The 528,188-nt window shown below is 38.4% G+C and overlaps 3 protein-coding genes, 2 long non-coding RNA genes and 2 pseudogenes across 39 annotated transcripts, besides 18 other annotated features; 3 read left to right on the plus strand and 4 right to left on the minus strand.

The window, feature by feature from the left end:
• Positions 6,714–6,940: a silencer, noted in NCBI's record as "fragment chr4:170291383-170291609 (GRCh37/hg19 assembly coordinates)". NCBI's record gives its function as "represses an EF-1alpha promoter that drives an FKBP-Casp9 reporter gene in an ReSE screen in HepG2 liver carcinoma cells {active_cell/tissue: HepG2}" and the evidence as "EXISTENCE:reporter gene assay evidence [ECO:0000049][PMID:32094911]".
• On the minus strand, positions 29,291–249,065 carry NEK1 (NIMA related kinase 1). 27 transcript variants are annotated; one of them, NM_001199397.3, is made up of 36 exons: positions 248,704–249,065; positions 248,502–248,625; positions 238,996–239,160; positions 238,490–238,586; positions 235,582–235,679; positions 227,208–227,291; positions 225,929–225,996; positions 225,131–225,217; positions 224,041–224,095; positions 221,831–222,031; positions 217,324–217,384; positions 213,410–213,561; positions 198,619–198,678; positions 198,314–198,373; positions 198,169–198,219; positions 197,962–198,036; positions 192,414–192,577; positions 192,202–192,333; positions 174,291–174,393; positions 145,251–145,334; positions 144,730–144,813; positions 144,197–144,274; positions 143,519–143,614; positions 115,885–116,016; positions 113,914–113,979; positions 113,606–113,834; positions 99,725–99,877; positions 74,565–74,741; positions 70,027–70,147; positions 62,628–62,716; positions 61,035–61,282; positions 43,078–43,229; positions 38,134–38,342; positions 37,003–37,133; positions 36,707–36,839; positions 29,291–31,005 (listed from the first exon to the last, which is right to left on the minus strand). In NM_001199397.3, the coding sequence occupies exons 3-36, from the start codon at positions 239,110–239,112 to the stop codon at positions 30,992–30,994; spliced, it is 3,861 nt and encodes a 1,286-aa protein (NP_001186326.1). In that variant the 5' UTR covers positions 239,113–239,160; positions 248,502–248,625; positions 248,704–249,065; the 3' UTR covers positions 29,291–30,991. The 27 variants fall into 27 exon arrangements, 25 of the variants coding, with proteins under 25 accessions (NP_001186326.1, NP_001186327.1, NP_001361348.1 ...); NM_001199398.3 differs by lacking the exon at positions 192,202–192,333; NM_001374419.1 differs by lacking the exon at positions 145,251–145,334.
• Positions 47,404–47,593: an enhancer, noted in NCBI's record as "active region_22136". NCBI's record gives its function as "activates an Ori minimal core promoter by ATAC-STARR-seq in GM12878 lymphoblastoid cells {active_cell/tissue: GM12878}" and the evidence as "EXISTENCE:reporter gene assay evidence [ECO:0000049][PMID:35858748]".
• Positions 53,613–53,692: an enhancer, noted in NCBI's record as "active region_22137". NCBI's record gives its function as "activates an Ori minimal core promoter by ATAC-STARR-seq in GM12878 lymphoblastoid cells {active_cell/tissue: GM12878}" and the evidence as "EXISTENCE:reporter gene assay evidence [ECO:0000049][PMID:35858748]".
• Positions 74,015–74,064: a silencer, noted in NCBI's record as "silent region_15793". NCBI's record gives its function as "represses an Ori minimal core promoter by ATAC-STARR-seq in GM12878 lymphoblastoid cells {active_cell/tissue: GM12878}" and the evidence as "EXISTENCE:reporter gene assay evidence [ECO:0000049][PMID:35858748]".
• Positions 74,615–74,674: a silencer, noted in NCBI's record as "silent region_15794". NCBI's record gives its function as "represses an Ori minimal core promoter by ATAC-STARR-seq in GM12878 lymphoblastoid cells {active_cell/tissue: GM12878}" and the evidence as "EXISTENCE:reporter gene assay evidence [ECO:0000049][PMID:35858748]".
• Positions 248,538–248,657: an enhancer, noted in NCBI's record as "active region_22138". NCBI's record gives its function as "activates an Ori minimal core promoter by ATAC-STARR-seq in GM12878 lymphoblastoid cells {active_cell/tissue: GM12878}" and the evidence as "EXISTENCE:reporter gene assay evidence [ECO:0000049][PMID:35858748]".
• Positions 249,078–249,137: an enhancer, noted in NCBI's record as "active region_22139". NCBI's record gives its function as "activates an Ori minimal core promoter by ATAC-STARR-seq in GM12878 lymphoblastoid cells {active_cell/tissue: GM12878}" and the evidence as "EXISTENCE:reporter gene assay evidence [ECO:0000049][PMID:35858748]".
• Positions 256,238–256,307: an enhancer, noted in NCBI's record as "active region_22140". NCBI's record gives its function as "activates an Ori minimal core promoter by ATAC-STARR-seq in GM12878 lymphoblastoid cells {active_cell/tissue: GM12878}" and the evidence as "EXISTENCE:reporter gene assay evidence [ECO:0000049][PMID:35858748]".
• Positions 256,868–256,917: an enhancer, noted in NCBI's record as "active region_22141". NCBI's record gives its function as "activates an Ori minimal core promoter by ATAC-STARR-seq in GM12878 lymphoblastoid cells {active_cell/tissue: GM12878}" and the evidence as "EXISTENCE:reporter gene assay evidence [ECO:0000049][PMID:35858748]".
• Positions 256,988–257,217: an enhancer, noted in NCBI's record as "active region_22142". NCBI's record gives its function as "activates an Ori minimal core promoter by ATAC-STARR-seq in GM12878 lymphoblastoid cells {active_cell/tissue: GM12878}" and the evidence as "EXISTENCE:reporter gene assay evidence [ECO:0000049][PMID:35858748]".
• On the plus strand, positions 257,060–360,155 carry CLCN3 (chloride voltage-gated channel 3). 9 transcript variants are annotated; one of them, NM_173872.4, is made up of 14 exons: positions 257,060–257,545; positions 272,395–272,570; positions 316,532–316,689; positions 324,140–324,239; positions 325,525–325,712; positions 327,012–327,134; positions 328,596–328,802; positions 332,094–332,174; positions 333,671–334,216; positions 340,480–340,666; positions 343,350–343,748; positions 349,561–349,777; positions 354,274–354,349; positions 356,389–360,155. In NM_173872.4, exons 2-14 carry the CDS (start codon positions 272,411–272,413, stop codon positions 356,545–356,547), a joined length of 2,601 nt encoding a protein of 866 aa, NP_776297.2. In that variant the 5' UTR covers positions 257,060–257,545; positions 272,395–272,410; the 3' UTR covers positions 356,548–360,155. The 9 variants fall into 9 exon arrangements, with proteins under 9 accessions (NP_776297.2, NP_001820.2, NP_001230301.1 ...); NM_001829.4 differs by lacking the exon at positions 354,274–354,349; XM_047449584.1 differs by lacking the exons at positions 257,060–257,545; positions 272,395–272,570 and adding an exon at positions 275,079–275,224.
• Positions 257,408–257,517: an enhancer, noted in NCBI's record as "active region_22143". NCBI's record gives its function as "activates an Ori minimal core promoter by ATAC-STARR-seq in GM12878 lymphoblastoid cells {active_cell/tissue: GM12878}" and the evidence as "EXISTENCE:reporter gene assay evidence [ECO:0000049][PMID:35858748]".
• Positions 296,660–297,532: an enhancer, noted in NCBI's record as "NANOG-H3K27ac hESC enhancer chr4:170581329-170582201 (GRCh37/hg19 assembly coordinates)". NCBI's record gives its function as "activates a minimal SCP1, AML or CMV promoter by ChIP-STARR-seq in primed H9 embryonic stem cells {active_cell/tissue: H9 hESC(primed)}" and the evidence as "EXISTENCE:reporter gene assay evidence [ECO:0000049][PMID:30033119]".
• Positions 296,715–296,814: an enhancer, noted in NCBI's record as "active region_22144". NCBI's record gives its function as "activates an Ori minimal core promoter by ATAC-STARR-seq in GM12878 lymphoblastoid cells {active_cell/tissue: GM12878}" and the evidence as "EXISTENCE:reporter gene assay evidence [ECO:0000049][PMID:35858748]".
• Positions 297,115–297,174: a silencer, noted in NCBI's record as "silent region_15795". NCBI's record gives its function as "represses an Ori minimal core promoter by ATAC-STARR-seq in GM12878 lymphoblastoid cells {active_cell/tissue: GM12878}" and the evidence as "EXISTENCE:reporter gene assay evidence [ECO:0000049][PMID:35858748]".
• Positions 300,420–300,714: a silencer, noted in NCBI's record as "tiled region #12659; K562 Repressive DNase matched - State 6:EnhF". NCBI's record gives its function as "represses a minimal TATA promoter and a strong SV40 promoter by Sharpr-MPRA in K562 cells {active_cell/tissue: K562}" and the evidence as "EXISTENCE:reporter gene assay evidence [ECO:0000049][PMID:27701403]".
• Positions 365,952–394,426, minus strand: HPF1 (histone PARylation factor 1). Its single transcript, NM_017867.3, has 8 exons — positions 394,312–394,426; positions 390,158–390,317; positions 387,018–387,207; positions 385,226–385,324; positions 378,439–378,589; positions 374,142–374,229; positions 368,186–368,358; positions 365,952–366,191 (listed from the first exon to the last, which is right to left on the minus strand). Exons 1-8 carry the CDS (start codon positions 394,357–394,359, stop codon positions 366,060–366,062), a joined length of 1,041 nt encoding a protein of 346 aa, NP_060337.2. The 5' UTR covers positions 394,360–394,426; the 3' UTR covers positions 365,952–366,059.
• Positions 394,274–394,343: an enhancer, noted in NCBI's record as "active region_22145". NCBI's record gives its function as "activates an Ori minimal core promoter by ATAC-STARR-seq in GM12878 lymphoblastoid cells {active_cell/tissue: GM12878}" and the evidence as "EXISTENCE:reporter gene assay evidence [ECO:0000049][PMID:35858748]".
• LOC107986240 (uncharacterized) lies at positions 394,545–399,409 on the plus strand. Its single transcript, XR_001741529.2, has 3 exons — positions 394,545–394,706; positions 398,655–398,695; positions 399,345–399,409. It is a non-coding gene; the product is annotated as an uncharacterized LOC107986240 (long non-coding RNA).
• Positions 411,600–412,100: an enhancer, noted in NCBI's record as "H3K4me1 hESC enhancer chr4:170696269-170696769 (GRCh37/hg19 assembly coordinates)". NCBI's record gives its function as "activates a minimal SCP1, AML or CMV promoter by ChIP-STARR-seq in primed H9 embryonic stem cells {active_cell/tissue: H9 hESC(primed)}" and the evidence as "EXISTENCE:reporter gene assay evidence [ECO:0000049][PMID:30033119]".
• PTGES3P3 (prostaglandin E synthase 3 pseudogene 3) lies at positions 427,431–428,318 on the minus strand (annotated as a pseudogene).
• Positions 462,632–462,816: a silencer, noted in NCBI's record as "fragment chr4:170747301-170747485 (GRCh37/hg19 assembly coordinates)". NCBI's record gives its function as "represses an EF-1alpha promoter that drives an FKBP-Casp9 reporter gene in an ReSE screen in K562 erythroleukemia cells {active_cell/tissue: K562}" and the evidence as "EXISTENCE:reporter gene assay evidence [ECO:0000049][PMID:32094911]".
• On the plus strand, positions 469,046–469,868 carry LOC402192 (chloride nucleotide-sensitive channel 1A pseudogene; annotated as a pseudogene).
• On the minus strand, positions 485,533–503,817 carry LOC124900810 (uncharacterized). Its single transcript, XR_007058362.1, has 2 exons — positions 503,755–503,817; positions 485,533–485,857 (listed from the first exon to the last, which is right to left on the minus strand). It is a non-coding gene; the product is annotated as an uncharacterized LOC124900810 (long non-coding RNA).
• Positions 503,818–528,188: the final 24,371 nt, after the last annotated feature.

Below are 528,188 nucleotides of genomic sequence, written 5' to 3' on the forward strand. Positions count from 1 at the left end.
TATTTTACAGCTGAGCAGTTTTATCAGACTGCTTTCTGTCTGTAGAATTTGTGATATCTGATATTCTTCTTTCATTTTGTACACACTCTGTCCCCTTTGGTCCAAGCTGTAAGTGTTTCTGCTGGTATGAAATTCTCAAGAACCATATGGGTCTTGAGTTGATTTATTCCATTCAAAGAACTAAACCCACAGATCTTTTGGATATAATCTTTTTTTTTTTTGAGACAGTGTCTCGCTGTGTCACCAAGGCTAGTGTGCAGTGGTATGGCCATAGCTCACTGCAACCTTGATCTGCAGGCTCAAGCAAGCCTCCTGCCTCAGTTTCCCAGGCAGCTGAGACCACAGACATGTACCACCATGCCCAGCTTTTTATTTTATTTTGATTTTTATTTTTTATTTTTTTTTGTAGAAATGAAGTCTCCCTATATTGGCCAGACTGGTCTTGAACTACTGGGCTCAAGTGATCCTTCCATCTGGGCATCCCAAATTGGTGGGATTACAGGCTTGAGCCACTGCGCCCAGCTAATCCTTTTTCTATATTTTGTTTCTACTATGACGGCTGAGGGACAATGCTCTTAGGCTTTCTAGAAGACTTCCAGTTTGATTGAGAACTATGAGGCACACTGTTAATCTCTTGTGAATAAATACTTTGCCATTTTGATCAGTCCAAGGTTCCAGCAAAGAGTTGTAAAGTCACATTTTTGGCATTTATTTTTCTATGCCATGCTTTCAAGAGACATTTCTAAATTTTAGTGTCTTTTGCAATCTGGATAGGCCCCAGAATTTTCTAAATCTAGTCCTATTTTCTTTTTATGTAACAATTCTTCCCTAGCCAGGTGCAGTGGCTCATGCCTGTAATCCCAGCACTTTGATCCACTGAGATGGGTGGATCACCTGGTGCCAGGAGTGCGAGACCAGCTTGGCCACCATGGCAACATCCTGTTTCTACTAAAAATATGTTTTAAAAAAATTAGCTGGGCATCGTAGCACATGCCTGTAGTCCCAGCGACTTTGGGAGGCTAAGGCAGGAGAACTGCTTGAATCCTGTAGGTGGAGGTTGCAGTGAGCTGAGATCACACCACTGCACTCCAGCCTGGGTGACAGAGCAAGACTCTGTCACAAAAAAAAAAAAAAAAAAAAGTTCTTCTCCAATCCTGTTTTTTTTCTCTCACATTTTACTATAAGCAGCAAGAAGAAATCAGAAAACACCTTCACTGCTTGGCTTGGAAATTACCTCAGGTAAATATTTAAATTTATTACTTATGAGTTCTGTACTCCAACATCACTGTAGGACATAATTTTGCTAAAAATTCTGCTAACATATAACAAGAATCTTCCTTCCTCCTGTTTCAATAATATGCTCCTCACTTTTTTTCTAAATCCTCACCAGAAGCATTCTTAATGTCCAGATTTCTATTAATAGTTTGCTCATGATGATGGAGGCTTTCTCTAAGGCAGTTTAGGATTTCTCTATAATCTTCCTCATATTGTTCTGAGTTCCCAACAGCAATATTTTTAACATGAATATTTCTATTAACAGTCTTCTTCTATTCAAGGCAGTCTAGGCTTTTACTACCATGCTCCTCAGAATTTTTACAGCCTCCACCCACTGTCTGATTTCAAAACCAATTCCACATTTTTAGACATTTGTTGTGTCAGCACGTAATTCCAGGTACCAAAATCTATACTCATCTTTTTAACTGCTATGTAACAAAATAACCAGAAAATTAGTGGCTTAAAACAACACTCATTTATCATTTCACAGTTATGTAGGTCAAAAGTCCAAAATCACCAATAGGTCTGTGTTTCTTCTGGAGGCTCTAGAGGCCATTTGTTTCCTTTTCCAGCTTCCAGAGGCTGCCGGTATTTATTAGCTCTTGGCCCTGAATCTATTAAAATATAATATGACTTTCTTGTTGTTTTCTACCAAGATGGTTTATTATTCTTTTTATATATGGCTGGATTTGATTTGCTAAAATATGGTTAAAAATTATTGCAATGATGTCTGTAGTTTTCTCTTGTTCTTTTTTTTAGACGGAGTCTTGCTCTGTCTCCCAGGCTGGAGTGCAGTGGTATAATCTTGGCTCACTGCAATCTCTGCCTCACGGGTTCAAGTGACTCTCCTGCCTCAGTCTTCCAAGTAGCTAAGACTACAGGCGTGTGCCACCACACTAAGCTAATTTTTGTATTTTTAGCAGAGGTGGGGTTTCACCATATTGGCCAGGCTGGTCTTGAACTCCTGACCTTGTGATCCATCTGCCTCGACCTCCCAAAGTGCTGGGATTACAGGCGTGAGCCACTGTGCCTGGCCAGTTTTCTTTCTTTTTAATTTTTTTTTCTTTTTTTTTTGGTATCAGGGTACTACTGTTCTCATAAAAGTAGTTGGTAAGTGTGTCCTCTTCTTTAACATGTTCTGCAGAGATTAAAGAAGATCCTAACCTCTTATCTTTCAGTGACCTTGAGGGTCTGTCAAGTAGGAAATAAAGGTGACGGCAGGGTTGTCCACTGCCTGGCTGAGTGGTGAAGTCATACCCCAATATGCATCTAGAGCCCTAGGCAAAGACTGGGAGACTGATTAGCTCTAGGTGTTTAAGAAAATCTGTTCGTTATTAGCTGACCACTAGGCTAACCATGCAAAAAAACCAGTGGCCATACATGAAAATGAATATACCCTTTACAGAGTTAGTTCAGAAAAGTCACTGAACAAACAGCAACAACACCAAACCACGGGGAGAGAGAAGAATCTGAGTTCCAGAGATACCACATTATATTATTTTAAATGTCCTGTTTTTGACAAAAAATTATGAGACAACAAAAAAAGAAAGTATGGTCCCTATGATGGGAAAAAAGAAATCAACCAATGAAAACCCAAGGAAGCCAAGACATTGGACTTACTAGACAAAGACTTTATATCAGTGAACTGAAGGCAGCCATGTGTAAAAAGCTAAAGGAAAATAGGAAAATTCTGGTTATTTAAATAGAGACTGTAAATAAACTGATAGAAATTATTTTAAAAAGAACTAAATAGAAACTCTTCCATTGAAAAGTAAAATAACTAAAATGATAAACTCACTAGAGAGTCTCACCAGATTTGAGCAGGAAGAATAAAGAAATAGAACATTTGGAAATTGGTAAATTGTTTATTCAGTATTTTTAACTGAAAAAAAAATGAAGGAAAAAGTGAACAGAGCCTCAGAGACCCATGGGACAACATACACATAACAAGAGTCTCAGAAGGAAAAGAGAAAGAAAAGGAGGCAAAAGAGTTTTAAAAACATAATGGCCAAAAACTTCTCATTTGATGAAAATTATTAATCTATCCATCCAAGAATCCTAATGAACTCCAAGTAGGATAAAATCAAGTCAGTCCACACTGACACACATCGTAAGTAAATTTTTGAGAACTAAAGACAAAGAAATAATCTTTAAAGCAGCAGGGGAGAAGTGATTCATCACATATAAATAATCTCAATAAGATTAACAGTTGATTCTTACAAAAGAAATTATGGAGGCCAGAATGCAGTGGTATGACATTAAAATACTGAAAGAAAAATACTGCTAACCAAGAATTCTGTATCTGGCAAAACCATCCTTCAGGCCAGGTGCAGTGGCTCGCGCCTGTAATTTCAGCACTTTGAGAGGCCGAGGTGGGCAGATGACTTGAGACCAGGAGTTCGAGACCAGCCTGGCCAACATGGTGAAACCACATCTTTACTAAAAATACAAAATTTAGCCAGGCTTGGTGGTGTATGCCTGTAATCCCCACTTCTCAGGTGGCTGAGGCATGAGAATCACTCCAGAGGAAATTACATAGGTAAATATAAAAGACAGTATAAATGTATTTGTTGGTTGTAACTTTTATATAACTACCTTACTAAAATGATAACTGTATAAAATAACAATTCTAAATATGTGTTGATGGGCATACCACATATAAATACGTAATTGTATGATAATAACACACAAAGGAAGGGGGGAGAAATAAAGCTATTTTGGAACAGTCTTTGTATACTTTTGCAATTATGTTGCTACTCATCCAAACTAGATTTTTATAAATTAAAATGTTAATTGCAATCCCTAGGACTACAACTAGGAATATAAGTCAAAAATATATAATAAAAAGAAATGACAAGGGAATTAAAGCAGTGTATTAGAAAATCTCTCTTTAGGCCAGGCACAGTGGCTCACACCTGTAATGCCAGCACTTTGGGAGGTGGGTGGATCACGAGGTCAAGAGATTGAAACCACCCTGGCCAACATGGTGAAATCCCATCTCTTCTAAAAATACCAAAATTAGCTGAGCGTGGTGGTGAGCACCTGTAGTCCCAGCTACTGGGGAGGTTGAGGCAGGAGAATCACTTGAACATGGGAGGCAGAGGTTGCAGTGAGCAAAGACTGTGCCACTGCACTCCACCCTGGCAATAGAGCAAGACTGTCCCAAAAAAAAAAAAAAAAAACAAACCAGAAAATCTCTATTTAACATAAAAGAAGGAAGTAATGGACAAATAGGGGAACAAAAAGACATATGACATGTCAAAAGCAAATAGCATTAGAAATTTTATTCATGCAGAAACCTACATATGAACATTTGTAGAAATTTTATTCATAATTGCTTAAACTTAGAAAAAACTAGAAGGTCTTTCAGCAAGTGAATGGATAAACAAATCATGGTACATTCATACAACAGAATATTATTCAGTGCTAAAAAGAAATGAGCTATTGAGCTATTATCACATACTTTACCTTTATCCCCATTCTTTGAGAACTACATTCTTACATATATTAGACCACCTAAAGCTGTCCCACAGCTCACTGATGCTCTGTTCTTTTCTCATTTTAAAAAAATCTCTGTGTTTTAGCTGGGTGTGGTGGCTCATGCCTGTAATCCCAGCAGTTTAGGAGGACAAAGCAGAAAGATCGCTTGAGTCCAGGAGTTCAAGACCAGCTTCGGCAATATAGTGAGACCCTATCTTTACAGAAAATAAAAAATTAACTGGGCATGGTGGCACACACCTGTAGTCTCAGCTACTTGGGAGGCTAAGGCAGGAGGATTGCTTGAGTCTAGTGTGTCGAGGCTGCAGTGAGCTGTGATTGTGCCACTGCACTCCAGCCTGGGTAACAGAGTGAGACCCTGTCCCCTGATTCCCCAAAAAAAAGAAAAGAAAAAGAAAAAAAAAACAACTCTGTGTTTCATTTAGATTATTTTTACTACTGTGCCCTCAAGTTCACTGAACTTTTGCAATAGCTGATTTTCTACTAATTCTATCCACTATATTTTCCATATCAGATACTATATTTTTTATTCCTAACAGTTTAAGATCTTTTTAATATTTTCCATAAAATTTCTTAACATACTTACATTATCTTCTTTCCTTGAATTTGTGGAGTATATTTATAATAATTGCTGTAATGTCTGTGTCTCCTAGTGATATTATTTGCATCACTTCCGAGCCATTTTCCATTGATTGATTTTTCTCCCTATTATGGTTTGTATTTTTCTGCTTCTTTGCATACTTTGTACTTTTCAATTAGACATTGTAATTTGTTTACCTTGTTGGTTGCTAATGTTTTTTGTATTCCTTAACTATCCGTGAGCTTTGTATGGGATGTAGTAAAATTGTTTATAAATATTTTGATCCTTTTGAGGCTTACTTTCAAGTTGGTCCTGTTATGAAGGATCAAAACAGCCTTTAGGCAGAATTTTTCACTGCTACTGAGGCAATACACTTCTGAGCGCTCTACCCAATGCCTTGTGCATTATTAGGTTTTTTCACTCTAGCTGGTGGGAACATTAACTCTTCCTGGCTTTCTTTGTTCCAGAGGTAGTTCTGCCCACTCCTTTCCAGTAGTTCTTTCCCCATAGTTTCGTTACACACACACACTAACCAAGACTAACATGAACAGTTGAGGAAAACCTGCGGATATCAGGTGCTCTCTGTGCAGCTCGCTCTTTTATCTGCAGTACTTTCTCCTACGTACTATTTTATTCTATGTGATTTTGTCATCTTGGTGTCCTCAAATTCTCAACTCTGCCTCATCCTAGTGAGAAGAGCATGGTCTGAGTTGCTCCTCCCTACAGTGCATCCTTTTAATTTTTTTCCAGGCAGTACACTAAGTATATTAGTCCATTAGCATACTGCTATAACAAAATACCCGAGACTGGGTAATTTATAAAGAAACAAGGTTTAATGGGCTCACTGTTCCACAGGCTGTACAGGAAGTATGGGTGGGGAGGCCTCAGGAAACTTTCAGTCATGGCGGACGGTGAAGGAGAAGCAGGCACCTCCTACATGGCGGGAATGGGAGGAAGAGAGAGAGGGGGAAGTGTTACACACTTAAATAGCCAGATGGCGTGAGAACTCTATCATGAGAACTGCACCAAAGGGGAAAATCCACCTCTGTGATCCAATCGCCTCCCACCCAGCCATCTTAATTCTAACACTGGGGATTACAATTTGACATGAAATTAGGGTGGGAACACAAATCCAAACCATATCACTAAGCAATGCTAAGGTTCACCTAATTTGATTCCCTTCACTAAGAGATCCTTGTTCTATGCGGCCTTGTGTCCAAAACTATATTTTGTGGGTTTTTTCTTTTTCTTTTTCTTTTTTTTTTTTAGTTGTTTAAGGTAGGCAGGTGTAACGGTTAATTATATGTATCTACCTGAAGGATGTTTTTGGAGGAGATTAACATTTAAATCAGTGAACTTGGATGGGCCTCATCCAATCAGTTAAAGGCCTGAATATAACAAAAAGACTAGCCTCCCTGAGCAAAAGATAAAATTTCCAGCCAGCTGCTTTGGACATTATCTGCATCATTGGCTTCCCTGGGTCTCTAGGTTGCCAGCCTTCAGACTAGAATCACACCACCAGCTCTCCTGAGTCTTAAGCCTGCCAGCCTGTATTATGGATTTTGGATTTCTCTGCCTTCATAATTGTGTGAGCCAATTCCTTATAATAAATCTCTATAGATATATAGGTCCTGGGCCGGGCGCGGTGGCTCCTGCCTTTAATGCTAGCACTTTGGGAGGCTGAGGCAGGCGGATCACCTGAGGTCAGGGGTTTGAGACCAGCCTGGCCAACATGGTGAAACCCCATCTCTACTGAAAATACAAAAATTAGCCAGGTGTGATGGCATGCACCTGTAATCCCAGCTACTTGGGAGGCTGAGGCTGGAGAATCGCTTGAACCCAGCAGGTGGACGTTGCAGTGAGCCGAGACTGCACCACTGCACTCCAGCCTGAACGACATAGTGAGACTCTGTCTTAAAAAAAAAAAATATATATATATATATATATATATATATATATATATATATATATGTGTGTGTGTGTGTGTGTGTGTGTGTGTGTCCTATATAGATATTAATAAGATAGGTATATAGATATACAGATCCTATTGGTTCTGTTTCTTTTCTTTCTTTCTTTTTTTTTTTTTTTGACGGAGTTTCGCTCTGTTACCCAGGCTGGAGTGCAGTGGTGTGATCTCAGCTCACTGCAACCTCTGCCTCCAGGGTTCAAGCCATTCTCCTGCCTCAGCCTCCTGAGTAGTTGGGACTACAGGTGCCCACCACCACACCTGGCTAATTTTTGTATTTTGAGTAGAGATGGGGTTTCACCATGTTGGCCAGGCTGGTCTCAAACTCCTGACCTCAAGTGATCTACCTGCCTTGGCCTCCCAGAGTGCTGGGATTATAGGCCTGAGCCTCCATGCCCGGCCTGGTTCTGTTTCTTTGGAGACCTTGACTAAAGAAGAAGACAAATCTGTTCCATGTTATTCCTCCATGACTGGAAACAAGTTCATGATGCATTTGAAAGCTATAGCAATTAAGATGGTTTGGCAGGCTGGGCACATTGGCTCACACCTGTAAGCCCAGCACTTTGGGAGGCCAAGGCTAGTGGATCACTGAGATCAGGAGTTTGAGACCAGCCTGGCCAACATGGTGAAACCCTGTCTCTACTAAAAAATACAAAAAAATTAACTGGGTCTAGTGGCACACAACCTATAGTCGCAGCTACTTGGGAGGCAGAGGCAGGAGAATCATTTGAACCCTGGAGGTGGAGGTTGCCATGAGCAGAGGTCACGCCACTGCACTCCAGCCTGGGCGACAGAGCAAGACTCCTCAAAAAAAAAAAAAAAAAAAAAAAAAAAAAAAAAAAGATGATTTGGCATTTATGCGTTGCAAAAAAAAAAAAAAGAGAGAGAGATAATGGACTAACATAGCCCTAAAACAGATCCATAAGTCTAAGGATGCTTTACACATATTTAGGGTGCCATTATAGATTACTGGGGAAAGGATGGTCACTCAATTATTGCTGAAAGAATATTTTATTTGTATATATAAAAAAAGTGTTACATGATAACCAAAAATCCATTTTATACGAATTAAGTACTTTAATTAAATCTTTTAGAAAATAATGTTGAAGACTTTCATAACCTCTGCCTAAAAATTCATCTCAAACCAGGCCCCAAAAGTACAAATCATAAAATTACTATATTTTAAAAAGTAAAAATCAACCCCAAAATTCATAGGATATATATGCAGTACACATAGCAGTCAAAGATTAATATTCTGAAAATATTTACTCATTAAAATCAACAAGATAAATAACTTTGTTTTTTTTTTAGGATACAAGGTCTTGGCTGGGCACAGTGGCTCATGCCTGTAATCCCAACACTATGGGAGGATAAGGCTGGCGGATCATGAGGTCAGGAGTTCGAGACCAGCCTGACCAATATGGTGAAATCCCATGTCTACTAAAAATACAAAAATTAGCTGGGCATGGTGGCGCACACCTGTAATCCTAGCAACTCAGGTGTCTGAGGCAGGAGAATCGCTTGAACCCAGGAGGAAGAGTTTGCAGTGAGCCGAGACTGCCCCACTGCACTCCAGACTGGGTAATAGAGGAAGACTCCATCTCAAAAAAAAAAAAAAAAAAAAAAAGAAAGAGACAAGGTCTCAGCATGTTGCCCAGGCTTGTCTTGAACTCCTGGGCTCAAGCAATCCTCCTGCCTTCGCCTCCCAAAGTGCTAGAATTACAGACATGAGCCACCATGCCCAGCCCCTAAATTAAAAAAAAATAAGTAAGATACTTTAACAGACACTTGCCAGAAGACAAAACCTAACTGGCCAGTGAAAATATCAAAATATGTTCAGCCTCATTAGCAATTAGGAAAATTCAAATGGAAACACTATGGAATATAATTTTATACCCATGAGACTGACAATAATTTAAAAAGACTGACAATAAGGATTGATACGTGGTACAAAAGGAAATACTACTACTCATAAATGCATGAATTCGGACAATAACTTTGAAATACAAGTTGGCATTTCTTTGTAAAATTGAATCATTCTTATAACATAATAGTTCTATTCTTAGGAGGAGGAATTCTTGACACATGTATGCATCAGCAGCCATGTAAAAGAGCATCATTGTTTGTAAAAGGAAAAAAACAACAACTGAAAAATATTCCAGAAGTCCATTGATAGGATAGTGGGAAACTAAACTGTGATGTATTTGTGTATCTGAATACAGTCATGTGTGGCTTAACAACAGGGATATGTTCTGAGAAATGAGTTAGACAATTTCGTCATTGTGTGCACATATCATAAAGTGTACTTACACAAACCTAGATGGTATAGCCTACTACACACCTAGGTTATGGAATATAGCCCATTACTCCTAGGCTACAAACCTCTATAGCATGTTACTATACTCAATACTGTAGGTAACTGTAACACAATGGTAAGCATTTGCGTATCTAAACACAGAAAAGGTACAGTAAAAATATGATACAAAAGATAAAAAATGGTATGGCTGTGTAAAGCACTTACCATGAATGGAGCTTGCAGGAAGTTGCTCTGGGTGAGTGGTGAGTGAATGGGAAGGCCTAGGACATTACTGTACACTTAGGCTATATTTAATTTATTTAAAAATATAGTAATTGCACTAGAATGTTATCATGGCTACAACATCACTAGACAATAGGCATTTTTTTCAGCTGCATTGTACACTGTTGTGCATGTGGTCCATTGTTGACTGAAGCATCCTTATGTGGCACATGGCTGTACTTTTCAACAGATAAAATAAGGAAACTACAACTACTTTCATCAACATGAATGAATCATGAATATAATGGTAAAATTTAAAAAGCAAATTATAGGAGAATAATACATTGACATTGTTTAGACAACATTCAAAGACAAGCAAACTATACAATATATATTTTATATATAAATACATGAGTAACATGTCCAAAGGATAATAAAACTCAGGAGGGCGATTATCTTTGGGGAGAATGTAGAGAATGTGATTAGGGAAGTGAAAAAAGGGTTTAGTGATAATGACAACATTTTGTTTCTTAAGCTGGTATATGGGTGTTTATTATTATGCTTTATAAATTATAAGTTATATACATTCCATAGTTACCAGGGGTTTCATAAATTTTTAGAAAGCTGATTAAGGTAAATCACTGGACTTTCTTGCTAATATAAATGTATCTGGTATCTGTGGCTCCAAACCAGAATATAGTTCTAACCAACTTCAAATGAATTAGACTTACAGAACTACACATTCTAGAGATGTGACCTGTGAATATCGAAGCATCCATTGTTCTTAACTCACGTCAAGCAGGAGAGTACTGAGATGGATGACATGTTTGTGAGCTTATTTGTGGACCCTCTCCAAGATGTTAATTCTCTTAGTTGATACTTTAACAATCTGTACTATCCACAATGGTTTTAAATAGAATAATATATTTACCAAGAAGGAAGGTGGAAAAAGAAATTGAAGAAATAACAAAGACAAGGAAGAAGGCGATCATAGTGAAAGAGATGAGAAAATTAAGATAATTCCAAGTAGGAAATTAAGTCAAGAGGTAAACAGGAGAAGGTATGTCCCCTAGCAATTCCAGAAAGTACACGCTGGGTTTCCAATAGTGCTTAGAATGAGGGTTCAAGCCATTTATTTAAGTTTTAAAAGAAGGGATTTATTGAGTATTATATATGGACCCTATATCCAAGTACTGATAATGAACCTTATTTGTCAACATTGGTCCTTTAATACCTGTTCTATTTCAAAAATTAAATTGTTGATCCCTATTTACTTAAATATCTCCATTAATTTGGTTCTGATTTTACTTCAGAAGGAAGGTAAAAATGAGAAAAGTAGAAAATTAACCTTTTTAAATAATAATGACATTAGCAATATTACCAACTAGAAGTCCCCTTTTCTCATCTCCTTGACACAGACAGCCCAAATAATGAATGAGCAACTACATTTTAACAAATAACTAAGGGAGTGTGACGGAGTACATCAAAGGATTTAACAGAAACCCTGATGAACACAGAAACTCAGGATAGCCACACAGAGAACAGAAGGAAACAGCAGGCTTCCAGCACCCCATCCCCTAGCTGGTATCAGCTGGGAACCAGGAAGAACTTCTCCCTATGGCAAGGAGGTTAAGGAAGCCCCCATCAACACCTTTGACACCTACTGTTCTCACCACTGGGGTCCCCTGCAGTCCTCACACTGTGCGCCACCTCCTGTGGCTTGCATGGCGATACCTTGAGCGCAGGTCTCAAACCTTTGGAGCATCCCTTCTTCCCTGGAGTCAGGCCAAGACTGTGCCCTGCCTGCCCTGGAGTAGAATCACAGCCAACCTTACCCTCCTTGACCCAAGCTCTAGAGGGTGTCTCAGTGTGCAACCTACAGTCAACTTTAACACAGAGAGAAAACCTGCACCCCAAAACTCAGGTGCCACAATAGCTTTGCACTAAGACAAGCCGTGAGCAACTGTTTCCCCCTTCCCTCTGGGGTTGGGCAGCAGTGGAACTGCTTCACTTACTCCTCCTCCCTTTACTCCCTCAGGCCAGAGCAGAAGCTGTGCACTCTCTCTTGGGGAAATGATGCTTTGGAAGAATGGTTCCATCTACCACTCTCAGCTCTGGCTATGTCCTACCACTAGAGGCCTGAGCTGAAACTGTGCACCGCTTTCTGAGGAAACAGTGCTTTGGTGGAGGTCTACATCCTGGAAAAATGGTGTAGGGACCACCCAGAACAGTCATGTCCCCCAGGTCTAAGCTGAAATGGCACATCACCCCCTTGGGAATTGGTGCCTTGGCCAAGTTGAGTAGCTGTGTAGTCCAGGGCTGAGTTGATGTAGTACCCTGTCTCCCAGGGAAACAGAGCAGTGTCTCAGTTGAGACACTTTGTCCTACAGGCCAAAAATCTCTAATAACCTGCTTCCTTGGAGAGGAACTAGGGCTCTAGATCCTGAGCTGCTAAGATACCCCTCTCCCTGGGGAGTGGAGTCATCACTGTGCTGCTCCCTGCCCTCCAGGGCCTAAACAACAGCTGTCCTCATCCATTCTAGGGTACTTGCTACTGCTGCACCCAGCCTCAAAGTATCTGAGATACTGCTGAGCCCCACCATCCCAGGATTTAGGATCACTGCTACATGGTGCCTCATCGTTAAGGACCTATCCCTAACGACCTAGGTTGCCCACGAGCCCTATTGGTTTAGACTTCTGAATTGCAGCCATACCCTGTACCGTGGTCTCAAACCTTTAGAGTAGCCCTTCTTCCCTGGTGTCAGGTCAGGGCTGTGCCCTGCCCCTCTGGAACAGAAGCACAGCTACAACCTGACCCCCTGGACCCAAGCTCCTAGGGAGTGCCTTAGGGTCAGAGACACTTGCTCAGTGTGCAACCTATATTCAACCTTACCACACAGAAAAAACCTATACCCCCAAACTCAGCTGCTACAATAGCTTTGCAAGACCCTGAGCCTAGGCCCCTGCCCCAGAGCCACTCCAAACATTTGCACCTAAAACCTGGAACCCAGCACCATTGTAGCTGCTTTTAGGATGTGTCAGACTTGACACCAGGAGGGCTCTCCTCACCTAAGTCCTCTTATTGTGGGGAAAATGAATATAAAGGGAGCCCAAAGGCCCTTGCTGCAAAGGACATTAACAACTGATGCCACCACTGCTGTTACTTCAGACTTCTACAGTCTAAGCCACTGAGGCATCCACAGCTATTGCTGATACTGAACACAGCCAAAGAAGTTGCATGGAGATCATATCACCATACCTGGAATGCACTCTAGAAACAAAGTTGCAACACCCTTCCTTCAACCAGCATGCTAAGACACAATTATGGTTGCAAGTCCTTCTGTAAGAAAGCCTCTTTAGAAAGTTTGGAAGAGGTGATTGTTCCATCATGTGCACGAAAATAAATGCAGGGACACAAGAAACATGAAAAAGCAAGGAAATATGACACCATCAAAGGAGCATAATTCTGTAGCAACAGACCCCACTGAAAAGGAAATCCATGAATTCTCAGAAAAAGAATTCAAAATGATGATATTAAGGAAACTCAATGAGATACAAGAAAATACAGGTAGGCAATTCAATGAAATCAGGAAAAGAATTCATGATATGAATGAGAAATCCAACAAAGAGATACATATCTATCATTAAAAAGTCCTAAGCATAAATTCTGCAGCTGAAGAATTCAATGAATGAAATAAAAAATATGTTTAGAGAGCTTCAACAGCAGATTTGGTCAAGCAGAAGAAAGAGTCTCTGATCTTGCAAATAGGTCATTTGAAATACCCAGCTAAAGAAAACAAAAGAAATGAGAATAAAAAAGAGTGAAGAAAGCTTATAAGACTTATGGGATAGCATTAAGTGAACAAATGTTCATAACATGAGAGGTCCAGAAGAAGAAGAGATAGAAAAAGCATAGAAAAGCCTATTTATGCCTCAGAAGAAGGAGCAAATGAAAAAAAAAGAAAACCTATTTAATAAAATAACAGATGAGAACTTCCCATCTGGAGAGAGATATGAACATCCAATTCAGGAAGCTCAAAAGTTCCTAAATAGATTCAATCCAAAAAGGTCCTCACCAAGACACATTATAGTCAGATTGTCAAAAGTCAGAGACAGAAAGAATTCTAAGAACAGCAAGAGAAAAGCATCAGGTCACATACAAAGGAATCCCCATTAGACTAACAGCAGATTTCTCAGCAGAAACTTTATAGGCCAAGAGAGAATGAGATGATATATTCAAAGTAATGAAAAAAAAATTGTCAGCCAAGAATACTATACCCAGCAAAGCTATTCTTCAGAAATGAGGGCAACATAAAGTTTTTCCCAAAGAAGCAAAAACTGAGAAAATTCATCAATACTAGATCAGCCTTACATAAAATGCTCAAGGGAGTATGGCATCTAGAAGAGAAAAGACAATAATTGCCCTCATGAAAACATGCAAAGTACAAAATTCACTGGTAGAGCAAATACAGAAAGGAGAAAGAGAAAAGAATCAAACTTTATCACTATAGAAAACCATGAAACTGCAATGATGAACAGTAAGAGAGGAACAAAGGATATACAAAACAACCAGAAAATAATTAACAATATGACATGAGTAAGACCTCACATATTAGTAATAACCTTAAATGTAAACAAATTAAATTTCTCACTTAAAATATATAGATTGGCTAACTGGATTTAAAAAAGAAAAATGACCCAGCTATATGCCACCTACAAGAAACTCATTTCACCTATAAAGACACATATAGACTGAAGTGAAAGAATGAAAGAAAATTATTCCATGCAAACAGAAAACAAAAGTGAGCAGGAATTGCTATATACTTATAAATTAAGTCAAAAGGTGCAAAAAGAGACAAAGAAGGTTATTATATAATGATAAAGGGTTCAATTTAGCAAGGGTATATAACAATTGTACATGTATCCGCACCCAACACTGGAGCACCCAGGTATATAAAACAAATATTAATAAATCTAAAGGGAGAAATGGCCTTCAATACAATAATAGTGGGGGATTCAACACCTATAGTCAACATTGGACAAATAATCTAGACAGAATATCAACAAAGAAGCATTACATTTAAACTATGCTTTAGATCAAATGAACCTAACAGATATTTACAGAACATTTTTATCCAATAGCTGTAGAATACACATTGTTCTCGTCAGCACATGGAATATTCTCTAGGATAAACCACGTATTAAGCCACAAAACAAGTTTCAAGAAATTTAAAAGAATTGAAATAATATCAAGTATCTTTTCTGACCACAATGAAATAAGACTGAAAATTAATAAAAAGAGGAACTTTCCAAATTGTACAAATACTTGGAAATTACGCCCCCCCCCCCACCTTTTTTTGAGACAGGGTTTCACTATGTCACCCAGCCTGGAGTGTAGTGGCATGATCACAACTCACTGCAGCCTTGATTTCCTGGGCTCAGGCGATTCTCCCACCTCAACCTCCCAAGTAGCTAGGACTACAGGTGCACACCACCACACCCAGCTAGTTTCTTGCAGTTTTTGTAGAGATGGATTTTTGCCATGTTGCCCTGGCTGGTCTCAAACTCCTAGGCTCAAGCAATCCACCCACCTGAGTCTCCCAAAGCACTGGGATTACAAGCATGAACCATTGAACCTGGCCAACACCACATTTTTGAATGACCAATGAGTCAATGAAGAAATTAAAAAAAAATTTATTGAAACAAATGAAAATAGAAGCACAACATACCAAAACATGGGATACAGCAAAAGAAGTGCTAAGAGGGAAGTTTATAGCAATAAACACCTACATGAAAAGATTAGAAAGATTTCAGATTAAAAAAAAAACAATGCATCTCAAGGAACTAGAAAAGCAGGAACGAACCAAACCAAAATTAGTAGAGGAAGAGAAAGAATAAAGATAAAACAGAAATAAAGGAATTTGAGACTAAAAAAATTACAAAAGATTAACAAAAGGTTGTTTTTTTTAAAAAAGATAAGCAAAGCTGACAAGCTATTAGCTAGATTAAGAAAAAAGTAAAAAGACCAAGTAAATAAAATAAAAAATGAAAAGGGAGAAATTACAACTGATAACTCAGAAATAAAAAGGACCATTAACCACTACTACGAACACCATATGCCAACAAATTGGAAAACCTAGCAGATATGGATAAATTTCTGGATGCATACCTCCTATCAAGATGGAACCAGGAAGAAATAGAAAACCAAAACAAACAATAATGAGTAATGAGATTGAATCAGTAATAAAAAACTCTCATCTAAGAAAATCCCAGGTCCTAAAATGGCTTCACTGCTGAGTTCTATCAAACATTTAAAGAAGAACTGATTCTCAAAATCTTCCAGAAAATTAAAGAGGAGGGAATTCTTCATTCATCTGATGGGGCCACCATTACCCTGATATCAAAACTGACAAAGATACAACAAAAAGGAAAACTGTAGGCCAATATCCCCATTGAATAGAAATGCAAAAATCCTAGGAAACCACATCCATCAGCACATTAAAAAGATCATTCACATGGTCAAGGGGAATGAATGCAAAGATAATGCAACATATGCAAAATAAACATGATACATCACATCAATAGAATGAAGTACCAAAAACTATATGATCATTTCAATGGATGCAGAAAAAAATATTTGACAAAATTCAAAATCCCTTCATAATAAAACCTCTCAAGAAACTAGGCATAGAAGAGTATACCTCAACACAATAAAGGCCATATCTGATGAACTCACAACTAAATTATACTGAATGGGTTCCTCTAAGAACAAAAATAAGACAAGGATGCCCACTCTCCTCACTCTTATTGAGCATAATACTGGAAGTCCAAGCAGGGCAATCAGGCAAGAAAAGAAATAAGGGGCATCCAGGCTGGTCATGGTGGCTCATGCCTGTAATCTCAGCACTTTGGAGGCCAAGGAGGGTGGATTGCTTGAGCTTAGGAGTTCAAGACTAGCCTGGGCAACATGATGAAACCCATCTCTACTAAAAATAAAAAAATTAACTTGGCTTGATGGCACATGACTGCAGTTCCAACTACTTGGGAAGCTGAGGTGGGAGGACTGCTTGAGCCTGGGAGTTTGAGCTACAGTGAGCTGTGAGCATGCTATTGCAGTCCAGCCTGGGTGAAAAAGTGAGACCCTGTCTCAAAAAAAAAAAAAAAAAAAAAAAGACCGGCATCCAAACTGGACAGGAGGAAGTCAAATAGTTCTTGTTTGCAGACATGATCTTACATATAGGAAAACACTAAAAGCTCAACCAAAAAACTCTTAGAACTAACTGATAAATAAATTAAGTTGCAGGATATGAAATTAATATATGAAAATTTATAGCCTTTCTATACAACAACAAACTAGCAGAAACAGAAATCTTGAAAGCAATCCCATTTTCAATAGCCAGCAAAAATTACCTAGGAAGAAATTTAATCAAGGAAATGAAAGATCTCTACAAGCCAATCTATAAAACACTAGTGAAGGAAATTGAAGATATTACAAAAGTGGAAAGACATTCCATGTTCATGGATTGGAACAATTAATACTGTGAAAATGACCATACTACCAAAAGTCAATGCAATCCCTATCAAAATACCACAGGAATTCTTCACAAAAATAGAGAAAAATTTAAAAAATTTGTATGGAACCACAAAAGCTCCAAAAAGCCAAAGAAATTCTGAGCAAAAAACCAAAGCTGGAGGCATCACATTACCGTATTCCAAAATATACTACAAAGCTGTAACAACCAAAACAGCATGGTACCGGCATAAAAACAGACACATAGACCAATGGAACAGAATAGAGAACTCAGAAATTAATCCACATATCTACAGCCAATTGATTTTTGACAACAACACCAAGAACACTCATTGGGGAAAGATCAGTGTCTTTAATAAGTGGTGCTGGGAAAATTGGATATCCATATACAGAAGACTAAAACTAGACTCCCAACTCTAACCCTATACAAAAATCAGCTCAAAATGTATCAAAGACCTAACGGTAATACTTAAAACTGTAAAACTCCCAGACAAAAACAGAGGAAACACTCCAGGATGTTGTTCTGGGCAAAGATTTTATGGAAAAGACTTCAAAAGCACAAGCAACAAAAGCAAAAATAGACAAATGGCACTATATGAAACTAAAAATCTTCTGCACAGCAAAATAAAAACAATCAACAGAGTGAAGAAACAACCCACAGAATGGGAGGAAATATTTGCAAACTATTCATTTGACAAGGGATTAATGTCCAGAATATCCAAGGAACTGAAATATTCAATAGCAGAAAAACAAATAATCTGATTTACAAATGGGCAAATGAGCTGAATAGATCCCTTTCAAAAGAAGACATACAAATGGGCAACAGATACATGAGAAAGTGCTCAACATCACTAATAATCAGGGAAATTCAAATCAAAACCACAATGAGATATGTTATCCCAGTTAGAATGGCTACTATAAAAAAGGCAAATATAACAGATGCTGGTGAGGATGTAGAGAAAGGAGAACTCCTACACACTGTTGGTGGAAATGTAAATTAGTACAGCTATTATGGAAAACAGTATGGAGATTTCTCAAAAAACTAAAAATAAAACTACTATATGTTCCAGCAATTGCACAGCTGGCTATATATTTAAAAGAAAGGATATCAGTATATTGGAAAGATATTTGCACACCCATATACGTTGCAGCACTATTTACAATAGCCAAGATATGGAATCAACCTAATGGCTGAATAAAGAAAATGTGGTAGATAGAGACAATGAAATATTATTCAGTCATAAAAAAGAATGAAATCATGTCATTTGCAGCAATACAGAACTGGAGGTCAATAAGTTAAATAAAATAAGCCAGGCACAGGAGGATAATGAATTGCATGTTCACACTCATGTGGGAGCTAAAGAAGCTGATTTCATGGAGGTAGGAGGTATAATGATGATTACCGGAAGCTCAGAAGGAGGAATGAAGAGAGGCTGGTTAACGGATATTGAAATGGGAGATCACCCTTATTCTCCTTGCAGGGCGTGTGACAGGGTTGTGGCTCACTTCTTTGGTGCCCTGCTGCTTAAACCCCTAGGAAGGGCAATGCAGACGGGGTGGGTGCAGAGGTCGCAGGGAGCTCCTTTGGGCTCTGACCTCATGGCAGAGTCTGGGGTGAGTGTTTACGATTCTGGAAGCCCAAGTGGGCATGTGTTACAGTGTGCTCCTTCAGCTTCGCTGTCTGCAGACAGCTTACGTTAATTGGCTCAATTAGACCCTCTGCCTTATCGCAAGGGCAGAGGGTTTTCTCTACCCTGAGTTCTTGCCCAGTGTACCAGGAACATTGGATCTTGGAGGATGAGTGCAAGGTTTTATTTATTTATTTATTTATTTATTTATTTATTTATTTATTTATTTATTTATTGAGACGGAGTCTCGCTCTGTCACCCAGGCTGGAGTGCAGTGGCGTGATCTCGGCTCACTGCAAGCTCCGCCTCTCGGGTTCACGCCATTCTCCTGCCTCAGCCTCCCAAGTAGCTGGGATTACAGGTGCTCGCTGCCACGTCCGGCTAATTTTTTGTATTTTTAGTAGAGACGGGGTTTCACTGCTTTCCCCAGGCTGGTCTCTAACTCCTGAGCTCAGGCAATCCACCCGCCTCGGCCTCCCAAAATGCTAGGATTACAGGCGTGAGCCACCGCGCCGGCCGCAAGGTTTTATTGAGTGGTGGAGGTGGCTCTCAGCGAGATGAGTGGGGAGCTAGAGGGGGATGGAGTGGAAGGCAGTCTTCCCCTGGAGTCGCGCTGCCCAGCAGCCGGACTTTTCTCCGACCACCCCTGGCCGAATTCCCCTCGATGGCTGCGTCGTTCCACCATCGCTGGTCTGCCAGTATCTGCTGGTGTCTCCTGGTTGGTCCCTTTGCTCCTCTTGACGTCCAGCCTCTGTGTCTGTGCCAGCTAAAGCCTCGGGTTTTTATGGGCACAGGATGGGAGAGTGGCTGGCCAGAGTGGTCTTGGAAAATGGAACCTTTGGGCGTGAAAACAGGAGTGCCTGTTCTCACTTAGGCCCGTGGGCACAGGCCCGAGGGTGAAGCCCTCACCAGCGACTCCGCTCTTCTGTACCCAGCACTTCCCTGCCCTCCTCCCACATCAGTATTAAAATACAGTTAGAGTAAGGAGCAGTAGCTCGAGCCTGTAATCTCAGCTACTTGGCAGGATAAGGTGAGAAGATAGTTTGAGTCCAGGAGTTTATGACAAGCCTGGGCAACATAATGAGACCCCATCTCTTAAAAAAAATTAAAAATACAGTCAAATAGAAGGAACAGGTTTCAGTGTTCAATAGCACAGTTGGGTGACCATACTTAAAAATAATCTTTTGTATATTTTAAAATAGCTAGCAGAGATTAGGAATGTACCCAACACAAAGAAATGATTAATGTTTGGGGTGATGGATATCCCAGTTACCCTGATTTGATCATTACAAGTTGTATGCATGTATCTGTGTCACATGGACCCCACAAATATGTATAATTATTGTGCGTGAATTAAAAATTTCAGTGCATGTTGCAAGTGAAATTTTTAAACCATGAGTTTTTCAGATGAGTCATCCTTTCTTGCCTTAAGACCAACATCTTATTCTTCAGAGGCTCTATAATTCACTACTATGCCAAGCCTAAAAGGACTAGTGGATACTTCTATGACGTCTATGCAGATAGTTTAAAAAAAGAAGTGTTCCAATATACGTGAATCAATGCAACTGTCTCCATGTATAAAACTTTGCACATCACTGGTGAGAATGAAGGGAAGATAATTGATTTGGATCAATACATCTACTTCATCCAACTTCAAGAAGAACTGTTTTGAGTCCAGCTCCAACCAAATGCCTCCACCCTAACTTAATGCAGGGGCAAGAAGGCACTTCTTACTTTCCTGAAGTTACAGTGGGTTCAAATGACAGAAGTTAAATACCTACTTTGAAATCTGGAAGATGTCACTGGAGCTTATGAATACTCTATTGTTGACTTAAAAATTATATGTGGGCTGAGTGTGGTGGCTCACAGCTGTAATCCCAGCACTTTGGGAGAATGAGGTGGGAGGATCACTTGAGGCCAGGAGTTTGAGACCAGCCTGGGCAACACAGCAAGCCCCTGTCTCTAAAAAAAAAAAAAAAAAAAAAATTTAGCCTGGTGTGGTGGCACGGGTCCGTAGTCTCAGCTACTCTAGAGGCTGAGATGAGAGGATTGCTTGAGTTCTGGAGATCAAGGCTGCAGTAAGCAGTGATTGCACCGCTGCATTCCAGCCTGGGTGACAGAATGAGACCATGTCTCAAAAATAATTTTTTTTTTTTTGCAAATACAGTCACTTGTATCACTAAGCAAGTTTCATTTTGCTGCTTCTCAGTTATTCAACACCCTCCCCTTTTAATTCCAGGCTATCCATCTCTAGATTAGTCTTCTAGTTTCAAATGAATGGAATCCTACAGCATGAACTCTTGTTTCTCGCTTCTTTCATGCAGCACATTTTTGTGACTTAAACATATTGTATCAATAGCTCATTCTTATCTATTGCTGAGTAATATCCTATTTTCTGGATATACCACAGTTCCTTATCCGTTCATCAGTTGACAAACATTTGGGTTGTTTCCAGTTATTGGCTACTATGAATAAATTTGATATTAACATTCCCCTGCAAGTCTTCATGTGGACGTATGTTTTCATTCCTGTCAAGTAAATACCTAGGAATGTAATGGTTGGGAGTTATGCAAGGTGTGTATTTAACTTTTTATGAAACTGCCAAACTGTTTTTTCCAAAGTGGCTATATCATTTTACATTTTCTTTTTCTTTCTTTTCTTTTTTTTTTTTTTTTTGAAATGGAGTTTTGCTCTTGTTGCACAGGCTAGAGTGCAATGGCGCGATCTTGGCTCACTGCAACCTCCTCCGGGGTTTAAGAGATTCTCCTGCCTCCACTTCCCTAGGAGCTGGGATTACAGGTGCGTGCCACCACGCCCAGCAAAGTTTTGTATTTTTAGTAGAGACAGGGTTTCACCACCTTGGCCAGGCCAGTCTCGAACTTCTGACCTCAGATAATCTGCCCTTCTTGGCCTCTCAAAGTGCTGGGATTACACGCATGAGCCACCGTGCCTGGCCTCATTTTACATTTTCACTAGCAGTGTATGTGAGCTTCCCCTGCACCACATTCTCAAGTCTTTAACTTGAGTCATTTCAAGTATGTCAGCTGTAGGTTTATTTGTTTATTACTGTTTTAGATGAACTTTACCAGATTGAGGCATTTCCTTTCTATTCCCAGTTGGCAGATATTTTATGAGAAACAGAGGTTGAATCTTCTCAAATGTTTTTACTGCATTTATTAAGATAATCATATGGTTTTTCTTTTTTAGTCTGTTAATATGATGAGTTGCATTGATTGATTTTCAAATGTAAATTCATCCTGCATTCCTGGCCTATCTGCCATTTGGTTATGATGAATTGTTCTTTTTATATATTTTTGGGTTTGACTTGCTAAAATTTTGATAAACATTCTTTCATCAAGCATAACACATACAATTATGTACAGCACATACTACTTGATAATGATAATAAATGACTCTGTTACTGATTATTTACTATACTAAAAATAAAATATTTTTCAGTCAGGATCTTGCTCTATCACCCAGTGGGGAGTGCAGTGGCACAATCACACCAGCCTCAATCTCCTGGGCTCAAGCAATCCTCCTGCCTCAGCCTCCCAAGTAGTTGGGACTATAGGTGCATGCCACCATGCCCAGCTAGTTACACAATTTTTTTGTGGAGATAATGGTCTCCCTGTGTTGCCCAGGCTGGTCTCAAACTCCTGGGCTCAAGTGATCCTCCCACCTCGGCCTCCCAAAGTGCTGGGATTACAGACATGACTGTGCTTGGCTGAAAAAAAATTTTTTTCATAAATGTTCACGAGGTGTATGAGGCTGTAGTACTCTTTTCTTATAATTCTCCCACCCCTCTTTTTTTTTTTAGCTTTGGGAACAGTCAATGTTGCACTCTTAGAACAAGTGGGAAAATGTTCCCTGCAGGCCTCTATTTTGGAACAGCTTGTGTGGAATTGGTACTATTTCTTCAAGAAATGTTTGGTAGAATTAATCATTGAAGCCATCTGGGCCCAAAGTTTTCTTTATGGGAAGGTTTTAAACTAAAATTGAATTTTATAATTAGATATAGGGCTCTACAGATTTTTTGTATCTTCTTGGATGAACTTTGGTAGTGTTATGGACTGAATGTTTGTGACTCTTCAAAATTCATGTTGAAGCCCTAACCCCCAGTGTAGCTGTATTTGGAGATGGGGCCTCTATGAAAGTTAAATAAGATCCTAAGTGTGGGACCCTGATCCTCTAGGATTAGTGCCTTTGTGTGCTTGTAAGAAGAGACAACACAGAACATTCCCCCATCCTCCCATTGCACCACTGAGGAAAGGCCATGTGAGAATGTAGCGAGAGGGTGACTATCCACAAGGCAAGAAGAGAGCCCTCGCCAGAAACCAAATCAGCCAGAACCATGATCTTGGACTTTCAGCCTCCAGGACTATGAGGAAATAGATTTCTGTTGTTTATGCCACCCAGTCTATGGTATTTTGTTATGGCAGCCCAAGCCGACTAATATAGGCAGCTTTCTTTTCAAGAAATTTGAACATTTTTAATAAATTGTCAAATATATCGGCATAGATAGTTCACAACATTCTTATTATCCATTTAACGTCTTTTAGAGCTGTCACTTGGCCTCTCTCATTTCTGACATTTAAAATTTATGTATTAAGCACTTTTTAGTCTAGCTAGAGATTTATCAATTTCATTAATGTTCTTAAGAATTAGCTTTTGGCTTCTCTCATTTTCTGTTTACATTTCATTGGTTTCTCTGCTTTTTTTAAAAAACCGTTTCCTCTTTTCTATTTTATATTTAACCTGTTTTCTTCTGGTTTTTTAAGGTGGAAGTTTAAGTTATTGAATTGCTTCTTTTACAATGTGTCTAATGTTATAAATTTCACTCCTAAGCTCTGTCTTAGACACATTCCACAAATTTAGATATGTCACATTTAAATTTTCAATCAGTTCAAAATATTTTCTAATTTTGGCTGTGATTTCTCATTTCATCCGTGAGTTATTTAGAAATGTGTTTAGTTTCCAAATTTGTAAAGCTTTTCCAGAAATCTTTTTAAAAAATGGATTTAATTCCATTGAGACCAGAAAACATACTTTGTATGATTTGAATCATTTAAAATATCTTGATAGGTTATTAATGTCCAAACTATGGTTTATCTTAGTAAATGTACCATGTACACATGAAAATATTGTTTGTTTTACATGAAATGTTTTATAAATGTCAGTTGGGCTTAGTTCACTATTTTCTTCCGAGTAGCTGATTTGCTATTTGTTATACATGCATTTTTCATCTATAGAACTTCTACTTGGTATATATACATAAAATCTGACATGCCTTTCTTCTTCATGTTCATGCTTTCCTCTACCTTTAGAAAATGTACAATTGCCCATCAATATCTGTGGGTTATTGGTTCCAGGACCCTGTGGATACCAAACTCCATGGTGCTGAAGTCCCTTACTAAAACGGCATAGTATTTGCATATAACCTATGCATATCCTCCTGTTTATCTTAAATCATCTCTAGACTACTTATAATACTTAATACAATGTAAATGCTATGTAAATAGTTGTTACACTGTATTGCCTTTAAAATTTGTATTTTTAATTGTTGCATTCTTAAGTTCCGGGATACATGTCCAAAACATGCGTATTTGTTATATAGGTATGCATGTGCCATGGTGGTTTGCTGCTCCTATCAACCCATCATCTAGGTTTTAAGCCCTACATGCATTAGGTATTTGTCCTAAAGCTCTCCCTCCCCTTGCCCTCCCCCCCGCAACAGGCCCCAGTGTGTGATGTCCCCTCCCTGTGTTCATGTGTCCTCATTGTTCAACTTCCACTAATGAGTGAGAACATGTGGTGTTTGGTTTTCTGTTCCTGTTAGTTTGCTGAGGATGATGGCTTCCAGTTCTATCCATGTCCCTGCAAACGACATGATCTCATTCTTTTTTTATGGCTGCGTAGTATTCTACAGTGTATATGTACCACATTTTCTTTATCCAGTCTGTCATTGGTGGGCATTTGAGTTATTCCATGTCTTTGCTATTGTAAATAGTGCTGCAATAAACATACGTATGCATGTATCTTTGTAGTAGAATGATTTATATTCCTTTGAGTATATACTCAGTAATGGGATTGCTGGGTCATATGGTATTTCTGGTTCTAGGTCCTATTTTTGTTTCAAATATTTTTTGATCTGCAGTTGGTTGAATCTACGGATTTGGAACCTCCAGATAGAAAGAGCCACTGTGTAGAGTATATTTTAGCTGTGTCGTTGACTGCTAACTATATTATCTGTATGATTTCTGCAGTTTTCACTGACAGATTTTTCTCCCTGAGTCAATTTTCCTGCATGTTTGCATGCCTAGCTTTTAAGCTGTTAGGCAAGACCAGAATAGCCTTTATCTAGGGATAATTTGGCTCCACTAATGATACATGCAATACCTTCTGTTTCCTATGCCTCAGGTGTTAGGTCTTTCTAGTCAGGCTGGTGGAAATACAAACTATTCTTGACCCCGTTTCATACTGAAGGATTATTCTGCTGCTCTATTCTAGTGGTTTCCACCACTCTTAGGTCGTTTCCTCATGTGCTGCACTCGTCAGTATTCAGCTGAAGACATAAGAAGAAACCCTGTGCGGATCTCTGGAGCTCTTTCTCGCCTGTGCAGTGCTCTCCTTTCTCCTCTCTGCCTTGCAAATTCTGGCTGTTTTCGCCTCTGTAAATTCTGCCTCCTTGATTTAGGGAAACTCCTGGGCTTTGTTTGGGTCTGTCCCCTCACTTCGACCTACCTCATGCTGTTTCTGTGCTGCAAACTTGGGGAATCACAGAGCTTACCTTGTTGGTTTCCCTTCTTTCATGGCACTGTCCTTTGCTGTCTGTTGCTATTTGAAACCCATTGGTTCATGCATTTTGTCTGGTGTTCCAGGTTAGAAGTAAATCCACTTTCTTTTCTTCATCATGGGCAGAAGTGTGAGTCAGACTTCATTTCTTTTCCTTTTTTTTTTTTTTTTTTTTTTTTTTTTTGAGATGGAGTTTCGCTCTTGCTGCTCAGGCTGGAGAGCAATGGCACGATCAGGGCTCACTGCAACCTCCGCCTCCCGGGTTCAAGCGATTCTCCTGCCTCAGCCTCCCGAGTAGCTGGGATTACAGGCATGCACCACCATGCCCGGCTAATTTTGTATTTTTAGTAGAGATGGGGTTTCTGCATGTTGGTCAGGCTGGTCTCGAACTCCCGACCTCAGGTGATCCACCCGCCTCTGCCTCCCAAAGTGCTGGGATTACAGGGGTGAGCCACCATGCCCAGCCCATTTCTTCATTCTTAAAACATAGTTTTGCTAAGTCTATACAGATGACCCTTGAACAACTTGGGGATTTGGGCATCAACTCCTTGCACATTTGAAAATCCTTGTATAACTTTTGACTTGCTCCCAAATTTTACTAATAGCCTGCTGTTGACTGGAAGCCTTAGTCAATTAACACATATTCTGTATGCTTGCTATATACTGTATTCTTAAAGTAAGCTGGAGAAAAGAAAATGTTATTAATAAAATCAGGCCAGGCACTGTGGCTCATGCCTATAATCCCAACACTTTGGGAGCAGGAGGACTGCTTGAGGCCAGGAGTTCAAGACTAGCCTGGACAACACAGCAAAACCCCATCTCTAATAAAAAAATCAGCTGGCGTGGTGGCACGTGCTTATAGTTCTAGATACTCAGGAGGGTGAGGAGGCTTGCTTGAGCTCAGGAATTTGAGGCTGAAGTGAGCTATAATTATGTGCCACTGCACTCCAGCCTGAGCAAGAGAGTGAGACCCTGTCTCTAAAAAAAGAAAAAGAAAATCAGAAGGAAGAGTAAATATATTTGCTATTCATGAGGTGGAAGTGGATCATTATAAAAGTCTTTGTCCCTGTCATCAGGTTGAGTAGGCTGAGGAGGAGGAGGAAGGGGAGAGATTGGTCTTACTTTTCGGGGGTGACAGAGACCGAAGAAAATCCACAAAGTGGACCCACAAGCTGGGCTCATGCCTCTAATCCCAACTACTCAGGAGGCTGAGGTGGGAGGATCACTTGAGGACAGGAGTTCAAGACCAGCCTGGGCAACACAGCGAGATTGACTCCAAAAAGAAAAAAAAAAGTGGAACCATGCAGCTCAAATCCATATCATTCAAGGGTCAATTGTAAGCCTGGAACAATTATTTTCTATCCATTGGAGGTATCATTCCACTGCTTCATTACTACTGTTGAGAAGCCAGCTGTCAGTCTTGGGCATTTTCTTGAAGACAGTATAACTTTCAATCCTTGGCTTATTTTAAGATTTTTTTCATTGATTTCCCAGTTGCACTTGAGAGACTAGTTGCATATTTCTTTTACTTTATTCTGCTTGAAATTCACTGGGCTTCTTCAGTCTGTGGATTGATGTCTTCAATTGTTCTCAAAAGCTCTCAGCCTTTATTTCCTCAAATAACTTTACCTCGTTCTCTGTCTCTGGAACTCTAGTCAAATACTCATTACAACTTCTCACTGAATCTTTGTCTCTTCTCTTCTGTACTGTTTTTCTCTCTTGGTGCTATGCTATGGGTAATTTTTTCTAGTTCTCTCTTCTGCCATGAAGTTTGCTGCTAAGAATGTCCACTGAGTTTTAAAATTTTGGTTATTGTATTTTTCATGTATATAAATTATATTTTATCTTTGAATTTGTATCCCTTTTTAGTTTCTTTCCCTACAAATATTTTCAAGTTCACTGATCATTTTTTAAACACAATAAGCATAGTTGTTTAATAATATATCTCATAATTCTATATCTAAAGCATGTGCAGAGCTTGATTTCTTGTGCACTATTTTATTTTTCACCCCATGTCCATCATTCCTCCTGAAAATTTATTTACAGTGCTTTGCAAAACACCTAATTAATGTGTCTTCCTTCAGAGAGGTACTGGAATGGCTTCTGCCAGGTTCAGGGGGACACTAGTGGTTGGGAACTACTCAAATTATGTGAAATCTAAAGGTCCTTCGTTCACCCAGGCTTTTGTGCTCAAGGCATACACACACAGAAAAAAACCATCTGAAGGCTGATATGTGGCCACAACTTATCTGGCTTTTCTGTCCCTTTCCCTTCTTACAGTCCCTAATTTGGGGTTGGGTTTAGTTTTAGCTCTCCCTTAGTGTGAAGATGTAACTCTTTGGGGTTTCCTATGGGATTCTCCAATTAGGATGGTCCTTGACCTTACCTTTCATCCTTTTTGCCCCATGAGCCCACTATATCAAAGTGTGAGGTATTGGACATGCTTTCAGGTCAAAAGTGGCTTTTTCCCCTACAATATTCTACTTATTTCTCTGAGTTGGGCCTTCTTCAAAGCTTTGGTCTTGCAATTCATCATCTTTTTACCTCTTGTGCATGTTTTTAGGTGTATAACAAACACACACACACTCTTCAAAGATCCATCATCAATCAAGTGATAAGCATTAGAATATGTGTTAATTTACGGGGAAAAACCCCGACTTTAACCTCTCTGCTGAGAAGTTTTAAAATGGTAAGTAGAATGGTGTGTTATTCCCAGAATAGGAAATATCAGTATATATATTCTTTAAGTGATGGAATCTTGCTCTGTTGCCCAGGCAGGAGAGCAGTGGCATGACCATAGCTCACTGTAGCCTTGAACTCGTGGGCTCAAGAAATCCTCCTGCTTCAGCCTGCCAAGTACCTGGGACTACAGGTGCACACCACTGCGTCCAGCTAATTTTGTTTTTTTGTAGAGGTGAGGTCTCACTAAGTTGCCCAGGCTGGTCTTATACTCCTGGCTTCAAGTGATCCTCCCACCTCTGCCTCCCAACGTGCTGGGATTACAGGTGTGAGCCAGTGTGCCTGGCCTGTAGAATTCTTAATGCATTAATGCCAGGTGTACTATTTTCTATCAAAAAAATTTTTTTTTGAGACAGAGTCTCACTCTGTCGCCCAGGCTGGAGTGCAGTGGCACAATGTTGGCTCACTGCAACCTCCACCTCCTGGATTCAAGCAATTCTCTGCCTCAGCCTCCTGAGTAGCTGGGATTACAGGTCCCCAGTACCACGCCCAGCTAATTTTTGTATTTTTAGTAGAGATGGGGTTTCACCATCTTGGCCAGGCTGGTCTTGAACTCCTGACCTCATGATTCACCTGCCTCGGCCTCCCAAATTCCTATCAAATTTATTCTTTTTGGTTCTCTGGGGGAGATAAGAATGTGCAACTAATAACAGTGTAAGACCTAGAAACTGCTCTGACCCTGACCCTTTACACAAGTGACTTAATTTCATGTTCAATATCCTTGCATGTTAAATGCAGAAAAGACAAAGTTATCCTGATAGCCCATTTAATGCTAACATTTATTAATCTACAGATGCTTCCACATGTCAATTCCAACACTTATAATAGACCTTACTGAAAAATAGCCCTTTTCCTCACTGGCATAATCTTTCCATAACAACACTCCAGAGTCACACACTGCTAATCGACTGGAGATGGCACAAATCTTATTGATCATCCTTATTCCTGCACATATATAACATCTTTTGAAATATGGCTAAAACAATTTTTTTCTACCATATTATACCCTTTTCTAATAGTTGTAATAGTTTAAGAATTAATACACAACCTCCCCAAAATCATGCCCATCTTTCAGGATTGTAAAGAATTAAAATATTGAATTCATTTTCTTCCATTATGAAGAAAGAAATCATCAGGTACAAAACCAACAAAAGTATTATCAGCTTGATGTAAAAGCCTTCTATTGAGAAAAGTAAAATAATAAATAAAAGACAATTGATATACTTCAGGTAGATAATAAAAATTTAATAGCAATATCATAAAATAAACACACATATTAAAAAATCAAGTATTTAGTTTCGGATATTAGAAATAATATACATAATAAATTCAACATACTGATAGTGCTGCAAGATAAGATTTTATTTTTCAAATTACATATTATGCCAACCAGCCTGCTTTGGACTCAGAGGTTCAAAAACTTTGCTTTTATTACGAAGAACATCTGGACTGTAGACACCTCTAACGAAACCAGGTTATACTTGGCATATTGTGATTGAAGCTGTGTGATCAACATCTTAATGACCTAACTAAATCCTCTCATAACAGAAAGAAGTTCAACAGGCAAACATTTCCCTCCCTAGGATCCTAGTTACCAAAACTGTCACAGTGTCAAAATAAAAATAATTATTTCCTCCTTTTTAACATCTTATTGTCCTTGAAGCTTATGTATGGAGGAAGTTAAAAACCAAAAGAGCAACTTTAAGCTATATGCTAAGTCAGTGTTAAATCCACAGACTAATTTTTCGATATAGTATTCCTGGTTCTGGTCCTTAAAGAGAAATAAAGGCATTAAACCAACTTTTTATATGTCAAGAAATATAATTTTGCTATTCTTTCATAATCAAATCTTTCAATGATTTCTAAGACTGTTTCTACAGCCTGTGTGCTAGTTCAGGAGACACACTGATTGTAAAAGGACTTGAGAATATAAACTTTAAGGCTAAAAATTTCATCTTCAAAATGTATAGATGTAAACAGAGCCCTTGACAAGGTGATTTAATGTAGAACTGCTGGCCAGAATGAAAACAAGTACTAGACAGAAAAAAGATCATGCTTAAAGACTCCATTGAAAAACCACAGACAGGTCCTTCATGACATAGGTAATTCCTTCAACCTAAAGACATTTGCTGAAACTCAAAGTTACCCTATTGCATAGTAAATCTTCAAAACCATTAAGTCAGGTTCTGGGTCAATGTTTCCTATGCTTTGGTTGGATGATTTAATAAAGTATATATTTTATGAGATTTAACCATGGAATTCAATGAACAAAATAGATAAAATATTAGAATCTTCACTGAAAAATGGCATGTTTCTCCATCTTTTTCATGCAATAAGAAAGTCCATCTTAAATCTGATTTTTTAAATAAATAATTGCTGTATTTCCCACTGAAGCTTGTTATTCTGATAAGCCAAATTCAAATGCTTTCATATAGTTGAGGATTAAAAAACATTTTGAGGATTATTCATCATTATCTGTAGAAAAAAGAAAAAAATTGACTTCATTTCAAATCAAGCTGTATCTACTTTAAAAAAAACCCATTCTTGTTCATGCTAAAGGAGAAGAGCTTTAATGTAGTTTTAAACATACTTTTAAAATTATTTTATCACACATTCCTTGTAAAATATTCAGACAATACAATGAAGAATAAAATGGGAAGCAAAAATCATCTGTAAGTGAAAGACAACCAATGTTAACTTTATATAAATCCTCCCACAATGCTTTCCTATGCATACACAAATATCTTTTAAAAATTACACTAAAATGCAGTTTTGAAACATAGGTTTTCCACTGAAAACACCCTAGTGAATGGAAAGGTGGATACATAAGTGATAATGTAAGATTAGAAAATGCTAATGTTAGAATCTAGGTGGTGGGTGCATGGGTGATCACTGTAAAGTTCTTTCAGATTTTCAATATGATAAAAATTTGACAATAAAATGTTAAAGAATAAATCATGGATATATTCTATGTTGACTTCAATGTCTGCAGAGTATTCTGTTTAATGGATATGACATAACTAACCATTACTATTTATAGACATTTTTGTTATTTTCAATTTTTTTAATTCTAAAGATTATAATCAAGTGAATTAAACAGACTGGTTAACTTAATCTTATATGCAAGCACTATCTTCCACATTCTAGCAAAAGTGATCTTTCATTAAAATCCAAGGGTCATGTCAAATCACTGCACTGCTTAAAACATTTGTTAGCTCCCTGCTGCCTCAAAATGGAATCCACGCTCCTTAACGTGGATTACAAAGCCCTTCATGATCTGGCCTTTTAAATATTTCTCATCTTACCAAATTTCATTCCCCACCTTCCTTAACTGCCCCTATAATTTATGCTTTAGGAACACTGAATTGCTTATAGTTTCCCTACTACATTTTGCATACTTCCATGTATGAGTACTTATTTGCATTAAATTCCCATTTGTCTTTCAGAATCCAACTTTGATGTCCTCTCCCCTAGGAAGACCTATCCTGTCACCATCAATGTAGTTGGATCATTACTTTATAACTTACATACATTTTATTGCTTCCAAGGTAACACTTATCACTGGACTATAATTTACTTACTTTTCAAATAATCAGGAAAGTAATGAACACACATATCCATAATATGTAGAATTAACAAAAGCTAACTTTTGGCCATAGTGGTTTGGATTATTTAAGTAAAACCATATTACAGATGCAGAGTACCCTTTCTCAATCTTACTGCCTTCCTTTCTTCCCCAGGGGCATTTTCAGTACTCTGAAATTGATGTGTATTCTTCCCGCTCATGGTTTTTGCTTTTATTTTTATTACGTACATGCACATCTAAATAAAATTGTTTAGAAACACTACATAAATGGTGTAATATTCTACTTATTCAACTCATCATGTTTGTGGGGCTTATCCATATTGACAGTCGGAATTTAATTCATTCATTTTAGCCGATGTATACAATTTCATTACATAAACGCAGCCCAATATTCCACCTAAAATGAATATGAAGAGAAGGTATGTGTCTCTTTCTTAAGAGTCTATAATGGCCAGGCATAGTGGCTCATGCCTGTAATCCCAGCACTTTGGGAGACCGAGGCAGACAGATCACCTGAGGTCAGGAGTTTGAGACCAGCCTGGCCAACATGGTGAAACCCTGTCTCTACTAAAAATACAAAAATTAGCTGGGTGTGGTGGCACATGCCTGTAATGCCAGCTACTTGGGAGGGTGAGACAGGAGAATTGCTTGAACCTGGGAGGCAGAGGTTGCAGTGAGCCGAGATCATGTCACTGTACTCCAGCCTGGGCGACAGAGCAAGACTCCATCTCAAAAAAAAAAAAAAAAAAAAAAAAAAAAAAAGAAGAATCTATAAACTTGGGCCGCTAATGCTAATACTCAATGTGAGAACATGGTAGCCTCTGCCAGGTTGCCACTGGCCACAGCTGTTATACTCCTCTCCTTGTGGAAGAATTTATTAGGAATACTATCAAATCGCTTACACATTTTATTAGCTCTATTTGACTTCTGACTCTGGATAGTATCTAGCTATGGAAAAAAAAGCATTAACTTTATCAACGGCTGAAGATATTGACGCTTACCAAACCTGCACCATAACAGTATCAGGAGAGTTAAATAGCTGAGGCTGTCTTTTCAGGACTTATATAATTTCCAGTGAAATAAAACAGAAATGTGTTTTTGACAATCTTCTTTTTAACTTGTATCTTAATGACTTGATGTCACTTTCGGGTGAGCGAGATAAAATTTTGCTTACCCCTTCCCTTCTTTACTCTCCCTTTTCCCCAACACAGAAAATAAAAGTGTGTAAGTACCATATGTAGATGACATGGCTTTACCATCTCCTAGATGTGGCCTAAAAGATAGCTGTCTGGACAACTATCTCTAAGACAGGTAGGCTGGGTGCGGTGGGTCACACCTGTAATCCTAACACTTTGGGAAGCTGAGGTGGGAGGACAGCTTCAGGCCAGGAGTTTGAGATCAACATGGCGAAATGCCATCTCTGCCAAAAAAATACAAAAATGAGTCAGGCATGGTAGCTCACGCCAGTAGTACCAGTTACTCAGGAGGCTGAAGTGGGAGGACTGCTTGAGCCCAGGAGGCGGAGGTTGCAGTGAGTTGAGATCATGCCACTGCACTCCAACCTGGGTGACAGAGCAAGGCCCTGTCTCCATAGAAAAAAAAAAATCCCAACAAAAAACTCCCCAAATCAAAAAGAACAGCTATATATGGGCTCTACTGACTTCCAATAAGAAGGAGTGCAAAACGGTTATTCTGAATCAATGAATATGAAATCTATATCTAGTCATTTCATTTAACTCTCATGATTAACAATACAAAACAGCAAGTCATCCACATAATTCAATATCCATTTTATAACCAGTTTCTTTAGTAGCTATAGTAGCAAGTTACAATATTTTATGGGCTGTACTCAATTTTTTTTTAAGCTACACCTGCTGTAATGGTATGTACTAAGAGTTTTAGAAAAGATTGCCAGGGTAGGCATCTTCAATTGCTTTACATTTTTTCTAGGGTGAAGGAATTACTGTCAGGCTTTATGATACAGAACTCTGGGGTTCTCTTTCCCTTTCCATTTGTGTACTAGAGAAAATCTGATATTGCTTCCTGAGTGGTGTATTAACCTAGCCTGATTCTTGGTCCTTTGCAGGGGAAATGGCCTTCTGTGTAGGCTTATATCCTTTTGAAGCCACTCAGTTGTCAAAAGAGGGTGTCAATTCTACCTTGTGAATAAGTTGATTGTTACAGCTCTCCACTTAAGGGGCAAGGCAAACTAAAAGCTCTCCAGATACTTGTTGAGCAAAACTGAACCCCAAGCACATTGTTGCTGATTACTTATGAAAAGCTCTATTGAAACAATACTTAAGGAGAACCGCCTGGAGGTGGAATAGTCTGAATATGAATAGAATTGGTTTGATACACTCTACAGAATTACTGAAATGGAATCATCCTCTGGCTTCGTGCCATTAACTTACAGCATGACATATGAGAAACAGCCTCATGAAATCTAAATATTGTAAAAATTACTGAGGATACTTTTCATTCCATTATAGCACTGTTTTGTAAAATGAAGTCCAAGGTCTCAATAAAATAAGAAATCCACAAGTACCAGAAAATGTTTACCTTTTATATTTTCATTTTGATAAAATTTTTTAATATTTAGAAAAATACAACATGTTTTACAGTAATAATTCACAACTAACAGAAATTTTCTACCACTAAGACTTGAGTTTTTTTTTTTTTACTGGGGTTTATAGACCCTTGGATTCTCATGCCTGAAAAAAATACTTTTTGCTCCTTAAAGGGATCCACATGTTATTCAAGTTTGAGGAACACTGTATGATAGTGCCCTCTTTTTAAAGATCATGGGAAAATTGTTCCTTTGGTTTCAATACCAAAAATAGCTGTCCTCTGAGCAACTAAAATGTTTTGTCTCATGAATACTGTGACTCATGTAATTAATTAGGTTTTCTGCTTTGTGAGAAAGACCAGCACCAAATTTGTTTCCTGTTTTTAGAAAATGTGGAAACCTTTTGAACATGAAGTTTGTATTCTTCATTCCTGGCTTCATGTTATACTGCTTGTGCTCATTTGTCCAATTTGTTGACTTCCCCAAACTTTTTTTTAAAACTTAATTTTCTCTCTTACTATATACATATATATATTTCAATGCAATCTTAGACTTTTTTGTATGAATATGCAAACACATTTTGTATGGAATACAAATACATTTTATAAACATTTTTATTGCTAAAATTAAGCATCAACATTTAAAACCCTCAATTTTAGTCTATGAATTTAACATTTAAAGTAATAAAATTAATGTTTGGGCAAATAATCTAGAAATAAATTCTTGTTCAAAATTTTACATATTGCTTTTTGTGTCTACAAGTTTTGCCAGGTGCAGTGGCTCACACCTGTAATCCCAGCACTTTGGGAGGCCAAGGAGGGGTGAATCATTTGAGGTCAGGAGTTCGAGGCCAGCCTGGCCAACATGGTGAGACCCCATCTCTACTAAAAATACAAAAATTGGCCAGGCATGGTAGCACCTGTAGGCCAAGCTACTCAGGAGGCTGAGGCAGGAGAATCACTTGAACCCAGGAGGCAGAGGTTGCAGTGAGCTGAGACTGTGCCACTGCACTCTAGCCTGGACAACAGAGCAAGACTCCATCTCACACACACAAAAAACGTTTAATACCACATCCTTGATAAGAACTATTCTAGGGCCAGGCGCAGTGGCTCACATTTGTAATCCCAGCACTTTGGGAGGCTGAGGTGTGTGGATCATCTGAGATCAGGAGTTCAAGACCAGCCTGGCCAACATGGTGAAACCCTGTCTCTACTAAAAATACAAAAAGTAGTCAGGTGTGGTGGCGCACGCCTATAATCCCAGCTATTTGGGAGGCTGAGGCAGGAGAATCACTTGAGCCCAGGGGGTGGAGGTTGCAATGAGCCGAGATCACGACACTGCACTCCAGCCTGGGCAATAAGACTCTGTCTCAAAAAAAACAAAAAAAAATGAATTATTCTAAGTTATAATCTTCTTTATTTTTATTTATTTACTTTTTTGAGACAGGGTCTGGCTTTGTCACCAAGGCTGAGTGCAGTAGCACAATCACAGCTCACTGCAGCTTCAAACTCCTGGGCTCAAGCAATCCTCCCACCTCAGTCCCCTGAGTAGCTGGGACTAGAGGTGCCCACCACTATGCCTAGCTAATTAAAAATTTTTTTGTGTGTAGAGATAGGGTTTCACTATGTTGTCCAGGCTGGTCTCAAACTCCTGGCCTCAAGCCATCCTCCCACTTAAGCCTCCCAAGTAGCTGGAATCACAAGCATAAACCACGGCACCCGGCTAGGATTATTCTAATTGCTAGAGCTGTCCAAAAATCTATCTAGTAAGATTTTTAAAAACCTCATTCAAAGGTTACTTGTAAATTAAATTAAAAATATGGACTTAAAGGACTTAAGTCAGTAAAAGTATATGACAGATCAGTAAAAGTACATGACAAAGTTAATTTTATTATTGCTTAAAAGTTATATAGTTCCCAAGTAGATTTCACAAAATGGATGTGATGTAAGCTGATTCATATACATGTATCATCTTGTTTTTCTCACATTTACTGAAAATTATACAGACATGTGAGGAAATCTTACCTTCTTGGTAGGCTCCATCTGCCATGACTAAATGAAGAATCTTGGCATAAAGATGCTGATGTTCATTTCCCAAAATATTTTGAACTATTTTTGAACAAATTTCAATATTTTCATCTTCATCTTCATGAATAGCCTATACCAAATTCCCAAATATAAATTAATATTTGAATAACTTTCTGTAATTGCAGACTTCACTTTTTATTTATAATAAATCTAATGACCAATACAGATTATCAACATTTCTTCAACCTTCAAACATAGCACATTTTAAGTGTTTTAATTGACTTTTCACTTACCTTTATTTTCTCATAAACCTCAAAGAATTTTTCAAAGCCCATTTCCTGCTCCAGATGAAGTCTCAGTTCCTCTAAATGGTTAAAGACACTATCGCATTCACATTCACTAGCAATTTCACCATCACTGTTATCTAAAAAACAAAATTAAAATAGAGATTTGATTTAAAAAGACTGAATAACTCATACCCTAATAGACTAAAATTCTATGACAAATGAATAATGCCATTGAAATAGACTACTTCTACTTTCATTATAAACAGTTTTTGTCATTTTAATATTTGTCCTTTATTTGGCAAAAAAAATGTATAAATCTGTCTAAACAAGAATGTTACTTTTCATGTATAGATATAAAAAATAAATCAGGTTGGAATCAAAACACTCCTAGAGATGTTACTTAAATAAAAAAAAAAAAGTGGAAAAAGCACACCTCCATGTTTTGCTTTGAAGCAGCTAACCCTAACTAGTATTTTCAAAAGTTGGTAATAAACACGGGAAACACCATGGAAAAGCCTGCAAAAGGTAGACAACCTAAGACATACATCATTACATTTCAGGAAAGCACCTAGAAAGTATAAATGGCCAATATGTTTTGTCATGTACGTGCTCGACATACTTTGAAAAAAATTACTTAGTCTTTTCACATTAGCTTTTCTTCCTAAATTAATATCATATAGTTATTGAAACAGACACACTTTCTATGCATCTTAGGGGTAATATTATGAAAGAGAAAGTTTACAAATTTACGAAAAGAGTTTTTAGTACTTTAAAAACTGCTTTCAGTGTTAACTCTGCTGGTTAATATATGCAGAAGCTCTTTCTAAAATATAGAATGCCAAGAAAACAATGTTATTATCTTTATTACTGGAAAAATCAGTCAATAAATGGAGATTAGAATAAAAATGCTTCAAAAAAGCATTGACATAATAGGAAAGAAATAAAAACTTTAATAAAAAATGGAAAATCACACATTTGTATGAAAAGAAAAAGAATGAAAAAAGGGGAGAGACCCAGAGGCATGCTTCAGTTGTATTTAAAGTTGGAAATGGTTCACAGCAGAGATTAGAAAAATACACTCTACTTGAAATATTTGTAAACTGAAAAAGAAAAAGGTCCAAAACTCTGATCATGCACCTGAGTGCCATTCTTCGTTCAGGGCACTTTCACTGCTGGGATTGTCATCTTCATCTGCCACATCTGTCCCATTTGCAGTTGGCTCCACATCACTGTTCTTCAAGACTGACTCTTCTTCTTCACTGTATTCTTCACCAGGTTGTTCCCTAAGTAACTGTTCCATCGAGGCCTGCAGCTCTTGTAAATCTGTGTCAGTTTCTTCAAACACACTGAAATTTAAAAAGTATAACTAAAAGTTTCAAACATACTGAAATTTACCAAGTTAAACAACTAAAACTACCTCATACTGAAATTTTACTTCTACTCAATACGTAGGCACTTCTTAAAAAATCCTAATAGTAGATAACAAAAAATCTGGAAAAAGCCTACATTGTTTTTCACCGGTAAATTGAGGATGAATACAACTGATAAATATATCACACAACACATATTCTGGAATATATAAGCCAGAAGATGATTTGTTTAAAATGATCCCAACTTGCCAAAGAGAATCACATAACTATCGATGTTACTCATTGCTTAAATTCTGAAACAATGTTTTGATATTTTAACAGGCCAGACTATAGAAGTTTTTCTAAAACAAATAATAGTAAATTATTTTCTCTTTTATGGAATTTTGTAATTTTCAAAATATCCATGTGGCTAATAGCTAGACACTATACAAAAGGCTTTCCATATACATGCCCATTGGGCATTTGAACTTTTAGAAATAGAAATACTTAGGAAATTTTATATTCATGTTAATAGGATGACCCAGTGAATAAAATGGTCACCAGAAATCTTATCTTTAGATGCTTATTCTTAAAAATGTTCTAAAATACATAATAGATTTTCTGTGTAACTAGCCTATACCAACCATCATAATTCTTCACTGGAGAATTTTGTTTCCAAAGTATTGGTAAGAATATTCATTCTATTTTCATGGGATTATAGATGCTGGAATGAAATAACTTATACAAATAATACCTTACATTTATATAGAACTTTTGTTTTTTAAACATTTTTATCCTACTACTCAAATTTTATCCACAAAAAATCACTTTAGAGACATGAAAACTATGAACCAAAATGTTTAAATGACTTGGTCAAGGCCACATAGTCAGTAAATGACAGAGCACTGAAATCTAGTCTTTGACCACTTCTGTAATATCTGAGAAACATACTCAGAAAAATTTTTTTCCTCTTATGATTTGCTTCTTTATCCTAACATGGAATGTAAATGGAAAAGTTTGTAGACTAAAGGAGTTAACTGATGTTTTAGATGTCTGAAGACTTCTAAAAGAGATTATGTACCTAAGCCGGGATTTCATCTATCAGGAAGGCAATGCTTAACAGGACACAAGGGCTAATTAAGGCCTTTCTAAAAGTTTAGACTCCAATCAAATATTTACTGAAGAACTAAAATATAAACACTATTGTGTAAGACTGTCAATATAATTTCCATTAATAGAGTAAATAATCTTTTTATGTAGAAATATCTTTATTTTGTACTTATATGTACAAACGCCTACAATTTGACTTGTAGGAGCTATAGAAAAGCAAAGCATCTAATTAGAATGAGAAAATAGTGTCTAATCTCTTGAATCATCCTACTAGTAGCATTTAACTTAATATATAATTACAAGACTAATTTAGGCTGGGTACAGTGGCTCATGCCTGTAATCCTAGCCCTTTGGGAGGCTGAGACAAGAGGATTGCTTGAGGCCAGGAGTTTGAGACAAGCCTGGGCAACATAGCGAGACCCCTCTAGAAAAAAAATTGCAAAAAACTTAGCTAGGCGTGGTGGCACGAGCCTGTATTCCTAGCTACTAGGGAGTCTGAGGCAGGAGGACTGCTTGAGCCCAGGAGTCCAAGGCTGCTGTGAACTATGATTGCAGCACTGTACTATAGCCAGGGTGACAGAGTGAGACCCTATCTCCCCCAAAAAATTTTATTATTAAAAAAAGATCAACGAAGTATGCACACCTGCTATGTACCATTACTACAATGAGTAAATATTGACCTGTTCATAAAATCATCTAGTGGCTGGCCTAGAGGAATTAGTACCCTCTGCAGATGGTATTCAATTGAGGCAGCTAAGCTTGCCACTGTAAGAAAGTATGAGAAGATTAAGATCTTTTACTAAATGAGCACCAAAAAACTTTAAGGTACTTAAAAAAATTTGGTCTTGAATTCAGTTTTTAGTTGGCTATCTTATAAAATCTTGACTAAAGTTTAGACAAAAAAAAATAATAATAATTTTCCAAAGACAAACATCAAGTGAAATATCCCTATAACAATATGAAATAACGTACTTTAAAAACAACTTGGTTTTCGAATTTTTCAATTAATACTAAAGGCTTCTAACTTAAGTTTTAAAATAAAATTCTGTCATCAATTGTTCATTAAAAGAACACATGCATAACACAAACTTAGCAGCTTGGAAGAAAGAAAAAATAAAAGAACACAAGCCACAAATAAGCTGTAGTTCATTCAGATAAAAATAAATGATTTCATAAAATTTTTGGGAAAAAAATTTTAGTTAGCAGTTTGTCAACAATAAAAATCCTGAATGTTGTTATGTTCTCCAATAGGATTAATAAAAACACAATATTTCAGTGTTTAATGACTACAGTCAAGTAGAAGAAACAAAAGTAAAAAGGTAACTTTTCTTCTAGATTGTAAGGTCATTAGCAAAAATCTACAGAACTCTAGGAAAAATGAAAAAGGCAATCTTTTAAAAATGAAGTTTCACCAGAAACTTAAGAAGCAAGGGCAAGGCTTAAAAAAGAACCAAAAACCAGAAAATAAAATGTGCCAGCGGCATCGATCCTACGTAACTCAATACAGAAGAAAACATTATGAGAGTGATATAATACTTTCAATCAGATCAAAATACAAGTTCTTTCCAAAGGTAAAAGTAAAAAGCAGAAACAAGTTCAAAGAAATTACAAAATAAATTATAAAAATTCTAATATTTTATAACTTTTTATCCAGGTGATTTGAACACACTGTACCTTCTCACCTTACTCTAGGAAACTCTGGTTTTATTACACCAAAAAGTGTGTAACATTTGTCTAAGACAGTTGAGAGGGCTGACCAACACTGAACAAGGTAAAGGAAGGTTCTTTTTGTTTTTTTATGGAAAAAAATTTTTTTTTTAATTTTACTTTAAGTTTTAGGGTACATGTGCACAATCTAAGGGGTTATCACTCCTTACAGCTCTCAGAGGTATTGCTTGTTAAATTTCCCTCCTAGATTCAGGATTCCCCATGAATCACAAAGAAAGCAATTTTGTGAAAACAATCCAATTACATGCAGAAAACATGTGTGCACTGACACATGTGCACACACACACATGAACAAAACTGGTCGACCTGCTAACTCCCCATTGGCATGGCTTTGAAATCATATATGGCAAGAGGTAGATGTGGAGCTTTCTGGTCATTCTCCTGGGAAACTGTAGAGCACAGTCATGAATTGCTTAACAACAGGAAGCATTCTGAGAAATGCATTGTTATAGCCAATTTCATTGTTGTGCTAACATCATAGAATGTGCTTACACAAACCTAGTCAGTATAGCTAACTACATACCTAGGCTACAAAGTAGAGCCTGTTTACTCCTAAGCTACAAACCTGTACAGCATATGACTGTACTCAGTACTGGAAGCAACTGTAACACAATGCTATCTGTCTATTCTAAATATATCTAAACATAGAAAAGGTACAGTGAAAACACTGTATAAAAGATAAAAAATGGTAAACTTTATAGGGTACTTATCATAGGACATTACTATACACTACTATAGACTTATAAACACAGTATATGCTTAGGCTACACTAAATTTATCAATTTATTTTTCTGCAATAATAAATTAACTTGGCCAGTCCCAGTGGCTCACACCTGTAATCCTAGCTATTTGGGAGAGTGAAGTGGAAAGATTGCTTGAGTCCAGGAGTTGGAGGCTGCAGTGAGCTATCATCATGCCAGTGCACTCCAGCTTATTTATTTTTCATTTTTGAGACAGGGTCTCACTCTGTTGCTCAGGCTGGAGTGCAGTGGCATGATCATGGCTCACTGCTGCCTCAAACTCTTGGGCTCAAATGATTTTTCCACCTCAGCCTCCTGAGTAGCTGAGACTACCTACAAGGCATGTGGAAACAAACCTGGCTATTAAAAAAATTTTTTTTGGCTAGGTGTGGTAGCTCATGCCCGTAATCCTAGCACTTTGGGAGCCCAAGGTGGGCAGATCGCTTGAGGTCAGGAGTTTGAGACCAGCCTGACCAACATGCTGAAACCCCATCTCTACCAAAAATACAAAAATTAGCCAGGCGTGGTGGCAAGTAATCTCAGCTACTCAGGAGGCTGAGGAGGAGAATCGCTTGAACTTGGGAGGCAGAGGTCGCCGTGAGCCAAGATCATGCCACTGCACTCCAGCCTGGGTGACAGAGCAAGAGTCCACCTCAAAAGAAAAAATAAATTTTTTTTTGTAGAGATGGTGTCTCACTATGTTGCCCAGGCTGGTCTCACATTCCTCCTGCCTTGGCCTCCCAATGTGGTGGGATTGTAGGTGTGAGCCACTGTGTCCAACCCACACTCCAGCTAGGTGATAGAGTGACACCCTGTCTCTTAAAATAGATAAAAATAATATACAGAAGACATAAAAGCAGAGGTTAATGATTAAAAAAAAGAGCTAGGTAAGTTATCCCCTCTTTTTTACATATAAATTCAGAAACTCTTTTAATGCTGTTTACTAATGACATTATAGCCACTGTGTCCAGCCTGTATTCCAGCTAGGTGACAGAGTGAGACCCTGTCTCTTAAAATAGATAAAAATAATATACAGAAGACATAAAAGCAGAGGTTAATGAGTTAAAAAAAAGAGCTAGGTAAGTTATCCCCTCTTTTTTACATATAAATTCAGAAAATCTTTTAATGCTGTTTACTAATGACATTATACTTACATGTCTTCAGAATCAGAAGGTCCTTCTTTAATGTTTTCATCTTCAATTTCATCTATTTCAAGATTGTCTTGACGAACATCTCCTACGGTGGGAACATCCATAAGGGTTCTGAACAGCTTTGAGAGATCTGGAAGTGAACATGTCCTTAACATCTAAAATAAAAATCAACAAATTTCTTATTAGGAGAAAGATAATTAAAACATAAAAATGAGAGAAAACTAGAACTAATCACAATTTTGTTACATATGTGTAAAATGTAACATATAAAAAGTTTTTTTATATATGTAACATATATATGTAACATATAAAAAATATATATATATATTTTTAGAGCTAGAGGATCCAAAGGTGACTTGCATAAAGCTAGAACCTAATTCTCTTGAATTTCAGCTCAGTCTTTTTTCACAGGAAACTAAACTTGTGAGTTATGTTTGGGTTTTAGCACAGGAATTCCCTGATACCACCTTTGAAAACTGGGAGAAGTGTTTATTTAGGTATAAACATGGAATGGACTTGGAAATCTGTCAGGAATCAGGCAGTGCTAGAAACTATCTGTTTTCTCCTTCTCACTCACGACCCATTTGTTCCGCTTTCACGGTGTTTCTGCTAAGTGTTCCTCTCATCTTCCTATGGTCAACTTGCCCCACACAGTCTTGCCCAAATGCTGCAGCATGTTAGTCTGAAGTTTGGCTAAGCACCACCACACATAACTGACAGCCCCTTGTATCACTCAATTGTAGGAACTGCTGATTAGCCACATACTGGTGAAATGAGGGGCCTCAAATCAGTGCAGAGAGAAGCCTATCAGTGCTTCCCTGACCATGGGACTGTGAGTGGAACCTTTCTCACTAGAACAGAAGGCAGGAAGGACAAGCACTTTGATGTCAATGCTGAGCATAATTTGCAGGAACAGTAAGAAGAAACTCAGCCAACTGAGTTGAGGAAAGAAAAAAAGCACAGCTGAGGTGTTGAAAATGTGAATCCGTACTGGATAAGGGATAATAGAAATAGCCTCTGTCCAACAACCTTTCAACAATTAGAATGTGATAGATAGACAAGGCTATGAAACAACTAACTACATACATAACTCTCACAGCTGGGTTAACCCTAAAGGAATCTGTGAGATTTGAAACATGACTACTAAGGCACTGATAAGAACTCTTCACCAGATGGGAGCCTGTGAGGAAAACACAATGTTTAGCATATTAATGAAAACTTATATACTTGGCCAATTTTATTGGTACAATCTGTTTTTGAGAATAATGAAAAAGATTTCCATTATTTGAACATAATTTAAATGTTCTCACACTCAAGGGAAAAATCGTTATGAACTACAAGTTGGTAAAAGTACACTGCTTGTTAAATCACTTAGTGATGGTACTGGAAGTATTTCTTTTGCTGAATTTCCCACTGTCTGTAGAATTCACACTTTCCTTGTTTATTATTTTAATGGTTTGGACCATGTATATTATAAACTAGCAATATGTACCAGAAATGGTTTCCTTAGGTACCTGCTAATCAATAAACAGCACATATGCATTATATAATTAAATTTGGGGTTACTACATAAAATAATGCAATATTTTTTAGGCTGAGATAAATTCTGGCCCTGGTAAAATAAACTCAATTCTAGTTTACTCCTTTTGTTAACCAAAATAAATTTCAAGTGGTCATGTAATTTGACAACTTACCTCCTGGAACAGGTTTATACCAACCCACTAATCTGACAGCTATCAACTGGATAAGCCCTTCATGTTCACAGTACTCCTTGATAGACTAGTAAGTCCCCCCACCTACTCCCCCATGGCTTTGGAGGCTTTTTTCCCTATAGATTTATTTATTCTCATTTTTCCTTTTCATATTTTAAACAATACAAATGATTTTTTTTATTTCAATAGTTTTTGAGGTAAAGGTGATTTTTGGTTACATGGATACGTTCTTCAGTGGTGATTTCTGATATTGGTGCACGCAACACCCGAGCAGTGTACACTGTACCCAACGTGCAGTCTTTTATCCCTCATCTACCTCTCACCCTTCCCCCCTTGAGTCGCCGAAGTCCATTACATCACTCTTATGCCTTTGGGTCTTCACAGCTTAGCTCCCACTTATCAATGAGAACATACGCTATTTGGTTTTCTATTTCTGAGTTACTTCACTTAGAATAATGGCCTCCAGCTCCATCCAAGTTGCTGCAAAAGACATTATTTCATTCCTTTTTATGGCTGAGTAGTCTTCCAAGGTACGTATATTCCACGTTTTCTTTATTCACTCGTTGGTTGATGGGCAGTTAGGTCGTTTCCATATCTTTGCAATTGCAAATTGTGCTGCTATAAACATGGGTGTGTGTGTGTCTTTTTCATATAATGACTTCTTTTCCTTTGGGTAGATACCCAGTGGTGGGATTGCTGGATCGAATGGTAGTTCTACCTTTAGCTCTTTAAGGAAACTCCATACTGTGTTCCATAGTGGTTGTACTAATTTACATTCCCACTAGCAGTGTAAAAGTGTTCCCTTTTCACCACATCCAAGCCAACATCTATTGTTTTACTTATTGTTTTTCTTTTTTTTGAGACAGAGTCTTGCTCTGTCCCCAGGCTGGAGTGCAGTGGCGCGATCTCGGCTCACTGCAAGCTCCGCCTCCCGGGTTCACGCCATTCTCTTGCCTCAGCCTCCTGAGTAGCTGGGACTACAGGCGCCCTACACCACGCCCAGCTAATTTTTTGTATTTTTAGTAGAGACGGGGTTTCACCATGTTAGCCAGGATGGTCTCGATCTCCTGACCTCATGATCTGCCCGTCTTGGCCTCCCAAAGTGCTGGGATTACAGGCGTGAGCCACCGCGCCCGGCCACTTACCTGTTTTTGGACTTCTTAATTATGGCCATTCTTGGCCGGGTGCAGTGGCTCACTCACACCTGCAATCCCAGCACTTTGGGAGGCCGAGGCAGATGGATCACTTGAGGTCAGGAGTTTGAGACTACCCTGGCTAACATGGTGAAACTCTGTCTCTATTAAAAACACAAAAATCTGCCAGTGTGGTGGCATGCGCCTGTAATCCCAGCTACTTGGGAGGCTGAGGCAGGAGAATTGCTTAAACCTAGGAGGCGGAGGTTGTAGTGAGCCGAGATCACACCACTGCACTCCAGCCTGGGCGACAGAGCGAGACTTTGTCTCAAAAAATAAAGAAAAGAAAAGAAAAAATTACGGCCGTTCTTGCAGGTGTAAGGTGGTATCTCATTGTGGCTTTAATATGCATTTCCCTGATGATTAGTGATGTTGAGCAGTTTTTCATATGTTTCTTGTTTATATTCTTTTCAGAAATGTCTATTAATGCCCTTTGCTCACTTTTTGATGGGATTGTTTTTTTCTTATTTGTTTGAGTTCCTGGTAGATTCTGAATAGTAGACTGGTAAGTTTGAAACAGGTTATTCATCTTTGGTCAAGAGAATTTTATAAAAGAACACTTTCAGTTCTATAATTCTGATTCTACTATTTCTATGTTGTTTAAACAATATTCTATAGTTTTAATATCCACAAAAAGAACTCTTTCTGAAAATAACAGCTCATCTATAACACACTGGCTGAGATCTTCATGTACAGTATTTTTTTTTTCAAGATTGTTACATGATAATTTACACATCTAGCATTTGGTACCATTATAAGTTCAAACAGGAGTACCAAATTTTAGGAAACCTTAAAATGTTTCCTTCAGTTTTTATTGCTGGTTAGTTCTATTTTTTTTCAAAGATGTAGAGAAACATATAACATAGTGAATGAATTCAGTATTACTTGCATTAACAGAACTTCAACTAAAAAATTCTACTCATAGTAATTCTAATACACTCTTTGAGCTCCAGTATTTTTCATATAAAATCAGGAAGTAGTAGTATTCTAGTTACACTACCAAATGTCTTATGATGGACACATTCTTTTAGCCTCTGTTTACTGCAATTAAATGCTGCTGCTGCTCTCTAAGAATAACCACTGTGAATATCTGCTTACTTCAACCGATACATCAGGCTCAAAATGGATTTAAAACATTAATTTAAAACTTAGGAACACTTCCCAAAGACAAAAATTACGGACATTATCTAATAATGGAATACTTTAACAAATCAAAAGACATCTAAGGTACATGTGCTATTTATGTGAATTATACATTCATCATTTTTTGCCACTTTGCATTTGCTTTAACAAGAAATTCTCAAGTTTTCATAAAGCAGATCATTTTTTTGTCCCACTCCCTATCCACAGAACACATCTGGTCTCTCTCCATCCCTTATTCACTATCCCCTAAAGTGAAGAAACACGAGCTGACTGAAGGCAAATTTGCAAGAGGGCACTGACAGTAAAGTGTGTGTCCTTCCTGTTCTCTTTCTCAGATCTGCCTGCCACAGAGTGTGTGCGTGCGTATCCTGTTTCCCTTCTGTTGCCTTGTGGTGAGCACAAATAGCTCAGGCCTACGCCTGCTTTCTAGGGACAAGATAGGTCTCACTCTCAGTCTTCCTGCTACTGGAGCTTGATGGATATAAAGCTCTTATTGTGGGTTAAGAAAGTTTGTTCTTCAGATTCCAAGGACTAGTCACAGGAGGAAAATATTGAGAGGCATGATTTTAAGCCAAACCTAAGGCCACATTTTCCAGTAGAGCTTTATCAAAAATAAAACTGATATTATGATCTTTATCTGACTCTATTTTTTTTTTTTTTTTAGTCTCAGTGGTCATGACTGACTGACTTATATTTTATTTTTGAGATGGTGTCTCGCTCTTGCTGCCCAGGCTGGAGTGCAATGATGCAATCTCGGCTCACTGCAGCCTCTGCCTCCTGGGTTCAAGCGACTTTCGGGCCTCAGCCTCCAGAGTAGCTGGGATTACAGGCATGTGCCGCCACACCTGGCTAATTTTGTATTTTTAGTAGAGATGGGGTTTCACCATGTTGGCCAGGCTGGTCTCAAACTCCTGACCTCAGGTGTTCCACCTGCCTCGGCCTCCCACAGTGCTGAGATTACAGGCGTGAGTCACTGCACACCGCCATGACTGACTTTTATGTCATTTTAACTGGCTGCAAATGAAGTGGAGTTAGCAGGTAATTCTCTATCTCAACCTACTTCAGATTTCATGGGATTATAAATTAATCAAATCTTGAAAATGTTACTATTTTTAAAAATTCCATTGGAAAAATATATTGATAATTTCCCTTTATAAAATCACAACAAATGCAAAGTTTTGATTTGAATCTTTACAAACCTATGTTGGCCTACAGACCATTCACTGCATTATGAAGGCATGTATCCCAGCCAGGAGTAACCTCTGAGGAATACCTTCATACCTGACTAGCAGGCTCCAGATAAGGAGGAGAAATGGGGCTCATGTACACAAACTTTCTTCACTAGCCTTGCTTCAATTTTTCCAATTATTTATGATCATGTATTTTATCATTTATATTCTCCAATTAGAATGGCTCCATGAGCAGAGGATTTTTGTCTGTTTTCCTCACTACTGTTAACTCTAGCATTTAGAGTGGTACCTGGCACATAGCAGATATTTAATAAATATTTGTTGACTAAATGAATCTGCCTTACAATAGCTTGACTCAGAGTGAGAATTTGTGGGCAACTCCACAAATTCATCCTGTATCCACTTGTGAGGACAACCAAACAGGCTTAACCAGTTTGTACTTTTAAAGAAACAGTTGTTCTTTAGAGAAGAATACAAGACTGTATCACTGGCTTTAAACTGCTTATCACCTGTCCTACCTTTGTTTCTTCTGAAGGTGGAACAGTGTTTCCCTAGACTGATTTCTACTTTTAAAAGCCTCCTTGTAAAAGGCTTTTAATCAAAACCCATCACTGATGAATTCTCCCTAACAGGACAAAGAAAAGGAAAGCTTTATGGTAGAGAATGAACTTTAAACCATGCTTCACCATTATCTTCTACTATTGGACTTCTTTGGCCTGCCTATACCTTTATCAAAACAAAGCTAGATTTGGTAAGGTACAAAGCAACCACATGTAAAAAGTCCCTAACTGATGAATACATTCTATCCACTGATAGAATTTATTGGGCATTAACCATGTATTAGATGCTGAGGATATAATGGTGATTGAAAATAGATCCAGTCTTTGCCTTATGATACTTTTAGGGAAGAAAAATATCCTGACTCTGGGAATTCTGAACATAGAAAAGTTATCACCACAAGACTAGAGAACAGTTGTGGCAACAGAAAGGAGAAAGGCTTATCTACGTTTCAGGAGCCATAGGTCTCTGCTGGAATAAGACTGAGAGGGGTGGTGGGGGGAGGGAGGGAGGAAGAGAGAGGAAGAAAGAGAGGGAAAGAGGGAGGCAAGGAGAGAGGCAAGGGAGATTGAGATTGAATGTCTCTTTGATGGAGTTCACTTAATGAACAAATATAAGGACCCAAACTTTTCAGACTGTTCTGATTTGTGGGCTATAAACTCTACCTTCTGTTCACTTAACATCATAGGTGTGTGGTGTTAATTTAGTTTATGTCACTTTTTTTTTAAAGCAACTCTTTACTCCTTCAAACTATAGTTATTAATATTTAAATAGTACAGCTAATTTTTTTTTTTTTTGAGACAGGGTCACGCTCTGTCATCCAGGCTGGAGCGTGACGGCATGAACACGGCTTACTGCAGCCTTGACTTCCTGGGCTCAAGCGATCCTCCCATCTCTGCCTCCGAAGCAGCTGGGACTAGAGGTGGGTGTGTGCCACCATGCTTGGCTAATTTTAAAATGTTTTTGTAGAGGTGGGGGCTAACTATGTTGCTCAGGCTGCTCTCAAACTCCTGGGTTCAAGTGATCCTCCTGCCTCGGCCTCCCAAATACACCTAAATTTTATGCCACATTCCTCTACAACAAATTCCAAAGTTTTCCAGGCAAGTTTTCATATAAGATGGCAATGCAGGAAGTACTTCACCACAGGCAACAGTTATTTTATGAATAAATAAGTGATAAAGTACAAATTTAAATGACCTTTAATCAGTCTTTGTCTCTGTGTGAGAAACTAGATCAGTCACCTCATGTCACTAATACGTCCTTCAAAATCTATACTGATCCACCATGTACTTCACCTCTCTGCATTGTAATTTCCTCATCCGTAAAATGGAGACAACAGTATTAATGGCCAGGTGCGATGGCTCACGCCTGTAATCCTAGAACTTTGGGAAGCCGAGGTGGGCAGATCGCTTGAGGTCAGGAGTTCAAGATGAGCCTGGGCTACACGGTGAAACTCCGTCTCCACTAAAAATACAAAAATTAGCTGGGCATGGTGGTGGGTGCCTGTAATCCCAGCTGCTTGGGAGGCTGAGGCAGAAGAATCACCTGAACCCAGAGGGCAGAGGTTGCAGTGAGCCAAGATTGTGCCACTGCACTGCAGCCTGGGTGACAGGGTGAGACTCAGTCTGAACAAAAACAGTATTTGTCACATAGGGTCACTGTGAGAAGTAACTATATGTCAAGCAGCTAGAACAGTATATAGAATACTATTCATACTATTAGCCAGCTACTATTACACTAATAATTAGTATACTTTTATTAGATGGTAGTTCATAGCTACTTCCCAAGACAAAAAATATTAATAATTGTGAACAATGCAAGGCTGTTTTCTGATCTAGAATCTATTTGCTTAAATTTTAATGAGTTACAGTCATACATCCTACTAGTAACAACAGAAAGGTCAGTATAATCTGTATTACTCTGATAATATGGTCTTAAATTTGGTACTTCTTTTTTATTACCACCAAGAAGTAAACCTCATATTAGTAATCTCTTTCCAAAATTTTATTGGTTGTTATCCAATAACCCTATATAGAAAATTAACTTGTTTAATATTTATGAATGTATTTGACAAAGTGTTCATAATTGTAATTCATCAGAAAGGCACAGCACTCAAAATTAGACATTCCTTTGAAGCATTATTAATATTTTTAGTGGTCAAGGAGGGTTGACATATAACATACTTTAAACACTTTCCAGGCTGCAATTAGGTCAACTGTGATCTGTGGCAGTATTTCTCAAGTGGGGAATGTGGACCACCAGCAGCAGAATTACTTACGGTGTGTGCCAAAAATGCATATTCCTGACCTCTGCTCCAGATATATTAAAACAAATACCTTTAGCTGTGAGGTGTAAGAATCTGTATTTTAGACAAACATTCTTCACGGTACCCACATTAAAATTCTAGAGTTAAGGCTATATGGTTTAAAACAAACTGATCATTAATCAATGGTGAATGAACAAAATGGTGAATGAACAAAAAAGTTTTCATGAAGAAGTTCTAGTTTTGATTAAAAATTGCTCTGTAACCTACTTTAACAAAAATAGCTGGCCACCTAACCAAACTAGAGTCTGAGTTACAGTCATTTTCCATTATAGGTTATCAATTGTATCACCGCCTCATTGGATTTCAAAGTTATCAACCAACAACATAGAGCACTGCATGGCATGCCTTTGCAGTGCCATCCACTGAATAATCTATTAAAAGCTATATTGCAAAATGTGACTCTTTCAAAGACAAACAGCTAATTCATTTGGTAATCTAGAATCTGTCCTTATGTAAACAAAAGCATGAGAAAACAACAATTTTAGACTATTTAATTTTGACCTTTCACAAACTAACCTTCAGTGATCTCCAAGTGTGATACCTCATTTTAGTAAGTCACTTTATAGCTACCTTATAAAATCATCTACTGTATTTACAGTAGAAGTAGTACTGAAGTTATCATAGGTTACAGAATTTATTGGCTGTTACAGAAAACTCCAGTAGAGAAATCCCTTACAGAGGGAAGAAGCAAGGAAAGCATTTATTCCCCTGAACAATTTATATATTTCTCTCCTCTGGGGAATATGGCATAGTTTATAATTCTCTTTTCATTTTGACTATCATTTAAACAAATCTTATACTCAATATTAATAACTATGTAAAATAGTTGCTAATGGCTTGATTTGTAATGCATATTCTCTAGTACAATCTATATATTTGGATGTGATCAATTCTTCTGGTCTGAAGCAGGGTATAAACAAATATGTAGTATAAAAGGAAGGGCAGTCTTCTGGAATAACTGCTTATTCCAGGCCTATCCCTGCTGATGAATGGTGGCAATCAAAGCATTACTCTGACTGCCAGTCTTACAGTGATCAACTAAGCCACTAACTACTATCTGTATGGATGCTTAAACATGTAATTCAGTTTACTGTCATTACATCTTAGTTTCTGCAAAAAGAGCCCTTTAAAGTACATTAAAGGAATGCCTTAGTATCATGATCCAGAGCATATTCCCAGAATTCTAGGGCTCTAAACACGTGGCTAAGGAACTGCTTGTGAGGTGGAGGGCGGGGTAGGAGCAAGAGGACAAGGGAGGACTTGGGCCACAAGAACAGCTCCACTTTTATCTCTTTAAGACATTGTATTCCTTTATTCAGAAAAAAGAGAGACTTTTTCTAGAAAACGGGGAAAAGATCCCACAGATTCGAAAACTAAGGACATCTGCTTAAGGACAAGAATGACTGGAATCTTACCTCCTTCACATCTGAGTTACTAAGAACTAGTTGTAATGTCTCAAACACACTGTGCTATCTCATGTTCATGACAGTTAATTTTGCTTTAAATGTTCTCATGTCTTATCCACCATGCGAACTTTTTCAGAAATCTTTCTTTGTTCTAGGACAGACTTAATCATTTCCTCTTTAGTGGTCCCACTATCCCACATTCATCTCTCCATTACAGGAATTATCATAATGCATTACAAGTGTTTTCACTTATTTGTTCCTTCTCAAACCGTGTGGTAGATAAGATTTACAACAGCATCCTCAAGGTAAATACAAAAGTCTTCTAGAGAATTTCTTATACTACTCACCAAAGTAAACTGACAGCATAAAGATATATTAATGTACATCTTATTTAAGACAGATCTTTGGTGTACTGGTTAACAATCCTCACATTAGGTATCACAGATACATAAATGTCTAGATGTTATCAGAGGTACTCAAAGATTAAGATTAAGCACATGTGGCTGGGCATGGTGGCTCACGCCTGTAATTCCAGCACTATTGAGAGGTCAAGGTGGGAGGATTGCTTAAGCCCAGGAGTTCCAGACCAGTCTGGGCAACATAACGAGACCTTGTCTCTACAAAAAATTTAAAAATTAGCCAGATATGGTGAAGCATGCCTGTAGTCCCAGCTATTCAGGAGGCTGAGGCGGGAAGATTGCTTGAGCCCAGGAGGTTGAGGCTGCAGTGAGCCGTGATTGCACCACTGCACTCCATTCTGGGAGACAGAGCAAGACCCTGTCTCTAATATTAAAAAAAGATTAAGTGCATTCATGAATATACTTTAAATAAAATCACAGTAATAAGTGAAGCTGAAAAGCTAACAACTACTATATTAGAGTTTCCTGTATGTGCTATAGTAGCATGTCCTATAACTGTAATTTTCCAACCTGATGGCCAAGATGATGATGTCTGACATTAGTTGGGATGGCAATTACTAGAAATGGAAATGAAGCCAAGGCCCCACTTGAAAGACTATAATGAGTCACAGTTGAAAAGAACAAAGAGAAGCTCATTTCAGGCCAGGGTAACAGCAAGTGCAAACTCTACTGCAGGAAAGGGACTGGTGTATCAAAGGAAAATGTTAGAATGAGCTAGAGAAAAATGTTTTGAGGTCAGACAGAGAGGCAGTCAATGCCATATGAAACCTTGTAGACCATGGTAAAGAGTCTGAATATTAGTTAAGCAGCAGAAAGCCACTGAAGTCTTAAGCATGGCTGTGATTTGACATAATTTATAATACTAAAAAAGACTTCTGGTTTCTATTTGGACAATGGATTTCACACAGGCAGCCACAGAATTAGGAAGAGAAGTTAGGAAACAATTGGTTGATATGACTAGTAGATTGATGAAATAGATGAATAATCTGTAGGAAAGAACTAGAGTAATAAAGTTGAGTATCATCAGCATATAAATTATATTTAAAGCCTTGGGGTCAGATTACTTGGGAAGCAAATGCAAACAGAGAAGGCCCAGGACATAGCCTTAAAATATCACATTTATCTTCTGGAGACTTCCAGCTCTGGCCATGAGAGAGTAATAATGGCCAGACTTAACTTCCACAGGAAACAACTAGAAAACTGGACAAAATACATGACATTGTGTTTAGATATTAAACAATAAGCAGCACAAGACTGTGATCCCTGTGAGAAGGGAAATGAATGAAGTAAACCCTACCACTAAACTGGCTTTCTGCCTGGAGAAAATATCTGGACTTTGGGTGCAGCCTTGCTAGACTGATGAGACAAAGATCAAAGTCCAGGGAGGTAGAACTAGAAAAGAGAGATTCATTAAAATAAAACAAAAAAAACTTCAAAACTTTGCAAGGTAGTTTTCTTGAGTCTTTGATGAGCACAGGCCATGAATATGCAGAATGAAACTTCACAAAGCTAGGCCAAAACAGCTGGGGAGTTGTAAGCTGAACAATGCTCAGAGCTCATGCAGGTAGGAGATGATCAAACTGACCGGGAGGGAGGTGTTTCCTCAAGATCACCTGTGATGTACAGTGGAGGCCCTAGAGGGTCATGCCTTGGAAATAAGTTAACTAGCTCTAGAATGAAGACAACTTTACACTTGTCCTAGCAAAGCTTAAAAACAAAGTTTAAAAGTGTAAAATAGATCCACAAGTAACTTGACTAACTTAAACCCAATACTCTTTACAGGAAGATAGTAATAACAAAAAAATCAGAGACCTAGGAATATAATATTCACAAGGTCCACCTTCAAATAAAGAATTATAAAACACACCCAGAAGTAGGACAATATGATCCATAACCAGTAGAAAAATAAGTCAACAGAAGAAGATACAGAGATGATGGAACTCGCACATAAGGATATTAAGCCAGCTATTTTAATGGAGTATTAAAGGATAAACACGAACATAATGTGGAGAGAAATGAAAGACACAAAAACAACTTCTAAAGATAAAACACACAATATCGAAATAAAAGGTTCACTGAGTGGGATTAATAGTATATTATTGCAGAAAAAAGATAAGTAAACATGAATACATACTAATAGAATTTATCCACAAGGAAGTACAGAGAGAAAAAAAGACTGAAAACAAAATGAACATAATCTTAGTGACCCGTGGAATGGTATCAAAGAGTCTAACATATGTAACTGGAGTCACAGAAAAGGTAGTAGAGAGAGAGAAAAAATATTTAATTGAAATAATAGCCAAAACTTTTCCAAATTTAATGAAAAGTATAAACCTAAGGGTCCAAGAAGATCAATGAACCCCAAAACAGGATAAACACACACACATTACAGACCCCATATACAGCATTGGTCCCATAAGATTATAATAAAGCTGAAAAATTCCTCTCACCACCTAATGGCATTGTAGTGTCATAGTTTAATGAATTACTCATGTTTGTGGTGATGCTGATATAAACAAACCTACCACACTGCTAGTCCTATAAAACCTTACTCCAAAAACCTTACTCCCCAAAACCCTTACCAAAGCATTTAATAATCAAAATGCTAGAAACCAGTGATAAAAAGGAAACTGTAAAAGAAGCCAGAGAGAAAGATACTCTATATACATGAAGATAAGAAAGCTCACATATTTCTTAGAAACAATGCAACCCAGAAGACAATATAATTCTATATCTAGTGAAAATATCCACTCAAAATGAAGGTGAAATGAAAACACTTTCATACAAACAAAATCTGAAAAAAAAAATCATCATCAACAGGGCTGTGTAAGAAGTGTTAATGGAAGTTCTTAAAGTGGAAGAAAAAGAATACCAGATAGAAACTTGAATTCTGCACAAAGGAACAAAAAATGTCAGAAATAGTAAACATGTAAATATAAAATACTTTCCAATTTCTGACTTCTGTAAAAGATAAATGAATGTTTAAGCAAAAATAATAAAAATGTATTGTGGAATTTATAACGTGGTAGAAAAAATACCCGACAACAATACCACGAAGGACAGGCAGGACGGGAATGGAAGTACAGTCATGCTTTGCTTAACAAAGATACGTTACGAGAAAAGTGTTGTTAGGCAATTTTGTCATTGTGTGAACATCATAGAGTGTAATTACACAAACCTAGATGGTATTAGCCTACTACATATCTAGGATATGTGGTACAGCCTATTGTTCCTAGGCTACAAAACCTGTATAGCATGTTACTACACTCAATATTATAGAAGATTGTAATACAATGGTAAATATTTGTCTATCTAAACACTAAGGTATAGTCAAAATACCATATAAAAGATTAAAAATGGTGCACCTGTATAGGTACTTACCATGAATGGAGCTTGTGGAACTGGAAGTTGCCCTGGGTAAGCCAGTGAGTGAGTGGTGAGTGAAATGTGAAGGCCTGGGACATTAGCGTACACTACTGTGGACTTTATAAACATTGTATACATAGACTACACTAAATGTATTTAAAAATTTTCTGTCTTCAATAAATTAACCTTATCTTACTGTAACCTTTTCACTTTATAAACTTGAAGACACAAACACACACGTCAGCCTATGCCTACAGAGGGTCAGGATCATCAACATCACTGTCTTCCACCTCCAATCTAGAAAGTCTTCAAGGGCAATAACACGAATGAAGCTGTCATCTCCTGTGATAACTATACACTATACACTGAAATACCTCCTGAAGGACCTGCCTGAGGCCGTTTTACAGTTCACTTTCTTTTAATACGTAGAACACTCCAAAATAATGATAAAAAGTAAAGTATTAAAAATACACAAACCAGGCATGCAGTCAATTATTATTGTTGTCAAGCATTAGGTACTGTACATAATTGTATGTCCTAAACTTTTATAGGACTAGCAGTGTGGTAGGTTTGTTTACATCAGCATCACCACAAACATGTGAGTAATGCACTACACTGTGACACTACGATGTCATTAGGTGGTGAGAGGAATTTTTCGGTCTATTATAATCTTATGGGACCACTGCTGTATATGGGGTCTGTAATTCACTGAAATGTCATTATGTGATGCATGACTGCCTATAGTTGTAAGGTTTTTATGACATATGTGAAGTGGTATAATATTATTTGAAGGGAGATTATGCTAAGCTAAAGATGTACCTTGAAAACAAACAGTAGAGATAAAATAAGGTGCTAAAAATACTAAATCCAAAGGAAGGAAGAATAAAAGTAAAAAGGGAACAAAAAAGTGATCAAATAGAAAACAAATAGCAAAATGGTAGGTTTAAACCCAATCATATGGTTGTGATATTAATAATTACATTAAATGTAAATTGTCTAATCAATTAAAAGAGATTGTTAGACTTGTTAAAAACAAGACTTGACTAACATGCTAACTGTAAGAAATCCACTTTAAATATAAAATGTTTGGTTAAGAGCAGTAAAGAATGTATATATACCATATAAAGATTAAGCATAAGAGAGCTGGAATGGCTATAATAAAACCAGAGAAAATGTTTCAGACAAGGTGATATGACCAGTGATAAAAGGATTCATTTCATGGTGACAAAGGGGTTGATTCATTAAGAAGACATATTGATTCTTAGTTCAAATGCAACTGAGTGGAAATTTCAACACTCCTTTTCAGTAATTGATAAGTAGAAAGAAAATCAGTAAGGATACTGAACAACGTGATCAAACAAAAAGGATACTTCATAAACATAAACTTATCAATTCATCCAGGAGACATAAGAATGCTAAATTTTTATTTGCCCCAAAACAGAACTTCAAAATACATAAAATAAAAACTGACATAACTGAAAGAAGAAATAGTTATCTATACAAGTTGATATGGTTTGGCTATGTCCCCACCCAAATCTCATCTGGAATTGTAATCCCCAAGAGTCAGTGAAGGGACCTGGTGGGAGGTGACTGGATCATGAGGGCAGATTTCCCCCATGCTATTCTTGTGATGGTGAGTGAGTTCTCATGAGATCTGACAATTTAAAAGTGTGTGGCACTTCCCCCTTCGTGCCCACGCTCTCTCCCTCTCTCTGTCTCCTGCTGCCATGTAAGATATGCCTTGCTTCCCCTTCACCTTCTAGGACCATGATGGTTAAGTTTCCTGAAGCCTCCCCAGCCATGCGGAACTGTAAGTCAATTAAATCTATTTTCTTCATAAATTACTCAGTCTCAGGTACTTCTTGAAAGCAGTGTGAAAATCAACTCTACACAAGCGTAGTTAAGAATTTCAATCTTCTCTCAGCAATTTATAGTTCAAATAGATTAAAAAATCAGTAAAGATGCAGAAGACTTGAACACTATCAACCAATTTGACTTTATAGACATTCATAGCATATTTCACAGTAGAAAAACACACATTATTTTTAAGAAATTTGTTAGAGTAGGATCCACCAGCAGTGGAGACAGAAGAGTGACTACTGAGTTCAGAGAAAAACTAGGAAAGTACAATATAAAGGGAGCCAACAGATAAAGTGAATTTAAAAGTACAGCATATATGAACTCTGAAAAGCTAAGAAAGGTGAAAGAGAAAACGGTGCAGAGAATTTGGCAACATACTGGTAACTGACTATCTGAACAGAGCCGCTTCAGTGGACGAGCAGGCTAAAAGCCATGCTGGAATGTATTGGGAAGTGAATGTATGTGGAAACTGCAATGAGACTGCAACATAGTCAAGATGCTTGGTTGCAAAAGGGGATAGAGAAATGGGGTCGTAGGTAAAGAAGGATACTGTGCTCAAAAGAAGTTTGCTATTTTTGATGAGATTTATTAGAACATATATGTTGAGTAAATGATCCACTATAGAAAAAGTTGATGACACGGGTTAGAGTGGCAAAATTAATGGAGTCAGTTCCTTGAAGAGTGAGGAGGTGGGATCCAAAGCACAAGGGGAATTTCCTCAATCAAGAAAAAAATCCCACCAGTAGTATAACTTAACATTTGCAAAAAAGAGTTTTAAACATGCTTATAAAAGGTTAAATTATCCCACCTTAGTAAACAGATTATATAAATATTTATAGAACGGGCAGGGATGGTTTTGTGTTCTTTTCCTAAATGGCTACAGACTGCTTTGATTTTCTAGTGTTTTTTCTTGCCTCTTTTCCTCATACTCCTCTACATGAAATCTGCATTGCTGCTTCTAATTTGCTGTGGTTACTTCCAGAGTAAGTTCTTCTATAGAACTCTTAAGGTCATAAAAGAAAATCAAACAATCAAATGTATTATGCAAAGAATATTAACTTTATAGATGGCAATAGGTATTAAGAAGCTCTGAGCTAAAGATGGCTATACATCTTTACTACAAGAAAAGTACATGAATTGTATGATAGTCCTTATCTATAGGCCTTTCTCTCTAACTCTGAAGATCATAAATTGGTTTTGGTAGTTCACACCTTTCAAAAGACTGATATTAGATACATGAGGAAATTTAATAATCTCTAAATTTAAGATAAGCATAAGAAAATACTCCACAAAATGAAAGTATACCCAGTTGGAAAATTAAATTGAAAATCAAAGTGACTATTTATTATTTATTTGAGACAGAGACTCACTCTGTCACCCAGGCTGGAGTGCAATATTGCAATCTTGGCTCACTGCAACCTCCACCTCCCGGGTTCAAGTGATTCTCTTGCCTCAGCCTCCCAAATAGCTGGGATTACAGGCCCACACGACCACGCCCAGCTAATTTTTGTATTTTTAGTAGAGATGGGGTTTTGCCATGTTGGCCAGGCTGGTCTCGAGCTCCTGAGCTCAAATGATCCGCCCACCCCAGCTTCCCAAAGTGCTGGGATTCTAGGTATGAGCCAGCATGCCTGGCCAAAATGACATATTTAAAAAATAGTTAAGGACTAAAGAATTCAGGCAGTTGATTCTTTTACAGGCTAAAATAAAAAAAAATGCCCAATCTCATTTGTAAAACACAGAAACATAAATGTATACAAATCAATAACATTACTCATTTGATAAATAGACAATTTTTAAGTAAATAATAATAGTGGGTGGTATTTAACACACAGAGAAATGGATGTACTTTCACATACTATTGACAGCACTATAAACTATTTGGAAATCAGGCAGTATACAATATAACCTTTTGAATTCCACTTATAGAAATTTATTTTAGGGAAATAATTGTAGATATGTACAAAGATAAGAGGTGTGATTACAACAACAAAAATTACAGCGGAAAGGCATGACAATAGAAAAAGATTTGTAAAAAGATTATGATAAGCAGCTCAATGGAATATGTAGTTATTTATGATGATATAAAGAGAATATGTGACAATGACAAAGTGCTATTTTCATCACAGTATTGTAATAATGGCATTTGCAATAATGTCGTAATATATATTGAATAGAAAAGGTTATAAAGAGTATACATAAAATCTTATTTTGGTAAAAAGTTATGTATATGCAAAGGTTATATAAAGAGTAATATAACAAATGATTATTTCTTATTTTTACCTGCGTTTCAACATTTTCTGTAGAGATATTTTTTATAAGAAAAAATTGGTTACATATATTCAAAAATAGCAAGTGAGAAAAAGAGGTCCGAAAAACTTCTACCAGAAAGTGCATATGAATATCTCTTAATGTTTTTATATACAAATTAGGCAATATAGCACCTCTGTCTATTTAAGATATATTGCTTAAACTTAGTGTGATACTAAAAATGGAAGTCAGGTTGGGTAGTGGGAAAGAGCAATAGTGCATGAGGGTATATAAAGGGACTTTTTGCTCAAGTAAAAGACTCTATAAAAAAAATCCTGAACAGGAAGCCAATGAAATAGTCTTTATCCTAGTTGTACTCTCAATTGCAATTTATTTGCTCAGAAGATGGAGGTTTTTGTTGGATGTGTGTTTGTGTCTGTGTTAAGAGATTAAAACTCAATATTATGGTTTATAAAAGAAAAACAATAATACATGTTATCGAATGGATAATATTTTCCACTTGAGGACCATACTTGCCTTTGGGTTGTTTGCATCAAACAGACCAGTTGAAAGTCCAATCAGCAAGGAATTCTTGTTTTTATTTTTTGGTGGTAAATGCGAGTGAGATCGAAATGCAAAGGATTCTTCTGGTGAACACTGAACTGATTGAACTTGAGGGACTAAGTTCAAGTGTTCAGAATGAACCACCTTATGGAAAAATGGTTCCGGTTGCACAGACTTATCTACATCACATTTAGAGTGCTGAGAATCATTGGTTCCAGGCTCTGTGGTAGAAAGGAGAGATTATGTGGTAAGTCTATACAGTACTTAAAGTTCTAAATGATATTGATAAGGCACAGTATGTAACACAAATTCTAGCAAAAAACCCACATATCAGGAAAATAAAATCAAAATATGTGTGTCAGTATATTACCTTCTGAATAATCTTTAATAGGATACAATGTTCTATCTTCAGAGAGTTGATTTAATTTGTTATGTACTTTCATTATATTGAAAGTTCTACAATACAGACACAAGGGTGGGCATGGTGGCTAATGCCTGTAATCCCAGCCCCTCAGGAGGCCAAAGTGGGAGGATTGCTTGAGGCCAGGAGTTTGAAACCAGCCTGAGCAACTAAGTGAGACTCTCTCTCCACAAAAAATAAAATAAAATTAGCCAAGGTGGAGGATTGCTTGAGGCCAGGAGTTTGAAACCAGCCTGAGCAACTAAGTGAGACTACGTCTCCACAAAAAATAAAATTAGCTGGGTGTAGTAGCGCATGCCTATAGTCCCAGCTACTCTGGAGGATGAGGTGAGGGTTGTTTGAGCCCAGGAGTTCGAGGCTGCAGTGAGTTATCATCGCGCCACTGCACTCCAGCCTGGGCAACAGAGTGAGACCCTGTCTCTCAAGAAAAACAAACAAAATGAAAAAAAAAAAAAGACATAAATCCAAAGAAAGGTGAAAAAATACACTATTTAGATACATATTTAGCTCCAGTTTATCTTTGTTCCTATAGGTTAGATGAAAACAATTATTTTTTCTTTTCTTTTTAAGAAATAGGTCTTGGTCTATTGCCCAGGCTGGAGTGCAGTCTTGGCCTCAAGCAATCCTCTCACCTCAGTCTCCTGAGTAGATGAGACTACAGGCATGCCACCATGCCTGGCTAATTTAAAAAATTTTTTGTAGAGATGGAGTAGCGCTATGTTGTCCAGGCTGGTCTCAAACTTCTGGCCTCAAGTGATCCTCCCACCTCAGCCTCCCAAAGTGCTGGGATTACAGGTGTAAGCCATTACACCCAGCCTACCTTTCTTACATTTTAACTAATACTATTTTAAAAAGAAAACAATTTATTTAATGTCCTTAGTACACTGGCTTAGCTTTGGCAAGTAATTCTTTTCATTTTTAATATTCAATAAAAATAACTGACCAAAAACTTTCACTGCCATGTTGCCATACAATCCAGGCTTATTAATGTAGTCCAGTGTGCTATGCCTATTATATTTTTTAAATGATTGAGATGACTGATAAGGAATGCTTTCTTATTTATATATTACCCAAATAAAACAGGTTGATGTTAATAATCATTAACATCTTCCAGAAAGTAATTAGACTAATGCAATGATGCTTACCTATATGAATGTCACTAAGTTGGTCCACAGTACTCGAGACTCCATCTTCAGAAACTTCATTTTCCTGAATGGTGATCCTATCTGCCGACCTGCCACAGATGGGTACACCAATTAAAAACACACACACTTAGTTTACCAGAAATAAAAGTGCTCTAAAATACAGGAAATGGAACACAAGTTCACTAGCATTCTTTGATCCCTCTTCCAAGTATTTTTCTCACTTTCATATATACTTTCTCACATAAGTACAATGTATTTTTCACCCTGTTCAAATCCTCACCAAATAGTAATCATTCACAGCAACCAGGCTCACCATGTTTTATAACAATGGTTCTCAAAGTACAGTCCCCAAACAACGGCATAGTAAAGAAACTGGTTAGAAATACAAATTCTCAGCCTCACCCTTGACCTGTGAATCAGAAACTTTGGGGGATAACGCCCAGCAATTAGTTGGGAAAAGTCCCGAAGTCATTCTAATACATGCTAATGTTTGAGAACCACTACTTTAAAGAATGGGAATGCCCCTTAAGAGTGGAGAATATAAAACAATTACAATATATTAATACCATGGAATATCATGCAGCTGTTAAAAAATGAAGCAGAGATCTATATAAACTGATTAGAATAGGCAAGATATACTGTTAAGTAAACAAAGTGATTCACAGACCAATTTGTATTAAATGGTGTTAGGTTTTGAAAAAATGGTTTGTAGCACAGAAAAATAGAATAAGATTCACAAAAATATTTTAACCCTCAAAGGGAGGGGATTAAGATTGAGGAAAAAAAAATAAAAAAGAACTCACAATTTTTATCTCTATATGCCTGGGAATTAAATTCATGCATTTTTTTTAAACAAAAATTTAAAGACTGGAAGAATATATTCCAAAAGTACCAGTAATTTATCTCTGGGAGTTAGCTTATAGGTAAGTTTTTATTTTCTAAATACTTTTAAATTGGTTTCAAATTTTATTTTATCTTTTAAATTTATTTATTTATTTTGAGATGGAGTCTCACTGTGTTGCCCAGGCTGGAGTGCAGTGGCACGATCTCGGCTCACTGCAACCTCTGCCTCCTGGGTTCACTCCATTCTCCTGCCTCAGCCTCCCGAGTAGCTGGGACTACAGGAGCCCGCCACCATGCCCGGCTAATTTTTTATATTTTTAGTAGAGACAGAGTTTCATCGTGTTAGCCAGGATGGTCTCGATCTCCTGACCTTGAGATCCGCCCGCCTCGGCCTCCCAAAGTGCTGGGATTACAGGCATGAGCCACTGCGCCCGGCCTGTTTCAAATTTTAAATAATTTTCTACTTTCTCATTTTCAGATTTTCAACCATTTTCTGCTTTTATTTTATTTTATTTTATTTATTTTTGAGAGAGTCTCACTCTGCCACCCAGGCTGGAGTGCAGTGGCACAATCTTGGCTCACTGCCGCCTCCTCCTCCCAGGTTCAAGCAATTCTTATGACTTAGCCTCCCAAGTAGGTAGGGTGACAGGCACATGCCACTGCACCCAGCTAATTTTTGTATTTTTCAGTAGAGATGGGGTTTTGCCATGTTGGCCAGGTTGGTCTCAAACTCCTGACCTCAGGTGATCCACCCGCCTCGGCCTCCCAAAGTGCTGGAATTACAGGCATAAGCCACCATGTCCAGCCTCTGTTTTTTATTTTTTAAGCTTATATATATATTTATTTTAAGAGACAGGGTCTTGCTCTGTTGCCCAGTCTGGAGTGCAGTGGAATAATCATGGCTCACCTCACTGCAGCCTTGATCTCCTGTGCTCATGTGATCCTCCCACCTCAGTCTCCCAAGTAGCTGGGATTACAGGCACATGCAACCATGCCTGGCTTTTTTTTTTTTCTGTAGAGGTGGGGTCTTGCTATGTTGCCCAGGCTGGTATCAAACTCCTGACCTCAAATAACTCTCCCACCTTGGCTTCCCAAAGTGCTGGGATTACAGGCATGAGCCACTTTCCCCAGTCAAGCAACATATTTATTCATTCAAAATATAATGTCCCTTGGTTCCTCAAAAAGGTAAACTGAACTACCATATGATGCCACAATTCCACTCCAAGGTATATACCCAAAGGAACTGAAAGCAAAGACTCAAACAGATACTGTGTGTCAATGTTCTTTGCAGCACTCTTCCAATAGCCAGATGGTGGAAACAACCTACGTGCCCATCAACTGATGAATTATAAAAATATATGGGATATATATATATATATATATAATGGAATATTATTCAGCCATAAAAAGAAATGAAGAAGTGGCATATCCTACAACATGGATGAAAAACTAAAAACAGTATGTTAAGTAAAAGAAGCCAGAAACAAAAGGCTATATACTATATGATTCTGTAAGAAAAATCCAGTATTGCTAAATCCACAGAGACAGAAAGCAGATTAGTGGCTGCCAGAGGTTGGTGGGGAGGGAAAAAACGGGGGATGATTGCTTAACAGATAGAGAGGTGGGTGATGAAAATGTTCTGGAACTATATAGTGGTGATGGTTGTACACCACTGTGAATTTCTAAATGTAATTGACTTGTACAATTTTAAATGGTGAATTTTACGTTATGTGAATTTTATTCCAATAAAAAAGTTAAGTTCCTTTCAGGACTCCTAACTACTCGAATTCCAGTTGCCTTTCCTATTATTAGTTTGGTGCACACCTTACGAGATTTTTCCTTTAAATTTACATGCTAATCTAATCTATGGAGATGGTTTTTTCATTCAATATTATTTTATTCCATTAATCAATGTTTTAGACATCTTTCCATATTAATAAAGAGTCCCCTTTATTCTTTTAGGTGCTGTATTATATTCCATTAATGCTTTAGAGTTGACCCTTGAACAACATGGGTCTGAACTTCATGCATCTACTTAGATGCAATTTTTTTTTCAACCAAATGTGGATTGAAAATACTGTATTCGTGGGATGCAAACCCGTGTACACAGAGGGCTGGCTTTTCATATATATGGATTCCACAGAACCCACTGTGGGACTTGAGTATATGTAGATTTTGGTATACGAAGGATACTGGAACCAATCCCTCAAATATACTAAAGGATGGCTGTATACAGAAACACAGCAGTATTTTTAGCTATCTCCTTATTAATGCTTATTTAGACTGTTGCAAATTATTGGCTGTGACTCTCCTGGAATGAATATTCCTGCATTTGCTTCTTTGTGCTCATGTATGAAGGATCTGAAGAGTAGATACCAAAAGTAAAAGAGGTATATTATAGGATGTGCACATTTAAAACGTTAAAAAAACTGTCAAATGGATCTCTAAACTGGCTCTACCATTTCATATATGTATTTGCAGTCCATCAAAGAACCATAGTCCCAATCCCTCACATACATTTGATATGTCATTTCTCTTCCCCATTGCTTCATGTTATTTTATGGAAAAACAATCAGTGGAAAATACATCTTTTCCACTGATGTGGAAAAGGACTCTTGCCCTGCCTTTTACTCACTCTTCTTTGAGGAGGAGTAAGTATCTGACTAGCAGTGACATTCACAGGACCCTAGTTCTCCACTAAGTTAGTCTCTCAAACACTTACCATCTGTCATTTTATCGATGCCCTGTAACTCCTAAAGTATCATACTGTTGTATTTACTATCTGGATTTCTTCCTTCATGAATAGCCTATTCATCACCTTTCCCCATTTTTCCCTTGGACTTCTGTCTTTTTCTTATTAATTTATACACATTCTTTATAAATTCTGGATATTAATTTTTATGTTAGGCTGCCTCCTTTAAAAATTTTTTATTTAGGTCTTTAATCAATCTGGTATTGTTTTGTTGAATGATTTCAGAAATGGAAATGATTATTTTATTTCTTCCAAATTGTGATTTATTTGTCCCAAAAGCAGGTATTAAATAGGTTATCTTTTTATGTTGATTAGAAATCTTTACCATTTATTAAATTTCCACACACATATCAAACACCGGTTTTCTATTATTCCTATAATATGTAAAAATGATTTAAAAAATAGAAAACACTCTCTCTGCCTTTAAGGAGCTTTTTTTGTTTTTGTTTTTGTTTTATTTTTGACAGAGTCTCACTCTGTCACCTAGGCTGGAGTACAGTGGCGCAATCTTGGCTCACCGCAACCTCTACCATTGGTTCAAGTGATTCTCATGCCTCAGCCACACAGGTAGCTGGAATGACAGGTGTGCACACAACCACACCTGGCTAATTTATTTGTATTTTTAGTAGGAACAGGGTTTCGCCATGTTGGCCACACTGGTCTCGAACTCCTGGCCTCAAGAGATCTGCCTACCTCAGCCTCTCAAAGTGCTGGGATTACAGGTGTAAGCCACTGGGCACATACTGCTAAGCAAAAGGGGCCAATCTAAAGACTTCATACTATATAACTAGATGACATTCTGGAAAAGGCAAAACTATGGAGACAATAAAAAGGTCAGTGGCTGCCAGGGATTGTGGGGTGCAAAGAAGACAGGATAAACAGGTGAAGCACAGAGGATTGTACAGTATCATAGGAATAATAGTGTAATGTGAATCCATGTCATTACACATTTGTCAAAACTTGTAGAATGTACCAAATAGTGAACCCTAATGTAAACTATAAACTTTAAGTTAATAGTAATGTGTCAATATTGGCTCATCAGTTGTAACAAATGAAATACATTAATGCAAGATGTTAAAAATATCACTTGTCAGGAATAAGAAAAAAAAAATTGTTGGGGGTGGGGAGTGAGAGGTATCTAATAAGTCTATAATTTTTGCTCATTTTTTTGTAAACTAAAATTGCTTACAGAAATCTATTAGTTAAAAAAACCAATACAGCCAATACAGCAAAAGACTAAAAAGAATATACAAATAAAATAAAAATGACAACAAAATTCAACTATTATATCATATCAAAGATATAGCATACTTCTGTAAATTAACTAGATATTTAAATACAAAAATTTCAGATTGAATCACGAACGATATCAGAAACATAATAAAATAATTCAGAAAAGCTGAAAACAGAAGGATGAGCCAATGCAGATTGGGAAAATATAAATAAAAAGATAAAACTTAGTCAAAAATATTAAGCAAGACTAAAACAATGATATTTTATAATGCTATAATGTGTAATTTACCACAAGAGTATTATACTTGTGAATATCTATGCACCAAATAACTTAGGAGCAACATTCATTAGATAAAAATCACTTGAAATATAAAATGAAATAAATGGAAACACATTAGTAGGAAGAAGCCTTCACTCATTTCAATGAAGTGAATAAAAATTGTTAAGTATATAGAAAACCTAAATAAAAAACCTGATAACCGATACATAACAATGCCAAAATATTTTATAATTTATTAATTAAAAGTATGTACTAGCTTACTGTAGACAGACTAATAGGAAAAAATGTATACAAACAGACTCAAATCTATAAACCATGATAAATTCCACAGATTTACATGTAAAAAAATCAAATATTTAAATGTATAAAGCATCAAATAAAAGTCCTAGAATGCTGGCCAGGCACAGTCTCATGTCAGTAATCCCAGCTCTTTGGGAGGCCAAGGCGGGAGGATTGTTTCAGGCCAGGAGTTTGAGATCAACCTGGGCACCAAAATTAGACTCCGTCTCCACCAAAATAAAAAAAAAAGAAAGAAAAAAAATACTAGAAAAACTGAAAAAAAATTTGGTAATCTTAGAAAGAACAAGGCTGTTCTGAGTAACTATCAAAGCTCAGATAAATATGATAACAATAAAAGATAAACAAAAATAAACTATATACTTCAGCATGGCAAAACCACACACACACACACACACAAAACATAAATGACCAGCAGAGAAAAAATAGTTGCAATTCATGTAACCACCAGGGCAAATATCTCTCACTTTTAAGAGTTTTTACTAATTTATAAAAGACCAACGACTAAATTAAAAAAAAAAGGGGGGGACCAAAGATATAAAGAGAAAATTCACAGACAAGGAAGTTCAAATGAAACTTACATTTGAAAAGATGTGCTTACCTTTACCTATCATAAGAGCTAGACAAACTAACAGCCCAAACAGATATACTATTTTTTACCTTGTTAGATTGGAAAAACTCAAAAAGTTTGATGAGAAAAGTTTAGCAAGGCTGTGGAGAAAATGGGGTTCAGACATTCTTTCTGAAAGTGTAAACCAGTACAACCTCCAGGAGAACAATAACCAAATTACAAATGCAACTTATAAAAATGCAGTTGACCAAGCAATTATACTTATTACAGATATATACACATACGAAAGTCACTTTATATAAAAAGTTATTCATTGCAGCATCATTTGTAATGTCAATCAATGTCCAGCAGGTAGGAAACTTGTTGAGTTGTGGTATTCTACATAATGGAATACTAACTAGCTATAAAATAAGAAAAAAAGAAAGCCCTTCATGTATTATTATTTAAAAAATTTCCCAGATTTATTATTGACCAAAAATAAACAAGGTGGAAAAATCTGTGTACACTATACTAACAAATGTAGTTAACTGTAAGGAGGAAGACAATATATTTATTTTTGCTTAAGCATATACTAGAAATATATGAAAGAAGACAAGAGTGGATGGGGACAGATGTAAGCAAGACTTTTTACTGCATATCATCATACTTTAATTAATTAATTAATTAATTAATTTGAGTTGGAGAGTCTGTTGCCCAGGCTGGCATGCAGTGGTGCCATCTCAGCTCACTGCAACCTCCACCTCCCAGGTTCAAGTGATTCTCCTGCCTCAGCCTCCTGAGTACCTGGGATTATAGGCACCCGCCGCCATGCCTGGCTAATTTTTGTAGAGATGGGGTTTTGCCATGTTGGCCAGGTTGGTCTCGAGCTCCTGTCCTCAGGTGATCCGTCCTCCTCGGCCTCCCAAAGTACTGGGAATACAGGTGTGAACCACCGTGCCTGGCCCACTTTATTTTTTGTGAGACAGTCTTGCTCTGTAGCCCAGGCTGGAGTGCAGTGGCATGATCTTGGCTCACTGCAATCTCTGCCTCCTGGATTCAAGCAATTCTTGTGCCTCAGTCTCTCAAGCAGCTGGGACTATAGGCACGTGCCACCATGCCTGGCTAATTTTTGTATTTTTAGTAGAGACAGAGTTTTGCCATGTTGGCCAGGCTGGTCTTGAACTCCTGCCCTCAAGTGATCTGCCCGCCTCAGTCTCCCAAATTGCTGGGATTACAGGTGTGAGCCACTGTGCCCGGCCTCTTCAAATATTTTATATACTTGTTTATTTCTGAACCATATGAATATCTATTCAAATTAAGTTCCTTTTATAAGGTATTACAATATTAGGATATTATGTTGCAATATTAGCTTATTATAGTATTTTCTTAAAAGTTATTACAAAAGGGACCTGGGTTTTAAAATGTCAGGAAAAGATGTACATACTGAGTTTCCTTTGTTTCTTTTTCCTCACTAATCCACACATCAGTAATAGTGCATGGCAAGCTCTCATCTTTGTTTGTTCCACTTGGCTCTTGTAGAATTTCTGTTTCCAAATCATCAGGTTCTGCAAAGGATAAACGTAACGAGAGACATCTCAAAGCAAAATTTGTCAAGAGAATATTGAATAAACTTGCTATAAATTATTGCTACCTAGTTTTAGGGTAATATATTCATTAAAACAGAAAAATTAAGTATTCTCTCTATAGGGTTTAACTCTTATTGTGAAGTCTTTAGTTCAGTTATTTCTGAAACGACAGACTACTTCTTTTGCCTTTTACTGTAATAAAAATGCTCAAAGGTAATATGGTATACTCTATATTTTTCACCATTATGTAAAATTTTCTCTTCAATTAAAATTTTAGTAATATGTAAATTCATTTAGGGAAGGTATAAAAACAGTTTAAAGAATAAAGATATTTGTGGTTAGAAATATGGAAGAATAGACTGTGATATTACTGATTAGTGACTAAAATAAAATTTCAATCTTCAAAATCTATCTTTTAATAGTCAAAAAAGAAAAACTATTACCAGGACTTTCACAATGATATTGAGAACATAATTGAATGGCACTAAAAATCTATTTTCTTAGACACTCAAATAGTTTTTTTTTTTTTTTTTTTTTTTGAGACAGGGTTTCACTCCCATCGCCCAGGCTGGAGTGCAGTGGTGTGCTCTTGGCTCACTCACTACAACCTACACCTCCCGGGCTCAAGTGATCCTCCTGCCTCAGCCTCCTGAGTAGCTGGAACTATAGGCACACACTACCACACCAGGCTAATTTTTGTATTTTTAGTAGAGATGGGGCTTCACCATGTTGGCCAGGCTGGTCTGAAACTCCCGACCTCAAGTGATCCACCTGCCTCAGCCTCTCAATGTGCTGGGATTACAGGCGTGAGCCACCACGCCTGGCCTGACCCTCAATTAACATCAAGATGTTACCTCTGTTTTCTGGCAGTGGCTCATTTTTCACCTGGCTAATATTTTCCAAAAGTGAACAGCGATGAGGAGAGTATTTGTTAACTTCTCTTTTTCCTTTCCAATTAAGATTATCAATAATATCCTGTTTAAGCCAACACTATCCCTCTTACTTCCCCTGGAATACAGACATACTTCTCCATTTTTAAAGCTTCCAATTATCTGTCTTATTTGGAAAGACAACTGATATTGTACTAATCTTTAAGTTTTTATCTTTTATTCAAATGATTATTTTGGTCATTCATTCAAGGTAAGCACTTGGGGGCAAAATCCTTTTTTATTTTTTAATGAATAATTCTGTTTCCTAGTACTTTAAGCTGTATCATTATCAACTTATTCTATAAACTTGACTTATGACTGCATTACCTGCAAAGCCTAGAATATTTATTCTCTGGTCTATCAACTCCTGCACTAGGCTATACAGCTTCCATAGTATGCCTAACACTATTTTCTTTTCTTTTTTAAAGAAAAGGCATAAGATACTGTTTTAGTTCAGGCTACTATAACAGAGTATCATAGACTGGGTGGTGTAAATAATAGAAACTTATTTCTCAGAGTTCTGGAGGCTGAAGGATCCAATGTCAGGGTGCCAGCACGGTTGGTTCTAGAGGGCCCTCTTCCTGTTTTGCAGATAACCTTTTCCTCCTTGTATCCGTATGTGGTAGAAAGCAGAAAGCTCTCTGGCCTATTCTTATAAGGGCACCAATCCCATTAATGAGGGCGCCACTCTCATAACCTAATTACTTTGCAAAGACTCCACTTCCAATACCATTACATCAGGGATTAGATTTCAACATATGATTTTTTTGGGGGGTAGGGAGGGGAACAAACTTTCGTTCCATAATGATACTAGTAACTATGTTCTAATGAATAAGATTATTTAAGTTACTGTGGTGAATTAAGGATGGTCACATTTTGCAGGGTTTCTGGTTTTCCTCTCAACTAGAGGGAGCTCTGTTTCTCCTCCTCTTTAATTTCAGCTGGCATGGTGATTCCCTTGAGTAATGGAAGACAGTGAAAGTGATGCTATGCCAGTTCCAGGCTGAGCCTTTAAGAGAACTGGGAACTTCTATTTGATATCTGGAAGCCCAAGCCATCATGAAAATAGTTTATTCTTAAAGACCACATTGCAATGCCATGAGACTAAAATGAAGGAGAGGGACCCGAATAAGCCCTGCCAATATGCCAGGCATGGGAGTGACGTCATTTTGCGTCTTCCAAAAAAGCCCAGCTGATGGCTGAATACCACTGAGCAATACCAGTTGATGCTACATGGAGCAGAAGAACCTCCAAATTCCTGACTCAAAAAATTGTGAGATAACATAAAATAAAAATAAAAATTGTTTTTTATTTTGGAGACAAGTTCTCACTCTGTCACCCAGGCTGGCATGCTCATGGCTCACTGCAGCCTCAAACTCTTGGGCTCAAGTGATTCTCCCACCTCAGCCTCCCTAGCAGCTGGGATTACAGGCATGCACCACCACATGTGACTAATTTTCATATTTTCAGTAGAGAAGGGGTATTGCCATGTTGCCCAGGCTGGTCTTGAACTCCTGGGCTCAAGCGATATGCCAGCCTTGGCTTCCCAAAGTGCCGGGATTACAGGTGTGAGCCACTGAGCCTGGCCTAAAATTGTTATTTTAAGCTACTAAGTTTTAGGAGTAATTTGTTTTGCAGCAATAGATAATTGAAGCAGAATTACATATCCGGAAGCAAGGAGCTGATGTAAAAGCCTATGTGCACTGGCTTTGGGACTGCGGAGCAGGCAGAAATTGGAAGGGCTTCAATGACATTGTTGGTGAGAGACTGGCAAGTGAAAAACAGTTACTGGAGGCTGAAGAAAAGGGGATTCTTGCTCTACGGTGGCTGAAAATTTGGTAACTGCAATAATGTGGAAGATAGTAACTGTACTTTATGGATCCAGTGGTCTAGCTAAGGAATTATCAAAGCAGAACATTCAAAGTGACAGCTGCTTCTAATAACTTCTGATAAAGAACAAGAAACTAGAGATTAATTGAAGAAAAAAGTTTAGCTTATGAGCAGAATTTAGAAGAGATACAGAGAGCCCAGGATGATTCCTTCTAGGCAACAAATGCTTCTCAAAGGAAGACATGGCCTCAAGACAAAGACTAAATTTAGGACAGTAGGGTGTGGCCTCAGGGCAAAGATGAAGTCAAGGTTGTGCACATAAGATCTGTTACAGCACAGAAAGATTTAAAGGCATGTCTTGCAGACCCTCTTTGATAGAGAAAGAATTTCTAAGAACTCAACAGCACTGTCTTACAGTATCCTCATAGATAACTGAAGGTAGAGAAGAGTCTGTCTCAGAAACATGAGTGGCTTTTGTTAACCACAGTGAGTATCAATAATATTCACATAAACCCACAAAATTATTTAGAAATTCTGCTTTTGGAAGCACTGTGTAAGCTCAGACTGAAGGGGACAAACATAGTGCAAAAGAGAAGAGCCCTTGAGCACACCAAGCTTTGGTGCAAGGAAGCAGGCTGACAATGCTATTCCTGGTTGGATTTTAGAATTTCTAGGGACCAATGACTGCTATCTGCTTCCCATCTTCCTTGTTTTCGAAAAGGTGTCCCAAAGGTTGTTTCACCATTGTATTTTGCACATATGGAAAACAAATAACTAATTTTTTTTTTTACTCATAGGTCTTCAGATTGAGAATAACTGTACTCAAAGACCTGTAGATGAGAAAACCCATCTGCACGGCCTGACTTTGTTATCATATTAAACTCTGAGCTAATGTCATAATGAGATGAGGCTTTCAGAAGGTGTGAGTGTATTTTGCATATGGGAGGAATGAAGATAATTTTTGGTCAGAGGGCAGACTATGGCAGATTTAGGACAGATGCAAATTCTTTGACGCCCTTCCCATTGAGAGGTGGGTTCTGTTTGCCCTCCCTTTGAATCCAGGTTGGGCTGTGACTGCTTTGACTAATAGAATACGGCAGAAGTGATACTGTGCTAGTTCTGAGATCAGCTTTTAAGAGTACAAGCTGCTTTCACCTTAGCATCTGTGAGCCCCGGGCCATCACATAAGAAGTCAGACTATCCTGCCAGAAAGAGTACATAGAATAGCCCTGAAACCACATAAAGAGGGAGAGGGGCCCAGCTAAGCTGTACTTGCCAAGATAGCAGTGAAGCTTTTTGGGACCCTTCAGACCAGCCTAGCTGCCGGCTGACCAACACTTACTGATCTCTGAGATAAAGGCACACGAATTAGGAAAAATCACATTAGACAAGTCTTGACTCAATTCCTGGCACATAAAATCATGGTATGAAACGGTTGGTGTTTCAACACTAAGTTTTGGGGTGACTTGTTAGGCAGTCATAAAAAAAAGACCAATAGCTAAAAATATAAAAATACTGAACCTAATTTGAGATAATTACCCAAACATATACAAATTTTGATAATCTGTTTATAAAGCTTGTGAAATTTAAGTTTTTACTAAATCAAATATAGCTCATTTTGACTCATTAGAACATACCTTCTAAATTTCCTTCCAGTTTCAATGACATCTGTGGAGATGCCTCACTGAACTCGGGACTTTTTGTCTCAACAGGAGAATCAACAATAGCTGATGGGTTTATTTCATGTGAAATACATTGTACTTTTTTTTCTCCAGTAATTAAGGGTTTGTACTTTTCCCCTTCGGGAGAAATCTCTGTGAAAACAAAAAATAAAAAATCATGCTAGTTCTCAAAATGATGCATTTTATCTGTAATGGCATTGGGGGCAAAGTTCAAAAAGCTGCATTACTGCAACAGGCAATTACTAGTTAAGCTCTGTTACATATTAGAAGTTAATAAGTGACTACAGTATATGAAAGTCAAATTTCATTTCAATTGTACATAATAATTTCTATGGTGGTCAAAATGGTTTACCTTCTTTCTGCTTTTGGTAAAATTAATATGTGTATTAGAATACTATTTTTTAAATTATTAACTAGTTGATTCTGTTTATATGAAGTAACTCCTAGTTACTTCTAATTGCTCTGAAATTCTCCACACTAAGGAGAGAGGAGGTTTACCTCAGAACATCCTGAGACAGGTTCAAAAAAGAATAAAAAGAAAAAAAAACTACCTCAGAATAGCTTAATGCAGTTATTTACCACCTTCTCACTCCTATTAATCCGTTGAAGATTTTACTTTCCAGGTTACAAGCTCCCCAACACTAACTCTGTCATAACTAATTTAGGTGATTTCTATATTTGTATCAATAATCCTTCCAAAAGGTAGGCCTCTTGGTTTGTTGCACTTCACTCTACCTCAGTCTTCATCCTATCTCCAGCACTCCAATGGTCATATCTTAGAGAACTTGTCATTAATTATAGCCTCTTTAAATTTCCAGTGTTAAGTATTCCACCCTCTAATCTCTAACACTCATTTTCCACTTCTCCGCCTCTACAACTCCAACTCTAAAAAAATTTTACCCTGAAAGTACCTACAATGCACTGATTCTGCTACATTTTCTGTCATCTCCATTAAAATTCACAGAAATTCCATAATATAGTCATTCTCTTGTGCATCCTCAACTTATTGTATTCAAGTGGCAAAACCCCAATTTTGCATAAATTCAATTCTCTGCCTACTATATCTGCATACACAGGGTTAAAATGGTTGAAGAAAAACAGAAATCCTTGCTCATTGGTCTCAATTTAAATTCATTGTTTCTAAAGCCAAGTAGGCCCTTTGTGTTGGCTGCAGTCCTTTTATAACACTGGGCTAGCAGGAACTGTCCTTAGCTCAGTTAATTTCCAGAGCAAAAAAGTTGTTCATCAAGTATTTATAAGTTGTTTTACTCTTTACTTCTTTCTAGTCAACAGAGAACAAAACTATAGTGTTGCAAATGTTTCAGAATCATTTCCCTGCACTGTACTTCAACAAACTGCTTGCCAAAACAAACTGACTGTAGCAGAGATCACATCTGTGTTTTTCCTCCTTCAGCCCTACCATTCTGCAATAAAATCATGTCTATTAACACCAGGAATCAGGATACCATATCGCATTATTATTATTATTAAAGATTGCTTTAGTGGGTTCTAACAGAAGAATAGGAAATAATCAAAATATAGGATAAAAATCTATTTCTTGTCACTGATGATAAATCTGCACATTTGGAACATCTAATATCTCAAGGAAGAAAGCTTAATAGATTTAGTAAAAATAATCAGTACAGCGTCCAGATATAAAATTTTCTATCTATATATAGAAAGAAATAGGGGAAGGAAGAGGAGGAGGTTAGGGTATCTTTTTTTTTTTTTTTTTTTTTGTTAGAGACCTGAGTTTTGCTCTGTCACCCAGTGCGGTGGCGTGATCTCAGCTCACTGCAACCTCCACCTCCCGGGTTCAAGCAATTCTCCTGCCTCAGCCTCCCTAGTAGCTGGGATTACAGGCGCACGGCACTATGCCTGGCTAATTTTTTATATTTTTAGTAGAGACAGCATTTCGCCATGTTGGCTAGGCTGGCCTCAAACTCCTGACCTGAAATGACCTGCCTCAGCCTCCCAAAGTGCTGGGATTACAGGCATGAGCTACCACACCCGGCTGGATAGCTATACTAGATAAAAATTCTTAAAACATAGCAAAAAGCAATGAAATATAAAAAAGGGCAGAGAATATAAACAGGCAATTTTCAAAGCAGCAAATCAAAATAGTCAATAGAATGCAACATAATGAAATTCACTCACAATCAGAAAAGGAAAAATAAAACCAATGAAATATATACCACACAAAAATGGTAAAAAATTTTTTTAAAGGGATATTACCTTTCAGGCTGTTTGATATTTAAAAATCAATCAATGCAATTTGCAACATTAATATAATAAAAGAGAAATTATACTATTATATTAATTGATTTGGAAAATGGGTTTGGAGAGAGCTTCAGCATGGCTGACCACAGACACCTGGCACTTGTCTGTTCCACAAAGAAGTACAAAACAGCAAGTAGATAATAACACATTGAATAGAGCATCTGAAAGAGAACACAGGAATTCAGCCGCAAAGGGATGGGGAACCTCTGAGGCATGGAAGGAGAGGGAAGCGAAACAGTTGGCCTGGCTAGGACTGGCTAGAAGCCAGGAGAAACACCACAGATTGACCTGCCTGAATGCAGGAAAATGGTAAGAGAGATCCCCAGTGCTCCATGTTCTCACCATGGACTCCTGCAAGCCTAGCCATGGCTCCTCAGCCCTCAAGCGCCCTGAGACTAGTAGAGGAAGCTGCCTGGAGTCAAAGTGATGCATTATTCTAGAGAGGAAGTTTGTGCTGGATCTCACACAGCATCCTGAGACCCAAGCAGCTGCAACATGGTGCCACTTTGAGAACCCAATCCCTACCAGATAACAACCTGCCCCAGGGCTCAACAGGCCCTGAATCTCCACACCCCTGGAGCCCTACTGACATTTACTCCATGTCCACCTATAGATTTGCAACCTTGTGACATGAGCTGGACTCAACTGTGCAGCCAGGTCCCTAGTCCTCTAGCCCACATACAGTCCTACACCACAGGAAATGGGTGGTGCAGCACATTAGGAAGGCTGCCCCTGGGAAAAAGGGAGCTGAAGCATGTGCTCCCCAGAGCCTGGGAGCTGCCTTCCTGGAGTTGCTGGTACTGACAGCAACCCTGCCTCCCCTAGCACCTGGGTGAATGTGCACTTGTGTGCACCTTCAGGAGCAAGGAGATAGGCATGCTTGGGTGCCATCCTAGAGCCTGAGGTCAGGCCTGGCCCACTCACTGATGCCACCACCTGAGAATGCTACCTGGTAGCTGGGAGATCGATCTGCCCCATGCATCAGAGCTGGCACTAGCAAGCATGTCATCCAGGACTGGAGATCAACCCACCATGCCTGCTGATGCAGGTGCCTGCACACACAGTCAGGGGGCCTGAGGACAGGCCCTCCTGCCTACCACCACCACCACTGATTTCTGAGTGTGCAGTCTGGGGTCCTGGGGGTAGACCTACTGTGCTAAGCACAACCTGTGCCTGACAGCACCATCACAGGGCTTGAAGACAGACCCACCCTGCCCTGCTACTGCCTTGGCAAAGGCCTGTGAGCATCATCCAGGGGCACAGGGATCAATTTGCCATGCCTATTGCTGCTAGTGCCTGTATAAGCTTTCCAGGGGCTTGGGAAAGGGCCCACCCAGCCTGCCAGCACCCACACACATCATCTAGGGTCTAGAGATCAACCAGTCCTGCCCAACATAAACTGCCTGCACATGCACCACACAGGGGCCCAAGTATAGGCCTGCTCTACCTGGCGATGCCCCCAATAGTGCTATGTGTATTGTCCAGAGGTCTGGAGATCTACCCACCTCTGTCCGCCACCACAGACACCCAAACATACCTTCCAGAGGGCCCTGAGACCCAACCTGCAGCCACTGCCACCATCCACCTGCACTAAAGGCCTGGAGACTAGCCCTCTCAGTTCACCACCACCACTGCTGGTGCCCATGAGTGCTGATGATGGACCCAGGGACTAGCCCTGCCCACCTGGCCCACCACTGCTACTGCTGGCACCCAAGTAAGCCATGTGGAGGCCCAAGGATTACCTGGACCCACTATCACCAGTGCCTGAACACCATCTGGGGGGCCAAGTACCTGCATTCTCAGCATGCTGCCAAGACTGGGGCCTGAGGACTGGCTCAACTGGCTCCCTGTCCACGGTAAATCCTTACCAGAGTCTCCACTAACAATCATAACCTAAGACACACAGGAATTCACAGATACCACTGACACTGATTACAGCCAAAGAAATCATATGAAGACTGCACTACTCTGCCCACCCAGAATCAAAGCCAAAACACCCTACTCAACCAACACTATGGATACATATACGGGAAAAAGTCTTTGCCTACGAAAGTCAATCCGTAAAATCGGAAGAAGTGATTATTACAATAGATGCACAGATATCAATATAAGGACACAAGAAACATGAAAAGTAAGGAAACATGATACCTCCAAAAGAACACGGTAATTCTCCAACAAGATTCCAACAAAAATAAATCTACAAAATGCCTAAAACAATTCAAAGTAAAATTAAAGCTAAGTGAGGTATAGGAGAACACAGATAAATAATACAAAGAAATCAGAAAAACAATTCATGGTCTCAATGAGAAATTCAACATAGATATCATTAAAGATAACCAAACAGGGCCAGATGCTATGACTCACAAATGTAATCCTAGTGTTTTAGAAAAGGAAGGCAGAAGGACCGCTTGCAGCCAGGAGTTGGAGACCAGCCTGGGCAACACAGTGAGATACTGTCTCTACAGGAAATTCTTTAAAAAGTAAGTCAGGTGTGGTGGCATGTGCCTATAGCCATAGCTAGTCTGGAAGATAAGGTGGAAGGATCTCCTGAGTCCAGGATTTGAGGCTGTAGTGAGCTATGATTGCACCAATGTACTCTAGCCTGGATGGCAGACAGCCTGTCTCTAACCAAGTAAAAATATTTTATCTATCTATCTATCTATCTATCTATCTATCTATCTATCTATCTATCTATCTCATAATTTGAGACCAGCCTGGGCAACATGGCAAAACTCTGTCTCTACACAAAATAAACAAAATTAGCCAAGCATGGTGTCAAAAGCCTGTAGTCCCATCTACTTGGGAGGCTGAGATGGGAGGATCCCTTGAACCCAGGAGGTCAAGGCTGCAGTAAGCTGTGATCACAGCACTGCCACTGCACTCCAGCCTGGGTGACAGAGCCCTGTCTCAAAAACAAACAAATTAACTAACAAATAAAACCCCAAACCCCCCCACCCACCACAAAATTCAATGAATTAAATAAAATTACAACTGAGAGCTTCAACAATAGACTAAACAGAAAAAAGAGTTTCTGAATGAAAACAGTTCTTTCGAAATAATCCACTCAGAAAATAAAGAAAAGGATAAAAGAAAAAAAAAGAATGGAAGTCTATGTGACATAAGAGAAATTGTAAAGTGCCCAAATATTCAAATTTTGGGTGTTTCAGAAAAAAAAAGAGATGGGCAAGGACATAGAAAATTTCTCTAACGAAATAACAGCTGAAAATTTCCCAAGCCTTGTAAGAGATATAGACATTCAGATACAGGAAACTTAAAGACACAAAAATATTCAACCCAAAAAGATCTTCCCAAGGCACATTACAATCAGACAGTTAAAAGTCAAAGAGAATTCTAAAAACAGAAAGAAAAGAGCATCAAATTACATATAAGGGCACCCCCAACAGACTAACAATGGCTTTCTCAGCAGAAAACTTATAAGATAGGAGAAAACGGGATGATATATTCAAAGTGCTGAGAAAACAAAAACAAAACCAAAAACAAACCAACAACAAACTGTCAGCCAAGAATACTATACCCACCAAAGCTATCCTTCAAAAATGAAGGAGAAATAAAGTCTTTCCCAAAGAAGCAAAAACTGGGAGAATTCAACAGCAGACTGATCCTATAAGAAATGCTTAAGAGAGCACTACATGTGGAAATAAAAGGACAGTATCTAACACCATGCAAGCACATTAAAGTATAAAACCTGACAGAGCACATTCACAAACAAAAGAGAAAAAGGAGTCAAATGTTATAGAAAATAACCAAACTGCAATGAAACAATAAAAGAGAAAGAAAAGAACAACAAATATACAAAACATCCAAAAACCAATTAACAAAATGACTAGAGTTAAGTCCTCACCTATCAATAATAACCTCTAATATAAATGAAATAAATTAATCATTTAGAAGATACAGGTTGGCTGAATGGTTAAAAAAAAATGACCAAACTACATGCTGCCTACAATAAACTCATTACATATATAGACTGAAAATGAAGAAACAGAAAAAGATATTCCATGCAAATGGAAACAAAAAAAGAGTGGGAGAAGGCATACACTTATATCAGATAAGACATATTTTAACCCAAAAGCTGTAAAAAAAGACAAAGAAGGTCATTACATAATGATGAAGGGAAAAATTAAATGAGCAGATCTAACAATTATAAATAGATGTGCACTCAACAGCAGAACCCCTAGATATATAAAGCAACTACAGGGAGAGATAGACTCCAATATAATAAGAGTTGTGGACTTCAACGCCCCATGGACAGCACTGGACAGATAATCTAGACTGAAAATTAACAAAGAAACATTTGATTTAAACTGCACTTTAGACCAAATGGACGTAACAGACATCTACAGAACACATCCAACAGCAGCAGAATATACATTCTTCTCATCAGCACATGCAACATTCTCCAGGACAGGCCACATGGTAGGCTACAAAACAAATCTCAACAAATTAAAACGTAACTACTTCATATCAAGTACCTTCTCAGACCACAACTGAAGAAAACTAGAAATCAATCACGAGAGGAACTTTGGAAACTGTACATATACATGGAATTTAAGCAACATGCTCCTGAGCAAACATTGAGTCAACGAAGAAATTAAGAAGGAAATAAATGGATTTCATGAAACAAATGGGGACAGAAACACAACAAACCAAAATCTATGGGAAACAGCAAAAGCAGTGCTGAGAGTTTATAGCAATAAACACCCATATCACAAAAGGGCCAGAAGCTCATGGCTGTAATTTCAATATTTTGGGAGGCTGATGTAGGAGAATCCTTGAGGCCAGGAGTTAGAGATCGGCCTGGGCAACAAAGTGAGACCCTGTCACTACTGAAACAAAAACAAAAACAAAAAATAGCTGGTCATGGTGGCTGCCTGTAGTACTAGTTCCTCAGGAGGCTAAGGTGAGAGGATTGCTTGAGCCCAGGAGTTTAAGGTTATAGCAAGCTACAACTGCACTACTGTACTCCAACATGGGCGACAGAGTGAGACCCTGTTTATAAAAAAAAGAGACAGATTTCAAATAAATAATGTAATGATGTATTTCAAGGAACTAGAAAAGCAAAAAAAGGTCAAATCCAAAATTAGTAAAAGCAGCAACATGGATGGAGCTGGAGGCCATTATCCTAAGTGAACTAACTCAGAAACAGAAAATCAAGTACTACATGTTCTCACTTATAAGTGGAACCTAAATAATTGGTACACATGGACACAAAGGTGAAAATAATAAGATGATGAGGACTCCAAAAGGAAGGAAGGAGGGAGTGGGGAGAAGGCAAAAAAAAACAAAACAAAACTATCAGGTACTATCATCACTATTTGAGTGATGGGTTCAACAGAAGCCCAAATCTCAGCATTATGCGATATACCCATGTAACAAACATGCACATGCACCCACTAAACTTAAAACAAAACAACTATATACATATATATATATATATACACACACACACACACACACATGCACAAAATGGACCATTATTCAGCCATAAAAAGAATGAAATCTTATTTTTTTGCAGTAAGATGGATAGAACTGGAGGTCATTATCCATATAGAGAAATACACATTGCATGTTTCTGACTTATAGGTGGGAGCTAAAAAAATTGATCTCATGGAAGTAGAGAGCAGAATGGTGCTTATCAGAAGCTGGAAAGTGTGGCTGGTTAATGCATACAAAATACAGTTAAATAGAATAAAATTCTAGTGTTTAAAATAGTACAGTAGGATGACTACAGTTAATGAAAAAAAGCAAAACTAGTAGAAGAAATAATAATCAAGCAGAACAAAATCAAACAGACACTAAAAAAATCAACAAAAGTTGGCGTTTTGAAAAGATAAACAAAATTGAAAAACCACTAACGAGACTAAGAGAAAAAGAGTGAAGACCCAAATAAAGAAAATAAAAAACAAAGAGCCATTACAACAAATACTACAGAAATGCAAAGTACCATGTGAAACTATTATGAACAACTATATGTTAACAAATTGGAAAACCTAGAGGTAATAGACAAATTCCTGCACACAGACAACCTCCCAAAATAACTACAATAAATATCAAATTCTTCAACACCCAGACACCGATGAACACCCATAACATCAAGACCACCCAGGAAAATATGACCTCACCAAATAACTAAATAAGGTACCAGACACCAATCCCAGAAAGACAGAGATATATGACCTTTCAGACAGAAAATTCAAAATAGCTGTTTTAAGGAAACTCAATGAAATTCAAAATAACAGAAAAAATTCAGAATCTTACCAGATACATTTAACAAAAAGATTGAAATAATTAAAAAGAATCAAGCAGAAATTCTGGAGCTGAGAAATGCAACTGGCATACTGATGAATGCATAAGAGTCCTTTAATAGCAGAACACATCAAAAGAAGAAAGAATTAGCGAGCTTGAAGACAGGCTGCTTGAAAATACATAGTGAGAGGAGACAAAAAACAATTGAAAATACATAGTCAGAGGAGACAAAAAACAAAGGAAAAAGAATAAGGAATACCTACAAGATCTAAAAAACAGACTCAGAAGGGCAAATCTAAGAGTGATTCGTTGTAACGAGGAAGTAGAGAGACCGGGGTACAAAGTTTATTCAAAGGGATAATGTCAGAGAACTTCCTGAACCTAGAAAAAGATACCAATATTCAACTACAAGAAGGTTATAGAACACCAAGCAGATGTAATCCAAGGAAGACTACCTCAAGACATTTACTAATCAAACTCCAAAAGGTCAAAGACAAACAAAGGAGAAAAGCAGCAGCAGACTTTGTGTCTGGCAGCAGACTTTTCAGCAAAAATCTTACTGGCCAGGAGAGAGTGACAGGACATATTTAAAGTACTGAAGGAAAAAAACTTTTATCCTAAAATAGTATATCCAGAGAAAATATCCTTCAAACATAATGAAGAAATAAAGACTACCAGACAAACAAAAGCTGAGGGATTTCATCAACACAAGACCTGTCCCATAAGAAATGCTAAAAGGAGTTCTTTAATATGAAAGAATAGGACAATAATGAGTAATAAGAAATCATCTGAAGGTGTAAAATTCACCAGTAATAGTAAGTATACAGAAAAACACAGAATATTAGAACACTGTAATTGTGGTGTGTAAGCTACTCATATCTTGAGTAGAAAGACTAAAAGATGAACTGATTGAAAATAAAAATTATTCACGCCTGTAATCCCAGCATTTTGGGAGGTGAAGGCGGGTGGATCACTTGAGGTGAGAAGTTTGAGACCAGCCTGGCCAACATGCTAAAATCCCATCTCTATTAAAAATACAAAAAAATTAGCCAGGTGTGGTGGCACACACCTGTGATCCAGACTAGTCGGGAGGCTGAGGCAGGAGAATCACTTGAACCCGGGAGGTGGAGGCTGCAGTGAGCCGAGATCGTGCCACTGCACTCCAGCCCGGGCAACGGAGTGAGACTCTGTCTCAAAAAATAAAATGAAATAAAATAAATAAACATTATGTGAGGTGTGATGGCTTATGCCTGTAATCCTAGAACTTTGGAAGGCTGAGGTGGGAGGATTGCTGGAACCCAGGAATTTGAAACCAGCCTGGGCAACATGCAACATGAAACCAGCCTGGGCAACAGGCAAAACCCTTTCTCTACAAAAAAAAAATACAAAAAAATTTAGCCATGTGTGGTGGCTACAAGCAGTGGGACATGCTTGTAGTCCCAGCTGCTTGGGAGGCTGATGTGAGATCACCTGAGCCAGAAGGTGGAAGTTGTAGTAAGCTGAGATTGTGCCACTGCCCTCCAGCCTGGGTGACAGAGTGAGTCCCTGTCTCAAGAAAAAAAAAATTACAACTTTTTGAGAGACAATACAGTAAGATACAAATAGAAACAAAAAGTTGAAAAGTGAGGGACAAAGTTAGAGTCTTTATTAGTTTTTTATTTGCTTGTTTGGTATCTGTTTTTGCAATCACTGTTGTCATCAGTTTAAAATAGTGGGTTATAAGATAGTATTTATACCTCATAGTACCCTCAAAAATAAAAAATCATACAACAGATACGCAAAAAAATAAAAAGCAAGAAATTAAAACATACCACTAAAGAAATCACCTTCTCTAAAATGAAGATATGAAGGAAGGAAGGAAGAGAAGTCCACAAAACAACCAGAAAACAAATAACAAAATGGCAGAATTAAGTCTTTACTTGTAATAATCCCATTGAATGTAAATGGAATAAACTCTCCAATCAAAAGACAGAGAGTGGCTGAATAGATTAAAAAAGAAGACTCAACAGGAGTTCCAAGATGGCGGAATAGGAACAGCTCCAGTCTACAGCTTCCAGCGTGCTTGATGGAGAAGATGGGTGATTTCTGCATTTCCAACTGAGGTACCTGGTTCATCTCAATGGGACTGGTTGGACAGTGGGTGCAGCCCACGGAGGGTGAGCCGAAGCAGGGTGGGGCATCACCTCACCTGGGAAGCGCAATGAGTCGGGGGATTTCCCTTTCCTAGCCAAGGGAAGCCGTGACAGACTACCTGGAAACACGGGACACTCCCCACCCAAATACTGTGCTTTTCCCAAGGTCTTAGCAACCGGCAGACTAGGTGATTCTCTCCTGTGCCTGGCTCGGCAGGTCCCACGCCCACAGAGCCTTGCTCACTGCTAGCCCAGCAGTCTGAGATGGATCTGCCAGGCAGCAGCCTGACTCGGGGAGGGGCATCCGCCATTGCTGAGGCTTGAGTAGGTAAACAAAGCTGCCCAGAAGTTCAAAATGGGCGGAGCCCACCGCAGCTCAACAAGGCCTACCGCCTCAGTAGTCTCCACCTCTGTGGGCAGGGCATAGCTGAACAAAAGGCAGCAGACAATTTCTGCAGACTTAAACGACCCTGTCTAACAGCTCTGAAGAGAGCAGTGGTTCTCCCAGCATGGTGCTTGAGCTCTGAGAAAAGATAGACTGCCTCCTCAACTGGGTCCCTGACCCCCACGCAGCCTAACTGGGAGACATCTCCCAGTAGGGGCTGACTGACACCTCATATAGGTGGCTGCCACTCTGGGACAAAGCTTCCAGAGGAAGGATCAGGCAGCAATATTTGCTGTTCTTCAATATTTGCTGTTCTGCAGCCTCCACTGGTGGTACCCAGGCAAACAGGGTCTGGAGTGGAACTCCAGCAAACTCTAACAGATCTGCAGCTGAGGGACCTGACTATTAAAGGAAAACTAACAGTAAGGAATAGCATCAACATCAACAAAAAGGTAATCTACACCAAAACCCCACCTGGAGGTCACCAACATCAAAGACTAAAGGTAGATAAAACCACAAAGATGGGGAGAAACCAAAGCAGAAAAGCTGAATATTCTAAAAATCAGAGCACCTCCTCTCCTCCAAAGAATCACAGCTCCTTGCCAGCAACAGAACAAAGCTGGACAGAGAATGACTTTGACAAGTTGACAGAAGTAGGCTTCAGAAGGTCGGTAATAACAAACTTCTCCTAGCTGAAGGAGGATGTTTGAACTCATAGCAAGGAAGCTAAAAACCTTGAAGAAAGATTAGAAGAATGGCTAACTATAATAAACAGTGTAGAGAAGAACTTCAATGACCTGATGGAGCTGAAAACCATGGCATGAGAACTTCGTGACACATGCATGAGCTTAAATAGCTGATTCGATCAAGTGGAAGAAAGGGTATCAGTGATTGAAGATCAAATGAATGAAATAAAGCGAGAAGAGAAGTTTAGAGAAAAAAGAGTAAAAAGAAACGAACAAGGCCTCCAAGAAATATGACACTATGTGAAAAGACCAAATCTACGTCTGATTGGTGTACCTGAAAGTGATGGGGAGAATGGAACCAAGTTGGAAAACACTCTCCAGGATATTATCCAGGAGAACTTCCCCAACCTGGCAAGGCAGGCCAACATTCAAATTCAGGAAATACAGAGAACACCACAAAGATACTCCTCTAGAAGAGCAACCCCAAGACACATAATTGTCAGATTCACCAAGGTTGAAATGAAGGAAAAAGTATTAAGGGCAGCCAGAGAGAAAGGTCGAGTTACCCACAAAGGGAAGCCCATCAGACTAACAGCAGATCTCTCGGCAGAAATCCTACAAGCCAGAAGACAGTGGGGGCCATTATTCAACATTCTTCAAGGAAAGAATTTTCAACCCAGAATTTGATATCCAGCCAAACTAAGTTTCATAAGTGAAGCAGAAATAAAATCCTTTACAGACAAGAAAATGCTGAGGGATTACAAGAGCTCCTGAAGGAAGCACTAAACATGGAAAGGAAAAACTGGTACCAGCCACTGCAAAAACAGGCCAAATTATAAAGACCACTGATGCTATGAAGAAACTGCATCAATTAATGGGCAAAATAAACAGTGAACATCATAATGACAGGATCAAATTCACACATAACAATATTAACCTTAAATATAAATGGGCTAAATGCCCCAATTAAAAGACACAGACTGGCAAATTGGTGTGCTGTATTTAGGAGACCCATCTCACGTGCAAAGATGCACATAGGCTCAAAATAAAGGAATGGAGGAAGATCTACCAAGCAAATGGAAAGCAAAAAAAAGCGGGGGTTGCCATCCTAGTCTCTGATAAAACAGACTTTAAAGCAACAAAGATCAAAAGAGACAAAGAAGGCCATTACATAATGGTAAAGGGATCAATGCAACAAGAAGAGCTAACTATCTTAAATATATATGCACCCAATACAGGAGGACCCAGATTCATAAAGCAAGTTCTTAGATACCTACAAAGAGACTTAGACTCCCACACAATAATAATGGGAGACTTTAACACCCAACTGTCAATATTAGACAGATCAACGAGAAAAAAGGTTAACAAGGATATCCAGGACCTGAACTCAGCTCTGCAATAAGCAGACCTAATAGACATCTACAGAACTCTCCACCCCAAATCAACAGAATATACATTCTTCTCAGCACCACATAGCCCTTATTCTAAAATTGACCACATAATTGGAAGTAAAGCACTCCTCAGCAAATGTAAAATAACAGAAATCACAACAAACTGTCTCTCAGACCACAGTGCAATCAAATTAGAACTCAGGATTAAGAAACTCACTCAAAACCGCACAACTACATAGAAACTGAACAACTTGCTCCTGAATGACTACTGGGTAAATAAAAAAATGAAGGCAGAAATAAAGATGTTCTTTGAAACCAATGAGAACAAAGACACAACATACCAGAATCCCTGGGACACATTTAAAGCAGTGTGTAGAGGGAAATTTATAGCACTAAATGCCCACAAGAGAAAGCAGGAAAGATCTAAAATTGACACCCTAACATCACAATTAAAAGAACTAGAGAAGCAAGAGCAAACAAATTCAAAAGCTAGCAGAAGGTGAGAAATAACTAAGATCAGAGCAGAACTGAAGGAGATAGACACAAAAACCCTTCAAAAAATCAATGAATCCAGGAGATGGTTTTTTGAAAAGATCAACAAAATTGATAGACCACTAGCAAGACTAATAAAGAAGAAAAGACAGAAGAATCAAATAGATGCCATAAAAAATGATAAAGGGGATATCACCACCAATCCCACAGAAATACAAACTACCTTCAGAGAATACTATAAACACCTCTATGCAGATAAACTAGAAAATACAGAAGAAATGCATACATTCCTGGACACGTACTTACATAATTACTACCTGGAGACTTTAACAATATACTCTCCCAAGACTAAACCAGGAAGAAGTTGAATCCCTGAATAGACCAATAACAGGCTCTGAAATTGAGGCAATAATTAATAGCTTACCAACCAAAAGAAGTCCAGGACCAGATGGATTCACAGCTGAATTCTACCAGAGGTACAAAGAGGAGCTGGTACCATTCCTTCTGAAACTATTCCAATCAATAGAAAAAGAGGGAATCCTCCCTAACGCATTTTATGAGGCCAACATCATCCTGATACCAAAGACTGGCAGAGACACAACCAGATAATTTTAGACCAATATCCCTGATGAACGTCGATGCGAAAATCCTCAGTAAAATACTGGCAAACTGAATCCAGCAGCATATCAAAAAGCTTATCCACCATGATCAAGTTGGCTTCATCCCTGGGATGCAAGTCTGGTTCAACGTACACAAATCAATAAACGTAATCCATCACATAAACAGAACCAACAACAAAAACCACATGATTATCTCAATAGATGCAGAGAAGGCCTTCAACAAAATTCAACAGCCCTTCATGCTAAAAACTCTCAATACACTAGGTATTGACAGAACATATCTCAAAATAATAAGAACTATTTATGACAAACCCACAGCCAGTATCATACTGAATGGGCAAAAACTGGAAGCATTCCCTTTGAAAACTGGCACAAGACAAGGATGCCCTCTCTCACCACTCCTATTCAACATAGTGTTGGAAGTTCTGGCCAGGGCAATGAGGCAAGAGAAAGAAATAAAGAGTATTCAGTTAGGAAAAGAGGAAGTCAAATTGTCCCTGTTTGCAGATGACATGATTGTATATTTAAAACCCTATCGTCTCAGCCCCAAATTTCCTTAAGCTGATAAGCAACTTCAGCAAAGTCTCAGGATACAAAATCAATGTGCAAAAATCACAAGCATTCCTATACACCATTAACAGACACACACAGAGCCAAATCATGAGTGAACTCCCATTCACAATAGCTACAAAGAGAATAAAATACCTAGGAATTCAACTTACAAGGGATGTGAAGGACATCTTCAAGAAGAACTACAAACCACTGCTCAACGAAATAAAAGAGGACACAAACAAATGGAAGAATATTCCATGCTCATGGATAGGAAGAATCAATATCGTGAAAATGGACACACTGCCCAAAGTAATTTATAGATTCAATGCCATTCCCATCAAGCTACCAATGACTTTCTTCACAGAATTGGAAAAAACTACTTTAAAGTTCATATGGAACCAAAAAAGAGCCCACATTGCCAAGACAATCCTAAGCCAAAAGAACAAACCTGGAGGCATCATGCTACCTGACTTCAAACTATACTACAATGTTGGGTACAAGCCCCCCAAAATCTGGCCATAAACTGGCCCCAAAACTGGCTATAATCAAAATCTCTGCAGCACTGTGACATGTTCATGATGGCCATAACGCCCATGCTGGAAGGTTGTGGGTTTACTGGAATGAGGGCAAGGAACACCTGGCCCGCCCAGGGCAGAAAACTGTTCAAAGGCATTCTTAAGCCACAAACAATAGCATGAGCGATCTGTGCTTTAAGGACATGCTCCTGCTGCAGTTAACTAGCCCAACCTATTCCTTTAATTCGGCCCATTCCTTCATTTCCCATAAGGGATATTTTTAGTTAATTTAATATCTATAGAAACAATGCTAATGACTGGCTTACTGTTAATAAATACGTAGGTAAATCTCTGTTCGGGGCTCTCAGCTCTGAAAGCTGTGAGACCCCTGATTTCCCACTTCACACCTCTATATTCCTGTGTGTGTCTTTAATTCCTCTAGTGCGGCTGGGTTAGGGTCTCCCTGACCAAGATGGTCTCAGCACTAAAAGGCTACAGTAACCAAAACAGCATGGTACTGGTACCAAAACAGATACATAGACCAATAGAACAGAACAGAGGCTTCAGAAATAATGCCACACATCTACAACCATCTGATCTTTAACAAACCTGACAAAAACGAGAAATGGGGAAAGGATTCCCTATTTAATAAATGGTGCTGGGAAAACTGGCTAGCCATATATAGAAAGCTAAAACTGGATCCCTTCCTTACACCTTATACAAAAATTAATTCAAGATGGATTAAAGACTTAAATGTTAGACCTAAAACCATAGAAACCCTAGAAGAAAACCCTAGGCAATACCATTCAGGACATAGGCATGGGCAAGGACTTCATGACTAAAACACCAAAAGCAATGGCAACAAAAGCCAGAATAGACAAATGGGATCTAATTAAACTAAAGAGCTTCTGCATGGCAAAAGAAACTACCATCATAGTCAACAGTCAACCTACAGAATGGGAGAAAACTTCTGCAATCTACCCATCTGACAAAGGGCTAATATCCAGAATCTACAAAGAACTTAAGCAAAGTTACAAGAAAAAAACAACCCCATCAAAAGGTGGGGAAAAGGATATGAACAGAAACTTCTCAAAAGAAGACATTTATGTGGCCAACAAACATATGAAAAAATGCTCATCATCACTGATCATTAGAGAAATGCAAATCAAAGCCACAATGAGATACCATTTCACACCAGTTAGAATGGCAATCATTAAAAAGTGAAGAAACAACAGGTGCTGGAGAGGATGTGGAGAAATAGGAACGCTTTTACACTGTTGGTGGGAGTGTAAATTGGTTCAACCATTGTGGAAGACAGTGTGGCAATTCCTCAAGGATCTAGAACTATAATTACCATTTGACCCAGAAATCCCATTACTGGGTATACACCCAAAGGATTATAAATCATGCTCCTTTAAGACACATGCACATGTATGTTTATGGTGGCACTATTCACAACAGCAAAGACTTGGAACCAACCCAAATGCCATCAATGATAGACTGGATTAAGAAAATGTGGCACATATACACCATGGAATACTACGCAGCCATAAGAAAGGATGAGTTCATGTCCTTTGCAGGGACATGGATGAAGCTGGAAACCATCATTCTCAGCAAACTATCACAAGGACAGAAAACCAAACACCACATGTTCTCACTCATAGGTGGGAACTGAACAATGAGATTACTTTGACACAGGGCAGGGAACATCACACACTGGGGCATGTTGGGGGGTTGGGGCCTGGCAGAGGGATAGCATTACAAGAAATACCTAATGTAAATGATGAGTTGATTGGTGCAGCAAACCAACATGGCACATGTATACCTATGTATCAAACCTGCACGTTGTGCACATGTACCCTAGAACTTGAAGCATAATCAAAAAAAAAAAAGAAGACTCAATGAACAGTTGCCTACAAGAAACAGACTTCACCTATAAAGACACACACAGACCAAAAATAAAGGGATGAATAAAGATATTCTATGCCAATAGAAACCAAAAAAGGGCAGAAGTAACTATACTTACATGAGACAAAATAGATTTCAAGACAAGAACTATAAAAAGATACAAATAACGTCATTATATAATTATAAAATGGTCAATTCAGCAAGAGGATATAACAGTTATAAATATATATGCATCCAATACTGGAGTACCCATATATGTACAGGAAATATTATTAGAGTCAAAGTGAGAGATAGCCCCCAATACAATAATACCTGGAGACTTTAACACTATACTCTCAGCATTGAACAGATCATCCAGGCAGAAAATCGACATAGAAACATCAGACTTAGCTGACTCTAGTCTAGTAGCACTGCCTAGGGGTCATCACAGCTCTGCAAGGAGCAGCAAAAGAAAAATAAAAAAAAGAAAAGAAACATCAGACTTCATCTGTATTGTAGACCAAATGGACCTAATCGATATCTACAGAACATTTCATCTAACAGCTGCAGAATACGGCTTCTTCTCCTCAGTACATGAATCATTCTCAAGGATAGAACATATGTTAGATCACAAAACAAGTCTTAAAACATTCAAAAAACCTGAAATTATACCAAGTTTCTTCTCTGACCACAATGGAAGAAAACTAGACATCAATAACAAGAGGAATTTTTGGAAACTATACAAACACATGGAAATTAAACAATATGCTTCTGAATAAACAGTGGGTCAATGAAGAAATTAAGAAGGAAATTGAAAAAAATTTTGAAACAAATGATAATGGAAACACAATATACCAATACCTCTGGGATACAGCAAAAGCAGTACTAAGACGGAAGTTTATAGCTATCGGTCCCTACACCAAAAAAGAGGAAAAACTTCAAGTAGACAATCTAATGATCCATCTTAAAGAACTACAAAAGCAAGAGCAAAGTAAGCCCAAAAGTAGTAGAAGAAAAGAAATAATAAAGATGAGTGCAGAAATAAATAAAATAGAAACAAAGAATACAAAAGATAAATGAAATCAAAAGTTGGCTTTTTGAAAAGATGAACAAAATCAACAAACCTTTATCCAGACTAAGAAAAAGAGAGAAGACCCAAGCAAACAAAATCAGAGATGAAAAAGGAGGAATTATAATACAACTGATACTGCAGAAATTAAAAGGATCTTTAGAAGCTACTATGAGCAGCTGTATTTCAATAGATTGGAAAACTTAGAAGAAATGGATAAATTTCTAGACATATATAACTGTTTGGAGGTTCCTCCAGAAACTAAAAATATAGCTACCATATGATCCAGCAATCCCACTGCTGGGTATATATCCAAAAGAAAGGAAATCAGTATATCAAACAGATATCTGCAGTTCCATGTTTATTGCAGCACTATTTACAACAGCGAAGATTTAGAAGCAACCTAAATGTCCATCAACAGTTGAATGGATAAAGAAAATGTGGGACATATACACAATGGAGTACTATTCAGCCACAAAAAAAGAATGAGATCCTGTCAGTTTCATGTATGGAACTGGAGGTCATTATATTAAGTGATATAAGACAGGCACAGAAAGACAAATCTCACATGTTCTCACTTATTTGTGGGAGTTAACAATTAAAATAACTGAACTCATGGTGATAAAGAGAGCAGAATGGTAGTTACTAGAGGCTAGGAAGGGTGGTGGTGGTGGGTGGTGGGGGATGGTTAATGAGTACAAAAATACAGTTAGACAGAATGTATATGATCCAGTATTTGATAGCACAACTAGGTGACTAGAGTTAAGTCAAGAATAATATATTGTGCATTTAAAAATAACTAAAATAGTAGAATTGGACTGTTTGTAATACAAAGAAAGGATAAATGCTTTATGTGACCCATTTACCCTCATGTGATTACTATGCATTGCATATCTGTATCAAAATACCTCATGTACCCAATAAATATATACACCTACTATGTACCCACAATAGTTAATAAGACATTAAGAAAAAAGAGCAATTGACTGAGAGGAAAGGCAAAGATGACCCAAAATATACAAAGTGGAAATTCCCAAAGACTGGAGAAAAAAAAACAGAATACTAGATGCCCGGTATGGTGGCACATGCCTATAATCCCAGCCCTTTGGAGGCTGAGGCAGGCGGATCACTTGAGGCCATGAGTTCAAGACCAGCCTGGGAAACATAGCAAGACTCCATTGCTGTTAGAAAAAAGAAAGAAAGGGAGAAAAGGAGAAAAGGAGAAAGGGAGAAAGAGAGAAAGTGCGGGGCAGGGGGAGAGAAGGAAGGAAGGAAGGAAGGAGAGAAAGAAGGGGGGAGGGGAGAAGGAGGGGAGAGGGAGGGAAGAGGAGGAGAAAGGAGAGGAGGGGAGGGGAGGGGAGGGAAGAAGACAGGCAATAATTCAAGAGTACTGTCCTAAAATTGAGAGGATAAAAAAAGACTCCTAAAACTGACAGGGGAAAAAAAGACCGGAAGCTACATATTAAAAAGATATACTATGATGAAGACTACAAAACTGATGAAAAAATTAAAGAACAATAAAGAGATATCTCAAACTTATGGACAGGAAGCTTCAATATCATTAAGATGTCAGTTTTTTTCCAACTTGATCTTTGGATTTAACATAATCCCAGCCAACCCAGCAAGCTCTTTTGTGGATACAGACATAATAACTCTAAAGTTTATATGGATATACAAAAGACCCAGAATAGCCAATACATAATTGAAGGAGAACAAAGTTGGGGGACTGACACTATGTGACTTCAAGAAATACTATAAAGCTACAGTAATCAGGATACTGGGGTACTGGCAAAAGAACAGGAAAAAAGTTGAATGGAATGGATACAGAGTTCAGAAATGGCCCCATACAGATATAGTCAACTGATCTTTGGCAAAGGAGCAAAGTTAATTCATCGAAGAAGGAATAGTATTTACAATAAGTGGTGCTAAAAAAACACTGTACATCTACTTACGAAAAAAATGTATCTAGACACAGACCTTATAACTCTTCAAAAATATTTACTCCAAATAAATCACATAACTAAATATAAAATGCAAAACTAGGCCGGGTGCAGTGGCTCACACCAGTAATCCCAGCACTTTGGGAGGCTGAAGCGGATGGTTCACTTGACCTCAGAAGTTTGAGACCAGCCTAAGCAACACGGAGAAACACCATCTCTACAAAACATACAAAAATTAGCCAGGCACAATGATGCACACTGGTGGTCCCAGCTACTTGGGGTTTGAGGTGGGAGGATCACATGGGCAAACCCTCTCTCTACTAAAAATACAAAAATTAGCCAGGCATGGTGGTGCATACCTGTTGTCCTAGCTATTCAGGAAGTTAAGGTGGAAGGATCACCTGGGCCCAGGGAGGTTGAGGCTGCAGTGAGCCATGTTGCAACACTGCACTCCAGCCTGGGCAACACAGTGAGACCCCATCTCAAAAAAAAAAAAAAAAAGACAATGTCAAGAGAACATGAAGAAAAGCCACAGACTAGGAGAAAATACAGGTTGACTATCTCTAATCCAAAATGCTCCAAAATATGAACCTTTTGGAACATTGTTATAATGCCCAAAGGAATGTTCATTGGAGCATTTCAGATTTTGGATTTACGGATTAGAGATACTCAACTGGTATAATGCAAACAGTCCAAAATCTGAAAAAAAAAACCCAATCCAAAACACTTCTGATCCCAAGCATTTCAGATAAGAGATACTCAATCCGTATTTGCAAAAGACATATTTGATAAAGGACCATTAACCAAAATATACTAAGAATTCTTAAACTCAACAATAAGAAAATAAAGTACCCAATTTAAAAATGGGTGAAAGATCTCAACAGGCAACTCACTAAGGTATACAGGTGGCAAAGCAGCATATAGTAAGAATCATATGAAAAGAGGTTCAACATCATATGTTATTAGGAGATTGCAAATAAAAACAACAACAAGATACCACTACACAGCAACTAAAATAACCAAAATCCAAAACACTGACAACACCAAATGCTGGAGAGGACATGGAGTAAAAGGAACTCTCATTCATACACTGCAAAATGGTACAGACACTTTGGGAGACTGGTGGTTTCTTACAAAACTAAACATACTCTTACTAGACAATCCAGCAACTGTATTCCTCTGTATTCACCCAAATGAATTGAAAACTTAAGTCCACACAAAAACCTGCTCATAGATGTTTATATCATCTTTATTCATAATTGCTATCACTTGGAAGCAATCACGATGTCTTTCAGTACATCTTGAAAGTGAATAAATAAACTGTGGCACATCCATACAATGTAATATTCTGCGCTAAAAAGTAATGAGCTATTGAGACACAAAAAGATTACAGAGGAACCTTAAGTGTATATTACTAAGTGAAACCATCCAATCTGAAAAGAGTACATACTGTATGAGTCCAATTACATGACATTCTGGAAAAGACAAAACTATGGAGATAGTAAAATAATCAGTGGTTGCCAGGGTTTGGAAGAAAGGGAGGGATAATATAAGCAGAGCACAGGGGATTCTTGGGGCAGCAAATTCTTGTGTAATAATAGTGGTTACATAGCATTATACATTTGTCAAAACCCAGGGCAATTAAAGCACCAAGAGTAAATTTTAATGTAAACTATACACTTTGGTGATAATGATGTGTCAACATTGGTCTATTGATTAAAACAAACGTACCTCTCTGGTGTGGGCTATTGATGGTGGGGGAGGCTGTGTGTGTATGGGGGAAGGGCATATACAGGAACTCTGTACTTTTCACTCAATTTTGCTACGTGTATTAGTCCGTTTTCATGCTGCTGATAAGGACATGCCTGAGGCTGGGAAATTCATAAAAGAAAGCGGTACAACTGAACTCACAGTTCCACATGGCTGGGGAGGCGTCACGATCATGGCAGAAGGCAAGGAGGAGCAAGTCACATCTTACATGGATGGTGGCAGGTTAAAAAAAAAAAAAGCTTGTGCAGAGAAACTCTCATTTTTTAAAAACCATCAGATCTCGTGAGATCCATTCACTATTACGAGAATATCATGGGAAAGACCTGCCCCCATAATTCAGGCATCTCCCACCAGGTTCCTCTCATAACACGTGGGAATCATGGGAGCTATAAGATGAGATTTGGGTGGGGACACAGAGCCAAACCATATCACTATGTATCCAAAACTCCTATAAGAAAAGGTCTATTAAACAAACAAAAAAAACCCACTATGTACTGTACTAGAAAAATAAACTCAATGCCAAAATATATTTTAAGAAAATGATTGGACTTTAAGTAAAAAGAAAGATATACTCTGAGCATCCAAGCAAAAAGACCAAATCACTTATAAGGTAAAGAAAATAAAACTGCCATCAGACTTTCTGCAGCAATGTTTTATGCCAGAATATAATTAAACTATATATTAAAGACAGTCAAGGAAAAAAAAGTAAGCCAAGGATTTTACATGCAGCCAAATCGACCCTCACAAATAAAGTCATAAGACAAACTGTTATGAAAATGGAAAATCTATGAGTGTAGTGTTCACACAAGTCCTTCCTAAGGAATCTATTACAAAAAGAGTTTCAAGCAATCAGAATGACTAAGGAGACACTGACATAAGAATTGGAAGACTAAAATAAAGAACACCAAGGATCTTTTATGTTTCTCATTTAATACACAAAACAAGCCTTGATAGTAGTGTTTCCATTCTACACATGGAGGAAATGAATGCCAAAGTCAGAGGAACTTATCCATTGTTGCTGAGCAAGTAATAAAGCCAGGATTGGAACCAAAGCCCATTCTCTTTCTACCACATGAAGCTACCTCCACATACACATGAGCTAAACCTTTGTCTTTGCATATACTAGAATAGCATACTGCCTGGAATTTCATTCTCCCCCTTATCTACCTTATGAGTTATTTGAAAAACAATCTTTGATACACCCAAAAATTGCTTATTCTCTGTGGCTTTCCCTTACCTAAAAGGGCCATATATATTGTCATTAATAAAACCGTATGGTACTGATAAAGAAAAGCCACCTCATCTGTGGTCCCAAAACTGCTTATTGTCTTGTGGCTCTCCCTTACCCAAAAGGGCCATATGTGTTATCATTAATAAAGGCATATAGTACTGATAAAGTAAAGCTACCTCAGCTGTGGCCGCAGAGCATTTCACAAAAAACATCTGTAACACAGATTTTGCCACATGTGATTTCGATGATGGTAAAAACTGTCACTTCTTTGGCTTAAAATCCCAATACAGAGCATATTCTTCCCAGTAAATGTATTTGGGAGAAAAAGAAGAGGGGAGATAACAGGTCTGGGATGTCTTTCTTGACTATACAAGATAAAGTTAATTACCTAAATATCTCTGCATTAATTCTGAACTTTGTGGGTACTTTTTATTCTTGTCCTTTTCACGCAATGTTATTATTTGTTTTCATTTTTGTCTGTCCTCTGAGAGCAAGAATGATCTTTTTTTCCTTTATAGCTTACCATCTAACATATAATAGTGAACACAACTAAGAAGTGTTCAATAAATAGTTGGTGACTGAATGAAGAGAAATCATAAGTTATTTCTCAGTTCCAATTCTGTGCAAATGGATTATGATGAATACGAAGAATGAAAGCCCAATTTTTATGCGGTTTAAGTATTACTGTACACCAAATTGCATATATTTAATTAATAAAACGACATCAAGGAATCAGAATCTAATATTTTAAAAGTAATAGTGTTAATGAGCATCAGCATATTATAGAGCTTTTAGACTACAAAAAAAATCTGAATTTTTTTCTCATTTTTTTCCAGAGAGTTTTGCACTGCAGAGTAAAATTATTATTATTATTTAAAAAAATGTTAGAGCCTGAAGGCATTTTTGTCTTGAATAAAGCCTGGAACATTTTGAAAAAGTTACTAGTATTTTTAATTAGTATTTGGCATACAACTGCAAAATTTCCTTATATGAGAATGTGAACAAATTAATTACAAACATATACACTTTTTGCCTTTTTTGCAGATGACTGTATTTCTCAATTCAAATTGTTTTCTCCCTTTAATATTAAAGAAAATAACAGAATTATTAGCAGCCTACTTTTGCCATTTCAGTAACATGTGTATAGGTTCGTTTCACTGGCTAATTCCATTATTGAACATATCAGCAGTGTCATCTCCTAGGTTATTTTTCCACCAGCTCTGGATATGAGTGTCACTAGAAGCTTTTTAAGGGGAGACAGAGAAAAAGAGTGAGAGAGATAGAGAAGGAAAAAGAACACAAAAGTGCAACACACACTCCTGCCTAGACACAACTTCTAAAAAGAGGAAAAGTACACTCCACTTCCTCATCATTTAAACAAGCTGTTTAATCTGAAAATACCTGTTTCATACATAGCCACTCTTCTTGATGCATAGCTGTAATACCAAAGGCCACAAAACTTATGGATCAGGAATATTTCCTCCTGCCTCATGACAACTCTCCTTCCCCAGTCCTAGAATTAATAATGTCTGTCATACCTACTAAAATACCTTTTAGTCAATCTCATTCTTGAATCCATATCAAAACAGACACAATTCATCTCAGTGCATTTCTCCTATATCTGTTTTCATGTAAAACATCATTCTGACTTTTCCAACTCCACCCATACACACTTCATTTTCCTTTTAGATCCCATCCAGGTCTATCAGGTCAAAACTCAAGACTACCATTTGGACAATCCCCCTAGAAAACACAATCATTCTCAATCTAATTAAAAAATTATTATAAGAGAAAGATAATTAAAAATAATTCACTTAAAATGGAAACATCTTAAAATACATAATTAGATTTTTAATAATATTACTTCTAGTATAGAAAAACTACCAGTTTCTCCTTACCACTTCTAATAGTTGTATTTTCTAATAGTTCTGTCTGAAGTTGTAGTTCAGCTTCTCCAAGTATCTTTAGAACAGAATCTGTCGGACTTTTCCCCCAGGCTCTTCTTGGAGATCCATTAGGACCTAATTTAATAACTTCTCCCACTGTATGTCCTATAAGAAAAATATACAAAGAAACAATTTTCAATAACAGTATAATAATACTGCATGGTAAGGCAGATTTTGAGTCTTTTATCCAATTGAGTGGTTCATGAGAAAAAAAGGTTATATCACAAAGACTTTCAGGGAAAGAATGATGAATAATGGCAAGAACAGAAGCAAATGAAACTAGCAATAAAAATATATCTACAATTGCCTTGTAGAATATGAATTAAATTCTAGTTTTGGGGAATATAAAAATAGGAAAAAACCATAAATTAATACAGACTGAGTATCTCTTATCTGAAATGCTTGGGGCCAGAAGTGTTTTGGATTTTGAATTTTTTTCAGACTTTGAAATATGTGCATATACATAACGAGAATCTTGTTGATGGGACCAAAGTCTAAACATGAAATTCATTTGTTTGTTTTTTAAGAGATAGAGTCTCACTATGTTGCCCAGGCTAGTCTTGGACTCCTGGGCTCAAGTGACCCTCCCACCTTGGCTTCCCAAAGTGCTGGGATTATAGGTGTGAACCACCACAAAGGGCCTCATTTATGTTTTACATCCATCTTATACACATAGACTTGAGGTAATTTTATATAATATTTTAAACAATTTTGTGAACAAAACGAAGTTCATATACATAGAACTATCAGAAAGCAATAGTGTCACTGTCTTGGCCACCCATGTGGGCCCTCTATGGTTGTTTGGCATCACCATCATTCCTGACTGTGAGTTTATATGCTGCTAATAAGCAATCATTTTCTTACACTTGTTCACACAAAAATACTTCGTAGTTAAAAAAAAAGAGAGACATACCATTACAGTGAAAAAATGTGTTTAAGATAACTAAGCAGCACAGTATTATCACCAGAATACCTGAGAGCTGTTAAGCAACCGCAGGCTTTCAGTCTCCACCCACGAAACTGGATTTTGATTAAAAGGTTACTCTATGCTGTCTTTCATTTTATGGGCAAAAAGAAATATCAGAAGCAGCTGAGGGATCAGAAAGGGATCTGAAGGGATGAGAAGGTATTCTATCAGATAGCTTTTTAAAATGGCTGGAGGGTCTTTTTGTCCTTGGGGATGCTGAATAAACCATGTGTTGTGTACCTTCACTTTGACTTTGACACATCACATGGGGTCAGATGTGGGGGTGTCACACTGGTACTCAAAAGTTTCAGATTTTGGGGCATTTTGGATTTCAGATTTTGGATTAGAAATGCTCAACCTGTATTATGTTTCTATAAAATCTTTATGTGAAAAAATAGAAAAAACTAAGATAAGTAAATACAATTGGGGGGAATATAAAAATAGAAGAAACAAATTAGTATTTCATTTCTATATATTAAACAGAAAAAATAGAAAACAAATCTTAAAATAAACATACATATGGATTAAAAAGCAGAGAAAAGTATTTCTAAGAAAATTTGTCCTGCTTTATTTATCATAAGTAGGCAAATAACTGCTACTTCCTTATTGACAATAATAATTTGGGGTAAACCATTTTAATAACATTTATCAAAGCAATATATAAAAATTATATACTGAAGTTTGAGTCTTTAGAATATTTGGTAATAATATATGAAGTATACAGGTACCTAGTAGTAACATACAGGATATAATATTATGTATTATGAGGCATAAGGTATATAGACATTCAATGGTAACCTAATACATATTGATACAGTTAATGTACCAGTTCCATGAAAGTACATGCAAATTAGCAGATAATAATTAGTTTCATACAGCCAAAATGATTACCAAGAGGAATTTCTTAAAGGATGGTTAAAATAGAGTAGAGAACCCAGAAATAGACCCATAACTTACAGTCATTTGATGTTTGACAAATATGCCAAAGAAATTCAAAAGGGGAAAAAGTTCTAACAAACAAAACTGGGATAACTAAATGTTCATAAGAGAAACCCTCCTGTCCCCCCCACCACTGGAATTTAACCCCTTCAATGCAGGGAGGGAAAACAGAGGTGGAGTCAATGGTCTCTCTGAGCTGAGGAGGTGGAAATGGGAGTCTAGGGAGGCCAAAGTGGCTAGTGTTTGCAAGATAGGAGTACTGAAGTAATACGTTTCACAGAGAGAGAACTCAGGAAAATTGTAAAAAGCCCCTTTGAGTCTTTACTTGAGTACTGATCAGCATATCAGTACATAATGTATAAAGAAATTTTAGAGAAAGTTTAGAGAAAAGACCACTCAAAAGAAGCAGAGGTAACAATACTTCGAGTTCACACAGTGCCAGAAAGAGTTCCTATTCCCATCAGCCAAAAAAGACTGATTTATAATTCACAAGGCACAAGGCAGATTATTCAGAAAGGTTGTTGATGCAGAAAAGGTAAAAGATTAGCAGTACGCTAATGCACAGTAATACTAATAAATACTAATAATATAGATTGCTGCTTTGTTCCAACTAACAAAGCTTAAAAGCAAGACTTGAAAGAGCCAAGCTATGCACAGGTAACTAAATTGTGTCCAAGAATAAAGGTCAAGAATATTTATAGAAATACAAAAATACATAGCACAAATATTAAAATTCACAACATTTGGACACCCCCAAAAAATTATCAAGCATGCACAGAAACAGAATATTAACTATAAAAAAGGAAGAAAAAAATCAATGAATCCAATCCAACTCTATAATGACAGAGATGATGTAACTAGTAGACAAGGACATTTATAACTGTCATTGTAACTGAATTCCATATGTTCAACAAGCTAGAGAGAAGACTGACCGTGATAGAGGTAAAGAAAACATTAATAAGATCCACACTGAACTTGTCCTAATGAAGTTCATATAAATGAACCTGTCCATTGAACTCGTCCATTCATACTGAAGACAGAAAAAAAAATAGAATAAATAATGGCCACGAGTTTTTCAAGTTTGATGAAAACTATAAACTCATAAATCCAAGATGCTCAACAAAACCCAAGCAAAAGAAACATGACGAAAGTGACATCAAGGCACATCACAATCAAATTCACTGAAACCAAGGCTACAGGGAAAAATCTGAAAAGGAGTCAGAGAAAAAAGACACAGAGGAATAAAACTAAAAATGAGGGTAACAGAAGACCTCATCACAAGTAATGTGCATAAGATGACAGTGGAGCAGCATCATTAAAGTACTAAAAGAAAAAAATTTCAATTTAGAATTCTATGTCTCAGAAAAAATATCTTTGCAAAAGGAAGGCTAAATAAAATAAAAATAAAAACTTTTACAAACATTTGTATGTCTTTAAAATAAAAACTTTTACAGACATACAAATGTTGAAAGAATCACCAGCAGGACTGTACTACAAAAAATCTTAAAGGAAGTCCTTCAGGCAGAAGAAAAATGATACAAAATAGATATCTTCTACACAAAAGAAATGAAAACTACATGGGTAGACACAAAATAGTTTTTTCTCTTATTATTTAAATCTTTTTAAAGAATAAATGACTCTGCTGTATTATGGGATTTATAGCATAAAAAAAAAATAGCACCAAAGGTTGGGAGGGAACAAATGTAAGTACAGGTGACCCTCAAACAAAGTTCTGAGATGCCAGGGTTCACTTATAAACAAATTTTCTTCCACCTATGCCACCCCTCAGACGCCAAGACCAACCCCCCAACTTCCTCCTCTTCAGCCTACTCAATGTGAAGATGATGCGGATGAAGGCTTTTATGATGATCCATTTCCACTTAATAGTAAATATATTTTCTCATTCTTATCATTCTCTTAGTAACATTTTCTTTTCTCTTGATTCCTATTATGAGAATATAGTATATAATACGTATAACATGTAAAATATGTGTTAATTGGCTTTATGTTATTGATAAGGCTTCTGGTCAACAGTAGGCTATTACTAGTTAAATTTTGGGGGAGTTAAGAGTTACACACAGATTTTTGACTACACGGGGGATTCAACACCCCCAACCCCCGTATTATTCAAGGGTCAACTGTATATTATTGTAATAATCTTATACCATATATGAAGTATAACTCAATTGAAGATAGGCTGTGCTAAGTTAATACACTGTGCTACAATAATACACTATAAACTCTGAAGCAAACACTGAAATAACAATGAGCTATAGCTAATAATTCAACAACAGAGGTAAAATGGAATAATAAAAAATAACCCCAAATAATGCAAAACAGGAGGAAAAAGGAAAGAAAGCATAGATGAGGCAAACAAAAAACAAATAGAAAAATGGTACACAGACAGTCCCTGACTTATGATGGTTCAACTTAAGATTTTTCAACTTTACAATGGGTTTATTAGACTGTAATCCCATTGTAAATTGAGGAGCATCTGGATTTAAATCCAATCACATTAATAATCACATTAAATGTAAATGATCTAAACATACCAGTTAAAGGTTATGATTTTTACCAGTTAAAGATTTTTCAACTTTACAATGGGTTTATTAGACTGCAATCCCATTGTAAATTGAGGAGCTCTGGATTTAAATCCAATCACATTAATAATCACATTAAATGTAAATGATCTAAACATACCAGTTAAAAGTTATTTTAAAGGATTAAAAATGAATTTAACAATATGCTGCCCATAAGAAACCCATGTTAAATATAAAGACACATACAGATTAAGAGGAAAAAAAAGGATAAAGATATACCAGGTTAACACTGAGCAAAACAAAGTAGGAGTGACTATATCAATATCAAACAAAGAAAACTTTTAATAAAGCAAAGATTTTTTTAAAAAGAACAAGCTATTAATAATTACAACACAGATGAATCTCAAAAATCATTATGCTTTCAGCCAGAGGTGAGAGATTAGGGAAAAATAATCATTATGCTTGAGTGAAAGAAGCCAGACATAAAAGAATACAAACGATTAGAGTCTGTTTATATGATATTCTAGAACAGGAACATTTAATCTAAGGTAGAAAAAAAATTCAGAAAAAGTTGCCCCTGGGAGGATAAGAACAGAGAACGATTAGGCAGGGGCAAACTTTCTGGGGTGATGTTAATGTTCTGTATCTTGATGGGGGTTCTTATTTTGTAGCTCCCAGCATTTGTTAAAAACCAGTAAATATATATTTGTAATGTGTGCATTTCATTGCATGTAAATTTAACATAAATGAAAAAACAAACATTGAACTCTAATAAATAATTACATGCTGTGAAATACTTAGGGCAAGGTATACCAATGTCTGCAATTTACTCTGAATTGCATGAAACAATGACAAACCAATTGATGGTTTTGCTATCAGGATGATGCTGGTCTCATAAAATTAGTTAGGGAGGAGTCCCTCTTTTTCTGTTGTTTGGAATAGTTTCAGAAGGAATGGTACCAGCTCCTCTGTACCTCTGGTAGAATTCGGCTGTGAATCTGTCTGGTCCTGGGCTTTTTTTGGTTGGTAGGCTATTAATTACTGCCTGAATTTCAGAACTTGTTATTGGTCTATTTTCAGGGATTCGACTTCTTCCTAGTTTAGTCTTGGGAGGGTGTATATGTCCAGGAATGTATCTATTTCTTCTAGATTTACTAGTTTATTTGCATAGAGGTGTTTATAGTATTCTCTGATGGTAGTCTGTATTTCTGTGGGATCAGTGGTGATATCCCCTTTATCATTTTTTATTGTGTCTATTTGATTCTTCTTTTCTTCTTTATTAGTCTGGCTAGCCGTCTATCTATTTTGTTAATCTTTTCAAAAAACCAGCTCCTGGATTCACTGATTTTTTTTTGAAGGGCTTTTCATGTCTCTATCTTCTTTCAGTTCTGCTCTGATCTTAGTTATTTCTTGTCTTCTGCTAGCTTTTGAATTTGTTTGCTCTTGCTTCTCTAGTTCTTTTAATTGTGATATTAGGGTGTCAATTTTAGGTCTTTCCCATTTTCTCCTGTGGGCATTTAGTGCTATAAATTTCCCTCTAAACACTGCTTTAGCTGTGTCCCAGAGATTCTGGTACAGTGTGTCTTTATTCTCATTGGTTTCAAAGAACTTATTTATTTCTGCCTTAATTTCATTATTTACCCAGTAGTCATTCAGGAGCAGGTTGTTCAGTTTCCATGTAGTTGTGAGGTTTTGAGGGAGTTTCTTAATCCTCAGTTCTAATTTGATTGCACTGTGGTCTGAGAGACCGTTTGTTATGATTTCCATTCTTTTGCATTTGCTGAGGAGTGTTTTACTTCCAATTATGTGGTCAATTTTAGAATAAGTGCTATGTGGTGCTGAGAAGAATATACATTCTGTTAATTTGGGGTGGAGAGTTCTGTAGATGTCTATTAGGTCTGCTTGGTGCAGAGCTGAGTTCAAGTCCTGAATATCCTTGTTAATTTTCTGTCTTGTTGATATGTCTAATATTGACAGTGGGGTGTTAAATCTCCCACTATTATTATGTGGGAGTCTAAGTCTCCTTGTAGGTCTCTAAGAACTTGCTTTATGAATCTGGGTGCTCTTGTATTGGGTGCATATATATTTAGGATAGTTAGAGCTTCTCGTTGCATTGATCCCTTTACCATTATGTAATGCCATTCTTTGTCTTTTTTGATCTTTGTTGCTTTAAAGTCTGTTTTATCAGAGACTAGGATTGCAACCCCTGCTTTTTTTTTTTTTTTTTGCTTTTCATTTGCTTGGTAAATATTCCTCCATCGCTTTATTTTGAGCCTATGTGTGTCCTTGAATATGAAATGGGTCTCCTTAATACAGCACACTGATGAGTCTTGACTCTTTATCCAATTTGCCAGTCTGGGTCTTTTAATTGGGGCATTTAGCCCATTTACATTTAAGGTTAATATTGATATGTGTGAATTTGATCCTGTCATATGATGCTAGCTGGTTACTCTGCCCATTAGTTAGATGCAGTTTCTTCATAGTGTCAATGGTCTTTACATTTTGGTATGCTTTTGCAGCGGCTGGTACTGGTTTTTCCTTTCCAAGTTTAGTGCTTCCTTCATGAGCTCTTATAAGGCAGGCCTGGTGGTAACAAAATCCCTTAGCATTTGCTTGTCTGTAAAGGATTTTTTCACTTATGAAGCTTAGTTTGACTGCATATGAAATTCTGGGTTGAAATTCTTTTCTTTAAGAATGTTGAATATTGGCCCCCACTCTATTCTGGCTTGTAGGGTTTTTGCAGAGAGATCTGCTGTTAGTTCAATGGGCGTCCCTTTGGGGGTAATCCAACCTTTCTCTTTGGCTGCCCTTAACATTTTTTCCTTCATTTCAACCTTGGGAATCTGACGATTATGTGTCTTGGGGTTGCTCTTCGCAAGGAGTATCTTTGTGGCGTTCTCTGTATTTCCTGAATTTGAATGTTGGTCTGCCTTGCTAGGTTGGGGAAGTTCTCCTGGATAATACCTTCAAGTGTGTTTTCCAACTTGGTTCCATTCTCCCCGTCACTTTCAGGTACACCAATCAAACATAGATTTGGTCTTTTCACATAGTCCCATATTTCTCGAAGGGTCTGTTGTTTGTTCCTTTTCATTCTTTTTTCTCTAATCTTGTCTTCACTCTTTATTTCATTAGGTTGATCTTCAATCCCTGATATCCTTTATTCCACTTGATTGATTTGGCTATTGATACTTGTGTATGCTTCACAAAGTTCTCTTGCTGTGTTTTTCAGCTCCATCAGGTAATTTATGTTGTTCTCATAACTGGTTATTCTAGTGATAGTTCCTGTAACTTTTTATCAAGGTTCTTAGCTTCCTTGCATTGGGTTAAAACACACTCCTTTAGCTTGGAGAGTTTGTTATTACCCACCTTCTGAAGCCTACTTCTGTCAATTCATCAAACTCATTCTCCGTCCAGTTTTGTTCCCTTACTGGCAAGGAGTTGTGATACTTTGGAGGAGAAGAGGCATTCTGGTTTTGGGAATTTTCAGCCTTTTTGCGTTGGTTTTTCCTCATCTTCGTGAATTTATCTACCTTTGGTCTTTGATGTTGGTGACCTTTGGATGGGGTTTTTGCTTGGGTGTCCTTTTTGTTGATGTTGATGCTATTGCTTTCTGGTTGTTAGTTTTCCTTCTAACAGTCAGGCCCCTCTTCTGCAGGTCTGCTGGAATTTACTGAAGTTCCATTCCAGACCCTGTTTGCCTGGGTATCTCCAGTGGAGGCTGCAGAACAGCAAATATTGCTGCCTGATCCTTCCTCTGGAAGCTTCGTCGCAGAGAGGCACCCGCCAGATGCCAGCTGAAGTTCTCCTGTTTGAGGTGTCTGTCGTCCCCTGCTGGGAGGTGTCTCCCAGTCAGGAGGCACGGGGGTCAAGAATCCACTGGAAGAGGCAGTCTGTCCCTTAGCAGATCTTGAGCGCTGTGGTGAGAGATCTGTTCCTCTCTTCAGAGCCAGCAGGCAGGAAAGTTTAAGTCTGTTGAAGCTGTGCCCACAGCTGCCCCTTCCCCCAGGTGCTCTGTCCCAGGGACATGGGAGTTTTTTCTATAAGCTCCTGACTGGGGCTGCTACCTTTCTTTCAGAGATGCCCTGCCCAGAGAGGAGGAATCTAGAGATGCCTCTCTAGATTCTGGCTACAGCGGCTTTGCCATGCTGTGTTGGGTTCTGCACCCAGTTCAAACTTTCTGTCAGCTTTGTTTACAAAGCCTCAGTAATGGCAGATGCCCCTCCCCACACCAAGCTTGAGCATCCCAGGTCAACTTCAGACTGCTGTGCAGGCAGCGAGAGTTTCAAGCCAGTGGATCTTAGCTTGTGGGGCTCCGTGGGGGTGGGATCCGCTGAGCAATACCACTCGGGTCCCTGGCTTCAGCTCCCTTTCCAGAGGAGTGAACAGTTCTGTCTTGCTGGCATTCCAGGTGCCACTGAGGTACAAAAAACAAAAAAAACAAAAAAAAACAAAAAACTCCTGCAGCCAGCTCGGTGTCTCCCCAAACGGCCATCCAGTTTTATGCTTGATACCCAGGGCCCTGGTTGTATAGGCACCCAAGGGAATCTTTTGGTCTGTGGGTTGTGAAAACCATCGGAAAAGCGTAGTATGTGGGTCAGATAGCACCGTCCCTCACGGCACAGTCCTTCATGGCTTGCCTTGGCTAGAGGAGGGAGTTCCTCAACCCCTTGCGCTTCCCAGGTGAGGCAACGCCCCACCCTGCTTCTGCTCTCCCTCTGTGGGCTGCACCCACTGTCTAACCAGTCCCAATGAGATGAACTGGGTACCTTAGTTGGAAATGCAGAAATCACCTGCCTTCTGCATTGGTCTCACTGGGAACTGCAGACCAGAGCTGTTCTTATTTGGCCATCCTGACACTTTCCCCCAACTTACTTGTATCTTTCTACCTTTGCCTCCATGCATCCTTTCACAATGGCAATGGTCTATTGCCTCAGAGGTGCTCTCAATCATCTCCAGCCCCACCATCTCAGAGATCTCACAACACCAGTGTCTCTCCTCATTATTTATGTTTTTGTCCTCACATTCATTTATTTAATAACTACTTTTCATGTATAAATTACATGCTACATGACGGAGCATAAACATGCAGTACAAATAAGACAAGCTTTATCAAAATGTTTATATTCTAAAACAGAACACAGGCAAATTATACTTAAACAAATGAAGAAGATAATTACAGTATGTGATTAGTTCTTTAAAAATAATAAATAAAAGAACTCAGAAATAAAAAATCAAATACTGGCCGGGCACAGTAGCTCACACCTGTAATCCCAGCACTTTGGGAGATGGAGGGAGGAGGATTGTATGAGGCCAGGAGTTCAAAAGCAGCCTGGTTAACATAGTGAGTCCACCATCTCTAACAAAAAAGAAAAAAAAAAAATTAGCCGGGCATGGCAGCACGTGCCTGTAGTTCCAGCTACTCTGGAGGCTGAGGCAGGAGGATCATTTGAGCCCAGAAATTTTAAGATACAGTCAGCCATGACTGCAGCACTGTATTCCAGCCTGTCTTGAAAAAAAAAAAAAAAACTGCATATTCTTACAGAATTCTAAGTGGGAGCTAAACAATGGGTAAACATGGACATGGAGGCAAATAATAGACACTGGGGACTCCAAAAGGGGAGAGGCTGGGCAGGGGTGAGGGTTGAAAAATTATCTATTGGGGTACCAATACCAATTACCTATTGGGGTACCATGTTCACTATTTTGAGTGGTAGGTACACTAGAAACCCAATCCTCACCATAATGCAATATATACATGTAACAAACCTGCACATGTACACCCTGAATCTATAGAAATAAAATAGATTTAAATAAATAAATATTTAAAGTACAGAAATAATATTCAATGATTTGAAAATAAGAGAAGGGTCAGGCATGGTGGCTCATGCCTGTAATCCCAGCACTTTGGGGAGCCAAAGTGGGTGGGTCACTTGAGGCCAGGAGTTTGAGACCAGCCTGGGCAACATAGCAAAACACCATCTCTCCAAAAAATACGAAAGAGAGAGAGAGAGAGGTCTACTATTAATAGAGGGGAGAAAAGTGAAGAAAGTGCTTCAAGAAGAGTGTGTATGTGTGAGCACACGTGCGTGTGGGTATGGACAATAATCCAGGATGTCGAAGCTGTAAATACATAAAATAGGGCCTTTAAAACTTACCGACATGAAGGTCTATAGTGACCATGAAAAGAATTGTAATGGAGTGGTAGAGGAAAAAGTCTGGTTGAAGTAGATTAAGGGAGAATAAAGGAGAGGAACTAGAATTGTAAACAGAGAACACTTTTGAAGAATTCTGATATAAAGAGGACTTTTAGAAATGGGGTGATAGCTAAAGAACAGGGACAGAAAAAAAAAGAGAAGCAGCCACATTAAGGACTTGGGAAAGAGGGAAGGGGAAGAGTACGATGGAAAAGAAAGAGCTTGGCATGTTTTAAGAAGTGAAAGGTGAGAAGTAGTTCTAGTGAACTAGTTAGAAGGAAATGGATACAATGAGCAGGCAACGCATAAACCAAGAGAGAGGAGAGACTTGAATCATTAAAAGAACTTTGGACTTTTATTCTAGTTGCAATGAAAACCAATTAGGTTTTAAAATGAGACAGTGATGTGATATACTTTGGTTTTCTAATCAGCATAAAATATTTTCAAGTCTCTTTTTACACAAGGTTACAATGACTCTACATCCCCACCAAGTAATACCATCTTACCTCTCTGTTCTGCTTCGCAGTTCAGCTTCTTGAAAAGGTTCTAAACTCTCTTTTTAAATTTCCTCTCCTATTCACTTCCTAATTCTTGGATTCTATTTCTGTCTCTAGCACTCTAATGACACTGCTTTTACCAAGCTCACATTGCCTCTTCTCTGACGAATCCAGTGTATATTTTTTAGCCTTGAATATGTTACCTCTCTTCCTGAAGTGCTTTCTTCTTTCTTTGGAACCCATACTACAGTCTCCTAATTTTATCTCTGTCTGTTCCTCATTTTCTTTGCAAAGGTCTTCCTCTGATGAACTCTTTGAACAGTTTCACATAAAGCCCCTATAAGTCTGTCTCCTAGTATCTTTTAAATATCTCCTCTTTATTACCTTTCAGTAATTTAGTTAAGGTCATCATTAACTTCTGCCTAGATTAGTGCAATAGCCTCTAAAAACTGGTTTCAAGGATATCTACTTCTTATTAAGATGGTATAGAGTAATTAGAGTTATGCTGCTCCCTAAATAACCAAAACAACTGGACAAAATATGAGACAGCAGTTTCAAGACATTGTACAACAGGTAATAAAGAACATGGGTCCCTGAGAGAGGGAAAAAACAAAAACAAAAACAAATGAGATGATCCCTATGATTGCCCAGCCTTTAGAGTTTTCAGGCTATAGCTAATGGGTCTACCACACTCCCTGAGTTCAGGAGGTAGAGCTGGGATTCCTGGAAGACCAAAGCAACTAGAAAGAGAATTCCAGAGACCTGCAGATGGTAGCCCTGAGTATGAGCAGAGCAAATATATGAGAAAACTACCCAAGTTAGGAAAAAAAGCACCCAAAAAGATTACAGAGAACACAAGACATGAAATAGTGTCTATTCCTACCAGCCAAACTGGAAAACCTCATCATTCCTTCCGTAGAGCACTCAGAAGCATCTTATCTCCTAAATGGGTATAATTAGCATTAGACTAAACATGGCTCTGATCTCACCTCACAAATATTAAAAATAAGACATGAATGAATCAAACTGAGTCCAAGTATTATAACTTAACTGCATTCTAGAATAAATCTCCAGAATAATTACAAAAATAAAAAAATACCTAGCACCCAACAAGGTAAAATGCAAAATGTCTGACATCCAATTAAAAACAACCAAGCCTGCAAAGAAGCAGAAGAATACAACCTGTAACAAGGAGAAAAGGCAATCAATAAAATGGACCCAATAAAATTCTAACATTTGACACAGATGTCAGAATAAGTAAAGACATTAATAAAATTTTCACAACTGTATTCCATATGATCAAAAAAGTTAAGTAGAGACATGGCAGATAGAAAAACAACTCCTTAAACTTCTGGAGGTGAAAACTACAATATCTGAGATGAAAAGTACATTGAATAGAATTAATAGCAGATTGGGTATGGCAGGAAAAAAAGACTATCATCTATTAAAGATAGAGCAATAGAAACTATCCACAATGAAACACAACAAGAATCTAAAAAATTAAAGTAAAAAGAGCACCACTGAGGTATGAGACAGAAAGTAAAACTGGAGTCCCTAAAGGACAGAAGAAGGAGGAGGCATGGAAAAAATATTAGAAGAAATGATGGCTGAAAGTGTTCCAAATGTGACAACCATAAACCCAAAGACACAAGAAGCTCAATGAATCCCAAGGACAGGAAGCATGAAGAAAACTATACCAAGGCACTTTACAATCATATTGCTCAAAACCAGTGATAAAGACAAATCATAAAAGCAGACAGATAGTGTCCCCACCCAAATCTCATCTCAAATTATAACCCTGTGTTGAGGGAGGGAGGTGACTGGATCATGGGGGCTCTTCCAAGGCTGATTTATGGTCTCTTATGTATTCCTGCAGTAGTCTATGATTATTCCTAGCACAGTATTTATCAACTACAATTATCTCTTTACTTGCCTGCCTTTCCACTAGACCTTAAGCTCCCTAAGGGGAGGGACTACATTCTAAACATTATTATATTCCCATTGCTTAAGAGTGTATTACATATGGTAGGTACCCAATAAAGAACTGTTGAATAAATAAGCAAAATAAATGCTATCAAGTCTTTGGGCTTTTTTCCAATGCAAGAAAAAATTCTACAAAAACAGTCTGTGAAAAAAATTACTTAAAATCAGATTTGTTGATGGTCAGACTTGCCCTTCTAGAATGTAAGCTCCACAAGAGCACATATGTTTCTGTTTTGTTCCTATATCTCCAATTCCTAGAACAATGTAAGAAATATAGATTCTCAGTAATTATCACCGAATATATAAATCATTAAGTCAGATTTTCTCAATACTCTCGCTAAATGCCTAAGAGATGTTTCTGAGACACTACCCTGGTTCTCATCAAGAATTATTCATAGTAACAGATTAATTTAACATGGTATACAGAGTTAAAGTAATGCAATTTAAATATGTATCATTAGTTCCCTCTCTCACACTATACACTTTTGTAATAAAAATCCTTGCTATTAAGGCTGATTAGTTTGATTAGTTTTCTCTGCTCTTCACATTTCACTGTGAGAGGGAGGCACTTCTATTCGCCCAAAAGGAAAATATATAGAATTCTTTCAGCTTCTCTCAATTCTTCTAAGTGTTCATTTTTTTCAGAGTGGTTAGTCTATAAGTTTACATATGTACTAGACCTAAATAGGATATTAATATACTACTATACATACTTTCAGTTGTAGAGAAGGATGTATCTAGTGTTAACTCATCCAGAGGAATCACAAGTTGACCTCCTGCCTCCCACTTCTTGCGATCAGATGAAACTGATTTTTCTTTTTCATGCTCTTTGGCATCTTCATGAACATTTATCTCAAAAGTATCAGAGAGATTCTGCTTTCCTTTTTCATCTTCTTGAGCTTTAAGATTTTCATTTAATCTACGAAGTATTTCTCGCTTACTCTGAAAGTCACGACATTATATATTTTAATATGTATATCATTAAGTAAAATGATTGATAAACTTTGAAAATTTTACTTACTGAAATAGCATTGTTGGTCTTTTGCATCTCTTCTGAAGTTTCCCGGGTATCAGTTAAACTACTGTCCTTTAAATGCAGATAGATACAGAGGAAGAGATAATTTTATTTTTTTAAATCTACCTTTAAAAATATTACATCCTCGTTACTTTTTGGTTTTCATTAATTTGTTCCTTGTAAATTTTTTATTCCTATAAAATGTTAACAAAGCTTCCTTCATTATCAGCAATGACTAACCTTTAAATATTATTAATTAGACAACATAGACAGGGGCCAATTCTCAATTATTTGTCATATTTTTAGATTACTGCTCACATAATTAACTATATCCTCTTCCTCTTTGGTACCTGATTTTTTGGTAATTTAAGTCAGAAAATTAGAGGAAAAAGTAGAAATTAGAGGAAAAAGTAGAAATTAGAGGAAAATTCATATACTCTCTTAATTATAACTAGAAAAAGTTTTGATAGATGAAGTAATTCAAAATAGGCTGTGTTATTCTAAAACTGTCTTTATGTTTCATGTATATATATCCTTGTTAAGCCATAGTACTAAATGTAATTGAGAAGTGGCTTTCCTCCCTAAACAAAGAGTGTAACAAAAATTAGTTCTGAGTCATTTGTACTACAAATGACATAAATGTTATCTCCTAATTAGCATTGTCAAAGCAATCCAGACTATCTAAAATTAAAAAACATACGAAAAGAAGAAATTAGCAGTTACGAAAGCTATGAAAGCAAAGGCATGTAGAAGATTCAAAGAACAATTTTCTAAGTTTTAAGTAAGTGACATTTACCAACACAACACAGAAAGAAAACCGTTCAGTTATATGGATTACCTCGAATTTTGTAATACTTAAAAAAAATTAAAAATTTGGTGGTCAGTTTCAAAGTAATATATGAAGCAATGAGACAAAGAACATTTTACCCAGTAAAGTAGTCAGGAATTAGCAGTCCTACAACCAGAGAGATGAACAGCTATTGAGATGTGAGACTGGGTACCAAGGAGGGACCACACAGTGGTATCTAAAGTTGGAGTAACAACGTGGCACACGCAAAGTCGTTATCAGAAAGAAAAAGTGACTAAGCCTACTTGAAGAACAATAGTTTCTTACATGAAGTTCTTGAGAATGATCAAGAAACTTATATTTTCCTACTGAGTTTTATTTTCAAAATCAACCCAAAGGCTATAAAAAAAAACAGCTAGTGTACCAATTTTGTCTGCAAATATTTACTGAAACTAAACAAATAAAAAGCACAGACATCCATTACCAGGAAAGGGGAAAATGAAGTTATTATGTTATCTGATTCAGTAGACTTTTCTCCTCCTGTCTGTTGAATTCTAGGCCGCAGCTCCACACTATGAGCCCACTTCTCTTAACCCCTGAACAGTCTTCACACTTCAGACAGATACCTGAAATATACTTCTAAGTTTAAGCTTTTTATTTGTCTATGTTTCTTTGTTTTACTATCTGTAGGGCATGACAGAGATTCAGAAGTAGAAGGTAAAAGGAATAACTGATGAATTAACTAGTTCTACTGAGTCCTCTAACATTTGCCATGTCACAAAATTTGAATAAATGTAAATATGTGTTGGACCTAATACCTAGAGCTACTTTAGCACCAAAGAGACATTATTCTTTTTAAAGTGAACATTTGTTAATCATGAGGGTTGGGTAGAAAAATGTTTATAGTATTATTTTCAGTACATTTCTCTGTATATTTTATTTTTTCAATATTCTTTTAAAGTAATATAAGAGTTATTGTGATATATTTTCATCTACCACGTGGTCCTAGATATAAAACTTATAAACAATGAGGCTCCAGTATTCTGAGTAAACTAAAATCCCTTAAAAAGTAATTTTTTTCCTTAGAAAAACCTGAAAGGGACATTAGGGATTAATGTGATTTCATTAAATTTAATTTCCTTTTAAATAATCTTTTGACTTTGAGGAGTTCTGAATCTTAGGAAACTTACCACGCCAACTTCTTTCAAAGCTGAAGTTACAGAAATAACAGATCTCATCTGTTGCTTTGATGGAGAGCCACCTGTTTCATGCTGTCCCAAAGGTGGAGAAACATCAGAACTCTTAACTCCTTTAGCCACCAACTATAAAAAAGGATTTTATTAAATACATTAGGGATTTTATATTTGTATGAAGAAATAAAATGGTACCTACCAGATCACTATTTATCCACTCTATCCACAAGTAGTTTTTTTCATTCCTGAATTATCTGTTGAGCAAGGCATTATGATGCTACATGCTGGGGATACAGCAGTGACTAGAGAAAAAAATCTCTGGTCTCAGATGTACACATAGTCATGTCACATAGTCCTAAATAACCCGCTTTCATTGCATTATCAATGTTTCATGAAATGATCCTGAAAAACTGTCTTTTAAAGATTCAAGTGTAAGATTTTGTTAATCTTACACTTCTAAAAGAAATGCTTTTGTAATTCCTGCAGGTTTGGGTACAATCTTCTCAAAGTTCAAATATCAATTACTCAACATAAGAGCCCTCATAAAAATGCCAACATAAATGAGAATGGAAGGAGAAACAGATCCAGGTAATAAGATTTACTTCACTGAAAACATCATGTTGTATTAACATATGTGCTTGTTTTTATGTTGCCATTTAAACTCTAAACAAAGTAAGATTATGAAACCTGAATTAATACAAGGAAATGACATTTATGGGTATGACAATAGTAACACAGCAGGAAGTTTACTCCCTACTCCCTATTCCTAGTCTTCCTCAATCTAGGAAACAAGACTTTCTGGGGAGTATACATTTCAAACACAATATTTATTGAGTATCTTCTAAAAATACAGTAATAATACAATCTTAATATTTAGGCTTCTAGACCTTCACTTTACAACAATACAGGCATACCTCTGAGATATTACGCACTTGGTTCCAGACCACTGCAATAACGGTAATATTGCAATAAAGTGAGTCACACAAATTCTGGGGTTTCTCAGAGCATACAAAATTTATGTTTACACGATTCTGTAGCCTATTAAGTGTGCAACAGCATTATGTCTAAAAAACAATGTACACACCTTAATAAACACCTCATTCCTAAAAAAAAAAAAAAAAAAAAGCTAATGATTCTTCTGAGCCTTCAATGAATTGTAATTATTTTGCTGGTGGAGGGTCTTGCCTTGATACTGATGGCTACTGACTGATCAGGGTGGTGACTCCTGGATGTTGGGGTGGCTATGACAATTTCTTAAAATAAGACAAAAATGAAGTTTGCTGCATCCATTGACTCTTTCATGAAAATATTCTTTTGATTTTGTAAAAATATTTTTAAAATTCTTTATTATTTAAATAAAGATGAGGTCCACTATATTGCCTAGGCTGGTCTTGAACTTCTGGCTTCAATGACTGTCCTGACTCAGTCTCCCAAAGTGCTGGGATTACAAGCGTAAGCCACTGTGCCCAGCCCATGAAAATATTTATCTGCAGCATGTGATGCTGTTGCATTTTACCCACAGTAGAACTTCTTTCAAAACTGGAGTCAGTCATCTCAAACCCTGCTGTTGCTTTATCGACTAAGTTTACAAAATATTCTAAATCCCTTATCATTTCAACAATGTTCAAAACAGCTTCACCTTCGTAGACTCCACCTCAAGAAACCACTTTATTTGCTCCTCCATAAGAAGCAATTCCTCATCCATTCAAGTTTATCATGAGATTGTAGCAATTCAGTCATATCTTCAGGCTCCCCTTGCCATTCTACTTCTCTTGCTATTTCTACCACATCTACACTGACTTCCTCCACTGAAATCTTGAAGAATGGAGTCAACTTCTTCCAAACTCCTGTTAATGTTGACATTAACATTAACATGACATTAACTCCATGAATCAAAAAAGTTCTGAATGGCATCTAGAATGATGAATGATGAATACTTTTTAGAAGGCTTTCAATTTACTTTGCCCAGATCCATTAGAGGAACCATTATCTATGGCTACAGCCTTAAAAAAATGTATTTCTTAAATAAGAAGACCTGAAAGTCAAAATGACTTCTTGATACATTGGCTGCAGAATGGATGTCGTGTTAGCAGGCATGAAAACAACATGAATCTCTTTGTATAATACATCTCCATCAGAGCTCTTGGGTAACTAGGTGCCTTGTCAATGAGTAGTAATATTTGGAAATAATTTTTTTTTTCTAACCAGTAGGTCTCAACAGTGGGCTTAAAATATTTACAGCAAACCGTGCTGTTAACAGATGTGCAGTCATCCAGGCTTTATTGTTCCATTTATAGAACACAAATAGAATAGATTTAGCATAATTCTTAAGGGTCCTAGGAGTTTCAGAATGGCAAATGAGCACTGGCTTCAACTTAAAGTCACCAGCTGCATTAGCTCCCAACAAGAGAGTCAGCCAGTCTTTTGAAGCTTTGAAGCCAGCTATTGACTTCTCTTTAGCTTTGAAGCCAGGTATTGACTTCTCTTTAGTTATGAGAGTCCTAGATGGCATCTTCTTCCAATAGAAGGCTGTTTTATCTACACTGAAAATCTGTTGTTTAGTATTACCACCTTTATCAATGATCTTAGCTATATCTCCTGGATAATGTACTGCAGTTTCTCCATCAGCACTTACTGCTTTACCTTGCACTTTCATGTTATGGAGGTGGCTTCTTTCCTTAAACCTTATGAACCAATCTCTGCTAGCCAACAATTTTTCTTCTGTAGCTTCCTTATCTCTCCTAGTCTTCACGGAATTGAGGAGAGTTAGGGCCTTGCTCTGGATTAGGCTTTGGCCAAAGAGAATGTTGCGGCTGGTTTGATCTTCTATCTAGACCACTAAAGCTTTCTCCATATCAGCAAGAAGGCTGTTTTGCTTTCTTTCTTTCTTTTTTTTCTAAGAGATGGGGTCTTGCTCTGTCACCCAGGCTGGAGTGCAGATCCAGGCACAATAATAGCTCACTGCAACCTTGAAATCCTAGGCTCAAATGATCATTCTGCCTTAGCTTCTCAATGTGGTTGGGACTATAGGTGTGTGCCACCACATCCAGCTAATTTTTCTTTCTTTCTTTCTTTCTTTTTTTTTTTTTAGAGACAGGTTCTCACTATGTCATCCATGCTAGTCTCAAACTTCTGGCCTCAAGCAATTCTCGTGCCTCAGTCTCCCGAGTTGCTGAGACTACAGGCACCTGGCTGTTTCGCTTTCTTATCATGTGTGTTCACTGGAGTAGAACTTTTTTTTTTTCTGAGATGGAGTCTTGTACTGTCGCCCAGGCTGGAGTGCAATGGGGTGCAATGGCTCAGTGAAACCTCCGCCTCCCTCCTGGATTTACATGATTCTCCTGCCTCAGCCTCCTGAGTAGCTGGGATTACAGGCACACACCACCACGCTCAGCTAATTTTTTGTATTTTTAGTAGAGATGGGGTTCACTATGTTAGCCAGGCTGGTCTCAAACTCCTGATCTCATGATCCACCTGCCTCGGCCTCCCAACATGCTGGGATTACAGGCGTGAGCCACTGCACCTGGTCTGGGGTAGCACTTTTAATTTCCTTCAGGAACTTTTCCTTTGCATTCACAACTTGGATAACTGGCGCAAGAGGCTTAATTCTGTGCCTATCTCAGCTTTCAATATGCCTTCATCACCAAGCTTAATCTTGATTTCAGGTGACAGACATGCAACTCTTTTACTTGAATACTTAAGAGGCCACTGTAAGTCATTAAGTGGCCTAATTTCAATATTATTTTGTCTTAGGGAATAAGATCTGAGGAGTGAGACAGGGGAACTACCAGTCAGTGGAGCAATTAGAACACACACATTCATCAATTAAATTTCCCATCTTATATGGGTGAAGTCTGTGGTGCCTCAGAACAATTACAACAGTAATATCAAAGATATAATGACAATAATGAAAAAGTTTGAAATATGGCAAGAATTACAAAAATGTGACACAAAGACACAAAATGAGCAAAAGCTGTTGGGAAAATGACACTGATAGACTTGCTTGATGCAGGGTTGCCACAAACCTTCAATTTGTAAAAAATGCAGTATTTATGAAGCACAATAAAACAAAGTATGCCTGTATTTATTTTGTTCAAAAAAGGATGGAAACATTGCTTTAGTCCCATAGTTCAGTATTATTGAAAAAGTATACTGATATTTAAGATGTTACTACAAATAGGCCGGGCGCAGTGGCTCACACCTGTAATCCCAGCACTTTGGGAGGCCAAGGCGGGTGGATCACAAGGTCATGAGTTTGAGACCAGTCTGGCCATCATGGTGAAACCCTCTCTCTACTAAAAATACAAAAAATTGGCCGGGCATGGTGGTGTACACCTGTAGTCCCAAGTACTCGGGAGGCTGAGGCAGGAGAATCACTTGAACCCGTGAGGCAGAGGTTGCAGTGAGCCGAGACTGTGCCACTGCACTCCAGCCTGGGCGACAGAGTGAGACTCTGTCTCAAAAAAAAAAAAAAAAAAAGTTACTACAAATAACTTTTAAAAATATCTAGAGCTCACCTAACAGTATTATCACCTTGAAAGATTATATCTAAATATTTTGAAACTTTGTTTGTTTTAATTACTATAGTATATAAATTCAAATAAGGTTTCATACACTGAGAGAATAAAAACAAGCTCCAAAGTTGTTCTGAATAGTAGCAGTATTTTTAGAACAAATATGTTATTTCTCTAGATGATTACTTAAAAGAAATATACTTTGAATGAACACATTCTGCTATTTTTATTTAAATCAGTAATCACTTCTCTACCACATACTAGGATTACAGTTATGTGCCACCATGCCCAGCACATTTTTGTATTTTTAGTAGAAATGGGATTTCACATGTTGGCCAGGCTGGTCTCGAACTCCTGACCCCGTGATCTGCCTGCCTTGGCCTCCCAGAGTGCTGGGATTACAGGCGTGAGCCACCGCGTTTGGCCTGCTATTTCGATACATCAATCTGACACGATTTCTGTGAGAAGACAAATCCACAATATTTGACAAAAATTATCAATAAATTAAAATACATATTAATACCTATTAAGGCCAAGCACAGTTCTAGATAATGATATCCAAAATGAATTAGACACAATATTTTCTCTGAGGGGACTGTAAATTAGAAAAGAAAAAAGAACACATAAATCAATCAGTATGTTACAGAGAAAAAAATAAAGAGATAAGTACTAAACGATCTGGGGAAGAATGAAACAAAAAATATAGAAAGAACTAACTCTGTAAAGCCAAGAGGGGCACCAGTGAGAACAGCCTTCGCAGAGCAGCCAATGGTCAGCCATTCATTGTTCGGGAAGGCCATAAAACACAGATAAAGTAGGACAGTTGTACATTCAAATCCCAAAACACTCACCAGTCCTGTGATTTTTCATTGTTTTTATCCTCTCTGAACCTCACAGTTTTTCTCTAAAATAGAAATGCTGTACTCTTTGCCTCTCTGCTATAGGGATTGCATGAGATAATTTACGTAAAGTACACATCTGTGTACCTAATAAATAGTAGCAATTGTTATTTATTTGGTTTCCATTAAATAAGGTTATTTGGCTTAAACACTACAAGTCTGGTTTTAGTTCCTGATGAAATGTATTAAGTTTCAGAATGCAAGTTTCTCATCTTTAGAATGCAGACTAAAAACAAAAACCTCCTATCTTAACCATGATCAGAAATTAAAATTTGAGCATTGTGAGAGACAAATTTATTGGCACTTTTATAATAATGATCTTCAGCAGCCTTCAGTAAATGCTTATGTTCTATAATCAAATGCATACTGATCTCTCCTCTGAGTCAACTAAACCAAACAGATTAGAAGAACCTAAACAGACAAATTCAGACATGGAATCTAAATAAATGAACAAAGACAGATTACTAACTCTTACAATAACTTAAGAAGACAACTAAGTTACTGAAAATTTATGGGTGGTTCAGGATGACTACTGAAATGTGGCAACATCATTATAAGCTAATGTCATACACTTAAGTAACTTATTAGTACAGTTGAATTGGGCCTTCTGTATAAATATCATGGTGTATTATTTATAATCAGAACCTTAAAGCTTTTCAATATTAACTACATCTTGAGATAAAAGATGATAATGTACTTCTAATTATTGAAAGATAAACCATTACACTAAGCCTTTTATACGGAAAGTTGAGCAAATATGACATATCACAAAAATTAACTAAGCCAGGAAAACAATATAAAGTTTCATATAAGAGAAAAATATAAAAATTTGGAACAAAGAATGACCCAATTTTATTATACAATTGATCACCCAGCTAAATCTATAATATATATTTCATTCTAAACATACTTTTTCACTGGGTGCAATGGCTCACACCTATAATCCCAGCACTCAGGAGGCTGAGGCAGGAGGAGCACTTGAGCCCAGGAGTTTGAGACCCAGTTAATTTTCTTTTTTCTTGTAGAAATGGAGTCTCACCAGACCAGTGAGACTCCATTTGTACAACAAATAAGAACATTAGCTTATGTATGGTGACGTGTGCTAAGGGTCCCAGCTATAGACAGGCTGAGGCAGGAGGATCCCTTGAGCCCAGCAGGTCGAAATTGCAGAGAGCCATGTTCACACCACGGCACTCCAGCCTGAGTGACAGAGCAAGACCCTGTTTCAAAACAAAACAAAACAAACAAAGCACAGTCTTTCAAAGTTTAACCACAGTTTTAAATATAAAAATGTGCAAAAAAAAAGATAAAACATTGACCTGAAAGTTTCATAATTCAGTTTTAAAAGAAATGCTTTAGAAGCTTTTTTTTTCTTAGCCATTTTTCTCACAAGGTTCATAAATTTAAGGCTTTTCAACATTGCTTTTATTGTCACAAAAGGTTTTCAATTATCGCTGTAAAACTGTTTCTACTTCACGTGTCAATTTTGCCATGTGCTGAAAAATTAAGCAGCAGTGCCACCAAATGACGAAACTCAAAATTTCACCAAATAGTGAGGCGAGGCTTACAAACACATGAAACCACCAGTCTGCCTACTCTTGATGTCTGCCTACTCTTGATCAATAACAAACATATTTTCATCTTTATGCTGACTTATTAGTAAGGATTTAATGTATGCTAGGAAAGTATTAAATGACTTAGTTTCATATTTTGAATAGAGTAATTTCACACAGTTTTATACAGCCTAAAGATATATCATGGCCAAATCTTATCAAATTCATATTTAATGTCTCAAAACCTTATCTTTGAAGAACCAATAGTATAAAAGTATTTGTATTTGAATAAATTTTCTTAACTAGTATTGCCATAATGCTTTTATAAGAATATCTAAGAATAAGAACAAGGTAGCCAGAAGCAATGAGTGTGTACACCCTGTGGGGAGCCTTACAGGCGTGCATGGAAAGTCTAAAAATAAGACAAAGATGGAAACAGAAATACACAAGAATTTACATTCAAAATATTTTATCCAACCTAACCAAGACAGAATCTCCCTAATTCTATTTTTCACTGAATTTTAATTCTTAAAACATTGCTACCCTTTTAAAAAACTGAATCGATCTTCCTTACATACTTCATTCACAATATAGCATACGTGATGGCTGAAAACCTAACACTATATTACTTGGCCCTCCCAAAAAAAGGACCCATCATCACATATTGTTCTCCATATCTAAATCCCAATTGGTACTACAATTTTTATCATTAAATATGTCAAAGAGAAAATTTTATAAAATTAGGTATATACTGCCAAAGAATCACAATAGTTAAGGCAGTGATTTTTTTTTCCTTCACTTTTAAGTTCCAGGGTACATGTGCAGAATGTGCAGGCTTGTTATATAGGTAAATGTGTGCCATGGTGGTTTGCTGCACAGATCAACTCATCACCCAGGTATTAAGGCCAGCATCCGTTAGCTATTCTTCCTGATGCTCTCCCTTCCTCCACATCCCTCAAAAGCCCCAATGTGTGTTGTTCCCACCAATGTGTTCATGTATTCTCATCGTTCAGCTCCCACTTATAAGTGATACCATGAGGTGTTTGGTTTTCTGTTCCTGTGTTAGTCTGTTGAGAATAACAGCTTCCAGCTCCATCAATGTCCCTGCAAAGGACATGTTCTTGTTCCTTTCTGTGGCTGCATAGTATTCCATGGTGTATATGTACCGTGTTTTCTTTATCCAGTCTATCACTGATGGAAATCTGGGTTGATTCTATGTCTTTGCTATCGTGAATAGTGCTGCAATGAACATACGCATGCATGTATCTTTATAACAGAATGATTTATATATTTTGGGGTATATACCCAGTAATGGGATTGCTGGGTCAAATGGTGTACCTGCTTCTAGATCTTTGAGGAATCCCCACACTGTCTTCCAAAATGGCTAAACTAATTTACACTCCCACCAACAGTGTAAATGCATTCCTTTTTCTCTGTAACTTTGCCAGCATCTGTTGTTTCTTGATTTTTTAATAATTGCCATTCTGACTGATGTGATATGGTATTTCTCTGTGGTTCTGATTTGCATTTCTCTAATGATCAGAGATGTTGAGCTTTTTTTCATGTTTGTTGGCTGCATGCATGTCTTCTTTTTAAGAAGTGTCTGTTTATGTCCTTTGCCCATTTTTTAATGCGTAAAAATGGACATTTTTGTTTTTTTCTTGTAAATTTGTTTAAGTTCCTTGTAGACTCTGGATATTAGCTCTTTGTCAGATGGATAGATTGCAAAAATTTTCTCCCATTCTGTAGGTTGTCTGTTCACTCTGATGACAGTTTCTTTTGCTGTGCAAAAGCTCTTTAGTTAATTAGATCCCATTTGCCAATTTTTGCTTTTGTCGCTATTGCTTTTGGCATTTCATCATGAAATCTTTATTTGTGCCTGTGTCCTGAACGATACTGCCTAGATTTTCTTCTAGGATTTCTATAGTTTTGGGTTTTACATTTACATCTTTAATCCATCTTGCGTTAACTTTTGTATAAAGTTTAAGGAAGGGGGATCCAGTTTCAATTTTCTGCATATGACTAGCCAGTTCTCCCAGCACCATTTATTAAATAGGAAATCCTTTCCCTATTGCTTGTTTTTGTCAGGTTTTTCAAAGATCAGTTCCGTGTAGGTATGTGGTTTATTTCTGAGTTCTCTATTCTCTTCCATTGTTCTATGTGTCTATTTTTGTACCAGTACCATGCTGGTTTGGTTACAGGGCAGTGATTTTTATCCTTTGTTAGATTGAAAATATTATACTTTTGAGAATCCAAGGAAATATACGTGGTTTTACTGAAGAAAATGCACCAACATACATACTGCCAAACTTTACATTAATATTTTAGGGGGCTTAATAATGCTAGCTTCAATTCTGAATTCCATGTTAACCACTCCTGAGTAACGGTCAATGAGTAAAGATAGATATATGAACACTACCCCCCAATATAACATCTAGATTATGCTATATTAGACTTTCTATTGAAATAATAGTTAAATAACTTTAATCAATTTTTTTTTGTATATTAAGCTGGATCTAAATACTTACATTATGGATACTATTTTTCTATACAATTTAGATAGAGCAACATTAGAGAATATGCCCTTCATCTAGACGAGGAAATAAAGGCCACAAACATTAAGTCAATCTTCAAACAAGCTAATTAATTGGCAAGGCTGAGACCAAAATCAGGTATTCTGATTCCCAGTCTCATTTTTTTCCCACTATACCAGTGTGCATTAAATAAACAGATGTTTCCTGAACATTTCCTTATGCACAGCTCTGGAATATCATGAGACACAGAATTCCCAATGAATTTATTTGTGTTACTATTCACCAGGTACCATGCTGAGCATTTTACGTGGTAAATCAGTTAAGATTCTTTGGTTGAAGGCAATAGAAACTAACTATAGAGGGGCGGAGGGAGGGAGGGAAGGAGGCAGCTAGGTAGCCAGGCAGCCAGGCAAGGAGGGTGGTGACATCAGCAGGATGGCAAATTACAAATGCCTAATGCTCTACCCTCTGCCCCACAAAAAAGGACAAAAACAATGAATTGATAACTGCATTTTGACCAGAGTGACTTAAGAATGTCAGAGAATAGCAAGGGAGTGGCAGAAACCCTGTGAAGCACAGGCTAAGTATGGCCATATACAGAAGGGTGGAGTCATTGTTGTGCTATTCCCTTCCCCAATGCCTAAGTCACAGCTGTGCCCCACCATTCATGGGCCCTTGTTGCTGCTGTACCCAGCCTCACAAAGTCTGGTCCATTGCTATGTCCTGCCATGCCAGAGTCACCACTACAAGGAACCTCCTCTCCTGGTGTCCAAGTTGCCACTATGCCCTACTGGCTCCAGAAACTGAAGTGCAGTTATGCCCTGCTCCCTAGGGTCCAAGCCTCTAGAACATCTCTTCTTCTCCAGACCCATGCCAGTGCTGTGCCCTGACTCTCAGGATCAGAGTCACAGCTATATCCCTGCTACCTGGGCCCAAGCTACTGGGGAATGCCTTAGAGTCAGTCCCCACCTTTGTAGAACAGCTTCATCTACCCATACCTCAGAGAGTGAACTTGTACTCAAGTCACAAGTATCATAGTAATTCAGGAAGACAGTGGGCCCAGGACCCTAGCACCACTGTAGGCTGCTTGTGAGCTCTGCCAAATCTGACAACAAGAAGGATTTCCCCAACAAAGTCTCCCCACGGTACGATAAACAAGAGCAGGAGGACCCCCACTAAAGCCCTTGTCACTGAGAATCCTAATAACCTATGCTGCTACCACTGCTGTCACACACTCCTACAGTCATGGCTAAAGTACCTGCAGCCATTACTCAAATTGATTACAACTGAAGGAGCTGCATGGACACTACACTACCGTGCCTACCTGGAACCAGAGGCAGAACCTCTGCCCTTGAGCCACTGCACCACCACCCACAGAGCCAATGCACCCTGCTCAACTGACCCCCTAGCAATCATCTATAGGTAAAATCATCCCCTACAAAAGCAACTCTATAGATTTGGAAGAGGTCACTGATCCACTAGATGTGCAGTTATCAATGCAAGGACACAAGAAACATGAAAAAGCAGGAAAACATGACACCATCAAAGGAATAATTCTCCAGATAATGACCCCAAAGAAATGGAAATTTACAAATTACCTGATAGAGAAATCAAAGTAATGATCTTACGGAAACTCAGGGATATACAAGAGGATAGACAATTCAATGAAATCAGCAAAATAATCCATGATATGAATCACAAGCTCAATAAAGATATACATAACACAAAAAGAACCAAACAGAAATCTTGGGGCTGAAGAATTCAATGAATGAAATTGTTAAAAACTGAGAGCTTCAACAGCAGACTAGATCAAGCAGAGGAAACAATCTGTGAATTTGAAGATAGGTCTTTTGAAGTTGCCCAGATAGAGAAAAAGTGAAGAAAGCCTATAGGAATTATGGAACACCATGAAAGGAACAAATGTCACAGTATGAGCTCTAGAAAGAGAAGAGATGAGGCCGGGCATGGTGGCTCACGCCTGTAATCCCAGCACTTTGGGAGGCCAAGGCGGGAGGATCACGAGGTCAGGAGATCAAGACCATCCTGGCTAACATGGTGAAGCCCTGTCTCTACTAAAAATACAAAAAATTAGCCAGGTGTGGTGGCATGCGCCTGTAGTCCCAGCTACTTGGGAGGCTGAGGCAGGAGAATCGCTTGAACCCAGGAGGTGGAGGCTGCAGTGAGCCAAGATTACGTCACTGCACTCCAGCAACAGAGGAAGACTCCATCTCAAAAAAAAAAAAAAAAAAAAAAAAAAAGAGAGATGGAGAAAGGCACAGAAGGCTTTTTAAGTGAAGTACTTGCTGAACACTTCCCAAGTCTTGGGAGTGATATGGTCATCCATATCTACAGAAGTTGAAAACTAACAAACAGGTTCAATGCAAAGAGGTCCTCACCAAGGCACTTTATAATTTAAAACATTAAAAGTAAAAGACAAAGAATTTTAAAAGCAGAGGGAGAAGAGCATCAAGCAACATACAAGGGGCTCGCCATTAGACTATCAGCAGATTTCTCAGCAGAAATCTTGCAGGTCAGGAGAGAATGGGATAATATACTCAAGGTGCTAATTAAAAAAACCCTGCCAGCCAACAATACTATACTTAGAAAAGCTGTTTTTCAGAAATAAAATAGAAGTAAAGTCTTTCCCAGATAGACAGAAGCTAAGGGAATTCATCACCTCTAGAACTGATTTACAAGAAATGCTTAAGAGTTCTTCAACCAGAAACAAAAGAACAATAACTACTACCACAAGAACATATCAAAGTATAAAACTCACTGGTAGAGAGGTATTTATATATATTCAAATTCAGAATATTCCATTACTGCAACAATGGTGTGTAAATCTCTCAAATTGCTATTATAAAGGTTAAATGTTGAAACAGTAAAAAACAACTGTAATTGCATTAAGTTGTTATGAAGTCCAAAATGTAAAAAGGTATAAACTGTGACAGCCAAAATAATTGTGAGGAGGGTAAAAGTCTAGAATATCTTCATGTGACAAAGTTAAATTGTTATCAGCTTAAAATAGTCTATTATTACTATAAGATGCTTTGTGTAAGCCTCATGATTAACTACAAAGCAAAAAACTACAGTAGATACACAAATGAGAACGAGAAAGGAATCAAAACTTAGCACATAGCACAAAATCACAAGAGTAGACAATAAGAGAAGAAGAAAGGAACAAAGGACCAAAAAACAACCAGAAAACAATAACAAATGCAGTAGTACGTGCTTACCTATCAATAACAATCTTCAATGTAATTAAGCTCTCCAATCAAAAGATTTAGAATGGATGGAAAAATAAGATTCAGACGCTGCTTCAAGATTGTGACTACGGACATCTCATGCCCGTTCTCCTCAGAAGGAAGATCAAAATTACTGGTAAATCATCAAGTTTTGACAAGGAAACAGAGGGAACAGAGCCAGGACCTGTTGGAGTACCCACGTGAAGAAGATTGGGTGGAGAGAAAGAAAGCAGCAAAAGTCTGGTTGATAGCGACCGCTGAGGAACTCAGAGTCCAGCAGAAACTGTAGGTGGGAGTGTGTCTCTGCTCCCCTCACCCCTCTGACAACACACTGGCTGCTAAACAGCTGGGGAGCCCCTCAGCCCTTGCAAGCCAGGGCAACACTATCGGTGGCGATTAGAGGACTTCCTGAAAACAGAGAACTGGGTGAGCAGCTGACTTAGCCATGCTGCACCCACCTCTGATCCAAACTGAGATGGCAGTTGTCATACCAGTTGTGTACCTGTGGTGCCACTCCCCTTGCTTGTAGATCCTCTGCCCTTGAGCCACTGCACCACCACCCGCAGACATACTACACAACCTACTCTGACTTTGGCAAGTACATGACACCAGCAGATTCTCAGGGAGTTTGGGGTCTCCCACAGATTGAACACTTGGCACAAACTGCCCCTCAAGGAGGAGACAGAGCAGCCTGTCAAAGCCACCAATGGGAAACAGGAAATGTGGGTGCAGCACTAACCACTGAAGGGGGCAGCGCCAATGCCTCGGAACAAACGTGGAGAAGGGGGTCATCTCTCACCTTCTCATCTCGCCAAAGTGCATGATTGTGGACATGGCAGCAGTTCTTTCTGTTGGGGCCCAATGGCCCTTTCTGGGCTTCTCTGGTGGCTCGATGAAAGTGAACAGAGCCTAAATAAATCTGCTGTATCTTACTCTTCGGCACCATCTACTGGACTGCAGCCTGAATTACACCGCCAAGCAAAAACTACAAAAAACAGCATCTGAGAAAGCCACCACACAAACCTACCTGCAACCAAAAAACCCATATGGAGCTTTGGCCCCCTAAAAGCACCCAGAAAAGAAGCCAATCGAGCATACACAACATACATCACAGTTACACCTTCAAGGGGAAAAAAAATAAGTCCCATCCAAATAAACACAAATCCAAAAAAAGAATTGTCAGCTCACTCAGATGAGAAGGAATCAGTGAAAGAACTCTGGAAGTACAAAAAGCCAAGGTGCTTTGTCATCTCCAAAGGATCGTTCTAGCTCCCTAGCCATGGATCCTAAGCAGACTGAAATATCTAAAATGATACATAAAGAACTTGGAATATTGATGGCAAGGAAACTCCACAAGATCTGAGAGGAAGTTGAAATCCAATACAAAGAAGCCAGAAAAATGATCCAGGACATGAAAGATGACATAATGATATTAACAAAGAACCAAACAGAACTTTTGGAATTAAAAAACTCACTATGGGAATTTCAAAATACAGTTGGAAGCCTTAACAACAAACTAGACAAAGCAGAAGAAGAATTTCAGAGCTCAAAGACTGGTCTTTTGAATTAACCCAGTCAGACAAAAATAAAGAGAAAGAATTTAAAAAAGCAAACAAGGCCTTCAAGAAATATAAGATTATGTAAAGCAACCAAACCAATGAATTACTGGCATTCCTGAGAGAGAAAAACAGAAAGTAAGGAAACTGGAAAACATATTTCAGGGTATGATTCTGAAAAATTTCCCCAATCTTCCAAGAGAGGTTGATATGCAGACACAAGAAATTCAGAGAACACCAGTGAGATACTATATAAGATGACCATCACCAAGGCACACAGTCATCAGACAATCCAGGGTCAATGTGAAAGAAACAATCTTAAAGGCAGCTAGAGAAAAGAACCAAATTGCCTCTTTTAAAGGGAATCCCATCAGACTCACAACGGATTTCTTTCTTTTTTTTTTTTTTATACTTTAAGTTTTAGGGAACATGTGCACAACGTGCAGGTTTGTTACATATGTATACATGTAACATGTTTGTGTGCTGCACCCATTAACTCGTCATTTACCTTAGGTATATCTCCTAATGCTATCCCTCCCCACTACCCCCACCCCACAACAGGCCCTGGTGTGTGATGTTCCCCTTCCTGTGTCCATGTGTTCTCATTGTTCAATTCCCACCTATGAGTGAGAACATGCAGTGTTTGGTTTTTGTCCTTGTGATAGTTTGCTGAGAATGATGGTTTCCAGCTTCATCCATGCCCCTACAAAGGACATGAACTCGTCATTTTTGATGGCTGCATAGTATTCCATGGTGTATATGTGCCACATATTCTTAATTCAGTCTATCATTGTTGGACATCTGGGTTGGTTCCAAGTCTTTGCTATTGTGAATAGTGCCGCAATAAACATACGTGTGCTTGTGTCTTTATAGCAGCATGTTATATAATCCTCTGGGTACATACCCAGTAATGGGATGGCTGGGTCAAATGGTATTTCTAGTTCTAGATCCCTGAGGAATCGCCACACTGACTTCCACAATGGTTGAACTACTTTACAGTCCCACCAACACTGTAAAAGTGTTCCTATTTCTCCACATCCTCTCCAGCACCTGTTGTTTCCTCACTTTTTAGTGATTGCCATTCTAACTGGTGTGAGATGGTATCTCATTGTGGTTTTGATTTGCATTTCTCTGATGGCCAGTGATGATGAGCATTTTTTCATGTGTCTTTTGGCTGCAGAAATGTCTTCTTTTGAGAAGCGTCTGTTCATATCCTTCGCCCACTTTGTGATGGCGTTGTTCTTTTCTTGTAAATTTGAGTTCATTGTAGATTCTGGATATTAGGCCTTTGTCAGATGAGTAGGTTGCAAAAATTTTCTCCCATTCTGTAGGTTGCCTGTTCACTCTGATGGTAGTTTCTTTTGCTGTGCAGAAGCTCTTTATTTTAATTAGATCCCATTTGTCAATTTTGGCTTTTGTTGCCATTGCTTTTGGTGTTTTAGACATGAAGTCCTTGCCCATGTCTATGTACTGAATGGTACTGCCTAGGTTTTCTTCTAGGGTTTTTATGGTTTTAGGTCTAACATTTAAGTCTTTTTTTTTTTTTTTTTTTTTTGAGACGGAGTTTCGCTCTGTCGCCCAGGCTGGAGTGCAGTGGCGCGATCTCGACTCACTGCAAGCTCCACCTCCCGGGTTCACGCCATTCTCCTGCCTCAGCCTCCCGTGTAGCTGGGACTACAGGCGCGCGCCACCATGACCAGCTAATTTTTGTATTTTTAGTAGAGACGGGGTTTCACCGTGTTAGCCAGGATGGTCTCGATCTCCTGACCTCGTGATCCGCCCGTCTCGGCCTCCCAAAGTGCTGGGATTACAGGCGTGAGCCACCGTGCCCGGCCCATTTAAGTCTTTAATCCATCTTGAATTAATTTTTGTATAAAGTGTAAAGAAGGGATCCAGTTTCAGCTTTCTACATATGGCTAGCCAGTTTTCCCAGCACCATTTATTAAATAGGGAATCCTTTCCTCATTTTTCGTTTTTGTCAGGTTTGTCAAAGATCAGATAGTTGTAGATATGCAGCATTATTTCTGAGGGCTCTGTTCTGTTCCATTGGTCTATACCTCTGCTTTGGTACCAGTACCATGCTGTTTTGGTTACTGTAGCCTTGTAGTATAGTTTGAAGTCAGGTAGTGTGATGCCTCCAGCTTTGTTCTTTTGGCTTAGGATTGACTTGGCAATGCGGGCTCTTTTTTGGTTCCATGTGAACTTTAAAGTAGTTTTTTCCAATTCTGTGAAGAAAGTCATTGGTAGCTTGATGGGGATGGCATTGAATCTATAAATTACCTTGGGAAGTAGGGCCATTTTCACGATACTGATTCTTCCCACCCATGAGCATGGAATATTCTTCCATTTGTTTGTATCCCCTTTTATTTCATTGAGCAGTGGTTTGTAGTTCTCCTTGAAGAGGTCCTTCACGTCCCTTGTAAGTTGGATTGCTAGGTATTTTATACTCTTTGAAGCAATTGTGAATGGGAGTTCACTCATGATTTGGCTCTCTGTTTGTCTGTTATTGGTGTATAAGACTGCTTGTGATTTTTGCACATTGATTTTGTATCCTGAGACTTTGCTGAAGTTGCCTATCAGCTTAAGGAGATTTTGGGCTGAGACGATGGGGTTTTCTAGATATACAATCATGTCATCTGCAAACAGGGACAATTTGACTTCCTCTTTTCCTAATTGAATACCCTTTATTTCCTTCTCCTGCCTGATTGCCCTGGCCAGAACTTCCAACACTATGTTGAATAGGAGTGGTGAGAGAGGGCATCCCTGTCTTGTGCCAGTTTTCAAAGGGAATGCTTCCAGTTTTTGCCCATTCAGTGTGATATTGGCTGTGGGTTTGTCATAGATAGCTCTTATTATTTTGAGATACGTCCCATCAATACATAATTTATTGAGAGTTTTTAGCATGAAGGGCTGTTGAATTTTGTCAAAGGCCTTTTCTGCATCTATTGAGATAATCATGTGGTTTTTGCCTTTGGTTCTGTTTATATGCTGGATTACGTTTATTGATTTGCGTATGTTGAACCAGCCTTGCATCCCAGGGATGAAGCCCACTTGATCATGGTGGATAAGCTTTTTGATGTGCTGCTGGATTCGGTTTGCCAGTATTTTATTGAGGATTTTTACATCGATGTTCATCAGGGATATTGGTCTAAAATTCTCTTTTTTTGTTGTGTCTCTGCCAGGCTTTGGTATCAGGATGATGTTGGCCTCATAAAATGCGTTAGGGAGGATTCCCTCTTTTTCTATTGATTGGAATAGTTTCAGAAGGAATGGTAACAGCTCCTCCTTGTACCTCTGGTAGAATTCGGCTGTGAATCCATCTGGTCCTGGATTTCTTTTGGTGGGTAAGCTATTAATTATTGCCTCAATTTCAGAGCCTGTTATTGGTCTATTCAGGGATTCAACTTCTTCCTGGTTTAGTCTTGGGAGGGTGTATGTGTCGAGGAATTTATCCATTTCTTCTAGATTTTCTAGTTTATTTGCGTAGAGGTGTTTATAGTATTCTCTGATGGTAGTTTGTATTTCTGTGGGATTGGTGGTGATATCCCCTTTATCATTTTTTATTGCATCTATTTGATTCTTCTCTCTTTTCTTCTTTATTAGTCTTGCTAGCGGTCTATCAATTTTGTTGATCTTTTCAAAAAACCAGCTCCTAGATTCACTGATTTTTTGGAGGGTTTTTTGTGTCTCTATTTCCTTCAGTTCTGCTCTGATCTTAGTTATTTCTTGCCTTCTGCTAGCTTTTGAATGTGTTTGCTCTTGCTCCTCTAGTTCTTTTAATTGTGATGTTAGGGTGTCAATTTTAGATCTTTCCTGCTTTCTCTTGTGGGCACTTAGTGCTATAAATTTCCTTCTACGCACTGCTTTGAGTGTGTCCCAGAGATTCTGGTATGTTGTGTCTTTGTTCTCATTGGTTTCAAAGAATATCTTTATTTCTGCCTTCATTTCATTATGTACCCAGTAGTCATTCAGGAACAGGTTGTTCAGTTTCCACGTAGTTGAGCGGTTTTGAGTGAGTGTCTTAATCCTGAGTTCTAGTCTGATTGCACTGTGGTCTGAGAGATAGTTTGTTATAATTTCTGTTCTTTTACATTTGCTGAGGAGTGCTTTACTTCCAACTATGTGGTCAATTTTGAAATAGGTGTGGTGTGGTGCTGAAAAGAATGTATATTCTGTTGATTTGGGGTGGAGAGTTCTGTAGATGTCTATCAGGTCCCCTTGGTGCAGAGCTGAGTTCAATTCCTGGATATCCTTGTTAACTTTCTGTCTTGTTGATCTGTCTAACGTTGACAATGGGGTGTTAAAGTCTTCCCATTATTATTGTGTGGGAGTCTAAGTCTCTTTGTAGGTCTCTAAGGACTTGCTTTATGAATCTGGGTGCTCCTGTATTGGATGCATATATATTTAGGATAGTTAGCTCTTCTTGTTGAATTGATCCCTTTACAATTATGTAATGGCCTTCTTTGTCTCTTTTGATCTTTGCTGGTTTAAAGTCTTTTATCAGAGACTAGGATTGCAACCCCTGCCTTTTTTTGTTTTCCATTTGCTTGGTAGCTCTTCCTCCATCCCTTTATTTTGAGCCTATGTGTGTCTCTGCACATGAGATGGGTTTCCTGAATACAGCACACTGACGGATCTTGACTCTTTATCCAATTTGCCAGTCTGTGTCTTTTAATTGGAGCATTTAGCCCATTTACATTTAAGGTTAATATTGTTATGTGTGAATTTGATCCCTTCATTATGATGTTAGCTGGTTATTTTGCTCATTAGTTGATGCAGTTTCTTACTAGCCTCGATGGTCTTTACAATTTGGCATGTTTTTTCAGTGGCTGGTACTGGTTGTTCCTTTCCATGTTTAGTGCTTCCTTCTGGAGCTCTTTTAGGGCAGGCCTGGTGGTGACAAAATCTCTCAGCATTTGCTTGTCTGTAAAGTATTTTATTTCTCCTTCACTTATGAAGCTTAGTTTGGCTGGATATGAAATTCTGAGTTGAAAATTCGTTTCTTTAAGAATGTTGAATAATGGCCCCCACTCTCTTCTGGCTTGTAGAGTTTCTGCCTAGAGATCAGCTGTTAGTCTGATGGGCTTCCGTTTGTAGGTAACCCAACCTTTCTCTCTGGCTGCCCTTAACATTTTTTCCTTCATTTCAACTTTGGTGAATCTGACAATTATGTGTCTTGGAGTTGCTCTTCTCGAGGAGTATCTTTGTGGCATTCTCTGTATTTCCTGAATATGAATGTTGGCATGTCTTGCTAGATTGGGGAAGTTCTCCTGGATAATATACTGCAGAGTGTTTTCCAACTTGGTTCCATTCTCCCCATCACTTTCAGGTACACCAATCAGACGTAGATTTGGTCTTTTCACATAGTCCCATAATTCTTGGAGGCTTTGTTTGTTTCTTTTTATTCTTTTTTCTCTAAACTCTTCTCGCTTCATTTCATTCATTTGATCTTCCATCACTGATACCCCTTCTTCCAGTTGACAAATTGGCTACTGAGGCTTGTGCATTCGTCACGTAGTTCTTGTGCCATGATTTTCAGCTCCATCAGGTTCTTTAAGGACTTCTCTACACTGGTTATTCTAGTTAGCCATTCATCTAATTTTTTTTTCAAGGTTTTTAACTTCTTTGCCATGGGTTCGAACTTCCTCCTTTAGCAAGGTGTAGTTTGATCATCTGAAGCCTTCTTCTCTCAACTCGTCAAAGTCATTCTCTGTCCAGCTTTGTTCTGTTGCTGGTGAGGAGCTGCATTCCTTTGGAGGAGGAGAGGCACTCTGATTTTTAGAGTTTCCAGTTTTTCTGCTCTGTTTTTTCCCTATCTTTGTGGTTTTATCTACCTTTGGTCTTTGATGATGGTGACATACAGATGGGGTTTTGGTGTGGGTGTTCTTTCTGTTTGTTAGTTTTCCCCCCAACAGTCAGGACCCTCAGCTGCAGGTCTGTTGGAGTTTGCTGGAGATCCACTCCAGACCGTTTGCCTGGGTATCAGCAGCGGAGGCTGCAGAACAGTGGATATTGGTGAACAGCAAATGTTGCTGCCTGATCATTCCTCTGGAAGTTTTGTCTCAGAGGAGTACCAGGCTGTGTGAGGTGTCAGTCTGCCCCTACTGGGGGGTGCCTCCCAGTTAGGCTACTCGGGGGTCAGGGACCCACTTGAGGAGGCAGTCTGTCCGTTCTCAGATCTGCAGCTGCGTGCTGGGACAACCACTACTCTCTTCAAAGCTGTCAGACAGGGACATTTAAGTCTGCAGAGGATTCTGCTGCCTTTTGTTTGGCTATGCCCTGCCCCCAGAGGTGGAGTCTACAGAGGCAGGCAGGCCTCCATGAGCTGCGGTGGGCTCCACCCAGTTTGAGCTTCCCGGCCACTTTGTTTACCTACTCAAGCCTTGGCAATGGTGGGCACCCCTCCCCCAGCCTCGCTGCCGCCTTGCAGTTTGATCTCAGACTGCTGTGCTAGCAATGAGCGAGGCTCCGTGGGCATAGGACCCTCTGAGCCAGGCGCCAGATATAATCTCCTGGTGTGCCATTTGCTAAGACCGTTGGAAAATCGCAGTATTAGGGTGGGAGTGACCCGATTTTCCAGGTGCCGTCTGTCACCCCTTTCTTTGACTAGGAAAGGGAATTCCCTGACCTCTTGCACTTCTCGGGTAAGGTGATGCCTCGCCCTGCTTCGGTTCATGCTCGGTGCGCTGCACCCACTGTCCTGCACCCACTGTCTGACACTCCCCAGTGAGACGAACCCAGTACCTCAGTTGGAAATGCAGAAATCACCTGTCTTCTGTGTTGCTCAAGCTGGGAGCTGTACACTGGAGCTGTTCCTATTCGGCCATCTTGGCTCCTCCTCCAACAATGGATTTCTTAGCAGAAATCTTACAAACCAGAAGACATTGGTGGCCTATTTTTAGCCTTCTTAAAGAAAAGAAATGCCAGCCAAGAATTTCACAGCCTGCCAAGCTAAGTAAGCTTCATAAACAAAGGAGAAATAAAGTTTTTCCCAGACAAGCAATTGCTAAGAGAATTTGTCACCAGCAGATAGGCCCCACAAAAATGCTTAAAGGAGTTCTAAACATGAAAATAAAAGAATGATACTTGCTGCCACAAAAGTACATGTAAGTTCAAAGCAACTGCCACTATAAAGCAACTATACAATTGAGACTACAAAGCAATAGTTAACACTAAGAGAGGAAGAAAACCTCACGTATCAGTATTAACGCTGAACATAAATGGCCTAAATGCTTCACTACAAACACAGAATGGCAAATTGGATGAAAAAACAAGACCCAACCATCTGCTATCTTCAAGAGACCCATCTCACATGTAATGACACCCAAAGGACTTGATGTAAAGGGATGGAGAAAGATCACACAAATTTAAAACAAAAAAGATCAGGGCTTGCTACTCTTGTATCAGATAAAACAGACTTTAAATCAACAACAGTACAAAAGGAGAAAGAAAAGTACTACATAATGATAAAAGGTTCAATTAAACAAGAGGATTTAACTATCCTAAATATGTACATGCCCAACACTTGAGGACCCTGATTTATAAACAATTACTACTAGATCTAAGAAAAGGGACAGACAATAATATCATACAATAATAGTGGACACTTTAACACCCCACTGATAGCATTAAACTGATCAAGGCCCAAAACTAATAAATTCTAGACTTAAATTGGACACTTGACCAGTTGGTCCTAATTAGCATCTACAGAACACTCCACCAAACAACCACAGAATATACATTCTTTTTATCTGCACACAGAACATAGTCTAAGACTGACCACATACTCAGTCATAAAGCAAGTCTCAATAAATTTTTTAAAAAACTGAAATCATACTAAGCATCTTCTTGGACCATAGTAGAATAAAAATAGAAATCAATACCAAGAGGAACTCTCAAAGCCACACAAATACATGGAAAGTAAACAACCTGCTTCTGAATGACTTTTGGAAAACAATAAAATTAAGGCAGATATTTAAAAAAATTTTTGAAACAAATGAAAGTAGAAACACTACATACCAAAACCTCTGAGATATGGTAAAAGCAGTTAAAAGGAAAGTTTACAGCATTAAATGCTTATACAAAAATAATAGAAAGATCTCAAATTAACAACCTAATGCTGCACCTACAGGAACTAGAAGAACAAAAAGAAACTAAATCAAAAGCTAGCCGACGAAAAGAAATAACTAAAATCAGAGCGGAATTAAATTAAATTGAGACCAAACAGCCATAGAAAAGATCAAAGAAAAGTTGGTTCTTCAAAAAGATAAACAAGATTAATAAACTTCTGGAAAGATTAACACATGAAAAAAAGAGAAGATTCATAAACACAGTCAGAAATAACAAAGGTGACATTACAACGGATCCCACAGAAATACAAAAGATCCTCAGAGACTACTATAAACATCCCCATGTGCACATACTATAAAATTAGGAAATGAACAAATTCTTGGAAACACACAATCTCCCAAGATTGAACTAGGAAGAAACTGAAACCTTGAACAGACCAATAATGAGTACAAAATTGAAACAGTAATAAAAAAAAAAAACTACCAATCAAAAAAAAAAGTCCTGGACCAGATAGATTCACAAGATATACAAAGAAGGCTGATGCCAATCCTACTGAAATTATTGAAAATAAATTAAGATGGAGAGATTCCTCCCTAACTCATTCTACAAGACCAGTTTCATCATGATATCAAAATATGGCAAGGGCACAACAAAAAAAGAAAACTACAGGCCAATGTTGCTGATGAAAATAGACACAAAAATCCTCTATAAAATATTAGCAAACTAAATCCAGTAGCACATTAAAATGAAAATTTGTATGATCAAGTGAGCCTTATTCCTGGGATGCAAGGATGGTTCAACACACACAAACCAATAAATGTGATTCCCCACATAAACAGAATTTTAAAAAAGAATATGATCACCTCAATATACACATAAAAAGCATCTGATAAAATCCAACATTGCTTTATGATAAAAAACACTTAACAAATTAGGCATCAAAGGAAGATATCTCAAAATATTAAGAACCACCTATGACAAACCCACAGCCAACATCATGCTGAATGAGCAAAAAGTTAGAAGGATTCCTCCTAAGAACTAGAACAAGACAAGGATTCCATTCTTAGCAATCCTATTCAACATAGTACTGGCAGTCCCAGCCAGAGCAATCAGGCTAGAGAAAAAAATAAAAGACATCCAAATAGGAAAAGAGAAAGTCAAATTATCTCTTTGTGGACAATTTAATTCTGTACCTGGAAAATTCTAACAATTCCACCATGACTCCTAGACTTGATGAGTGACTTCAGTAAAGTTTCAGGACATAAAATCATTTTACAAAAATCAGTAGTATTTCTATACTCCAATACCATTCAAGCTGAGAATGAAATCAGTAATGCAATCTCATTTACAGTAGCCACTCACACACAAAAATACTGAGGAATACATTTACCCAAGGAGGTGAAAGATCTCTACAAGGAGAACTACAAAACACTGATGAAGAAAATCATAGATGACATAAACAAATGGAAGTGCATTTAATGCCCATGGAAGGAGACTTGGTATCATTAAAATGTCCATACTGCCTGAAGTAATCTACAGAATCAATTCAATTTCTATCAAATTACCAATGTTATTTTTTTGTAAAAAATAAAAAAACCTAAAATTCATATAGAACCACAAAAGACCCAGAATAGCCAAAGTTATCCTGAGCAAAAAGAACAAAACTGGAGGAATCACATTACCTGACCTCGAATTATACTACAGAGCTGTAACCAAAACAGCATGGTGCTGGCATAAAAACAGGCACATAGAACAGTGGAACAGAATAGAGAACCCAGAAATAAATCCATACATCTATAGTGAATTCATCTTTGACAAATGTTCCAGGAATCTACGTTTGAGAAAAGACAATCTCTTCAATAAATGGTGCTGGGAAAACTGGATATCCATATGCAGAAGAATGAAACTAGACTCCTATCTTTTGCCATATACAAAAATCAAATCAAAATGTATTAAAGACTTAAATCTGAGGCCTCAAACTATGAAACTACTAAAAGAAAACACTGGGGAAACTCTCTAGGACACTGGCCTAGGCAAAGATTTCTTCAGTAATATCCCATAACCACAGGCAACCTAAGTAAAAATGGACAAATGGACTTGATTGCACATCAAGTTAAGAAGCTTCTGCACAGCAAAGGAAACTATCAACACAGTGAAGAGACAACCCACAGAATGGGAGAAAATATCCGCAAACTACCCATCTGACAAGGGATTAATAACCAGAATATATAAGGACCTCAAACCACTCAACAGGAAAAATCTGATAATCCAATTTAAAATGGGCAAAAGATCTAAATAGACATTTCTAAAAAGATGACATACAAATGGCAAACAGGTACATGAAAAAGTGCTCAACATCACTGATCATCAGAGAAATACAAATCAAAATGACAATGAGTTATCTCACCCCAGTCAAAACAGCTTTCATCAAAAGGACTAGCAATAACAAATGCTGGCGAGGATGTGGAGAAAAGGGAACCCTCTTACACTCGTACACTGTTGGTAGGAATGTAAACTAGTACAGCCACTTATGGAGAACAGTTTGGAGGTTCCTCAAAAAACTAAAAATAGAACTACCATACAATCTAGCAATCCCACTGCTAGGTATATACCCAAAAGAAAGGAAATCAGTATATCAGAGATATCCGCACTCCCATGTTTATTGCAGGACTAGTCACAATAGCCAAAATCTGGAAGCAACCTAATTGTCCATCAACAGATGAGTGGATAAAGAAAACTGTGGGACATAAACACAATGGAGTACTATTCAGCCATAAAATAGAATGAGATCCTGTCATTTGCAACAATATGAAAGGAACTGGAGTTCTATTACGTTAGGTGAAATAAGCCCGGCACAGAAAGACAAGTTTTGCACGTTTTCACTTATTTGTGGAAACTAAAAGAATTAAAACAATTGAATTCATGGAAACGGAACATGATTGTTATCAAAAGCTGGAAAGGGTAGTGCATGAAAGTGGGAATGGTTAATGGGTACAAAAATTAGATAAAATGAATAAGATTCAGTATTTGATAGCACAACAGGGTGAATATAGTCAACAATAATTTATTGTACCTTTAAAAATAACTAAAAGAGTGTAACTCGATTGTTTGAAATGCAAAGAAAGGATAAATGCATGAGGTGATAGATACCCATTTACCCTAACGTGATTAGTTTGCATTTATGCCTGTATTAAAATATCTCATGTATCCCATAAATATATACATCTACCATGTACCTACAAAAATTAAAAGTAAAAAAAAAATTTTTTTTAAGGCACAACTTACAGAAAACAGGGGAAACAGCGTAAGAAAAAGACTTCAACATTGGGCAGATCCAGGTTCAAATCTTTGTTCTGCCCTTAGTTGGAAATATTTTATATAATTATTTTATCCTTTCTATATATGCTTTGTAAAGTTGTAAGGATTAAAAAAAACAATAAATATACAGTTAATCCTTGAACAACACAGGTTTGACCAGCACAAATCCACTTACACACAATTTTTTTTTCTGCCTCTGCCACCCGAGACAGCAAGACCAACCCTCTTACTCCTCCTTCCTCAGCCTACTCCACCTGAAGATGAGCATGAAGACCTTTATGATGATCCACTTCCATTTAAAAATAGTAAATATATTTTCTCTTCCTTATGATTTTCTTAATAACATTTTTCCTTTAGCTTTGTTGTAAGAATACAGCATATAATACACATAACATAAAATATATGTTACTCTATGTTACTGGCAAGGCTTCCAGTCAACAGTAGGATATCAGTAGTAAAGACTACGGGGAGTCAAAAGTCGTATGTGAATTTTTGACTGTGCAAGGGGCCAATGCCCCAACCCCCATGTTGTTCATGGGTCAATAGTAGAGTGGTTATAATATGCCTGGCATAAAACAAGCAATAAACTATAGGAACTGTTGTTACTATGATGTATATCACGACTATTTGCCAATGATCTAGTTGTAGGCTAAAACCCAGAAAATTAACTTAAAATTGGCAGAACAGGAAAACTCACTGGATAAGAGGATAAGCAAAAACTCAAAATGTCTGCAAATATTAGCAATATTCTGTTAGGAAAAAAAACCTTTAAAGATTGAAATGGAATTATAAACTATCTAGAAATAACCTTTATAAGAAATACAACAGATAAGTGTGAAAATGATCAAAATTTGTGTAAGAGATATAAAAGAAACTATGAGTAAATGTAGAAATTTAACTTGTTTCTGTATAAAAACTATTATAACTATGTCAATTCTTCTTAACTTGTAGGTTTAATATAATACTAATCAAAATTACAATATGATTGAAAAAAAAAAAGAAACAAGAATTACCCTAAAAATGTATCTGGTAAAGAAAAAGAGAGCAAATAACTAAGAACAATAAGTGTAAAAAGGAGAGTAAAGGGGAAATGCGGAAAGAATTCTATTAGAAATTAAAGCATATTGTAAATAATTACTAATACAACGAGGTACTGGCAGAAAAGACAGAGTAACAGAGCAAAGGAGAAAGCCCAAAGGAAGATATAGCTTGATACATACTTGCTATAGATTCATTCACTGTTTTATATAAGAATTTAATAAATCTTACAAGTAGCATTATAAATCAGTGACAGAAGGATGATGTAGTCATTAAATTATGCTGGGATTTTGATAAGCTACTTGGTAATAGTAAATTAAAAATTTTAAAATAAAGTAAGGGCCGGGCGTGGTGGCTCATGCCTGTAATCCTAGCACTTTGGGAGGCTGAGGCGGGCAGATCACAAGGTCAGGAGTTTGAGACCTGCCTGGCCAACATGGTGAAACCCTGTCTCTACTAAAAATACAAAAATTAGCCAGGCGTGATGGTACGTGCCTGTAGTCCCAGCTACTCGGGAGGCTGAGGCAGAAGAATCGCTTGAACCCAGGAGGTGGAGCCGAGATCGTGTCACTGCACTTCAGTGAGCCGAGATCGTGTCACTGCACTTCAGCCTGGGTGACAGAGCAATACTCCATCTCAAAAAATAATAATAATAAATAAATAAGATAAATTAGTTCTGACTTCAAATCAATCTCCCAAATAACTTCCACATTGATTATTCTTAAATGCGAGAGAGACAGAGAGACTGAGAAAGAGAGAGGTAATGAGAAAGGGTGAGAGAGAGAATGAGAATGAAAAAACAGAAAAAAAAAAGCACAAGAAAATTATAATACTGATGTACTACCCAGGAAGAGCTATAAAAATGTTAATACAACCAGGATTAAGAATATGAGCTAAATCTTACATGCTCTTCCCACACTTTTTTTTCTCTCTCATAAGCCTCCTTTCTCTTTCGTTCTAGTTGTTCTTTTAGTACAGCAGCACGTGCATTTGCATGGGCCTAAAAATAAAAACAATTAACAAAATGAGTTACCAGAAAGAAGGGCAGAGGTTTTTTTTTTTTTTTTTGGGCCAGGTCTATGAAGATATTTACTTATTAGCCAAAAAAGAAGTGTGCATGTGGTCTTAGAATAAAAATGTAAGCTCACTCTAAATCTCTAGCACCTAAAACCAGCCTTGACATACAGCAGGTGTTCAATAAATATTTGCTGAGTGAAAATAAAGGCAGGTATATTTGAATGTGAAAAAAATGTAAAAATTTAAAACAATTATTATACACAGACTTCATTTGCCTTCATGGGGATGTATATTCGTATATTTTTTATTTTTAAGGTTACCATTTTTTTCAAGATTACTTATATGATAGTTTCATGTATTTATGCCATGGTTTTATCTATTTTCATAAACATAATACAAAAAGAGAAAAATACTATTTTTAGAAACCAAAAAGTGGAGGAGAAAGATGAAAGAAAAATTAAAGGAAGAGACTAAAGTGATATAACTATGCAAAACTTAAGAACACAATTTGCTATCTCAGCTTTCAATTTTCTCTAAGAAAACCTGTATCATTTCTAGTCTATACCTTCAGTGATTCGATTTTTTTGCGCCTCATGTCAGCCTCTTCACTTCCTTCTTGTCCTTCAGAATGATTAGCTTCTTTCTACAAAATAAGTAGATAAGCAAATCACTTAGGATAGAATCATCAAATTGAGTGCAGAGCTCTGTGAAAGATAACAATGAATAAACTAAAATCTAAAAATATAAAATGGAAATCATTTAATGCTGTTAGTTTTCTCCTAAAGCTGCAACTGAACTCTCCACCACTATCAGCCTTTCAGAACAATGGAACAAAAAGATAATGATATAAAATGCATTTTAATCCTCCCATGAATACTAGTTATATTTTCCTCTCAGAATTTCTCTGGAACAAATGGTCTTATCAATTTAAAATCACATATATAAGATTTACTTTATGTGTAGTTTTTTGATCTTTGAACTTCCACTGTCGTCATCAGTTTTGTTGTTGTTGTCGTTGTTGTTAATGGCACAGCATTTTAAATGTTAACCTACTATGACATCATTCAATTTCTTCAAAAAAATAGCTTTTCAACCTACCTTTTCACCACGAAGTTTGGCTTTAATCTGTTGGCGCTCATTGAAATTCTGTAGTCTTATTTGCCTCAGTCTTGCCAGATAAACCTACAAGGAGGCAAAAACCCCAACATAATAATGTAAAAGCAAAGCTATTGACATTTTTACTGCTAGATTTTTTTTAAATTTAAGGAACAGTGTTAATTTGAACACAAGAAATAAAAGTTCTGAAATCCGGTTAATGGAAATGTAATATTAGCTTTCAAGTGTTTAATTAAGAACAATTTATTTCTGAAAAGAAAGAAATACATTATAAAATTACAAATTTTTAATTTAATCAAAAGAAAAGAAACTGAAATCATAATATTGAATAAGTTACGGGGCAAAATTATAACACAGAATGTCAGTCAAAAATATATTAACAGGTCCCTACAGACCTACAAAATCTTCAAATAATTGTTAAGAATTTAAACCATGCAAGAAAAGAAGGCAATAAATTCAAAAATGGCTATGTGATGGAGGTAGCGAACATGCGGGAAGCATACCTCTTCCTCTTTGTTTCTTGGCTTCCCTCCTCTTGAAGAGCTGGGCCTGCCTCCATACATAGCTGCCAGGTTTTGCAGGATTCCCTGTTTATCATTTAATGTACTAAGTTTAAAGAATGACTAAGGCTACATTATTATCTTACCAAGGAATATCCAGGTGCTACTTTATTTCTTTTGGCAAATACTGACCATTTATTGATGATAAACTGTGATAACAAACCCTGGCGTTTTCCTATGTCAACTTGAAATATATATTTAGTGAGAACAGAAGGAAGCAATTAAGCCCCAAACATAATTATTCAAAACAGAGACCAGCTATCTTTGTGTTAGTCACTTAAGAGGGGTTTTTTTTGTTTGCTTGTTTGTTTGTTTGTTTTAAATCACTGCTTTGGAGGTTAAACCCCAAACCAAATTTTCCTCTACAAACAGCCAATCCATTTCGACATATGTCTATATATATACTAAACACATACAAAATAAGATATTTGAGATCACTTTTTCTGAATTCAACAAATGGGTTGTATATTAATTAAGAGATCTCAATCAAACTCTGTGCACTCAGGCATGTTCAGTTACTATACAGCAAATGTTCAAACCCAATCAAAAATGGACTCATTTTTGAACATAGTTTATATATTTCTCTTCCTTCAGCATACGAGCATGCTTCGACTTACTCCCTTAAAAAAAACTCTTTAGTCCCACTTTCCTGTCAAATGTCTTTTTATTGGCTTATTGAATGTGTATTTTTTTTATTCATCATCTCAATTTTCCTGCTTCCCAGTCATTTTTTAGCTCACTACAATCTAGTTTCTGATCCCATTATGACTGAAAATTTTCTAAGGTCACCAATGACTTTCTACTTCACAACTGAAATGAGCCCTTCTGAGTGATTTTTGCATTTAACATTTCCACTGGAAATTAGTTTTGACTGAATCCACTTAATTTATATATGCATTTTTTTCTGTCATAACATAATACATACTCATTATAGAAAATTTATTAAAAAATAAAGAAAATGTGAATCATTTATAATTCTGCCATCTGAGAAACTTAAAATTTGAGGGTACTGTCTTCCAAATTTCCTTCTCTGCATATGTATAATACATACATGTTTATTTTTATAAAACTGGTATTTTACTAGTTATCCAGACAATATTATATCCTGAATCTCTTCCCACATCCATTTAATATTCCTTACAAACACTATTCTTAAGTGACTATATACTATTCATAACACTCCACTATACAAATGTTCTATAATTCACACATTTTTAAAAAGTCTCTCTTCTCTTTCAGTATTTATAATGGCACTCTCTCTTGGGTTCTTTCAATTGTCACTATTTTTCACAGGCTTTTCTCTCCTTGGCTTGTTGCTGAATGTCAATATTTTCTAGAGTTTCATTTGCTGGCCCTCCTTCTCTTCTCATCCCCAGGCTTTAACATATGCTGCCAATTCCCAAACCTTGCAGCCCTTTTCTCTTTACAGCTTTCTGTGTATGTTAAACTGACATCTGGGCAACTCCACTCTTACGCAGCAAAGCTACCTCAATTTATAAACCTGACTTTATCCTTCTTTTTACTATATAATCTTATTCCCAATTCAGTTATTGAACATGATCAGCCACTCAAGTCAGCAAACTAGGAATTACATTTGCCTCTTACCTACTATACTCAAATATGCCAAATTACCAATTCTATCTCCTAATAATTCTATAATTGATCATTTCAGTTTCTGCCTTAGCTCAGCCTCTCTTCTTTTGACTCTTAAATTGCTAAATGAGTTTCCCAACTCATCCTACCTCTAGTCTCACATCCCACAATTCCATTCTCTACAATGCCCTGAGAGTAACCTTTCTCTTTCACATCAAATCCCACACAAATCCTTCAATGGTTACTATTATCTTCAGACTTTAATTCACATTCTGTTGAATGGCAGGTAAAGCCATTTGTGATCTCGCCATTTCTAGTCTCATCTCTGCCACTGCTCAGTCATAAATCCTACATTCTGGCTACGACAACTACTTGTGGTCTGTAAACTGTACCATGATCTCACTCATCCTCTTAAGATGGGTAACTCTACTCATCTTCCAAAACTCAAACCAAGTATCTCACCCCAGAAGCCTCTTCAAAGCCTTCTCTAGGGAGTTAAGTGTGCTTCCTTTGACCTTCCATACCATTTCTTTATAGAAACCTCTCACAGTAGCACTCATTAGAGTGCATTATAATGGTGGAAGCGCAGTATATTTTAGTTAAGAACATGAAATACAGACTCTGAAATCTGTTTTTGTCAACATCACATAAGCACTGTTGATCTTAAACAAAACTGCTTAAACTTGTTGTTAAGTCTAGGCATAAAAACACCTACTTCTTGGGTGTACCAGAGCAAAAAAGTATTACTGTAAGAGCATGCCCTACCTTTTTTCTTTTGCAGCATGACAAAGCACCTTTACTCACTCAGTTTCCTCCCCTCTTCAAGAAGGCCCTTGCAATAGCTTATCAGTATTTGAGCTTTTGAGATATATATAGGTCAAAGAGTTGGGGAGATGAAGGAAAATAAGAAATAAGCAGCGCTGGGCAAAGATGTGAGATAAATTCTGAAAAGGCATATGGGAGTATCTACAAAGTTAAGGGGAGTGGGTGGTAGTGAATTGAGTATTGCTATAGATGATAACTTCCTTTCATGATATTTGAGAAATGCAAGAATCTGAGTTACTCTGAAGTTTTAAAACCTTTTTGGTTTGAAATATTATAGATATACAGAAAGGTGAAAAGAATATACAGGGAGGTCCTGTGTGCCCCTTCACCCAGCCTTTCCCAAATTTCTCATCTTGCATAGCTACATTACACCATCAAAACCAGGAAACTGACATTGATTCAAATTATAGATATAATCTTTTATTTGTGCCGTGCATCTACACAATTTTGTCACTCATGTCATCTTATGTTAATTCCACCCTAATCAAGATGCTTAGCTGTATTATTACTGGAACACTTCATAGCCACATTCACTACCTCCATCCCTAACCCATCGACCATTAAACTGTTCTCCATCTTGATAATTATGTCATAATTTCTATATAGACTCACAATATGTGTCCTTTTGAGACTGAGTGTTTTCATTCAATATAATTATATATGGTCCATCTATGGTATTGCAATGCATCAATAGTTCATTCCTTTTCATTGCAAAGCAGTATTCCATGGGGTGGATATAGTGTTATGATACAGTCTTTTCATTCATTCACCCATTAAAGGGCATTTGGGTAGTTTTAAGTTTTTTTGCTATTACAAATAAAGTTTCTATGAATATTCATGAATGAGTTTCTAAGTGACAACAAGTTTTCTTTTCTCTGGAACATATGCACAAGAATGAAATCGCTGGTTCTTGGTATGAAGTCCATTTTTAGTTTAAAAAGGAACTGTGAAACTATTTTGCACAATGGCTGTATCATTTTACATTCCAAACAACAATGTATAGGTGACCAGTTTCTTCAAAACTTCATCAGCATTTGGTTTTATCACTATTTTTTTATTATAGCCATTTTGATAGGTGTGAAGTGATAACATCATTGTGGTTTAAGTTTGCATTTTCCAAATGATTTGGGTATCTCTTCATGTGTTACCTGCCATATGTATATCCTCTTTGGTGAAATGTTTTGTATAAATTTTCCTCATTTTCTAACTGGATCTTTTATGTTTAATGTTGAATTTTGATACTTCTTTATATTTTCTAAATATAAGCCTTTTGTTGGATAAGTGCTATACAAACATTTCTCTCAACCTGTAATTTGTATTTTCTTTCTCTTAACAGGGTCTTTTGCAGAGCCAAATTTTTAAATTTGGACAAAGCCTGCTCTATCAGCTTTTCCTTTTTTGGATTATACTCTTGGTGTCAAGTCTAATAACTCTTTGCCTAGTACTAGGTCCCCAAATTTTCTTCTCTTTTTACTAGAAGTTTTGCAGTTTCATATGAAAGCCCATGATCTGTTTTGAGGTAATTATTTTATATGGTTTGAGGTTTAGGTCAAGGTTGGTAGAGCTTATGGATGTCCAATTCCTCCCACAATAATATTGAAAAGGTTACTCCTACTCCACTGAATTGCTTTTATGTGTTTGTCAAGAATCAGTTAGGCATATATATTTGTGTGCATCTATTCTGGGACTCTCCATAGTGTTTCATTGATCTATGTGTCTATCCCTTTGCCACTACTATACTGTTTTGATTACTGTAGCTATAAGTTAGCCTCAAAATCAGGAAGAGTTATTCTTCCCAAGTTGTTGTTCTTCAAAATTGTTTTAGTTACTTTAAGGTCTTTCTCTTTCCATATAAATTTTAAAATAAGCCTGTCTATATTAAAAAATATTTTCTGAGATTTTAGTAAGAATTGCATTATCTCTCCAATTTAACAAGAATTGCCATTTTTACTGTTGTGAGTCTTCTGATTCATAAACAATGTATCTCTCCAAGTATTTAGGTCTTCTTAGATTTTTTTCACCAGCATTTTGTCATTTAATTGCATTTAATATTGCATATGTTTTGTTAGCATTCTTTTTCACATTCTTTGGAACAACTGTAAATGGCATTACATTTTTTGTATCAGTTTCCACTTGCTGTCAATATATATAAATTCAATTGATTTTTGTGTACTGATCTTGTATCCTGCAACTATAATGAATTCACTTTTTAGTTTCAGGAGTATTTTTGTAGAGTTCTGGGAATTTCCCATTCAGATAATCATTATCAACTTGAAATAGCAACAACTTTATTTCATCTTTTCAATTCTGTATGCCCCTTCTTGCTTTATTGCAGTAACTACAACTTACAGTACAATGTCAAATATGAGTGGTAAAAGTTACATGCTTGCCTGTTCCCTAATTGTAGAGGGAAATCCTTCAGTCTTCTACCTGTATAATATTAGATGCAGGGTTTTTGCAGATGCCTATTGTGAGGTTCAGAACATTCCCCTGTATTTCTAGTGTGCTGACAGTTATTATTTTTTTAAATCATGAATGGGTGCTGATTTTTTTCAAAAGATTTTCTGTATCAATTGATGTAATCATATGAATTTCCTTCTTTAGCCTGTTGATATGGTGAATCACATTGATTTTTTAATACTGTAAAATACTTGTACATCTAGACTAAATTCCACTTGGTTGGGGCTGGATATAATTTACTAAAATTTTATTGAGGATTTTTGTTATTTATTTATTTATTTATTTATTTATTTATTTTTTGAGACAGAGTCTTGCTCTGTTGCCCAGGCTGGAGTACAGTGGTGCAATCTTGGCTCACTGCAAGCTCCACCTCCCGGGTTCATGCCATTCTCCTGCCTGAGCCTCCTGAGTAGCTGGGACTACAGGCGCCTGCCACCACGCCTGGCTAATTTTTTTGTATTATTAGTAGAGACAGGGTTTCACCATGTTAGCCAGGATGGTCTTGATCTCTTGACCTCAGGTGATCCACCTGCCTCGGCCTCCCAAAGTGCTGGGATTACAGGCGTGAGCCACCGCACCCGGCAAGGATTTTTGTATTTAATTTCATCAAAGATACTGGTCTGTAGTTTGCTTTTCTGTGCTGTCTTTGGTTATGGTATTAGGGTAATACAGTCTCAAAATGAGTTGATTAGTATTCACTCCACTACTACTTCTGGGAACAGATTGTAGTGTTGTATCAAATTGGTGTTAATTCTTCTTTGAATGTTTGGTAAAATTTTCCAGTGAAACCATCTAGGCCCAGAGATTTTCAATAGTTTTTGAATCACGAATTCAACTTTTAAAACAGTTATAGGAAAATTTAAGATATCTGTTTCAACTTGGCTAAGTTTTGGTAGTTTACGAATTTTATAGGATTGGTTCATCTCTTCTAAGTTGTTGAATTTATGAATGTAAAGTTGAATTTATCCTTTTAATTGTTACAAGATCTATAATTATACCCATTTTTTTCTGATATTGGTGATTTGCGTCTTTTTTATCTTTGTCAATTTTGCTAGAGACTTATCAAATTCACTTTTATGTTTCTAAGAGTCAGTTTTTTGTTTCATTACATTACTCTATAGTATTACTGGTCTCAATTTTATCAGTATCTATTCTTAATTACTTCATTCTGCTTGATTTGGGAATATTTTGCTCTTTTTTTTCCTAGTATTTTGAGTTAGGAATTTACAGTGATTTGAGACATTTCTTCTACTGTCTGCATTTAGTGCTATAAATTTCCCTCACAGAAGTGCTTCAGCTCTCACACATTTTTGTGCGTTGTGTGTCTATTTCCATTCTGTTCTATGTACATCTAAATTTCCTTTCAGATTTCCTCTTTGACCCATGGTTTATTTAAAAGTGTGTTAATTTTTAAATGTTTGGAGATTTTCCTGTCACCTTCCTGCTACTGATTTCTAGTTTAATTCCACTGTTCTCTATATTTGTAAAGGTTTTATAATTCAGTATATTATCTTGATGAATTTTTGATGGGTGCTTAAAATGTGTATTTTGCTATTGTGGAGTGGAATATTCTGTAAGTGCAAATTAGATCCTGGTGGTTAGTGATGGTGTTTAGCTATTCTATATCCTTGCTGATTTTCTGTCTAGTAGTTCTATCAATTGCTGAGAGCAGGATGTTCAAGTCTCAACTGTAATTGTGAACCTGTTTACTTCTTCTTTCAGCTCTATTAGTTTCTGCTCTCTATATTTTAAAGTATGGTTATTTGGTGTATACATATTTAGGATTGCAATAACTTCTTTTTTTTTTTTTTATTATACTCTAAGTTTTAGGGTACATGTGCACATTGTGCAGGTTAGTTACATATGTATACATGTGCCATGCTGGTGCGCTGCACCCACTAATGTGTCATCTAGCATTAGGTATATCTCCCAATGCTATCCCTCCCCCCTCCCCCGACCCCACCACAGTCCCCAGAGTGTGATATTCCCCTTCCTGTGTCCATGTGATCTCATTGTTCAATTCCCACCTATGAGTGAGAATATGCGGTGTTTGGTTTTTTGTTCTTGCGATAGTTTACTGAGAATGATGGTTTCCAATTTCATCCATGTCCCTACAAAGGATATGAACTCATCATTTTTTATGGCTGCATAGTATTCCATGGTGTATATGTGCCACATTTTCTTAATCCAGTCTATCATTGTTGGACATTTGGGTTGGTTCCAAGTCTTTGCTATTGTGAATAGTGCCGCAATAAACATACGTGTGCATGTGTCTTTATAGCAGCATGATTTATAGTCCTTTGGGTATATACCCAGTAATGGGATGGCTGGGTCAAATGGTATTTCTAGTTCTAGATCCCTGAGGAATCGCCACACTGACTTCCACAATGGTTGAACTAGTTTACAGTCCCACCAACAGTGTAAAAGTGTTCCTATTCCTCCACATCCTCTCCAGCACCTGTTGTTTCCTGACTTTTTAATGATTGCCATTCTAACTGGTGTGAGATGATATCTCATAGTGGTTTTGATTTGCATTTCTCTGATGGCCAGTGATGATGAGCATTTCTTCATGTGTTTTTTGGCTGCATAAATGTCTTCTTTTGAGAAGTGTCTGTTCATGTCCTTTGCCCAGTTTTTGATGGGGTTGTTTGTTTTTTTCTTGTAAATTTGTTTGAGTTCATTGTAGATTCTGGATATTAGGCCTTTGTCAGATGAGTAGGTTGCGAAAATTTTCTCCCATGTTGTAGGTTGCCTGTTCACTCTGATGGTAGTTTCTTTTGCTGTGCAGAAGCTCTTTAGTTTAATTAGATCCCATTTGTCAATTTTGGCTTTTGTTGCCATTGCTATTGGTGTTTTGGACATGAAGTCCTTGCCCACGCCTATGTCCTGAATGGTAATGCCTAGGTTTTCTTCTAGGGTTTTTATGGTTTTAGGTCTAACGTTTAAATCTTTAATCCATCTTGAATTGATTTTTGTATAAGGTGTAAGGAAGGGATCCAGTTTCAGCTTTCTACATATGGCTAGCCAGTTTTCCCAGCACCATTTATTAAATAGGGAATCCTTTCCCCATTGCTTGTTTTTCTCAGGTTTGTCAAAGATCAGATAGTTGTAGATATGCGGCATTATTTCTGAGGGCTCTGTTCTGTTCCATTGATCTATATCTCTGTTTTGGTACCAGTACCATGCTGTTTTGGTTACTGTAGCCTTGTAGTATAGTTTGAAGTCAGGTAGTGTGATGCCTCCAGCTTTGTTCTTTTGGCTTAGGATTGACTTGGCGATGCGGGCTCTTTTTTGGTTCCATATGAACTTTAAAGTAGTTTTTTCCAATTCTGTGAAGAAAGTCATTGGTAGCTTGATGGGGATGGCATTGAATCTGTAAATTACCTTGGGCAGTATGGCCATTTTCACAATATTGATTCTTCCTACCCTTGAGCATGGAATGTTCTTCCATTTGTTTGTGTCCTCTTTTATTTCCTTGAGCAGTGGTTTGTAGTTCTCCTTGAAGAGGTCCTTCACATCCCTTGTAAGTTGGATTCCTAGGTATTTTATTCTCTTTGAAGCAATTGTGAATGGGAGTTCACTCATGATTTGGCTCTCTGTTTGTCTGTTGTTGGTGTATAAGAATGCTTGTGATTTTTGTACATTGATTTTGTATCCTGAGACTTTGCTGAAGTTGCTTATCAGCTTAAGGAGATTTTGGGCTGAGACGATGGGGTTTTCTAGATAAACAATCATGTCGTCTGCAAACAGGGACAATTTGACTTCCTCTTTTCCTAATTGAATACCCTTTATTTCCTTCTCCTGCCTGATTGCCCTGGCCAGAACTTCCAACACTATGTTGAATAGGAGCGGTGAGAGAGGGCATCCCTGTCTTGTGCCAGTTTTCAAAGGGAATGCTTCCAGTTTTTGCCCATTCAGTATGATATTGGCTGTGGGTTTGTCATAGATAGCTCTTATTATTTTGAAATACGTCCCATCAATACCTAATTTATTGAGAGTTTTTAGCATGAAGCGTTGTTGAATTTTGTCAAAGGCTTTTTCTGCATCTATTGAGATAATCATGTGGTTTTTGTCTTTGGCTCTGTTTATATGCTGGATTACATTTATTGATTTGCGTATATTGAACCAGCCTTGCATCCCAGGGATGAAGCCCACTTGATCATGGTGGATAAGCTTTTTGATGTGCTGCTGGATTCGGTTTGCCAGTATTTTATTGAGGATTTTTGCATCAATGTTCATCAAGGATATTGGTCTAAAATTCTCTTTTTTGGTTGTGTCTCTGCCCGGCTTTGGTATCAGAATGATGCTGGCCTCATAAAATGAGTTAGGGAGGATTCCCTCTTTTTCTATTGATTGGAATAGTTTCAGAAGGAATGGTACCAGTTCCTCCTTGTACCTCTGGTAGAATTCGGCTATGAATCCATCTGGTCCTGGACTCTTTTTGGTTGGTAAACTATTGATTATTGCCACAATTTCAGAGCCTGTTATTGGTCTATTCAGAGATTCAACTTCTTCCTGGTTTAGTCTTGGGAGAGTGTATGTGTCGAGGAATGTATCCATTTCTTCTAGATTTTCTAGTTTATTTGCGTAGAGGTGTTTGTAGTATTCTCTGATGGTAGTTTGTATTTCTGTGGGATCGGTGGTGATATCCCCTTTATCATTTTTTATTGTGTCTATTTGATTCTTCTCTCTTTTTTTCTTTATTAGTCTTAATAGCGGTCTATCAATTTTGTTGATCCTTTCAAAAAACCAGCTCCTGGATTCATTGATTTTTTGAAGGGTTTTTTGTGTCTCTATTTCCTTCAGTTCTGCTCTGATTTTAGTTATTTCTTGCCTTCTGCTAGCTTTTGAATGTGTTTGCTCTTGCTTTTCTAGTTCTTTTAATTGTGATGTTAGGGTGTCAATTTTGGATCTTTCCTGCTTTCTCTTGTAGGGATTTAGTGCTATAAATTTCCCTCTACACACTGCTTTGAATGCGTCCCAGAGATTCTGGTATGTGGTGTCTTTGTTCTCGTTGGTTTCAAAGAACATCTTTATTTCTGCCTTCATTTCGTTATGTACCCAGTAGTCATTCAGGAGCAGGTTGTTCAGTTTCCATGTAGTTGAGCGGCTTTGAGTGAGATTCTTAATCCTCAGTTCTAGTTTGATTGCACTGTGGTCTGAGAGAGAGTTTGTTATAATTTCTGTTCTTTTACATTTGCTGAGGAGAGCTTTACTTCCAACTATGTGGTCAATTTTGGAATAGGTGTGGTGTGGTGCTGAAAAAAATGTATATTCTGTTGATTTGGGGTGGAGAGTTCTGTAGATGTCTATTAGGTCTGCTTGGTGCAGAGCTGAGTTCAATTCCTGGGTATCCTTGTTGACTTTCTGTCTCGTTGATCTGTCTAATGTGGACAGTGGGGTGTTAAAGTCTCCCATTATTAATGTGTGGGAGTCTAAGTCTCTTTGTAGGTCACTGAGGACTTGCTTTATGAATCTGGGTGCTCCTGTATTGGGTGCATAAATATTTAGGATAGTTAGCTCCTCTTGTTGAATTGATCCCTTTACCATTATGTAATGGCCTTCTTTGTCTCTTTTGATCTTTGTTGGTTTAAAGTCTGTTTTATCAGAGACTAGGATTGCAACCCCTGCCTTTTTTTGTTTTCCATTGGCTTGGTAGATCTTCCTCCATCCTTTTATTTTGAGCCTATGTGTGTCTCTGCACGTGAGATGGGTTTCCTGAATACAGCACACTGATGGGTCTTGACTCTTTATCCAACTTGCCAGTCTGTGTCTTTTAATTGCAGAATTTAGTCCATTTATATTTAAAGTTAATATTGTTATGTGTGAATTTGATCCTGTCATTATGATGTTAGCTGGTTATTTTGCTCATTAGTTGATGCAGTTTCTTCCTAGTCTTGATGGTCTTTACATTTTGGCATGATTTTGCAGCGGCTGGTACCGGTTGTTCCTTTCCATGTTTAGCGCTTCCTTCAGGAGCTCTTTTAGGGCAGGCCTGGTGGTGACAAAATCTCTCAGCATTTGCTTGTCTATAAAGTATTTTATTTCTCCTTCACTTATGAAGCTTAGTTTGGCTGTATATGAAATTCTGGGTTGAAAATTCTTTTCTTTAAGAATGTTGAATATTGGCCCCCACTCTCTTCTGGCTTGTAGGGTTTCTGCCGAGAGATCCGCTGTTAGTCTGATGGGCTTTCCTTTGAGGGTAACCCGACCTTTCTCTCTGGCTGCCCTTAACATTTTTTCCTTCATTTCAACTTTGGTGAATCTGACAATTATGTGTCTGGGAGTTGCTCTTCTCGAGGAGTATCTTTGTGGCGTTCTCTGTATTTCCTGAATCTGAACGTTGGCCTGCCTTGCTAGATTGGGGAAGTTCTCCTGGATAATATCCTGCAGAGTGTTTTCCAACTTGGTTCCCTTCTCCACATCACTTTCAGGTACACCAATCAGACGTAGATTTGGTCTTTTCACATAGTCCCATATTTCTTGGAGGCTTTGCTCATTTCTTTTTATTCTTTTTTCTCTAAACTTCCCTTCTCGCTTCATTTCATTCATTTCATCTTCCATTGCTGATACCCTTTCTTCCAGTTGATCGCATCGGCTCCTGAGGCTTCTGCATTCTTCACGTAGTTCTCGAGCCTTGGTTTTCAGCTCCATCAGCTCCTTTAAGCACTTCTCTGTATTGGTTATTCTAGTTATACATTCTTCTAAATTTTTTTCAAAGTTTTCAACTTCTTTGCCTTTGGTTTGAATGTCCTCCCGTAGCTCAGAGTAATTTGATCGTCTGAAGCCTTCTTCTCTCAGCTCGTCAAAATCATTCTCCATCCAGCTTTGTTCTGTTGCTGGTGAGGAACTGCGTTCCTTTGGAGGAGGAGAGGCGCTCTGCGTTTTAGAGTTTCCAGTTTTTCTGTTCTGTTTTTTCCCCATCTTTGTGGTTTTATCTACTTTTGGTCTTTGATGATGGTGATGTACAGATGGGTTTTCGGTGTAGATGTCCTTTCTGGTTGTTAGTTTTCCTTCTAACAGACAGGACCCTCAGCTGCAGGTCTGTTGGAATACCCTGCCGTGTGAGGTGTCAGTGTGCCCCTGCTGGGGGGTGCCTCCCAGTTAGGCTGCTCGGGGGTCAGGGGTCAGGGACCCACTTGAGGAGGCAGTCTGCCCGTTCTCAGATCTCCAGCTGCGTGCTGGGAGAACCACTGCTCTCTTCAAAGCTGTCAGACAGGGACACTTAAGTCTGCAGAGGTTACTGCTGTCTTTTTGTTTGTCTGTGCCCTGCCCCCAGAGGTGGAGCCTACAGAGGCAGGCAGGCCTCCTTGAGCTGTGGTGGGCTCCACCCAGTTCGCGCTTCCAGGCTGCTTTGTTTACCTAAGCAAGCCTGGGCAATGGCGGGCGCCCCTCCCCCAGCCTCGTTGCCGCCTTGCAGTTTGATCTCAGACTGCTGTGCTAGCAATCAGCGAGATTCCGTGGGCGTAGGACCCTCTGAGCCAGGTGTGGGATATAGTCTCGTGGTGCGCCGTTTCTTAAGCCGGTCTGAAAAGCACAATATTCGGGTGGGAGTGACCCGATTTTCCAGGTGCGTCCGTCACCCCTTTCTTTGACTTGGAAAGGGAACTCCCTGACCCCTTGCGCTTCCCAGGTGAGGCAATGCTCGCCCTGCTTCGGCTCGCGCACGGTGCGCACACACACTGGCCTGCGCCCACTGTCTGGCACTCCCTAGTGAGATGAACCCGGTACCTCAGATGGAAATGCAGAAATCACCCGTCTTCTGCGTCGCTCACGCTGGGAGCTGTAGACCGGAGCTGTTCCTATTCGGCCATCTTGGTTCCTCCCCCTGCAATAACTTCTTAGTGCATGATTCTTTTGTTACCTTGTCTCTTTTTATCTCTTTGTCCTTAGTAACTTAATTTTGCTCTATTACAAACAAATTCTTTTAGTTTCCTGCATTTGAGAGTGTCTTTATTTCTACTTCATTCCAAAAGGACAGTTTTGGTCAGATATAGAATTAAAGATTGATAGTACTTTTTCTTCTTTCAGCACCTGAAAAATGTTGTACCACTTCCTTCTAAACTCCATGGTTTCAGATGAGAAACCTGCTGTTATTCAAATTGGTGTACTTTCATATGGAATGTGTCATTTCTCTCTCCCATTTTTCAGATTTGTCTTTTTAAAAACATTTCTTAGTGTGGATTCGAGTTTATCTTATTGTAGGATTTGCTCAGCCTCTTAAATCTATAGGTGAGAAATTTTCAGTCATTATTTCTTCATTTTTCGGTCACATACTTTCTCCTGTCCTTTAAGCTTTGAAGATACAATGTTAAATTTTTGTATTGTCCTATAAATTCTTGGGACTGATAATTTCAGTATTTTTACTCTCTGTTGTTCAGATAGAGAACTGAACTGGTATGTCTTCAAGTTCATTGATTCTATCTTCTGTCATCATCTCCACTGTACTACTGAGTCTAATCTGTGAATCTTAATTTTGATTATTGTGTTTTTCAGTTCTATAATTTCCATTTAATTCTTCCTTAAAACTTCTATTTGTTTGCTGAGGTTTTCCCTTTTTATCATTTTAAGATAATTTAAGATAATTGATTGTTGAAGCATTTCTATCACAGCAACTTTCAAACCCTTGTCAGGTAATTCCTACATCTGATTCATCTTGATATGAATGTCAAATCAATGTCATTTCTCACACAAATTGTGTTTTTGCTGCATTCAGCTTGGTTTGACAAGTTATTATGTTAAAAGACTCATAGTCCTGCTTAATCTATTTTATGCAGGAAGTAGCCTGTCAAAGTTTAGCAATCGGCTTCTAGCCTACTTTTGTGGGCTTTAGTTTCAATTGCAGTTCGGTTTTCTGAAAACTTGTGATACTCTTCTGGTCTGATTCATTCTTCTGGTGCTTCCAGAGCTCCTGTTCAATCACTGCTGCTGCTGTCTTGTGAGAATGGAAGTTGCTTCTCTGGGCTACCGGCTGTTGCTGGGAGACTTCCATGGTGGAGGTACCATGAATAAGTTGTGGAGTGGGGCAGGGATAGCCTGAGGCTTCACCACTGTCCTGAGCTTGAATCACTCATCAGGTCCCTGGTGTCAGGAAAATGTTGAGGTTCCCTATCTTTGTTGGGATTCCCCTTTTCCAGTCCTTTGGTGAGTAAGAGCAGGCTTTTCTTGTTTAATATTGTTTTTTGTCTAGTGGATCTGGGTTGCAGGCCTCTCTAATACCCAGTCCAAGATATACGGGAGACAGAAAACCCAGAGAACCCTGGTGTTATTTCTCAAGTCCCGAGGTCTCTAGCCAGCTCACCTTCTTTCTGGCATTTATAATCCAATTATAATTGTATGCTAAATAATTTCCAGGGTATTTAGTTATATTTAGAGGGAAGGAACAGGGAAAAGTGAGTCTATGCCATTCTTTTTGGACCTGGGCAGAAACTACTTTTTGATAGCTAAGGTTTTTACACTGCAACATACTCTATAACATGACTAGCACATCAAAGTTTGACACAGTTACACAGGATTGTTGGAAAGACTAAGAGATTGCTATGTTGAACTGTGCCCCTCATAAATTCATATGTTGAAGTCTCAAACCCTAGTACCTCAGAATTAACCTTATTTAGAGATAGGATGTTTCACAAGTTAAAATGAGGTCATCAGAATAGGTCCTAATTCAGTAGGACTGGTGTCCCTATAAAAAGGGAAAATTTGAAGACAGACTCACACACAGCAAGAACACAACATGAAGATGAAGGCAGAGATCAGGATGCTGATAATATACACCAAGGAAGGTCAAAAATTGCCATCCAATAACCAAAAGGTAGGAAGGAGGCATGGAACAGATTCTCCCTCAAAGCCCCCAGAAGGACACAACCCTGCTGACACACTGATCTTGGACTTCTTGCCCTGAAAACTCTGAGATAATAAATTTGTGTTGTTGACGCCATTTAGTTTGTAGTCTTTTGTTACAGCAGCCTTAGCAGACTAATATAGAGGTAATGCATATAAATTGCTTAACACGATGCCTGGCATAATAAGCTTTCAATAAATAGTTATTATTACTTAATTGTTGGTTTATTGTCTATCTCCCTTTACTGCTTATATGTTCCTGCTAGCATGAAACCTAACATATTACAGTCATTAATTTCTGTATAAAATTAAATCAATGAAAGAATGAATGAAAAGTTTTAACAGTTAACTGCACATTTTGTAAGGTAGGTTTTCCATTAGTATAAATAAACACAGTATGATTTAAGATGAGTTAATAAGAAAGTAACATTTCTCAAGGGAAATAATGCTGTTTCATCATTTTTGTAAAATTCAGAGGTTCTTCTGTTAAGTTATTCAACAGAAGATAACCAAGAAAAACTCTTGCACATGTGTACCAGGATATATCTACAACAATGTTCAAAGATGAACTGGAACCAACCTAAATAATTACTGTCAGGAGAATAATTGTGGTACAGTCACACAATGGAATATCATACAGCAATACTTGACAATATGAATGAATCTTAGAAAAATGTTGAATGGGCCGGGCACAGTGGCTCACTTGAGGTCAAGTGTTTGGGGCCAGCCTGACCAACATGGTGAAATCCTGTCTCTACTAAAAATACAAAATTAGCTGAGTGTGGTGGCGCATGCCTGTAATCCCAGCTACTTGGAAGGCTAAAGCAGAATTGCTTGAACCCAGGAGGCGGAGGTTGCAGTGAGCCAAGATCGTGCCATAGCACTCCAGCATGGGCAATGAGAGCGAAATTCCATCTCAAAAAAAAAAAAAAAAAAAGAAAAATGTTGAATGAAAAATGTCTCAGTCTATATACAGTAAAATTTTTATAATACTCAAATCAAACAGAACAAGGTACTGATTAATCACGCATATGTGTGTGAAAAAAGAGTATTTTAAGAAATCTACAGGAATGATAAATTCAAATTCAGGATAATGGCTACCTGCAGGGAAAGGTGGAGAAAAAAGATGAAATAGGGGTTGGAAAACTATGGTCCATGGTCCAAATCCAGCCCATCACTTGTTTTTGTATGGTCCAAAAGCTAAGAATGGTGTTCAAATTCTTAATGGTATGGAAAAATGAAAAGGATATTTCACAACACATGAACGTTATGGGAAATTCTAATTTCAGTGTCCATAAACGGTGTACTGGAACACATTCATGCTTACTGATTTACACATTGTCTACAGCTGCTTTTGTGCCATAATGCAAAGTTGAGTAGCTATGATAGAGACCTTATGGCCAAGCAAAGCCACGAATGCTTACTATCTGGCCCTTTACAGAAAAATGTTTGCCAATCCTTGAGTTAGGGAAGAGTACAGAGGCTACTTATTAGTGTTCAATCTTCTGGGTATATTATTTTGCTTTTTAATTTACACACATATTACACATATTCTTTTCCATGTACCAAACATTATTTTATTTTATTTTTATTTTATTTTGTTGAGAAAGAATCTTGCTCTGTCACCCAGGCTGGAGTGCAGTGGTGCGATCTTGGCTCACTGCAACCTCCACCTCCTGGGTTAAAGTGATTCTCCTGCCTCAACCTCCCAAGTAGCTAGAATTACAGGCACGCACCACCATGCCCAGCTAATTTTTTTATTTTTAGTAGAGATGGGGTTTTATCATGTTTGGCCAGGCGGGTCTCGAACTCCTGACCTCAGGTGATCTGCCTGCCTCAGCCTCCCAAAGTGCTGGGATTACAGGCATGAGCCACTGCACCCAGCCCAAACGTTATTTTAGAATAATAAAGGAATATTTTTAAAGAAGATCTGAAAAAAATAATCTTTTCAAAATAAACTTAGCGTTGAAGAACTAATTTACTATACAGGATAATCTATAGCAAAGATCAGCAAATTATTATCAACAAGTCAAATCTAGTCTGCTGTCTTATTTCCAAAATCAAGCTTTACTAGAGCATAGCCACACTAATTTGTTTAGCCTTTTACTACTATGGTAAGAGTTGAACAGTTGTACAAAACACCATATGGTTTAAAGCTTAAAATATTTACTCTCTGGCCTTTTACAGGAAAATATCTGCCTGCCCCCACTTTGCAATGCTGCCTTATCTACAAGTTTTACCTAAACTAAAGCAAACAGTAATATGCCATTTAAAAAGGAACAAACAACATAGTCAAACAGCTAAAAGCATAATCTTGAGAGTCAGACATTCTGGGTTTGCACCCTGTTTCTGGGCATTACTACGTGATCTTGGGCAAAGTACTAGTAACTCTGGGCCAGTTTTAAAACCAGTAACACTGGAATAAAAATCCCCACTACAAAGAATTACTATCAGGAGTAGATTTTCAGTCATTTTAATTAATTTTATTAATAAGGTTCAGAGCAAACCCACCTTCCCTCTGACACACACATACACACGAAACCACCACCAACAAAAAACATGTGGCTTGAAGTCTTCTTGATAGAGTTTCCCTAAACTGCATTTTTTGTTTCAAAGTTTCAGTTACCTATACAGGGAAAATTTTAAATTCATCAAAAAGCATGAGACCAGTCACAATGGGTCATGCATGTAGTCCAGTATTTTGGTAGACTGACATGGGAGGATAACTTGAAGCTAGGAGTTTGAGGCCAGCTTGGGCAACACAGCAAGACCTAACTCTACAAAAAGATTAAAAAATTAGCCACGCATGATGGCAAGCACCTATAGACCCAGCTACTCAGGAGGCTGAGGTGGGAGGATCACTTGAGCCTAAAAGTGTGAGGCTGCAGTGAGCTACAGATTTGCAACACTGCAATTTAACCTGGGTGACAGAGGGAAACCCCGTCTCTAAAAAAAACAAAAATAAAAGTAAACAAAAGCACATAAAATTATTTTGAAATACACGATTTCTTTAAACTATAATTCAACCTAAAAACTATTTACATTTTCCCATAGAAACCTGTTTTAATTCACTGTGGTTTCCCAAAGCAGTTAATAAATATACTGTTCAAATAACTTGACTATAGCAGGTTACTAATTCCAGAGGGTTAATCCTTCAGACTCAGAATTTAATCATAATTGTTCAGGCTTATTTGATATTTTAAAATATCAGAAAACACATATTGGGTTTAAGACCTGAATCTGTTAGAACCTCTTTAAAAGCTTTACAAACCTGTGGGAGAAAAACAAAAAGTCTAACATTTCATGCCATCAGAGAACCAGAAGAAGAGAAAGAGCGCAGTGTTGGAAAAATATTTGAAGAAATAATGGCTTAAAACATGACAAGTTTGGTGTAATCCATAACCTTGTAAATTCAAGAAACTAGCAAACCATAAATAGAAAAAATCCCCAAAAATCCATTTCCAGAGATGACTTAATCATACTGCTGAATACTAAAGACAAAGAAAAAATACTGAAAGCGTCCAGAGGAAAACAAAAGATTAACTACAAGAGAAAAAGCATTTGAACATTCAGGTGAGAATTTCTCACTGAAAACTATGGAGGATAGAAAGCCAGAAAGTAACATTTTTACGTGAGAAAAGAAATATGCTGTCAACCAAGAATATTACATCCTGTGAAAACACCATTCAGATATGAAGATGAAATAGACATTCTCAAATAAAGTAAAGAAATCTACAGTCAGCAGACCTGATCTCTAAGAGCTGCTAAACGAATTTCTTTAGGGAAAGGGAAAAAGAAGAAAACTTGAAACATTAGGAATGAAAGAAAAGTAATAGAAATAAGTATTTGTATAAATATAACAAAGTATTCCTTTTCTCTGTTATTAAACATGTCTGACAGTTAAAAGAAAAGGTATAACATTTCCTGGTGTTATTTTAATGTCTGCTAACGTAATACAAGACAACTATACCATAAAGGGGAGAGGGTAAAGCTACTATGTTGGAAAGATTTCTATGTTCCAACTGAAATAGTACAATATTGTTTATAAACAGATTGTAAAAAGTAAAGTATGTATTTTTAACCCCTAGAGCAACCACAAAGAAATTATACAAAAGAAAAATATAGTCAAAATCACAACAGATTAATTAAAATGGAATATTAAAGTGTTCAAATAATCTAAAGGCAGCAGGGAAATGGAAAGAGAGAAACAAAATCATAGGGTATAAACACAAAACAAATAATAGAATGTGAGATGTAAATCCTAACATATCAATAATTACATTAAACGTCTTTAAGTATAATAATGAATTACTTAAACACACCAATGAAAAGATAGGAATTGTTAGACTACATTTTTTAAAAACACATAAAAAAACTATAAATTCACTATAAAAAACTCACCTCAAACAATCATTCAGGTAAATTGAAAGTAAAAGGAAACAAGATATACCACACAAACAGTACACGACAGAAGCTGGAATGGGTATAATACTATAAAAAAAATTATCTTCAAACCAAAAAATTACCAAGGATATGCCTTACTGACTATAAGATGGCCTCCATGATGCCCAGCTCCTAATATTTATAATATTGTAAAATCCCCTCCTGAGAGTGTGGGGAGGACCTGTGATTTGCTTTTAACCAACAGACTATGACAAAAGTAATGGATGTCACTCCTGTAATTGTCACATTATATACCATTCTGCCCTTGCTAGCATACACCCTCCACAGGTTGCCTTTGCTTGATAAAGCAAGCAGACATGTTGAAGAGGCCCATGTGTCAAGAAATGTCTCTACAAATGCAGGTGGCCCCTAGGAACTGAGAGAGACCTCAAGTCAACAGCCAGCAAGCAGCTGGGACCCTTGTTCATTAAGCCACGAGGAAATAAATTCTCTCACTAACATGAAAGAGCTTGGAAATAAATTTTTCCTCAAATGAGCTTCTAGATAAGAATGCATACTGGCTGACCATATTACAGTCTTGTGAGACTCCAGGTAGAAGATATAGCTAAGCTGTGTCCAGACTCCTAATCCACAGAAACTGTGAGATAAACTGCTAAATTGTGGTAACTTGCTACACTGCAAAAGAAAACAAAGAAAGAAAAAACTGACAGAACTAAAAGGAGAAACAGACAAATCCACAATTATATTTGAAGACTTCCTTAGTATCAAATAGAATGTAGATAGGCTATCAGTATGGATCAAGAAGAATAAAACATCCACCAACTGGATCTAATAAAAGTAATATTCCACCCAACAATAGCAGAAAACCATTCCATTCAAGTACATGTGGAACATTCACTATGACAGATCATACACTAGATCAAAGTACAAACCCTAACAAACGTAAAAGGACTAACTGAAATCCTACGAAGTATGTCCTATGACCAAAATGAAATAAAACCAGAAAACGACAACAGAGATAATAAGAAAATTTTCAAACACTTGGAAATTAAACAGAATACTTTTACGTAATCCATGGGCCAAAGACGATATCTCAAGAAAAATTAGAATACATTTTGAACTGAATGAGAATGAAAACACAACATAGAAAATTTGTAGAATATGGCTACAGCAACGCTTAGAGGGAAATTTATAAAATGCAATACCACTATCAGAAAAGAAGAAAGGTCTCAACTCAATGTTTTAAGTTGCTACCTCAAAAAACAAGACATCACAAATTGTATGCTTATATCAAAATATCACATGTACCCCATAGATATGTATAACTATTATGTATCAATAAAAATTTAAAAACAAAAAAAAGAGCAAAATAGAAATCAAGGAAGACAACATTGTGAATGTACTTAATGCCACTGAACTGTATACTTTAAAATGATTAAGGGAGTACATTTTATGTTATGTGTATTTTATTACAATAAACGTCTTCTTCCTGGATCATAAATCTAAAGGTGGAAATGAAAACTATAAAAACTTTAGAAGAAAAAATAAAAAATCTTCATGATTGTTGGATAAGCTGAGTTCTTAGACATAACACGAAAAGCATGATCCAAACAAAAAAATTGACAAACTGGACTTCATCAAAGTTAAAGCCTCATCCTCTGCAAAAGATTCTGTTAAGGGAATGAAAAGCTAAGTTTCAGACTAGGAGAAAGTATTGGCAAATCATTTATCCAATATAAGACTTGTATTCAGAACATATAATAGAACTTTCAAAGCTAAAGAATAAGAAAACATACAATTAAAATGGACAAAGACCTTTCTCTAAAAGGATATAAGGATGGCAAATATGAAAAGACATTCAACATCATTAACATTTAGAGAAATCCAAATTCAGCCACAGTGACATATTCCTATACATGGTTTAGATGGCTAAAATAACACTGACAACAAATGCTGATGAGGATGCAGAGCAACTGGAATTCGAGTACAATGCTGATGGGAATGCAAAATGTTTGAAACACTTTTGGAAAAAAGAGTTTTTAAAAAATCAAGTTAAATGTACACTTACAATATGACCCAGCAGACCCACTCCTGGGTATTTATCCTATGGAAATAAATAATCAAAACAGCTCTATTCATAATTACCAAAAATTGGAAACATCTCAAATGTCCCACAACTGGCAAATGGATAAACAAACTGTTGTACATCCATTCAATGGAGTACTACTCAGCAGCGAAATGAAACAAGCTATTTATACATGCAACAACTTGCATGAATATCATTACAGTGCAGGAAAGAAACCAGTCACAAAAGGTTACAACATACCATTACGTGTGCAGACAGTTTCCCACTTATGATAGTTTGACTTATGCTTTTTCAACTTTACAATGGTGTGAAAGTGACAAGCATTCAGTAGAAAATGTACCTTAAGTACCCATACAACCATTCTGTTTTCCACTTTCAGTACAGTATTCAATAAGTTATATGAGATATTGAACACTTTATTACAAAATAGACTTTGTGTTAAATGATTTTGCCCAACTGTGGGCTAATGTAAGTGATCTTAGCATGTTTAAGGTAGGCCAGGCTAAGCCATGTTTTGTAGGTTAAGTGCAATAAATACATTTTTGACTAAATATTTTCAATTTACAATAGTTTATCAAAATGTAACCCCATCGTAAGTCAAGGAACATATGTATGTATACATACATACAATTTACAAGACACTCTGGAAAATATAAAATGGTTGCCAAGGTGTTGGGGGTAGAACGAGAGATGTGACTACAGAAAGATAGCATAAGGGTTGGCGGGGGGTGATGGAATTGTTCTGTAACTTGATTGTGGTGCTGGCTGCATGAATTTATACATGTGTTAAAATTCCTGGAAAAAAGTCTATATCACTATATGATCATTTGAAAATAAAATATGCAAAAAATGAGGTGCCAGTGCACCACCTGGGAAACAACATTCGGAAGGCAACTAGATAAACAGGACAGAAGTTAGGAGAGTCATCTGAGTTACTGATATAGATTTTCAAGTCATCTGGTAGAATTATCAGTGAGATCACTCCAGGATATTATTTATAGTGAGAAAATAGCAAGGACAGAGCTGCAGAGAATATTGGCATTTAAAGACTGAGAAGAAAATAATTCTATAGAAGGCATTAAGAAATTGTAGCCAGAGAAATAAAGGGTAAATCAAGAGAATGTGGTATCGTGGAAGAAGGAAATTTTGAAGTAGTAGTTCATGATCAAATGTCACAGAGCGGCAGAGTAAGATGAGGATTAAAAATAGTCTATTATATTTGGCAAGATGGATAGCAGTGACTTCTTTGATATGATGATAAACTATTAACAATAAATTGAAAACTAAATAGTAGATAAGAAAGGAGAGACAGCAGGTGTTTCATTCATTTGAAGAGTCTGGCTATGAACAGGAGGAAAGAGACAGGATGATAACTACAGACGTATGCAGAGTTAATGATGTGAGAAATTTGAAAATATATATACTACATACATATATGTATTACATATATATTATGTATACATATATTATATATATGTATGTGTATATGCTATAGGAGAGTACCGGTAAAGAAGCAAAGTCGAGGAGAAACTTTCTTAAGCAGATAAGTGATGGAATAAGGCCCGAAAGTAAGAGATGGTATGGCATAGAATAGAAGGAAATGGCTGAAACCAGAGAAACAGACATTATTAATCATCATAGCTTTAATTTTCTCCAGCAGTGTTCAGAAGTCTAAGTGTAGTAACAGTCACTAGTTCAGTTACACATAACGAGGAGGGATATGCTAACTCAGAAAATAGGGTTCCATAGGGAAGACAGGCTAGCCAATTATATAGGTATGTATATAAATAAGTGAATTTAATGATCACATAAATCCGATGAGCTTTAAAAGCATCTATTTTGGAAACAACACAAATGTTCATCAACAGAGAAATTGAACAAAATGTGGCACATCCATACAAAGGAATATGACTTAGGAATAAAAAACAACTAACTAGTGATAACACTCCAGTCACAAGAAAACTATATACTGTATGATTCATAATTTTATATTAAATTCTAGAGAGGACAAAACTATAGTAACAGGAAATAGATCAGTGGTTGCCTACGGCTGATGGCGGTGAGTAGGTGACTGACTTCAAAGGGGCATGAAGAAACTTTTAGGGGGGCAATGGAACAGTTTACATATGATGATGGTGGCGGCTACGTAACTATATATATTTGTCAATACTCATTGAGATATACACTTAGAATTTTATTGCATTTAAATTATATGTTAATAAAGCCAATTATAAAAAAAGGCTCTTGTATGGTAGCCTGGGTTACTATGTTCTAACACGAAGTATGTTGCTAAAAACAGCACTTAAAAGTAGCTCCTCTTAGGGCAGAGAAACATTACAGTGTATGACATTACAATGGTGATAAATACCATTATATATTTGTTTAAATCCATAGAATGTTAGCACCAAGAGTGAGCGGTAATGTAAACTATGGACTTTGAGTGATAATGATGTGTTAATGTAGGTTCGTCAATTGTAACAAATGTACTGCTCTGCTAAGGGTGGTGATAACGAGGGAGGCTACACATATGTGGAGGCATGAGGTATATAGAAAATCCTTGTACTTTTCCACTCAATTTTGCCACAAACCTAAAACTGCTATAAAAAATAAAGTCTATTTGCTGGGCATGGTGGCTCATACCTGAGTGGCTCATCCCAGCACTTAGGGAGGCTGAGGAGGGTGGATTGCTTGAGTCCAGGAGATTGAGACCAGCCTGGGCAACAAGGTGAAATCCTATCTCTACTGAAAAAAAAAATATGAAAAAAAAAATTAGCCGGGCATGATGGCACGCGCCTGTAGTCCCAGCTACTTGGGAGGCTGAGGTGGAAGAATCAACCGAGATTGTGCCACTGCACTCCAGTCAGGGAGTGAGTGAGTCCCTGTAGAAAGAAAGGAAAGGAAAGGAAAAAGGAAAGGAGAAAGGGAAAGGGAACTAAAAGAAAAAAAAAGAGTAGCTCCTCTACTTAGTCTAATCTACTGTCTCCAGATGTAGGCTCTAAAATTATAAGCAAAGGGAGTATAGTAGGCAGAATTCTAAGGAAACTTCCAAGGTTTCTGTTATCTCCCTGTACTCCATTGGGTCAACCCTGCATAATTCCCAGGACTGTGAATATGACAGATTTTGTGTTAAATGCAATGACTGATGTTAACATAAAGAGATTATCTGGTGGGACTGACCTAATCACCTGAGCCTTTTAAAATCATAGTCTTCTCTGGCTGGTTGTAGAAAGGACAGAATATCAGTATGTCCCACTCATCCTTCACTCTCACTGAAAACTGCAGAGAACAGATTGTGGCACTAGCACAATGCCATCTTCCCAGGGAGTCACCCAAACAAAGGCAATGAACAGTAAAATTCATACTCCCAATCATGAACACACTAGCAAAGGTGCAGAACATTTGAGGAGTACCAACACTATGAAATACCTAACAAACTTTAAAGTGGAAGAAACCAAAGTAACATAGTCAACAGCACACTAAGAACAAGACTTTACAACAATTATATACTACCAGCGAAATGAAAACATAAGAAAAGAGTTCTATGGGAAAACTAATTAGAATTCATGGACATGAAAACGTAAATTTTTGAAATAAAAGGAAACTCATTAGATGAGCTGAATGGCAGAGTAGACAAAACCAAAGAATATATTCCAGTGAGCTGGAACATCAGGCCTAGAAATCCTTCCAAAACACAGTAAAAAGAGAGAAAAAGATTTTTTAAAGTACATTACATGCAGAGGTTCTAATATATCAGTCTAATAGGAGTCCTCTTGAGGAGAAAATGTAGAAGCAATATTTGAAGAACTTTTAATTTCAAATGTCCCTAGAATTGAAGATAAGTACTCACATTGAAAGCATTCAGTGGAAACTTAAGCCAGTAAGACAAAACAAAACAACTGAGAAATATTCAAGTGAAGTTCAGAACGTCAAGGACAGAAAAATAGTCCTAAGAGTTATGAGAAAGGAAAGAATTCCTTATAAAACAACAAGATCCAGAACATCACATGTCTCATTAGCAACAATGTAAGTAGGAAGATAATAAAGCAGAACCTTTAAAGTTCTATGGAAAATAAACTTCAAACTTATATTTCCTTATCCAGCCAAATTATCATTTGAGGCTCATTTGCATCCATAATGAAGTAACAGATCTACCCTCCCATCTTAAACACTAAAAGTCTGAACAAAGCATATGAAATGGTTTTCAAACACTGGACAACAGACAGCACAGGAGAGTGATCCTTGAGAGAAGGGAAACAAAGGTGGTAAACCCAACAGCTGCCCACCTTACTGACTGGCAAGGGTTTCCTGGCTGCAGCACAGAGAGAAGGTAACCAAACAGAGCTTGGCAGTCCCCTTAGTTGAGGAAACATCATTCAGACCTTGGAAAATTGAAGAACACTCAAATTTCCAGGACAGAGTTGCAAAGAAGAAAGAGCTGCACGGGGGAAGGGTGCTCAAGATCTAAAGAGGGTCCCTAGAGCTTCCTGCTAAATGACAAACAGCATATTGTCAATAATACCTGAGGTTCAATCAGGGCTGCAAATGTCTCATGTTTCCAAGAGCCAAACTGAAAAGACCTCCAAATCAATGAAGCATTGGGTATTCAAAAGAGTAGTGCTATAGCAGTGAGGCCAAATTAGCACTGAAGACTGTTCTGTACTGGCCTGGCCAAAGCTTACAAGCAAACTTTGAAAGACTCAAACTATTTCCAAGTAACTTAACTGCAATCCCAGAAAAAAGTCCACAAATATTTATAAAATACGCAACGCTTGGTATCCAACTACAAATTACCAGACATGTAAAGAAAAAAAGATGACCCTAATTAGGGGAAAAAATCAATCAACAGAGACTCAGAAATGACAAAGATGGCAGAATTAATAGATAAGGACATGAAAACTGCTATTGTAATTATATTCCGTATGTTTAACAACATGAAGAAAAGTGGGGGACATGGAAGGTATAAAAACAATCCAAATCAACTTTAACATAAAAAATTCAATCTCTGGCTGGGCACAGTGGTTCACGTCTGTAATCTCAGCAATTTGGGAGGCTGAGGCTGGCAGATCACCTGAGGTCAGGGGTTCGAGATCAGCCTGGCCAACATGGTGAAACCCCATCTCTACTAAAAAATACAAAAAAATTAGCCGGCTATGGTGGCACATGCCTGTAATCCCAGCTGCTCGGGAGGCTGAGGCAGAAGAATCTCCTGAACCCAGGAAGCAGAGGTTGCAGCAAGCGGAGATCATGTCTCTGCACTTCAGCCTGGGCAACAAGAGCGAAAACTCTGTCTCAAAAAATAAACAAACAAAAACCAATTTCTGAGATGGAAAACATATAATGTCTGTATAGAATTAACAGACACAGCAGAAGATTAATGCACTTGAAGACACAGCAATAGAACAACCCAAAATGAAACACACAGAGAAAAAAAAAAAGACTGAACAAAATAGGGAGCATCATCAGTGAATGGTTAGTAGTGTACAAACTGGTCTAATATATGTGTACCAGAGACCTAGAAGAGGGAGAGAGGCAAACAGAAAAACATTTTTTGAGGAAATAATGGGCCAGACGCAGTGGGCTCACGTCTGTAATCCCAGCACTTTGGGAGGCCGAGGCAGATGGATCATCTGAGGTCAGGAGTTTGAGACCAGCCTGGCCAACAAGGTGAAGCCCTGTCTCTACTAAAAATACAAAATATTAGCCCAGCGTGGTGACAGACGCCTGGAATCCCAGCTACTCAGAAGGCTGAGGCAGGAGAATCACTTGAACCCGGGAGGCGGAGGTTGCAGTGAGCCGAGACTGCGCCACTGCATTCCAGCCTGGGCAACAAGAGTTAAACTCCGTGTCAAAAAAAAAAAAAAAAGAAAAGAAAAAGAAATAATGGATGAAAAATTTCCAGATTTGATGAAAATCATAAACCACAGATCTGAGAAGCTCAATGAACCCCTATACAAAATAAACATGAAGAAAACTACACAAGGCAGGGTGCAGTGGCTCATGTCTGTAATCACAGCACTTTCGGAGGCCAAGGCAGATGGATCACCTGAGGTCTGGAGTTCAAGACCAGCCTGGCCAACATGGTGAAACCCCATCTTTACTAAAAAAATACAAAACTTAGATGGGCGTGGTGGTACACACCTGTGATCTCAGCTACTTGGGAGGCTGAGGCATGAGAATCACTTGAGCCAGGGAGGTAGAGGTTGCACTGACCCAAGATCACGCCACTGCACTCTAGCCTGGGTGACAGAGTGAGAGTTTGTCTCAAAAAAAAAAAAAAAAAATACACAAACCACATCATAATCAAATTGATTCTAGTGATAAAGAGAAAAATTTTAAAGTAGAGAAAAAAGATACATTATATACCAAGGAAAAAGATAAGAATGAATGCTTAGTTCTTGTCAGAAACAGGGCAAGCCAGAGGTAAAAAGTTTCAACTATAATACAATATCCAGTCAAAATATTTGTTAACAACAAAAGCAAAATACTTTTTCAGACATACAAATGCTAATCAAATTCACCAGCAGACCACCATTACAAATTATCATTCAAGCATGAGGACAAAATAAGAGCATTTTCCAATAAATCTTGGAAAGTTCCTCTAAAAAAAAATTACCAGATTCTCCAGCATGAAAAAAAATAAACTGAGGGGGGAATAGTAAGACATAAGGAATGATGTTGAGAAAATAAATTAGTAAATTTCAGTAAGCCTACCAATTCTTTTAAAAATATTTTAAGTAAAAATCTATAACCAAAATTCCAGCTGCTATTAACATGGGAGATATGAGCAAAGGAAAAGGCTGGAGGTTCTCATCTACTATCTAGAGGAAAGATACAAATATAGATTAATTCCGGATGTAGAAAAACAAATTTAAGTATCTGTGTTAACAATATAAAGGGTAACTGTTCAAAAATTTTAACTATGTTTCTATGACATTGTTTCAAAGAAAAAACATACTATATTGAACTACATTAACTCACAAAGATACCACTTACGAACTTACAACAGATATGTAATAAGTCTAATTAAAATATATTACCATCTAATTAACCTATTTCTTATATGAGTGTGCTGCTTCATGGGTTGCTGAGTGGACAGACATAATCATCAGTTGTTCTGTAGACAAAATGTCAAAAGGCATTTGTGAACCTCTACAAATCAAACTATGAAGAGTTTTAACTACCTCAAATCCTGTTAAATACCAAAGAGAAAACAGAGTTTTAATGATTGAAATGATTACCTAAAAACTTAATATTTTCTTGGATACATAACTTAATTTAGTTAAATGGCATAACTGGAGACTTTACTAAAATTCTACTTCTAATTTGCTTTTGAGCAAATGCATAGTTTACATATATACTTACCCAAATACTTATTTCCCATTTTTCTTCTAAAATTCTTTGCCACTTAAAAGTATGTAAAACCAAAAGCATATTGGGGAAAAAAAACATGCAGCAATCCAAGAACTTATTTCTTTATCTGGGTTGCTATACCCATTTCTACTCTTTTAAAGGAAGGATACAGGTATGAACTTACTCCCAATTAACCAAAGCAACAATAGAATTCCACCCCTGGTATAAAAGATAGCAAAAGAGAAGGTAAATGAGTTAAGATATCACAATTTTATACTCTGCAAATGACTTCTGAGTATCTTTACTGCCTCTTATTATGCCTAGATTGTTAGACTGTCATTCTTTTTACTTACACTTACCTTATTCCAGACCTTCACTTGGAATACTAATACATTCAAAATCTCAGAAACAAACAAAATTCATACCATATGTCCTTCGGCTCGAGCTTTATTCTGCATAGCTTCCCGTTTTCGCTGCAGGAACTCTTCTACTTGTTTAGCTCTTTCTACAGCTAGCTGCCCTTTTTGCCTAATTTGGACAAATCACAAAGTCAGCCATCCTGAACAGAAAATATTCTAAAAAGTTAAAAATTACATTTATCCTAAATTTTTTTTTCATTTCAGAATATGAAGGCTGATGAAACACTATCTCTGTAATGAAGAAATCACTATATATATATTGACATCTACTACCTAAATCACATTCTTTATTATTTTCAATACAAGTAAAATCTATAATTCTACTCTAAGTCTTCACAAGATAGTTTCTTTTATATTTATTTGATCTATTCTACTTATTTAAACATATACAATTATTTTAGATACACTTAATTACGGAAGAATCTGAGAAGTTTCCAAGTTTATTTCAGAACTCTGTATCAAATATAATAAGAATCTTAGCAGCGAAGTCAAATAAAAGCAGTACAGCAGCAATTTAAAAAATTAACAAAAAGAACAAATGCTTTAAGTATGAATTTTCAAAAATACAGTAAAAAGCTATGTTTGAATTCCCTAAATATCACAACTATAAAAAAGTAAAGTGGATAGATTAGGGAAAAGATTAAAAACAGTTATTTGTTTTAATCTTTTCCAATTTTACTTTTGTGTCTTTCTCTGACAATTATGAAAGAATGTAAACATGCTGATCTTAGACTATAAATAAAAAGTATCAATAACAAACACTGATTAAGCATCTACTATATATTGTGTTAGTTACCTTGCTAAGTATGGAAGATACAAATATAAATAAAACCCAGCCCCAGTAATCAGAGAACTCATAGCATGGCATCAATTGTAGTTAATTTTGGAGGTAAGGAAGAAAGATGAGCAAGTTGTTGGCCGTGTTTCTACTTGTATTTTGGCTAGTAAGGCACAGAAACTTCCTATAAAGACTTTCTTTGGGACCATAACTAAATTATGTCCTGAAAATTACATGAAATAAATCTCAGTCTCCTAGTAAGATTTGAGCACTTCTGATTTTCATATACCAAATAACTGCTTCTTTTACATTCTTTGGCAACGATTACTAACTGAAACATAAAAATATTTGAAATATGAAACTAAGCTGTAAAACCTAAAAATCTATTCCATCACATAACTATGAATGACAGTGATCTAAGGTTCATTTACCTCATGTAGTACTTAAAAAAGATTCTTACGAAATTTCCATCATGGGAATTTTCTAGAATTAGATAATCTCTATAGCTGGTTTGAAGGCCTATTACTGTTGCTCTCAGATGTGTCTGGGTAGCTAAATCTTAATCTAGTTTCACATCGCTAAATCCAGAAATCCACTTCACCAATGCCATGTTAGCTTGAGTAGGCTGAACACAATGCCTCTGTAGTGTACCTGTGCCATCCCCTAACAGTCCCATTAGCCACTGGAAAATTCTGAGATTAATAACGCATATCTGTTCTGAATGCAATTTATCTCCTGCATATATCAATGTAAGGCTATATCCTACTTTGCTATATAGCCCCATTTATATAAGGCTGGGCCTAAGGAAGGCAGATAAACCTTCAAATGTGATGCTCTGACATGAGATTAATAAGGTATATCTGGTCAGAATGCAACTTATTTCCTGTATATATCAAAGTAGGACTGTACCCTGTTCTGCCACATCCCCATCTATGTAAGGCTGGGCCTGAGGAGGCAGATAAATCTTCAGGAGTAATGCTCTGACATAAAATTAATAAGGTATATCTGGTCGTAATGCAACTTGTTTCCTGCATATATCAAGGTAAGGCTGTATTCTGTTTTGCTATAGCCCGTCTACGTAAGGCTAGGCCTGAGGAAGGCAGATGAACCTTCAGGTATGATGCTCAGACATGTCATCTGAAACTCTATGGTTACAGATAAGGCACTTTTGGGGGGTCCTGGAAGTTTACACCACCACCTGCAAGTAGACAAGATAGGTGATCTCTCTGCTGTGTATCCTGATTGTATCAACTTCCTTCTCTAACTTTTACGGAAGTAAAGCATGTTTGACTTCCCATCTTAAGATGCTTTCTGTGTCCAGTGATTGTTAGCCTGAACTTACAATTGGCATAGGTTAAACAGCGGTTGCACAAAATTGTTTACTAAGAACCTGGTCATCTGTATAACAGCTTTGATTTATAGATTTTCACACCATTTATGCATATATAACACTACTTGCTCTATGTATTTATATGATTTATAAATTTTGCTTCATTGAACAGCTGCTTCCTACGCTGGCTTAAATAAGCAGGTTTACATTACTGGCTACTTTCAAACACAAACTTAATAACTGTAGTGCTTTTGTTTAACACTAATTCTTTTTTCCTATAATTTATTAAACAAATATTGAGTGTCAACTATTTGCCACATTATATCTGCCAAAAGATATAAAGATGAATAAAACAGAGTTCCAGGGAGGCAAGGTTGGTTCAACATATGAAAATCAGCGTAATACATATATTAATAGAATAAAAGACAAAATCAATTTTATGGCTCCTTACACTGTTTAAAAACCTATAAAATCTGTGTCCTTATTTTTCATATGCATTAGTGTTTACTACTTCACATACACCAAAAATAGTCCATAACCCACATGCTTAGTCCTCTCTAAAGTAATACAACTCTACTAAACTATGGGTATAAAGTACGCTTGTGCTGGGATCATGGGGATTAAGAGAAAACAGTCAGTTTACTTCTTGATAGTAATTTTCTTCATTAAACACTATTAAGAATTCACGTGAGCATGCTCTGTTTTACAAAAATTAGACTATTTCTTTTGAGTTCCAGAATTATACCACTTAAAATCAGTAAAACACTGACCCCGATTAAGGATAAGAGGATGATAATATAAATGCAAATATAGTAAGAAATTAGGAATTGGATAGTAAAACACAAAGACATTAAAATGGACTAAAAAGTATAATGTAACAGGATAAGGGACATCAAACAAAGAGATAACAGAAGTATAGTGTTCTTTTATCAATAAATAATTATTCCAAGACAAACTTTCCTTTTTTTTTTTAGCCCTGACAAGAGAAGGGGAGGAAAAGGGAGTAAGTTATTTTCTTTCCTTTTCTTATTGTAAACACATGAATAAGCAACAAGATTTGGCTGGGAACTGCATGCCTCACATCCATGGTTCAAATTCTTTACTGATAAAGAAAATTTAAAACTTCTCAAGGATAAAGTTGAAGACAACATAAAAATAAGTAGCACTCTAGGTAATGGAGATAATCTGAGAAATAAAAATGAGTAATGTGGTATTGGGCAGAAGAGATGGGGTGGTACAGGATTACTGAGATGAAAAAATGATGTAGAAGGGTTTATTCATTTAGCTTCCTCTTAAGGGGCATGTCGATGTAATGGAACGAAACTGTTGTTAGTTTTATCCAAATTAAATGAAGCAATACAGACAGAAGGACTTGGAAAAAGTAAAAGCACCATAAAAACACAAATGTTAGGTGGCACTCTGTAATTTATTAAAAAGTGGCTTCAGCCATTTCAACAGTACATGGCTTGAGCTTATAATATTAAAAATCCTAACAGAAGAGGTATGTTATTAAGAAATTGCATATAAGCAAAGGTAGACTGGTCAGAGTTACTGATAAGAAAGGAAGAGGAAAAATAACTACTACCATAAAGAAGAAACAGGCAAATATAGGTGATTATGAAGAAAAGAGAATCTGAAAGAGTCTTAGATGCCTACAGATTTCAGTTTGCTGATTCAGTTTGAATCATGGAAAGGAATGAATCAAGAATGAAAATGACATACAAATTATAATAATCAGAAATTGTGACAGCGTGCAGAGAAAATGTCCTATAATGCCAGTGACCACTAAACAGTACAAGACAAAAGAACCATTCAGATTGGAAGCAACCTTCGGTATTAACTAGTCCAAGTTTTCATTGAATAAAATATTCCCATATTCCCATCTAAATAGCCCATGACACACTGTCATTTCAACCTTTGGTTAATACTTCCAGTTTGAAGATGTTCATTAAACCCCACGATGATCCAACCTTTGAACAGTCCTCATATCTGACCGAAATGTGTCTTTATATTTCCACCCTGGGTCTAGTTCCTCTTTTACATGACAAGTCAGTCAATTCTTCCAAGTTTGCTCCTTTAACCATGATTTCTTTAATGATGGCTAAATTCCCAGACTCTTTTTGTTTTATTACACTTTAAGTTCTGGGGTACATGTGCAAAAAGTGCAGGTTACATAGGTATACACATGCCATGGAGGTTTGCTGTATCCATCAACCTGTCATCTACATTAGGTGTTTCTCCAGATGCTATCCATCCCCTAGCCCCCGACCGGCCCCAGTGTGTGATGTTCCCCTTCGTGTGTCCATGTGTTCTCATTGTTCAACTCCCACTTATGAGTGAGAACATGTGGTGTTTGGTTGTCTGTTCTTGTGTTAGTTTGCTGAGAATGATGGTTACCATGTCCCTGCAAAGGACATGAACTCATTCTTTTTTATGGCTGCATAGTATTCCATGGTGTATATGTGCCACACTTTCTTTATCCAGTCTATCCTGATGGGCATTTGGGTTGGTTCCAAGTCTTTGCTATTGTGAATAGTGCCACAATAAACATACATATGCATGTGTCTTTATAGCAGAATGATTTATAATCCTTTGGGTATATACCCAGTAATGGGATTGCTGGGTCAAATGGCATTTCTAGTTCTAGATCCTTGAGGAATTGCCACACTGTCTTCCACAATGGTTGAACTAATTTACACTCCCACCAACAGTGTAAAAGCATTCCTATTTCTCTACATCCTCTCCAGCATCTGTTCTTTCCTGACTTTTTAATTATCACCATTTGGTGTGAGATGGTATCTCATTGTGGTTTTGATTTGCATTTCTTTAGTGACCAGTGATGAAGAGCTTTTTTTTTTTCATGTTTGTTGACTGCATAAATGTCTTCTTTTGAGAAGTGTCTGTTCATATCCTTTGCCCGCTTATTGATGGGGTTTTTTCTTGTAAATTTAAGTTATTTGTAGATTCTGGATATTAGCCCTTTGTCAGATGAATAGATTGCAAAATTTTTCTCCCATTCTGTAGGTTGCCTGTTCACTCTGATGATAGTTGCTTTTGCTGTGCAGAAGCTCTTTAGTTTAATTAGATCCCATTTGTCAATTTTATTTTTAGTTGCCATTGTTTTGGGTGTTTTAGTCATGAAGTCTTTGACCATGCCTATGTCCTGAATGGTTTTGGCTAGGTTTTCTTCTAGGGTTTTTAGGGTTTTAGGTCTTATGTTTAAATCTTTAATCCATCTTGAGTTAATTTTTGTATAAGATGTAAGGAGGGGATCCAGTCTCAGCTTTCTGCATATGGCTAGCCAGTTTTCCCAACACCATTTATTAAATAGGGAATCCTTTCCCCACCACTTGTTTATCGGGTTTGTTAAAGAGCAGATGGTTGTAGATGTGTGGCATTATTTCTAAGGCCTCTGTTCTGTTCCATTGGTCTATATATCTGTTTTGGTACCAGTACCATGCTGTTTTGGTTACCGTACCCTTGTAGTATAGTTTGAAGTCAGGTAGCAGGATGCCTCCAGCTTTGTTCTTCTTGCTTAGGATTGTCTTGGCTATGTGGGCTCTTTTTTGGTTCCATACGAAATTTAAAGTAGTTTTTGCTAATTCTGTGAAGAAAGTCAATGGTAGCTTGATGGGGATAGCATTGAATCTATAAATTACTTTGGGCAGTATAGTCATTTTCACAATATTGGTTCTTCCTATCCATGAGCATGGAATGTTTTTCCATTTGTTTCTGTCCTCTCTTATTTCCTTGAGCAGTAGTTTGTAGTTCTCCTTGAAGAGGTCCTTCACATACCTTGTAAGTTGGATTCCCAGGTATTTTATTCTCTTTGTAGCAATTGTGAATGGGAGTTGACTCATAATTTGGCTGTTTGTCTGTTATTGCTGTATAGGGATGCTTGTGATTTTTGCACATTGATTTTGTATGCTGAGACTTTGTTGAAGTTGCTTATCAGCTTAAGGAGATTTTGGGCTGAGATGATGGGATTTTCTAAATATACAATCCATGTTATCTGCAAACAGAGACAATTTGACTTCCTCTTTTCCTATTGGAATACCCTTTATTTCTATCTCTTGCCTGATTGCCCTGGCCAGAACTTCCAATGATATGTTGAATAGGAGTGGTGAGAGAGGGTATCCTTGTCTTGTGCTGGTTTTCAAAGGGAATGCTTCAGTTTCTGTCCATTATGATATTGGCTGTGGGTTTGTCATAAATAGCTCTTATTAAGATCTGTTCCATCAATGCCTAGTTATTATTTGGAAAGTAGGGCTGTTAAATTTTGTCAAAGGCCTTTTCTGCATCTATTGAGATAATCATGGGGTTTTTGTCATTAGTTCTGTTTATGTGACGGATCATGTTTATTGATTTGTGGATGTTGAACCAGCCTTGCCTCCCAGGGATGAAGCCAACTTGATCATGGTGGATAAGCTTTTTGATGTGCTGCTGGACTCAGTTTGCCAGTATTTTATTGAGGATTTTCGCAACAATGTTCATCAGGGATATTGGTCTAAAATTCTCTTTTTTTGCTGTGTCTCTGCCAGGCTTTGGTATCAGGATGATGCTGGCCTCATAAAATGAGCTAGGGAGGATTCCCTCTTTTTCTATTGTTTGCAATAGTTTCAGAAGGAATGGTACCAGCTCCTCTTTGTATCTCTGGTAGAATTCGGCTGTGAATCTGTCTGGTCATGGTTTTTTTTTTTTTTTTTTTTTTTTTGCTTGGTAGGCTATTAATTACTGCCTCAATTTCAGAACTTGTTATTGGTCTATTCAGGGATTTGACTTCTTCCTGGTTTAGTCTTGGGAGGGTGTATGTGTCTAGGAATTTATCCATTTCTTCAGATTTTCTAGTTTATTTGTGTAGAGGTATTTATAGTATTCTCTGATGGTAGTTTGTATTTCTGTGGGATCAATGGCGATACCCCCTTTATCATTTTTTATTGCATCTATTTGATTCTTCTCTCTTTTCTTCATTAGTCTTGCTAGTGATCTATCAATTTTGTTGATCTTTAAAAAAAAACCAGCTCCTGGATTCATTGATTTTTTGAAGGGTTTTTTGTGTCTCTATCTCCTTCAGTTCTGCTCTGATCTTAGTTATTTCTTGTCTTCTAGCTTTTGAATTTGTTTGCTCTTGCTTCTCTGATTCTTTTTTTTTTTTTTTATACTTTAAGTTTTAGGGTACATGTGCACATTGTGCAGGTTAGTTACATATGTATACATGTGCCATGCTGGTGCGCTGCACCCACTAACTCGTCATCTAGCCTTAGATATATCTCCCAATGCTATCCCTCCCCCCTCCCCCCACCCCACCACAGTCCCCAGAGTGTGGTATTCCCCTTCATGTGTCCAGGTGATCTCATTGTTCAATTCCCACCTATGAGTGAGAATATGCAGTGTTTGGTTTTTTGTTCTTGCGATAGTTTACTGAGAATGATTTCCAATTTCATCCATGTCCCTACAAAGGATATGAACTCATCATTTTTTATGGCTGCATAGTATTCCATGGTGTATATATGCCACATTTTCTTAATCCAGTCTATCATTGTTGGACATTTGGGTTGGTTCCAAGTCTTTGCTATTGTGAATAATGCCGCAATAAACATATGTGTGCATGTGTCTTTATAGCAGCATGATTTATAGTCCTTTGGGTATATACCCAGTAATGGGATGGCTGGGTCAAATGGTATTTCTAGTTCTAGATCCCTGAGGAATCGCCACACTGACTTCCACAATGGTTGAACTAGTTTACAGTCCCACCAACAGTGTAAAAGTGTTCCTATTTCTCCACATCCTCTCCAGCACCTGTTGTTTCCTGACTTTTTAATGATTGCCATTCTAACTGGTGTGAGATAATATCTCATAGTGGTTTTGATTTGCATTTCTCTGATGACCAGTGATGATGAGCATTTTTTCATGTGTTTTTTGGCTGCATAAATGTCTTCTTTTGAGAAGTGTCTGTTCATGTCCTTCGCCCACTTCAAGGAGAACTACAAACCACCCAAGGAAATAAAAGAGGATACAAACAAATGGAAGAACATTCCATGCTCACGGGTAGGAAGAATCAATATCGTGAAAATGGCCATACTGCCCAAGGTAATTTACAGATTCAATGCCATCCCCATCAAGCTACCAATGACTTTCTTCTCTGATTCTTCTAATTGTGATGTTAGGGTGTCAATTGTAGATCTTTCCCGCTTTCTCCTGTGGGCATTTAGTGCTATAAATTTCCCTCTACACACTGCTTTAAATGTGTCCCAGAGATTCTGGTACGTTGTGTCTTTGTTCTCATTGGTTTCAAAGAATTTATTTATTTCTGCCTTAATTTCTTTATTTACCCAGTAGTCATTCAGGAGCAGGTTGTTCAGTTTCCATGGAGTTGTGCGATTTTGAGTGAGTTTCTTAATCCTGAGTTCTAATTTGACTGCACTGTGGTCTGAGACTCTTTGTTATGATTTCCATTCTTTTGCATTTGCTGAGGAGTGTTTTACTTCCAATTACATGGTCAATTTTAGAATAAATGCTATGTGGTGCTGAGAAGAATGTATACCCTGTTGATTTGGGGTGGAGAGTTCTGTAGATGTCTATTAGGTCCGCTCAGTCCAGAGCTGAGTTCAAGTCCTGGATATCCTTGTTAATTTTGTGTCTCATTGATCTAATATTGACAGTGGGGTGTTAAAGTCTCCCACTACTGTGTGGGAGTCTATGTCTCTTTTTAGGTCACTAAGAACTTGCTTTATGAATCTGGGTGCTCCTGTATTGGGTACGTATATATTTAGGATAGTTAGCTCTTCTTGTTGCATTGATCCCTTTACCATTACGCAATGCCCTTCTTTGTCTCGTTTGATCTTTGTTGGTTTAAAGTCTGTTTTATCAGAGACTAGGATTGCAACCCCTGCTTTTTTTGTTTTCCATTTGCTTGGTAAATATTCCTCCATCCCTTTATTTTGAGCCTACACGTGTCTTTGCACATGAGATGGGTCTCCTGAATACAGCACACTGATGGGTCTTGACTCTTTATCCAATTTGCCAGTCTGTGTCTGTTAATGCAGCATTTAGCCCATTTACATTTAAGGCTAATATTGTTATGTGTGAATTAGATCCTGCCATTATGATGCTAGCTGGTTATTTTGCCCATTAGTTGATGCAGTTTCTTCATAGTATCTATGGTGCTTACATTCTGATATGCTTTTGCAGTGGCTGGTACCAGTTGTTCCTTTCCATGTTTAGTGCTTCCTTCAGGAGCTCTTGTAAGGCAAGCCTGGTGGAGACAAGATCTCCCAGCATTTTCTTTTCTGTAAGAATTTTATTTCTCCTTCACTTATGAAGCTTAGTTTGGCTGGATATGAAATTCTGGGTTGAAAATTATTTTCTTGAAGAATGTTGAATATTGACCCCCACTCTCTTCTGGCTTGTAGGGTTTCTGCAGAGAGATCTGCTGTTAGTCCGATGGGCTTCCCTTTACCGGTAACCTGACCTTTCTCTCTGGTGGCTCTTAACATTTTTTCCTTCATTTCAACCTTGGTGCATCTGACAATTATGTGTCTTGGGGTTGCTGATCTCGAGGAGTATCTTTGTGGTGTTCTCTATACTTCCTGAATTTGAATGCTGGCCTGCCTTGCTAGGTTGCAGAAGTTCTCCTGGATTATATCCTGGAGAGTGTTTTCCAAGTTGGTTTCATTCTCCCCGTCACTTTCAGGTACACCAAACAAATGTAGATTTGGTCTTTTCGCATACTCCCATATTTCTTGGAGGCTTTGTTCGTTTCTTTTCACTTTTTTCTCTAATCTTGTCTTCTCGCTTTATTTCATTGAGTTGATCTTCAATCTCTGATATCCTTTTCCACTTGATTGATTCGGCTATTGATACTTGTGTATGCTTCACGAAGTTCTCATGCAGTGTTTTTCAGCTCCATCAGGTCATTTATGTTCTTCTTTAAACTGGTTATTCTAGTTAGCAATTTGTCTAACCTTTTCTCAAGGTTCTTAGCTTCCTTGCATTGGGTTAGAACATGTTCCTTTAGCTCAAAGGAGTTTGTTATTACCCACCTCCTGAAGCCTACTTCTGTCAATTCATCAAACTCATTCTCTGTCCAGTTTTGTTCCCTTGCTGTCAAGGAGTTGTGATCCTTTGGAGGAGAAGAGGTGTTCTGGTTTTTGGAATTTTCAGCCTTTTTGCGCTGGTTTCTCCCCATCTTTGTGGATTTATCCACCTTTGGTCTCTGAAGTTGGCGACCTTCAGATGGGGTCTCTGAGTGTATGTCCTTTTTGATACTATTCCTTTCTGTTTGTTAGTTTTCCTTCTAACAGTCAGAGCCCTCTGCTGCAGGTCTGCTGGAATTTGCTAGAGGTCCACTCCAGACTGTGTTCGCCTGGGTATCACTGGCAGAGGCTGAAGAACAGCAAAGATTGCTGCCTGTTCCTTCCTCTGGAAGCTTCGTCCCAAAGGGGCACCCGCCAGATGCCAGCCAGATCTCTCCTGTATGAGGAGTCTGTCGGCCCCTACTGGGGAGGTGTCTCCCAGTCAGGATACACAGGGGTCAGGGACCCACTTGAGGAGGCCCACTGTCCCTTATCAGAGCTCAAACTCTGTGCTGGGAGATCTGCTGCTCTCTTCAGAGCTGCCAAGCAGGGATGTTTAAGTCTGCTGAAGCTGTGCCCACAACTGCCCCTTCCCCCAGGTGCTCTGTCCCAGGGAGGTGGGGGTTTTATCTATAAGACCCTGACTGGGGCTACTGCCTTTTTTTCAAAGATGCCCTGCCCAGAGGGGAGGGAATCTAGAAAGGCAGTCTGGCTACAGTGGCCTTGATGAGCTGCGGTGGGCTCCTCCCAGTTCAAACTTCCCAGTGGCTTTGTTTACACCATGAGGGTAAAACCACCTACTCAAGCCTCAGCAATGGTGGACACCCCTCCCCGCTCCAAGCTACAGTGTCCCAGGTAGAGTTCAGACTGCTGTGCCGGCATCCAGAATTTCAAGCCAGTGGATCTGAGCTTGCTGGGCTCTGTGGGGGTGGGACCCACCAAGCCAGACCACTTGGCTGCCTGGCCTCAGCCCCCTTTCTAGGGGAGTGAACAGTTATGTCTCACTGGTGTTCCAGGTGCCACTAGGGTATGAAAAAAAACTCCTTTGGCTACCTCGGTGTCTGCCCAAACGGCAGCCCAGTTTTGTGCTGGAAACCCAGGGCCCTGGTGGCATAGGGACTGGAGGGAATCTCCTGGTCTGTGGGTTGTGAAGACCGTCGGAAAAGCACAGTATCTGGGCCAGAGTGCACGGTACAGTTCCTAATGGCTTCCCTTGGCTAGGAGAGGGAGTTCTCCAAACCCTGGTGTTCCTGGGTGAGGTGACACCCCACCCTGCTTCAGCTCGCCCTCCTTGGGCTGTACACACTGTCCAACCAGTTCCAATGAGATGAACTGGGTACCTCAGTTGGAAATGCAGGAATCACACGCCTTCTGTGCCGATCTTGTTGGGAGCTACAGACCAGAGCTGTTCCTATTCGGCCATCTTGCCAGCTGCCCATCTTTTGTTTTTGTTTGAGACAGAATTTTGCTCTTGTCGCCAAGGCTGGAGTGCAATGGCGTGATCTCGGCTCACTGCAACCTCTGCCTCCTGGGTTCAAGCAATTCTCCTGCCTCAGCCTGCCAAGTAGCTGGGATTACAGGCATGCGCCACCATGCCTGGCTAATTTTTGTATTTTTAGTAGAGACAGGGTTTTGCCACGTTGGCCAGGCTAGTCTTGAACTCCTGACCTCAGGTGATCTGCCTGCCTCGGCCTCCCAAAGTGCTGGGATTACAGGTGTAAGCCACGACACCCGGTCTTTTTTTGTTTGTTTAAGACGGAGTCTCACTCTGTCACCCAGGCTGGAGTGCAGTGGCGTGATCTCAGCTCACTGCCACCTCCGCTTCCCAGGTTCAAGTGATTCTCCTGCCTCAGCCTCCTGAGTTGCTGAGATTACAGGCACCCACCACCATGCCCAGTTCATTTATTTATTTATTTTAGTAGAGATGGGGTTTCACCATGTTGGCAGGCTGGTCTTGAGCTCCTGATCTCAAGTGATCTGCCCACCTTGACCTCCCAAAGTGCAATTCTCAGATTCTTTAATTATTCCTCATAAAATTTTTCAAGATTTAGCAATACAGTTTGGCTGTGTCCCCACCCAAATCTCAAATTGAAACTCCCATAATTCCCATGTGTTGTGGGAGGGACCTGGTGGGAGGTAACTGAATCATGATGGCGGGTCTTTCCTGAGCTGTTGTGGTGACAGTGAATAAGTCTCACGAGATCTGATGGTTTTATAAAGGAGAGTTCCCCTACACATGCTCTCTCTCTTGTCTGCTGCAAGACATGACTTTACTTCTCCTTTGCCTTCTACCATGATTGTGAGGCCTACCCAGCCATGTGGAACTGTGATTCCATTAGACCTCTTTTTCTTTATAAATTACCCAGTCTCGGGTATGACTTTGTTAGCAGTGTGAGAACAGACTAATACACTTAATAAAGTCAATATGGTACAACAGTTAAGTGAGTGAGGTCAGGAACCAAACTGTCCAGCTTCAACTCCTGGTTGCACTAATAGTAATGTGACCTTCAACAAGTTACTTAATTACACATAGCCTCAATTTCTTAATCTGTAAAATAGCAAAAATAATAATTCCTGCCTCACAGTATTGGTGATGATTAAATGAGTTAATAATACATTCAATTCTCATTATTCTCATAGCTATGTTCTATAAACTCTCCATGAATACTGAACAGAACCACTGCTCCTAGGGTAAATGCAGAGTTAGACTCCTGGATCCATTATATTGTGGATTCATTAACACTGAATTCATGGCCAATAGTGGCATAACTAATGCCCAAATGAAGTCTAACACACATATTTTCTCCCTAAAGCACATCGCTGCCTTTTGACATTTCAGCACTATGCTTTTGGGCCACTTTTGCTATTCTGAGCCCATGAATGACCCCAGGTTCATGAATGACATGGGCTGAGCCTATGCCCATGCCCATGAATGACCATGACAGTGCTACACATATTGATTTTGAGGTTACAAATACATTTTAGCAAGTAGGTAAATTCGCAAATACGGAATCCACAATAGTAAAGATTAACTATATATGTAAATTACTTAGAACAGGTCCTTGCACAAGTGCCCAATTAAATATTAGTTGCTACCTTTTACTTATAGGAATCTAGTTTGTCATTACCCTATTGTTTAAACAGTGCAGAATACAGTGAAAACTTCATCTCCTATGCTACTTTGATTTTAAACTTTTTATTACAAAAAAAACTTCTTTAGCTCCTAAGAAGTTATTAATACTGGCCCAGGGGCAATAAAACAGGCACTATCATACACTGTTGGGTTAAGTACAAACTGGCACTTTTCTAGAAAAAAACTTAGTAATATTTCTTTCAAGAATCTTCATCAGGAACATAGATGACCAAATCTTTTAGCAAAATAATTGCCCTTACAAGATTATATTTCAAGGCAATAATAAAAAATGAAGAATAAAATGTGGCAGAAAAATGTTCAAAAAGGTGAAGGATTACAAACAACTGGTTATACTAGGGGATTTGTTAGATAAATCATAGCACATTCAGGCACTGGAATCTTATGTAGATATTAAAAAATTGAAAACAACATGGGAAATATGTATGGTAAGAACACTAAATTTAAAAAGATAAAAATTTGTATGTATGATTTTGTTTCCACTATCTTGGGAAAAAGAAAAGGAAAAGGTATGCAAGAAAATTAACCAAAGTCTTCATCAGCAGTGACCACCACTATAGGGATTTGGAATTATTTTCTTTCCTGTTTCCTAACACTCTCCTCCTATACACTCCAATTTTTCTAAAACTAACCTACATCACTTAGCAAGCAGTAAAACAAGAAAAAAAAAAGCCTCTTGTGATTTTTCTTCAGGTTTTCTTTTTTACTGAGCAAAAAGGAGAGAAAAAGGAGGTATGAACAGGTGACTGAGAACCCTGTATGAAAGGACAATAATAAGGTAGTTAGCTGTTGGTATTTTTAAAACAGAAATACGTGAAAATTCTTGAATATTCAGCAAAAGAAAGAGTATTAAAAAGAATGTAAGAATGAGAGGAAGGAAAAAAAGATTAAATGCCTTTCAGTAAAGCAAAACACTGAAGAACAAAGACAATAGTTTAAATTTGGAGTAGTGAAAGTTGTTGCTCCATGTCAGTGAAAAGATTACAGTGTGTATGTAAATCTAAGACAATGAGTATTATTAAGAAAGAGATCACGAGAAAATTATACACATAGTAATTAAATCATTTCCTTATAAGTGATTACCAGCTATGAAAGGAAAGGGCATTTTTATTCTTATAGCAAAATATAATAAAATACAGCTGTTTCAACATCTGAAGATCAATTAATGTAATCCATCACATCAATAAGCTAAAGAAGAAAAATCACATGATCATATCTATACATGCCAAAAAAAAAAAAGCATTTGACAAAATCCAGCACCCATTTCTGATTTTAAAAAATCTCAGAAAACCTAAATTAGAGAGGAACTTCCACAATTTCATAAAGAACATCTCCAAAAAACCTACAGCTAACATATTTAATGGAAACTTGAAGCTTTCCGGCCAACATCAGGAACAAGACAAAGATGTCCTTCTCAACATTACTTTTCAACATCATATTGGAAGTTCTAGCTAATGCAATAAGACAAGGAAAGAAAACACAAGGTATACAGACTGGGAAGGAAGAAATATAACTGTCTTTGTTTGCAGATGACATGATTGTCTATGTAGAAAATTCAAAAGAAACACCAAAACCCCTCTCAAAAAAAGTGATGATAGCAAAGTTGCAGGATAGAAGGTTAATAAACAAAAGTCAATTGCTTTCCTATATATAAACAAGGAACAAGTAGAATTTGAAATTAAAAACACATTATCACTTTCATTAGCACCCCCCAACATGTAATACATAGGTTACAAATCTAAAAAAATATGCACGGGTATGAGGAAAACTAAAAAATTCTGATGAAATACATCAAAGATATATTTCAGGTCTAACATGAAGTATTGGAAGATTGAATATCGTCAAGATGTCAGTTCTTCCCAAGCTGATCTACAGATTCAACACAATCCCAATCAAAATCCCAGCATGTTAGTCTTTAGATATGGACAAACTTATTATAAAGCTTATATGGAAAGACAAAAGAACCGGAATAGCCAACTCAGTATTGAAGAACAAAGCTGGATGACTGAAAATACCTGATTTCAAGACTTAATCAGTAGAACAGAACAGAGAGCACAGAAATAGACTGACATAAAAATCCTTTGTCAACCAATCACTGACAAAGGAGCAAAGGCAATTCAAAGAAACAAATATAGTCTTTTCAAGAGATGTGGAACAACTGGGCATCCACATGCAAAAAAATGAATCTAGACACAGACCTTATATCCTTCACAAAAATTAACTCAAATGGATCACAGATCTAAAGATAAAACATTAAACTATAAAACTCCTAGAAGATAACATAGGAGAAAACCCAAATGAACTTGGGTATGGTGATAACTTTTCAGTTATAACACCAGAGACACAATCCATGAAAGAAACAATTGATATGCTGGACTTCATTACAACAAAAAAGTTCCACTCTGCAAAACAAAATATTAAGGGAATGAGAAGATGAGCCACAAAGAAAAAGAAAATATCTGCCAAAGACATACCTGATAAAGGACTGTTAAATAAAATATACAAAGAACTTTTAAAACTCAACAATATAAAAATGAATTTTAAAATGGGCAAAAGGCCTGAACAGACAACTCATCAAGAAAGATATACAGATGGCATGAAGCATATGAAAAAATGTTGAATATGTCATTAGGGAATTGTAATTAAAATGAGATACCACTACACACTGATTAAATTGGCCAAAATCCGAAACACTGACAACACTAAATGCTGGAGAGGATGTGGGGCAACAGGAATTCTTAATCACTGCTGGCAGGAACGCATAATGGTATAGCCACTTTGGAAGACAGCTTGGTGACTTCTTACAAAATCAAACATACTCTTAAGACATGATCCAGCAATCATCCTCTTGGCATCTGTTTAAATACTTAAAAAATTTATGTCCACAAAAAAACCTACACACAAATGTTTGTAGAAGCTTTATTCATAATTGCCATAACTTAAAAGCAACCAAGATGTCCTTCAGTAGAATAATGGATAAAGTGTAGTACATCCATTCTGGCTGGGCATGGTGGCTCATGCTTGTAATCCCAGCACTTTGGGAGGCCAGTGCAGGAGGACTGCTTGAACCCAGGAGTTCAAGACCAGCCTGGGCAACATAGCAAGACTCCATTCTACAAAAAATTTAAAAAATCAGCCACACATGGTGGCAAGCACCTGTAGTCCCAGCTGTTCAGGAGGCTGAGGTGGGAGGGTCACTTAAGCCCCAGAGGTCAAGGCTGCAAGTGAGCCATGATCATGCCATTGCACTCCAGCCTGGGGATAGAACAAGAACCTGTCTCAAAAAAAAAAATTACCAAAAAAAAAAAAAAAAAGTATGCTACATAAATACAATGGGATATTAGTGTTAAGAAGAAATAAGGTATGAAACTATGAAGATATACGGAGGCACCTTAAATGCATATTAGTAAGTGAGAAAAGCCAGTGTGAAAGGCCACATACTATATGATTCCAAGTATATGATATTCTAGAAAAGCTAAAACTATGAAGGCAGTAAAGCAACCAGTGGTTGCCAAGAGTTGGGAGGGAGGTTGGAGGGAGGTGGAGCACAGGGGATTTTGAAGGCAGTCACATTATTTTGTATGATATTACAGTGGTGGATACCTATAATTATACATTCGTCAAAAGCCATGGAGTGTACAATACCAAGAGTAAACTCTAATGTAAACTATGGACTTTGGGTGATAATGGATCGATGTTTGATCATAACAAACGTTATCACTCAAATGAGGATGTCAATACAGAGGTTGTGCATGTGTGAGGAAGGGGTACATAGGAACTCTCTGTACTTTCCACTCCATTTTGCTGTGAACCCCAAATCGCTCTAAAAATAAAGTTTACTAATTAAACAATATATATACTAGAAAGATCAATAATTCTGGAGAATAAAAGCCTCCCACAAAATTTGTCTCACTATTCATAAAAAATATGCATATGTGTAAGTCTGTAACCTTCCTTTCTCAAAAAATAGATGCTTCATATATCAGGCTTCTGTATATAATTTATAATGTGTATATAAACGTTAATTTATATTTACCTCAATCATTTATCTCTGCTCAAGTACATATTAATCAGTTACCATTATTAATTCAATGGAAGAAAAGAAATAATATGATGAACAGGATCACAAAGAGTTATAAATCAGAGATGAAGGTGAAGAGAAAGCATGCTAAGACAACAAAGAGAAAAGTAGGCTTTGAAGTGATGAAGAAAAGGGCGAAAAATGCACTGGGGTTCTGCATAAAGTGTGATTCAATTTAGATTTATATCCTGATTTATTTAAAGGAAGTGGGTGATAAAATGTTATAATTATGTTGGCAGAATGTTATCACATGTTCCTTTAAATAGTATATTCAGTCTAAACCCACAAACAAGACACAAAAATCAGGCTGAACTGGAAAGCTACATGCTTTCAGAGTAATCAAGGGCCAAATTTGCACCTCAGAAAATTATTGTACCCAAGAGGCAAAAAACATCATATGTGAACAATGGAGAAAACATCCACAAAGTGTAGGTACTAAGCTATGTATGACAAACGACAAAATTACACACATGGATGAATTCATGGATCATCACAGTCCAACCTGTTTGCATTGGCTTGTTTAGACACCGCCTTCAATCTTTTCAAAGTTTTTCTAATATCATCAGCATCAGGAAAATGGTGATGACCTGCAGCCCCATAAGGAAATCCTGGACGAACTCCAGGCAGAATTCCTCTGTAGATAAATATGCACAGTGACTTTCATTACTATCTCAGAAGCAAAGCATAAGCAACTTCTGCAGAACATAGCCATACCTTTCTGGAAGACCTCGACCATATATTTCTCTTTTCCATTTAGCTTCATTATCTTCTGCTCTTTGTTGCTGCATTTGGTCAAAAATGGCATGGTAATGTTCATACTGTCCTCGAGAAGAAAAAGATGATGGAGCTATAGTCCCTCCACTGCCCAGAAAAGGAGCCTAGGGATTAAACAAAGAGCTCTCACATGTTTATCTTATAAGGCCTAACAGGCCTGTACTAGTCTCAAAAGAAAAAGTAAATTTCAATGCTTCACTTTTAAAAAGTAATTACTTAATATGAACATACTAACAAACATAAAGCCTAAAGCAAAATGTTTTCCTATTATAACTATTAACAACCAAAAAGCAGTATACTTTGTAATTGATAATAAAGCATAATGTGACAAACAAAAACAGCAAAATGACACTAATTTCATGTAAATATGGAAAAATTTGATCTTAATTAACAGGTTTTGAAACAAGCTTCCAATATACATTTCATGTAATTCTGTTCCGTTGTTTATGTATAGCTTATGAGAGCCTCCTTTTATATAACACTCAGAATTATATTTAACAAAAACATCTGCATATGGCTTTTAATATACCCCAAATCTTTAAATTCACCAAGCAGATATGAAGGTATAAACATTATTAAAACATGTTCTATATGTATATAAAAGAGGCAAAAAGTCATATCTATCTTTAGTTTCCAAGTAAGTTGGGAAAAATAGCACAAAACTAGAAAAACATTCAATTCTATGGTAAACAAGTGACAACAGAGAAATTCCAAAGTAGTAAGTGCTGAGCAAATCCACAAAACAGTAAAAAAAAAAAAAAAAATCAACAGTAAAATCCTTATTTAGAAAAAAGGCCTTGGGGAGAGATATTGTTTAATCTGGTCTTGATAGCAATGTAAGGAGAGTAAATATGAGCCAAGGCATTAAAGTAAAAATAATCAATGTATGTATATATTTAGGTATGGAAGGTGGAAGAGGAAGGAAGTATGATGACAAATACAAGGAAGGCAAAGTATTAAGTATTAAGTTTGGCTATAAAAGCTTGGTATAGCTAAATGCTAAATGCTATCTGCCCTTGGTGTTTGCGTTCAAATAATAAATAACAATAGAAAGGATTTATAAAGTTTCTAGCAGCAGTAGTATATCAACAGAGTTTTAAAGGTCAGTAAGTCAATATTATGCATGGTAAGCAGAAATAAGAAAGTAAGGCAGAGGAATTAATTAGAAGGATGTTGCTGCCCTGACACCAAGCCAAGAAGCCTGGAAAGCCAAGAAAGGCAATCAATGAAAAAGTAACTGCTGAAGGAAGTTTGGATTCTCTGCAGGAATGACAAAGGATAAAGGCAAAGACTTAAAGACTCAACCACCGAGACATAAGAACTCAACCACATGGAAAACTCATAGTAAAAAATAGAGATGTCAGAAAAGGATAAGGGTAAAAGTAAATAAAAACTGTATAATGCTACAGAAGTCATGGTGAAAGAATTTCATTAAGAAGAAATCAATAACCTCAAATGCAAAGGTCAACTTATTTTAACTTTTCTTATCTGAGAATAAGACCACCAGATATGACTAAGGCTGAGTGGAAGCCTTTAAAAAAACCATTTTCTGAGTGTGTGAAGTGATGAGAACAGAAGCCACAATAATGAGAGTAAAAAAGGGAAAACTTCCAGGTGATAACATCTTAAGGAAAATGCCTGGTTAAAAAAAGAAACAAAGGCCAGGCATGGTGGCACATGCCTGTAATCCCAGCACTTTGGGAGGCTGAGGTGGGCAGATTGCTTGAGCTCAGGAGTTCGAGACTAGCCTGGGCAAATTGGCGAAACAACATCCCTGCAAATACAAAAAATTAGCCGGGCGCAGTGGCATGTGTCTGTAGTCCCAGCTACTCAGGAGGCTGAGATGGGAAGATTGCTTGAACTCAGGAGGTCAAGGCTACAGTGAGTCATGATCCCACCACTGCAATCTAGCTTGGGTGACAGAGTGAGATCCTGTCTCAAAAAATAAGTAAATAAATAAAATAATAATAAAAGAAACAAAGAAAAATGTCAGAATCCAATAAAAGAAACTTCAGTGTAACCCAATAAGACAAAATTTGTCTTCCATCAAGGTGGTCCTTACATACATCCTCAAAATGTACATCTGAAGTCAAGAATCAGAATTCAGTTATAAGGTGGTCATATTTCCTATGAAACTGGTTACTCTTTGAATTTAGCCCAATGCTAATATCATCTTAACTTGACTGAGTGCTCCATTTCTCTTTAGCAAAAACAAAAGTAGGTAAACATCTCAGAAGATGCTCATACTCAAAATAATGTTGAAAATACTATATGAGAATACTGATGAAATATGTTTGTTTGAGACATAATTTATGTACAATAAAAATTCACCAATTGTAAGCACAGGCTGAATTCTGACAAATGTAGACACTCACATAACCACTACTACAATCAAAAGCATATCCATTACCCCAGAAAGTTCCCTTGTGTTCCTTTGCAGTAAATGCTCGCACTGTCAGCAACCACTGATCTGCTTTCCGTCACTACAGGTTGGATTTGCCTTTCCCATTATGTCATGTAAATAAAATCATAAATATGTACTCTTTTATCTGGTTTCTTTCACTCACAGGTTTTTAAGATTGATCCATGGTGTTGCATGTATAAACAGGCTATTCTTTTTACTGCCAAATGGTATTCCAATATATTTTCAAACAAGAGATACACCTCTTCCATATTATAATCACCATATAACCATACATGTGGAATATATAATTTTTCTAAAAACACATTCATAAAAGACACATTAAAAATGGATAAAACAAAGAAGGTCCAGATTTTGCAGATACTAAATAATCAAAAACATTTACATTGGATATTTATACTATGAATAAAAATGCCTCTTATTTAGAAGTACGTAATAATAGTATTAATTTTGAAATACTTTAGTTTTAGTTTTATCTTTCTTTTGGGGAATCTCCTTAATTTGATTCATATGATACTGAGCCTCCAGGTCCTTATCAACTATGTAGAAATCAAACAGCCTAACAAGTTAAAATATTTCAAATTCAATGAGGAATAAATATAGAAACTAACATAGAATTTCCTTTAAATCATGGAAAATAAATTGTTTTATTAATCTTCAATGAAAGCATTACAGAAGTTTATAAAGTGATGCAGAAATCTATTCAGTACACAGTATGTAACTTGAAAATTGTCTCAGTTATTAAACATTAATAAAACTGATTAATACTGTATTAGACATCATAGGAAAAAGCACTTTATTACACAAAAGGGAGAAGAATAAATCATCAAAACTTCAGTGCTAATCACGGACTTGATAAAAAAATGCTTGAGATCTGAAGGAGTACAAGTTGATAAGCTTTCTCTTTCCAATCAGGTAAGATGTGAGGTTAGTTATTTTAGAATGGACCAGATTCTAAGTCATTCCTGATCATTCAGGAGGTAATAAGTTCTACTTAAAGGTAAGATAAAATTATACTACTAAAAACACTGTATAATCTATATTAATACAAATTTGGAAAAAGTTACTCTTAATGAATTATTACTATGATATGAAGAACTTCTGCACCTCAAGAGACTGAAAAACAAATCTATAAATCCAGGGCAGAATGTATATGTCTAGATAAAACAAACTTTTATTCAAATTATAACTTTTGGAGAAAAAAAACCAAGAATTATAATTGATCCAATTTGACAAGTATCTATTGTACATCTAAATATCAAGATTAATGGGTGTACATGAGTGAAACTTATAGTTTGAAGATGTATTGACTTAGGCTGGGCACGGTGACTCACGCCTGTAATCCCAGCACTTTGGGAGGCCGAGGCAGGCAGGTCACCTGAGGTCGGGAGTTCGAGACCAGCCTGACCAACATGCAGAAACCCCGTCTCTACTAAAAATACAAAATTAGCTGGGCGTGGTGGTGCATGCCTGTAATCCCAGCTACTCCGGAGGCTGAGGCAGGAGAATCGCTTGAACCCGGGAGGCAGAGGTTGCAGTGAGCTGAGATCGTGCCATTGCACTCCAGCCTGGGTAACAAGAGCGAAACTCCATCTCAAAAAAATAAAAAGATGTATTGACTTACAGTTTATTCAATGATACAAATTAGTGCATTCATCTTCTATTGCTGTATAACAAACTATCACAAATTTAGTAGCTTAAAACAATATCTATTTATAATCTCAGTTCCCCTGGCTCAGGAATCTGGGTGCATTTAGCTGGGTCCCCTCCTCAGGATCTCACCAGGCAGAAATCAAGGTGTCAGCCAGGGTTACAATTCTCACCTGAGACTCAGGATCTCTTCCAAGTTTACTGGTTCTTGGCAGAATTAATTTCCTTGTGGCTGTATGACTAGGACCACAATTTTCTTGCTAGTTGCTCATTAGAGACCACTACTTGTAGAGGTCATCTCTACTGTTTTGCCACATGAATGTTTACTATCTTCCAGGTGAGCAGAATTCTCTCTCTCTAATTTCTTTTCCCCTTCCAGTCAGCTATGAAGGAGTCTTATATGTTAACGTAACCCTGGGAGAGACCATCCCATCACCACTTGCCATATAACATAACCTAATCAAGTGAGCTGCTATACTACAGTATTTACAGGTACCACTTATACTCAAGGGAATGGAATAACACAAGGTGTGTATACCGCAGTTGAGAATCTTGGAGACCATCTTAGAATTCTACCAACTACAAATAGAGATATGTATAGGATGCTGTATGAATAAAAGAGGAAGTATAAGATTCAGACTGGCAGAACAAAGAAAGGAAAGGGAAATTACTATAGAAGCCCTTGCCAGACAGGTTCCAGGCACTGTTCTTGGAAAAAAAACTTTTTTTTTTTTTTAAATCAAGAAACCAAAGCTCAGAAAAGTTCAGTAATGTGCCCAAGGTTAAATAGGGTGGATCTACCCAGAAGGAATGTTTAGATTAACTCATCTATGTAACTGGTTATTTAGCTAAATGGATGGAGGTGGGACGTGAGGGTGAGGAGGGATGGAGAGTGCTATTAAGTAAAAGGAAACACAAGTGCAAAGACAAAGAGATTTGGCAAACCACATATAGTAATGAAACTACAAATATAGTCTTCATTTCAGCATGAATAGAGCATACAGTATGTGGTAGGGAATGGATGGTGATGAAGTTGGAGAGACAACAGGGATCAGATTAAGAAGCATCTTCTGAGAACTTAATCTTCAAGGCTACATGAAATTACAGAACGATTTTAGGCTGCAGTGTCATGAATTGTACATAATTTTTAAAAATTCCTGACAGGAATAATGTTATCATAGTCTTCACAAAAAACTTTTAAAGCAATTTTGAGTATAGTCACATAACAGCAACACAAGTTACATATCAGATACATGCAGGAAAGCTAAGTATTCATAATAAATGTTAAAGAATTCTAGGTAAAAATTAATTGTACACTAAAGAAAGAAAGAAAATCCCAAGTACATGCATTTTATAGAACAAGGTGGAACTGGAGGGGAAAATGGTAGTATAACCATATTGGTATAAAATGCCTACCTTTACTTCACCACTTCCACCAGCACTTAGCACATTTCTCCATCCTTGTTCCCTGGCCCTATTTATTCTTTCCAACTTTGGGGAAAAGAAATAAACAAAACACCATTTCAAGTATTTAATATAAAATACACGTAATACATTTAGCAATAAACTGAAAATCAGTGTATTCCTTAAGAAAAAAGTATATTTAATAGATTATCCTCTTACCCTTTCCTTTTCTTGCCTTTTCATTTGTTCAGCCTTCATTAAACTAATAATCTGTAACAATTTTAAAGACAAGCTTCTTACAACTCTTGAACCTATTATCACTTAACAACTTGCCAAAGGTAGAAAAACAAGAGCAAAAAACTACCTGATCCTTTTGTTTCTTTTCTTTTTCAATAAATTCCAGCCTTCTCTTTCTTGCTGCTTCCTTAAATAAAAAAAAGAACATTTTAATCCATAATAATTCCTGTTTTTTCTAGTTTCATCAGGAAAGTTAGTACACCAATGGCAGAGGTATGTTCAATGAGGTTTTTTTTTTAAAAAAAAAAAGAAGTTATAGGTATTCGTTTGAAAGAAATAAGGAAAGGTTTGGAGGCTTTATAGTAAGATTTTGTTTCTTTTTTAAAATTATGTTTGCAAAGCTTTAAAATAACCAGACAGATGTCTTTATACCTCAGATATTTTCCTCCTTTCTTCTCCAGTATTCACTCTCTTCTCTGGAGTTTGATGGGCCTGGACAAAAAGTAAAACTACAAATTAAATAAAGATTTTGAGGCACTTATTTGAAAATCCCAAATTTACAGAAATTTAAGATAAGAAAAAGGTAAAGTCAATACTTCCATAACTCTCTTCCAAATTACATTATCTTAAAAAAAAAAATCGTAGTCTTTGATATGCTGTTAAACAAAGAGAAACATTAGATTCAAAGAAACTGTGGAAAAGGGTCCTTCCCCAATCATCAACTAAACAGTTTTGTGTTCAGGTATGGATGTTTAAGTTTTCCAATATTATCATAGACTATCATTTGAAAAGCCCAATGATGGAGATAATTTTTTTAAAAAAATTAGTGACACAATATATATTCAGTATATAAAATTCAAACAAGATTAAAAATTTAGGGTCTATTTTGCTCTCCACCTCCAGAGTAACGGTAACCACTGTTAATATTTTCATTAGTGTCCTTCAGAGATTATTTTTGTACTTATATATACAGTTCAACTATATACATACAACAATTTTAGCTATGATTTTTACATACATGTAATATTAATGTGTTAATAAAATGACTTTAATTTTTAAAATTTCAATAGCTTTAGGGGTACAAGTGGTTTTTGGTTACATGGATGAAATGCATAATGGTATATATTAGATATTTACATTTCTTCTTTTATATACTGTTTACCTAACTTTGGGGTTGTTAATGGACTCATACAATATATATTCTTTTGTATCTTGCTTTTGCTCAACACTGTTTTCAAGGTTCATTCATGTTATTATTTATATCTGCATCTGTTTTCTTCATGGATATATAGCATTCTATTAATTTTGATTCCTTTCTTTCACAATTATCTTATACTTTACTCATTAGGTCTATTCTAAAGTATTTGGGGGCGGGACTGATGTGGTAGCTCACACCTGTAATCCTAGCACTTTGGGAGGCCAAGATAGGAGGACTGCTTGAGCCTAGGAGTTTGAGACCAGCCTGGATAACATAGTGAGTCCCCATCTCTACAAAAAATTTTTAAAAATTAGCCAGGCATGTGGCCCACACCTGTTGTCCCAGCTACTCAGGAGGCTGAGGTGGAAGGATCTCTTGAGCCCAGGAGGTAGAGGCTACCATGAGCCATGATCACATCACTATACTCCAGCCTGACAGAGCGAGATCCTGTCTCAAAAAAAAAAATAAAAATAAAAAAATCAAGTATCTGGGGGGTTTGTGGGTAATTCTTTCCATTTATTTTCTAATCATTTATTTTTTACATGTTGCCCTTCCATCAGGCCACTTTATTTAATTTATTAATAGTTTAATGCTGCTTCACCACGATTTTCTAGGTAGGTAATCATATCAAATGTAAATACGATATGTCTATGTTTTCTCTCCTCTTCCAATATTTACATTTCTTTCCTTTTAATTGCTCTAGCTAGAACCTCTGGCATAATTTAACGATGGCAATGACAGCAAATCCCTCTGTCTTGTTCCTGACTTTAATGATAATGCTTCCAATGTTTCATCATTATGTACAAAGCCTGCCATAGGTTTCAGGTGTGTATACATACTGTATTAGAACTTACCTTCTGTTTCTTGAATCAAACTTTTAAAAACAAAAGTTAGTGTTAAGTTTCACCGAATTTTCAGCATCTACTGAGATGATTTTTATATGGTTTTCTTCTCTAATCTGCTAATGCAGTAAAATTACAGTAACTGGTTTTCTACTGTTGAAACGTCCCTGTATTGCTGTAATAAATCCTATTTGATAATTATTACATTATTTTTTGATAAAATGCCTGATTTTCCCCTTTTTAAGTCCTTTTCTTTTTTCCAGGATTTCTGCATATGTTCTTACAAGTGATCTACAGTTTTGTTTTACCCTGTGTTAACTACACAATTTTGTAATCAAGGTTAAGCCTAATGTATGATCAATTTTTCAAACAATTCTAACTACAATTCTATATACCAAAAAAGATAAAAATTTATAGAAAAGTTTAAGTTATTCTATCATGTACCAGTGTTTACATTTTTCAGCCACCTTAAAAAAAGATTTAAAAAGCATACTGTACAATTTTTCACCTACACTGGATTTCAATACAAAGGAAAGCAGACATTACTTAAAAAAATTACTTGGGAAAAATATTTTGATGGTCATTTACATTATTAGTAAAATAATCCAGCATTTGATTATATCATTAAAAGTTGTCTCTACTAACAATTCCATTTTAACAGCAGCTATATTTTAACATAAGTCATTGATATAAAATTAGTTTTATATATTATCCTGTGCTTCAGTTTTCTAAATTATGTAGAATGACCATAACAGATAGGCACTAAAATTCTAACCCTGAAAAGCAAATTCAAAATATTACAAAATAAACATGACCCTCACATCATTTTTGAAATAAATGTGTCACCATATATTAAAAAATTAGAAAGGCATACAAAAATTTACTTTCACTGAAAACAATTCAAGAGGATAACATTTCTGCTTTAGAAAGCAATGGTATAATTTAAACTGCATATTTCTTTCTAATGAAACACAACTATTTTACTTCAATGAATATATTATTGAGTATGAGACCAGGAAAATGCTGATATCTAAAATATGTAATACCACCCAATGGGTTAATAAACTTATAAATGATAATAATGAGTCTTTTGTAATGTGCTTTGGCATTTTAATTAAATGATCATAAGCCAATTTTATTGGTATGTTTTAACTCAAGGCTATAGCAACAAAGTGATAAGCGGTACTAAATCTCACACCTGATTCCACTCTTATGACTAACTAAAGAATGCATTTACTCTCTGACAAAATAACCCAAGCAGTGGGTTCTTAGAACTATCCCACACCCTCACTGTATTATTAGTTCCTAACTCCTAACCTCTAATTTTGGCTAGTTATTTCAATTCAACTCTTACTTAAGCTAACCATTTACGTTACCACTTTACCTCAGAAAAGACATTAGAGTTGATGAGATAAAAACAATACTGAAATATTTAAAGAACATTAGCTTTCAAACTTTTTCTAAAGGCGACCCACAATAAGAAATATATTTCCCATCTGGACTCAGGAAGATACATACACACCCCTAAGTTTCATAAAATATCTTCACTATATGTATAGCAGACCCTGCTACTTTCTATCACTTGAAACAAACAAACAAAAAATTCCCTGCTCTTTGCCCACTACAATGTTTTTGCCACCACTAATGGATAGCAACCCCTTGTTTTAAAATAATTATGAGAGATCTCTGGGGGCACTATTGTTGAAGAACAAGAAATAAAAATTGTAGATAATGCTCCTCATAGTATCATTACAAAAACACAGTTAACATTTCAAGGTATGTTCTATGTATACAGAATTTAAACAGTGGGGAACATTACCCAGAAGCTTTGTAAAAATACATATTCCTTCTATACAAACGAATATTTGGCAACAAAAAGAAAATGAAGTACTGATACATGCTACAACATAGATCAACTGTGAAAACATTATGCTGAGTTAAAGCAGCCAGTCACAAAAGACCACATACTATATGATTCCATTTATATAAAATGTTCAGATTAAGCAAATCTGTATAGAAACAGAAAGTAGATTAGAGGCTGCCTAGGGCTGCGGGGTTGGGGGAAGAATGGGGAGTGGCTGCTAATGGAAAAAGGATTTCCCTTGGGGTGATAAAAATGTTCTAAAATTGACTGTGCAGATCGTTATGCAACTCTATAAATACATAAAACCATTTAATTGAAAACTTTTAATGGCTGAATTACGTACAGTATGTGAATTATATCTCAATAAAGCTATTTTTTAGAAATACATATCCCAAGAGTTACTAAATCATAATCTTTGGACATAGAGCCCTACATTCCATATTTTGACATGCTGCACAGGTTAACTTTAGTAGCCAGTCTAGCACCATTCTCAAAATTTGTGAACTACAACACCAAACAATTAAGCAATTTAAAAACATTAATACAGCAACTTAATATAAATAACTGGATTATATATATATTACACAATAGTGTGGAATAAGAAGAGAATGTTTACATATTCATATACTCTTGGGTAAGTTACATAAAGGCCAAGATTGTATTCATCTTCTAATGGTTCATATTGCCTTACATATAAGATATTCAAATATTTATGAAATGAAAATACTAAGCTGTTCCTCTAAGATCACACAGGTATTTTCAGAACACTATTTCTATAGTGAAGAGAATAATACGAAACACAAAACATCCACACTGAGAGAACTGTTTGTGTTCTTTTTAAAAATCACAGCCAAAGTACTGAAGTATAACATAATATATTCAAGGAGCTCCCTCTGGTGGCTTAATGGCCACTCCTTTGCTTTAACAGAGCCTTTAAAAAAAAACCTATGACTTACAGGAACTGGAGCAAAAAAAAGTCTCACAATACATGAATATTTTGTGGACAGGTTGAATAATAACAACTTAATGCACATTAGCTTAAATTTGTGCAATTAAAACATGACAGTATCTTAAGTGGTTAAAGCTTTCCTTTTTCAGGCTTGAAGTTAAAAATTCTAACGGGCCATTGTGAATTTCAACCTAAAAGATGCTTTAATTTCCAGGGGGAAAAGAAGTCTTTTAAAAAAATGAGATAAAAAAAAATCAAGGGAAAGGCCGTGTGTGGTGGCTCATGCCTGTAATCCCAGCACTTTGGGAGGCCGAGGTGGGTGGATCACTTGAGCCCAGGAGTTTGACAATAGCTTGAACAACATGGCAAGACCCCGTCTCTACAAAAAATAGCTGGGTGTGGTAGTATGCACATGTAGTCCCAGCTACTTGGGAGGCAGAGGTGATTGCTTGAGCCTGGGAGGTGGAGGTTGTAGTGAGCCAAGATTGCACCACTGCACTATGGCTTGAGTGTAGTGAAGGTCCTGTCTCAAAAAAAAAGAAAAAAAAAATCAAGGGAAAAACCTATATTTACAATCATGCAAAAATCATATTTAAAATACTTCAGAAATCTGGGGTTTATTTTCTTTTAATTCTTTTGTTAGAAGATTTGAAAAACTTTCCACACAATCGACTGCCGTTTCTTTTTTTTCCTACTTACTTTTTCTTTTCTTCAAATGTTTTTTTCATTGTGGTAAAATACATAAAACAAAATTTATCATTTTAACCATTTTTAAGTGTGCAGTTCTGTGGCATTAAATACTTTCACATTGTTGTTCACAGAAACTTAGTTTTAAGTGAAAAAAAAAATTTTTTTTTTTTTGAGACACAGTCTCGCTCTGTCACCTGGGCTGGAGTGTAATGGCACCATCTCTGCTCACTGCAACCTCCACCTCCCAGGTTCAAGTGATTCTTCTGCCTCAGTCTCAAAAGTAGCCAGATTACAAGCACATGTCACCATGCCTGGTTAATTTTTGTATTTTTACTAGAGACGGGGTTTTACCATGTTGGTTAGGCAGGTCTCCTGACCTCAAGTGATCCACCTGCCTCGGCCTCCCAAAGTGCTGGGATTACAGGCATGAGGCACTGCACCTAGCCAGTGAAATGTTTTTAAAATAAGCTATATAATACTTCAAGGGCTGATTATTATTTAGTTCTCAATGGTCTAGCTCAGACCATACTTGTCTGCCTGATGAAGTTTGAGGGCAACGACTCTGCCTGAAATTCAAAACATTTATAACTACCATCTGAATCATTTGCCTATGATTCAGAATATTTGATAGTAGAGATATTATTCAGAATATTATTAACTGAAATCTGAAAATTCCAAAGCATGCTGCTTTTATATACTGAATATTAATGGAAAATAAGGAAAACATTAAGAAAACCAACACATTACTTGATTCTGTCAGCCATATGAAGAAACAGATTATACACTTGGCTACAATCCTACCCAAACACTAGGGACTTTCTATGATATCATTTATCCAGATTCACCAACAGTTCTGATCTCTCCATTCAGTCAGGCTGATACATGGCCAAGAGATAAGGCAACTCGCTTCTACAAGTCCACTCGAGCGTGTATTCCTTACAGACATAATGACGTAAAGATACAAACACTCCCAACTTCCCATCTCTCTCTACCCCCACAATGGTAGTTTTATTCCATGGGAAGACAGAGAATTCCATGTGTATATATTCCAAACATTAAAATGGATTACATTTGTAAACCATTTAGAATAAATAAGCATCTTAAAAATGGTCCATGAAATAAATTTACTTTGAATTCATATTTCACTGAACTCTATTAGAAAACATAAAACATATTTCCAAAGAAATTTTGATCCACGGCACATTTTTTTAAAAAAGGACATTTATAAGAATCCAACCCACCTGACTGATTTCATACCAATGAAATACAACTACTGATAATCACAAGTAAAAATATACAAAAAGTATATATAACACTAAGTAAAAACACTAGAACACAAAATTATCTATAAACTTTCTGAGCTATATTAAAAATACGGGCAATATATATTTGAATATAAATAGGAAGGCCCGCTGGACGTGGTGGCTCACGCTTGTAATCCTAGCACTTTGGGAGGCCGGGTGGATCACTTGAGGTCAGGAGTTCGAGGCCAGCCTGGCCAACATGGTGAAACCCCATCTCTACTAAAAATACAAAAAAATTAGCCGGGCATGGTGGCACATGCCTGTAATCCCAGCTACTCGGGAGGCTGAGGCAGGAGAATTGCCTGAACCTGGGAGGCAGAGGTTGCAGTGAGCCGAGATCACGCCATTGCACTCCAGCCTGGGGGACAAGAGCAAAACTCCATTTCAAAAAAAAAAAAAAGAAAACCCAAAAAACAAATAGGAAGGTCCACAACAAAATTTAGTAAAATTAAATGCGTGTGTAAATACTGGGGATATGTTTTACGCTTTTATTATATAAAACTCTTAAAAGCACACTAAAAGTTATAGCAAGTTTATTAAAATACATACTTCACAGAAAAAAATTACAGATCAAAGTTATACTACTCAAATTACTTCAAAGAACCAAATAACTTTAATAAAGTCTCTATTTCAAGAATTAGATATGTAGGTACAGAATCAATTTCAAATGTTCTAGAGCTTCCTTTTCATTACCTCAACCTGAAGTAGTTTTTTTACATTAGATTTTATTTTTAAAAATGGATACATAATAATTGTACATATTTATGGGATAGATGTGATATTCTGACACATGCATACAATGTGTAATGATCAAATAAGAGTAACTGGGATATCGTCAGCAGCTGCTTTTAAACATTAAGAATAAAAGCTCTCTCCCTCTCCCTCTCCCTCTCTCCCTCCCTCCCTCTCTCCCTCCCTCCCTCTCTCCCTCTCTCCCTCTCCCCATGGTCTCCCTCTCCCTCTCTTTCCACAGTCTCCCTCTGATGCCGAGCCGAAGCTGGACTGTACTGCTGCCATCTAGGCTCACTGCAACCTCCCTGCCTGATTCTCCTGCCTCAGCCTGCCGAGTGCCTGCGATTGCAGGCGCGCGCCACCACGCCTGACTGGTTTTCGTATTTTTTTGGTGGAGACGGGGTTTCGCTGTGTTGGCCGGGCTGGTCTCCAGCTCCTAACTGCGAGTGATCCGCCAGCCTCGGCCTCCCGAGGTGCCGGGATTGCAGACGGAGTCTCGTTCACTCAGTGCTCAATGGTGCCCAGGCTGGAGTGCAGTGTCGTGATCTCGGCTCGCTACAACCTCCACCTCCCAGCCGCCTGCCTTGGCCTTCCAAAGTGCCGAGATTGTAGCCTCTGCCCAGCCGCCACCCCGTCTGGGAAGTGAGGAGCGTCTCTGCCTGGCCGCCCATCGTCTGGGACGTGAGGAGCCCCTCTGCCTGGCTGCCCAGTCTGGAAAGTGAGGAGCGGCTCTGCCCGGCCGCCATCCCATCTAGGAAGTGAGGAGCGCCTCTTCCCGGCCGCCATCCCATCTAGGAAGTGAGGAGCGTCTCTGCCTGGCCGCCCATCGTCTGAGATGTGGGGAGCGCCTCTGCCCCGCCGCCCCGTCTGGGATGTGAGGAGCGCCTCTGCCCGGCTGCGACCCCGTCTGGGAGGTGAGGAGCGTCTCTGCCTGGCCGCCCCGTCTGAGAAGTGAGGAGACCCTCTGCCTGGCAACCGCCCCATCTGAGAAGTGAGGAGCCCCTCCGCCCAGCAGCCACCCCGTCTGGGAAGTGAGGAGCGTCTCCGCCCGGCAGCCACCCCGTCCGGGAGGGAGGTGGGGGTCAGCCCCCGCCAGGCCAGCTGCCCAGTCCGAGAGGGAGGTTGGGGGGTCAGCCCCCCACCAGGCCAGCCGCCCAGTCTGGGAGGGAGGTGGGGGGATCAGCCCCCCGCCCGGCCAGCCGCCCCGTCCGGAAGGGAGGTGGGGGGGTCAGCCCCCCGCCCGGCCAGCATACCCGTCCGGGAGGGAGGTGGGGGGGTCAGCCCCCCGCCCGGCCAGCCGCCCCGTCCAGGAGGTGAGGGGTGCCTCTGCCCGGCCGCCCCTGCTAGGAAGTGAGGAGCCCCTCTGCCCGGCCACCACCCCATCTGGGAGGTGTGCCCAGCGGCTCATTGAGAACCAGCTATGATGACAGTGGCGGTTTTGTGGAATAGAAAGGGGGGAAAGGTGGGGAAAAGATTGAGAAATCGGATGGTTGCCGTGTCTGTGTAGAAAGAAGTAGACATGGGAGACTTTTCATTTTGTTCTGTACTAAGAACAAATTCTTCTGCCTTGGGATCCTGTTGATCTGTGACCTTACCCCCAACCCAGTGCTCTCTGAAACATGTGCTGTGTCCACTCAGGGTTAAATGGATTAAGGGCGGTGCAAGATGTGCTTTGTTAAACAGATGCTTGAAGGCAGCATGCTCATTAAGAGTCATCACCACTCCCTAATCTCAAGTACCCAGGGACACAAACACTGCGGAAGGCTGCAGGGTCCTCTGCCTAGGAAAACCAGAGACCTTTGTTCACTTGTTTATCTGCTGACCTTCCCTCCACTATTGTCCTATGACCCTGCCAAATCCCCCTCTGCGAGAAACACCCAAGAATGATCAATAAAAAAATAAATAAATAAATAAATAAATAAATAAATAAATAAATAAAAAGAATAAAAGCTTAGCCTGGTTGCGGTGGCTCATACCTGTAATCCCAGAACTTTGGGAGGCCAAGGTAGGTGGATTACTTGAGGCCAGGAACTATTTGCCAGGAACTAGTGAACAACAACAAAAATCCCTACCCTCATGAATTTCTGCACTGTAGTGGAGGAAACTGGTAATAAACTAATTGAAAATAGATTAGAAAGTGATAACATTGTGGAGAAAAACAAAGCAGAGTAAAGTAGAGTAGAAACGTGGGAATGGCGTAGAGGGATGGTTATTACTTGATATAGTGTGATCAAGAAAGGCTCTATTCATAAAGCAAGTTTTGAGCACAGACCTCAAAGAAAAGACAGCAGCAAGTACAAACTTGTTTTTGCAGGTAAGTACTTGGCATGTTTAAGGACAACAGGTTTGGCAAGGCTGTACCGGGACTAGCAAGGGAAGAGTAGCAAATGAGACTTGGAAAGGTAATGAGGCTGTCGGGGGCTTTGTAGACAGTTGTAAAGACTCTGGCTTGCTTTTTTTTCTTGAAACCAAGTCTCACTCTGTCTCCAGGCTGGAGGGCAGTGGCATGATCTCAGCTCACTGTAACCTCTGCCTCTCAGGTTCAAGCAATTCTCCTACCTCAGCCTCCTGAGTAGCTGGGATTATAGGCACACACCACCATGCCCAGCTAATTTTTTTTTTTTTTTTGTATTTTTAGTAGAGAAGGTGTTTCACCATGTTGGCCATGATGGTCTCAATCTCTTGACATCGTGAGATCAAGGTCACAAGGCCCACCTCCCAAAGTGCTGGGATTACAGGCAGGAGCCACCGGGCCCGGCCGACCCTGGCTTTTACTGAGTGGGATGAAAAGACACTGAAAAGTTTCAAGCAGGAGAGTGTAACGATCTGACTTCCATCATAAAAGGAACATTTGGGCTGCTCACATGAGAACAGACTAAGAGGGTAAGTCTGAAAGCAGTTAGACTAATCATGAGATTATTATAACCCTGGTGGAAAGTGAGGGTGGCTAGGACTAATATGGTGGTAAAAATAATGAGAAGTAGTCAGACCGTGAATATATTTTGAAGTCACAATTGACAGGATATGACGTAGAAAGAGTAGTCAATAATGACTCCAATATGGAAGATGAGAACAAATGGAAGGGCAGAGTTCCCATTTACTGAAATAAGTAAGATCAATTTGGAGAGAGAATGAAATCAAGAGTTCATTTTTATATATGGTAATTTTGAGATGTCTATTAGAAACACAGCTGGAGATGTTAAGACAGGTATCAGTCTCCAGTTCAGGAAAGGAGTCCAAGGTGGAGATACAAATTTGAGAGTCAGCTTATAGATGTTATCCATTAGAAAGTTCGTATGGATACAAAAAAGAAGATATCTGAGGCCTGAGACCTTGAGCACCTCAGCATTTAAAAGCCCTGGAGGTGAGGAGGAACTTGCAAAGGAGGCTGAGAAGCAGCAGTCAATGAGGTAGGAAGAAAACCAGAAGAATGTAATACCAGGGACTCAAATGAAGAAAATATTTCAAGAAGGAGGGGGCAATCAAGTGAGTCAAAAACTGAGGTCAAGGAAGAAGAAAAATGACCCATGGATTTAATAATATAGACATCAGGAGCCATTTCACAACAGCTGTTTCATAACAGCTGTGACAAAGAAAGCCATGAGTGAAGTGGGTTCAAAATGAAATGAACTGGAGACAGTATAGACAATCTTTTGGGAAAGTTTTGTTGTTAAAGGGACCAGAAATATAGAGAGGTAGTTGGAAGGACATAAGGGAAAGTTCCTTTTTAAAAAGACTTAAGATATAGGATATTTGTTTGCTAACATGAATGATTCAGTAGAGAGAAAAAACTATAATGATGCAGGAGAGAGCGCAAAGTCCTTTAGCAGGCAAAAAAGAATCACAGTATGCAAATGATTGAGTTGATCCTAACTGGGAACAGAAACAGGTCATCCAAAGTAAAACGAAGAAAGGTAAAATATTTGCCAACAGGTAAGACTGACTAGCAGAAGTAATTGTGGGAAAGTTTTCTTCCAATTGCTTCTATTTTCTCAGTGAAGTAGGAAGAAAATATTGGTCCTTGTGAAAAGCAAAGAGAAGGTAAAAAATAATCACCTAGGAAGTAGAAGAGTAAATACACTGAGGAAATATAATAGGGTGACCAGAAGGTGCTAATTTGATATTGTTGGTTACATATTGAAAGTTAGACTAGTTACAATAGTCATATGCTTTCTCCAGCCATATTCCACTGACCAGCTTCAGGCACAAATGAAGTGGAGAGTTGGATTTCACAAAGTTAAGTTTTTTGGTTATTGGTAATAATGGAAGAGAGGGCAAGAGAGCTGACCATTTGGAAATTATTATAAATGAATATGGAATTTAAGCCAGGTAAGGAAAATAGAAACAAAGAGGGGGAATAAAGGAAGTTATTAGGATTCATGGATCCAAATGGGACAGATGTTTTGGAGGCAGACTCCTAAAGAAGTAAGCTAGAAACACAGGAAGTGGTGATCAGGGAACGGGATGATTATAAATGAGGCTAAGAAAGAGTTGTTATTATTGATAATAAAAATTTTAATGGCATGGCCATAGGTGAGAGTTTCAAGTTAAAGTGGGAGACAAGATATTTGAAAGAGAATGATCAAGAAAATAAGCCAGGCACGGTGGCTCATGCCTGTAATCCCAGCACTTTTTGGGCAGCCAAGGCAAGAGCATTGCTTGAGCCCAGGAGTTTGAGACAAGCCTGGGTAACATAGTGCAACCCCACCACTACAAAAAATAAAAAATTAGCTGGGTGTAGTGGCACTTGCCTGTGGTTCAGCTACTCAGGAAGTTGAGGAGGTGGATTGCTTGAGCTCAGGAAGTTAAGGCAGCAGTGAGCCATGACCGCACTACTGTCCTCTAGCCTGGGCAACAGAGCAAGACTCTTTCTCAAAAAGAAAAGAAAAGAGAAAGAAAGAAAATGAAAACAAAAGGCCATGTTCTATAGGAAGTATCATCTTTTTTTATACTAAAACTGTAAAGAATTATGACAATATTGGAAGGAGTGACAGTGAGTCAGGTGTTAAACTCTTCAAAAGACAAGGGTTGGCGGGGCGTGGTGGCTCATGCCCGTAATCCCAGCGCTTTGGGAGGCCAAGGCGGGCGGATCATGGGGTCAGGAGATCGAGACCATCCTGGCTAACATGGTGAAACCCCGTCTCTAATAAAAATACAAAAACAAAATTAGCTGGGTGTGGTGGCGGGCGCCTGTAGTCCCACAGTCCCAGCTACTCAGGAGGCTGAGGCGGGAGAATGGCGTGAACCCGCGAGGCGGAGCTTGCAATGAGCTGAGATTGTGCCACTGCACTCCAGCCTGGGCGACAGAGGGAGACTCCACCTCAAAAGAAAAAAAAAAAAAAAAAAGACAAGTGTCTACAGATGATCCTAACACAGAAGAGCAGTAGGTGATACAGTCTGGTAGCAAAAGCATCAAGGTAGAGAGATGAGGAGAATGGCAGGATCAGGCAGCAGGGAGAGTCTGGCAATGAGAAGCAAGGGAAACATTTCCTTCATCCTACCTCTAGACCCAATAATATTAAGGGATTAGAGAAAACAGCCAGCATGTAAGACAGCTGCAGAACAGTGTGTTCAGGGACAAACCAGGTTTTCAAGCAAAAAAGGTGAAGACATCTTTAGAAGTTTAAAATACAGTGGATTTTGCCAAGAATGTACTATAAGAGAGTTTTCTGGAAGAGATTACAGGTTGGTGCAAAAGTAATGGCGGTTTTGCTTTCAATGACAAAAACCCCAACTACTTTTGCACCAACCTATAGAAAACTATGCAGGGGTGGGGGCAGATCAGAGTATGACCAGAGTCTTACAGCAATAGGAGAGTCTAGGCAGTGAGGGAAAGCTGGAGTCCTAGGCTTCCTGTGGTGACTGAAGTAAAGAGAGATAAAACGATAAGATGGAATTGGCCCACTTAGGTTTGAATACATCTTTTTAAAGATAGATAAAACCAGCAGGCCAGTTACCATATTGCCCCTCAGCTCCAAATCTACTCTTCATTGTCCAGCTTGTGATGCTAGAGCTGGACGTTGTAAACATTTCTTCTTTGATTGCTAACACAATATTAAGCTTTGTCAGTAAAACTGAGAGGGTCACTGCAAAGGCAGAAGCTTCTCTTCCTGATTAGTGTGTTTCCTTTCTTCCTGTTACTGCAGCAAGTGGGACAAACAGCAGCACTCACCCCTACAGGCACCTTCCAGGAGTGTTTGGCCAGTGCCCCTACCAGCTTCCCTGTGAGTTTCAGCAGCACCTGCAAGAAGAGCTTCCCACAGAATTCTGCTGGTGCCTCAGCCAGCATCCCAGCTAGAGCAGCACCAGATAAGTTCCACTGGCACCCCAGCAGGCTTCCCAGTGAGTTCAACGGCTCCTCAAGTGGCTTCCCAGTACATTCTACTGACACTCCAGGCAGTTTCGCAGGGAGTTTCGTCAGCTCCACAGTGGACACTTTCCTCTTTGCCAGCCCCAGACTGTGGGGCCATCGAGTGAGCTACTGCCATACCCTACCCAGTAAGGTCTGAATCTCAGCCTTCGCGATGGGGTTAGGGTTTCTTTAAAAATTTGTGTCTTCTTTGGGTACTCTGCCTCAGCACTAGGAATAGCAGCTGCTTCCTGTATCTGCTATTACTGCATGCTTTAAAAAAAAAATTTTTTTACAATCTCTCATTTTATTATTATAATTTTTCTAAATTTCTTTTTTGTTTTTTTTTTTGAAACAGAATCTCATGGTCACCCAGGCTGTAGTGCAGTGGCGCACTCTTTGGCTCACTGCAACCTCCGCCTCCCCGGTTCAAGTGATTCTCCCACTTCAGACTCCTGAGTAGCTGGGACTATAGGTGTGCGCCACCACACCTGGCTAATTTTTGTATTTTTAGTAGAGAAAGGGTTTCACCATGTTGGCCAGGCTGGTCTGGAACTCCTGACCCCAAGTGACCCACCCGCCTTGACCTCCCAAAGTGCTGGGATTACAGGCGTGAACCACCACACCTGACCTATGATAGATTTTAAACAAAGTGACTGATCATTCCTACTATATAAAGTTTATCTTACAGCAGTGTGTATACATACATATCTAAGGCTGTGTATATGTATATGTATGTGTATGTAATCCAAAATGAAACAAGCTCCATATACCAAAGCATGCAGCTACTGACATAAAGAAAATGTCAAATTCCTGCAACTATCACTGTGTTCTTGGGCATGTCGCTTAAATTCTACAGGTCTTCATTTTTCATCTGAAATATGACAGAGTAGATTATATGATCACATTCCTTCCAGCTCTATGATTCTGTTTATCTGATTGTGAATTCTCAAATACCAAATATTTCCAGATTTTTATCAAGAATGTCATAGGTATTTATTTCATTTATGCACAAAAACAAATGGCTCTGCTTAGGTTGCTCAAAAGTTATTTCATTTATAATGTCACTCGCTTTTTATTACACTAATTATATTACTTAATATATTTACTTAATGACTTTTTATGACTCCTGTAAGGCTTCTCAGTTTTAGAGGACTGGTAAAACACAGAAGGAGGACATTCCTTGGTAACTTAATAAAAGTAATCCTATAATATCAAGGTAACTGAATTGAGCTGCAATGAAATAAGGTTGAATTGAATTTGTTATTAACACATGGTATGTAACATGATCATACCTGTTTATGTTTTTGCAGTGGTTTCTTTTCGTGTAATTTTTTATCTCCATATTTCTTATATGCTAAAGGTATTCCATATTTAGCGGCAGGCTTTGTAATTTTCTGAGCAGGCATAACAGAAATCGAGTTTTGTCCTGAAGCTGGTCTTTTAGCTAGATGAAAAGATACAAAGAATTTTGTCTGCAGTTCTTTACATTAACTCTTTACTTTCAGAATTCTTCAAGATAGCACTGTTTAATTTTCATAATCATTGATAGTATTTTAAACTTTCTATCAAATATCTTAATTCATCCCTTAGTATTTACTAATGCCTTAACTATTTTACCCTAAAGTCACTTTTTGACAGAAGCTAAAAGCCAAATTCCTCTAACATGTTGAAGTTTTTAATATTAAAAAAAAAAATCCCTGAAATTGACTGTGAGTGATGGTTGCACGTATCGGTGAATATACTAAAAATAATTTAATCATGAATATACTAAAAAAAATTTAATTGTAGACACCAAATGTATAAACTGTATGGTATGTAAGTTATGTATCAATAGAGCTGTTAAAAATAAAGGCCAAGCGCGGTGGCTCACGCCTGTAATCCCAGCACTTTGGGAGGCCGAGGCGGGTGGATCACGAGGTCAGGAGATCTAGACCATGGTGAAACCCTGTCTCTACTAAAAATACAAAAAATTAGCTGGGCTGGTGGTGGGCGCCTGTAGTCCCAGCTACTTGGGAGGCTGAGGCAGGAGAATGGCGTGAACCCAGGAGGTGGAGCTTGCAGTGAGCCGAGATTGCGCCACTGCACTCCAGCCTGGGCGACAGAATGAGACTCCGTCTCAAAAATAATAATAATAATAATAATAATAGTTTTTAAAAAATTCACATTTTAGAAACTACTTTCAAAATCAGAAGATAATCAAGAGCCACTGTTAAGCATTAATTACATCAATATAAGCAACTTTTTTCCTTCATATAATGTCTGAATGGTATCTATACCTACAGACCTGACAAAAAAGAAATATCTTAAAACAATCATTATCATTAAGGGTTCCACAGAATGGGTACCTTAAAGACTGCTGGCAGAAATATAAATTGGTTACACTTTCTGGAGAGCAATCTATATTAAGAATATTATTTATGAATTGATTATTAAAGAAATAATCAGAGAAACTCCATGCACAAGAATAAACCCTGCAGTATTATGTATTTAACCCTTAATGAAGCCTAGATGAGGTTCAGTCTTAGAAGGGATAAGTTCAAGAAAAACACCCTAAGGTAATAAAAAGGAAATTCTACTATTTATTCACATCTCTGGAGGATATTAAAAGAAGTCAGAGTAGAGTCTACATAAACCCTTATTGAAACCCTCTTTCCCTCTCTTATTTTTAATATCTGCCAAGATACCCCTCTGCTCAAACTCCCCTAAAGCCTAAGCAGCAGCTTGCTTTCTTCCACTTGCAGACTGCTCTCTAGCTCAGGATTTTATATTGTGCTAAATCAATTTAAATCAATCTCTTCCAGAAGTGTTCTTACTTTTTAGGAGGGGAAAGGAGAAAAAAATTTAACTGGTAGTTCAAAATGAAATCCTACGACTAAACTCAGTTCTTCAAAAAAATGTAATTGTAATAGAAAATGTTCATCATATAATAGTATAAATTAAAAGAAACAAAACTTCTAATAACGCATTCTCAATTTGTAGTTATGCATATATCATCACAGAAAAATATATCAAATATAACAGTGTGTGTTAAAATTGGGGTAATTTTTCTTTTAAAACATTTTTATAATAAATATCTATTTTGCATATAATTTAGTAAACTGTTTTAAAAATAAAAACAATATAAGCCATTAAGTCGGCATTTTAGAGATTCAGAAGTAATTTTTGTTGACAATATGGGATATACGACGTGATAGGGTAAGGTTTTCCAAACACATACTCCAACTGCATCTTGACCCAGAAACCAGGAAGCATGAGAAAAAAAAGATTTCCCTTTGAGAGTTCAACAGTACAATCAAATTAGAACATACACATACACATATACACACACAGTCACAATACTGCAACCTGGCTAAACGTGTTAATAGAATCAAAGAAATACAGCGCATGCCAGAAAAGGGGCTAGAGGCGCAAAAGCATAAAAAATAAAGATTTCTAAGAAACAAATATGAACAGTCCCATCTACTTTCCAGAGAAAAGAAAGAATTACTTATCTGATTTTAGAGTATTTTTCAGGATCATTGACAAGGCTACCTATGGCATGAAGTTTAACATAGGGGACTGGAGGCGACAAAGTATTTATCAGTAATACTACTCCTATTAAGCATTTCATTCAACCAAATGCTCTTACGACAAATTACTTTCTAATTCCTATATGGGTTTATCCATGTGGAAAGAACGTGCTGACACTGGGTATTTCCAGCTTTTGTGACAAAGAGCCTTTTGATTAAGATATGACTTCTACGAAGCTTGACTGCCCACTGCCCAGAGAAATCATGCTGATTCTTGGTCTCTTGTAAATTCTAAGTGAGTTGACTTCTCAGGGATTGGTGGTCTCTGCAATGAGAGGATGTGTAAGGGTCTTTAAGAAGGGCTAAATGCAGCTGGTGGCTCATGCCTGTAATCCCAGCACTTTCGGAGGCCAAGGCAGGCAGATCACGAGGTCAGGAGATTGAGACCATCCTGGCCAACAGGGTGAAACCCTGTCTCTACTAAAATACAAAAAATTAGCTGGGCGTGGTGGTGGGCACCTGTATTCCCAGCTACTTGGGAGGCCGAGGCAGGTGAATCCCTTGAACCCGGGAGGCAGAGGTTGCAGTGAGCTGAGATTGCACCACTACACTCCAGCCCGGCGACAGAGCAAGACTCCATCTCAAAAAAAAAAAAAAAGACGGGCTAAATGCAGCTTGCCTTCCTGAGAACGCACTGTCATACCACTTCTAGCTAAATGGGCTCATTTTTATGATACATATTTTTATTAATTTGTCCAAATTCAAAATGGAGTAGTACAAATAATTACGTTTGAAAAACAATATACCCTTCACGTATTAAATAACTTCCATTGATTTTAGAAATCCATTCTGAAATCATTCTATTCAGGAAAAAAATAATTTCCCTCTCACATAGATACATCTAAATACATATACATAGTATATAACCATATTCACAATCTTACAATGATTCTAATACCACTGGTCACATTGTTTAAAAGAAAACCTATCTTTAATGAAGTGCTTGACTTTACATTCACTTAATTTAAAAAATTCAGAATATGAAATATTTCTCAAAGAAAATATTTTACAACTGGGTGCGGTGGCTCACGCCTGTAATCTCAGCTCTTTGGGAGGCCGAGGCGGGTGGATCACCTGAGGTTGGGAGTTTGAGACCAGTCTGGCCAACATGGTGAAACCCCATCTCTACTAAAAATACAAAAAATTAGCTGGGCTTGGTGGTGGATGCCGGTAATCCCAGCTACTCGGAGGCTGAGGCAAGAGAATCACTTGAACCTGGGAAGCGGAGGTTGCAGTGAGCCGAGATTGTGCCACTGCGCTCCAGCCTGGGCAAGAGCGAAACTTCATCTCAAAAAAAAAAAAAAAAAAAAAAGATAATATTTTATATAAAGATTTACACAAAAATTGGACATTTTACAATTCTATAACAACGTTCTCAAAATATCAGCTAGGCATTTGATAAAGACATAAGATTTCAAGCCAGATTTCATTTAAATAAAATGAACAATAAATGAGAATGTTATTAATTTATAAGAAACTGTATATTGCCATAAAACATTAATAATTCTAAGGTGCATTTTCTCTGGATTAAATTTATCCTAGAATTATCCCAACTTACTACATCTACATATATTTCCAGTTTAATTAGGGTTGATTATTGCAAACAGATGAAAGGCTTCATATCAGATTTCATTTACCTGGTATAGGCTGTGATCCAAACTTCGAAAATGTTTTTAGACAAAATTCTTCTGCAATAAGCTGAGATTGAAAGAGAAAAAAATTAGAAAAGATGTTACATTTTCAAAATAAAAAACCTACCCATTAATTATAATACATCTTCCCCTTTTTCAGTAGTAATTATGCTGCCAAATAAACTGTACTAAAACCAAGTTGTTAAAAAAAAAAAAAAAAAAAAAAAAGAAGCCCAGGTGTCGTGGTTCATGCCTGAAATCCCAGCACTTTAGGAGGCTGAGGGGAAGATCGCTTGAGCAAGGAGTTAGAGTTCAGCCCTGGCAACACAGTGAGATCTCGTCTCTATTTTAAAAATTAAGAAAAATAAAAAAAAATCCATTCAATAAATTCCTCTCATGCTTACTCCCTCCCAATCTTATTTATGTATGTATCTGTGGGTGTATGTTTTTGAGACAGGGTCTCACTTTGTTGCTCAGGCTGGAGTACAGTGAGACAACAATGGCTCACTGCAGCCTTGACCTCCTAGGCTCAAGCAATCCTCCCATCTCAGCCTCCTATTAGTTGGGACCACAGGCGTGTGTCACCATGCCAGGCTGATTTAAAAAAAATTTTTTTTGGTTTATTTTTTATGGAGATGGGGGTCTCCTTATGTTGCTCAGGCTGGTCTCGAATGTATGGGATCAAGTGATTCTCCTTCCTCAGTGTTCCAAAGTCCTGGGATTAAAGGTATGTGCCACCGTGCCCAGCACTAATTTATTTTTATTAGTTCTCCAGATAGAGGCTTTCTTCTCAAATTAATGTAATGAACAAGGTAGGCATCCATACATTACTCGCCTATTTCATCTCTCAGCAATTTAACACAACTACCTATCTGGAAAAATCTCTATATTCTGTGTGCATCCATAGCCTTCACTTTCTTCAAAACTACTGAAGAATCTCTTCATTATCAAAAGAAATTATCTAGTAATCTCTCAGTTATTTTAATTTACTCTGAATCCTCTTAACATCTCCAATGAGTTTTGTAGCTCATAATTATAAATTATAACTAATTTTATTAAGTTATTGAATATGTAAATATTCTTAATTCAACAAATGTACCCATTTAATATTAGTATAAACGCTCCATTATATATTCTCCAGCATTTATAAACATAGATGTTTATAAATCAGGAACAAAAATCATTTACATTTTCTGCAAGTAATTTTTTCTCCTTACTCCATATTTTTCTCTCCTTCACTTCAAAACTATGATACCAACAAAGAATTAACTCGATTTATGCTTTTTTTTCTTACTTTGTGGGGAAGGCAAAGGCAAGTGAATTTTCTCTTTTTTCAAGAGAACTGATTCTTGGTGAGAGAATCTTCCTATATTAACAGTGGTCCAGACACTCCAATAGGCAAAAAAAAATACATGATCTGAGGGGGTTGTTTTTCCCATTAAGAAAATCCCTAGAGCAATTCTCAAAGTCTCATACCAGCAGGATCAGCATTACCTGGAACTTAGTAAACATGCAAACTGTCAGGCTCCACTTCAAAATTACTGAAACCGAGACTGTTGTGGTGAGACTCAGCAATGCCCTCTAGGTGATTCTGATGCATGCTAAAGTTTGAGAACCTTTTCACTAGTGGACAAATGTTAAGAGCCAAGTCTGGCTCACAGGCAATTTAGAGCAACCATGTGAACGTGTGTTCTCTTCTCAACAAATGCATTTTTTTCCTTTTCTTTTTCTTGGAAGAAAACAGGTGGTTTATGATCTCCATCTTGTCCCCAAATCTAATCATTTCTTCCACTGTTGGAGAAGTCTTTGTTTTCCTGTGTTAATGCTCATGTGAATTGAGAGATGGGGCATATAGAATCCAAGAAGATCCTGAAAACCCTACGTTATGTTTTCCAATAGAGTAGCCACTAGCCACATGCGCCTATTTGAATTAAAATTTAAGGTATATATATATGAAGCTTTTCAGTTATACCAAGGACATTTCAAGTGCTTACTAACCACATGTGGCTAGTGGCTGCAATATTGAACAATGCAGATATAGAACATTTTCATCATCACAGAGCATTCCACTGGACAGCCCCTACATTCCTAATGAATCAGAACTTACCCATGGTTTTTCAAGCCATATCCAGGAAGAAGTTGCCACAGTGCCCAAGACTGAAAACTAGGCCCTATCAACCACGGTTGATGGCCTTGAGAGGACTGAGGTATTAAAATGGTAGGGAGCACTACAGTGATACTGGAAATAATAGTTTATATGTTACACTAAAGCTCATGAATTGTTTCAAAGTTATAGCCTTTAAAAAAAGGTATCACAACTACTCAGGAGGCTGAGGAGGGAGGACTGCTTGAGCTCCAGAGGTGGAGGTTGCAGTGAGCTGAGACTGCACCACTGCACTCTAGCCTGGGTGACAGAGTGAGACTCCATCTCAAAAAAAAAAAAAAAAGTATCACAAAGCTTCTCACCTAAGTAGATATATAGTACAAAATAAATCTGAGGAACAGCAGATAAAGGTTTTTATCTTTAAACAACAAGCGATATATAGTAGAAAATAAATCTGAGAAACAGCAGATAAAGGTTTTCATGAAGAATGAAATCTAAGTGGTGCTTAAATAGTAACAAGTAGGGTCTATGTATATAATAAACACATAATGTCAAATATCCCATTTGTGAATAATCACAATCTACCCTTGTTTCTTTTCATATTATAAGTTTGGCACATTTTAGGCTTGAATATTTTCTCTTTCATTGCTAGCTAGCTAAATTCCAGTACTTCAGCCTTGAGACAGTATGTCCCAACTCCTGGTATAGGGAGAAAGAAACCTCAGCAAGACTAAATGAAGTCATTGTTTATTCTCTAGTGGCTGCCAAAAAAACAATAGTATGCTACATAATAAAAGTGTCCTCGCAAACGTTATTTATAACAAAGGAGTCTTGTAAGACACCCACATTTCAGAAGCTGCTGCTATGACCTATACAAGTAACCTTTAATCTCCAAATTTTATTTGGCTTTCTTGCATACTAATGCATTCTCCTGGTAGTAACAGTAAAATCAACATCTGTTTTCTGAAGAGTATTTGGTCACATGCATGTTCTGTTAAGTCAGAAGGATATATGATACTTCCTTCTTCTCCATGAGCATATAAAACTAATATAAAAAAACTATAGTTTTGCTGAATATCTTATTTACTGAAGAGGTTAACAGTTATTTAACAAAGACCTCACTAAACCAGAAAAGTAAAACAATTCCAATCTCAGGTGATCAAATTTTTATGAATAACTTATGCTAATTGATTTGATATAGATTGCTTCAAAAATCTTGTGAAATTAAAATTCAGTTAAACTCAACAAATATTATGCACCTACATGTGTGCACTAAAGGAGAAATCATGAGTCAGTAATCTAGTATACCTACATATAAATGGTTTCTAGTCATTTCCTATCAAAAAGAATATAACTATAATATATAAATTACGTTAATAACACATTTATAGGCCAGGCGTGGTGGCTCATGCCTGTAATCCTAGCACTTTGGGAGGCCAAGGTGGACAGATCACTTGAGCTCAGGAGTTCAAGACCAGCCTGGGCAATATGGTGAGTCTCTGCCTCTACAAAAAATACAAAAATTAACTGGGCATGGTGACATGTGGCTGTAGTCCCAGCTACTTGGGAGACTAAGATGGAAGGATGGCTTGAGCCCAGGAGATGGCAGTTGCAGTGAGCTATGATCATGATACTGCATTCCAGCCTGGGCAACAGAACTACAACCTGTCTCAAAAATAATTTAAAAAAAATTTGTATTAGTAAAATACATTGATATGTAGGTGATATTTAAGACATTAAATATTTTGAGCACTTACATGCTAGACATTAAGCACTTTATGTGTATTATCACTTTTAATTCTCACAATAACCTTATAGATACATTTAATAATCCCTTTGCTCACAGGTGAGGAGAGTGAAGCACAGAAATGCTCAATGATTTTACAGTTAGAAATCCAGAGAACAGAGGAATAACGCATAACTGGAAAGCAAACATTAAGAAAACAGTTATATAAGAATGGAAAGGCTGGGCGAACTGGTTCACACCTATAATCCCAGCACTTTGGAAGGCCAAGGTGGGATGATCACCTGAGGCCAGGAGTTCCAGACAAGCCTGAATAACATAATGAGACTGTCTCTAAAAAAAATTTTTTTTTAATATTAGCTGAGTGTGGTGGTGCACACCTGTAGTCTCAGCTACTCAGGAGGCTGAGGCAGAAGGACTGCTTGAGCCCAGGAGTTTGAGGCTGCAGTGAGCTATGATTTTGCCATTGTACTCCAGCCTGCACAACAGAGCAATACTCTGTCTGAAGAAAAAGAAAGACCATGGAAAGGAAAGTGACACTAATGTAGTTTGAAAAAGGCACACCATTCCTCCAAGATCCAGATGTGTTCTCCTCAACACTGGAGGCCATGTCTTAGCTAAGCAACATAACCCTACTGTTTAATTTTAAAGGAAAAAGAACTTACCTGAGGAGAGAGAAACTTTTCAATGCGTTTGGCTATAAAACCTTTCTCCAATATGGAGTTGACTGATGGTCTATCCCTAGGATTTCTTTTAAATAACTGAGACACCAAACTGCGGAGATCATAGGAATAATGCAAAGACACAGGTGGAAAAGATCCAGATATTATCTTCAGTACCAGGTTTTTCATACTGCCAGCTTCAAACTAAATTCCAGAAAATAAATAACATATAGGAAACATATATAAATTGAAACTGAGAATATCGGTAATGAGAAATAGTTCTTTTCCTACCAATATAGAATAGAAACACAATCCTCTTCCAAATAATTAGAATATGTTTTCTAGAGCAAAGTTTACTTGGTTATCTGTAAATTAATATCAGCCCTCAAAAAATAAGAGTAATTTTTACTTATTCGAAATATTTAAAGATGGGATGTATTAAATAAACGTTTCATAAACTATAACAATAATCAAATGGTGAAAGGTTATGCCTCAGAGGTAGCAAAATTAGGGCCAAAGAACCACAAGCAGAAAAAGAACAACCTGCTGGTCTTCATTTAAGACCTGACTTTTAGTGCCTCTGTTGTAATGACTAGAACAAGAAATTAACTACAGAACTAAAAGTATTGGGGGAAAATATAATAAATAAAACTACTAATACTTTCCTTTTAGACAATGCTCACTATTATGTGTGCGTGTGATGCTCCTAAAAGCTATGGAAATCAGCAATATAAAAAATATCTTAATAGGAATATATATGTCAGAATTAAACACAATATAAACTTTAAAGTAAAAAGAAAACAAGAGGTAGGGCAGTTTAAAATCTGAAGATTTCATTTTGAAAGAGGGCAATATTAAGCTTTTGATATCTCCACTAAAATATTACAGAACAATTGTACAATGTTGATATCTTCTTAATATACATATTAATAAAATAAAATGTACTATAAATTAGGCATCAGTGATTACAAAAGTTCTACTAAATGTTGAGCTCTCCTAAATGTCATTTGAGTAAATTCAATCTTACAGAAACATCTGTACACCTAAATAGGAATCCTAAATGCAGAAAAGATGTGGTTCTCTATTCCAATGCACTTTCGTTTATCTCTCAATTGACACGCTCTTCATAAAGGGTAAGTTACTGAATTTCATGTATCTTAAGACACATGCTACTTAAGAGTAAACAATCCCAAAATAAAGAAGAGATGGTGACAGAACAATGTAGTTGCAAAGATTTTTTAAAAACCCACAAACCAATGGTTTAAAGCTCAAATAACTGTGTTGCAGAAAAACTGATCAATTATTTCAAATAAGCATCTGATAACCACCATCCCACATTACTTTGTCAGCTTATGCTTTTTTCCTTAAGAAAGAAAAAAAAAACTAAGGCAATATAGTAAAAGGGTATGCAACCATTAAAAAGAATGACAAGAAAAAATATTCCCCAAATAGTATTAAGCAATAAAGTCAGGTTATAAAACTTCTTATAAAGTCTAATCAAACTTTTGGGGAAGAAAAAAAAATTTCATTTTACAGGTAGTCAATACTGGCTGGAAGAACTGCTTATGAACCTTATTCACTTATTTATATTTTCTGAAGTTTTGTGTAATGAAAATACAATATTGTTTAATCAGTGGGTAAAAAATGTTAATCACTTTCCATTTCAAAAAACTGCTTTTTTAAGATTAAACCTACTTAGGACAAGAACCCTCCCCCTTTTTAGTGTGTTATATGTTATTTCAAAAAAAAGTCTCAAAAGTAAAAATTTTAAATACTCTGAATTAATGATTACTCAAATTGATAAAAGTCATCAGTGAGTATATGGAATGAAATTCTTTAAATTAGTTCAATTCCAAACTCAATCTGGGTGTTTTGAAAGAATTCACTAAAACAAAACTAGTAAAATTTATTAAGCTGAAATATCAAATTCATACAAAATTTAACATTAAGAAAATAGCAAAATTTATTTCTGTCATTAGAAATAATTTTCTGGAAAATATGAAATATTATAAAATAGCAAATATACCAGATATGCATATATACAAAGGGAAATCGATTTATACTTCAGAAAAAATGAGAAATTCAAAAATGGACTTAGAGGAGAATTTCTAGGATGAGGGTTACCTGAAAGATAATATAACTTAAAATATAATAAAAACATTATAGTCGCTTTTTAACATAACTTTGAAAGTATTTCAGAAACTTCTACTTACAGCATGTTTAAGTGTACACAGCTCATAAAGGACACACCCCAGAGCCCAAATGTCACTGGAGAAGATAAAAATGAGAAATTTCCTCTAAGTATTTCAAATTTTTTCATTTAAAGGAAACACAAACAGCATAAAAGTGTTTTGGAAAAATATGTGCTCCAGAAAAAATTTCCTTTAAAACTAAAAATTTCAACCATAATCAAATGACAAAAGTAGCTGTCCCAGATTGGAAAAAGAAAATGGTTGCCCCAACAATTACTTTGAAGCTTCATTAAAGAAATTTAATATTTAAAAGAACAATATCAAAAAAATTCACGTAAATTCTATTTTTATTTCATAAAACTCAAACTTTTTTCAATTATTTGTAAAATACCATGATTTTAAAAATTATAAAACAAAATACTAATTTAATGGACATTAAAAATGTATTAAGAAATTTGCAACAGCTACTGACTAATGTTACCTTGGTTGGGATTTTCCAATTAGAGAGAGAAAATAAAGGGTAGCTGGAATTTAATGGTAGAATTGCTCTTTCTACGCACATATTATATAGTCTGCTAGCCAGACTACAGTGCTGTGATTAGAAATATGGGCTTGGGAGCCAGATGTCTAGTTTGGATGCTGATTCCACCACTTATTAGACTCAAGGATTTCAAAGAAGTTACCTTGCCTCTCTCTGCTTTTGGTTTCCTTATAAGAAGAGGAGGAATGATTAATACCTACATCTCCCAAAATTATTGTGAAGACTAAGAGAATACCTAGAACTCGAAACAGTACCTGGCTTATAGTGTGTTCAAGAAATACTAGCAATAATTTAATAAGAAGTGACTATCATGAAGAAAAGACCAAAGAAAGCACTCTACTTTCAATTATAACATAAATAATAAGGTGATTCTTTCTGCTGTTCTTCCAGTAAGATAATCAAATAGCTTTTTTACAATTCCCCTCACCATATATTAGCAACATTTTATATATACATATGTGTTTACATGTATGTATTATTTATTTTAGAATAGTATTCCAAAGGTTAATAAACATGACAACAAAAAAATTGAAAGCAAATACATCACATAATGAATATCATTTTAAATACCTTTTATTATTGTAAGGTTTGTTTTCACAGATTTCAGGTGACAAGTAGTATGGGGTCCCTATGCAAGTTCGAGCCAGCTCTACAGTACTAGAAGAAAAATAAAATTATTGGAGAAGTTAAAGACACAGTCATGTGCCACATTAATGTTGTTTTTGGTCTACAGCAGATCGCATATATGATGCTGGTCCCATAAGATTATAATGACACTGAAAAATTCCTATCACCTAGTGACACGGTGACTGACATACACTGTAGAGCAATTACTTTATTTTTTAATAAATTTAGTATAGCCGAAGTGTACAGTGTTTATAAACTCTACAGTAGCATACAGAAATGTGCTAGGTCTTCACATTCACTCACCACTCACTCACTCACAGAAAGCAACTTCCAGTCCAGCAAGCTCCATTCATGGTAAGTGTCCCATAAAGGTATATCATGTTTTATCTTTTATATTGTATCTTTTCTATGTTTAAACAAATATATACCATTGTGTTACAATTTCTTACAGTATTCAGTACAGAACATGCTGTACCGGTTTGTAGCCCAGAAACAATAGGCTACACCATACAGCCTGCCTGTGTAGCACACTCTATCATCTAGGTTTGTATAAGTACACTCTATAATATTCACCCACTGACAAAATCACCTAATGATGCCTTTCTCAGAACATGTCCCAATAAAGCAACATCCCAGTAAAGAATGTACTTAAAGATACCATAAATTATCACATATACATCATCATGGATTGAAGGTTCGCTGAAAACATTATATCAAAACAAAGTTTAAAATTCATGTTACCTATTAAGAACTCTAGCAATTCCAAAATCTCCAAGTTGTACTGTTCCATCTTTAGTTAAAAATATGTTCTGTAAAAGACAGGAAAAAAAAAAACCCTAGAAATATTGTTACAGTCCAGTTCTAAGTCAACATTTTTCATAAAATTTAAAATCCAGTTAAAAAAATTGTGCTAGAGTAACTGGATATTCACATACAAAAGAATAAATGAAGTCCCCTACCTCAAATCATAAACAAAAATTAATTCAAAATGGAGTCTAGATCTAAATATCAAAACTAAAATACAAAACTCCTAGAGAAAAACATAGGAATAAATCTTCATGCCATTGGGCTAGGGAATGGTTTCTTAGATATGACGTCAAAAGCACAAGCAAAAAAATTAAAAGGATAAATTGGACTATCAAAATTAAAAACTTTTGTGCATCAAAGGACACCATCAAGAAAAGAGACAATCCATAAAATGAGAGAAAATTTTTACAAATCATATATTTGAGAAAAAACTTTTATCAAGAAAAGGGCTTGCATAACTCAACAATAACAACAAAAAAAACCAAATAGTATGACTTAGAAGTAGGCAAAAGGGGCCAGGCGCAGTGGCTCACACCTGTAATCCCAGCACTTTGGAAGGCTAAGGCAGGCAGATCACTTGAGGTCAGGAGTTCAAGATCAGCCTGGCCAACATGGTGAAACCCCATCTCTACTAAAACTAAAAAAAATTGCCAGGCATGGTGGCAGGTGCCTGCAATCCCAGCTACTCGTTGGTCTGAGGCAGGAGAATCGCTTGAACCTGGGAGGCGGAGGTTGTGGTGAGCCTGAAATCACGCCACTGCACTCCAGCCTGGGCAAAAGAGCGAGACTCCGTCTCAAAAACAATAGATAGACAGACAGACAGACAGACAGACAGACAGGCAAAAGGCACATACTTCATAATACCCATTTATATAAAATGTCCAGAATAGGCCAATCCACACAGACAGAAAGATTAAGGGTTACCAGAGTCTAGGTGGAGAGGAATGGGAACTCACTGCTAATGGGTACGAGGTTCTTTTTGGAGTTATAAAAAATGTTCTGTAAGTTTCAGAGACTGGGAAGGAAAGTAATTTTTAGAGTATGGGAAGCAAGCAGGAGATCTAATACAGGATGCAGATGAATAGGATAAAAAGGAAGAGACAAGACAGATAATCTGATGCACACTAAATCAGGTTCAAAAATTTTTGGCCCAAAACAATGAAGGTTCCATGTCTTTATCCATTCAGAAGTTATCAGTGACAGAATAACATACCTGAGATTTAATGTCTCGATGAAGAATTTTTCTATCATGTACATGTTTCAGGGCCAAACATATCTGTACAAACCAGTCCAAAATCTAGGAAGAAAAATCAGATCTGTCAAGCCTCTCTTTGACCATTAAAAGAATTCAAGAATATTTAGGGATGAGAGGAACTAAATCCTTAAAAAGATATTTTAGGCTACAATTTCTTTTAACTTTGTAGGCACTGACATTAAATAGATATTCAAGTCAACACAAGCTCTGCACATACTAAATCCAAAATGTAAGAGATGTTACTGGGTCATCTCTTATAAATCAAAACAAACATGGAAAGTAACTTTATGAGTGAAAATGCAAATAATTTATATTTTATAATATTAAGACAAACAGGTGATTCTTCTTTGTTTTTAATACATCTTTTTTCTATAACGCCCCCCCCCCACTTCTTTAGGGATAGGGTCTTGCTCTATCACCCAGGCTGGAGTGCAGTCGTGTTATCATAGTTCACTTCAGCCTCAAACTCCTGGGTTTAAATGATCCTCCAGCCTCAGCCTCCGAGGGACTAGGACTATAGGTGCATGCCACCACGAGCAGCTAGTTTTTTATTTTTGTTTTTTTTACAGAGACAGTGTCCCACTATGTTGCCCAGGCTAGTGGTCTTGAACTCCTGGTCTCAGGAGTTCCTGAGATTCAAGTGTTCCTCCTGCCTTGGCCTCCCAAAGTACTGGGATTACAGGTACAAGCCACTGCATCTGACCTCTATAATGCTTTTTAAAAATATAAAAATCACAAAAGGAAAAAAATCAAGCTGGAAATTTGGAAGACATCTCTGACTTTTTTTCTCTTCCCACATTTATTATATATAAACACTCTTCTCTGGAGACGGCCACTTGGAAATAAAAAGGCTTAATTTCTATCTCATTGTTAACATCAAAACAATTCCAAGTACATGGCATTTTTAAACTAAAAAAAAATAATAAAAGAAAACATAGGTTAATTATCTGTAATAATTGACTAAAGCAGGACTTTCAAAACATGACATAAAATGCTTAAGTCATACGAAAAAGACTGATAAAGTTGACTACATACAATTTAAAACAACTGTAGAGCAAAATACATATAATCAAGTTTAATAATAATTTGAGAAAATACCTGCAACATAAATGATAGATTGCTAGTTCTCTAAGATGCAAAAGTTATTCAAATCACTGAGAAAAGTACTGGCAGACAAAATAAGAAGTGGACAAAAGACTGGAGATGCAAATGACGGGGCGAAAAAATGCCCGAAAAACGCATATACAAAGTACTAAACTCCCTCACAAATTAAAAAAAAAAAATTAAGATACTATATTATCTTGCTTAAAATGAAATAATACATACTGTATGTCAGAATGTTGGGAAAAGAAGCCTTTTTGTCACAGGTGTTTGTGAAAAGGTTAATTATAATCATTTGTCAAAATATGTGAAAATTTTAAATTCACATACCATTTGAAACAGCAATTTCAATTTCAAATTTATCCTACAAATAATATCAGAAATATAAAACCATGTATATAAGATATTTACTACAGCACTGTTAGCCAGAACCCAAAAATATAAACAACCTGAATGTTCATCAAGGGGCCTGATTAAATATATTGTATGATCCCTATACTAGAAATACTATGCAGTCACTGACAAGAATGAAGCACTTCTATGTATACTGTTTATGTACTATTAAGTGAAAAAAGGAAGTTCCAAAACAGTATGCATAGTATACCCCTATTTAAAAAAATATGCTTATATTCCATACCTGAATCTATGTAATTGTGTGTGTGCACTGAGGAAGGAAAGAAGGAATAAAGGAAGGAAGCATAGAAGGATAGCTACCAATCAGTTAACAGTGTTTACCTCAGGGAAGTGGATTGGCAGAAGAGGGAATGAAAGGTAACATGTTTACCTTTTACTCTATCTCTTCAGTATTTTTTTAAAAAACAATTTTCTTTAAAAAAAAAAAAAACTCTCAGTTCAGTTCTATAGATATTTATTTAATGAGGATTACATAGATTGTTAAGTTCCTTTCTATACTCACGTAAGGCATTTTAAGTATAAAGATCAAAAACAGTTCTCTAAGGAGTCCGTACAGTGATAAGGAATATACTCACAAATACCTATAATAATTGCATAAGCTTTTTAACAGAGATATATACAATAAGACAGCAATTAATTCAACAAGGGAGAGGTCAGGAAAAAGAAAGTGAAAATTATGTTAAGTTGAGTATTACTGATAAAATGGAGTTTACCAGTAGAAATGGAACACATCTTAGAAACCACTCATGTCTCATTTCACAGACAGTGTTCTTCTATTACCATATTTCCCATACTTGTACTTCTTAATTTGACAAAAATTTATTCAGTACCAACAATGTACCAGATATGTGCAGGAACTAGCAAAAAAAAAAAAAAATTAATGAAAGAGCTCAGAGATCAGGGGTCAGCAAATTTATTCTATAAATGGCCAGACAGTAAATATTTTAGGTTTTGCAGGCCAGATGGTTTCTGTCTCAACTCAAGTCTTCCATTATAGCATAAAAGCAACCACAGATTATAAGCAAACAATTAAGTTTAGCTGTGTTCTAATAAAACTAACAGAGATAGGGGGCCAAATTTGGTTCATGGGCCATTGTTTATTGATCCATATCAAAGACTACTGGGGGAGATGGGTAAGTAAACCAGTAATTAAAGGGAGTAATGCCCTGAGTTGAAAAAGCATACAGAAGGAGCGGCAACACAGTCTGGAGGTGATAAAATAAAGCTGGACAGAAGAGGTGATTTCTGAGCTCAGTTTTGATGGAATATGTAAGCAAAGCAGAGAAGAAAGGCACAGCTTATAAAATATAAATGTTACATTTTCATTCCCTTTGTCTACCCTAGTTCAGACTCTTGCTACATTAGGGTTTGACCACATGGGGTTGGACTTGGAGGAGAGGGAAGCCCTTTAAAATTGTAACCCTGGTCAGGCGCCGTGGCTCACGCCTGTAATCCCAGCACTTTGGGAGGCCTAGGCGGGCAGATCACGAGGTCAGGAGATCGAGACCATCCTGGCTAACACGGTGAAACCCCGTCTTTACTAAAAATACAAAAAAATTAGCCAGGCGTGATGGCGGGCGCCTGTAGTCCTAGCTACGCGGGAGGCTGAGGCAGGAGAATGGCGTGAACCCGGGAGACGGAGCTTGCAGTGAGCCGAGATCGCACCACTGCACTCCTGTCTGGGCGACAGAGTGAGACTCCGTCTCAAAAAAAAAAAAAAAAAATTGTAACCCTGCTTCTAATCTGTGCATTTTATTTCATCACACATTAGTTCCATATTAATATTTACAAAATACTGTTTCGAAAATGGGATTCTCTTGCTCAGAAGACTTTTAAATTCAAATGTTATGTTGTATTATATCAAGAACCATACAGTAATTATCATATAGTTGTCTGAATTACAGTTGTATGTTATTTTGCATTAGTACAGACGGCCTTATAGCACCAAACAGTACCACAATTCATCTTCTCTGCTCCAAAACTGAGATTTCTATGTGTAATAAAATGTATTAGAATTTTCCCAAAGTATGCTCAGTTTTGATGGGTTTATGCATTAATTTTTTAAAGGCATGAGCTTTTATTGCCAAACATTATACTAATGGAAAAACTTGAACTTGGCTTCTCTATTAGAATGGTAAACTGATCTTGGAACTTCTAACCAGAAGAAAGTAAGCTTACCATTTACTGTCTGTGTAATTTGCTCAAAGAGTAGATATTTCATGTCTACCAGAATAATTTTCTCTGCTTTATACTGATTTTATCATTTGGTTATGTTTTTTGAACAAAAGTTCCTCACTGTGAAGATCCTTATAATTTTATTTCCTTCATCTACATTTTACAATATTTTGTCACTTTGATTAAATAAGTAACCAAAGAATGTTACCTATTTGTTAGAAAAAAAATTTTCAGGATACTTCTCACTAAAACTATTAGCTCAACACTGCTATACAACATGCCTGGGAAGACTTGCCAAATCTAAAAAGATGCTCAGTCTTTCCTAGGTTAAGTCTGTATAGCTAAAATACTATTAATATTTCACAAAATGCATGCTTTAGAGAAGGCCCTGGAGATTTGTCAGTAACTTTGCTCTCCATTTTTATCCTCAAGAAAAACATTCATCAAGCCCTTATCAAATCTATGTACTCTGCCCCAACAGAGCATTTTATTCTATTATTGGTTACTATAATAAACTAACCACAGCCTTTCAGTCTCATTATCAAATAGGCCTTTGCTGCTTGATGCTTGCCAGAAAGCTCCTGAAAAGGACTACACTAGGAATGCCAAACTACTGGCACTTCAGAAAATAGACTCTTGGGTACAAGTTTCTGACCTAACATTGCTTAAATGATCAAGGAACTTATCAATGAACTGAGTCAGAATTTCTTCAAGACTTTTTTGTACATAAGCTGACAAACATCATGAATGCTAACTGCTTGATCCAAGATCAAGAATTACTAGGAATGAATAAACTGAATTAAATAAAATTTAATTGTGGTTGTTTGGAATATGATTGGTATTATTTTTAATGTTCAAAATTTAATGAATAGATGAGGAAGCCTTTTTTCTTTCTTAAGCTATATCTAATTCTCAATTTAGATTATGTTTTTATAAACTTAAAATGATATTTGATCTTAATAATTTACTCAGAATTCAGAAGCAAATAGTTTTACATATTTTTACTTTTCAGGACAATATTGGTAATTTTCATGGGTTCGATAAGAATCTATATTCCTTTTTATCAGAATGTAATTGGACAAATCAATTGTGCAACCAAGGCCATACCTGGAGTGCCTTATTTGAGATGATTTTCATGTAATCAGTTATGACAAACCTACTACTAAGAAATATATGTGGAACCAGGCTGGGCGCAGTGGCTCATGCCCATAATCCCAGCACTTTGGGAGGCAGAGGCGGGCGGATCACGAGGTCAGGAGATCAAGACCATCCTGGCTAACACAGTGAAACCCCATCTCTACTAAAAATCCAAAAAAATTAGCCGGCGTGGTGGCGGGCGCCTGTAGTCCCTGCTACTCAGGAGGCTGAGGCAGAAGAATGGCGTGAACCCGGGAGGCAGAGCTTGCAGTGAGCCGAGATCACGCAACAGCACTCCAGCCTGGGGGACAGAGCCAGACTCCACCTCAAAAAAAAAAAAAAAAAAAAAAGGAAATATATGTGGAACCAATACTTACATAGTGCTGCCAGGAAACTGTCCTGTTATCTAACTTACAGGGTCCCTGCGTCGTAAATGGTAAAGTCACTTTCTAGCAACCAGGGACCTTGGCATATTTGGAGATTCTCAAAAAGAAAAAACTTCACTCCAATTTATAGGTACTACAGGTGAAATTTGGTAGAGAATGTATCGGGCTCAGTTTCCTGACGTTAGGATAGAAGAACAAATAATAAGAGTTTTTAAAAATCCAATCAAAGATTCTTTATGAAAATTTATAGACAGAAATCAATTCTGTAACCTTAGTAGTTGTTTGATAATATAATGCTCTAGGTTTTCAGAGCAAACTCAAGTTCTTTGTTTAATTAACATTCTTGCTGCACCTAACTATTTGGACCAACCCTAATGAAGCCAGATTTTATTTTGATCAAGAATATATTCTGAAAATTATTTATGGTCACATGTGGGGAGACTATCAAAAAAACTCATCCAAAACTTTCAAATAAGGCAAAAATACTGGTACATCTTTAAAATATCTATGTAGAGACTGTCCAAGGGAACGTACTTAGTTCATCTCATTATTTTCTATTAATAAAGTCATAGACTCAGGTTGCTTCTTAACCTGACTAGATTTTTGTCCAGTAAAGATGCAAACAGGAAGTATCACTGAAGAGAATGGCTTCAGTAGCTGGAGAATCATCTGTTTCACAGGTCTTCCTGTTCCCCACTTACATTCTAGAAAGGGACAAAATCATCTCAAACTGATGCTAAGCTACAGTTTAATGGAGCTCTAAGTTTTCCTGTTTCAAAGCCCAGAAAGTAGTTTAAATGACCTCTTCCTATTTTAAATAGGCTAAAATAAATAGCATCCTTATTTGTGCTAACAGAACTTGCTATTCAGAAGGGTAGAAAAAATGCTATTAACTTAAAAGAATGGCTTGCCAAATTTTTATCATTTATGATAAATAACTTCACTGATGGATGAACTATACAAATCTCCATAATAATTTCCAGGAAGACAAGATACACACACACATACACACACACACCACATTATGTACTAAGAGTACTTATCAAAGAGTAGAATCAAATCTATAAAATATCAATGTGCTTTATAAGGGAATATCATTTAATAGCAAACATTTTAAAGTTCGATAGGGATAAATGAATGAAAATAAGCACAAACAATGAAATATATCTGACAATGTTCTAATAAAAATAGCATTGTATATACTAACATACATTACTATTTGACCTTCACCACATGTATAGTAGGTATCTCCCTATTAACAAATGAGAAAATAATCTCAGAACTTGTTAACAGAACAATTACCAACTTGATAAGTAGAGCAAGAACTCAAACCCATGTCTGTGCCTGGCCAGAAATGGCACAGTGGCTCGTGCCTATAATCCCAGCACTTTGAGAGGCCAAGGTAGGAAGATTGCTTGAAGCCAGGAGTTTGAGAACAGCCTGGGCAATATAGCAAGACCTCATCTCTACAAAAAAAAAATAATAATAAAATAAATTTTTAAAAAATTAGCTGGGCCTAGTGGCACGTTTCTGTAGCAGCAGCTACTCCAGAGAGTGAGGTGGGAAAATTGCTTGTGTTCAGGAGTGCAAGGCAGCCATGAGCTGTGATGGTGCCACTGCACTCCAGCTGGGGTGACAGAGCGAGAGCCTATCTTAAAAATAATAATATCCCAGCCAGGCGCGGTGGCTCACGCCTGTAATCCCAGCACTTTGGGAGACTGAGGCGGGCAGATCATGAGGTCAGGAGATGGAGACCACCCTGGCTAACACGGTGAAACCCCATCTCTCCTAAAAATACAAAAAATTAGCCAGGCGTGGTGGCAGGCGCCTGTAGTCCCAGCTACTCGGGAGGCTGAGGCAGGAGAATGGCGTGAACCCGGAAGGCGGAGGTTGCAGTGAGTCGAGATTGTGCCACTCCACTCGAGCCTGGGTGACAGAGTGAGACTCCGTCTCAAAAAAAATAATAAAAATAAAAATAAATAAATAATAATAATATCCCATTTCTGAATGTGTGTGTCTTAATGTATATATGTACATGTGTTAAGTATGGAAAAGAAAGTCTGGAAGAATACACCAAACTAAAAGCAGTGGTAATCTCAGGAACAAAAGGGTGGAGAAAGAAGACTTTCCATTTCTGTATACTTCAATACTTTTATAATTCAAGTGTGTGAAAAGAAAATGTTATAAACTTTAGAGTTAGAGGTGGGTTCAAACACTGACTATGTGATTTGGGGCAAGTACTTAACCTCTCTTGGATTCCTTATAAATTGAAAAAACTTATCCAAATTAGAAGAGATAACAAATACAACACTCCTAGCACAGTGCTCCCTCTACTCCCCTATGTAAAAGCGGGCAATTAAAATTAAGAACTGGTGATAATGAGAAATGTGATAGGAATGTAGAGAAGGAAAATATCACAGATTAAAGTAGTTATGGAAAATTTAAAGAAGCTGGGACTTGAACTGAGCTTAAAAAAAAAAGGTAGAGTATTAATAACAAAGTTTGGGGAAAAGGCTTACCAAAATAAATGAAATAATCAGAGTAAATACACAGGAAGGAGAATGAGATGTACAAACATGTGGCCCGGTGCCTAACACAAAGCACATGCTCAATAAATATCTGTTAAAGCAAATGAAAAGAGGTACAGATTAGGGAATAGAAAAAAATAAGGCTGCTTAGGTAGGGAACGGCCATATTTTAGAGATCCTGGAAATCAAAAGAGAGATTAGATTTAATGCAGTTGTCGGTGCAAGGCTTCTAGAGCTGGAGTTACCTGGCAAAGCCACATTTTAGGAATATATAGTCTGGCAGCAGTAAGCCAGATTGACAGAATATAGACTAGTCAGTTATAATGAATAATTAAGGCATATACATAGACGCATGATATATATAACATACATCACAGAGATAACAATATATCATTACAGACTATAAATGAGATGGGCAACTGAACAAAGGTGGCAGCTAATTAGAGGTAAATATGAGTAAACTATTGATATACTAAACTTCCCTAGTAATTTTGATTAGCATTTGTAGTTAAAAACAAATACACACATAAACAAATTTTGAACTACTTCTCAATAATAGAGTAAGAGTCAATTTCCTAAATGCAAACTTACCTGATCCTCTTGAAACAAAACGCCTTTCTGAGCATTTATTCGCTTAAACAGATCCCCTCCCTCACAGTAATCCATTACTATGTAGAGAGAGCCATTTTCTACAAAATATAAACATTACAGTCCACTTTTAAAAACGTACATCAAAAGCATGGCTAAATTAAAAGTACTTAAAAGCTTACTAAAAAGCAGCTGCTGAACAAAAAACAGGACCATACTCAAAAGAATTAGGGCACAAAGTCAAGGTATACCGGTCACAAAGATTGTATAATGACTTAGGTTAACAGAAAACTCCATCATTAATGATTTCTATTAAAAATACACTATTTTATTGAATAGTGCTGTTTGCATTGACCTAAACATCTCTGAAATATAAACAAAATGCAGACATACTTGATTTCATTCAATAAATACAATTCCTTAAATGTCACACATAAAATCATGTTTTTCCACCAATATATCACATCAGAGATGGGTTATCTTAGTTTTCTGACTGGCCATTAATTCTCTGCTTTGTTTTATCCACTTTAATCACTTACTTATTAAATAAATAAAATAATAAGTGTTGTGATAAACTCTGAGGATTCAACAGTGTATAGGATACACTGTTTCCACCCTCTTTGAGCTTTCCTTAATTTTATGCACTTTTTAAAAAATTGCATATGATTTGTGAACAAACATGAAGATGGGCACTGCCCCATCCACCTTTATGTCTCGGTCCACAAAGAAAGGTACTTCTGTGCTTCTTCCTATGGATAGAAAGGACTACAAGAATACTTCTTTTTTTTATTTAGGCTTTTTTTTTTCTTTTAAGAAAAAGTGTCTCAATATTTTGCTCATGCTGACCTTGAGCTCCTGGGCTCAAGGGAACCTCTCGCCTCAGCCTCCCCAATAGCTAGGACTACAAGCCCATGCTACTGTGTCCAGCTTAGAAGAACACTTTGATGATTCTTTCCATCCCTTACTTCTTAAGTAAGGAAGAGTGGCCAATATCACTTTTAACATTTTCTGAATCACTACATAGTACTGAGACTATCACAACTCAAAGAACAGTTTTCCTAGTTCTCACTTCTTTCACTGACTGTGCTATGGCCTTATTTCCAGCAGTATTTTTTTTTTCTTTTGAGACAGGGTCCAGGTTAGAGTGCAATGGCACGATGATGGCTCACTGTAGCCTCGACCTCCCGAGCTCAAGCAAACCTCCCACCTTAGCTTCCAGAGTAGGTGGAACCGCAGGCACACACCACCACACCTGGCTAATTTTTTAAATTTTTGTAGAGATGGGGTCTACAAACACCCTATGTTTCCCAGGCTGATCTCAAATTCCTGGGCTCAAGAGATCCTCCCACCTCAGCCTCCCGAAGTTGCTGAAATTACAATTGTGAGCCACCGCATCCAGCCTCCAGGAGTATTTATTTCTTATACTTTGTGGTGACATTCTTGTCACTCGTGGTGCACATATCTTCTTTTGATCTACTGTTTGTAATGTGCCACTGGGATAAGAATCTATATGATAAAGCTAATTAAGAATCTGTATGACTTTTTATGATTGACCTGGAAAGATCATCCAAATATACATGTGAGAAATTATAATGTGAAAAAAACTCCTGAAAACTATAATTCACTATTTATATGTATATAGATGTTATAATGTATGTAGCATAACAAAAAGCAAAAAATTACATATACTATGCTATCATTTATGTTTGATGCTAGCATGTATTCTTCTAAAACTAAGAGAAATAATAAAGCCTTATTTTTAAAATACGCTACCCCTTTTGAATCACACAGATGTTTCTATGTGAAGCAGTCAATATAAATCCAAAACATCTGCTGGAATATTTGCTCAAAACCTTTTAACTTGAAATATTAAAATTTTGTTAACAACAACAAAAAAAGAAACTAAAGGATAGATGCCAGGAGAAAGATAAAGGAAAATTCAAGGTCCTGAAAAGGAAGAGTTGGTTAATTTTGTACTCTTTCACATGAAATATAAATCTTCATTTCACTGCCAGCATAAAAAATACAGTACCTTGTGACATAATGTATTAATTGAATCACATTTTTATAAAAGTAGAAGAGACTTATAGTAGACACAGAGTTCATCTGGGAATGTAGTAACTTTAGCTCTAATTCAGACTCTGAAACTGGTATGTGATATGTCCCTGAGTCATTTCAATTATCTTCTACTTTCAATCTAGATTACCTGGTTTTTAGTTTACAGAAATTAAGTTACAGAAATTTATAATAATGAGAATATTTGGGTAGGACTTCAATAAACCACTTTGACCTGCCTTTAGAGAAGCTTTGCCTTATCTTAATACCTGCATTATTAAATATAATGCATATAGTTCCAAAACAGCATTATAGCTATAATACTTTAAGAACCTGAGAAAACTTTCAACATACCTCACTATTATAATAGTGAGGTACAGAGGAGCATACTGAGTGAGGATACTTTCTAAAGATCAGAACATTTTCTCAGTGGTAGTGGTGGCAGCACTTACAGGAAGTTCAGTTAAAAAATATGTAAATTACTGTTCTTGCTCTGTCCAAATTCTTGCACTTACTGCATTGCTTCTTTTAAAGCAATCACTAATAACAGCCAGTATTAAATTATACAGGCACAGTTGGGAGGCTGAGGCATAAGAATCACTTGAACCTGGGAGGCAGAGGTTGGAGTAAGCCGAGATCATGCCCCTGCACTCCAGCCTGGGCCACTGAGCGAGACTGTCTCAATTTAAAAAAAAAAAAAAATGCAGGCATGATATCAGTATTGTCCTTGAATCAAGCTGATATTCATATGCGTATGTTTTTAAGCAAAAATGGTATCTTTTTCCTAAGAATGCATTCACAAAAAGATTTATTAATGTCTTAGGATTTTTTAACTCTCTCGCATAATTTATCTGACCTTCAAATGATTCTCTATACTGGACAATATTTGGATGCTTCATGTTTGCCAATACTGCAACTTCTCTCCTTGATTCTTCTCTTTCTTTACTGGACATCTTAAATGGGAGGAAAAAGAAAATAGTAAATGAAACCATTAATAAACAACCTAAAAGTCCATCAATAGGTGAGTGGTTAAAACATAATAGTATTAATACAGTTCAATCAACAAAATATAGCAAGAAGTTAAAAAGAATGAGTTGAATCTGTAAGTAGAAACATTTTAAGATGTCCAAACTAGATTAGGTTACAGAACAGCAAGTATATTTTTCTAAACACATAAACATAAGCACATATCATAGAAAAAATCTGAAAGAATATATAGGCTATTCTGATATTAGCGGGAATAAAGGAGTCTTTTGCTTTAGGTTATCGATTACTTTTTTTTTTTTTTAAAGAAAATCTCTAACAATGAGCTCTATTGTAACTAAACCATTACTCATGAAACCAAACTAAAAATATACTTACTCTTGAGATGTTAATTTCCTTGATAACATACTGTCTGCCATCTTCTGTAGATTTAACAAGAATGGCTTTTCCAAATGAACCTTCTCCAATCTTCTGTAGTCTAACATACTTCTCCATGATTCTTTTTCTAAGGCATCTTTACAGATATGCTAGACATTTAAAAAACTAACAAAAAAGATAAAGCATTTATAACATGAGATAAAACATTATAACTTCATAACAATTTTAATGTTTAATTCAAATTCTAATTCTTTAGTGATTTGCTAACATTTTAAAAAAGGATATTTAATATATTCACTAAAAGTTACACTTTATATACTTTACTAGTACAACCTAATTACATCCAAAAAAGAGAAAAAAATGTGATATTTCAATTTTATAAGAATGCTTTGGAAAGCCAAATACTGCATATACTTAATGTATGGAGAGAAAGGCAAACTTACATGAATTAATTAGTAGCATTACTTTATTTTCTCCAAAAAGAATGAAAACCTAATAATACACTATTTCTTGAAGTTATTTAACTAATCCCCTCTTATTCAACATTCGTTTAAAATGTTTGCTAGTATAGAACAATTTTGGATAGTTTTTGTACACATATTTTAATGTGCTTATTGTAAGGATTTCCTTAGGATAAATTCTGAATTCAAAGAATATGCCCATGTTACAGTATGGCTTTCAAACATATTAAGTGTCTTAACAGAACTGTCTACTAATACGTATTTAGCCAGTAGTGCCTGCTACTAGGTACCCTCATTAACACTGGTTATTATTATTTCTTGTATTTAGGGAGATGTTTACTGTAATGTCATTTATAACAACAAAACACTGGTTGTTATTTATTAAAATCTTTGAGAAGCAATAAAGGGTAGTAGTTAAAGAACACTAAAAAGTTTAAATCTTAGCTTTATCACTTATTTGTTATGTAAACTTAGGCAAGTTACTTATCTCTATGTGCTCAGTTTGGTCACATGTAAAATGTGAATAACCATAGTACATATTTACAGAAGTGTTGGAAGAATTAGTTAATGTAAGAATGTACTGAAAACAGTACTTGGCACATATGAACACTGTGTCACTATTTGTTATTGTTGTTACTCCATACGTCTAATGGGGAAAATGGTGTTTCGTTTTTATTTTGATTTCTTTTGCTTACCAGTGAATTTGAAAAATTCTTCCACATTTATTGAACATTTTTTTTTTTTTTTTTTTAAGACAGTCTCACTCTGAAGCCCAGGATGGAGTGCAGTCACACGATCTCGGCTCACTGCAATCTCCACCTTCCAGGTTCCAGCGATTCCCCTGCCTCAGCCTCCCAAGTAGCTAGGATTACAGGTGTGTGCCACCACACACAGCTAATTTTTGTATTTTTAGTAGAGACGGGGTTTCGCCATGTTGGCTGGTCTTGAACTCCTGACCTCAGGTGATCTGCCCGCCTTGGCCTCCCAAAGTGCTGAGATTAGAGGTGTGAGCCACCATGAGCGGCCACATTTATTGAACATTTCTATTTTTTCTCTTTTGAACTATTCATCCATGTTCTTTAATCATTTTATACTGAGTTGGTCTTTAATTTGTAAAAACTCCTTATGTAATGAAGTCCTTATCTGTCATAAATTATTTTCCCTTATATCCTAGTTGCCTTTAAGTATAAAAGATTATTTTGATATAAACAAATGTATTAATCTTTTCTTTATATTTCTACTTTTAGTATCACACTTAAACCCTTACCATACCAAAACAATTGATTAAGGTCATTAGTATCTTTAGGAATAGTAATTTCAAAAGAGTGGTAGTTTCAGGAGAAGCCAGAATACAATAAGCTAGCTAGTGAAAGCTGAAAAAAGTGTGAGAAAGAGTCATAAGAGCAATAATGTGTACAACCTATTGGCAATATCACCCTTATTGTAGACATACATGAATTTACTATGCTAATCTGAAACTAATAAACATTTAATTCACCTAGCTTGCTCTTTTTTATTTCCATTCATAGCAGGCTTCCAATGTGTGATTCCTTTCTAGGAGAAAATAAGTTTGTCGTGAAACTCTTTTTAAATTTCTGTGGCAGTTTACCATATTTCTCATTGTAAATTAAAAAATCCATGTTCTTATCTCATCCATCAGTGCCAAATTTGTTTTTAACTTTATTTTGCCTCTAAAAATGATCCAATCTCCTTAAATGACAAACATCATATGCTGTGCCTACAAGACCAGACCACAGGCCAGAACTCAGCCTGTGGTAGCACTGATGAGATAAGTATGACTCATGAAATTTTGTGAGAAAGAGCCTTTCTCTACCTTAGAAAACAAGATTGCCTTTAGCAACTTTAAGAGAAACAAGAAATAAACCATTATTATAGCATTTTAGCATCAGTGAGTTAAAGAAGAAAAGTTGTTCCAAATATATTTTCAAGCCCAAGTTGTGTTAACTGGCACAATATAATGGCTATCTGGGCACCAGCCACAATTTAATGATTTTTCCAGAACATGAATGTTTAATATATTACATTACTATGCTACTTACAAAAAAAAATCAAGATAAACTCATCTTAGTAATCTAAATTTCAAAAATTAAATTAAATAATAGCCATATAATGAGATTACTTCACAATCATCATTATTCTGCGACTTTCTGCCAAGAGAGGGAAACAAAATTAGTCAATTTGGCCATTCCTTAAAATTAAGTTGCCAATTCCTTTCTAGGGACCACACTAATAAGACAGAAGCTCCAAAAGTCCCCAGTGTTGCATTCTACTGCCAACAACATTACTGAACATTGTGGTTCTAACTCTATAAAGCAGACCTACTGATCCTGTTAGTAAAGAAAGATGACTCTAATTGCCATCAAATATGTCAAATGCAGACACTTTTCTGAACAACAAAAGACTTGTGGTAGATGACTTTCAGGAAAACAGACAAACTCTCCTTTTTTGTAATGTCAGTGTACAATAAAGGAAGTAAAAGGGAAAACATGAAAAAATAGATTACTTTCAGCATCTTACAATATATTTAACTGAGCTACTTCCTAGTTGTGAGACTTCTCAACTGAATTATAATTCCATAAAATTTTTCATACCAAATGAAATAGAAAACAATAACAAATTGTACTATAGGCTTCCACATACAAAATCATAACTTATAACTGAAGGAACATACGAATCCTGTTTACTTCAGTATTGTAATAAACTCAAATTAATGTTTGCCTTTTCTACCATTCAGTTTCCAACATCAAATGAAAATCACAATACCAACTTTACTCACTCTATAGTGTTCTTAAGGTCTCTAATAATTATATCAATTCAATCTCTATAATACATAGCTGATCCTGAAGATAAGCAACAAGGAAAAAATCAGAGACTTTTTTGATATTTGAGCTTTCCAAAGAGTTATGTCACCTAATAAAGCAATGAATTCAGAATCAAGAGACAAGACTAGCTACATAATCAAACGCTAACCATCTGCCTTTTGTGGACTTCAGTTTCTTTATCTAGAAACACGAAAGATTTAAACCTAATGCCATTTTATAGACCTTGCCAAGTCGACTAGTCTATGACTCAAGGAGAAGAAAATTAAAAAGTCAGAAAATATATAATGTCAACACTGTTTAGAATTGTACTCTTAGCCACAAAGAGTAAGAGTGATGGGGAAAGCCATTCCATCAAAAAATTAAAAGAAGTCATACTAATTTCTTTAGCCTAATTATTTAAAAAGTAAAAATAAATAAACTGTAATCTACAGTTAAGCATACTAGATTGACCCGTACATATTTACCTCTACTACTTGTCCAAACCTGAGGAACATGACTTTAAAGGGATTACCAAAAAGGCAAAACAGAAGAGAAGGCAACAGCAATACAGTTCTAGAAGCTGGCAAACACAAAAGAACATGCAGCAACTGACTTAGGAGAATAGAGAAAAGCTGTACCTTAAGCCAGCAGTGGGAAATAAGTCAGAAACAAGTCAATTCCCACCACAAACTAGCTCAATAATTGGAAGTACTGGGGCATCTAAGAGTGAGGATAATATTAGGACTCAAACAGGATTGGTGAAGAGCTTGTGTAAGAAGTGTCAGACACTTAGTTTGCCTCCTCCACCTCTCCCAGTCAGATAAGTACTCCTCTCCCATCTTGAAAGAAGACCACAGATATCTCTAGATTGGGTACACCAGGCACAACTAAGAATGGAAATCCCATCTATGATCTAGGAGATTAAGTGAAAGTCTACATAATAAATCGTGAGACTCTCTTTCAACCATGATGGTGTTCTTAGTATCAGATCACCTCACCTTCCAAAACAACTTAAAACCTGAACAAAATATATAAAGAAACAGCAATGCATTGAGGGGCTATAATCACCGAAAGGTGGAAACATACTAGTGGGTTCTACATTCATCCCAGCCTTTTCCCTGAAGAGAGTTTCCAAACTGTGCTACAGTACAATGGAGCTCAAGTATAAAGCAGCAGTCTTGCTGAGGAGAGAAAGCGGTCAGAGTTCAGGGCTACCAAAATCCTGAAGAGGAAAAATAATAGAAGGAGTCCAAAAATCTACAGTAAGTTCTGCTCCTGTTATTCTGTTCCTAAACTGTGCATACATGGAGGAGGACTGAAACAGTCTCATCCTAACAAAGCCTAAAAGCAACCATGGATAAAATCAAAGTTATTCACTGATACTTCATCAGACTGCCAAAACAAAACTAACAATTTTTACAAGATACATGTTTCAGAGTCTCTAAGACTTTTCATTCACAATGTCTAGTATCCCATCAAAAAATAATGATGCACATTAAACAAAAACAGATATAGACTCACAAATGACTCAAACATGAAGTTACTAATAGAGGACTTGAAAGTAACCATGATTAATTAATATGTCTAAGAAAACAAGATAAAAAGATGGATAAAACAGATTTTTTAAAAGATGGAGAATTTCAACAAAGAATTAAAATTTTTTTTTAATTTTTAATTTTTTTTTGAGACAGAGTCTCGCACTGTTGCCCAGGCTGGAGTGCAGTGGCGCAGTCTTGGCTCACTGCAAGCTCCACCTCCCAGGTTCACGCCATTCTTCTGCCTCAGCCTCCCAAGTAGCTGGGACTACAGGCGCCTGCCACCACGCCCGGCTAATTTTTTTGTATATTTAGTAGAGATGGGGTTTCACCGTGTTAGCCAGGATGGTCTCGATCTCCTGACCTTGTGATCCGCCCGCCTCAGCCTCCCAAAGTGCTGGGATGACAGGTGTGAGCCACCGCGCCTGGCCTCAAAATTTATTTCTAAAAAGTGGACATTCTAAAACTACAATATAAAATATCTGAAATTAAGAACTCATTCATGGATTTACGGCAGACAGGACACAGCAGAAGGCAGGATTACTAGCCTATAAAATGAACCAATAGAAAATATTCAACAAAAAAACTGAGAGAAAAATATTAAAAAACAACAACACACACCGGGATGGGGGTGGGGGTGGAGAAAGAAATGTATAGGAAGACTTAATATCATAAAGATTTTCATTCCTAATCTCTACAGTTAATGCTGTCCTAATAAAAACATAAGCTTTGGGGCTGGGGGTGATTAGACAGGCTGATTTTAAAGTTCAGACACACACACACATACACACACACACACACACACACAAAGAAGAAGAAGAACAGCCAGAGAAATATTGAAAAAGAAGAGCAATGAAGGAAAATTTGTTTGGCTTAATATCAAAACACATTACAAAGCTACAATAATTATGAAATAGGCAAATCACAGGAAGTCCAGAAATCAAAAAACTTTTAAAACTTGGTTAATAATCATAGTGACATTTCAAATCAGTAGGAAAAAAGATGAATTTTGAAATAAAAAGTTCAAAGCCAGCAGTGAGACAACTGGGTAGCCATGTGGGGAAAAAAAGTTAATTTATTCCCTCATTTTACACCAACCTAAATTCTAGATGCTAAAATACTGAAATGTAAGAAATAAAAGCATAATAGTAATAAAATAAAACATGGGAGAATGACTTCTGTCTTAGAGTGGTTAGCTGAAGCACAACACAAAATCAAAAAACCTTGAGGGATTAATATGACTAGACCAATATTTTAGCTATTACAACGATCTCATTTTTCTAACAAATAAAAAACTCGTACATATTTATAAGACCAAAAAACACAACAATCCAAAAGAAAAGTGGACAAAGGATATGAAGTTAAACGTTAACACTGAGAATGAATACAAATTATGTTAAAATGTGCCACGATACCCAATCTCCTGTAAAACGATATACAATTTTGGCCGGGCATGGTGGCTCACACTTGTAATCCCAGCACTTTGGGAGGCCGAGGCAGGCGGATCACTTGAGGTCAGGAGTTTGATGTCAGGCTGACCAACATGGTAAGACCACTGTCTCTACTAAGAATACAAAAAATTAGCTGGGTGTGGTGGTGCAGGCCTGTAATCCCAGCTACTCGGGAGGCTGAGACAGGAGAATCGCTTGAACCTGGGAGGCAGAGGTTGCAGTGAGCTGAGATCACACCACTCCACTCCAGCCTGGGTGACAGAGCGAGACTCCTTCTCAAAAAAAAAAAAAAAAAAGAAGAAGAAATACAATTTTAAAATACAAGGGGTAAGTTTTATGTTATGTATATTTAACCACAATTTTTTTAAAAAAGCACAAGAGACGGCATGTTTCATCAATTAGAATGGCAAAATTCACAGTTGATTATTGTACTGTACTGTGGGGGAATAGCAGGAAACAATATGGTGGGACTATAAATTGGTACAAGCACTAAGGAAAATAATTTGGCAACATCTACCAAAATTATAAGGGGACAGAAACTTTGATGTAGTGATTCAATTTCTAGCAATTTACCCTACAAATATTTCCAAATGTAGGAAAACAAAGTATCTACAAAGTTATCCTCTGCAGCACTGTTTCTAATAGAGCAAAATGTAATCATTCACATACAGTCAACACAGCAACTTTTAAACTGATATAATTTCTTAATACACTGTTAGATTTTTAGGGATCAGAATAATAAATATGGCATGCTATCATTTGTTTAGTAAAAGGAAATACATAAGTATATATGCTTACAGTTACTCATATATGTGTATAAATATACATATGTATATATATACACACATGCACCCCTGGCTTGTATTAAATAATATCTATGGAGAGATACACAATAAACTAGTAATACTGCCTACAAAGAAGGCATTTAATAGTTGAAAAGATTTTTCAATCTTTTGTACTTTCTGAATTTTGAACCATACAAATGTATTATCTATTCAAAACAATAAATATTAAAACAATAATATCTGATAGAAATAGTAAGAATACTGGCTAAATCAATTTCTCCAATTAAAATCCTTCAACAATTCCCCATCTCCAAACTCCTCACTTTTGACATTCAAAGTTTTCTTATGGCATCATGCTTCTTTTCAAGTATATGAACTATGCTCCAGAAAAAAGTACCTCAGCCTCTAGTCAAATAAGACAGCTTTCCTCACATTTTACTAAGAATTTCTTTTTTTTTTTTTTTTTCTGAGACAGAGTCTTGCTCTGTTGCCTAGGCTGGAATGCAATGGTGCCATTTCGGCCTCCGAGGTTCAAGTGATTCCCCTGCCTCAGCCTCCCAAGTAGCTGGGATTACAGGAGTGTGACACCATACCCAGCTAATTTTTGTATTTTTAGTAGAGACGGGGTTTCGCCATACTGGCCAGGCTGGTCTCGAACTCCTGACCTCAAATGATCCACTTGCCTCGGCTTCCCAAAATGCTGGGAATACAGGTGTGAGCCACAGCGTCTGACCCAGAATTTCTTTCTTTTTTTCTTTTTTCTTTGAGACAAGCCTCACTCAGTCGCCCAGGCTACAGTGCAGTGGCAGTATCTCGGCTCACTGCAACCTCTGCCTCCCGGGTTCAAGCAATTATCCTGTGTTAGCCTTCCAAGTAGCTGGGATTACAGGCACGCACCACCACGCCCGTCTAATTTTTTGTATTTTTGGTAGATATGGGTTCGCCAGGTCAGCCAGGCTTGTCTCAACCTCCTGACCTCAAGTGATCCACCCACCGTGGCCTCCCAAACTGCTGGGATTACAGGTAAGAGCCACAGCACCCAGCCACTAAGAATTTCTTTAAAGCCACAAATAAGCAATTTTGGACATAATAAAATTTTGTGAGCCACATATAAACAATTTTAGAGTATATGAATGGAAAAGCTCAACTTCGATCAATCTGGAACACATACTTAGGTTAAGCATTAAGCTCTCATCAGGTGTTTCAGATATTCTATAGACAGGCTGTCTTGAAGGGAAACATGGTAAAGGCATGGCAACAGGTTTCAAGAAGTCTTTTGGCGCTGTATGCAGCTACAATCCATACATACAGTTCTGCCTAAGCAATAAATACCATCTTGAATAGTGGGAGGGGATCCATTTATCTTCTCAGGAAAAAAGTTCTTTATCTTCCTTTATTCGAAAAAGCAGAAAGCAAAAATGGAATTTCTATTAGACTTTTTTCAAAATATTTTTTCTTCTCTGTAAGTCTATTCAGACAATATTCAACAGATTTTGTAGTAGAAACTACCAACAGGTAAATAAAGAATGTACATTCGTGAAAAGGTGTCATGTTCATGACTTAGACTAGAAGGCAGGAGATTAGACAGGGCAAAATTTACTTGGAATACAATGTCAATGTACTATTCACACGACCTCAAAAGAACTTCTGTGGTCAAGTCCGACGACCTTTATTAAATTCCTGACAGTGACTTTTAACGTGAAAAAAACCTGTTTTCCCACAAAATAGGCTCCTTACATTTCACCTAGAACAATGGATATTTTAAGTGAAACAGATCTGTAGAACCTCTAAAACCAGACAAATGTAAACTAGAAACAAGGAGTTACTTCTCTCCAAATTTGGCTCCCCTCCATCAGCTCTACAATACTGCTGCATCATAAAAAAAGGTCATTAACTTAGATTGGATGCCACTTTTAATCCTTCATAAACATTTCTAATGAAACATACCAAGGCAATAAAAAATATTTCTGCTTCCTAAAGCAGATCTTAAAGAACAAAAAATAGGCCTGCAAAAAAAGTTATGATAAACTCTTAAAGTAGTACAACAATTAATGCCTTACATATGGAAACTGTGTCAAATCATGGAAACAGAAATCTAAGATTACAGGGTAACCAGCTAACTACTACTCATATTCGCTTCCTAATTAAAATTTATCAGTAATTTAAGATTGGACACAACATAAGCAATGCAAATGCTTGCTTATCCATACTAAGATTCCTATTATTTTAATCCCATTACCGCTCTAGTTTTTAAAAATACCGTAATGTCCAAGAATCGCTTTGTTAATACAGAGTGTCTTAGAGAATTAACATTTAAATGAGATTAAGGTATTTTCCCTGCAAACACTTAAGGTATCTGTGTAATCTCAATATAAGCAGTTCTACGCACATCTCATTTCCAGGATGATTTTTACCATTTTGCATGTCATTCCTTCCCCCAAGTGGAACTCACCTCAGTGACACAGGACGTTAGTAGGAATAACGGTGATGACTAATAAGCATCAGTCTAGGTGTGGCAGTCTTCCTACGGGGCTTAATAAAGCAGAGGTACCATCCCGCATTTTGAAAATGACATCCTGAAAGAGAAACCAAGACTGTCTAACCAGCAGCAGCTCACAGTCCAGACTGAAAGGGGGCACTGAGACTCTCCACACCTGACACTCGTCTTCAGTTGATACCACGGGTTTGACTCCGTCCTGTCTCGGGCGACGCCCGTAAGACAGGTCGACACTACCCCGACGAAACAAACAAACTGGTTTCTGAGCCCCGTAGAAACGGCGGGGTGCAGCAGGGGGAGTGCCTCCGTTACCGCCTCTCCAACTTCACAGAGGTCGTTGCTAGTGGCCACGGCGGGGTGGGGACGGGCGGCGTTCGGGACTGGGAAGCTACTTGACTGCCACGTGCTCCTGCCTCGCAACAGCGGCTCTAGATTCCGAGTTATGGGGACAACTGCTCGAGAGGCCAGGGTAGGGTAAGGACTCCGCAACCTAGGGTCCCAAAACCCTGGAGCGAATGCGGACTAAGGGAGAGCGGCCGGCGCGTCACCGGCGCTGGCGTGTGACGTCAGCGCGTGGAAGGCGGCACGCAGCGGAGGCGGCTGGGAAGGAGCAGTGAGGCTGGGCTAGAACCGTAGGGTCGGGCGGGGTGCTGTGCGAAGGGGCGGGCGGGGTGCTGTGCGAAGGGACGGGAGGGGCGGGCTCTGCAGGCGGGAAGACAGAAAGGACGAGACGGGAGAGATGAAAAGGATGGAGAGAGTGTAAAGCTGTTAAGAGTCATGCAGAGATGCGGGAGAGAACTCACTAGTTGAAACCAATTTGGAATATAAAGCATATAAAATTTTCCCACAGCTACTACACCGAGAAAGGGACTTTTTTATTTTACATGAAAGCGCACTACTTAGGGATGCCACATTTTAAAGAGCAATTTTGCTTTAAAAAGCAAGTCTTTTCCTATTATATCTTGGATGGTTGAAACAGAAGAATGTTTAAGTCTTGAGATATTTTTAAAAAGCTGTATGGGGTTTTCTACACCTTTACATCTAATGTATGTATAAATTACTTGTCTGTATGTTGAAGGGTTTGGAAATGTACAGCAGTCTAAGTACATTTTTTCACTGCAGGACTGGCGAAGGTAGGAAGAGATTCCCCTAAAACTATAATAAGGGATATCATCTGGCGTCATCCTGAGTGGCCCTACTCAGGGCAACTTTATTCCTAGGGACATTGAAAGATTTTGGCGGCTTTGCCAGACGATGGCGCTGCAAGTCACCCAACCTGAAAAGCTGGAGAGTTTGTTTTATCTCCTCTTCAATCGCCATACAGCTACAAAAGACTTATTTTCCTCATTCTTTCTACTTCTAGTCTACACTCCTGTGGGCCCTCCTACCCCCAGTTAGTAGGAATTATCATGTCTGAATGCACAATTGTAGTTCTACCCACATCCTTTTGTACATCAAAGTGAAGTGAAATGTTGCCAATTACTAATCTAAGCAAATTCTTTTTGCTGCTTACAGGAAGAATGGCTAGTCAGCTAACCTCCTTAGATAATTCTTTAGGCTCATGTCATAAACTATTGGTAGGACTACAAACTGCTACAGTCTTTCTAGAAGGTATGCTAGCAGTATGCATATCCTTTGACTCAGCAATTTAACTTCTGGAACAAGTGAGCAATGATTTATATACAAGGATAACCGTTATTGTTTATAACCAGAAAAACTAGAAATACTGTAAATGTATAACAATAAAGAATTGATTAAATTATAATATATCCAAACAATGAAATACTCTAAAGCCATTTAAAAGAGTAATCAAGATCTACTTTATTGACATACAAAGATACCATTGATATATTGATGAGTAAATAAAGCAGGTTACCTAAGAAGATTACCTGATTTCCCTTTCTGGTTTATATACCCCTGTACAATTGATTTTTTTTTTTATTTTTAAACAAGAGTGCTTTGGGGTTTCTTTTTCTTTAAATATTTTATTGGACTTTTCTTTCAAACAAAAAAGTTTTTGCTTCTTGCAACAAGCCAGTAACACAAGTACACAAAGATAAAGCCTATCGTCTCCTTCCCAGAGCTCTTCTGTGCTGTCCTCCACGAAACCAATGTTAACAGTTAATTAATATCATCTACATTTTTCTCTAAGTTCCTAAAAACATAAGCATGCATTTTTATATTTTATATATTAGTCTTAGTCTTTTATTTACTTATTTATTTTGGAGACAGGGTCTCATTCTGTTTCCCAAGCTGGAGTGCAGTGGCGCGATCTTAGCTCCCTGCAACCTCCGCCTTCCAGGCTCAAGTGATTCTCCCACTTCAGCCTCCCGAGCAGCTGGGACCATGGGTGCGTGCCATCACACCTGGCTAATTTCGGTATTTTTTTTGTAGAGATAGGGTTTTTGCCATGTTGCCCAGGCTTCTTGTGTGTGTGTTTTGTAGAGATGGGTTCTACCATGTTGCTCAGGCTGGTTTTGAACTCCTGAGCTCAAGTAATTCTGCCTGCTTTGGCCTCCCAAAGTGCTGGGATTACAGGCGTGAGCCACTGTGCCTAGCCGGGACTATAGTATACATATTATTTTGCAACGTACATTTTTAAATTTAATAGTATATGAACATCTATGCGGATATCAACTAATTCTTGTGAATGATATTGATATTTCATGATATGGCTATACCAAAATCTACTCCATTCAGTAGACATATTGTTTCCAATGGTATAATTACTTCTGTGGGATAGATTTCGAAAAGTAGGTTTGCTGGGTCAAAATGTATGCATATTTTTTCACTTTAACACTCCTATGTCTTGGTTATGAAAATTTCTTAACTCCTTATTAATAGTGGTAGTACAATATAGTAAATGGAAGGGGACTAGCAGTATACCTAAGCTATTCTACTAGATTTTTCAGAAATATATTCTGCCATGCATTCACAATTAAGCACTATATGTTAGATGATGGGGACAAACATATTCAAAGAATGGATATTGTTATTCCTTCTTTCTAGAAAGCAGGCAGCAAGGTGAAACAAAATAGAGAATAACAAATTAGAGCAAATGGTTGGTATAGAACTACACTATTTTCCCTTTGTGAAATTATTATGTAAATGATTTTATTAAGACTATGTATTTATGAAGGCATAAGTTCTGATTATACTCACCTAAAATCTTTTTTTTTAAATTATACTTTAAGTTTTAGGGTACTTGTGTACAACATGCAGGTTACATATGTATACATGTGCCATGTTGGTGTGCTGCACCCATTAACTCGTCATTTAACATGTTAATGCTAACCCTCCCCCCTCCTCCCACCCCAGAACAGGCCCCGGTGTGTGATGTTCCCCTTCCTGTGTCCTTGTGTTCTCATTGTTCAATTCCCACCTATGAGTGAGAATATGCATACTTACCTACAATCTTTTGTGATTAGAGAAGGGCCTAAAATACTAAATATGAAGAAAAGCATTCTCTAAAATCCAGATCTTTTACAGACATGTAATATTCAAATCCAAGGGAGAAAAAAAAGTCAATGTCTTGGCATTTAGTACTCCATCTTGCTACATTCTAGGCGAGAAATTTTTAGTTATTTAAGCCACGTTCCTGAAAGTCTACTCTAGCCTTATGTGGTTTGAACTCACTGTTAACTCTGCATAGCTACGAGTTAAACTGTAGCAGCCTACTGAATTTCTGGATCTTAATCTGGTAGGCCCAGCTCCATATGCAAAGATAAAACATCTAGTCAGCTTTTGAGTTTCTGGCTTTCTGAATTGGGTCACCTGCCAGGGCTCACAGATGAGTCCACCACCTGAAAAGAATGATCATAATCTGTATCTAGGATGAATAAAACAAAACACTGTGCCCTTAGTTGTGTGCAGCCTGAGAAATGAGTCACTTCATGAGACTGTTTTCAGGATATGATTGGCTGAAAGAGCTTTGAGTGTATCAAGTCCTACTGAGGCAGTTTTGTGGGAAACAATCACACTAAACTGGAAGACTGTTTGCCATGTCAAAGGTCTCGAATTGTAATTAGAAGTGCAAAGCTATTTCGGATAACTTCTTGTTATTTTTGGGGAAAAGACAAAAGACAAGAAAAGGTCATTTTCACTTCTATGATGTTAGTGGAATCAGGAGGAAATTCTAGACTAGAACCATGCTACTATTTTCATAATAGAATGTTTTAATCCCTTCTATTCTCTCTCTTTCCAATGTGTCTGAAACATAAACAATAAGATCAAAGTTCTTTTTCTTTTCTTTTTATTTTTGAGACAGAGTTTCACTCTTGTCACTTAGGTTGGAGTGCAGTGGCGTGCTCTCGGCTCACTGCAACCTCCACTTCCCAGGTTCAAGCGATTCTCCTGCCTCAGCCTCCTGAGTAGCTGGAAGTACAAGCATGCACCACCACACTGGGCTAATTTTTTTTTTTTTTTTTTTTTTTTTGGAGACAGAGTCTCACTCTGTCACCAGGCTGGAGTACAGTAGAGTGATCTTGGCTCACTGCAACCTCCACCTCCCGGGTTCAAGCAATTCTCCTGCCTCAGCCTCCCGAGTAGCTGGGATTACAGGCACGTACCACCGTGCCCAGCTAATTTTTGTATTTTTAGTAGAGACGGGGTTTCGCCATGTTCGGCAGGCTGGTCTTGAACTCCTGATCTCAGGTGATCTACCCATCTCAGGCTCCCAAAGTGCTGGGATTACAGGCATGAGCCACCGCTCCTGGCAAGATCAAAGTTCTTTTTCTGAAACAACTCATAAATACATGAAGTAGAGCTATACAATCTTGTTTGGTTTTTCTGTGCAACTTTTTTTAAGTGTATTCTTTTAAGTTGTTATGGTAAGTAATCCTATTTCTAGGTTTTTTTATTTCAAGGGAAGTTCAGAGTAACTTTACTGGTCCAGGGAGCAAGATAGAAGAAACTGAGATATGATTCCCAGTGCTCTTTACTTTGCCACTTCTATAAAATAGCATCATCCAACTTGCCACTCCCAGAGAGAGAATTGCTGACAGAGGGCAAGGTTTATACCACCTCCACTCACTGGTAATGTCTATCATTTGTTTCTCTTGTTTCAATCTGCCAGGGTTCCAGATATACTAGTGAACAGGCTATCCTACACCTGGTTGTAATTGGTAAACTCTTACACTGTGAGTCAATCTTTTTGTCCTTTTTCCCTTTCCTTGAGGCCCCAAGAGTTTTGTTGGTTGGTTGGTGGCAGAAGTGTGAAGCTAATTTAAATATTGGTTGAGTATTCGTTATTAACTTAAACTCCAACCAGTCCTAGCCCAAAAATCTGATTTACAGTGGAAGAAACTGACCCTTTTCACATAACTTATTTTGCTGTGTCTCCAAATACTTCCTGTATACTGGGGGCCTTTTAAAAAATGCATACTGAGACTTGTGGTTAAAAGATGAATTTAAGCACCCTATGGTAGGCAAGATAACACCCCCTGCCCCACCGCCCCAATCCCTGGAACCAGTGAATATATCAGATTACATGGCAAGGGGGACTTATATATGATATGAGAAACATTCAGCCTTCCATTGCTGGCTTTGAAGATGGAGGAAGTGGACAATGAGCCAAGGAAGTCAAGTGACCTCTAGAAGCTGCAAAAGGCATGGAAGTGGATTCTCCCCTAGAGCCTGTAAAAGAAAACAGCCCTGCCAACACCTTGATTTTTTTTTTTTTTTTTTTTTTTTGAGACAGAGTTTTGCTCTTGTTGCCCAGGCTGGAGTGCAATGGTGCAATCTTGGCTCACCACAACCTCCACCTCCCGGGTTCAAGTGATTCTCCCGCCTCAGTCTCCCAAGTGGCTGGGATTACAGGCATGTGCCAACAAACTTGGCTAATCTTGTATTTTTAGTAGAGATGGGGTTTCTCCATGTTGGTGAGGCTGGTCTTGAACTCCCAACCTCAGGTGATCCGTCCATCTTGGCCTCCCAAAGTGCTGGGATTACAGGCGTGAGCCACCACATGTGGCACCAAGAGGTTGCCCAGCCAACATCTTGATTTTTAACCAGTGAGCCCTATGTCAGACTTTTACCCTACAGAACTCTAAGATCAAAAATTTGTACTGTTTCAAGCCACTAAATTTGTGGGAATTTGTTACAACAGCACTTGGATACTAATACAAACTCTTCTTAGGGTTCTGGGAGCAGTTATTTACGGTACAGAGATCAGGTGGGCTGTTAAATTATTTTCATATGGGAGAAAAGCCCACAGTTGGATCTGTAAACCTCCTTACTGGGAATTATCTCAGCCCTAAGAAGTTCCTTCTTAATCACTCCCACTAAAATAAGGGATGTGGTAAGAATGCCAATCAATCAGCATCCTTTCTGTAGTATTTACCACGATGGAATGAGATCAGGCTGAAAGTATTCACATTAGGGCACTTAAAATGTACCAAAGATCTGGCTATGGTGCTTACCCTGTGTTTCCTCCCACCAGTCTGTTGAACAGGAAGTTCAACATCACCAGATTCTCTGACAAAAACACCAGAGGAATTACAGAGAACGTTTTTTCCCAGATGCGATCTATTGTTTTATCACCAAGCAATCACATACCACATTGTTTAAATATATTGCCCCATATGTAACACAGTGTTTCTGACTGAGCACCTTGGATCAACTGGGAAGAGTTAAACACAGGAATGCTTAGGTCCAACATTGAAACAATTAAGACAGGATTTCTGGGAGTGGGACCTAAGCAAGGATATTTTTCTGAAGCTCCCTAGATGGCTCTGATGCAAAGTGAAGATTGAGAACTACTGGTGCGATGATTATGTATGCCAGAGACCATGACTTTAAGTTCTTATAAAGGAATAAGGTAGTACATAATAGGGATAATATTACAAAAAACCAAACGTACAAATAGACTTGTTCTTGCACACTTAAGAGAGATCCTTGGAACAATCCTCCATTAAGAAACTACGACACTACCATGAAATAATTTTTCATCCTTATAGAAAGCAGGTAAGATTGACTAATAGACCACAACTACTGTCTACATTCTCAAAATCCATGTGCCTTTCCAAAATTAGCTACGTAACTACAGTGAGAGAGAAAAAAAAATGTGAGTAAATGTCTTGTGAAAAATTCCACTTGGTTTGGAAAAATTTTTGCCTGCTTTTCCACATTTTCTAAGAAGAATCTAAAGATCTTGGCCAACAGTGTCCCAGGTAAGAGAAAATCGTGCTTGGGTATTTCCATAGTTCTACAAACTCTACCTGGATAAAAGTAATGAAAGAGGTCCTAAGAAGCTTGACCGCACTGTGATCACCACCATGGGCACTATACCAGCTCTGAAGCCCAGAACTGTCTTTGAGAATATTCAATGCTGCCCTAGAAGAAATAGGAGAACAAAACTCACGTGTTCCTAGCCTGCAAAACAGTCGGTGGAGCACGTATATGTAAAAATAGAAAAGGCTGGCAAGACCAGGTCATATTTAATATTCATGAGGCACAAGATATACAACACGCACTTAATATTCATTAATCAGTATATATTCATAATATACTAAATATACAGGAGATATTAAACGTTCACGGGTCTTAATTCTGCCACCCAGTGGAGACACTCAAAAGTGATCTCGCCAAAGAAATGCAAAACCTGTACCTGCCCACCAGGCTATTAGCATGCTACTGCTGTGGCCACCATTCTTTCACTGCATCGCCCTGCCCTGCATCGGAATATAGCACCTTGAACACGGGATCAGGTTTACTGAATTCTGTGACCCACGCTGGGAGCTCAATAAATGTTTGCTAAACGGAAATGAACCCAATTCAGACCGTGTAGAAACCCCAGATTATATCTTTTCTCCAAACATTCAATTTCCAAGCAGTATTTTTGAAAATGCGTGATGGCTAAATTCGAGTTATCCTTTTTGTATGTATGTTAGGCACACAACCGGCGATGACATACAAGGCGAGGTGACACCACTGCACTCCCAGCCCGCACGTCACCTATAAGCACAGGGGGCTTTTGGTGCTGGTTTATTTTTGAAGGCTGGTACTTCTCTTCGATCTAAGTTTTAGGAACCTGTGCTCGTCGACGGCTGCCAATACTTTTTATTTTCAAGGCTGACGCTCGCCAGAGTTTCACAAGCTGCTCCCGGACGCTGTGGTCTCTCGCTAGAGTGGATCCGAACTCTGCGTGACGCTGGGAACGGCCAGCGTCTGTTGCCTCACGAAAACATCTCCCACAAGGTGGCCGCCTCGCGCGAGGTCAGCAGCAGGGCAAACAGGGATGCGTGAGTGACTGACGTGAGCTAATCGCTAATGACAGGCTTCACAGCCCCGGCGGCCCTCAGAGCCAGGCACCTCGCACCCCTCCTCCTCCTCGAGACCCAGTCCCGGCCCGCCCACCGTTCCCACGCCGCCCAATAGGCGCCGACGCTACTCAGCGAGTGGCCGGAGGAGGAGGTGTTGGGACGGCCGGACGCTGAACGGCCGTTCACGTCAACGTAGTGACGTCACGCGTCGACGCTGGGGCGTACCTTTCGGGCTCCTGACTCCTGCCGCTTCTCTTCCCCTTCCGTGGGTCAGGGCCGGTCCGGTCCGGAACCTGCAGCCCCTTTCCCAGTGTTCTAGTTCGCCCGTGACCCGGAATAATGAGCAAGGAGGGTGTGGTGGGTTGAAAGCCATCCTACTTTACTCCCGAGTTAGAGCATGGATTCAGTTTTAGTCTTAAGGGGGAAGTGAGATTGGAGATTTTTATTTTTAATTTTGGGCAGAAGCAGGTTGACTCTAGGGATCTCCAGAGCGAGAGGATTTAACTTCATGTTGCTCCCGTGTTTGAAGGAGGACAATAAAAGTCCCACCGGGCAAAATTTTCGTAACCTCTGCGGTAGAAAACGTCAGGTATCTTTTAAATCGCGATAGTTTTCGCTGTGTCAGGCTTTCTTCGGTGGAGCTCCGAGGGTAGCTAGGTTCTAGGTTTGAAACAGATGCAGAATCCAAAGGCAGCGCAAAAAACAGCCACCGATTTTGCTATGTCTCTGAGCTGCGAGGTGAGTTGCATTGTATGAGCGAAGAGTTGTCAGCTCTCCTGTTCACAGATTTTGGGTCAACTGTGAGGCCACAGCGCTCATCTTGGTTTCTCTTACAATGTACCTACATAATGTTGAAAGGTACATCGTGAATTGGGATGCTAACCCATCCTGATTAGGTATATACCCTCAGACATTCTTTAAAATTTCACACATCTGCTTCAGGAACCGTCGAAGGACCTCTGAATAAAATGGAAGTGGGTTCCAGGAGAAGATTAACTTTAAACTTAGAGGAGTGGGTTTTACTTTCGCTAAATTTTCCCCAATTTAAAAATAATATTCAGTTTTTCTATCTTTAGATATATATGTATGTAAAATATTTTTTGTGTATATATATTTGTGGTTTGATCTTAAACTTGACCAGAAACTGCCTTAGAATCTCAGAAATTGACTTTGCATGTGGTATGCTTTGTTTGTATGGCATTTTAAAACTGCGGAGCATATAGAAGATAATTACATATGCATTGTGCATATTAGAAACTGAGATTTCTGTTTCCTTTAGAAAGAAATTCCTGTTCATGGAATTGAATCAACAGCGACCATACCTTTTACACAGATATATAATTCAAAAGTTCAGTTCTACAAACGTAAACTTTTGGAGCTATGCAGTTCAGTTACTGCAGCATCATTGTGGCTTGTATAATTGTTGAATCTTTCCAGAAATGCTTTTACTTTCATCTTTAAAGAGTTAATTTAGAAGATTTTTTTTTATGAGGTCGGTATGGAAATAACTGCGTCCCTTTGTGAGTCACTACAAAATAATATTTGTTCAGTTCAGGAGTACATATGGGAGTTAAAGTGCTTGTGTATAAATTGTTGACTTTCATCTTAAAAGGTGCTGCTGCTATTCAGTGTCTTGTTCTATAATATGGCTTTAAAAACCATGTGTGTGACCTACAGATATTTTCTCAACTTGAATATGCGTATATGGCCTCTGGTTAATACAGACAGCCACTGTTGGCAGAATTCATCACAGATTGCATACCCTTCCCACCCCTTACTCCCCTCAGCACCTCGAAAACTTTGCTGCTTTACTTGAATGATGAGTCACATTATTTTAAGAAGTCAATATGAATGTATAGTACCTACATTTTTACTTGGAAATTGTACTTCAGTATGTGTTATCAGTCATACATAGCTCATTAAGAATGTAAATATTTAAACTACTTTTGGATAGATGTGGTTCAGGGGAACAGATTTGTTGATGTTGTGGGTTTGTGTTAGTAAATTGGCTATTTTCCAGGTCATGTTAGTGGTAGGCTTTCCATTTCCTGTTGTGACATGTTGGTCATAATTTTCAGACGGCTCAGGAAGCCAGATTTGATCTCTGTGGTGGGTCTTATATCAAAGCAGTATCCTGTGGGGTTTGGCCACTATCGCTGTTTTGTAGAACTTCCAACTTAGTTTGGTAGTCAAACTTGTCAGCAGTGATCTAAAATGTATAATATTTTATAATAAGTGTTAATATTTGTTGAATGCATTCTGTGTTTTCAGGCTCTTTTCCAAGTAATTTTTGTGAATTATCTCAATTTTCACACTAACCCCACGAAGTAGGTACTTTCACTAATCCCGTTTTACATTCGTAGAAACTGAGGCACAGAAAATTTAACTAACTTGCCCTACAGTAACTGTCAGAACTGAGACTGAAGCCTGGGAGTATGATTTCAGAGTTCCTGCTCTCTGCTGCACCATAGTGTAGTTTAGAATAGTCAAAATGCTAGAGAAAAACAAGGAGGGACGTGGCTTGTAGGTTCAATTATAAAAGCAATGTAAAATTACAGAGAGTCTGGGAAACAGTGTTTTTAAAAGGAATACTCATAATCTTACTACTCTAATAAACATTTTAATTTTTTAAATATGCACATTCACATCTGTACATAAACATTGTAGCTGTGATTCATTTTGGTTCTTAAAGATAAATCTTCAGTGAAGTTTAATATGGAGATTGAACCCCACTGCCTCACTTTCATTGTTGAAATCCAGAGAGATTTGATCTGCAACTTTGACTGGAACCAAGTTAAATAAATATATTTCTTGCTATTTCTTGTGAGAAATAATCGAACAGTTTCTGTCTTTTAAAATCATGAAGACTATTTAGTTTTCAAAGTTTCTGTCTTCCACAGCAACTTTTTATTGGTTTATTGTTTTATCTTTCTTCCTTGTTATAATCTGAGTGTTATATTTGTATGTGTGTTTATTCCGTTGTCCTCTTGAAAGCCTCTAGCATTTATACCCGCTGCCCCTGAGGAATTTGGGTTTTTTTGTCTGTTTTTATTTATTTTTAATTGACAGATAATCATTGTGTATATTTATGGGGTTCAATGTGATGTTTTGATAAATGTATATTTTGTAGAAAGGTTAAATCAAGCAAATTAACACGTCCATCATATCACCTACTTGCCATTTGTTTGTGGTGAGAACGTTTAAAATTAACTTTTAGCAATTTTGAGGTATATAGTACATTATTATTAATTATAGTCACCGTGGCATGCAATAGATCTCTAAAACTTACTCCTCTAACTGAAACTTGGTATTCTTTGACTAACCTCTCTCCTTTCCTTTTTCCCCCTTCTCCCTAGCCTTTGTAGACCACCATTCTGCTCTCTGCCTCCCTGAGTTTGACTTTTTTTTTTAGATTTTACACATATGTGAGATCATGCAGTATTTGTTTTTTTGTGTCTTATTTATTTCACTTAGCATTATGTCCTCCGGGTTAATCTACGTTTTTGAAAATGACATAATTTTCTTCCTTTTAAAGGCTGTATGGTATTCCATTCTGTATATATATTACATTTTCTTTATCCATTCATCATAGATCCTTTTAGATATCTCTAATATCGACCTTAAATGCAGAAGATGAATCACTGTATTGGAAGAAAGAAAAGTAATCCTATAAAATCAGTTTAAAATTAGGTCAGTATAGCAAGGATTAGATATGTTGATTTTACTTTGGGTACTCTGAGAACTTGATTTAAACTGAACCTTGCCCAGTGCTAATGTAATCAGTAGACCACACTAATTCCTATGGTATAGTAGTGACTTTTTTTTTGAGATAGACTCTTGTTCTGTTACCCCAGCTGGAGTGTAGTGGTGCAATCTCTGCTCACTGCAACCTCTGCCTCCTGGGTTCAAGCGATTCTCATGCCTCAGCCTCTGGAGTAGCTGGGATTACAGGCACGCGCCACCACTCCTGGCTAATTTTTGTCTTTTTAGCAGAGACAAGGTTTTACCATGTTGGCCAGGCTGGTCTTGAACTCCTGACCTGAGGTGATCGACCCGCCTCGGCCACCCAAAGTGCTGGGATTACAGGCATGAGCCACCGTGCCGAGCCAATTTTTGTATTTTTAGTAGGGACAGGGTTTCACCCTGTTGGCCAGACTGGTCTCAAACTCCTGACCTCATGTGATCTGCCCACCTCGGCATCCCAAAGTGTTGGGATTACAGGCATGAGCCACTGCACTGGGCTGGAATACATACTAATTTTTAGAAAGCTATTACAGCATCCCTCTTGAGGAAAATGTATAATGTAATTTATGCTGAAGTCTACTGAAAGCTGTAGGGCCTATACAAATATAATGGCATTAATACAATAAAAACTGTGTTCATATTTATTATAATTTCTGGTACATTGTTAGCTATTCTATAAATGTTAGTAAATGAATAAGTTATGTTGAAATTCCTTTTCACATTTTTTTTTCTTTTGTTTGAGGCTCAGTCTTGCTCTTGTTGCCCAGGCTGGAGTGCAGTGGCGCGATCTCAGCTATCCTCAGTCTCTGCCTCCTGGGTTCAAGCTATTCTTCTGCCTCAGCCTCCTGAGTAGCTGGGATTACAGGTGCCCGCCACCATGCCCGGCTAATTTTTGTGCTTTTATTAGAGACGGGGTTTCCCCATGTTGGCCAGGCTGGTCTTGAACTCCTGACCCAGGTGATCTGCCCACTTCGGCCTCCCAAAGTGCTGGAATTACAGGTGTGAGCCACTGCACCTGGCCTCTTTTCACGTTTCAATCTGTGACTAGTACTTAGCACAGTTTTTACAATATTTATATGAAAATGCTCCTTACATACAAATGGCTAGCTCAGATTTTCACCTCTCTGCCATCGTTGCTCTTGAGACTTTTGTTCCATCTCTCTAGTTGCTGACATTGACAATCTTTTTCTTCTTTCACCCAGTTTATATCCACTTTTCTTTTTAGCTTAACAGAGAGTTGACTGACACACCTTTGGGAATTAGATGTGGTCCTCAGCTGTACCCAGTCAGTCTCCTTTATGGGAGAGACAAAACTTTGTTGGGAACCATGAAAAATTAGTGTGCATATCTCAGGCTGTGGATCCTTTCGCCACCCATTTCCATGGTTTTCCTATTTTTGCTCCCCTCCCCAAATTCTGGTGGCATATTGCTTAGTGTTTGCAGTTTTGGGGCTCAGGTCAGTGTAATGGAGGTAACCTTCTTTATAGTCTGACCTGGAATAGAAACTAAAGCCTCGACATATAATCCTAAAGTTGGAAAGAACACGCTGGTCTTGAGTTCTGTGAGTTGCAGGAGACTGAAATTTGTTTCTGCCAACTGTTTTCAGTTAATCAAGTTGGAACCTTAGTGGATATCTTAGATTCTTCTTTACCATTCCCTATATCTTATTAATTACCAGGTCCTCTTAAATATTTCTTCAAACTCTCTCTGCTTCTCAATATTGATGTGTCTTAGTGAGCAGGGTAAAATCACAGCCAAAGTATTTTTTAATTCTCTCACTCAACACAACAATAATTAACACAGAAGACTTCTGTGACCAGATGCTTGGGGGTTTCTCCCCCCACAGCAACCAACCAGTTAGTTCTGCAGCAGATACCAACTGGGTGCCCCCCGGTTCCAATACGGTGTACCTGGAGGTAGTGTCAGACACCACTGGTTGAGGGCAGTTCCCAAAAGACTTCCCCCACTTCCAGTGCTAATCGCAAGCCCCAGGTTATTTTGATTTTGCCTGTGCTTCTGATAACACTGGCTATAAATCAGGGATCCCATGACCCCCCCACTCCTTACGTCCTTGGGTTCAATTAATGTGCTAGAGCAGCTCACAGAACTCAGAGAAACACTTACCGGTTTATTATAAAGGATGTTCAAAGGATACAGATGAACAGATGCATAGGGGGAGATAGGGGAAAGAGCATGGAGCTTCCATGCCTTCCCATGGTGCGCCACCTTCCAGGAGCCTCCAATGTTCAGCTATCCAGAAGCTCTCTGAATCCACTCCTTTTGGGTTTTTATGGAGGCTTCATTACATAGGCACAGTCAACAACTGTGTAGAAATGTGATTGGACAAAAAGAGTATGACCTAACAGCACTAATAGACCCAGTGGGGAAACCCAGCAAGGCCTGCCTGTCCAACTTCTTCTGCCTGTCTGCAGCATTCCTTCTTCCAGGGTCTGGGGCAAGCTCCCTTCTAAAGGGAAGGTCTTATGACCCACAGTCAGACAGGCTGTGGAAGATTAGAGTTCTGCCTTGGGTTGGTGGAAAGGAGGGCAGGAAAAGGTCAGCAAGAGAAGAGATTCTGTTTTCTGAGGTTTAATGTGCCCCAACATTATACAAAAGACTGTAGTAAGGCCAGGCACAGTGGCTTACCTCTGTAATCCCATCACTTTGGAAGGCCGATGTGGGCGGATCACTTGAGGCCAGGAGTTCGAGACCAGCCTGGCCAACATAGTGAAATCCTGTCTCTACTTATATAAAATTAAATTTAATATTAAAAAAGAATGTAATAAGAGCTGTGGGACTTATAAACCAGGAACCATGGATGAAAACCAATATATATCATATCACTCTTAATTCAGTTATGCCCTATCTTACGTTTAGAATTGTTCAGACGTCTAGTCTCATCTCCAGCTTCTCTATCTGTAGTCCTTCAGTCTCTTACCCTTCTTATCTGGCTTTCACACTGCTGCTAGTGTTGGCTTACTAAAATTCATGTCTGATCATGTGATTTCTCTAAAGTTCTTCATGGTTTCCCCTGTGTATAGATGAGTATGTAAGTTTCTTAGTGTGACACATGAACCCCTCCCCTTCATGATCTGGCCTATGTCTGCCTCTGTAGCTACTCTCTGGTCCTTTACCTCTTACATAAGCTACCCAAGCAGGTTTTACTATGATGCTTTTATGCTGTTGCGCATACTTTTTTTGTGTGTGTGCCTGTATTGACTTTTTACCTCACAGCCCAATTAATTTATCCTAATTCTTCAATATTTTGCTAAAATATTCCCTCTATTAAGTGCTTACGGACTGTGTGCCAGCCAGCTTGCTTACTTTTCTCAGGTTTATCAAATACATTGTATGTACCTCTCCTGTGATGTGTATCATACCATATTGTTGTTACTTGTTGATGTCTGTCACCTTCACTGCCTTAGGAACAGAAACCATATCTTATTCATTACCCTAGCATCTGGCTTTGTGCCTGGTACATGCTAAGTGTGCAGTCAATGATTATCAAATAAATTAATAAATGACTCCAAAAACTAGCTTTGAATACTAGATAAATGGTGATCCTGTAAACTGAGATAGGAAAAGTAGGAGGACAAGGACTTTTGGGGCAAATATTTATTTAGTTTAGGTCTTGTTGAGTTTTAGCTCTTTTACAACATCAAGGAAGACATGTACCATTTATTTCTTATACATTTGTTATTTATTCATACAATATAATTAACCCAACAAGATTTTTTTTAGATATGGACAAGATTATTCTAAAATTTACATGAAAAGGCAATGAAAAAGAAGAATAAGGTGTGAAAGATCAATCTACTCAATTTCAAGACTTATTATGTAGTTACAGTAATCAAGACTGTGTGGTATGGGCATAGATAAAGACACAGATCCGTGGAACAGAACAGAGAACTCTGAAATAGATCCACATAAATATACCTAGTTTTTGTCAAAAGCATGAAAACAGTTCAACGGAGGTAGATAACTTTTTCAACAGTTGGTACTGGAGCAATTAGACATCCATACACTGTCCCATTCCCAACCCCCCAATAAAGGAACCTCAACCTATGTCTCATACCCTGTGCATGCACAAATTAAAATGGATCACAGACTGAAATATAAAAATATTAAACTATAAAATTTTAGGAAAAATAGAAGAAAATTTTGGGGAGGTAGGGTTAGGCATATGTTTCTTTGACTTGCCACCAAAAGAATACTCCTTAAAGGCAAAATTGATAAATTAAACTTCATCAAAATTAAGTATTTTTGCTCTGTTATAGACCCTGTTAAAAAGATGAAAAGATAAACTAGAGAGGGGAGAAAATATTTGCAGACAACACAACTGACAAATAACTAGTATCTGTAATATATAAAGAACTCTTAAAAGTCAACAGTATGAAAGCAGTCCAGCTAGAAAACGGACAAAAGACATAGTCATTTCACTGAAGAGGATTACACATATAGCAAATGAGCACATAAAAAATGTTCAGCATCATTACCCATTAGGGAGATGCAGATTAAAGCAACAAGATACTACCGTACATCTATCAGAATAGCTAAAATAAGAAATAGTGACAACACCAAATGCTGGCAACGAGGTCAAGAAACTGGATCACTCATACATTGTTGGTAGAAATGTACAATGGTACAGCCACTCTGGAAAACAATTTGGCAGTTTCTTTAAAAAACAAATATGTGACTACTGTATGACCCAACTATTGTACTCTGACATTTAGCCCAAAGAAATAAAGGCTATTCATTTTCAAAAACCTGTACATGCATGTTTGTAGCAGCTTTATTCATAGTCACCAAAACATAGAAACAAGCCAGATGTTCTTCAGTGGGTGAATGGTTAAACAAACTGTGGCATATCTGTTATCATAGACTACTCTGATAAAAAGGAAGGAACTATTGACACATGTAACACCCTGGATGAATCTCCAGAGAATTGTGCTGAGAACAAAGAGTTAATCCCCATATCATATCATTTATATAACATTCTTGAACTGGCAAAATTATTGAAGTAGAAAACAGACTATGGGTTGCTAGGGGTTAAGGAGGGATGGCCATAAAACGGCAACATGAGAGATACCTGTGGTGATGGAATATTCTGTATCTTGACTGTATCAATGTCCTTATCTTGATTGTGATATTGTACTATAGTTTTGCGAGATGTTCCCATTAATGGAAACTGGGTAAAAGATATACAGGATTTTTTTCTGTATTATTTATTGTAACTACATGTGGAACCACAATTATCTCAAAATAAAAATTTAATTAAAAAAATTGAACATCTACTGTGACACATTTTTTTTTTTTGAGGCAGATCTTGCTCAGTTGCCCAGGCTGGAGTGCAGTGAGTGGTGTGATCTCAGCTCACTGCAACCTCTGCCTCCTGGGCTCAAGTGATTCTTCTGCCTCGGCCTCCTGAGTAGCTGGGATTACAGGCACTCACCACTATGCCCGGCTAATTTTTGTATTTTTAGTAGAGACGGGGTTTCACCATGTTGGCCATGCTGGTCTTGAACTCCTGACCTCAGGTGATCTGCCCTCCTGGGCCTCTTAAAGTGCCGAGATTACAGCTGTGAGCCACTGCGCCTGGTCTAATGTGACATATTTTGCTAACCATTGAGTATACAGTGTTGAGCAAAAATTGAGTGTCAGACCTCATGACACGTTCTACAATGGCAGACAGATATTAAATAATCACAGAAATAAATTTAATATTCAACTGTGGTAAGTGCTGTAAAAGAGAGCTATAAGAACTAATAATGAGAAAATTTGATCCAGATAGTAAGTGGGTCAGCGAAGCTTTGCTTACTAACTGCATGACTTTGGGCGAGTTATTTACATGCTTTGTGCCTCAGTTCCTCATTTTTAGTGGGGACAATAATAGCACCTATTCTTTAAGGTTGTCATATATTTAATATGAATATTAAATGAATGAATTTGTAAAGGGCTTAAGATATTGCCTAGCATATAGTAAGCTCTGGTTAAGAGTTTGTTAAATAAAGGGATACTTGATGTAAGACCTTGTAAGAAAAATGAGTAGGAGAGTTAATTCTTTTTTATTTTTACAATTTCAACTTTTATTTTAGATGTGCAGGTTTATTCCATGGGTATACAGCATGATGCTGCGGTTTGGGGTACAGTTGTACCCATTACCCAGGAAGTGGGTATAGTGCTCAACAGTTTTTCAGCCCTTGCTTCCTTCCCTACATTGCCCGCGCTGGTAGTCCTCAGTGACTATTGTTGCCATCTGTACATCTGTGAGTACCTGATGTTAAAGCTCCCACTTAAAATGAGAACATGCTGTATTTGGTTTTCTGTTACTGTGTTAATTCACTTAGGATAATGGTCTCCAGCAGCATCCCCATTGCTGCAAAGGACTTGATTTTATTCTTTTTATGGCTGTGTAGTGTTCCATGGTGTATATGTACCATATTTTCTTTTCTTTCCTTTTTTTATTTTTATTTTTTTTTGAGACAGAGTCTTGTTCTGTCGCCCAGGCTGGAGTGCAGTGGCACGATCTTGGCTCACTGCAAACTCTGCCTTCTAGGTTCAAGCAATTCTCCTGCCTCAGCCTCCCGAGTAGCTGGAATTACAGACACCTGCCATCACTCCCGGCTAATTTTTGTATTTTTTTAGTACAGGGTTTCACCATGTTGGCCAGGTTGGTCTTGAACTTCTGACCTCAGGTGATCCGCCAGCCTTGGCCTCCCAAAGTGCTGGGATTACAGGCGTGAGCCACCGCACCCAGCCTGTACCATATTTTCTTTATCCAGTCCACTATTGATGAGCACCTAGGTTGATTCTGTGTTTTTGCTATTGTGGGTAGTGCTGTGATGAACATATAAGCACATGTGTCTTTTATGTAGAACAATTTATTTTCTTTTGGGTATATACCCAGTAATGGCATTGCTGGGTCAAATGGTATTTCTGTTTTAAGTTCTTTGATAAATCTCCAAACTGCTTTCCACAGGGGCTGAGCCAATTTACATTCCCACTGACAGTGTATAAGCATTCCATAGCCTTGCCAGCATCTGTTGTTTTTTGGCTTTTTAATAATAGCCATCCTGACTGGTGTGAGATGGTGTTTCATTGTGGTTTTGATTTCCATTTCTCTAATGATTAGTGACGTTGGGCATTTTTTCATCTGCTTGTTGGACAGTTGTATATCTTAATTTGAGAAGTATCTGTTCATGTCCTTGCCTACTTTTTTTGTTTGTTTGTTGGAGACGGAGTCTTGCTCTGTTGTCGCCCAGGCTGGAGTGCAGTGGCGCAATCTCGGCTCACTGCAAGCTCCGCCTCCTGGTTTCACGCCATTCTCCTGCCCCAGCCTCCGGAGTAGCTGGGACTACAGGCGCCCACCACCACGCCCGGCTAATTTTTTTTGTATTTTTAGTAGAGACGGGGTTTCACCATGTTAGCCAGGATGGTCTTGATCTCCTGACCTCGTGATCCGCCCACCTAGGCCTCCCAAAGTGCTGGGGTTACAGGCGTGAGCCACCGCGCCCGGCCGTCTTTGCCCACTTTTTAATAATGTTGTTTTTTGCTTGTTGAATTGTTTGCTTCTTGTAGATTGTAGATATTAGACCTTTGTCAGACGTTAGCTAGATTAACAGAGAAAGAGACAAGATCCAAATCACCACACAATCAGAAACAACAAAGGTGACATTACAACCAATCCCATGGAAATACAAAAGATCCCCAGAGACTATTATGAACACATCTGTAAACACGAACTAGAAAATCTAGAGGAAATGGGTAAATTCTGGAAACAGCCTCCCAAGATTAAATCAGGATGAAATTGAAATCCTGAACAGACCAATATCGAGTTCCAAAATGGAATCGGTAATAAAAAATCTACCAACCAGAAAAGCCCTGGACCAGATGTATTCATAGCTGAATTCTATCAGATGTACAAAGAAAGCTGGTACCAATTCTACTGAAACGACTCCAAAAAATGAGGAGGGGCTCCTCCTTAACTCATTCCAGCTTCACCCCGATACCAAAACCTGGCAAAGACACAATGAAAAAGGAAAAGTACAGGTCAATATCCCTGATGAACATAGATGTAAAAACCTTCAACAAAATATTAAGAGAGTGAGTTGTTAAAGAGAAGAGGGTATGATCCAGGCAGAGGGAGCAACAAAGGCCTTGGGGCAGGAGTCAGGAAAGAGCTTGATAGGACTGAGAGATTGAAAGATCAGTGAGTCTAGAGTACTTCAGGAAGTACATACTTCTCAAAGTAAGATATACAACTGGCCAACAAGCATGTGAAAAAATGCTCAACATCACTAATGATTAGCGAAATGGAAATCAAAACCACAGTGAGACACCATCTCACGCCAGTCAGAATGGCTATTAAAAGAAGCTGGGGCCAGGCGCGGTGGCTCAGGCCTGTAATACCAGCAATTTGGGAGGCCGAGGCGGGCGGATCACGAGGTCAGGAGATTGAGACCATGGTGAAACCCCGTCTCTACTAAAAACACAAAAAATTAGCCGGGCGCAGTGGCGGGCGCCTGTAGTCCCAGGTACTCGGGAGGCTGAGGCAGAAGAATGGCCTGAACCCAGGAGGCGGAGTTTGCAGTGAGCAGCGATCGCGCCACTGCACTCCAGCCTGGGTGACAGAGCGAGACTCCATCTCAAAAAAAAAAAAAAAAAAAAAAAAAAGTGCTGGGGAACTAGCAGGGGTTGGGCTGCATAGAACTTTTTCTGCTATATTAAAGAGTTTGTTTCTTAAGGGTAGCAGGAAATGATTAAGAGATGTTAACATGGAATGGAGAGAGATTATGAGCAAACTTACTTTTTGGAAAAAAAAACTGTGCTGGCTGCAGTGTCATCAGATTCGAAGGAAGCAAAATAATTGCACGTAGATAATATAGGAATTTATTAGGTAAACGAGGCCTTATTACTGGAAGTTTTCATAGTTTATCTCTGATTATTATTATTACTTTGTTTGAGACAGAGTCTCACTCTGTTTCCCAGGCTGGAGTGCAGTGGCATAATCTCAGCTCACTGCAACTGCCGCCTCTCTGGCTCAAGCGATTTTCATGCCTCAGGCTCCTTAGTAGCTGGGGTTACAGGCGGCTGCCACCACGCCCGGCTAATTTTTTATTTTTAATAGAGATGGGGTTCACCACCATGGCCAGGTGGGTCTTGAGCTCTTGACCTCAAGCGATCCAGCTGCCTCGGCCTCCCAAAGTGCTGGAACTACAGGCATGCGCCACCACACCCAGCTTATCTCTAATTTTTATAATTTTGTAAGAATATATTTACAAGCTACTGTGTATCTATTACAATGTTTTGAAATGATTATAAGTATATTTTTGGTGATTAAAATGGAAAAGGTGACTTTGCATTATTTTTTTTAAATATGTAAAATTTCATCTGCTGTGTTAGAGTCTAAATAGCCTTTTGTGCCCAAGCCTGGGAATTGGGTTTAGAACCTGAAAATATTTAACACTAGTGTTCAGATTTCCTTCTGTTATATGTCCTTTATGCTACTATAGAAATTTGAATATTTTATAGCAGTGCTGTTCAATAAAAGTGTTAGTGCTGCAAATGCAAGCCACATAGGTAATTTTTAATTTTTCAGTAGCCACATTAAAAAGGTAAAAAGAAAGTGGTGAGATTCATTTCAAATATATTTTATTTAACCCAATGGATCTAAAATATTTCAACATGTAATCAGTATAAAATTTCTAGTCAAATATTTGACATCCTTTTTAAATATTAAGTCTTAGAAATCTGGTAGGTATTTTACACTTAGAGCACATTTCAGTTTGGACCAGCCATGTTTCAATGGCTCGATAGCCGTATGTATGCTGGCTGCTGCATCAGTCAGTACAGCTCTATAGGTTTCTGGGTTAATACGTGGAATAGTTTTTTTTTTTTATCTTAAGTTATCAAATTTATAGAAATAGAAACCCATGCAGGCCTGGGTTTAATTGGTTTATTTGGAGCAGAGTTGCATGCTTGTGTTACAAAGAATGATCTGCAGGCTAGGTGTCTCAAAGGTATTATGAAATTAATTTTTTTAACGGAAATAGTTAAATTTCCAGTTACCACTTACGATTTTTGAGAGACTTTTAGGGATAAAATGGAGGAGATATATTGGAATTTGCTGATTGAAGTATTAACACATAAAAAGGTTTAATGATTTTACAGAGATTTCTTAGTGCTGTGTAGCCTCTAGCTAATGTTCACTGAAATGTTATCATATGTATTAAGCCCTTCTATTCTGTAAAGAAATAAAAACAGAGTGTCTGTGTTCTTCACAAAAATCTTAGCATACATGCTTTGATACATCAAAATTAAATGATTCTTAAGCTATTAATGTTTATGTTTTTAAAAGCCTTTTGGTAATTTTCTCAAAAGCCACATAATATTTAATTTGTTTGCCTCTATGGAACTGCAGATTTCTTAGTATGAACAACTACTTTCATACTTTCCTATTGTTTTAATTAATATACTCTAACAAATCTCATCTCAGTATAATATGCCATCTTTGGTAGCGATAACTATAAAACATTCATAAAGTTGCAAAGCAGCAAGTATTTACATTTTTCTTTTTTAATTTGCTAATTTTGGTTATTCCTCCAAGAACAGTTTAATACTCTTGGAGAGAGGATTTTTTTTTAAATTGAAAACTGAATACATTTCTCTTTTTGACCTCATTAATTGAATAGTTTGACATTTGTTGTTCTTACACTGTGCCAGTCATTATGCCAGATGTGGAGAGCAGAGGCATGCTCTCAAGGAGCTCTCAAAACTTCACCTTTTTCAAAGTGATCTTTAAGTTAGGAAATTTATATAATCTGTTTAAAAGATATTTATTGTCAGTAATAGTCTAGTTTTCTAAAACTTCATAAATACCTTTTTGTTATTAAAGCTCTTTGAGGTTATCTTTCCATTTGCAGAAGGAAAATTTACTGAGTAGAAGAGATTGTCTTAAAACACTCCACGTCTTCAGTGTTAGAATTCACTGCTAGAATTCATCACTGGAATTGAACTGTGCTTACTTTAGTCTTCATCTGTCATTTTCTGTGTGTACTTACTAGGCCATATCTGCTAAGTCTTGTTTTACAAGGCTTACTGGTTTGACTGCTTTTATGACTGCATCTTTCAAGTCCCACCCATGCAGCTTAAAAGTCTATTACTAATGTCCCCATACTTATGTTGAACTCTTATTTTGGTGTTGAGTAAGTAAGTGGAGGTATTTAAAAATCAAACTAGTTAGGAGTAATACAGATTTAAGAATATGGAGAGTAAGAACAATGAAAACATACCCTTTTTTGATTTGTTGCCTGTTACCATTTTATCAGTGGCTAATGTTTGACCATAGGCTCTGAAGATTTAAATTTTAAAAGGATGAAAGGAGAATGAAATAAATATTTTAAAATTTTTTAATTGTAGTATTTATTTTTAAAATCAGGTTGTACTTACACCTCTTACACCTGATAAAATATTCAAAAGGGGCAGTCTGTCTTTCAAACCTTGTACTTCAGCCATCTTGTTCCCTACCCTTTGGGCAACTTACTTGGAACTCTCTCCTGAGACAAATCTATACATACACAAGCAAAAATGTAAATATACGTTACATTTTTCAACTTAACAATTGGAGATCTACCTGGAGAAATTCTTCATTCTTTTTTACAACTGTATAATGAGAATAAAATTATTACCTCACCCCAAAATACTTAATAAAGGTAACTATTGTTACAGTGAATACGCTTAATTTTTTTTAGCACATAGATCATAACTTTCCTTTTGTGATGTTAAACTAGATGATTTTTATTGTATGTTTGAAAAATGTTAAAACTACTTTTTCCCCCCCACAGATAATCAGACAGCTAAATGGAGTCTGAGCAGCTGTTCCATAGAGGCTACTATAGAAACAGCTACAACAGTATAACAAGTGCAAGTAGTGATGAGGAACTTTTAGATGGAGCAGGTGTTATTATGGACTTTCAAACATCTGAAGATGACAATTTATTAGATGGTGACACTGCAGTTGGTAAGTTCAGCATGACAGCCTAATGTTTGTATTCATGAATATCCACTAATAAATATGTACACTATTTTATTGAGGTTGAATTTTTCAGTAACTTTAAAAATTTGAGATCAAATTTACATAACATAAACTTAACCATTGTAAAGTGTGGAACTGAGTGGCATTTAGCAGGTTCACAGTGTTGTGCAACTACCGTTTCTATCTCGTTCCAAACATTCTCACCACCCCAAAAGAAACTACTACATTTAAGGGTAAGCTTTTAAATATAATGTAATACAGAGAGGTGTGCAATCATCACATCTTAGTGTGGAAATTGATGAATTCCTACAAAGTGAACATTTATTATATAACTACTCCTCAATCAAGAAGTAAAACATTACCAGTAGTTTCAGAATCCTTCCTTGTTCCACCTTCAGTTTCAATATTATTTTGATTTCTATCTAGATTAATTTTGCAAGTATTTAAACTTTATGTATGTGGAATTCATACTGTGTACTCTTTTATGTCTGTGGCTTTTACTTACGTTTCAAAATCATCTATATTGTCGTGTATAGCAATAGTTAACGTATTTTCATTGTTGGTGTAGTGTCCCATTGTGTAAACATGCTTCAATTTATTTAGTTATTCTACACTGATATTTCATTATTTGGTTTTTTTTTTTTTTTTCATATTTTGGCTATTGCTAACAGTGCCACTATGAATTGTCATGTGCATATGTTTTAGTGCACATTATGTACACAGTTCTGTATGATTTATATCACAGAATGGAATGCTTAGATCATAGAATATGTATATCTCAGCATTATCAGATACTATCAGAGATACTTCCATTTCTTTTTTTTTTGTCAATTACCCTATTCAAAGATACTACCAAAGTGGATATAGCATGTACATTTCTACTAGCAATGTGTGAGAATACTAGTTACTCCACATCTTCACCTATACATGATAACAGTTTTTAAAAAATTGGCTATTCCAGTGTGGTTGCAGTAGTCTCTCATTTTGGTTTCAATTTATGTTTACTTGATGATTTATGAGTTTAAATGCCTTTTTGTGTGTTTATTGGCTTTTTAGATTGCCTCTTTTAAAGCACCTATTCAGTCCTTTTCCCTGTTTTATAGGAGTTCATTATGCATTCTGATTATGAATCCTTTTTCAGATACATGTACGGTATTGCAGTTATCTTCTCTCATTCTGTGGTATTTTTTTTACTCTCTTAAAGGAATCTTTTGGTGAAGATATCATCAATTCTAATGAAATCCAGCTAATCTTTTCCTTTATTCTAAGCCAGTCTCAGTCACTTATGCCTGCAATCCCAGCACTTTGGAAGGCCGAGGCAGGAGGATTGCTCGAGGCCAGGAGTTTGAGACCAACCTGGGCAACAAAGTGAGACTCTGTCTCTACAATAAAAATGGAAAAGAAAAAAAATTAGTTTTGATTGCACCACTGCACTCCTGCTAGGCACCAGAGCAAAACCCCGTCTCAAAAACCAAACAAACACCACCACCACCAACAACAACAACAAAAACTTTTTCTTTTCCTTTATTCTTAGTGTTTTTTTTTGTTCTGTTTAACAAGTCTTCCCATACCTCAAGGTCACAAAGATATTCTCCTGTTTTGTTCTAGAAGTTTTATTTTTGTGTATTCACATTTAGATCTGCCTACCTGCAGTTAATTTTTTAAATATGATGTGGGTTAAGAGTTCAGATTCATTTTTTTCCCATATGAATAACTAGTTGACCCCACACCATTTGTTGGAAAAAACTTTGCTTTTTCTAATGTACTACAGTGACATCTTTGTCATGTATCAAGTGGCTATATTTTTGTAGATCTGTTTCTGGACTTTCTACTGTGTTACATTGAAATAATTGTCTTATCCATATGCCAATGCCCAGGATATATATGAGTTTTGTTTTTTAAATTTGTTTTTGTCTTTTATTGATTTATAGTCTGTTTGCATTTAACATAATCACCAATATGTTTGGTTTCAGACCATCCTCTATTTGTTTTCTGTTTGTCACATCTGTTCTTTCCTCTCCCCTTATTTCTGTTACCTTCAAAACCTTGTTATATGTTCTCTTACTTTTTGTTCAGTAGGCTACCCTAGAGATTATTACATGTATCCTTGATTTATTAGTTCTAGGCATTGGTACTTTTACCACTTCATGGAAAATGCAGGGACTTCAGAATACTTTACCTCTTTTTACCCCTTTCTGCTTCCTTACCATTTTCTCACCAGGAAATAGGTCAAGAATGAAAATGGTTGAGACTATTGGGTTTTACCTTTCTTTGTTTCACTTCTTTTCAGAATATTGACACTTCAAGTTCTGGCTCCCTTGGATATTTACTGGTTTAAAATACAATATTTTGCTGTTATTTGTCATTTGCTGTCTTTATCACAGATTTTTTTTCTAATTTTAATGACAAAATTATAAACAAGAAAAATACATATATTCATAATTTGAAACAGGTGAAATTAATAGCATACCCATTTTTTCTGTGTTTAAATAGCTCTTTAGCCCTTTATGTGAGGCAGAAAATTAACTCCAGGAAGTAGAAAGATATAGGAAGAGCTGACTCCTTCCACCTTCCCACGTTGCCGTCAAGTGCTGGTGATGTCTTTACTCATGGTCTTCAACAGGAGAGAGTGCCAAGCAGTAAGGATGGGGCAAGGGCATAAAAAGGATCTATTTGTGTTGCTCTTTTATCAGGGAGGATAATTTTTCTAGAACCTTATCATTAGACTTCCTTATGTGTCACTGGCCATAATTGGGTCACATGCCCACCCCAAGACTGATAACTGGCAAAGGGGAATGAAATTACTGATTGGTTAGGACAATTATGATTCCTTCTCTGAAATTAGGCACTTTAACATGCAAACAAGAGGAAGGCCCAATTAGCAAGTATAAAGTTGGAATGACTATAGCGTAGGCAACCATTGGTGTTTTCTTTTCTTTTTTTGGAGACAGAGTCTCGCTCTTTTGCCTAGTCTGGAGTGCGGTGGTACAATGATGGCTAACTACAGCCTTTACCTCCTGGGCTCAAGAGATACTTGTGCCTCAGCCTTCTGAGTAGCTAGGACCACAGTTGCACACCACTAGACCCAGCTAATTTTTTAAAATTTTTTGTAACAATGGGGTCTCACTGTGTTGCCCAGGCTGGTTTTGAACTTTTAGGTTCGAACGATCCTCTTGCCTTGGCCTCCCAAAGTGCTGGGATTACAGGCATGAGCCACTGTGCCCAGTCTATTGGTAGTTTATATAAAGAGTCTGTCCTCAAAGTTAGTGTAGTTGAAGGTATAAGTTGTGGAGTAGCAGTCAAAAATAACTGTGTGAGTTTTAAATTCGGTGGTACAGATTCCAAATGTTACATGTCACCAAAAAAAGATATCATTTTGATATCCCTTTAGAATTGGGAAGGTTGTAAAGGGAAGATAATGCATGAAGATCCAGCAATAGGGATAATTATTATATATGTGAAACAGTGAATGTCCTTTTTTAAGACAGTGAATATTCTTTCTTTCAACATAGCTGATATTCTTCTGTTAACAGTAGCAGGGAGGGGAATGTCTTGGAAGAAGTTGGAGCCTCACATTAGGTCTCTCACTATGGGTTAAGGCAGATTTCAGAGGAAAAAACTTATTTCTGTTTCTGCTCAGTATCTGGGGAGTATGGAAGTGGTTAGTAAGTCAAGCAGTAATTCTTCGTGACTCCATATCTTTTTAGCATACCAAAAAATAACTATTACCAGAAGGTACTGATAGTGTTTTTTTGAATATGTGTTGAATGAAAATCCATGATGTTCAGTGGCTTTCAAGTTGGTGACCTGAATTTACATCCTGGTTCTGTCACTTATTCTCTCTCTAACTTTTGGCAAGTCACATAGCCTGTTTATACTTCAGTTTATTCCCACGTACAACATAGTAGTAAACTCCTAAATAATAAAGTCTTTAAATGATTGCTCTGAGAATTAAATGCATATAGAGATCTTAACAAATAATGCATATAGAATCCTTAGCAGTGTGACTGGCTTATGGTAAGGTAAGGACTCACTAAATAGTAGCTGTTTCTGTTTTCTTCTAGATTACTTTCCCTTTGGATATGTTAGACTCTGTACCCCCAACGTAAGCAGTTTTCTTTTATGTTCATGTTCAAATGAGATGTCAGTAACATCTCTACTAGTATTAATGAAAAGCTGTAGCTCTAGAACTCAAATATGACATCTGGATTAGGATTTAGCTTGTCAGAGATAAACTGCTTTGGAATCTACTGACTTCAGTAGATATCTGTTGCATAGCCCTTGCTTTGAAAGTAACTATGTGTACTTAATAATCTCAAAAATGTAATCAATCTGCTCAGAGTGAGTGCTAAACAATCTAGAGTACACTGATTAAAAAATAGAAGTTATTCTGTATAATGATGACTAGTAGTATCAGTCAGAAATGTCAGCTAGCAAAAAGCTGAAAAAGTAGGCCTGAAATGTGTTTATATTAGGTATATCTAATTTGAATGAGTCATTTTGGTCAATAATTCAGATTCCATGGAAAATGCAAAATTTTTTTATTGCAAGTAACAGGAAGGGAGAGCCAAGATTTTGTTGCCAGAGTTGTATTCATTAAAGAGAACCATATGGCTCTTGACTCATTGAAAATGAAGCACATGACTGTTCATGAGTGCAGCTTTAGAATTATTCTTATAATAGATAGTACTATCTTCACTTGAAGTAAGAGAAGTTATTGAGATTGACTGATGGGGTAAAAACTGTGATCAGCCATGTTTAAGCAAATTAACTTTCAGTAGTTAATTTATGTTGATAACGTGATTATGCTAGTAAGTTTAAAATTTAGGCGCCTATATCCTTTTTTATCACACCTGAAATGTTTACTTGACAACATCAAGGGTCTCCCAGGTTTCTGATTATGTATAGACTGAGAGGGAAATGTGAGAGGAGTAAGAGTTGAGAGGGCTCACTCCTAAGTGTTTGATTTCCTATCTATACATAACTTTAAAAAATAAAAATAAAAACAGCCTTGGAAGCTGGGTGCCTGTAGTCCCAGCTGCTTGGGAGGCTGAGGCAAGAGGATTGCTTGAGCCCAGGTATTCAAGGCTGTGGGGTGCTATGATCGCACCTGTGAATAGCCCCTGCACTCTGGCCTAGGCAACAGTGAAACCCAGTCTCTAAATAAAAATAAAAAACCTTTGGAAATACTAAAATGCAAATGTGAGGTTTTCTGATTTATTGGGAATCTTGGGGCATGTGATAACTGGGAATGGAATCCAGAGAAATTACATAGATTATTATATTCTACTTCCCATATATGTAACATTCTGAGCTTCAGAACTCAGAAACCACATAGTAGACGAGGCTCAGAGGTGGACTGTCCTGGTCAAGGTGTTGTGATCCTACCACCTGTGCTAAAACTTAAGCTACCTTCTGAGCTATTACAAGAGATTCCAGTATTTTCATTCAAATATCTATTGTTAGATTGAGCTTTATTCAAAATATTTGTAAGTTTATTCATCTGGTATTCTTCTGGGTGGCATATTCATAACTACTGCCTACACAAGACGTTTCAAAAGAAGAAGCTTGGCAAAGTAGATGCAGAGTGATAATGCCAGAAGCTGAGTGGCCATCTCTTAGTGTGAAGACACCTCCTAGAGTGAGGGTACACAACACAAATACAGGGTCCAGCCTTTCCTCCTGTAAACGCAGAAACATGGCATCAACATGAAACTAGCTGTCTCTAAGAGGCGGATTCATATTAACTAGGGTTTTAGATCTCATTAGGTAAAACCATAATACAAATGTATTTATAGTGAGAAATATACTAATAATCTACTTCATTCCAAAAAAGGATATAAAGCAACTTAAAGGGATAAACAGAATTCAATCATTTGCATAAGTATCTGACACAGATGAAGCAAAGGGAAAACAACTTGAGGTGACGTAAAATGTAGATATGAGACCAATAAAAGTTACCAATATACATTTTAAAATTTATTTTTTTTTTTAACTTTAAAAAATGTTTTGTAGAGATGGGATCTCACTATGTTGACCAGGCTAGTCTCAAACTCCTGGCCGCAAGCTCTCCTCCTGCCTCAGCCTCCCAAAGTGGTGGGATTATAAGTGTGATCCACCATGCCCGATTTACCAGTATACTTCTTGAGAGGAGACTACAAATTTGCCTCTAAACTTCATAGCAGCAAGTAAATAAAAGAACCTGTTTAGTTAAATGATTCAAAGTGTTTATAAAACAAAAACCTAACCAATTGTTCAGCAGACACCCTATTACTAATATTAAGATAAATCTCCGGTGACATTATGAAGTGTTTACTAGCTAGTGTATGAAACAGTGATTTTTAGGAATATGCTTGGAGTAAGCAGTAAAATTTCACAGGGCTTTGTTTTTTGTTTTTTGTTTTTGAGATGGGATCTGGCTCTGTTGCCCAGGCTCTCTTGCCAGACAGGGGTCTGACTCTGTCACACCCAGTGGCACGATCTCAGCTCATTCTAACCTCTGCCTCCCAGGCTCAAGCCATCCTCCCACCTCAGCCTCCTGAGTAGCTGGGACTACAGGTGTGCACCACCACACCTGGCTAATTGTTTTGTATTTTGTTTGTAGAGACGGGGTTTCTCCATGTTGCTCAGGCTGGTCTGCAACTCCTGGGCTCAAGCAATCTACCTGCCTTGGCCTTTCAAAGTGCTGGGACTACAGGCGTAAGCCACCGTGCCCGTCCTCACAGGGCTTTTATTATTAACATTCTTCAATATCTCCTACTTGAATCACAAGATTCCACAATGACACCATTATTATATAGTATAAACATTGATTATTTGTGATGTTCTGGTAGGATTCATAGGTGTATTTTAGACTATCTTCGAATAGATGGACTGTATAGAGAGTTTCAGGAGGTCATCAATGTATATTTTTTCTGAGGTTTGATATATATTAGGTAACAGTGATTTTAGAATTATAACAGAGCTATATTATAAAAGAGTATATTATTTACATTTAGCTAGTTTTTCTTTAGCAACAGAACACAACCCAGCTGAATGTAAGACTGAATAGAAGCCACCAGAAGTCATCTTAATGAAAAGTAAAGGCTATGCCAATGGGCAAAGTCAGGAGTCTTCATTCAAAATAAAATATATATATATTTTTGAGGCAGAGTTTTGCTCTTGTTGCCCAAGCTGGAGTGCAATGGCGCAATCTCTGCTCACTGCAACCTCTGCCTCCTAGGTTCAAGCAATTCTTCTGCTTCAGCCTCCCAAGTAGCTGGGATTACAGGCACGCACCACCATGCCTGGCTAATTTTTTGTATTTAGTAGAGACGGGGTTTCACCATGTTAGTCAAGCTGGTCTCAAACTCCTGACCTCAGGTTATCCACCCGCCTCGGCCTCCCAAAGTGTTAGGATTACAGGCGTGCACCACTGCGCCTGGCCTCAAAATAATTTTTTTAAAAAAATTCAGGGTCTCATTCTGTCATCCAGGCTGGGGTGCAGTGGCATGATCACAGCTCACTGCAGCCTCGACCTCCATGGACTCGAGTGATCCTCTCACCTCAGCCTCCCAAGTAGCTGGGACTATAGGCATATACTACCACACCCAGCTAATTTTTAATTTTTTTGTAGAGATGGGGTATCTCACTATGTTGCTCAGGCTGATGTCGAACTCCTGGGCTCAAGTGATCCTCCCATCTCGGCCTTCCAAAGTGTTGGGAAGCTGTCTGGCTCACAGTGGTGAATACAAGTTTTCCAAAATTTAGTTTTTGCTTGAGAGCTCAAATTTTTTTTATTGGCAACAATATACTGTCAGTTGTTTTACTTGAAAAGACAGGTTGAGAAAATGTCTGGCAAAATCTTTAGCCTAAATAACTAAAGTGAGTGTGTCAGTTTTTCTTTCAAAGAAAAATGGTGTACCATGAAAAATGTTCAGCCCACAACTCAAATATTCAGATAAGTGCTTTTCCTCAGGACGGAACATTGTACAACAGTATGAGCGAAAGTGTTCTGTTCGTTCTTTCTACTTTGTTACACAGAATATTAAAAAGATGTGTACTCAAGAGTTGTGATTTAATAAAATGAATACTTACTGTTTTATCAAGAACATTTGGAAGTGAAACAGGCTTTTGTTTTCTGCAAATTCATGTTGATGAAAAATATAACAACTGCTTTTTTTTTTCTTTTTTTTTTTTTTGAGATGGAGTCTCCCTCTGTTGCCCAGGCCGGAGCACGATCTTGGCTCACTGCAACCTCCGCCTCCCGGGTTCAAGCAATTCTCGTGCTTTGGCCTTCTGAGTAGCTGGGATTACAGATGTACACCACCACGCCTGGCTAATTTTTGTCTTTTTAGTAGAGATGGCCAGGCTAGTCTTGAACTCCTGATTTCAAGTGATCCGCCCGCCTCAGCCTCCCAAAGTGTTGGGATTACAGGCGTGAGCCACCGTGCCTGGCCAATACAACAAGTTCTAGTAAATTTTGGTGCCACTGTTTTGATTTATGCTAGATATCAAGCTGTCTTCCTCACTATTGCTTTTGTACTATAAATGAAAGGCCAATACAATGAACAAGACAAAGAATGTTATGGTCTGCTTAATAATGGCCATCCCCACACCCGAATTCCCAAAACCTGTAAATATGTTACCTTTCATGTTAAAATGGACTTTGTGATTAAATATCTAGAGATGGAGTGATTATCCTGGATTATCTGGGTATCTCTGATGTAATCACAAGGGTCCTTAAAAGAGGGAGGCAGGAGGATCAGAGTTAGTGGTAGCAGACATGATAATGGAAACAAGAAGTCATGTGAGAAAAAGGCCATAATCCGAGGAATGAAAGTGGCCTTTGGAAGCTAGAAAAGGCGAGGAAACAGATTCTCCCCTGAAGCCTCCAAAAGGAACACTGCCCTGCTGACACACCTTGATCTTAGACTTCTGGTCTCCAGAACTATAAGAAAATAAATTTGTGTTGTTTTAAGCTACTAAGTTTATGGCAGTGTGTTACGATAACAGTAGGAAACGGACACGGATATCTTAGTATTATCGAAAGTGTTGTTTTTAACCTTGTGGACCCCTGAGAAAGATTTTTGGGGTCTCTCGACAATTCTTGACCACACTTTGAGAATTCTAAGATAAGCTAGCTGCCAAATGCACACTGGGTACATGAATAAGGTGACTTGTTATATTGTATTAAAAACTTTAAGAGTGAAGGGTTTATATAAAAAGGGTAAAATCTACATATATGATTTCCCAATTCTCTTCAAATATTATATACACACACAGAAAAAACATTGGAGGAAAATACACCAAAATAATGTGCTTTTTCTTCATGATGGAATTTGGGGATTTATAATTTTTCTTTATACTTTCAGTATTTTCCAAATTGTCAGCAATTTGGCTGCAGAATTAGAAAACTGAATTTAAACTTCCAGGTCATTCCGAGGTATATTTGTATATAGGATAGAACATATTAATAGTTTAAACTTGATGTATAACTAAATATTTTGTCCATATGGTAATTGGGCCTTCTGTTGTACTATTGCCCTGGCCCTTGTAAATGTTAGGTTTGAGCTTGTGCCTGGCTGTCATTTTTCCAGGTCTTTATACATGGTCCTTTGTCTAGAATACTAGTAGTATTCCAATACCAAGTAGTGCTAAAGTACTACTTTTACTTTGCTTCTTAAATTAGCCCTCAGTCCCTTTAGTAAGCCTTACCTTACTACTCAGTTAAAGTTAAGGGCCCCTCGTATGTAGTAAACTGGGTGTTGCTTCTATTGTGCTTGCATTCTTGACTTTATCTGTATTTGTCTTACTTGTTTATAGCCTGCCCTCCTCCTAAATTGAGCAACACATTTTTTTTCAGTAAAATTATCCTAGTAATTTCTGTTAGTTTGTAAGTAATTTATTTTCCTATGTACATAGTTCTGTTTAGAGCTGATTCATTACATTTTGATTACATAGTTTAACTCTTGATGAGCATTCTTATTTTTTTCTATTTCCAAGTTTTGTGGGGAAGGGATATTCATATATAATGGGCAGCCATATATACTGTTTATTTTATCCTTCCTTCTTACAAATGTCTAATATATTGGCATGCATAGAGTAGGAGCTCGTTAAGAGTTTACTTCTTTGTAAAATAGTCATCTATTCAACATATTCACTGCTCATATTTTATACCTTTTAGGAGTCTTTTTTCCTTTTTAATTATTATTTTTGAGACAGAGTCTCACTCTGTCATTCAGGCTAGAGTGCCCTGGTGATATTTTGGCTCACTACAACCTCTGCCTCCCAGGTGGAGTGTTGAAGTGATTCTCGTGCCTCAGCCTTCCGAGTAGCTGGGACTACAGGCATGTGCCACCATGCCCAGCTAAGTTTTTATACTTTTTTTTTTCAGTAGAGATGGGTTTCGCTATGTTGGCCAGGCTGGTCTCGAATTCTTGACCTCAAATGATCTGCCCCCCTCGGCCTTCCAAAATGCTGGGATTACAGGCGTGAGCCACAGCACTCAGACCTTTTAAATTATCGAACTAATACAGTTATATAAAGTTTTGGTTTAGCTGGACACTAAACTGGTGGGTTATTCAGTAGAGTAGCAGGATATAAGCCACTTATCTATATTGTTAAACTGTATTGCATAAGGGCCCACCAAAATGGTAGTGTAATCCAGAAGGAAATAGGGATAGAATAGAAAGCCAGGAGAAAACCACAGAGGAAAATGGCTACCTGCCTGACATTAGTCAGTGTCATCACACCCTTTTAGATTTTCTCATCTAAAAAATGAAGGGAAACATATCTATTCTACCTACCTGATTCAGATTAGTTTTGGAAACAAAAGAATACGGTAGAAGAAATGATGGAAGTGTTGCTATTTAATATTATATGTGAGAGTCCTTTATGATAATTTTAGCCTGAGTGCCCAAAGTTTAAACTTACTTATACTTTCTGCAGCTATCAAACAGACTACCTACATCATGACATTCAGATAGATTATCCTGGGTTCATAAAAATCTTATATGGTTGGCTGGGCGTGGTGGCTCATGCCTGTAATGCCAACACTTTGGGAGGCTGAGGTGGGTGGATGGATCTCTTGATCCCAGGAATTCGAGACCAGCCTGGGCAATATGGCGAAACCCTGTCTCTACAAAAAATAGAAAAATTAGCTGGACATGGTGGTGCTTGTCTGTGGTCCTCAATATGCAGGAGGCTGAGATGGGAAGATCACTTGAGCCTGGGGAGGTCAAGGCTGCAGTTAGCCGAGATCAGCCACTGCACTCCAGCCTGGGTGACAGAGCAAGACCCCATCTCAAGAAAAAAAAATCTTATATAGTTAACTTTAGGTCTTAGTAATGACTTGGATTGCCTAGGAGAAATGGCAGAGTCTAGGACTGAGAGAGTAGAAATACAAGATGTGGCCAGAGTGTCTTGTAGTACCAGGAGTGAAGAAGTACTCATAAAACAAAGGATGGGGGCACATCAGAGGAACACAGGAACTTACCTGAAGAAGCTCCTAAGGGTCAAAGCTGGAATAATTTGAGCAACAAAAATAATGTAGCATGAATTATAACTCAAAGTATAAAATAATCCCATATATATGATATAAAGGATATAAGTTGACATAAAGGATTGAATAAATATGAGGCAAAAGAGACAAATCTCCCATCAAATAATTTATGTACCCATTCCATTCTATGGAGGAGAAGCTCAATTCCTACCTCCCTTGAGGGTGGACTGGACTTAGTGACTTACTTCCAAAGAATAGAGTAGGGAAAAACCTGGAAAACACTATCTTAGCCAAATAGTGAACATTAATATCACCAGAGATAAATCATAGATATCATGTACTCTTGATATGTGACAAGAAGAGCATGTCACCTTTGTGATAGTGTTTCCAAAGACCCATAATCCTAGTCTAATCATAAGAAAAGCAACTGATGAGCTTAGACTGAATGACATTTTACAGGATACCTGACTAGTCAAGATCATGAAAACTAGGAAAGACTGAAAAACTAAGACCGAAGGAGTTCAGGGAGACAAGATAGCTAAATGCAATGTGGATCCTGTATTGGGACCTGGAATAGAAAGAGGACACTCATGGAAAAGGTGCTGAAATCTATGTAAAGTCTGGAGTTTACTTAATATACAAATGTCAAGTTTCTTAGTTTTGACAAATGTATCATGGAAATGTAACGTGTTAACAATTGGGGAAACTATGAATGAGAGGTATTTGGGACATCTCTGTACTATCATTGCAACTTTCATAAATCTAAAATTATTCCAAAATGAAGTTTATTTTTAAAAATGGACTGGAGTTAACTTTTAAATAATAAAAGCAAAATGTGCTTATTGTAGAAAATATAAATGATGAAAAATATAAGGTAGAAAATGAAAACTACCCATAATCCTACCACCCAGAGATAACTGATTATTTGGATATGTCTTTTTCTAGACTTAATTCTATGTGTATTTCACTCAGCAAATAATTATTAGACTCCTTTGTGGACCAGACATCTTGGTAGGTGCTAATGATAGAGCAGTGAAGAAGAATGATGTGTCCTTCTCTTATGGAGCTTATACTCTAGTGATAGAGGGTACTATTAAACAATCTCACAAAAAAAGTTACAACTGTGATACGATAAGGGCTGTAAAGAAGTATGAATGTCAGCCAGGCACAGTGGCTTATGCCTATAATCCCAGCACTTTGGGAAGCCAAGATAGATGGATCACTTAAAGCCAGGAGTTCGAGACCAGCCCAGGCAATGTGACTAAACCCTGTCTCTACTAAAAATACAAAAGTTAGCCAGGTGTGGTGGTGCACACCTGTAATCCCAGCTACTCGGGAGACTGAGGCACGAGAGTCGCTTGAATCCAGGAGGCAGAGGTTGCAGTAAGCTGAGATGGTGCCACTGTATTCCAGCCTGGGTGATAAAGGGAGAATATCTAAAAAAAAAAAAAAAAGTATGAATGTGAGAACATATAAGTGGGGAAATCAAAATTGAATATGTATTATTTAAGATGAGAACTGAAAAACGAATACAAGTCAGGCATGTGAAAGAAGGAAGCAGGGCATTGGAGGTGCTAGGAGCTTGTACAGGTGCAGTTGCAGGCAGAGGGAAGGAACTTGGAGCGTTAGAGGTAAAATGTCTGGAGTGCAGAGAATGATAACTAGAAAGCGAGGGACTGAGGCTGAAGACGTAGCTAAGCAAGGTCTAAATAATACATGTAAAGTTTTTGGTACTTTTCCCCAAGAGTGGTGGGAAACCACTGAAGATTTTTGAATCAAGGGAATCATACGAACTTTGTAATTTAAGAAGATCATTCAGAGGCCATGTGGGCAAATGGACTGTTAGGTGGTGAGAGTATGGAGGTAAATATAATAGTTCAGAAAAGAAATTATAGTGTCTAGGACTATAGGTAGTGATAGAGAGTAGAGAGATTCAAAATAGATTTAGGAGTAAAATCAGCCAGATATACTGATTGTTTTGATGTAGAATGAGGGAGTATAAGGATAAATGTTCTGTATTTCTAGCACATGCAGTTGGTAGTGCCATTTATAAGGCAGAGAGTTTTTAATATATAAAACACTGCCTTATGGTGCAAGAGCTTAATCATTTTTAATGGTTGCATAATAATCAGATACACAAATGTATTTTCAGTTCCCAGAAATAAAACATCTGTTAATGTGTAGTGAATATGATGTTTTGAAAATTAGTGGTGAAAGGCTGGGCGCGGTGGCTCATGCCTATAATCCCAGCACTTTGGGAGGCCGAAGCGGGCAGATTGCTTGAGCCCAAGAGCTTGAGACCAGTCTGGGCAACATGGCAAGGCCTTGTCTCTACAAAAAATATAAAAATTAGCTGGGGCATGGTGGTGCACGACTGTAGTCCCAGCTACTTGGGAGGCTGGGACGTGACCATTACTGGAGCCTGGGAAGTTAAGGCTGCAGTGAGCCATGATCATGCCACTGGACTCCATCCAGCCTGGGTGACAGAGCGAGACCCTATCTAAGAGAAAAAAAAAATGAGTGGTGGAATTGTTGCTAAAGATAGTCTGAGTGCTGATAAAACAGTTGAGTTGGTTCTTTCTGTGACTAAGAATAATGAAGCTCTTTGTTTGATATTAACTGCTGGTAGAAAACATTAATAAAACAATCCAAGAAAGGTGTTTTAGGAAACACAGTATTCTCGTATGTAGATTTATAAGCACAGAAAAATTTCCAACAGTATAAAGTTGTGGTATAGCTCCAAGAAAAGTATTCTTAGTTAGAAGAATTTGGCTTTGCTACAGAGTTTCAAAGGTTATGTGTGCGCATATTGTCTTCAGTAGATGACAAGTTGATTTTAGTTTTATTGTTTTATCTGGCATTTTCCAATAACATTGGTAGTATTCTAATGAGTAAGACATTTGACTCTAAAGTCAAATTTGACAACATATATTCTTAAGCCAGTTTAGAAAGTATAGAATGGTGGTTACATTGTAAATCTTTGGCAGAGTTTTTGTAAGAAATTCTTAAATGAAGTTAACATATCACTGCTACCATTTAATGTCTGTCTGTTGGGAAAAGGTCAGAGCTCTTTTAAATGCTCTACTCTGAATTATTTTTAGAAATAAACAAATAATTCTAAAGTTCATCTGATATTTATTCTAAGCAGGGTCATGTTCTTAATACATTTGACACTTCACATTCTGTTGCCAACTACTTTGTAAACATTTCTACACCTGTGTCTCCAGACTGCTTCAGCCAGAGCAACTTAGTTAACCTATTATACTTATATGAGGGAGTAGGAGACTGCCCAAATTTGTGCGTTTATATAAGAGTAAGGTAATGCATTTAGGGAAGACAAACTCATACTAGGTTTATGAAATGCTGTAATTCAGGATGTTACTAATGAACTAGGAAAGAAGTTGGTATTAATAATAAACTGGTGCCTTGATAAAATTAGCCTAAGATGCCAGTGGAAAGTCAATCAAGTACTGGATAGATATCATCAGAAAGGTCATTGGAAAGAAATCAGCTTAATTTTATAATATACAGAAACTGGTGGTTTATACCTCACTTACCACCTTAATTATTGTCATTGCATTGCAAAAAAAATTTTTCTTCTTAAAAAAATTTCAAAGAAAGTTAACTAAAATGATTACCTCTTCACTCTACCTTTCTCACCCTAATATCATGATGCGACAAATTAACTTTTCTTCTGTGCATGTAGAATATTACCTATGAACTGTCCTTGGGAGAATTGAGAAAATTTTCAAGCTTCATGTTTTGTGTTGTGGTTCTGGTTAAGAATTTCAGTTGAAAAGGGCTGGAGGAGTTATGTGCTAAACCTGTAAAATCATAAGCTGAAGCAAATATAGTCATTTCTTGGTATTTGTGAGAGTTTGGCTCCAGGAGCCCCTCAGGTACCAAAATGCATGGATTTTCAAGTCCCCTATATAAAATGACATAGTATTTGCATATCACCTACACACATCCTCTTATATGCTTTAAATTGTCTGTAGATTACTTATGATACCTGATAAAATGTAAATGTGTAAATAGTTGTGCTACTGTATTGCTCAGGGAATCATGACAAGAAGAAGAAGCCTGTTCATGTTCAGTACAGAACAACCATCCATTTTTTTCCTAAATATTTTCAAGCCATAGTTGGTTGAATCCACATATGTGGAAACCACAGATGTAGAATCCCTGGATACAGAAGATTGATTATACATAAAATAATAAGTCTATGGACCTATTTTACACAGTTCTGAAATACAGAGGAAATTCCTTGGAAAAACCAGCACCTTAGAACACATTGAAGTCAGTTTAGATGCTTATGAAATTTGTTACCTACAACTGATTGAGACTGTAAATAAGATTAAACTAGAAGGGTTTAGGTAGGGAAAAAAAGAAGAAATCCACATTAGATATTAATAGAATTAGAGATACTTAGGATATGTTTTTAACTTAAAGACTTTTGAATTGTGACATAACACATCAGAAAATGCATAAAACGTAATTGTGTAGTTTAATTAGTTATTACAAAGCAAGCATCTTTGTAGCCCACTGAGGTTAAGACAATAAAGCATAACCATATTCCAGAAGCCTCCTGTGTACGTTCCTAATCACAACCCTTCCTTTCCCTCTGAAGGTAAATACTATTTTCTCTTTGTCTAATCACTTTCTTGCTTTACTTTGTGGTTTGCTCATCTAGGTATGCATCCTTAAGAATATAATTCATTCAAGCCAGAAATGGTGTGTTGAAAAAAGAAGTATATAATTTAGGATTGCCTGTTTTTGAAAGTTAAGTAAATGGAATCATATAGTGTATATGTCTTTGTTTCTTGGTTTCACACAATGTGGCTTTCAAGAATCAGGCATGTTGTTGCAGGTAGTAGCTGTGTGGTTGCTCTAAACTATTATATATCATTTTTTAAAAAATGAATTTACTACAGTTTACCTATTCATTTTACTTTTGATGGATCTTGAAGCTCCTAACAGGTTTTGGTGGTTACTAACAATGCTACTTTGAATATTATGCATGTACTTGTGTGGTACTTAGGTCCTTAGGTGCACAAATTTTATTTGTCCTGGATGTGAACTTGTTGGGTCATAGGTCATGTTTTCCCCAGTAGTGTTTCAGTATACATTCAGACCAAGAATGTATGAGAGCTTCCATTGCTTCATGTTCACTAACCACTTGATATTGTCACACTTTTAATTTTGTCAGTGTGCTAGCTATGTATGGATTTTGATTGTGGTTTAAATTTGCATTTTCTTTGTAGTCAAAGAGATGTAGCATCTTTTCATGTCTATTTGGAAATCCTTTTCAGAGTACCAGTTTGGGTCATTTACTCATTTTTCTATTGGAGTGTCTATCTTACAGATTTGTAGAAGTTCTTTATTTTCTAGACACAAACTTTTTGTTGGATAAATGTGTTACAGCTATCTTCTATGGAGTGCATTTCACTCTTCTAATGGACAAATTATGAACAAATATTCTTAGTTGTAATGTGGTCCTATGTGTTAATCTTTTGCTTTATGGCCAAGGCTTTTTGTGTCTTAATTTTAAAAAACGTCCCTACCCTGATGTTATGAAGACATTTTTCTATATTATTTTGTAAGAGCTTTGCCGTTTACATTTAGTTGTGTAGTCATCTGATTTGTATATGTGTGTGTGTGTGTATGTGTTAGAGTGTATTCATTTTTTTCTCATATAGATAGTGTGTTAGTCTGTTTTGCATTGCTGTAAAGGAATACTTGAGGCCGGACAATTTATAAAGAAAAGAGGTTGGCTGGGTGCGGTGGCTCAAGCCTGTAATCCCTGCACTTTGGGAGGCCCATGTGGGTGGATCACCTGAGGTCAAGAATTAGAAACCAGCCTGGCCAATATGATAAAACCCTGTCTCTACTAAAAATACAAAAAATTAGTCAGGCGTGGTGGTGGGCGCCTGTAATCCCACCTACTCAGGAGGCTGAGGCAGGAGAATCACTTGAACCCGGAGGGTGGAGGTTGCAGTGAGCCTAGATCATGCCACCGCATTCCAGGCTGGGTGACAGAGTGAGACTCCGTCTCAAAAAAAAAAAAAAAAAAAAAGGAAAGAAAAGAGGTCGTGCAGGCTGTATAGGAAGCATAGTGCTGGCATTTGCTTCTGTCTGGTGAGGGCCTCAGGAAGCTTCCAATCATGATAGAAGCTGAAGTGGAAGCAGGCGTGTCACATGGTGAGAGAGGCAGCATGAGAGAGATGCCAGGCTCCTTTAAACAACCAGCTTTGTTGTGAACTAACAGAGCAAGAACTCACTCATTATCATGGTGAGGGCACCAAGCCATTCATGAAGGGTCCACCTCCATGAAACAAACACCCACTAAGCCCACTTCTAACACTGGAAATCGCATTTCAACATGAGATTTGGAGGGGACAAAACAACCAAACCATATCAGATAGCCAGTTGTCCCAACATCAATTACTAGAAAACAATTTTTTACCCACTCTTGTACAGTGCCACCTCTGATACATATATGAAGGGCTCATTATATATAGGAGGGCCTATTTCTAGACTCCCCATTTTGTACTATTGGTTTTTCATCCTGATAATGGTTGTGTGTCTTTTTCTTCTCTTTTTCCCAATTCTTCTCCGTCTCCTTTCCTTTCTCCTATTCCCTCCTCTCCTTCCCTCCTCCTTTCCCTTCTTCCTCTCTCTTGTTCTCCTTTCTCTCCCCTTGCCCTCCCCCATCTTAATCTGTGTCACTGTAGATTTATCAATAGTTAGTTTTTCCAATGAATTGGTTTGCCTTTTTTGTTCTTTTCTATTATGTATTTCTTTTCTGTTTCATTAATTTCTGATCTTCTACTTTCTTTGAGTTTATTTTGATGAGTTTTTTTTCTAATTTCTTGAACTGGATGGTTAGCTCCTCAGTTAACTTGCCTTTAAGTGCATTTAAAGCTATAAATTTTTTTTCAGATACTGTTTTATTTCTATGCCATATGCCTTTTTTATTATCACTATTTAAAAATCATTTTTAACGTTTATAATGAGTCTACTTTGGGCTATAGGTTATTTAGAAGTTCAGTTTATAATTTCCAACACATGAGGAATTTCTGGCTGTTTTTAATTATTTATAACATTATTGCATCGCGGTCCGGGAATATGCATTATGTAATTACAGTGTGTTGAAATTTTTTGCAACTTGCATTGTGGCCCAGAAAAAAAGTCAACTTTTGTAAATGTTCCATGTATGCTATAAGAATACATAATGTGAAGTTTTCAGTTATGGTGTTCTCTCCATGTCCATTAGGTAAAGTTTGTTAATCTATGAAAATACTCTGTTTCTTTACTGATTATTCTCCTTGTTTGTTTCTATTAAGTATTTTAAAAATTTTCACTGTATTTGCACATTTATCTACTGCTTCTTGTCATTCTGTCAATTTTTGCTTTATATACTTTGATCTTATGTTATTAGGTTATATCTTCCTGGTGAATTGAACCACTTTTATTTTTTAAATAACTCTATTTCTAATTATAGTTTTTTATCTTACAATCTACTTTGATATTAATATAACTCCCAATATTCTTTGGATTAGAGTTTGCATATTATACTGTTTTTATCCTCTTTACTTTCAGTCTTTCTGCATCTGTTTGTTTTGTTGAAACTCTTGAACTGTATAGTTGAACTTTCAAATCCAATTAGGTAGCATTTATTTTCTAATTGGAACATTTAGTTTGGTTCCACTTAAGGTAAATAGTGGCATATTTGGATTTAAATATTTCTAAAATTTAGAACTCTTAAAATCTTTTTTTGCTTAGTCTTTATATTAGCTTATGTTCATGCCTGAATATTTGAGAAACTCCTTCAAAAGGAATTGTTTAGGCATTAAAACAGGTTTGCCGGTTTTGGTTCTGATTTTGAAAAATTGATCATCGTGTGATGTTTTTTGTTTTTGTTTCTAAGATGGGGTCTTGCTCTATTGCCCAGGCCAAAGTGCAGTAGTGCAATCATGACTCATTGCAGCCTTGACCTCCAGGGCCCAAGTGATCCTCCTACTTCAGCCTCCTGCGTAGCTAGGACCGCAGGCATGTGCCACTATGTCCAGCTCATTTTTATAAATTTTTTGTAGAGACGGGAATCTGGGAATCTCCCTATGTTACCCAGTCTGGTCTTGAACTCCTGGCTTCAAGTGATCCTCCTGCCTCAGCCTCCAGAGTGCAGGGATTATAGGCATGAGCCGCCATGCCTGGGCCAATTGTGTGATGTCTGTGAAAGCAAACTCTTCATATTTTTATTCCTGTGATATGTTATTTGGGTAACCGGATAGCTATATTGGAAACTAAAACTTCTTATGTTTATGAGGTATGAATATTATAAAACCATTTTGTTTTTTCCATTTATTTTCTGGCTTGTCAGTTTTAAGAATTTCCACCTCTTCTTTCTTTAGGGCTTCAATAACTTTACAACTAATTGTGTAGTTTATTGATTGTCCCCCAGAAAAGCTTTGCTGTATCTTTTTTTTTTTTCTCTGATGCATTTTGATTCGGAGAATGACTGACAATGCAAGTTAAGGTTTAGTGCCATATAGTGTGTCCAAATGTAAACTTAAAGCAGCCTGTATTAGTCCCTTCTCATGATGCTATAAAGAAATACGTGAGACTGGGTAATTTATAAAGAAAAGAGATGTAATTGGCTCACAGTTCTGCACGCTGTACGCGAAGCATAGCGTCTTCTGGGGAGGCCTCAGGAAACTTACATTCATGGCGGAAGATGAAGGAGAAGCTAGCATGTCTTACATGGCCAGAGCAAAAGCAAGGAGGGCAGTGAGGGAGGTGCTACACACTTTTAAAGAACCAGATCTCATGAGTACTCTATAATGAGATAGCACCAAGTGGATGGTGCTAAACCTTTCATGTAGGCTCCACACCATGATCCAGTTACCTCCCTCCAGGCCCCGCCTCCAACATTGGGGATTACAATGCAACATGAGATTTGGGTGAGGATACAGATCCAAACCATATTACAACCATACTGATGGATTGTAAACTACAGTTTTTAACCTGCTTCTATTAATTAGAGGGGTAAAGGTTGTAATTTTTTATTAATGTTTATCTCATGTAAGTGGTTTTATTTATAAGCATTCTTTTAAAAATCTTTTTGGCTTGGTGCAGTGGACAGTGTTGGGTGGGCCTGGACAACGTTGTAAGACCTATCTCTACAAAAAAAGAAATTAAAAAATTAGCCAGGCATGGTGGCACACACGTGTGTATTCCCTGCTATTGGGGAGGCTGAGGTGAGAGGATCACTTGAGCTAGGGGGTCGAAGCTTCAGTGAGCTATGATCATGCCACTGTACTACAGCCTGGACGTTGGAGTGAGACCCTGTCTCTAAAATAATAAATACAAATAAAAAATCTTTTCATTATGGAAGAAATTTTAAAACATGGAAACATATGGAGAAGAATATTGTGTACCTTTTCATCCTGGTCACTTACTTTAATTAATTATCAATTCATAGCCAATTTTGTTTCATTTCTACTCCCTCAATTATGTTGTAATCTGAAACATTGTGTCATTTATATAGGTAGGTAGATATACATGTATATTGTGTATTTCTAAAAGATTAAGATTCTTTTAAAGGTCATTATTTTAAAATATGAATAATTCCTTAAAATCAAATATCTTGTGTTTCCCATTTCCCCAATTGTTTCTTAAAAAATTGTATTGCTGTATCTTTTAAGTCTTTTTAAAAAAAATTCTGTAGGTTTCCCTCTCTCCCTTTTTCCTTACTAAATTGTATTTGTTGAAGAAAACAGGTCATTTGTTTCCTAGTTTGGTTTTTTCCTGATTACATTTTTGAGCTATAATTTAACATGTTTCTCTGCTCCTGTATTTTCTATAAGTTGGTAGATTTAAAGGCAAAAAATTGTTTAAAATTTATTTTTATTGTTTTAAAATTTAAGTACTTCTAATATTGTAGATTTCTCAGATCATTACTGTTACAAGGGGCGGCTTAAAGGTAGAACTCTTAAAATATTATTATCATCTATTCTGCCTTCCTGGTTTGTAGATACAGAGACATCCCAGAGAGGTTGTGATTTATCCAGATTTCCACATCAAGTTGAGATTACAGTGGAGGGTGCGTTCGAAAGTAAAAATAACTTCTCCTTTTGAATTTTGATGGCTTCATGTGTGCTACTTGTGATTTTGGTTCTTTAGAATTCATCCTGAGCATTTTTCCAGAGCTATGCCTAGGAATTCTTGAATTTGTCTTCTGCTCTCTCTCTATCTGGGCTCCACCCTGACTGTAATTCAGTTTGTTAATATGGTAATAAAAAGTCTCTATCAAAGTCCTCTTATGTGTCAAAGTCCTCTTTTGCCACATCTTCCAGTCTACCTTGTGCTTTTCTAAATTGTGATTGGACTTAACCTGTGTACTGATTCTTTTACTTTAAGAAAGTGGCAGTTGTGGACCCCATAAACACAAGAGATGTGTTTACTTCTGAAGTTTTAAAGATTTTTAGGTTTATTATTACAAAAGTAATATATTTGTTTAAACAGTGTGGAATTATATAAACACTGAATGTACTCCTCAACCTCTCTACCTTATGTCTCAGTGATAACAATTGCTAAGGGCTTGATGTGTTTTATTCTAAACTTAATTCTATACAAATATAATTATATAGATATATATTATATATACACACAATTGTTTATCTTTAAAAATAATTCAAATATGGCTACAAAACTTTTACAATATGAAGCATTGTCAGTATTTATTTTACCGGGAGGATTTCCCCCATCAGTGAGTGCTGACTGTCATTTTCATTCTTTATGATCAAGTTGTAGATCAGGAAAAACAAGTTAAGAGAGTGCCTACAAATACCGGGAAAACTTGTGGATAGATTTTCATTTTTTATGTAAAGACATATAAGAACATGAATGGTATAAAAACAAAATCCTTTATAAATGCCATACAATTATATATTTAGAAAAATTATATGGTGGTAAAACATATAAAAGAACCACACACTCCCAAATTTACATTGAGCTAATTTAGTACAGTTAGCCTTTGTCAAAGCTTTCCTTGTTTAAAAAAACTATTGGCTCAGTGTGCAGGAAGGAGCATAGGAGAAAAAATTGCCAAGAATATTTGAAAAATACAGAAAATAAAGAAAAAAATCACCTACTATCCTATCAAAAATTTTAATAGCTAGAATCAGGATAAGATAGAATATTCCTGTGGCAGTAATTCTAGTCTATATTCCTTTCCTGGAACCCTGTCTCCCAAATTTCAGGTGAGATTTTATAAGAAGCTCTGTTTATCTGAGATTTAAAATATAAAAACTTGATTTAACCTATACAGTTTTTTAAAAAGACCCTAAATAAGTAAAATTTAGTACTCCACAAATTGAAGAGAATTTCTCTCTTCTCTTTACTGCCCTCTGAGTTTTCTCTTTCCTTCTCTCACCTCCAATTTTCATGTAAACACTTTCAGTTCGAGTGGACCTTAGAGATTGTCTCATTCAATACTTTAGGAAAACAAATTTTATAGAACCCTTGAGTTCTGTGGAATTGCTTCTAATGAACAACACCTTTTGTTGTTGTTGTTGTTTAGTGACACTGTGTAACAGGCATTTCAGGAGGAGAATCTCCCAGTCTAGAGGAATCCTCTCAGAGGTAGCTATAAAATATTGAACTCTGATCTTCAATAAGCATTGTGCGGTTTTTGTTTTTGTTTTTAATGACAGTTTTAAACAAGAAAGTTGCTTTATTTCTGAACTTCATAAAAATTTCTATTAAAGAGACAATTTCTGAATTTTATAACAATTTCTAGAACAGTTGAGTACCTCACTTTGAGACACATTTTTGCTAAAAGTTAAAAACACAAAACCCTTATGAGATAAAATAGGAAGCTAGTAGAGATAGGAAAGCCCTCTGCTTAGTAAACCTCTTTTTTGCGTAGTTTAGACACATACAATAGTAAAGTTACTTAGTACGTTGATAGTTTTCTTTCTCCTCAAAAGCTACAATGTCTTACTAGCTAGTTCCTTCAAGAAAGGAAACAAGAAGCCGCTGGAGGAGATTGGTGAGTGGGATAAAACACTATTCAACTCTTCAGTTATTCGGTTTTTAAATCCTCAATGAAAGGCTGCTGTATTATAGAGTATTTTTTTTTTATTTTTAATAGACTTAGAACCAAGTTTCTTGAGAAACCTTTGGCATATTGTAGTTTTTTTATGGCTATGACTCACATGACATTACTGTATAAAACTAGTACATTCTCTCGTAAAACCACACAAACTTACTAGAGTGCTGCTCTCATTTTTCTACATTAGAAATGAAAAAGGGCATTGTCTGCATTCAAAATTTCCTTTTTACATCTCTGTATTACTTTTTCCCCTTTATATTTATCTTAAAACCAAAAGAAATAATGTTTCTATTGTTTTACTGTAGTTACCACTGATGCTACCGAAGCTGTATTGTGAGTGTTTCAAAATTCTCAAACCAGTTTTGTGTGTTGTACTTGGAGCTTAGTCATTGTCATACGTAGCAGGACCTGATTAAGAAGGCTGTGCCGCCTCTAAGCCTTGCTAGATTGTAGCCACTAGCAACCAGGCTGCAATAATTTCCCTTTGATGACATCATCCACTGTGGAAGAACCCAGTTGCTTCAGCGAGTCGAACTACAGTTTTAACCTCATCAAATATGGCATCTCCCTTGCTTGCTGCAGCAGGGATGGAAGAAATGTCACTTTCTTTTTAAGCTAGCAAGCTTTTTCTTTTTCTTTTTCTTCTTCTATTTAAAAATTCTAATCATGGATGCTTCTTCCGACCCTTATTTGCCTTATGACGGGGGAGGAGACAGTATTCCCCTGAGGGAATTACATAAAAGAGGTAATACTATCCCCTTGCTGTGAATTCTCTGTTGGTATGTTTTGCATGCGGCTGGGCGGTCCTCTAGCTTAAACTGGTTCTCGTTTGTCCTTTAAATACTGCAGTACGTTGTTTAGTTGCCCTGGGTTGTTAGTAAGGGGAAAATGCAACCTTCTGAATGGTTGTGTAGCCATCCCTGATTGTTTTCTCTGTGCAGATTAGTACTGCTTCAGATCACGTCGGGCTCCGACTCCATCTTCTGCATGAAAATCTTCTTTCTAACTCTGAAAATGAATTAATCTGCTTTTACAGCCAACTAAAGTCGTGTTGGTTGGCATCTAAAAAGTAATGTTTTTCTTCCTTCAGAAAACTTACATTTCCTTTAATTTACACAGAGAAATCAGGTGCCTATGTACCATTATATTTTAGCTGCTGCCAATTACCATGTAGATTTTACACCACAAAGTAAATTTATAGCAAAAGCTTTACCTACATTTTAGAACATTTTAAAATGATAGTAAAGATGAATAATTTCTATATTAATACTTTTTATTTAATATGTATTTCGGCTGAGTAACATACTACATTGTCTTCCACAGGTATCTTGTGAAATTTGATATGATAAAACACATTTGACTAAATGTCAGAAAAAATAATATTGGTTTGTGAAAAGCAGAAGAGCACCCAGCATGCCTGTAAATCTTTTGGCAGGCACTTCCTCAGTCTCCTTAAAATTAATTGCATGTTAATTACTACCCTTTTTTTCATTTTTGTTTAATTGCTTATTCGAAAAACAGACTGGTCGACATTTGTTGTCCTAGAAAAAAATTGAACTTCAAGAAAAATCTCTTAGCTTATGTGACTTCATTTTTGAGCCACATTAGTTTGAATTACTGCATGATATTATAAACTCACCTTATGATTTAACCCAAACTTTTATTTGTAAGTATATAAGGAAGTAATAATGTTTTTCTAATATAATTAGCCTGCTTTATTTAAAATATACTTTGTGTTCTGATAACACTTTTTTTTTAGTATTAAGTTCCACTATAATTTAAACATTATAATGTATTCAACAAATGTCTGTTGGTTGCATTGTGTCTGCTACACACTATTTTAGGGTCTGAACAGTTGTAGCATTATTTATCTTGCAGTATTCTGTAGTTAGTAAAAACTTGCTTTTTACATTTTGAGAAAAGCTGTGTAAGGATCATGTTACATACATTGTGCTTTCTCTTACAGAGTTACCTTCTTAATAAAATTTTGATATATGTGTATATGTATATGTTAGAACATTTGGAAGAAATATCTAAAAGCATAAAGAAGAAAATAATTTCTTGTAATCACACCACCCAGAGCTTTTTAAATTTTTTTTCTTAATGTTACGATCATAAATTCTTCTATTTCCTATGTTCTGATTATCAGTTTTCTGGTAAGGAGTTCTTTAAACAGGAAGCAAGGTGAATGAATAGTGACTGTTCAAATGTCACATTATTTGCTAATCAGTAATTAAACTGTAAAACAAGACAGACTGTATTTTCCTCATGCTATTACAACATTTGGTTGTTAATGATGATAGATCAGAATACCTGGGCTTCAGAAATTTAAATTCCTTTTGTGAAGCTTAACAGTCTTTGACAGAACTTACTTATGGACTGTCTTAGTGTAAAATATGCAAATAATAAGAAATAAGTCAAAACTTATGTGAGAGTAGGCATGGTTACTGATATTACCTAAACGTAAGCTTTTTATTTCTATTATACTTTCATAAATAATCCTTTAAGAATCTTGCTTAGGATCTAAATCAGTCCCACTCTTGGCAGCTCAAATAGGTTCTTTATCCCTTGATGAGACTTATTCTATTAATATAAGTCATTGTTATTTGAAAGTAACATTGTGTATGTGTAGTAGAGATAAGTCAGTTATTAGGCTTTCGTGACTGTACTGTATTACCTCAAACATACTGTAGTATCCTAGTGTCTATGCGTAAGATGTTATTTTTTGTCCATAATTTATGACCTGTTGTAGCCATGGGTCAACACAATGGAATTGATGGAGACAGGCAGCTAACAAATCGAAAAAACTGAATCAGCTTCCCTGTGAGGAAGAACAAAACTATAATGATTAAAATTGATCTTCAGCCTGATAGTGAAGAGGCAGATAAAGTATAAAATTGTGAAGGATATCAATAAAGTAAACATGGATCTGTTTAGTAAATCCCTGAGTGCTATAGCCAAGGATTACCTTTGTTGAGTAAATTGAATTTAATACTACTTTTCAAGGCGAGATGGTAAATGGTGAAGCTTCCTATTTAAGTAAATAATGTCAAGTCTGGAAGTATAAGTAGATTCAAATTAGAATTAGTTTGATATACTATTGATAGATTAGAAATTAAGATGACATTTCAGAAATAGCCATCTTTAGGGGTAGATTTCCTATATAGAAACAATCAAGCTCTCTCAAAATGTCTCTTCCTTTTTTATCAGGAAAAAAGACTTGGCTTATCTGGACTGTTAGTTTTACACTTTTTCTTCTTAATTTGTTCAAGATGTTTAAGTAGTTTTAGAGGTCAAATTTCTTTCTTCTACCAACCCTTTATAATGGATTTGATCTTTTGGGCCTGAGCCTCCATTTACTCCATGAGGGGCCTTTAACAATTATTTAAATATTTAATTGTTTCATTCAGAGTGAGCATATATGTGTGTGTGTGTGTGTGTGTGTGTATATATATGTGTGTGTGTGCGTATATGTGTATATATATATATACATATACACACACATATGGCACTCCTAGGTGCTGTGGAGAATTATAAAAATAGTAATATTAATAATAGTTAATATTTATTAGAATTTCCTGTTAGCTGGATACTGTCCTAAGTGGGTTTTTTTGTTGTTGTTGTTGTTGTTGTTGTTGTTGTTTTCTTAAGAGAGAGGTATCACTTTTTCACCCAGGCTGGAGTGCAGTGGAGTGATTATAGCAAATGCAGCCTTGAACTACTGGGCTTAGATCCTCCGTCTCACCCTCCTTGGTACCTGGGACTGCAGGCTTGCAACACCTTGCCTGGCTAATTTAAAAAACAAAATTTTTTTTTTTTTTAGGGAGAGTCTCACTATGTTGTCCAGGCTGGTCTCCAACTCCTGGGCTCAAGCAACCCTCCTGCCTTGGCCTCCCAAGTAGCTGAGATTACAGGTGCGAGCCACTGTGCCTGGCTTGTTCTAAGTGCTTTATGTGTATGAAATTATTTAAATCCTCATCACAAGTTTATGAAGTAGGTACTGTTATAATCCCCATTTTCTAGTTGACAAGACTGAGGTAAGGAATTGTTAAGGAAAAGTCAGAATTCCATCCAGATATTTGGCTCATACTTTAATCATGAGGCTAAACTGCTTCTCTCTACACGTATCTTCATAGTAACTTGTGTTTTAAGTCTGGTAGAAGCATAAGAAGTTTAAACACAGACAGAATCCTGTGGAAGTTAGTAAATTTCTAGTGAACGATAGAAATGATAGAAATCTCTTCTTCCCCCAAAGTCCCAAGAACAGATTAGTCTGCTTTTGACAAGTGTTATCAAAGTAGACTGTTCTCACATACACAGGGGACTCAATAGGGCATTCCTGGTGGATATAATAAAATGAGTAAATGCGATAACAGGAGGAAATGCCTAGTGTGTTGCTCTTGGATTAGTTTTGATACAACAAAGGCAGCTTTGTTGTGAGTCAGTAGAGAGGGTAGTGTAGAAAGGTGGAAGTTGGAAGAGTGGCAGATCCTAGAGGACTAATGATGGGCTTAAACCACAAAAAGTGTCGCTTTGCCATTGAAATAAAAGTTTGGGGTCTTATTTTTTCAAGTTTCTCCCTGAAATTATTTCTTGACATTCATTAGCTCAGCAGTGTATCTAAATAAAGCTTTTTTGGGTTTCTATTATAATAGAGGTTTGTTCCTTTTTCTTCCCTTTGAAAAGTATCATTTTTTGCACATTATTTGAAAATCCAGGTGTTATATGATATTCTTATTGCCAGAGGGACATTCTGCAGGCTCTTTGTAAAATGATTTTAGGATTCAGATACTTATTATATTTTTATTGGCCCTAATATTTTATCCAACTAGAAAATTAAACCTCTTCTTAAAAATTAATCCATCTAAGTGTCTGTAAATTAAAGGAACAACTAAAGATTCTTTATTTGGTGTCAGAAACTCCTTGTTTCTACAACAGTAGTATAAAACAAAGCCTGTTTTTAAATGTACTTTTCCCACAGTATCTGAATTTCAAATCTTCAATAAAATCTGGTTCATATTACTACCTCTAGCTTGATTTTCTAAAAATAGCTGACACTTTAGTATGGTTAATTTTATGCCATCTCATGGCTTGTCAGAAATGCTTTGTATCAAGATTTCCGAGTGTGAACAGATTTCCTGCCGCATTGATTAAGTTTGTAATTTTGGCTATTTTCCCAGCATCGAGGTTTCTGCTTTGCGTTTATGCAGGAGACTGGTAGTTTAAATTGAACTTTAAGGTTTTGTTTCTTGTTTTTAAGTTAACATATGTTTAATTTCTAGTTTCTTTGTAGCCCTTTGCAACTTTAATTAGGTCATAAAATGGATTTACTCTAGTTTCTCTAACAAATTTTATAAATTTATGAAATATGAAATTTAGCAAATTTTATAAACCTTTTTATTCATGTATTGTACAGCTCATCATATTTGCAGACATAATAATTGAATGTGGAACTTGTTTCCAATTACACAGATGTCTTAATATCCACCTTATCATCTCTAACTAAGGATGTGGCTTTTTATTTTGAGGTGGCAACAGAACAGAAAAGAAAACAGTGAATTGAGTAATGGGCTTAGTATTGCTGCTGCCTGGTTGTGTATCTTTGGTAAACTTCTTTGAGATTTGGCATTAACTTGCAAGTCTTTGCAGTTTAGACAGTTAAATATGACTGAATGGCTGAACAAATTTTAATAGCGTATGCTTCTTTTTTGCTATTTATTTACCCAGTAGACATTTAATTGACCACCTGCTAAATGTGAGGCACTATTCTTGCCATTACCTTTTTAATCTTTGATTTGGAGTCTGCTAACATTCTGGAACTTCCACTATCAACTTAGAACGTTTACTTTCCCATCCCTTACCAGGATGGCCATTTCTTATCAGTAGGGTCACAGAGAGAGAAAAAAAAAAACCATCTGGGGCTAGACTTCCTGCTCTTAACATACAGAAGCAAATAGGTTGTGAAGGAATACATAGTATTTTGGATTTCTGCCTCTTCCTTCCATAATTTTTTTAAAAAGGTTCATATGTTTTATGTGTGTCTTATGTAACAGTAATCTGCATTATGAACTTAAATGACGAGGATCACCATTTCACATCTTTGGAGATTGATCACAGAGGTAATAAGTAACTCTTTTTAAATAACTATATGCATCATTTTTCATGTAAAACTATTATTTGGATAAACCCCTTTGAGAAAAGGCTTAGGCTCCTGCCAGTGTCACTGTGATATTTACTAATAAGCTCAGTTTAAGGCGCAGCAATTAAGGTTGTGTTGTTTTTTTTTTTTTAAGTTCAGTTCAGCAAATATATGTGGAAAGCTTGTGGGTAAAATTATATTTGTATTTTTGGGAAAGCAGACAATTTTATTAATGCCTATATTTTTCTAGTTCAGTGTTTGTCAAACTTCAAGTTTTAACATGTTGATCATGAAACCAGTTGACTTGTGACCAGTATTTTAAAAGGAAAGATTAAAAAAACAAAATAAAATATCAGTATATACCAAGTAGTAAGAGTAAGCATTGTTTACTAAACTTTGGTTTTATTTAAGTACATATCTATATACTATGTCAGTGAGAAACATTTCTCCACTTCATGTTTGAAAAACATTTCAAAAGCTAAGAAAAAGTTTGAAAACCTGTTTGTAAGTACACCTGGGGTAAAGGTACACCCTGTGGCATAAGATGTCGGGAACAACTGAGGGTAAGAATGGGGATGCATTACTATCGTAAACTTCTGCTAAAGCATAAGGATGTGAGTGCTGGGAGCAAAGCAGTGCTCACCACTTCTGCAATTTTCTATTGCAGCATTTTAAATAATATGGGAAAAAGTGGACTGCAACCAAAGGCAAAGAGGGATGGTGATGGTGAAGGGTAAGATTGTATTTATTGTCCAAAGGCTAAGTGCATATACATATGTGTTTGGGAGAAGGCATCACGTAATAGTTCTTAACCTACTCTGAGAGAAGGTTGTCCACATTTCTTAAAGTATACATGTAAACCAACAATGAAATTATTTTAGTGACTTGAGAATCAAAGTGCTAGAGTTTGAATCCCTGTTCTACTACTTGCTAGCGGTGTGACCTTGGGCCTGTTTAACTCTTGACACCTTGTTTTCCAAATTTATAAAGTGGAGATAATAATATCTGTCACATTGTGTTGTTGTGAGGATTATATGAACTAATATATGTAATGTCCTGAGAACAATGTCTGGTACACATTAAGTTAATTAAAATTAGCTGTTCTTACTGTTATTATTAGACATGAGCTAGATAACAGTGGCCTCTACATGGGAAAGATTATTTTAATTCTGATGTAGTTCAGTTTATCTATTTTTTTTATTTTTGTCCCTTTTGCATTGATGTCATATCTAAAAAACCTGCCTAACTCAGGATCACAAAAATTTACTCCTGTATTTTATAATTTTAGCTCTTTAGATCTAGGATCCATTTTTAGCTAATTTTTATATATGGTGTGAGGTAGGGGTACGGTTTCATTCTTTTGCACGTGAATAGCCAGTTGTCCCAGCATCATTTATTCAAAAGACTATTCTTTCCTCACTAGAAAAAATATTTCTTTAAAGAATAATGAATCCTTTTTTTTTTCTTTTTAACCGCTGTTACTCAGTTGGAAAAAGAATAATGAATAATTTTAAGTAATTTTCCTACAGGTAAATTTAAGTCTTTATGTTTAGATTACACATATTAGGAAATAATGGATTTGTATTCCATAGGTATGCTTGATCTTTATAAAGTTCCCTGTCTCTGGAAAAACTAAAATAAGGCAAAACAATCTTCTTAGTAGAGTTATTTTTACAAGAAAGTTGCAAGCCAGTTTTAGTTCATCGATTGGATAATTTTTCCTGCTTGCTGGAGGTATTTCAGTATTGGTAATACCTGAACTATGAGATGCATGAATGATGCATTTTAGGAATTTGTTTCTGTGTCCATACCAGGCATAATGAATTAAGTTATCTGTTAAAAATACAGGATTTTTGCTCAATATACAGTTGTAGAAGAACTCATTGTCCAAATTTTTAAGACTTTTTTTTCTTTTTTTTTTTGAGATGGATCTCGCTCTGTCGCCCAGGTTGGAGTGCAGTGGCACAACCTCCACTCACTGCAACCTCCACCTCCAGGGTTCAAGTGATTCTGCTGCCTCAGCTTCCCGAGTAGCTGGGACTACAGGCATATGCCACTATGCCCGCCTGATTTTTTTTAGTAGAGATGGGGTTTCACCATATTGGCCAGGCTGCTCTTGAACTCCTGACCTCGTGATCCACCTGCCTCAGCCTCCCAAAGTTCTGAGATTACAGGTGTGAGCCACCGCGCCCGGCCAGACATTTTTTTTTTTTTTTTTTTTTTTGCTGTCTTTGTCATATTGTTAGTCTTTTGGTTAAGCGATATTATAACTTAGTCATATGAGTAATATAATGCAACATGCTGAATTGTGTGTGTGAGAGGGGGTTGTTTTTTGTTTGTTATTTGTTTTTTAAATAGAGATGAGATCTCACTGTGTTTCCCAGGCTCCCTTGAACTCCTGGGCTCAGATGATATAGCCTCCTGCCACAGCGTCCTGATTAGCTGGGACTACAGGTGTGCACCACTACACGTGGCTTTCCTGATGAAATTTTAAATACCCAAATATTTGAGCAGAAATAATAGCTTGTGTTTATTGTTTTTCTACTATCTGTCAAGTATAGTATTAAATGTTTTACATAATTTGTCTCCAGTCCACATACAATACTCTAGTAGAAGTGGGTAACAAAACCAAGGTACTCAAAGAGGTTAATAAGTAACTTGCGCTGGATCACAGAACTAACGGGAGGCAGGGCTGGAATTTGACTCTAGGTCTTTCTGACCTCAAAGTGCAGTAAAGTCATGGAATTTCTCTACTAGGCCACCTGGAAGAAAAGTGATCTTTTTTCCAGTCTTTTTTGTTACTGTTTTTCAGCCAGGAGATAGTAGAGTTAGGTAGTAGAATAGTAGTCACTGGCATCCGGTAGTCAGCCCTCCAAAAAAGTTTTTGATTTTTTTTTTTTTTTGTCTTAAACTTGGAAGCTACTAACTTTCAGGTCATACTTTCTTATCATCCAAGAGCTGGATATTTAGGTAGCAGAAACTATGGAATTATCCTAAGTCCTCTTGAAGCTTCAGCTGTTAAAATTAATTGGTTCTGATTAACACTGTGCTCAAGATTTACATTTCTAGGAGCCACAGTTTGATTGGTCTAACTTGGATCTATGTGTTTTCTTTAGCTGGGGAGGAGAAGGTATCTTGATTGATACCTTCACCAGGACTGCATGCAGTGAGGGACAGAAGTTTCCTTAAAATAATTGGGTTCTGTTATAGGAAGAAGGGGAAGGAGATACCAAGTGGGCAAAACAATCAGGTTCTATTACATAAATAATAAACCTAATGTGACGATAATAAATGGATAATATGATTATTTTAAGTTTGGAAATATACCTGGTTATTAGTATTGGATATCTGGTAGTGGGGTTGGAGAAAAAGTCGAGAATAAGAAAAGACTTAAAATCGTAAAAATTAACTGGAAAAGAGGATGGCTGAGCAGATACATATATGTTAGATAATGTTCATAATGGCAAACCAACCTGAAGATTTGTTTAAATTGTAGTATGTAGCCAGGTGTGGTGGTGCTTGCCTGCAGTCCCAACTACTTGGGAGGCTGAGGCAGGATGATTGCTTGAGCCTAGGTTTGAGGCTACAGTGAGCTATGTTTCCACCACTGCTTTCCAGCCTAGGTGGCAGAGCAAGACCCCATCTCTAAAAAAATAAAGTAAAATGAATAAATTATAATATGTTATGACAAATATAGTTATCTGAAGTCACAGAAAATGTGCATGTGCATTTAATGATGTGAAATAATTTTTAGGAAGTATGAATAAAAAAATCAACTTTTAAGTGTGGCTAGTATGATCTTACCTGTATCTCACTTATAGAAAATATAAAAGGCTGAAGCCAGTCACCAGTTTAATAGTTCTAACCTCTTGTTTACTTGATTCCCTTTTTTCTCCTCCCCAGCAATCCTCATATAGTTAGGTAAAGTTGGTTCTTCATCAGGCTTGTTGCAGAAACCCCTAAGCCTTTTTACTTAAAGCTTTTTGAAACCCAGAAACCCATCTTTTGAATTCAAAAGTTTTGACTGTTATTAGTCTTTTTGTATGTTTGTTGGCCGCATAAATGTCTCCTTTTTATGAACAGAGAAGTGTCTGTTAATATACTTTGCCCACTTTTTGATGGGGTTGTTTGTTTTTTTCTTGTACATTTGTTTAAGTTCCTTGTAGATTCTGGATATTAGACCTATGTCAGATGGATAGATTGCAAAAGTTTTCTCCCATTCTGTAGGTTGCTTGTTCATTCTGATGATAGTTTCTTTTACTGTGCAGAAGCTCTTTAGTTTAATTAGATCCTATTTGTCTGTTTTGGCTTTTGTCGCCATTGCTTTTGGTGTTTCAGTCATGAAGTCTTTGCCAGTGCCTATGTCCTGAATGGTATTGCCTAGGTTTTCATGGTTTTGGGTTTTACATTTAAGCCTCAAATCGATCTTGAGTTAATTTTTGTATAAGGTGTAAGGAAGGGGTCCAGTTCCAGTTTTCTGCATATGGATAGCCAGTTTTCCCAGCACCATTTATTAATATTAAATAGGGAATCCTTTCCCCATTACTTGTTTTTGTCAAGTTTGCTGAAGATCAGATGATTGTAGATGTGTGGTGTTATTTCTGAGGTCTTTGTTCTGTTCCGTTGGTCTGTATATGTGTTTTGGTACCAGTACTATGCTGTTTTGGTTACTGAGCCTTGTAGTATAGTTTGAAGTCAGGTAGTATGATGCCTCCAGCTTTGTTATTTTTGCTTAGGATTGTCTTGGCCATACGGGCTCTTTTTTGGTTCCATATGAAATTTAAAGTAGGTTTTTCTAATTTTGTGAGGAAAGTCAATGGTAGCTTGATGGGAATAGCGTTGAATCTATAAATTACTTCGGGCAGTATGGCCATTTTCATGATATTGATTCTTCCTATCCATGAGCATGGAATGTTTTTCCATTTGTTTGTGTCGTTTCTTATTTCCTTGGGCAGTGGTTTGTAGTTCTCCTTGAACAGGTCCTTCACGTCTCTTTTAAGTTGTACTCATCATCACTGATCATTAGAGAAATGAAAATCAAAACCACAATGAGATGTCATCTCATGCCAGTCAAATGGTGATTATTATAAAAAGTCAAAAAAGAATAGATGTGGGTAAGGCTGTGGAGAAATAGGAATGCTTTTACACTGTTGGTGGGAGTGTAAATTAGTTCAACCATTGTGGAAGACAGTATGGCGATTCCTCAAGGATCTAGAACCAGAAATACCATTTGACCCAGCAGTCCCATTACTGGGTGTATACCCAAAGGATTATAAATCATTCTGCTATAAAGACACATGCACACGTATGTTTATTATAGCACTATTTACAATAGCAAAGACTTGAAACCAACCCAAAAAGCCATCAATGGTAGACTGGATAAAGAAAATGTGGCACATATATACCATGGAATACTATGCAGCCATAAAAAAGAATGAGATCGTGTCCTTTGCAGGGACATGGATGAAGCTGGAAGCCATCATTCTCAGCAAACTAACACAGAAATAGAAAGCCAAACACTGCATGTTCTCACTTATAAGTGGGAGTTGAACAATGAGAGCACATGGACACAGGGAGGGGAACATCACACACCGAGGCCTGTTGGAGGGTGGGGGACAAGGGGAGGGAGAGCATTAGGACAAATACATAATGCATTTGGGGTTTAAAACCTAAACGATGGGTTGGTAAGTGCAGCAAACCACCATGGCACATGTGCACCTATGTAACAAACCTGCACATTCTGAACATGTATCCCAGAACTTAAATTTAAAAAAAAAGAATTTTTCTCCTCTGTGGGTTTCAGAAGCCTACATTTGAAACTGGGATACTGTAATATCGAATCGTGTTCTCCATGCTCTGCTGTGTATTTCTTTTCCTATGGCAATGGATGTCTCTGACTGAATTGGTGTGGGGAAGGTGTGTGGAGGGGTCAAGAAAATAGCATGGACTAAGGAACTTGCTTAGTCTTTCCTGGAGGTGTTCCACTACAGCTCTACTACTGTCTTCACAGGTAAGTGAGAACTGCATATGCTTTGAGAAATGGCTGATCCAAGGCAAATCCTGTCATTTTAGGTTAATAAAATCTAACTGTGAGCACAGTGGCTCACGCCTGTAATCCCGACACTTTGGGAGGCCGAGGCGGGCAGATCACGAGGTCAGGAGATTGAGACCATCCTGGCTAACACCGTGAAACCCCGTCTCTACTAAAAATAAAAAAAAATTAGCCGGGCGTGGTGGTGGGCGCCTGTAGTCCCAGCTACTCGGGAGGCTGAGGCAGGAGAATGGCCTGAACCCGGGAGGCAGAGCTTGCAGTGAGCCGAGATCGCGCCACTGCACTCCAGCCTGGGTGACAGAGCGAGTCTCCATCTCAAAATAAATGATAGATAGATAGATAGATAGATAGATAGATAGATAGATAAAATGAGGATCTGGGACTACAGACGTGCACCACCACACCCAGATAATTTTTGTATTTTTAATGAAGTCGGGGATTCACCATGTTAGCCAGTTTAGTCTCAAACCCCTGGTCTCAAGTGAGCTGCCTGCCTCAGCCTCCCGAAGTGCTGGGATTACAGGTGTGAGTCACCACGCCCAGCCTTTGATATATTATTATAGGAAAAAAGAGGAGATGTACTTTATGTAGAAGAGAACTTTAATTTATGCTGTGACGGTACCTAAAAGATACATCCTTTATTCATGCGTAAGATGAAATCGAGAGGTGAAATTGGATATACTGTTGCTTTTAAAAAATTTTAACATATATGTAATTTTTTGTACTTATCTCATTTTAGCCTATATAAGTTATATATATTTTGTTTGTTTGTTTGTTTGTTTTGTTTGAGATGGAGTCTTGCTCTGTCACCCAGGCTAGAGTGCAGTGGTGCAATCTCGGCTCACTGCAACCTTCGCCTCCTGCATTCAAGCGATTCTCCTGCCTCAGCCTCCTGAATAGCTGGGATTACAGGCACCTGCCACCGCGCCCAGCTAATTTTTTTTATTTTTAGTAGAGACAGGGTTTCACCATCTTGGCCAGGCTGGTCTTGAACTCCTGACCTTGTGATCCATGTGCCTTAGCCTCCCAAAGTGCTGGGATTACAAGCGGGAGCCACCGCGCCCGGCTGTAAGTTATATCTTACACAAATCTAGGTTTCATTCAGAGAATTATATGCAAAGAAACAGTGCAATAGGATTATTTTAAAGCTATTGTTATTGTTAGAAAACATAATACCTTTAAAATTCCTTTTCACATTAGAAATATAGTGGCTTCTCCCCAGTTTAGGATAGAAATTTTCCTTTTCTTCTCCTTCTTTATACTATTCAGATTTGCATGTTTGACAGAACAAATTATAAGAGAAAATATTTGAAATGTCACATACTAAAGTAAATGTTTGAATGTTTGAAAATTTTCTGGTTTTCAGAGATTTTGAATTGCTGAATCGTTGTGTAAATTAAGATGTTGAGTAGTTTCCACAGAGTAATTATTTGAAAGTCACTGAAAGCAAGACACATGCCTAATGTAAATGTTTATTGCACTACTGTACCTTTTTCTACCTCATAAAAATGAGAATAGCAGTCTGTACTTTTCCACTTCGTCATTCGTAAGTCTTTGCAGAAATTCATATTTTGTTTGCTTATTATCTTCACGCTGTAAATAGCTTGAAAATTCTTTAAGTGGGGCTAGCGATGTATTATGGATACATGTTAAGTGGTATAGAAATTTCACTTTTTTTTTTTTGCATAAAGAGTAACAAGACCAGTAGTCCATATTTCTTCAGCTCTACCCAGAGAAGGGCAATGTAGGAGGGAAAATGAAGTTTGCAAAATATTTCATAGTAGGCTTTTTCTTAAAGTAACTTCAGACTTACAGAAGTTTAAAAATAGTACAAAGAATCCCATATACCTGTCACCCCAATTCCTGAAATATTAATATTTTACCACATTTGTTCATTATGTCTGTATTCTCCAAGTACGATATATGCCATTATATGTAATATGTAGCATTTTATATAGACATAGGGCATGTATGCACTATATATTTTTTTCTGAGCCACATAAAGAGTAAAACGCAGACATGACGTGCTTTTACTCCTAAATACTTCAGTGTGTGTATTCCCTCAAGAAAGGGCATTTTCTTCTGTATAGCTACCGTACACTTCTACACTTTTCAAAATCAGAACATTTACATTGATACCATACTATGACATGATCTGCAGACCATTTTCCAATATGCCAGTTGTCCCACTGTGTCCTTTAGTACAAAAGAAAAAAGTTTTTTTTCCTGGTCTAGGAGCTAATCCTGGAGCACATGTTACATCCTGTTGTTTTAATCTAGAACCGTTCCTCAGTTCTTTATCTTTCATAACCTTGACATTTTTGGAGAGTACAATCCATATATTTTGCAGAATTTCCCTTAGTTTGGGTGTGTCTGGTTTTTCCTTATAAGATTCATTTTATGCATTTCTGGCCAGAGTACCACAGAAGTACTGTATATCTTACCAGAAAGCCTAAGTGGCATTTGCATTTTCTAAATGATCAATTTTAATATTATATGGAAAGCAGAGTCAGAGATTCTCACATATGTCAAGATATTATAAGTATTCCTGTTATATTTATTCTCCAATTGCTTTTTCTCAAGAAAATTTGTGGCCTTTCAGCTAGCTTTTCAAAGTGGAAGTTACTACATAACATTAGGATGGGAGGGTGGGGAAGAGCTTTATTAAAGCTTTAAGATTGAGCTTTTGAGTATGTGTTGTATGTAAATGAAAGTGGGCATTGATGCAGGGATTGGGCCTTTAAACCTTTGGCCAAGAATGGTATCAATTATTATTATTATTATTTTTTGGAGTACTTCTGCTAAAACACTGAAATCAGTGTGCCACTCTCCTTTTAGAAGTTTTACACCTTTCCAAGGTACACTTTTTTTTTTGGAGACGAGTTTTGCTCTGTCGCCCAGGCTGGAGTGCATTGGCGCAATCACAGCCCACTTCAGCCTCTGTTTCCCAGACTCCAGCAGTCCTTCCACTTCAGCCTCCCGAGTAGCTGGGATTACAGGTGCACACCACCATGCCCAGCTAGTTTTTGTAGAGATGGGGTTTTGCCATGTTGCCCAGGCTGGTCTCCAACTCCTGCGCTCAATCTATCCGTCCTCCTCAGCCTGCCAAAGTACTGGGATTACAGGCGTGGGCCACCACTCCCGGCTTCCAAGGCAGGCATTTAAATGTAATAAATAGGGAGATAAGCAAGAACCCTGTTGGACCTGGTAGAAGCAAACATTTATTAGTACTATTACGTTGTTTAAAATATTAGCGCCTTCTATATTCATGTCCTCCCAGAATTATCAAAAAACCTACTCTATAGTTTATTTGGCTTATATCTCAGGAGTAATAAAATTAGTTAATAGTATTGGCATCGTGGTTCTTTGTGTATTCCTCCCTTATCCCACCCCAAGTTGATTTCACATGATCTCTTGATCTAGTCTAAGAATGTTTATAGTGATTACGAGAAGTTCAGATTCTGGCTTTAACATATATAATTGTTTTTTAATCTGTAAACCAAAGAGAATGAGTTTGTTTAAACTAGAAAGATGGCAAGAGTAGTCTGGGAATTTTGTTCCATTCCTTAAAAGTCCTATAATAAAATAAACATATCTTGTGTTTTATTTTTACAATTTTTTTAAACATTAGTACAGAGTGCCACTTCTTATATTCTATATCAAATAATGAGCTACATTTTCAATAATAACCTCTGAGTAATTTTTGGCATTAAAATCTGCATTACAAAATAATTTGAGGATATAATTTATAATCACTTATGCTAAAATCACCTATTTGAAATTATGTATGAGGTTTTCAAAGTTTATAGTGCTTTGGAAAAAATTTAAATGTTTCTTTGTTTATGTATCTTTATTATAAGCTGTAGCATATATCATGTAGTTGTCAAGGATGCTGATAGATACTTAATATTTAAAGGAGACTTGTCTAAAGTTAGCTGTCCAGGACTAGAATCTGGGCCTTTTGGTAACAGTTCATTGCTCTATTTACTTAAATGATGATTGGATTCGTTAGAATTTCTCTATTTTCATAGCTGTCTCTATGGTTCTATGAAAATACTGTGTGTGTGCTTATACATATATGTATACCTGTAAGTACAAAGTAGAAAATGAAAGTTCATTTTCTGCTTTTGACAATTGTAATCCCCAGAGATAACCGTTATTAATATGTTGTCTCATGTTTGGTCATACTGTTTTCTCTGTATTCTGTGTATTACTGTATAAATTTTACACAGTAATTTGCATATTAAAAATGCTGGTCTACACCTGGCCCTTTTTTAAAAACTGCAATTTATTATGGCCAATTTTTTATACCAGTATATATTGATCAACCTTATTCTTTTTAACTGCTGCATTTCATTCATTACCAATAGATGAGACATTTCCATAGGTTTGAATTTTTCAGTATTACAGATAATGGTTCAATTAAATATTTAAGCTTTTGTGCACTTGTAGAATTAATTCCTAGACATAGAACCCTTATATTTTGATAGGTATTTCCAAATTTCTTCCCAAAATGTTTGTATCTCTTTACTTCCACTCTCAGGTCTAATAATTTTCACTTGGATTATCATATTTCTTACCCAGCCTGTTTTTTACACTCTAAACTCTTTTTCTTTTCTTTTTTTTTTTGAGACAGCATCTTGCTCTTGGCCCGGTTGAAATGCAGTGGCACGACGACCAACCTGGGCTCAAGCAATTCTCTCAACTTAGCCTACTGAGTAGCTGGGACTACAGACACATATCACCATGCCCAGCATTTTTTTTTTTTTTTTTTTGTATTTTTAGTAGAGATGAGGTTTTGCCATGTTGCCCAAGCTGGTCTCAAATTCCTGAGCTCAAGCAATCCACCCATCTCAGCCTCCCAAAATGCTGGGATTACAAGCGTGAGCCACTGCACCTGGCCCAAAAGCTCTTTTTCTAATAGCAATATAAATTGTCTTTTACAGACTATACTCATATATGTTTCTTCTTTCAGAAATAGGTGTTAAGTGTATCTAACATGGAATGTATAGCTATAATTCTCATTGTGAAACCATAGCCTAATTTATTTCATATTACAATTTAAAATTCATATTTTTTAGGAAGTTTTCTTAGATTAATCCGCCTAGTTCCAGGTGCTACAGTCCCAAGATTTCTTTCTTTTTAACAAATTAAATATAGGTAACATGACTAGAATTGTAGTCAAAGAATATTGGAACCTTGGAACTTCAGTATTTGAACTTTATTTTGAAATATAATTTGTTATATTATAAAAATATTATAATATATTGCACCTGGAAGTTAGGGGCAGTTTTTTTTAATTCTCTTTGTATCTGCTACACTGTAAAGTGCTATTTATGTAAAAAATTCTTAATAGAAGTCTTCAGTTGTAAAGTCTGCTGTACAGACTTTAGATCAGGGATTGGCAAACTATGAGCCATGTGCCAAATCCTGCCCTTCACCTGTTTTGTAAATAAAGTTTTATCAGAACACATTCAGACTCATTCATGAACATATTGTCTATGATTTATTTTCTGCTACTATGGCAGAATTGAGTTGTTGCAACTGTGTGGCATCCAAAGCCTAAAATATTTACTCTCTGGCTCTTTGCCAACCCGTTTTAGATTATGAGCACTTTGGCATTATTATGTTTTTGTTTTCTTTCTATAGCACACAGTAAGATGTTCTGCCCACATTGTGCATAATTTATGGGTTTATTCAAGGATTTATGCAAGTGTAGCTGCAAGAAAAAAACCTAGAAGTGAACTTGCTAGGTTGAAGAGCATCTGTGTATGTTAAATTTTGTTAGCTTTCGCCTTCCCAAAGGGATTATTCCATTTCATACTTAAACTACTAATTTTGTGATAGGACTTCTTTCTCCATAGCTTTGCTAAATTAATGCATTCACACACTTCATCTTTACTAATCTGATAGAGGGAAATGATATTGTGGATTTGATTTCCATTTCTTTTTATGTGTTAGCTTGAGCTTATTTTCATATTTAAAAGCCAATTGTATTTCTTTTTCTTGAGCTATCTTTTAATGTCCTTCCTGATACATTTCTGAAGTCTGTGATACTCATATAAGATATATGGTGAACATGTGTCAAAGATTTATTTGACTCTAATGAGGGAACCCGCCTGATGACAAGGCTGATTGAGAAGAGGATGTGTGAGATGAAGTGTATATCATCAGTGAAAGAAAGCAAATTCTTACAGGGCAAAAACAAAACCACAACTCTAAGGGTTATTGTTTCTACTGGACAGAATTCATTTGCATTTTACCAGATAAAAATTACTATTTTCAATTTATCTTTTACAAATCATTTTCTAATTTTACAGAGTCTATTCCCTAATCAGTAGTAAATAGTCTTCAAAATTCTCCGCAGCGTCAGGTGACTATTATGCAGGCTAATTGTTGACACTCGGGCTTGACTTTAAGAGAACATGCCATAATCTTTTGGCCTTACTTCCAAGTTTTGGATAATTTTTCTTAACACATTTTTCTCTAATTGCAATGATTTCAAGTGATATTATTTCTTTTTTTTAAATTTTTTTACTATTTATTGATCACTCTTGGGTGTTTCTCGGAGAGGGGGATTTGGCAGGGTCATAGGACAATAGTGGAGGGAAGGTCAGCAGATAAACATGTGAACAAAGGTCTCTGGTTTTCCTAGGCAGAGGACCCTGCGGCCTTCCACAGTGTTTGTGTCCCTGGGTACTTGAGATTAGGGAGTGGTGATGACTCTTAATGAGCATGCTGCCTTCAAGCATCTGTTTAACAAAGCACATCTTGCACCGCCCTTAATCCCTTTAACCCTGAGTTGACATAGCACATGTTTCAGAGAGCAGGGGGTTGGGGGTAAGGTTATGGATTAACAGCATCCCAAGGCAGAAGAATTTTTCTTAGTACAGAACAAAATGGAGTCTCCTGTGTCTACTTCTTTCTACACAGACACAGTAACAATCTGATCTCTCTTTTCCCCATATTTCCCCTTTTCTATTTGACAAAACTGCCATCCTCACCATGGCCCGTTCTCAATGAGCTGTTGGGTACACCTCCCAGACAGGGTGGCGGCCAGGCAGAGGGGCTCCTCACTTCCCACACTGGGCGGCCGGGCGGAGGCGCCCCCCACCTCCCAGACGGGGCGGCTGCCGGGCGGGGGCGCCCCCCACCTCCCAGACTGGGTGGCCGGGCGGAGACGCTCCTCACTTCCCAGATGGGGCGGCTGCCGGGCGGAGGGGCTCCTCACTTCTCAGATGGGGTCGCGGCTGGGCAGAGGTGCTCCTCACCTCCCAGACAGGGTGGCGGCTGGGCAGAGACGCTCCTCACCTCCCAGACGGGGCAGCCGGGCAGAGGCGCTCCTCACATCCCAGAGGGGGCGGCCGGGCAGAGGCGCTCCCCACGTCCCAGACGATGGGCGGCCGGGCAGAGACGCTCCTCACTTCCTAGACGGGATGGCGGCGGGGAAGAGGCGCTCCTCACTTCCTAGATGGGATGGCGGCCGGGAAGAGGTGCTCCTCACTTCCTAGACTGGGCGGCCGGGCAGAGGGGCTTCTCACATCCCAGACGATGGGCAGTCAGGCAGAGACGCTCCTCACTTCCTAGACGGGGTGGCGGCCGGGCAGAGGCTGCAATCTCAGCACTTTGGGAGGCCAAGGCAGGCGGCTGGCAGGTGGAGGTTGTAGCGAGCCGAGATCACGCCACTGCACTCCAGCCTGGGCAACATTGAGCACTGAGTGAGCGAGACTCCGTCTGCAATCCCGGCACCTTGGGAGGCCGAGGCGGGCAGATCACTCGAGGTCAGGAGCTGGAGACCAGCCCGGCCAACACGGCAAAACCCCATCTCCACCAAAAAATACAAAAATCAGTCAGGCGTGGCGGCGCGTGCCTGCAATCCCAGGCACTCGGCAGGCTGAGGCAGGAGAATCAGGCAGGGAGGTTGCAGTGAGCTGAGATCGCGGCAGTACAGTCCAGCCTTGGCAACAGAGGGAGACCGTGGAAGGCGGGAGTCGGAGACGAGGGAGAGGGGGAGACCGTGGAAAGCGGGAGGTGGAGACGAGGGAGAGGGAGAGGGATTATTTCTGTATGACTTAATAATGAATTTCTAAGAAGGTCACTTAGCTCACTGTTGTCTCTTCTAAAACATACTCATCTTTCCTTTTCTCTTCTGTAGGAACTCATTATACAATGACAAATGGAGGCAGCATTAACAGTTCTACACATTTACTGGATCTTTTGGATGAACCAATTCCAGGTGTTGGTACATATGATGATTTCCATACTATTGATTGGGTGCGAGAAAAATGTAAAGACAGAGAAAGGCATAGACGGGTAAGTGTTTTTAGTAAAAATTTTTAAAAACATAGTGCATAATTAGATCTTTTAATAATATATTTCTGCCAATGATCTCAGGCTGCCAAATGTTTACATTTAATATAAGTAAATGTCTACATTTCATATGTGGTACATGTTTTTTTCTTTTTCTATGTTTAATTTTTTTAGTTTACTTATACCCTGTAACTTTCCAGAAAGGATTTCAGGTAGCTAAAAAACAAAGAAATACAATAAGAAGACAAAATAAGAAGGAAAGGGAAAAATACAGCACAGGAGTTGGGGGGAAGAACAAGCCAAGTTCCAGATATGGAGGTCAGCATGATTTTGGGCTTTGAGCAGCCCACCAGCTAAGGCAAAAAAGGAAACTCATTGCATAGCTCTTACCTATGGAAAAAGAAGAAATCTACTGGGGGCAGATGGTCTTGTGGGATTTTGCTGTTTTCTTTTATCTCCTTTCCCAGCATTTGATTCTGAGATATTTCTCAATTTGGCTCCCAAATAAAGCTTATTGAGTGTTGTAATGGTTTACTGTTTTTTTTAAAAATGGCTTTAACATATAAAAGTACAACTTATGGATCCTTTTTGTTTGTGGTCGTGACTTACTGATAATATAATCCAAAATACATTTTTTATTTTGTATTTATTTATTTATTTTTGAGACGGAGTCTCAGTCTTCTGCCCATGCTGGAGTATAGTGGTGTGATATTGGCTCACTGCACCCTCCGCCTCCTGGATTCAAGCGATGCTCCTGCCTCAGCCTCCTGAGTAGCTGAGACTACAAACGTACGCCACCATGCCTGGCTAGTTTTTATACAAAATACGTTTTTTAAAAAACAATTTTTTTTTTGGAGGTCGGGGGACCGTCGCCCATTCTGTTGCCCAAACTGGAGTGCAGTGGTGCAATCTTGGCTCACTGCAACCTCTGCCTCCCAGGTTCAAGCGATTCTTGTACTCAGCCTCCTGAGTAGCTGGAATTATAGGTGTGTGCCATCATGCCAAGCTAATTTTTGTATTTTTAGTAGAGATGAAGTTTCGCCATGTTGGCGAGGCTAGTCTCAGACTCCTGGCCTCAAGTGATTGGCTGACCTCAGCCTCCCAAAGTAGAAAATCTTCTTGAAAAATAAAATTCCAAATCTCAAAAGGCCCTATATAATTTTGGTGTTGGAAATTTACTTGTCAATGAAAATGACTATTTACACAAATTATAAGCTTCCATATTAATATATATGTGTGTGAACCTGAAATTCAAATTTTATTATATTGTTTATGAAAGGTACAGCCTCTGAGATTCATCAGATGGTATTTACCTTTAGGGCATATCTAAAAATAAAATACAGTACATGAAATCCAGTGCTTTAATCCAGTGATTCTTAAACTTTTTGCTCTCAGATCCCCTTTAAACTCTTAAAAGATATTGAAGAGCTCCAAGGAGGCTTTGTTTACGTGGTTTTTATCAATGGATATTTACCATATTAGACACTGAAACTGAGGATTTTAAAAAAAAATAATTCATTTAAAAATAACAGTAACAAAACCCATTACATGTTGACATAAATAACATTTTTACGAAACTATATTTTCAAAAATTAGTGAGAGAATGACATTGTGCTACATTTGTTATAAATCTCATTATTGTCTGGCTTAATAAAACACTGCTGGATTCTCATATCTGCTTTTGCAGTCAATATGTTGTATGTTGTTTTTATGGAAGTATGTGAAGAAATTCAACCTCATACACAGATAATATAGTTGGAAAAGCTATGAGTATTTTAATAGTCTTTTAAGATTATTGCAAATATTCTTCTTTGATACTACACTAAAGTGACAGTTGTTAGTTTCTTAAAGATTAGTTGTAATGTGTACTTTGAAACTGCATCAATGAACTTTGTCTTCTGTTACATTAAAATCCATTGATTTTGAATATATGATTTTGTAACATTATGCAGTGATCATTTAGAAAATATTGATTCACTGATTTATGTGGATCTTTTAAATGTTGACACTTATATAATATAATACAATATTTTAAAAATCACATTTGTTAATTTTACCTTTGATCTATTCAGAAAAGACTCTAAGTATTGGGAACCTATCATCCTCACAGTGATAGATACAAGTTTCCTAAAATTCTGATTTTTACTGGAGAGCTCAAATTCTATCATTGGAAACAAATACACATTTATTTAACTTAAAAATGACAGGATTACTTGGTTTCATTATTGAGAAAATACCTGTCAAATTCCCAAGTCTGGAAAACCATAGTTTGATGTCACTCTTTCAAGTAAAAATGGCATTCCATGTAAGAAGTGTCTAGTTTATTATGCAACTCAAATAAATTACGCAAGTGCTTTTCTTTAGGACATAACTTCATACATACTTCCACAAGCAGCAGATGTGTGTAGTTATGCATAGTTCCTTATGCATGGTTCTTATTTCATCACACAAAATATTAAAAAGACTCAGTGATTGAGACGTAGCAGTTTTTACTGCTTCATCAAAGATGCTCTTATTTGAAACTGGCATAATATGATTTATTTATTTGATTTTACTGGGAAGCATGGCAGTCAAGAATGTAATGACTGCCAGTACATTTGAGTGCCACTGCTTGATTTTTGCTATGGAGTCAGCAATTTTGCCACTGGTTTTGCATTTTCAGTAAAAATGTCAACACAGTGAAAAAGGCACATAATGTCTTGTATTATTTTGTAAACAGTTTTATCTTGCAGACCCCTTGAAAAGGTCTCGGGGATCCTCCAAGGTGCCAGTAGACCGTACTTTGAAAATCACTATTTTAATCCAAAGTGCCTAGATCAGACACACTATAAATCCTGTGTCTTGTATGATCATTAGGTAAATACATTTGTACTTAGAAGTATACATTCAGAGACATTAACAGTATTCAGGTTGGGATTTAAGTATATTTTAAAGTGTGGTACCTAGAGAGTATCCATGACACTATGTTCATAAAATTTTAGAGAAAACTGAGATCAAAGGAAACCAAAACAGGCTGGTCATAGTGGCTCATGCCTGTAATCCCAGTGCTTTGGAAGGTTGAGGCAGAGGATCGCTGGATCCCAGGAGTTTGAGACCAGCCTGGGCAAATATGGAGACTATCTCTACACAACAAAACAAAAATTAGCTGGGTATAGTGTCTTGCGCCTATAGTCCTAGCTACTCGGAAAGCTGAGGTGGGAGGATCCCTTGAGCCTGGAAGTTCTAAGTTACAGTGAATTATGATTGCACCACTGCCCTCCAACCTGGGTGAAACAGCAAGACCCTGTCACCCTCCAAAACAAACAAAAAACACTTTTTTCTCTGAGTATGTAAATGGTTAGTGTACAGTCCTTGAAAACATTGCAAATAGTATAGCAATATATGAAGTAGCCAGTATGTGTCCTAGCTAATTTTATCAATCATCTCTTCCTAGACCAATCAAATATTTTTCAATATTTTGATCCATGCTTATATGAACAAGATTTTTTAAAGCTGGAAAATTCCACACATTTATATACTTACTATTGTTCTTAAAATTAATTTTTTTTTTTTTTTTTTAAGCAGAGTCTTGCTCTTTTGCCCAGGCTGAAGTTCAGTGGTGCGATCTCGACTCCCTGCAACCTCTGCCTTCCAGGCTCAAGCAGCTCTCGTGCTTCAGCACCCCAAGTAACTGGGATTACAGGCATACGCCACCACACTGGCTAATTTTTGTAGTTTAAGTAGAGATGTGGTTTCGCCATGTTGGCCAGGCTGGTCTCAAACTCCCGGCCTCAAGTGATCCACCTGTCTCAGCCTCCCAAAATGTTGGGATTACAGGTGGGAGCCACTGCGCCCGGCCTACATTAAATTTTAAAGCCTTTCTATGTCAGTGCATATACCCAACCTAATTCTTTTTTTCCGTGAACTTTTTTGTTATGCTTGTAGCCTTCCTACCCCAGATTATTTCGAAGCAAATTGTCATTCTGTAATTTCAAATATTACTATTTCAGTATTTTACAAAATGGTTGCAGTTTAATTGTTGTTCCTTTTTTATTTATTAGCTTGCATATTTCTATAGAGAGTTTACCCCACATCAACCATTTGGATTACCTGAAGTAAGGGTGGTACAGGAAAGGGAGAAATCTTGAAATACTAGGTTCCTTAGCATCCTCAAAGTTGACCAATGAGATTTTTTGCTTGTTTGGTTGTTTTTTTCTGTGTCTTCATGGACTCATGGATTTAAGTATATTTGTGGTTTAATCATCACTGTTATTATTCTTATTGATGTTCATGTTATTTTAGATTAGTGGGAGCTTTTTTAGTTTGCTATCTGTGTCCTTCGTCATGTCCTTAGATAATCCTAATCCTAATCCTGATTCATCGTAGACATTTCCCGCAGCAAACCTGGAATCAGCCATTTCTCAAGGAGCTCTCTGATTCCATTGAAGGAAAATATAATATAGGTACAATCTAGGCACTAGGTGATACTTGTTACTTCTGGGTTGGCTATTGTTTCTAGCCTCCTAAGTTTATATGACTGTACTAATTTGAATTCATAACTATGGGACTAAACTTCTAATTCTTAAATCTGCATTTCCTTTAAGTCATGCCAAAAATCTGAACATCACAAACATAGTCATTTCGTTTACCCCACAATACACACATACAACATTGTCAGTATAACAGTACCAACACCATCTCCAACAATATGCCTACTGAAAAATTTTAGGTAATCTGTCTCCAGCCTCCCAGGTAGCTGGGACTGCAGGTGCACACCACCATGCCTGGCTAATTTTTTTTTTTTTTTTTTTTTTTAAGAGACTGGGTCTTGCTATGTTACTCAGGCTGGTCTGAAATTTCTGGCCTCTAACAGTCCTCCTGCCTTTGCCTTCCAAAGTGCAGAGATTACAGACCTGAGCCACCACGTCTGGCCTATCCTTTATTTATTCCACCAAAGTTATTTATACAAATTACTTTGTTGTAAAGTCCCTTGGAATAGTTTCTTCTGTGGCATTATGTTACCAGTTAGATGCACCTTTGATTCATTTAACTTTACTTCAATTTTTAAGGTTTGCTTTTTAGATTTAGTTTTGTTTTATTATACATATATGAAGTATTTCCACGGTTCCAAAGTTAAATGAACAAAACAGGCATGTTCAAAGAAGTCTAGTTTCTATCTCTGTCCCATCCAACCCATTGTCTTCTTCCCCTTATAAGTAATAATTTACATTTTTAACTTGTGGTTTATCTTCTGATTTTTAAAAATATAAGCATAAATATTTATATTCCTGTCTTTTAGCATGCTTTTAGCCATCTTGCTTTTTTCCTGTATAATGCTAAATATATCTCATTCTTTTTAATTGCTGCAGAATTTCTCATTACATAGGTATACTGCAATTTATTTATCTGATGCTATGTTGATGAACATTTAAATGATTTCCAGATTTTAGGAACGGTGATGATTGAACTCTCTGTACATATATCTTTTTTACTTGGTACACTCCATCAAGCAACTACTTAAGTGACTGACTATGATGCTGTGCAAGCAGTTATATAAAGAAAACAGCAGTGACTCAGCCTGAAAACGGCTTAATATTATCATGTTTTCTTACACATTATTTTTATTGAGGAAAAGCAACATGGAGTTTAGTGATTATTTTTGAAAGAAATAACCTATTTCTAATTCTAAAGAATGGTTAATATCTGTGTTTGGTTGCTTATAGGGTAGAAGGGGTAAAATTGCCTCATTCAACTTAGAACTTACCGTGTCATTTTAGTGGGGCGTTGTGACTTCAAATAGACCCGATTCTTGAAATAGACTGGGTCCATGTCCTTTGTTGGGACATGGATGAAGCTGGAAACCATCATTCTCAGCAAACTGTCGCAAGGACAAAAAACCAAACATCGCATGTTCTCACTCATAGGTGGGAATTGAACAATGAGAACACATGGACACAGGAAGGGGAACATCACACACTGGGGACTGTTGTGGGGTCGGGGAGTGGGGAGGGATAGCATTAGGAGATATACCTAATGCTAAATGACGAGTTAATGGATGCAGCACACCATCATGGCACATGTATACATATGTAACAAACCTGCACATTGTGCACATGTACCCTAAAACTTAAAGTATAATAATAAAAAAAAAAAAAGAAATAGACTGGGTCATTGAATTCCAGCTGTAGCCCTCCTTCAGAACAGTTGAGCACTGAAGTCCTGGGCTGAAAATTGACTTTTTTTTTTTTTTTGAGATGGAGTCTAGCTCTGTCACCCAGGCTGGAGTGCAGTGGCACGATCTCTGCTCACTGCCACCTCCGCCTCCCGGTTTCAAGTGATTCTCCTGCCTCAGCTTCCCAAGTAGCTGGGATTACAGGCGTTCGCCACCACACCCAGCTAATTTCTGTATTTTTAGTAGAGAAGGGGTTTCACTGTGTTGGCCAGACTGGTCTTGAACTTCTGACCTCGTGATCCACCTGCTTCGGACTCCCAAAGTGCTGGGATTACAAGCGTGAGCCACCACACCTGGCCAAAAATATGGGTTTCTAAAGCAACAGTCCTAGTACAACAGAAGAGAGGTGTTGACTAGTTAGGGATTTAGGTTTAGAAGTACATTCTTAGTAAGAGAGGTGAGACTTACCTTCTTGTGTTTTAGTATAGTGAGATCTGGATCAAATCTATTACTCTTATTAATCTCCTAACTTCCTACACTATATCCAGTAGAGGACACTTTTGCCTTACACAGTAAAGAAAGAGCCTCTGGACTCTACCAATGGGATCGGAGCTCTCCAAACCTGCATATTAAAAGGCCTATAAGTTTTGGGGGGTCCCTTTGTCCACATGATTATTCTGTAATACATTGTATTTATGGACATGGTATTATTATACACAGATCCTGTCTTTTAAAGAACATTATAATCCACTTAACTGCTAGGACCAGAGAATGACCGATAATTCAAACCATATTGTCTTACAGAAGACATATATAAAAGATGGTTATGTGTACCAATTGAGGTTCAAATTTGATTCAATTTAAAACAATCTAGGCCAGATTTTATATAGTTTGTGGACCCTTTGCACTCAAATCTCAAGGTTCTTATTAAAATGCAGATCTTGGCTGGGCACGGTGGCTCACACCTGTAATCCCAGCACTTTGGGAGCCCAAGGCAGGTAGATCATTTGAGCTCAGAAGTTCAAGACCAGTCTGGCCAACATAGCGAGGCCCAGTCTCATTGAAAGAAAAAAAATTTTTTAATAAAAAATAAAAGCAGATCTTGGGTAAAGACATGTAGTCTGGTTTACAGGTATTAACAACTGTCTGTAATGTAGTGATTTTGCTCCAGACTTACCTTTTCCATTATTTAGTTCTGAAATTACTGTTCTATGTATGGTAAATGAGAAAAATTGCTAGATTCTAGAACTGTGGCTTCTATTCATAGTTGGAAAAATGAAGCATAAACATTTCTAATTTCAGATCAACAGCAAAAAGAAAGAATCAGCATGGGAAATGACAAAAAGTTTGTATGATGCGTGGTCAGGATGGCTAGTAGTAACACTAACAGGATTGGCATCAGGTAAAGAAAATTTTTCAAGCAATCCTTTTTTAGTTAACAGAAGTATAAACTGTTCTTCCCTCCTTCCCTCAATTTTTTTTCAGGTACCATTGGATTTTAAAAAGCATTTGTTTCTCTTCTTCAAAAAATCTCCTTAAATATAAGACTAGGAGGCAGAGGCTTCCAAGTCTAGTCTTGGCTCTATCACTTTACGTGTTTATCCAGCTTGGTTGATCTTTCTGGACTCAGTTTCTATATCTGTAAAATAAGTGGTTTGGATCAGATGATCAATAAAGTATCTTTTGATATTAACATCGTAATAAATAGCTAATATTTCTTGAGTGCTTCCTATGTGTTGTACACTGTTCTAAAAACTTGACATGTATTTAAACCTCACCGGAATCCTGTGGTACCAGTGCTGTCATTATCACCATTTTGCAGATGAGGAGACTGAAGCAGAAGAAAAGTAACTTAGTTTGACTGAGGTCATACAGTTTAGTAAATGGCTAAACCAGGATTTGAATTAAAGCCTTCTAGCTCAAGACCTATCCCCTTCATCACCCTGCTATACAGCGTGGCCACAAAGTCCCAATGTGTGAGATTTTAAGAAAGAGCTGTTGAGGACCTGAAAACAAATATTAAGCACTGTTATAATCACTTTCAGCTTCCATGATGGAAGATTATGTTCAGAAGACCATAAAAATTAAAATTTTTGTGGAGAATAAAGTACTGATAATTCTAATTGGCATGCATAGTAATTTTATGGCCTCTGTGTATGTAACCCACTGATCTCTTTATGTAAGAAGGACCCAGATTTGACCATAAATTTGTGTATTTTTTATATTCTCACAATAAAATAATCTTGATATATGGTTTTCTGTAATTTAAGAAAATATTATTCCTATGAGTTTCAATAATTATTTCTAATGGACATTAAATTTTAATGAAATTGACATCATTTATAAGTCTGTTAATTAAGTTATCGATTGAAAATTAGATTTGTGAACCTCCTGCCAAGTAGCTGTCTTTTGAAGATATTTTAGTATCTTTTAAACATTGTTTTTCAGATCACAATTAATTTGAATGATGTAACTTTTTAAAATTCCAAACAAAAATAGCACTTTTATTGTAAAAAATAACTCTTTACAGTTTATAACTAAAATTTGAAAATCTTAAATTTATATGTAGTTCATAAATGACCCTTTATTTAGGAGTCTCCTGCTTTCTACTTGCCTTTTAACTAGATTGTTCTCGACTCCCAAAAAATTGACTTAATTTTTTTACCATCTCCAACATGTTTTTATAGGGGCACTGGCCGGATTAATAGACATTGCTGCCGATTGGATGACTGACCTAAAGGAGGGCATTTGCCTTAGTGCGTTGTGGTACAACCACGAACAGTGCTGTTGGGGATCTAATGAAACAACATTTGAAGAGAGGGATAAATGTCCACAGTGGAAAACATGGGCAGAATTAATCATAGGTCAAGCAGAGGTAAGTCTTGCTTTGTCTCAAGATGAATTAATAATTGATATAGCAAAATGTTTCCAATTCATTTAATTATAGAACTAATCACATATTAGATGATTACATACACATCAAATGGATCCACCCTCAACACATTGCAGCAAGAAAGAATTAAGTGCAATATTGTTTCAAGTAGCTTTTTTATTAGTTAACTGCATAGTCATATAACAAATCCTCTGGATTGTGGTGCAAATATATTTGAGCTGTAGTAGAAAAGAAGTGATAGTTATTGCAGTAAGATCTGTGTAAAGTTACTAAGAAGTCAAGTTATTAAAACTAATATATTACTAAGATTGGGAAGTTTGAATTATGAAAGTATTATCAAATAATTTAGTAAAATCAACCTACGTAGAGATACATTGAAGATAATCAGACATTTTTATTTGTGGCATTACGGCATTTAAATGATTGATTTACTATGATCTACAAAGAACATTTTAGAACTTAGGATGTTACATGTATATTTTTTACATGATGACATGGATATATTTTTTAAATTTTGTTTTAGCTGAACTTTAGAGCTAAAAGGTATACATTTGCGGTAAGATGAGTAGTATGCTGTTTCTCACCTGGCTTAATTGAATTGAGTTTAATGATCTGGAAAGTTGCAGCAGAATGAAATCTGAGTGGTGATGCAATTTGTTTCCACTGTTTCCAAAAAGTGGTTTGTAGGCAGAGATTGAAGTATAGCTGAGATGTGTTGGTAACAAGACTTTAGGGATTAGGAAAAAGATTAAATGTGCTCAGGGTTCCTTGGTATATGTAGGCATTAATTTTTGGACTCTACTTAAATATTTTGTTCATATAAAGTTTTTATTATTGTGGAAATAAACCAGGAGACTTTTACACATTTTACTGAAGTTTCTTTTCTTTCTTTTTTTTTTTTTTTTTTTGGCCGGTGGGATGGAGTCTCACTCTGTTGCCCAGGCTGGAGCGCAGTGGCACGATCTCGGCTCCCTGCAACCTCCGCTTCTGGGGTTTAAGCGATTCTTCTACCTCAGCCTCCCGAGTAGCTGGTATTACAGGCGTGCGCCACCATGCCCAGCTAATTTTTGTATTTTTAATAGCAACGGGGTTTCACCACATTGGCCAAGCTAGTCTCGAACTCCTGACCTCAGGTGATCCACCCGCCTCAACCTCCCCAGTGCTGGGATTACAGGCGTGAGCCACCATGCCTGGCCGTTTACTGAAGTTTCTTATGACAAGCATTTGCATTAGAGGTGCAATGTAAATTAAATTCATACTCTCGAACTATTTTCTTTTTAGGGTCCTGGTTCTTATATCATGAACTACATAATGTACATCTTCTGGGCCTTGAGTTTTGCCTTTCTTGCAGTTTCCCTGGTAAAGGTATTTGCTCCATATGCCTGTGGCTCTGGAATTCCAGAGGTAAGCCAAGTAATATTTAGTGTCATTAAACATTATTATGATGCTTATCTTTTTGACCTTAGTGATAATAAAAGTTGGCTTTTCTGGAGGGAGGGGATAGTTTGTTCATAATATGAAAAAAAAATTTTTTTAAGTATAAGCTGATGGTAGACATCATTGAAAAATATTGTTCCCCATAGTCATTTGGTCATTTACTGTGAAGGCTGATTTTTTTTTTCTCTCACCACTAATTTAACACATGACTAGGCAAATTTTCAGACTATTTAGTTAAACATCAAGAGCCTGGAAGAAGTATCTTGTGACCTAATGTTCTTTGACGGGTTAGTTGTTACTTTGCTGTTATGACCCTGAATTTTTTTTTTTTGAGACTGAGTCTTGTGCTGTCGCCCAGACTGGAGTGCAGTGGCGCAATCTCAGCTCACTGCAACCTCTGCGTCCCAGGCTCAAGCAATTCTTGTGTCTCAGCCTCCTGAGGAGTTGCGATTGCAGGCACCTGTCACCATGCCCTGCTAATTTTTGCATTTTTTTGTTTGTTTTTTTTTTTTAGTAGAGATGGGGTTTCACCATGTTGGCCAGGCTGGTCTCAAACTCCTAACCTCAAGTGATCACCCGCCTCAGCCTCCCAAAGTGCTGGGATTACAGGTGTGAGCCACCACACGTGGCTATGACCCTGATTTTGATTCATTCACTTTTTATAATTACCTTTTGATTAGATAAGTTAATTATTCTTGAATTTGGCCATTTTATGCTTTGAGAAAGTAGTTAATCACAGTGGGTCAACAGTACAAACTTTTGGGTTTTATTTTTCATCACAATAAAGTAGAGTTATACATAGGATTGATTGAACTTGATTTGAACTTATCTCTTCTCTTTTATTTTTCTGTAGTTAAATAAGTTACCAACTTTTTCCTAATACATTTCTTTTTAAAATGGAATTGTATTGATCTTTAAGTTTGTATTAAGAATATCTTTCATAAAAAGCAATATCATGCAGTATATAACAGTTGTTACTCATTCTTGATACATAAAAAACTATTGCACATAATTACAGTACTCAGAGAAAACATAATATTCTTATTTCTAACATAATGTCCAAAATATATTTAAAATATTATGCTTATTTTTACAACAGAAATATTCAAATTTGCCCTTTTTTTGGTTATGTAATTATAATCCTTATAATTAAGGTCTGTATTCATTTTAACATGGCCTGATATTTTGATTTTGTTCCTGAGATAGTGTTGCCCTCTCTCCTTTCTTGGGTAGAGAATTAGATTATAATATCAATTTATTATATGTAGCATAATAGGCAAAGTTTTCGAAAAATTAACTGTAAATTTTTCTGTAGACTGCTAAAATTTGCAAGGTTGTTTTTGTGCATAAAACAAGAAAATAACTTGGATTCGTTACATTCTCATGTTTCTTAAAGGACATTAAGCTGCCTTAATCTTTGCCTTGTAGATTAAAACTATTTTAAGTGGATTCATCATCAGAGGTTACTTGGGAAAATGGACTTTAATGATTAAAACCATCACATTAGTCCTGGCTGTGGCATCAGGTTTGAGTTTAGGAAAAGAAGGTCCCCTGGTACATGTTGCCTGTTGCTGCGGAAATATCTTTTCCTACCTCTTTCCAAAGTATAGCACAAACGAAGCTAAAAAAAGGGAGGTAAGTGTCTTTTGTAGTTAATTTGACTGAAAAATATATATTATATAGTATTTATTTAAGTAAAGAATTTCTTAGTGTAAAAATAATAAATTCTGTATTCAGATAAAAAATTTTGAGATTTGTGCTTCTGTTTTTCCTGAATAATCTATAACATCTTTCTAGAATCCATTCCCAGTGCTGCTCAGTTCGTCTTACATTTTAGAGAAGCTTTAGATAGACAGCTGGTGTCCATTGGGTTTCAGCTGCATTTCACGAAGATCTTCCTGTTATCACTTTACCTTACATCTTTCCTCTTCTGAAGTGTTTTCTAAGCTTAGCTTTGTTTTTCACTCTTACTTTCAACATTAAGAGGTTGGGAAATCTTAATAGCTATGTTTTCCTCCTGGAGGCAGTGTCTGGTGCCAGTGTAAGTGGTGTGTGATATGAAAAATGCTATCCAGTGCTATGGGGAAGTTCTGAGGGCCTTTAGAAGCTCTTGAAGTTTAAATCAGAAATTCACATTAAAGAGATTACAGGAAATCCTTTTCATTTGATTGTTTAAGGCAATTTCCTTTACCATTTCTTTAGGCCAGCCTGAGATCTTCTACAAGACCTTGAAACCTTATATATATTATGGATTTCCTCTGATGTTTCCATATTGCTCTGGGCATTTTCCTGAATCCTTTATATTAGCTCTAGACTTTGGGAGCCCAGTCCCTTCCTATTTTCCAAATCTAAATCTACAGCCCTAGATGGTACAGAGATCTTTGAGTTTTTAAGATATGATTTTTTGAAAAACATCTCATTAAATACTGGCAGAACCTTTTCATCTTGTTGAGTTTTTTAATGTACTGTAACCAAAAAAGTAGAATATTTTATCAAACTGTTTAATCTTCAATTGAAATAATTCTAGTACATTTTAATGTTCGCATTAAAATATTGTCCTTGCATTGGACGTAGATATCCCAAAAGTGGAATACTTCAGATTGTCGTAGTTTCATCTCTGAATAATTGTGATTCCAGTACTTTATAACAAAAATAGCTAGCATTATTGATTACTTTCTGTGTATCTGGTACTGTGGCAGATACTTTACTTGGATTTTAATACTTAATTTCACAGTAATTTAGTAATATGGCCCTGTTATCCTCATTTAGTGATTAGTAAACTAGGGCTGAAAACAGCTAACTAACTTGCCCGAGACTACATACCTAGTAAGTGGTGGAACGTAGGTTAAAATTCATTTTTCTTTGACTTCAAAGTCTGTGGTCTTACCTACTTACATTACTGCCCTTACGACTATGTGGGTATATATTTGTGTGTGTTCAAAACAAACTCAAAACCATCCTGTAGCGTAGCAAGTTAGTGGCTAAGATGAAGCTAGAGCATTTGCCTCCTCAATTCAATTCCATTACTTTCTGTTGTACCTTTATATTTTTTGGTAAGACTTTTACTTATTCTAAGTTCAAAAAATGTAATTTATTAGATGTTTGAGAAATTAAGTTTACCTAAATTTTAATGTTCATACTGTAGTGATTAGTTAATGTTTAATACGTTGTTATTCTGTCACCTTAGTGTATATATAAATGGCAAGAATTCACGGTTAGTTGAAAGCATTAAGGTCCCATAGTTTTGTGTAGACAAGAGGGGAGAGCGTTGATATTTTTAAATTAAATGCTTCTTAGATACGTATGAAATGGATTAAAACATGTATATGAGTTATAGATACCTAGGTGTTAGTTTGGTTGTAAATTCAGGATCAGGACATTCAAATAAATATGTTTGCTTTCCTCTTAGTGGAGGAAAAAAAAAAGAAGCTAAATTTGCTCCCTTTCCTCCCCAAATAAGCAGAGTCTACATTTTAATGCCAACAATTTGATTAAAACAAATATTTATTTACTTTTAATTCACCAAACTTTTATAAAGTATTTACTGGTGCCAGGCACTGTTCTAAAGCACTCTGTATATATTTACTCAGTCCTTAAGAGCTAAGTAATATTATCACGTTTCCATTTTAGAGAAAACTGAGGCACATATAGGTTAGGTTATCTACCCATAGCCATACAGCTAGTAAGTAGCAGAGCCATGATTTCAACACAGCAGCCTGACTATGGAGTTCATGATCTTAACCATTTACAGCTTAATTTTTATTATTTATAATTTCTCTTCTGGAAATGTAACAATTGACCATTTGAAGAAATACTTTAGGTAGCTTTGGATATTTGCTGTATTAAAGTAGTGAAAGTAATACAGACACTTGGCTGGGCGCGGTGGCTCACGCCTATAATCCCAGCATTTTGGTAGGTTGAGGCAGGCAGATCACCTAAGGTCAGGAATTCGAGACCAGTGTTGCCAACATGGTGAAACCCCGTCTCTACTAAAAATACAAAAATTAGCCGGGCGTGGTGGCAGGCGCCTGTAATCCCAGCTACTCGGGAGGCTGAGGCAGGAGAATCACTTGAACCCAGGAGGTGGAGGTTGCAGTGAGCTGAGACGACGCCATTGCACTCCAGCCTGAGAAACAAGAGAGAAACTCTGTCTCAAAAAAAATAAAGGAATACAGACTCTTAGAAAAATAATTACAAATAAAACCCTAGTGAAATTATAGGTATAGTTAGGTATAGTTGGCTTACAGGTGGGAAGTAGACCATTACCAACTGATAGACTGGGGAGCTGGAGAGAGGACACGGAAGAGTGTCCTTGGATTTTTCTTTTCCTTTAATTTTTTTGTAGAGGTGTTGGTTGGTGAGACTGTAACTTGAGGAGCTGTTGTGTGTGCTTTCAGAATGAGGCTCTCTAGATTGATAGTATTTTAGCAGTATTTCAGAATGCATAGGGTAGTGAAAATATAGGGAATCTTACAAGGTCTTCGGTTCCCTGCATATCTTGCTACGATTTGGAATAGAGTATTTATGGTGGAGCAGTTAGCTCTAAAATTTGAAGAAATGATATCCTATTTAAAAATAGCTCCCCATCCCAGTTACTGCCCTCCCCTCTTACCTACACAAACATACGTCTTGAAAATTGTCTATATTCATTGCCTCCTCCTCTTTACACCCTATTCACATTAGTATATCTGGCAAAAATTTTTTTTAACTGAATGGTAAATGCATGACTGACCTTTCAATTAAAGCCAGGAGAAAGAAACAAATCTTAATAGAAGAAATGAATAGTTACCCTTTGCTTAGGGAGCAAGGAAACATGCAAGTTAAATTCAGAAAATCCATTTGGAAAATTCAAGTAACATGAAGAATTTTTATTTGGTATGTTTGAATTTCTATGAAATTATGAAATAAGCCATATCCTCTTTCTAGGTGCTATCAGCTGCCTCAGCTGCAGGGGTTTCTGTAGCTTTTGGTGCACCAATTGGAGGAGTTCTTTTTAGCCTGGAAGAGGTAGGTGAAAAGAATACAACAATTAAAATTATATATAATTACCATTACAAATATATTTCACACATTTCAGTTTTGTAGGTGATGTAATAGGTAGAGACTTTGTTTTCAAATTTATTTTTCTAAAGTTGTTTTCCACTCATTCTTAATAAAAAGTAAATGTTATTCATGCTCCATACCTGGAGGAAACTTTTTAAAAATTTATTAATGTATGAATGTTAGTAATTATTTAAAATCTAACTTTGTTGACATATTTAAAAGTAAGAAGATGTGAATTTGACTTAATAGAGGACATGTGAAACAATCTATTTCCATTGGCTAAATTCTGTATTTTTAGTAGAGATGGAATTTCACCATGTTGGCCAGGCTGTTTTTTTGTGGGGTTTTTTTGTTTTGTTTTGTTTTGTTTTTGTTTTTGAGACGGAGTTTCACTCTTGTTGCCCAGGCTGGAGTGCAATGGCGCGATCTTGGCTCACTGCAACCTCCGCCTCCAGGGTTCAAGTGATTCTCCTGCCTCAGCCTCCCAAGTAGTTTTTGTTTAAAAAATTTTAATCAATTCCTATGTTGTGTTTTAAAGTTTTTCCCATGTGATTATTTCTGATACAGTTAGTGATGTTAAAGAAAATAATTTTAGTGACTTCAGTGGATTATTTTGTTTTTGTTTTCTTAATAGGTGTTTAAGACTTTTCTTTTTACATAAAAATGTAACCAGGAATTTTTTTTTAATTTTTTTTGACAAATAATAATTGTTTTTGTTTATGGGGTATAATGTGATGTGTCTATACATGTATACATTGCGGAATAATCAAATCAGAGTGATTAGCAAATCCCTCAAATATTTATTATGTCCTTGTGGTGGTGAGAACATTTAAAATCCTCTTTTAGCTATTTTGAAATATATAATACATATTATTAACTGTGGTCATCTTACTGTGCAATAGAACACCAGAACTTATTCCTCCTCTGTAAGTTCATACCCGTTGACTAATGTCTCCCCTTTCCCTGTTCACCTCCCCAACCCCTAGCCTCTGGTAACCCCTATTCTACTCTCTACTTCTATGAATTTAACTCTTTTAGTTCAAGATGTTTTTAAATGTACTTTTTTCTTTTAGTTGTTTGTATTCTTTTTTTTTTTTTAATGTAGAAGAGGCAAATTAAATGCATTATAAGTTAACAGGAGTTGGTGATGGTACATTTATTTTTAACTACCATGATTGAATTGAATGTGAAACTCATTTTGAATATAAAACAGCACTAGGTATTCTATTAGTATTTATTAGACATTTATGATCAATTGATACTGTCAATTTGTAATGATGATCACCATCTCCAAAAATAATAATAACATCAATTTTTCTTATTACAGTAAAATCCATTACATGTAAATTCTAACTACAGCAAAATTTAGAGCTAGGATATTTACCATTCAAGTTATAATATATCAGAAACATCTTATAAAATTATAGCATTAATTTTTCTTTTCCTTTTCTTTTTTTTAGGTTAGCTATTATTTTCCTCTCAAAACTTTATGGAGATCATTTTTTGCTGCTTTAGTGGCTGCATTTGTTTTGAGGTCCATCAATCCATTTGGTAACAGCCGTCTGGTCCTTTTTTATGTGGAGTATCATACACCATGGTACCTTTTTGAACTGTTTCCTTTTATTCTTCTAGGGGTATTTGGAGGGCTTTGGGGAGCCTTTTTCATTAGGGCAAATATTGCCTGGTGTCGTCGACGCAAGTCCACGAAATTTGGAAAGTATCCCGTTCTGGAAGTCATTATTGTTGCAGCCATTACTGCTGTGATAGCCTTCCCTAATCCATACACTAGGCTAAACACCAGTGAACTGATCAAAGAGCTTTTTACAGACTGTGGTCCCCTGGAATCCTCTTCTCTTTGTGACTACAGAAATGACATGAATGCCAGTAAAATTGTCGATGACATTCCTGATCGTCCAGCAGGCATTGGAGTATATTCAGCTATATGGCAGTTATGCCTGGCACTCATATTTAAAATCATAATGACAGTATTCACTTTTGGCATCAAGGTAAGTGCTAATGTGAGGTGATATTTGGGTAATTTTGGCATGTTCAAAACTTATATGTGGAATGAGAGAGGTTGTTGTTTCATAAATGACTGAAAAAAGTACTTATCTTTTGAGTTTAATTTTAAGTAATGAAAAAGATAATTCCTTAGCATATATTGTTGACCATGTTATCTGTTGCTATTTAACAAATTACCCCCCAAAACTTAGCAGCTTAAGGTAACTACTTATTTTGTTCTTGATATTGAGTCAACGACTTGGGAAGGGCTCAACTGGGCAATTTTTGCTTGTGGTCTTTCATATAGTTGTTATTAGACATGGCGAGGGCTAATCATCTCAAAGCTTCTTTTTTTCGTTTCCTTTTTAAAAAACTGTTTTTGTGGATACACAGTAGCTATATATAGTTTTGGGGTATATGAAGTATTTTGATAGAGGCATGGAGTGCATAATAATCTCAGGGTAAATGGAGTATCCATCACCTCAAGCATTTATCCCTTGTGTTACAAACAATCCAATTACACTCTTAATTATTTTTAAGTGTACAATTAAATTATTGAATATAGTTCAAAGACTTCTTCATTCATGACTAGCACCTAGGCTAAAAAAATTCAGACACCTGGGCTCCTGGGATCAATCACGCATACTGTGTCTCTTGTGCTCACTCCCGCTGTCTCTCTCTCTTTCTCTCGCTTCCTTTTTCCTCTCTCTCTGTGGTTTTCTAGGGTGGTGGCCTCAGGGAATTGGATTTCTTATATTATAGCTCAGGATTCCCAAGAGGGCTGTTTTTAATGTAGCCAAAGAAGTCTTGCAGCGTGACTTGTTTTATTCTATTCATTGAGGCAGTCACAGAGGCCCGACCACATTCAGAGGAGGGACATACACTTGCTGGGACAAGTGTAAGAGAATTCATGATCATGTTTTAAAACCACTTTTATTAGTTTCCTATTGCTGCTGTAATAAATTACCACAACTTAATGGCTTAAAAGCCACACAAATTTAATATCTTACAGTTCTGCAAATCAAAAGTCTGAAACGGATCTCACTGTGCTAAAATTAAGGTGTTCGTAGGGCATTCTGGAGGCTGTAGGAGAGAGTCTTGTTTTTTGCCTTTTCTGGCTATTAAAAGCTGCCAGCATTCCTTGGCTCCTGGCTGTCTATTTGCATCTTCAAAGCCAGCAGTAGCTGGTCAAGTCTTTCTCTTGTCTCATCACCCTGACCCAAACTCTGCTAAATCTCCCTTCCACATTTGAAAAACCTTTGTGATTACTTTAGGCCCACGCAGATAAATCAGAAAATAATCTCCTTTTTCAAGGTCAGTTGCTTCGAAACTTTCTTTCTGCCACCTTGATTCCTCCTTGCCATGCAACGTAATGTAATCACAGGTTCTGGGAATTAAGTTATGGACATCTTTGATGAGCCATTATTCTGCCTCATACCAGTATAGGGTATTAGCTTGAAAGGACACTGCAGACTCAGTTAAATTACTAGATCTATAAATACATGCCTTTTTCCATCAAGAAATTAAGGCAGCTGGGTCTTATGCCCTGGGACATTGCTTCTTTTGGATTTATAAAATAACAAAATTTGTTGATTAATGGTCTATCAGTAAATATAATTTCTTATGTGACTATCAGTGATATATATGGGGAAGCACATATCAGCTTATTCTTGTTCTTTAAATTACTACCCCTGTACTTCATGTAATAGTATTTGCTAGTGATGATGTGCTTTTACAGATGTAAATTAATGTGGAATAACAGCTTTGTTTCTACAAAATTAGAGTGGTTTTAGTTTTTGAAATAAGGTCTCTTTTCTCTTGTCCTAAGTCTGTAGTCCACTGAGTATCTAGAGTTAAATAATAGAAAAGCCTGGCCAGGCGCAGTGGCTCACACCTGTAATCCCAGCTCTTTGGGAGGCCGAGGCGGGCAGATCACAATGTCAGGAGATCGAGACCATCCTGGCTAATGCGGTGAAACCCCGTCTTTACTAAAAATACAAAAATTAGCCAGGCGTGGTGGCAGGTGTCTGTAATCCCGGCTACTCGAGAGGCTGAGGCAAGAGAATCACTTAAACCCAGGAGGTGGAGGTTGCAATGAGCCAAGATCACACCACTGCACTCCAGCCCAGGCAACAGGGCAAGACACTGTCTCAAAAAATAATAATAAGAAGAAAATAATAATAGTAATAGAAAAGCCTAAACATTTTACCTTTTTTTCTTAGGGAATCAAGTTAAAAGAGCTGTTAAAGCTCTTTTTCCTACAATAAGTAAGTGTTGGGTAAATCCCAACTTTCTCACAGTCAGTTGAACTACAAGAAGCTGGAGGCAATTGGCAGGCCTTTGTTAAGTCCCACCTTTGACTCAGCTCTGGCTGAAGGATCATACCTGGCAAGAGAGTGTAAAACACACTTTGATTTTTTCTATTGTTTATCCTTTTAATGATCCTAAGAGACTCAAGAGTACATGCCATCATTTTGTGTTTGGCTCATTTCATATTCAGAGGAGTTTATTACTCTTTCAGTAGTTTGTTCGTTTGTTTGTTTTTTGAGACAGGATCTCGCCTTTTTGCCCAGACTAGAGGGCAGTGTTGCAGTCTTGGCTCACTGTAACCTCCACCTCCCAGGTTCAAGCGATTCTCCTGCCTCAGCCTCCCAAGTAGCTGGGATTACAGGTGTGGGCCATCACACCCGGCTAATTTTTGTGTTTTTAGTAGAGATGTGATTTTGCCATGTTGGCCAGGCTGGTCTGGAACTCCTGACCTCAGGTGATCCTTTGGGAGGCCTTGGCCTCCCAGAGTGCTAGGATTATAGGTGTGAGCCACTGAACCTGGCCTCTTTCAGTAGTCTTTAAATGATCTTGCTTATGGTGCTTCTTATCCCTGTTTATTATCCTTATTAAATTTAATCAATAAATATTTTTCTCTTTTTAATTGATTCATATAAATAGACTTACCTGAGAGATATAGGTTCAGTTCAGAGCACCACAATAAAGTGAATATCATAATAAAGCAAGTCACATAAAAGTCTTAGTTTCTTAGTGCATATAAAAGTTCTGTTTACACTATGCTGTAGTCTTATGTGTACAATAGCATTATGTCTTTTAAAAAAGTAATACTTTAATTTAAAAATACTTGATTGCTAAAAAATGCTAATAGTAATCTGAGTCTTCAGTGAATTGTAATCTGTTTTGCTTCTGTAGGGTCTTGCCTTGATATTGGTGGTTGCTAGAGGTAGGACTGGCTGTAGCAATTCTTAAAATAAGATAACAGTGAAATTTGCCGCATTGATTGACACTGCCTTTCATGAAAGATTTCTCTGTAGCATGTGATGCTGTTTGATACCATTTTACCTACAGTAGACCTTCTTTTCAAAATTAGAGTCATCCTCTCAAACCCTGCTACTGCTTTATCAACTAAGTTTAAGGAAAATTCAAAATCTTTTGTCCTTTTAACAATGTTCACAACATCTTTACCAGGACTGGATTCTACCTCAAGAAACCACTTTCTTTGCTCATCCATAAGAAGTAACTCCTTATACATTCAAGTTTTTTAAATGAGATTCTAGCAATTCAGTCACATCTTTAGGCTACGCTTATCATTCTAGTTCTCTTGCTATTTCCACCACTCTGTAGTTACTTCTTCAACTGAAGTCTTGAACCCCTCAGAGTCATTCATGAGAGTTGGAATCAACTTCTTCCAAACTCCTGTTAATATTGATATTTTGACCTCCTCCCATGAAACGTGAATGTTCTGGATGGCATCTAGAATGGTGACTACTTTTTGAACATTTTCAATTTATTTTGCCCGGATCAATCAGAGAAGTTGTTATCAGTGGTGGGTTTCCAAGTTGTCAGGGGCGAACCATACAGATCTTCAGCAACCTCAACTCTTGCCTTCTCAGAGGAAAGAATTCTACGGAGGGACATAAGGCAGAAAAAGAGACTGAGGCAAGTTTTAGAGCAGGAGTGAAAGTTTATTATTAAAAAGCTTTAGAGTGGGAATGAAAAGAAATTAAAATACACTTGAAAGAGGGCCAAGTGGGCATCTTGGAAGACAAGTGCCCCATTTGACCTTGGACTTAGGGTTTTATATGTTGGCATACTTCTGGCATCTTGCATCCCTATTCCATTGATTCTTCTTTTGGGGTGAGTTGCCCACATGCTCAGTGGCCTGCTAGCACTTGGGAGGGGAGTGTGCACAGTGTATTTACTGGAGTTGTATGCATGCTTACCTGAGGTGTTTGTTGCTTACCAGCCAAATGTCCCTAGGAGGTCATATTCATAAACTCCATGATTTTGCCTCTAAATGTGCATGCTTGAGCCCACTCACCCAACTCCTGGGATCTTATCGGAAAGCTGCCGATCGCTAGTTTCAGGTGTTTCTATCTATTGGAAGATGGCCTTTCCCTGATGCTGGCTGCAACCAATTATTACTTTAGAGAGAGAGCATGAGAGCTGTCTCACCATCATCACCTGATGGTTGCCTGACATTCCTGGTGGGGTTGGGAGGATGCCTGTCCTGCCCTGCTCATGCCTGACTAGCTACCTGCTGTAACAAAAGTACTATCTATGGTAGCTGTAGCCATAGGAAATGCATTTCTTCAGTAAAACTTAAAAGTCAAAATTAGTCTTTAAAACAACATGAATCTCCTTGTACATCTCCATCAGAGCTCTTGGAAGACCAGGTGCATTATTAGTGATGAGTAATGTTTTAAAAGGAATCTTTTTGTCTGAGCAGTAGGTCTCAACAGTGGGCTTAAAATAGTTAGTAAACCATGCTGTAAACAGATATGCTGTTATCCAGGCTTTGTTATTCCATTTATAGAGCACAGAGAGAGTAGATTGGCATAATTTAAGGATTACTTAAAAAAAAAGTCTTTGATTACTCTCAAAAAAAAGTCACGTCTCTCACTTTATATCAACAGCTAAAAATGGCCAGGTATTGTGGCTCACGCCTGTAATCTCCATGCTTTGGGAGGCCAAGGCAGAAGGATCACTTGAGGTCAGGAGTTAGAGACTAACCTGGGCAACATAGTAAGACCCATCTCTACAAAAAAAAAAAAAAAAAAAAGAAAGCCAGGTGTGGTGGTGCACGCCTGTAGTCCCAGCTACTCACGAGGCTGAGTCGGCAGGATCACGCCCAGCCAAGAGACGTGACTTCTGCTTTCAGTTGTACACTTAGAGACCATTGTAGGGTTCTTAGTTGGACTAATTTCAATATCATTGGGTCTCAGGGAATAGGGAAGCCTGAGAAGAGGGAGAGACAGGGGAACAGCCAGTTAGTGGAGCAGTCAGACCACATACAACACTTATTAAGTTCACTTTCTTCTATGGGCATGGTTCATGGTGCAGTAAAACAACTGTAACAGGAACATCAAAGATCATTAATCACAGAGCACTGTAACATATAATAATAGTGAAAATTTTCAAAGTATTGAGAGAATTAGCAAAATATGATACAGAGACACAAAGTGACCACATGCTGTTGGAAAAGTAGTGCTGATGGACTAGCTTGATGCAAGGATGTCATAAACCTCAATTTGTGAAAACTGCAACATGTGTGAAGCACAGTAACACAAAGCATAGTAAAACAAGATATGTCTGTATATCAGTCAAAATATTGGGCAACTCTGATAAGTTTGTCCACTTAACATTGTACCACTTAAGATGAATAGCATCTACCATTTCCGTCATTTGTAAATATATAGGAGGACATAATCACATAATCTTGAAGTAAAAGACAGTGCTTAAAACTGAATCAGTTAAGTTTTATGAAAAATACTTCATATTGTACTTTTAAAAATATATATTTTTTAATTTCAATAGCTTTTGGGTTACAAGTGGTTTTGGTTACGTGGATGAATTCTATAATGGTGAAGTCTAAGATTTTACTGCAACTGTCACCCAAGTAGTATATATTGTATCCAGCATATTGTCCTTTTTTTTTTCTTTTTTTTTTTTCATTTCACCATGGACTAATGAAAATTTTGTTAGGGACTGACATTAGGGCACCCTTGAGCTACCTTGAGCTAAAGGAAATAACCCTTGAATTTTTTTCTGTTTGGCCTAGAGAATGTGGTTTGTTTTGTAACTGAATTCATGGGATTGTTAAGGTACAAGATTTTGCTTTAGTTTTATTTGTACTAGGATTTTGCTATATTAATACAATGTGAAAAGAATCAAAAGTGTTAGAAATAAATGCATAGAATGTAAGTTTCAGGCATGTGAGTAGAGGATCTCTGCTCCATAAAGAGTTCTGTTGTTGTTATAGGTTCCATCAGGCTTGTTCATCCCCAGCATGGCCATTGGAGCGATCGCAGGAAGGATTGTGGGGATTGCGGTGGAGCAGCTTGCCTACTATCACCACGACTGGTTTATCTTTAAGGAGTGGTGTGAGGTCGGGGCTGATTGCATTACACCTGGCCTTTATGCCATGGTTGGTGCTGCTGCATGCTTAGGTAATATGGCTGTGTCTGCCTGTGTGTGGATGTTTGCAAGTCTGAGAGAGCCAAGAGAAAGTGGGACACATTCTTGCTTAATTGGTGGGCGGATTGGTTGAGTAAAGGAGGGTGCCAGGAGGAGATGTTTTAACAGATAAGAAACAGTAGTACTATTAGGGTATTATACAGTACCGGTTTTCTGTCTTACAACATTTGTTAATACAAGAATTTAATGGCATTAGCATATTGTAATATAACTTAATACACTATGGCAGAAGCCATCTAAGTACAACATAAGCTTAATTTGAATCCTGACCAAAGATGTCTTTGATTCTTTCATCGTTAAGGATCTTGGCTTACCTATAACAACTATAGCATAATACCTAAGATTAGCATTGCAACAGAGTTTCAGAGTAGGTTTACTTTGGTTCTGAAATGATTTATTGTTAGCCTTAGTAAAAGATGTATTTACCCATGCTCCATCATCTAAGGTATATTTGTAACAAAATGAGAAAAGGTAACTTCATTTTAATGAGAAGAAAAGCAAAATACCTACATTAAGTACTTGAGTCTATTTAATGTCTGTTAGGGCAGGAAAAAATGGTTATTGCTTTTCATATTTAAAATATCAGCTACACTCTGGTGATAATATTAATGGTTGCCATTTTGACCAGTTTTGTTTAGTGAATAAAAATTATGTGATTATTGATCTTTAAAAATGTAATATCAATTAAAAGGAAAGGACAGACTCATTTTCACCAAAGTAGCAAGTATTTATTAAATGTCCACTTTCTTTTTAGCATTGTGCTAGATACAGTGCATAATACAAAAAGAACATGGACCCAATCTCGACTCTAATCAAGTTGAGGAGACAAGATGAACACTGAGAATACAATAGTGAGGAATACTAACAAATATATACAAGGTTAAAAGAGTCTAAGTATGGTAGGAATATAGGGGAAGAAAGAGCTGAAGTACTTCAGGAAGAGTAGAACATGAGCTTTATTTAAAAGATTAGCAGAATTTAAGGAAAAGGTGACTTTGTTGAAGATTATAATGTGAAGACAAAGGAACGAGGATGGGAATAAATTTTGTATTCATGAGGCTTTGAAGAAATTGACTCTAGAGAGTATATTTTGGGTACTTTTGGGAAATGAAGTTGGATTAGTGAGAAGGAACAGATTATGAAAAGACAAGAAACCTGATTAATGTCAGGATGATTTTATATTTGAAGTTGGTCAGATTTATGGCAGTCCTGGCTTTGCCATTTTTAGTTTGATGACTTTGAGAAAGTTCCTTCTTGAAGTTTTAATTTTCTGTATATAAAAAGTAATAACACCTGGTGATCTGCTAGGTTTGTTTTGAGGATTATATGAGATAAAATGCATGCAAAACTGTTATAATAGTGCCTGGTAAAATAAGTGCCTAGTTTTAAAAACAAGTCTTTGTAAACTGCTTAGGACATGCCTGGTATAGGGTAGGTATGTAATACATAGTAGGTAGGATCTGTCTCCTTGCTATTTTTAGGTAAAAAAACAAAAGGAAGAGCTTCAGCTTAATACAGTATGAACTGACGAGCCCTGGTAGGTTTTTGAGCAAAAGAGCAACACAGTAAAAGTAGTACTTAGGAAAGATTAACAAGGGAACATGGCTTATACAGTGGTAATGGGGCCTGGAGTCAAGGAGGTAAGATAAAATGGTATTATAATTAAGGAATAGCCAGGCACGATGGCACATGCATGTAATGCCAGCTACTGGAGAGGCTGAGGTGGGAGGATCATGGGAGTCCAGGAGTTTGAGACCAGCCTGGGCAACTGAGTGAGACCCCAAATCCTAAAAAATACAAAGTAAAAAAGGAATAAAGTCATGAGGGCTTGGACTGGATTGATAACAGTGAGAATACCGAGAAAGGGACCATAGGCAGTGTGAACGCAGCTCACTGCAGCCTCAAACCCCAGCCCAAACGAGCCTCCCACCTCAGCCTCCCAAGTAGCTGGGACCACAGACATACACCACCATGCATGACTACTTTTTTTAGTTTTTACTTTTGTAGAGACAGGGTCTCACTGTATTGCCCAGGCTGGTCTCAAACTCCTTGACTTAAGTGATCTTCCTGCCTTGGCCTCCCAAAGTGATTACAGGCATGAGCCACAGTGCCTGGCCCAAATAGTTTTCTGTGAGTGAATATTACTTGCATCGTTAATGTAAATCAAAGGCATCAAAGTATTTTACTCTTTTTGAAAAAAATTTAGAGGAGAAATTTATTATATTAATATTCTACCCATATATGAGTTTAATTTGTAAATTGTAGCAAAGCATGATGTGCTTTACTAAATTCCTTTATAATTAGAATAAGCTTTTATAAGGGTGAAATTATGTCTTTGCTACAGCACTAAACCAAAATGGCAAAATTGTTTTAGTCGGTAAGCTTTGCTTTTTTAAAATATGAAATAAACAGGTTTTTAAAATGTTATTTTAATAGTCTTCTCTGTTATAAACAAAGAAAATTGGTGTTTCTCTAGAGCTTATTAAAAGTAGTGATTATTGTCCTAAAAGAGGAGTAGCAGTTTTAGATGCTAATGCTTTTCCCTGACTGAGTTCTATTTGCCATTTAGTTTTAACTGCCTAGTGCAAAAATTCTAATAAAATGTAATGATGAGGATCCTGTCCTTCCTGACCAGTGGGTGCTTACTTTTTTCAGGTGGTGTGACAAGAATGACTGTCTCCCTGGTGGTTATTGTTTTTGAGCTTACTGGAGGCTTGGAATATATTGTTCCCCTTATGGCTGCAGTCATGACCAGTAAATGGGTTGGAGATGCCTTTGGCAGGGAAGGCATTTATGAAGCACACATCCGATTAAATGGATACCCTTTCTTGGATGCAAAAGAAGAATTCACTCATACCACCCTGGCTGCTGACGTTATGAGACCTCGAAGGAATGATCCTCCCTTAGCTGTCCTGACACAGGACAATATGACAGTGGATGATATAGAAAACATGATTAATGAAACCAGCTACAATGGATTTCCTGTCATAATGTCAAAAGAATCTCAGAGATTAGTGGGATTTGCCCTCAGAAGAGACCTGACAATTGCAATAGGTACCCTTTCAAAAATATATATATGTATATATGAGATGGATTTCTGGAAGAAAGGAAAGCAATAAGCAGTAACATTTAATGGGTTGGATTTGTGGGGGCAAGGGACATTATTTTATGTCCCTTAAAATCTTCTGTTCTTTAGGAAAGGAAGGTATGCTTCAGTGGATGATTTTCTGCTATTTAGCAGAAAATCTGTATTTCAGTTTTGTCTTTTGATCTGGCATTGTACCAGAAATTGGAGTCAGATTATTTTCCCACTCAGATAAGCCTAGATAAGTTGATCTTGGTTATTCAAAACAGCATGTAATATAAGACCTTAGCTAAATGCATTCAGTCAAATACATTCTTGTATTTAATAAAGTTGGCTTATTGGAATACAAGTTATTGAAAATCTCATCTTCATCAGTCTCTTTCATATTAGAATAACACTGTTTTGCTTTATCAGTCTTTGGGGTTAGAATTATAATATTAATTTATAATATCTGATTTAAAGTGACAATCACTGAGATTTTTATTTCTGATCAAATGCCAGGTTGAAAAAGTATAACGTATCAGTCCTGTTGTGTTTTATGCAGACTTTCCTGAAAATACTGTTTAAAGGTATTAGCCATAGTGTATTTCTTGGAGATAAATTAAACTTTCTATAGTTCTGTTTCTCTAAAATTTGTTTTTCTCTTTACCTTATAGTCCCGCAGTATTGATGAGGAGACCATTAAGACTTAATATTTTTTTGACACAATCTTATATCTCTTCCTCCAACCCCTAAAAAGTGACTGAGGATAGGTACATCAAGCCATTGCTTTGTTACTCCCCAGGTTTTAGTGCCAGACCCTGAATGGAAGTGTCAAGCCTTTGGCCTGTCTGAAAGGTCATTCCTGTGAGCATATCATCTCCCTTCCAGCTTACCTCTGTGGCCATTGCAAAAGGATTTAAAAATAATTTTTGTGCCATTTGAATGGCACAAGACCAGACAGTGTATGTGGGGGAGTGTTTCTCAAATCAAACTGGAAACTCTTTAATTTGTAAGAACCATTAAGCAGAGAGAGAAAAAAGAAAGGAAAAGAAAAAAGATCCTACAGAGAACACCCTGTTCAGTTTGGGAACAGGCTACAGCTTTGGATTTTTCAAGGCCTAGCATTCCCATCATTCTAAATTTTACTTAGCTAATACAATAGTAGTTGCCAGAGCTGATGACATAGTATTTTGTCATGCTTGGCTCCGTTCAAGCATTTTAGTTTTTTAGCCATTACCATGGCTAGACCCAGTCAAAAGAATTTCATTGTTTAAGATTCCCATTCTCTAGTTTTTACTAGTAGCCAGCCAAAGAAAAGAAAAAGGAGGTCAGAATTTCGGTATTTACATAGAAATTTAAGGGGAAAAGGCCAGGCATGTTTTTAAAGTGTGGAAATTAAGAACTATTCATTATCCCACTGATTGTGTGGATGTGTTTTTTAAAGTTTTGTTACTGTCTTGAGAGAGAGAATATTGAGATAGGACATAATGTTGGTTTAAGGGAATGAGGGTACTTTCTGTAGGTGAGGTGCCAAGCCATGTCATCAGAAATGTTAGTCACATGACTTTCTAAGCACACCTTAAATGTTTTACCGTGTATGTTTTTGTAAAGTTTTAAATTTTTAACTGGGAAAAACAGACCTGTATATTAAGTTTTATATATATATATAAATTTAAAATTACATATATATGTTTATATATGTAACTTTTATATGGGAGAGATATATATTTCTATATCCTCTATAAAAAAACATATCTATATATGAAAATTATGTACGTAAATGTTAATTTATAATTAATTATATAAATATTAACATAATTACATTATATATATAGAAAACCTAGTGTACAGATCTGTATATAAATTAAAAATGTATGTGTTATATATAGTTACATCATATAATACATATAATTGATATATATAATGATAAATACTTTATTGAAGGATGAAAAAATTTCCATGCTGTCTCATAAAATAAGATGGTTGACATATGCTAAACTAGATAGATTCTCCTGTTTCATACTAAAGCAGAATGTTGTAAAATATTAAATTCAAATGAGATGTCTCAGATTAAGGCCATTTCAACAGGAATGCTGAGACTTTAAAAAAAAAAAAAGTCTGAGGCTGGGCGTGGTGGCTCATGCCTGTAATCCCAGCACTTTGGGAAGCTGAAGCAGGTGGATCACTTGAGGCCAGGAGTTTGAGACCAGCCTGGCCAATGTGGTGAAATCCCGCCTCTACTAAAATACAAAAAAAATACATGGGTGTGGTGACGCATGCCTATAATTCCAGCTACTTGGGAGGCTGAGGCAGGAGAATCACTTGAACCTGGGAGGTGGAGATTGCAGTAAGCCCCACCACTGCACTCCAGCCTGGGCGAAGAGCAAAACCCTGTCTCAAAAAAAAAAAAAGCCTGAATTATATCAGCAAATGAAAACTGTAATGTTGTTCTCTGTTTCAGAGGCCCTTGAATGAATAGCACTAAAAATATTTTTTAAAAAATGAAGAAAATGAAAATTGTAATGTTCCTTATTTAAAAGGCCCTTGAATGAGTAGCATCAAAAATATTTTTAAATGGGAGGCCAGGGTGGGAGGTTTGTTTGGCACCAGGAGATCAAGACCAGCTTGGGTAACATAGCAAGACCTTTGTCTCTACCAAAAAAAAAAAATTGTCTGGGTGTGGTGGTGCCACCTGTATTCCTAGCTACTGGGAACGCTGATGCAGGAGGATCCCTGGGACTCTAGAGTCCAGAGTGAGACCCTGTCTCTAAAACAAACAAACAAACAAAAACTGTATTTATGTAAAAGTAATACTTGTTTTTTAAATTTTATTTATTTTTAATTGATAAAAATTGTATGTATGTTTATGTGATGTATATATTGTGGAATGGTTAAATCAGGCTAATTAACTCAGATTTTTTGTGTGTGTGGGGAGAATATCTAAAATCCCTCTCCTTAGCAGTTTCCAAATGAAATGAAAGAATAAAAGTGATTTATTTTTTTGAGACAGCATCTCACCCTGTTTCTCAGGCTGGAATGCAGTGGCACGATCTTGGCTTACTTGATCCTCGACTTCCCTGGCATCCGGTGATCCTCCCACTTCACTCTCCTAATTAGCTAGGACTACAGGCATGCGCCACCATGACTGGCTAATTTTTGTATTTCTTGTATAGGCAAGGTTTTGCCATGTTGCCCAGGCTGGTTTCAAGCTCCTGGGCTCAAACGATCCACCTGCCTCAGCCTCCTGAAGTGCTGGGATTACAAGTGTGAGCCACCACACCTGGCGAAAAGTGTTATTTTTTTAAATGACAAATTTAAGTCAAAGAGATTGAATGTTCACTTCTGGTACTTTGTATATAAGAGAAACATTCCATTAAATAATTTTTTAAACATTTCTAAAATTACATATTTTGTCATTAAATGTTTAAACAATCAGTATAATTTCATTGATACAGTGTTTGTTATTTTGTCGGTGTTTAAGATTGATAATTGGGGTTAGTTTTAATTCAGAATGTTATTCTATTTAATGTCACACTTCATGTCTTTTTATTTTGTATATCTATTAATGAATTATTTTAGCTATAGTTATTACTGTTTTAGAGATGAGGTCTTCTATGTTGCCCAGGGTAGACTTGAACTCCTGGGCTTCAGCAATCCCCTCCTCAACCTCCGGAGCACATGAGATTAGAGACGTGTGCCACTGTATCTGGCCTGCTGTAGTTATTTTTAATTCTTTTGTCTTTCAACTTTTATACTAGAGTTAGAAATGATTTACAAACCCTATTGCAGTTTTAGAGCGTTATGAATTTGACTATATATTTCTTATAACAACTTAACTTCAGTTGCTTACAAAAACTACAGAGTTTTACTCCCCCGTCCACATTTTATACTATTGATGTCACACTTTACATCTTTTTATTTTGTGAATCCATTAATGATACTTCTGGTAGTTTTTACACTCCACTATTCAGTTGTCAGACACCATTCAGTTGTTAGATTGTTATGAGCTAAAAGCAACTTAATGGGTATTTTTCAAAAATCATTTATGTCAATTGCTAATGGACTTCTTTTCTATGCCATGATCATGCTTTTTTTATTTTTGAGACGGAGTTTCACTCTTGTTGCCTGGGCTGGAGTGCAATGGCGCGGCCTCAGCTCACTGCAACCTCCGCCTCCTGGGTTCAAGCGATTCTCCTGCCTCAGCTGGGATTACAGGCATGTGCCACCGTGCCAGCTAATTTTGTATTTTTAGTAGAGACAGGGTTTCACCATGTTGGCCAGGCTGGTCTCGAACTCCTGACCTCAGTTGATCTGCCCACCTTGGCCTCCCAAAGTGCTGGGATTACAGACGTGAGCCACTGCGCCTGGCCTGATCATGCTTTTAAGGTGGTTGAGTAAGTACTAGTTGCTGGGGCTTTACTTAGTGCCCTCCTACTCAAATGTGTTAGAACATAGTTAAGAAGGCTGTAGTGTTCAAAAGGAGTAAAAAGCAGTGCAGTGTTTGCAGTAATATCTGCTTCTCAATTTAGGACTGATGCTTATTATGGCTTAAATGTTTTTGTAGTAAAATTTGTATTCAAAAAATATATTTTTTTTTCTTTTTGCGACAGAGTCTTGCTTTGTCACCCAGGCTGGAGTGTGGTGGTATGATCATGGCTGACTGCAGCCCTGACCTTCCGGGCTCAAGTGATCTTTCCACCTCAGCCTCCCAATTACTTGGGACCACCAGCATGCTTGGCCGATTTTTTTTTTTTTTTTTTTTTTGTAGAAGCAAGGTTTCCCTATGTTGCCAAGGCTGGTCTTGAACTTTAGGGCTCATGTGATACTCCTGCCTCGGCCTCCCAAAGTGTTAGGATTACAAGCCTGAGCCACCATGGCCGGCCAAAATATTTTCACTATAACAAATATCATATCTGTATATACTCAGTTTTAATACTAACTCAAAGTAGAAACATAAAGCTGAATGACTATTTTATTTTCAGATTCTCTCCATTGAGTTTCCTTCTCCGTCTTGTGTGATCTCTGAACTTTTCTCCATCTTTGCCACTTCTTGTCTAGCATTTTTTTTTTATCAGCAGTTTCATTCAGATTTTTTTTTTAGTTCTTTCAACGGTGGAGTGGAAGTAGGCAGCAGGACAGAAGAACTTGAAGCAGAGCACACTGGAGAGGAGAAATTAACAAAGCCTTTATGAATAAAACAACCCCCCAATATCAGTCTGTGTGCATTATGAGCATAATTGTACTTTCATCTCATCTGTAATGTTCATGACTTTTCTAGAAAATTATACTTTAACATGAGAAAAGAAAAAGAACCAGCTAATTCATAGGGATGGAGGACACAGCATAGTCAAAGCAAGAATGAAACTCTCTTTAGTGCCACCTCCAGTGCAGAATAAGTAACATTCAGCAGAGGCAGGTTTCATTTGATAATGGATTCCTATAATAAACTGCGCTCAGAATTTGTGCAGGTTTTAAAATCCCGTATTCCAAACCCACTTCCTTAGCCCCCAAGTTAGAAAACAGCTTCAGTAAAGAAAATTGTACGATGATATAACTTTACCAAAAAATAATTTCTTTCCATGAAGATGATATATTATTGTTGACTTCTAATTCAATCAAATATAAACAATTGCTAAATGGCTTTTCAGTTGACTCCTTTCTTGGTTAAGGAGAAGATAGGAAAAAATGAAGGGATCAGAAGTCATAGGATACATTAATTTTTTTTATCTCTGAATAAACAGGTTGCCTACTTAAAAATCTATCAGTTTAAAAGTGTTGGTCTCTTCTCTCTCTTTTCAGAAAGTGCCAGGAAAAAACAAGAAGGTATCGTTGGCAGTTCTCGGGTGTGTTTTGCACAGCACACCCCATCTCTTCCAGCAGAAAGTCCTCGGCCATTGAAGCTTCGAAGCATTCTTGACATGAGCCCTTTTACAGTGACAGACCACACCCCAATGGAGATCGTGGTGGATATTTTCCGAAAGCTGGGACTGAGGCAGTGCCTTGTAACTCACAATGGGTAAGTCTGGTACCACAGGAATCAGTTCACTTGCTAGAATATAGGATCCTTTTTAGTGGAATCTATATAGTTATTAGGGGAGCATGTGAGTCAGCTCCCAGGTGGGAAAGTCTGTCCTATGGTATAGTCACAAATATAGGATCAGTCAATCAAATTTCACATTTACTAAGGAATAAGAAAGATGTCATCTGCCTGCTCTTTGCCAAACAGTGACATTTGTAAATAATACCTCAAAGTTGGAAAAGAGGTGCTGAAAGATCTCCAGCATGAAAGCATGTTGAGCTTAGAGTGCTTCTTTTCCTAGGGAAGAGTGGACCTAACCTGCATGGAGCACTGCAAAAACCTGTTTTATTTTTGTAAATGTTTCATTTTTAGTATATAAATTTCTAGTACAATAATAAGTTTCTAGATATTTTGCTATTTACTCTTTCAGCCAATATTTGATTTATCATGTAATGAAGGAAAGAATATATACTTAAATGAAATTTGTAAATGAGCTAAAAATCTCCTTTAACAAATGCTTTGTTTCCTTTTGTCTACCTTTCTCTATACACAAATCTTTTATATTTATATAACTGCTAAGGACAAATAAATACTCATGTATTTAAAATGTATACATTGATAATTTATTTTTCCACCTTTTACACATGAACTGCCAGTGTTTCTCCATTGACAGGAATATAGGAAAGAAACAGATGTCACGGGGGTTGTGGAGACCTTAATGCACAGAATTGATTTAGCAAATACACTACTTCGTCACCACTGCTCTCTTTTCCTGGACCTGGGATCTGTTTCTCCACACTTCTTTCTTTAGGACCCTTCATTTCCACTATATATTCTTTCTTGTTGAACTTAAGAATGTTGTTTTATCCGAAGGCAAATACCAAAAAACAGAGGGTATTCTTGGATTATGCATAAACTGGATGGCTAATCCTGAACAGCGTAAAGCTGGTTGAAATTCTAAACAGAGAATCATAGCAGTTTTTTGTTGTTTTTTTTTTTTAACATGTTGTAGAAAACACATTGGTGACAGAATACATGACTCCTGTCCAGAGAAAGGAGAGAAAAAGAACAGAAAGGAAGGAAATTTGTTTATTGAACACCTTCATATTTTCTCATTTAACTTTGCAGGACCTCTGCAAAGTAGGTAGTTATAGCCCTACTTTACAGATGTAGTAATTAAAGCTCAAGAAGCTTTAATAATTTGCCCAAAGTCATGTGGTGAACAAGTCATGGTTCAAGGAATCAGACTGTCTTTCCTACTTTAAAACCCAGCCTCTTGCTACTATTTTGCACTGTAAGTGACTGATAGAAATCCTCTTTCTTTGTGATTTCTTAAACTACTAAAACATTTTCTTGGCCAATATATTAGATTGAGTTAAGAATAGAAATATGAAACTAGAGAATTAGATCTATGTTTAGTGTTTTTCACTGCGCTAATTAAAATAACTCTTTAGGAATATGAAGTAAATCATTAAAGAGATAAAGCCCTTAAAGGCAGGGAGTTTAGAATTATTAAATTCTAATAATTTAGATACTGATTGGAGAAGAGATGTATTCATAAGTTATTATTGTTACTATTTGTCTTTGTGTAATATTGTTTGATTAAATGATGGCACCGACTTCATTAAGTTTAAAAACTCAGTACTAGTTAAATGGGGCAACTTTTCATAAAGCTTTGCTAGTCCTTGAGCCCTTTTATTTGTTAAATGGCTCAACTGGAACCTAAGCTGAGTTGTTACAAACTATTATTTGCTTCAAGTTGTTTTCTGTTCCTGGCATGGCTTTTTCTTTTGTGTACTGACAAATATAAATGTTATTCTGTTGAGTTATGGTTAACTATGAACACAGAACTGTTAGGGATTAATTTTCATATTTCAGTTTGTTGATTAATTCCCAGGTATTTGGCAGCATAGATATTAGAAAGGAAAATATTTAAAAGAAAGTGTAAAAATAACGAAGTGTATAGAGCGAGGGGTGGATAGCTAATTAAAATTTTGTCTGGTCCTGCCTGTTCATATGAAAAAAGGGGTTGGACTTTCTTCTAAGGGAATATATTAAATTGCTTTCATCATATTTTCCTTATTTCTGTCTGTCAAGGAAAATAAATTGATACATATATGGGGAGAAAAGAGATCATTTAGGGAAGTGGCTCATGGGACTTTTTGTTTTGTTTGAAGTGTATTAGGAAGTCGGGTGTTTTTTTTCTCACTTAAATTATTTAAAACCCAGAAAAGAAATGATATCTTCTGGTTTTTAAAGGAGACCATGAAGTTCTGCATAGCTATCATTGATGTGTAGTTCATACTGCATTTTTAGAAGTGGAAAATAGTTATTTGGAGGAAGATAACAAATCTGGAACCTTAGGTGCAAGGAGAAAAAGAATAGATGAAAGGGAAAGATGTTTGTAAATTATAAAAATTTCAATTAGCTATTGGTTTTCTGCACTTTATATTTTAACTGCAGAATTTTTCAAAATCAGTTAATCTTGGTGGAATTAGCAGGATGTTAATAGGAGTGACTCAGAAAAAACATTTTGTGACTGTCTAAGTTTGGAAAGTATTGGATTAAATACAATTGAGGTTTCTTTACTATGGAACTCCTCAGAACTTATAATATGTTGATATTCTTTGATTCCCAGATGAGGGGATGGGTAATAGGATACATGGTTTTCCAGACTTGTTTGAAAATGCAACTATTTTTGGGTTGCAGGGAAGGATATAGTAGAACTCATGGGAACTGGTGTTTCTTGGAACATGCTTTGGAAATGCTGGGTTATGCCCTGTTAACTCTTACATCATTAGTTTTTAGCCCAAAAGGAAACAGCAAATAATGTTTTATATGAGCCACATTTTGCGTTGATTTTCCTTCCACTCTGTAAAATTACTAAAGCAGCACTCTGACTTTATTATGCTCAAATCGCTCTTCTCCATTAATGTGTGTTTCTCCATCTTTTAGGGTTTTTACTTTATAAATACAGAGATTACTGTGTAAAATTCTAAATTTGCCACTGGGTCGTTATACATTTGTAACCTTCCTCACAGTATATTTTGTGATTTGGCAGAGTTTACCAATATAGATGATACTAACTGAAATTAATCATTCTGTATAATTGGATAGAAAAGCATGAGTAAGAATTCAATTGGTATTATATTTAATTAATTGCCAAGATTTTCACATTTCCTGACTACAACAATAAAATCAAATGAATTGATGGCTTAAAAAAAAGAAATCTCAAATGTTTAGTCAATGAAGAACATCTATTGAATGAGTGAATGTTCATTATATATAGTGCATTTTCTGAGCTTTTTTGGAGGGGGAAGTTGCTCCCATGCTCTGAGAACTTTTAAGGATCGATACATTATTTTTAACATAATAATGAGAAAACATGAGCAGAGAACCCATTTCTGTCATTCCCATTCTCTATCCTCCTGCTCCCCCACCTCCCACCCCAGCCATCAAGCTAAGTAACTATTTTACACCTGGACGTAGCTATAGGAACAGGCTACTTTGAAGTCTCCTAGTGACATCCTTCAAGTCTGAATGTTCAAAGGCAGTTTAACAGGGAGGTTGACTTAATGAGATCATCAAGGAAATGTCCAGTCATCCTGAAGGGTATTTTGGATGGGCTTCCAGAATTTAAAGATTAAAGTTTTTTTAAGGTTTTTTTATTTTCACTGTTTATATTGCCACATTAATTTCCATTATAAAACCAGTAACCATAGTTTTGTTTTAATTAGCAATCTAATTATTTTCATGTATCCTCATTATGAGAATTTATGTCCATCACTTTGCTTGATGTGATAACAGTGACATGCTAAATGAGAAACAATTGTTATTTAGAAAAAAATGCACAAAGTGAAAGTCCTTTTAATCCCTAATCATAAATACATTTTATTAGCTTACTTTAAGAAGTGGCAGTCACAGCTCCTGAACATTAGGGAGTGTTTCTTTTGGTCAGCATTATTTATTTAGTGCACATTGCCTTTAATTTTAATTTGAAATTATAGTAAAATCCACGGGAGTTTTTAAGTCTCCTCACAGCCTTTTGCTACCTTTTCACCAAGGTAGATCCAGATGATAACTGCTGTGTTGTGACATCATAGAAATTAGAAAAATATTTTCCTCTGAGGAAAGAACATTGTAAATGAAACTCTACATATCAGAGGTCTATAGCTATGTATCAATATTAAGTTTCTTTTGTACTTTGCTTTGTAGTCATCTTCATTCCAAACTTTCATAATTATTATTTTTACTTTAAAAAGAAAAATAACCCACCAATATTGAAGATTAGTATTGTGTCACTTTTGAAAGTCAGTAGAATTTATGCAAAAGGAACCTGGAACTTTAAATCATTTTGTTTTTATTTTCTAAAGTTCATGAGACTCATTCTTATGGTTCATGTTTTTATTTTTTCTCTCATTCTTTATCATTATGATTGGAAACTCTTTTAATTTAATTTCTCACACAGTTATTAGCATAATAATCTGTTTCAGGATTGTCTTGGGGATCATCACAAAGAAGAACATATTAGAGCATCTCGAGCAACTAAAGCAGCACGTCGAACCCTTGGTGATTAGATATATCAGATCTCCTCATTAGACACCTTAGAAGTCAGGAAGCATGAAACTTGTGAACTGTTGAGTTCTGTCTTTCCCAGATATCTGCTGAACAAAAATATCCTACTATGCTGCCAATTACATTTGTATCTGATAAAATGTGTCTGTAAGATAAATTTAGATATGTGTAAAATCCCATTTATAGAAAGTAAGCAAAAGTTAACATCTCTCATCAAATCATTCATTACAATTTCAGAACTGTAAACAGTTTGGTAGTGGAATAAGTGAATATTATTGGACATTCTTAAAGTGAATATGGCAAATCTGTCTACCTCAGTGGATACACCGGTCTCAGAAGACACCTGACTGGTTAAAAATGTCTGACCCATCCCCGCAAGCCCTTTTTTTTTTTTTTAAATGTTTCCCGATCTTGTGGTAGTCTTATGGTAAATCTAAGCTCCTAAAGGATTTTAAAGGAGCTTAGCAATTAGAACTGCTTACAGTTAAATGGATTTTTTAATGGGCACACTAACTAGAGTGTAATGTGTATATTATTTGTGATCATAGCATTAGTTCTTTTTCTGCTATACCCTGCATATCTTCAAAGTCACAGTGTGTGTCCTGCCATCTCATTAGTGAATTGTACCTAGATTATGTGTGTGCCCCTTTTGTATGATGTTTCTGGAACGCTATAAGCAGCTTTTAGAGTCAAATGCATTCATTTTAACTGGCTTTATGTCCTAGTGGTTTCATGACTACAAATTTGAATTATCTTACTGCATAACATAAAAAATGTCTGGCTTTAGCAATTAATGCCCGAAATTATTTTGCCCTGCAATTGTCATACCTGTATGAAACCTGTCCCAGTTTGCTTAAGTGCACAACTGATTATGTATTCCTGTGTGTATGCTAATATTTCACAAGTGTTTCATGCATCCTTTTTTAAAAAACTACTAACCAGAATATTATCGTAGCTACTCATTCATTCTGCTTTCTGCTTCACCTATAATAATCTTTTAGGACTGCCTTCTGATTTTTCACCTATCTTTTAATGTAAGCATTAACAACTAAGACTTTCATAAAAGCACTGTATCTTAACTTTCCTGGCCTAAATCAAAAAAAGGAAAACATTGATAAGTGTCCTAGAAACTTGGATTCTTTTATAGATTTGTTCTTGGGGCTCTGATGTTTGGGATTGACGTTCTGTGCTGACCATTTTATATGCATTTTATCTTAATAGTATGTGCTTTCATGAAGATTCTGATACAAGTGGGCAATCCTTAAATTATCTTTGAAAAATTGGTTAATTTTGGTTAAAAAAGGGAAAGTGGCTGGGTGCAGTGGCTCACGCCTGTAATCCCCAGCACTTTGGGAGGCCGGGACGGGTGGATCACAAGGTCAGGAGTTGAAGCCCATTCTGGCCAACATGGTGAAACCCTGTCTCTACTGAAAATAATTGGGGCATGGTGGCACATGCCTGTAATCCCAGCTACTTGGGAAGCTGAGGCAGGAGAATTGCTTGAACCGGGGACCCAGGAGGCGGAGGTTGCAGTGAGCTGAGATCGCGCCACTGCACTCCAGCCTGGGCTACAGAGCGAGACTCTGTCTCAAAAAATAAATAAATAAATAAATGAAAAAGAGAAAATATTGAGAGGATTTGGTCATCATTTTACTGCTCTCTTCATGTGATGGAAATCAATTTTCCTTCTCAAATGGGATCAGTATCATTTCCTAGTCATACATCCATCCAGTTTTTGTTACTTTTTTGTTGGCATACATTAATCAAAATAGCTCTGCTTCATTGAGGCATGCAGTCCTCAGACTCTCGGTGGAAAGGCTGTCATACTATTAGTGACCATAGTAACTTTTTATACCAAAGGATGGTTGCTGGATAATTTTAATATCTTTACCAATAAAGTACTTTTTGGAAATACAAAATCAGGCTGCTTGCTTTGCTCTATTCCTGTCAACAAAAAGGATTTAGCTATAGATTTAGCTTCTCCTTTTATTTTCCCTTTTATTTCATAGGAGTCTTCTGTTTATTCCTTTCAGGCGCCTCCTTGGCATTATAACAAAAAAAGATATCCTCCGGCATATGGCCCAGACGGCAAACCAAGACCCCGCTTCAATAATGTTCAACTGAATCTCACAGATGAGGAGAGAGAAGAAACGGAAGAGGAAGTTTATTTGTTGAATAGCACAACTCTTTAACCTGAGGGAGTCATCTACTTTTTTTTCCTCCTTTACAAAAAAAGAAAGGAAATATAAAAGCCGGGTTTTTGCAACATGGTTTGCAAATAATGCTGGTGGAATGGAGGAGTTGTTTGGGGAGGGAAAGGAGAGAGAAGGAAAGGAGTGAGGTATTTCCCGTCTAACAGAAAGCAGCGTATCAACTCCTATTGTTCTGCACTGGATGCATTCAGCTGAGGATGTGCCTGATAGTGCAGGCTTGCGCCTCAACAGAGATGACAGCAGAGTCCTCGAGCACCTGGCCTGTTGCTCCAACATTGCAAAGACACATTATCAGTCCCTATTTCTAGAGGGATTACTTTGAATTGAGCCATCTATAAAACTGCAAGGTCTTGCCCTTTTTTTTAATCAAAACTGTTCTGTTTAATTCATGAATTGTATAGTTAAGCATTACCTTTCTACATTCCAGAAGAGCCTTTATTTCTCTCTCTCTCTCTCTCTCTCTCTCTCTCTCTACTGAGCTGTAACAAAGCCTCTTTAAATCGGTGTATCCTTTTGAAGCAGTCCTTTCTCATATTGAGATGTACTGTGATTTTACTGAGGTTTCATCACAAGAAGGGAGTGTTTCTTGTGCCATTAACCATGTAGTTTGTACCATCACTAAATGCTTGGAACAGTACACATGCACCACAACAAAGGCTCATCAAACAGGTAAAGTCTCGAAGGAAGCGAGAACGAAATCTCTCATTGTGTGCCGTGTGGCTCAAAACCGAAAACAATGAAGCTTGGTTTTAAAGGATAAAGTTTTCTTTTTTGTTTTCCTCTCAGACTTTATGGATAATGTGACCGGGTCTTATGCAAATTTTCTATTTCTAAAACTACTACTATGATATACAAGTGCTGTTGAGCATAATTAAATAAAATGCTGCTGCTTTGACAGTAAAGAGAAGGAAGTATTCTGATTAGCTGTATCTGGTATTAATTGCATGTTAAAACACTGGAATTTTTAAAATTGAAATTAGATCAGTCATTCTTTTCTTTTCTCAAGATATCTCATGGCTGACACTGAAGAAGAAATGTAATTCATAACTTGCACTAAATGTATATTTTTTTTCTTAAAAATTTACCATTCTTATTTATATTTTTATGGATTAAAATTTATAAAATACAGATCAGTTAATATTGCACTTAAGTAATTTTACCTTTTTAATGTGATTTTTATAGAATAATTCAGACTTACAAATACAGAGATATGAACAAAGTTTACAGTGGGAACAAAGGTTTAAAAAAAGGTTGTGGTTCTCTCTCTGTGATCCAGTGTGCACATAAACCTTTCTCTGATCTTTCACTGCCATCCTCTGGATTATGTCTTCTGACCTGTCCATTTTGACCCATTAACTGGAAAGTTGAAAAACTACATTAACTGGAAAGTTGAAAAACTACATTACTTTGGAGAATAAAACCGAAAGTTCGTGTATACCTTCTTAAAAAAAAAATCAAACCAAAAATGTGAAAACAATAGAATTGCAAAGATAGCAGTTAAAATTTTAATCTGAAAATAACCTTTGAATCTCGGGCTAGGTTACGTCCATATTTGAAGTGGTCAGTGATGGTTTGAACATTTTTTGCAGGATGAGTGAAAATGCACTGGATTATATTTGGGATTTTTGTTTTTGGAATTGTCTGTTTTAATCACAGCCTTAATTCACAATTGGCAAAGGCAGTTTACTCAAAGGACTGGGCTAAATATTCTGTAATTATGCATTTTTGATAGGAAAATGAAATTTTTGCAAACAGACATTTTCTTTTTTTTTGGCTGGAGTGCAGTGGGGCATGGTCTTGGCTCACTGCAGCGTTGACCACCTGGGCTCAAGTGATACTCCCGCCTCAGCCACCCAAGTAGCTGGCACTACGGGCACACGCCACCATGCCCAGCTAATTTTTTTGTATTTTTAGTAGAGATGGGGTTTTGCCATGCTGCCCAGGCTGGTCTCAACTCCTCAGCTCAAGCAATCTGCCTGCGTGAGCCTCCCAAAGTGGTGGAATTACAGGCGTGGGCCACTGCGCCTGGCCCAGACAGACATTTTCTGAAACACAACTGGCAATGAGCTGTTTTTACATTTTGAAAGTGATTCTTCACTTCCTAGTTCTTAATTATAGTATACCTATTAAGATCTGTAAGATCCTGAAGACATAAGATCATGAAGCCATATAAGAATGAGGATTGAAAGTTGAGCAAAATTTTCGGGATTTTGGGAAACATTCTTAGCTGTGCTATCTGCCTAAAATTATTCCTTATTACTTCTCTCCTTTGACAGACTTCAAGTTTTCTTCATAGCCCTTTCAAAGTTTTTTGAGCCATCCAGAGTAAAATCATTTCTAAATGATAGTTCTGTATATCTCCAACTCGTCTTAAGTGTATTTGCCTGTGTGCAACGTATTGCTAGACTATGAACTCCTCAGCATGGCTGCTGGATAACTTAATTGTCCTGAGTTAATAGCCTTCAAAGGACAAATCGGTTTCTTTGCAGATAGCTTCGTAAAACTTCACATGGAGTTTATTTTATCATATTTCCCTTTTTTATTTCTGCTCCTCCTTTAATTGCCCATCTTGCTTCAGAGACTGACATTTCAGGGTGGATATTAATTAAAGCATTAATTTTGTTTTTTGGTATATTTCTATCCCTAGTATTTCTATCTTACTGCTAAAATACAGGAAAAGTGCCGTATTTTTAATGCATTTAGTGGTTTTCTTTGGTGTTATCTGTTCCATTTTTCTTTTTCATACATTGAAGTGTGTCTCCTTTTCAACCAAAATAATGAAATAGTGGAGACCATGAAATTGTTGTGCCTGGCTAATTGGCAAATTAATTTACCAATATAATAAGTGTAGCGCCTTGTTTGAATACCCTTTTTGAGAAGGTATGATGAGAATGGGCAAGGGTGTCAGCATCTCTTCTTCTTAATAATTAATTGTTTTCAGTTTTGGTTCACGAAGAATGCTTAGTTAATCTGTAATGTTGCCTAGAGCTGTATTTATCTGTTTTTATTTATACTAGTGTAGTAAAGCTGCATATCATTACAGTAAAAACGACTACTGTGATGAGTTAATCAGAAAATCTATTAAAATCTATATGACAATGTGTGGTTTGGCCTTTAATTATATCTGTAACAGTCCTCCCTCTTCACTGCTGCCCTACGCAGTGTAGGCCGATATGCCTGGCACAGGGAGCCCCAAAAAGGTAATAATTATAATGCTTCTCTCAGGTTACAAAGCATTTCTACACTTTGCAAGCAAGGAGCAATAGAAGAGTAGATAGATGCTGGATTGACAGCAGGATGTTCATACCACCAGCAATGGTTTAGCGCCCCCATTTGTCAGTGAAAGCTGCAGGTCCACAGAAAACTGATTTCATTTCAGCTCACTTTCAAAAGTGATTTTTTTTTTTTTCGCAAGAAAAATTACGCTATTTGCATGAAAAGAGGTAAAACGATTTATTTACATGTCTTTAAAAAATCACCTTGGACATTTGCTAATAGAACTGCCAAAAGAGGGTGGTAAGTAACAACCTTTGATTAAGATGTGGTCTTTTACTATTAAGCTTTTAGTAAAAAGGAACACACTAAAAGTTCAGAGTAGATCATTTATATTCACTGAGTATTTACTGAGCAATTACTGGGCGCCAGGCGCTATTCTATGTTCTTGAAGTTTTCATTCCAGCAGGAAGAGAAATCTAGAGTATGTCAGATGGTGATAAATATGGATTAGTTCAGCAATTTTAAAAAAGGATTTTTATGTACTGCACACTGTTACGAATATACAAAATCAGTCAAGAATCCTGTTATAGTTTTTGTAATGTACAAAAAGTGAAGGTGTGTGCACCCACCCCATTTTTATAGAGGGTGATCAGGGAAAGCCTCAGGGATAAGGAAGCATTTGAGCAGAAACCTACAGAAAGTTAGAGAAGGACATTTATCCGTGAGAAAAAATGTTGTAAGAAGAGAAAATGCTATATACAAAGGATTCTCCTGCCAGGTTCAAGGAACACTGAGTAGATCACTGTGGCTGGAGAGGGATAAGAGGGAAGAAAGTGGTAAGGAAAGAGGTTGGGGGTGTAGGCATTTGATTTTTATTCTAAATGAGAAGCCAGTGAGGCAGAAAAGTCACATAATGTGACCTAAAATATCTCTCAGACTCCTTTGTTGGGAATAGACTATAAGGGGGCAGGGGTGGAAGCAGGCTACCAGCTAGAAGGCTCTTGGAATAATTCAGGTGAGATGTGGTAGAGATCTGAACCTGATTGAAGCTGGTGGAGGTGGTGAAAGCAGTTGGATTCGAGACATGCTGAAGGTAGAATGGACAGGACTTGTGAATGGGTTGGATGTAGTGTGGTAAGTGAGGAGTCAAGGATGCCTGCAAAGTTTTTGGCTGAGTAATGACAGAACAATGGAATGGCCACTGGCTGAGTTGGGAAAGACTTAAGAATAGATTGGGGGTGGGGTGCTGTGTGCAGAGGAATTTTGGTTTTAGACATTGTTTTAAATGTCTTTTAGACTTCCAAGTGGGGGTGTCACATAGGCATTAGCATGTATCAGACTCGAGTTCAGGAGAAAGGCCCAGCCTGAGAGCTACACAGGGGCGGCATCATCCTGAGACAGGAGAGTACCGTGCATTGAATGCAGACAGAGAAGAGGTACAAGGACCGAGCACTGACACATGCTTATGTTTAGATTTGGGGAGGTGAGGAGCCAGCAAATGAGGGAGCTGCCAGTATGGTTGGGTTAGGAGTAGTGACCTTCAAAGAAGGGTATTCCACTGGTGGATATATTAAAAAATAAGCTGCGTGTGGTAGCTCAGGCCTGTAGCACTTCAAGATGCCAAGGCGGGGCAGCAGCATCTGAGCCCAGGAGCTCATGACTAGCGTGGGAAAGAGACTAGGTCTCCTCTACAAAAAATTAAGAAATAAAAATATGAACTGGGCATGGTAGCACATGCCTGTAGTCCTGGCTACTTAGGAGGCTAAGGCAGGAGGATCACTTGAGCCCAGGAGTTGGAGGCTGCAGTGAGCTAAGATGGTGCTACTGCACTCCAGCCTGGGTGACAGAGCAAGACCCTGTCTCAAAAAGCAAGGGTAGTCCCCTAAACCAAATGAATAATAGTTTCAAGGAGCGATGATTAACTGTCCCGTGTTGCTGATAGGTGAAGTAAATGAGGGCTCAAAATGGACCAATAAAGAGAGAACTGATAACTTCCCCCAGAGTAGGTTCAGCGCGATGGTGGCAAGCCAAAGCCTGAAAGGAGTGGGTCCAACAGAGATTTGAAGAATTGAAGACAACGATTCCAATTCTTCCTATCAGGTTTCCAGGAAAGTAATACGTGATAGTTTTAAGATGCAGGATATTATAGCTTCTTTTCCTGTTGATGGTTTGACAGGGAAAATTAATCAGAACATTCGGGTTTTAAGATGCAGGAAATTATAGCCTTTTTGTTAATGATAGGAATGTTTGAGAGGAAAAATAGAGGAGAGGACCTCGAGTAGGCAAGGGAGGATGGGGTCTTGGGCACACATTCAACCTTCCTTGGGTAGTTGGTAGGGCAGTGGGATTCTGTTAAAGTTATTTTGGTGGCTTCTATTTTCTCAGTGAAATAAACTGAGGATGAGGGTGGGGGTTGGGGGTTGAGAGATGAGAAAGTAGGATCGATGGGCATCCAGTGTGGCCAACTTGAGGTTAAAATAAGACAAGCTGCCATGGTTGTGTTTTTTCTCCAGCTACCTGATACTGAGCAGACTCTGGTAAGGAATAGGCAGTTTTAAAAATCTGCCTTAAGGTTAACAGATAAATACAACAAATGGAGAGAAGGGCAGTGGAGTGGAGGATGCGGGGGTGATTGTAATGATGGGGAGTAGAATCTAAAGGCTCGGTAAAGAGAGAATCAGGAATGGAGTGGGTGAAGAATGAAAAAGGTGGTTACATTTGTGAATTGTAGGGGACTGTCGTGTTGAAAAAATTTTTGGGGTACTAGAGGGAAAGAGATGGAAGGATGAGTGATGATGTTAAGACAGTAGGATGCTTGAGATTGAGATTTGGGAGGTTTTCATTATTGGTACTGAGAAGGTACTAGTTTCTAGTTTGTCAATCAATCCCTAATCTAGATCATTGAAAGAGTAAGTCAGGGAACTGAGAGGTTAGAGTATTGTAGGGATCACCTACATATATATATACATACATGTATGTATATATATAATTTTTTTTTTTTTTTTTTGAGACAGAGTCTCACTCCATCGCCCAGGCTGGAGTGCAGTGGCACGATCTTGGCTCACTGCAACCTCTGCCTCCTGGGCTTAAGCAGTCCTCCCACCTTAGCCTCCTGAGTAGCTGGGACCACAGGTGTGCACCACCATGCCTGGCTAATCTTTTCTATTTTTAGTAGAGATGGAGTTTCACCATGTTGCCCAAGCTGGTCTCGAACTCCTGGCCTTAAGCTGTCTGCCCACCTTGGCCTCCCGAAGTGCTGGGATTACAGCTGTGAGCCACCGTGTCCAGCCAGACATTAAAATTAATTATGATAGGAATAGTTTGGACAGAATGCCATTAAGCTGGTAAGGTCAGTGTTTGAGGTAATGCAAAGGTCTTAGGACACTGCAGATTAGTTTATAGCAATCTGTTTTGCAGCTTTCATTTTTCCTTGGGTGTTATTCTACATACATGTTTGAGAGGTTATACAGAAACTCCATTATTGAACTCCAAGAGGTGAGCTTAGCTAAATGTGAACTGGTAATGATTTTCTGTTAAGTCCTGATTGGATCAAGGTTCTTCATTCATGAAAGAGCCTAGGCACTTAAACTGTGTTCTCAGAGAACAGAGGTATATAGATGCCATTTGGAAGCTACTATAGCAATTGAGTGACCAGATCCTAGGTAATATTTAGTGAACTAGGTTTAAGTGGACTATGCCTTTAGTTAAGGAAAAAGATAAAATTTGGTATCTTCCTGTAGGGAGCTTGCTCTTTAATGAAAAATGTTCAGTAGTTGGAAGATAGTACCTCCTGAAACAGGTTAGTAGCACTCTGACACAACTGGTTGGAGTTTGAGACTGGAAATCCACATTTCTTATTACTGTCTTCAGGAAACTCCATTCACAACTGTATCATCTGAATTATAACCACCATATTCTTAGAGTTTGTGTCCAATTTCTGTCTTGGCTCTGATGTGCCCAGCTTCCTGAAGATACATTCATATTAGGTTTCTGTAAGGAATGGATGAAAAGCCGATTCACCTTTTTTGTCCCCTTTCATTTGTTCCTTGATAAAAAATCCTTCTGGAATCCATATTACTGATAAAGCATATAAAAAAAAAATCTTACAAACTATACAGTTGAGACTGTTGGATCACCAAGTGACAAAATTAAAGGAATCTAATGTTTCTAGCTAAACAAATATTTAATGAGATACATGAATTTGGATATTTTTTAAGTGTGTTAACATTAGGGGCAGTATTTAGAAATGGTTGAGCCCGTTAGAAACTAAAGAAATCTGAGGAACAAAGCTCGAACTTCTAACATTTTATTTAAAATTTATAGCCTAAAATCATTTAAGATCAATGTGATTTGGTCACTTTTTCTAATAAAATATGTGTGAGCTAACTGTAACTGTAATGTTTTAATATAAAACAAGTTAATAGTTCAGATGGTTCCAGGGCCTGGAGCTACTTACCTAACTAAAATGGCAGTTCCTTAAAACCTAAGACCTCCCCATTAAGAGCTGTAAAAGTTCCTGCACAGTTATGAAAGGGAAGCTGAAGATCTTTTCAGTTTCATTTTGGTTAAGATATTATACAAAATATACCTACCTTGAAGAAAGCATCTTACCTGCCTCCAAAGGCAACATGAGCCATTGGCAGAAAGGAACAGATTTTGTTTGTGGCAGAGATTTTTGACCCCAGAAGACTTTTTGTCTGAGAAGTCAAGAATCCTTAACTCCCAGGCATCTTATCAGTTTCCCAGCTCTTGCCAGTTTGATTCTGTCTAGCATTGAAGAACATGTGACAGGGTCATTTTATTCACAAAGTGCAATTCCAAAGGTTTGTGTTACTGAGGGGGATATACATCCATAAAATACATGCCCTTAAGAAGCTTGCAGCCTAATTGGGGAGATGAGGAATGCTACTTATATTTAAAATTCTAAGTGTTGTCTTTTAATAGTTTACTCATACCCTTATATAAAAAAGAGTAAGTACCTGAAATATATTTTAAGGGGACAGCTGACAGAACTTTGGAGAACTACTGTCTAGTCAATAAGTTATTTGAGTAAATCACATCAATTTTACACAATGTGGAGGTTTAACTAGATGACCTGGGATGGGGGGACGGTGCTTTTCCATGTTGAACTTCATAGAAAGGGGAAAAAAGCTTATACACTCCTCAGCCCCATCCAGGAAGTTTGCTATTCTGCATTTCATGGTCTGCCCTCTACCTATTTTTTTTTTTTTTTTTTTTGGAGACGGAGTCTCGCTCTTGTTGCCCAGGCCGGTGTGCAATGGCTATCTACTGCAACCTCCACCTGAGTTCAAGCGACTCTCCTGCCTCAGCCTCCCAAGTAGCTGGGATTACAGGCGCCTGCCATCACACCCAGCTAATTTTGTATATTTAGTAGAGATGGGGTTTCACCACGTTGGCCAGGCTGCTCATGAACTCCAGACCTCAGGTGATCCGCCCACCTCAGCCTCCCAAAGTGCTGGGGTTACAGGCGTGAGCCACCACGCCCGGCCCTGCCCTCTACTTTTAAGGTGAAGGACATGTAATCAGGTTTAAGGAAAATCTGGATCTAGTAAAACACAGCTATCCACAGATTCGTACTAAACATCCATTGAAATCATTTGCAATGAAAAACTTTAAAATCTAAAGTAATGGTATACTGATTACTATCTTATACTAAAACTATATACTATGTATCAATATACTAGACTGTATTAGTAAATGACTGAGTCAAGAGAAGATTTAAAATAATATACCTAATGGGATAACTGGACTACTTACTGGGAGTCACCTGGAGCTACTACTCAAAATGCAGTTTGGGTAGGTCGGGGTCAGGCACCCTGGAAGAGTGCTTATTGCAGTGTCATGAGTCTCCTTCTAAGTTTCCTTCTGTTCCCCTCTTCTCCTGCCATAAACCCGATCCTTAAAGCTACAGCTATTAACTCAAGACTCAGAAGAAATATTCTTAGTTGCCCATATGATAAATATTGAAACAGGACTCTGTAAGGATGGTCTAGTTATAGCCACAGGCATTAGACAGTGGCTTCCTGTGACATATCAGAGGGTGACTTTAATTGTCCTCCAAAATGTGATTAGGGTCACCATTTAGGTGATTTGACTGCCATTTTTTTGCACATTAAAGAAGGAAAACCAGGCAGAAGAACCTTATAAACGTTTTTAGTAAATGTTTATTTTTTGTATTCCTTAAAAACAAAACAAAAATCACAAGTTTAATACTAGTCCTTTGAAATACTGTACACCAATCAAAGCCACCTTACTCATGCAGCAAGTTGGTCTATGTTCTCTTGACTTCTGTTTGCCAGATGCTCCTCAATAATTTCTGCAAACAGATTCCTCTTCAACAGATTATATGCAAGAGGTAAAAGCTGGCCAGCAACTTTATGAAAATACTGAAAAATAAAAATATAACATTAAGCAGAGAATATAGCAGATATCCTAATAAGTAGCAGAAAATATATCAACAAAGCACTTGTTTAACAAAGGCTACTTCCAAAATCATTTTAGCTACACCCTCAGGTGGTTAGTGAACATAATTTAAGGACAGGCGCCTGGCATTCTAAGAGGCAGTCTTGTTGCTCTAGATGACTAATGGCATATCTTGAAAATTAAGAAAACCAAATTAAATCGAGCTTCCTTATTCCCTTAGGTTTTATCAACTTTTTCTCACCCCAAACAATGCCCACAAATACTTTTTATTCTCTCCAGTGTATTCCCAGGCAAAAGTTTAAGCTTTATTTTCCTCAATTCTGTAAGAATAGCTATGCTGAAAGTTTTCAGATCGTATTGCCTTTATCCTCAAATTCCTTCTCTCCCCCATCCCCAACACGTACCGCCTCCCAATCCCTGTTAAGAGTCACTGCCTTAGGCTTATCAAAAGATTTGAGATTACTGCTATTATCTACATATACCACCGTTTTGCTGATCATAATAAACATTTAGCCCTTAACATGCGGTAAGCACTGTGCTAAACCTTTTTATAACTCATACATGTTATTTCATTCTCACAACAAGCAAGTTTGCTATTCACTGGTTCACATCTTATGGCTCTACTTATTTATGGCTAGGGCCTCTCTAGCAGGTCAAGTACTATTTGGATTGGTCAATGACTGTCATTCTGGCTGTTAAGCATTTTGATTATTTTTACTGATAACTATCTATGAGGTGGGCAAAGAAAAGTAGTATAATATGGTTTATAGCAGGGTTCTCAAAATGTACACCCCCGACCAGGAGCATCAACTTCACTTGGCAACTTGTTGGAAATGCAAATTCTCAGGACCCACCCTAGAACTCAATCAAACTTGGGGAGGGTGGGAAGACTGCCAGTGAGCGTTTGGACAAGCCTTCCCATTGACGCTGATGCACGCTAAAGCTGGAGAGCTACTGGTTTGGTCTTGCTTTTCCCAGTGTGGTCTGTAGAGCAGCAGCATGACCGTCACCTGGGAGCATGACAGATATGCAGTCTCAGATCTCATGCTGGACCTACCGATAGAGTGCATTTTAACAATGTCTGCAGGTGAGTCATATGCATTTTAGTTTGGGAATTACTGCACTGATTTAGGCACTGATTCTGGAGCCAGACTGCTTGTGTGAACCTGGGCAAGATGCTTTGCCTCTCTGTGACTTGGTTACAAAGTAGGTTAAATGAGAATTAAATGATCTGCGTGTGGGTATGCACTCGTGCACATGTGCACACATATCTTACAGGTAAAGAAACAGATGCAAAGGTGTTGGAAAGCTTGCCCGATCTTACACACTGGGAAGATGTGATTTACAACCAGTTTGGCCCCAGAAACAGGTCATATCCGCTACACCTTATTGCCTCTTTGATCTTCAGGCAACTATGGTCGAGTAAGCACTGGTTTAGCTATTAAGTAAAATTTTCTTATTTAATGAGCAATTAGTTAACGGTAAAACAGCATCTCTTATAAAGCTTAAATAATTTAAAGTGCATTTTTCATCTAAGAATTTAAGCACAATAACAAATACCCCCACCACAATGGAAACGAAATGGAGCCTAAGGTGTGTGCACACACCCCCATACCTAGCCCCAAACGTACACACACGGCAAGAAGGCATGTCCCTATAATGTGTCTAATGAGTAAATTCACTTTAATGTAAGCCTGAATGCAAATAATCTTCACCTTTGAGTGAATGCAAATATTCACCTTTGCCAGAATATAAGATGAGTTTAAAACATTTTTAGGACATCTACGTTAAAAAAAATCACTTCAAAAACTTCATTTTGAAATACAAGCTGAATCCCTGTCTTACCTCTGCTGGAATTTGGGGGTATAAATGTGCACGTATTCATGTGTGGATGTATGTCGCGGGGAGAGGAGGGAGGTGTGGCAGTGGGTAGAAGGTGGAGGGTTTTTTTACTCACATGTGAGCCATAGCAAAAGAGATCCATTCCCAATTCAAGCCCCATGCCATAATCACATTCATCATTAGCAAACTGCACAAAAGTCATCATTTCCTGAATGGGAGCAAAAGCTTTTAGTCTCTCCTCATCACTTGCAGCCTCAACTATTGTCTTGCAAATTCTCTTGAGGTCAGCTGAAAGAAATCAATAATATAAAAGATTATCTACATAGTTAGAAAATGAATCAGTCTTCAAAAGTAAGAAGATTATAAAGAGGGTTTTTCCTCCTAAGACTTTGTACTAATACAACTTGTGCCACCTTGGGTAGTAGTCTTCAGCACTCTAATTTAGAATGGCAATTTGGTAACTTTTCTACTTAGGATTCAAGCTTAAAAACAGGTTAACAAGTATTTCTTTATTAACGACTATTTCACAGGATTTAGTTACAGTCACGATTTTTTTTTTTTTTTTTTTTTTTAGACGGAGTCTTGCTCTGTCACCAGGCTGGAAAGCAGTGGTGCGATCTCAGCTCACTGCAACCTCTGCCTCCCAGGTTCAAGCAATTCTCCTGCCCCAGCCTCCCAAGTAGCTGGCACTACAGGCACATGCCACCACGCCCAGCTAATATTTGTATTTTTAGTAGAGACGGGATTTCACCATGTTGGCCAGGATGGTCTTGATCTCTTGACCTCATGATCTGCCTGCCTCGGCCTCCCAAAGTGCTGGGATTACAGGCGTGAGCCACTGGGCCCAGATACAGTCATGATTTTTTTAAAAAGTCTATTCCATGGTGGTCATCATGCATTTACATAAGCTTTAAAGATTCAGCAGACTAGTCCAGGAGTTGGCAAACTTTGGGCAAACCTGGCTCACCCTGTGTTTAACTGCCCTCAAACTAAGTTTTTTTCATTTTTAAATGGTTGAAAAATCAAACAAGAATGTGATAGATTATGTAGCCCACAAAGTGTAAAACATTTACTATCTGGCTGTACATGGAAAGTCTGCCAGCCTGGTTCATGCACTATATAGTTGCCTCTGTATCTGAGGGTTCTACATCCTTCGATTAAACCAAGTGCGGATTGAAATACTCAGGAAAAAAATAAAACATACGGATTTTAAAAATACAGTATAACAACTATTTACATAGTGTCTACTTTATATTAGGTATTCTAAGTAATCTAGAAATGATTTGAAATATACAGGAGGATGTGCGTAAGTTATGCAAATTCTACACCAACTTATTTGAGGGACTTGAGCATCAGATTCTGGGTATCCTTCGAGGTCCTGATACTAAGACAACTGGATTAAAAAATAATCCAAGTAGGCAAAATTTATTCTTTTTGCCCTGTCCTACCTTGTTTGCTAAAAAAAATTACTGACTTGTGACTTGTGGTGAACTAAACCCAGAAAAAGACAACAATGTAAGAGACAAGAAATCACTGCAGAATTAAACCTTTAACTAAAACCTTCACCAAATTGGGAGAAGAGTAGGCATGGCAAGCATGCGTTTGAGGTAAGAATAGAGAGAAAATGTCTAATATTTACCTAAAGAATATATTTTTACAAATTAACATTTCAATTTTGGCTTTCAAGATTTTTTTCATTCTTTCTGGATGTTAATGTACATCCGATTTCAGGACGCAAATGAGATGGAAGTATGAACAATATCTATTTAGACTTCCTTTTGACAAATTGTATGTCCTTTTTAACAAACAGTACTTCTTTGAGAATGAAAAGAATGGATATTATTCAAACAAACCAACAAAACATTTCCAAACAGGTGGCTGCCATACTGGGGGAGAGGAAGACTGGTTAAAACATTAACAATTATACTCAAGAATGATAGGTGATGTTAAATTCTATGTATGAGGCACAACGTTCTGATGAGACTAACGAAAAATATCAGGTATGATATTACCAGGGACGGGCTGAGCGCAGTGGCTCACGCCTGTAATCCTAGTGGGAGGATTTGGGAGGCTGAGGCAGGAGGACTGCTTGAACCCAGGAATTGGAGACCAGCCTGGGCAATGTGGTGAGACCCTGTCTCTACAAAAAATAGAGAAATTAGCTGGACTTGGTGGTGGACACCTGTAGTCCCAGCTACTTGGGAGGCTGAGGTGGGAGGATCACCCAGTGCAGGAGGTGCAGGCTGCAGTGAGCCGTGGTCATGCCACTGCACTCCAGCCTGGGTGACAGAGTAAGACCCTGTCTCAAAAAAAAAAAAAAAAAAATTACCAAGGATGGTATTAAAAATATACTATATACTAGTGCTTTTAACCCCAGTCTATGAATAACATTTGGTTCAGTCTTGACGACAGTACAGAATACATGCTGTTACCCCAGTCACAAAATGTGTTGTTCCCTTTCCCACTTTTGGTGGACCAGTATCGCATTGAACGAATGGCAAACTGCACCACCTACGTTTCTAACTATCTATAAACAGTAGTGACATATTTGTTGGTTTGAAACCTTTTACAAATTAAATTATTTTACATGAGCTTCATGACATTCCTTTCTTCAGAAAAATCAGTGCTGATCATTTCAAGAAAACAGATGAAGCTTTCTCCAAAAAGCTCCTTAAGGATGGAAAATAAGTGGTTCCTCCCTGTTATCGTGGGTGTAACTGATTGACTGGGACCCTTAGAATCTCTCTCGCTGTGCTCCAGTCAGCCACTACAAATCAGGGTGGGTATGGAAGTGAAGAATTTAAAGTTTATCGCTTTCCAGTATCTTATTTTCTATTTTTACACCTGGCAAGTCACATATGGACTAAAAAGAATAAGCAACTTATGCGAATTACTAAGCTAGAAAAACACTGAAGAACAGAGATGAAAATATTCAGCTCACCATCAGTACAAGGAAAAATATGTTCTTCCAGCAATAAAACATTCTACAGAAATTTCATTTAACTGAAACCCAAACTTAAAGAACATGAGTGAAGCCTTAAGTTAACTATTCAAAAATGATGACTTAAATGTTTCTACTCAAAATACTCAATTTAATGAGTTAGGAGTTTCACTGCTGAATTCTTACTATATCCCTGCCACTACTATCAACTAGAATACTTAAATTAAGCTACAGTAGTTCTGTCAAGGTAAAAATCAGGCAACTAGGCAGGCAACTCTTCTTACTTCGGATAGTAGTATGCACTCTACAGTCAGAAAACCAAGTATGAAAACCAGTGCCCTCAGCCGGGGCTTTGGGAAGCCAAGGCAGGTAGATAACTTGAGGTCAGGAGTTCGAGACCAGCCTGATCAACATGGTTGAAACCCTGTCTCTACTAAAAATACAAAAATTAGCTGGGCATGGTGGTGGGTGCCTGTAATCCCAGCTACTCAGGAGGCTGAGGCAGGAGAATCACTTGAACCTGGGAGGCGGAGGTTACAGTGAGCTGACACCCTACCATTGCACTCCGGCCTGGGTGACAAGAGCAAAATTCCATCTCAAAAAAAAAAAAAAAGAAGAAAGAAAGAAAAAAAGAAAACCAGAGCCCTTACTGACTAATGCTAAGCACCGTGAGTCTATTTCCTTTGTGAACATGGGAATAAGACCTACAATAAAGAGTTGGGTGAGAATTAAATACATCACTTGTTAAAGTGAATCATGACACTGACATTTAAGAATTGCTCAATAAAACGTATCTTATTTGCTAAGTTAAAGCGTTATTGTGAGAAGCTTCAAAGGGTTAAGAACAAACTTAGTTGTGATTTGCTAATCATTGTCACATTAACAAACTGCCAGTCAGTTATACCTCTTGGCAAATGACACTGGCAAGAGCAAGAAGATTAGGTCCTTCAGTCTTAATGTTTTGCTACCACTTCAAAACTAATTAAATACAGAAGGATCTAATGCCTAGAATAGTAGACTTGGATATAAAACCCCAGAACCACAACTACCGCAGGGTAACAGGCTTTACTCCAGGGCACTACAATTTAACATCCATCACCCCAAAAGCTTTAGAGACTGCCCATCTCTACAACAAATGTGCGCAACCTTTCCCAAACGAGATAGTAATCATGCTTTTTAAAGCTCTCTCTGTGAGCAGAGACATGAAGAGAAGATGACTTAGTGTAGAAGCAGAAGACTGACCAGTAGCTAGGGCCCACAATGGTCCCATCAGAGACTAATTGACTCTGGCTTCAAAGAGGAGATATAGGACAGATCAGCCTGTCTAAGAGAAATACAGTGTGGGTTACATTTTTTCCAGTATCCACATGAAAAAAGAAACAGGTGGGGCAGGAGAAGGAGCTAAAAAAAAAAAAAAAAACCAACAACAAAAAACAGGTGAAATTAAGATATTTTATTTAACCCATATTTCCAAAATAGTATTATGTCAACATATAATCAATGTAAGAAACATTTAATCCTGTTTTAATTTACAAACTTAAACTAATTAAAATTATAGAAAATTACAGGCCAGGTTCGGTGGCTCATGCCTATAATCCCAAAACTTTGGGAAGCCGAGGTGGGTTGATCACGTGAGCCCAGGAGTTCGAGACCAGCATCGGCAACAGAGTGAGACCCCGTCTCTACAGGACAAAAACAAAAACAAAAACAAAACCCACCAATTAGCCAGGCATGGTGGTGCACACCTGTAGTCCCAGCTACTCGGGAGGCCGAGACAGGTTAATTGCACCACTGCGCTCCGTCCTGGGTGACAGAGTGAGACCCTGTCACAAAAAAAAAAAAAAAAAGAAGTAAAAAATAAATACGAGTTACAAATTTTGTTGCAGGAGCCACCTGTGAGGCACTCAGTGGCCATCACACTGGACAGCTCAGCCACATTCGTCTTCCCTATGGCACTCCTCTAAGTGGCAGGGGTACAGCAAAAACAGGTCCGTATGAGTAGCTGCCATCTAAGACATCTCTACCTACTGGCTGGAGACTCTGCACAGTAAAATTTGAGAAGAACTGCTTTAGAGAATTGGTTTAAATGCAGATGTCCAGGTCACAACCCCCAGAGACTGGTAACTACCAAGGCTAGTTAGTTCTGTTCTGAAAAGCAGACGGCCAAATACGTGCATTGGGCAGGAATATGTGGTTCTTTGAGAAGATGCTAAGTTTGATTTCCCTTTAAGTTTTATCCCCCCAGAAGAGGATGATCAATAAAGGAATACCAGCAGGGCTGTTCACGATAAGGGAATGGAGACAAGGGGAAAAGAATTGAGAAGCGATTTTAATTCTCGATGTTTAACGTAGCAATAACTAGATTATGCGCAGTGGTCCATTTTCAAAGTGTTTTTATACTTACAGATGACGTAGTTCAGGATCTTGGGCTTCTGAAAGCTAAATCATTTTATAGGCAGATGAAAAAATGTTCACAAAGAACCATAAAAACACAATTTCAATAATTACTACTTTGCAAGTTGACTGTAATGTCAAAGGTTCGGAAATAGTTCCCAAGAAGCAGGCAATGGGTTAAAATTCTGAAACCCCGTCTCTACTGAAAATACAAAAATTAGCTGGGCATGGTGGTGGGTGCCTATAATCCCAGCTACTTGGGAGGCTGAGGCAGGAGAATCGCTTGAACCTGGGAGGCGGAGGTTGCAGTGAGCTGAGATTGCGCCACTGCACTCCAGCCTGGGCGACAGAGCAACACTCCGTCTCAAAAAAAAAAAAAAAAAACAAACAAAAAAAGAAACTACTGAATTTTGAACACTGAGGCAAGCATTTTGTTAAGTATTTTAATACTTGTTTACACCACAAATTCCTTTATGAAGTGCATATGATTAGCTCCATTTTACAGATGAAAAAGACAAGATTTCACAGGGTTAAATAATTTGTTCAAGGCCACACAGCTATGAACTCGGTTTTAATTCAGGAATGACTGACTCTAAAACCTCAGCTTACTCTTTATTACTAAGGTCTAGCGACTGTGTCAGAAAAGGTATATAGACATACCTACTTCCCAATATAAGCAAAACCTTTATTCATGTGCATTAACATATATGCACATGTTTACTATGAAATACATTACCATCTGTTTCAGGGAGCTCTCGGTACCCAACATCATTTTTATCTACTGGAACAACCAAGCCTGCACCATGAAAGGTCTTTGTCACAACCTACATTAAAGAAAAGAATAAAATGTAATCATGGTAAGCAGACATCAAAAAAAAAAATCCCCAAATACATAAACCCTCAACATTTCTGCCAAAATGTAACATTTAATCACATTTTATTTCAGTAAATTTGGACTCCAGGGTAAAAATTTAACACTATTTTTTTCTTGAAAATCAGCTAAAAGTTAAACAGTTGAAGTAATCACAGAACAGTGAAATAATTGGCTTTTCTTAATTGTGCCAGTCACTTGGAAGTCTGCACCCTGATTTGTTAAGGAAGAACCCAATACATCCTAGAAGGCAAGTCAAAATATTGGTTTCCTCTAAGGTCAAAGTACCTTCTGGTAGAAAGCACAGAGGAACCTGGTTCTAAAAGAAAAAGAGTAAGAAATAGTTCTTGTCAGCAAGAAGATATGGTAGGACAGAACTCCTCTCATCCATCCTGCCAAATTGAGACTCCCCTATTTTTACCTGGAATATTTAGGCTTCTCTGCAAACTTCCCAAAAGTAGGGCAGTTTCTAGGTTTGTGGTGTCCTTTATGGAGGCAAATCACATAACCAGTGAGCTTTTATTAAGTGGTAGTCTTCAAAGACAAAAACAGGCCCAACTACAACTACCACCATAACCCTTCCAGTTTCCATTCTTCCTTTAGCTCATGTTAGTGACATTATTTTTAGGTCTTTCCTTAGCGAAACATCTGTACAAATATTCCACTTCTTTGTGCAATTCAGTGAAAAGTTTCCAAGGCAGAGGAAGGACACAACCCAAAAACCAAACTCCAATTTTAAAGGCCTCTCACCTAAGTCTCTATATCTTAAAGATTTTTTTCTCTCTAATCTCCCTATTCTCCCAGTCTCTTGCTTCTTTCATTATCCTTTATTAAGCTGCCAGAAAGGGCAGATTATTCAAAGGAAGTTATCAGACAACTGCTTACCACTTGGGAAAAAAATGAAGTCATTGTCTTCTATCTTAATCTTTCTATCAAGATAATCTGCAGCTGGATTTCAGAATTAAATGTAAAAATAAAACCATACACATATACACCATGGAATACTATGCAGCCATAAAAAAGGATGAGTTCATGTCCTTTGTAGGGACATGGATGAAGCTGGAACCCATCATTCTCAGCAAACTACCACAAGGACAAAAAACCAAACACTACATGTTCTCACTCATAGGTGGGAATTGAACAATGAGAACACTTGGACACAGAGTGGGGAACATCACACACTGGGGCCTGTGGTGGGGTGGGGGGAGGAGGGAGGGATAGCATTAGGAGATATACCTAATGTAAATGACGAGTTAATGGATGCAGCACACCAACATGGCACATGTATACATATGTAACAAACCTGCACGTTGTGCACATGTACCCTAAAATTTAAAGCATAATAAATAAAAAATAAAGACATAAAACTACTCGAAGGTAAATTTTAAAAAATAATTTTGTGATAGAGAAGAGTTGACTATATAAAAATAAAAAGTCTATCCAGTGAAATCAAGTACACAAGACAAATTAACTGATAAAATATATCTGCAAAATGTAATAGTAAATAAAAATTAATGTCTTTAAACTATAAGGGAGTCTAACAAAGGAAAAGACTAACATCCAAATTAGAACACATGTAAGAAAAAGACTAATTCTAACCCTGATAGAGAAATGGGCAGAGTTCAGGCAGTTAAAAAAAAAATACAATGGCCAACAGAGAAAAGTATTTAACGTCCTTTATAATTAAAGAAATGCTAATTAAAACTGCAGAATTTTATACCTACCAGCATGGAAAAAACTAAAAAGACTAAAGAAAACCCCCCAAAATTAGAAACAAGCAAAGAAAAACTACAAACACACCTACACACACACAAACTACTTTGGACCTGGCAATACTACGTCTAGGAATTTCTTCTAAAAAAATAACCAGATAAGTATGAGAATAAAGGTATAAAAGGATATCTATGGCAGGATTGTGTTTGTGAAAAATCTTAAGCAACCCAAACTTTGACCATAAGCACAGTATTCTGCAGCCGCTCAAAATTATGAGGTAGATCTTAAATTGGCAATATGAAATGATAAAGATACCATATTCATAAGTGTAAAAAGCAGGACATAAAGCACTGATAATGAAAGAAAAAGACAGCAGTGCTATAGTTGCCAGCTCAGGCTGAACAACATAAAGAATGATGGTAATATGTTCAGATTTTTCACAGATGATTACCTGTACTAATTGTCCATGAAGAGGAATCAATTAAGAAGTCATCAGAATTGTAATTTTATTAAGAAATTAAGAAGAATAAGATTACAAATTTAGGAAAGCTGTATAGGGGTGGGTGACATCCTGAAGCATGGGATCACAGGTGGATGGAGTGCCACACCATCATTTTATGCATCATTTAACCAACGTTCCTTATGAAGAAATCCAGGTATGAAAAAGGTGAAGTGGCAGAGAGCCAATTAGTAAGAAGATGGGGTGGAAAGAATGCTAAATATGGAAAATATGAAGTTGGGTTTTACATGTGTCATTTAAGATTTTGGACAAGACACAAAACCTCTATAACCCTCAATTTACTCATCTATAAAATAGGATAATTCCAACTTTGCAGATTTGTTGTAGGGAGTCAAATGATATAACTCATAAAGACTCTGCATTCCAAAGTATGCTAAGTTACTATCAGTATAAAAACACTGATTTCTAGTGTGCTGCACAGTGCTCTATCATACTAGAGTGGAAATATGCTTACGCTCACACACAAGGACAAAGCCACTAACTCACATATACTAGTGGAATTGAATTCTTCAGTAGAAAAATATGAATTCAATGAAGATCTCACAAAAACAATAAAAGAACAACCTTGCATTTAACAGAAAAGGGTTTGAAAGTATAGTCATTAACAGGGGAGGATTAAAAACATGATTGTCTTGAAAGTTCTTTTTTGTCTTTGTTTTTACCAGCTGTTTTTGTATAAAAAACAAATACTAAAATGAAACTTCATAGGGGAGGGGTCTAGGACAAAAATATCTATGAAATTTAAACCTCAATCATATCTTCTTTATGGGGAAGAATTAAGAAAATCTCCTCTGAAATAAATCATAGCTTGTGGTAGAAAAATAAAAAAAGACTGATTAAATAATTTGCTAACAGCTATTATGTGTACGGATGCTCAGACTTTAGTCAAAACAAATTAGAAATACATTAACTAGGTTACAAATGCTACCCTTCCTCCTAGTCACAAAGTGGAAGAAGCTTCCTGTGATAACCAGAAAGGTAAATGGCAATATAAAATCTTAATATTTAAAATGCCATATTGTAATGGGTTTCATTAAAATGTATGTTTTAAGAAACTTTCCAGTCTATAGGACTAAAGAGTGCCTAGAACTTGATACAAATGTCACCCCTGCAGCTGAATCAAGATCAGAGAAGGAACTGAAGTAGGATTTAATGCCTAAGTACACTAAGGTACTTCATTACCAGTGCTAGTTTATTAAGGAATAGCAAGTTCTCCATTTAGCTTAGAACATTCAGATGAACCAGCATGGGCAGACAAATGGTGAGAGGCTGGAGGAGACTGGGGAGCCCTCATTCCAGTGACAAATTTTTTTTTTGTTTTTGTTTTTTCCCCAGAGGCCATAAGAACAAACTCCTATAGAATTCTCATTTACTCCAAACCAGAAATCTTCCAGCTTGTCATTAACTTACTCTGAAATCTATAGCTGAAAAACCAAAAGAATCCAACATTAACAAGTATTTGCTCCTTTACAAAATACTCCCCTCATATTGCAGACATTAGGAGAGATGCAAAAGGAAATGATAGGATTAATAAGGAAAAAGAAAGGAGCACTGCTTATATACACGTTTACTGGAGAAAATGTATGTATGTAAATTTCATTATGTACAAAGCAGCTTTCACTTAACTTTATGAAGTGATTAAATGGTAAACAAGATTAAAAGAGTGGTAAATACTGGCATGAGTTATTCAACCACAGCAGTGATATCACCAGTTGCGCAATTCAATCAGTGTACCAACCCAAAGGAGCCATCTGACCCCTGTTTCAGTGCCATCCTCTTTCAGTGCCATCCTCCTAACATCCCTAAGGGACAGCATCCAGTTCTTAAGATAGGACTAGGGAAGAGAAGGGTAAAGTAGAGATGGGAAGGAATCAAGAGGGGAAAAAAATATGCTATAGCAAAACAGAGACCAACAGGTTGAAATCATACTTTCTTATCTCTCTGTTTCATCTTCACGGTTCTCTGTTCAAGCGAGTACCCCAATTCTCTGGCTGCTTCTGTGAGTTTTTCATCTATGTTTTTCAAGAGATTGATTTTCTTTTTATCCGTTATTTCTCTAAGTTTTTTCGTCAAAAATAATCTGAAAAAGAAGTAAAAGTCCGCATTATGTGGCAGGCCACTGTACTAAGTACAAAGACCTTTCAAAGTTGAGCCAAGGTAAAAATGTCAAATTCCATACAAGAATAAGTCCACAGAATAATTACCAACACTTCTCTCAAAATCCCTAATAGTTTTCTTCAAATAAGAGAAAAGCAATATTCATAAAAAACTGCCAGTCAGAGAAAGAGCAAATACGATTCAAATTTATATTAGCACTCTAATGTCTACAATAAAGGTATAAGGGGTATTTGCAAAGCTGAGATTAGTCAAGGTTTAAACTGTATCACTTGATACTAAGATATGGCATACTACTTTGGAGAAGTCTGACCTAACAGAAAAAAAAGTAGACATCAAAAAAAAGTAGACATCAAAAAAATTTTTCAGGCAAGGCGCAGTGGCTCACGCCTGTAATCCCAGCACTTTGGGAGGCCAAGGCGGGCGGATCATGAGGTCAGGAGATCAAGACCATCCTGGCTAACAAGGTGAAACCCCGTCTCTACTAAAAATACAAAAAATTAGCCGGGCGTGATGGCGGGCGCCTGTAGTCCCAGCTACTTGGGAGGCTGAGGCAGGAGAACGGCGTGAACCCGGGAGGCAGAGCTTGCAGTGAACCGAGATCGCGCCACTGCACTCCAGCCTGGGCCACAGAGCAAGACTCCGTCTCAAAAAAATATATGTATATATTTTCAGGGACCAGGCATGGTGGTCCATGCCTGTAACCCCAGTACTTTTGGAAGCCGAGGTGGGCGGATCACTCAAGGTCAGGAGTTGGAGACCAACCTGGCCAACATAGTGAAACCCTGTCTCCACCAAAAATACAAAAATTAGCTGGGCATGGTGGCATGCACCTGTATTCACAGCTACCCGGGAGGCTGGGGTACGAGAACCACTTGAACCCGGGAGGTAGAGGTTGCAGCCATCCAGTCAGCCGAGATCGTGCCACTGCACTTCAGCCTAAGACTGCCTCAAAAAAAAAAACAAAAAACTGTCTTTTTTTCCGAGATGTTGTTTCATTCTTGTTGCCCAGGCTGGAGTGCAGTGGCAGGGTCTCAGCTCACTGCAACCTCCACCTCCCAGGTTCAAATGATTCTCCTGACTCAGCCTCCCGAGTAGCTGGGATTACAGGTACATGCCACCACGCCCAGCTAATTTTTGTATTTTTAGTGGAGACAGGGTTTCCTCATGTTGGTCAGGGTGGTCTCGAACTCCTGACCTCAGGTGATCCATCTGCCTTGGCCTCCCAAAGTGCTGGGATTACAGGCGTGAGCCACTGCCCCTGGCCTTTTTTTTTTTTTTTTTTTTTTTTTCATTTTTAAAGAGACAGGACACTATTATAACACTAAAGGTCGATAGATTTTTTTTTTAATGTTGAAGTTTGTGTTAAGAAAAATTTAGAAAACACAAAAGGAAAGCAAAGCTACTTTGTAAGCTTATACAAAAGCATAATCCAAAGTAGTTCTCAAAAGTATGTGAATATATATCATGTTAATGCCACTTATGGAAATAATTTTATATTTTGTCATAAACAGGTTAAGATTTTTGCCATCAATATAAAAGGTCAGGAGTAAAATGAAGAGCGGCAAGAGTGTGCCAGACTTCCAGGAAGAAGGCTGAGGGAGTAACAACTCCTAGGAAGAAACTCACTTCTATTCACTGCCAACATCTGAGAGTTTGTAGTATTCCCTGCAACACTGTTAGGGAGTTAGAACATTTATAGTGGGTGCTAGTCTTAGCTTCATTGTACTTATCAGGAAAAAAAAAAGGCACAGAGGATAGTCAACTTACCCAAGTTGAGAGAGCTAATAGATTAAACCCGTAGAGTTACCAGTAGAACTGGTAGATTAAAATGCCACAGAAACCCAAGCCATCAAAATCTAACTTCTGATTACAGCACACGGTTACACTAAATCTTACCTTCAATTATTACCAGCTGTATGTCTAGAGGGTATTTTTATATCAACCATAAAATACAGATTTGATCATGTCAGTCCTATGTGAATCAATCGATCTTTACAGTCTTCCTCAACACTCTGGCACGGCAATATAGCCATTCAAGTACCCTGTGCCACGTATTTTCACACTTTCACACACATACTGCTCCCTTACCTAAAACATCCTTCTTCCCATTCTTTCTAGTAAGTTCTTAGGCATCCATCAAAGCCCACATAAAATATCCTCTTTTACCTCTGCCACTATTGAAGGCACTTGGTAGCTGCCTTCCCATACATATGACATTATTATGACTATCTCTGTAAGTTTTTGTCTCTGCCGAAACCTACTCTAACACTTTACTGTGTGATGCTTAAAGATAAGGTGCGATGTGCAACTGAAGCCATAACCATGAACGTGAACATTTTGTGCTGTGACTTTAAATCCATTAGAATGTCTTCAACGCAAATGAATTTGTACCCATGCATGTTATATGGCATCATGCAATGGCCCTTTGGAAATAGTGGTTTACTAAGTTATATAGATGTAAGTGTTGAAACTTATATATCAAATTCATTACATAACATTATGAAAAAAAGCTATTGCGCTCACAGTGGTATTACAAGTTTCTCAATCTAATTTTTATTTGAAACCCTGAATTTTATCACTGACAAAAAATATAGTCAGTTGTTTTCTTTGGTTCATTTGAGAGAATTCCTGCCAGTAGCTAGACCCAAATAACCAGTTTGTCAATGAGTCACTCTTTTTTTTTTTTGCATTCCAATCTTGGGTTTATTCAACACAATTCTTCCACTCTACACAACAAAGTACAAACACAATGTCATCTAAAATGCTACAAAGGTATAAAACTCAAAGAGAAATTTTATAGTACTGACTGTACAATAAGAAAAAAAAAGAAAAGCAATGTACATGTTGCCAAGATAACCTGAAAGACCACCATGAAGGACAGGCACAACCATGGCTGCGGGATGACCCCACAGAGCTGGCTCTCAACTCACTCGCCAATTTCAGAGTAGGGTGGTGGGGTGGTGTGTGTGCATAGGTGCACGGACAGACAGAACCATGCACAGCAACTACCATGGGTGAGAGGATCTTTGGGGGTGTGTGACCCTTGAAGTCGGAAGAGGCCTCGAGAGGCCGGGCCTAACAGGGTTGGCAGCTGCACTAAACCCTGGGGCAGCTCCCTTTCCAAAAGGACACTGCCCAGCGACAGCAAGGGCACGGCCTGGCCACCATCCCAGGTCATCAGGGAAGGGAAAAGTGTGCTCCCAGGTAGGCAGGGTCAAAGCACCCCCAAGAGTCTTACTTGTCCCTGGTGGCTCTGCCACTGAACTGACTCTTAGAAACTGGAAATGGGTGAGCTTTCTAGCCAGAAAACCAGAGGGAATCTTGACAGGCACACAGTCAATGAGTCACTCTTTCTAAAAGTGGGGAAAAGTTCATCTCAAAATTCAATCATACAAGGGCTTTTTTTTCCCTTGAGACAAACCACAGTACTTCAGTATGAGAAATGCTTTCTATGTATTTCCTATTTCATCACAGAATGTTAAAGAGATGAACTCAATGGTAGACATCTAATACATGTATACTCCAACACTGACATTTTTCAGGCACAGGGTCTTGCTATGTCGTTTAGGATGAACTTGAACTCCTGGGCTCGAGCAATGCTCCCACCTCAACATCCCGAGTAGCCACCATGCCTGGCTCCATCACAAACATTTTTAAATACATTTGCATGTTACTGCTGTGAATAATGCAATGACTGCTGCTACCCTGGTGGCACTATCTTGATTCCTGCCAAGGTGACAACAGTATTATCCACTATTTACTTTGTGCCATTGGTGCAAAAATAACATTTTATTATCACAAATAGTTTTGACCTTAAGGGTCCCTGACCCAAGGTCAAAACTGTTTACCCCAGTTATTTTAGGAAAATAAATAAGGCAGAAGGAAAAAAAAAATCATTCCTTTGTTGTTCAAAGTTATTTAAGAATTATGTTTACTTCCATATGCATTAGACAGTATGAAATGGAATCATTCTACACTATTGTTATTTGCCCACTTCATAACAAATTCAACAAATCAATACCAAAGTATTATAGTATATGGATAGTTTATATTTACCTAATCTTCCCTATTGCTGGATATGTTGCCAATTTTTCATTTGATAAACAATCTGTAATACACATATTTCTGTACCTGTCCAAAATCCCTTTAATAAACAGCTAGAAGTGAAATTGCTAACTTAAGGGTATAAATGTGTACTTCACATAGTACCTGACAATGTCACCTATTAAGAAATCTTAGAATATGCTTTCTAAGTTAACATTTTTCAAATGTTAACATTAAACATTTTTCAAACTGCTTTCTACAAAAGTTTTACCAATTAACACATCAGTAAGGGTTCTTATACCCTAACCATCATTGGTTATTACCATTCTTTAACCTTTAAAAAAAATCTTTGCTGGTTAAATTGGCATTTCTTTAGTTACTATTAAATCTTGCAGACACAAGATTTAATAATAACTAAAGATAAAAATGTGTTGATCAAAGGTATGCCTTGAAAGACCTTATTCAGTCTGCCATAAAAATAAATTTTAAAATATATAAAGAAATTAAGTGTTCTGGTTAGCTGATTTAAGGAGGTAGTACCTAAAAAACTAAAACCGTTATAATACTTTAAAAGTACTAAAATAGTTATATCTCAAGTAATTTTTTACCCCTGTTTGAGATAAATTATTGGAGGTAGTTCCTCAAATACTCACTTGCTGATCTTCACCTAAGTTATAAATATCACCCATGCATTTTTTTTTTCTTTTTCATTGTCTATGTTCTCCAATTAGCTTAAAAAAAAAAAAAGATACCAGAAGAGTCTTGGGTTATGTTACATGACCACTATTATGTTATCTTTTTTTAAAAAAAAAAAAAAACATGACTAATAACACAAATGAAAAGTTAGGCTTGTTTTTCGAAAAAGAGACAGTCTCACTATGTTGCCCAGCCTGAAAAAATTAGGTGTTTTTACATGCCAAGGTATTTATAGAATTAATATTTATGGAGCATCTAGTATGGGGCAGATACTCTGCCCTCGTGGAACTTAACATGCTAGTGCAAGAGACAGACAATAAGCAAGAAAACAACAAGAGTTTCTAATAAAGATGGCACCAATTTAAATTGAATGATAAATCCAAAGAGTTTAAAAGAAGTTATAAATTACAAATACCAAGTAACATTTTATAGGAAACTGAGAGGTATTAGAAAAGAAAGAACATTTTTGGACATCTACAATGTAGCTGCCTTGTAGATACACCAGTATGTACGTAGCATAGTCTAGTGGTTGTAGTAGGGTGATTTAGTTTGAATTCACTTTACTGCAAATTTGTATGATCAAATCACAGGGAACAACAGCCCTTTAAAGAGACAGTACTAAAAGAGGTCAAAGAAAAGATAATCTACTTGTATTTGAAGTGATAAAGTTTGCTTTCTTCATTACAATGCAAACTACACAGCTGCTGACAAATAAAATGGCTTCAAGTCATGTCTGTGGCTGATATAGCACAGACTGGCTCACTCACCTCTATTCCAACCCCTTCCCCATGAAAGTTCACTGCATTTCCCATACTACTCTTTAGCTCAGGCTCCACATGGGACCTATCTTCTTCCAAGCAGCTGCAATACTTTGAAATCTCAGAGGCAGAAGAGATACCACATGGAGGCTGTGCTTCCACGATCTCCATCAATGAGCACAGCTGTAGAGGCATCTGATGGTTCTGCAGCAGCTGTAGCTGAGATCCCAGCACCTGGTTCTTAGCTTCACGGGGGCTGAGAGGCAAAGAGTAGGGCATCCATTTACCTGGCCCAGATTATACCAAAGATAATGTGGTCCTAGAGCCACTCACTGTGGCAGCAGTTCTCGAATTCCCAGCTCCCTGATGGTGGCAGAGACAAAATCCACTGTGAGCCACACAACTGTCATTCCTGGAAGCTCAGCCTGCTCCCTCAACCCTTCCAAGGATATAATGACCACCTCTTTTTACTTTATTAAGCCTTTCTGTTTGAACCATACATAAGAAATAAACTCTTAACAGGTGTTTAAAATCAGATGTCTAACAAAACTGTTGATGTTGCCATGGAACACCTGAGGTCAAGTATTATTTTCGTTAAGTAAAATAGTTACATAAGAGGTGTATTTTTTTGGTGAAGAGGCACAAAATAACAGTATAGATAAGACTACCTGCAAAAGTCATGGAAATTATCTCTAGAAATCTACAATTATGGGCTTGTCTCAAATCCGCTTTGTTTTTTTTTTTGGAGATAGAGTCTCACTCTGTCACTCAGGCTGCAATGCAGTGGCGCAATCTCGGCTCACTGCAACCTCCGCCTCCTGTGTTCAAGCAATTCTCCTGACTCAGCCTCCTGAGTAGCTGGGATTACAGGTGTGTGCCACCATGCCTCCAGCTAATTTTTGTATTTTTAGTAGAGATGGGGTATACCCATGTTGTCCAGGCTGGTCTCGAACCCCTGACCTAAGCGATCTGCCCACCTCGGCCTCCCAAAGTGCTGGAATTACAGGTGTAAGCCACTGTGCCCAGCCCCTCAAACCCCCTTTGTAATGGACTAATGTAGTATAAACATTGTAAACAAATATAAATTAAAATATTCTTACTTGACTGCAGCAAATACATTATCTCCATTTGGAACAATTATACAATTTTTCTTTGCTTCATTTATACCAACATATACAGGAAATTCATCAGGAGAATCCCTGTGTAAGCAAAAGACATTAAAAATTTAGCTGCCCATAATTTATATTATCAGGCAAGTGGGATTTCAGGTCTACAGACAACAATTTACACCTATTTTTTTTCCTTTTTGGAGGCCTTTTTTTTTTTTTAATCATACCAGAATTTATCGATTACATCAAACAAAAATTTCTGTAATGGAAAAGGCAAGTTGCAGTCATAAAAGATGGCATTCACATTCATTTTAGAAAGCAACAACGTAGATGTAAAAAATTGTTTAAGTGAAAAATGTAATATTGCAGTCCCATTTTGCAAGCTGAAAAATTTTGTCAACACACATAAAATCTGCACATTTACATACTGCATGTTAAAAAATTCCATCACTAAAGTATTATAAATATTGCAAAGTTAGGCTTAAATTTATACTGTTGCTGGTGTATATGTAGTAGATATGGAATGAATGTTTTCAGTTTAGTAGGTAGCATCCTCAAACAACGGACAACAGTTGTGAAAATTACAAAGACATTTCAATAGCTCAAAATTATCCAAATTATAGGTACATCGTCCTATTATTACACTTTTTTCCCTTTCTCTGTCACAAATAGGATGATTACATTGTAGTGGTAGGAATACTGCATGGTCTACTTCAAATTATTCGATCTGCTAACCCCACACTAGTCATTTTTCATCAGCTCCTCAGTAAAATATCTTTTAAAAAGGAAAGCCAGGTCCCTCCCAAGGATCTAGGTTGATGCCTTTTTTATAAGGGCATTTTTAAAAAAATTCAAACAAATTTGCCAGTTTTAAGCTCCAAGTTTCTTAGGAATATCTATGATAAATCTTATATAATGGAACCTAAAACTAAGATTCTTAGGACCTAGTTGCTTTTATACTCAAATACAAAAAAAAAAAAAAAGGAAAAACAAGAAAAAGGATTGTAAAACATTAGAGATGAAAGGATCCTATTCACGTATATAACCAAACCTTTTATTTTAAAATTGAGGAAACAAATACCGAGAGGTTAAATTACTCAGCCAAGGACCTAGTAAGTTAGGACCTTGGCTACAGTATAATTCAATTCCTAGCCACATGTGCATTCTGCTGTACTACAACACTTCTTCCTGGGCACGTTCCTTCTATTACCTTACATTTAATCTTCACTTTAAAGGATAGCATTTCTACTGGTACAAGCGGACAAGTATTTTCCTCCTGGAGTTTCTCTATTTCTAAGTATTCTGCATGCATTCATTTAATTCTCATAATATTCCTATCAGGTATGTACAGTTATCCCTATTGTTACAAGACAGGAAACCGAGTCACAGAAAGTCACAGTCAGTAATGATACAGGGTCACACAGATAATAAACAAGAGGACCAGTGTGACTCCAGAGACCACTCTTAACTACCAGTTGCCACTCTGGCACACGGCTTATTAAGCACAGCTGCTCTAAATTATCTTTCTTGGGCCAAAAGAGCTCTTCTGAACCCAAAAGGGAAAAAAAGTTTACAAGGAAAGGAAAAACAAGTGAGATTAAACCTAAAGAGTTTACCCATCCTAGGGAAGGTTAAAACGGTAACAGCAAGAACAACAGATGGCTCATATATCCACCAACAGGGGAAAATATGCCTTTCACCTTGGGTGAGGCTAGTGAATAACTATTTATCCTCATTAGCAGGACAGCAGCTGTATTTTAGAGGCGAAGAAAAGATCCTTTACCTGAAATACCCCATGTGGTACTGAGTTTTATTATCTCCAATAATAATGGTCTGGAACTCAGGAGGATCATAGTAAAACCTCCAGTGAAGGTTAAAATTCAGGCCTGTTGATTTTTTCTTCGTTTTATGTTTTCCAGCAAGGATATCATAAGGACCAACTAATTGAAGTCCAAGGCTTGCAGAAAGTGAATCTATAAAGAAAATAAATTTAGACAATACTTTCTGGAGACAGGTAGGAAATAATGCTTTTATTTAGTAAACTATTTCTAAGCAATTGTCTTTAAAAAGTTTCTAAACTAAAAAAATCTTGAGTTATGTGTGAAGATGTCAGTTATAAACATTCAATGGAAAAGAAGTCAGAGTAACAGGAAAAGTGGTATTTACATTTAGGATTTCCTCTTAAATTTACCACTGAATTAGCCTAACATTTCAGACATTCCTGTTGTTTCTTATTTTGGCCAAAGCAAGACTGGTTTGTATTCCTATAGGCCCATTACCACACTGCAGTTAGCCTCAAATACTTGTAGTACACACAGGTTAAGGGAGAGAAAGATAGCAAAAATGTGTGGATTAAGAGTAGTAAAAAACAGGCCAGGTGTGGTCGCTCACACCTGTAATCCCAGCACTTTGGCAGGCTGAGGCGGGCTGATCACCTGAGGTCAGGAGGAGACAAGCCTGGCCAACATGGCAAAACCCCGTCTCTACTAAAAATACAAAAATTAGCCGGGTGTGGTGGCTCACGCCTGTAATCCCAGCTATTGGAGAGGCTGAGGAACAAGAATCACTTGAACCCTGGAGGTGGAGGTTGCAGTGAAACGAGATTGCGCCATTGCACTCCAGCCTGGGTGACAGGGTGAGGCTCTGTCTCAAAAAAAAAAAAAAAAAAAAGGTAAAAAACATTTCTATCCCCTTTCCTCTACCTCAGCTAATCACACCAGATTCCCCTGACTCTTTGACAATCTATTTGGCCAACCCTAACCCTGGATGACTCCATCTTCCTTCTCTATTCACGGATCACAGACAGGGAGTGTTCATAAACCACAAAGACATGAAGTCTGTGCAAGTGTACAATGCATAACTTCAAATGGGTCCTTACTTCTAAGATGGAGGGAAGCACCCCAGACAGGACCCAGTTTTATAAGGAGGGAAGGATGAAGAAAACAAAAAAATTCCTGGAAGAGGTAATAACATGAATAGAAGCATGGAGATAACTTGACAGGAAAAATAGTTCAGCTTAACTGAAGCTTAGGAGAGCATACACTAATTTTTAAAGCATGAAGAAAACTAAAACCATCCATCTCATTAGCCGAAGATAACAGTTAATAGTCTATTATACAGTAACAAATTTCCATACTCTCCACCCCCATGAACAGATACAAACATGTAACAAACTGAGAAGGGTTGTTTTGTATTGTAATCTGCTTTTGTCCTCCATCCTGTCCCATTTAAATGTTCTGAATATTTTTCCATGCTATTCAATGTTATTTGACATGATTTTTTAATAGGGCATAATACTGCATTATAAAGAGGTAACCATCTATTCTCTTACTGAGGGAAATTTACTATTTCTTTTTTCTGTTCTAAAATGTTTCAGTGAACATCTTTGCTAATAAATGTTTGTATACAGGCATGACTTTTTTTTTTTTTTTTTTTTGAGATGGAGTCTCGCTCTGTCACCCAGACTGGAGTGCAGTGGTGTGATCTTGGCTCACTGCAACCTCCGCCTCCTGGGTTCAAGCAATTCTCTGCCTCAGCCTCCCAAGTAGCTGAGATTACAGGCACCCGCCACCACGCCCAGCTAAAGGCATGACTATTTTTAAAGAAACAGCTACACAGTTCTGTTCTGATCTACTGGCAAAATTCAGAATATGTATCAATACACATTTCCATCAATAGTGTATGACAGTGCCTACTAGTTAAAAAATTTAAATAGTATAGTGCAAAGTAATGAACACAGCCCATTAACAGTTTCTTTATCCTTTCAGAGACAAAATAAGCACACAGAAAAGTATACAGGGATATGTGTGTACTCTCTCTCCCCCATGCTATTTTTAAAAAAATACTAATGGTAGCATACTCTATACACTCTTCTTTTTCACTTAACATATTTCAGGCATGATAGTTTATTATTTCCTAAAAATCTGCTTCATTCTTTTAAAACAATGAAGATCTACTGAATAGATGTGGTATTGGTAGGCATTTAAGCCATTTCCCATTTTTTCTTTAAGTAAATATCCTCAAACATAATTCTTAGTTTATGTAATCCATAAGACAAGTTCTTGGAAGCAGAACTGTTATAACTCCTGCAACACATGAAAGAGCTTGCTTTCCTTCACATTCCCCCAGAATGTGATGAAATTACCTTTGCCAATAAACTAGGTGACAGTGGCATTACTATAGCATTAATCTATATTTCTTTCTATATTTTCTCTTACTAGAAGAAACATCTTGGAAAATATTTGTTTTCTATGAACAGTTTATATCCTTGGTTAGGTTTTTTTTTTTTTTTTTTTTTCTGAGACAGGGTCTTGCTCTGTCACCCAGGCTGGAGTGCACTGGCACAATCTCGACTCACTGCAGCCTCTGCTTCCCAGGTTCAAGCAATGATCGTGCCTCAGCTTCCCGAGTAGCTGGGACTACAGGTGTGCACCACCATGCCCAGCTAAATTTTGTATTTTTAGTAGAGACAGGGTTTCACTGTGTTGCCCAGACGGGTCTCGAATTCCTGACCTCAAGTGATCTGCCTGCCTCAGCCTCCCAAAGTGCTGGGATTACAGGCATAAGCCACCATGCCTGGCCAATTATTCTATGTTTTAGAGACGGGGTCTTGCTCTGTCACTGAGGCTGGAGTGATCAGAGCTCACTGCAACCTCAAACCACTGAGCTCAAGGAGGGATCCTCCCATCTCAGTCTCCTAAGTAGCTAGGACTATAGGCACATGCAACCACGTCTAGTTTTTTGTTTTTGTTTTTAATTTTTTTGTGGAGGTCTCACTATGTTGACCAGGTTGGTCTCAAACTCCTGGCCTCAGGCAATCCTCCTGCCTCAGCTGGGATTACAGAGTGTGAGCCACCACACCCAGCTGGTTTCCTATTACATTACTCTTTCCATTAATACAAGAATGATTCTGGAGCAACTCACCAGATGGCTTTTCAGGATCAAGTTCTTCACAGAACTTCCAGAAGTGATAGAAATCTTCAGGTAAAGAAAGCTTATAATGATTTTCTACTTCTTTTCGAAGGTCACTGGAGACATCAGCTTCACAGAATTTACTTTTCTTCACATCAGTTGTTTTTTCACACTGAAAATTGGCACACAAACTTTAGTTCTCCAAATTTCAGTAACTCTCCTTGCATAACAGTATCTATCACTCTTGTTCACCCAACTCTATGAAATACATGTGTTTTCCTTAAAACTCTCTAAATGGTCTTTGAGTAAAATCTGGGAATTCATTTGGGCACAGGAAAAAAGAGTAGTTTATATGGTGGTTAAGAGGAATCCACACAGCAAGTCTTTAAATATATTTTTGTAAGATAATGGAAACCACAAAAAACAAAAAGGTAAAAAAAAGAAATAATAAAGAGCAGGAAGAGAGGAATAAAGAAAGGGCAGATTTTGCCCTCTTTTGGTTAAAGGTGTGAGTCTTTTAAACAGATTCATTGATCAAATGAGAAACAAATAGAAGTAACTGGATATAAGCAATTCATCAGTTAAAAAGCTGTTTCTTTAGCAACTTCTAGAGTTGTGTCTGAGCTATTCACTACAATCATTACCCAGCCTTAAAAACAGATACCTCCCTTTTGATTTTCCAGATAAAGAGGGAAGGTTAGTGACAATGTTAAACATCTATAGTTCCTAATAAAGTTAGCAGAATAGCACTAAACTCTGGGCCAAAAATCCAATTATTTCAGAAAAGGCCTTTTAATGCCAGGATGAAGTTATAATACTCATCTCTAGGACCACCACAATACAGGTTCATTATATAAGTATACTAGGTTTTATAATGCCTACTAGATATTTGATAAATTTCTGTAAAGACAATATGCTTAATTGGAAGTTACGTATGTTTAGTTTTCTAAGCAGCAATCTGTTTTTCTATGAACCTAGATTCTTTCTTTTTGGATTAAGTTCTTTCCTTTTTATTCTTCCTACCTAGAGCAGTGGTTCTCAACCGGTGGTGATTTTGCCCCCCAGGGGACATTTGGAGACCTATTTAGTTGTCACCAATTGGAAGAAACGGTGCTAGTGGGGCAGAGGCCAGGTATGCTCAACATCCTATAATGCCCAGGATAGGCATCCTCAACAAAGACTACTGGCCCCAAATGTCAACAGTGCTCAAGTTGAGAAATTCTGAGCTAGATGTTTCTCATATTTATATATTTTTTTATTTTATTATTATTATACTTTAAGTTTTAGGGTACATGTGCACAATGTGCAGGTTTGTTACATATGTATACATGTGCCATGTTGGTGTACTGCACCCATTAACTCGTCATTATTAGGTATATCTCCTAATGCTATCCCTCCCCCCGCCCCCTCATATTTATATTCTTCTATTTTCTCAGTAGTCTGAAGTTTATTAACGTTAGGTATCATTCAACGTCTACAAAATGTAATCAGATGATACAAGAATGGTCATGGTGGCATTAATTCCAAGAGCAAAAACAGAACAAATGAAATACCTATTGTTAGGAGAACAGTTGTAAGGTTTTCAAACAATAGACTATTACACTTAATATTACAGTTGACCCTTGAGCAACAAGGGTTTGAATTTTGTGGACCCACTTATACATGAATTTTTTTTCCAACCAAATGCAAATAAAAAAATACAGTATTCTTGGGATGTGAAATCCACTTATAGAGAGGGCCAACTTTTCGTATACTCGGGTTCCACAGGACCAACTTTGGAACTTGGGTATGCTCAGATTTGGGGATATATGGAAATTTGTTACTGTATACTAGACTATTAACTGTGTTATCTTTGGCTAATGAGATGGTTTGTTTTCTTGTTGCTTTAAAAATTAGTGTATGCTCTCCTAAGGTCCTGGAACCAATCTCCGTCATTTACCGAATGGTTACTCTATGGCTACACAATATGGACCAACCTATATTCAATATTTTTAATGAGGAAAAAAGCTCTTGATTATATGCAGCATGATAGCCTTTTTATGAAGTTCAAAAACTAAGAATAAATATTGTTTAGGTATACACTCATGGGAGATAAGCCTATTTTTAAAAGGCAAGGGAAAACAAAATTCAGGATAGCTACACTGAAAATAATTGACAGGAAGAAGGCTGAACGGATAGGAGAGGAACACGTGTAGATGTAGAGCTATTGTCTGTTTCAGCTTTGGGATTGGGCAATGGGTTCACTGGTGTTTGTTACATTACTTAACATAAATAAGGTCAAAGACGATCATGAATATGGTAACAGTTTATTATGCCAAGGATTATAATGTGTCTGATTTATAAAAAAAATTACGTTCAACAAAAAGCCTGTTGAACAATGAATCCAAAAGTGAGTATCAATAATAGCAAATAGTAATAGTAAAGATAATATAATAGTAAAAACAAGTAGTTAAGTGATACTTACTGAGAACTTATTTTGTGCTGTTTCACTGTTCTAAGCACCTTCTGTGGATTAACTCATTTAGTCCTCAACTGTCTCATGCACTAGATACCATTAACCTCATCGTACAGCTGAGGAAACTGAGGTTAACCTCCCTACGTCCCTAACTAGGAAGTGGAAGAGAAGGGATTTAAACTCAGGTTTAAATCTGGGTCCACAGCAGATCCTCAACCACTTCACTATGCTGCTTCTCCAACATCAAATATAGAACAGTAGGAACATATGAAGTCCTGAGCTATCCTATCTTCTGTTTTCATAACTGTCTTTGTTCAGACGTTCAAAGACTGGCTCCAACTTAAGATGTTAGAAAAGGCTTAATCTGCCTTGCTGAAAGGCAGTTTTGCATAATAGTTAGGTTGCCTGGGTTGACTCCTGACTCTACTGATTTCCAACCTTAGGCAAGTTACTTAACCTCTCTGTGCTTTGTTTTCTCATCTGCAAAAAGGGCATACAGTGCCTATATCGGGGTTGTTACAAGGAATGTTATTATATGTAAAAATACACAGAACGGTCCTAGCACATAATATACAAATGCTGGCCATTACGGTTATAGTCTCTACAGACTCATCTTCATTTCTGTTATTGTATTTCTAGTTAAGCACATCACTCCACCAAAGCAGTTCTTCACTGCACCTTCAAAAAGAGAATTTTTTCAGCTGTGCCTTTACTCACACACTAGTTCAGCATCTCCATAGCCCTAACAACTAGGATTTAGAACAGCTGTCCCCTTCAGAGGCTACACTTCTTCTTTACCCTGGTCTTCCTAGAATGCATGACCCAATATGAAGGATGCCTATACCGATGGCCCTTTAACAGTTAGTTAAGCCCTCTAAGAATGTCTCACCCTGTCCGATTTATGACACTACCAGAGTAACTTTTCTAAAACTTTAGTTATCACAATGGCACTTCTTTCCTGATTCCCCTTATTGCTACTGTAGTGGTTACAGAACTTCCGAAATCGTAGTAAAGTATGAGAATGCACACACTCTCTCCTCCTCCCCTCTCAGTAGTGCTTTTATGATCAGGTCCCTCTTATTTTCCCATTTCCCTGGCTCCAGCCAAGCCGAACGCTCCGCTACGCCCAAACATCTCCTACAGTTTTATGTCTCAGAATCTTACTTCTCTGCCTTCAAAACCAATTTTCAAAGAGTTGTCTTAAAAGTCTTCTTTAACACCCCCTGGGACTTGTTAAATCCTCCTTCAGTGTTTCCATAGCACTTTCTACACACCAGCGTTATAATCCCAAACAAAAAAGTCACAGTAGAATGCATATTTGCTTGTGCCCCTCCTCCCCAGGCCGAGGGCTCAACAAGCAGCAGGAGCAAGCAGGTTGACCCCCAAATCCGCAGCGCCCCACAGAATGTCAGGTATGTAATCGGTTCCCAATCAATCTGGCTGGGCGAATGAACCATTGGTTGGCTTAATCCGTTTCCCCAGGAAATGCTCCAAGAGGAGCTGGGCAGAAGATGCAGAGGAGCTACTTTCCTGGTCCAACCCCCTGCAGAGCGCGAAACAGCGGCCCTGGGCAGGATCCCCGCAGCAAACCGCAGCCCCTGGACACACAGCAAGCTTAATAGTCACTGGATGAATGAAAAGCGCTGCCTCCTGGTGCCCTGGCTGTCACCCAAAGCGCCCCGCGTAGCCCGCACAGCCTTTCCGGCAGTACCTGCGGCCCCTCTCCGCCGGGCCTGCGCTTCCCGCCACCGCCGACCATTCTGCAGCTGCAGCGCCAGCAGAATTCCCCGATCCGCGGCCGCTTCCGAGCGCCGCCAACCGCTTCCGGGTTCAAAAGCCTCCAAGCCGAATTTCAGCGCCGCCCGGGCTCGCCAATTTAGGGGAAAGGCTCCGCCCATTCCCCGCCCCCTGAGACCTGGCACCGGACGCGTTGAGGCCCCGCCCACTCCCGTGCTGGGCGCGTGCAAGGAGCGTCTTCTGTCAGCGTAGTCTGCATCTAGGCTTTCTGGAGCATCTTCCAGGGTCGCTCCAGAGACCCCCCAGACTACTGAATCTGAATCCTTAGAGTGGTCCAACCTTCCTCTTCAGGTGTCTACTAGAGGCAAGGTTGGATGTATGCGGCTGTTCTCAATACAGCCCCTTCCTTGTTTTTTCTTCATTTATATTTACTTAAAATATTAATCCTTTTCTCCTTCTCCTCCATCCCTCTCCCTACCCTACTGTACGGTTATTGGCTTACACTAATTCATTCCCGATTGTCTCCAAGAAGGAAATAAATGTCTGTCGGTCTCTGTCTCTGTACCGTCGTCTTCTTGGTACAATTTGGACTGTTTTTCCTCTACACCGCTGATATGCAAAGTGTAGTCCCTGAACCAGCGGCCTCAGCATCCTGAGGGAATTTGTTAAAACGCCAAATCTCAGGCCTTACCCAGACTTACTGAATCAATATCTGCATCGCAACAAGATCCCCTGGTAATTCCTATGCACATAAAATTTGGAAGGCACAACTCTCAACTGATGTCCTTGGACCTCCTTCACATCCATCCTGGGAAGGTCTTATTCCTCATTCCTGAGATGAGTTCTCTATTTCCTCAATCTGGGTGTTCCTTTTTCTTGATTATATACCCTCATGTTGTGGAACATATCCGCCAATAGTTCCTTGAGAGAGGTTGCTGCCAGGTCTTTTTTCCCACAGAGTGTGCATGTCTGGAAATGTTTTTATTCTGGCTGAGCACAGTTCTAGGTTGAAAATAACTTTCACTCGGAATATTGGAGGGCTTGCTCCGCAATATTTTAGCTTCCAGAATTGTTAAGAAACTATGTCGTTATATTTCCTTCTCCTTCACAGGTCACTAAATTTCTTGATATGTAACCTGCTTTCCTTTCTGTTTTGTTTTGTCTCAAGAAGCTTTAGGATCTTTTCTCTGTTTCCAGTGTTTTTTGTTTTGTTTTGTTTTGTTTTGTTTTTTTTGAGACGGAGTCTCGCTCTGTTGCCCAGGCTGGAGTGCAGTGGTGCCACCTCAGCTCACTGCAAGCTCCACCTCCCGGGTTCACACCGTTCTCCTACCTCAGCCTCCGGAGTAGCTGGGACTACAGGCGCCCGCCACCACGCCCAGCTAATTTTTTTTTTTTTTGTATTTTTAGTAGAGACGGGGTTTCACCGTGTTAGCCAGGATGGTCTCGATCTCCTGACCTCGTGATCCGCCCTCCTCGGCCTCCCAAAGTGCTGGGATGACGGGTGTGAGCCACCGCGTCCGGCCTATTCCCAGTGTTCTAAAACACTATTGAGTGTCTTGGTTATGGGTCTTTTCTCATTCCTATCGACCAGTTTTTCAATCCTGAAACACATGTTCTTCAGTTATGGGAATTCTTCTGGTATTATTTATTTGATCATTTCTTCCCCCCCACCCCCCATCGTATCTCTTCTTTTTTGAAATTTGTTATTTAGATCGTGGACCTTCTTGGCTGATGTTTTTTCTTACCTGTCTGTCCTATTTTCTATGTCTTCATATTTTTATTCTACTTTCTCTGTGACTTTCTCAACTTAATTGGACAATTACTTAATTTCTTTATTATACTTAATAAAGATTAATTACTTAATTTCTGTATTATACCTTTATTTCTCAGTGCTCTTTTTATTCTCTGTTCTTTTATAGCATTACATTATTTTTCATGAATATAGCTCCTTTTATCTCTGAAGATGTCAATTATAGCGTTTTTAAAAATGCTTTCTACGTAACTCTGCATTGACTTTGATTCTTTTGAGTCTTTTTTGGTTGTTTGTTTGTTTACATTTGGTTCCTGTTGTTTCTGCTAGAGGCATTCTTCATCTTGTGTGGTGATCCTTGCTGTCAATTTATATGTAAAAATGAGGCTCTAAAAAGGTGCTTTGGGGACATAGGCAAGGCTTGTTTACTGCTGGACAAGGTGTAAGATGATGGGGAAAGAACCAGCTGTTTATTTTCTTCTAGAGAGTAATCTTCTAATTACTCACTTTGAGAATATACAGACTTCTTGGAGCCCAATGCAGGAAGGAGGCTGGGAGTCTTAATAATTTCATTATATGCACTGTATTAGTCGGGGTTCTCCAGAGAAACAGAACAAATAGGTATCTATTTATCTATATCTATACCTACATCTGTATCTAGCTATCTATTAGCTCACGTGATTATAGGGGTTGAGAAGCTGCATAATCTGCTGTCTGCAAGCTGAAGATCCAGAAAGCCCATATTGTAGTTTGAAGCCCTGATAACTGGGGAGCCAATGGTGTAGATTCCAGTTCGAGTTTGAAGTCTTGCAAACCAGGATCACCAAGGGCAGGAAAAGATCAAAGATTCAGTTCAAGAATCTAGCAGAGAGAGAGTGAATCCTCCCTTCCTCTACCTTTTTGTTTTATTCAGACCCGAATGGATAAGATGATGCCCACCCACATTGGTGAGGATAATCTCTTTTACTTAGTGCCCCCGCAGACACTCAGTAATACCGATTAACCAGGTATCTGGGCATCCTGTGGTCCAGTCAAGTTGACACATAAAATTAACTCTCCACCGCGTGTGGCGGCTCATGCCTGTTTCCCAGCACTTTGGGAGGCCAGGGAGGGTGGATCACTTGAGGTCAGGAGTTCGAGACCAGCCTGGCCAATGTGGTGAAACCTCATCTCTACTAAAAATACAAAAATTAGCCAGTCATGGTGGCACGTGCCTGTAGTCTCAGCTACTTGGGAGGCTGAGATACAAGAATCACTTGAACCCGGGAGGCAGAGGTTGTAGTGAGCTGAGATCACGCCACTGCACTCCAGCCTGGGCGACAGAGTGAGACTCCGTCTCAAACAAAAATAAGATAAGATATAATTATGCATACCTTCACTTAACACCACTGTTTCATAATAGCATTTTTACCTTCAGCTGTGTCTGGTGTCCCTGAATCCATATTCTGGTTCCATATCTCCCAAAAGAAACAATCTTCAGGTTGGGAATGGAGGTTAGAGAATGTTTCCCTGACTTTGCCAGGGGAGGAAATCTAGGAGTCTTAACTGCTTCTGGGACTTTTAATGGTCTCTTTTCAGCTCAACCCACTGAAGAGGTATGGTACTTCCAATTCCTGAGCCATTGTGAGGTTCTGCAGTGTCAGTGAGCTTGCTTCCAGGCATCATCTCTGAAAACACTTGGGTTTTCTCTGGGAAGTCCATATGTTCACCAGTATATTAGCTCCCTAAAGCTGCCATAACAATTACCAAAAACTGGGTGGCTTAAAACTATGGAAATTTATTCCCTCACAGTTACGGAGGCTAGAAATAAAAAATCAAGGTGTCAGGAGGTTGGTTCCTTCTGGGGACTGAGGGACAATCTGTGCCATGCCTTTGCCTTAGCTTCTGGTGACTGCTGGCAGTCCTTGGTGTTCCTTGGCTTGCAGATGAATCACTCCAATATCTGCCTCTGTCATTACGTGTTCTCCCTGTGCATCTGCCTGTGTCTAACTTTCTTTTTGTAAGGACAGCAGTCCGTTAGATTACGGCCCACCCTAATCCAGTATCACTTTATCTTTTTTTTTTTTTTTTTTTGAGATGGAGTTTCACTCTGTTGCCCAGGCTGGAGTACAGTGGTGCCATCTTGGCTCACTGCAACCTCTACCTCCCAGGTTCAAGCAATTCTCCGGCTTCAGCCTCCTGAGTAGCTGGGACTACAGGCACGCACCACCAGGCCCAGCTAGTTTTTGTATTTTTAGTAGAGACAGGGTTTCACCATGTTGGTCAGGCTGGTCTTGAGCTCCTGACCTCAAACGATCCACCTGCCTCAGCCTCCCGGAGTGCTGGGATTACAGGCGTGAGCACCACACCTGGCTGTCACTTTATCTTATTTTGATCACATCCACGCAGACCCTATTTCCAAATATGGTTACAGTCAATGTATCCTTTGGGGGGATGCAGTTCAACCACATCAACTGATTTCTAAAGTTTTGTGGCATTTTTCAGTTGTCTCTTCTCCAGTTTTCTTTGTTTTTATGAGTATATGGTCCATCTGTCCCCCTTTTTAACCTTCTTTATCTTTGTTTTAGTGAGGCTTCTTAAGGAGTGGAGGAAAGTGGATGTTTTCAAGGTATGTTAAGTATGTTAACTGGAGGATTTATTGTTGCTATTTTTCAGTTGAATAACATCAGGTTGGCAGTTGTAACCTGTAAAACTGCACTTATTATATGCAATTTCAAGTTCAGAACTAAAACTTTGCTCTGAATAATAATTTGTAACCATCTTTTATAGAATGAAATTTCTATTTTAATTCAAACATTTGACATTTAATATATTTTATCCTGTTCATATGTTTACTCCACAGTGATTTTGAAGGAATGGGTAGAGTTGACCAAATTTGGTATACTTCTTCAGGTTATCAGTGTCTGTCATTTTGAAACAAAGTTATTATTAATAAATGTTTTATATCTAGTACTTACTATGCAATACTATTCTTTTCTAATATTTATTTTTAATTGACAGATAATTGTGTATATTTATAGAATACAATGTGATGTTTTGATATATATATACACACAGTGGAATGATTATGTCAAGCTAATTTACATATTCATTACATCAAATACCTATTGTTTTTTGGAGTGAGAACATTTCAAATCTACTCTTCTAACAATGTTGTCATATGTAATACATTATTATTAACTATGTTCACTATGTGGTGCAATAGATCTCAAAAACTTATTCCTTCTGTCTAACTAAAACTTTGTACCCTTTGACAGTATCTCTGCAGTTCCCATTTCCAACCCCCAGCCTCTGGTAACCAGCATTCTACTCTCTACTTCTGTAAGTTCAACTTTTTTAGATTCCACATATAAGTGAGATTATGCAATATTTGTCTTTCTGTGACTGGCTTATTTCACTTAGCATAATGTCCTCTAGTTTCACCTACATTGTCAAAAATGACAGAATTTCGTTTGTTAAGGCTGAATAGTATTCCATTGTATATGTACCACATTATCCATTCATCTGTTGATGGACACTTATGTTGGCTATTGTGAATAATGCTGCAATCAATATGGATGCCTAGACATCTCTTTAACATGTTGATTGCAATTCCTTTGTGTATATACTCAGGAGTGCAATTGCTGGATCATATAGTAGTTCTAGTTTTAGTTTTTTGAGGAACCTCCACACTGTCATAATGGCTGTGTTAATTACCACTCCCACCAACAGTGTACAAGAGTTTCCTTTTTCTTACATTCTCACCAACCCATGTTATCTTTGATAATGTCTATTGCTATTGTAACAGGTGTCAGGTACTATCTCATTGTGGTTTTAATTTGTATTTCTCTGATAACTAGCAATGTTGAGCATTTTTGAATAAACCACAATAATACTAAGTGCTTTGCTGAGACTAACTGATATAAGCCACATACCAGTCATGTGAGGTAATTCCTATTTGTACTCCCATTTTACAGATAAGGCAGCTAACATTCAAAGAGGTTAAGTGAATTTTCCAAAGTCACACAGCAAGCTCTGGAGGTGGGATTCAAACCTGAATAGTCTATCCTTTCAGAGTACTTTCAACGCTATGCAATACTGTCTGTCTAGCAATCAGCCAGATTGAATAAAGTCTGTAGTTCACAGAGCCACTTGCATTTTTAATCCTAGTTTAATTAACTTAGGAAATTTGTATCTAAAGGATGCATCTTTAAAAAAAAAGAGAGAGAGACAGGATCTCACTGTATTGCCCAGGTTGGCCTCAAACTCCTGGGCTCGAAGCCATCCTCCCATCTCAGCCTCCCAAAGTGCTGAGATTACAGGCATGAGCCACCACGTCCTGCCAGGATACATAGGTTTTACTGTATCCTCTGAACCTCCCTTTAATCAAGAGAGTGGACAAAACTGTGGGTCCCTCATTTTCAAAACGGCCAGTAAAAGAGGAAATAAGGAAATGCAATGTTTAACTATTCTGCTGCCCTCTTTAAGTTGATTGAGGACCTCTTTGTCACTACTTCAGGAAGATAACTTACCTTCTCTTATTCACTAGGGCTAACTGGAGCTTTTCTCATGTATTTATGGTTGCTGGGAAATTTTCAAATAAAATTCACTGGGAGTGGTTTGAAATTGCAGAATTTTTAGCCTCTCAATGTTTTGTTTTCCTCTAGTGAGTTTGACATAAATAATATCCTCTTTTGAGATTTGTATCTTTGAAAGACTTTTTTTTTAAGTTTCTCAGTGAAACAAAGAAAAAGTTAGAAGGTGGCTGGGTGCAGTGGTTCACGCCTGTAGTCCCAACACTTTGGGAGGCCGAGGCAAGTGGATTGCCTGAGCTTAGGAGTTCGAGACTAGCTTTGGCAACACGGCAACACCCTGTCTCTACTAAAAGCACAGAAATTCTCTGGGCATGGTAGCACATGACTTTGGTCCCAGATACTCAGGAGGCCTAGGTGGGAGGATCGCTTGAGCCCAGGAGGCAAAGGTTGCAGTGAACCAAGATTGCGCCACTGCACTCCAGCCTGGGTGACAGAGTGAGACCCTGTCTCGAAAGAAAGACAGAAAAAACTAGAAGGATATCAGTTTTATTAGAAAAAATAATTTAAAAATTGCCAGTTTCCCTAGAATTAAGCCATAATATGTCCATAGCTTTGTATCAGATTGCTGACTTTGCCTGGGGAGAAAGTTATATTTGTTTGTATTGTTTTTTCCTTTTTTGTCAAATCTGGGGTGACACAATGGTCATCAATATACTTTTAGATCTATGTCTTCATTGGGGATGATGCTAGTGAGCTTACGTGGAAAAATTATCTGTATGAAAGCAGAATTGATTGGTCATTGCCAGCACCTTTGATTTTCCCTTAATAATTATAATATGATAACTTAAAATATGTGTTTTTATAGAAATCTGTGTCAAACAAGATATATAGAATGTGATTCTGTAGAATACTAATAAGTGAGAATTCAGATGTGGGCTACCAGAACTATAGAGTGACAAGTAAAATCAGTGAAATGTAAGGATGGCACGGTTCGAGGTTCTCAAACCAAATAAAATGCTAAAAAAGAAAAGGATCCTAATCACAATACAGATTTAGAGAACACACAACAATAGTAGCTATGAAATGTATATTTTTCAGGTCTAAAAGTTACTGGATTTGCTATGTAGGTGGTAGTCCTTGGTGAAACATGGATTAATAAAAGACAGAAAATGGAAGCAAGAGTTCCTATGTATTCTTTAAGAGCGTCTGATTCTAGCATTCATCTAAATTTAAGCTCTAGATCAAAGAGAATATTTTTAGACTGGGTGTGGTGGCTCATGCCTGTAATCTCAACACTTTGGTAGGCCAAGGTGGGCGGATCACCTGAGGTCAGGAATTCAAGACCAGTCTGGCCAACATGGTGAAACCCCATCTCTAAAAAATACAACAATTAGCCGGGCTCGGCTTATGCCTATAATCCTAGTACCTGGGTGGCTGAGGCAGGAGAATCACTTGAACCTGAGAAGCAGAGGCTGCAGTGAGCCGAGATCCCACCACTGCACTCCAGCCTGGGCAACAGAGCAAGACTCTGTCTCAAAAAAAAAAAAAAAAAGAGAATATTTTTACAAGTTTTTTCTTTTTTTTTCAATCTTTGTGCACTTTGAAGGCCATAGATGTCATAGCTAGCTTCTTAAGCATTTCTTTCTGCCTTTGTTATGAGAGCTGCTGAAAATTAAAGACAAGACAAGATGCCACTTAGGATCCCAGGACTTGAGAGTGTAGCCAGACATTCAGCATTAACGTGTATTCAGGGCAGAATAACCACATAGAGCAGCACATGTGTAAGGAATTACAGGCTTATCCAATTGAATTTCTAAGGTTCTAAATGATGGAAGTCATTCACTCTGGCAGTCAGGATTGAGCTGAGTCCTGTGACTCACGCTGTTGGCCAACCCTGGAGGATAAATCAGCTTTGAGAAGGCCCAGAGCCCCCATAGCCTTATGATTCTGATTCCCAAATAGGCTGTAAAATAGGACTTCTTTTAGGGGCTATTCATAGCAGGGGGACCTAATTTGGGAGATATGGGTGATTGTATTGCAGAAGAAACAGATTTGGGAAGGATAAACTTTTTTTCTAATTTGCTGTATAAAAGTTAGCAGAAGCTTCAGGCAGAGCTGATCCTAGACAATTGTTATTGATGGGCTGCAAATGAGCTGTAGCATTAATCTTTGACACTGCACTCTTGGCCTTACCTTTGGCCACTTTGACTCTGGCAAATTATACAGCTAAATGGTGGTGAAACTGGTCTGCCCAATTATGCTTAATCCAGATCAGTTACTCTGGGACCATGTAACCCTTAATTAGCACTAGTTGGATGATCCAAACACATCTTTGAAAGGCCCCAGAGGTTCTCCAGTCTTCATATTTACAGTGGATGAAAATTCCAGCTGATTCGCCAATTCTTTTCCTACCACAATTTCTTAGAATCTAGCTCTGAGCACAAACTGGCACATAATGGGTGCTCAGTAAATATTAATTGGCTTATCGACCTCTTTAATGAATAGCAGTCACCATCATTAAATAGTTACTTGCCCATCCTTTCATCCATTCAGTTATTTGTTCATTCAGAACATTTATTAAGTCCCAATTATGTGTCAGAACTATGTTAGGCACTGAAAAGACCAAGATGACACAGTTGCTATGTTCCAGGAGCTTATAGTGTACTGAGGAGTCCTATAAATGTACAGTCAGTATTCCTGCTAGTCACATAGAAGCAGTGTAAGAATTATGTAAGTCTTTATCACACTCCAACCTTCCAGACACATTGCTCCAGAGTAGTCTCTTTAAAAGAATTGATCTAATCATTTTACTCTGTGACTATCACAGAGTTGATCAGAGCAAAAATTCTGAACGACTAGTGTTACCACCAGGAAATAAGAAGTGACACAACAAAGGGCGATATGGTAGAGAGCAAGCTCAGGTAATATGAGGAGTTTGCGAGGTGATGTTACAAGGGAACATCAAAAGCAGCAACTGAGATCAAGATTGTGGAAAATAGCCAAGGAAACAGGAGCTGGGAATGTAGGGAGCAGTTACTAGAAGGATCCAACAGGATATTACTATTGAGTAATTGCCTTGTATAAGGTCATTCTCCTCACCTTCCAAGTTATGTGTTTAATTTCTGAATATAAAGTTATACTTAATTTTAGGGCTGGGTGCAGTGGGTTATTCCTGTAATCCCAGCACTTTGGGAGGCTGAGGTGGGAGGATCACTTAAATCCAGGAGTTTGAGACCAGTCTGGGCAACATAGCAAGACCCTGTCTCTATAAAAAGTAGTAATAATTTTAGAAAATTTGAATACTATCTAAAAATAAAAAGAAAATTAATTATATTATGCCACCTAGATGTAGCCTCAGACAATATTTGGTATATTCAGTATTTTTCTACATGTATCTTATTATAGTTTGTTAAATGAAATAATGCTGCACATAAAATTTGGTAATAGGCCTTAAAAAGTAAGCTTAATAACAAATAAACATTGTAAAAATGCTTCATCAATATTTTAATGGCTACATAAATATGCCATTGGACAAATGTTTGATAAAGTAACTGTTCTCGTAGTTATAAGTTTTTACTGTGTGTCATAACTTTTTATTGCTATGTATAACCCTGTGGTCAACATTTTTGTACATAAGGTTTTAAAAAATATTTTGGAATATTACCTTAGTTTAAATTCTTAGAGGAACTGCTGGCTTCACAGACAGGAATAAACTTAGTGTCATAATCCATATTCCCAAATTGCTTTGTAAACAAGGCAGTCTGAAATTGAACAAAACAATGTACCACATTGTGACTACAGTTAAGAATATTGTATTGCATATTTAAAATTTGCTAGGAGGGCAGATCTTACATGTTCTAACCACATACACACACAAAGGTACTGTGTGAGGTGATGCTATGTTAATTAGCTTGATTATGGTGATAATTTCACAAAAATATATGTATATTAAAACATCAAGTTGTACACCTTAACTATATAGAATTTTTATTTGTCAATTATATCTCAATAAGGTGGGGGTGGGGAAGGAGAGTAAAATAAAAACGTTTTAAAATAAATAAATAAACAGAGACAAAATAAAAAGAGCATATGTTATTTTCCCATTGGCATGAGTTAAGGGCACTGCTGCTTGGGAATAACCTACACATGGTAGGATAAAAAAGTCAGGGCTTATCTGATTTATCTCCATTCTACTTGTCTTCAGCCCCTTCAGAGTTATAACCTGAAGGTCAGGTTTTACAAAATGCATTGGACGAAAGATTGGCAAACCCAGGTTCTAGTCCCATCCTTGCATTTGTCTGCTCAGAAATCTTGAGCAATCACTCAATTGTTCTGAAACAGTTTCTCAAACTGTAAAATAAAGATGTTGGAAAAGAAGAAAAGAAAATGGAATGAAAATGTGTTTTTATCAGTTAGAAGCAGTATTGGAGAGTGCTCTTTTCAAAATAGCATTGTCATGAAACGCAATCTTTGCTAATTGTTTTGTTTAGTATTTCTTTTGAGGTTAAACAGTGAGATGGCTATTTTGTGCTCAGCTTTCCTTAGCATGAATTTGTGGTAGGTAGGAGGCGATTGTCTAGCCAGGGACTTTATTTCCCAGCCTACCTTGCATCCTGATGCGGCCACATGATGAACTGTTGCTGATGGCAAGTAAGTAGGAGAGATGCGTGTCACCTCCAGGCCAGGTTTTCTCAAGAAGCAAGGGTGACTTCACTTTCTCTCCCTCCTCTGCCAGCTAGATAAAGAGGGCTTTGAGGCTCTTGGGATAACAGAGCCAAAGTTAGAAGGAACCTGAGCCTCTACCACCACACACAGGCAGGCCACCTGACAATTCACAACAGCTGAATTTGATTGGACTTCTTTATGAGCAAGAAATAAACTTTTATTATATTAACCCACTATAAATTAATGTTGGTATTCATTTATTATATTAATAATAGCTAGCGTTGTCCTTTTCAATATAAGAATCCACATAAGATTATCAGGTAAGGAAGGCAGCAAGCTGTCCTCTTTTAAATTTAACTGTAGAAGCCATATATATGTTGCAATGAACATTAATGATTTAATATATTAATTAAAAATTAAGAATAAAATACTTGCATAACACCAATCAGCACATTTTTATCCATCCATCTACCCGCCCGGCCATCATTTAGCAAATATTCATTGGGGGTCACTTATGTGGGAGGCATTGTGTTGGTCTCTATAAATTCCAAAATCATTTAGCCACTGTATACCACCCTACCTAGAATCAATGGTAGTCTGCTCCAAACAGATTTATCAGGAGCTTTTTTTTCTGGGAAGGAGGTAAGATTTCAAAATTATTCATGCACTTTTCTACCTGCTACATGACGGTGAGAGAGAGGGTAGTAATTGTACATAAAGACAGTGTATGGGAAGGGGATTCCACGGGCAGCAATGAACCAGGACATTATCAGGGTGGTCCATGGAATCTTTGAGCCAAGAGAGATAAGAAAATGTCATTAGAAAGTGAGTCAAGATTGAGAGATGTGTGGAAAATTAGGTGAGAAGTGAGTCTTTGCAGTTCTGCTGTAAATGTATGAGCAGGTCCTTGAATGCTTCTGCTATGGTTTGAATTTGTCTCCACAAAAACTCATGTTGAAATTTGAACCCCAGTGTGATGGCGTTGGGAGGTGCAGCCTTGGAGTGATTTGGGTTATGGAGGCGGATCCCTCATGAATGGCTTGGTGTTGTTCTTGCAGTAGTGAGTGAGTTCTCACTCTCTAAAGGCTGGATCAGTTCCCACGGGAATTTTCCCACCAAAGTGGGTTATTATAAAGTTAAGAGGCAGCCTTTGAGTTTGGCCTCTTCACACATTTTGTTCTTCCTTTGACCTTCTTCACCATGTTATGATGCAGCACCAGATGCCAGGGCTCTGCGCTTGAACTTCCCAGCCTGCAGAACCATGAACTAAATTAACCTCTTTTCTTTATAAATTACCTGGTCTCAGGTATTCTGTTATACAAACGCAAACAGACCAAAATAGCTCCTTGTCAGACAAGATAGAATTTGATGATTGCCCCTGGTTTTTAACAAGGAGCAATCATCAAATAAGGCAAAATTAGAACAGTATTTTTTTTCTGTTCTTACTTTCTGCTTTTGAGCTGTGTCTTAGATAAATAGAGGCCTGCCAGATAAATTATTTCTGGATAAATGAGAGACTGTTTTCTTATTTTACATTTGGGAAATTAGAGTCATGGAAATAGGTGGTTTTGCTTTTTTTAGGTACATCTGTTTTCCCACTGCTGACATAACTTCTAAATTTCAGATCTTTTTCTTTGGTAAACTACACCATGAAATTGATGAAAATGGCTTTATCAATAGTTTCAGATGCTGTCTGCAAAATAAAGAGGTAAACTCTGCTCCTTTGCTCTTTAGGCATTATTTTCTTTTGGAGGAAATACATGTTTGTCATAGGGCTGCTTATTCCCAGGACTCTTAGAAGGAAAGCACATTGTCATGGCTACAGCTGCAGAACAGCTGCTTCTTTTTTATTTGTTTTTAGAGGAGGACAACACATTTAGTTTTATTTTTATCAAATCACAACACTTTCTTTTCCAACTGCTACAAAGTGCATCTACAATATTCTATTACAGATCCACTTTAAAAAGGTTTCCTGTGACATTACAGCAAGCCTCTTTTTTCAAACAGGAATAATCCCAAATTCTTCCTCAAATAAAACTAAAAACTCCATTCCAGTAAATGGTAAATACATAAAAATTACAGTAAGCCAGACACTTAAAAGGACAGCCAAGAAGTCTTCCAACAGTTTATTAGAAAGAATGTAGACATTTAAACAAATCCCCACTGTCATGAACATAAATTGAGGTTACACACATGTATGTTTGAGGTTGCAGTGAGCCGAGATTGCACCACTGCACTCCAGCCTGGGTGACAGAGTGAGACTCTGCCTTAAACAAAACAAAACAAAACACCCACAAAAAGCCAAAAAGGAAACAAAAACGCACCCCAAAGTGATGTTGGTATTACACAGATCTCAAAACCCAGAGAAGTTTGATAGCTCTTCAATCCCTAGTACATCACTGATGACTCATTGTCATTAGTTTGCAACTGATCTGAAATGCTCCCAGGAGTAAATAGTTTGAGGTTTCAGTAGAACTAGAAATAACTTTTATTTTCTTCTTCTTCTTCTTTTTTTTTTTTTTGAGACAGAGTCTCACTCTGTCACCCAGGCTGGAGTACAGTGGCATGATCTTGGCTCACTGCAACCTCTGCTTCCTGGGTTCAAGAAATTCTCCTGCATTAGCCTCCCAAGTGGCGGGGATTACAGGCACCTGCCACCACTCCTGGCTAATTTTTGTATTTTTAGTAGAGACAGGGTTTCACTATGTTGGCCAGGCTGGTCTCGAACTCCTCACCTCAGGTGATCAGCCTGCCTTGGCCTCTCAAAGTGCTGGCATTACAGGCGTGAGCCACCGTGCCCGGCCATATTTTTTAAATAAGTAAAACACACTTTAAAGAATGCGAAATCAAAATAGTCCTTCAGGGCAAAACTTTAAGCAGATATTTAATTGGCCTGATATTTGAGTTTGTGTTCTGAGTCATTTTGGCCTTGAAGGGGGAGAGAAGAGAAATGTAATAGTAGAGGGCGCCTTTATCTTCTGTCTTTCCACCTACCCTACACACATACATGTATGTTTGTACATATCTAAACGTTAGTCTCACAATTCTGCAAAGCAGCTAGCTCCATTTTACAGAGGAATATTTTAAGAAACATGCCCCAGGCCAGGTGCAGTGGCTCACGCCTGTAATCCCAACACTTTGGGAGGCTGAGGCGGGTAGGTCGCTTGAGGCTAGGAGTTTGAGACCAGCCTGGCCAACATGGTGAAACTCTGTCTCTCCTAAAAATACAAAAATTAGCTGGGCGTGGTGGTGCGTGCCTGTAATTCCAGCTACCTGGGAGGCTGAGGCACAAGAATTGCTTGAGCCCGGGAGGCAGAGGTTGCAGTGAGCCGAGACTGCACCACTGCACTCCAGCCTGGGTGACAGAGTGAGACTCTGTCTCAAAAAACACACACACACAAAAAGAAAACAAAAACAAAAACATACCCCAAAGTGATGTTGGTATTACACAGATCTGAAAACCCAGAGAAGTTTGATAGTTCTTTATTCCCTGGTACATCACTAATGACTCATGGTCATGAGTTTGAAACTGATCTCAAAGGCTCCCAGAGCTCTCTGGGATACTAGGAGAGAATGTCCTGAGATTTTTTTTTAGGGAGCTAGTCAAACCCCTGCTCGGAAACAGGGTTGGACAGTTTTGATAATGGCAGATCACAGGTCAAAGCTCCCAAATTTATATCTCCTGTCAAGATACTCTTGCTGCCATCGCTAGATTTGCATTTCTGTTACACGGTGACCAAATGTACTCTTAATTTTTTTCTGGTAACCAGAACTTGCTGGTGGGCATGTATCCTTGGTACGAGTCACTATCACCTCTGGTTATAGCAGTGGAGCAAAGTGGTAACGGGAAAATTCCTAGGTTTTTGGCCTGAGCAAAAGAGTGGATAGAGGTAAATGACAGGTGGGGAATGTGGGGAGAGAAGCAGGGAGAGTTCAGGCAAAAGAGCTACCATGTCAAGGCCTACATGTAGGAGTATGGCACTTTCAAGGTAATAAGTGAGCTCTGGAGAAATGCCTCACTCTAGGACGTAGTATGTGGGCAACTGAGGAGGTTCAAGAACAAAGTTCAAAAGAGGCCGCCAGAGATTCATCTAGAGAACCAAGCACTATGGGATTCCCACATCTAAAAATGTTGCCTTCATCCATCCATTCATTCAGTAAACATTTAGCAGTGTAGGACTAGCATGGTTTGAGGAGGGATGCCCTGGATTTGGAGACCTTAACATGTAACTAGAGAAAACATTGGCATCCTGGGCTGTGGTGGGAACTACCTCCCGACAGGTAACTCACTGCCAGAGTCAGCAAACTAACATCTGTCTTTTTTCTAACATTTGTATCATATGGAATCACAACTTTTTTTTTTTTTTTTTTTTTGGAGACAGAGTCTTGCTCTGTCACTCAGGGTGGAGTGCAGTGATGCGATCTTAGCTCAGTGCAACCTCTGCCTCCCAGGTTCAAGTGATTCTCCTGCCTCAGCCTCCTGAGTAGCTGGGACTACAGGCGCCCACCATCATACCCGGCTAATTTTTGTATTTTTTGCAGAGATGGAGTTTCACCATGTTGGCCAGGCTGGTCTCAAACTCCTGATTTAAGGTGATCCATCCGCCTCGACCTCCCAAAGTGCTGGGATCACAGGTGTGAGGGAATCACATTTTATACTCCCTTCAAAATACAAGTGTGTGAAGGAACCAGTGTTTTAATCCAAGCGTGTAAGAATGATTTCAAACAAATGGCGCCCTTTACAAATCAACAAGGAACTACATAAATTTAAAACTTTATTTTGTGGACAATTCCCATTTACTCTCTTTGTTTTTAGAAAATGGTTAGCCATGGCTGGGCGTGGTGGCTCACGCCTGTAATCCCAGCACTTTGGGAGGCCGAGATGGATGGATCACCTGAGGTCAGGAGTTGAAGACCACCCTGGCCAAGGTGGTGAAACTCCATCTCTACTAAAAATACAAAATTAGCCGGGCGAGGTGGTGCATGCCTGTAATTACAGCTACTCCGAGGCCAAGGCAGGAGAATCGCCTAGAACCTGGGAAGGCGGAGGTTGCAGTGAGTTGAGATTGTGCCACTGCACTCCAGCCTGGGTGACAGAGAAAGACTCTGTCTCAAAACAAAAAACAAAAAAACAAAAAAACAAAAACAAAAAACGGTTAGCCTCTTTTATGTTTATTTCATTCATGTTTATAAATTTACAACTTGGGCATAATACAGGCATTTGTTTTGTCTTTTCCCCACTTGCTCATATTACAAATGACACAGTATTCCTCCATTGTCCTTTGTGGCGGGTGCAGTTAGATGTCCCCGCGCTGGCATGAGCAGGCCAGGGTTCAAATGCTGCCTTTGTTGCATACCAACTGCAGCTCTGGCATGTAAGATGGTAAAAAACAAACAAACAAAACCGCCACCTGCAGAGGACCGTTGTGAGGATTAATGAGGTAGTGTCAGTTTAAGTGCCCCATAACTGGTAGTTGCTGTTTCTGAGTTTATCACGAAACCCCTTATCACGAAAAATTTGTCTCCTTAATCTTTTTTCTTCCTTTCCTGCTTCAATATATCATATGCCTCTGGCAAACCCATACTCCTGGCGGGCTAGGCGGTTGGATCTTGGCCCCTTCTCTAAGGCTTTTCTTGCAGGTTCCCCCTGCCTATTTATGGGCGGTATAAAAGTTATTGCGGTTTTTGCCATTAAAAAAAAATCGCAAAACCGCAATTCCTTTTGCACCAACCTAATAGATGCTCCAGGCCGAGCTGGGAGGTGTTGGGGTGCACACAAGGAGAGAGGACAGGCTGGCCTGAAGGTCCAGAGCGCCGGCCCGGCAGGGTCAACCCAGCCAGCGGTCACGAAGGGAGGTGGAGTTGGGGGAGGCGACACAGGGCAGGAAGTGGGGAGGACAAACGGGGTGCACATGGGGACTGTGGCGATGACACAGAAGGGACAGCCGGTTAGAATCTAGGCCCACTTAGGCGATGAAGGGCAGGTGAAGAAATCCCGTTCCATCTTCCTGTAGTTCCTCCCTTGGGGAGCCCCCATCCTATCCTGCTGTGGACCGGGGCGTCTCCTGGAAGGCCCGCGATCGAGATGAGGCTTCCGAGCCGCCCAGAAGGGACTTCGAAGTGTGCGCAGCGGACTCCGCGGTTCCCACGCGCCCCCTAGGGTGGGTGGACGAGCTGGGCGCCCCCGTGCGGAGAACGGAGGAGGGGTCCGCCATGTAGCTGTTGGAAATGCGGGTGGCCGTGGGGCCCAGCTTGCCGGGCTCCTGGATCCACGTCCAGGTCGCAGGGGAGGGGCCCGCCGCCCGTTTCTAAGGGCCTGGCTGCATTCCTGCGGTCACGATCAGGGGTCTTTGCTTTCTCCCATCCCCTCCTGGAGAAAGAACGCAGCTTTTAACGCGTTCTCCTTGGTTGGGCACCTTTCTTGGGAAAGCTCCGCCTACCATTGCCCTTGTACCTGTCCTCTCCTCTCTCCCTTTCCTGAAGTGACTGCCCGTCTCTTGCACCGTGGTGTGAATGCGTCGAGATCTCGGCGCTGCAGCAGCATCGGAGATTGGATCCAGCCCATGGAGAGGTCCCCAGAGTCCATTTGTCCGTCCCCAGGGCAGGGGCCTCGGAAGAGCAAGGGGGAGGAGCTGACCTAGCCGGCTGATCTTTGTGGCTTAGACAAAATTTAGAGTTTATTTGTCCTTCTGACCATGATCTCAGATCAGATGGACAAGATTAGCCTTACACTTAGGAGCGTTCTGGTGCAAGACTAGTGACTTATTTTTCCTTCCTTCCTACCATCCTTCCTTCCTTCCGTTTTTCCTTTCTTCCTCCTGCCCTCCCTCCGTCCCTCCCTTTTTTCCTTCCCTTTCTATCTCTCTCTCATTTTTTTTTTTTTTTTGACAGGGTCTCACTCTGTTGCTCAGGCTGGAGTGCAATGGCACCATCATAACTCACTGCAGCCTGGACCTCGTGGGCTCAGGTGATCCTCTCACCTCAGCTTCCCAAGTAGCTGGGACTACAGGTCCACAAAACCACGCCTGGCTAATTAAATTTTTTTTTTGTAGAGACAGGGTCTCACTATCTTGCCCAGGCTGGCCTCGAACTCCTGATATCAAGCTATCCTCTCTCCTTGGCCTCCCAAGATGCTAGAATTCCCGGCCATGACTTTTTTTTTTTCCTTCTTTTTTAACCTGAAGCTCTATCCCTTGTCAGTAAAGCCAGCAGCTAATGTTTCCTGTCTCACTGTGTGGAGCAAATCTGCAGCCCTGCTGTCATAGCTCTATTGTGAGGATCTGTTATACCAGCACCTGTTAACTTGCTTGGCATTTGGAGAAGCTAGGTAAATGTTGTGTGAATGAATAAATGAATGAACCCAGCCAAGTATGTCCCATGAGCCAAGTACAAGAAGAGTGGACTCTTGTGCTACTCACACTCTGCCTTCATTGTTAAGAAAGGCGCATTTTTCTAACCAAGGCATAAACTCCAAGAGTGGATACAATGGACGGGTTAGCCACCTGTTAAGAGAAGTGGAAGTTAAATGATTCATAACATTTTGATTTCAATCTGCTGTCCCACCATTATCAGGTGTATGGCCATATAAAGAAAATGAAGTTGGGGCCAGGCACAGTGGCTCACGCCTGTGATCTCAGCACTTTGGGAGGTTGAGGCGTGCAGATCACTTGAGGTCAGGAGTTTGAGACAAGCCTGGAGATTATGGTGAAACCCTGTCTCTACTAAAAATACAAAAATTAGCCAGGCCAGGTGGTACTCACCTGTGGTCCCAGCTACTCGGAGAGGCTGAGGTGGGACAATTGAGGTGGGACAATTGCTTGAACCTGAGGTGGAGGTTACAGTGAGCTGATATTGAGCCACAGCATTCTAGCCTGGGCGACACAGTGAGACTCCATCCCCCACCCCCCCACCCCGCCCACACACACACACACACACACAAAAGAAGAAAAAGAAATGAAGTTGGATTCTTTAATTGGGGGACAAGGGTTTAGATAATCCGCAGCATGGACTTTGAGATAGCTTATGTTTGGGGTATTTTCTTTCATACATTTAGTCTCCTAATTATGTGATCAGGCTAATTTTTAAGTACTGAGTAATTTTTAGGAGATGTTGAGACTAAGTTGAAAGAAAACCTAGCCCCTGTGCACCATGAGCCTAGAGTTTAGAGCTGAGTTGGCATAGTCAACTATGAAAGCTGTTGGGACAGTGGCAATGTTGAAATTCGTAAGAAGAGATCATTGTGAACTGGATATTGATGCAGGATGCCTTAGAAGGTCATGGGTTAGGCCTTGAAAGAATGTACAAGAACAAAGGAATTGGGTGTTATTTTATTTTTAAAATTTTATTTACTTTTGAGTCAGGGTCTCACTCTATTGCATAGGCTGCAGTACAGTGGCCCGATCACAACACACTGCAGCCTCCATCTCCTGGGCTTAAGTGATCCTCCTGCCTCAGCCTCCCATGTAGTTGGGACTACAGGTACGCACCATTATGACCAGCTAATGTTTAATGTTTTAATATTGAATTTTAAAAATTTTTGTAAAAAGAGCATTGGAAATGATTTATTTCCAAGATTCATGATCGCAGACAATGTGTGGTCAGCAAGTGGTTGTAAAGCAAATCTGTTTTCTCCATGTGACTGGAAGGAAGAAACACTGACAGAAGAGTGAGTTCTTTGGCTTCCTGATCCTGGCTGAGCCTGTCAGTGCTTCTGTCCCCTCCTTCTTGGCCAGTGGCCGTGTCTCTGGACAGATTCTGTTCTTAGAAGGGTGCTGGTGAGCCAGAGATGACATATATGCAGAAGTAGGTTTTGAAAAAGTTCAGTGTCAGGCCGGGTACAGTGGCTCATGCCTGTAATCCCTGCACTTTGGGAGGTCAAGGAGGGTGGATCACTTGAGGTAAGGAGTTCGAGACCAGCCTGGCCATCATAATGAAACCTCATGTCTACTAAAAATCCAAAAAATTAGCCAGGCATGGTGGCAGGCGCCTGTAATCCCAGCTAACCGGGAGGCTGAGGCAGGAGAATCACTTGAACACAGGAGGTAGAGGTTGCAGTGAGCCGAGATCAAGCCACTGCATTACAGCCTGGGTGACAAAAAGCGAGACTCCTTCTCATAGAAAAAAAAAAAGATGAAAAAGTTCAGTGTCTTGGTACCAGTACCATGCTGTTTTGGTTACTGTAGCCTTGTAGTATAGTTTGAAGTCAGGTAGCATGATGCCTCCAGCTTTGTTCTTTTGGCTTAGGATTGACTTGGCGATGTGGGCTCTTTTTTGGTTCCATATGAACTTTAAAGTAGTTTTTTCCAATTCTGTGAAGAAAGTCATTGGTAGCTTGATGGGGATGGCATTGAATTTGTAAATTACCTTGGGCAGTACAGCCATTTTCACGATATTGATTCTTCCTACCCATGAGCATGGAATGTTCTTCCATTTGTTTGTATCCTCTTTTATTTCATTGAGCAGTGGTTTGTAGTTCTCCTTGAAGAGGTCCTTCACGTCCCTTGTAAGTTGGATTTCTAAGTATTTTATTCTCTTTGAAGCGATTGTGAATGGGAGTTCACTCATGATTTGTCTCTCTGTTTGTCTGTTATTGGTGTATAAGAATGCTTGTGATTCTTGTACATTGATTTTGTATCCTGAGACTTTGCTGAAGTTGCTTATCAGCTTAAGGAGATTTTGGGCTGAGACAATGGGGTTTTCTAGATATACAATCATGTCATCTGCAAACAGGGACAATTTGACTTCCTCTTTTCCTAATTGAATACCCTTTATTTCCTTCTCCTGCCTAATTGCCCTGGCCAGAACTTCCAACACTATGTTGAATAGGAGTGGTGAGAGAGGGCATCCCTGTCTTGTGCCAGTTTTCAAAGGGAATGCTTCCAGTTTTTGCCCATTCAGTATGATATTGGCTGTGGGTTTGTCATAGATAGCTTTTATTATTTTGAGATACGTCCCATCAATACCTAATTTATTGAGAGTTTTTAGCATGAAAAGTTGTTGAATTTTGTCAAAGGCCTTTTCTGCGTCTATTGAGATAATCATGTGGTTTTTGTCTTTGGTTCTATTTATATGCTGGATTACATTTATTGATTTGCGTATATTGAACCAGCCTTGCATCCCAGGGATGAAGCCCACTTGATCATGGTGGATAACAGAGATATAGATCAATGGAACAGAACAGAGCCCTCAGAAATAACGCCGCATATCTACAACTATCTGATCTTTGACAAACCTGAGAAAAACAAGCAATGGGGAAAGGATTCCCTATTTAATAAATGGTGCTGGGAAAACTGGCCAGCCATATGTAGAAAGCTGAAACTGGATCCCTTCCTTACACCTTATACAAAAATTAATTCAAGACGGATTAAAGACTTAAACATTAGACCTAAAACCATAAAAACCCTAGAAGAAAACCTAGGCATTACCATTCAGGACATAGGCATGGGCAAGGACTTCATGTCTAAAACACCAAAAGCAATGGCAACAAAAGCCAAAATTGACAAATGGGATCTAATTAAACTAAAGAGCTTCTGCACAGCAAAATAAACTACCATCAGAGTGAACAGGCAACCTACAAAATGGGAGAAAATTTTTGCAACCTACTCATCTGACAAGGGGCTAATATCCAGAATCTACAATGAACTCAAACAAATTTACAAGAAAAAAAAACAACCCCATCAAAAAGTGGGCAAAGGATATGAACAGACACTTCTCAAAAGAAGACATTTATGCAGCCAAAAGACACATGAAAAAATGCTCATCATCACTGGCCATCAGAGAAATGCAAATCAAAACCACAGTGAGATACCATCTCACACCAGTTAGAATGGCAATCATTAAAAAGTCAGGAAACAACAGGTGCTGGAGAGGATGTGGAGAAATTGGAACACTTACAGTGTTGGTGGGACTGTAAACTAGTTCAACCATTGTAGAAGTCAGTGTGGTGATTCCTCAGTGATCTAGAACTAGAAATACCATTTGACCCAGCCATCCCATTACTGGGTATATACCCAAAGAACTATAAATCATGCTGCTATAAAGACACATGCACACGTATGTTTATTGCAGCACTATTCACAATAGCAAAGACTTGGAACCAACCCAAATGTCTAACAATGATAGACTGGATTAAGAAAATGTGGCACATATACACTGTGGAATACTATGCAGCCATAAAAAATGATGAGTTCATGTTCTTTGTAGGGACATGGATGAAATTGGAAATCATCATTCTCAGTAAACTATCACAAGGACAAAAAACCAAACACCGCATATTCTCACTCATAGATGGGAATTGAACAATGAGAACACATGGACAGAGGAAGGGGAACATCACACTCTGGGGACTGTTGTGGGGTGGGGGGAGGGGGGAGGGATAGCATTAGGAGATATACCTAATGCTAAATGATGAGTTAATGGGTGCAGCACACCAGCATGGCACATGTATACATATGTAACTAACCTGCACATTGTGCACATGTACCCTAAAACTTGAAGTATAATAATAATAAAAAATAAAATAAAAATAAAAAAGAAAAAGTTCAGTGTCCTAGAATTGGACTCCCCATGGCTGCAAACTCTCCTGGGAGCCACTGTAAGCCATGTGTCTGTGGGTGTACACACAGAGTGTACACACAATGTGATAGTAGGAGTAATATCTCAGGGTGTACAGCCACTGTGATATTATGAATAATATCACAGGGTGTACAGCCACTTAATATTGATATTAAGAGTAATATATCCCTTCAATATATGAATAATATATCCCTTAAATATAAGAATAGTATAATATAATAATAATATATGAATAATATGAATAATATATGTACACCCCCTGTGATATTAGGAGTAATATCTCCCCTAGATATTATGAACAATACCACAGGGTGTACACCCTCTGTGATATTAGGAGTAATATCTCCCTTATATATAAAACGAACAGTACCACAGGTGTACACCAACTGTGATATTAGGAGTAATATCTCCGTTATATATTATGAATAATGTCAAAGAGTGTACCCCCACTGTGATATGAGGAGTAATATTACCCTTAGATATTATGAATAATAACACAGGGTGTACATCCAATGTGATATTAGGAGTAATATCTCCCTTATATATTATAAATAATGTCAAAATGTGTACCCCCACTGTGATATGATGAGTAATATTACCCTTAGATATTATGAATAATAACACAGGGTGTACATCCAATGTGATATTAGGAGTAATATCTCTCTTAGATATTAGGAATAATATCACAGGGTATAGAGCCACTGCTATATTAGCATTAAGATCTTTCTTAGATATTATGAATAATATATCACAGGGTGTACACCCACTGTGATATGAGAAGTAATATCTTTCTTAGATATTACAAATAATATCATAGGGTGTACACCCACCATGACATTAGGAGTAATAGCTCCCTGAGATATTATGAATAATATCAGAAGGTGTATACCCACTGTGAAATTAGAAGTAATATCTCCCTTAGATATTACTAGAAGATATTACTTCTAATTTAGTAATATCTCCCTTAGATATTACTTCTAACTTATTAATATCACAGGGTGTACACCTACTGTGATATTAGGGGTGATATCTCCCTTAGCTATTATGACTATTGTCACAGGGTGTATAACCACTATGATATTAGGAATAATATCTCCCGTAGATATTACAAATAATATCAAAGGGTGTATATACAGGGTATAAACCCACTGTGATATTAGTAGTAATATCTCCCTTAGATATTACAAATAAAATCACGGGGGGACACCTACTCTGATGTTAGGAGTACTATCTCCTTTAGCTATTACAAATAATATCACAGAGTGTACACCTGCTGTGATATTAAGAGTGATATCTCTCTTAGGTATCACGAATAATATCACAGGGTGTACAGCCTCAGCGATATTAAAAGGAATATTTTCCTTAAATATTATGAATAATATCAAACGATGTACACCTACTGTGATATTAGGAGTAATGCCTTCCTTAGATATTCCAAATAATATGAAAGGGTGTATACCTAATGAGATATTAAGAATAATGTCTCCCTTAGATACTATGAATAATGTCACCCCACTGTGATATTGTTCATAATATCCAAGCGGGAAGAGCATGATATTACTGCCAATATCGCAGGGGGTGTACACCTTCCTGTGATATTGTTCATAATATCAAGGAGGGGAGAGGTTGATATTAATTCTAATATAGCTGGGGTTGTACACATCCCTGTGGTACTGTTTGTAATATACAAAAGGGGAGAATATGATATTATTCCCAATATTGCAGGAGGTGTACACCTCCCCGTGATATTGTTCATAATGTCCAGGGGGCAGAAGATGATATCACTGCCAATATCGCAGGGGGTGTACACCTTCCTATGATATTGTTCCTAATAACCGGGGGGAAGAGGATGATATTACACGCAACATCACAGGGGCTGTACGCCCCCCCATCATATAGTTTGTAATATTCAGGGGGAAAGAAGATGATATTACTCCCAATGTCACAGGGTTTGTATACTTCTATGTGACATTGTTCGTAATATCCGGGGGTGGGGTGGGGAGAGAATGATATTACTCCCAATATTGCAGAGGCTGTACACCCCCCTCTGATATTGTTTGTAATATTTAGGAAGGAGAAAATGATATTACTCCCTATATCGCAGGGGGCTGTACACCCCTCTGTGATATCATTCGTAATATCCAGAAGAAGACAGGATGATATTACTCCCAATATCGCAGGTGGTGTACACCCCTCTGTGATATTGTCCATAATATCCAGGTTGGAGAGGATGATATTATTTCCCATATCGCATTGTGTGTACACCCCCCTGTAATATTGTCCATAACATTCAAGGCTAAAGAGGATGATATTATTCTCCATGTCGCAGAGTGTGTACAGCCTGCTGTGATACTGTTCGTATCATCCAGGGAGGGAGAGGATGATATTTCTCCCCATATCGCAGGTGGTGTACACCCCCTTGTGATATTGTCCGCAACATCCGGGGTGGGGAAGGATATTAATCCCCATATCGCAGAATGTGTACACCCCCCTGTAATATTGCCCGTAACATCCAGAAGGGGAGGGGATGACATTACTTCCCATATTGCAAGGCGTGTTCACCCCCCTGTAAAATAGTCCATAACATCCAGAGGGGGAGGGGATGATATTGCTCCCCATATCGCAGGGGAATATTGTCCCCTGTGATATTGTCTGCAACATCCGGGGCAGGGGAGGATGATATTAATCCCCATATCACAGAATGTGCACACCCCCCTGTAACATTGTCGGTAACATTCAGAGGGGGAGGGGCTGATATTACTCCCCATATCGCAGGGGGTGTACAACTTCCTGTGATATTGTCCGTAATATCCAGGGGAAGAGAGGATGATGTTCCTCCCCATAAACAACCTGCGATATTGTCCATAATATCCAGGGAGGGAGAGGATGGTGTTATTTTCCATATTGCAGGGAATGTACACCCCACTGCGATACTGTCCGTAATAACCAGGGGTGGAGAGGATGATGTTACTCTTTATTTCACAAGGAATATACACCCCCCTGCGATATTGTCCGTAATAACCAGGGGTGGAGAGGATGATGTTACTCTTTATTTCACAAGGAATATACACCCCCCTGCGATATTGTCCGTAATAACCAGGGGTGGAGAGGATGATGTTACTCTTTATATCACAAGGAACATACACCCTCCTGCGATATTGTCCGTAATAACCAGGGGTGGAGAGGATGATGTTACTCTTTATATCACAAGGAACATACACCCTCCTGCGATGTTGTCCGTAATAACCAAGGGTGGAGAGGATGATGTTACTCTTTATATCACAAGGAACATACAACCCCCTGCGATATTGTTCGTAATATCCAGGAGGAGAGAGGATGATGTTACTCCCCATATCGCAGTGGGTGTACACACCCCTGCGAAATTGTTTGTAATATCCACGGGGGGAGGAGATGATGTTACTCCCCATATTGCCAGTAGTGTACATCCCCCTGCATATTGTTCATAATACTCAGGGGGAGAGAAAATGATATTACTCCACATATCGCAGGGGATGTACACACCCCTGCAATATTGTTCGTAATATTTGGGGGGGAGATGATGATATTACTCCCCATATCGGAGGGGGTGTATACCCCACTGCGATATTGTTAATAATATCCAGGGGGGAGATGATGTTATTCCCAATATCGTAAACACCCTTCGTGTACATTTTCTGTGACATTGTTTGTAATATCCAGGGTGGCAGAGGATGATATTCCTCCTAATATCGCAAGATTTATACACTCTCTTTTGATGTTGTTCGTAATATCCAGGAGAGGAGAGGGTGATATTACTCCAAATATCATAGGGGGATACAACCCCCTGTGATATTGTTCGCAATATTCAGGGGAGGAGAGGATATTACTCCCCAGATAGCAGGGAGGGTACACTCCCCTGGGATATTGTTCATAATTTTCAGGGGTGGGAGAGAATGATATTACTCCCAAAATCACAGGGGGTGTACACCCCCCTGTGATATTCTTTGTAATATCCAGGGGTGGAGAGTATGATATTACCCTCAATATCGCAGAAAGTGTACACCCCCTTTGTTATATTGTTCGTAATATCCGGGGCGGGGGGAGGAGACAATGATATTACTTCCAATATCGCAGGGGCTGTACACCCCCCTGTGATATTATTGCTAATATCCAGTGGGGGAGAAGATGATATTACTCCCAATATCACAGGGGGTGTACACCCTTCTGTGATAGTATTCGTAATATCTAGGTGGGGAGAGGATGATATTACCTCCAATATCGCAAGGCCTGTACACCCTCCTGTGATGTTGTTCATAATATCCAAGGGGGTAGAGGATGATATTATTCCCTGTATCGCAGGGGATGTGGACCCCCTGTGATATTGTTTGTAATATCCAGGAGGAAAGAGGATGATATTACTCCCAATATCGCAGGTGGTGTACACACCCCTGTGACATTATTCCTAATATCCAGCGGCAGGGGAAGGATGATATTACTCCCAATATTGAAAGAGGTGTACACACCTCTGTGATATTGTTCGTAATATCCAGGTGGGGAGAGGATGATATTACTCCCAATATTGCAGAAAGTGTACACCTCCCTGTGATATTGTTTGAAATACACAGACGGAGAGAAGATGATATTACTTCCCTGTGATATTGCTTGTAACATGCAAAAGGGAAGAGGATGATACTACTCCCCATATCGCATGGGGTGTACATTCACCTTTGACATTGTTCGTAATACCCGAGGGGGAGGATAATATTACTCCCAATATCGCAGCAGGTGTACACACCCAGTGATATTATTCGTAATATCTAGGGGAAAGAGAATAATATTACTCCCAATATCGCAGGGGGTGTACATTCTCCTGTGATATTGTTCATAATATCCAGGGTGGGAGAGGATGATACTACTCCCAATATCGCAGAGGGTGTACACCCAACTCTGATATTGTTCGTAATGTCAAGTGGGGAGAGGATGATATTACTTCCAATATCACAGAGGGTGTGCACTCCCATGTGATATTGTTCATAATACCCGGGAGGAGGAGAGGATGATATTACTGTCAATATCCAATATCACAGGGGGGGAACACCCCACTGTGATATTGTTTGTATTATCCAGAGGGGGAGAGGATGATATTACTTTCAATATCGCAGATGGTGTATGCCCCTTTGTGATAGTGTTCATAATATACAGGGGGGGGAAGAATGATATTACTCCCAATATCACAGGGGGTGTACACACCTTTTGTGATATTGTTTATAATAGCCAAGGTGGGAGAGGATGATATACGAACAATATCGCAGGAAGTGCACACCCCCCTGTGATATTCTTCGTAATATCCAGGGGGTAACAGGATGATATTACTCCCAATATTGCAGGGGGTTTACACTCTTCTGTGATTTTTTTTAATGTCCTGGGGGGAGAGAATGATATTACTGTTAATGTCACAGGCGGTGTACACCCTTTTTGGTGATATTGTTCCTAATATCGAGGGGGGGAGAGGATGATATTACTCCCAATATCGTAGGTTGTGTACACACAGCCTGTGATATTGTTCCTAATAGCCAAAGCGGGAGAGGATAATATTACTTTCAATATCGCAGGGGATGTACACTTACAGAGTGATATTGCTCCTAATATCCAGGCCAAAAGAGGATATTACTCTTGATATCGCAGAGGGGGACACTCCCCTGCAATATAGGGAGTAATATCATCCTCTCCCCCCGGAAATTATGAACAATATCACAGGTGGGTGTACACACCCTGCGATATTGGGGGTAATATCATTTTCTTTCCACCAGGATATTACACACAATATCACAGAAGGGTTTACATCCCCCTGCGATATTGGGAGTAATATCATCCTCTCTCCCCTCTCTAGATATTAGCAACAATATCACAGGTGGGTGTACACCTGCTGTGATATTGGGAGTAATATCATCCTTTTCACCCCCTGGATATTAGGAACAATATCACAAGGGGTGTGTACACCCCCTGTGATATTTGGAGTAATATCATGCTCTCCCCCTCCCCGGATACTACAAACAATATCACAGGGGAGTGTACACACCCTGAGATATTGGGAGTAATATCATCCTCTCCTCTCCTGAATATTATGAACTATATTGCAGAATGGTGTACACCCCCTGTAATATTGTGAGCAATATTATCTTCTCCCTCCCTGGATATTATAAACAATATTACAGGGGGTGTACAACCCCTGAGATATTGGGAGTAATATCATTTCCCCCCCAGTGGATATTATAAACAATATCACGGAGGTTTGGGCCCCCTGGGATATTGAAAATAATATCATCCTTCCACCCCCTGAAAATTATGAACAATATCACAGGAGAGTGTACACTCCCTGCGATATGGGAAGTAATATCATTTTCTCCTCCTCTGGATATTAGGAACAGTATAACAGGAGGGTTTACACATCCTGCCATATTGGGAGTAATATGCTCTGCCACCCTGGATATTACAAACAGTATCACAGAGGATGTACACACAGAATGTTTACGATACTGGGAGTAATATCTCCCCCCCATCCGGACATTACAAACAATATCGTAGCGGGTGTACACCCCCCTCGATATGAAAAGGAACATCATCTCCTTTCCCTGTGGATATTATGAACAATATCACAGGGGTGTGTATACCCCCTTTGATATGGGGAGTAAAATCATCCTCTCCCCCCTTGGATATTATGAACAATATCGCAGTGGCATGTAGATTTCCTGTGACATGAAGAGTAATATCGTCCTCTCGCCCCCTGGTTATTACGGACAATATCACAGGGGGGTGAACGCTCCCTATGATGTGAAGAGTAACATCATCCCTTCCCCCCTGGATATTATGGACAATATCGTAGGGGGGTGTACAACCCCTGGGATATGGGGAGCAACATCATTTTCTCCCTCCCCGGATGTTACCAACAATATCACAGGGGGGTGTACACTCCCTGGGATATTGGGGGTAATATCATCCTCTTTTCCCCTGGATATTACGAACAATTTCACCGGGTGGAGTACACCTTCTATGATATTGGGAGTAATATTATCCTCTCCCCTTATGGAAATTGCGAACAGCATCCCGGAAGGTGTACATTCCCTGCGATGTTCGGAGTAATATCATCCTCTCCTCACTGGATATTTGGAACAATATAAAAGGGGGTATACACCCCCTGCAATAGTTGGAATAATATCATCCTCACTCCCCTTGGATATTATGAACCATATCACAGGGGGGTGTACGCCCCCTGCGATACTGAGAGTAATATCATCCTCTACCATTCTGGACATTATGACGTATATCACAGGGGGGTGTACACCCCCTATGATATTGGGAGTAATATCATCGTCTTCCCCGTGGATATTAGGAACAATATCACAGGAGGGTGTACACCGTTTGTGATATTGGTAATAATATCATCCTCTCCCCCTTCAGGATATTATGAACAATATCACAGGGGGGTGTACACCCACTGCGATATTGGGAGTAATATCATCCTCTCCTTCCCTGAAAATTACAAAGAATATCATGGGGTAGGGTGTACACCTTCTGCGATATTGGGATTAGTATCTTCCTCTCTCTCCCTGCTTATTACGAACAATATAACAGGAGGTTGTACACCCCCTGCGATATTGTGAGTAATATCATCCTCTCCCTTCCTGGATATTACGAACAACTTCACAGGGGGATGTACACCCCTTGCGATATTAGTAGTAATATCATCCTCCCTCCCGGATATTCCCAACAATATCAGAAGGGTGTGTACACCACCTTGATAGTGGGTGTAATATCTTCCTCTCCCCATTTTATTACTACAAACAACATCACAGGGGGGTGTACACCCCCTGCAATATTGGAAGTAGTATCAATTGGAAGTGAACAACCCTTGCGATATTGAGAGTAATATCATCCTAACCCCTTGTGGATATTACAAACAATATCACTGGGGGGTGTTCACACAGCATGTTTCCGATATTGGGATTAATATCATCCTTTCCTCCCCTGGATATTACGAACAATATCACAGGGGCCTGTACACCCCCTGGGATATTGGGAGCAATATCATCATCTCTCCCCATGGATATTACAAATAATGTTACAGGGGGATGTACACCCCTGTGATATTCGGAATAATATTGTCCTCTCCCTCTCTGGATATTATGAGCAATGTCACAGGGGGCTGTACACCCTTTGCGATATTGGGAGTAATATTATTTTCTCCCCTTCTGGATATTACGAACGATATCACAAGAAGGTGTACACCCCCTGCGATATTGTTGAGTAATGTCATCCTCTCCCCACCCCGGATATTGCGAACAATATGACAAAGTTGTACACTCCCTGGGATATTGGGAGTAATATCATCCTCTTCTCCCCTGGATATTATGAACAATGTCACGGGGGGTGTACACCCCTAGCGATATTGGGAGTAGTATCATCCTCTCTTCCCTTGAATAACGCGAACAATATCAGAGGGGAGTGTTCATCCCGGGTGATATTGGGAGTAATATTATCCGTTCCCTTCCTGAAAAATATGAACAATATCACAGAAGGTGTACACCCCTGCGATATTGGGAGTAACATCATCCTTTCCCACCCTGAGTATTATGAACAATATCACAGGGGGGTGCACACCCCACTCGATATTGGGAGTAATATCACCCTCTTCCTCCTAGATATTACGAACAATATCACATAGGGGTGTACACCCTCTGTGATATTAAGTGTAATATTATACTCTTCCCCCTTGGATATTATGAACAATATCCCAGAGGGGTGTACACCTCCTGCGATATGGGGTGTAATAGCATCCTCTCCCCTTTTGGATATTATGAAAAATATCACAGGGGGGTGTACAACCCCTGTGATATTGGGAGCAACATAATTCTTTCCCCCCTGGATATTTCAAAAATATCACAAGGGGATGTACACCCCTTATGATGTTTGTAGTAATATCATCCTCTCTCCCCTGGATATTACGAACAATATCACAGGAGGGTGTACACTCCCTGGGATATTGGGAGTAATATCATCCTCTTTCCCCCTGTATATTACGAACAATATCACAGGGGCGTGTACACCCCCTGCGTATTGAAAGTAATATCATTCACTTCCCCCCTGGATATTGTATATCATATCACAGGGGCGTGTACACCCTCTGCTACATTGGGAGAAATATCATCGTCTCCTCCCGTGGATATTATGAGCAATATCATAGGGGAATGTACCCCGCCTGCGATATTGGGAGTAATATCCTCTCCCACCCTGAATATTACAAACAATATCATAAGGGGGTGTACATCCCCTGCGATATTGGGAGTAATATCCTTTTCCACCCTGAATATCATGAACAATATTATAGGAGAATGTACACCACCTGCGATATTAAGAGTAATATCATCCTTTCCCCCCATGGATATTACAAACAATATCACAGTGTTGTGTACACCCCCTGTGATATTGGGAATAATTTTATCCTCTCCCCCCGCTCGATATTATGAAAAATATCACAGGAAGGTGTACATTCTCTGTGATATTGGCAGTTATATCATCCTCTGTTCTAGTTAATATTACGAAGACTATCACAGGGGTATGTACACCTCCTGAGATATTGGGAGTAATATCATCCTATCTCCCCCTGGAAATTAGGAACCATATCACAGGGGAATGTACATACCCTGCAATATTGGGAGTAGCATCATCTTACCCTCCCCTGCTCTTTACAAATAGTATCACAAGGGGCTGTACACCCTCTGCAATATTGAGAGTAATATCATCCTCTCTTCCCCTGGATATTACGAACAATACAGCAGGGGGTGTACACACAGGGTTTTTATGATATTGGGAGTAATATCATTCTCTCCCCACCCTGGATATTTCGAACAGTATCACAGGGGTTGTACACTCCCTGCGACATTGGGAGTAACATCATCCTCTCCTTCTCTTGATATTACGAACAATATCACAGCAGAGTGTACATCCCCTGCGATATTGGCAGAAATATCAACCTCTCCCTCTCTGGATATTACCAGCAATATCATAGGGGGTTGTACACCCCCTTCAACACTGGGAGTTATATCATCCTCTCCTCCCACTGGATATTATGAAAAATATTACAGAAGGCGTACACACAGGGTGTTTACGATATTGGGAGTAATATCATCTTCCCCCTCCCTGAATATTATGAACAATATCACGGGATGGGGTACATCCCCTGTGATATTGAGAGTAATGTCACCCTCTCCCTTCCTGGATATTATAAACAATATCACAGGGGGGTGCACACCCCTCCTATATAGGGAGTAATGTTATCCTCTCCCCCTCCCTGGATATTTCGAACAATATCACAAGGGGAATGTACTCACCCTGCGATATGGAGACTAATGTCATCCTCTCCCTCCCTGGATATTATGAATAATATCACAGGGGGGTGTGCACTCTCTGTGCTCTGGGGAGTAATGTCATTCTCTCCCCTATAAACTAAAATTTTGTTCTCTTTACCTAAGCCCAGAGCTTCCTATCACGTCAGTATCTATGTTATGAAGAAAAGGAGACTTAGGTGAGATGTTTTTATTTATCACAACTGCTGCATCAATTGCCTAGGACCTCAACAGCTTCATGAAAGTCTGGGAAATGTTCATGCATAAGGTTATTGCCTTAGCTGACTTCAAATTGCTCCATACAATGGTACATATAAACCCTTAGTGAAGCCTTTTAAAAAACAAACAGGTTGAAAAATGGGTTAAAGTAGGCAAATACAGCATCTGCCTTTAGGGCTATCAACTGAGGAATTCTCTCAATTATGAAATCTTGCAGAGAAGTTATTTTCTTTCTCAAAATCCAGGTGATGAAATATTTCTTACTCCAGATCTGGCATTTTTTCATCATCACTGTCTTGTGAATCATCACCTGCTTCATCTACTTCTGGTAAATCTACATCCTCATCCCCACCCATGTTGTTCATCATCTCGGAGAAACGATCAAAATTAGACCTGTCTTCATCTGAACCATCTTCCCAGTCTTTCCAATGATTGAAGTCCATACTAAGCCAGTTAAGCTTTGCCCTTTCTTTTGTTAACCTTGGCCATGACTGGCCAGATTCTCCTTTTCGTAAACAACATAAAATTGATCTGTCCGTTCTTTTATGCTTGGAATCATTTGGATCAATAGAGTAAAAAAGACCAATTTCATTTAAATGCTTAAAATTATCACTTCCTCCAAGACAACTGAATGTAAGTTTGGATTTTTCAAAATTTACATTAACATCCTTATTGTCTTCAACACAAGATTCAGTGAAGACACAGTCCCTTCGATCGTACCACTTTGCAAAAGCAGGCTGCATTGTGAATGCGGCAGGGGGACGGGCGAACGGGTGGGCGGGCGGCTGTCTGGCGGCGGCTGCTCTCCGGTGGGGACTCCGCGTTTTCTCCCTGGTCGCCGCTGCCTCTTCTCGCTCCCCTCAGGCGACGGCGGCAGCTACAGCTGCTTCTTTATACGTTTTTCTGCTTAGATCAGGGAAAACTGGCTGGATTAAATTAGCCACAGGAGGGCTCCACTGCAGTTTCTGGAAAAGAAAATTCTGCAGTCATACTTTCTGGTACACAGTTGTATCTGTGCAGTCTTCAATCGGCCACGCCTATTTATAAACGTGAAAGATGAAGCCAGGGTGGCCGGGCACGATGGCTCGTGCCTACAATCCCAGCTCTTTGGAATGCCGAGGCGGGAGGATCACTTCAGGTCAGGAGTTCGAGAACAGCCTGGCCAACATGGTGAAACCCCTGTCTCAACCAAAAAATACAAAGATTAGCCGGGCGTTAGTGGTGCCCGCCTGTGATCCCAGCTACTGGGGAGGCTGAGGCAGAAGGATCCCTTGAACCCCAGAGAAGGAGATTGCAGTGAACTGAGATAGCGCCACTGCACTCCAGCCATGGCAAAAAGAATGAAACTCCGTCTCAAAAGAAAAAAAAGAAGCCAGGGCAGGCAACTCAGGTACCTTTTGGACGTCCATTAACAAAAATTCGAGAGAACTTTCTGGAAACCTAGAGTATATTTCTGTGGGAAAAACACAAAATTGAGACTTGAAATGATAAGCTCTGATTTGTTCATTTTTTTAATCTTAAACATTTAAAGTTTCACAGCAACAGCTTATATTCAGGGTATGCAATTTATAGGTAGCTAATGCATGAAAAATATGATTACAGTTTTGTATTACCCATTATTTTTCTCTTGTCAACCACAAAGAATTTCATTATTATCTAATCTGTGGCCCAGATGCTGCCTGTCTTTGTTTCATCTATAACAGCATTTCCTATCATGTGGCTACAGGATAATAATTGTGATTACAAAAAGAAAAAAGTACAGGAACTCACAGGTGAAACAGAGCTGAACACAACTTTTACAGAACTCATCAGCTCCTCACTGTAAATCTCCTAGATTGGCCTCTCATGTACCTTTTTTTTTTTTCCTTTTTTCCTTGAAACATTTGCTGCTCTTTTTAGAAATCACAAACAGGGTTTCAAAAGTTATTTAAAAAAAAAAAGCCTGAAGAAAGAATCCAAAATTTGAGACCATACCTATTCTAAGAAGTGGTGAAAACCACATGGAAAAATATCAAGTAGTTTGTGTCTAATGCTTTCAGAATTCCCTCTTGTACTTTACTCACAGGAGAAGTTATAGGAACCCCTACAGGAATTACAATGACAGGGCCAGACCCAGGAACAGCCTGCACACTCGAGTTTTGAAGTTTTAACTCATTCTCTCTCCAGCTGTCTCACACTTGTTGTTTGTTGTTTTGTTCGTTTCTTTCTAATTTAGAAAAAAAAAAAGTAGTAGTCAGGGAGTCTAGTCAAATACATCGGAGTTGGGGGGAATTATTAGATACCCAAATCTTAGTGATGCATTTGACTATTTTTCGGGATGAAAAGCATATATGGGTAGACATTGGCTTGGAGGGGAAATGGTGACACAGGAGAGATGAAGGAGCAGCACTTTGAAGTTGATTTTTGAAGAAAAACCATTAGTTTTCATCATTGTATAAGGACATCACTCTATGAATCATAGCAATAGGCAATTTGCAATTTAAAAAATAAATAAAAAGGCATCCTTGTGGCTAAATGGCAGTTTAGATTACAGTTCCTAAGGCCCACTGAAAATCATAAGCTACTGTCTTTCCTGAGCACATAAATGAATTTTTCTTCCATTTTGACAGCTCTATCCCTCCAGGTCATCCAGCTATTTTATCCCTTAATATTGGCTACTCTTCCTCCTCTCTCAGACGTCTCACTTTTTGCACCCAGCCCCCAAACACACTAAAAGATTAAACTCAAGCAGCCTTCCCTATTGGGAAACCTTTTTTTTTTTTTTTTTGAGACAGAGTCTTTGCTCTGTCGCTCAGGCTGGAGTGCGGTGGTGCCATCAATCTCGGCTCACTGCGACCTCTGCCTCCCGGCTTCAAGCGATTCTCCTGCCTCAGCCTCCTGAGTAGCTGGGATTACAGGGACACACCACCATGCCTGGCTAATTTTTGTATTTTTAGTAGAGACTGGGTTTCACCATGTTGGCCAGGCTAGTCTCAAACTCCTGGGCTCAAGTGATCCACCTGCCTCAGCCTCCCAAAAGTGCTGGGATTACAGGTGTGAGCCACTGTGCCCAGCCCCCTACTGGAGACTTTTGATGGGCATTTTTATTTATCTAATTACGGAAAAGGAAAGTAACAAAAATGAACTGTGCAGATAGAGACTCTCCTCATATAGGAGTTGTTAGATCAAATCCTGCTTCCAAAATAAAGAAATAAAGAGGTGAAATGAAGACAGGGTTGAGCTGAAGAAAATTTCATGCAGTTAGCACTAGGGGAAGTGGGAGAACATAGATGGAAGCAGCACCTACTGGATGTGCTCTTTTGTGAAAGGTGCTTAATGGCTGCTCACTTTGGAGATGACTGAGTCCAAACTGCCTCATCTAATTCTTCAAGTCATCTTCCATCTGCCTGTTAAGCAGTAACAGGCCTCCTGAGATTATTCCCTTATGTCAAAATGGGATGTCATGTTAATCCACACCATGACCATTTTGTATCTTTCTTCCCTTTGTTTTCCAGTTTATAACACTTTCCACCTCTACCTCTCATTCTGGAAAATTCTCCCATGCTCTAGACTTGAATCTCTGATACTTCACCTCCCACTTATGTGAACTTGGGCGTGTTACTTGATATTGCTATGCTTCAATTTTCTTATGTGTAACTGCAGATAATAATAGTCCCTACCTCATAAAGTTGTTACAGAGATTAAGTAATAATATGCATGTAAAACATCGATTGAGCTATTATTACACAGCCTTTAAGATTCAAGTTCAAATCCCCCTTCCAGGCCGGGTGCAGTTGCTCACCTCTGTAATCTCAGCATTTTGGGAGGCCAAGGTGGGCGGATTACCTGAGGTCAGGAGTTCGAGACCAGTCCGGCCAATAGGGCGAAACCCTGTCTCTACTATAAATACAAAAATTAGCAGGGTGTGGTGGCGGGTGCCTGTAATCTCAGCTACTCAGGAGGCTGAGGCAGGAGCATCACTTGAATCCTGGAGGTGGAGGTTGCAGCGAGCCGAGATCGAGCCACTGCACTCCAGCCTGGGTGACAGAGCAAGACACCATCTCAAAAAAACAAAACAAAACAAAAACAAAAAACCAAATCCCACTTCTTCGTAAAGTCATCTCCAATACTCCCCAATGGAAAGGGCAGTTTCCTTCGCTGATTTATTGTAGCACTTACTGTCCTCACGGACAACAAGGCCCTTAGCATACATGGTCTTGTGGTCTAATTGTGTACATCTTTTCTCATCTGAACTACAGGGAAATTTTTTGGATGGTAGGGAGTGTGTCTTCTTGCAGTATCTAGCACAGTGTTCAGCATACAGCAGATATTTAATAAATAATTATTAAATCAAAAAGTCAAATGGATATTTTAATGAATTGGTTGAATGAATCAATGATTTAGGGGGTCAAAGCCAGTTTTGCAACTCTTAATTCATTGCCCACATGAAAGGCATAAAAGTGTCTGGCATCAATTAGAATGGCTGAAGAGGATTTTTGGAGAATTCAGTCCCTGGGAACCAGAAGCACCTAAGTGAGGGGGTGTCCAGTTGTGGGAGTGGAAGGCCAGAAATGAGAGAGAGAAGCCACAAGCCTCCTGTTCCTGTGCAGACCTTAGCTGAGAGGGAAGACTTTAACTTTTAATGAAGATTACAGTTTTACTTATTGCACTAGACTGGACATATTCATCACTGAACCGAGACTAATTTTTAATGATGACATCATCGGAAGACTTTTTGTTATTTGACAGTGACTAAGAGCTAAGTGATTCATCTTAGTTTTTATCTGAACAGTAGAGGAAGAACCAGCCCAAAAGATGGATTCGAATGGCCAAGTGAGAAAACAACATTGTCTCCTCATTTCATCTCAGGAGCCCCACTGTTAATGCAATGGTGTCATGAGGTTGATTTAGTGTCTGCGGATCCTGGCCTGTTGGACAGCAGGCAGGAATGCCTGGAATGCCAGGCAGAGGTAGAAGTGTTTGTAGGGAGAGGAATAAAACTATCAAAGGGAAGCAGAGGTCATGAAATGATGACCTGCTCCTGGCAGAAAGGGGACCCTGCCACGTAGCCATCAGCTCACTCCCATCCACCTTTGTTTTGTTTTTTGAGACAGAGTCTTTCTCTGCTGCCCAGGCTGGAGTACAGTGGCGTGATCTTGGCTCACCACAACCTCCGTCTCCTGGGTTCAAGCAAATCTCATGCCACAGCCTTGGTTAGCTTGAGTAGCTGTGATTACAGGTGCACACCACCACATCCAGCTAATTTTTGTATTTTTAGTAGAGATGAGGTTTCGCTATGTTGGCCAGGCTGGTCTCGAACTCTTGGCCTCATGTGACCCACCTGCCTTGGCCTCCCAAAGTGCTGGGATTACAGGTGTGAGCCACTGCACCCGACCCCATCCAACTGTTTTGATTGCTGCACAGATGTGGATGCTTCTGCTGGTCATCATCTCTGCTTCTCTCCCTCTAGAGGCCTCTCATCTCCCCCTGCAAAACTGCCAACCTGAGTTACTGCCCAGTTTTTCTTCTTGGGCCCCACAGCACAAGCTGAGAGTATGCACCTGGATTTACTAGGCTCTCAGGAGAGTTCTGATTCTTTCAAATGTCCATTAGATTGTTTGTTTTTAATGTTTCTATTGGGATGCAATTGTCAGTTGTGCTTCTGCACAAACAGAACCCCTTTTATTCCATGGGATATTTTCAGAGAAGTCATCGCGCAGTATCTTTCACAGAACGAATTGCTCTTATAACCGGTTTGCTTACAGGACACACCTGCAGCTGGCAAGCCTTGAGAGTTTACCATTTATAGAAGCTGCACCTGAGATCCATTTGGACTGCTGCTTGCAAATTATTACATGTGAAATTATGAACTCTAACTTAAGCGTTCCTTGGAATTGTCTTAGGAAGAGAAAGATGCATTTTGATGGCTGGGGAAGGTAGGAACCAAGTAGACTTGTTTTCTTTTTGTTTTTTTCTGTGTTTTTTTTTTTTTTTTTTTTGAGACAGAGTCTTGCTCTGTTGCCCAGCCTGGAGTGCAGTGGTGTGATGTCGGCTCACTTCTACCTCCATCTCCTGGGTTCAAGTGATTCTCCTGCCTCCTGAGTAGCTGAGATTACAGGCATGTGCCACCACACCTGGCTAGTTTTTGTATTTTTAGTAGAGACGGGGTTTCACCATCTTGGCCAGGCTTTTCTTGAACTCCTGATCTCATGATCCATCCCCGTCAGCCTCCCAAAGTGCTGGGATTACAGGCGTGAGCCACCATGCCCAGCCAGACTTGTTTATTTTTAATGCCCAGGGACTTGGGGTAATAAAAAATCAGGTTTGGCTATAGCATCATAACAGCAACTGGTCCCTTGGCCACATGTAGAAAATAAACTGGGATGTTTGTTTTGTCACCTGTCTGCCTTTCCCCTCCTCTGTGCCTTATTGCCGCTTCCCACTGCCTCCCATCAGTCCCCACTGTAGAGTCCTGCCACAGTTTGTACATTCTGCATAGTTGGCCCCTATTTTGGACTTTTCTGCCCTTTTATGATAACTAACTAGTGCTAAGAGAAGAGCTAGGAAATCTGACATATAAGTCAAGTTATAAGCGGATGTTAATGGCTGAATGCATGATGTTTGGGGCTCAAGAGAATTGTTTTTAAATTGCACTGAGGTTGGGCACAGTGCCTCACACCTGTAATCCCAGCACTTTGGAAGGCTGAAGTGGAAGAATAGCCCAGGAGTTTGAGATTAGCCTGGGCCACAAAGCGAGAACCCCATCTCTACAAAAATTTTAAAAATTAGCCTGGCATAATGGTGTGTGTCTGTAGTCCCAGCTACTCAGGAGACTGAGGCGGGAGGATCGCTTGAGCCCAGGAGTTTGAGGCTGTAGTGAGCTATGACTGCACCACTGCAGTCTGAATGACAGAGTGATACTCTGTCTCAAAAAAAAAATTTTTTTTGCTAGGAAAAATAAACTTTGGAAGATGCCTGTTTAGTAAAGGTCTCAGCTAGAATCAGTACACCAAGAAATTTATTCTTACTGGGTATTTGACTGGAAGAGAGTCGTTTCTGTGCACATGTTGTTGGTGGAGGGGAGAGGGTCTGAGGGAAAAATAGGAATGCCAAGGGATGAATTGACATTTGTTAAGCAGTAGCGTTTCAGTGCACAGATTCTACTGCCAGAGGGCCTGGGGTCATGTCCCAGTTCTACCACATAGCAGCTGGTGGCAACTTCAGACAAGTTGCTTAATCTCCTGTACCCAAATTTCATTTCCAAAATGGGGATGTTAGTAGCTCAATGCCTCTCAGGGGTGTTTTGAGTTAATTTATGTAGTCTACTTAGCATATACATGGCACATATGTGCTACATAAGCATCAGCTATTAATACTCCTAAGTGTTTCTGCAGCCCACTTGGATGAACTCCTTTCTGAGCCAGGTAAGAAGAGGGGCTGCAGGAGGGACTCTGTGAGACCCAGGGACATGGGAGCACTGTGTTTATTCCTAATAGAAAAAGTATGACCCAGAGAAAGGAAAAGAACATTGATATGGTTTGGTTGTGTCCCCACTCAAATCTTAACTTGAATTGTATCTCCCAGAATTCCCGCATGTTCTGTGAGGGATCCAGGGGGAGGTAATTGAATTATGGGGGCTGGTCTCTCCCGTGCTATCTTGTGATAGCGAATAAGTCTCACGAGATCTGATGGGTTTATCAGGGGTTTCCGCTTTTGCTTCTTTCTCTCATTTTCTCTTGCTGCCACGATGTTAAGAAGTGCCTTTCTCCTCCTGCCATGATTCTGAGGCCTCCCCAGCCATGTGGAACTGTAAGTCTAATTAAACCTCTTTTTCTTCCCAGTCTCTGGTATGTCTTTATGAGCAGCATGAAAACGGACTAATACAAATGTTCTGCACCAGGCTTTAGAACCTCCAGGGTTTCTGTCTTTGGGAACCTCAGGAGACAGTGCAGATTTCATGGAGAGACAGAGACTAGCACCAATACTGTTGGTAAGGCAACTAGTGCCCATGAGAGTAAGTGAAATGGAAGAACATGAGAGGCGTGTTTTGTGCACATAGGAGCCATCTCCTAGGACTCTTAGAAATACTTAAGGGGGACTCTTCATGGGACCAAGCCCTGTATTGTAAGAGGAATAATAGGAATGTGTTTAACCTGAGTTATAATCTGATAGGACCTATCAGTATGCAAAAGCTAGCAAGGCTAGTCATACAAATACAAGAGATCTTATTAAATCTGTTGACTCGGAGGAAGTCTCCTTGGGCCTCTTGCTTGCATTTCTTTTCTTGCTAGCTGTTTTTTTCTTTTTTCTTCCTCCTTCCTTGTCTGCAAAGTTGTTTCCTGAATGTCTAGGTTTTAAACATATTTTGGTTTCATCCATGGAAACCAGAAACCAGGCTGGGGAGCTATTTACTTCTTGCCGTTCTACTCGGGGTTTGGAATTCTTTCTTGTGGATGCTGTCTCAAAGCTACCTTTCTTGCTCTCCATGTGCAATATTACTCATTAATAAAATCATGGAAAATGCTGACACGGATATCCTCAGGAAAACCAAGATAGCACTGGAGCAAGGACTGAAGCCCCTGTGCTTGCTGATGATGTAATATACTTGAGCAGGTGCCATCTCAATGTTAGATAAGCGTGAAAAGACCTGGCCATGCTTCTCTCACATGTTCCTTGGTGAATGGATGGGCTGGCTCTTAGTGCTTAAGGATTGATTGCCTCAGTCGTGGCAGACCTATGATCAACATCTTCAAGTTTAGCACTCAGTTGCTCTAAATAATTACTTCATATGTACTAGTCTTATCTTTGCAGATAGGTGATCATTTCTTTGGTATTTCTGCAGTGTTTAGCAGAAACCAGAACATAATAAAAGCTTAATAAATATTTAATTGCTACTGTAAGAAAGTAGAACAATGGAGCAAATATTTTCTTATTTCAGCTCATATAGTACTCACATCCTTCTTGCTCATATGCAATTTCAACTGTGAGAAGGGATACTCCACTCACTTCTTAATTCCTCCCTTTGGCATGTGGCTGGTATGGGTTTTTTACATACTAGGGTAAATATGGCTATCATGTCAATAGTACTGTCACAAGGAATGAGGAATTACACCAAAGCTGATTGCAAGAAAGAAAGCTCTTAATTGTTAAACTCAGATCTATTGTGAACCAGCAATGATGGTGAAAATATGCAGAATGCAGTGACAATCTAATGGGCTGGAGTAACATAAGACTAATGCATCAAAATGAACATGTGGTAGAACAGAATGCAGAAATTAAAAATGGCTTTACACATGCCTGTAATCCCAGCACTTTGGGAGGCCGAGGCGGGTGGATCATCTGAGGTCAGGAGTTTAAAACCAGCCTGGCCAACATGGTGAAACCCTATCTCGACTTAAAATACAAAAACATAGCTGGGTGTGGTGGCAGATGCCTGTAATCCCAGCTACTTGTGAGAACGAGGCAGGAGAATCACTTGCACCCAGGAGGTGGAGGTTGCAGTGATCCGAGATTGTGCCAATGCACTCCAGCCTGGGTGACAGAGCGAGACTGTCTCAAAAAAAAAAAAAAAAAAGTCCTAACAGATGGATTCTTATTAATTTACACAATAAGTGTACCTCATTGCCCATCCCCACTCTCATTTTGTTGGGAGCAATCTTTTGCTAACCATGCAAATATTAGACATTTACTTGTATAATTTCTTTTGTGTATTTTTATACACACTACATTTTGAGAATGCAATTAGGAATTGGGCTTTTGCTCACAATTGCTCTCTTTTACTGCCTCGACACAGACGTTATTGTTAACAGTGGCTACTCTATGAGGATTGTGCCTTGCTTTTTCAAATGTTGAACACAATGCTAAATTAAATGAGCAGGCCACGCAATTCCTTAACCACAAAGGCTCTTCACCTTCCTACTCCTCTCCTTCCCCTCAAGTGCTCCTTCTCAGTCCTTTTTTTTTTTCTTTTCAGATTTAACAGTCCTGATTTAGCAGATCCAGAGCTGCTGGGACCTCCCAACACCCATCTCAGAGTATATGTTATTTGGCTAGGGTTGCCATAACAAAGTACCACAGACTGGGTGGCTTAAGCAGCAGAAATTTATTTTCTCACAATTTTAGAGGCTAGAAGTCCAAGAACAAGTCGTCAGCAGGTTTGGTTTCTTTTGAGGCCTTTCTCCTTGGCTTTCAGATGTTACATTCTCATTGTGTCCTCACATGGTCATCCTTCTGTCTGTGTTCTCTGTGTCTTAATCTCCTCTTTTTCTTCTTCTTCTTTTTTTAATTTTTAGTGGGACAGAGTCTCACTCTGTTGCCGAGGCTGGAGTGCAGTGGCACAACCTTGGCTCACTGCAGCCTCCACTTCCTGGGTTTAAGCAATTCTCCTGCCTCAGCCTCCCAAGTGGCTGGGATTACAGATGCACACCACCTTGCCTGGAAAATTTTTGTATTTTTAGTAGAGATGGGGTTTCACCATGTTGGCCAGGCTGGTCTTGAACTTCTGACCTCAAGTGATCCACCCACCTTGGCCTCCCCAAGTGCTGAGATTACAGGCATGAGCCACTACGCCTGGCCTTAATCTCCTCTTCTTATAAGAATAACAGTAATATTGGATTGTGGCCCACACTTACCAACCCATTTTAATGTAATTACCTCTTTAAAGGCCTTATATCCAAATACAGTTGTTAATGGAAAAACTAGACTCTTAAAATATTATAAACAGGTTTATTCTGAGCCAATATGAGTGACCATGGCCCAGGGAACAGTCTCAAGAGGTTCTGAGAAAGTCTGCCCAAGGCAATTGAATTACAGTTTGGTTTTGTACATTTTAGGGAGACAGGAATTGCGGGTAAAATCATAACTCAATACATGGAAGGTGCACATTGGTTCAGCCTAAAGAGGCAGAATATCTTGAAAGAGAGATTGTTTACAGGTCGTAGGTGGATTCAAAGATTTTCTGATTGACGATTGTTTGAAAGAGTTAAAGCTTTGTCTAAAGATGTGAAGTCAGTAGAAAGAAATGCTTAAGATAAGGAGGGTTGTGGAGGCCAAGGTTCTTGTTATTTAGATGAAGCTTCCTAAGTTCATCTAGGAAGCAGCCTTCAGAGAAGGCTTCAGGTGAAGCAGCCTTCAGAGAAAATAAATGGTAAATGTCTTTTCAGACCTTAAAGTTGTCAGGCTTTCAGTTTATCTCTCCTAGATCCATAGAGAGGCTTGGAAAGAGAAGTCCAGTCTGCGTTAATAGAGATTCTCTAAAATGCAAATTTCCCCCACGAAAGATGATTTTGCAGGGCTAATTCAATCTATTGGCCCTGTGGCAGACATTTCAAAATATGTCAAAGAAATATATATATATATATATATATATATATATATATATATATATACATTTTTTTTTCTGAGACAGAGTCTCACTCTGTCGCCTATGCTGGAGTGCAGTGGTGTGATCTCGGCTTACTGCAAGCTCTGCCTCCCGGGTTCAAGTGATTCTCCTGTCTCAGCCTCCCAAGTAGCTGGGATTACAGGTCCCCACCACCATGCCTAAATAATTTTTTTTGTGTTTTGTAGAGATGGGGTTTCACCATGTTGGCCAGGCTGGTCTTGAACTCCTGACCTTGTGATCCGCCCACCTCAGCCTCCCAAAGTGCTAGGATTACAGGTGTGAGCCACTGCACCTGGCCAAGAAATATATTTGGGAGTAAAATATTTTCATTTCCTTCAGGATCTGCTGTCACGTGATGCTATACCAGAGTCTGATTGGAAAGTAAGCCACATTTTACTGGGTTAATAAAAACCTTTCTAATGAGATTTTAAGTCTTCCCTTGTAACCTTACTCTATCTGAATGGGAGTGGACTGAGGAGGAGCTACTTGCTAGACTAGCATTGCTGCCTGCAATCTAGACCAGCAGAGTGGTGATTCTAATGTCCCTTCCAAGGTAGAAAAGTTTAAGTATTAATGAAGGAAAGGAGAAATAATAGCAGAGGGTAAAGGGATGAATAAATGGGGTATACACGGAAGGAAATGAAACATTATATTAACACTTTGAAAGAGGCTTACAGCAAGAGATGACATTGTCTCTTAGCTCAATTATACCAGATGCCTGAAAGGGTGGAGCTATTGGTTTGCCAAGACCACTTCTGCTTTTGGAACCTGACAAAATTAAAAGGAACCCTGCAAACCTGAGTCCCCTCAGCCTGGGAGGCATTCATACAAGATGATGGAGTGGACTCATTAGTAATGACTATGTACATATTTTTTGATGTACAGTATCCATGATTGAAAATCAGGTGGTGGTCTGTGGTTATGATCTATATTGTCCATGGTTCTTGGCTCATAACTCCCTCAGCCCTTGTTACAGTCTTTTGTTATAATGTTGGATGTGTCGGGCCTCAGGGGACAGAATCTTTCTGAATCTTTCAGAATCCTTCACCTGCCTCAAGGCAGAACTCTAATCTTTCCCCAACTTTCTGATTGTGGGTCTTAAAAACCTCCCCAGAGAGTGTCCTGCCTCATACCCTGAGGGAAGTAATATTGAAGCCACGAAGCTTCCATATAAACCCAAGAGGACTAGGTTCAGGGAGCTTCTGGATAGCTGGACATGTGGAGGTTCCTGGAGGGTGACACGCCCAGGAAGGGCACGGAAGCCCTGTGCATGCATACTCCATACCTTGCCCCATGCGTTTCTTTATCTGTATCTTTCGCAATATCCTTTATAATAAACCACTAAACATTAAACGTTTCCCTGAGTTCTGTGAGCCACTCCAGAAAATTATTCGAACCCAAAGAAGGGGTCATGGGAACTCCAACTTGAAGCCATTGGGTGAGAAGTCCCAGAGGCCCAGACTTTTGACTGGTGTCTGGCTGGAGGGTGGCTGTCTTGGGAACTGAGCCTTCACCTTCCCTATTCTTAATTATTAGACTAGTGGTTTTCAATGAAGGCAGAACAGCTCCTGTTAGCATTTTAGAAATTTGCTGGAAGCTTTTGGTTGTTACAATGATTGGAGGTTGCTACTATGCATCTGATTATTTCTGTAGCATCTACATATTGAATTACATGTTAAAAAATTACAACTTTGTGATATTTTTATATAATAAGAAATATATATTTGGTTTTTATCCCTGATTCCTAACCTAGAGTTCCTTAAACCCCTTGTAATTTCCCTGGTGATAGGAGTGATAGGAGCATCTTTGGTTATAATATTTGGTCTTAGTCCCTGGTTTCTAAAACAAGAGCTTCAAAGAGCCTTGGACTCTCTGGAATGATAAGAGTATATTTTGTATGCTAATAAGATGACTGTTAGCTGGTGACCTTTCGGTAGCTGATATGGTTTGGCTCTGTGTCCCCACCCAAATCTCATCTTGAATTGTCACCTCCAGATGTTGTGTTGAGGGAGGGCCTTCGTGGGAGGTGATTGGATCACGGGGTGGGTTCCCCCATGCTATTCTCATGATAGTGAGTGAGTTCTCACAAGATCTGATGGCTTAAAAGTGTTTGGCAGCTCCCCCTTCACTCTCTGTCTCTCTCCTGCCACCATGTAAGACATATCTTGCTTCCTCTTTGCCTTCTGCCATGATTGTAAGTTTCCTGAGGCCTCCCAGCCATACAGAACTGTGAGTCAATTAAACCTCTTTTTCTTATAAATTACCCAGTCTCAGGCAGAATCTTTATAGTAGTGTGAGAACGGACTAATACGTTAGCTTCATGATGGGAGCTGGTTGCCAGAAAGACAAAGGCATGATTACAGGGTTAGAACTTTCAAACCCTCCTTGGCCCATACATATCCCTCTGGGGAAAGGAGAAGAGCTGGATATTGAGCTGATCACCAATGGCCAATGATTTGATCAATCATGCCTATGAAATGAAACCTCCATAAAAACCCTAAATCACAGAGTTCAGAGAGCTTCCTGGTTGGTGAACACATTAAGGTGCTGGGAGGGTGGTGCCCCCAGAGGGGACGGAAGCTCCATGTACCCCACCCCATACCTTGCCCTATGCATCCCTCCATCTGGCTGTTCATCTGTATTCTTTATAATATTGTTTATAATAAACTAGTAAATGTAAGTAAAGTGTTTTCTGAGCCATTCTAGCAAATTATTGAACCTGAGGAGAGCATTGTGGGAATCCCCCAATTTTATAGCCAGTCAGTCAGAAGTATGGATGGCCTAGTCTTGTGATTGGCATTTGAAGTCAAGGCAGTCTTGTGGGATACCGTTCTTAACCTGTGAGATCCGCACCTAGTCTGGGTAGTTCGGGTAGACATTGACTTGAATTGTTAGAAACCCAGTTGATGTCAGGATGAAATCACCTTTGCAAAGATTATAACAATGAGTGAAATCTGACATGGCTGATTCCTTCTTGCTTCTAGCCTCACAGGCTGGCTGTCTTCACTCATTCCTGGGTATAAACTAAGCTAACCATGGGATGTATTTATAGTTTAATTTTAAGGCAAGGATAATAACAGTCCCTCCCTAAAACTGATCCTCTCCTTGTTCAGGGACTAAAACTGCTTTTGTAAAGTAATGAAAAGCCACAAGACGTAATGAAAAGCCACAAGGTTAAGATTATGGAAGGGGCTTGAATTCTGCTAAAATGTGGGCATGCCTTCTATAATCCTTACTACTCAGGAGTCATATTGTAGATCATAGTAGCAAACATACTTTCTTTTTATGTTTTATACCAGTATTAAGGCATTATACTGGTTTTTAGAATTTTAAGTAATTATATTCCCTATGAATTTTATATCAAAATTGTAATGGGGGTATTACAAAGTCACGAGATTTGTGAGTTTCCTCAATTGTTCCTATAAACATCAGATTGGTCTTTGGAGGTGTTTTTCAGACTGACCCTACCCAGACTCATGACTCATGACTCAACTGGTCCTGTAGTCCCCCACCCAGAGGTGGACTCAGCACACAAGGACTGTTTTCCACAACCCTGCACTGCATCCTTAACCAATCAGCAGCACTCATTCCCTAGTTCCCTGCCCACCCTAACCTATGGGCCTCGGGGAGACGGATTGAATCATAACTCCAGTTCTCCCACATGATCTGCCTTGCGTTCATTAAATTCTTTCTTTACTGAAATCCCATGGTTTCGGTGAAGTGGTTTTGTTTGTGCAGCAGACAAGAAGAACCCATCAGGCAATTATGGGGAGAGTTGGAGAATTGATTGTTGGTGTGGAAGAAATACACCCATTTGGTGTCTGAGTGTTAGGAGTAGAAACAGGTCACAGGAGCAAATTTGCTTTCTTTTTGTTTATGTTTTATGCTAGAATTAGGGCTCTATTTTTTTAAATTTTTATATAATACCTATGAATTTTATATCAAAATTGTAATGGGGGCATTACAAAGTGTTTGTTTTAAAAAGAAATGTTGGATTTGATAGGGTTGAGACTCTGCACCAGATGTTAAGCTGCTTAAAGGCAGGAATGTCTCTTATCCTTTTTTCTTTTTCCAACTCTAAATCATCTATGGTATGTAGAATGTGTTCACTATATAGCTGTTTATTAAGTGAATGCTTTACTTACATCTTCTTTTATTTTCATCATTGTAGAAATGCGGAAAAAGGAAAAATTTTAATAGCTCTATATCACAGTTAATGTTTTCACCGATTTCTGCACACATTTCAACTATTCACTATGCATTAATAAATACAATAAAAGGCACAAGGAAATGGATGGTCATAGAGGGTGCAGGAGAGCCAGAAGAATTCAGTGTCCAGTAGCAAGAGAAAGAGAGAATTTGAGGAAGGTTGGCAGCATCATATTCTTCAATTTTTAAAATTTTTTATAGAGATATTTTTAGCCTGAGGATTTTTTATAGAGATTATTTTTATAGAGATTAATTTATAGCCTGAGGATTGACTTGGTTTGTAATCACTTGACATTGATTCTGAATGTTCCTAACTGGAACCTTTTGTAATTTCACCCCTTCAAATTCCCTAAAGAAAAGAAAGATAAACGATGATTAGAAGTCAGAACTAAGACTCTCCCATCCCTCACCTCTATATTTTATTTATTTATTTATTTATTTATTTATTTATTTATTTATTTATTTATTTATTTTGAGATGGAGTCTTGCTCTGTTGTCCACACTGGAGTACAGTGGCATGATGTTGGCTCACTGCAACCTCCGCCTCCTGGGTTCAAGCAATTCTCCTGCCTCAGCCTCCCTAGCAGCTGGAATTAACAGGAGCTCACCATCATGTCCAGCTAATTTTCGTGTTTTGATAGAGACGGGGTTTCACCATGTTGTCCAGGCTGGTCTCGAATTTCTGACCTCAAGTGATCCACCCACCTCAGCCTCCCAAAGTGCTGGGATTACAGGCATGAATCACTGCACTCAGCCCTCACCTCTACATTTAGGAAAACAAACAAAGTACCCCAGTTTGGTAGTGTCTCAGGTAATGTTCCCTGGAAAGTGGACTCTGAGATGGAAGCCAGTAGGCAGGAAGTTTATCAAGGAGGATTCTTTGGATTTACACCTGTGGGTATGCAGGAAAGGGAGCAAGAGAGTGCAAGGGAAAAGTTGAGTGGTAATGATGTCTTGGCAAAGGGCTCAGCTGACCCTATGGGGAATGCTGAAACTGAAGCCCTTTTTGAATTTTCTCAAGTGGCAGGGGCTGGACTTTGATACCACACTTTGACCAGTCATCAGACACAGGCTGCCCCCAGAAAGAGGGGGTGACCTTGAGTGATTTGGCTCTTTTAGACAGAAAGTGATTCCCAGAGTGCTGCCAGCACCCCCAGCAGCTGAAGGCCTGCCTTCCTGAAAGGGATGCTCATCACTGTGTCCGCTCCATCTCACATCTGCTCTTCTGGGATTCTGCTTAGAAACCAGCAATTGCACAAGAGATTCAAGCTTGTGATGTTAAATGCTATAAGTAAAATGGGGTCATGATTTTATTTGTCCCTCTTGGACTTGTGGAATCTTTCTATCTTCTCTTTGAGGATTCAGTCTTGTTTTTCTTTTCTTTCTGAAGACTAATTATGAAGAACGAGACAAACGTACCAAAATCTGAAATGGTCAACTCAATACCCCATCTAAAGCAAATGGGAAAACATTTGTTTCTTGCCCTAAAGAAGAGAATTTTTTCCCCTTTATGGGATTGAGATGGTAAAGATTTCTGATTCAGGCTGGGAGCTGTCAGAACAAATAAAGCAATTCTGTTTAAACACTTTCCTTTCGTCTATCTTTGAAATGAATTACCAAATTAAGCCACCTAAGTGCACTCTTAACTCTTGGTTCTCTTCCTCATATTTTGTTTCCTGTTTCATATGGAAATTATGTTTTCTTCTCTGCTTAGTGTCAGATGCTTCTATGGGAAATTCTCCAATAATGTCCTCAGATGATCTCCCACATTCAAATGTGGTTTTTCTCGGCTGGAAGGCGTGGGCTCCTTATTCAATCTCATTCTAACTCTCAGACAATTTTAGAGGCTGGTGTTTCTTTTCCTAACCAGAACATGCTTTCTGCTTTGGGGCCACAAAAATCTATTTTTATTTCATACCAGTGACTGAAAACTTTGTGATACAATGGGCATGAAATAAGCAGGAAATTCAAAATAATATTTTTTATGGTTTTGTGTGGCATAGGTTTTTTCCACATATATTCACACTAAGCATCTCTATGGAAAAAAATATATGAATTCTGATTTTTTACTTCCCTTAATCTGTTGGCCAGAATGCTCAGGTTATGTTACTTTGAATAGAATGTTTAGAAATGGACATTCCCTTTCTCTCCTGCTCAGAGTTTAAGCAGTTCCTTGAACAACCAAGGTACTAACCATAAATTTCTTCATTGGTTGGTTGTCTCTTACTACTCAAACCTTAGGCCCTGATTTTTTCATGTTTGTTCTCCTTGCTGTGATTTTGGAAGGCAGACTGGTACAAAAGAGACCCCTGACTGGGTACCTGGCAGCTTCTCAGAAGGGAGGCAGTGGAAACTACAGGATGCATTCCTCTATGATTTTTTTTTTTTTTTTTTGAGACAAGGTCTCACTCTGTCACCCAGGCCGTAGTGCAGCAGTGCACTTGCTGCTAACTGGCAGCATCAGCCTCCTGGGCTCAAGCGATCCTCCCGCCTCAGCCTCCTGAGTAGCTGGGATTACAGGTGTGCACCACCATGCCCGACTCATCTTCTGTGTTTTTTGTAGAGATGGGGTTTTGCCATGTTTCCCAGGCTGGTCTTGAACTCCTGAGCTCAAGTGATCTGCCTGCCTTGCCTCCCAAAGTGCTTGGATTACAGATGTGAGCCACCACTCCTGGTCTTGCCTGGCTTCTTAATTAAACATCAGTTGTGAGATTGATCCATATTCTTTTGTCTGTCGTCAAAGATAGTTCATGGTCTTTGCTGTGTTGGAATTCATCTTTAAACCTCCTTTTCCCTCACCCCTTCTTTTATCTCATGACCAAATCCTGTCAATGTCATCTTCAAATCTATCTAAAGTCTCACTCCTTCCACTGGCAGTACTTCCTGCTTGAAGGCTGCTTTGTCTTTTGATCCATGTCCTCACTTCCATTCCTGTTTCCCTCTCCTCCTGTCTACACATGCAGCTGGCGGGACAGTTACAAAAAAGCAGAGTATACCAGGTTATTCACATACTTGAAACATGTCATGAGTTCCCAGTGCATTTAGGATAGTTCCCTCGGCCTGCACGTGGTCTGTGAAGCCCTGTGTGAACTGGCTTGTGCCTGACACCGTCCCCCGCCCTCTCTGGGCACCTCTGCAGCTCCATTTTGTTCTTCCAGTTCCTCCCAAGAGTCAAGCTTTTCCCTGTCCTCAACGTTGGTATATGTGATTTTTTTTCTACTTAGTTTCCCACTCTCCCTTGACCTGGCAAATTCCTGCTCTGTCATTTCTCAGAGAGACCACCTCCAATGTTCTTGTCTACATTAAATCTTCCTGTTATTTTCACTGGCAGTGATTGCCACACCTAACACCAACATTTATTGCATTTACCAACACAACTGTTAGAGTAACTGTCTAATGCTTGTCTTCCCGCTAGACTGTGGACACTGTGGGGCCGGGTCTTTTTGTTTGCTGTTGTATCTGCAGCATCTAGCACAGTGTCATGTATGTAATGGCTGCTCAGAAAATGAGCAAATTAAAGCAGAGTCTCAGGAACTATGACAAAGTTTACCTGAACATGTAAATGAGATGTCAATGAAGGGGACTTTTCATTTACACCTTTTCGGATCTGAAGCTTTTCAGCTGAAAATAGGTAGATTGGGTATCAGGATTTCTGAGCATCTTGCAGCTCAACCAATCAAGGCAGGCAAACATTCACTTAATAAGCTGCTCTGACCAAAGCTCATTCTTTCATTTTAAGAAATACCGTCCCTGAATTACAAGCAGCATAAACACCATCCCAGAGTGACACTTTGAATGAAACATTAGAGCTGACTGTGTCCATATTAACCCCATAGGCAACAACATTCATCCCTGTCCTCTGTTACTGTTCTTCTCCTCCACTACTGTAGCAAATACACAATATATAATGTAGTAAATAAATGTGCAGCGAATAAAACGACAGATAAGAAGCTGACCTAACTCTGGATTGCCAATGGCTTTTTAGACCACAAGAGGGAGCTGTTTAAACTCTTGTTAACAAGGAAACAATTGAGGGAGAAGAAATTTGGCAATCCTGAGGTTGGCCAGATGGGCACCTATTTATATGATATTGACTCTGGAATTACATTTATTTTTAAGTTACAAAAGTTTTAATTCTTTTTATCTGCAATGTAATTAGCATTTTAAATAGTGATATTAAAGGCAATGAGTTGTTTTTGTCTTAAAATCTAATTTTGTCTCATTTAACTAGTTTGGAAAAGTGTAAATATTTAATTAAGGGACAAGGAGATGAAGACTACTTTCATACTAAATCTATTTCCTAAATACTTACTAATAAACCGCCTCATGAACAAATAAGCTTTTCTTTAAAAAATACTGTTTCTTTCAATAGTCTATATGGTCTTAAATATTTAAATATGTGTGCAAATCAGATTTTTTAAAAAGATATACACAAACTATGACTTGAGAACTCCTTTCTTAAGAACACTGCAGTCTAATTATAGACATATTTACATACCATGAACCCAGTTATATGACAGCTACCCTTGCCAACCCTCCTGGTCACCCTGAGAATGAATGCAGTTAAATTATCTAAAGGGACCTGACCCAAGGGCAGAGTGTGTTTTTCTACAAAGGGGCCAGTGAGAGGGCACATCGGTGGGAGTCAAATGACCAATCGTAATAACAGTAGTGACATTCATGGAGTGTTTATACAGGCCAGGCACTGTGCTTAAAGCACCGTACATGGACTAGATCATTAATTCCTTCCAAAGCTGCAAGGTAGCTTCTATTACTGTTTTTATTTTAGAGATGAAAAAACAGAAGGGTTAAATAACTTATAGAAGATCACAGAGCTATTAAGTGGGGAGCCAGGATTTGAATCCCCCTGCAGAGGAAGGCTCACTAAATGTGATTCTCCTCAACTGGCAAGTCTGACTGTGGGTTAAAGCATCAGGCCTCTGGGTGAAATGCTTCTTTTCCTGCAATGGACCAAATCTGTACATTGTTATCTTCATTTTGAACAGTGGGATTCTGCCAAGATTCTCTTCTTCCCATAAAATGTTTTGTCCTAAGAAGGGAGAGAAAGCTTTTGTCGTTGTACACTGGGCTCCATATCCAGGATGATTGTCAGTGAATAGGAAATGTGTTAAAGATGATGGTTTCCTGCTGATTCACTTCTGTGACGTCAAGACTTATGGGAATACAGACAAACTTATCTGAATGACAGACATCACTTAATGTAAAAAGGGAAGCCAGCAAAATGTTCTAAGACAGAGGACTTCTAAAAAATTCCAACAGTTTACCATAGTGGTCCTAGAACCTAAGTGTGTTTTGAGTAAATATTCAAACATGTCCTATGAGCAGAAACATAAATGTCATCTTCCTGGCTCATGGTGGGACTGTGGCCCATTTGTTATAGGGGAATTAGGGGGTTAAGAATCCCCTTGCTAATGATTATCTATTGCCATTCTGCATTTTCTCCTTACCCTACCCTCAGTCCTATTCCTAACTGGGATCTTTAAGTACTTAGAAAACCCTGCTGGCCCAGCGCAGTGGCTCATGCTTATAATCCCAGCACTTTGGGAGGCTAAGGTGGAACCAATTGCTTGAGCCCAGGAGTTCAAGATCAGCCTGGGCAACACGGCAGCATCCTGTCTCTACAAATAATTGTTTTTAAAAATAGCCAGGCTTGGTGGCACGCACCTGCAGTCCCAGCTACTTGGGAGGCTGATGTGGGATTATCACTTGAGCCCAAGAGTTCAAGGCTACAGTAAGCTATGATCACACCACTGCACTCCAGTCCAGTCTGGGCAACAGAGTGAAACCCTGTCTCCAAAAAAAAAAAGGAAAGGAAAAGAAAAGAAAAAACATTGTTACATTGCTAATATTTATTATTGTAGTATTTATGAACAAACAACATTTCTGAATATAAAAATAAATGAGCCAATTCTCATCCTTTAACCCTTTGTAATGTGTCCTCAGGTCTGCACTCAAATTTGCCTTGTAAGTCAGGTACAGAATTTGAGAGTTTTTAAGAAGCACTAGAAGTCATAGTGCCTTAGTATTCCTACATTTTATCTTGCTAGCCCTTTTAATTTCAGTGGTTGACCAAGTACAGCACCAGGGCCAGAATGTGACATGAATTTGACTTTAGAAATGTGTATTAAAATATGGCAGCAGGAGTGAGAAGGCTCTCTGGAAGTAGGCATAGGCATGAATCTCAGGCATTCCTTCCCTACAGGGTTGCCAGTTTACATACAGGCTGTCTGGAATGGTGGCCCGTGCCTGTAGCTACTGGGGAGGCTGAGGTGGGAGAATTCACTTGAACCCGGGAGGCAGAGGTTGCAGTGAGAGGAGATCGCACCACTGCACTCCAGCCTGGGTGATGGAGTGAGACCCTGTCTCAAAAAAAAAAAAAAAAAAGAAAGTAAAAACAAATATAGGCTGTCCAACAAACTTGAATTTTGGATAAACAGACAATTTTGTCAGCCTAAGTGTTTTCCAAATGTTACAGTGGAGATACTTGTATTTAAAATTATCCATTGTTTATCTGAAATGCAAATTTAACTGGATGTCTTGTATTTGTATTTGCTGAGTCTGCCAGCCCTTCTCCTCCCCTCACTGATCACATGGAGCTTAGTGGTTAAGAGGATAGGCCCTGCATCTGGACCACTCGGAAGACTTGCTAGCTGTGTGAATTTCAGCAAATTATTTAGCTTCTCTGTGCTTAGTTTTCTCATCTATAAATGGGGATAATAATAGAACCAATTCACCTTCTAGGTCTGTTGTCAGGATTAAATGATTGAATGCATCCAACCACTTAGTAATTGTCTCAGTCCTTTCAGGCTGCTATAACAAAATACCACAAAATGAGTAATTTATAAACAGTAGAAGTTTATTTTGCACAGCTCTAGAGGCTGCGAGGTCCAAGACCAAGGCACAAGTAGATTTGGTGTCTGGTCAGGGTCTGTCCCATCGATGGCACCTTCTTGAGGCATTCTCACATGAGATGCCTCATGTGCTCCCTTCAACTTCTCTTATAACAGCACCGACCCATTCATGAAAGCCAAGTGTTCATGACTCAATCACTTCCTAACGGCCTCTTAATACTATCGCATTGGGTCTTAGGTTCTAACCCATGAATTTGGGAGGAACACATACATTCAAATTATAGCAGTAATTGAGTAAATACTCAACAAATGTTAGCTATTATTATTATTACTTTTAGAGATGTTCCTCATATCTAAAATACTCAAATTTACAGTATTGTGGCAGCTATTTTGAGAACCAAATGAGATAGTGTACTGACAGCATTTGGCATAGAGTATGCCTTCCTTAACCAAAATAGCTACACTTCTATGAAGGTTTGTATGTCATCAGAACCCTTTCTTTCATTTACTTTAAGGGATTGTAGAAGTCTGAAGATGCAGCACTTTGCTCTGTAACTACTGAGGATGGATTTTTGAAAGGTCCCCGGAGAGAAAGAGAAACAGAGGATTTAGCATATAGCTTTCTTCTCAACATTCTGATTATGGACATTTGTGGTTGAGCTTATAAATCTTATACCTTTATTGAAAAATTCTGAGTCCTGGGAGAGTAAGTGATTGGCCAAGGTCAAGCCACTCCGTGGTATATCAAAAAGTAGGACCTATTTCTTGGGTGGGTGAGGCTTGAAGGCTTGACGTATGGAGAGAAAAAAGCCTCTTGTTGTCCGTGGCCATTTGACCGGCTTATGTGCCTGTGCCCCACCAGCCCTCACTCTCTCAAACTCCAAGAACTCTGACTTCCTCACAGGGGATGGTAGGAAAGGGGTGTGGCACTCCCTCTTGGGGGCACGAGTGTGGCAGCCAGGTAGGCAGCTCCCCAGAGGCTCGTTTGGGAGTTAATGAATCCTCCCCAGTGGCTCATTCACCCTTAGGGAAGGACTTGAGTGCTAGAGAGAGTAGTTATTTATGTATAGCCCCAGCTATATCAGAGGAACAGTCGAATATAAATTCAAGATCTAATAATTTTTATTATCTATTAACAGCTGAGATATTGAAGGTCCCTGAACACTGGAATCTGCAGTTCCTGAGAGCTGTGTGTGTGTAATATTGATGAGACTTCCATCCTGTCATCAATTTTCTAAGTTGGAAATCATTAGAAACCGGACAAAATGAAATAGAATTTTTCTTTCTGTCCTATTGTCTACTCCAAAGATTTCCCTGTGGGGCTATCCAAATAGAGCATACCTGTTTGCCTATTTCAAGCAAAGGCCAGATAAGAGAAAAAGAAAGCCCAGAGCATACTCTTTGGACTGAGCTTTGTCTAGAGAGGAAACCAGGCAGGGATGAAGAGCAAGTCCAAATATAGACTCTACCTGCCCCTTAGGGATGTGAGAGTGCACCAAGGTTAGAACCACAATATATCAGAACTGGAATGTGGCATAGATAGCTGATACATCTAATACAACCTGTCAGTTTACAGACAAGGAAGCCAAAGCCCACAACAGTCTGGGGACTTCCATGAGGCCATATGTCTGGTTAGAGGTGGAACTAGAATGAGAACCTTGTTCTTTTGTCCCCCTATTGTTGGTTTAATTAATTAATTAATTAATTAATTTTAGAGATAGGGTTTCTCTGTGTTGCCCAGGCTGGAATGCAATGGTGCTATTGTGACTCACTGCAGCCTTGAACTCCTGGGTTCAAATGACCCTCCCACCTCAGCCTCTCAAGTGGCTGGGACGACAGGCATGCACCACCATGCCCAGCTAATTTTTAGTTTTTTGTAGAGATGGGGCCTCACTCTGTTGCCCAGGCCAGTCCTGGACACCTGGCCTCAAGTGATACTCCTGCCTTGGCCTCCCATAGTGCTAGGATTACAGATGTGAGCCACCAAGCCTGGCCTTACTATTGGTTTTGTGAGAGGACTGTTGCTATCCTTTTACAAGTGCCAAGCTAAAAGTTGCCAAGATCTTGAACCTGACAAAGAGGAGGAGCTGGAGGAAGCATGCACCACCCTTGCGGGGCTGAGTGTAACTTTAGGAAATTGGGAAATGATTGGGACTGTACTTCAGATGCTCAAATGTCTGAAGAGTCGGGGTGGTTTTGAGTTTCGGTTTATCTCTTCTGTGAAGTGTGTACATGTAGGTGATGGACCTGGTAGGAGGAGGTGGGGACAAGGAGGGAATCAATGGACACCACCCAAGATGAAACAAAGCCTAGGATGTGAGTCCTGCCTGCACAGTGTTTGTGAACCAGTTGGGGAGGTCCAGTCACATGCAGAATCATGAGATGATGATGACTCACTGTGTTATAGGTAACCAATTGCTAAGTGGTGTTTCAGAATCCAAAGTGTAACCCATCTTTCTGATCCTTGGGTGAACCAGCTTCCGTGAGTCACTCCAGCAAGGAAAACTGTTTTACTTCATTAAGACGGCATGTGTGGCCTCTAGAGAGACTGGAGTCTTAACTGTATAGTGTTTCTATTTAACAGAAGATGAAACAACAGTAGTTTGCAATTTTTTACAATTTCAAAATTTTCATTCAGAAACTGCTGTCATATGGTTGTTGTCCCAGGAATAGATGATGAAATATTTTCCTAGTAGCATTATAGTCACAACTGCTATATTTTCTTTTTCAGTCAGTTTTCAGATGTCTGGTCTTTCCTCTGCCACGTCTTCCAGGGCCAGACATTTATTTGTAATATGCCTCTTTAGTGTCACATTAATAATAATTGAAGATGCTACGCTGTCTGCTCTGTGCTCGCAAAGATGAGAAAGACGGGGCATTTCCCAGAGGGAGCACACCATCTACTGGGGCTGGCGGTGGGGAAGAAGTAGAGGGAATGGGAGAAGGAGGTGATGAGACAGGATCATAGATCCTTTACCTCAAGGCAAGGTACCAGTAGTGCCAAAGGAGAGTATCCCAGCAAGCTATGTGTGTGAACTGGAGATGAAATCCAGTTAGGGGCAGCCTTAAGGAAAGAAAGGGAGGAATTAGAAAAGACTGCATATATTCATAGAAGGTGGCATTTGAACAGGTCCTTGAAGACTGAGTCGGCACAATGTTGCAAATCTGAGAAGGACATCAGGGAGGAAGGAATAGCCCAGTTTGGTTGAAAGTAGGTTACTTGAGGGAGTTGGTAGAGGTAAGATTGAAAAAAATATTCTGAGAGAACTTTGGTTGAGAAGGAGTTTGGTCTTCAGTTGACAGGCAATGGGAAAGCCTTGAAAATCGTTGAGCAGAGGCTCAATATGCAGTCAAATAACTACCACTGTTTTTCTGTGTAACATTTTTATTGGAAAGAAACAAATGGCAAACAAGCTAGCTGATGTGGCGATCTTATTTAAGTCAAGGAAACTGCATTGTGACACAGAACTAACTACATCTTACCTCTTATACTTGCTACATGTTTGTCACTTTATATATAAATGTTTTTCATATTAATAGCCTGAGAGGCTGTGAAGTACTACTGAGAGAATCCTCAATAGAAGATGTATGCAACAACATGGATAAATCTCAGAAGAATCGTGCTAAGTGAAAGAAGGCAGATTCAAACATTTACATACTGTGTGAATTCATTTATATGACATTCTAAAAAGGGCAAAACCATAGAGAAGTAAAACAGAACAGTGGTTGCCGGGGGTTAGGGTTGGGGGAAAAGATCTGACAACTTTCAAGAGGAAAGAATTCTTTGGGGTTTTAGAGTTGTTCTGTATCCTGTTTATTTTGGTGGTTACAAGAAGCTATGCATGTGTTATAGTTCATAGAGCTTAACATCAACATTCGTACTATATAGGTAAATTTAAAACACAAATATACAAGGAAAAGAAGGTTCAATTATGTTTAGATAATGTTTTTTATGTCCAATTCTTCAAAAACTGGTAATCTCTTGTAGTATGTATGGCAAGTATGTACATAGATAGATTTAACTAACTATATATATCAATGAATAATAAATTATCTTACTATAGCTATAAAAGAAAGCCTACTATGTTTTCTCAGATATTCAGGGACTTTATTAGAGATCCCACTGTCCTTGTGGTATTAAGTAGATATGACATTTGTGAATAATATATTAATTGTTTTTACAGTGACTACTCTTGAAATATTTCATCTTCTAAGATTTCCTTACGCATTCCTCTTCCAATCTTGTCTGTGTTTGAAATGTGCTTAATAAAGTTTTTTATTATAATCATATTAAATGTAAACCTCAAATCAGACTGGATCTTACAGATTTTGATTTAGTGATGTTCAAATAAATGAAGTTAGCTTTTGAAGTATGGTTGTCAGGTACACTTTTCTCTCAGCAGAGAATCTCGGTGATAGGTGACTGTGTTTTCAAAGTACAGCTATTGCAACACATAATCCAAATCAAAGTCTCAAACCACATTGTCAATGTGCTGAGGATGGAAAGTAAAGGGCTTTGTTGTTTATTATAGCCCAGGATAAAAAGAGGGACTGACCTATTATAGATTACAAGTTCCAAAATTATTTCATTCCATGTTTCCTTTGAAGCTTTTTTTTCTCTTACTCTAACTTATTGTGTGTTTTTGACTAAAATAGTGGTTGATGCTTCTTTTAAAATAACACATTGCCTTTTGACTTAAACCTGTGTTTAACTCTGTAGAATAATAGGTTCCTGGGGCTGAGTGTCGTGCTCCTCAACTCCACCACGTTTATAGTTTACATGTTAATAGGGATGGTGCTCCCTGCCAGAGAAGGGGCCCCAACCAAATCTAACTTCTCTTTAGAGGCAAAGGGCTGCAGCCACAAACCACATGAAGTCCTTTTGTGGCATGGGATGGAATGAACCGTTTGGATGTGCATTGGTGTTTTTAGTTTCATTCTCATGGATGGCTGTCACTGATGATAAAGGGCAATATATGTTCTTAGAGTTATTTTTAAATTAGTAAAATTTGGTAGATGAGATTTCAACGTCCTTAAAACGTTCCAGGACACTGACTTCATCAGACATAATTGGAACATCTTTACTTGTCAGCTGTATTTCCATTGCATAGTTCCTCATTTCTGCCTGATTGCCATTGGTCGAAACCCTGTCTGAGCCTTCATTATATTCAGACTGCTTCTGTTCTCTTTCCTCCATATACACAGTTGCAGAACTGACTAACAAGGCAGACACATTAAAAACTCTCTAATTGATTATTATTGTTCTCAGGATAGAATCCAAAATTCTCAACTGGTCTCAAAAGTCTGGAGACCTTGCCTTGCTCATTCTAGCAGCTGCGTTTCTTACTGATTTCATTCCCCACCTTACTTCTTCCTTCCCGAGAGCCTTGGTACATGTTCCCTCCACCTCGAATGCTCTTCCTCCTAGACTGCTCTTTCCTTCCCAATCTTCAGATGCCTGTTTGAGCAGCCCTCCCCAGAGATGACATCCCAGAGCCCTGAGTCTGAGTCAATGCCCCTTGGTATGAATACCTCTTATTTCTCCTTAGCAGCACCTGTCAAAATTGCAATTGAGTAATTAGTTATGAAATTATTTGTTGGTTGCTTTCCCTGGTAGAACTGGCCCATCTTCTTGGGAACATTTCTGTCTTATCCCCTGGTGTTTCTCCAGAGCTCAGCCGAATGCCTTTGCTCATGGTGTTTGTGCAATGATTATTCATTGAACAAATAAATGAAAGACCAAGGCAACCATATTGAATGAGCAAAGTGGCAAAATGAGAATCAGCACAAGTTGGTTCCATTCTGCACATGAGTTGTGGCCGACTGCCACTGTTACTACTTGGGACCGTCATTACAGCGGTTACCACTGTTACTACTTGGGACCGTCATTACAAGACTGAACGAGGCCGGGCGTGGTGGCTCAGGCCTGTAATCCCAGCACTTTGGGAGGCCGAGGTGGGCGGATCACGAGGTCAGGAGATCGAGACCATCCTGGCTAACACGGTGAAACCCCATCTCTACTAAAAATACAAAAAATTAGCCGGGCGCGGTGGCGGGCACCTGTAGTCCCAGCTACTCAAAAGGCTGAGGCAGGAGAATGGCGTGAACCCGGGAGGCGGAGCCTGCAGTGAGCCGAGATCGCGCCACTGCACTCCAGCCTGGGCGACGGCGAGACTCCGTCTCAAAAAAAAAAAAAAAAGACTGAACGAAGGGACAAACATAGAAATGAACACCTAAGACAAAAGTAACTATTTTAAAGGAAGGGTAACGTGGGGAAGAAGAAGAAGAGAGAACAAGAGAGAAGAAGAGAAGAAGAAAAGGGCTCCCTGCTTCTAGTGAGCAAAGGCAGCCACCCTGAGCTTGTGCAGCCCTTCATATTTATTAGATAGCAAGAGCAGGGAGGAGGAGATAACAATTGGTCAGCTGCTTAATTGATTACAGGTTCATATTATTACTAATGGCTTCAGATGTACCTAATCACAAGAAACACTGCACTTGGGGTGTGACTGCCCTCAGCATTCCTTCTGGATGGCAGACGCAGTTTGTCAGTTTGGCAACATCCTGCTTTCATGAGAACAGTTTGCTGTTTACTCACATAGCCTCCAGTGGTATATTGAGTCGATGATGGCCCTCACTCTCTCGGCCTCCAACAATCAGTGGTTCTCAAACCATACTATGCACATGCATCACCTGGGAGGCTCCATTCTCAGAAACACTGATTTTTTACATTTGAAGCAGTGGCCAGGAAGCTGCATGTGTAATGAGCATCTTGGGTGACTTTGATGCAAGTGTTTGAGGACCATTCTTTGAGAAACACTGCTGTGAAATGATGATTTCACACAAAACCAGACCAAGGTTATTTTAACACTGCATTCATGCAGACTCTTTTGGATATGGTGATCAAATTCAACATCACCGACTTGAAAACAGATTTACAACTTAGAGAAAATTAAAAAAAATAAACTTCTTATAACTGAGTAGTAATTAAAATGTGGAAATATTTGAAAAAAACTATTCATGATAAAATTAGTTCAAATATTTTATCTAAATAGTAAGTAAGCTTATGATGCTGTTCAAACTAGTAAACACACGAATGCTGGTAAGCATATATAAATCAGTTATGATGACAAAAGACTAATTTTCCCAAATTAATCCTTTATTTTGTTTTATTATTTTTAAATGAAGGACCAATATAGATAATTAATATAGAGAAAATACACATTCATATAAAGGCACATTAAATCAGCCTTAGCTACCTCAGTTGATGTTCTCTTAGATTTTTACTCTATACTATATATTTGTTTAATATGATATATTGAACATAATGTTATGTGATATAATTGTAATATAATGTTGTCTTGCCTTAGATGAATAAACTCCATAAGTTCCAGGGTAGGGTCTAGGGCAATTTCTCTGGCCTACAAAAGTGTTCAATTAATATTTATTGAATAGGTATGGACTCATGTATTTTAACTCTCATGCAATTCTCCTCCACACCCAGAAGTTAGAAGAAAATTAGTAACAAACAAATATTCACATACCAAATTAACCCTTTGTAGAAAACCCAAATAGCAGCCCATTTCTGCTGCTATAACAAAATACATCAGACTGAGTAATTAATAAATTAAAAAGCTTTATTTATCCAGAAAGCTGTTCTGAAGGCTACTAAGTCCAAGATCAAGGCAAAGGTGGATTCAGTGTATGGAGAATCTTACTCTCTGCTTCAAGATGGTGCCTCTTGCTGCATCCTCACATGGCAGAAGAGATGAAGAAGAAGATGAAGATGAAGAAGATGAAGATGAAGAAGAGATGGCAGAAGAAGATTAAGATGGTGCCTCTTGCTGCATCTTCACATGGCAGAAGAAATGAAGAAGAAGATGAAAATGAAGATGATGAAGATGAAGAGGATGAAGATGAAGAAGAAGAAGAGATGGCAGAAGAAGATGAAGATGGTGCCTCCTGCTGCATCCTCACATGGCAGAAGAGATGAAGAAGAAGATGAAGATGAAGAAGAGATGACAGCAGAAGAGGAACATGGTGCCTCTTGCTGCATCCTCACATGACAGAAGAGATGAAGAAGAAGATGAAAATGAAGAAGATGATGAAGATGAAGAAGATGATGAAGAAGAAGAACAGATGGCAGAAGAAGATGAAGATGGTGCCTTTTGCTGCATCCTCACATGGCAGAAGAGATGAAGAAGATGAAGATGAAGATGAAGAAGAAGAAGAAGAGATGGCAGAAGAAGATGAAGATGGTGTCTCTTGCTGCATCTTCACATGGCAGAAGAGATGAAGAAGAAGATGAAGATGAAGAAGATGAAGATGAGGAAGATGAAGAAGAAGATAATGAAGATGAAGAAGAGATGGCAGAAGAAGAGGAAGATGGTGCCTCTTGCTGCATCCTCACGTGGCAGAAGAAATGAAAGTGCAAGGCAGCTCTCTGAGGTCTCTTTGGACTTTAATCTTATTCATGAAGGACTTTAATTTCATTCATGAAGGTGGAGCCCTCATGGCCTAGTCACCTCCCAAAGGCCCCACTTTTTAATATCATACCTTGTTGATTAGGTGAAAGGCCTCTAGTCACCTCCCAAAGGCCTCACTTTTTAATATCATACCTTGATGATTAGGTTCCAATATATGAATTTTGCAGGGACACATACATTCAAACCATAGCACCGAGACTTCCCCTTCCTACCTCAATAGCGTGGGCAGCAGAGACATACACAGTTCTCCTTGGCAGCCACCAGTTCATGTCTCTGCTGTCATTTCTGGCACATCAGTGTGTGTTTTAGGCAGGATGACAGTGGCTTTATACATTTTTCAGTATGATCACCTAATTTCACATTAGGTGATGGTGACTCGGAACCAATGTGAAAAGAAAAAATTCAGACGCAAAAGATGATGGTTTTCACTCTTTATTTAAGTATGTTCTACTTGTGCCCAAACCTGATGCTGATTGGATTCTCTGTGCTTTTGCTTTAATGGGATAACGGAAGGGGAAGAATAAGAAGAATATGACTGAGGGAATGTTCTGCTCTAACTGGTCTGTTTTTTATTACATTTTATTTTAGAGGTGCCATAAATGCATTTTCTTGGCTCTCATGTCTTTTTAAGAACTTTATATATTGTAACTGTCTGGGAAAATTACCACCTTATTTAAATTAAGTATCCTTAAAGAGATCAGCCTTTATAATGATGAAAGACTCATTTTCCCACATGAATCCTTTATTTTGTTTTATTATTTTTAAATGAAGGACAAATATGGATAATATAGATTTTAATATAGATAAAATACACATTCATATAAAGGTACATTAAATCATCAGCTCTAGCTATCCCAGTTGATGTTTCCTTAGATTTTTACTCTATCTGTATCATACATTTGTACATTTAACATAATGTTAACTCTATTCATATATTAATATATCATAGCTCTCCAAGCTACAGTCCATGTAGCAATTATTGCTTCAGAGATTCCATGGAAGCTACCAGGTTTGACAGTTCTTAGTACTAATAATCCTGTTCTTGGACTCTGCATCCAATTCATTCTGTGTCGCCTGCTAGTTGTGGGTTGAGTTAAAACCAGTTGGAAGAACAAAAATGGCATTAAAGATGTGTTTAAATTGTCATTGTGAATATCTTTATTTTACTTTTGTGTTTGAGGCTTCAGATTCTTAAATAACACAGTTGCTTCTAAAACATTGGCTCTTCTTTTCTTTTCTTGGACTTCCATATCAACGCCCAAGACAGTACCTTTTTTTTTTTTTTTTTTTTTATAAGATAGTGAATTTTTTTTTTTTTCGAGACAGGGTCTTGCTCTGTTACCTAAGCTGGAGTGCACTGGTGTGATCATGGCTCACTGCAGCCTCAACCTCCCAGGCTCAAGTGATTCTCCCACCTCAGCCTCCTGAGTAGCTGGGAATACATGCGCACACCACCACACCAGGCTAAGTGAAAATATTCCTTATATTCCATTAAGAGTCTTTTCAATACCATGATATCTTTTATTTAGTTGCAGACTTGTCGTGGAAATGAAGATGTCACTGGTCATGATCAATGATTATCCTCAGTTAAAAGTGTTCAGGTATCAGTTTATCTATATTGATCTTTTGGTTAGTAGCTGTTTTCAATATTTCAGATAGTGTTAAAAATCACTGACGAGATGATCTAGCAGGGTGTGGCATTCGACAATTTGGAAAGAATAAATTCACCATGTCCTCTGCCACAAAACCTGTCCTGTTGAATTCCCAGGGTCATGGCCACCCCACTGGCATCCTGTGAGTCTTTCCTGTTTGCTAGAGAGATCAAAAGCTCAGGTGGTGGTAGTGGTGGTAGTGCGGAAATAAGCATAATTCTCTTACGCTACAGGAAGTATGTTCAGCATACATATGAAGCTCTCTTACTGGCCAAACTAGGTGTCCTGGGGTTGGAGCTTATCACATAAGCCCAGGCGTCTGAGAATGAAAGACCTGGGGCTTGAATGAAGCAATTTTGCCAACAGGGAGCTATCCAAGGTACTGGCCTCTTCCATCAGCACTTGCTGACCGGGTAGCGTGTAGCTGCTCTCCTGGCAGTGACACGTGCCATTTTGTCGGAAAGGAGCCAGCCCTGATTGCCTGAACCAAGTTCCATCCTGCTTGACCTGGTCTGACCTATGCCTGGCCTAGCCTTTCCTGACCTCTATACCTCACCTAACCTGTGCCTGTTGTGGCCGTGACATTGTCTGCTGTGACAACTGCCCCAGTTATAACCTAGACCAAACTTCTCCAACACGCAGCCTGTGGGTTGCATGCAGCCCAGGATGGCTTTGAATGTGGCCCAACACAAATTTATAAACTTTCTTAAAACGTTATAAGATTTTTTGTGATTTTTTTTCTCATCAGCTATCATTAGTATATTAGTGTTTCTGTATTTTATGTGTGGCCCAAGACAATTCTTCCAATGTGGGCAGGAAAGGAGGCCAAAAGATTGGACAGCCCTGACCTAGACTAATGGTTCTGAAACTTGGCTCAGCATCAGGGTTACTGGGAGACATTGTTAAAATAGCATGAATCAGAATCTCTAGGAGTGGGGCCTAGGAATTTGGGGACCGCTATCCTGGATTAATTTCTTGGCTGTCTTACCATGTTTCCTGGAAGAGTTGACTCTAATTCCTCTTGTTTTTCTTTTCCACTGAATGGAATGTAAATTGTAGTATTTAAATTTTTCAGAATGAATAAACAAATGATGATATATCCATACAATGGAACAGTACTCAGCAATGGAAAGGAGCAAACTATCGATATGCTCTACACAATGGAGAAATCTCAAATAATTATGCTGACTGAAAGAAGTCATACAAAAAACTAAACATATTGTATAGTTGAATGTATATAACATTCTATGACATGCAGAGTAATCCATAGTGATATAAACTCAGGGATGGGTTGGCAGGTGGGAGCACAAGAGGACTTTGTATGGGCTGGGTATGTTCATTTCCTTTATACTTTTTTTTTTTTTTTTTTGAGACGGAATCTTGCTCTGTCCCCCAGGCTGGAGTATAGTGGCATGATCTCGACTCAGTGCAACCTCTGGCCTCCTGGGTTCAAGAGATTCTTCTGCCTCAGCCTCAAAGTAGCTGGGATTATAGACATGCACCCCTATACCTGGCTAATTTTTGTATTTGTGGTAGAGATGGGGTTTCACCATGTTGGTCAGACTGGTCTCAAACTCCCAACCTCAAGCAATCCACCCGCCTTGGCCTCCCAAAGTGCTGAGATTACAGACGGGAGCCACAGTGCCCAGCCCATTTCCTTTATTCTAATCATTATTTTATGGGTGCACACACACATGAAATTATATCCTTTAAGCAATTTCTTGTTTATTGAATGTCAGCTATAACTCAATAAAGCTGTTAAAAATAAATAAATAAAAGTTTCAGGGAGATGATTGGATAAAAGTGTATTAAAAATCCTTATGCTATTAAAAACATTATGGAGGTTCTTCAAAAAATTAAAAATAGAATTACCACATGATCCAGCAATCCTATTACTGGACCTATTTCCAAAGGAAATAAAATCAGTATGTCAAAGAGCTATCTGCATCTCATGTTCACTGCAGCATTAGTCACAGTGGCCAAGATTTCTTAGGAACCAACCCAAGTGTCCATCAACAGATGACTGGTGATGGCTCACAGGGAAGAGAGAATGAGCTCCTCTCTGTATGGTGGCTGCAGTATGCTGGAGGTGCCTGTGACATGACTAGGCCCCTTGCTCCTTCCCCAGCCCAAGGACAGTAAAGGCAGTATCTGTACTGCTGCAGTTGCAATGGGAGAGGGGCTATGGTTTGTCTCTAGGATTTCTTCCCCAGAAAATGTAAAGCCTCCACCGACTGAAGTGTTCAGGCAGAGGCAGGGTGGTTGTGCTAGGAGCCCAGTTTGAGAGGCCCTGCCCAGTGAGGTATAACAGAAGCAGGGACATGCGGAAAACAGTCTGGCCACTTTTCCATCAGGCAGCCATGCTGTGCTGGGGATCGACTAAGTCCTTAATTTTTTCACTCCCTCCCAAGCCTGAAGGGAACAGAGGAGGAGAAAGCTGCAAAGCAGCAAAGGTAGTGGCTTGCTTGCTACTACTGGGAGCTCCGTCCCAGGGAAGTGCAGAGTAGCTGTTGGCCTGAGAGCCCAGATGGAGATGGGATGGCTGAGGTCCCACATTGGGAGGCTCTGCCCAGTGAGGAGTAGTAGGGAAAGGTACCCACGTGGAAAACAGTGTGGCCACTTTTCCTAAGGCAGCAAAACTTGTGGGCCTGCCTGCTCCCTCTAGGAGCTCTGTCCCAGGGAAGCACCTTCTACCCTTCACCAGGCAGGGCCCTCAGCCTGGGCCCATAGAGCAGCTTCCCACTCCCAAGTGAGCATTTCCACTGGTGGTGGCTCTGAGTTTCTCTGGGATGGATCTTCCAGAGGCAACTGACAGCCCCTCTGCCACTACCACTGCAGTGGTTCTGCCCTTGCTGCCCTTATACTAAGGAAAAGGACAAAGAGCCTGAGGGCTTTACTTATACCATCAGCTGCAGCTGCCCTAAGGAAAGAGGGCAGTCTGTCTTCTCTGTGAGCCTTGTTCCTGCTGTTTGTCTCCAGGCAGAGCCTCCTGGCTTAGGCCCACAAGGCAGCCACTGGAGTCTGGGCCAATTGCACTGATTGGTCACGGCTCTGCATTTCTCTGGATTGGAGCTTCAAGAGACAAGTGAAAGGCCCTCTGCCATTGTGTCAAGGTCCCTGACCCGAAGCTGGGTAGGGAACGTAAAGCCTGAGCTCACCCCAGGGCTGCAATGTGCAGCCCAGGAGTGCCAAGTCTAGATCTGCAGCCAGCACTCAGGTAGGAGAGGAGCTCATACTCTCAGAGCACAAAGAGGGAGCAGAGCTGCAAATGTGAGGAAATACAGAGGAGCCATGTGGCTGAGCACAAGCCTGCCTATCAGCCATGACGCTTAAGCACCATTTACTGGATCACAGCCCAATTGCAATGCCAAAAATACTTTGCTAATATACCCACGTGAAACCAAGGACAAGAATTCAAATAAAGACCGTGAACAAAGCCTTGGGCCTCTGAAAACACCCAGAAACAAATGCAACTGACCACACACAAATTACACCACAGCTAGAGGAAAACCAGCCCACACAGATGAGAAAGAACCAGTGCAAGAACTCTGGCAACTCAAAAAACCAGAGCGTCTTTTTACCTCCAAATGACCTCACTAGTTCCACAGTAATGGTTCTTAACAAGGCTGAAATGGCTGAAATGACAGAAATAGAATTGAGAATGTGGATCAGAATGAAGATCATCAAGATTCAGGAGAAAACTGAAACCCAATCCAAGGAATCTAAGGAACAAGAGAAAATGATACAGGATGTAAAAGACAAAATGGCCATTTTAAGAAAGAAGAAAACTGATCTGATAGAGCTGAAAAACTTACTTCAAGAATTTCATAATACAGTCACAAGTATTAACAGAATAAGTGGTCAAACTGAGGAAAAGAATCTCAGAGCTTAAAGATTAGTTTTCTGAAATAATTCAGTCAGACAAAAACAAAGCAAAACCAATAAAGAATGAAAAAAAAACCTCTTAGAAATATGGGATTATGTAAAGAGACCAAATCTATGACTCATTGTTGTCCCTGAAAGAGAAAGACAGAAAGCAAGCAACTTGGAAAACATTTTTGAGGATATAATCCATGAAAATTTCCTCAACTGTAATAGCAAGGCCAACATTCAAATTCAGGAAATGCAGAGAACCCCTATGAGATACTATACAGGATGACCATCCCCAAGACACATAGTCATCACATTCTTCAAAGTCAGAATGAAAGAAAACATGTCCCTCTCCCTCTCCTTCTCCCTCTCCCTCTCCCTCTCCCTCGTCTCCCTCTCCCTCTCCCTCTCCCCGGTCTCCCTCTGATGCCACCAAAGTTGTGAAAGCCGAGGCTGGACTGTACTGCCGCCATCTGGGCTCACTGCAACCTCCCTGCCTGATTCTCCTGCCTCAGCCTGCAGAGTGCCTGGGATTGCAGGCGCACGCCGCCACACCTGACTGGTTTTTGCATTTTTTGGTGGAGACGGGGTTTCGCCGTGTTGGCGGGGCTGGTCTCCAGCTCCTGACCGCGAGTGATCTGCCTGCCTCGGCCTCCCGAGGTGCCGGGATTGCAGACGGAGTCTCGCTCACTCAGTGCTCAATGTTGCCCAGGCTGGAGTGCAGTGGCGTGATCTCGGCTCGCTACAACCTCCACCTGCCAGCCGCCTGCCTTGGCCTCCCAAAGTGCCGAGATTGCAGCCTCTGCCCGGCCGCCACCCGTCTGGGAAGTGAGGAGCGTCTCTGCCTGGCTGCCCACCATCTGGGATGTGAAGAGCCCCTCTGACTGGCCGCCCAGTCTGGGAAATGAGGAGTGCCTCTTCCCGGCCGCCATCGCCTGTAGGAAGTGAGGAGCGTCTCTGCCTGGCCGCCCTGTCTGAGAAGTGAGGAGCTCCTCCGCCTGGCAGCCGCCCCGTCTGGGAAGTGAGGAGCCTCTCCGCCCGGCAGCCGCCCCGTCTGCGAAGTGAGGAGCCCCTCTGCCTGGCAGCCGCCCCGTCCAGGAGGTGGGGGGCAGCCCCCGCCCCGCCAGCTGCCCCATCCGGGAGGGAGGTGGGGGGCCAGCCCCCACCGGGCCAGCCGCCCCGTCCAGGAGGGAGGTGGGGGGGCGTCTCCGCCTGGCCACTGCCCCGTCTGGGAGGTGGGGGGCGCCTCTGCCCGGCCGCCCCATCTGGGAAGTGAGGAGACCCTCTGCCGGGCCGCCACCCTGTCTGGGATGTGTACCCAACAGCTCATTGAGAACGGGCCATGATGACGATGGCGGTTTTGTCGAATAGAAAAGGGGGAAATATGGGGAAAAGAAAGAGAGATCAGATTGTTACTGTGTCTGTGTAGAAAGAAGTAGACATGGGAGACTCCGTTTTGTTCTGTACTAAGAAAAATTCTTCTGCCCTGGGATGCTGTTAATCTATAACCTTACCCCCAACCCCATGCTCTCTGAAACATGTGCTGTGTCCACTCAGGGTTAAATGGATTAAGGGAGGTGCAAGATGTGCTTTGTTAAACAGATGCTTGAAGGCAGCATGCTCATTAAGAGTCATCACCACTCCCTAATCTCAAGTACCCAGGGACACAAACACTGCAGAAGGCCGCAGGGTCCTCTGTCTAGGAAAACCAGAGACCCTTGTTCACATGTTTATCTGCTGACCTTCCCTCCACTATTGTCCTATGACCCTGCCAAATCCCCCTCTGCGAGAAACACCCAAGAATGATCAATAAATACTAAAAAAAAAAAAAAAAAAAAAAAAAAAAAAGAAAAGAAAAGAAAACATGTCAAAGGCAGCTGGAAGTAAGGGGCAGATCACCTTCAAAGGGAACCTATCAGACTAGTAGCAGATGTCTCAGTGGAAACTCTACATGCCAGAAGAGATTGGGGCCCATGTTCAACATTCTTAAAGAAAAGAAATTCCAACCAAGAATTTCATATCTAGCCAAACTAAGTTTCATAAGTGAAGAAGAAATAAGATCTGTTTCAAACAAGCAAATGCTAAGGAAAAATTTGTTACTACCAGTCCTGCCTTATAAGAGGTCCTTAAGAGAATGCAAAATATGAAAAGCAAAGATCATTACCAGCCATCACAAAAAAATACTGAAGTACATAGACCATTGACACTATGAAGCAGCCACACAATCAAGTTTGCGTAATAACCAGTTAACAACATGATGATAGGATCAAACCCACACATATTAATATTATCCTTGAATGTCAATGGGCTAAATGCCCCCAATTAAAAGGGACAGAGTGGCAAGTTGGATAAAGAAGCAAGACCCAATTGTACACTGTCTTCAAGAGACCTATCTCATATGTAATGATTCCCATAGGCTCAAAGTAAAGGGATGAAGAAAAATCTAACAAGGAAATGGAAAACAGAAAAAAGCAGGGGTTGCTACTCTAATATCAGAAAAAACACACTTTAAACCAACAACAATTAAAAAAGAAAAAGGAGGGCATTAAATAATGGGAAAGGGTTCAGTTCAATAAGATGACCTAACTATCCTAAATATATATGCACCCAACACAGGATCACCCAGATTCATAAAGCAAGCTCTTAGAGACCCATGAAAAAACTTAGACTCCCACACAATCATAGTGGGAGATTTCAACACCCCATCTACAGTATTAGACAGATCATCAAGGCAGAAAACTGGCAAAGAAATTTGGAACCTGAGCTTGATACTTCACCAAATGGGCCTAATAGATATTTACAGAACTCTCCACCCCAAAACAACAGAATATACATTCTTCTTATCTGCACATGGCACATACTCTAAAATTGACCACACAATTGGACATAAAACAATCCTCAGAAAATTAAAAAAAAAACCCAACCTGTCATACCAAACACACTCTCAGAACACAGTGCAATAAAACTAGAAATCAATACTAAGAAAAGCACTCAAAATCATATAGTTACATGGAAATTAAACAACCTGCTCCTGAATGACTTTTGAGTACATAATGAAGTAAAGACAGAAATCAAGAAACCCTTTGAAACTAATTAGAACAAAGATATAACATACCAGAATCTCTGGGACACAGCTAAAGTGGTGTTAAGAGGAAAGTTTATAGCACTAGAGACACACATCGAAAAAATTATAAAGATCTCAAATTAACAACCTAACAACTCACCTGGAGGAACTAAAGAAACAAGAGCAAACCAACCCCAGAGCTAGCAGAAGACAAGAAATAACCAAAATCAGAGCTGAACTGAAGGAAATAGAGATGTGAAAAATCATACAAAAGATCAATGAATCCAGGAGTTTGTTCTTTGAAAACCTTAATAAGATTGACAGACCACTAGCTAGACTAATAAAGAAAAAAGAGAATATCCAAATAAACTCTATCAAAAATGTCAAAGGGGACATTACCACTGACCCCACAGAAATACAGATAACCCCCAGAGACTACTACAAACACACAAACTAGAAAACCTAGAAGAAATAGATAAATCTTGGAAACATACAACCTCCCAAGATTGAACCAGGAAGAAATACAATCCCTGAACAGACCAAAAATGAGTTCTGAAATTGACTCTGTAATAAGAAGTCTTCTAACCAGAAAAATCTCAGGACTAGATAGATTCATAGTCAAATTCTCCCAGATTTATAAAGCTGGTGCCACTCCTACTGAAGCTATTTTTAAAAATTGAGGAGGAGAGACTCCTCCCTAACTCATTCTATGAGGCCAGCATCATTTTGATACCCAAACCTGGCAGAGACACAACAAAAAAAGAAAACTTCAGGCCAACATTCTTGATGAACACAGGTGCAAAAATCCTCAGCAAAATACTAGCAAACTGAATCCAGCAGCACTTAAAAAAGGGAATCCACCAGGATCAAGTAGGGTTTATTCTTGGGATGCAAGTTTGGTTCAACATACACAAATCAATAAATGTGATCCATCATATAAGCAGAACTAAATACAAAAACCACAGATGACCATCTCAACAGATATAGAAAAGGCTTTCAGTAAAATTCAAAACTTCGTATTAAAAACTCCCAACAAATTAGGCATTGAAGGAACATACCTCAAAATAATAAGAGCCATCTATGAAAAACCCCACAGCCAACATAATACTGAGTAGGCAAAAGCTGGAAGCATTCCCTCTGAGAGCCAGAACAAAACAAGGATACCCACTCTCACGACTCCTAATCAACCTAGTCCTGGAAGTCCTAGTCAGAGCAATCAGGCAAGAGACAGAAAAAAAGGCATCCAAATAGGAAGAGAGGAAGTCAAACTGTCTTTCTTCACAGATGATATGATGCTATACCTAGAAAACCCCATAGTCTCTGCCCAAAAGCTCCTAGATAAACAACTTCAGCAAAGTTTTAGGATACAAAATCAACGTACAAAACTCAGTAGTATTTCTATATACCAACAATGTTGAAGCTGACAGCCAAATCAGAACACAATCTCATTCACAATAACCACAAAAGGAATAAAATGCCTAGGAATACAGCTAACCAGGGAGGTGAAAGATCTCTACAATGAGAATTACAAAACACTGCTCAAATAAATCAGAGATGACACAAGCAAATGGGAAAACATCCCATGGTCATGGAAAGGAAGAATCAATATTATTAAAAATGGCCATACTGCCCAAAGCAATGTACAGATTCAAGGCTATTCCTATCAAACTACCAATGACATTCTTCACAGAACTAGAAAAAAAAACTATTTTAAAATTCATATGAAACTAAACAAGAGCCCAAATAACCAAAGCAATCCTAAAGCAAAAAGAATGAAGCCGAAGGCATCACATTACCTGACTTCAAACTATATTACAAGGCTACAGTAACCAAAATAGCATGGCACTGGTAGAAAAACAGACACACAGATCAATGGAACAGAATAGACAGCCCAGAAATAAAGCCACACACATATAACCATCTGATCTTCGACAAAGTTGACAAAAACAAGCATTGGGAAAGGACTCCTTATTCAATAAATGGTGCTGGAATAACTGGCTAGCCACATGCAGAAGACTGAAATTGGACCCCTTCCTTATACCATACACAAAAATTAACTCAAGATGGGGGCAGACTAAGTTGATCTTCCAGAGTGACTGTCTCTTCCAGAATGGGCCGCAGAGTGCAGGCATTGCTGTGCTCCAGCTCCTCTGGGCCTGTGTTGCCACACTCCCTACTGCTATGAGCTTCTTCAAAAGTTTCCCACTGTCTGGGCCAGTGGAGGGGCTCCTGTAGCAGCAGCCAGACACCAAGGCTGTGGTGAATGGGAAGGGCCTCAGCACTGGTACCCTTTATATTGCTGAGAGCCACCTGTCTTGGTTAGATGGCTCTGGATTAAGATTCTCACTGGAATGCCCCACCATTTGTTTACATGCATTGTCCAGGGACCAAAGTGACTATCTAGGAGAGCATTTGTATGTTATGGTGAAAGCCAAATTTGAAGAAGGATCAAAAGAATTTGTTGCTGACGAAGAAGAGGAAAATAGTGATAATGATGTGGAACTATTACTGAATTTAGATTTGTGCCTAGTGATAAATCAACATTGGAGGCAACATTCACTGCAATGTGTGAATGCCAGTACTTGCATCCAGATGCTGAAGATGAAGATTCAGATGCTTACGATGGAGAAGAATATGATGTGGAAGCGCAAGAACAAGGACATGGGGACATCCCTACATTTTACACCTGTGAGGAAGGATTTATCTCATCTAACGGCAGAGGGCCAAACATGTTGGAGATTAGAAGGAACGCTTTCTCAGTCTGTAAGCTGCCAGTATCATATGGTTGGGGTCAGGACAGAAGACTCAATAGGAGATGATGAAGCTGGGATGGAGGTGGATACCACACCAACAGTTGCTGGACAGTTTGAGGATGCAGATGTTGATCACTGAAAATGATTTATGCAGGTTTAAGATTGGCCTCCTCTGTGGCTTTCAGATATAGGTACATCTTATAAATCAGGAACAAATAGGAAATTCCTTGAGGAAGTTGGTAAATCTAACAAAACATTGGAGATCATGGGGCCAATTTTTTCTTCTCTGTATACTCTCTCTCAAGACAGCTCATGGTTTAAAAACCCATTAACATGCGAATAATTCCCAGACTAATACTTTCTGGCCTGACCACTTCACTGAGTTTTAGACATGGATACCCAATTGCCTACGTGACATGCCCACTTAGATAACTAGTGGGCAGTTCAAACTTAATATGTCCTATACAGAACCTGTAATTTCCCCTACCGACCCCATTTCAGCAGAAGGTGCCACAATCCTTCCTGTTACTCAAGCCCCCAACCTAGGGACAATCCTTGGTTTCTCTTTTTTCCTGATTCCCCATAGTCACTCCATCATCAAGTGCTATTCAGTCTATATTCAAAATATATCTCATACCTGTACATCATCAGCTCCTGCTCAGATTCTTTTTATTTTTTTTTTAACATTTATTTATTTATTTTGGTAGAGACAGGGCCTCGCTGTACTTCCCGGGCTGGTCTTGAACTCCTGGCCTCAACTGATCCTCCCAATTCTGCCTCCCATGTGTTGGAATTATAAGCATGAGCTACTGTGCCTGGCCAACTCCTGCTTAGTTTCTTGCAGTAACTTATAAATTGCTTTCCTTGCTTTCACTCTTGCCCCTAAAATTCATCTTCTATATGGCAGAGTGATCTTTTTAAAAGTGTAAATCAGATCATGGCCCTGCCTCCTCTGCTGAAAATTCTCCAATGACTTCCCGTCACAAGCTCCTCACCACGGCCTCCAAGGCCTTCCATTAGCTGTCCTGGCCCACCTCTCTGACTTTCACACTTCCTGTTTTCTCATCCCTGTACCTTGAAGTATTTGGGCCCTTGTTATTTAGATTAATGTCAAATCTACCCTCGCAGAAAAACTATTTAAAAACAATTTTTTTAGGGACAGGGTCTCACTCTGTTGCCCAGACTGGAGTGCGGTGGGGAGATCACAGCTCACTGCAGCCTTGAACTCCTGGGCTCAAGTGATCCTCCTGCTTCGGCCTCCCAAGTAGCTAGGACTACAGGCACACACCATTGCACCTGGCTGATTTTTAAGTTTTTTGTAGAGACTGAGTCTTCCTATGTTGCCCTAGGCTGGTCTTGAACTCCTGGCCTCGAGTGATCCCACCTTGACTTCCCAAAGTGGTAGAATTACAGGCCTGAGCCATCGTGCCTAGCTGACCTCTTTTTGTTTTCTTCAAGGTACTTACCACTAATTAAAGTGATTGTGTTCATGTATTTGTTTCCTAGTTCAGTGCCTAACATTCCTCACTGAATTGTAAGCTCCAGAGAATAAGTTCCTTGTCTATTATTCAACTGTTTATGCCCATTGCCTAGATTAGTGCCTGACTCATGGTGGGCTCTCATTGAAACTGTTCAATGAATGAATGAATGATCTGCCCATTGTATGCATGTTCTTTGCATCAGGGCCTGGCTTTTTATACAAATGAGAACAATACATGATACCATCTGTACCTTCAAGGAAGGAGCAGTTTGGTAGAGTGGCAGAGGCAAGAGCTCTGGAGCTTGACAGACCTAGGTCCTGAGACATGGCTCTGTGAAATGGGTGACCTTGGACCTCCGAGCCTTTCTGAATTCAGTTTTCTAATCTATAAAATGGTAATAATTCTATCTACTTCTAGACTTTTTACAGTAACTTTTTTCCTGTTTTTACCTGCTATTGAATAGAGTAACTTTTATAGAATTCAAGTCCAATTTATATTAGCAGAAGTTGTATCTGCAGCTTACAAACAGTATATCATCACAGCAAAGAATACATGCCTGTGTATATGTTCCTCTCTTTAGATGTGTGTGTCTGTGTGTGTGTGTAAGGGTGTGTGTGTATGTGTGAGTGGGTGAGACTCTGTGTGTGGGAGTGGATAAATATGTGTGTGGGGGGAGTGTGTGTCTCTCTCATATACTATATTACATATAGTATACATAATATATAATGTTATATATTACACATTACATATAATACATTATATTATAGTACATTAAAAATTATATATACACATTTGATATATATATATAATATATATATGTAGAGAGAGAGAGACAGTTTCTCAGAAGAATGATTAATTCTCCAATTCATCAAGGAATAATTTTCTAGCATGAAGCAGAGTCCTTAACAGCCTTATTTAATTGATGGTAATTGGTATTAAGAGGGTATAATTTATAGAACCAGCATTGAAAAAATACCTCTGCTTAGAGTTCTAACGCTGGGTGATAAGAACCATCAAGCTTGCCATTCAGGAAGTCCTTGAAGTTTGTGAATGACAAATAGGTCAAGGAGAAAATTGTTGAGAGACCCCTTCAATGTCTTCTTAAGTCTCTCAAATGTCAATCAATAAATGGTATCCTCCAAATGAAAACCTTTTCCACTTGGAAGCCTGTCGTCCATTACAATAGCTTTCTCTCTCTTTTCTGCCACAAGAGCAAATGAAATGTATTTTTCCAACAGCAGCTTTCAGGAAAGCCAGTTAGTGAATTTTAAGATTAGTTTATTCTGCTCCAGATTTTGAAGTTATTTTTTGATATTTGATCTGTGGGCTGAATCACAGAATCCAACTTTAAAGTTAGAAGGGATCTGGAGATCATTTAGTTCAAACTCCCTTGTGCAGCTTTTCTGTAGACATGAAAATTGTGCTGTTAATTTTTAATACCATTTTGAGTCTTTGAATGAGAGAATTAAGCTTTTCATAATTATGTGCCGTGACCACCAGCAGTATAGGCTGTGAGCTCTTGGAGGAGCTTATGAGGAGAAACTCCAGAGAAGCATGAGTTCTTCATGTCCAATATCTGGCATGGAACCCAGAATAAAGGCTTGAAAAATGAATCATTCCTAATATAGTAGTTAGAGAAATTAGACAAGCTTGCAAACATGTAATCGTTCACAACAAAATAAAAGGATAAAGACAAGGAAAATCTAAAATAACCAGCAGGGTATGGTGGCTCACGCCTGTAATCCCAGCACTTAGAGAGGCTTAGGTGGGAGGATTGTTTGAGGCCATGAGTTCGAGATTAGCCTGGGCAACATAATTAGACTCATCTCTACAAAAAATAAAAAAAATTAGCCAGGTGTGGTGGCATGTGCTGGAGGCTGAGGTGGGAGGATGGCTTGAGCCCAGGAGTTTGAGGCTATAGTGAGCTATGGTCCGATTGTGCCACTGCACACCAGCGTGGATGACAGAGTGAGACCCTGTACCTAAAGATAAAATAACATAATTCAAAAATGATTTTTATTAGGTTTAAACAATTAGTGAGAGCCCCCCCTCCCAATAAGTATATGCTTTTTCATAGCACTTCCCATTCCCCATACTAACTTACTAATTTAATGTTTCTGTTGGTGACTCATGCTGAATTGTGCAGTAGGAACACAGAGTGCTGAATTTCCTTAGATAATCCACAGAACGGAAAATCAATTTTATGACAAATAAGCATTGACTAAAAAGAGAAATCAGAGTGTAAATAACTATCATCATATAACTCATTTTATCTTCTAAAGAACTCAGTTTGGAAAATATCTTTATATCTCTATATTCTATGCCTTTATAACCCTATGATATATCTCCATATCATGTGTAATACATTTATACACCACTGTATTAGGCAGTTCTTGCATTGTTGTAAAGAAATACCTGTGACTGGCTGGGAGCACTGGCTCACACCTGTAATCCCAGCACTTTGGAAGGCCGAGGCGGGCAGATCACCTGAGGTCAGGAGTTTGAGACCAGCCTGGCCAACAAGGTGAAACCCCGTCTCTACTAAAAATGCAAAAATTAGCCAGGCATGGTGGCACACACCTGTAATCCCAGCTACTCGGGAGGCTGATGTGGGGGAATTGCTTGAACCCGGGAGGCAGAGGCTGCAGTAAGCTGAGATTGTGCTACTGCACTCCAGCCTGGGGGACAGAGTAAGACTCTGTCTCAAACAAACAAACAAACAAACAAAAAAACCCTGTGACTGGGTGATTTATAAAGAGAAGAGGTTTAATTGGCTTATGATTCTGCAGGCTGTACAGGAAGTGTGGTGTTGGCATCTGCTCGGCTTCTGGGGAGGCCTCAGGAAGCTTACAGTCATGGCAGAAGGTGAAAGGGGAGCAGGGATGTCACATGACCAGAGCAGGCACGAGAGAAAGAGAAAGAATATGTGTCAGGGGAGGGGGTTGTCACTTTTAAATGACCAGATCTTGTATAAACTCAGAGCAAGAGCTCACTTATCACCAAGGCCCAAGCCATTCATGAGGGATCCGCCCCCATGATACAAACACTTCCCACCAGTCTCCACCTCCAATACTGGGGATTATAATTCATGAGATTTGGGTCAAGAAAAATATCCAAACTATATCAACCACCGTATTAGTGGTATTGAAACTAATGGTATAGTGGTTTAATTGCTTGCATGAAGGCACATCGGCAGCTAATTGGCCGAGCTGGGACTCAAAACTAAGTCCGACTCCACTATACTTCACTGGTTCTGCCATGGCAGAGAACAGAAAGGGATTTGAAGATGACTTAATCATGTGACTTCATGGTACTGGTGAGGACACGGGGACCAGAAGAAACTGCAACTTGCCTAAAATCACACAACTGCTTAGTGGCAGAGCTGGAGTCACAGTTAGTTGTCCCTTGACCATGAAGCCTCATTTTAGAAATTTTGCTATTTTTTTCCCTCTTCTCTGTTCCTAAAATTTACTTTTTAAGACTGCTGTTGAACAAAGGAAATTCATGTCTTATAAGTACTATTTACATAATCAGTATCCTGGAAGTGAAGTAATAGCTTAGGGACTATATCATCACAGGTCTCTTGAATGTGTTTAGGTTAGACTGTGATAAGGAGTGCAGACCGGCTGAAATAGCACTTTGCTCTAAAGGATATTTTGATTAAATAGAGCAGCTTTATTTCTGGCCTGAATTAATAGGTGATAGAAATATATTAGCAGAAGGTAATAGTAGGTGATTAAAAGATTTAAATAGTAAATTCAGTTCTTTGTCTTTTTTTCACTAATTGCACTGCTTATGTTAATTTTATTTTATTTTTTATTTTTTTATTTTATTTATTTATTATTATTATACTTTAAGTTTTAGGGTACATGTGCACAATGTGCAGGTTAGTTACATATGTATACATGTGCCATGCTGGTGTGCTGCACCCACTAACTCATCATCTAGCATTAGGTATATCTCCCAATGCCATCCCTCCCCCCTCCCCCCACCCCACAACAGTCCCCAGAGTGTGATGTTCCCCTTCCTGTGTCCATGTGTTCTCATTGTTCAATTCCCACCTATGAGTGAGAATATGCGGTGTTTGGTTTTTTGTTCTTGCGACAGTTTACTGAGAATTATGATTTCCAGTTTCATCCATGTCCCTACAAAGGACATGAACTCATCATTTTTTATGGCTGCATAGTATTCCATGGTGTATATGTGCCACATTTTCTTAATCCAGTCTATCATTGTTGGACATTTGGGTTGGTTCCAAGTCTTTGCTATTGTGAATAATGCCACAATAAACATATGTGTGCATGTGTCTTTATAGCAGCATGATTTATAGTCCTTTGGGTATATACCCAGTAATGGGATGGCTGGGTCAAATGGTATTTCTAGTTCTAGATCCCTGAGGAATCACCACACTGACTTCCACAATGGTTGACCTAGTTTACAGTCCCACCAACACTGTAAAAATATTCCTATTTCTCCACATCCTCTCCAGCACCTGTTGTTTCCTGACTTTTTAATGATTGCCATTCTAACTGGTGTGAGATGGTATCTCACTGTGGTTTTGATTTGCATTTCTCTGATGGCCAGTGATGGTGAGCATTTTTTCATGTGTTTTTTGGCTGCATAAATGTCTTCTTTTGAGAAGTGTCTGTTCATGTCCTTCACCCACTTTTTGATGGGGTTGTTTGTTTTGTTCTTGTAAATTTGTTTGAGTTCATTGTAGATTCTGGATATTAGCCCTTTGTCAGATGAGTAGGTTGCGAAAATTTTCTCCCATTTTGTAGGTTGCCTGTTCACTCTGATGGTAGTTTCTTTTGCTGTGCAGAAGCTCTTTAGTTTAATTAGATCCCATTTGTCCATTTTGGCTTTTGTTGCCATTGCTTTTGGTGTTTTAGACATGAAGTCCTTGCCCATGCCTATGTCCTGAATGGTAATGCCTAGGTTTTCTTCTAGGGTTTTTATGGTTTACAGTTCTTTGAATTCTCCCTGTGATGAAGCCTCTGCATCCTATTTCATAATACTTACTTATAAAGAAGATCCATAAAATGAGTATATCCTGTTTAAAATACAGATGCCCTATCTATAAGTGATTTTGTTGTTCTGACATCTAATGCCATTGGCAAAAATTATAAACTTTTAAATTTTTTTTAGAGAGATGGGGGTCTCGCTCAAGCTAGAGTACAGTGGCATGATCATAGATCATTGTAGCCACGGACTTCTGGGCTCAAGTGATCTTCCCACCTCAGTCTCCAGAGTAGCTGAGACTACAAGTGTGTGCCACCATGCCCAGATAATTTTAAAAACAATTTTTATAGAGACAGATCTGTCTGTGTTGCCCAGGCTGGTCTTGAACTCTGGGCCTCAAGCAATCCTCCTGCCTCAGCCTGCCAAAGTACTGGGATTACAAGTGTATGTCAGTAAACTTACAATTATAAATTTCATACCTCTGTGGTCAGTGAAAGCAGTTTTCAATTAATAACATTTTGGCTAATATTTACCACCTGTTGTAAGTGTGGCTTAACATGTTTAAGTGTTAACAATTGCTAATAATACTTATAGTTTGTTGGTAGTTTACATTTCTGTTGAAGGCATAGTTCTCTTCTGAAGTTACCTTCTACGTGAGGAAACTCCGATTATTATAAAACTCCTAGCTTCTCTCCACCTTCTCATTTGCTTCTCTCCAGGAAGGAAGAAAGAATAAATCCGTTTGGTGAACTGGACACCTGTAACCCGGCTTCTTCCTCAGGGGAGAGAGTGGCCCACGGAGAGCAAACATTTTCCTCAGCTTTTCCACGTGGTCAGGATGAGTCTGAGGTTTGTGACTGGACGGGTGTCTCATTCTAGGGTTTGCTGCAGGAATAATCCATGTCCTTCAACCGAGCCTTCATCAGTACCACATGGGATAATTTGGCTCTCCATCAGCTGCCTTTTTTTGTCTTGTTTCCCAATTGGTTCAGGCCTCAGTGGGGAGGGGAGGCCTCAGTTATCAGAACACCTCACAGACCCAAACTGCTCTGAGCCACTGGGCTGAGTCTTGAGGCGTTAATAAGAAGCACAGTTTGTGAGATAAGCATCACATGGAGATTGAGGTTTGTGGCTTGGAGGGTGCTTTTAGCTCTGGTGATCCTGTACTTGGTGCAAAACGCATTAGATTTTTACCAAGGTGGGTCACTGTGTCCACAGGCAAGGGGCTGTTTTCATAAGAGTGGTTGTGTTTCTCTAGGGGCAGAAGTGCAGGCACCAGGGTCTCAGCTGAGGCTCAGACCTTCCACGAATCTGCAGGGATCTGAGAGCAGACTGCTGCAGGTGTGAGTTTTATTCTGAGCCGGCAAGGCTGAAGCAAGTGCTTGATTATAGGGAAGAGTCTTCCCTTATGGTCTTTAGCTGTCAGGGAGCAGAGTAATATTTACTGTTTTAAAACTGCAATGCAGCTGATTTTTGCACAAGCTAAAGAGAACTAAGTGAGATTTTTTGCCTTTAACCAACAGCATCAGATCTAGGTAAGCGCTGTGGGATTCCTGCCCCAATTTCTGTTTTTCTGTTCTGTTCTGGTTTTTTTTTTCTGCCTTGCCAGCCAAGAAACGGACAGACTGATCTTGAGTTCTTATGGCTTGTTTATAAAAAAAAAAAAAAAACAAAAAACAGGCACACAAAAATCTACTGTCAGATTCCATTTACGTGCTGTTCAAATCCCAGGCAAAACCAATTTATGGAGATATCAGAATATTTGGTATCTTTAAGGAGTTATCAACTGAATGGGGGTTCCAGGGAGCATTTAGGGTTATTGGAAATGTTCTCTGTCTTGATTTAGGTATTGTTTGCCCATGTATATATGCACATACAAATTAATTGAAGTGTACTTGAAAGTTGTACACCTTATTGTAACCTTAAAGTATTTATCCAGGCATAGATGAGCATGGATGACTTCTCTGAGCCAGCAATTTAGCGGCATGCTCCCCATCTGCAGTGCTTGCTCTAATGGCCCCCAATTCCCATAGGCTACTAGGGGAGGGGCTGTGTCAGATTCTATAAGACACACTCTACTGGTTTCGAGTTTGCCTTTAAAGATGTATTTATTTTTATTTGATGCCTTCCTGGTCCCCCTTGATGTTTTGGATGCTCACCAGGTGTAAGTGGTGTAAGAGACCCACCCCCACCAGATCTAGGGTGATGGCTGCTGTGAGAAAAACTTGAGGCTGTCTGCTCCCACTGCCCTACCCCCGGCAAACTCAGAAGGTGCCAAGAGACTAAAGAATGACTCAGACAAGTCCAGCTTGGTGAGTAGATGAGTTTATTAGGACATGCATACAGGGCACTCCTTGGCAGCAGCAGGATGGCTCAAGAGTTCCACACCAGGTTCCGTCTCTAAACTGCTTTTTTTTTTTTTTTTTTTTTTTTGAGATGGAGTTTCTCTCTTGTTGCCCAGGCTGGAGTGCAATGGTGTCATCTCGGCTCACTGCAACCTCTGTCTCCTGGGTTCAAGCAATTCTCCTGCCTCAGCCTCCCAAGTAGCTCGGATTAGATATGTGCCACCACACCCAGCTAATTTTGTATTTTTAGTAGAGATGGGGTTTCACCATATTGGCCAGGCTGTTCGTGAACTCCTGACCTCAGGTGATCCACCTGCCTTGGCCTCCCAAAGTGCTGGGATTACAGGTGTGAGCCACCGCGCCCGGCCTCTAAACTACTTTTAAGTTAATCTTCTGGCTCTTTGGCCACTGTGTTTGAGCACTGAGGCTGTTTTCCTTGGTAGGTTCTCAGATACTCTCTGAGATGTTTGAGTTTTCAGGGACATCGGCTCCTTGGCTGGGCACCATGGCCTTGGCTCACTGGAATAAACATTTAGGGTTCAGGCAGCAGACACACACCCTTGAGTAGCCTGGTGAGGGAACCACTATCAATGGCCCTAACATAATCTTGAGTGTTTACCACACAGCTGGGTGAATCAAAGGTTAGTTCTTTAGATGTCCCAAACTCTAGTAGATCTAGTCCTCTGACCAACCGGATGTCTGTCCTGCACAAGGTGTAACTTATATGTGCCATATTTCAAACTCCTGCACACATACCACAATCATCTATTCTTCTGTAAAGGACCAGATAGTCTACACTTTGTGCTTTGCGGGTCGTATGATCTCTGTGTCAACTAGTCAGCTCTGCATGAAAGCAGCTATAGACAATACATAAACAAATGGGTGTGGCTGTGCTCCAAGAAAGCTTAATTTACAAAACAGGTGGTCAGCCAGATTTAGTCTACAGGCTATAATTTGCCTGATCTAAACCATGTAATCATTCTGAAAAATTGACAGAGACAGGTTTATTCCATCTTTTTTTGCTTTGTTTTTGCCAGTAGGGGAACTGAGTCTTGGTGAGCTGAATGAGTTTCCCAGGTTATCTCTGGATAGTGAAGGATTTCCAACTAGGACTCGGATGAAATGTACTCATGCTATTGACATGTAGTTTTAAGGTCTATGAGAATAAGTGTCATGTCTAATACTGCTTAGCATTCAACTTGAAGCACTTAATAAGTATTCTCTCAATTGAGCAGTTTTGTATAACTTTCAGTCTTAAAACATCTTCCTATTCAGCCTCCCTCCCTCTCTCCCTTTCTTCCTTTTTTTTTTTTTTTTTTTTTTTTTGAGATGGAGTTTCGCTTTTGTCACCCAGGCTGGAGTGCAATGGCACAATCTCGGCTCACTGCAACCGCCGCCTCCTGGGTTCAAGAGATTCTCCTGCCTCAGCCTCCCAAGTAGCTGGGATTACAGGCATGCATCACCACACCTGGCTAATTTTTGTAAATATTTAGTAGAGACGGGGTTTCACCATGTTGGCCAGGCTAGTCTCAAACTCCTGAACTCAGGTGATCCACCTGCCTCGGCCTCCCAAAGTTCTGGGATTACAGGCAAGAGCCACCACACCTGGCCTTCCCTCCCTCCCTCCCTCCCTCCCTCCCTTCCTTTCTCCCTCCCTTCCTCCCTTCCTTCCTTCCTTCCTTCCTTTTCCTTCCTTCCTTCCTTCCTTCCTTCCTTCCTTCCTTCCTTCCTTCCTTCTTTCCTTCCTTCCTTCCTTCCTTCGTCTCACTCTGTCATCCAGGCTGGAGTGCAGTGGCGCAATCTTGGCTCACTGCAACCTCTGCCTCCAGGGTTCAAGTGATTCTCCTGCCTCAGCCTTCCAAGTAGCTGGGACTACAGGTGCATGCCACCATGCCTGGCTAATTTTTGTATTTTTGGTAGAGATGGGGTTTTGACATGTTGCCCAGGCTGGTCTCCAACTCCTAAGCTCAGGCAATCCATCTGATTGCCTCCCAAAGTGCTGGGATTACAGGCGTGCTACCGTGCCTGGCTTTCCTCCACACACTTTCTATTGTCTGATTATCATCTCAGAAGGAAGCCTGAATAGGCTTCGAAGGTATTTAAATTTTAAAAGAGGACAGCTAAAGAAGGCAACACTATTTTCAGCAGAGCTAAATGCTACACAGATGAAGGAGATAATTTAGAAAAGCATCTCAGATCAAAGCATATCAGTATCCTCACCTCGTTTATTAAGATGTGTGTGTGACTGTAGCCATACTAAGTGACACGAAAGACCTTGTTAATCAAATCACTCACCCATCCTTTTTGTGGCCACAGAGGAGTGCGTCCAGGCTAAAGGAATAATACTTATTGCTAAATACTGTCCTATCGAAGGCTGAAAATATACATTTGCTTCCCCTGAGCTCTACTTAAGAGTAGTAGTCATTCCACTGTTTATCAAAACACCATATTGTACACCTTAGATATATATGATAAAAAAGACATAGCACACATCTGCTCTACATTTATAATAAAGGAACCTACAGGCAATTTTGTTTTGTATTGTTACCCTCTTGCCTTTACTCAGATTTTATTATTTAAACCAGAATCCACAAGCGATGTCTGCCACATCATGCTGACTCCAGGGACTGCGTATGAACAATCTGTAGTTACGGCTTCATTTCTTGAAATGCCCTTACCTTTCAGTGTCTGAAACGTAACACAGATACTTAGGAAGAAGGATGGAGAGTATGATGTTTCGTTCTATGAGTTATCTACTCTTCCTTTGGTGCAAAAAATATTTGAAGGGGAAATTATTTACTACTGCATTACTCTCCTATTCAAAAGAGATGTGGCCGGGCACAGTGGCTCACACCTGTAATCCCAGCACTTTGGGAGGCCGAGGCGGGTTGACCATTTGAGGTCAGGGGTTCGAGACCAGCCTGGCCAACATGGTGAAACCCCGCCTCTACTAAAATTACAAAAAAATTTAGCCAGTTACGGTGGCAGGTGCCTGTCGTTCCAGCTACTTGGGAGGCTGAGGCAGGAGAATCGCTTAAGCCCAGGAGGCGGAGTTTGCAGTGAGTTGAGATTGCACCACTGCACTGCAGTCTGGGCAACACAGCGAGACTGTGTCTCAAAAATAAATAAAATAAAATAACGCCATTTTTTTCTCAATGCAGTTTGGACATCACAGGGGTACTTGGGGACCTCTATGGGAAAATGAGACATGGGGAACAGTGGTGAAAATCCATTTGCTTTCTTCCTGGTTTCACTTGGGGCCTCACAGCTTTCCCCTAGGGCCAGTCCTGCAAGATACAAGCATTTCTTACTTGCATATTCTAAGAATATTTTGCTGAAAAAAAATTCATTTCTTCTCTGTTTTCATCCAAACAATTCCCTATCCAAGAGATCCTCCTCATGTAAAAATCTGATCAGGTCAATCAGCTCCTTTAAAATTCTTCTGGTATTCCTCACTGTCTAGAGGACAGGTGTATGCTTCCCCTTAGCTTGGAACACAGTGCTTTTATTTATTTTATTTTTTTAAATTTTATTATTTTTGGGATGGAGTCTTGTTCTATAGCCCAGTCTGGAGTACAGTGGCATGATCTCAGCTCACTGTAACCTCCTTCTCCTGGGTTCAAACAATTCTCCTGCCTCAGCCTCCCAAGTAGCAGGGATTACAGGTGCCTACCACCATGTCCAGCTAATTTTTGTATTTTTAGTAAAGACAGAGCTTCACCATGTTGGTCAGGCTGGTCTCAAACTCCTGACCTGAGGTGATCTGCCTGCCTTGGCTTCCCAAAGAGCTGGGATTACAGGCGTGAGCCACTGTGCCCAGCCACATGGTCCTTTTGTGACCTGGCTCTCCTCTACTTTGTAAATGTTCCATTTCCACATGCATCCTGGACTCCAGTCATTCCAAACAGACTCTGACTCTAGGTGCCAGGCTATTCCTGGTCTCAATGCCTTGCATAGCTGCACCTTCTCCCTAGAATATTTCTCTGATGTTCTCCCTAAAGAAGTGCCCATGTTAGTTCAAGCATCACTGTCTTTGGGAAGGCTGTTTGACCTTCTCAGCCAGAGACTGGCGTTTTCTCACCCCATGTAAGGATGGCTACCAGAAGATACATTTTCCCTGGGCCTCAGCCTCCCTTACTAGACCTTGCACCCTAACAAGTTCTATTCATTTTTGTATCCTTAGTGCCCGGCACAGTGTAGAATTTAATAACATGTGCTAGAAATAATGGGTAACTATTTTATAAAGAAGAAAACTTCAGATTTCTAACATTCTGTTTTATAATATTCATATCACAAACAGGAGTTTTTAGAGGGAAGAGGCCCTCATTCATCTTTGTATTTATTGTGCTAACATAGTGCCTGGTAGTAACACTTAATAAATGTTTGGGGAATGAATAGGGGAGTGAGCAGGTAAATGGATGATGTGGATAACCATCCAGTGTGCGCCCAGGGCTCAGCCTCCATTCATCACTGTCTACCACAGAAAGTCTCGAGGTAGCTGGAAGCAAGGCCAAAGACTCAGAGCTCCTCTCTCTTTGGATGAATGGCTAAGAGATTACAGAGGGAGCCACAGGCATTGCTAAAGAATCTAAAGTCAGAGCTGACCTGGGGTTAGCCTAGTAGAAATGTACTTATTAAGTCCTTAGTTCATTTGTTTATTTAATACATATTTATTGGGTCACAGTTCCTAATTGGAAATTCTTGAGGCCTGATGTGTTCAGAATTCAGATTTTCTTCAGATTTTAGAGTGGTAATGTAGCACATAGCATGTAAAGCTATACTAGGGCAGAGACCCCTGGTATACTGGGGTGTAGCTTGGGGCCTAGGGCCACATCATGGGAAAAAGCACATTAATATTTCTGCAGAAAAGTGTATTTATATCTGCACTACATTGTGGAATAAATAAAAACTATAAATAGGCTTATGACAGTTCAGGTTAAGTTTTGCCTTCAAATGACTGAAGCACAGATCAGGTTTTTCTGCCAATTGTGCTGCAGAAAACTTTCTCTTTTTCAGAACTTTTTGGGTTTTGGAATTGTGGATGAGGAATTATAGAACTGTAACAATGATTCTCTGCAAGAATTCCTCTTTTAGAAGAAATTTGGGAAAATATCCAACAAATATTAATTCTATCAGTAATTCCCAAAATGGTTTGATTGAAAAAAAGTCATCTCAAAGGGTATTACTAAAATCTAAAGATAAATGAATTTAAATATACTTTCATTAAAAAAAAAGAACCTTGATATTACATCATTATTTTTAACACATGGCAAAGTAGAGCTAATAAGTGGGATAAAGGGCTTCTTATTCTAAAACAGCTGTTCCTTGCAATCTTTACTATGGGGAAAAAAATGGTGAAGGGCAGTGCAAGGGGGCGGCAATAAGAGAACAGAAGGAAGTAGCTAAAATTAGCACTGTAGGTTCGAGGTCCTGCTAATTAAATTTATACTGCACCAGCAAATGCTTCAGAATTGTTACTTTTTCCTGTTATTTAACACTGGACATTCCTTTATCTGTGCAGGATGCATTTATTTACAGCCCGCCCCTTTCCCCCCCTCCAAAAAAAAAGTAGATTCAGAAACGCCTGCCCTGGGTAAAGGTGGAGAACAGCACTCTCCCATTAAAGTTTAAACCTCATGGCCACTGTCAAGATGGTGTCTAGAGTTTTACCAGTAGGTGAAATCCTCGTTAGAAGCTGTTAGGAAAAATACATGAAAAATACATAATGTTTCCCTTAGTTGTTCTGGTTCCTTAACATCTTTAAACTGATCATCTCTAGTTTCCAAGAGTTCTGGCTTTTGAGGGGAAATTAAGATTCTATTAGGTTGATGCAAAATTTTCTATATTAATTACTTCATATGGAATTACTTTTACATCAGCCTCATAGAATCAATTTCTATATTAGGTTGGTGCAAAAGTAGTTCTATATTAAGTAATTAATATAGAAAATTAATTTTTATATTAGGTTGGCATTACAATGGCAAAACCACAATTAATTTTGCACCAACCTAATATAGGTGAGCTACTTTTGTGACGAGTTTTATCAGACCCTGCCAAGGTGTCCTGGTACAAGTTTCCCAGGGAAGGGCTTGCAATAACGTGTGCAAATCTGTGTACTCACAGGGCTTGGGATTATGTGACAATCTGAATGGTGCAGAGCTCATAGGTCCCAGGAGTCTCCCATTTTCCCCCTCCTGTTTCCCTGTTCCCGTTGTTTGCTCTGCCCTTGGGTGCCCCACCCTGCCATGCCTGCCCTAGCTGGCTCACTTCATTCTGTGGGCCTCAGCTTCCTTCTGCTTTGAATCTCCGCTTCGTTCAACATTGGGTCACTAATACAGAGATCTTCAGGGTTGGCTGGGAGAATACCTTGTATCTTTTTGTGAGACAACATTTTCCTCCTTGCATGACCCTCATAGAACTGTCAACCTCTCTCCTTGTTTATGTTCCTGTGGGGTTAACCCTGACTAGAAAAGTGCAGGACATTCTGCCATCACGTGTAGAGGGAACATCGGGGAAGAGAGATGCAACCCTCTTTGTTTAAATATTCAGACAGATAAAGTGCAATATATAATTTTCCCCTCTCAGGGCTCCCACTGTGTCTATATTTACTTGGTGGTGCCGAGATGAATTTTAGGAGAAAGAAAAATGTCACCTGTGTTCATGATGCTGTGGCAAAGAGGTGTGTGCAGAAAGAGAACTTTTACAACTTAAGCATTATCTTCAAGGAAAGGATGAAGGACTTTGCCCTTGTGTAAAGGGATTTTAGGGATCAGAGTAGGTCAAAGATTGACTTTCACAGGGCTGGAGATCTTGACAGAACTAAAGACACTCATCTCTGTGTGACTGTGGCCCCTCATTACAACATGTCCCTAAGGAGCCCCAGTAGAAAGCCTCATTTCATGGGAAACTAGCTCGTGCTCACCGAGCTCTTTTCATAGAAGACATGCGTTATTATTGAACATTCATTAAGCTCTGAACGCTGTAGCTCTCAGGTCTTTTGCAAGAAGAGACTAGAAAAAAGCCATGTGGGAGTGATGATAGCAGTGCAATGGTCATTTATTGAACACATGCAAATTCCAGGTACTGAGCTAAGTATCTTACATGGATTCCTTCATGTCATCCTCATAACGACTCTGTAAGATGAGAACTATTAATATGTCCATTTGACAGATGGGGCCACTGAGCCCTAAAGGAGGTCAGCGGCTTGGCCAAGGCCACGTGATAGCTCAGTAGTGGCTGGCTGGTAGTGGGGTCCCATGTAGACCCCTGTCATGCGTGTGCTGGAAGAGAGGTCTGACCCACAGCCTTTCACATGATCAGGTACAAGCTGAAGACAGAAGAAAGAGGGCATCGGTGGTGGCAGCTGTAAGAGAAGAAGACTTTGGTCTTTTGACACATCGTGCTAGGAGGACAGCCTCAGTGTTCTTAGTGTGTGAAAGCAACTGTCTCATAATAAAAATAGGCAGATCAGTGATAATCAAGATTTAAAATAACCCTAAAGTGTGGAAAGAAGTGAATGGAAAAGTGACTCTTTCTCTAGGCGTTGTCAGTCCCTGCAGGCTGAGCTACCTGTTTTTGAAAAAGAACAGAAAACCAAGTCTAGGGTGGGGCCTGGAGCCAGCCACATACACTCTGACCTCGTTTTCTCTCAATGTCTGAACAAGCCTGGGAACATAAATACTTGAGCAAGAAAAACAAGTCAGGCCCTGAGTGGAGGACAGGCAGCAGCAAGTAAAGGAAGGGGAGCAGAGGTGAGAGCTAAGGCCCTCACAGGAAGGAGACCCAGGGTCTCCAAACCCTTCTTTCTGATATATACAGTGATCCTTTTCCATCTTATGTAAAGTGCTATGATCCTGAAGACTCAGTCCCCTCTTTCAGATAAGACTGCTGCCCCTAAGCTCTTTCTGAATGGAAACTCTGCCCTAAACAGGGGTTGAGGAACTTCTGGGGAAACTGAGGAGACTCAGTAGAACTGATTCTTTGAAGACAGCTGGTCTATCTGTGCTGGAGACTCTTCTATGGCCAGAGGTTGAAAGAAGGCTCTGCATGGTGGGGAGGAAATCAAGTTATTGTCCTAATTCTGCTAAGGAAAGAACAGCACAAGAAAACCAGTCCCTTGGTTTCCATTTTTCCCGAGTTTTATGCGTTTCACACATGCAGTGTATTCAAGCATTTCTTCTACAATTTTTTTAATTTGAGACTGAAATCCTCTTTTGAGCAGGAGTCAATATGTAGCTGATAGGCAATTTACCTGTTGTATATTTCCTATCAGGAAGTCAACATCATTTAGTGACAGACAGTAGAGCCATCACTAGCCAACATTACAGTTGCTTGTGACAGAGTTGAAAGTGCATAAACTTTGGCCTCAGTAGCCTTGGGCTTGAACCCTGGTTCTATTTACTACTTAACTTGTCTTTAGTCAGCTTTCCAAATCTCTCAGAGGCTCACTTTCCTCACTTGTTAAGTGGACATAAAATCTACCTTAAGCAATTGTGATAAGGATGAAATGAGATAAATAGAAGTGCCAACATATTCAATAAAAACTAGGTATCCTTATCTACGTGTAGATCTCTGACACAAGCAGTATTTATATAAGGATTGGAAGCTTGAAGCTAGAGCTGGCAAAAGGAAAAATGTGTTATGTATATTTGAAAAATCATTTATATTTGATGGAGAATGCATTGTACATCATTCTTCAAGCTGATTTACCTTGCTAATTACCTATCACTCTGGCTAATATTGGAATTAGCTTGTCATTCTCAGCAATCTCTGATGGCCCGTTTGGTAGGCGTGAGAGCCCAGAAGCTTTCTGAGTCATTTGGGAATAAATGAGTTGAGGGACTTCAGCTACAGTGAGAATGACCTCCTTTCCCCTCAAATTGATTATCTGTAAAAGAGAAATCCTTTGGAAACCTTTTTCCTTAAGTGTTCATTGCTTACTTTTAGTCTTTCTCCCACTTCTCATGCACTCTGTCATCTTAGCAGCACCAAAATAAGTTTTTTCCCCGACTGCTCACAAATTGCGAAGATATGAGTGTGTCCCCTAATGTTATATAGCATATTGCATCTCTGCCATAGACACCAGAAGTTTCAGCTTTCTCAATTTCACCTTATCTTTTCCATAACATCCGAGAGAAAAATGAAACCGTGGCAGAGTGTTTTCATTGATCAAGCAGGCTTTTAATGTCTTGCCTTTTGCTTCTTGGCAGTGTGACCTCTGATCTCAGCTATATGGCCCTCAGTCTTCAGATCATCCTTATCCTAACCAAACTAACATATCTTCATGCTTTAGATATTGAAAGACACATTGTTTTCTTTAATTGGAAAAAATACTAGTTACATAATGCCCTTTAATCTTAGTAATCAGCAAGCATACAAATAAAACCTGGAACATTGTTTTGACAAACCATTGCTTGCTTTCTGCCTTGTCATACTGGGTTTATAAACTCTGTACCATACACTTGAGACACCCTGAAAATCACAGTAATTACCATAGAACAAGCTTCCCCCCATCACTGGATTGTGAAGCAGGTGCACTCCACATATATTGGTTATAACTTTGTAGCCTATGTTGAACAAGTCATTTACTTTGACAAAAGTCAAAGTTGTATCTGTTATACCCTCTTAGCAAGCCAACAAATGCCTTGCGTGGATGTGAGTGGAGAGTTACCACCACTATATGTGATAACATAGCTTAAGATGAGGGGAGCTGAGGGGAGCTGTGCTGCCATATTTTGTAACCAGATACTGGAATCCTTTCTCAGCCATTGTCCTTAGCAGAGCTGTGTGGAGAAAATCTTAAGGCCTTCCATCAACTGATTCACCGATTTAGGATTCTTTTCTTGATATCTTTAAATTTTATTAAAATGATTAATCTATATTATATTAAATATGTATTAATTGAAAACATTATTTAAAATAAATATATTACCTATTTTCAAAATAAATACTATTTAAATATATCTAAATTATTTAAATAGGTATTAATAAAAACTATTTTCAATAAATATTATTGTAAATTAAAATCGGGAGTGAGGGGCCTGAAAAAATGTATCCCGCTTCTCAGACCAACTTTGGAAACAATAGGGAAATATAGCAAAAGAGTAAGGCAAATGGGAGTTCCAAATATCAACTGATACTGGGGAATGTAGCCTATGTCCATGAAAAGTGGGCTTGATGGAATACTGAACCCCATGATGATCAGACCAAACCACCCAGTCCGGAGCCTAACCCTGTAAAATTTCCCACAAAGAGGAACAGAACACAAGGCAAGCTCTCTGAAGTCAGGCTGGAGCTGGGAGTGTGGAGAGGTGGGCCGTGCCAGGGCTGTGCCTCACTGGCTGATCCTTCCACACCAGCAGAAGGGGCCAGGAGTGTTTCCCCTAGGGAGCTCCCTCTGCTCTCCACTTACAGGAAAGTCTCAGAACTGGAGAAAAATTCACCTCCATCCCTCCTCAGTGGTTAACTCTTTTAGGTAAGATTTAGATTCATGGCAGTTAAATTGTCACCTTTTGAACTTCTACATTTTCCCAGTTAAAATATTCCTATAGTGTTGGAATACAGAATGCATATTGTGAAAGAGAATAGAATCTCAGGACCCCAAACTCACTATGCCAAATGGAAAGTTAAGCTTAGGAACTGAGTCACACACACTGCCTTCCTTTTGTTCCCAAACAGATAACTGTGATTTCACAACCCTGTGTCACAGCCTCATCCATAAAAGCCAGGTTCCCACAATGTGGGAAGGCCACATATCTCCTCAGATGGCCTCCCTCACAAACTGCCCACAAGGAAATTCCTTGTGAGCCCCTCAATCTTTCAGGAGATATATCCCCCTTATAAACTAGCCCTCAAACCAAGTTCTATTGGATCTCGGTTCAATAGCACCTGACGATGTCAATTACCAACTTATCTTCACAGGTATAGGACAAGACCAGAAATCATCCCTCCACCCAACCTGAAATGAATGCACATGTTTACTTTTTCTTGTGTAAAAGGTAGATTTACTGAGCAGAAGACAAAATACAATTGACTTTTTCTTCTACCCTCTCTTTCCACATGTAAAATGTAGATTTATCGAGGCTAACCAGAGCCTCCCAAGAGTTTGCCTCACTGCCTACCCTTCCTCTCTTTTTCCCCTCCTGCTTACTCTTTCTCCTTTAAATGTTGAAGTTCCAAAAACCCCCTTTGGAAAAAGCACAGGTCACAGAGGTTCCTGTGACTTGTGTTTCTCCCAGGTGCTCCCTCAAACTTTGGCTAAATAAACCTCTATTGTGTGTCTCAGTCACTGATATGGTTGGGATCTGTGTCCCCACCAAATCTCATGTTCAATTGTAATCCCCACAGTTGCAGGAGGCCTGGTGGGAGGTAATTGGATCATAGGGGTGGATTCTTCATGAATGGTTAAGCCCCATACCTGTGGTGCTGTTCCTGTGAGATCTTGTTGTTTAAAAGTGTTTAGCACCTCCCCAGCCCCTCTTCCTCCTGCTCTGACCATGTGAAGTGCCTCACTCCCCCTTTGCCTTCCACCTTGATTGGAAATTTCCTGAGGACTCCCCAGAAGCAGAAGCTGCTATGCTTCCTGTATAGCCTGTAGAACCATGAGTGAATTAAAACTGTTTTCTTTATAAATTACCCCGTCTCAGGTATTTCTCTACAGTAGTGCAAGAATGGACTGAAACAGTCACTTCTTGGTTAACAATATGATGTAGGAAGACAGTACCACTATATTTCTACTATCTTACAGAATGCTTTTGAATTCTGATGATGCTCTATATAATGCTTCTAAGGGAAGAATGGAGTTAGTATTCCTGCCTACAGGTAGAGAAGAAAACTGAGGGGCTTATGTGAGAACTTGAAGACCCCTGAGAACACATGTCCACAGTGCTTGAGAAGCAGTGCATTTAGCCCTAAATGTTGCCACTTGATGACCACCTAGCAACACAAATGGGACTGTGAATGCACACACAACCCTGAAAAATCTCATGGATTGCTTGACTATAATGCACTTATCCTAACGATCCAGCCTATGCTTATACGAAAATTTTAAAGTTATCATAAACATGAAAATACAGAGTTAGAAACATTCTTTTGGAACCTTCTTTCTCCTGAAAATATCAATGCAGAAACTCAGGTTGAGAAGCACAGAGGCAGCACACATAGAATTAGGAGATGAAGCCATCAGAATGTGTCTCCCTGGTTGGTGGCTCCAGGGCTCAACAGCCGCTTTCAAGGCTAAGGTACAAATAAAGGAATTCCACTCCTCACGGTGCACCTGGCCACCTGCCAGGTTGCAAGCTTTGTTCTGGGTTCTCTCCAGACCTTGCTGTCTCATAGCTGTCCTGTCAGTTCAACATTTTAACCATACTCCTACCAGCCTGATGGGGGGAGACTGTGAAAGGAAGCTGAGTGTTTCCCTGAGACCTGAGGGACTCAGTAATGAGAAGGCGGCAGGGGAAACAGCTTGATGGAACAAGCAGAGTTTGGAGTTAATCTGGGTTCGAATTTGGGCTCCAGCTTCTAATTATGGGACATCTACAAATAATTTAACCTCTCTGTAAAAGGAAAATAAAAAGACTCTCTTCTAATCTTTTTCTTTTTTAAGATGAAAAATAATATTGTAAAGTGCCTGACATAGGAGACCACCAATAGGTAGTGGCAATGTGCTTTGTAGGTATCGTATCAGGGGACACAATGGTACACAGCTGGTGCCATTTATTCTTTTAGAAGAAATATCACGTGATGTTCATCTGACCCTATTTTCAGACTGCCTGAATTTAAATCCTAGTTCTACCACTTACTAGCTATGACACTGTGCAAGTAACCTTTCTGAGTGCCAGTTTTCTCACTCACCTTATACTTTTGTTGTAAAGATCAAGTAATATGTGGTAAGCCTTTAGCCTGAGTCTTGATGCATAGTAAGTGCTCAATAAATGTGACTTATACTGTTATTTAAGTTGTTTGGTTTTAGGCCTGCAGCTACCTGTATGAATACACAGACTAGTGCCTCTTGAACTTCAGAGCTCATACAAATCACCTGGTGAGCTTGTTAAAATGTACATCCTGATTCAGTACATGTACAGTGGGGCTGGAAATTCTGCATTTCTGTTACACTTCTTGCTGGTCCAGCGACCACATGTGGAATAGCAAAGTCATAGAAGCAGACTATTCTTAGTTTTATCTTCTTTGGTTAAAATGTTTTTGTTTTTGTTTTTTTGAGATAGGGTCTCCTTCTATCACCCAGGTTGGAGTGCAATGGCATGATCACCGTGCACTGTAGCATTGAACTCCCGGGCTCAAGCGATCCTCCTGCCTCAGCCTACTGAGTAGCTAGGACTACAGGTGTGCACCATCATTAGTTGCTATTTTTAAATTATTTGTAGAGATGAGGTCTTACTATGTTGCCCAGGCTGGTCTTGAACTCCTGGGCTCAAGCAATCCTTCTGCCTTGGCCTCCCAAAATGTTGGGATTATAGGCATGAGCCACTGTGCCTGACCTGAAATAAAAAATTTTTAGTAGAATCAGCTGCCTCTGTCTAATGCTTCTTTCTACCCGAACTACAAATGACCCTTGAACAAATTGGGTTTGAACTTCAAGGGTCCAATTAATGCACAGATGAAAATAGAGTGAGGTTCTGCAGGGCTGACTTCAGAACTTGAGTATGTATGAATTTTGTCATACATGGGGATGGGATGGGGGGTCCTGGCACCAGTCTCCCAAGGATACCAAGGGATGACTGTACTTTATGTGGTTAATTAATATTTTACTGGGTAATAAAAGGCTCTGGGAAGGGTTGGTTATCAGGCCTGCGCCTAACATTGGCAGGGTTCAAGGCAAGATTTCAAATGGAGGCCCATATGTTGTATGTCTAAATATGTAAAAGTTATAAATCAAATTGACAAATTTAAATAAAATATGTGCTATTCCCAACAAGCACATGGAAAGATGCTCAGCATCACAAATCATTAAGATAATGCAAATCAAAGCCACATAAAATATCACTTCATACCCATTAGGACGGCTACTAACAAAAAAGAAAACAAACAAAAAAGCAGAAAATAGCAAGTGCTGGGAAGGATGTGGAGAAACTGGAACCCTTGTGCATTGTTGGTGAGCATGTAAAATGGTGTGCTGCTATAAAATTAAAATAGAATTACCATATTATCCAATAATCTACTTCTGTACCCCAAAGAACTGAAAGCAGAGTCTTTAAATGATATTTGTCTATTCATGTTCCTTAACAGCATTATTCACAATAGCCAAAAGGTGAAAACTACCCAAATGTCTGTGGATAGATGAATGGATAAACAAAATGTGATTTACAACAGAATATTATTCAGCCTGAAAAAGGAACGATTCTGTCGCATGCTTCAATGTGGATGAACTTGGCGGTCTTATGCTAAATGAAGAAGTCAGTCATGGAAAGACAAATACTGTAGGATTCCACTTACATGCGGTACCTAGAGTAGTCTGATTTATAGAGAGAAAGAAAGTAGTGTAAACCAAAAAGTATCTGAGACAGGTCTCAATCAATTTAGAAAGTTGACTGAGCCTCCCGAGGTCCTGACAACATGTGCCCAAGGTGGTTGGGGCACGACTTGGTTTTATACATTTTAGGGAGACATGAGACATCAATCAATATATGTAAGATGTACATGAGTTCAGTTGGGAAAGGTGGGACAACTCAAAGCGGGGAGGGGGCTTCCAGGTCACAGATAGATAAGAGACAACAGTTGCATTCTTTTGAGTTTCTGATTAGCCTTTCACTGAGTGCACAATTTGCTGGAATAGTCACTTATGCCTTAGTCTGGCACAGTGAAACAACAAAGCAAAGGAAGCATCAAATATGCATTTGTCTCACATGAGCAGAGGGATGACTTGGAGTTCTGCCCATCCTTTGTCCACAAGGTACATAGCTTTTTGAGGGAGGTGTATAGCTTTTTAAATCTTTGTAGCTGTCTTACTGAGGAATAGACTGGGAGGCAGGTTTGCCTTATGCCAGTGGTCCCCAACCTTTTTGGCACCAGGAACCAGTTTCATGGGTGGGAGGAGATTGGTTTCAGGATGAAACTGTTCTACCTCAGATCATCAGGCATGAGATTCTCATAAGGAGTGTGCAACCTAGATCCCTTGCATGTGCAGTTCACCATAAGCTTCGTGATCCTGTGAGAATTTAATGCCTTGGCTGATCTGACAGGAGGTGGAGCTCAGGTGGTAATTAATATTTTACCCACGGCTCACCTCCAGTGGTGCCACCCAGTTCCTAACAGGCCATGGACTGGTACCAGTCTGTGGTTTGGGGGGCTGGGGATCCCTGCCCTACACAGTTCCCAGCTTGACTTTTCCAGTTGGCTTAGTGATTTCGGGGTTTCAAGATTTATTTTCCTTTCACAGTAGCATGGTGGTTGCCAGGGGCTGGGAGGAGGGGGAGGTGGGGAGTTGTTTAGTGAGTAGAGAGTTTTAGTTTTGTGAGATGAAAAGAATTCTACAGACTGGTTGCACAACCACGTGAATATAGTTACCATGACTGAACTGTACACTTAAAAATGGGTAAGATGGTAAATTTCATATTATGTGTCTTTTACCACAGTTTCAAAAAGTGCTATCTTACTGTTTTTACAAATATACATTTGTAATAACAAAATTTAAAAATGCTTGCAGCCTGGCATGGTGGCTCATACCTGTAATCCTAGCACTTTGGGAGGCTGAGACAGGAGGATTGTTTGAGCTCAGGAGTTTGAAACCAGTCTGGGCAATGTAGTAAGGCCTCATCTTTACTTTTAAAATAATTTTAAAAATGCTTGCACATTTATACTTTTATAGGACTTGAAGCCAGCAAAGTTTCAAAGATACTGGAATTATGTGTGGATATTCTCTTGACTGGCTATGTTTAGAAGTCTGGATGAAGAATAAAGACATTCCCAACTGATAAACTATTACCTATCTCACATAACTTATTTATTTCTTCTATCATTTCAGCAAAATCACTGATTATTTTGTTTTAATGAAGACTTTTATATAATTCAGTTGACATTGAAATTAGACAAACTTTCTCAATCACTTTGGTTCTTAGGTAGTTTTTTTTTTTTTTATTTGTTCGTTTGTTTTTTGAGACAAGGTCTTTCTCTGTCACTGAGACTGGAGTGCAGTGGTACGATAATGGCTAACTGCAGTCTCAACCCCTTGGACTCAAGCAATCCTCCCACCTCATCCTCCCAAATAGCTTGGACCACAGAAGTGTACCATCATACCCAGCTAATTTTTAATACTTTTTATAGAGATGGGTCTCATTATGTTGCCCAGGCTAGTCTAGAACTACTGGTCTCAAGCAATCCTCCTGCCTCAGGTTCCCAAAGTATGGGAATGATGGGTGTGAGCCACTGCGCCCAGCCTCTTGGGTAGTCTTTTTCATTTATTTTTTACTCAATTTTTCATTATTTAATTTCTATTCTCAGGTGGTCTTTATTACTACATTAATTTTAAATTCATTTTTCATCCTTTAATTTTTATTCAGTTTAGATAAACCTTGCTGAAATGATAGTAACTAGGATTTGTAATAAAACTCTTCAACAGTAAACACTTGGATTTGGAAATAAACCATGAATTTTACCTTTCTTGTTCAGATATTATAATAGGGTCACATACAATACATTATCATTAGCACAAAAAACATTATAAAACATTTTAAATTCAACGGTTATGCTGCTATCATTTGCACTGTGGTTTTCACTGTCTCTCAAACCAGTATGTAGAAACACATAGTAATATCAAGAATCTGTATCATCCTTCATGTGTGTTTCATTTATGTGTATTCTGTATATACAAATGTAAGAGTAATATACATTTTTTGATACGGCAGATGTCCCGTAGCCTCTGTGTGCACCTGACACACATACCATATTAATTCATGTATTCCTCTGATCTCATAATTTGGAACACAAAGAGAAGAAAATGGACACAATATTTCGAAGTCCGCAGATTTATGTTTATGCAAAAATGAGAGTGGAAGTTCAGAGTTACAGGTCACACTGTGCCAACAGGTGCTGAGAGACAGAGATGTCAGGCACTCTTTTTAAAAAATTATTATTTAAAAAAATTTTAGATTCAAGGGGTACATGTGCTTGTTTGTTACACGGTATATTGCATGCTGTGGGAACTGGATTTCTAGTGTACTCAGTACCCAAATAGTGATTACTGTACCTGATAGGTAATTTTTCAACCGTCATCAGATGCTGTTTATTTATTCATTTATTTATTTTTGAGACAGAGTCTCGCTCTGTCGCCCAGGCTGGAGTGCAGTGGTGTGATCTCGGCTCACTGCAACCTCTGCCTTCCGGGTTCAAGTGATTCTCCTGCCTCATCCTCCCGAGTAGCAGGGACTACAGGTGCATGCCACCAAGCCAAACTAATTTTCTTTTTTTCCTTTTTTTTTTTTTTTTTTCAGTAGAGATGGGATTTCACCATGTTGGCCAGGCTGATCTCCAACTCCTGGACTCAAGTGATCTGCCCACCTCGGCCTCCTGAGTGCCGGGATTACAGGCGTGGGCACCACGCCCAGCCAGGTGCTGTTTAAGACATCTTTAATGAGTGCCCTGAGCAGGAGCTACGGCACCACCTCACTGTTGTTTATATGTTGATGGCATGCAGGGCCCCTCTTCCCCATTTCTAAGAGCAATACTGTTGGGAATTATTATTATTATTATTTTTTCAGATACTTTCAGGGGTCATTGTGGTCAATGAATACAATGAGCCAAACTGAAAGTGATATCCATTTTTTTTTTTTTTCACGGACTGCAACTGCTAAAGAAAGAGGCAAAAAGAAAGTGCTGGCTCCCGGTGTTCCATTTCCCCCCACGGAACAGCACGGGGTGAGGGTCAGGTGGCACACAGCCCAGATGAGGGGAGTTGTATGACTGACTGCCCATGAGTCCTCAGTCAAAAGCTTCTTGTGGACCCAGGAGGGCCAGGAGAGGGGAGCGGGGGAAGGGCCAGCAGTGGGAAAGTGCTGATTCCAAGTGGAGGAATGTGCCTCAGCCAAAGCCTCTGGATAAGAAGGTCTCAGTGGAAGCTCCTGGGAAGCAAGGAGGCCTCTGAACGGAGGCACCTAGAATGATGTCACAGTGAGCACCGCTGGCCCAGAGGAGGCCGGTGGGAGGGGTGTGGGATCCTCTGTCCTCAACTTTGACTCCCTCCAGAAAATTGCACGGCACTGGCAGTGCACCGAGTCTGTGTGCAGTGGGCAGCTCTCTGCCAGGGGCCTTGCCCGTAAAACCTTGTACCGGCCCATGGTCAGGCTCGAAAGGCCACACGTAGGGCTTTGGCCTGGAACTGGACAACTCAGTTACTAGGTGCTTCACCTTATGTCAGCCTCACAACAATTCTACGAAGTAGATATGATCTCCCTTTTAACAGATGAGGAAATGGAGGCTCAGGGTGCATAACTTGTCCAGTGTCACACAGCGAATGAACGGCAAGACCAGGACTTGAATTCTGATCTGTTTCACAGTTAGGCTCACGCATCTTCCTCCAGAGCATATCGTCTGGTATGAACTTCTGGGAGAGTATTAAATTAATATTGTCCCCCTCATCCAGGAGCTCACACTCTTCTTGGTGAAACAGGGCATACAAATAAGTTATACAGAAAAGAGACTTAGGCAGGGCATGATGGTTCACTTGTATAATCCCAGCAATTTGGGGGCCTGAGTCAGGAGGATTGCTTGAGGCCAGGGGTTTGAGACCAGCCTGGGCAACATAGGGAGATCCAGTCTCTATAAAAAATAAAAAAATTAAAAAAAATTAGCTGAGCATGGTGGTGTGCACCTGTACTCCCAGCTATTCAAGAGGCTGAGGTGAGAGAATTACTTGAGCCCAGAAGATTGAGGCTGCAATGAGCCATGATCGTGTCACCGCACTCCAGCCGGGGCAATGGAGAGAGACTCTGTCAAAAAAACAGAGCAAAACAAACACACAAAAAAGAGATTCCATTTACTTGCAAACAAAAATATCAGTCAACTGGTCTGGACTATATACTGCATCCAGCCAGCTATCCCCTGCTGCCATACAATGCGGTTTGTCCTGTAGAGCAGAGATGTGGCAAGCCAAATCTGGCCATGCTCATTTGTTCAGACACCATGGCTGCTTCCTCGCTACTGTGGCAAAGCTGAGTAATTGCCATGGAGATTGTATGGTCCATAAAGCTGAAAATATTTCCTAACTGGCCCTTTATAGAAGAAGTTATAGAAATTGCTGCGGCAGTGCATCAAAAGAACAAATAGCAGAAATGAACATGCAACACGTGAGTATCTAGCAGAACAAACCAACTGCTATAATGAACATGTCCTTAGCCTAGCCCTTTACAGGAAGGATAAGTGCCTTAGTTCTTACAAAAGATATCTTTTTTCCATTACATGTTCTCAAAATTATAAATAAATACCTATTTTAAGACTCTGCATATGTAGGTTTTGAACTGGTTTGTTGATTGATTGATTCATTTCTTGCCATTTTAAGCAGTGACTTTTGTTGAAGAGTTAAAAGCTAAAAACAAATTTTAAAAACCTTCAGCATGCTTCTCTCACAATATGTGTCATTTTGATGAAGTTATCAGCTAGACACAAGATGAATCAGACTATTAATCCAAACTGCTGGAGCTCACATCTGTGTATTTCACATATGGGGAAGTATTTTAAGTATAGATTGCATCCTCTTGGCTCTTTATAAACAGGGTCCTTAGTTACCTGAAGGCTTTATAACCTTCAGCCTGGTGACTGGTTCTCAAATTTCATGTAATGATTAGCCTGAGTGGAAAAACAGGAAAAGGCAGCAGTGTAACGGGGAGGAGATGGCTTTGGGAGCCTGGAGTTCTAATCTTGGCTGTGCAGCTCCCTGGCTCACCCAGACATTAAATCTCTCTCTGTCCTAATTTCCTATAACCTGAGTTTGGAGATAGATGCTCACCTTTGTGTGTGTAGGAGTAGAGCATCCAAACTCAATTCCTCTCATGCCTTCTGTCTGAAAACTGAGTACATTTCTCTGCATCTGTGGGATCCTTAACAGAACTAACCCACATTAGCTGTTAATTTCAACATGTGTTTAGAGACTGTTCTCAGAGCTCATTAGCGTCTTCCTGGTTATGGATGAGGTATTGTGGGAGGCTGGGTGGACTGAATCAGGAAAGAAGGCTATGGTGTGTTAAGTAGTCAAATTCACACCTTGTGAGAGTGTAGTGTTCCCTGTAATCCTGGTTCGAGGAAAGAAATGGGAAAGAACCCTTCAGTCTGATCTGCAGAAATTCTAAGCTTTCCTTTCCCAGAAGTATTCACTCTACTCAGGTGACCAACCAGGGTCTGGCTTGGACATCAAAATCACTCAATACAGCCCTTCTCATCAACTTCTACAGGACAAGACTGGTCAATGCGAGGCTCACTGCCCTCACCTGCAGGTATCATGCTCTTTGGAGGGTCTGGAACCAGCTCCCTGGAGTCTGGGAACTTAGCTGAAGTGTTGTGGTTTCCGTTTTTTCTTCTGAGGGTCAAGCCAGGCTCTGGCCTCATTTGGTTGGTCCCCGTGGAGTCGAGCAATTTCTGAATTCTCTCTTATAAGACAAGGGGAGAACTTAGCCTATTCTTCTCAGGGGATTATTTGTGAGTTGCTGGTTTAGTGTTTTCCAATTCTTATATATAATTTATGTTATTAACTGCTTGTTTTATCTGTTGTTGAGAGAGGTGTGTTAAATTTCTATGAGACTATGGATCAATTTCTCTTTGTAATTCTGCCAATTTTTGTTTTGAAAAATTTGAAGCTACATCTTAGATGCATATAGGCTCAAAGTTGTTTTATCTTTCTTGTAAAACTTTCCTCTTTATCATTATGATTTTAGCCTTCCCTTTCCTACTCTTTTTTTTTTTTTAATCTGAAAGTCTATATTGTTTAACACTTGCCTGGTATATCTAGTTTCCACCCATTTAGGTTTAATGTATTTAATTTTGCTGGTGTAATAAAAACACTATGGTGGGTATGGCAGGGTCCTGAGTTTTCTGCAATGAAACTCCAGTCATTCTTGGATCTTTAAGATGATCATGAAATTTCTGATTGGGAAACTGAGTCTCTTTGCAGAGATCAGAGTGAAAAAGTTGTGCCTTAGAGATGACGTTCAAGGTAGCTTCAGCCAAGCTACCCAGAGTGGCAGCAATCAATACCGTCCACTAGCAGCAGCCTGTTGGGCAGGAGGACAGAGACAACCACTACAGAAGGGAAGGAATCAGATGCACAAGCTGAGCCACAGCACCCACTTTGCTCATTGTTTCCCCAGTAGTCTTGCCTCAAAGAGATGATGTCTTGCTGAGACGATGGCATTATGAATGACAGTAGCTACTTCCTTGGAGTGCCCAATATCTGGATGAATAAGTCATTATTCACAAGAGCCAAAGATACCTTGAAACTGGCTAGTTACCCCTTTTATGTCTCTGAAAGGATGCCACCTTTAGGACCTTGTCCAGGAGGAAATCAGGGAAGCAAACGAGAGATTTCTTTCAGGAACTTGACCTTCATGTTCCTTAATCAGATGGCCCAGCTTGGTGTCCAAGAACAATTCCTATCTCTATCCTTGCCCTCTCTGCTTGTCCTTACCGCCAAAATAATCTGCAGTCTTTTTTTTTTAATATAGAGATGGGGTCTCACTATGTTGCCCAGGCTGACCTTGAACTCCTAAACTCAAGGGATCCTCCTGCCTCAGCCTCCTAAAGTGCTGGGATTACAGGTGCGAGCCACCACCCCAGCCTCATCTACAATCTTTAGCCTTTGGTGATTTCTGGGAGAAGCCATAGTGTACTTTGACCATCAACTTGTTTTCAACCTTTCTGTATTCATATGTTTTTGATGTGTCTCCTTTGAGATATAGCTGATTGAAAAAAATCAGTAAAAAAATTCTTACTTTGAACTGCTGAATTAATTTATCCATTCATTTATTAGGAGTACTGATATATTTTGTTTTATTTGTATTACCTACCTTGTGCTTCCATTTTACCTTCTTCCTGGCTTATTTTTGTTTCTTTTTTCCTTACTTCCCTTTATTCTTTCCTTTTTTATGGTTTTGAAGTTATACATTCTGTTTCTATTTTTATGCTAATATTTAAATTTTAAATACATATGATTGACTTAACAAAGTCCAAAATAATATCCCTTCTGGCAAACTTAGTGCTTTAATTCTACCTTCTCTATCCCATTTTCAGTGTGATAAATGTGCAGTAGTTTAGGTCTTCCTCATTTTTAGCCCTCTCTTCAAAGTTTTTTCTTTTTTTTTTTCTTTCAGGAAATACTTACCTGCCAGGCACGGTGGCTCATGCCTATAATCCCAGCATTTTGGGAGGCCAAGGCGGGTGGATCACTTGAGGTCAGGAGTTCAAGGCCAGCCTGACCAACATGGTGAAATCTTGTCTCTACTAAAAATACAAAAAATTAGCCGGGCGTGGTGGTGCATGCCTGTAATCCTAGCTTCTTGGGAGGCTGAGGCAAGATAATTGCCTGAACCCGGGAGGCGGAGGTTGTAGTAAGCCAAGATCGTGCCACTGCACTCCAGCCTGGGTGAGAGAGTGAGACTCTGTCTCACAAAAAAAGAAAAGAAAAGAAAAAAAATACTTACCTACATTTACCTTATGTTTACCGACTACTATGCTCATATTTTCTTCAGCTCAATCCTTTCTTTTTATTTATTTATTTTTTATTTTTTTTGAGACAGGGTCTCACTCTGTTGCCCAGGCTGGAGTGCAGTGGTACAATCCCGGCTCACTGCAACCTCTGCCTCCCAGGTTCAAGTGATTCTTCTGCCTCAGCCTCCCAAGTAGCGGGACTACAGGCATGAGCCACCATGCCAGGCTAATTTTTGTATTTTTAGTGGAGATGGGGTTTCACCATGTTGGCTAGGCTGGTCTTGAACCTCTGACCTCAGGTGATCCACCAGCCTCAGCCTCCCCAAATGCTGGGATTACAGGCGTGAGCCACCGCACCCAGCCCAATTCTTTCTTTTTACTCCAGTTTTCTTCAGCCTCCAATTCTTTCTGTAAGGATCTGTAAATGATAACTTCTTTCAATTTTGTTTGTCTGAAAATTTTTATTATTGTATCTAATTCTTGAATGATACCTTAACTGGGTCTAGAATTTTAGCACTTTGAAGATACTGTGAAAATTGCAGTTGGAAACTAATTATTGTACCATTGCTGGTAATCTGTCTTTTGCTGTGTGTTTACTTTTAAGGTTTTCTCTTTATTTATATTGAGCTTCAGTTTCACTCCCATTTGTCCAGGTGTGGGTTTACTCTTATTTATCCTGTTCCGTACTCAGAGCACTTTAAATCTGAGGACTTAGATTTTTTATTCAATTCTGAGTACATTTTTCCCTTGAAACTCAAATATACATATATGAATTTCTCATTCTATATTCCATAATTAAACTCTTCTTTAATATTGTCTTACATATTCATTGTGCTGAATTCTAGTTAATTTCTTCAAAGCTGAGCCATTTAATCTATTAATGTCAGTGATTATATTTTTACAAGTCAAGCACTAAATAAACGTCAGCTATTATTATCCTTCCTTGAATAATTTCAAACATACTGATTGCATAGTCTTTCTCAGGTTGTCCTATTACCTTGCATTCTTGGAGGTATTACTCTTCCCATTGGTCACATCTGCTGTCTCTCCCTTAAGGTGGATTGCTTCTTTGTAAGGTTTGTCATTTTTTCATGTCTGGCTTATTATTATTATTTTTTAGCTAATTTTGTTTTTTATTTGGGCTTACAGAGTGATGTGGGATTTTCTTCTAATGGTTCCACTTGGATTGTCACTGGTTTGAGGTAACTTTTTGTATTAATTTCTCAACAGTACAATCTAGACCTACCCATGGTGCAAGCCGGCAGTGTTTTACAGGACACTCTTTGAACTTCGTTTGCACTTTATGTACATGCATATACATGTAGTTATGTTTTACCTAATTTTTGAAATAATCATAAGGAGATAGGCTCTGTGTTTGTTCTATTCAAGAGTTTGCAGGATTTGGAGTTTTTTATTCTTCATGTCTGCCTGGTAAAATGTTTGTATGCAGCCAACTGTTCAATATTTGGCTTTTCCTCACAAGACACCATTCCCTAAACTCTCAGAATTTAAGAAAAAAAACTCCCTATTTTATTTATCCTGATGATGGTAATAAATTGGCCAAGGAGCCATCATAAAAAAATAAAATCAGACAAACCGACCATTATAGGCTGATTATAATAAGAAAGTCTTTCTTGCATGGGGCATTTAGCTAAGCCTTACATTCATAAACACTGCTAAGTCAATTATTTATTTTACATATATGTTTGAACCTTTGAAATAATGAGATTAATCTAAAATGTTAGGTTTGCTGAAAATGCCTGGCATTGTGATTCATTTGCATTTTCATTTTTTGCTGTCAACAATTAGGTGGACATTTTAAAACTTTTCTTAGGGAAAGAAAAATTCACTACATGCAAAGATTTCCATACATTTCCGGGGAGTTCAGGGACTTCTTGGGGCCCAACCAAATACATCGAGTTAAGATTCTTTGACTTATGTGGTATTTGGCTTAGAGTTCATCATATTTGAGCACCCTTGTTAGGGTATACGAGGAGGCCCCCAATGAGTATCACCCCTCCTTTCCATCCCGTCTCTCAATAATTTAATAAAATTTTAAAAATGTGCAGTGTCTAAAAAATGAATTATGTTCAAATATGAACAGAATTGAAAATGAAATTCTTTTCAAATATCAAAATTGAGGTCAAGTTGGAGGATGTATCTTAACGGAAAGCAAAATGGCTGTCCTAACTAGATCTCAGGATTAGTCTGATTCACCAGCGCAGACTCTGGTAGTCTGGTCCAGGGCTGTTGTCTCTGCGAATTCTGCCAGGGTAATACTAAGGCGGGGAAGAGAAGTTCCTGCAGGCTATGCTCCTTCTGAGGAGTGAAGCTATGATATTGATCATTGGATTTCCCAAGTTTATCCAAGATCATGGAGTGGATATTGATCATTGCATTTCCCAAGTTTACCAATCAGTTAAGTTCCTCCAGTTCCCCTAGGGTGGAGGGAGTAGCGGTGGGGAGAGGCTTGGGAAAAATCCCTCCCCATGGAAACCAGGAGGGAGCAAGACATTTCTCCTCAGTATTGCTGACTAAGTGTGTGTAAGAGGGATTCGACTGCTTAAAAATTTGCTATGAAAAATTCTCGACTTGAGTAATTTACACCCAGATTACCTGGCTGGAATTGCTGCTGCTGGCCGCGCAGCCGCCTCATCATAAGAGGCACTTGCGGAGGTTGATGGTGAGGGGCTCTTCCGGGTACCACTCTGTCTCCCTGGCAACGTGGCTCCACTTCCACAGCTCAGAAGAACACAAGTTTTCCAGTCCATCGTCCGCGTGAGGAGAAATTACATGCAATTTACAGAATACCTTGACGTGATACTCTTCATCCTCACAGGGTTACGTTTTTAAAGGAATTTACAGTAGGATTCAGGGGGCTGATTTAAAAAACACAAAAAGGTAAAGTCTGTCCATCTTGAGACATTATCCTTTAAGTTGATGCTAATTGAGATGAATCCATTGCTTTTAAAAACGTAGCACTTAAAAATCCATTCTTATTCACTTTCCTAAAATCTTAATTTTTTTTCTGACGATTGTTGGCTTTTACCTCTTTAAGTCACAAACCTATGACCATTTTGCACTGCTTTTCATTGCCCGGATGCTTTAGGTCATTCATAAACTCCAGTCTTTTCTCCTCTCCGATTCTTTCCCACCCTTCTAATATAGTGACTCATCTCATTATGTTCCTAAAAGCCTGACAAAGATAGTGTGTATCGATTAAGAATCCTTTAAGACATGCTTTTCTCATAAATGCACCTTTGTGTAGCTGCTCTGGGTCTGAAATTTTGGGCTCTCATTTCACTCGAACTGGGATGAACATTTCTGGGGACAAAACAGCTCAATGGCGTTTGTCAGGACCCCGTGGTTATACCCAGGAATGCAGAACACAGCTTTGAGTCACACAATCAGGACCCCCAGTCATGCCTCAGTAGTAAACACCGAGTTGTGAGTATGAATACTTGCTTAGAAGGAAACCTAAATGGCTTTTCTTGGATTCCAAGTCCATCTTTTGGTTTCATTTCTGACAGAGCTCTAATTTTTCTCAGACTTCTAGCCTGCTCTCAAAAGTAATACATGACATTGTTGCATGGAAAAAGTGTTAATGTAAATTTTGAGCCAGATAATTTACCCTATATTTTTCAGTTAAGTCTTTTTAAATTAAAAAACAAATTTTAACTATTGTAGGTACATAAGAGGTATATATATTTATGGGGTACATGTGATGTTTTGACACAGGCATGCCGTGTGTAATAATCAAATCAGGGTAATTAGGGTATCCATCACCCAAAGCATTTATTTCTTTGTCTTAGGAACATTCCGATTCTGCTCTTTTAGTTATTTTAAAATATACAATAAATAATTGTTGACTATCATCACCCTGTTGTGCTATCAAATACTAGATCTGATTCCTTCTATCTATTTTTGTACCTATTGATCATCCCCACTTTGTCCCCATTCCCACTACCCTTCCCTCAGTTAAGTCTTAAACAACTATGTTTTGCAGATGAGGAAACCAAGGCTTTAAAAGAAAGCATAGAATTCTAGATTTGAACCCAGAACCATCTAATCTTTGCCTGCTCTACAAGAGTTCTTATTTTAATCTTTAATAATATTTTGAGATTCGGTCTTTGTTTAACATCATCCTCAGGCAAGGCAGGTTGTAATAATTATACTACATAGTCCTCAGTTTTTAATCCAAATAAACTGTGTGGAAAATATTTTCCACCAAAGGTTTTAAAATCTGCTTAACTTGTCTTGCAAAGTCTTATTTACTGACTTTCAGAATCTGGGCAGGAAGTACAATTTTTCATTTGTTTTGATTTTGCATATTTATTTGATTTCTTTTATTCCAGTTGGCTAGTTACTATCTAAAAATGTAGTTATACATAATCACTGGCTAAAATATTGGCCCACTTCACCCTACAATCCTATAACTTAAAAATTGTATTTACTAAACAAATAATTTATCATACATTCTCAGTGTAAAGATTCAGATACTATGCAACACGTAGATTGAAATACAAAGGTCTCCGTTCATCACCATTCCATTAGAACTTATACTGATCTCCAGGGATAGTCACCAAAAGCAGAAAGATATTTATCATTCCAGCCTTTTATACATGTGCTTAGGGATTTCTGTACATGTACCTACATATGTACTGGATTCATTTATTCATTTAATTTAAAAGGCAGTTAGACTATGCTTGTTGTTTTATACTTGCTTTTTCTCCTGTAATATTTAAAGATGTTTGCATGTCAGTTCAAGTAGATCTACCTCATTCTTTTCATGGCAACACAGTATTTCATTTTCTAATACCAAAATTTCCTAAGGTGTGTTCCATGGTCAAAAAAAAATTGGGAAATACAAGGTTAAACACAGTTAACTAGGATTCCTTACTATAGACTATCAGAGGCCCCAGTATGGTAATGGACATTGTAAATCTCCAAGATGATCTATCCAGCATGGAATGTGTAGCAAACTTCGTGTACCACTTTATTTAATTTGACGTCACAGCTTCTCCAGGGAGACGCTGCTTCTCATGGATGATGTAAATGTGGGAGAGCAGGCTAATACTTAGGATGCCTGATCTCAGCTGGCTGCACTCAAGGGGCCAGTCAGCCGGATACAATTTAGCAGGAATAAAAATGTTGCACATTGGTTTTAAATATCAACAGCACAAGCATCGAATAAGGATTAATTATTTTTAGAAAAAGGGAAGTCTTCACAATTTTATATGAATGTGAGTTCGATACAAGCTATTAAGCTGATTTGACTACTTAAGCTAATGAAAATTTCAGGTGCATAATTGGAATTATTGTGTCCAGATCAACGGAGGAAATTATTTCACTGTACTCATGCTGATCCAGCTTTAGTCCTTCAGCTACTCACAGGGAAAGCTCTACCTCTTAGCACCAGGGCCAATAACATGCTCTTGCCATTAACCCTGACTCAACCTTGGAAGAGGGAGGAAGGCGGCAGGAAGAGAACGTAGGAGCCTGGACATAACTTTAGAAAATAACAATAACACTGCATGTGACATGTTAGAGTTTATAAAGGGTTTCCCCAAGGATCCATTTACTCCTCTTAATTCAAGGCTGCAGATACTATTTCCCTCATTTTGCAAAGGAAGAAAATAAGCCTCAGAGAAGTTATCAAGACCAGAGCTAGGCCTTGAGCCTAATTGTTTTGTTTTGTTTTGTTTTGTTTTTGATGCCAAGTCTAGGTTATTTCAACTGTATTCCATTTGTTTTTCTATGGGTGTGTTTTTAAGTATTTCTTCTTTCCATTGTCTGAATCTTTGCTGTTCCCCGGGATACTCCATCTGAACTGAGCTAATCTGGTTTCTGACTGCTCACCTGCTCTATACATTTCTCTTTTTGAACATAAATGCTGAAACTATTAATGATGAGTGGGTTTGCATCATTGCACTACTTTCCCAATATATTCTTCCACTCCCACCTGCTCTCAGCTCTTTGCTTCTCCAACAGGATCTGCGGCTGCCCATTTTCTCAGTGCTGCTTTCAGTAAACGTCCCCACTGCTTACATAACAGAAAGCCACTCACTTACTTATCTGGAATGGCTGCTTACTCGTCAGTATCCTGCTGAGTAAGGGCTGGTCAACATTAAATGTTCTGGAGTGGTCTTTGGTGGTATCCACTCTTAATCATTCATGGTATAAATAGGAAATGTAAAACTAAAAATTATATAATAAAATATCTAAGTAATGAAAAGCAATTTTTAAAGCATTCTATTGCCAAGGAAGAAAACCTGTTTCTCAGTGAGGCATAGCTATTGTATAATGATTATTAAAATGTTGATACAATGCCTAGATTGCTGTTTATGTATTTTTCATTAGGTTAATGGAAAACATGAAAATTTCTGGTTGATAAATTTGCATACAAAATGTAATTTCTGAAAGTGGATTAAAACAATTTTTTATTGTCCTGGATCAAACATTCTTTTATTTTTCTATTTTTTGAGACAGAGTCTCACTCTGTCACCCAGGCTGGAGTGCAATGGCATGATCTCGGCTCACTGCAACCTCTGCCTCCCGGGTTCAAGCAATTCTCCTGCCTCAGCCTCCCAAGTAGCTAGAATTACAGGCACCTGCCACCATGCCCGGCTAATTTTTTGTGTTTTTATTAGAGACAGGGTTTCAACATGTTGGCCAGCCTGGTCTCAAACTCCTGACCTCAGGTGATCCACCTGCCTTGGCCTCCCAAAGTGCTGGGATTACAGTTGTGAGCCCCTGTGCCCGGTCAAGCATTTTTTTTAAAAGTCAAAAGTGTTGATGCATGTTCAAAAACAGATATTCAATTATTAAAAACCATTTTATCCAACGTATCACCTGAAAGTATTACCATATTGAGCTTTTGTGTAAACTTTATGGAACTGGGGTTCAAACTTCAGAAACACATAGGAGATTTTTTGAGAAATGTTTAACTATATTGAAAAAAGGAGAGAACTTTGGAAGATCATGATATGAATGTCATTTTTTTTTAAGAACAGATTGAAAACTGGCTTCTTTCTTCTTTCACAAACTGTCCATATAGCTATGGTGCTTGCGATTGACATTGGCATTATTGATGTACCAAATCACCTTTAAAATACTTACCTAAACATGCTGGATGTGGTGGCTCACACCTGTAATCCCAACACTTTGGGAGGCCAAGGCAGGAAGATGGTTTGTGCCCAGTAATTCGAGGCTGCAGTGACCTATGATCAGACCATTGCACTCCAGCCCGGTTGACAGAGCAAGTCTCTTGTAAAAAAGTTTACCCAAATATTTTAGGTGCCTCAGAAAATCTCTCAGTCAATCAAGTAATGTAAACTAATAATTAAGCAGTAAATGTTACTACATGATGGGTGCTATGGGGGAAATCAAGAAGTTTAAGATAATGCCCCAAAACACAGGGAACTTCTAATCTAGTTGAAGAGCTAAGTCCATGCCTGACAGCAGAATAGGAGCTCATTGCCTAATTATTATTTATTTATTTATTTATTTATTTATTTATTTATTTATTTTGAAACAGAGTCCTCATCTTGTTACCCAGGTCGGAGTACAGTGGAGCGATCTCAGCTCACTGCAACCTCCACCTCCCGGATTCAAGCGATTCTCCTGCCTCTGCCTCCTGAGTAGCTGGAACTATAGACGCCCGCCACCACGCCCGGCTAATTTTTGTATTTTTAGTAGAGGCAGGATTCGCCATGTGGGCCGGGGTGATCTCAAACTCCTGACCTCAGGTGATCCACCCACCTTGGCCTCCCAAAGTTCTGGGATTATAGGCGTGAGCCACTGCACCCAGCCCTAATTATTAAGTGAACCAAAGAATTTCTCCCCACCCTCTAATATCTACCCTTGTGATGTAGATATTAAATGAGAAGAGAAAGTAACTCTGTGTAGGAGGTGAGTTTTGAGTGATGTGGAAGGATGAGGTGGATGTGACCCACTTAAGAAGAGCCTGGACAGCATCACAAGGAGGTGGGATGGCCAGAGGAAAGGATGAGAAAAACATTCACTGAGTATTAATGATATTCCAGACCTTATGCGTATATTGTCTCATTTAATCCTCATAGCACCCTAGGAAGTGAACCGTATTTTGCCCATTTTTCAGAAGAGGAAACTGGGGTGCAGCTCCAGATTCGAAAACTTGTGCTTTTTTTTTTTTTTTTTTTTTTTTGCTACACATTTTCTCTGTGAAAGCCTTAAAAGGTGAGCTAGCTCTCCCTAAATCTGTCATACAGATTGAAAGTCAACAGTGCCCTCACTTGATAGATGGTAAGATAGAAGCATAAGGAATCATATGCATTTTCAAAATGAAATAGCCATTTGAGGTTACTATCAGTTCATCCTGATGGCCAAGCAGCACACCTTCCTTATCTATAAATCTCTTTCATGTTTAATAAATGTCCTTGAATTTGGCCCTTTGTTAATGTGACTTATGAGGTGTTTATTTCTTCAAGGCAATTATTTACAAATTTATGAATTAACAATCTGGTCAATGTGTACCTGCGCCTAAGCAATTAGACAAATGTTGTTCTTGGCCTCTGCTGAAAACCCTCACCTCCCTATGACTTTGCACCTTCTCTCTTCCTGATAACAGACAGAAGACATATTTCACTGGTGCTCAAATCAGCTCTGGCATTAATGGAGGTGCTGAATGACTTTAAGTAATTATTTAGGACTGTAAATTTTTGTTTAGCTCACATATGTAACCCTTAATTGCCAATACTAATTAGAGATGGATGGAAACTTGAGGCCCAAAGATGCCACAGAGGCTTACAGAATATAGACAGACTTCACTGAAAGATGGGATTCTAAATAATGTCTCTTCTTTATTTCCTTATCTTAACCACCTTTGAATCCTTTAGTTTCATTCACTAATAACAAGTTGATCCTGCTCTGGGAGCCAATGGAGTTTCATGGGACTTTGGTTTATACTCTGTTTTAAATTTCTCTTCTTTTAATGGAGTCACTCTCTTCTTCGAGACTTTTAGAAATTCATCTTCTCATTGTTACCAGGAGCAGCATTTTGCATTAGTCCATGATTGCACTTTCTATCTGAAGAATTCATAAAGGTTCAAAATACATTGTTAAAAATTATCAGAATGCTATGGCATCAAAATACTGGTTGTCAAAGAATTCTTTGAAGTAATTTTAAAATTTTATTGTTTAAATAAATTTTTTAAAAAAGAAAATAGAGACAGGATCTCTCTATGTTGCCCAGGCTGGTCTCGAACTCCTGGGCTCAGGTTATCCTTCTGCCTCTGGCTCCCAAAGTGCTGGGATTACAAGGCATCAGCCACCACATCCGACCTAGGGTGATTTTTAAAGAAGCACACTAATAGAGTTAACTTCATTGCAACATAAAAGCAATTCCATTGCAGTTTATTACTGTTTTAAAAAGCTGAACAGAATAGCAAAAGTGTAAAAACAAATCCTTCAATCCTTTTTACAATTTGGTAAACATTCCCTATAATTGTTTGTGCCGATGACAAAAATGTATACATAGGAGAGGCCATATATTTTATTAACCTACATATGCCTGTCAAGAATCTATCATGAGTATCTTTCTGTAGCAATACATGAGGATCTGTTTTATGCATTTGAATACTGCATAATATTTCTGTTTTTCTTTTTTAAAATTTGGTTTTACGACTCCACCAGATCACTGGAATAAATACTGCATGATGTTTCATTGTACGTATACATCATGATAATTCTATTGATGGAAAGTTTGATTTTTTTCCCTAATTTTAGCTTCTTAAAAAAGGGCAATAATAAATATTATTTTACATAACATATATTTTATCTATACCTTTTCACACTTAACTCTTAAATAAATTACCAGAAATTAGACTGATGAATCAAAGGGTAGGCACATTAACATTTTTGATACATAGTGTTAGTTTGCCCTCCAGAAATACATTGCCAACTTATATTTTAACAAACATGATGTGAAGGTACCTATTTACCACCCACTTTATAGCACTTGACATGAACACACCATTTTGTCAAACTGGCAAATATTTTGTTTTCATTTGCATTTCTTTGATAGTTGCTGATGTTAAGCATATTTTCCTTTGTTTAAAGTCCGTTTGTATTTCTTCCAAGAATTTATATCTTTTCCCCACTGCTTTAGCTTTTTCTTACTTATTTCTAACCTCTCTTCATATATTATGGACCTTATTCTATTGCCATATATGTTGCAAATATTTCCTCAACATTGTTGTTTGTCAACTTTGTTATTGAAATATGGTAATTTTTACATTTAATTTTTAATACATCTGATATTTACCTTGACGTAAATAGGAGTTTAACCTACTTTGTTCCCCCAACATTTTAATAATTTTCCTGGCGCCATTTATTGAATAATTCATTGTGTTAGATCAGTTGCAGTAATGACCTCAATTTGCTTACTCCTCCTTGTAACCATGACCTTTGGTAGTGCCCTCCCCCATGGATTCTATGCTTGGTATTGACTTGTTTAGGCTGATGGGACAGTAGCAAATATGATACAAAAGAGCACTTGAAAAGTGATTATACATTGGGGCTTACCTGTTCTCTGCTCTTAGAACTCTGCCACTATCTAAACAAGCCCAGGTTAGCCTGACGGATGGTAAGAGACATGTGGCCCATTCACCCGTTTCTCCCAGACAATCATGAGATGTGTGAGTGAGACCATTTAAAACTAGTCAGCTCCACTGGCCAACCAGCTGACTACAGACACATGAGCAGGCTCAGCCAAGATCAACCAAGTCTGGTCAGATCCCAAATCCACCTGGCTTACTCTAGCCCAATTGCCATGCCACAGAATTATGAACTAAATAAATGTAAATGGTTCTTATTTCAATTGACTGAGGTTCTGAGTGGTGTGTCACACAATAAAAGATAACTAGTACATCCAGCTTACCTGTACTGATTTGAAAGTCGTATTTATCATACACTAAATTCCCACTTATACACGTGTCTATTTCTGAGTTCCTTATTTTGTTTCTTTGATCTATTTATTTCTTCCCCTTCTAACACCACACTTAAAATTACTGTAGCTTTATGGCATGTTTTACTATTTGGTAGGTTAATTCCACCACCCCATAGCCATGACAATTTTTTTTTTTAGAAGAAATTTGTCAAGTTCCCCAAAATGTCTTGTTGGGATTTAATTTCAAATTGCATTAAGTTTTGTAATATTTTGCATTTTCAGTACAGAAATTGGATAAGTTTCTTTATCTGCTCTTATATTCTTCAGCAGCATTTTACATTTTTCTTCAAAAAAGTTCCACATAAATTCTTGTTTAGTTTATTACCTATTTTATCAGTCAGGGTTTAACCTGAAAGGCAAAACCAACAGGAGGTACATATTGAAATATTTGTTGCCAATAATTGTGTAACAATGATGGGATTTGGGGGGCTAGAGAGGACAGTCTAGATCTGTCAGGCCATCGGGAAGGGCAGACTGTAACTCTTGGACATCAGCTGAAGCCACTATCCAGAGATGAAATTCCTTCCTCCTGGAAGCCTCAGTTCTGCTTTTCTTTTTTTGTTTTTTCTTTTTTCTTTTTTGAGACAGAGTCTCTCTCTGTTGGCCAGGCTGGAATGCAGTGGCACGATCTTGGCTCACTGCAACCTCCGCCTCCTGGGCTCAAGCAATTCTCCTGCCTCAGCTTCCCGAGTAGCTGGAATTACAGGCGCCTGCCACCACACCCAGCTAATTTTTGTATTTTCAGTAGAGACGGGGTTTTACCATGTTGGCCAAGCTGGTCTCGAACTCCTGACCTCAGGTGATCCGCCCACCTCGGCCTCCCAAAGTGCTGGGATTACAGGCGTGAGCCACCGCACCCGGCCCCATTCTGCTTTTAAGGCTTTCAGTGAATCGAATGAGGCCCACCAAAATTATCAAGGATAATCATCATTACTTAAAGTCAATCAATTATGGATGTTAATCTACAAAATACCTTCAGCGCAACACCTGGATTAGTGTTAGATTCAATACTGGGCATATTAATTTAGTCACGTTGCTACATCAAAAAGACCATAACATTTGTATTTTGTGTTTTTGTTCTTTCTTCTAAATTTTTCCTTATATTTTCTGATAACTTATTTTCCATAGAAAAACAAGTGATTAAAAAATGTTTTTTGTAACTCACACCTATGTTCTTTTATTGTATTTAAGAGTGGGGCTTTTTTGCTTGTTTTCAAACAACTATAATATTTTATATATATTTCATAAATATTTTATAAATATTTTGTTGTCTTTCTTTGGTCAGAGTTTCTGGAAAAATGGTGAAGAATAGAGTAAGACTTCTGCTTCTAGGAGTTTCAGATGAGATCATTTAGATCAATCCTCTTTCTGGTGACAAATTAAAAAATCTGTGTTGGGTAGGAATGGTAGCTCATGCCTGTAATCCCAGCACTTTGGGAGGCCGAGGCGGGAGGATCACTTAAGCTCAGAAGTTCGAGACCAGCCTGGGCAACATAGTGAGACATTGTCTCTATTTAAAAATAAAAATTAAAATAAATTTAAAAGAATTTTTTTAAAAACCCTCTTCTTAAAAGCTTCAAAAAGCTAAGAAGATGATGAAGAATGAGAGGAAGAGAGTGCAGAATTTGAGCTTGGCACTTGGGTTCACTTTGCCCCTGGTGCTGTTTCTTTTTTTTTGAGACGGAGTCTCACTCTGTCACCCAGGCTGGAGTGCAGTGGCCGGATCTCAGCTCCCTGCAAGCTCCGCCTCCCGCATTCACGCCATTCTCGTGCCTCAGCCTCCCGAGTTGCTGGGACTACAGGCGTCCGCCACCAAGCCCAGCTAATTTTTTGTATTTTTAGTAGAGACGGGGTTTCACCGTGTTAGCCAGGATGGTCTCGATCTCCTGACCTCAGGTAATCCGCCCACCTTGGCCTCCCAAAGTGCTGAGATTACAGAGGTGAGCAACTGCACCCGGCCTGGAAGGGGGATTTGAACTTGAATCTTAAAGGCTGTGTAATAATAGCTCAATCGATGTTTTACATGCATATTATTACTTAATCTCTGTAACAACTTTATGAGGTAGGGACTATTATTATCTGCAGTTACACATAAGAAAATTGAAGCATAGCAATATCAAGTAACACGCCCAAGTTCATATAAGTGGGAGGTGAAGTATCAGAGATTCAAGTCTAGAGCACGGGAGAATTTTCCAGAATGAGAGGTAGAGGTGGAAAGTGTTATAAACCGGGAAACAAAGGGAAGAAAGATACAAAACGGTCATGGTGTGGATTAACATGACATCCCATTTTGGCATAAGGGAATAATCTCAGGAGGCCTGTTACTGCTTAACAGGCAGATGGAAGATGACTTGAAGAATTAGATGAGGCAGTTTGGACTCAGTCATCTCCAAAGTGAGCAGCCATTAAGCACCTTTCACAAAAGAGCACATCCAGTAGGTGCTGCTTCCATCTATGTTCTCCCACTTCCCCTAGTGCTAACTGCATGAAATTTTCTTCAGCTCAACCCTGTCTTCATTTCACCTCTTTATTTCTTTATTTTGGAAGCAGGATTTGATCTGACAACTCCTATATGAGGAGAGTCTCTATCTGCACAGTTCATTTTTGTTACTTTCCTTTTCCGTAATTCAGATAAATAAAAATGCCCATCAAAAGTCTCCAGTAGGAGGCTGGGCACAGTGGCTCACACCTGTAATCCCAGCACTTTTGGGAGGCTGAGGCAGGTGGATCACTTGAGCCCAGGAGTTCGAGACTAGCCTGGCCAACATGGTGAAACCCAGTCTCTACTAAAAATACAAAAATTAGCCAGGCATGGTGGTGTGTCCCTGTAATCCCAGCTACTCAGGAGGCTGAGGCAGGAGAATCGCTTGAAGCCGGGAGGCAGAGGTCGCAGTGAGCCGAGATTGATGGCACCACCGCACTCCAGCCTGAGCGACAGAGCAAAGACTCTGTCTCAAAAAAAAAAAAAGGCTTCCCAATAGGGAAGGCTGCTTGAGTTTAATCTTTTAGTGTGTTTGGGGGCCGGGTGCAAAAAGTGAGACGTCTGAGAGAAGAGGAAGAGTAGCCAATATTAAGGGATAAAATAGCTGGATGACCTGGAGGGATAGAGCTGTCAAAATGGAAGAAAAATTCATTTATGTGCTCAGGAAAGACAGTAGCTTATGATTTTCAGTGGGCCTTAGGAACTGTGATCTAAACTGCCATTTAGCCACAAGGATGCCTTTTTATTTATTTTTTAAATTGCAAATTGCCTATTGCTATGATTCATAGAGTGATGTCCTTATACAATGATGAAAACTAATGGTTTTTCTTCAAAAATCAACTTCAAAGTGCTGCTCCTTCATCTCTCCTGTGTCACCATTTCCCCTCCAAGCCAATGTCTACCCATATATGCTTTTCATCCCGAAAAATAGTCAAATGCATCACTAAGATTTGGGTATCTAATAATTCCCCCCAACTCCGATGTATTTGACTAGACTCCCTGACTACTACTTTTTTTTTTTCTAAATTAGAAAGAAACGAACAAAACAACAAACAACAAGTGTGAGACAGCTGGAGAGAGAATGAGTTAAAACTTCAAAACTCGAGTGTGCAGGCTGTTCCTGGGTCTGGCCCTGTCATTGTAATTCCTGTAGGGGTTCCTATAACTTCTCCTCTGAGTGAAGTACAAGAGGGAATTCTGAAAGCATTAGACACAAACTACTTGATATTTTTCCATGTGGTTTTCACCACTTCTTAGAGTAGGTATGGTCTCAAATTTTGGATTCTTTCTTCAGGCTTTTTTTTTTTAAATAACTTTTGAAACCCTGTTTGTGATTTCTAAAAAGAGCAGCAAATGTTTCAAGGAAAAAAGGAAAAAAAAAAAGGTACATGAGAGTCCAATCTAGGAGATTTACAGTGAGGAGCTGATGAGTTCTGTAAAAGTTGTGTTCAGCTCTGTTTCACCTGTGAGTTCCTGTACTTTTTTCTTTTTGTAATCACAATTATTATCCTGTAGCCACATGATAGGAAATGCTGTTATAGATGAAACAAAGACAGGCAGCATCTGGGCCACAGATTAGATAATAATGAAATTCTTTGTGGTTGACAAGAGAAAAATAATGGGTAATACAAAACTGTAATCATATTTTTCATGCATTAGCTACCTATAAATTGCATACCCTGAATATAAGCTGTTGCTGTGAAACTTTAAATGTTTAAGATTTAAAAAATGAACAAATATAATCAGTCTATTCTGATTATATATATAATGATTATGTGATGTATGAAGTCATATGCATATGAATTGAGCCTGCATGTCTGGAGGGCCGCTCCGCACATGCTAACATTCCTCTTCTACCCTGAACCTAGTCCTTAAAAACCCATGCACCGTTCAGAGAGAAGGTGCATTTAGAGTGAGAGCTTGCCTTCTCCATTCCCTGGCCAGTGAATAAAAACCTGATTGCCTTTTCCAATTGAATGTTCTTTCTGTGCAATATATACAAAGTGGAGAAAGAATTCGGTTTACCAGTGACAACAGGAAGGCTGTCAGCAGATGTGGCCCTTTGAACTTCTCAGCCTCCAGAACTGTAAGAAAGAAACTCCTTTTCTTTATAAATGACCTTTTCTTTATAAGTTTCAGGTATTCTGTTATAAGCAACAGAAAATGGACTAAATCAGAAAATTAGTACTGAGAAGTAGGGTTGTTGCTATACAAATACCTGAAAACGTGGGAGCAGCCTTGGGACTTTGTAATGGGTGGGTGCCGAAAGAGTTTGGAGGAGCAGGCTAGAAAAAACTGTTTAGGTGTGAATGGAGCATTAGGGGGTGATCCTGGTGAGGGCTCAGAAGAGAAGACTAGGGAAAGTCTGCATCTTCTTAGAGATTACTTAAGTGGTTGTGATCATGTAACCAAAATGCAGATTCAGTTGCTTGCCACGTGCAGAATCCAACTAACAACAGCGAGGTCTGGTGTGAAGAAAGTGAATTTTTATTCAAAAACTAGCTTACAGGAAGGAGTACAGGCTTTCTGCCTGAAGGGCACTGCTTTACTTGTAGGGCAGAAAGCAGGGATTTATAAAGGGGGACTTGGCATGAATGGCATGCAGGGGAGTGAGTGAGCCAGTGGGGTTTTGGTGACTTGCTTCAGTGCCTTCTGGACTGGGTAGCTGAGCGGTGCCATCATGGGCAGAACTAGGCTGTAAAGTGCATTGTCTTGGGGTCCTCTCCAGGTAGGAGAGAGTTTTCTACAGGGCATATTTTAGGTTGTAAATTGAGTGTTGTCTCCCGAGACAATCCCCTGGTTGGAGAGGTTCTTGGCTCTGGAGCTTCTAAGCACATAGAGAAGCTTGCCCTGTAGGGAGTGTCTGGTGAAGGGAAGGTAAAAGGTTATAATTGCATTGGTAAGGACCTAAGTAGGAAGTGGGAAACAGGGGAAGAAGAGGAAAGAGAAAAGAAAAAAGTAATAAAAAAAATGTATTATCTTTCTCTTAGAAAAATAGAGGTACAGGCCGAGCACGGTGGCTCACGCCTGTAATCCCAGCACTTTGGGAGGCCAAGGCAGGCAGATCATGAGGTCAGGAGATCGAGACCATCCTGGCTAACACAGTGAAACCCCGTCTCTACTAAAAATGCAAAAAATTAGCTGGGCGTTGTGGCAGGCGCCTGTGGTCCCAGCTGCTCGGGAGGCTGAGGCAGGAAGATGGCGTGAACCTGGGAGGTGGAGCTTGCAGTGAGCTGAGATGGTGCCACTGCACTCCAGCCTGGGCGACCGAGCAAGACTCCATCTCAAAAAAAAGAAAAAAAAAAAAAAGAAAGAAAAATAGAGGTACTGTTACAATCAGAATGTTGGTCGAAATATGGACAGTAAGACCATTCCAATGAAGTCTCAGATGGAAATGAGGAACAGAGTATTGGAAACTGGAGTAAAGACCATCCTTGTTATAAAGCAGCAAAGAACTTGGCTGAACTGTGTCCATGCCTGAGGACTTTATGAAAGGCAGAACTTAAGAGTGATGAACTGGAATATATGGCAGAAGAAATATTTCAACAGCAAAGCATTCAGGCCGCTGCATGACCACTTTTGGCTGTTTATAGTAAGATGAGAGAAGAAACAGAGGGGAAAAATTTTGGAAAATTCACAGCCTGGCCATGTGGTAGAGAATGAAAGAGCATTTTCAAGAGAGGAAACCAAGGATGTGAACAAGTAACCAATTAATGACAGAATTAGAATGAATGGAAGAAAGCCAGAGGCTCTTTGTTATGACAATGGGAGAAAACCCCTGAAGGCATTTCAGAGATCTTTGAGGCTGCCCCTCCCATTACAGGACCAGAGGTATAGGAGGGCAGAGTGGTTTTGGGGATAGGCTGCTGCCCAGGATCACTTCGGGTCTGTGTTCCCTGCATTTCAAGACAGTGCTCCTCAGTGCCCCATCCATGGCTCAAGCAGCCCCAGGTGCATCTTGATCCACAGCTCCAGGAAGTATAAGTTGTAAGCCATGGTGGCATCCATGTGCTGTTGTCTATGGGGTTTCAGAATACAAGAGCTATGGGGATATGACTGTCTCCACCTATGTTTCAAAGAACGACTTGTACTGGAAGCCTAAGCAGAAACCTGCCACAGGGGTGGAGCTGCCACAGAGAGCCTCTATTAGGTAAATTCCCAGCAGAAATGTAGGGTTGGAGCCACCACAGAGAGCCCCAGCAAGGGCAATGCCTAATGAAACCATGGAAGCAGGACCACCAAGGAGACCACCTAACTGTAGGGCCACCAGCATGCAAACTAGCCTGGCAGACCTGTGATGTGGCTTGCACCCAGCAAAGCCACTGGGGCAGGGCTTCCGGAGACCTTGGGGCCAAGCCACTACTCCAATGTCCCTAGGATGCAGGACACTGAGTCTAAGGAAATTATTCTCTAACTTGAAGACTTACTGTTGTTTTCCCTGTTGGGTTTTGGACTTACTTGGGACCTGCTACTCCTTTCATTTTGCCTATTTCTTTTTGGGGGTGGGGATGGAGTCTCCTCTGTCATGCAGGCTGGAGTGTAGTGGTGCAATCTCAGCTCACTGCAACCTTTGCCTCCTGGGTTCCAGCAATTCTCCTGCCTCAGCCTACTGAGTAGCTGGGATTACAGGTGCCCACCACCATACCACCATGCCTGGCTAATTTTTTTTTTTGTTGTTGTTGTTGCTTTTTTTTTTTTTTTTTTTTTGCATTTTTAGTAGAAATGGGGTTTCACCATGTGAGCCATGGGAGCAGGCCCACCAAAGAGACCACCTAACTGTAGGGCCACCAGCATGCAAACCAGCTTGGGAGTGCTGTGATGTGCCTTGCACCCAGCAAAGCCACAGGGGCAGGGCCTCCTGAGATCTTGGGGCCCAGCCCCTTCTCCAGTGTACCTAGGATGCAGGACACTGAGTCAAAGTGTCTCGAACTCTTGACCTCAGGAGATCACCTCTCCTTAGCCTCGCAAAGTGCTGGGATTATAGGCATGAGCCACCGTGCCTGGCCCATTTTTGCCTATTTCTGCCTTTTGGAATGGGAATGTGTACCCTATGCTTATATATAGATAATATGTTTTGATTTCACAGGCTTACAGATGAGACTTGGACTTTGGACTTTAGAGTTGGTGCTGGACTGAGTTAAGACTTTGGGGCTATGGGGATGGAATGAATGTATTTATATGTGAGAAGGATATGAGTTTTGTGGGGCCAGGAGTGGAATGCTATGGTTTGAATATTTGTCCCCTCCAAAACTCACATTGAAATTTAACCCCCAATGTGGCAGTATTGAGAGGTGGGTCTTTAAGAGGTGATTGGATCATGAGGGCTCACCCCTCAATCTATTCATGGATTAATGGATTAGTTGATTAATGGGTTTTCACTGGAGGGAAACTGGTGGCTTTATAAGAAGAAGAAGAGAGGCTGAACAAGCATGCTAGACACTCAGCCCCACTGCCATGTGATGCCCTGTGCCCCCTCAGGACTCTGCAGAGGGTCCCACTAGCAAGGAGCAAGAAGGTTCTCCCCAGATGCAGTCCCTTGACCCTGGATTTCTCAGCCCCCAGACCTGTAATAAATAAATTCATTTTCTTTATAAATTATCCAGTTATAGGTATTTTCTTTTAAGCAAAAAAAAAAAAAAGACTAAAATGGGTGGATTATAACACTTACCAATCACTATCCCTTTAAAACAATGTTTTTTCTTGAAGTCTTTACTTTGATATTAATGTAATCACTTCAGCTTTTTTCTCTTTGCATTAGTTTGGTATATTTTTTATCTATGCCCTTACAGTAATATATCTATCTCATTTGATTTAGTTATATCTTATAAACATATAGGTGAATTTTGTTACATCTTTTTTTTTTTTTTTTTTTTTTGAGACAGAGTCTCACTCTGTCGCCCAGGCTGGAGTGCAGTGGTGCGATCTTGGCTCACTGCAACCTCTGCCTCCCGGGTTCAAGTGATTCTCCTTCCTCAGCCTCCTGAGTAGCTGGGACTACAGTCACGTGCCACCATGCCTGGCCAATTTTTTGTATTTTTAGTAGAGGCGGGATTTCACCATGTTAGCCAGGATGGTCTTGATGTCCTGAACTCGTGATCCTCCCACCTTGGCCTCCCAAAGTGCTGTGATTACAGGCCTGAGCCACTATGCCCAGCCAAGAATACTTCCTTAACAATTATTTTAAACGTTACAAATACATTATCACTTAACAGTAAATCTTACAGGTTTCACAGCTCACTGCTATTTCGTCTAGACTACATGTTTCGATTTCTTGAGATCTTTATTCTGATTCATTTGTTATTTCAGCAGACTACTTCCTGGAATAGTTTTCTTCATAAAGAGTGTTAAGAGAGAGGCTTTCTTGTCCTCCAGTGCTGAAGCGGGTTTCTTTGTCCTCACAGAAGAGTGAGCCTTTACCTCAGAAGCTGTAAATGTTGTCCCACCATCTCTCTCAGCATTTATGTAGCAAACACCCACTTCAGTGTCAGCTCCAGCATCTCTTCTATGAAATGACCTGTTTATTCTGAACCTTATAGAAGTTTCTATGCATCCTTTGAATTAACATTTTTCATCAGCATACCACTTGGTATGTGTTTTCCTCTATTAGAATTTCCTTCACTGTGCCAACCTTGTTCCTGCCTTGGAGGTCTTGCACTAGCTCTTCCTTCTTTTCAGAATGATCTTCCCTGATACTGCAAGGCTGCCTCCTTCCCACCATTAGCCCTCACTTCAAATCCATCAAGTCGTTTTATGACCACCATATCTAAAACATCTCCTAATCATTGTCATCATCTATCACATTCATTATCCTGTTTTATTGTCTTCAGGAGTGTTTATTATGGTCTGATATTATCACATTTATTTATTTGTGCTGATTGTCTTCCCTTCACAACTGGAATGTAAACTCCATGAACGCCTCTGCTGTATGATTTTCTACTCTATCTTTGGCTCCAATAATAGTGCCTAGCTCATAGGAGAAGCTGAATGAATGAAGGAGAAATACCAGGAGCTGCTTTTCCTCTTTCTAAGATTTTCCAAATATTTTCCATGTGATCAGTCCTCCTCTTCCTATTCAATTTGCTAACTATCCAACCATTCTTCTGGTCCACCTCAAGGCTTTTGGTTAGAAGTAAAGTAACACCCCACCCCCCAACCCCTGCACACTTGCAAGAGGGCAAATGGATACACACAGAATGAAGTTCAAGGAACTCTAGCATATTGGACAGCTGAATTATTCAGCTGACTTAATGAAGTTCACAAAGTTCCTGGAGTATCTGGTAGAACTCCTGTCCTCTGTTTGACATTATTTAAATTACTCTCCAGTTCTTATTTCTGTTTACTGCCTAGTCACAGCCAAAGAGTATCGAATGCTGCTTTTGTTGTACTTTGTAAATATGATTCAACAGATATCAAGATTACAATTGTAAACTAATCTGTTTTTGTTAGAGATTTGGTTTAATATGATTTGGTTTGGCTGACCTAATCAGGCTTGGCAATGGAAGTTACTCTCAGAAATCTAATGCCAATAGTAAGGCCACTTTCTTCAGATATTATGCCTGGAGCATATAGTGAAGGCTAGAAACCTGGGTTCCCCACACTGCTGTTTTTGCTTTACCACACCATAATCTTGCTTAAAGAAACAGAGTCGAAGTTATAAGCTGCTATAACTAATTTTAACAATGAAAAAGTTTTATTCTATTAGTACATGTTAGGAGTGTTATAAATTTACTGAATGTAGGCATAGATGAATATAAATAAATACTAAAAAGAGTTCAAATGAGTGATTAGTTAGGCTTTGCTTATAGCTATGAAATCTTCCTGGGATGAAAGGGGATCACACTGAAGAAATGGAAGAGGAAGGTGAAAGTTTGGAAAGACTAGGAAACACTTGTGCTTGGATACATATATGCAATGATTTGATATTGAGTGTCTATAAAATTCTCATTTCCTGTTCATCCACTCTATAAAACTCAATTTGTAGTAGAGATTGCTGAGCAGGAAATGCAATGGCTGCTTTGAAGCTAGCAGTTATAGTGCTATTCACCAAATCTTACCAGTGATAAGAGACTTCTCAGAGTTCCTTTTTCTTCTGGCGTGATGACTAGCAGGGGTCCTCTGGTGGCTGCTCCATAAGCCTGGGTCCTGCAGCGAGTATGATAGAGATTAGAGTTCCCAGCTAAGCACCAGGGATCATATATTGATCACACATTGTGTACTAGAAATAAATCTTTCTTGCTTTAAGACACAGAGATTTGGGATAGTTTGTTATTGCAGTATAACCTAGCCCACCCAAACCAATATATAGAGCTTAAACAGCCTACTCCAATGGGAAACTTTATCTAATCTCTTGCTTCGAATACCATTCTTTTCTTCCTTTTTTTTGAGACAGAGTCTCACTCTGCTGCCCAGGTTGGAGTATAGTTGCATGATCTTGGCTCATTGTAACCTCCGCTTCCTGGGTTCAAGCGATTCTCATACCTCAGCCTCCTGAGTAGCTGGGATTATAGGCGTGTACCACCACGCCCAGCTAATTTTTTTGTATTTTTAGTAGAGACGTGGTTTCACTGTGTTGGCCAGGCTGGTCTTGACCTCCTGGCTCAAGTGATCCGCCCAACTTGGCCTTCCAAAGTGCTGGGATTACAGGCGTGAGCCGCTGTTCCCAGCTGCCATTTCTCATTCTTCCTCTCTGACATCTCAGTCTCTTTCTTGTTTCTTATGATCCTCCACCAGTTTTGGGCTTTACTTCAGCATTACATCTTTAAAAAAATTTTTTTTAAACTTTTGTTTTAGGTTCGGGGTACATGTACAGGTTTGTTATATAGGTAAACTCATGTCACAGGAGTTTGTTGTGCAGATTATTTTGCCACCCAGGTAGTAAGCTTATTAAAAAGTCAAAAAATAACAGATGCTGGTGAGGTTGCAGAGAAAAAGGAACATTTATTCACTGTTGGTGGGAGTGTAAATTAGTTGAACTATTGTGGAAAGCAGTGTGGCAATTCCTCAAAGAGCTAACAGCATTACGTCTTGAATCTTACTGCCTTACCCAACTGATAGGCACAAATAAAAACATGTATACTTTTTAAAAAATTATTTATTTTCATTTTTTCTTCAGATACCGTGACTTCAAAAACATGTATAATTTAAAAAATAACTTAAAAAATTTCCAAGAATCCCAGCACTTTGGGAGGCCGAGGCGGGCGGATCACGAGGTCAGGAGATCGAGACCATCCTGGCTAACACGGTGAAACCCCGTCTCTACTAAAAATACAAAAAATTAGCCGGGCGAGGTGGCGGGCGCCTGTAGTCCCAGCTACTCGGGAGGCTGAGGCAGGAGAATGGCGTGAACCCCAGGGGGCGGAGCCTGCAGTGAGCCGAGATTGCGCCACTGCACTCCAGCCTGGGCGACAGCGAGACTCCGTCTCAAAAAAAAAAAAAAAAAAATTCCAAGAAGAAAAATAAAAGGGTGAAAAGATCTGGTGGGAAAGTATCAGAGAAAATGGGACAGAAGAGGCTGGGTATGGTGGCTCACGCCTGTAATCCCAGCACTTTGGGAGGCCGAGGCTGGCGGATCACAGGGTCAGGAGATTGAGACCATCCTGGCTAACACAGCAAAACCCTGTCTCTACTAAAAATACAAAAAATTAGCTGGGCGTGGTAGCAGGCACCTGTAGTCCCAGCTGCTCAGGAGGCTGAGGCAGGAGAATGGCATGAACCCAGGAGGCAGAGCTTGCAGTGAGCCGAGATTGCACACCACTGCACTCCAGCCTGGGAGACAGACTGAGACTCTGTCTCAAAAAAAAAAAAAAAAGAAGAAGGGACAGAAGAATAACATTATGTAAGATTTCCAGCATATACTCTCTCTTCATTTCCCATTCCTTTCATTTCTTCATTCAGGTAACAAAATATTTAGCATTTGCTATGAGCCAGTTTTAACCATCAGGACAAAATGGCAAACAAAAGTCATGAAAATTACAGTCTAGCTGAAAAGACAAAATTAATCAAATAATTATACAAATAAATGTAAAACTATAATAGTGATAAGTGCTATGAAGAGGAGATGCACACATTATGTATCCGTATCTATTGTCTGTCCATCTGGAATGATAAAGCAAATGTAAGACATTCATAATTAGAATATATTGCTATATAGAAATAATGGTGTACAGAAATTCTTGGTACTATTCTTGCAACTTTTCTATATGTGTGAAATTATTTCAAAATTAAAAAGGCTTTTTCAAAGCACTAACTGGTGTGGTGGTGTGTACACTTATTAGACAGAATTACCTGGATTGGTTATCTCTGTTTAGTACTTGATTCAAACTTGGCCAAATTATATTGCCTGGCATTGTAATTCCTCTTTCGGTGCTAATCACTGTCCCTGCAGAATCCTGTGGCCCACACATGGTAATAAAATGAATGAAAAATCCATTGTAAATCACACTTTGTATTAAAACATATGAACAAAACTCCCTGCCTTTGTTTTTTCTATTTTAAAAAGTGATACGTAATTAATATGTAAAATTAGGAAAGAATACAATAAGTCTAATGAAAAATGAAAATTACTTATAACTCATCAGTCAGTGATAATCACTGTTAACATGTTGGCAAATTTCCATCATATGTTTTTCATTTAGCAGTGTGAGTTGTTTGTTGTGTGTTGCAAATTACCCTGAAAGTTAGCTGTTTAAAACAATAAACATTATTTTACACAGTATCTGAAGGTCAAGAATCTGGGAGTGACTCAGCTGAGTGGTTCTGAATCAAAGTTTCTTATGAGGTTGTAGTTAAGTCGTAGCTACGATAGCAGTCAGTTGAGAGCTGGGGAATTAGTGTCCAACTTCATTCATGTAGCTGTTGATAAAGAGGCTTCAGGCCCTCAGCAGGTAAGCCTCTTCATTGAGCTCACATAATATGAAAGCTGCCTTCTCCCAGAGGAAGTGATGAGAGAAAGATAGACAGAGAGGGAGAGAAGACAGAATGTGCAGTCCTTTATAACCTAGTCTTGAAAGTGACATATCATTTCTGCTATATTCCATTTGTCATACAGGCTAAACCTGACACAGTGTAGGAGATCCCTACACAAGCATGTGAATACCAGGAAGCAGCAGATGTTGGGGGCCATCTTGGAGGCTGGCGATGAGATAACACTCTACCATGAGTATTTTACCACATTGTAAAAACATTTCCTACATTATTTCAGTGATTGCATTATATTGTTATAGGCCTTCAAATTCATGTACAAAGGGGTATTATAAAGTTATGAGGCTATTTTTTCAACAAACACACCAGAATTTGTCCATTCCTCCAAATCAGTGCTGTCTTTCAAACAGCTCACCTTGGGAACCTATGAACTTATTCTAGAGATGTCAGGCTGTTGTCACAGACAAGCCTGGGGTTCCTTTTTGAAATTAGGACTGGACTGTTGCAGCGTAGTATTTTTAATAAACTCAAAGATGATATGAGGCAGTTATGTTAGCAAGTAGAATTGCTGTAGTCTGAGGGTGTTCCCCAAAATTCATATGTTGAAACTTGTCTATGTCATTGTCTCATGCGGTGCTTAAGTCATGAGAATGGAGCATTCACGGATGGGATCAGGGCCATTACAACAGGGCTTGTGGGAGGGGGTTTGCCTCTTTCCACCTCTTCTGCCATGTGGTAACATGGTGTGAATCTCCTTTTCCTGTCTCTTCTACTATGTGAGGACAGAGCAATGAGGCACCATCTTGGATGCAGAAAACAGGCCCTCACCAGACACTAAACCTCCTGACGACTTGATGTTAGACTTCCCAGCCTTTAGAACTGTAAGAAAGAACTTTCTGTTATTTATAAATCACCATTTTGTTACAGCAGCCCAAAAATGCTAAGACAAGAACATATGTTGGATTTATTCTTGTTCTGCTGCTGCTCCATTTGCAATACCAGACCAGATGTATTATTTAAAAATGTATTTTGACACCCAACTAAAGCTTAACAAAATGATATTTCTTAGTCAAATTAATCATCACATGAATGAACTATGGGTGTTCAACTATGGGTGAACATTACTGATTCAGAGATTTCTGCTCTTTGGGCTCTGAATGGGTCCCCCGCCCCCAGCCACCTGCCCAGTGAGTATCTTGAAGTGTTTCTTCCCTAAGTGTAACTCTCAGGAGAAGTACTATATTGATAGAAACTTACATTCTCCAGGGTATAATACTGTATTTATGTATTTACATAGCCATCAATTTTGCTGGCAAAAGAAAATTGTGGACTGGGAAAGCAACATGAAGGCAGAATCAAGGCTTATTTCACTTTGTTTCTCATGGTGCCTGGCACACAGTAGGCACCTAATACATGTTTCTTGAATTAATAACAGTGAAATTCTTGTGTTGTAAAAAAAAATAATACTTGAACTGATAATACTTGTCTGGTAGTCTAAATCTTAAAAAGATTCATACTGATATTTGGTACTGGGGTTTCCTTTTTTCACTTTGACGTTGTGACATTGAAGAATGACGTTGTGACATTTTTCTTAAAGTCCTGCGGTAACATTAGTTGGACTGAAATTGACAGCATGCTCAAAAACATGGACATGGTTTTTATGTTCAAACTCCCCAAGTAAACAACAACAACAAAAAATCACCACCAAAAACAAGTACACAAATTAATATCAGGATTTTAAAACTGGAACCATCTTCTAACTTTCCTTGGAGTTGCAATAGGTTTAGTTGTGCCATCTCTATACTAAAAGCCATTGCAGTTATTGGTTTTCTCTAAGACATCTAGAAAGATGTATGTGTGTGCCATATATGTAGTCATCAGAACTTTTTCAAACAACTGCTCGGGGACAGGATGAGGCAGTGAGGAAATGAGCAAATTGCTACCATTCTCCCAGAAAGTTAATGTTATATTAGTGGCTCTATTTTGGAGGAGGAAAACAATCCAGTTTCAAAGTTAGCATAAGCATTATGCTCATCACTCTCTCACTTCCTTACAGAGGGCGCAGGAGAGTCTGTAATTTCATGCCAAGTGCTCTAATGACGATGTGGCATGGCTTTTTGCTTTACCTGGTTTCTTCCTATACTAAAGGGAAAAGGAATTAAAGGCAGTTCCAATGTTGAAACATTGAGCCCAGACCATTACAAATAAAAACAGAACAAATCCTAATGAAAGGAATAAAATTCCCTATAGGAGCTCTGTAATGAGAGAAGTCACCGGGTGCCCAGAGTAGTCTGAGAAGCATACATTTAATGAGGTTCTGGTAAAACCGTGGGGACCTAGCCATTCTCTCAATGCAAATGAGCGGTTCCCATCAGCATTGTCCTCATCCTTTGGTGAACTCCTCTCCTTTCTCTCTTTCTTTTTTAAAGCATAACTTCATGCTTACAGAACAGTCAAAATAATAAAAAGAAATGGAGTGCCCTTTATCCAAACCTACCAAATTGTTAGTATTTCTTTCTATTTGCTTGCTTTATCATTCTTTCTCTCTCTCTCTTTCTCTCTCTCTCCACACACACACACACACACACACACACACAGACTCACATTTTTATTTTTTTAGCCATTTGAGAAGTTATTTTGTCCCTTTACCGTAAAATACTT

This window comes from Homo sapiens, chromosome 4, assembly GCF_000001405.40.
Source record: "Homo sapiens chromosome 4, GRCh38.p14 Primary Assembly".
Taxonomy (NCBI): Eukaryota; Metazoa; Chordata; class Mammalia; order Primates; family Hominidae; genus Homo; species Homo sapiens.

Excerpts from the sequence above, each read along its gene's own strand:
- NEK1 (NM_001199397.3), bottom strand. The coding sequence starts at position 239,112 with ATGGAGAAGTATGTTAGACTACAGAAGATTGGAGAAGGTTCATTTGGA. Across the intron at positions 144,275-144,729 it reads CCAAACTTCGTGGTGAAAAG|AAAGAAGCTAATCATTCTGA; the intron begins GTAGGTTGAAAA and ends CTTATTTTGTAG. Across the intron at positions 143,615-144,196 it reads AAAAAATCGAATCACTGAAG|GCCCATGCAAATGCACGTGC; the intron begins GTATAGACTAGA and ends TTTTATTTTTAG.
- CLCN3 (NM_173872.4), top strand. The coding sequence starts at position 272,411 with ATGGAGTCTGAGCAGCTGTTCCATAGAGGCTACTATAGAAACAGCTAC. Across the intron at positions 328,803-332,093 it reads ACGAAGCTAAAAAAAGGGAG|GTGCTATCAGCTGCCTCAGC; the intron begins GTAAGTGTCTTT and ends TCCTCTTTCTAG. Across the intron at positions 332,175-333,670 it reads TTCTTTTTAGCCTGGAAGAG|GTTAGCTATTATTTTCCTCT; the intron begins GTAGGTGAAAAG and ends TCTTTTTTTTAG.
- HPF1 (NM_017867.3), bottom strand. The coding sequence starts at position 394,359 with ATGGTCGGCGGTGGCGGGAAGCGCAGGCCCGGCGGAGAGGGGCCGCAG. Across the intron at positions 368,359-374,141 it reads AGAGCTCCCTGAAACAGATG|CTGACCTCAAGAGAATTTGC; the intron begins GTAATGTATTTC and ends GATTTCTTTCAG. Across the intron at positions 366,192-368,185 it reads TCTTTTGCTATGGCTCACAT|TATTTTCATAAAGTTGCTGG; the intron begins GTGAGTAAAAAA and ends TTTATTTTTCAG.